Source organism: Anas acuta, chromosome 10 (genome assembly GCF_963932015.1).
Source record: "Anas acuta chromosome 10, bAnaAcu1.1, whole genome shotgun sequence".
Taxonomy (NCBI): domain Eukaryota; kingdom Metazoa; phylum Chordata; class Aves; order Anseriformes; family Anatidae; genus Anas; species Anas acuta.
Genome location: NC_088988.1, coordinates 1,178,418 through 1,709,878, shown reverse-complemented (window position 1 = coordinate 1,709,878; position 531,461 = coordinate 1,178,418). Strand labels below are relative to the sequence as shown.

Here is a 531,461-nt window from a genome sequence, read left to right as displayed (position 1 = left end):
GCTGGGGAGGACACCAGCTGCTGACCTGCTCCGGGTGTCAGCTCAGAAAAATCCCATGTGAAAAAAACTGGCAGCCAGCCACACTGAACTCCTGTCCGTCTGCTTTCCCTGATCTTCCCTTTGCATCACCTAAACACATCACTGAAAGCTCCAAAATCTTCCCTACGGTTCTCCTGAGTACAGATCCCCCGTGCAGAGCACAGTCTGCACCCAAGTACGGGCACTACCTGGGCATCCCAGCACCACTCTCGTTGGTTTTCCTAATAACGTGCTCTCGTTTTTTTGAGGGAACAGTACAAAATTTTACAGAAATGGGCTATCTGCAGGAAAGAGGTTTGATTTGGTGCTGCAGCTCATCACACAAGGACATCAGACATCGCTCTCTCCAGCTGCTTGACAGGATGAGACCACAAAGTTGCTTATCACGGTGGTAAGGGCAGACATCTTCGTCTTTGATTCAGATGGCACTAAGCAAGAACTCCTCTCTGGTGATGCCACCTTGAAAAAAAAACAGTCCCTACACACAAGATAAGATTAAAATCTCCACGTCTGAACGGCAGGAGTGGCCTTAGATCTCTTCTATTGCAAAATCGTGGCCTCCCCTGCAGGTTCCTTGCACAAAAAATGAGCCTTTGTCCTTTGTCAGCAGGAACTGCTCCTGAAGAAAGGGGAAATGCTGCTGCTCACAGTGCCCAGTCCTGCATCCTAAAACCTGAAATGCCTGTGAAATAAAGACTGCTTGATAAACGTGACAAAATGCAGAACCTGATCTAAACCAGGCCCATTAACAAAATAAAGTGTCCAAACAAATATGCCACGCTTGAAAACACATTAGTCTCCTTTTTCATTGCCATAAATACTGATTGTGTGACAAGCTGTAAGTACCCATGGAACTGAAGGTGTGGGGGTTAGGTTTGCGTTTAAAAAAAAAAAAATCCATCAAAATCCATCTCTGAAAGAGGCTTACACCTTATACTCAAAATTCAGTTGTTACCAACTTCTTTTTCATTGATTGCTTTAACCTTTTAAAACTTAAAAACAAAACAAACAAAAACCAAACAAATAAACAAAAACAACACTACAACTGCATCCTCTGCAACGTTTTGGGGGCTCTTGGAATTGTGACCTCCCATTCAGGTCTTGGGGGGAAAAAAAAAGCAAGCTATCGTGCCCTTGAGTGACTATTATTGTAACACAAATGGCACTGCTGCAAGAGATCGGTGGCTGCAGTGAAATTCTTTTTTATAAGACACAGCAGCTCCACAAACTTTCGGATGTAAAGATGGTGATAGGCTGTGTTTGAGGAACACGCAACACCTCCTAGCAGCCACTGGACAAACTCTCAGGTAACTGGCACATATTTCTTGCTTTAACAGACAAAGAGGAATTTTATGGAACAAAGGCTCACATCCAACAAAGAAAAGAATGTTTTGCATGTGTATGTTTCCTTGTTGTGTCACAGACAAAGAATATGTTTGTATTCAGATCTCCAGGGTGCCAAATTACTTACCAAAATCAGAACTAAAAGATTTCGCTTGACCTCCAAACCTTTCAAAGAGGGCATTGAGGATATTTGCTGTCAAATCTTAGCGCCTCTACCCAACTGCTGACAGCACTCCTCCATGCTCATAAAGATCCCAGGTCTCTAATCCGAATATATCCTTAGAGATCTTTTCCAACCTGAATGATTCTCTGATTCTAAAAGCAACCAAAGAACCAGGACCTTGGGAAGAGGTGGGCTTCTGGCTCACCTGCAGCAGCCCAGCCTTTAACTTCAACCTCTCTCAAACTGGAATTATATTCTGCAAAGAGCCAGCAAACTCTTGGATGTTTTTTCCAGTATTAAAAATGATATCTTTGCCCCTACCCTGGCTACAGTTCCCAGACCTATCTCCCTTGTTGCCATACGCTGTTTCAGGGATCCCTGCTAACCCCCTGACATTTGCATCTGTCCCCAGCCTCCACTGAATGGCATACGCTGCGTGTCAGGAAATGTCACCTCCGCTTGCTCCAGCGGAGGATTAATTCACAGGGTAAATCTCTGGTGCTACCTCACTTCACTGAGTAGGAGCAAATATGTGTCAGCTCAGCTTATTAAATATTCCTGTAAATTTATTTTTTTTTTTAAATAATCCAAACTTTGGCACCACTTCAGTTAGGAGGCAAGGGTCGTAGCTCTGGGCTCGTAACCAACCTGTCAATTAGCTTGCCCTGCAAGATGGCAGGTAAAAGGTCGATGCCGTCAATCTGTCTGTCACTCGGAGGCTGCAGACCCGCCAGGGAGAGGCTGGTAGTGAAGAGATCCATCACGTTGCCCAGCTGATGACTGACCTGAAACATCAACAGAAACGCTTTTTGCAAAAAGACCTTCGGTAAAAGCCATAATGAGAGGCTGGTTTCCTCCCAAGCAGCAGTATTGCTTCCTGATCCTTCCTGCTAAGCATCTTTTAAGAATACCTCCCTCTGCAGTCACCAGCAAACCTCACATTAAAATAAAAACGAAAGGAGATGATTAATATGTCTTCATTTCCAAAAAGCATTTGCATTTTGTTTCGTTTTTCTCTTTCTTCTCACTTCTCTCCATGTGGCCACCTACCAGAGCATCTTTTTGCAGAGTTCAACCTCATTTAGCAAATTCTGAGTCACTTGTGAATTGAAAAATCAACATTTAAAACAAGGAAAAAAAAGAAAAAAAAAAAGTCCTTGATTTGTTCCCTCACCAGATCATCTCTGTAGTCCAAAATACCCTGAGAGGGTTTGCAGAAAGCACAAGGATAGATGGATAACAACAAAAAGAGCCCAATGACTTCATCTGCAAACCATTTCCAACAATTCGAGAACTATAAAGTTGTGGTATTTTTAGTATATATTTTAATAAGGGAGAAAAAACATCTGGTTTTGGCTCCAAAGGAGATTTACAACGATTTTTTGTTGTTGTTGTTTTCCTGTTTGTTTTTGCTTTAATTGGAAGCCATACTTATCTCTCTGGTCTTATTTATGTTTTAAAAACCTAAAACTCTCTTCTGATTCTTTCTGAAGCTTTGCTCCCATCCTCCTTGGGGTACGCTACAGTTATCTGCAGCAGAATGTTTAATTAGCCAGCGACACAGTAAATGGAAGCAGATACATTCAAATCAAGAGCAAGAGCAAGCATGTTTAGCACCAGGATGCACCAGCACAAGATGTGACATGAAAAGAGCCTTTGCAGCCACACCACTTGTTCGGAGACAAGAAGCCATCTGATACGAGCTCACATCTGGAAGTTCAGAAGCACATTCTGAGTGAAATCCAAGTCCTACCAGCAGCCTCGCTAATGGCAGTGTGAACATTACGACGCTGAGACTATCAAAGTCTTTTTATCTCTGAATCCTCTCTCTAGTCACAAACAGACCCCCCAGCCTGGAGGCTGATACTAATTATTAGAAAATGATAACAACTGATAACGTGATAAATGAATATTGGCAAGACGTTGTTTCCCTTGCTCTAGAGAAAAAAAAAAAAGGGGAAAATGCTATTTTTGCTGGGATACTAAGCCTTTCATTAAGGGGCTGGGCTGAACAAAATGAACACTTAAAGGAAGAATTAGCAAGTTAAAAAAACCTGGAGAGAGCAACACGCAGGGAACTGATTACAAGTTTAACATTACAATATCACATTACTTGATTACAGCAATTTCAAACCGTAATGGCTTTCATTCATCAAAAAGTGTTGGCAGAAACACACGATATTAAAGCTGCATGTAAGAATGCTTTCACAACCCTTACGAAGCAATCCGAGTGCAAAGCTCAAAGCTCAAGAGGAAGCCCTGACCACGAAAAGCCTCACCCAGGAAGGCAGCTGGATCAGCGGACCCCGATCAATGGTCTTGGGAATTAAAAGTTAAGCCTCGTTCATGGGCCTTGCTGCATCAGGCAGCAAGGAGCAGAGATGAACCCACAGATCCCTCACAAGAAGCAGATGTACACATGAAATTCTCTCTTTGCATGTGCAGAAGAGGATTGGGATCTTCTGATTTACAGCTGTGGGGGAAGAAACAGAACAGAGCCCCCCAGGGGGTAACCAAACTGAACCGAAGCTGGCTGGATCATCCACGGGACACAGACACTGCTGCGTGCTCCTGCCACTGTCTCCTTACACAGACTCCTCTTGGGCACGTGCTCAGAAAAGAATGAAATCCTACAAATCAGTGCATACATGTTAAAAAAAAAAAATAAAAATCAGCTTGCTCCTTTCCCAGCAGGACAGCTTCAGGAGGCACTGGTGCTGGCAGCGCTTCTCTCTGCCTGAAGTCAAAGGGGATTACAAGAGCTCAGGGTCTCAGCTAAGATGCTCAGTCCCTCGTAGGCTCATCTGCTGGCTAATTTCCCCCAAGCATGTCTTAGGAGAGCCGTGGGGTCAGCAGAACACCATATGCAGAGCTCGGAGCCTAATAAGGAGCAGATCCGGCACACGCCTGGTTCCTGCCACGCCAGGCACAGGCAGGCTGGTGCCCGAGACTTTTTGTAATTAGGCTTCTCGCAATTTAGACGGCAAATCCAAAAGGCACTTTTCTTCTTGTCACCCCATTCCCTCGCCTCAATCTTCTGATAACAAGCGGCGAGAGGCAATCACTGACCTGAGACTCGTGCCTCTAATATCACCTAATTTCTAGAGCGCGCTGTGACGATCCTGCGGGGCCACCCCAGTCTTCTTGTACTGGCCCTTATTAACCATAACCAGATGTAGATGACTCTCTTTAATCATCCAATTACGTTTCTGGTCTCAGACAACATTTTTCCATGAAGCAGAGAAAACTTCTTAAGGAAATTAAATGCCCATGCCACAGCCACTTGGATTTATCTGTGCTCTGCAGCAGCACGCTGAGGAATGGGTGGGGAAAAAGGTTAATATTTATATAAAACTTTGAAGTATTTTCAGAGAAAAATAAAAAAATTACCATTTTCTCCTGTCAACAGTGCTCTTTCATTCTAGTTGCCTTTCCTTTTTTTTTTTTTCCTCCTTTTTCTTTTCTTAAAGAAAAATAAAAATCCAGAGAGGGCAACAGCCCAGAGAAAATAAATAATATATAAAAAAAAAAAAGAGTGAGATCAGATATTGCTCGTATCAGTGAGAAACAGCCGGTATTACGCACGTAAGAACGGATTTTTCCCCCCTGCTTCCCCCCCTTCTTTTTAATAAACTCTCAGTATACACATAACGTCTTTAAGAAAATGAAATCCTTTTGCTGTGGGCCACGTCGCTAGAAGAAATAGTCACCACTGCTGTTATCAGTGCTTTCAAGCTTTAACTCTGAATCAAAGGCGACAATTAATAAAGTCGCCCCCGCCAGGAATGGAAAGGAGGAAAGCTAAATATTTGAAACTGGGTGAACAAATGTCAGGGTGTTTTTAAATAAAATCCTTTTACAGTTATCACAGCGAGCAGACCTGATATCCCTGTCTAATTCAATTTCAATTTGCGCCCCATGGGAGATAGCGAAGAAAAGGTTGCAATGCTGTCTTTGGGTTGATATGTTCTTTTCTCCTTCAGGAAGCAGGCACGAGAGAGGAAGGGGAGGAGGGCGAGGGAAAAGAGGAGGAGGAGGATTCAAATACCAACAGAATATGATTTTTTTATTTTTTTTTTTTCCAGCTGGATCCTTCCAGAAGGCAGATGTGATGCGGGGAATGCTGAAATGCTGATTTGTTGTGAATTCACCTGGAAAACACAGCCGAGGAAGAAACTGCAGAAAGGCTGCTTGTGTGCGAATAAATATTCCTGATGGGGGACCAGAATTAACTCAATGTTGATGCCAAGAGCAACACAGGCTCCCGAGGCATCCCTCTCCCCAAAATAACTGCAAGTCAGCCGACTGCACCAATTATCCTCCCCTCTATCGATACCCTGTCAAGTGCTCACAGTCCTGCCACCTGACCTTTTGTTTATGTAAAAAGGTGCTCCTTACATCAAATAAACTCACGCACCCTTTAACAGCAACAAAACAAAACATAAATATATCAATGAGATTATTACCAGGCGGCCAGGTCCCATCAGCAGGATGAGCCTTCCAGCCAATAACTGGATTTCACTGGCCTCAAAATTCTCTTTTTTTTTTTTTTTTTTGGCTGCAGCTGTGCCAGCTGAAATGGGGGCTGGCCCACTGCCTGCTCTCCAAAATCTCCGTGGCTCCAAAATCTCCCCGTGGCTGGAATGGAGCAGCCCCAGCGCAGGAGGGATGAGCTGACCCTTCAAGCTTTGCAGCTGGCAGGGCTGAGCAGCTCTGTGCTTCCACCCTGGTTCGGGGCACCCAACCCTTCGTTTCCATCAACTCTTTTGAGAAGAAAAAGCAACGAGGCGCTTTGAAGCAGTTTTTCCACGTTTTACAGCTACCTGGACTACACACCACTTAGACAGACTAGTTTTAACTCGCAGTCAAGAAGGTATTGAAGCGACAGACTCCATAAGATATCAAAAAGAAGCCAGAAATGCACTAGCAAACACGACTCCTCACTTACTAGGTCCAAAGAGGAGATTAAGAAGCGGCAACCCCAGGCACCCTACATGCTAGAGAAGCAAAAACTATTTCACAGAAGCAATGCCATACCTCTCACCTGCAGTCAATGCTGCTGTGGGTATCACTGCTGGAGCCTCGACAGCAAGAATACAAGCAGAAAAGACATGTAAGTAGCTGTTACATATTTTCTTATTAGGAGCATCACACTGGGGGTTCAATTCGGAGCAAAGCAGCGCATCCCAGGGCCACAATTCAGAACAGGCTTCCCGGGGTACGTGAGCCAAGTCCAAGAGGACACCTGGGATCCGAACACCTGCACACGCAGGCACTTGGCAGGCACAAACTGGAGCCCAGGATAGGAAGAATTTGGAGTTAAGCACATGCTTAAGTGCCAAAGATGATACCAACGGTGGTGCAGGAGGGAATTTCGTGCCCCATGAGCCTTACGCACGCTCTCCAGCCCGCTGAGCATGCACGTGGTCCTCACAGCACAGCCCTGGTCAAGTCCATCTGCAGATGCAGACACGTCAGCTCTGCACAGAAACGACTGTTTCACAGAAATTCAGAGAGCAGCTTCAGCTGTAACCTCAAGCAGGAAGCCATGCATCACACCAAGCTACCGAGAAGGTTTCTCACCACGCAAAGCTTCGTCTGCTACACTCTGCCTACGTGCAAAAGACTACCTGTAAGAGTGGTACCAGCAAGTTACAGTCAGCAAATGAACAGGCACACGGATTTCTCTGCTCATGTTCCTAATTACCATTAGCGTTACTACAATGGAAAGAATTTAAAAATTTGGTATTTACTTGTCCTCATTTATAATGCATGTTTACTTTTAGCACATTATTCAGTTTGGACATGGAAAACAAAACAGTCGGCTTCAGTTTCATGTTCTCATATGCTAGCCCAAGGCTGTTGTACTTGGCTTGTAAAGACTTTATGGAAATGTTTAAATTTAAACAAAAAGATTGTTTTCATTTCAAATTAAAAAAATAATAAAATATCCTTAGTAGGTTTTGTGGACTCTAAAAAGCGATGAAACCTAACTACCCCCGTACCCTCTGCTGCAGATCTATGATATCTGACGGTATTCTCCTAAATGCAAATGATAAATTATCATTATCCTGACTCAATTAACCCACTGAAAAGGAATGCAACTCAGAAAAATAAATGTTTTATTTATGAATAGTTTGCAATCTTAAGCACAGTGCCCAGTTAATGAAGTATCACATTCTTCGGGGATGAGAGGTGCTCACAAAGGGGAGGGAATCTGTGTTATTTACTACGAACCCTCCCTGCAGAAGAATTGATTGCATCTTTCTTTAATGAGAACTGGGACGAGAGAGGCTGGTAGTACCACCAGAGGATTATTTTGAAGGGATCATATCTGAATTTGTCTACAGGCAGGAAAGAGCAATATTCTGGTATCTAGACCTCCCCGAGAGGAACTTTTATTGAACACCAAAGCAAGAGCTGCAAGGGTCAAATCACTTGATACTTCAAAGCACAGAGAGTGCATTTTCACCACACTCCTGCTGCACACTGGGACACGCCTCTGTGTTTATACTTCTACTTGTTCAGCTATGTAACCCGCTAAAACACTGTGGTCCAGAAGAGTAAAGGGTTTCGACCACGAGGACAAAACGACAGGCTGTGTGGTATTCACAGAAGTGCTGATCACAGACACTCGCGATGCAAATTTGTGCTAATGAACAGAAATGGCATTGTTCTCGAGGGGTAGCATTCAGCTCCTTATTTAGGCAAGTGGCTGGACATTAAAAGTCAGATCCAAAGCCCACTGAGTCCAGCAGGAACCTTTCCGTTCATTTCAGTTCACTCACGACTGATGGGAATCGTTAAAAGCAGATAACTCACCCCTCCTGCAGGAATATGTCCAGGCCACCAAGCAATCGCTGGCTCTCTCATGCCACCTTCAAAGGTGGTTTGTTTGCCACAGAGAAAACGTCCGTTGCTTCCTCCTAGAGAAAGAAGAAAAACCAAAAAACCCATGATATGCCAATAACGCATTTCAAAGGGACACTGGCAACTACAACAATTTTAAGCTAGTTTTAAATGAGTTTTCATTTGTGCACGAATCCTTCTTCAAATAAGACGTCCAGAGCTGTTTTCTTTAAATATTCCTTTCTGATGAATTTTAAGAGTGTCTTTTCAGCACAGAAAGAAACTTGACAATTAAACACAACTTGCTGTCAGCTGGACAAAGACAAAACAAAACAAACAAACAGATAAGACTGCAGCATTTTCCTTCCCTGTATGGATGTTAACTGCTGTTTGTAACTAGATGAAATCTGACACTTTCAGGAAGAAATAGTATTTTTTTTTTTCCATAACCTTTTAAAGTACCAGACCAGTATGAGATGCAGATACGAGAATGAAAAAAATAAGTCATACATTCCCTGAATGTTTCCCTCTCAGAGCTAGGAATTTCTTTTTGCAAGAATATTGGTGTTTTTAAGCCACTCTTACAGCTGAGCTTACTGAAGAGCAAACAGGGAAGGGCAGTGACTGACTCCAGGTCACACAAAGTCAAACGCAGTGGCTCAGCTGAAATCAGGACTCAGGATACTCCCTGCTTTGTGGTCTAATAACCACTAGACAGCCTGCCTCCAAAGAGAAGAGAGTGGGTTATAAAATCAATTTGCAATGACTCTGAGAGAAAAAAAAATCATTTAAACAAAGGAAAACGTGAGAAGAAAATAAAAATACTATTTCTTCCTGATGATTTTTCAGGAGATCTAAAGAGGGAGAGACTCAAACTGTAATTACTCAGAAAGTTCAGATATGCGTTTGGCAGCTGGAGAATAAAAATCCTGTGAAGTTTTTGTGCCTGGGTGGGCCTAAATAAAATGAAAAAAAAAACATTCACCCCCTGACAGAGGAGCATGAAGTAGAAATGCACACAGGTGAACAGCTACACCGGGTTACGCCAAAGTCCAGTTGGCCAAGGTTTCCTCCTCCACCAGTGGCCAGAAGTAATGAACATAAATAGATCCCTCAGGCTAACTCTAAACATGAGAGCTCTGAACTTTGAGGCTTCTCCTGACTGCACAGGGGATAAGGAAAGAAAAACAAAAAACAAGTACAGGTCTCTTTCCATCCCCCTGTTCACACATGGAAATATAAACCTAGATTTCACAATCCCAGTCCAGGTTTGTTCATTCGAGACTCACCTTGTTTAGGAGCTGAAATGAGAGCAGCCCCGTTATCAGAGGTGAAAAACACAAAAGTGTTCTCACTGATACCAAGCTTTTGAAGATGTTTTAGGATTTTTCCAATGCTATCATCAATTTCCCGTACGGCATCCCCATATCTGAGGCAAAAGTAGATGAAAAACATTAAAGGCAAGAGAAGAATAAAAGTCTGATGCAGCATAATGTATTGCAATAAGCCATGATGCTTTTAGTGAACACAATTTACACCTGGCCTGCAGAAGGAAATACTTCTCATATGCATCAGGTACCCTAATAAAGTTTGCCAGGGTCACTGCAAAACCTCTTTCCTGTACGGAGCCACTTCTCCTGGATACTAGGAGTCAGAATTTGTTCAGATCTGAGCCACGCTTGGACAGAGACCAGCAATGGAGAAAAGTTTAGCTATAAAGTTCTCAGATATAGGCAACGCCACTTTGCCGTTGTCTTGAAGCAAATTACACCATTTTTCTTCTAGATGCTGGTTTGAAATCACGCTCTCAGAAGCAAGGCTCACAGTACCTACAGAGCTACTCTTGCCTTCTGTAAACTGCATTTTTCGTGCATGCTTTTCTACTCGCCCCTCTGATTTATAAGTTTTTACAACAGGCACAAACCATACAAAGGGTTTCCAAAACTTCATCTATGCCACATACAGCACTTCATTATTCACACAACTGGCAAAGGAGCTTAGATTTCTCTCCTCCATTTCGGTCTCATGATCTTCATTTCAGATTATAGCAAAAATAAAGAACCAAAGTTCTCACTAACTAATATATATCGTCATGTACTTCAGCCCACACTTTTGAGAACCGATCTATATAGCTGGATCTAATGAATGCAGCCTAGATTTTCCATTTCTCCAGCATGAGATATTAATTATAAATAAAAAAATAAATAATAATAAACAAAAACCACCAAAACACACAAAAACAAGACTTACAGTCCTCTCTGACTAGAGCCCAGGAAATGTTTGGAGGCATAAACAGGAGCGTGGGTAGCATCAATTGCCCAGTATAAAAAGAATGGCTGCTGGCTGGCCTGCTGCCGGCTAATAAAATCGAGAGCTTCCTGTAAACAACAGTAAAAATGAATTTAACAGAATCATCCTCTGCCATCTAAGTCTCTCCAAAAAAAAAAAAAAAAAAGCATAAAGTCATTGTGGGTCAAAATAAATGGTACCTGTAGGTAGATCTGAGTCAAGTTGGCTTCACCTGTCTTCAGATCGATTTTGAAATCTTCATAATATCTTAAGATAAAATGAATCAGAGAGAAAAAAATATAAAATAAAACCTAAGGAATACACAACACAAAAAGGCTGCCCCTGCCCCCATTACGTATACAAGCAAGGCACTGTTGCTACTTAGCAAAAAGTTGAAAACATAACTTACATAATAAGCCAATTCTCTTCAGATAATTAAAAGAATGTCATCTTATTTTTCTCTTATGGGAGAAAGCAGTGAAATGGCCAGATTTGAATGAATCACAACTGCAAGATTTGGACAAACGTGAGCCACTACACTAGCTTTCCAATATTAAGCTATTAGAACATGGGTATAAGGCAGTGCTCCTTCAATAGAGAGCTGTTTGGTATGTGATATTTTCAGAAGAGCACAAAAACTTTCATTGAGATAGAGCAACCCTGGAATCAGAACTTGGGCTGCCCTGAGAACGTCGTGCTGGAAGCATCTTCAGACACCAATTACACAAAGAAGAGCAGGCTGCAGACCTCGTGAGAATAATAGGATGTGAAATGAGATGACACCAGGCAGAAAACCAAATGGGTGAGAGTGGTACATACATACTGCACGCTTGGAGCCTAGGATGGTGTTAGGCAAACAGACAACAGGTTACTACAAAACAGGCAGAGGAGGAATAAAGCATTCTTTCAGTACAGAAAGGAACCAGTTTCCAAGAGAAGTAGTGGAATGAAATCATCACAGGAAGCCTTTAGGGCACAACGGGATAAGCAAACATCTCTGAGAGGTTCTCTAGAGCAGCCACAATCCCTACACGGTCTGTGTGCAACCTGCAGGTTGGTCTTGGCACTCCGACTCCTGTTTCTATCTACCTGGAGCATTTTTCCACAAGGTATTCCCCCTTCTGCCTTAGCTCCAATGGAAATGACCATCCTTAAGCAGTGGCTCTTAAACTTGAAGACCTGGAGACAACCTTCAGTTCAGGAAGATGGACAGCCACATAAAAAAAAGACAATTCCATGTTTGTTTTCTTACATCCCTCCTCTAGGTACCCACTGCAGGTAGCTGTTGCAGAGCACAGTGGATTAAATCAGCTTTGTGCTGGACTCTGAAGAGCCATTCTGTGTTTCATGAGCTTTTACAAGCATCTTTTCTGCATCAGCTTACTGCTGAGCTGCAGAGCAGAGGGGGCATTCAGTAGGAAGCATCTTAAATCCCATCTGAAGCAGGATGTTTTTAATAAGTGACATGCTCTGAAAGTCCTCTGCTCGGGGTGAAGCACCTGGAGGTCACTGGCCGTCCAACCAAGCCTGGAAATTTGCCTGATTCTGGAGCAGCTTCTGTTTTTGCCAACACTTTTTCACTGAAACGGGTTTGCTGGGCCAGGACTTGTATTCCAACACAGCAGCATCAGCACTGAGAGCAAGGAGAGCAGCACTACCAGCGACGAGGTAACGGTTTGGAAAAAAACTTGAATTACCTGCCAATCATTTCCCAGTCCCTATACACAGGGATGTTGGGGACTGCTTTGTTATCATAAGGTCCAAAATGGCAATTTGGGGATCCAAACCATTCATCAAACCCATGCTTCAGGGGATGGAATTGGGGCCTGTGGCCCAGATGCCTAGGAACAAAAGAAATAGATGAATTTAAGTTCTATTTTTTGCTTCAGTGCCGTAATCTCATCAGAATGGCATGCAAGAAAACAATCTTTGCCCAAGAAGAAAAACTTCAAGCATTTTAATTAAATAAATGACTGCAGAGCATTGTCTTGATCTTTCTTGTTGCAAACGGACCCATGCAGACCATGCCAGACCCATGCATCCCATTTTAGCCTACTGTCCCGCCTGTTTTCTGTTATTTGCTTCTTTCGGTGCCTTCTCTCATGCTGTCTTGATGATCTGCACTGATGGACTACGCTGCTCAAAGCCACCGCAAAGTTGCACGTAATGTTTTGTGGAGGATTCTGATCTACAAGTCACTTTTACACCACTAAGCTGTAAAAAAACACACGGGAAAACTCATGAAACATACCGCTGTATTTGCATTCCCTTTATGGAGTCTTTACGTGGCCAAAACGGTAGAGAGAGACCTGAATGTAAATGAGAACGAGTTCTTTACACACACGTGTGAACCTAAAGCACATTTAGCTACTCCTGATGACAGCTGCATTCATCTGCGCTGCTTGAAAATGCTCCATCCCTAACTTCAAGCTGAAACTCCTTTCTAATCTCCAACTTCTCAACTGCAAATTCTCTGTCTTGAAAAGAAAGAATGCCCGTCCTCGTCCTTTCAGTCTCCAGGAGATCTTCGTACCCAAGTGTTTATTTTAATCATTGCAGATTCTACTCACAAGCCTGCATTCGCAACCTGGCCGTTCTGTGCTATCGCTGCCTGCACGCTTTCTGAACATAAGGGACATAAAATGCATTACCTGAACTAAAGCGATCCGTGATGTCATTTTGAGCTATTCCAAAATGAGTTAAAGCATAAAATAATCATCATTCCAGCTATGATCGTATCTTGGTGATGTAACTAAAACTGCAAATCTCCAGTACAGGACTCTCCTCCTGTTTCCTCATTTATATACACAATACTACAAAGCTATTCCTGGCTGTTTCCACAAGAACAGGGAATAAGAGAAAATATTCTAAGAAAGCCCTAAGAGAACTCACAAAGGAAGAAACATGAAAAACGTATCAAATAATTACTGAGATACAGAAGGTGGATTGTTCTCTCCCTTTTACAATACAAAAATAAATAGATGCAACAAATTCTAAAACGGTCATGGAAAATACTTGACTTGCAAATGTATAATTTAACTATGGAACTCACTGTCACTCTGAGATGCTTTTAAAAGGGATGCTGAAAAAGATACAAAATCTTCTGCCAGAAAACTTTAAGATCTCTACAAGCCCCAAAATTCTACAGGGAGCTGGGATGCGACTCCAAATTAACTATTGCACGCTGCCTTTTTTTTTTTTTTTTTTTTCTTCTTTTAAACATCTTTCTGGGAAGCAGGTGATGTTCACAACTGCCAGAGACTCCTGCTGCACGGTATCATTCCCCAGTCCTCTCCGGTACAACAGTTCTTGGGTCTGTAATGATAGCACACTGCACATCCATATTTAGGCTGCTGCTTGCTAACAGCTGCAGGTCCTTCCAGATTTGCTGTTTTCCAAATAACTGCCTGGAACCAATCTGTATTTGCGTTGTTTATTTCTTTTCCCTGGGTGTATGAATTTGCATTTATTAGCACTGAACTGCATCTTATTGCATTCAGCCCGCTGATCCGATTCTTCATGGCCACTCTGCTGTTTGGATTCGTGGTAATAAATAATTCACTGTCTTAGGTTAGTTTGCTTTCTTTCCAATTCCAGCAGCATGGGTGAATCCAACCACAATTCAATCTCACTCTTCTCTAACTTGTTAGCAAAACTGCTAAATAAAATGTATCCCATTACTTTCCTAAACAGTATCCCCCTGGTACTAATCCCGTCTGAAGCCTCTTCATTAACAATTACTCTGTTAACCAAGCAGTACTCGTCAGGGGTCTATGTAGTTTTGAAGTTGCTATTTATACATTTATTTATTACAGCACTGTTCCAAACTGTGAATTAACTGTTCGGAGACCTCCAGACACCGTGGGATTCCATTACAGCCCACGAGCGCATCTGAATTTCGAATGTTACAAATGTACCAGCTTCAACTACTACACCGGTAATTCGGTCTTTGTTTGATCTGAATACCTCTCAGGCGTTTCCTTCCCAATCCTTCGCGGCCACTGCACAAGATCTGCAAAGATTTTATCGTACTATCACGCAAGTCAATAAAACCAAAGGACAACGTTCAGAGAGTACTGGATCAGCCCTCTAGTTCTTTTAAAACACCCAGAAGTATCAGCTGTCCTCATTAAGTCCCTCCCTACCCTCCCTGATCTTCTACAGCAGGTGAACAGACTTCAGCATAGCTCTGATATCAATTTGCTCATCCTCAAGCGTCTGCATCTCTGTTTTTGTACCATACACTCATCCTGCCAAAGACAAAAAGCACATAGGTGCTGAAGGCAAGTTCCAACAGAAAACATCTTGGCACTTCTTGATAAAATTAAGTAGTGTGGTACATGGATGAAAGCACAAAGAGCCGCAGGCTTGATATATAAGCACGGATCTACGCGTGTACTTGGAATGGTAACACTCAGTTTGGAAATTGATCACAGCAGGGGGGAAGATCCACCACAAATTTCAAAAGGCAGATGTCTGAACTTCAAAACAGGCTTTCTCCTGCGCTTCTGGTTGTCCTGCTGCTCTTTCATGATACATACACACACGTGCTGAAATCTCAAAGCAAGAGATCTTAAAACAAGTTTACCATTTGCCAATGATCTTGTTGACGTAGCCAGCTTTCTTCAGCAACTCCGGAAGCAGTAATTCAGAATCTGGGATTCCTCCTACTATATCCTGTGGTGTATACGCTGTGTAAAACAAAGAAGAAGTCTTTCTGTCTCTTACAAGCACTACAGCAAACAGCTCATGGCCACCCATCATTAGAAGCATTATTTCTGGATCAGAAATAGCAATTAGTTTGAAGTTCCAGCAATACCGCTCTCTGGAAGTCTTCCCGGACCAGGAGATGAAGAGGAAAAGTTGATTCAGCAAACACACGCCTCAAGTAAAGGGAAATCTCCATCTGCTTACACACCACGACCAATAAAAAAAGGAGCTGCTATCACAGAAGGAAGGCAAGGCCCATGAATAGGGCAGAAAGAGGGGTGAGGATCATAAAGAAAACAAGTGCTTTAGGCATCCATTGGAGCTGTCTTTACTTCTGCAAATTTGCCTTATATTTCCTAAAACAAAGGCATTTTTTTCCTAGATGAAACGATTGACAAACTTGCTCAGGCTGCAAGAGCTGAAAGAAATGAGGTCTCTCCCAGTCTGCAGCTCTCCGGTGTGTTTTTGGGGAGGGTGGAGATGGCCGAGCTGTGTGTGAAGCAACACGCAGCTGCTGCCTCCTGCCCAAGCACACGTGGTCTCACGCAGCTTCTGGCATTCCAGAACCAAAAATCAACCCAGAGACTTTATGTACTGGTAATCCTTCCTGGGAGCACCATGGGGCTATAAAAGTGCCCTTTCTGAAACGGGCAGAAAACCAGATGCTGAATAAAACTGTAAGCAGCTTGTTCTTTACTCTGGGCGTTAGCACACACCCCGTGTGATTTTCTTTAACCAGACACCAATTACACCGAGCAGAGGAAACACTTCTCTGCCAGCAGAAGCAAACGGATCAACCAGCCTTGTTTGTGTCTCCTCATTTGAGAAGGTTTTCTGCTCGATGAGGAGGAAGCAATAAATTTCACGCTTATTACCAGCAGTTAACATGGTAATCTTTTTGTGCCACTCTGGAAGACCCATAAGGGAAGATAACTGAGCCAAGCCTTTGTTCAAAGCAAAACTTTGCACAAAGCACGGAGAGAAATCTCAAGAGGAATCGGGAATGAAGCCCATACCGTTTCTGGCATGTCCATTCGTGGTGTAAAAACCATTCCTGACTGGGAGCCGGCCCGTCAGCAGCGCTGCCCTTGCTACAAACAACAACAAAAAACATTTTTTTTTTCCATGCACTCTGGTTACGGTTAGCACTATTGTATTCAGGCTGAGGACACAACAACCCAAGTACGTCAGTGTCCTGCCACAGCCAGCTGCTAGGATCACTCACATCAAAACTCAACAACAAACCCTTCCCAAGGGAGCCAAGGTGATGGCCAGGTTGTGATACAACACCATTAATTATACCAGGATGAACCCAATTGAAATTTGGACCCTCTATTAATTACTTTACTCACTGCTGAGAAGATATCATTTCCAACAGTAACCGAAGCAGCCCTCCTACCCCAGTAAATATAAAAGGAATACCTGGTGTGTGTATTTAAGAGGGAATCCTAGCACAGATTGATTACAAGCTCATAGCTAAGGCTAAGTTTTCCAAACATGAATAAAAGCCACGTAGCAGTGAACAAAAAGAAGCTGTCCAGCTTTGACAATAAAAATCAGCTCCTGAACTCTGCAAACATTTAAACAGATGCTGAAGTACTACTGGACTTAGCAGGACTTCAGCATATATTAAATGCCTGTTCTGAGCAAGGACAGTCATTAGCACGTTGACAAATGATTTGCTAAATGAAAACCCAAACAGAAAGCCTCTGTTCCTCATTTTCATTTCAGTTCTTGGTTGCCAATATAGCTGGACACACACAAAAAGAAGGATGAAAAGTAAATAACCTTTATTTCCCAAACTGAACTGTTTCTTTTGTCTCTTGTCCCTTCCCCAGGAATCTCACAAGCCATGGGGGTCGACAACAGGACAGGACCTGCTGCCTTCCTAGCACAAAATTCTCACCAATGTCAGTGGAATCAGACAACCTACGTACCTATCTGCTCAGCAATCACTTAAATATTGCTTGGTCTGTTCCAGAATGAGAAAGAACTAAAAATGCAATGACTGAGGCTAGAAAACCAAACCAGAATATTTTACAAAATCCTTTCACTGCACTGATTCGATCACTACAACACCGCTTCGAATGAACTTACGATTGTAGGTTTCCCAATCAAAAAGTAAAGAAAAAGAAGGCAAGACAAAAGATCAAAGCACCGAACCCCAATTCTGCCCCCAGGGTAATCACTGCTTTGGTTGCTAGTTCATGGCACAGGCTGGCAAACATCCCAAGCTTCTCAGAAGGTGGCATCCTCACATCCCAGCTTCAAACTCCAGCGTACTTACACGGCGAACAGAGGGGGTTGGCAGTATAAAAGTCCATGAAAAGCATCCCTTCCGAAGCCATCTGGTCCAAGTTAGGAGTTTCCTTCGAAGGCTCTCCGAAAGCTCCCAAATCCCCCCAACCCATCTGTAAAAAAAGAACACAGCACAAGACGTAAAAGTACTTTTACTCCTCCGTAAATGCCAGTGCTTCTGGGCTCACATAAAACCTTTATTTTATCCCTTCATTTCTGTCTTTATAGCGCTCATCTCCCTACTCAGGGAGCACTTCACTAACATCATAAAAATATTCTCCCCCAGCCCCATGAAGCAGGGAACTATTCAAGTTTTCACTGGCAAACAAGGAACTGAGGCACACGTGAGATAAATGGCTTGCTGGAGGACCTTGAAACGCTTGCAGCGGAACTGGATAAGGAACCCTAACGTCTTCTCTCTTACTGCAGTGCCCGAGGACTGGCAAGGAGGAAGTTGCACCCGATCCGCTCAGTGTTACACAGCTGCAAAGCCAAATTGCTCAGTCCCTGGCCACGTGTCTTTGCCTTGGAGCCCAGCACTCTGCCTGTCCACCCGCGTGTACTCAACTATGGAGGCAAGGAAAAGCTCGAAAAGGAAAAAAAATGCTTATTTTAAAAACCAGCTCTAAAAAAAACCTGCTGGGGGCATCGTGTGCGAGCCAGGGGTTTTACCCCGTGCCTTTCCAGCGCAGTAGGGTCGTGCATCCCTACCCAGGAGGGCCATAAAGCCACCGCCGTGCCGCCTGCGCTCGCTGGCGGGTAATAACACCAATAACAGCGAGTGACTTCAGACAGAAGGTTCTGGAAGGGAACAGCTTAACGAGCAATTAGGCACCACGGTTGCTAGAGCTTATATCGTGCTTTAAAAAGTGCAATAGCTGGCTCTAACACAGGCGTGTGTCAGGTGAGCAGCTAATGGAGACGGGTGATGTATCCAGAGCTGTAGGAAACAAAAAAAAAACCTGCCTGGGCCCAGCTGAGAGCCTCCCGTTTGCATTTTTCTTTTCCAGTTTGGAAAAGAAAACTCCTGGAGAGCTGCAGAGCCCCGATTTTGAGGCTTGAGCAAAGGGCAATTAAACGGTGGGACCTGACAGAGGGCGTGGAGTTAAATTGGGTTCCGTGGATCAGCCCTCGGTTCTCACCTTTTCGGTGTCTTTATCGACATCAGACTATTATTTTTTGTAGGCTGCAAGGCCAGTCCTGGGTTTAATTGCTCAGTCATTAGGAACGGGCTGATGAGGTGACTTAGCTTCTTGATAAGGGGCATAGGGTAAGCAACAAGACCCCAATGCAGGCTTTCAAATGTATAAAGATTTGAGAAATCTCATGTGTTTTCCACAGGACACCCACAAACAAGGACTAAAACATCCCCTGGGGTAGCTGTGCCCCCCAGGAGGGGCAGGGCCTTCAAATAAGCAATGATTTTTACTTTTTTACATAAAATTGGGAAAGGGCTTGAGAAGGAAAGCGGTTGAGTGTGGCAGATCCCTCAGGAAGTTCTTCCAACCCCCGAAATGCTCTGCTTGTTCCACTCAAACCTTTCCGTACCGTGCCACCGACCCACGAGCCTGAATCACCGCGCCCCGACCCCGTGGCTGTGACTCAGGACGCTGACCCTGCCCCCCTGCTGCCCCGCACGCCGGCCGAGTGACCGGGGCCGGGTGCTGTGACCCTACAAACCCCCCCGGGCAACCCGTTCCAATGCCTGAGCGCTCCTTCTGAGGGGAAACGGCCCCTAATTTCCAGCCCAACCCTCATCTGGCACAACTTGAGGCTGTTCTCCCCAGTCCCATCCCTGCAGGATATCGGGACCAACCTGCCAGACCCCTACTCCTGGCAGCAGTGCCTCAGCCCCAAAATGATCCCCTGGTCTCACAGAGACCCCCCTGTCCCCATAGACATCCCCCAGCCCCACAGAGACCCCAGTGACCCCTCCCCCAGCCCAATATACACCCCTGGGGCCCCACAGAGACCCCCTCCAGCCCCATATACACCCCCACAGCCCCATATACCCCCAGCCCCACAACATCCTCAGCCCCATATATCCTCCCCCCTGGCCCTACAATAACATCCTTGGCCCCATATATCCCCCCCAAGCCCCATATACCCCTCAATGACCCCTCCCCGGTCCCATACAGGCCCCCAGGCTCCACAACGACACTCCCCAGCCCCACAGACACCCCAATGACTACCCCCAGCCCCATATACACCCCCATGGCCCCATATACCCCCAGCCCCACAACAACATCCTCAGCCCCATATATCCCCCCCAGCCCTATATTCCCCTCAATAACCCCCCCTCGGCCCCATATAGGCCCGCAGGCTCCACAACGACACTCCCCGACCCCACAGACACCCCAATGACCCCCCCCGGCCCCATATACACCCCCAGGACCCCACAGAGACCCCCCCCAGCCCCATATACCCCCTCCCCCTGCCCCACAACAACATCCTTGGCCCCATACATCCCCCCCCGGCCCTACAACGACATCCTTGGCCCCATATAGGCCCCAATGACCCCCTCTGGCCCCACACAGCCCCCCCCCCTAACCCCACAAACACCCCCTTGGAGGCAAGCACCGCCCCCCCCCGCCCCATAACAACCTCCAGGCGGCTTCCACCGCCCCCCCCACGACCCCTCACATCCCCCCACGCCCCCCGGCCCCCTCACATCGTCCATGAGCAGCAGCAGCAGGTTGGGGGGCGCGGCGCGGCCCAGGGCCCAGCAGAGGCACAGAGACCCCAGCACCGCCCTCGCCATGGCAACGGCGCCCTCCTCACGTGACCGGCCCTCCTCACGTGACCCCCCCTCCCCCGTCACGTGACGCGGGGCGGGGCAAGATGGCGGTGTGCGTGGCTGTGATCGCCAAGGAGGTGGGGGCGGGGGGGGCTGGGAGGGGGTTTTGGGGGGATATCGGGGGATTTAAGGGTTCAAGGGGGGGCTGGGGGGAACGAGGGGGCTGTGGAGCCCGAGCTGGGGTGAGGGGAGAGGGGCTGGGGGTATAGGGTGGGGTTATGGGGCCAGGTGGGGCTATAGGGCCTTACAGGGGTTATAGGGCCTCAGAGGGGTTGTGGGGTCTGAGGGGGGCTGTGGGGGCTCAGGTGGGGCTGTGGAGCCCGAGCAGGGGTGAGCAGAGAGGGGCTGGGGGCATAGGGTGGTGCTGTGGGGCCAGGTGGGGCTATAGGGCCGTAGAGGGGTTGTAGGGTCAGGCGGGGTTATAGGGCCTCAGAGGGGTTGTTGGGTCTGAGGGGGTCTGAGAGGGGCTGTGGGGGCTCAGGTGGGGCTGTGGAGCCCGAGTCAGGGGCAAGGGGAGAGGGGCTGGGGGTCAGGGTGGTGCTATAGGGCCAGGTGGGGTTGTAGGGCCAGGTGGGATTTTAGGGCCTCAGAGGGGCTGTAGGGCTCAAGGTGGTGTTGTGGGGTCTGAGAGGGGCTGGAGGGCTATGGAGCCCAAGCAGGGGTGAGCGGAGAGGGGCTGTAGGGCTCAGGGTGGTGCTATAGGGCCAGATGGGAATATAGGGCCTGAGAGGGGCTGTGGGGCACAGGTGGGACTATGGAGGCCCAGCAGGGGTAGAGGGACTGTAGGGCCTCAGAGGGGTTGTGGGGCCGGAGCAGGGGTGAGAAGGGCTGTTTGTAGGGCCTGAGAGGTGGTGCAGTGGGGCCAGGTGGTGTTAAAGGATCTGAGAGGGGCAACGGGATAGCGGGGCCAGGTGGGAATATGGGCCCCAAGAGAGGCTGCGGGTCTGGGTCATGCTGTGGGGCCTGAGAGGGACATCAGAACAGAGCAGCCTGTCCTCACGAGCACAATTTGTCCTCCTCCTCAGAACTACCCCCTCTACATCCGCAGCGTTCCGACGGAGAACGAGCTGAAGTTCCACTACACGGTGCACACCTCCCTGGACGTGGTGGATGAGAAGATCTCCGCCATGGGCAAGGCCCTGGTGGATCAGAGGGAGCTGTACCTGGGGCTCCTCTACCCCACCGAGGACTACAAAGTGTATCTTTATAACCCAAGGTGTATCTTTACAACACAAAGTGCGTCTTTACAACAGGATCTGATCTAACCCCTGCGTGGCACGCTCTCCCTGCAGTCACCCCACGTGCTGTTATTCACCAAACCACGCCTGCACCTCGTGGGGAAGCTCTCTTGCTGTTTGGTGCCACTTTAAAGGCAGCAGCAGGAGGTTCACAGCCTTGTTCGCAGGCACATCAAGGGCTGGGCTCGATGCCTTGCTCACTTTGGCTGCTGCTGTTTGTTGCTAACAGGGCATTTGGCAGCACCATTTCATAAACATGGTTCCTTCTCCTCATTCTCTGCTTAGTTAAAGCAGGTGAGTAACGACAACAAGGCTGGGACTCCTTAATTGCACTAATGAGTGTGGCAGGAGCATGGTGGTGTCACTGGGTCAGGTCCCAGCTGCACCACGCAGCCTCTCTCAGATCCACACCCAGGGTCACGGCTGTCCCAGGGTTTTTGTCCCAAAAATGTGACCTTTTGAATGCTTTTTGGCTTGTTCTCTGCATGCCTAAGAGGTTATCTGCTCTCCCAGACCTGATTTATGGGTTAACTTTTGGGGTCCTTGATATTAAAAGGATCTCCAGGCCTCTGACTGCAGCCTCCTGAATGAGGATAAGGTGGCTGGGTCAATGAAACTGTTCAGAAGAGAGAAACCCTCACCAAACAGCTAACATGGGGCTGTTTGCAAAATGCAAGGCATCGTTACTGGCCAGCAGAGGAGCAAACGGGATCAGGAGCTACCAAAGGGGGCAGAAATCAGGTGGAGAGGGAGCACCCCGGTGTCTTCCTTACCTCACCTGGGCCTGGTTCTGTGCTGGGTGCAGTAAGAGCAAGATATTTCCTCTCCTCAGCTTTTTTTTTTTGAGTGTATTCCTGCCTTGTACTGGTTGCTTTGCCAGCCACTGGTGTGTCAGGAGCACGGTCCTTAACAGCTGCCCAGCTACGGCTACGTGACAAACTCAAAGGTGAAGTTTGTTATGGTGGTGGATTCTTCAAACACAGCGCTCCGAGACAATGAGATCCGCAGCGTAAGTGCAGGAAATCGGAGCACAACGTGCCCCATCGGTGTTTTTGCTACTTCCTCTTATTCATAAAGCGCTGAGAACCAAAAAGCAAAAATATATTAATTAAGCTGCACTCCCTTTTCAGATGTTCCGAAAGCTGCATAACTCATACACAGACATAATGTGCAACCCTTTTTACAACCCCGGGGACCGCATCCATTCCAGGTAAGTGTGGGGTGACCACGCTGACCTGTGTCATCTCTCTGGGACCTGCAGCACGCCTGTGGTGTAACAGGACCAGGAACATAACCCCTGTGGTCGATCAGTTCAGGTGTGCATGCTCTAACTGCTCAGATTGGTTTTGGGAATAGGAAACTCTGAAAGTCCCCTGAGAAGTCCCACAGAGCTGTCTCACTGCTACTTCAGAACTGGTGTTAAAAACAGAGAAAATGGTGTCGCTGAGGGCAGAGAGTTACCTGATTAGCCAGAACCTTGGTAAATAGAGGGGGTTAAATGGAGTAAATTACTGCAGCTGGCCAGGGTTTATCCTGGAGTGACTACAGCTGGGATCAACACTTGTAACTCCCTGTGTGAGGGCCAGTGCTCCCCAATTCTAAGCTGAAATCTCACAGGGAATTTTAATAATGCTGGGAGTCTGCATTGCCTAGGCAAGAAAACTGCTACGCTTTGCCAGGATAAGCCCTGTCCTTACTTCAGCTTAATTAAAGTAATTACTCAACAGAACACGCTGTAGTTCGAGTGAAACTCCGTATTCAGCCTGGGGAAAGCCAGCTCATTAACCAGTGAGAGGCATTGTTAGGAGAGCTGCTTCCTCTAACGCTGTGTTCGTTTCCTTCCCCAGGGCTTTTGATAACATGGTGAACTCCATGATGATGCAGGTGTGCTGAGGCTCTGCCCGATCTCACCCAAGAGTTGGGAACATCCCCCCGTGTACAGGAACGCGCCCTACAGAGTGATGTATATATGGTCTTTGTTCTGTGTCATGTTTTAAAGCTGTTGTATGTAAAATAAACTCGGCACCTGCAAGCTCTGCGTGCGTTCCTACTCCAGCAAACCAAAGCACAGCACAGAAGTCCCTGCTCAACTCCTTGTGCCTTCAGGTACCCTGCAGTAGCCAGCTCTTCCTTCAGGGAGGTCAGCAGCATCAGAGGAGACCCGTTCCCTACAGAAATGTACACAGCTGTGCTCCTCTCTAACTCAGATGTTTCTGGAGAAATCAGGCTTTGTAGAAAAACAGCAGTTCCTGCTGTGCTTGTGATGAGAGCAAGCACAGCTGCACGAGAGACAGCCAAGAGATTGTTAGTAGGGTCAGCCTGGATTTCAGTCAGCTGAGATGGTGACACTGTTCCTCAGAAGTACCCATGTTTTAGAACACTTCCCTAAATCAGAAGGAGCACAGCCCCAGCCCTTCTGCAGTTTACCAGCCCCCTTTGCTGCTGCTCAGGACTGTTTAGTTCCATCAGGAACAGTCGAAGCAATGCTTATTTCAAAACTGTGGCCTCCTCGTCCTGATGCTGCTCCCCTGCAGCTCAGTACTGATCTAATTAAAGACTACCAAATCAATAGCAGGTATTTATATTTTAAAAAGTAGACTAGAAAGTCATCCCAGCCTCTTAATCACTTGTACAGAGCACTCAGGCTGTGCAGCTACAGCAAACCCAGAGCTGCCCAACAGGGCAAGTTTTCTGCCAGATTATCTGCAAATCCCAGCAGCTCCCAGCACACACTCCTGGTCAGAAGCAATCTAGGCTGCTCCACCAGCAGCACACAGCAGTCTGCTCTGAGCACCTAATCAATTAAAAATAATTAAAAAAAAATAGTTACAAAGCTCCAGATACAAAAAACCTGGAGAAAGCCAGGTCAGTACGGCGTGTCAGCTCCCAGCCAGCCTGTCACTGCAGATCAAGTTCACACAGCAAAATCATTTATTTTTAAAAATAAGTGACATTGACAATTCTTTCTCAAACAGAAACATTTAGTCAACAACAACCTGCCAAATGATGGGAGATGGAAGTGTCTGAGCCCCTCCCAGCATCTCAACAAGGCACAGCTGCATGCTGTTACTCTGAAACAATTCCACATAAAAAGTCTTCATTTTTTTCACTTAGAAGCACACCCCAAAGTAATTTTTATTAAAAATTAAATCTCAGTAATTTACGAAGTTACTAATAGGTTTAAAGCCCTTGAGAAAAAGCCAGTTTTGGAGTCTGAGCCCAAGGGTAGCTCAGATTAAGAAATTAAGGCCAGCCTTGGCAGCACAGCCCGCACTGGGCAGAGGGCAAAAATCAACTGAAGAGTTAAAGCCCCGAGCTTTAAAAAATCCTGAGGTCCAAAGGAAAAAAGAAAAGCAGTGGGATTTCAGTCTGGCAGCGCCCCCTGAGCTGTGAAAAGCTGCTTTAGGAGTCAGTTGCATCTGGGTTAGGGGAACCCTAACCCAGGATCCTGAAAGATTAGCGTGAGAATTACGGAATAAAACCCATGGCAATGCAGAACTTCACGCGGTAATGCTGACTGCTGGTGTCCCAGCCTGCCTCTTTTAACAAAGTTTTGCCTTTAAAAACGAGCAGATTCAGAGCTCAGAAACACAAGATCAGCAGGAAGGGCAAGGGCCAGGCGGTGCCGAGCCTCGAGTTCAGGTGAGCTCACACCCATCCCAAACAGAGAGCAGGAACGGTGCCAGGAATAAAGAGCAAGATCAGGCCAAAGCTGCCAAAACAGACCATCTTGAAATGCTGCTATTGCTAGGAATGAAGCAAAAGGATGCATTAGCAGCACACTTTGATCCCTGGGGCTTTGGAATCAAAGCAGGAGGGGGAAGGTTTGATTTTTTTTTTGACACCCAGGTCTTGGTTAAAGGAGAGAGAGAGAGGCTTCCAGGCAAACAGCACGGGGTGCCTTCTCCCTGCCCTGGTTCTTATAGGTGGAGTAGTTAGCAAGATAAAAAACTAGACCCCAAAATGCATCACTAGGCTTGATCTTCCTCCCAAGAGGTCAGAAATCCACAGTGCTGGCTCTTTCCAGTTGCAGAAAAGCTCCCTGGCAGTCACACCTAGAGCTGCATCCCGCTGATTTGGGGTCTTTGGAAAGGTCTTTAGGATTTTCTTATGGGTAAGAGAAAACAAGACCCGGCTGCTGCAGAAATAGCCAGTAAGGAAGTACCAGAGAGGAAAGCTTGGTGTGCTGGAGGATCTGCAAGCACCCAGAGCAGGGTTCTTCGGGGGCCAAGCAGGACAGGACTCCCCCCGCTGCGGGGTGAACAGCATTCACGCACCTAAAACCCAAACAAGGCTTACAAACCCCCCAACACTGCTCCGTCCCCATAGGATAAGGATGAAAAGGAGGACTGGGGAAGCATTTCCCAACCCAGGGCACTCTGTCCCCTGGAACAGAGCCATTCTCTGCACAAACCCCATCCCTAAGCCCCCCGGGGATGCCAGCAGGGATCTGGCCGGAGCGTGGACAGAGCAGCTCCAGTCTTCCCCCTGGCAGCCCAGCTCCAGCTGCACAGCACACAGCTGCCTCGCCAGTAATCCTCGCAGCCAGGCAGATGGCTTTTTTTAAAATTAATCTTTTTTTTTTTTTTTTGGCTCGGGTAGGCACATTTAAAGTCTCTCCAATCCCATCTCTTCGTTCCAGTCCCATTGGCATCTTCCGGGGCAGTGCCGTCCTCCTTTCTAGTACGGAAAATACCAAGGCAACAGCCTTGCCCGACCCCTAGACAGGAACAAAAAAGTGTCCTGGAGCACCGGGGCATCGCTCAGCACGAGGTGCCAGGGGTCGGGTGCTGCCAAAAAGCACAGCTACCTGCTGACAGCCCCCCCGGAGCAGATATTTACCCTTTGGCCCCAGCTAACCTCGACCAAACCCAGGTACCCCAGGGGCCAGAGGGCTTCTCCATCCTCCCACACACCAGGACACCCCCCCAGCCTCACCTGTACATCCTCCCTCGCAGCCTCGCCTGCTGCCCCCCGTAGAAGCCCCCTCGTTGCCCCAGCCCTCCCCGGGCTTGGAAGCGGCCCCGGTAGCCCCCGCGGTCGGTGCTGCTGATGCCTGGCATGTTGGTCCTCTTGGGCAGCACCTGGAAGGCAGCGGGGGCTCAGCACAAGCCCCCAGACAGCAGGGCAGGGACAGACGGACACGTCCCAGGGGCTCATCCTGCTCCTACCTTAATGACTCTGCCTCTGAACAAGCTCTCGTCCAGCTCCACGGCGGCTTTCACAGAGCTTTTCTCTTCGAACTCGATGTAGGCGTACCTGCAAGGGGAAGGGGTGAGCAGAGCCCCAGGGACATCGTGCTGCCCGGCACGGGTTCTGCTTGGGGACAGCAGTGTCCTTCCCAAGGGCACACCAAGAATCAAATAAATCCCTGCTTTCTCTGCACACACAGTCCATCCTCTGCATTTTTTAGGAAGCAGGCACCTGCAGGATGCTGCTGTAGGGCTGAAGCCAAGCCCCCAGCCTGAATTCCCCTCCATCCCCAACCCATTCCCTGCACTGGACATTTCCAGTCGAGCTTCAGCCAAATCCCAGAGCCACTGGTTTTGGAGGAGACGTCCTCCACCACGACCAGCAGCGATGCTGCAGGGCAGCCAGGCTGAGACCCACCACGACCTCAGCACCCCACACCCAGCACTCACCCTTTGGGGTGCCCCGAGAACTTGTCACAGAGGATGGTGACGCGGTTGATCTGCCCGCAGCTGTTGAAGTGAGACTCCAGCTCCTCCGCCGTGCCCCCGTAGTCCACCTGCAACCACAGCCTCATGAGCACCTCAAGGGAGCTCCTTGCTCACCATCACACCTCGGCGAGCCAGCAAGGGGCCACACACTGTGCCCCCAAGCCACACGCTGTGCCACCACGGCCTCACCACCTCCTGAGGTTCAGGAGACCCTTCCACCTGAATCCCCCAGCCCAGAAACCCCAAATCCAAGGGAGAGCCCCGCTTTGAGGGAACAAGGAACGCTGCACGACCCACAGCTTCCAGCAGGGTATTTGGGGTGGCTGATGCTTGCAGCATGTTACCTGCAAGTGGCTGAGGATTACGGGCAGGCGCTGAGCTGCGAGGCTCAAGCTGTGTTCCCTGTGTGGGCTGAGCAGGAGCAAAGCAGCCAGTTTGGGACCAGCTTCTAGCAGGGAGATGGGACGGGTCCCCGGGGCAGGGAGCAGGGCGGTGGGTGCTGCCCCAGGGTGTCCCACTTACATTGCCCACGTAGATGGACCGCTGGTCGACCTCCATCTTCTCCTCTGTTGTCTTTGGGAAGAGACCTGCAGAAATGAGGTCACCACGGGTGGAACCACAGCAGAGGGACCAGCTCGTGGTGGCTCCCAGCACAGCTGGCACCGAGCTGGTGCACAGCCACACTGCCAGCTCCACAATCCCATCACATATTCCCAAACCCCACCACTTCAGCCTCCTCCACCCCTTTGCCCTATCTCTCCATACAAAAAGAATGGCACCAGGTGACTGCTTTATAGGGCTTTTGTGCTAAACTCCATTACTTAATTGACTTTAATTAATTCAGTGCATCTCAGCTGGCTGGCAAAGGTGGGAGGTACAAGTGGGTATGACCTGCATCAGCCCCATACAAGCCTGGGACGAGGGACAGCCCGTACCTGCCTCCGAGCTCATGATGAGGCGGCTCTCAGCTTCCAGCTGCAGCGCCTTCAGCCTCTCGTCCTCCTTCTCCATCTCCCGCACTCGAGCTTTGATGGCCTCCAGCTCCTGAAACCCAAAGCACGACTGGTGTGAGCAGCACACAGCATGGGGACACCCCCAGACCATGGTGATGCAGCCCTGCACTTGGACAGAGCTGTAGAAAGTTTCCTGTTTCCTTATGGAAAGGGGGAAAAAGCAATCCCACGTTTAGCCCAGCGCTCACCGGGTCCTGCACGCCCAGCTCCTCCGCGCTGTCCCCCTCCAGGTGGCTCAGGTCTGAGTCTTCATCCACAGCTTTGTGCGGAGCTGCCATCCCCGCCATGCCCCACGACGCCTCCTCTGCTGCCAGGGATGGCGGGTCCTGCCACCAGATCCCAGAAGTGTCCAGAAAGAGAGGACTGGGCAGGAACATAAGTTAAAAGCAATTCAACGGGCAGCCACGTAACACAGAAGCAAACACAGAATGCCAGCCCCACAGAGGCTTTAAGGCTACTTCCAGGAGGAGTAACCACCTCTAAAGCTCTCAATGCTGCAGGCAGGCTCGCAGCAAAACCCCAGAGCTGCAGCAGGGAGAACTACTGAGACACCTCCAGTTCCCAGAATCATTGCCCAGCTCAGGAAACCACGTAGACTGAGAGCAGCTTCCCACGGGCAAAAAAAAAGTGAGAAACACCCCAACCTCACCGAGGAAAAGGAACAGGGAGGAGGACCTACCCTACAGGCAGCATCCCCAGGCTGCACAGAGCAAAGGGAAAACCCACAGCCCTCCAGACCCCGACTCAATCATGCTTCAGGGATGGGCCCACCCCGGGACAACCCCCCCAAAACCTGAGCAGCCCCACGGCAGCCCCATCCCGGCCCCCAGCCCCTTACCTGACCCTGCCCGCGAACATGCTGCTCGCCCTTACGCCGTGCCGCGCCGCCACGTGCGTTTTTCCCGCCGGCGCGCCACTTTCACACATCAGCAGCCAATCACGGGCCGCGCCGCGCCGCCGGGCCACGCCCTCCGCCGGCAGGGCGGGAAGGGAGGGGGGGGGCGGCCCCGCCCCGCTGGGACCCCGGGGCCGCGGGTTCGAGTCCCGAGGGCGGCTGCGGCCACGCGTGGCGCCCCCCCCCCGGGTTTGGGGACAAACCCCCGGGTTTGGGGACAACCCCGGGTTTGGGGACACCCCCCCGGTGTGGGGACACCCCCGGCCCTTCCTGTCTGCTGACCCCGCTGGGGACCAGGCACAGCTCCGCCTGCCTGCCCCAGGCTGCGGGGTGCAAAATTGGGGGGGACCCCACCGGGACCCCCCTTCCCAGGGCTGGGTGGGGGCCACTGCATGACCCCGGGGTCCAACGTGCCCCCCTCCCCGGCTCGGCACAGGGGTAGCAGGGTGCTGCCGGCAGCAGGAGCCAGGGCACCCAGCGCAAGCCCATGCTAGGGAGACGTGGGGTTGATATTAAATCGTCCTTTATTACACAGATACAGAGGAAAGAACAGACAGAACCTGAATCATAAAGTTTACATCTTTCACAGGGCAAACATACAGTACACTTAGAGAAAGCGGGAAACAGCAAAGAGGGCTTGGGGCGGGAGGGGGGACAGCATGCCGAAGGAAAGTCCTACCGCGTCATCTCTCCGTGCTGGCCCTGCAAACCCAGGCAGCAGAGCAGGGTGGGCGCCCCCAAACCCACCCGGCCCTCGGTGGGGGCTCTGCTCTCCAGCCCCCAGCCCCAGGGACCCCCTGCACCCCGGTGTCCCCGTCCCCGGGGCTGGCAGGGAGCCGCGGGCAGGGTTTGGGAACCGGTGCTGCCCGCGCAGCCGTGGGCAGGGGGTCGGGGGCACGACGCCTCCCTGCCGGGGCTGTGCCTTTTGGTGGCATCGGGGGAGACCCCAGGGTGCTGCCGGGTGCTGCGGGGGGCCCTGCCACTGCAAACACCCTGCACAGCACCCGGGAGCTGCTCCGGGAGCAAGGTGACGCCGTGCCCCCAACCCCAAACCCACCCGGGCGCAGGGACCCCCGAGGAGCTGGGGATGCCCAGGAGGAGGTGGGCGAGGGGCGGCTGTGGCAGGCGGTGCCAGGGGTCGTTCCGGGGAGGTTTGGGGTTCCCAGAGCCTTGCCGGGAGGCAGCACTTTGGTTTCAGCTGGGGTTTCCATTTGGGAATGCGTGGGGACCCCAGGCAGGCTGTCCCCCCACCACGAACACCATTCCCCCGCTCCAGCTGCAACAGGGGGAAGAAAACCCAAGACGGGTGCTGCAGGTGGCCACGGGGTCCTGATCCAGCACAGGGCTGTGCCACCCTGTCCCCCGTGTCCCCAAGCTGCCCCGCAGCACCCGGGGTGTTCCCAAGCCCTGCGGCTGTACCAGGACCACGGGGCACATCCCTCTGCCAGCACCCGGTGCCACAAAGCCACCAAAAACAAGGCTTGGGGCACACACGTCCCAGCCCCACGCACGTCCCAGCACCGGTGTGGGGCAAAAAAAAAACAAGGAAGCACCCGGTCAGAGCCTCCCCGGCTGCCACCACGGCCGCCGTCCTCCCCGCACCGCTATTTTTTGGAAATATCACACGTTAAAGCTGTCGTTCTGGTTTGGACGTCTGCTAGCGCCGCGCCGCCCGCCCCCTCCCTCCCTCGGCTTTTGGTTTCAATGCAAGGTTCTTTAGGGAATTTTTATTATTAAGAAAGAAAGAAAAAAAAAAAACAAACACAAAGGAAAACAGAAAATAAAATAAAATAAAACAAAACAGAAAGGAGTGGAAACGAGAGCAGACTCTGCGTAAATGCTCTCGGCTGCGTTTTCCCGGCGAGGCGGAGGTAGAGAGGCAGGGCCCCGGTGCGGGGGGGACAGGGGGCACGCGGCGGGGAGGGGACGGACACCCAGGGCAGCAGGCGGCCCCGCAGCAGGAGCATCTGCAAAACCCTTATATATTACCTCTTCTCAGGAAACGTAAGAAAAATAGACAATATTACATATGTCACACCATAAATAAAGCCAACGCTCGCTCGAGGGGCACCCGGCCGAGCGCTCCCAGCGCGGGGTGCGCGGGACCCCCGCTCCCCGAGGGGACACCCCGAGGTCTCGGGGTGCGCAGGGACCTGCAGCAGGGCTCGGTGCTGGTGGCACGGGGCAGGAAACGTCACCTCGGGGCGCACCGGGCCCTGCTGCGGCACGGCACGGCACGGCACGGCCCCACGTCAGCTCCTGCTGCAGGAGGGCGGCACGAGGGCACCCGCGGTGCCATCTGAGCGGCCCCGAGCCCGTCCTCCTCCCGCCTCGCCTCCAGCAAACACACAGGATGGTTTTTGCAAATGCGGAAAAACTAAAGCTCCTATCGAGCACACGACTTCTTCTGGGTTCAGCCTAGCTCCTACACACACCACATCCTCCCGGGGTTTCTCGTCACCCTTTTATTTGGCAAAGTGTCTCTTATTATTATGATCACCGGCGGTATTATTATTTTTTTTTTGGACCTCTGCGGACGCTATTTACATTCACATTAACGTACAGCACTCCTGCCCGGCCGCGCCGGGGCACGCTCTGGCTTCCTTCCCTCCTCCCGGAGCCGTGGGACTTTCCGTATTGCACTCCCGTCCTCTGCGCTTCGTACGGCGCTGCGCAAAGTTACAGCATCTCCTACATCGTCTTTGTCCGCCTCCTCTGCGAGGGAGGAGGTGGTGCCTTCTTGCCTTTTTATTTTTTTTATTTTTCTTGCCTCCTGGAAATCGTTGCAAAAAAAAAATATTAAAAATTATAATCCAACGCGGGGAGCGGATAAAAAGGACAAAAACCCCGGGGTGTCGGCGCACGGGGGCTGGGAGAGCAGCAGAATTCGTCCCTCGCGCTCCTCGTTCCTCTCCTCCGGCGGCAGGCAGAGGTAGGGAAACCCAGGGGCTCCTGCCCGTGCCCCCCATGCCACGTGGGGAGCGCTCCTCTGTTTATTTCCAAAAAAAAAAATTCTTTTTTTTTGCTTTATTTTAGGATAGAAACTCGTCCAACCCCCAGGCGCGCCGGGCTCCCCCCGGCCAGCGAGGACGGGAAGCGTCGGAGCAAGCGACAACAGAACGAAACGAACTTTGGCAGTGGAGAGACGTTTGGATCTTTCTCGTTTTTGGATTTCCTTTGGAGCAGAGGTGAGTCTGGTCTGTTCTTGGCTAGCTAGCAAGGTAGTTTACAGGTGAGCTTCTGGCACGCCGCTTGACTTGGCGGTGTCTTTTTTTTTTTTATTTTTCTTTTTTTTTTTCCTTTTTTTTTTTTTTACAATATCTTACTTAAAGCCAAAGAGTCCGACGTTTTCGTTTTTATTTTCTTTATTTTTTTTTTTACAAAAAAAAAAAAAAAGAGAAAAAAAAAAAGAAAAAGAGAAAGAGAGACGAAGAAAAGAAGTTTCCTTCCTCCTGCGAGCGAGCTCCTGGGCAGCGCCGCATGGCGCGGCCAGCCTGCGGCAAACCCCTCATCCAGAAAGGAGGAGAAAAATAAAAATATAAAAATATATATATTAAAAAAAAAAAAAAAAACACCCGGTAGCAACGAACAGCAATCCCCCAAACGCTAGAAAACCAACCAAAAAAAAAAAAAAAAAAAAAAAAAGCCAAAACAAAAGACCGAAGAGAGAACAGAGAAGAACCGGCGTTCGCCTTAAACTCCACTTAAAGCCCGGTTTGAGGATCCGTGAGGATTATTTGTGAGAGATAGAGAGGTCGTTTTGGAGGTCACACGAGTCAGGTAGCTGAGGAAATTGCATCGAGTGCAGTCTGGTTCTTTTGGCGCGCCGCGGCGGGGGCGGCAGCGGGGTTGGGGGGGGGAGCGGCTCAGCGGGACGCGCTCTCCAACGGGGCCGGGGTGGCCGGCGTGCCGGCACGGGACGCGGCCCCCGAGCCCGTCTCGCTGGGGCTGCTGGCCATGGGGGGCACCCCCTCGGGCTGCGCCGAGCCCCCCGGCAGTGTGGGGGCGGTGGCGGGGGCCGGCAGCCCCTGCAGAGTCTGCCCGCAGACGTGGTGGTGCTTCTCCCAATCCTTGTGCTGGCAGAAGGAGCCGCAGTAGCGGGCGGTGTTGCAGCCGCTGCAGGTCTCGCTCGCTTTGCGCCCGCAGTTCCAGCAGCTCTGCGGGGACAGCGGGGGACAACCTCAGTGCTGGGACGTGCAGCGCCCCATTCCTGGGCTGCGTGCTGCGTCCCGGACCGTGCGCCGCAGCCCTAACCACGTACCCAGGCTGCGCACCGCATCCCAAGCCACGTACCCCATCCCGGACCGTGCGCCACAGCCCTAAATATGTACCCAAACCCAGTCCCCGAACCACAGCCCAAACCACATGCTTATTCCTGGACTGTGCGACCCATCCTGGACCATGTGCCCCATCCCAGTCCATGCACCACGTCCCAAACCCCATACCCAAACCCTGTCCGTGCACCACACCCCAAACCACTCACCCCATCCTGGACCGTGTACCACGTCCCAAACCCCGTACCCAAACCCTGTCTGTGCACCACATCCCAAACCACATAACCCATCCCGGACCATGCACCTCATCCCAGATTGTGTGTCACATCCTGGACCAGGCGCAGCATCCTGGACCATGTGCCACATCCCTGACTTCATATTTCTTATCCTGGACCATGCATCCTCATCCCAGACCACGCACACCCCGTGCCAGACCACCCTCCCCATCCCATCCCCACTCGCTGCAGGAATTCCCACCCCACCAGCGGTGCCGCAGCCACCCCGGTGCTGCTGAGCAGGTCCCCAGCACCCACCCCGTTCCCTCCCCCCCCCAGCCTCGTGCCCGCCAGCCCCACCTCGCTCGAGTCCTCCTGCTGATTGATGACGGTCAGGGCGTCCTCCGAAGCCTGGCGCTTGGCCTCGGCCAGGGCTCGCTCCATCTTGGCTCGCTCCGTCGTGATCAGCTCGTGGGCTTTGCGCTCGGCGTCCGACACGGCCTTCTGCAGCTCGGACATGGCCTGACGCTTCACCTCGTTCACAGCTTCTTCTGGAAGGAAGGCGAGCGAGCGTGGCACGGGGCGTGCAGGGACCCTGGGGGGCTCCCAGCGCCCTCCGGCCCCGCGGGCACGGGGAGGGGACGCAGCGGGGATGCTGCCGGTTGGGTACGCTGGCGGGGCCACACTCACCAGCCTTCCTCCAGATCTCCTCGGGCATGTAACCGGAGAGGGGCCGCGGTGCAAAGTCCCGGTGAGCGTCTGCGAAGGATCCAGGCGGGAGATGACAACGCCGTTAGCAAAAGGCAACCCCCCCGTGACCCGACCTGCCGGCCGAGCCGGTCCCAGGGGAACGGCACGGGCACCCCGGAGAGGGGCCGGGGCTGGGCTGCAGCCCCCCCGGGTCAATACCTAACTGGGGTGCCTCGGAGCTGGAGGAGCTGTTGTGGGGGCGGGCGGAGGGGGGGCTGCCTTTCTTCATGTCCTCGGCGTCGCTGTAGCGCCGGATCCAGTGGTTGAGCTCCTCGCGGTCGGCCTCCTGGCACCGCCGCAGCACCGTCAGCGACCGGCGCGTCTTCTCCACCATGTCCATGATGCAGTTCAGCAGCTGTTGGGGGGGGCAACGGAGGGGCTGGGGGATGCGGGGCTGGGCGCTGGGGGGCAATCTGGGCCGCGCAGGGTGGTGCCGGGGGCCGTGGGAGCGAAGGATGCTCGGGAGGAAAACCACAGGGGGACACGGTGGAAGCGAGGAGCAAAGCGGGGCGGGCACAGCACGGCTGCCCCATGCATGCAGCAATTTGGGGGGGTGGGCTGGGGGCTCTACGTACGTTGTTGAGGTGCTTCCACTCCTCCGCCCACTCCCTGTCGGTGAGCCGGTGGTCGATCACCTCCTCCTGGCGCGCCCCGTGCACCGCTGCAAGACGAGCGCAGGACAGGGGGGGTCACCCCGGCATCGCCCCCAACCCCACGCCGTGTCCCCCACCTCCCCAAACCAGGGGGCTCGGGGGGGTGCTGAGCTCACCGGCGGGCCGCGGGCGCTCGCGGAGCTCCCGGGGGTCGGCGTGGCGGTAGGCGTCGCGGTAGTGGTGCGCCATGGCCATGTCCTCAAGGCGGTAGTGCTGGGGCAGGGGGGCGGCGGGGGGGGGCAGCCCGTTGGGCGCGTGGCTCAGCCCGTTGCTGGGGCTGTAGCGCTGCGCGGGGCTCATGGTGCACGGCCGCTTGCTGAGGTGCTCGGGGTGCAGGGGGTCGCGGTCCAAACCGTTCTCTTTGGTCCTGGGGAGGGGGTGCAGAGGTCGGTCCCCACGGGGTCCCCGAGCATCCGTGCACAGCTCCGCGCCCGGGTGCCCGTTCCCACATCCAGCGCCCCGTGCCGGGGGGTGCGCCCCAAAAAGCGGCGCCCCGTGCGCCCTCACCTGTCTGGTGTCCTCCTCTTGCCGCTCTCGCTGACCTCCAGGAGCAGCTCGGAGGAGTCGATGGGAGAGGAGGCGTTGGCGTCCAGCAGCAGCTGCTCGTGCTGCGCCAGGTACTGCGCCGGGCTCTGCTTGGCCATGCGGGCGCAGTGCAGCAGCTCGCGCTGCAGCAGCGGCAGGTTGGCCTGCGAGGGGAGCGGGAGTCCAGAGCCCACCACGGCACAGCCATGCTCCCCAAAAATCAGCCACCCCAGCCACCCTCGATCTCCCCATCCCTCCAGTTCTCACTTTGGGGACCTGAGCCCCCAGCTCTGGGGAGCCCTTTGGGGTGCGCGCTCGGCACCGGGGCCACCCCCAACTCTCCTGGCACCCACGGGGCACCAGGGTGCCGTGAGCTGCCCACGCACCCGTGTGCTCCCCCCCCAGTGCTGTCCCTGAAGCAGCAGAAACACATTTCTGCCCGGGCCCTGCTGCTGCCAGCTCCGCTTTTCTCTTTAGGCAGCTGATTGGCAGCCAAGGCCCCATCTGTTGGACGCGTTAGCGCTCGGGGAGGAGAGGCACGGCTGCAGCTCCCGCCCCTTCCCCGGCTGAGGGAACGACCCCGAAAACCAAAAAAGCCCCTGAGTCTGGGAAGCACGCCGCGCCCGGCTGCTTGCACTTAGGGTAATGAGAAGCAGCTGGAGCCCAAGGTGGAAGCAGCTGGAGCAGGGTGCCGGGGCGGCCGGCGGCACGGGGAGTGCTGCTGGCCTCGGGGACACCGCTTGGCGAGGGGGTGGTGGGGATGGGGGGCTCCGTGTCCCCCCTGATCTGCCCTGCTCGGCTCTGCCTTCCCTGCGGGGTGGCTTCCTGCTGCAAGGGCTGCAAAGGTGGCTGGGGGCACATTTTTTTTTACTCCTCTGCTAAGGAGGGGTGAGCGATGCCAGGCTCAAACATCTGCCACCCGTGCCCGTGGTGCCAGGAGTGCCAGCGGCTGGCGAATCCCTCCGGAGCAGGGTGGCAGTGCAGAGTCAGCACGAAATCAGAAGGAAAATTAAAGGAAAAAAAAAAAAAAAGGGGGGGGGATTTTTAATGAATTGCAAATGGTTTCCAGATGGGCCTAACCCCGCGCGTTATTGCAAACAGCTCCACGAGCGCCTCGGCCTGACGGGACTGCCCGTGGGGGGGGGGATTTATGCACCCGGGGGCCGTGCAGGGCACCCACCTTCAGGAAGGGGATGACGAAGGGCCGCAGTGGGAAGTTGGTGGCCTCCTGGAGCTTGGCGTGGAACTCCTCGATGGTGAGCGTGGAGTTCTGCGGGGACAGCCCGGGCTCAGCGCCGGCCGCTCGCAGCCCCCAGCCCACCCTGTGCCCCCTGGTGCTGCCCCTGGTGCTGCTCCCTTGCTCTGCTCCCCGCCGGCTCTGCCATGCTCAAGGGAAAACCCCGCAGGGTTTGCTGGTGGTGCCAGCAGTGGGGACCCAGCCCCACACCACTGGTGGCATCCACTCCATCCATCTCCCACCCTGGGAACCATGCAGACCCTGCGGGACGCCCCCATTTTTCCAGAATTTAAGTCAACCCAGCACCAAGAGGCTCCTCTTCCCCATTTAGCGTCACCTCCATCCCCAAATTAAAAACCAGGAGCCTCGCTCGGTGACACAGCTGGAGCATCACCCGCCAACCCCAGGGGCTCCCCAAAACTGTTCCCAGTGCCCGGCGAACGTACCACGAGCCCCAGGACGAGGGTGCGCACCCGCTCCCCGATCTCGGGCGAGATGTCGTTGCCGAACTGCTGCAGGGTGGTGAGGAAGCGCTTGAGCTTGCTGAGCTGGCGGGCGCCGCAGGCCGGGGGGAGCTGGTGGGTGGAGAGGGAGGCGGTGGAGGAGGTGGCCGGCCCGTTGCTGAAGCCGTTTGGGGTGGACGGGGCCCCGTTGATGGCGGTGGGCGAGTGGCTGCTGCCGTTCATCACTGCGAGCGGAGAGGAGGGGAGGTGAGAACGGTGGCACGGGGACGGCGCTGGGCTGGGGGGACCCGAGCATCCTGCTAGGCACTGAGAAACCAGTGTCCTCCCACGGCCTGGGGTGCCCGGGGATGCTGCTGCGCCCCTGGGGCAGCGCGCGGCAGACGCAGGGGTGGTGGATGGGTTATGGTGAGGGCCTGATCCTGCTCCTTGCCATCCCGGCAGCCAAGAGCTGCCAGAAGCTGTGCGTTCCCCACGCTGCCCATCCAGGAGCCTTCACCTGGCTGCTGCCCACAGCACCCTGCCCCAGGGGGTGGGCAGGACCCCGGCGCACAACAGGGCGCACCCCGTTCCCGTGCCAGCCCTCGGCGCAGCGACCTCTCTGTGGGCAGCACGGGTGACAGCCCCCTGCAGCCCGTCCCCCCTGTGCACAACAGCCTCGCACCCCTCCGCCAGCACCCGGGCATGCACCGTGCTGCTCCCACCATCGCCCTGACCTGGTGGTACTGGTGCTGCGGGGTGCTGCAGCCCTGCCTGCCCTGGCTGCTTCCACGGGCTCCCCCTCGCTCTCCAGCCGGCCGGTCCCAGCCGCCCGCTAAAGAGGTGCCGAAAATAACCCCCGGCCACAACTGCTTTTATTCCCACGACAGGTGGGGACTAAGTTAGACGCCGCACGTGTCCCTCGGCCGGGCCGGGGACAGGGTTTGCATCCTTGGGACGGGGCAAGGAGAGGGGCTGGGGGGGCAGAGCCCTGCCGGGGGGGCTCGGGCTGCGTCTCGGGTCTCTCATTAGAGCGCACGTTTCATTTTACTTACAAAGACAGACCATCGACCATTTCAAGCAACCATGAAAACGGCCGCGAGGCAGAAACGTCGGAGGGCCAGCGTCTCGATCTGCAAGCAAAATAAAACACGCTATGATGAGAGAGCAGAGGCGGCAGCTCTCGGCCGGGGGTCCCGTTGGGCACGGCCCGCTCGTCCTGCGGGCGAAGCCGCGTGGAGCCTGACGTGCCGGGGATGGAACCGGGTCCATCGACCCCACGCAGCCCACGGAAAGGCTCCGAGGATGCCCCCCTCCTCGTACAGTCCCTGCCCAGCCCCAGCTCAAGGGGCAGCTTGTGGAAATTCCTCGAGACCAAGAACAACCAAAACTCTGCCCCGAGCCCACGCGGTGCCCACACCAGCGGGATGGGGACGCCTGCACCAGCCCCGCACACGGATCCCAGAGCCCTGCACCCACTGCAGGGCTGGGATTAAAAAGCAAAACCCATCAGAGCGCAGAGAGCACAATCCGATTTCTAATTAGAGAACATCTGCTTGGGAGCGCAGCAGGGCCGCGGCAGCCAGCGTGCAGAGACCTGCAGTCCCTATAGAGCACCTCGATGCCACCACTCTGTCACCTGGGCACAGCCAGCAGGTCCCCACCACCACAGCCAGCCGTGACACTGCCCCGCACCGCCCGGTGCCACACGCACCCACGTGGCCATGCCCAGCTCCGAGCCCTGCAGCCTCCTCCAGCTGCTCCGTGCTCCCATTTGGTGACCACGCATCAGGAAACCAGGGCGTCCCTGTCCCCAGGCACCTCGCTGGGGACAGGCAGAGCCCACACACATCCCAAATCCCTTCTCCAGCACACCAACAAGGATCACCACCCCACGGCACGGCCAGCACCACGCAGCGCAACGAGGTCGCGACGGATCCCAAAGGCAGCGCGTGGCCGAAGGAGCCGGGCAGCCCCCTGCCCGCCGTCCCCTCCCCGTCCCCATACTCACTGGTGCTGGGCGTGAAGGAGGGGTGGCGCGTGGCTCCCTGCGTGACGGCCGGCGGCGGTGGCGGCATGCTGGGCGGCGTGGACCTGGGCTGCGTCTTGACGTCGGCCGGCGAGTCGGGCATGGTGGCGGCCCGCTTCGCCGCGGGATCTGCGGGGACAGGGCGCGCGCGGTGAGCGGGGCAGCACCGCGGGGGACAGCCCCTGCCCGGCGGGTCAGGGCCTCGGGGACATCGGGTGTCGCCGGTCCCCAGGTGGAGTGGGAGCGCAGGGAAAAGTGGGGACGGTGCCTGGTGCCCTGTGTCCCTGTGGGGTGGTGGGGATGGTGCACTGAATCCTCCACAGATGTGTGGCACTGGAGAAGGGACAGGGCACGGCTCTGCAGGCACTGCCCTGTGCCACGTGAGCTCCACACCTTGCGCACAGCACAGCCCGGGCACATTATCACAGCATTATCACAGCTGCCATCCCTGCAAAGCCACCCGCCTGCCAGCAGCGACCTCGGGGATCCCGTGCCCAGGCTGCCCGCTAGCACCTCGCCAGCCCCAGGGCGATTGCGGGCATCGTGGTGCCGGGCAGGGATTGCGCACGGGCAGCAAATCCTGGGTGCACGATGGGTGGCACACGATGCTGCTCCCTGTGCCACCCACAGCCCAGAGGCTGCCGTGCCATGCCGTGCCATGCCGTGCCGTGCCAAGTGGCCACGAGCACGCCAGCTGCACAGGTCTGTCACCATCCTGGCCAGGGTCCCCGCTGCACGCAGCGGGCTCGCCACCAGGCACGGCTGCTACCCACTCATCTAACGCGCACGCCTAATCCGCTGCAACTGTCGGGAGATTAATCGAGCCCGGCAAGAGCGCATGGTCCGGGCTAAATAAAACCGGGGCCTCGTCCCGAGCAAGATGCTAGCAGGGCTTGTCCTGCAGTTGATGCCACGTGGGGAGGAGCGGGGAGCCAGGAGGGCTGGAGGTCACCACCGCGGTCCCACGGCACCCCTGGCACCAAGTGAGTGTCCTTGGCTGGTGTGCAAGGCCATCCTGGCACTGCGTGCTGGGGTTTGCCTTTCTGCGCCCCCTTCTCCCTCTCCAGCCACAGGAGAAACCCCAAGGCTAAACAGCACCTCTGCCACGGAGCAGCAGTTTGTTCGCGGGCTCTGCCAAAATAAACGGGATGCTTTGAAAAACACCTCTGCTTTTCCTCGCCACGGGGTTTGGGAACGGCTCCTCCAGGCAGGACAGAAGGGACTTGTTGGAAGGTGCTGGGGGTTTGGGAATGATGCCGGGAGGTGCCTGGCTCGCACCCTGACCTGCAGCCTCCCTCCCACCTCCTGGGCCCGTTGTGTGGCTCTGCAGCTTTACGCCAGGTGTAACAGCCCCGGGGACAGCCCTGGCACGGGGGAGGCACGAGAGGTGGTGGGTCCAGTGCTTCGGACTGGAACCAGCTCTGGCTGCCCACATGGAGATGTGTCCGCAGGCTCACGAGGCTCCAGCACCAGAAGGGACGCAGAGCACGGGTTTTGTGCCCCGAGGCCAAAAAGGGCGACAAGGAGAGGTCAGCCTGCAGCCCACATCCCACAGGTGCCCTCATGATGCTGCCAAGCCCAGCCCCTGCTGAGCGTCCCCAGGACGCATGGAGACGGGGGGGGAGCCCTGGCACAGCCGGGGGGCTGCCGTGCACGTGGCCCCCCCGAGCCCACCACGAGGTGGGTGTGAGCACAGCCAGTCCCTTCATCCACAGAGCGTGCAACAGGGCACAGCCAAACCCTCCTTGGCTCAGCACCCCCTGCCCCTTGGCAAAGCACGGATCTGGGCATCCTTCCCCTCAGCCAGCGTCCCCCCAAGCAGGGGCACGGCACGGAGGCCACGGGGCTCGTCCAGCTGGAGGAGAAGGTGGAGAGGTGGCACCCTGGGGACCCTGTGCCACGGCACCTGCCCCACGCTCCCTGCACGGATCCAGCTCCAAGGGGCTGCAGCAGAGGGGCCTGGCTCTGCCTGGGCTTGGGGGAAAAAGCACAAATCCGCTCATCCTGGCGCCGGCACGGCTGCTCCGCAGCTTCCCATCAGGAGGAAAGTCTCCACGAAGCTGAACAAACACCAGGGGAAACTGCGTCTGGGTGTGTTATTTCTCTCTCTCTCTCTCTTTTTTTTTTTCTCCTCCTCCATCTCTTGAAGCCATAAGTTTTTCCTGCTGCGTTTGCAATCCAAACACCGCCGCGCGGGCACAGGAGCAGGAGGCAGCCCCCGAAGTGCCGGATTTCTCGGTGCTGAAGCCCAGAAAAGCCCAAAGCAAACAGAGCCAGGCTGCTGGGACACCCGTGCGCCCCGGTGGCACCGTCCCCGCGGCGTCACACGTGCCAGCAGCAGGGCGCTGCCCCTCGCTTCGCCAAACCACCCTGGAAGCCCCAGCTTTTGCCTCCAGCCCCACGAAGCTCCTGTGAGGCTCTGAAGCACCGGTGACAGCAGCCTGGCCGTGTCCTGCTGTCCTGCCACGTGTCCCTCCGTCCGTCCTGCCCTCCCCGTCGGCGGCAGGCGGTCGCCAGCCCGTGCCCAGGCTCTGCCCCCCGGCAGCGCCTCCGAGCGTGGCACCAATTCCCCGGCACCGCTCAAACTCCACTGGAATCCTTTTTTTTTTTTTTTTTTTCCTTTTTTTTTTTTTTTTTTCTTTTTCTTTTTCTTTGGGGTAATTTGTCCCAGCCGCTCGGGGCTGTGTCTGTTTTCCTACATCTGGTTTCCATTAGGCCTGTGCAGCCCAGATGAATAAGTAATAATATAAAAATAAAAGGATTAGTATTTTCTCCTCCGCTGGCCGGAGCGGGGCCGTACCCCGCCCTGCCTCCCGGTGGGAATCAGATGCCGAACCCCACGCACCCCCCGACCCCGATTTGTCACACCGGAGGCCTTAACCCCCCACGTGCTGGCTGGGGACGGTGCCCACTGGTGCCACACGGCCACAACCGTGCCCACTGCCACCCCTGCGGGTGCCAAAGCAGGGCACCACGTGCGCCAGCCAGCTTCCCAAGCCTGGGGGTGCAAATCCCCCTGCCGTGCCCCCTGCTCTCTGCACCCTTTAGCCAGGCCTTGGGGTGTCTGGGGACAAGGACAGGGACATGCCAGCCCCGGGGTGGCTGCGTGGCACCCGAAGGCAGTGCCCGCTCTGCTCCCGTGGGCACGGAGCCATCCCGGTGCAGCAGCGGCTGTCGGAAAGCTCCGGCTGCCTGCGAGCCTCCCGGCGAGGCTTTGCCATCGAGGAAGGGGTTAAAAGGGAATTAAAAGAACAGCATCCTTCATGCTCTCCAAATGGCCACAAATGAAATCCAGATGCTGGAGGCGACGTCTCCCCGAAGCCAGGCTGCCTCCCAAACAAAGGAAAGCATTCCTGCTGCTCAGCTGCTGGTGCCACGGGGGCCAAGAACAACTCCCCGATAAGATCGCGAGGGCCGGAGCCGCTCCATCTGGACCGCGTTAGGGCAGCGCTCCGCGCCGGCAGCCGGGCGGCCGCGCTCCCACGTGTGCGAGCCGGGCACGGGTGGGGGGGAACCGCAGGGCGCCAGCGCCCCCGAGCTCCGTCCAGCACCCCAGGGTGGGCGCACACGGCGCCAGCCACCCCGGTGCCTTCCTGGGGGTGTTATAGGGGTGCCCGTGCCCCAAATCCCAGCGTGGGCACCCCAAGGAGCCGTGGCGCATGGGCTAAACCCTCTCCAGCACCCTGCTGTCAGCTCCTGGGGACAGCCGCAGCGTGGGGACAGGTCCCCCACCCCCGGGACATGGTGACGATGGCAAGCAGCTGGTGGGGGAGGACGTGGCTCTCCCCAAATTGCGCACGAAGGGGAGGGAAGCAGGATGGTGGTGTGCCAGAAGGATGCTGCGCAACTCACACAGCCACGGCCGGGGTGTCCCATGTCCCCAGGGGGCTTTGGAAAGAGGTGACGAGGTGGAGAAGGAGCAGCAGCTGGGGCTGGAGCCGAGGGGGGAAGGAGGAAATGGGGACACCCCCCACGGCTCCCACCACCCCACACAGGTGGCACCGGTGTCTCCTCCTCGCTCTGACAACTTTGTGAGGTTTCCCTGAAGCAGCACGTTTTGGGGAGCCGGGCTGCAGGGTGCGGGAGGAGTTGGGGTGTGGGGGGGGGAAGCGACGCAAGCCCCAGCACCAGTCAGCACAAATGAAGCCTTTTAAAAGGAAATCAAATTAATTAAAGCCTCTGCAGAAGATGTAAACGAAACCTGGCCTCTGGCAGCTCCAGGCCCGGCGAGGCACTTGCAGGCGCCCTGCAAACGGGGAGCTGTGGCTGCAGAGCCACCGCCGCCAGGAAGCCGGGCAGCACCTGGCACTGCGGGCACCCCACGGTGCTCGGGCATCCCCTGCTCTCAGAGATGCTCACACCACGGGCAGCACACTCCCTGCTCCCCCAAAATCCACGCCATGCACCACACCACGCAGCCGGTGGATTTGGGGATCCCTCGCCCATGGGTGCCCTAAGCCATGCCCCAACCTGGGGCACTTTCAGCCACCCCACACGGGGAGCACGGTGGGTTTCCCTTTGGCACATCCCAATTTCCTTCCCTTTCCCTGCAGCCCCTGGCTGGGTGGGCACCGCAGAGGTGCCCGCGCTCCCCGGGGAATCAGGGACCCCAGAGCCCTGCCCGCTGCCCTGAGCAGCCCCCCCGGGGACCTGCAGCCCCCCCAGGACTCCAGCCATCAGCTGCCGGTCAGCTGGAGCCAGGGTGGAGAGAGAGGGAGGGAGAGGGAGGTTATTCTGATTTTCCTCAAAAAAAAAAAAAAAAAGGGAAAAAAAAAGCCCTCTCTGTTTTACAAGCCTTCATTTGCTATTGTTTATGTAAACAGGTAAATTGTTTCGTATCTCAATTAAAAACATCTGCCACATAAATGAATACCAATTAACTCATCCTGTTTTTAATTACTCTGTTAATTACACACAGGCAGCAAAAAGGATGGCAGGGGAATAGGGAAAGCATGCTTACAGCCCCCCCCCCCCCCTTCCCACCTTGCTCTTGGCAAGGATCCGAAATATGCCCAGATAATGATGGATTAAGGTGGCTGGTGAAAACAATGGCTCGTCGCCAGCTCCGGGGATTTCGGCTCCCTCCCCGCCCCCGGCCGGGCGCCTCACAGGGGTATTTCCCGTTGCCCTCCCCGTGACGCCCCCCATTTTGGGAACCCCACCAGAGGTTCCTACATCGCCCCGGGACCGTGGCACAGCCCGGCCACCTCTCCCGGTGCCGTCCCCACGGCGCATCCCCGGGGGACAGCAGCCCCCGGAGCCACACGGCCACTTGCAGAGGACTCGTTGCCCGCGCATCGTGGACCAAACACCCCCTGGGTGTGCCCACGATGCCCATGGGGCGAGCACCATCCTGCAGCCCGGCCGTCCCGGCAGCGATCACCGGGTGACCCTCGTGCCGTCAGCTGCGCCGGCCTCGCACCCCCCCCACACCCCTCCTCCCTTTCCCCGGCTGCGGGAAGCTTTCCAAGCAAGCAGATGGGGCAGGGGGAGCCGCGGCGGCGAGGAGGAGAGCAGAAAAGGCTATTTTCTCACGCTACATATTTTACAAGTCGAACATTTTGTGCAGTTCAGCCTTGCCTGTAAAACCGTCTCGGGACCGAGCGCCAGGGCGCAAGAGCCGACGGCGGCGTGGGACAACGCCACCGGGCAGCCCGAGGCAGAAAAGCCACGAGTGGGGTCCCCACGCCCCCTCCCCACCTTTCCGAGTGGGGAACTCGCTCCCCAGGTTCTGGGGGAGCACAGGACGGATCCTGGCCCACGACCATGAGCGTTGTGCCTGCCCCGTCCCACCAGCAGCTCGCGGGTGCGGGAGGAGGTGGGCACGCACACGCCCTCGCTGCTCCCCAGCTGTCCCGCGCACCTGGAAATTAAATATGCTCTCTAAACACGGCGAGCAAACAGAGGGCTTGTGCACCGGGCTTTGCGTGGGCACACAGGGCGGCGCGAGGCTCGGGGCTGCCCTGCTCTGCGCACACATCCTCCTTGCAGCAGCGAGCGGCGCGCCATGAGGCCACCAGGCCACGGCATCCGTGCCGAAAGGGCGACCGATCCGGTGACGAGCTGCAGGAGGGGCACCCCAAAACCAAAGCCATGCACTCCTCGAGCAGGCAGAGCCCTGAGCTAAAACGCTCCGTGACATTTTTGCAGCCACATATCCACAGGGACACTTGTGTCCAGAGGTGGCCTCGAGCAGGGACAAGTGGCACAAGCAACAAGGGGGCTGGGGGCACTTCGGAGGCACGGAGCGGTTGGGAAGGGAAGCAGTCCCTCTCCGAAAGCTGGCGGGGAGCTCCGTGCAGGTCCCTGCAGCGTGGGAACGCCGAGGCACCGCCGGCTCCCCGGGGACGCCGGGCCAGATCCTGCCCTGGAGGCGCCAGGACGGTGACGGCTCCGAGGGGGTGCCGAATCCAGCGGTGCATCCCCACAGCCTCCGGGCTGCTGCGTCGCTGACTCTTTGTCTCTTTTTAACCACAGGCTCCATTTCAAGGCAATTTTGCCCGTGCGAGATTTAATGCAATAACGCAGGAGACAAAAAAAAAAAATAAAAAATAAAAAATATTAATGAGAATTTTGAAAAATAAACAGGAAATCCTTCGGATGCTTTCTGGAAACATTGGTCAGCATCTTCCGAAGGAAAGCTGTGGGCTTGTCAAGGTGGGGTTGCCTCTGGGGAGGCTGAGCGAGCGGGGAGGGAAGGCAGAAAACAAGCTTCAGGAAATCTAAAAATAAGCCCAGAGCCGGGCAGGGGCACTAACACCAGCTCGGCACCCGGTGGGCTCTCACCTCTGCGCCCCAGCCCGGCCTCGCCCTGCCCAGTCCATCACAAAGCCCTCGCTGAGTGCCCCCACTTCGGGTCGCCCCATTTCACCCCGTCTTTGCACCGAGCTCCCTGCTCCTTCCCAGCCTGGCTGCAGGATCAGGCCCTGATCTGCCCGAATGCTGCGCACCCCGCGACGGTGCCAGCACGGCCGGGGGCAGAACCAGTGCTGGTGGCTGTGGTTGGTGTCCCTTGTGCCGTGGGGACCGGCTCCCTGCCCCACAGGAGCACGCATCCCACTGCCAGCACACGCTTACACCTCACCAGTATCCCTGTGCTCCGGGTCCAGCTCCCCAGCAATGCCCTGAACCCGTTAGGAGATGTTTAATGGTTTATGGGGTGCCTCTCAGCCCTGGGGGTCTCACAGCACCCCGCACCTCTTCCCCGGGGCGCAGGGAGGCTGCACGGCCGCAGGCAGGGAGCTGCACCACCCCGAGAGCCCAAGGGGGATTTGAGCTGCCTGCATGCAGCGAGCGGAGCCGAGAGCCCATTTCCACAGCAAACCCAGGACGGGCGCACGCAGCCCACCCCAGCCACGCCACGGGGTCCCCGAGCTGCCAGCGCATCCCCGAGCCCCCTTCCCACGCGTGCCACAGAAACAGGCAGAGCCTGGAGCTTGCTCGACCCTCCGAACCCACAGAACCTACACAACACCAGAGCATTTTTGCATCCTTCGCCCTGCAAGTCCTCACCGTAAGAGGCAAATCCTGCATCCACGCAAGGCCTGGCTGCCACCGCACCCAAAACAAGCGGCCAGCCCCGTGCCAGCACCCAGCACCACGGGAGCACGGCCCCCGCTGCCTGCGCCCCCCGGGCTTTTCCTCCCTGCACCCCAACGCGTCTCCCACACAGCTGGGCCTGCCAGGAGGCAGAAGGAGGGGAAAAAGCCGCACACAGCTCAGCACATCTCCGGTCTCCTTCCCAGGGCTCCCCAAAAGCAAGCCCCCAAACTTCTCCGTGCGCCTCAGCCGCCCGCGGGGCCGCGAGCCCGGCTCTGCCAGCTCCTCACCCGAGCACCAGCGCGGGGCTGCGGGCGCCGGGGCCCTCAGCATCCTGCCCGGCCGCTGCTCCGCGCTCGCCGTGCGTTTTCGGGATGGATCCCCAGCATCTCCGTGCCCCGGCTGCCTCCGTGCACCGCAGCAGAGCTCACCCCGCCGAGGTGCCGAGCGAGGCGAACGGCGGCAGAGCGTCTTCGAGTCGCTCGACAAAGGAGCGCGGGATTAATATTCCTTTTAATTAAAGGCAGAAAAATCTCTTTGTTCCTGAACAGAGAGAAAACAACAGAGGGAAGAGCTCCGGAGCTCCTTCTAAGCGAGAGACGAGACCATCGCTTAGATCCAAAGGCACTGTCAAGGCGCACGTGACCCCGAATTAAAAAAACAAAATGAAACCCGGCAGCAGCGGCGGCAGCTCTCCGGCACCGAAGGGAAGTTGCAAAGTTTTTCTCGGCTAACGGGAAAAAAAATAATAATAAAAAAATAATAATAATAAAAAAAAGAAAAATCCAGCAAAAGGTGCCCGTGAGCAGCTGAACGGGGACAGCGCGGGGGGAGCCCTGGGTGCGGCGGGCGAGCTGCAGCCTCCCCGTTCCCTCCGGACCCCCGGGGGCAGCTCGCAGCGGGGCAGCGCCGACCCTCGCCCCTCGCCCCCCGCCCGCCCCCTGCCCCCGGGGAGCGCCCCCGGGCACGGCCGGAGGCTCTGATGCGCCCTCGCCCCGGCTGCTGTCGCCTCCGGGGGGGGAGAAACCGGGCCGGGCCCCGCTGCCCTGCCAGGGACCGGAGCGCGATGGGGCACCGGGAACCTCCCCGGCACCATCCCCGTCTCCGAGCGCTGCGCACCGGGAGCGTTCCCCGGGCACCGGCGGCACCCCCGGGCTCCGGGAGCGTTCCCCGGGTCCCAGCAGCACCCCCGGGGCACCGGCAGCATCCCCCGAGCGCTGCGCACCGGGGGCTTGCTGCAGGCGGCGGCAGCGCCCCGACACCGACAGCACCCCCGGGGAGCGGCAGCATCCCGGTCCCCCGCGCACCGGCAGCACCCCCGAATACCAGCAGCACCCCCGAGTACCGGCAGCATCCCCCGACACCGGCAGCATCCCCTGGGTACCGGCAGCCCCCTAACAACACCGGCAGCCCCCTAACAACACCGGCAGCCCCCCGCTCTCCTCTCCCCGCGCCCCCTGCGCCCCGTGCCCGGCCCTTACCGTGCTGAGGCGCGGCGGCGGCGTGCGCTAAGTCCCGAGGCAGAGCCGAGCGGTGCGGGCAGAACCGGCGGCGACCCCCGGCGGCGACGGAGACGACCCCGGCCCCGTTAAGGCCGGCAGAACCGGAGCGCGGCCCCTCGGCGGCGGCTGCCGCCCCCGGCACCTGCCCGCCGCCCCTCGCCACCGCCGCCGGGGGCCGCCAGCCCGGGGGGGTCGGGGCGCTGCCCCCCCCCGGGGACGGACACCAAGGGGTTGGGGGTAAGGAGGGGAGGGGAAGAAGGGGGGGGCGCCGCCGGGAAGGGGGAGGGCGGAGAAGCCCGGGGGAGAGCCGCGGGGGTCGCTTCACCCCCTGCGCATCCCCCGGCGCCGCGCCCCGGCCCCGGGGCGCCCGCGGCCGAGCTCCGTGCCGGGCCGGGCCGCCCGCAGCCCCCGCTGCCGCCCCGCCGCCCGCCCGCCCCGGAGTGAGCGCCGCCCGCCCCCGCCGCCGCCTTACACCGAGCCGCAGCCGATCCCGGCAGGGGGCGCCCCGCAGCCGCCGCCGCCGGAGAAGGGGGGGGGGGGCGCCCCCGGTGCGCGGTCGGGGAGGGGGCGGTGGGAGCCGGGGTTAGGGGGAGGGAGGGGGGACAAGGAGCGGGGGTTGCGCGGGGACACGGGGATGGAGAGGGGGTGGGGGTGGGAGGGGGTGCGCGGGGGTTGGGGGCTGCGGGGGGGTGGGAAGGGTTGGGGGGATGTCGAGGGTTGGGGGGTGGGAAAGGTTGGGGGTTGGATGAGGGTTGGGGGTGGGAAAGGTTTGGGGTTTGCTAAGGGTTGGGGGGTGTAAATGGTTCTGGGGGCAACAAGGGGCTGGGGCTGGGGGTTGTAGGGTTTGGGAGGTGTCAGCGTGGGGCTTGGGCTGGCAGGGGGCTGGCACCCCAAGGACTGGGGGGGCTGCAAGGGGCTGGGGCTGTGCTCGCTTTGCTTCTGTCCCCGGCTGCCCCGGGGATGCCCAAGGGCTGGGGTTGCAGTGGGAGCAGCCCCACGTGCGGCCACAACATCTGTGCAGGGCGAGCCCCACGGGCACCCCGCCACCCACGCAGCCTGGCCTCGGGGTCCCCCCACCCCACACGGCCTCATCCAGGCTGCCCCGGGGGGCCGCACAGCACCGGCACCACGGGGATGCCCACGGAGGTGGCTCCCTGCCCACGCCGTGTGCCCGGTGCATCCATCCTGTGCGCCCCGTGCCAGCTGGGGGGGCACTAAAAGTGTCCCTTCCCCCCAAAAAAACCCTACTACGATGTTGTTGCTGGCTAGCGCAAGCCCTGCTAATTTCCCTGCGAGCTGAAGCCCTGCCTCTTTGTGTAATTACTCGGCTTGGCAGCTGCCTTCCCTCTGCGAGTTGCCGCCAGGAGCCCCTGCGCCCGGGTGCTTGTTGCATTACTCATCCGCTGCTCTCCCCGGGGCGCAGGGCGCTGGGGACCACGGCGGGGCCCTGCCGGGTAATGGGGTTCCACTGGGGCACCACCACTGCCGGGGCACTCATGGCACCACGGCTGCAGAGGGCACAGGCTCTGCACGACGTGCACGTCGCGTGGCCGTTGTGCAATTGCCAAATGACCATTGCGTGGCCACTAAGTGGCCGTTGTGTGGCTAGTAAATAATGCTGCATGGCCAGTAAACAACCACTGCGTGTCCAAGCTCCCACCTGCATCACCTCGGGTCGCAGGATGGTGCCTCATCCCACCCCAAGGTGCCCCATCCCCTCCCAGCTCCTGCTGCCATGCACGGAGCCCTCCTCCTGCCCGCACCTCCCAGCCCCGAGCGCTGGGGTTGCCCCAGGAGCCCCCCACTGGAAGCACCACGGCCCCACCATCGAGGCCCCGCGGGCGCAGCACCATCCGCCCCCGCGCACAGCTGCACGCCGTGCAGCAGCAGCCCCGGCTGGCACATGCAAATGCAACGGCGTGGGTGAATTTGGGCACGTGGTGCATGGTGCAACACCCCCCCGGCGCACACGTCCCGGGTTCTTGGAGCACCCAGGCATCCCGAGAGCGCTTCCCGAGGCTGAACCCCAATTTCAGGAGGGAGCTGTGGGGGTGGCCACGCTCTCAGCCAAATATGCTGTCCCGTATGTGCGCCCCACGCCCTGCAAGCTGCTAAATTCATGCTGAAACCCACCAGTAAATGTCCAGTGGGCGAAGCCCAGCCAGAACCCAAGGGTGACCAGCGCTGGCCCCGCACCCAGCGACCTGCAGGTACCAGCTGCAACCTTGCCAGCTTTGGTTCATTTTGGGTGTAGATGCAGGATGCTATCGAGTCCCGTGGTGGGACGAGCCGGTGGCAGCGGCACCACGATGTGCACGGGGCACCGTGGGCAGGGGGGGGACCCTGCCGCGTCCCCCCCGGCGGCGTTTGGGTGGCAGGGTCTGCCTCGTTTCTATTCCGCGCGCGCAGCCTGTAATTTTGGTCTATTGAAGTCATAATTCACCGCTGAGAAAATAAACATTTGTGTTAGCTCGCTTTATTCGGCGGGCCTCGTCTGAATGTTAATAACGCCCTGCCGGCGCGCTCGCACGTGGCCTCGGCCGCCGGGACAGACCCGGGCACCCGCGGCCGTGCCCGTGCCACCTCCTCGCCTGCAGCAGGCTGTCACCTGCCGTCCTGTGCCATCCCTGGAGCCCAGCAGACAGGAGATGGGTAGGGAAGTGTCACACCGTGCTACGGCAGGGATGATGATGGAGCTGGCGGCGAGGCCACCTCAAAAAAATGTGACATTTTGGTGATGAAACCTGCGGCATGTCCAAAAGCCTGCGCTCATCCCTGGGTCAGTTTGTGTATTTTTTTGGGTGCTCCCCGGGCTGCACTGTCCCCAGCGAGGGCAGGGGGGCACCGAGGTGACCCCCCAGGTGCTCCGATCCAGCCCCAACCCTGCTCAGGGCTGCCCTGTCCCTGGCTGGGTTCTCCTGGCACCGGGTGCTGGGTGCTGGTGCTGGGGGCTGGTGCTTTCCCCTCCGCATTTGCATCTTCCCAGCCTTTATCTTCCTCCCAGTCTCTGTATTGCTGCAATTACAGACACTTTAAAACACAATGATCTGGCTGTTAGTGTGATGGATGACAGAACCTTTCTGTCTGGTTTAAATCACTGCCGAGAGTGAGCAAACTTCCCCGCCTTAACCCCTTCGTGCCCCTTAACCCTAATCCGGAGCCCTCCCCGCCGCTGCCACGCACCCCACGGACACGCGTGGGTCCCACAGCAGCCCGAGACCGGCGTGCAGCCGGCTGGCATGGGGATGAAGCACACGTGTCGTGTCAATTTGTGCTCCCTTTGTGGCGAGGAGATGGCATCTCCTGCTGCTGAGCACCAGCCCTGTGCCCACCAGTGCCACCCTCCAGGTGCCGTGGTCCCCTGGGGCGGTGATGGCACCACAGTGCACGGCTTCTGCTCACAGGTGCTGCCTGCTGTGGGTGCACAGAGGAGGATGTCCCCCCTTCCCAAGGCTCAAGCCTTATAAGAGAGCCCTCGCTGCTGTTTCTTGCACCTCGCTGTGCCGTGAGTCATCCCCGTGCCGCCGCGCAGACCTGCTCCGCCGCGCCGGGGCTCATCTGGGGGCGAAGGCACCGAGCCGTGCCCGCGCTCAGCCCCAGCGTGCCGCAGGTTTCCTGTGTCACCCCCAGGAGTCTGGCTGCCCGTCTGGGTCTCTCCGTCTCTACACGCAACCTCACAGGGAGCTGAGCATCCCCGGGTGCCTCTCTGCGGTGTTTTGGCTGTGCCAGGGGGAAGCCCTTGGTGATGCAGAGCCCCTCACCCTGGCTGCGCGCACGGAGGCGGTGGCCTTAATCCCAGCTCCTAAATCCATCCCCGGGAGCTGGGCTGCAGCCCCCAGCGCTCTCCCCTTGGCATTTTGCTTGCAGCTGGAGCCCAGGCTGGTGCTCCCCTTCCCCGCAGGGCAATTTGGCAGGGAATGCGCGGGGGAGATAAGGGGCTGGTGGGGAGCCAGCGGCCGGGGAAGACAGCTCGCCCGCGCGCCGGCTATCGCCCGCCGCAGCTGCATCCGCCGCGGGGACATCTGCTGCTCAGGAAGCGCCTCTTGCCAGCTTTTCTTAAGAAAGGGGCTTCGCTTGTGCCTGGCTTCCCCCTGCGCCCGCTCGCGGGGGCTCCCGGCGTCGCAGCCCCCCGCCCTTCTGCCACCCCGGCCCTCGCCGCCGCTGGGATGAAGGCTGGTGGGAGCAGCCCCTGCCTGTCACCGCCTGTGGGGAGCGGAGCCGAGGGCTTTGCGGCTTCTGCACAACTTCCATGAACATGAAAAGGGAAAAAAAATCATGTTTTCCTGGCTGACAGATTCGTTCCTGCTTCCCTTTCAAAGGGAAACCGGGCCCTACTGCTTATCATCCCGGCGCGCCCTGCACCGCAGCCTCCAAAAAATCACCGTCCTGGCTTAGACACTGGGAGGCTTTGGGATATGTCGCTGTTCCTCTGGATGCTTTAAAATTCCAGGTTTTGGGGCTGCTGGGGCTGTGTTTGCAGCTTTTCTTTGCCACGAGGTGCCTGGAAACTGTCCTAAGTGGAGATGGCCTCGTGCCCCTTGCTCCTGGTGCCTGGGGGTGCACGGAGACACCGCTGCCACCCTGGTGTAAGCAGCAGCCGGCCAGCAGCACGTCCCCTTCTTGGCCTGAGGGAACATGCCAGAGGTGATGAGCTGAACCCCAGCAGGTGCCCAGCACACGCAGCACACTGGGAGCACAGCACAGGATCCCTCAGCTCCTCCGCTCCCTGTCCCGGTGACGTCCCCTGACCGGACAGGGGGCACACGGTGCTGAGCCTCCCCGAGAGCCCCGTCCTTCTTGTGGGGCCCCTGCGCTCCCTGCGAGACCCCCCTGCAGCAGAGGGACCTGGGGAGCTTAAAGCATCTCCTGGCCCTGCTGAAGCTCCACGGCTGCCCTCCCATCTCCAGCTCTGTGCAGCTCCTGCTCCCCTGGCTGAGCCACAGGGGAGCCCCAGCCTCGTGGCGGGGCCATCCCAGAGGTCTGGGATTCGTTACAAGGTCCAGATGCGCTGTGGCAGCGGGGGGACGTTGCGGCTGCCTCTGGCCACCTGCATCGTTTCCAAGTTCCCAGGCTAAAAGCAGGGCTTGTTATCAAGAGCAAAAAATGTGCCACCTCTGTTGTATTTCATTTCCCTTTCTCCACCTCTTCCCTGCCCGCTGTGCATCTGAGATAACAGCTCTCCGCGCTGAAGCCGGAGCGAGGAGCAGGCAACGGCCTCACCAGCCCCTATCGCTGCCTCGCTGGCTGCGAGTAAATCAGGAAGTTTGCCGAGATATTTGGCCAACAAAATAAACGTTTCTCCTGCCAAGCACCTAACCGGCACCTCCGCCAGCCCGCAGCAATCTGCACGGCTCCGCTCGCTGCGCCCCTCTGGGTTCAGGGGGTTCCCCTCACTCTATGGGGCTGGGGGCATCAGTGGGGTGCTGTGTGCTGGCACGGGGCAGGGACCGGTGTCCCCATTGCTCCCACAAGGGGATCACTCCCAGGCTTCAGCATTTTGGGTGTCTCTGCCTCAAATAGGAGCTCGGGTGCTGGTGTCCCATCAGAGGGGCGCAGCGCTGGCACCTGCTGTGCTCACACAGTGATGCAGCACCCAGGAGAAGGAGCTTGGGAGCACCCCATGTCCCTGTCCCCATCCCAGCGTGCAGGCTCAGCAGTGAGGGCTTCATCCTCACCCCTGGCCACGCCACTTTTGCCAAGGGATGGAGCCAGGATGGGGACCTGGGAGGTCCCCACACTGCCCAAACCCTGTCCTCAAACCCAAGCTGGCCGCATCCCCATCCGGCACGGTGGGTATTAGGGCCGGGCAGGGGGGCAGGGTGCTGTGCCCGGTGCATGGTGCCGCAGGGCTCGCAGCCACCGGGGGAAGGGGTGTGTGAGGGGAAGCACGGCAGAGGGCCAGCATTGTTCGCTCGGGGCAGACAAACGCCGGTGACTCAGCCGGCCGCCGCTTTCCTTCCCGCGCCCGGCACGGCCCCACCGGCTCCCTGCTCGGGGTGCCGAGGGATGCCCAGCACAGGGCATGGGGATGTCCCAACCCCCGGAGCTGGCCCCGATGCTGTCACGCTGCAAGGGAGCAGCAGAAGCAGCAGCTGGGGAGCCCCTGGGGCTGCATCCTGACCGTGGTGGGATGGAGCTGCTGCGGGCAGGGTCTGGCTGCTGCCGGGGAGCGAGCGTGGGAATGTGCTCCCGAGCCACACGTGAGCTGCTGACCCAATAATGAAAGAAAGCACTGGGTAAACAGGGGATTTAAACCCTGCAAATAAAACCTAATCGTGGCTGCTTGCTCATTACAGAAAGGTTAATTGCAGAGCGGGCTGCGGACGGGTCCCCGTGCCCCATCCTGCTGGTGCTACGAGCTCGGCTGTGCCCCAACCCCCTGCCCTATTGCCAGCTCCAACCGGCCCCATGGGGACACCCCACTGGGGACCCCCACGCACCACTTGGGCAGCACCTGCCTGGCCCCAGGGCTGCGTGTGACATCGGGACAAGTCACCTGCACCGTGCCACGTGCACGTGGGTCGCCCACAGCCCCCCGCCTCCCTGCTCCCACCGCTGCCTCGGCCTTACCTTGGCTGGTCCTGCCCGGTGCCCTGGCGCTGGAGGGGTGGCTGTCGGATTTGGGGGTGCCCCCGGGCATCCCAGGGGTGCGGGATCAGCGGTGCCCAGCACAGCCAGCCCGCTCCTGGGGCAGGCACAGGTCTCTGCACCAGGGAAGAGGATGCTGAGCAGCGTCGGGCTCGGTGCAGCGCGGTGAGGTGCGGGGCGTCCTGCCCGAACGGTGCCTGCCCTGCCGTGAGGGCCGTTCATGTGACTGCCGGGGCCGGGGTGGCAGCAGCGCCGTGTCCCATGGCGAGGGGGAAGGTGAACAGCTGCCGGGCAGTGATAATGCGGCGGGTGGGGGGAGGCCGGGCAGCTGCGCCCGTGTCCTTCCCCAACAGGAACCATCTGCGACCAAGCCCAGCTCTGCCTTCCCTATCAGCCATTCCGGTCTGACTTTCCAACAACTTCCCCTTCTCGCCGGCTTCACTTCCTCACTGCGAGGGGCCAACGCGGTGCAGCTCAGCATGGGCAGCACCGCAGCAGGGTGGCAAGGCATGGCACAGCATGGCATGGCACGGCACAGCATGGCACGGCACGGCCAGCAAGGTGCACGGTGGTGGCACAGGCAGCGTGGTGCGGCACGGCACATGCAGCACGGTGCAGTTTGGCATGGCACAGCCTTCAGAGCGCAGCCTGGCGTGGGCAAGGCAGCGTGGCACAGCTGGCAAAATGCAGCCTGGCATGGGCATGGGATGCACGGTGTGGTATGGAGTGGCTGGCACGGCACAGCCAGTGAATGCAGGGAGCGGTGCTGCGTGGCGTGGTGCAGCCTGGCACGGCGTGGCACAGCCCGGCATGGCACGGTGTAGCCTGGCACGGCCTGGCACAGCCCGGCATGGCACGGTGCAGCCTGGCACGGCGTCGTGTAGCCCAGCACAGTGTGGTGCAGCCTGGCACGGCATGCCCAGTGCACGCTGTGGCACCAGGGGCTCACCCCCTTGCAGCACACTGCTCTCTTTGCCTGGCTGTGGGGACAGGGATCTCCCTTGGCTGCTCTATCCTGGTGCCTGCTCCACGCACCTCCCTGCCTGCTCCCTGCACAGAACAACCCCCCAGTGGGTGCTGAGCCCCCTTTCAGCGCCATGGATCCGTGCACCCCCAGGCCAGCCCCCCCCCAGTGCCGCGGTTGGGGCTCTCCAACAGCCGCTCTCGGGCAGAGCAGCCGCAAGCGAGAGAAGCGACTTGTTAGAAAACCGAGAGGCTGCTCCGGGCTGCAGGTGGGAGGGAGGAAACGTGTCCTAAAAATACAGCAGCGCCTGCACGGTCCCCGAAGGTGGCTCAGCAGATGGCGTGTCTCGGCGGCCACCTGGGCTCCCGCAGATGGCTCCCGGGGCTCCCCGCTCCGTTCCCCTCAGCCTGGGGCCACCAGGGGGGGGGACAGGGGGACAGGGAGGGGACGGTGGGGTGCAAATGGGGAGGAGGATCCTGGGGCTGCACAGAGCAGGGTGAAGGGGAAGCCACTGGTTTGCAGCATCACTGCCAGCGGGGTGGGGAGGGCCGAGCACTGCGGTGCTGGGCGCCCCAGGGGATGGTGCACGTGGCTCTGCGTGCTGCTGGGGGGTGAGGGGAAGCCCCAGCACGGGGCCAAGGGGACGCACAGCTCCATGGCAGGCAGGACGGCGTGCACCCAGCCTGCTGCCTCTCAGGGGGACACAGCCTCAGCCCCACATCCCATGATTTCAGGGGGCTCAGCTCCATCCTGCCCACCCCCGGATGCCCATGGTCTGCCGGGAGGGACAGTGTGTGGGGACCGAGGGCTGCTGGAGGTTTCGGTGGTGTGGGGCTACGTGGGGCACGATGCTGGGGCCGGAGGGTTTCCCTCCCATTCTCAGCCTCCCACTTCTTCCCCTTTTATTTCCTGTGGCCCCAGGTGGGCTCGGCATCAGCAGCCCGGGGGGTTTGCCAAGGCGCCCTGCGGCAGGGCACAGGCAAAGAGAGACCGAAAGCGTGCGGGAGATCACACAGCAGGGGCTGCTCCCGGGGCGCGTGCTGGGGCACTGAGTCAAAGCCAGAGGCTTTCAGGGCCAGCAAGAAAAATCCCCGCCAGCTGCGGCCCCGTGTCCCCCACGTCACCTGCAGCAGCAGGGTTTTCTCCAGCAGGCACCTGCTGGGCAGCTGCAGGGGCCGTGGGGCAGCAGCGTGGGGAATGCCCCAGCGTGGGGCCGTGGGGTCTGCCCCACACCCGGGGGAGCCCCGGGGGTCCTGGGCTGTGCCCGGCGCAGGTGACCCCTTCCCGTGGAGCCTCACGGTGCTGCTGGGTGCTTTCTGTCTGAGTCAGAGCTGAGCTTTTGGGGCCGAGCAGAAACTTCCCGCGCGGTAAAGGAGAAGCGGGTGCGGTGCTCCCCACCCCGACACTCAGAGCAGGAGTGAGAAGGGAAGCAAGAAACCCCCACGGCACGGCACGGCACGGCACAGCACGGCACGCTGTCCCCTCTGTGTGACACGCAGCGGGGGCGATGGGGCCACCCCGGCTGGGAAACCCGAGGTCAGAGGAAGCCGCAGCCATAACCCATGAGCAAAATAATAACATCTCCTCAACCCCAAGGCGGTGATTGCGTCCCAGGGCGGGTGGCACAGGGTGCGCGGGGACATGGGCGCGCGCTCTCCGGATGCAGCCGTTTCCTGGGGTGGGCACAGCACAGGGGTGAGGGGATGGGGCTTTTTGGCGTGCCCCCCCCGTGCCCGTATCGGCCTCTTCCACCCCGAGGAAACGCGGGTGCAGGATGGGAGGAAGGGGAAGCGAGAGCCGAGGCAGGGAGCTGGGAATGAAAGGGAGAGCCGCGGCCGAGGCGGGGAGAAGGGAGCCGCCGAGAGTTCACATGAAACACAAAGACGAATTCTTTAAGAAAAAAAAAAAAAATCAAAAAAAAAAAAAAAATCAAAGGGATGTGGAGAGGGAGATAAGAGGAAGACAGAGCAGTGAGACGCACGGAGTGGAGAGGACGCGGGGAGCGGGAGGCAGGAGGCGCAGGCGGAGGCGAAGTCGGGGAGCCGGGGGAGCTGTCTCGCGCGGTCCCTATCGGCTCTCTCCATCACGGTAGCCTAACCTCAAGTAGTTTTTCACTGAGATTGGAGTGATCAGGTAGGGCTGCCCTCGCAGGCAGCTGCAGGGCTGTGAATAAGCACCTGCTTATCTCTGCCCAACGGCTGTGCGCGGCTGCAGATTGCGCAGAGGACGCGGAGCTGCCTGCCGGCTGCGATTTCCATATCAGCGTCCTGCAGCCGCCTGCACCAAATAAACACAACAGCCACATGGACAAAAGGTTAATTATCAATTTTCAGAAAGGGAGAGAGAGGGGAGGGGGAAAAGAGGAGAAGAAACGCTGCCGTGAGTCGTGGGGATGCACAGCCACCCTGAGCCGGGGTGCTGGGACGGGCTCTGCGCCCGGGACAGAGCGACCCTGAGCGTCCCCAGGGGCTGCGCTGGGGTCTGTGGGGTTACGGGGCAGGGAAAAGAGCTGGGGATGGGGACAGGGACAGGCAGGGGGATGGGGATGGGGATAGGGATGGGATGGGATGGGGATGGGGATGGGATGGGATGGGATGGGATGGGATGGGATGGGATGGGATGGGATGGGATGGGGATGGGGATGGGATGGGATGGGATGGGATGGGATGGGATGGGGATGGGTACCAGCATTAGGGTTGTGTCAGTGTGGGCAGTGGGAATGGAGGGAGATGTAGGGAGCAGGCCCCTTGTATTCCTATAGGTTGTCTGCTCAGCCCTGTTGGGTACGGGTAGGGCTGGGGGAAGGCAACTCCTCCTCCTCCTCCTCCTCCTCCTCGTTTTCCTCCTCGTCCTCTCCTCGTGGTGTGCAGGTCCCAGGTGGGGTAATACCCTGCAGCAAAATTTTGATCAAGCCCATGCTTAGGGTCAGGGCTTGCTCTTCAACCCCACTGCTCAGCTCTGGGCTGAGAAATGGGTTTGGGGGTCCTGGTGCTGCCCTGCACCCCATGCTAGCACTGGAAGGGGTTGGTGCTATGGGGTTGGGGAACTCCCCTTCCATCACAGCCACCCCTCCATGGGGACAATTATCCTGGTGCGGAGCACAGCCCCCGTGCATGCAGCACCACCAGCGCTCGCGATGCTTGCACGGGGAAACGCCGTGCCCCGAGAGAGCAGGGCGGCAGCCGTCGCGCCGCCGGGGCTGCCCCGGGCCCACACGGTGCCAGATTTAGCCACCGACAGGCTCCTAAAAATAGCTGGGAGCTGGGAGGCTGGCGAGCAGCGTCTGCTGCGCCAGGGAGCGGGCAGGGAGCGGAGCAGCCGCGGGCTGGCTGCTGGCTGGGGGGGTCCCCTGTGGGAATGGGGTCATTGGGGTTGGGGTGCACGGGGCTGTGGTTCACGGGGTTGGGGTGCAGAGGGTTGGGTTGACTCAGGCCTTTTGCAGGGTTTGCAGCTCTCAGCCTGGCGAGACCCCGTCCGGGTGAGGATATGGGTGGGATGCGGGGTGCCCTCGGGGTTCAGGGGAACCCGGAGGCTGTCGGGGATCGCTGGGCTCTGCGGTGCAGCCCCAAGCTGCCCAACGCCCCGAGCCAGCGTCTGGCCTCCAGCTGGCAAAACAGGCTAAAAATACAGGGCTAAGAATACCCGGGGAATGCCGACGGCGTGTGAGCATCCCAGGGTGCGCCCTGCCGCCGTCCCGGGGCAGCCGGACCCCGTCGTCGCCCCAGCACCCCCCCCTGGAGCCAACCCCGTCCCAAAAATACAAAGCGGGGCCCATCTGGTGTCCAACTGAGGAGCGCAGATGTGCTCGGGATTTCAGAGCCGGCTGGCAGCCGTTCAGACCTGTCGCAAGCTGCACCTGCTGCAGGATATTTTCCCTGCTGGATTTAATCCCAGCCAGCCCCCAGCAGCCCCCAGGCACCCGGCGGGGCCGGGAGACCCTCCCCGTGCCGGCCCCGTTGGCTTCCCCCATAAACACGGAGAGGTCTGAGCAAAACGTGCAGGTGGGGACGCTTGCAGGGGGGGAAATGTGTGTCCTGGGGAGCACCCCCAGCCCCACGGAGCCCTTCGTGCAGCCCTAGCCACGCTCTCGGGAAGGAAAACCTCTGCGCTTGGAAACTCGCCGGTGCATTTCCCCCCCCCAAATTAACGTGCCGTTATTATTTTTTAACAAGGCTCGCCCAGATCAGATGCTGACCCCTGTAATGATCGCTCAGCCCGCGGAGGGAATAAGCAGCAAATCCCCTTTTAAATGAAGCCCTCGCGGAGGGATTAGGAGCAGAGGGGTGGCCTCTCCCCCCCACCCACCCCCCCCCTGGCCGCGGGCTGCCTGTGCAGATATGCGGGGCCGGGGGGCTTCGTCTGCCCGTCTGGCCCGTCTGAAGTGGCCCCGTGCGATAGGGAGCGATTAGGATTAGACGCATCCAGGACGGGAGTTTTTTCCCCAGATAGAGATGATAATGGGGCCCGGAGGGAGGATTACCGTCCCCGGCTCTCCAAGAGCGCTGCCATCTGCGTGGCCGTCTCCTGGCCCGGCTTCTCCCTCGCCTGCGGCCAGCACCGGGGCAGTGGCACTGATCTCAGGGGCCCGTGGCCATGTGGGGCAGGAGCTGTGCCGTCCTGCTCACCACACAGTGCCCAGCATCCCCGCACGTCCCCGGGGCTCCTGGCATCCCTGGAGATGCGCTGAGGCCATTGCGTGGGGAAAATGGGAGAGGTTCCCGGATCCTGCCCTAAAAACAGCCCAGGGTCCCGTGCACCGCAAATCACAGCCTGTGGCACCGGTGTGGGGCTGGGGGAGTCGCATGGCAATGCCTCGTGCTGCAAAAGGGAAACCCAGGGATGCTTTTTTGGGGTCAATAAAGACAGAAAAGGACACCGTGGCCATGGCAGCGCTGGCACAGAGCCGAGCAGGGTGTGCGGGTGTGGGCTGGGGGCTTGCTTGGTGCCACAGCCACAGAGCCCCTGCTCTTTGCCCTGAGAGGTGCCACCTTGGGAAGAAAATGGATGGGAGGGAGGGAACAGGCTGAGCCCCCCAGAACTTCCCCCCCCCCCAGTGCTCCCCTTGCCCACCGCGCTAACGAAGGTGATGCCGTTAGCCCCAAATGGGCACCGACCCTACCACAGCATCCTCCTGCGGGCACTAGGAGCTCAGCCCCGCACACCCAAACCCTGCTGCTCATTTTGGGAGATTTGGGGCAGCTCCTGCCTCGGGACCACATCTCCCAGCCCCTCGCCCTTCCCACCCGGCCCCAAGGGCGGTGAGAACGGGCCTGTTCCCAGCACCCTGCGCCACCTCCCCTTGCCGGCAGCATATTTCCCTGCTGAAGTCAGAGCCGCCCAGCAAAGCGGCCGTGTCCTGCCAAGGAGCGATCGCACAAACATTTCCTATTTGGGACGAGCAGCTCCGTGCAGCCCCGGTGCTCGTGGGCACGGCCGGGGAGCCCCAGCGAAGGCTGCAGTGGCTGCGCCCGCCCGGCGTAATTACGGAGCGAGAGTGGCGTCTTGAAGTTTGGATAAAACCTTAATTGAAGTCTTGGCTGCCGTTAATTATATTAAAGGCAGAGCGAGCGATGGGCTTTTTATTAGTTAATGAGGATTTTCATTTTCCAGCAGAGGGGCCCTTTGATGCTGGCAGGGCTGCTGGTTGCTGCGGCGGGCGAGGGGCTGCGGGTGCCGGCACGGGGCGAGGACCGGGGAGCGGGATGGAGTCCCCCCAGCACCACGGCGTTTTACAGAACATCCTCTCCAAACCTGTGGCAGGCTGCAGCCCTCCTCGTGCGATTAGCATTTATCGTGATGGTTTAGCATTCATTACCAGCGGAGCTGAGAGCCGACGTGCAAATTTCCCCAGCGCCGTGTGCGGCGGGCGAGGTGCGCACGCGGGGCTGCGAGCAGGGAGGCACCGCTGCCCTCGGCCACCCGGCTGGGTGGTTTGTAGAAATAATCGAGGCAGAGCACGCCCTGAATTTCAAACGCGGCCACGGAACAGCCAGGAAGGAGTCCGGGATTTGGGGAATGCGCAAGGAAAGGCCCCTGTCCTCAGCCTCCCCTCGCCCCATCGCCACCACCGCGCACAGCGGGTGCGCCCCGCGGGGCTGCAGCTCCTCGCCGAGCACTTTTTGGGGTGCCTGCGTGCCCCGTGTCGTGCTGGGGGGTCAGCACGGGTGGTGGCAGTGGTCCTGGGTGCTTGGGGACATCAGGCAGTGGGTCTGGGATGCTCCAAGGGGCAGGAGGGGAGGGCAGAGGGGCGAGTCCCCCGTGATTCCCCCTCGTCCTTCCCTGTCACACCGCGTGGGGAGGAGTGGCGGGGGGGGGACAGCTTAAGCTATCAATGGTCCTGCCTTGATGGGAATAAAATATGCACTGAAAGACATGAAAATGGAGTAAATAAAAGAGATAAAAATGGAACGATCAAGCCAGCAACTTCTCCTCCTCTGATTAAAAAGAGAGAGCGGGGGGAGGAGAGGGGATGCGCTGAGCCCTTGAAGAGGCAGCTGCTGCGGCAGCCGCAGCCCTGATAAAGGGTCTGAGGCAGCCTGTTTGGGAGAGATAAAGTGAAGTCCCAGCGTTTACTGTCCTCAATCCAAGCCTTACCATCAATATTAATACAGCCTGACAAACTGGCGTTTAAGATAGAATAAATATAGACTGGTTCTGCTATTACCTAGACCTTATTAATCTGCTTGGAGGCATTTAAATGCCGTTAAAAATATGGAGTTTACTCGCCGGCGCTTCAATAGCTTTGCCATCCATCACCGTTTTGTTTTCTGGCCTCCTCCTCCCCTTCCCGGCAGGACCGGGGTGGCTCAGAGCTGCAGGATGGTGCTGGTGCTCGGGAACCAGGCTGGGCACCGGGGTTTGGGGGCACAGGGCCTGTGGAGCTGGCACGGGAGCATCCCAGGAGAGGGGCGATGGGGATTTTGTCCACGTGCTGCTCACCAGGAGCGAGCTCAGGGCTCCAAGGGATGCTGCCTTCCCAGCAGCAGCCCCCGTTGAGCCCTAATTAGCCAGGACCTCATTAGAGAGACGAGGAGGGAAGCCCCCTCTCCTTCACCACACCGCCCTGAGTCACCTGCACCAATACAACGGGGACACCAGGGGTCCTGTGGGACAGCGCAGCCCCTTCCCAGCCTGGATCCCCCACGGGTGGGTCCAGCACCCTCCCCATCCACAGTGTCCCCAGTGGGGACAACCCCAGCGTGGGGACGTGCACATGGTGTGAGCATCCCCATACGGGCAGCACCCACGGGTGCCATACACGTAGGGGGTGGCATCCCGCTATGGGGCGGCACCCATGGGTGCCACGCACACGGCGAGGTGCCCCGGGTACGGGGCAGCACCCATGGGTGGCCGGGGTGCCCTCCGAGGGGCCCCGAGCGAGGCGTCGGGCGCAGATGGAGCGCGCGGGGCAGCGCGGGGAGCGCGGGCGGCTGGGAGCGGCGCTCATCAGCCGCGGATTATTCATCGGCAGCTTCTGTCGCCTGCCATCTGTTCCCGGCTGCGAGTCAGGCGGGCGGCAGCAGCCTAACGGGGCTGACGCGGCCCCACTCCTGCTGTCACACCTGGGCTGCTGCGAGAGCCGCCACCCGCGGGCTCGCTCCGGGAAGGGGAAGCACCCAGGGGGCTGCGTGGGACCCAACCCCAAAAGGGTTGGGGTGCGCGGGGGGTTTTGCGCCCCTAAATGTCACGCACAGCCCCTGCCTCGTAGGTAAGGTGTGGGGAGCTCTCTGGTGGTGTCCCCAAGCTGCTTGTGCTGGAGGTGAAGCCCCAGAATCCCCATGTCCCCTCCCCGGTGCCTGCCCCGTGTCCCCCCCGTGTTCCCCCTGCAGCTCGCAGGGGATGGTCTGAGCGCTCCACGGGCCAGGAGCTCGCTGATGGAAATTGGTAATTGCCAGGTTTTAATTACTCGGTATCCCAGTGACCTTTTGCACCTGCTTGCGAGGCTGTGAGACGTCTCCCCGAGTGGGAGCAGACGTGCAGAGGGACGAGGAGGGGGCTGCCAGGGCTTTGGGGTCACCCAGACCAGAAGGTGACAAGGACAGAGCGCAGGGGGGCTGCGCATGGGGACACCCCCGGCCCCCAGGCACCACCCCAGGGTGCTGCAGGTAAAGGGGGGGGGCACATCATGACCCCTCTGCACAGCTGGAGGTATCTGGGTGAGAACAGGACCGAGGTGTCCTGGTGAATCCCAAGGGGAAGGGGGACAAGTGGCCACGGGGCTCCTTGCTTTGGCTTGGAGCATCCTCGGGGCTCAGCGTGCCCCTTGCCACCCCCTCATCCTCCTCCTCCCCTCTCCCAGACATGGAAACAGCCCCAAAAGCCCCTAAAAAGCTGCAGTTCCCTGCGCCATGGCACGCAGGAGCCCTGGAGCAGGGCAGGGCGCAGCCTTCCCCGCGCTCTGCCTCGCCCTCCCGCGGATGGAGCCCTTCTCCTGCCGATAATTACCGAAAAGTTCAGTGCTGGGAGAGACATGGGGGGGGGGTTGGGGGGGTGGGCAGGGGGGGAGGGATGTATTAAAATGCATGTGCACAGCTTGGGCCTCGCAGCAGATGTTGGCATAATTAGAGAGGAAAAAATTATGAAATTAATTTGTGGTTCAATGTAAATTTCAACGCTGGGGGAACGCGCGGCTCCGCTCGCCTCCCGCGTGCTCCCACGCCAGCAGCAGGGGCCGGGGGGAGCCCCGAGCCTTGGGGGAAGGCACCGTGGGGGGGAAATTCGTGGCCTCGGTGGAGCGGCACCGGGTCAGCAGTGCACGGCCAGACAAAGCTTCGCTCTCCCCATCTCCCCTTCCTCCGGGAGCCGGGGAGGAATTAATATCTGCTGCCTGCCCCGGCCACCTTCGGCCCCCGGGGAGGAGGAGCGCGGGCGCAGGTTAATGCGCCTATCGATCGGCACCAGCCCCTGGTTAAGCTCGCTCTCCGCCGTGGTGCAGCCGTGATGGATGGCCCGGCTGGAAATCGGGGTCAGCAGCAGCACAGGGGGATAGGTGGCTTCGTACCCAAACAGCGGGGATGAGGGGCTCCGCGTCTTCCCCCAGCAAGGGGGGTTGTTTATTTGCAGAAGTTGTGTGGTCCCTAAATTTGCATTTCTGCAGGTTAAGGGGAGCTCCAGGGGGCTGCTTCCGAAGGTGAGGAGGAGTCCTGGGGTTTGGGAAAGCTGCAGACCCCCAAAAGCTCAGCGTGCCCCCAGGGCATGGACCCAGGACAGCAAGTGCACCAAGCCCAGGCATTAATAGGTGTCTCTGGCTTGATGTGCAGGCACAGTGGGGATGCTCCAAGGGGCTCCCCATGGTGCCCACATCCCCAAAAGGGCCAGCGTGGGGATGCTCCGGGCACTGCTGGCAGCGGGAGTGCCTCTGTCAGCACCCCCCTGCCTCCCCCAGCCCCATTCCTGCCTCCTCCAGCAGCACGGAGCCCCGTGGGCGCCCCGGCACGGGCTGGCCCTGCTGCCCGCCTGCTCCTGGTGTGACTCCATCTGGCCCCATCTGCTCCCTCCCGGGCTCGGCAGGACCAAATGTGGGTCGCGGTGACACCGGGGTGTCCGCGGAGAGCCCCGCATCCCTCGCTGGGATTACCCAGCTGCTCCCAAGCTGGCCCCGGGACCCGTCTCCTCCAAAAGGTTCCCTTCCAGGGGATTATGGATAATGCATCTGGAGCAGCGCTCGCTCATCCAGGTTTGTGATTTATCTGAAAATCAAATTCCAGTAATCTCGCCTGCCATATGGCCCTGCGTCTGCGGCCCTCGGACACGGGAGGATGGACCCGCAGCCGTGCAGGGGGCAGGGTCAGGATGCAGGGCTCCAGCATCCCTCCCCGAGCATCCCCCCCGGCATCATTCCAAGCATCCCCCCAAGCAATGCCCCAAGCACCACCCCAAGCATCGCCCCGAGCATCCCCCGAGCCATGGTGGGGAGGGCAGAGGGGGTCAGGGCACCCACACTGGGGGCACCCCCGTGTAGAAACCGCCCAGGGGAACATTTTGGGGATGCTCCAGGGTGTGCATGCACCACGAGGGAAGCAGGACCCCGAGGTCAGCCTTGCAGGGATGTTGAGGAGGTGGACACCTCCTCAGAGATGGCCCCGGGAGGCAGAGGAAGGTCCCGTCCCCCAGCAGGATCCGTCCCTGTCCTCGTCCTCGGGGAGACCACGGGCTGCAGCATGGCCCGGGGGGCCGGGGGGCCCCGTTCTCCCCTCCCCACCCCTCATTCCCAGCTCATTAAGGCTCTCCCATTATTCTGACATTTGTGCGCGTCACGTACCGGGAAGAAGTAATTTACTTAGAAGAAATTAAAAGTTCATTTTAATTGAGCGCACACTGCAGTATGCAAATGCGGGGCGCATTATGTACACTGATGCAGAGACAAAGGCTGTAATCAGCTGTTAACCCTCTGCGGGCCGGCCCCACGCGATGTGGGACTCACCAGCACGGCGTCACGGACACCGAGGGACCCCACACGGACACCAGGAGACCCCACAAGGACACCGAGGGACCCCATGCCCATGGTGAGGGCGTCCCCTGGCCTCGCAGCTCCATGGCCAGGCAGCGCCGGGGTGCGGGGTGATCCCCACGAGTGCCTCCCCGTGCAGTGCTGCTGGAGCCAGACCCGATGCCAGTGGTGGAGGGTGTTCCCCAAATGGGATGTACTGGGAGGGCTCCGTGTGGTCAGACAGCGTGGATGGCCTGGGCAGCGGCTCTCCAGGGGTGGCCAAACCCTTCTGGGGTGACCAAATCCTTCTGGGGTGGCCAAACCCTTCTGGGGTGACCAAATCCTTCTGGGGTGGCCAAACCCTTTTGGAGAGCCCAGCTGGAACGGGGACACGGACCCAAGGAGCAGAGGATGGCTTGCCACACCTGGGACTATCCTCAAATCCAGCGATACCTGGATTTGAGGTTGTTTCCAGATATAGCAAGCCCACGATGCTCTTGTTGTGTGTTTTTTTTTTTTAGGCTTTTCTTCCCTGTTTTGTTTTTTTTTGCTACCTGTCAGACCTGCGATTTTTTAATGGCAGTGCAAATGGAACCGGCTCGCAGATGCGAGATGACAGCCCCGCTGCAGGAGACAGACAAATTACCTCCAGCCCCGGCTCAAGACGCCCACAGACTCCGAACAAAGGCAGCCCGCGGCGGTGCGGCGAGCTGTCCGCGCTCGGCGAGGGTGCTCCCCCCGTGCCGTGGGTGCTCCATGGGTGTGCAGGCTGTGGGTGGGCATGGAGATACCCACAGGGCAGATCCACATTTTGGGGATGGCCAGCAGCAGCTGTGAGCATCCAGCTCCGTGCTCAGCATGGGTGATGCTAAAAAATGAGGACAGAGCCATCCCCAGGGAGGGGACACGATGAAGGTGACAGGGTGTCCGTGGCGCAGACCCAGACCCGGCCACCCTCGGCAGGATGGGTGCTGCTGTTGGGCACCCCTGTGTGTGCCTGGCACCGTGCTGAGGACAGCAGGGACGGCTGTCACCTCCCTGGTGCTCCTGGGGAGGTGACAATGACGCTTTCCCCCCCAGAGCTGCACGGGGAGGAGTGCTGGGGCGCAGCTTGGAGCTCGCACCTCCGTCCCAGCCACCCCTCCAGGAGCAGCCCCAGTGCTCCCAGTTGGCTCCCAGTTGCAAGAGCAGCCAGGGTGGTCCGGGCGGCCACGGCGCCGCGGGGAGGATTTAATTAATTGCTGCTGCGTGACCTTTGCGTCCCGTCCCACGTGCCGGCCGGGCGCCCGGCTCCGCAGCTCCAGATGGCACCCGGGAAAGAGTTAAGTCCGCTGTGATCAACAGCAAGAAGCAAGTGGTAAACAATTTTTCTCTCCCTCTGCTAAATTAATATGCAAATTCCCCCCCCCTCTCCTCCCCCCCCCCCCCACTCTCTGCTCCTGCTTCGAAATTAGCGAGGTAGAATGCTTGGGCTAATTATGCATTCAAACGAGCAGGCTTCGTTAATGTGGCACTAAGAGGAGCCTGAAAATGATTGTGAGACGATGAAATTGAAATTCGAGCACGGCACTTCTAATGCATCTGGAGTCACTCTTGCGTGCCCCGGCAGATGTAACCTGGCAGTGACCGGCAGCCCCCGCGGCCGGGCACCCCGCGCCCCACCGGCCTCCACAAAGCTCACGGGGCCGCAGGGCTTTCCAGCCCCGTCCTGGGATGGATGGGATCGGGATGACCCCGGTGCCGTGGAGCTGAGCACGGCAAGCTCCTGGGTGAGGTGGGCATGGGGAGGCCACCCCCGAGCATCCCCGGGACATGGGGTAGGAGACTTTTGGGCTGGTCGCGCTGGGGGACGCTGCTCTCAGCCTCCACGCTCCTGTTGGCATCGTCCCCAGGACAAATCCTTGTGCCAAGACAGCCATGCGTGGTAAAGCTCCATGTGTGGTGGGTGGGTGAGCCTCTCCTTCTGTCCAGACACGCTCCTGGGGATGCTGAAACCCGATGCGCCCATGGCAGGGGAGCTCCAGTCGCTGTCACCGGGTCCCAGCGTGTTTGGTGACAGGTGGCTGCTGGCACGTCCCAGCAAGGACCAGACCGGTGGCACTTCCATCATATTCCGTGGTCCTTCGCATGGCCGGGTGCTGCTGCTGCTGCTGTTCGGGCTGGGGGACACACAGACAAGGGGACACAAGCCCCTGCCCTGGAAATGTCCCACCCCAGGGCTGCAGCGGGGCTGGTGGCACGGTGGCATCCAGGGCCAGGATGGGGCTGCTGCATCCAGCGGGGCTCATCCACAGGAGGCGGTGCCCATGGGGATCTGTGGATCAAAAAGCAGAGGAAAGGGTCAGGGTGACAAAAACAGGGCAAGAATTTATGGAGCTGCTGGGGATGAGCATCGTGAGGCCGTGATGGACACAGGTGGTTTATAGGGGATGTCACCAGCCCCGGTGTCCACCTGGCCAAAGGCTCACAGCTGGACACACACGGGCTGCAGCTCAGCTCTGCAGGGGATAAACCCAGGTGGTGGTGCAGGAGAGGGGCTTGGCACAGCGGGTACATGGGGACTTTCCCCTCCCTCAGCCCGGTATCCCCATGAGACCCCCAGGAGCATGGGCACAGCGGCTCTGGGGTGCTCCTGGCACCCAGTTCTGCAGCCCTGGGCTGGCAGCCGCGGAGGGAATACCCGAAGCAAAACCCCTGCCGGGCAGCAGAGGCGGATGTGGGTGTTAAATATTCATCAGAGGCATGGATTTTACTGGAACCGTCCATTAGGAGGTAATGCACAATTTGCAGCGTGCTCCTGGTAGCCGGGGCACGCCGGGCGGACGGAAGACGGATGGCCTGGAGGAGCTGCAGCAGCTCCACGAGCCAGATGTGCTCTTAGCGATCAGTGGGGACCTACAGACCTCGGGTGCTCAGCCCCCAGGAATAAATAGAAGGAAATAGATGAGGAATAGAAGGGAACAGCCCCCCGGGAAGGAGGGGAAGGGGTGGGGGAGCAGCAGAGGTGCAGACCCTGATGGGGACGGTCCCTTGGGGAGGGTGCAATGGGTCGGTTTGGTCCAGAGGGATGCTGAGCACCCCGGGGGGATGTTGCACATCCCTTGGGATGCTGAGAGCTCCCGACAACACCTTCACAGAGGAGCTGAGGAGCTCAGAGCAAGCAGGAGCTCGCTGCTGGTTCCCTGGGCCAGGCTGTCGGGTCCAGCGGTGCTGGGTGGGCTGGGGACAAGGGCAGACCGCGGGCACCGGGACCACTGGGGCTGGTTCCACGCGGTGGCACTCGCAGGGTCCAGGCTGGTGTGCAGGGGGGGCTGTTTTCCCCCCTCTCTCTGGTAATTTTTCCCTCTGACTATGATGCATAGCGGTGCTAATTCGGCACGTTGCCATTAATTCCAGCACAGCTGCCGCTCTCTCCCTCAAGGCATTTCGCTAATACTCAGCTTCAGAGCCTCTCAGCAAATTAACATCATTTGTTCTGCAGAACATGTTTTATTTCTACACTACATGCATAGCTTATTACTCCGCGACAAACTCGGGGTGTGCGGGGAGGCAGCGCCGGCGGGCACGGCCCTCCAGAGCAAGCCCCGTGCCCGTGCCTCGCCGTGCCTGTCCCCAGCTGGCACAGGGACAGCGTGGCACGGCACAGCCCCCATGGCACGGCACAGCCCCCGGGGCATGGCACAGCCCCCGAGGCACCAGCTGGAGCTGCGGGGATTTTCTCCCAGCACCAGGAGGCTCTGGTGCCGTGGGTCCAGCCCAGATGGTGGCACGAGGCAGGATGGTGGTGGCGCTGGGTGCTCTCCAAGAAGGAATTTGGGGAGGGCGCAGCGGAGGAGGGCGGCGTGGCAATGCACAATGCACGGGATGGGGGTGCTGATGAGCCCTTGGGCACCGTGTGGGGAGGTTGTGGGTGAATGTGTCTCTGGATGGTGTCCCCAAAAGCTGCAGGCTGCTCCTGTGGCGTGCTGGGCGCAGAGGGATGCTCCTGGCCGGGCCCTTTCCCTGCTCTGGTGATTATTCCCTGGGCGATGGGAGCCACAATGACCACGCTGCTAACGGCCCTGCCTGGGTGCCGACAGATAGGAGGGCAGACCTGCTCATCCGCAGCTGATTAACGCTTCTGGAGTTTCAGTTAATTATCTCTGGACAAGGGGAAGGAAGGGGCAGGCGTGCCAGGCTCGCTGCATGGGTGGCTGCGAGCAGGGGGGGCCCAGCACCGCGCCCCCAGTGCTGGCCGGGGCTGAGCCCCATGGGGAGCTGGGGGCAGGCGGGTCAGGGTGTCCTGACGAGCCACAGACCCCGCCGGTGACAATATCAGCTCTTCCCCTTTGATTAAGGTTATTTAAGCTTTTAACCCAAACATAAAACCTGATTGTTTGCATAAACACCCTGATTGGATTGTAGCGCACGGCATCGCTAATGCTGCGGGCTGGCGGGGAGCTGCAGGGGCAGACAAGGCGCTGGCTCCCCCCTTTTGCCACCATTTTGCCACCGTTTTGCCACTTTTTTTGCCACCTTTTCACCCCGGGGCACCCCCACACCGTGCCCCGTGGCTGGTGACCACCACGGGGACCTGGCACCGGGGTCACCCCGGCTGGGGACACTGCTGTCCCCATGGCAGAGTGCCCTCGGTGATGCCCCCCTGCAAGGTCTCAGGGGAGCAGGGGTGAAGCCCCTGTGCCAGCAGGCTCAGCCCAAGGTGGGTGAGGAAGAGGATGGAGGGGATGAAGCAAGGGGCCAGCGCCGAGCCGGGGACGTGGCAGGAGCGCTGCCTGCCCCGGGCTTCCACGGCTGGGAGCTGTTGAAGGCTTTCATGGCAAAAGGCGGCGAGGCTGCATGAATATTTCATTAGGAAAGCAATGTGGTGTGCTGCAGAGAACATCTGGCTGGAGTCCCTGGAGACCCCCGGCTTGTGCAGGAAGCAGGAACTGTGAAATATGGAGGAAAACGAGGGAGAGGGGGGCACGGGGGAGGCGTCCCGCAGCATGGGGCGCGATTCAGCCCCGTGGTGGCAGCTCGGAGCCTCATCCTGCTGTGAACAATGGCCCCGTAAGGCTCGCATGGGGCATCCTCGGGGCTGGGGACCCTGAAGGAGGTTGTCCTGGTGGGGTGTGGGCGGAGGGGACAGAGCCAGGGTCCTTTGTGGGTGCAGAGCATCAGGCAGAGCCAGGGTGGAGTGAGGGGCTCAGCACCAGACAGCATCGGTGCTGCTGCCCCCTCCCTGGCACGCAGCCCGCACCCCAAAACACGAACCCACAGCCCTGACACGTACACCCCGTGGCCCCAAACCCAGCCTGGCCAGGGGGTGAGGGCAGTGCCCTGGCCACCGTCCCCTTTGGGCTGGGGACCTCAGCCTCATCCCCACGGCTCTGCTCTGCCAGGGCTCATAGCTCTGCTCTCCAGTTCCCTCCTGAGCCTGCTCCCAGTTTGGGAACTGGGGACAGCTCCCACAGGACAGCGGACGCGGTGCTGGGGCACGTGCTGCCCTGCTCCCAGCAGCCGGCTCCGACTCGGAGCCTCCGCGATGCCCAGAGCTTCGCTGGGTGCCAGAGACCCTTCGGGCTGCGTTTCCCGGGGCCGAGGGGGTCTCACCACCCTGCTCCCCCTTCCCAAATGGCTCAGGGGAAGCCTCCTGCCTCCTGTTGTGCCCTGCTCCCGGCCAGGCAGGATCCAGCCAGCCCCGCGCGTGTCCCAGCCCTGCCGCCTCCATCCCGGCAGACAAAGCCCGACCAGACAAAGCCGCAGCCCCGGCCCCTGGGCAGCTTCCCCGCCTGCACGGCCAGGGGACGACAAATCCTACAACCATCCCCCGGCACCCGGGGCCCCTCGCCTGCCTCCGTAGGCACCGGGAGGCACACGGTGCAGGCAGCGCCGCGGCACGGGCAGCGAGGCCGCGGGCAGCCCGCACGGCACCCCAGCCCCTCACACATGCACCGAGCAGTCTTTAAAATGAAGGCAAATACCTTTTTCCTCGCCAGCTTCACCATCCAACACCTGTCCTGCCCCGGCCACGCGGCGCCTCCGCCGTTCTGCCCGTCCTCCATGCACCGCCACCCGCGCCGGGACGGGCTTCAGACCCTCCTCTCCCCTCCGGCGGGTTTCGGCCCCACGCTGCCTGCTGGCATTTTGGCAGCTTCGCCGCTCCAGCGATGGCATGTGTCCATTTTTTTTTTTTTTTTTTTTTTTCTTTCCTCCTCGCTCCCTTTCACAATCCATCCCCAGCCTCTGCGCCGCTGCCTCCGGAGCCGCCTGCGGTGCCAGCTCGTAGGGAAATTGGCAGCGAGCGCGGCGCGGGGACGTTCCCGCAGCTGAGCGGAGCCCCTCTGCCATCACCCGCCCTGGCACGGGGCCGGGGCGGCGGGGGGCTGCTGCCGCTCGCCAGCCCTCCCCAGCACCGCTGCCAAAAGCCAAATGAGGGGGGGATAAAAAGGGAAAAAAAAAAAAAAAAGGCAAAGAAAGGATCTGGCGGCACCGCCATCACCGGCCATGGGGGACCCGCTGGCGACCCTTTCTTTTGCCACGTCCTCGTCGCTTGGTGGAGGGTGTGGGGGCCCTGCTGCGGCCCTGCTGCCCCTCATGGCCCCCATCTGTCCCCGTGTCCCCACCCGCATCCCCATCCCGTGCGGGTGAGCCCTTCCCGAGGAGCGGGAGGCGACGCCGGCAGCCCCGGCGCGGCGATGCTGCGTGGCGAGCACGGCTCCCGCAGACACACCTCTTACCCAGCATCCGCCTGCCGAGAGAGGGGGGCCCGGGAAATTGGGAAGGGGAGAGCGGAGGAGGGACTCGGCGCCGAGGGGTGGGCGGTTTTGGGGTCCCCCTGGCCGCGTGCCTTCCTGCACGGCCACCGCGGCCTGGTGTGATGTGGAGTCCCCACGCTGCTCCCCATGTGGCACCGAGCTGTGCCCCAGCTGGGATGGACAGCCCGGCCCTCGGCAGGGCAGGAGATGGCATCACAACCCTCCACGCCTCCCCACTTTTGACTTCCTTCCCTAAATTCCTAATCTTGGTGTAGTTTTGAAGTGAGATGAGGCTCAAGCGGGAGCGTGGCTTCAGCACACGAGGCCGAGGGGCGCGCTCGGGGACACCCAGGCAGGGACGGGCTGGGAGCCCAGCACCAGCACAGCTCCCTGGTTGGCTTCATGGAAAATAGCATTTATTGTGTGCCACCTTTACTGGGAGCTCCCATAGACTGGGAGCCTCGGGGGCTGGGACTGCCCCGCTGCCCTCTGCTCTTGCAGATCCCCCCGGTACAGCCCTGCAGCACGGCTCCCGCGTGCCATCCCCATTGAACGGGTTCTCCCTCTAATTGGGGATGTATTTAATGAGGTGGTGAGAGCCACCGGACACAGACACAGCAGCTCTGGGATGGTGGGGCCGGGGCATCCCACAGGCAGAGCCCCAGGGGCCGTCCCTGCGCCCCCCCTCCCCGTGTCCCCATCACCGGTGCCTGCCGGGCCCGGCTCCCACCCTGCAGCCCGGCCACGCCACACGTGCGCCTGCCATTTCCTCAAATAAGCAGCTAATCTCCATCAATCATAATTTCGCACAATTATCATAATAGGGCCATTTTGCACTTATCCTCTCCACATGACGCGGGGAGGCACTTACGGCTGCACTTCACGCCGAGTGGCTCCGCGCTGCTCCCGTCCCCAGGGAGCCCCGCTGGCACTCGTGGGCATCCCCCCGCGGGTTGGGGACACGGTGCCCGTGGCCGCAGGGCATCCTGGCGAGGTGGGATGTGTGTCTGCCCCCCTCCTCTCCATATTTTAGCTGGGGCAGCTCGTCCTCACCCCCAGCACCACTGCGGTGGCAGCCCCCTGTGCCCCCGTGTCCCCGTCCCCACCACAGGGCACCGGGCTGGAGCCAGCACCGCCCGCAGAGCTCCCCCCAGGCATTAACCTCCCCGTAAAATAGTGCTGTTTACACCACATTAGTAATTACGTTCCTTTTTTTTTTTTTTCCTTTTTTTTTTTTTTTTTTAATAAATACGGATGTTGCCACAAGTAAACTCTAATGTAATAAAAGCTTTCTGCTGGATCCATAATTAATCAGCAAGCTGCTTAATGCGATGGGGAGGATGCTCCCGCTGGCGCGGGGTGCGTGGCTCAGCCCCAGCCACCACGGGGAGGGTGGGGAGAACCGTGGTGGCCTCGGGGCGCCTGCGTGGGGACACGGAGCTGCGTGGGGACGTGGCCGGTCCCTGAAAATCCCCACACGTCCCACGGGGCCCCCAGTGGGGGTGGAGGTGGGTGGACAGCGCTGAGCATCGTCCCCAGGGACTTGGGGGTCCAGATGGCTGGTGGCCAGCAGGTGCCGGGGGACGGAGCGGCAGAGGGTGGTGCAGGGTGGACATCTGCTGTGCGTGTGGGCAGCTGGCTGTGTCCCCCCGCCCCGGATCAGGGGTCTCTGCACAAACCAGAGGGGCAGAGGAACGTCCTGCCCCGTGCACATCCCCACGGCTGCCACAGGTCTGTCCCCGTGCCGTGCACCCTGTCCGTGCCATCGCAGGGATGTTGGGGCCAGCAGCACCCCGGTGCCACCAGAGCCCCCCCTTTGTTCCCCTGGGTCGGGGGGGTTAATCCCTGCAGCGTGCGGTGGCTGGGGACCGAGGGAAGGCAGTGACAGATGGTGAGTGCAGAAAGGAGAATGAAGGCAAGGCGGCAGGGCCGGGGTGGTGGGGAGCGGGTGCAGCTGCAGGGCGGCACGTGGGCATGGTGGCTGCGAGCCCTCTGGGGGGGGAAGGTGGCCGGGGCCCCCCAGCAGCATCGCTGCACCGGGGGGGCTGTGAGATGGGGAGATGTGCAACGGGGAGCCGTGCAACACGGAGCTGTGCAATGGGAAGGGAGCTGTGCCATGGGGAGCTGTGCAATGTGGGGCCGTGCAATGGGGAGCTGTGCGATGCGGAACTGCGCACTATGGAGCCGTGCAATGGGGAAACGTGCACTGGGGAGCTGTGCAACGGGGAGCAGTGCACTGGGGAAGGTGACCTGCAATGCGGAGCGGTGCAATAGGCAGGGATTTTTCCATCAGGAGCTGCGTGACGTGGAGCCACGCTGCGTGGAGCGAGCCGTGCAGTGGGGATGGCTCCGTGCAACGGGGCCGGGGCTATGCAGCGGGCAGGGGGCTGCATGGCGAGGAGGGAGCCGTGCAGCAGGGAAGGGGCTGTGCAAAAAGGAGTGACTGGTGTGGTGACAACTGGTGTGGTGACAACTGGTGGTGTGGTGACAACTGGTGTGGTGATGAGCCGAGCACTGGGCGCCCAGCTTCCGCTGCGGCCCCCGGGTGGAAACACACCTGGGGGTGGGCGGGGGTCGGCCCCGCTGCCCGCTACGGCCCCGTGGCGCAGGGGAAGGCCCCAGGGGGGAGCCGCAGGGCCCCCGCCGACGCCACCCCACGCCCCAGCCCCGCTCCTGCTCCCCAGCCCCGGCCCTCGCGCGGCCTGCGCAAAATGGCGCCCGCAGGCCGCGACGTCACGGCCCCGCCATGACATCACGCGCCCCGTGCTGATAACACCGTGTGATGCGGTGCCGTCAGAGCCCCGCTGTGACACCCCCCCGGGGATGTTTTGGGGTCAAATCGTCATAAAACGGGTGCGGGGCGGGAGGAGGGGGGAACGTTTGAAGTGCGGAACGAGTGGGTTGCGGCGCGGTGTTTCCGCCGGCGCCCGTTCGTTACCGGACCGCTCCCCCGGGGCGCGGGGCCGCAGCCTCCAGGTGAGGCCTCACAGGGGCTGCGGGGGGACGGGGGGCACAGCCCAGTATGGCCCAGTACAGCCCAGTACGGCCCAGTACGGCAGGGCCCTGCTCTGCGGCCTGGTCGGGGCCTGCAGGGGGGGGTGCACCGGCGCCGCTCGGGAAGCGGCTGCGGGCGCAGCGTTGCCGGTGGCGGGGCATTAATGGCACCGTGACGACCGCCCCCATCCCTGCCCGCAGCCCGGGGCTTCCCATGGGGTGAGGCCGGGCCCTGTGCTGGTCCTGGCTGCGTGCGGTAGGATTTCATTCCCCCCCCCCTTTCTGCTCTTGGAGGACCGTGGGGTAAGGCGGGGGGGTTCTCCCAGAGTGCTGGAAGAGGTCGTCATCGGGGTGCAGGAGGTGTAATGTGCTCCCCTCCCGGAGGAGATGCAGGGTTTGGGGTTTTATTCCCAGCCCTGCTGCCTCCAGAGCCTGGAGACCACCACAGCCCCCAGCAGCGGCTGCACGGTGCCGTGAGCTCCCCACCCTGCCCTCACCGCAGAGGGATTGGGGCTGAGCTGACTTCTTTAGGGCAGCAAACGCCCATCTGCTGTGCTACAGCCCTCCTCTGCCATCGTGGCAGGCTCCTAATTCACGTATTCACAGCCAGGGAACATTTGTGCTGCTGGTTATTGCTGAGCAGGGTGAAGGAAGCAGCCTCGGTGTGACCCTCCTCGTGCCATCCCGAGCGCCTGTCACTGTGCGCACACACGCAGTCAGCACCACTTCTGCGAAGCCCCTAAATGCCCAGGCCCGGCTGAAGGCGCTGCCGTTTATTGTTCCATTAAATCTGGACTGGCGCTGCGGTGGAACAGGGATAATGCAATTTTTGGAAGCCGCCGTTCTGAAGCAGCAGCAGCTAACACCTGCTCTGGAGCCTGGCGAGGAAAAGCCAGCGTGCCAAGTGCACTTAGCTGCGCTGGCCGGGAGCACGGCGCGGTCCTGGCACTCGGTCACTTCCCATTAGTGCCCCTCTTAAACGTCCGGGACGTGAACGTCTCGCCAACGAGCCGGCCCTGGGCACAGCTTGGGTGGAGGTGACTCGGTTGAGGTTTCAGGCCGTGTTCTCTATTTTATATTTTAGTCTCTGCAGAGAAATGGAAAGATGTCATGCTAGCTTTGTCATGACCTTTTTGTTTTTTTCCATCCTGGTGGTACAAGTCATGAGTACACACGGTTAACACCCTCTGGGTTTAAAGCTTTTCCCCCCACGTTTCCGCAGTAAATCACAAGTTTCTTTTGCAGAAGCAGAAATTGAGGTTGATATGCAAAAGAAAATACGTGCAGAGCAGTTTCCGATGGGAGAAATGCTCTGAACGTGGATGGGAGAGTCTGCGGGTCTCACGGCTACGTCTCTGCACAAGCCAACACTTGTTGCTGTCAGCAGAGGCATCCGAGCAGCCTGAGCTCAGCAAAGCTGCGCCCAGCTCTTCCCTGAGGAGCCGCCGGCTCTCTGAATCCTTTTTGTTTCAGCTCCTCCCCATGGTGGGAAGCTGAGCTGGGAGGCTGTTCGAGTCGAGCCATTTCGCTAACAGATATTTATCAAAATTTTATGAAAATCAAGTCACGACTGGCAGCATCAAGGAAACACCACGTACTGTCACCAGGGCGTCCGTGGAAGGAGAAGCTGTCGTCCTTGGCTATTTCCTCGTAGCACCTCTTGAGATATACTTCAGTGGTGGAATTTAATTGTAGCCACTGGACAAACAACGGAGTAAAACCTCTGCCCCGGCCCTGCTTTTCCCCTTCTCTGCTCCCCTGCTGGTGATGGTGACAGTCTCTGTACGGTGAAGATGTGTTAGCTAAAACGAATTATTCTGCTTGCTCTGGGTGAGCTCCAGGCCCTGTGCAGAGGGTACTCGGGATTCTTCTAAGGCAGCTCCTCAGCCCTCTGTCGCTCAAGAGCTTGATGCTATTGCAGACTTTTCCCCTTGAAAGGGAGGGGATGGTGAAAAGAGAGGTGAAGAGCAGTTTTCGAGCGCTTCTCCCCGGTTACACCATCTTCACGAGCAGATCGATGCCTCTGCACAAAGGCAGGACACACAGCGCTTGTGCCAGCCCCTGATCTTCCTGTAAGGAAGGCCTTTAATAAAGATCAGCCTCTAACGGCACTGGTTCTCCCTCCAGTTCCCTTCTGGGGATTTTCCCCATTGATAAATCTTACTGAGGCTCAGAGGCCAGGCTAGGTGCCTGGGTCAAGCTCTGGCTGGTGCTGGTGCCGTGGCTGAGCTTGTCCCGATGCTCAGCCCAGCTCCGAATGCCACAAGTCTTGCACGGTGAGCAGCACGGTGACAAACCTGCAGCTGCTGCTTGCTGGGAACACCAGCTGCGTGGCGAGGGCTCCTGCTGCCCGTGAATTTAACCTCTTGGTTGGACTGTTGGGTAAGAAAGCTCCCGAGCTGAAGCGGCGTTTGTGATGGATGAGCTGTCAGGTCGCAGGGCTCGAGCGCTCGCCTGTTCCTCGGTGTGAATTGAGGGCAGCAAGTTTCCACTTGCTAGAATTTAGGAGGTTTGGATTTTGTCTCTGGCTCTGTGCTGCTGCACTGGAGCCGGGCATTGGTTTACTAAAACAATTAAAAGTGCAAATTGAGAGCTGATTAATCCTGTAATTTAATTTCCTTAAATGTTGGTGAAATCGAGTTAGGACAGCACCTCAAGTAGCCATTATTCAGTGTTCTGATATTACTGATTGATGAAAACTGCTTCATAATTTAAGTTAAAGTGTTTCTTGGGGATGTGGAGGCTGCGGAGGGATGGGGCTCTGCCTCCTGCTCCATCTGGGCAGGGCCAAGCACGCTGGGGATCCAGCAGAATGAAGCAGAAGCATTAATAATACAGTGGGTATTATTCAAATGAAGGCTGCCACTTTTCCTCGGTGGGGATGAACCCCTGGGTAATTGCTGCTCAGACTTATCTGTTCCTATAATTGCTTTCTGCAGGATCACTTCAAAACAAGAGCTGCTGGCAGGATGCTGGGCTCCCTGCTCTTCCCCCCGGCGAGCTGGCCCCTCCGACGCCTCGGCCGTGACTTGCAGCGGTGCCGGTGGTGGCTGCGTGGGCAGAAGGGGGCTGCCTGTCCCCACCGGGGGCTGCGAACCTCACGGGCAGCCAGCAGCCGTGACGCTGCCCCCGTCTTCACTAGGGCTTTGACTTTTGGTGATAAAATCGCCATCGTTGACCAACACGGTGAGCACACTTACACGGACCTCTTCCGCCAGAGCCTGCGCCTGTCGCAGGAGATCTGTAGGGTCCTGGGGTGCTCCAGCAGGGACTTGGAGGAGGAGAGGATCTCGTTTCTGTGCCCCAACGATGCCTCGTACGTGGTTGCCCAGTGGGCTTCCTGGATGAGCGGAGGCATAGCCGTGCCCCTTTACAAGAAGCACCCCGTGCAGGAGCTGGAGTACGTGATCCAGGACTCGCAGAGCGCGCTCGTCATCGCAGCAGAGGAATACGTGGGGAAAATAGCCCCCAGTGCTGAGAAGCTGGGAGTCCCACTTCTGCCACTTCCTAAGGCTGGTGGCGATGGGTCTGCAAGTCACACAGCGGTGGAAGACGTGCCCTTGGCGTCCTGTGCCTCCTGGAAAGACAGGGGAGCCATGATAATCTACACAAGTGGGACCACGGGAAGACCGAAAGGGGTCCTCAGCACCCATGAGAACGTGCAGGCCGTGGTGAGTGCTGCTTTCTCTCTGCAATGCTCACGTTGAGTTGCAGAGGCTTTGGCCCTCACAGGTGATTTGGGGCTGTGAGGCACAAAACACCCGAGTGTGACCTAATTTCTGCACAGGGGCTGTGCCTTCCAAGTCCTTAATGCTTTTGGTGTGAGCACATGCAGCTTGGTGCCTGAGGCTCTGACCCTCGTGCTGTGCCAGGGCCAGGTCTCCCTCCTTTCCTGGAAAGCAGAAGGGGTGAGACCTGTTGTAGGACTGCTTTCTTTGCAATTTTCTTTTCTTCCCTGCCACTAGGAAAGTATCTTTGCCCATAATTGGGGTATAACTTAGCCCAGCCCAGCACCGTACCGCGTGAAGTCTGTGCATTATTTAGCCATATATCCCCAAGGCAAAAAAATCCATTAGCTCTCCGAGCCAAAAGGAATTAAAAGTTTGAACGAGCCTGCTGACTGCCTCACCGGTTTGTTATCGCTGCCTGCAACAGAGAGGCTCATGCCATTAGGGAAAAAGGGCAGGGAATACACCGGGCCTCACGGACACGTCCTCAAGCTCGCGCCACTACGGATGCAGATACTGCAGCGCCGGGCGTGGTGGGAGAGCCTTGATGGATAGAGGCAGCACTCGGCTATATCGGGCGAAGAATCCCTTCCCTCGCAAATATGCTGATCATCTGGGAGGCAGCCGAAGCCAGAGCTGTCTTTTGTGCTGCCTCGCAGAGAGGCTGAAACCTGCTCCCTGCCCTGTGGGAGAGGGCTGTGAATGGCACGGCTGAATTCCACCCTCCGAATGCTTTTTTTATTTTTAGAGAGCTGGAAATAAGCTCTCCAGTTGCTGATGTTGGGCCCTGAAGGACGTTGTTCTACCCAGAAGCGTGAGGCCTAACACTTTAAAATGCCCTGTTATGAAGGGATAATTATCTAGACGTCTGATTTATTATTATTTTACTATTTTCTCTTTGAGACACTGATTTCCTGCTCCCACCAGTTATCCCTTCCACATGCTAGAAGAGCAGTGTCATCAGTGTCCAAACCATGTCAGCTGCCTTCTGGAAAACTTAAGTTTTGGGTTAATGTTTCTGCCATCCTTGGCTGTGCAGCAGCAGGCTAATAATTTTGTGGGTCCTACTGGAGCATTTACAACTTATCTTCCTCAGTCGCAAGGAAGGCCATCGATGTAAATTAACACATATAACAAAAAGATGCAGAAGCTGTTCCTCTGGTGTTCTGTTTGTGGTGGTAATTTTGCTCCTGCTGACCCTGAAGAATAAATCTCTGAGCCTAAGCCTTGTTCTGGGGTTTCTGCCACCAGCTGCGCACGGGGGATCGTGGCTGGGAGAGGCTGTCCTGCCCTGACGCTGCTTTGTATGTCTTCTTCTGCAGACCACGGGGCTGGTTGAAAAATGGGAGTGGAAGAAGGAGGATGTGATTCTGCACGTGCTGCCTTTACATCATGTCCACGGGGTGATCAATAAGCTGCTCTGTCCTCTCTGGGTGGGAGCGACATGCATCATGTTACCCGAATTCAGCGCACAGATGGTAAGCCTGGAGGGATTGTGTTGTCTTTGAGATTCAGCAGTGAGACCCCATGCATTGTAATTAGAGCAACTTTGGAAATAAGTTCCTAAACAATTCCAGCCTCTTTAGCTACCGGCTGCATGCGGTTCACAAACTGTTAAAAACCACTTTCAGTTGGGTGCTCGGTCTGGGGTAAACGCGCTCTTTGGAGGTTACAAGTTGCTTGAGTGTGACATACGTCATGGTAACGCCGCGCTGCCCGTCCTCGATGTGCTGGGGGTCTTGGGTCATGGGGGGGCACTTCCAGACACCCGCTAAGAGCATCAGCACCTGGAATAGGGCTTGTTAATTTTCTAGCACCGAGAAGAAAGGTGGAAATATTAGATTTTTCCCCTGCATGTTGGCACCGTGCTGCCTGGAGCTATGCTGTTTGTTGGATATTTCATTTTTAGTAGCTTGCGTTTTCCATTCCAATCTTCTGTCCTCGATGTTTGTATTACTTTACATGACAGCACGCGGGCTTTAGAATTTCTTGCAGCCCAGGTAAGAGAAATACTAATACTTGTCAACGTAGAAATGTTGCTCTTCATCTACAGAGGTACAAGTGTTAACAGATCTGTCAATTTAGGCTCGGCAATAGAAGTGAGAGTTTGCAAATTGAGAGCTGCTTGCAGCTTTGAAGGAAAGGTGGCAGGAGGGAAACCTTACGTATAAGCACGCCTGTACTGCACTGAATGTTTTCCAGCTGAGGCAGGAAACTCCAGGCTTGGTGCTCTGCTTCCCTTCTGTTCCTTGCCCACGGCGGCAGATAGCAGAGCTAAAGAGAGGATGAAGTGTGCCAGGCAGCCTTGTCACGCCAAAGGGACAAAGTGCAAGTGTGAAGGATACACCCAAAAGCCTTTGATGCTGCTCTACAGCGAGCCCAGGCTCTGATCTGAGCGGCTGCAGGGCCACGTGATTCTTGGTTACTTATTTCTGCCTCTCAGAGAAGCAACCACCGAAAAGGCATGCTTCCCTTCTCGCTGCAAGATGGCCCTGACACCTGAAAACCCCACTGCTGGCTGAGCAGCAGCCCTTCTGAGGGGAGCAGCCCCAGGATCCCAGAGGGGCAGCCCTGCATTTATGTTTTTTTGGGTAGGATGCTGTTGTAGAGGAGGGCAGCAAGGTCTCCTGGCAGCCAGTGCTCTCTGTTCCATAGTCACCACCAAATTTACCATCCCTCATCTTTAGGGTGTCAGCCCAAGAAGCCCTGTCCGTGCTCGCAGCCCGGGGTGCAGCAGGGAGGTGTGTGTGCCCCTCCAAACCCAGGGCTCAGAGCCTTGTCCAGCCCCAGCGATGCTCGGAGGCAGCTGGTGTTTTGGCAGAGGAGCGTGCCGATAGCCTGGAAGCAAAGCCAAGCCCTCTGGAGGGCGCGTTTCTCCACGTCCTGTGCCACCGGTGATGGATTGTCCCTTCCACCCTTGTGTTTTTCTCCGCTCTCTCCCTGACATCCGCGAATCGATGAGCTGACGTTGAAGGATGGGTTCAGGTGCCGGGGAGCGGGATGCCTGCGAGCTGCCTCTGATCAAAGCATCTCCGCCGGACCCACAGCCAAGGGCGAGCGAGGACAGAGCTGGAGGGAGCCCGGCTGGCCCTGGGGGATGAACTTGGGCAGGGAGGGCTCAGGGTAAGCGCCCCTGCCGCAGCGTGCCGAGAGCTCTCGGGTGCGTCCGGGCTCTGAAGGACGTCACTTGCTTTTCTATTTTTTTTAATTCCCTTTATTTTTTTTCCGAGGGCCTCCCCTGGGAGCCGAAAGTGGTTTGATCGGCACTACAAAGAAAGCACACGAGGGTAAATAAGGCTTTCTTGTGGAGTTTAATGCAAGCTGCCTTTCAGTTGCAGTCTATTTCCACCAGCTGTTTACAAAATGCCCTTTGCTGCCGAAATCAGCTTGCAGAAAGGCAGCGGAGTTTCAGCGGAGGATTTTGCACAAGGAGCCCGAGTTTTGCTGTGTGCTTTTTCTCTTCGTTGCACCTTGAGAAAGCAGCCAATTATAGTGTGATATAAAGAAACCCGAATGGCAGCTAAAACACTTGACAGGCTGATCAAAACAAGGCTAGGAACTTACTCTCAACCTGCTGCAGACATATTTAGCCTTGAGTGATACTGGCATGGGTTCAAGAGAAACCGCAGCAGCATGCCCAATGTGTGTTTGGTTTCTAATCACTAACACTTCATTATACAAAATAAATACTTTATTATTACAGTGTTTATTAAATTACATAATTTGTGGCGTGCCTTATAGGCAGATACAGATGCCAGTCTGGTTTCGGTGGCGGTAACAGCGCTCTTTTTTTTTTTTTCTCAGTTGGAAGGCGTTGCGAGCCCCGGACCGAGGCTTGTTTGTCGTCCCCTGCAGCGCAGTGTTAGGAGGTGGCACCTTTCAGGCCCTCCCGGCTGCTTTTGGGAGCCGTCCAAGGAAAGGTTAAAAAGCAAGATTGCAGAATAACCCCCGAGTCCTGACCAACAGCCGCTCTCGTGCTAAAACAGCACCTGATGGCCAAGGCTGCGTGCGAGCTATTGCCGAGGCCACCAGGGCTCATTAAAGCGTATTGAGATGCCTCAAGCGTGAAAGTTGCTGCATAAAATCAGATTCTTTTTATTAAATGAGGACATCCATTACTTTGCACTAGCTACTGTACATGTTATAATTCACTTTATAGCACCATCTGTTAGGACTGTCTTGCTTAAGCTTTTTGCAGCATCTTTTTATTGTAAGTTATTAAAAAATACGGCGGCATCTATTAATCATTTATTAATAACGGGCTTATAAACGGACCCTTAATTTCCAACAGTCTCATACGTGGTGCACAAGTCCCCTGGTGCTGCTCGGGCTGCAGCGTGCCTCTGCTGGGTGCCCCCTGGGGCTGTGGGAGCAGCACTCAGTGCTCCCGGAGTGTGTCTGCTGCTCAGAAAGGGCAGCCCCGACCCCAAAATCACCCAAAATCACAGAGCACAGCCACGTCTCTGCTGCCGTGGGCACGTGGACTGGCAGCAGGCAGGAGAGCGGCTTCTGAGAGCTCGTTCCTCCCAGCAGCTGTGTGGGGCAGAGGCAGCTCTGATGTTATTTTTGTTTTCGGCAAAGCGTGAGAACCGGGAGGGCAGAAACATGCTTTGAAGCCAGGGCTGCAGCCTGAGCGGCCCTAAACCGTCCTCCCTCCCGTCAGAACTGCCTTCCAGGCTGAGTTTTCTCCTCCAGCTGCACCGTGCTGTTTGCAGGCAGCCGGCGTTTCCCACTTTCAAAGGCCTGCCCCGTTTGTGTTGTGCAGGGCTAGAAAATTTAAAGGCACTGGTATTTCTGTGTGTGCCTAAACTGGTGGCCAGAGGAGGAGGGAGGTTACTGATGTCTGTGCTGAAGGAATGGGTTCTCCACGAGCCTGCTGCCCACTGGGGAGCAGAGGAGGCCCCCGATTGCACATTCTTCCTTGGAGACCTCTCTGCACTCGGGGTTTGCACCCAGCAGGCACAGAGCACCCCTTCCCCAGAGATCCCCCCCTCCCAGATCCTGCAGCTGCTGCTCTGCAGGATCCATCCCGTGTTTGGACAACAGAAACTTTTTGTCTTTGCCTTGGGCCACCTCTGAGTCAGCCTCGGAGGAATTTGTGCTGAACACGAGTTCGGCTCCTGGTGGCTCTTTTCAGTCTTCGGCGTAGGGGTGGAATAAAAATTATCAAAACCACGACGGAAAAAAAAAAGCATACTCCAGTGAGCTTCTACAAACCTCAACTCTGCGTGACCTGGTGGTGGTGTGGGCTGCCCGTCGGGCTCTGCTGGGCAGGTTCTGAGCTGCAATGTGCCTCCTGCAGGATGACAGCCGTGGCTGTGCCCCGCAGCCACTGGGCTGGTAAACGTGCCGGGGTGCAGATTTATCGCCCTGCAGTTCCAAGAGGGGCTGCTGGTTCGGTGCCAGCACCACGGCACGTCTGACTTCAGGTGCCTCCAAGGAACAAGCCCTCTGAAAATCCTGTCCTGCTTTTCGCTGGCCATCAAAATTGTTCATCTTTCCTGTGATTTCGGTTTGGGGCTGCGTTCACGTGCGGCAGCTCCCACACGCGGTGGGAGGGTGCTGCAGCCCCAATGCCCCGAGGCTTTGCATTGTGTGTGGGGTCACTGGAGCACTGTAGGGTTATTCCCTGTCTCGGACACCTGCAGGCTTCCTCCTGAAGCCCAGCGGGCTGATACAGCTGTGAGCAGGGTGCTGCCCCTCTAGCTGCTGCTATCCGTGCCAACCAGATTAGGGGAAGCCTCTCTGGGCTGCGCGGGGACATCCTGAGCACGGCAGTCACCGTCGCCTGCAGGGAGAAGCACACAGCACAGCACCAAGCCTCTCCCCCGGATCTGTCACTTCGGCAAGCATCAGCCCTCCTGAGTCTATTTTTAAAATCAAGGCAACTCCGAGCACAGGATGCCCGTCTCCAGTAACCAAGCATGGAAAAGGTGGTGCTCTCGGGGCGCTGGGGGTTGTGCTTTTCCTCCTGCTTCAGCTGGAGGAAGGCAATTGTCTTTTCATCCATTAATCGGAGGCTTCAGAGGAGTAATTTTATTGCAGACTCAAAGAGGAGCTGGTGGAGGGAGGAGCGGGTCACTGGTGAACGGATTACGTTTGATCGCTTCGCGCAGACCTGGCTTTAAAAAGTTATAGTTTTTCTTCACGTCTCCCCAGATCTGCCGTCTGTCCTCAGCATCTGTTACGGAGTAATGGCTTTTGATGTGTGTGGGGAAAAATAAAAAAAATGGAACCAGAGCCTGTCATATTTACTTATATTCCCGGGTCCCAGGGAAAGCACTTGCTCCTCTCAGTATGCCTACAGCGTAGCGAGGGTTTAAAAGCTTCAGACTGGAATGCAGAGGGGCCATCAAGCCACGCTGATGAATAAATGATTAAAACCAGAGTCATGCGGAGCGCAAACAGTTCGGGGTTATAACAAACAGGAGCTGGAGCCACCGAGGGCCCAATTTCCCTTTGAAGAGAGGAACGTTTCCAGTTCTGCACGTTGCTCCTGCGCAAACCCGGGTGGCGGCGGCGGGGAGAAGGCAGAGCTCCCACCGCGGCTCTCCGGGATTCTGCTGCATCTGTCTGCCCTCCACTCGGGGGAAAGCGGTGTCGGATGGGGGTGTTCAGCCCCGATTTCCCTTCCCCGTGCCCCTGCAGGCTCGGGGGGAGCTCTCTGCCCCCGCTATTAGGGCCGGGGTCCCGTGGATGTGGCTGTGGGCTGGCGCGGCACGGATCGATGCGGAGCACAGAGCCAGCTCCCAGCTCAGGAGGGATGCAAAGGGACGATTTAACCTTGCATTAGGGATATTGTTACTCCTGAAAAGGTTTAAAAAAAAATCCGATAACAACTGAAAATGATACCGCAATTTTATAGAAGGGGAGCTGCCGCATGTGTCAATAGAGGTAGCGGCGCACGTTGTCTGTTATCTGCTTGGGGTTGATGGGAAAATCCATGCTGATAGGCACTTTCTTTGCAGCTTTTAGGCATTTCTGTGTGAATCTCTGCCAGCTGCTTCTGGAGCCCTGCACCAGGCAAAGTCTGGCTGGATTTAGCACGTTTTATGGTCGTTGCCACCATTAGAAGGTGCCCAGGTACTGACAGATTTGGTGCTTTCTGGCTAGTTTGTCCTTGCACATTTCCCTCTGAAGGCAAGGGCTCTGCAAAGGAAGAAAAAAATATTTTCTTCCTTTTCTACCCTGTTTGCATCTCTTCCTTCGGGTGGTGCTGGCAGATCTGGACGCAGGTTTGGGAGGCTGCTGCAGGGAAGGGCGATCTCTTGGAGCAGCAGCTTGCCTGCTCCTCCGGCCTCACTCACCATCGTGCCATCTGCGTGCTGTAAGAAATACGTGGGAAAATCTTGCAGCTTCGCCTCCCTGGGATTGTTTTGTACCCGCTGGTGTCGTTTTCTCTTTTTTTTTTTCTTTTTTTTTTTTTTTTTCACTTACTGATGGCAAAATCCCACTGGCCAGCCCATGGAATCGCCCAGATATGCTTTTGTGCAGTGGGAGGGGAGGAAAATCAGGAATGTCAGGAGGCTCTTGGGAACAGAAGGTCCTCTGCTTCTTTGCTGGCTCGGGCAGCCCTGACCTGTGAGCCAACAGTGCTGTGTGCCTGCCTTGGGCTTTTGCTCCTGTTATTGCTGATAGAGAGCTATTCCCTTTCTTACAGTGAGAAACATTTTGTTTTATCACCCTTTTTAACTATAAAAAGAGTTCTGGTTTGCTCCGCACCATCTCTTGAACATCCTCCATCTGAAGGCTGGTGCTTCCCTTGCACGTTGGGCTCTCCTGATGGTTTTGAAGGCTCAGCATTTGGCCAGAGGACTCTGCCAAGCTGCAGCCCCGGTCCCAACCCCGCTGAGCTGTGCCCGGTCCCAGGCTGGTGGGCTTCCAGCTGGAGCTGGCATTTCTGAGCAGAGAGTATCAGGTGAGCAAAAAAAAACGGAGTGAGGGCTGCCAATATCCCATCCACAGGTAATGGATGTGGTGACAGTGACACGTAGGGTAACGGAGAGGGAGAGATGGAGCGTGCTGCTCCAAACCTGACAGCATCGGAGGGTGCCGCGTGCGGGGAGGGCAGAGCTGGCCTCTCGCTGGAGGCCGTCCAAGTCCCAGGCTTGATTGATTAGTCCCAGGTAACGAGGCTTTCCCAGATCCTTCCCTTAAACCGTGAAGTTATAGTTATAAAACAGAAATAGCTGTTTCAGCTGGCTGGGCAGCGACAAGCCCTCTGGACGCCTCTGGGTCTGCGCAGGGCTCGGGAGTGCCAGCTTTGTACCGCGGCGTGGTGATTAGTGCCGTTAAAACACATGCTTGGGATCCAGATTTGGCTGAGCAGCAGCAGAACAGGTGGAGATGTTTGGCTGTCAGCAGATCGCCCCAGCAGTGGCTGGTGGCACGAATCCAAAGGCAGCTGCTTATCCTCAGGAAGGGGCTGTTGCTGGGGCGAGCCGGACTGACACAGAAGGAGCTGCTCCCATCGCTGGGGGGGCCTACAGAGGATTTTATCTGGGGCAGGAGCTGAGCAGATGTGCGAGGACAGGGAGTTCTGGGGTGCAGGAGAGGTCTGCCGTATTTTGGAGTGATGTTTTTGTGTGTGGTTTTCTGTTTTCCCTTTTTTTTTTTTTTTTTTTAAATCCAAACGCATGCGAAAATAATTCTGCTGCGTGGCCAGGCAGCCTGGAAGGCTGCCCGCTCTCCCCACAGCTGCTCTGAGCTTCTGAAGGCAAATCACACGGTGAGGATCGAACAGCCCCAAGTGTCTGTCTCCCTTTGGCACGGTCCTGATCCCTGCTTGCCATCACCTGTCTCTCCCTGCCCGAGGCAAGGCTCTCGGGACCACCAGGGGGAGCGGAGCGGGTCCCTGGGTTCAGCCCCCGGCTTTGGAGATGTCCTTGTCCGTGCTGCTGCCTCAGATGGGAGAAATACCAGGGGGATTGAAGAGAAAAACATCTTTGGGGAAAGAGGCTGGAAGGAATATAGCAGGCGTTAGATCCTTCTGAATGCAGCTTTGCCTGTTCTGCCTTGTTTTGTGGGATGTTTTGGGGAGGTGGGGTATTTTCAAGCCCACTGCCAGCACCGGCCACTCTCAGCTGCTCTCACGCTCTGAAACGCACTGCCTGGCACCATCTCTCTGGGTTCCCGGAGCAAGAAAAGCAGCAGACCTTGCTGCTGGAGCTCAGGACCACAGCCCATGGTGCTCTGCACTGAAGATCCCACAGCTCCCAGCTCGGGAGCACCGCAGTGTCAGGGCACGGCTGCGCCAATGCGTCTCCAACAGGGAGTGCAATGTGCCCCTCTGGACACATCACCCCATCAACCTGGGCAAATTGCATCCCTCTTCTGCTTTCCCTGATGCCAAGCGGGGCTTACACTGCTTGTGTCCCAGCTCCTGGGACTCTGGAAGGGGCTGGAGGTGCCCTTAGGTCATGGCCCTTTGTGCCTGGTGGGTTCCCAACCCGTGCCATTTGGTCCCGTCGGGGGCTGGCTGCGCTGGGAGGCAGCAGGCGCTCCCCTCTTGGGTGGGATGGTGCCTTTGTTGGACGTGTCCTGCTGTATTAAGAATAACACCGTGGTGCTGGCGGGTTTCCACAGGAGCTGATTGTTCTGAAGCAGCCAAGTGAGAGACGACGGGGAGAGAGGGCGCGCGGGGAGAGGAGGCGCCGGTGCGGTGGAGTAGAAAGCGATGAAATGGAGCCCGAGCGAGCAGGACGGAGGGGAAAGGGGCAGAGCGCACCAGCAGCCAGGGTGACAGCATGAAGGAGAAGCACTTGTTCACCTTCAATCAATTCAGGGCTTTTTTCCACCGCCGCACGTGCCTGTGTGCAGCTGAGCGTGCGCCGGGAGGGAGGGGAGAGGCGGCCGCGGTGTCAGGAGCGGTTAGGAAATACATTTGTCACCAGCGGGGCAGGAGCAGGGAGAAGGGAAGGAGGCAGCCAGCATCGAGGCTGAGAGGGCCGTAGCCTTTTATTTATTGATGGCTTTGCAGCGTTCCTGTCCTGGGGAGAGCTTACCTAGGGGGAAGAGCGACGGTGTGTGGAAGAAACGGGCCTGATTGCAATATTTATGCCCGCTCCCTGCTGCTGACTGCTCCCAGGTGGAGCCGGGGTCACTGGTTCTTCATTCCTCTCCAGCAGAGCTGGCTCCTGGAATTTGACCCAGTTTATGGTTCCTGCAGGTTAGCGGGAGCTGTAGCTGGAGAACTGGTCCTACAGGGACCGTTCCTTTTGGGAACGGTTCCTTTTGTTCTGGATGTGGGTGAGGTGCCTGGCACAGACGTTTGCACTTGCCAGAATCCCTCGGCAGCACCCTGGGTCTGAGGTTTGGCTGTTTCTGACCAGCCCAGGGTGGCTTTGCTGTGGACAAGTCTGTTCATTCCTGTATTTCATTTCCCTTTGCACCATAAACGAGTCATGGTGGGCTGTGGTGGATTGCTTGCAGAGCCCCTGCTTGTGAACCTCTTCAAAAGCACTGAGGAGTTGGTGCTGACAGTGCCGACCATCACTTCCCTCTGCATTTTACATCGAGTTGCATTTTTATATATGTCTTTGCTTCCTTTCTAGGTTTGGAAGAAGTTCCTAAGCACCCAAGCTCCCCATGTCAACGTCTTCATGGCAGTGCCCACCATCTATGCCAAGCTGATAGAGTATTACGACAAGCATTTCTCTCAGCCACAGGTCCAGGACTTTGTGCGTGCCTTTTGCCAGGAGAACATCAGGTAGGTGAGCACTGCCCCCCTGCACCACCTCCACCTCTCAGCTCTGCACCAGGCAGGGGCTGCTGGTGGCTGTCGTACCAGGGGATCTGCAAATTTTCTCTTTGGCTTTACCTCTCTGCACTTCCAGGCAGGTTGGAGTGCTTTAGTGTCTCCCTGACAAGAACGGGGGTGACATTATTTAATTATGAGCCACTCGTGCATGATAAAGCCAGAAGGGGTCTGCATGCTTACTGTATGTGTCACCCTACGTAACACAAAAGTAAGGACTTCATCCCGCAAACCAAGCTTGTGCTGCAGCATCTCTTTTAGGAGTCAGTCCCGTCTAAATTTAAAATCCATATCAGACAGAGAATCGTCTGTATGTGGGGATATCTTTGGTACTGGTTAAAGGCTTTGGGAACTTGTGTCTTAAGGTTTTATGTAGGAGTGTTCTTCGTGTAGCCTTGTGTTCAAATGCAAATTCCCTGGAGCAAAGGTCATCTTGGATGCTTTCTTTTGTGGTGTTTCTTGTGCAGGTTGATGGTATCAGGCTCCGCAGCCCTGCCTGTGCCTGTCCTGGAGAAGTGGAAGAGCATCACTGGGCACACGCTGCTGGAGAGGTATGGGATGACGGAGATTGGGATGGCGCTTTCTAACCCTTTGCATGGAGTCCGTGTCCCAGGTAGGAGTCTCAAGAGGGTGACTCAGTTCAGAGGTGTTTTGCTGTGAATTATTCACCATTTACCATAATTCAGGAGTGGGCTATGGTATGAACAACGGTGCTGGGAGAGGAGCTGGCATTGGGAAGCCAGGAGAGGCCATGAGTGTGTGGGAAGCGGCTGGCAGCTTTCCCTGGGATTACTGCCCATGGTGCCTTGGCAAAGCTGTGCGTGCAGAGCTCACAGTGGTGGAAGTTGGCCCAAGCAGCCAGGCTAGGTCTGTTCTAGAAGCAGGGTCCATATTGGATGCTTTACGATTTCCAAAGTCTTCGTGAGTTCAAGCACGGTGATGGGTCTGCATCTTCAGCTTCTGCTTTATGAAGTTGTATCTGTGTGGGGTGTTGACACAGGGTTCTCCACAGAGCAGCTCATGTCCTACCAATCAGTACTGAACATTTAAAATAGGATGTCTGCTCACTCTTATTTTAGTGCAAGTTCCTTAACTCTTCAAGAATTAGAAATTGTCACACCTCGTTGTACACCCTGGCTCTGTTCTCTCCTTGTCTTCCCTCACTTCTCCTAGCTACACTTGGTGACTCCTCAATATCTGTAGTTTTATGTAACCTAGAAATAAATTGATCTAAAACATTAAAAATATAAAATGCCCCCACCCTCCCTTTGGTTAAAAACGTGGCCATCTGTCTGCCAAGCAACCCAGCCCACCACTATGCCACCTTCTCCTCCCCACATGCTGTCTGCACACGCATGGCACCATATGCATCGTTTTGGTCTCTCGGGGGACTGTTGTTACCCGGGGGGCCTGTCCTGTGCCTTGTGGCTTCCCACAGCACCCCTGTCCTGACTGCTTGTGGCACCTGTGCCCCTGAAGGGATTGCACAGGGAGAGGAGAAGCCACAGCTTCGCCCAGCACTGGCTCTGAACCTGAGAACAGCTTGGGGGCAACATGAAATACGAACCATGGTTTACTTCTGCAGAGTGACTGTAATGCTCGTCCCCACAGCCTGGTGATGTTTGCTTTTTCTTTAAGTAGGGGCAATGAGTAGAGGCTCTATACATTTCCCAGGAGACAAAGGAAGAAAGGAAATAAGACCAAAGGTGGGAAGTCAGAAATGAAGGAAGGGCAGGAAATTCTTTATTCTGGAGCTGGGTCCATGTGCTCCCAAGCAAAGCCAGTGCATAGTTTCTGGCAGTACTGGGGTCTGCAGGGGACCTGGGGACAAATAACCTGATAGAGCTGCGAGCAGAGGGGCTGGGTATAAAGGCTGCCCTTCCTTCAGAAGGGAGAGAGAAGAATCTGACAAAGGTGTGGATCAGCCAGAGACCTTACAGGCAGAGGGCTATAATTGAATAGGCTTGATTAATTTATTTCAGGAATTGTCAGTTGGGAAGCAGATGGGTGAAGCTGAGGCATAATTTACCAGAGCTGTGAAAAGCTTTTGATATAGTACCCCATTAGAGACTAGGATGTAAGGTCACCAGGTACAGCAGAGTACCCAGTGTGAACGACTCAGCTGAGAAATACAGCAGTCGGCTGGGGACAGTGCCTGGAGCAGGAGGAACAGTGAGCTTACTGCAAAAAAGAACTCAGACAGGACTGAGTGTTATAGGAAAGGTGCTAGCCAGTGGCTGACCGCAGCCCCACGCGCTGCCCAAAGCTTTATTTTAAAAAAATAATGCCACAAATGTGGCTAAGCAGCAGAGGACTCCTCGTTTGCAGCAGCCTGGTGGCCGCCCCTCTCTGCCAGCAGCTCACCATGGTGGAGGCTGGGCCTCAGCAGCCCTCGGTGCCTTAAACCATATTGAAGGGGCCAGCAAATAGATAATGAAATTGATGGGGATGACTGTGGACAGCTCAGAAATTTGTCTCAGAACGATGCCACTGCCTGTCACCCGGCAGCCCAAGCAGTTAACGTGGCTGTGCTCCAAGTGCCTGTCCCAGCGGTGATCCACCCCGGCCTGCAGAGGCAGGTCTCGGGGTAAAGATCTTCACACTTGGAGCAGAAGTGATCTTCACATCTTCTCATGGTCCTGCTCTGCTCCTTTGTGAGCTCCTGTCTCTGAGGAGAGGCCCAGGGCCTCCATTGCCCTCTTACACCCGCTCGGTGTGGCTGGGGAAGGGCAGAGGCCTCAGCGCCCGCCCGCGTCCCCACAGGACAACGGGGCACTACCGGAGCACGGATCTGAAGGAGCAAGGCAGGGTGGGAGCCTTTAATTTCCAAAAGAAGAAAAGATGAAAGATTGGAAAGATAAATGTTTGCTTGTATACGGTTAAAACCCTGCTTAAAATGCCTCTGTTTTCACCAGCTCTCATTCTAATCCCCCTGGTGCTGTTACTGTGAAGGGAGATGAATAATTCATGGACAGAGAATGCCTCGCTGGGCCTAATCACCACTTTAATTGGAGGTTTAGATCAGAGGCGGCTAATAGCTCCTACAGCGGGGACTCCGTGTATTGTTGACAGTGAGATCGTTGAGTGCCTTATCGTTGGCCTGTTTCAATTCTCCCAGGACACCACCGCACATAACAGCATCGAGGTCCCCCGATACCGAAGGACACAGACCGCAGGGCCAATTAAATTTATCTGGGAAGAGCTGACAACTTTTTTAAACAGAGGAGAACCGGTGGAAGAATAATAGTGTCACTCCTTGCTGACTGCAGCCCGGCGGAGGCTGGCTGAGCTGACACCGTGGGCACGCCGCCAGCATTTCTTAACATTCAGGAGCACACAAATTGGAGGGAGCTGGAAGGGCAGGGGGAGGGAGCCAGAGGAGAAAGCAGGGATTTCTCCCCAATTCCCCCTCCCTGAATTGTGGCTGCTGACAAAAGGAAGGCAGGGCTGAGTTCTGACCCCGTTTTGATTCAGGTCTCAAGAAAGACAGGAGCTCTGGGGCTGTGCCTTCGGGACCTGCTCAGCCAAGCACCGACCTGTTGGAGTCAGCATGGTGTGTGTTTTAACGTGGCAGAGGGCTTGAGGAGCTCTAGTCGTTGCCTCTGCACAGTTTTTATTAATACTGTCAGGCTCGTGTAGCTCTAGTCAATGCTGTGAGCATTTTCAGCCTTTACAGATGTCAATTTCCAAGTTTGTCATTTTTCCTAACTACCGAAAAGACTTCTCCAGACAGAACATAAGGAAACAGCTCCCCACGAGGGGCTTATTTTACATGTTGGTTTTACTTTAGCCAAATAAGAAATGAATTGACGGAGCTGTACTTGTAAATGCGATCCAAAGCCCTGCGCTGTGTGGGGGATATGTTGACTCCTCTGTGGCTTCAGGTGTGTTTGAAAGCGTTGGCTGACCTTTGACGTTTGATTCTCAAAGACCAAGACCAGCAGCGGTCACTGATGGTTTAGCAGTGCTGCCCATCGCCTTTCTGCACTGAGGAGGATAGCTGCATACAGTGAAGAAGGATGCTGCATCTATCTGATCATGATCTGAAGGCTTCCAGAGCTGCCAAATCTGTGGCAGTTCACTGCACTGGCTATTGCCCCCCTCCACGCGCCTTGTAAGCCTGACTTCATTTACTTGCCGTGTCTGCCTGCTGTCCCTTGCTGCGTCTTTCAGCTAGGTTTGGGGCTGTCAGCACAAGGTATTTTTCACACTGGAGAAAATGTTCCCATAGAATTCTAGAAGGTGGCTCTGGCAAGCTCGACGTGCAAACATTTGGCTCGTTTTCCATGAATTATAACTCGCTTGGAGTCGTCCTGGAGTCTCATGGCTGGTACCAGACTTTAAAATACATAAATACCTCTCCACGGCACCTCAGGTGGCACTTAACTCCTGGTGAGAAGAATGTAGCCCACTCTCCCTCCCTGCTCTGCTGCAGTTGCCTGTCTTGGACTTTTGGCAGCGATTCTGGCTGTGCTAGAGCAGCCTGAGTGAGGCTCACGGCAGGAGAAGGACCTGGCCGTCCGTGTTAGCTGACCCAAATGCTGAAGGCAAGCTCGAGCTGAACAGACACACATCACGGAACTGCCATGTAGCTTCTGTTTATTTCTTGCCAGATTTGCTAATTGTTAGGGTAGTTTCGCTGCAATAAAATCTCACTCCCTCATAGCCCATCTGCTCTTAGCTGATCCTGCAGGGATGCCATAAATCTGGGCTACGACGACACATCTATTTCCATGGCAACTGACCAATGTAGCAAACACTAAACCGTGATGTCAGACACCAGACCTCCAGGGCCTGAATGGGAGAACGAGACCAGGACACGGAAAATGCCCCTTGAGCCCAAACACCTTAAATGCAGGTAACGAGGGGCAGGCAGTGCCAGGCTCCAGGTCCTCCTCACTTTGCTCTGGGGACTTCCCAACCACGCCGTGTTGGGCTGAGCGTGCTGCTTGATGAGCAGAGTTAGAAAGCAGATGGAAAAATCGATCATTTCAAAATAAAGAGCACGCTTCCCAGTTTAACCTGCCCAGCCCTCCCAAGCCACAGGTTGCTTGGTGCTGATGCTCTGTGCCCAGTGCTCTGTGCCCGGTGCAGGGGAAACCTGCTGAGCCAGCAGATGCCCAAGACCCTTGGCTGCTGCTGTGCCTGGAGCCCCCTGGCACACAGAGGTGGCAGGAACAAAGCTGCCCCTTGGTGTGGGTTTTCAGATGCCTACTACGAAGAGCATACATGAAAGCAAGGGTGGAAGCCCTGCAGGATGCAGTTTTGGGAGCCTGTGGTCACAGTACTGTCTCGGAGCTTACTAGCAGTTGTTTGTGCCTCCGTGTCAGATACCCTGGCTTTGAGAATTGAACCCAGTGGAAGAATGTGGTGGCTTTGATCTCTGCTTTCTTCCTGTGATGTTTTCTATACGGTGTATTGATGCCTCATAAAACTGAGATAATCCCTTGCAATTCTTACCCCGTTAAGCCTTTGCCTTCTCTGTCAGGTCCAGGCTATAGGGAAGCAGTGAGCCACTGCAGCAATCATTGTGTCCTTTATTTCTCATCTTTGTGTAGGTTTCACGGTGCTCTTTTTTTTTTTTTTTTTAAAGACAGCTTCATTACTGAGCCATGAAGCTGTGCTGATGTCTTCAAAGGCTGGCCAAGAGAGGCTGTTCAGGGCTGGATTTGTTTTCCTAGGCATTTCCAGCACTGCCTGCTCAGCGACCAAACGGAGGATTGCAGCGCCGTGACATTTGCATGCAGACATAGGATGTGATCGAAGCCTTCCTGAAGGGTAACCCCCTGCTAGGGAGTTCTCTAGTGCCAGCGCAGGCTGCAGATGCCATGGAGAGAAGAGCAGCTGCTCTTTTGCATTCTTTTTGTTCCCCAGGGGCCGTCCACTGCTTCATTCCTGTTCCGTTGCCTTCACAGGTTCGGTGGGGACCCCGCTGCCCGGCGTGGAGGTGTGCATTGCCACCGAGACTTTGAGGAGTGGTGGTCGCTCCTACACCGTCCATGCTCGGGGAGATGAAAACGGCACACAGGTAGTGCTCAGCCGTGTTCTCTGCTTGTGTCACGAAAAGTTCCCTCCTCCCCAGCCTTTGAAGTGCTCCAGCTCCCCGCACGGGGCGGGAGGTGAGGGCAATGGTGCAAGGGCGGTGGGTGATGGTGTAAGAAGTTCACACCATGTCAAACCTCCCCTGCAGGAGGGCTCCAAGGCTTAAAGCTCAGTGGTTGAGGTTGTGAGAGCTGTGGTGTGGACTTGCCGTGGAAGAAGAGTCCTGGTGGAAGAAGGAAGGTGGCAGCAGGGTCGGGGCTGGACGTACACAGCCTTGTGGCTGTGTCCCTGCTCCGGGCATTTCTGCGTGGTTTGGTACCGATGATATGAAAAATTACCAAATGTCACGTAATGGCTTGCTGGTTCCCCTGTAGGAAATAAACACCTCCCAGCAGCCCGGCCGGCGCAATAAACGCCTGCCGTCTGCTTCAATTACACCACTTTCAGGGCAGGGACCTCTCTCCGTACACAGGGAGCGCGGTGCACATCTGTGCTCCTCCTGCCCGGATAATAACGAAACTGCCAGCACCGAGCAGGTCCTGGCTGTGGGGGGGGGACATGGGGCCATGCTCTGGGGCAGGACATCCCCGAGGAGCGTGGTGGGGCCACGAGTACCTGCGGGATGCGGTGGGGATGCTCTGAGCCGTCTCTTCGCAGCATCCCTGCGGCTCCCGCAAGGAGCTGATCTCGGTGACGAGGAGCCGATCTCGGCGACGGGGTCAGGCACATTGTCAGGGCAATCTGCGAGGCGTTCACACCTCGCCTGGGCTGCGAGGAGCCAGAAACCCCCCCCTCCTCTTCCTGCGAGCGCCTGCGTTTGCCAAGGAAATTATTTGCTTAGCTGTAGCGAGAGCCTCACAAGGTCAGCGCCTTCCCCGCTCGCGTTGGGCTGAGGCTTCAGCCTCCTGCTCCCTCCTGACAGCAGCACACAACAGACCCGCTCCTTCCCGTTAAGCACTGGGACAGCTCTGCTTGCCATTCCGTGCCACCCCTGGGGCACGTCGCCATCCTGCACAGCCAGGACCCCGGGGACGTGGCGGTGGCGAGGCGGGGAGCCTTTGTGCCCCACCATCCGGTAACTGCGCGAGCTCGCGGCAGGGGACTGGTGCAATTTGCAGAGCTGGCTCCTGGCACGCCCCGAAGATCAATAATCTACTTAGCTGAAAGTTTGCTGGAGCTCTTTGCGCCTCAATTCGTTTTTTTTTTTCCCCCATCCCTTGATTAGAGTGCTGGATGCCTCCCACCCACGTGCTCCAGCCCTCCCATCTCGCTGCAGCACCCAGGAGCCCCGTGCTCGCTCATTCCCAGTTTGCTCAGGTTTTTTAGGTGCTGCCGTGCCAAATACCTGCTAATTATTGCTGCACCCTGGGCTGAGAGCAGCTCTGGGGTGTTCAGTGCAGAGCGAGGTCCCCTGGGGAGATGAGATCCCGTTCTTCAAGTGCTCGGAGAAGCGATTCCTCCCCTGCTTCCCCGGGGAGCTGGGAGGTGTGGGAGCAGGCATCAGGGGACAGCAGCAGCTTCGCCTGCTCGGAGCCACCCCAGCTCACTAAGAAGCAGTCCCTAAACACCAAACCTGACCGTAAAGGCACCCCAGTAAGTATTTAACCCAGAGCCTGAGCGCAGCAAGGTGTCAGCGCCCCTCTTTACCCACCACCCCGATGCCTTTCACCTTTTTTCCCCTTCACTTTTTGGAATCCCAACTCCAGCTCAGGACCTCGTGCCCAGCTCCTGCGCGCAGGAAAGGGTTACAGCTTCCCCGCGCTGAGCGTTTCAGTTCGCTTTGTTCGGTGCGATGCATATTTCATACGCTTAGCTTCCCAGCTGGCAGAGGCCTGCAAAAACCCTGCGAGCTGTTGGGTATTGTCTCTCTCTCCTTCTTTATTTGTTTGTTTGTTGGCTGCTAGGGTTTTTTTTTTGAGGGTTGTCATTTTTGTTGGATTTTTTTTTTATTTATTTATCTATTTATTTATTTATTTTTCGCTTTTTTTCCAAATTGCTCGCTCGCACGAAAGCCAAGCCCCAGTCCCTGACAATAGGGGTCTATCAATAGATAAATGGTTTCACAGCTGTATCTGATGCCGTGCTCCAGCCAGGGCTTTTATGGCGAGTAATTTCCTTGCGCTGAGGCTGCGAGGGGAGCCGGGCAGGACGTATGGGCTGCAGGAGCTGGCAGCAGGAGGACGCTGCAGCCACGGGCTTTTCTCCACCCCCCCACCCGCCTCCCCTCGCCCCCCTCCTTCAAGGTTGTAATTATCTCGTTGTTTATCCATATGCAAGCTGTCGTCCTGGACGGGAACCGGCTCTGCTGCGGCCGTTCCTCCCCGCAGCCACCAGCATCTCCCTGCCCCTCCTTCCCGTGCCCCCCGCGTCTCCACCATCTGCCTGCAGCTCGCTGCTGCTCGCCAGCCCCTCTGTGCCACCGACGGCGTGGGGACAGCCAGTCCCTCACCCTATATCAGGGTCAGGGCTGTGAGATGCTGGGGATCCTCTGGAGAGGGCACCAGGAGCGGCTCCACCTCGCTCACGGTTTGCTGAGACCTTCCTAGAACCAGCAGGGAGATGTTTGGTCACCACCGAGGTGCAGGGAAAGTCAGGTTTGCTCCAAGGTGCTGGGCACCACCTCCAGCACCCCACCTCCATCTCCCTTCGGGGGCTTGCTGCTGCCTCGCAGGATGCTCCAGGCTTTATCCTCCCCGCCTAGGGCTTTGCCATTTTGACAAACCTTGCCCTCAGGTCGTGATCTCTGCCACCAGGAACCACCTCCCAGGCAGGCAGCGTGGGGAACACGTTGTGGGAGGCAGCTGGGATTAGGTCTGCTGCTTTTCCTCCAGCTGGAACATCAGTCCTCAGGTCGTTGGCACAACCCACCTTAGGTAAACACGCGCCGCATTTATCCTGTTTTCCATTTGCCCTTATTTCTTCCAAAAACTCCTTCCAGAGCCCTCTGAGCGTTGGACACTGCTTGTTTTGTATACTCCAGCCATGATTTCTGTTTCCCCGTGTTCCTCTCACCCCCTCAGTGTCCGTTTGGTTACCCGGGCTGCTTTCAGTACTGCGTAAACATTTGAGCTGCTCCTTACTGACCACATCCAGTTCCTTAGTCAACACAGTGACTGCCTTCCTACTGGTATTTATACTCCTGCCTCCTCCCTGTCTGTCTGATGGTTTTTTTTTTTTTTGAGGCCACAGCTGTATTTTTCTTTTTCCTGGTGGTAAAGGTGGAGGTAGGGATGACGCTAGCACCACGTCCCTGCGTTTCTCGGCTGAAAGCCTCTTATCACAGGAGCAGCTTCCATCCCAGGAGGCTGTTTCCTCGTGCATTCAAATTGAGTCCATCTGTCAAGAACAACCCTCCTTCCACGAGCGCTTCCTTTGGGCTAACCTTGGTCCCAGCACCCTCAAGCTGTCCATTAATCTCTTTATTACCATTTTGTGCATTCGTTCCCCCTTTGCAGGGGGAGAAGGACTTCTCCCTGGCTTCCCACTGCCTTGGGATGTCTCCTTGGTCCCCTCCACCAGGCTGGCCCCCTGCTTGTCCCAGCATGAAGGATGAGGACATCCTCTCTGTTCCCATCGTGGCTGTTTTTGGCCTTCAGCCCTTCTCTCTCTGTCTGTATCAGAGCCGTCTGCCACTGGGCCAGCCTGGGAAGCTGGGGAGCTCCTGTTCCCCTGCTTTGAGACGTGGGATGGAAGCAGCTCTGCCCGTGCAGCCCCTTGCCTGTTTCTGCTCCCTTTTTGCAGCCTCACCCCCGAATCCCTCTGCTCTGTGGGCTCAGCCACGTGCTAAGGGGCTGTGCTCCTGCCTCGTCCCGTGCTGTATTTCTCCATCAGGTTGCAGAGGCTGTGGCTGGTGTAGCACATCTCGGGGACGTCTGCTGAAGGACGAGGTGCGGGAGATGCTGAAGAAGCCCAGCAGAAGGGGCAGTCTGTGCCCCAGAGAGCTTCCAGCCGAGGAGGAGAGGCAGCGGCTGCCTCGGGGCTGCTTAGCTCCAGGAAGCAATTAGAGGCTGCTGGGCAGCGCGGCCGTCTGCAGTCCGAGCACGTCACAGCCTCGCTGACCTCGACTTTTGAGTGAGGTTTATGAGAAACGAAGCAGAGGTGGGACACTAATTGAATCCCTGCCTGGTACCCTGCCTGCCCCCGAGCCCGGAATCAGAGCGGGCGCTGCGAGTGCACGTCGGGAGCCTGCCTCTAATGAACAGAGCCGAGAGAGTGGGGAGATGTGCTGACATCTCGCCTCGTTTATTATCTTCTGGGGCCTGCAAACAAGAGGGCTGAGAGCAGCAGAGTGGAGAGCTGTTGGCATTTCTGGAATGGCTTTACGCTGCTAATTTATGGTGTGAATATAGAGCAAGAAGTCTGGGGTCCGTGGAGCAACGGCAGGGAGGACTGACCTCTCCCAAACTTGGGTTGCTTTCCGTGGTTCTTTTGGAATCATCTGGACTTAATCAGTGCGGTAACTTTTAAAAATCAGTGTTGCCCCAAAATATATACAGTCAGTTTCGTTTTCAGTGCAGCAGCATTTGCTGTAAGTAGAGGGTTGGGTTTTTTGAGAATAACTTTCAGCGTTCCAGCTCCGCCGTGCACCAGCCTTGCTTTTAAATTTATAACCTTCCAAAATGAAAAGTAAATTGATTGTGTTATTCCCAGCCCTTTTATAAAAGTTAACATTACAAAAACAGATGTGCAATGTGGCCTTGTAGATTACAGTCTGGGCTTGGGGTTTTTGTTTTTTGCTTTTATTTTTCTTGCACTGCGCCGTGTCCCTGAGGAGCAGAAATCTGCCTTTTTCCAGCAGGAGGAAAATTGTTCTGTGTCTAAATTGCCTCCTGCTTGCCTTCTGCAGGATGCTGCAGGACACAGAGCTCACAGGAAAGATAATGCTTTTACAAAAACATGCAACTTAGCAGGGAATTTTTAATTATGAATGTGCATGAGAGATCAGATTGCCTGGTAATTTGGTAGTGCGCTAGCAAGCCTCGCACCTCGAGGACATCCATACAAATGTGACCCAGGGAGACAGCGATTAAAAGGGGGTGTCGAGCAGATTATTGGTCTCCAGCCTCCTTTTGGGAGGCAGGTAAACACGTCCTCACTTCCCTGGTCCCAGAGGCCCTGACTGGCACAGCACCAGCCCCTGTGCTGGAGAAGCAGGGTCCCAGCAGGAGCTCCCCTGGTTGATTTGGTTTATGGGGGCTGAGCTGCTGGAGGCTGCGCTGTGGCAAGGCTCTGCTGTGTCACCAGGGCTCTTGTGGCCACCAAAATCCCCAAGGAGCGAGTGAGGGGTCTTTGGAGGGACAGAGAACATCTGGAAATGCTGCTGGTGGCTTCGGAGGCGGCGAGAAATGGCACGGCATCCATCCTCCGCCTTCCCCAGCCGTGCACGAGCGCTGCGGTTGATTTGGCTGAGCGTGGCGAAAGACAGGGAAAAAATAGGATGTGGGTTCATGAAGCTATGGCTTGTGGACAGGCATCGCTCCCCAGGCTGCCAGCATCGAGCTGAGCAGGCAGAAGTGGCCACAAAAACGGGAGCGGTTGGTGCCAAGCATGCCCCCGGGTGAGACCATCTCCTGCTGCTCCTCTGGGATTTGTTCCCCTATTTTCCATGCTTTGGTGTGGTTTTTGTTTGCTTGTTTGCTTTAAAAAAAGTTCCTGCTCTGTGAGAACTGCTGAAAGGGCTCCATCACTTCCATAAACCTGGCACGTAGAAATTATTGTCTTCTATTAGTCACTTAAAAGGCTGGGTTGCTTAATTATTTTGATTACAGTAATCACTTATTTATAAGGTGGGGAAAGCGCCAAGTATTTCCAAGCCGAGGAGCACGGTACCGGCTGTGGCAGAGGAGGCAGCGTTGCAAAAGCAATTTTTCCCCCCAAATGTCCATGATTTTGCTTTTCCTCCTTGTGTCAGTGACAGTGCCCAGCCCGTGTGCGCTGGGCTCTTCCCTCCTGCTCTGGCAGCTCTGCTGGTGGAGGAAGAGGCCTGTGAAGGAAAACCAGGCTCTGGCTGGGTAGGAGGGGTGAAACATGGAATGGAGACCCAAGGATAGAAGGAAAAGCAGGGAGGAATGAAAGGAAAATGATGCAAGACCCCCAGGGCACAAAGGGTCCCCGTGCGCTGCCTTCCTGCCACCCCCAGCCCTGCGCTTCCCCTCGGCGAGGGCTGTGCCATCCCTGGTGGGCACCCCTGAGAGAAGGTGCTCTCATCTGCAGCCCTGAGCCTCCCGTGCTCACCCAGGGAAGAGGCTTAGGTAATTATTTTGGGGCTGAGGGGAAGGAGAGGTCTGGTGGAAGTTGGCCGTTTCCTCCAGACGCCGACCGGTGGCATCCTGCTGCTGTTTCCATCCTGCAGAAGGGTTTTTGGTTTTGGTTTTTCTTTTTCCCTACAAGCGTGTCTGTCTTCCTCCCCGCTCTATCAGCCTAATAAAAAGTTATTACCTCTCCTCACAGACCTGCCTTTCAACTTTCGCTTTGTCTCCCACATGTTTCTGCTCAGGCATCTGCCGTGCCTCCCCTCCTTCCCAGCGAAAGCCGTGCTGCCGTACGGCCGCCTCCATAAAAGCTACTAATTCCATTACCGTCCATTAGAAACTCCTCTCCTGCAGCTCCCGGAGGAGAGGGGCACAGCACAGATCAGAGACCACAAGAAAACAAATGGCCACTTTGAACAAATCGCAGGGCTGCTTGCCAAGTGGGGATTCCCAGCTCTTTACCAGCCACCCTCGCTTCCTGCTAATGAAGAGGTAAAATGGAAGCGGCGAAAACCTGCAGTTTATAATCGCCCGGATTTATCCCTTCAAAGGGTTTATTACAACCTTTTTATTTTCCTGCGTGGAAAATGTAATCTTATCCGGCACGCTGGCTGGCCCAGCTCTGCTCGCCGGGTGCATTTTGCAGCGGAAAGCTCTGGAGCAGCAGCAGCCTGCCGGGGGCACGGGGGGGGCTCCCTGCTAAAGTTGCCCAAATGCATGGAAGCAGTCGAAACGTGCATTGCGATGTGGCACTCGGAGAGCAGGATTTCAGTGCAATTAGCAAGCTGATGCTTTCAGCAGCTGCTTGCGACGCGGTTGCAGTGTATCAACAACGGGGACCGCTGAGATTTGGAGGAGAAAGGAAACAAAGCAGCTAGCCACGCCGCTGCCGCCGAAACGCCCGCTTCCCTGCCATGCATCCAGCGGGCTGGGGGCGTACCCGTGGTCCTAGCAGGGGTCAGAGGCAAGAGGCTGTAGCAGAAAAATGCCTCGAACCCTGAATTTTTACCGATGCTGTTTTCAGGCAAGCCAGGCTGCTGGCACCGGTGCGGTTCGTGTCCTCTCCGCTACGCCGGGGAGCAATGCCAGTGACATTCGGAGTTCAGCGAGCAAAATCCTATTAAGATAACGTCACGGCCTTTCTGTTTTACTGTTTGCAAGCCAGCCATAACATCATTAAATTACACAACAGGGAGGTGCCTGCTGCCAAGGAGCTCTGCTCTAGATAAGACGTGGGTTGAGCCTCTGCCAAAATTCGAGTCGATCTGACAGGGAATTTGGAGCTCGTTCAAGGTTTGATTCACAGCAGAAGCGGCGGCGCGCAGGTAAACGCCGTGCAGGATTGGTCCCCGGGGCAGTGGTGGTGCCGTGCCCTGCCTTGGGGGCACGGAGGTGTTCGGCATGGCCACGTTCACATCCCTGCTCGCCTTCAGCGAGACATCAAATCTGGCAGGGCATGTGGAGGAATCCGAGGCAGCTGTCGGCAGGTCCTCGTGGGTGCTTACCTCTGCTGCCCCCCTTCCCAGCCCTTTCTGGGGAGCTGGAGGCAGGCTGAGGGCTCCAGGGACCGGTGCTGGAGCTCACACTGGTGATTAAAGTGCCTACGGTGTGAGGAGGATTTAAGTGTGTCCTCTCCAGCTGGGGCGCAGCGAGTGGGGTGCAGCGGGGCTTGCTGGAGGGCGCACGGGGTGGGATTGGCCTGGGAAGTGCTTCCCAGGTGTGCTTCCCAAGGGGGAAAAGCTGAAACCGGTGGCACCGGGCTCATGGAATTGCTCAGGGAAGCTGCTTGGTTTGTGGTGCCACGGCCAGGCCAGCAGGAAAAGGAGGGCCACGTGGCAAAACAGCTGGCGTGCCCCATCCGCTGCGGCTCCTGCAAGCCCCCTGGGCACAGGCTTTGTGCCTCGCGCCCCTTTGCCGATGCAGGTGCCAAGGTTTGGCTCTGGGCTCTCCAGACCCCAAGTGATTCTGTGCCCGTGCATCATCTGGTCTTCAGGCTCCCTCTCCAAGGTCCCCTGGGGCGCCCCGATCCGGCACCATCCGCAGCTTGCCGTGGTTCAGCTGAGCTCCCCTCATCAGCAATAATGGGCTTTTTATCCCATAGCATCTCCTATGTGGTGGAAATAAAACCCAGCGAGGATGCTGGGGGCTTGGTCTGGCTCCTGGCATTTAGGGAAGTGGCAGCTCTGCGGAGTGCCCGGGCTGTTGGTGCAGAAAGCCCCGTGTCACCGCGTCCTCCAAGACAGCACATCAGGACGACGTGACTTAAAGCACAAACGGTGCCTTGAAAGCAGCTTTCTGAGCATTTTCCGTTAGGAAAGCTTTGTTCCCATCAAAGGCTGCGGAGATACAAAGCCTGCCCTGCGCCGTGGTTCCGCTCGGCGTTCCAGCACTGCTGTTACTGCTTTCCCTCGTGGCCGCGTTTTTGGCACCGCTCACTCCGGGGTCCCAGAGGAACCTCGGTGCTGCAGCAACCCCAGTGCAGAGTGGCTGGGAGCTGCCGCTAGGTGCCTGCCCCACGAGGGGCTGCAGCAGCTCTGGCAGTGACCTCCTCTCACAGCGGGGTTCTGCACATCTTCCCCGCAAAGAACCTGAGCTTAACACGGTCCCACGGGCGCTGCGACACCCGCGCCGCTAAAGCCTCGTCTCCCAGCCTGGGAACTGCAGAGCTGCGTACGTGCAGGAGGGAGGAACACCGTGCCATGTCAGGCAGGTCTGCGACCTCCCCGTGGTTCTCCAGTTTCCATAACAGCAGGAGATTCGGTCCTGTTGCCATAGAAAACCTCCCCGTGCAGGTTTGCAGGGTGCTGAGCCGTCACCAGAGCCGCCGCCTCGCAGTGCGCCCGAAAGATGCCGCGCGGCCCGGAGAACAAATCAGATGGTGTTTCCTGCCACCTCCTCAGGAAAAAAATAAATAAATAGTGTCAGATTGACAGGTTGGGGAAGCGAAGGTTTCTATCGACACAGCAGAAGCTGTGCCTCGTCTTGCTGCCTCCTCCTGCCTGCAGGAGCACGGTGCTGAGCCGCGAGGGGCACGAGGCGCTCGTGCTGCCACCACCAGCACCCGATCTCCCAGCTGCTGCGGGAAAGCCGTGACTTTGAGCCTGTAGTAGCCCATTTCGTATTTTTAGAAGAGCTGGGGAGGCCAAATCCCTCCCCCCGGCTGGTGAAGCAGCTCCCCAGGAAGCTCAGTTTTGGCTTGGCTTTGGAGCTCTGCCTGGGTTTGCCCTCCCCTTGCCACGCCGCAGCCCGTTTTTGGGGATCTATTTGTGCTGCCTCCCCCGGGGAGGGCAGGGGTTGTCCCCGCTGCCAGCCCGGCCACAGGTTGCTGCAAGGGCCAAGTGCTGCAGCTGGTGGCCACGTCCCCTGTGGCTGCTACTCCCAAGGCTGAGCTGGTCACTAACCCTTGGCTTGCTGCTGTCACGGCTCGGGGTACACGCCTGGAGGGCAGCAGAGCTCTGGGGATGGGACCTGTCCTTGTCTGGGACGTGGGAGCCTTTCAGGATGAAACCTCTGTGGCCTTCTCTCATCCTAATTGCCACGGGAAGGGACGGTCTTGCCACTGAGATGGCCACAGGGCTCCCAATGGGGTGCGTGCCCCAAACAGGGAGCCTGGAGGTTGCAAACCACGCTGCGCGCTGCTGATCCCCTGCTGATCCCTCTCCTTGCACCACACTGGGCTCCAGGGCAGCAAGAGGGACAGGGAATTTTTAGGGCTGCCACACGGGCTGGTTTCCCTGGCGGAATTCCCTCACATTCCCTCCTGCTTTGTTGCAGGTGACTCCAGGTTTTGAAGGCCAAGAAGGGGAGCTGCTCGTTCGGGGGCCCTCGGTGTTCCGCGAGTACTGGAACAGACCCCGGGAAACAAAAGATGCTTTCACGCCCGATGGCTGGTTCAAAACAGGTACTGTGTGCTCTGCCCGGACCAGGGAGGTCGGTGGTTTTCTGTGCTGGGTCTGGAGAACGGGATCTGGGTTCACCTCGGTTCTTCATGTGCACTGGCCCTAATTATTCAGCCAAGGAATGGGGGATGTTCGGGGCTGCTGCACCACGCTTCCTGGGGGCTTGAGCCCTGCGGCCTCAGCACCTGACACCAGGTCGTGGTGTGGCTCGGTTTAAATGAGCTTTTTTGGACGAGAATCACGGTGAGTGTCCCCAACAGGGGAACAGTTTGGGAAGGTGTCAGAATGCCAGGATGTCGCCTTCTGACATTTTTCAGAGTGAAAGGTTTGCGTCTTCCAAACAGAGACCTTCTGTTTTGAATCTGGGGCTCATTTTATTTTACGTGGTATGTTTCTGAATTGCAAAGGTAATTAATTAATTTATTTATTTATCTACCTACCTATCTATTTATTTATTCATTTTCCTGGGTGTTCCTGGGATTTGCCCTTTGGACTGGGAATAAGGACTGGTTTTGAGACATTTAACGTTTCCAGGGACGGGAACACCTCTGGTGTTCGATTCCTTCGGATCAAATTTCACCAGTTTTCACCAGAAGATAATATCCTGATAGCAATACTATATATTGTGGCACACCTTGGTAAATTTTATCTAATGTTTGCAAACAGAAAAAAAAACATCCTGTTATGCTCAAGCTCTGCTGGCAGCGGGTGTAGCCCCGGCTGCCCTACCTGCAGCATCCCCGGCTGGGGCGGCAAAGCCTCGAAGGGGAGCTCTTGAGGCTGATCCTGTCCGTAATGTGGGATAACAAATTCAGGAGGATCCTGTGCTGAAGGCTTTTCCCAGGCGGAACAGACGTGACAGACCATGAATAAGTGATGTGCTTCGATCTACGCCTCCCGCTCTGCGCTCAGTGCGCCGCACGCAGCGCTAGAGCTTGGCCTCCTCGGGCAGAGGTTCCCGTCCCCCGGGACAGCTCTGCGAGTCGGATTAAATTATAAATTATCCCTGCGTCCACAGCGAGCACGGCGGTGCCCTGAGATGGCTCTGCAGGCTCTGGTCCCAGCGTTTGAGCGGTCGGTTCGTATCTCCGGCCACCCTTCTTCCTGCCACCTCTGCCACCGGCCACGAGCGGTTTGGAGGCTGGGATAAACGCCCTCAACGCGTTTGTCTGGTGGTGCTGAGCCCAACCGTCCCCTAATCTTGGCCGTGCAGGAGGGTGGGATGCCTGCTGTCCGCCTAGCCCTCACGGACAAGCAGCCCTGACATTCCCATTCCCCTTTTACCCCGCGTTAGCGGTGCCATCCAGGCACCGGGGTGGATTTCTGATGCCCGCTCTGTAATCGTATTTATTGACGATTTGTGACAACGCCGTGATTTATTATCACGGCTGCTCTGAACCAGACACGGGGCTGCCCTGCCGGGGGTGTCACCGCAGGTCCCGATCCCGTGCCAGGGCCACGTTTGGTGCCGGAGCAGGGGCAGACAGCGCCGGGTGCGGGGCAATCAGCTCTAAAAATTTTTGTAGTCAAGGCTCCTGATGAATATTTCAGCTGCAAAGGAATAGCATGCATTAATTATTGCAAAGAGATGTCTTTAGGAGAAAATGATTTTGAAATTCAGTTTAATTTCATTGTAATGCGCTGCAAACAGGAAGGGAGTATGTGTGTTTAATTGGCTCTCGGGGGTAAGGCCTGGAAGATGGCATGCCTTTGTCACAGGCCATTAGTGATACAGACTGCATAATGAGAGAGTACAATCAGCTCACAGCTGCCGGCTCCTACGGGGAGAGAATGATATTAAATAGAAATCAGTATAAATTAAACTTAACCCTTTCGCTCGCCGAGCGGAGACGCAGAGCTGGGGATAAAGAGGGGAGCGGAGGCACCCGCCTGGGGCTGGGGCCGGGTCGGAGGGTGCTGAGGACACACCACAGGCAGCAGCCCCCGTGCAGGCAGCCTCTGGTACCCCTGGGAGCAGCCTCGGGAGGAGGACAGCCTCTTCATTCTCTTCCCCACCCTTTTTCCCCCTCTTTTTGCCTTTCTTTCTTTTTTTTCCCCCCTCTCCTGACTGCTTGCTCCATCTTTCCTCACTGCCAGGCCGTCAGGGCTGTTTTATTCTAAGAAAAAAAGGCTGGTGGTGCTGAGAGAGACCCGCCAGCTCGCCCTGCCTGCCCCCAGCCCTGCTGGCAGCCTTCAGGTGGTTAATTTTGGAGAGGAGACCAAGCTGGCAGGGTGCAGGTCCCCTGCGCTCCCCAAGGACAGAGAGGTGCGCGCTCAGCACCAGGAACCAGATTTGGAGAGAGCGAACTTGGAGGCAGCGTGGGTAACTCCCCAGCTGGAATTCAGCACTCTGCTGATTGCTAATGGCACTCCGAAAAAGCAGCAGGTCAGCAAATGAGGAGTAATTACCGCAAGGGAACCACGAGCGCTGCTCGTGCTGCGCCTCGTGGTGCCTGTGCCACCAGAAAGGCTGCTGGCTGCTGTGGCACCGCGCGGGGACGGGGCACGAGGGCAGGGTGCCCAGCATCTGGGAAGGTCCAGGGCCACACGTGGGGCACGTATTACTGCTTGTCCTGAGCATCAGCACCCTGGGGCTCCACCTGGGCACCTCCACTCAGAGCTTGCACACACACAGAGCCAAGAATTTGTCACCGGAGCTCGTTCCCTGCCTCCCCCATCGCCTCTTCCTCCCCTTCCAGGCGTGCTCCCGCAGTGACAGGTCATGCTCAAAACTTGCGAACCACATGAAGTGTTCCATCAGGTCATTTTCCAGGCTGCCTTCTGCAGTTTCAGGCTCACAAAGGGATCTTTCATTTTTAAGTCCTCTCTGGCTGCAGACCATCTATTTCCCAGTACCTTCCTCAGGCCAGTTCTGTTTCTGGTTGCAGTTCCTGTAAATCAACCCATCGAGTGTTGTTTCAGAAAATATATGAACCAAAATAAAAAAAAGACCCAACGCTTGCATGGCAGCAGTCATTTTCCTTTTCGATTGGCAGCTCTTTTATTAAAACCTCTTTTTCTCCCACGAAAGTGTCTTACCAAAGGAAGCCACATCAGGTTGAGCACTGGGGATGGCCATTCCCCCCCGTGACAGCAGGAAAAATGAACGGGGCAGGCTCTGGCCACCAGCACTCACACCCTGCTCTGCTTCTGGGGAGATCTGGGAGAGACGAGGAGCTCGGAGCAACAACTGCAGACTTGTTTCCTCCCCCTGGGGACCAGAGGAAAACGCCACGTGCGCCTTGAGCAGGGAGCCTGTGCAGAGATCCCTTTGCAAATGTGCCTACTCCGTGCCTGCAGTTGGAGGAGGACCAAATATGTGTGTGTGTGTGTGTTACAGGAAGAAAAGCAGCATGATGCTGCCGTGACCTTTTGATGAATTCAAGATCTCAGCTCTTCTGAGAAGCACCCGAGCTCCTGGTGTGGCATCGCTGATTTACCGTTGCGCCCTTCCCCTTTATTTCCTCGGGTTCGCACCGTCGTCTGCCTCTCTCTCCGTGGCTCTCATTTCCATCCGAGTGAATTTGATTATTTTTATTGTATTAACGCTGTCGACAGAGCTGCTTGGATCAAAGTCCCCTCCGGCCATTTCCAGGGAGACTGCTGGGCATCCACCTGCTGTCGTGCATCTCCGCAGCACCCAGGGTGAGGCAGACCCGGAGGAGAAACGCCTGCAGCCGTCTGTCTGCTGTGCTGAGACCCCTTTGCAGCTGTCCTGCGAGGCAGGAGGCGATCTCAGAGCAAACCTGGGTGCCCTTGAGGCATCACCGGGCACACCCCGGGAGCTGGAGGACGGCAGCAGACAAACACCAGCTCCCAGCACCGCGGTCATCCCAATCCCCAATCTTTGTCCTTCTGTCCCATCATATTGCCAGGCTCTGGAGCTGGCAGGTTTTGAGTTTTTCCTGCCCAGGAGGCAACGAGCTGCTCGTAGCCGTGAGCAAGGGGACGGAGGATTTGGGAGCCTGAGGGATGTGCCCGAGCATTGCCTGCAGAGGAATCTGGCAGCACGGTGCTGTGCTCAGCGGGGAAGGAGAGGCTCAGAGAGCAGCCTGCTCCCCCAGGGAAGGCCAGCTTCCATTCACGTTTGCCCATACATCCAGAAAATTAGAATCTGGTGTATTCAGGGAGATTTATTTTCAATTACAGGTTAAGGCTGAGACATGAAATAGCACCAGGCTTGAAAGCAGTGCATAAATCCTGCAACAAATCCATGTGTCTCAGCCCCATATAATAAGATTTTATTGATTGCTATATTGTATCTGTCAGAGTAAAACTCTCTTAATGCATGCATCAGGATGGAGAAGATAGAAAGCTTGTTGGTCGCAGCATCTGATTCAGGAATCAATGCACTTTGATTAATATGTCGTTAAGAAAGTAAGAGTTATTTAACTTGTTTGATGCACACTTCGAAATGATGACTCATATCTTTTAAGTTTCTTTCTTTAAGCCGCATTTAAAAAAAAAAAAACAACTTTGTGGCTGTTTTTCCCATTGCTGAGTCCTGTTTTATCACCGAATTTGGGCTAGATCCCCTTGTGCAGGTCACGAAACCTCCGGGCTCACATTAACCAGAATTCCTACTGCCCCAAAGACTTCCCACATGGCACTGTCGAAGGCTGAAGAGCAGGGTAGACCTTTATTTCTGTATCTTTATTCCTTCTGGATTTCTGTGAAAGAGGGAGATCTAGGGAAAAAAAAAAAAAAAAAGCCCTCGAAGCAGGTGAAGAAGCCCAGCAGCTCTTGGGCTGGCTGCAGGGACCTGCTTGGGTCTGCCTTCAGGCTGAGCTCCCCAGGGACAGAGGGGAACACCCAAAAAAATCTGGTGTTTGTAGGAAACCCCTTGGGCAGCGGATGGCCAGACCCATTCCTGCCCTCAGGCTGCAGCCAGCAGCTCCCACCCTGTCCCTCTGGCACCGACTTTTGTACCTGGCACTTGCCTGTCTCCAGAGACAAGCAGGTGTTTCCCTGCCAAGGGAATTGCTTACATTTGTGGGAGTAGCACTGCCACCTGAAACAGAAATACTTTAGCCTGATCAAGGCAGGTTATAAATAGAAACGCATCTCATTAGCATCCTAATCTGCAGGTTTTCTGTTTGTTTGCAGTGTCTCTCCTAGTCATAAATTCAGTTAATGCAAATTCTATTTTTAAAAAAAAACGAGGCCTTAATTATAATGTGCTGCAGATGATGTGACTTATCAGTTCGGTGAGCCCATCGGATGAAGCTCTGGCTCCCTCTGAGGCTGGGTTTAAGGAGCTTCTTCTTAAGCCGTGCCGTAGTTTAAGCCTGTGAGTCAGGCGTGCGAGGCTCCATCTCCTCTTTTCAGTGATGGATCCACAAATGAAGGGACATGAAAGGACACCCAAAAAAAAAAATCCCAAACCTACCCCAAACACCTCTCTCTGTGCTGATTTAGGATATCCCCCTGGGTCTGCACGGGATGGGGCCAGAGGCTGCAGGCACCCACGGGATAGCCCCATGCTGCCCAGTGAAGTCAGGCCAGCAGCGAGGTGGGATCACATCCACCCAGTCCTCATTTAAAAGGTGTTTCTATAAATAAAAGCATAAAGACGTTTATTCCTTCTTCTTGAGCAATAAGGAGACAACGTTGTCGGTTTTGTCTGATGGTTGGAAGTCAAAGCATCATTCGAACACAGTGAAATGCAGCCCGTGTAATTCCATGCCTGCTTGCAAGACCGATGTTTTCAGCAGCTCGGAGTGACTTTGGGTTTTTGTAGCTGTAAATGAGAGCAGCTTTTGGCACAGAATTTGTTTACTCTCCTACAAAGCCCTGCTCTGGTTTTATCAAACATTGTGGATGCCAACCATGCGCTTTTTCGAGAACCTCCAGTGCACCGAGTCCGATTTCCAGTGGCACGGAGCGATTGCACCCCACCTGAAAGGCGGTGGGAACAGCAGAAACAGCAAGAGGACTGCAGGAGAGAGCTCAGGATGTGGGGAAGAAATGGGCTGAACCATCATCTTCCCCGTGGTACTTGGCAGCCCCTCCTGGATCACTGGCAAAGCTTTTGTTGGAGTGGCTACTTACTGCTGGATAAATAGCGTGTCTCCTCCGGGGCGAATTAAAAACCCCGTAGGGAAAGGTCAGCGTCAAAGCATCTGAGCGAGATCCCCGAGCAGTCGGCAGAGGTGGGGACGTGGTCCTGTTACAGGCGGTGTCAAAACCCCTCTCGTCTCGAGCGTGGCTGGAACGGGGCCCCAGGGATTTTCACTGGATCCGTGCTCGTGGTTCGGGCACCGGGCGCAGGGAGAGGAGGGTTTGTTGTGTCTGCGCTGTCACAGCGAGCCGTGACCACAGGGCTTTGGGAAGTCCTTCAGCACGAAGGGTGAACGCTGCCGAGCTGTCTGCAGAGCTGACCGAGGGGGTGGATTTACAGAACATTTGCAGCATGACCCAAGCCCAGGTTCTGCTAAATGGTGACGTTTTTTGTCAGTGTTTGTACTCCAGGCTGGCCATAATGCTTGAAGAAGGGCTGAGCATCTTTTTTTTGAGCATCTCTGGCTCCTGCTGCTCTGCACCCGCTCTGTTAGCCGGGACAGAGCATCCTAGGACGTGAGCGCTCCAGGCTCTTTCCTTTCCACAAGTCATCCCTGTGGGTTTCGCTCGAGACGACTGAGAGCATATTTACTTACGACTAATGGTCTTATGCTGTAAGCAAAAGTATGGGCTCCAGGATAGTTAAGCAAACAATTTAAGGCCGATATCCTTCCCCGTATCCCACCGCTGCCTCTCTTAGTCAACATCCTCCCATCGTTATCTCCGCTTTATTTAATAATTCGTCTCACGAGAGACCAGGACGGGTCACCGCGCTGAAAAGAAGAGGTAGCACTGTCTTTGGCTGAGGTGTAATTGATCCCTCAGCTGTTCTGCAGAGGGCAGAAGCCAAAGCAAAGGGGTTTAGTCTAAGGTTTTTATTATTACAATTATTATTTTTAGCCATGCACGCATGGCTGCCGTGCTCTTCAAAGTTCCACCAGCTGAGTGGCAGCCGTGTTCAGCGGGGCTGCCACACCTTGGAGCACTTACTTATTTATTACTCTTTGAGTTTTCTTTTTCATCTTGTTGTCTGCAGGGATTTCTATAAATATTTAAATGCTAATGCGAAAAAAAAAAAAAAAAAACAAAAAAAAAAACACGTTTTTCATTTTTACTTACCCATTTTCTTTTCTGGCTTGTCCTCTGGGCAAACCCATCTGCAGTAATTCTGGCTGTAAGCAGCGGGGGGGCTCTCCCTCCGCCCAGCCTACTTGTGTCATATCAGTCACCCATGAGTTCCTGCTAATGACGAGTGAACCTACAAAGTCTTGGCTGTCTGGCTTGCGGGAGCATTCAGAGGTTTGGCTGTTTTATCTGCTGCTTTCTGTCCCGGAGATGTGGTGCCCTCCGAGCAGGGCGTGCAGCCGCGGTCTGGTGGTGGCGGTGCGAGAGCCACAGCGGGGTGGGGAGAACAAGCAGTGAGGTCTTTGGGGACCAGCTGATGGAGCTGGGCAGAGTGGACAAGTCCCTTCAGTAGGTCCAAGCACCAGAAATGTCCCACCACCCAAAACTGAGACCATTGTGGGTGTCTCGGTGAGGCCCATTGGTGTGTTGGGGCTCCCGTGCGCTCAGGAGCTAAGGCAGCACCGTGTTTGTGTGCGCCCATCCTGGTCCCAGCCCCAAAACCCTCCCAAAACTGCTCCCCTTATTTGAGGCAGTCAGACATGGAAGGCCCAAAAATGAGAAGGGGCAGATGGGGCTCAGAAGGCCACCAGACCCCGCTGAGCTCTGGCTTTCCTGCTAATCCTTTCGGTGCTCTCCTCTCCCTGCCGAAAGCTGGTGCCCAGGACTTTGTCTGCTGGCATATGTCGGGTAACGAGGTCGGATGCCAGCCCAAGGCTGGAACGGGGACCATATGCAGCAGTCCCCGAGGCCCCAAAACAACAGTCTGGAGATGGGCCTTTGTGTTCCCCGGCCAAAACCCGCTGGCCATTTGGAGCTGCTGGGGTGCCCATCTCAATGGGGGGGGGAGAGGGTTTTGAATTTGGAGGAGGCGCAGTGGGTGATGCTTTCCAAGCTCCATTAGCGTGTCTGCAGCTGAAGCTGAAGCTGCTGGGTCTATTCATCTGTGGGTTTTAGAGAGCTGCCAGCTTCAGATGAGCCTGGCGAGTTTACCAAGAGTCCCCTGAGTCCGTCAGCAGACACGAGGTGGTGCTGGGAGCGGGTGAGCACTGCAGGGCACAAAGAAGGATGGTGCATGTGTGTGCTGCGCCCATCCCCTGCCCATTGCGGTCAGCGTGGGTGTGAGGAGCATTTTTGGTGAGAGCCATCAGCAACCCTCCTACAGCCTTGACTTCTCAGTGCACAGCCCGAGGCTTCGCACGTGGGTGCACAACCCGGAGTCCCCCTTGTATGTCCACCACAACTCCCTTGGCGCACTCCCACAGCTGGGCTTAGAGCCGATTTTCACTCAAAGTGGACAAAAATTGACCTGCATCTTTCCTGTGCTTTTTTTCTCCTCGGAACATCTGCTCTTTCAAAATAGAGTTACCAGAAAATGCACCCGTGGGGTGAATCCTGTGGAGGCGTGGTGCCACAGGACTCGGTGACACCGCGGGTCAGTCCGCCCCTGCCTGCAAATATTGGCTTTCTTTCTTCTCCTTTGCCTTTCTTTCTCTCCTGTGCCAAGCAGGGGGCTCTAATCAATCAGGTGCTCCAGGAGAAAAGTCCCCAGGTGAGCAGAGGCAGATCTGCACGACGGCACAAGGCACGCTACCTGCACTTGGGTTGGGGCTGTAGGGCACGGCACAAGGGGTAACTGGCAGTGAATGGGTTTCAGGACGGCGAAGGAGCTGAGATGTACGAGGGTACCCTGACAGGGTCACTGAGCATCATCCTGGCTTCTCGCCCTGCTGCCGGGGAGATGCATTAAGCTCAGGAAGCCTTTAAAAACCCAGCCAAGAGGTGAAGGTATCGCTGATTTATCAGCCAAGACAAGGAGTAGCTGCGCTCCTTGTCGGTCCGACAGCAGGTCCCCGACTCCCCCTGCCCCTGCCTGGGAGCAGCGTGGGGGAGAGCACGGCTCAGGATTTCTGGTTGGAAATCAAATTTGTCTTATCTGCAGCTTTTACCTCCCAGGTACCCGGAGATGCTGCCGGTGTTCCCTGCACTGCTACAGCTCCGTTCGTGCTGCACAGCCACCCAGCACGGCAGCGAGCGGTGCCTTATTAGCACAGCTCTTTGTGAGATGCCCTTGAGTGATTTTTTTTTTCCAGGTGTAAATGCCAGGGGAGGCTGTACCAGCGCTTCGCATTCTTTCATCTCGGCAGGGTTTTGCCCTTTCTCCCAGCGTGGCTCTGACAGCAGGCTCAGCTCTGCTGCGTGTGGAATACAAACAAACTTCCCTGTGCAGAGCATGACAGGAATTCATTCCAGGCTTTTTTTTTTCTTTTTTTTTTTTTTTTCTGGTTTTCTTTTTTTTTTTTCCCCAGCGCTGGATGCTCCAGGGCTCTCTGTAGAAGTTTTGAGAGCGGGGAAGCGCTTGCTTAACCTCTCCTCTCCCGGGACATGCAGCTCGGCAGCGGCCCTGCCAGCTCTCGCAGATGGGGAGGAGTGCGAAGCAGCTCCGAGCTGCGGCACAATTCCCATCACCTGGCAGAGTCAGGGGGAGAGGAGCCCACACATCGAGGCGTCTGCAGCCTTACATCTCTTCGAACGAGCCGGTAGGGCAGTTGGAGGGTCTGTGCTCGGCTTGCTGAGCACACAGCGGCTGCCATTAGTGCTAATGGGAGTTAGGCGCGTGCACGGAGAGGCAAGGATGCCCCTGAGCTACAAATCTACTTGGCAATTTTATTATGTAAATAAATGGTGCTTGCACATCCACCTGCTGCTGCTGCTGCTCGTGGTGATGTTCATGGCAAGATACGTAAACAAACAGCGATTCCGTTCTAATAGATTTATTTCCTTTCTTGTGAGCCATTAAATTACCTCCAGATTTCATGCAGGTACAAAGCTGTAGCAGCATCGAAATCTCGCTCTGCCTCGGCGGACAGTGGCCTGCAAAGCGTGACAGCCACCTCTTACTCTCAGATATTGCTTCGGGGGGAGGCTGTGAGCAGCCTGCATCGTGCTCTGGGTTTAAGGACAACCTTGGATGTCTGCCCCTTGCGCCAGGGCTCCCACCATCACCCGGCCAGATCCTCCTGGTGCTGGGCTGAGCTTGGGGAGTGTGAAAGCCACCTCTGGAAAAGGAGTCTCCATCCAGACCCCTCGGGGCAGCTCCTCCGAGCAGAGGGTGAAGCCTTCAGGGGGGTGAAGCAGAGCTTCAGGAATCGCTCTGGACCTGGAGGAGGCTTTGGGATGGGTTTTGCAAGGAGATCCATCAAGGGGGTGTCCAAAGCACCAGTGCTGGGGCTCCCCGACACCGTGTACCAGTCAGGACCTGCAGTGGAGCAGCCAGCTCCTGAAAGCTGCTTCTCCTGCTCTCAACCACAGAAACGTATCTCCGGGCTGCAGCTGCTGCTCTGCCCTCCTTTCTTCCGCTCTGCGGGTCCGCCGGAGGTTTTTGGCAGCGAAAAGGATGGTAAATAGGTAGGGCTGCTGCCAGCCAGCACGCTGAGGCTGTCAGGGCTGCCGGTGCCAGCAGAGACGCTGCTCCCGACTGCAGATTTTGTGCCACCCCCAGGGTTTGTGGTCGGAGGAGCGCGGTGCCGGCACTGCTCCCTGCGGAAACCCGCTCCCGGTGCGACGGCTTCGTGCCTCGCCCAGGCAGCACCCAGGCAAACGGGAGCCCTGGGAGGTGCTGGGCAGGGGAGACGGCTTCCTCATGAATAATTGGTGCTTTGTTAAAATTCATGTGTTTTTTAAAGAAGTTTCAAACTCTCCCTCTTCATCTCTGTCTTCCCCCTGTGCCCTCCCGGCTGATTTGATGCTTTATTAATGACGGCGGCGCAAACCCAGCGCTGCCCTCGGTACACCGAGGCAAAAGCGGTGCCTTGGAGCTCGCCAAGTCCTCGTGCAGAGGCAGCTCATTTATTTTTGGTCATGGGGAAGGCGTTTCACCAGTTGAAGCAAATGGGTGAGGATAAATGGGCTCGGTCAGCTCCGCACAGCCACCCGCAGCTGCGGCGAGCCGCACCCCGGGAACTCGGCAGCTCCGCGCGGGGTGGAAAATGTGTGCAAAAAGCAGAAGTGAGAGATTTGAGCTTTGCACACGGGATCAGGCTGAACAGGAACTTTTGGAGGCCTCTTATAGCTCAAGAGAGTGTCCAAGGAGCTAAGGAAACGACGGTGAGAGTAGGGGTGGGTGTTGGTTGTGGTTGGCTTTGGTGGTTTGGCGTCACTTTCCTTGGCTTTTTGGGTGCTTTATCTCGATCCTCCAGTTCTTCTCTGGGGCCTCTATAGCTGCGGTTGCTGAACTTTTGGGAGTTCTGCTACTTGTTTGAAAGGGCAGGGTGCTGCAGGGCTCTGTCCATGCTCTGCCGTGCCTGCTGGCCCAGCGGGGGTAAGGGCTGTCCGCGGAGAGCCCTCTGCGCCCAGGGCCGATACCTGCGTGAGACAGGACACGCACTGCTGCTCAGCAGGCAAACCGGGCCAAAATCCAGAATTTCAGGAGTGCTAATTGCTGTTAATTAGCTACAATTTGCGCTCGTGACCTCGGGAGCAGCCTGCTCCTAGCCAAGATGGCTGTCAGCAGTGACAAACGTTATCCATTCCCCCCGCAATAAATCACGCTCAAGTTGCCTCCGTTATTTAGCCTATCATTTAGCATTTCATTAAATAGATACGTGCGCATACATCATCCTTGCCGAGGCTGTGTCAATCCCCCTCAGGAGGAAGGCTGCCTCCGATCAATCCCAGCAGCGTGGCGTGCCGCCGAGGGGCCGGGGATTCGCCGTGCGTCGAGGCAGCGCCGTGCCGAGCATCCGTCAGCCTCTGCCACGGCCTCACGGGCACGGCTGCTGCTGCTGCTCCCCAGGGCAGGTGAGGCTCAGAGAGGGGAGATCTCCACCAGGGAGATCGGACTGAGTCCCCAAAAGTCCCCAAAGTGGGGGCTGACCTGCAGCTGCACGCAAGGTGCGTATCAGGGAAGGTTTCTGCGGGGCTGGTGCTGGGCTTTCCATGAGCGCCAGCGTGGAAACAGCAGCAGCACGTAGGGAAAGGAAGGTTTGGTTGTGTTCAGGTTGTATTTGAGGCCGAGAGGGGCTTGCTCCTGGTTGCTCTTTGCTCTGCCTGCTGTTGGCTTTCACGGAGCTGTTGAACATCTCATTTTCACATAGAAGTAAAGGAGAAGGGGTGGCACTAAAATGAGCCAGAGGCCACACAGAGCAGCAAAACCCTGGCACTACAGGAAGTATTTCTGGGCACACACAGCCCTTGTAACACTGAAAAACCCGTGCACCACCACAGAAAAGCAGGAACTGCCCTTCTCACCATGCTGATGACGTGGTGGTGCTGAGTAGAGATTTTAGGGGGGAGATTTTCGGCTCTCCACCCTTTCCCAGGTCCAAGCGGCTAATGGCAGCGGTTCCTGCTTGTCCGTGCGGCACCAGGCGCTCGGTGCCCTCCCTCTCCCAGCGCTCCATAAATAAATTCCCCTAGTCCATCCCAGCACACTGTATCAATCTTGTTTAATAGACTGGAAAGCTTATTGCATGGCGGCAGGTCGCAAGGAGTGTCGAGGTGATGGATTGCGCCTTCCCGGAGTCGAGCGTCGTTGATGTATAATGAAATATTTATGATTTATTCCAGCTAATAAACTGGAGTGAAGTGTGTGATGTATGTGAGCAGATGGGGGATCTATTGATGCAGTTTTCACTGTGTGCAGGGGAGGGAAGGGTTTGTGTCCTCGTGCAGCCTCCCCCCCGTCCCTCAAGGTGGGCACTTCGCTGCAGGGAGGACGGGTTGTCTAATGCTTATAGATGTCCTTCAGCACTCTCCTACGTGTTTGTCCACCCCGTATCTCCTCCCACGGCTTCTCCCAACCACGGGAAGCCTGCAGCAGAGGGAAGCCACCATTTCTCGGAGCATTTGGGGCTGGAGCTGTGCAGGCTGCTCGTGCCAGCAGGGCTGGAAGGATCCCTCCTGCCTCTCCTTGGCGCACGGCACAAAGGCTGGGGGGTGTCACCGCGTGCTCTGCAGCTTCCTTATCTACATAAACATTTTGTGTGAATTTGGGAGACGCTGAGCTGCCCTGGGAAGAGCAGGGAAACCTGAAACCTGAGAAAATAAATGCTTGTCCATGAGGAGTGCATGGACCTCAAAGTCCTGCCCTGGGGCAGAGCTCCGTGCTGCCTGCCTGCAAAGCACGGCTCAGGCCACGGGGATGTGAGCCCACAGGTTTTGCTCTGCTCTCCAAACCGATGAGGGTGTCAGGATTAGAGCTCGGGCTCTTCACTGCCTGGAAAATAAATCCTCGGGTTAAGCACTGATGTATGGCTGCCAGAGAGTGAGCTCTGCCTTGGCCTGGGATGCACCAGGAGCATCGACAGCCATTCTGGGGAGGGAGAGACACACGGGAGATACTCCGAGGCAGAGCAGAGCCGCTGCACAACCCTGAGCAGTGCAGGAGCAGGGCTGCTCCCCCCATCCCGCCGCTGTCCTGCCAGCTGTGCTGTTTCTGCCTAATTAGCCTCGGCTGAAAGGCACCAGAGAAGGGCAAAGACTGCTTATTCTGCCTGCCTCGACACAAGCTTCCCAAGGGGCTGCAGCAGTGCCCCTGCCCATCCCTGTGGCACGGCGGCTCTGCAGGCACGGGGCTGTGCAGGGGGATGCAGGGGGCAGAGTGCCTCCTTCTGCCCTTCCTCTCTCAGGATCAGGAGTTGCTGCGCAGGAGAGGCAGGGGATTCCTCCTTCGGTTTGGAAAAAAAAGGCTGAAAGGCTCCTTGAAGAGCGGGTGTGGGTGAGCCCGGCTGTGCGGGCAGCCCTCGGGCAGGAGCAGCCCTGCCACCAGCCCAGCAAACTCCTCGCCCCGAGCAGCGGGGTGTCCCAATCCCACCCCATCCAGGGGCACTGTGTGGGGGCTGTCCCCATCCCTTCTGTGTCCCTGTAGGTCTGTGGCTCGTGGAAAGTGGCTTTGGGAAGTCCCCGCGCTCCAGCCTGGCTCTCCGAGGAGCACCAGCCCGGGCTCTTCACCAAGTGTCAGCAAGGCGAGGCTAATTTGCAAAACCTGCCATGATTCCTTAACAGGAAAAGGTCTAATTAATATTAGAAAGTGCTCAAACCCTGCTCTCCTGCTGGCAGGGAAGAGCCTGCCAGCCCCCCCTGCATCCCCGGGATCCTGCAGGCGTTGCTTTCCTCCCGGGCTCTCCACGCTGCCGTCTGCGTGCAGCCACTTCTGAATGCTGGAGGAGCCACTCCGGCAGCCAGGAAACTGTTAAACAAGCAGCTCCGACCTGCTGGGTCAGCAGGCACCTTCCACCAGGAGCAAATCACTTAGCAGGTACCGTGGGGTGGGAGGAGGAGGCCCGTGGAGCACAATTTGCTCAGGGCGAGGGCTGCGCCCCACGCAGGGGGACGCTCGGTGGCAGCTGATCAAGGCTCTGCAGCTCCCCGTGGCAGGAGGCTGAAATAACCCACTTCTGGTTCCTCGGGAAAATAAATTCCCTTTCAAAACCTTTTGCTGTTTCCTGATGGGTTACAGAGGGCTGCCCTTGATCTGCAAAGAGCGAGCAGGAGGGGCAGGGGCGTCACAGACCCTCCTCACCCTGGTGACCAGAGCCCTGGTGGCTCACTCTCCTGTCCCCAGGGCTGAGATCTGCCAAGCACCTCTCCTCTCCGGAGCCTGACCCCTTACGAGGGCAATGCCACCACTATTCTCCAGTGCCTGTGCCTCAGCATCATTTTTTTTCCCAGCACAGTCCTGGCTCTGCATCCAGCATGGGCTAAAATCGCCGTCCTCTGTGTTAACCTGAAGGCTCTCATTTTTTTTTTTTTCTGTGCATTCCTGCTCTCAGAACTCCTCCAGGTCGCTAAGTGTTTCATTGCTCCGAGTGTTCTCCTGGTCAATAGTTAGTTCAAATGTTTGTTCTGGACACCTTTGATGTAGAAGCGGTGCGGTGTTTGCCAGGAACAAGCTGACCGGCGTGCCAAGGTGTTAGCACAGAAACTCTGGGGAGCGTTTGCTGCTGTAGCTCCTCTCCTTGGAGCAAAAAGCTTTTGTTCAGCGTGTCCTGGGGAGGCTGCCCGGGCTCCGGGTCAGCCACTGAGACCTCTCCGCTCTGAGGAGGAGGAGGTGAGCAGACCGAAGGCTGTAGGGACGGTGCTGGCAGGGCCACAAGGGCTCTTTGGTCTTTGCAACAAGGATTTTGCAACTTGAAGGAACGCTGCAGAAATCTCTGGGGCTGGGGTTGGGAAATAGGGTCCTCATTGCAGCTTCGGAGAGTTTGCCTGGGCAAGGCACGCATCTGAAGAGCAGGAACATTTCCAAGTGACTCTCTGTAGCCAGCCCTTCCCTATAAATAGAAATGCTTTACCCAAAAGCCTCATTTTTAAGACAAAGGCAGTCTGGGAAAGGTCTCTCAGCACCAGTGGCGTGGATTGTGCCGGATCGTGGCCCCCAGGGGCTGAGCCGTGCTGGTGCGAGGTGGTCACAGCACAGGCTGTGGGCTGAGGGGGATGTCCACAGCTGGCTCCTGAGCGTGCCAGCGGGCACGTCCCTCCCGGTGGCTCCCAGCCCTGCAGCCTGTGACACACAGCACCCTCTGACCGCCCCGCCACGGCACCCACCACAGCTCAACTGGTGCAGGAGCCTCCTCAGCATGCAGCTCGGCACAGCCTTTAACATCTCGCGGAACAGATGCCCGCTGAGCGTCTTGAAACGCATCCAAAGGTAGCAGTGACGGCTGCTGTCAGGGAAACAATCATCCCGTGGCCTCGCCAGCATCAGCTGCGCCCGGGCGCTGGCGCTGTGCAGCACACAGAGGCTCCTGCTGCTGCTTTGTTGGGTGGAAGGGGCCTGGCGGAGGTGTCCTGTGGGAGCAGAGGTGGAGACGTGGCGGTGTCACAGGCTGCAGCCTTCTTGTCACCCAAAAGCTCCTTCCCCGTGCATCTGGCTGCGAGGAAGGGAACGCTGCTGCTGTGTCCCTGCTGGGGGTTGGTTCTGGGTACGGGGACGTTTGGGTGCTGCTCGGGGTGATCCCTGTGCAGGGCTGGGGGGAAAGGAGAGGATTTGGGAGCGGTTCAGCCACATGGGCGCAGAGGTGATGGGTGGCTCAGGAGCAAGACCATGCAGGTATTGAGCCCGGTGTTTTATCAACCATGTCCACATGCCCCTCCTGTCCCTGTGCTGGGAGCCACAAGCATGGCCAGCTGGAAAGCGGGGTCAGCAGAAAGGTGGTTTGGAAGGCGGTGTCATCTCATGGCAGGAGAGCTCCATCCTGCGCTCAGAAACACCACCCATCCCCTTCGGTGTCCCCCACCATCCCAGGAGGAGGTACCCACACACGCCTGGAGGCTGCAGGGTGACAAAAAGCAAGCTGCAGCCCCGCAGAGCCAGGAGCCTGCATAATGGAGCAGAATAACACGGGGAGCCGTGGGGACAGAGCACGATGCTGGCAGCAGGGGCTGGGCACGTTGGGCACCCGGGGGGAGCGAGCAGCTCCTGCCACAGCACTTTGGAGCAGCATCGGGCTTGGAAATGCTTCTCTTCACCCCGTTCAGAGGCAGCACGTGGGGGAGAGCCATTAAGCAAACAGCAGCATCCTTTTAACCAGTCTGGCTGGCACAGGAGGTCCCTGCTGGCCTGCAAGCTCTGTCGCTCCGGCTGCGCAGTGCTGGAGCCGTCCTGGTGTGCTCGGCTGGTGGCAGATGGTGCGGGGCAGAGGGTAATGGGGCTGTCCTCGGCGGACGGCGGCCCCTGCGGCGCCACGCGCAGCCAGCTCCCTCCTGTCAGAGCGGGGACTGACAGCAGGGCCCTGGCGCTCGGAGGGCAGGAGAGAGGAGACAGAAAACGAGAGACGGGGGGGTTACAGAGCTCATCCAGGAGCTCCCCGTGAGCACGGGAATGACACGAAGCGCCTGCCGTGCGCTGAGGGCTGGGAGTGCTGCAGATGGGGCTGGAGGGCATCCACGTTTGGGGGGCCACAGGGACCAAGGTGAGCAGCGAGGAGCGGGGCTCCTCTCCAGCTGAGCTCCCCCCATCCATGCTCCATCCGAAGTGACTGTCACCTGTCACCTCCCCTCGCTGCACAGTGAACATTTTGGGGGGGATGTGACAGCTTGAGGAGTGCACAGGGAGCACATTTTGCAGTCGGCAGCGGCACACCTCTAGCACAGCGCACACACCTCCGGGGGCAGCTGCCACCAACCCCTGCCCGTGCTCGTGCCAGGGACAGCAGGGGACAGCCATGCGGGGACGCTGGCATCAGCCAGCCCGGAGCCAGCTGCCGCCCAGCTGAGCCAGCCTGGCACAGCGCCCGGCACAGCGAGCCTGCTCCTGCGCCACCCCTGGCACAGCGCCCGCCTCGCGCGGCACAGCCGGCACAGGTAGTCTGCGGGGCTGGGAGCTCGGGCTGCTGCCAGCTCGGGGGTTTTGCTGTGGTGCTGATGTGCCCCAACATCCTGCTGGGGTCTCTCTGCTATGAGCAAAACACGGAGACTTCCCGAGCTGGAAATACTGCCGCTTTGGGGTCGTGCGTGCCGCTTTGCGCGGTGCCACCGCGGTGAAACGCACGGCCCCAGATGTTTGCCACCCTGGTGCCTGAGCTGCTCCCGCAGCAGCTTGCTTTAAAAAGCAGAGAAATCAGCCATGGCTGACACCTCACCTACAGGCCAGCCCCTCAAGGGCGTGCAGCCGTGGATTTGGGTGTAAGGAAAGGTGGGGGAGTGAGCCACCCGGGTAGCCACAGCAGTTGGTGTGGGGAAACCTCCACCGCCCGTGCGCCCAGCCCGCTGCTTGGGCCGTTCTCCCCATCCTGACACGGAGAAAAATGCAAATGTGGCAGCTTTGGTGTGCTTAAATATTGAAGAGCAGCACGGGCACTGGATGTCATTGAACCAGCGCTGAATTCCCTCTCCTCTCCCTGTCTCCTCTGCATGCATAAGCAGCTCCCGAGCTCGCTGCTGAAAGCTCGTGGCTCCCCAGTCCCCCCCGTGCCACGTTTTAATTAATGCTCGCTCTCCAGCCCTGTGTCAGTCACACATGCCACAGTGATACCGGACACAGAGGGCAGTTTATCACGGCAGTCATGAATTCCTTTCAACCCCAAGCAGCCAAATACCCAGAGAGTCCCGGTTTCGAACTCTCCCACAACTTTAAAATATTCCAGACAGCTCCCAACATCCACGGCCGTGTGAGTGCCAAGAGGAAGGCAGGCAACTACACGAACAATTAATCATTTCCTGGCTGACCTGAGCGAGAGGAGCTGCTCGGCAGTTGGCATGTGCCAGCTGAACGGGGACACGACTTTTGGGGAACGGCCCAAATTTCAGAACTGATTGTGATTTTTCATTGCTATGCCACCGCGAATCTCCAAGCGTTCGCTGCCTCTGCGTGCACCACGTGCAGTCCTTGTGGAGTGTCAGAGGTGAGCTGGGAGGCGGATTTGGAAAGCTGCACAGCCAGCGGGCACCTGCATCACCTGCAGGGTGACACCGTGAGGCCCCAGAGGAGAAGGGACCTCATCTCTGAGAGAGGGGAACTGGGGAGCACGCAGGGCTCAGGGAGCAGGAGGCACTGGGGAGGCTTTTCCCTGGGCCACCCAACCAAGTCCCCGGGTCTCGACTGCCCCAGAGCCCACCCAGTGATCTGGCGTGCTCCCTGCACAGCCTGCACCCCAACCAGAAGCTCAGGGGTCCTTCAGGCTCGGTGCCCCCTGCAGCACCCACAGCTCCGGGGTGAGCGCAGCAGCCCTGTGGTGCCCACAGACCCTTTGCTGGGAGCTCTTTTCCCACTGCCAGAGCCGTCGCCGTGCCTGCACGCCCCAGCCAGCAGCATCCAAAGCTGCAGAAGAGGAGCCGGGTGCATGGCCACAGAGGTGGTTCATGTCATTAGGGCACGCAGGCTGCATGGGTTATTGCCGAGGGCCCCCCCGGCGCTGCCATCAAGGCTCTGAAATTGAAATGCGAGGTCCCGAGCCCCCCCCCGCCCCCCGGTTGGCAAAGGCTCTATTAGCAGGATGTGAGTAATCATCTTAAGTAGCTATCAAAGTGCAACAGCTTGTTAAGCATTTAGCCAGGTTGTGCTGACATGACCTCTCTCCTCAATCTTCCCAGCCTCGGCGCGAGCGGCTAATTACCGGAGCACACCTGCCACGCGCCTTCTCCCCCGCCTCCCGCCCCGCAGGAAGGACACAGTCTCACTTTGGGCCCTCTCTTCTTCCTGACACCGTCCCCCACCCTATTTTGTGTCACCAGCAGCCGGGCAGGAGCTGGGGACAGTCTGGTCCTGCTGCTGTGCGCCGGGCTGAGCGCGATGGGACGTGTGTCCGCCTGCGGTGGTGGCTCCTTTTTTTGCTTCCATCTTAAAGGATTTGTGGCTGCACAGCCTTATTCTTCCCTTTCCCCCAGCAAAAAATGTGATGCCCGCTCCCCTCCGTGCATCCCCGGGTGCAGGCTGTTGGGTGGGAAGGCTGGCACCCACCCCGGGGGGCTCTGCAGATGCTGAGCGCGATTCCTGCGCACGGTGCCACCATCTGAGCCTTGGGTGCGGGATGGGGTGGGGTGACAGAAACAGGGGGCAGGTGGTGGCACGGCCCTGACACAGCCCCCCTATGTTTTCCAGGGGACACAGCAGCCTACCAGGACGGCGTGTACTGGATCAAGGGCCGCACCTCGGTGGACATCATCAAAAACGGAGGGTTCAAAATCAGCGCTCTGGAGGTGGAGCGGCAGCTGCTCGCGCACCCACACATCACAGGTACGTGTGGAAACCCCGCGGGACGGTCCCGGGGCTGTGCCCCATGAGGAGCACGGGGCTGTGTGGGGTCCTGGCCCCGAGGTGCTGGCACGGGGCCACCCCAGGGCTCGTGCCCTGAGGCTGCTGCCCTGCCTTCCCATCATTAGTCCCGTGTCTGGGCGAGGAGCAGGCGGGATTTGAAACCTGCCACCAGGCATCTCTCGGGGCTGAAGCCACGGAGCTCACCGCTGGGTGCCAAGTCAGCAGCAGCTCTCATCTGAGGTTGGAAATGAGGCTGTAATTAAATCTGTGCTGACCTTGTGCCTGACCCTGCGCGAGGGGGTGGAAGCAGTGCCCCTGGCTCGACACTGCTGTGTGCATCACATCCCCCTGCTGACTCCAAATCACTCCAACCCTGGGGCTTCCTGCCTTTCCGTGGGGCTTCTTACCTTTCTATGGGGCTTCTTGCTTTTCTTGGGGCTTGCCTTTCCATGGGGCAAAGCTCTGCTCCTGGAAATGGCAGCAGTAGAGGAGTCCCTGGTGTTTTCCTGCCGCAGCATCCCGTGCCACCCTCCTCCACACGCTGCTCCTCCAGCACACCGTGGTGCTGAGCCCCCCGCAGCCCCCAGGACCTGCTCGTGCTCCTCACCTCGAGTCCTGTGCTCTCTCTGCAGACGTGGCTGTGATCGGGCCCCCAGACATGGTCTGGGGCCAGCGGGTGAGCGCCGTGGTGCAGCTGCGCAGGGGCGAGATGCTCTCGGTGAGCGCCCTGAAGGAGTGGGCCAGGTGAGAGGCAGCGGGGCCGTGCACATTGAGGGCACTGCAGGCAGGGCTGGGGGGGGCAGCAGGGACAGAACAGCACCTCAGGGGTCAGCACCCTCACCTGGGGACATGTCAGGGGAGGAACAAGGGGTGGCAGCAGTGACGCTGTGCCTTGGGTCCTGGGAACGGGAGAAACGCAGCTTCTACCAGGAGGCTGCAAAGCATGGGAGATAATGGGAATAAATGGGCCCCAGCTAACCCCAGAAACCCCTCCCAAGGGCCTGGAGATGGGGGGGACACCGGGGCTCACTGGCCTTGCACGGAGCCTTTCTGGAGAGCAGGGCACAGACAGCAGCTGGCCATCCGGCACGGTGTCAGCCCGCACACCCCACTGCTCACCAGTCCAAGAGCTACGAGGTCTGGGGCATCAGCTGCAGGAGGAGGAGAGCACAAGCTGGAGCCAGGAAGCAGAATCGCCAGGTTTATCGCTAATATTCCATTAGCAAAATATTTAATAGCAGATTCTTTCTTTTCCTGGCAACTCCCTCCTCCAGGCTGCGGATATTTTTGGCGAGGCTGGCGCTATTTTGCAAGCGGCAGGAGCACTTGTTTCATCAGGGGCTGCACAGCCAGCCAATTAAAGATTTCCCCTGGATTTGCAAAAATCACAGTTGGGGGACTGCGATTTAGCAAATGCAGGGAAGATGCTAGCTGGCCGGCTGCTGCTCTGATTAAACAGTTGCGTGGTGGGGGGAAGAGAAGCGAACAAAGAAACCAAACCTGCGCCCACGCTGCTTGGGCAGAGGGGCCAGGACCCCACCGGGGTCCCTCCTGCTGCCACCCCTGCGTGCTGTGCACGCCTTAACCCTCTGGCTGCCGGCTCTCCGGGGCTCCTGCTCCTCCAAGGCAGCCAAATCCAGCAGCAGTTTTTGTTTCTTCACGCTGATGTCCTCCTGCAAGTGGAGATTTCCCTCTGTGGCCAGGCTCGGTCTGCCTGGGTTGGTGTGGATGCCACCGTGGCCTCTCCGTGTGGCACCCACAGTGGCTGCTCACCCCTGACCTTCGCGGCAAGGACGTTGGGGTCTCCGGCAGATCCTTCATCCCCACTCTGTGCCCATGACCCTCGTTACCCCTGGAGCCGTGGCAGTCCCCAGAGCCCTTTAAGCAAAACCCACTCGAGGCTACGAGGAGGTGACCACGGCGCTGTGCACCCAGCACCAGCCCTGCTCCCTGCAGGCACTTCTCCAGCTCTCCCCGTCTGCCTCCCCCTGTCTCTCCCCTTTATTTTTCATGCCACTTAACATTTGCCTGGCCCTTTTCTCGCACTCCCTGGCAGGAGACACATGTCCCCCTTCAGCGTGACTCATTTCACAGCTCTGGCCCCCAGCCGCGCTTGCCGGCACCACCCCGAGCTGGAGACGTCCATCTGGCCGGGGGTACTGGGAGTACTGGGGGTGCTGGTGGCAGCGGGTGAGGGCTCTGCAGACTTGGCACCTCGCCTTAGAGCCTCTGCCAGCGCGGTGCTGGGGCTGGGCACGGCCCCAGGCTGGTGACACATGGCACAGAAGGCAGGAGAGCCTCCCCCTGCGTGCCACAAAGGGCACGGGGATGGCACGCCGAGCTCAGCCTCCCTCCTGCAGCAGGCAGAGCCCTGTGGGCTGTCACACAGCCTGGCACCCTGCCACCAGCATGGCCCAAAGCTGGCCCCCGGGGGGCTTTGTGCAGGGACAGGACCGGGGACAGGCACGGTTTCAGCATCCTTAGTGCCACGGTGCTGTTTTCCCCTGCCACATCTCATGGGGAGGGTTGAGGAGTCCCCGTTAACAGCACTGCCTCCTTGCTGGAGGCTCTCCGGCACCCTGCGAGGGGTGAGCAGGGTTTTGGGGTGCTGCTGGAGCCTCAGGAGGGGCTGGAAGCACAGATTTCGGTCGGCTCTGATGGTCTGCACCTCCGTGTTGCAGGGACACCATGGCACCGTACACCATCCCCACAGAGCTGATCGTGGTGGAGGAGATCCCACGCAACCAGATGGGGAAAGTCAACAAGAAGGAGCTGCTGCAGCGCTTTTACCCGGCCTAGCGCACGGCCTCGGGACGGGACCAGGAGCCTGGGGGTGCTCCGCTCACTGCCACATCACTTCCAGGGCTGAAACAGTGCTGGTGGGGTGCCAGCAGGGATCAGCAGGGGCAGGTCTGGGCTCACTGCACTCCCGCCCATGAAACCAAGCCCAATAAAAGCGAGATTCACCCTGCCTGCTCTTCTCCTTGGCTGAAGAGCTGCAGGGGTCACTCCTCGTGCGGGAGGACCGGGGCTGTCCTGCCCATAGAAGTGAAGTGGGGTGAATTTTGGGGGGGATCCTGGGCTAGCACTGCGCCCCTTGTCTGAGTGCTGCCAGCAGGCACTCACGGGACAGAGCTGCTCCGTTTAACACACGTGTAGGACAGGTGAGAAGCAGAAAGGTGAGGGCTGAGTGTGGGGCTCGGTTCTCTGCACCGTGGACACCCCAAACCCTGGCTGGGAGGGCTCCAGGCTCCCCGTTACCTCTGCTGGGTGCTCGTCCCCATTCCTGCCGTAGCCCTGCCTCGGGCTGCATGTTGCTCGTCACCAGCTGAACTCACTCCTCACGTTAAACCCCTGTCCTCAGCCAGCTGTGGCAGTGCCTGGTAATTTTGCCTCCCTCTCTGCCCTTTCCCACGGGCTCACCAACTTTGGCTCACAGAGGGAGAGGCAGAGGGGCTGGGTGCCCTGGGACACCCCATAACCCGCTGCAAGCGAGCGCCCCGTGCCTCCAGCCTCCACCAAACGCTGCCTCCCGCTTCCCCACGGAACTGAAGCAGCAATGAGAAGCACAAATAAATACAGGGGGTGCTGAATAACCCATGGCATCTCTGCCACCGAGGAGCTTCCACACCAGCACGGGGTGATTACGGGGTGCTGGCACCACCGCTTGTGGGGATGGGGAGCAGGAGGCAGCGGGGAGCAGCTGCGGCACAAATCACACTGCACGTGCACGCCCACGTCTGAAGGTCATCGATTTCCTGGAGGACAGGCAGTATCGATAGATCCTACCTTCATAAACGGAGCTTTGTCCCTGTTTGACTTCACGCACGCTTTGCCGGATCGATGTCACCATGGGGGCTGACGGCCGTGCCCCGCAGCTCCATCCCCAGCATGGGGGGGGGGACACGGCTCATCCTGCCAGCCATGGGGCACCAGGAAGGGTGGGAGGGATGGGGAGCGTGGGTAATTGATTAAATATCTTCGTTAGGGTCAGCAGAGCCCAAAGCACCTGGGAGGGCGATCAGCGTGCGCGGCGGTGTCAGAGCCCAGCTCTCCGCGGAGGGACCGAGCGGATCCTTTGTTAAAACATCAGCGATGCAGTAAATTTTTTAACTTAGCAAATAGATCAATATCAAATTATCATGTCTCACATTCATAACTCTTAAGCAAGCAACAATGGAGAGAGACAAGGTCACTGGAGAATAAATAGCAGCAAAAGCTCTTAATGATCTATCATTCTCGACAACCCCAGGCACCCAGCACCAGCCTGGTGACAAGATCATTAATAAAACTCTGCAGGAACGCTATCGATTGCTTTGATGGATGATCACAGGTAGCAAATACTGTAAAACACCTGGCTGTCACACACTGAAATGAGTAGTGTGACTCGCACCCCGGCGCAGGACCGGCTGCGGCACCGCCGGGTCTCGTCCCCGGGGGCGGCTGCTGCAGGGAGGGTGGTCGGTGGCCACGGCACCCCCGGCTTTGGGATCAGCCTCTGTGCTGGCCCCCCGGCTCCCAGCCCCTCCAGCTCGTTCCTCCCTACAGATGGCAGGAGTTTATTAAGAGCCTCATTAAAGCACCTGGTCACCGTGCCCCACGCCCCAGGTTGGAGCTGTGTTGGCCAGGGACAGATTTGGGTACCTTGGTGCCGCTGGAGGAACCTGGACACCCCGCTGCCTCCCCTCACTGCTGGATGTGGCCCTGGGACACCGACACAGCCCGGACATTGGGGACAGAATGGGGGTCCCCAAGGCTCTGCACCCCCCGTGCCACGTCCGTCGGGGATGCTCCAGTCACTTTGCTTGCGAGCCACGTCCGCGCTGACGGTCTGATCATATGTACACAACCATTCAATTACCCCGTAATGGCTACAGGCTATTAAGCCATCAATCTCCTTCATTAAGCCCTGCCAGGCCCGGCCCGGCCCCGTGCAATAAAACCATTAAAACAACAACAAAAACCCAAAGTAGCCTCCTTAATGCGCCCGCCCCACCACCCAACTCGGGCATCACCAACGTGGCCATCCCGCAGCCTCCCCGACCCCGCTGCAGCCTCCCCCTGCCCGGAGCCACCCCGGGGCACCCATGGGCGCACTGCCCCGAGCTGCCAGCGCCCTGCGGTGCCGCTCACCCCTTGTTGGGGTGTCCCCAGGGAGCTGGGGGCTGTCCCCTGGGTGCTCCCATCCGCTCATCCCTGCCCTGGGCTCAGCACGGCTCGGCACGCCGGGCCCTGCGCTCGCGCTTTATGGCTGACATTATCTTTTATGGCCGTATAAAACCGAAGCTCCGGTGGCTTTATGGCTGCTGTGCCGGCATTTGGCACCTCGCTGCTCAGCGCCACGCTCCCGGCTGCTCGCTCCCCCACTGCACCCACGTTAGGGCAGGACTGGTCCCAGTGCCGCACTGGGGACGCAGCTGGGCACAAGCCCCAATGTTCTTGTGCTGGGCTGGGCTCGAGGGGCAGGTTTTGGGGGCTGGGGGGTCAGGGGCCACGCTGCCCTACTGGGAACGGAGCCGTGCCACCGGGATGAGCCCACGGCCTGGCGCTGGCACCTTGTCAGAGCCCATCACGTCTGCGCCCCGTGCCCCCGTGCCGCGGTGCCGGTGGCAGGGAACATCTGCTCGGCCACCCCGCTGCCACGGCGCATTAGGGTCAGGGTCAGCTGCCAGGACCCCCAGCCACGGCCACCGGGGCTGCTCCCCGCTGTGACACTGATGTGGGGTGGCAGGGCACGAGGGTGGGAGGATAAATGGGGTCGGGCAGATGGACGGGGACGGGGCTGAGCCGTGCCGTGGGGTCACCGGTGCCTGACGCTCACCCACTCATGGCACGGCTCCACGTCCACTCTGCTGTCCCCTGGCCACCTGAAGCCCTGCCACCGCTTGGCTTCAGTGAGGAGCTGGGGGGGGGCAGAAGACCCCCCCCTGTGTCCCCCAGCCTTTTTTCCTTTGGGCTGCCCCCCCTGCAGCAGCCCCGCAGCGCTCTCCAGATGCTCTGCGCAGGAGGGAACCGGGGGGTCCTCAGGGAGGGGAACGGGGATGGATGGGGTTGGGGGAGGCACCCGCTGCAGCCCGGCCCCCCCCCCGGCCGCTCCCCGGTGCGGCCCCCGGGGTGCGGGGACACGGAGCCGGTGGCCGGGGCGATGCTGCCCTCTGGTGCTGCGGGATGGGATGGGATGGGATGGGGATGGGGATGGGATGGGATGGGATGGGATGGGATGGGATGGGATGGGATGGGATGGGATGGGATGGGATGGGGATGGGGATGGGATGGGGATATGGGATGGGGATATGGGATGGGATGGGGATGGGATGGGAATATGGGATGGGGATGGGATGGGGATGGGGATGGGATGGGATGGGATGGGGATATGGGATGGGGATGGGGATGGGATGGGATGGGATGGGGATATGGGATGGGGATATGGGATGGGGATGGGATGGGATGGGATGGGATGGGATGGGGATGGGGATGGGGATGGGGATGGGATGGGATGGGATGGGATGGGATGGGATGGGATGGGATGGGATGGGATGGGGATGGGGATGGGGATGGGATGGGATGGGATGGGATGGGATGGGATGGGATGGGATGGGATGGGATGGGATGGGATGGGATGGGGATGGGATGGGAATATGGGATGGGGATGGGATGGGGATGGGGATGGGATGGGATGGGATGGGGATATGGGATGGGATGGGATGGGATGGGGATGGGATGGGATGGGGATGGGGATGGGATGGGATGGGGATGGGGATATGGGATGGGATGAGGTTGGAGCTGTATGGGGTGAGATGGGAATGGGGCTGGGACTGCTCTGGGCTGGTGCTGGCCCCAGCCTTGCCGCTGCCCCCCCCTCGCAGCCCTCCCTGGCCCCCGCCCAGCGCCCGCCGCCAGCCCAGATGGCCCCGCACCTGCCCCGGAACGCGGCCGCGGGGGCCCGGCGGGGCGGGGGGCGAGCAGAGCCCCCCCGAGGGGGGGGAGATCGAGAGCAGGAGGGGGGCGACGATGCCGGGCGGGGGCCGGGGCCGTGCTGCCGGGGGGGGAGCAGCGGCCCCGGGGCTCTCCGCCCGCCCCGTCGCGGCATCCCCGGGGCGCACCCGGCGGCAGCTGCCGCATTCCCAGCGCCCTGCCCGGGGCGAGGGGGGGGGCGCAGCCCCCATCCACAAAGTGCCGTGCAAAGGAGGAGGGGGGGGGGACACACAGCACCCCCGGGGACCCCTTCGTGGACCCCCCCCAGCCCTTCGGACCCCCTTCTCCCCGGTCTCCCCGTGCGCACCGCCAGCCCCGTCGGGCCCCCTGCGCGCAGCCGGGCAGCATCGGGCCGGGCCGGGGGGCGGCGGGGGGGGGCTGTGGGGCCAGCTGCCATGCCGGGGGGGGCCCGGGCCGCTCGGCAGCACATGTGCTGTCACTCAGCCAGCCCCGCGGTTATTTTAGCTCGGGGCCGGCGAGCGGCTCGGACTGCGCCCGCTCGGCCATGGGGCCCCCGCTCCTGCTCGCCTGCCTGCTCGCCCCCCTCTGCGCCAGGGTAAGGGATGGGGGGGGCTGAAACTTACCCCCCCACACTAAAAAATGGGTTGGTGGGCGTGGGGGGTGGCTGGGATGGGGCCCAGGCCCCGTGGACGCACGTCTCCGGGGGTGTCGGGGATGGAGAGGGGGGATTTGGGGATGGGGAGGGGGGTGTCGGGGATGGGGACGGGGGTGTCGCAGGCTCTGCGCCCCTCCTGGGCCATTTCCCACCCCACAGATGGTGGCGGTGGCCAGGGCAGGGGGGGGGCCTCCGGCACATTGCGTGGGTTGTAAAGCGGCGAGAGGGGCATGGGGGGGGCTGGTGCTCAGAAACACGCTGCTCCCCTCACCGCCCCCAGCAGCACTGCTGGATTTCCCCCCCCCCCCGGCCCCCTCCCACCCCACTGTTCGCACACAGCCCCCCCCGTGCCCCTCACCGCGGCCTCAGGCCTGAGCCATGTGGGGCTGTCGGGGTCTGGCCTGGGCCCCACAGCTCTGGGGGGGGGGGGAAGGAAGGCAAGCGGACCCACAGGGACCCCCCCTCACCCCCCCCATTATCCAACCACCCCCTCCCTTCCCTCCCCAAGCTCCAGCAGCCTCCCAGATAAGCAGGAAGGGGGGGGGGGGGGGGGGTCTCCCCACACACCCCCAGCCCAGCCCTGGCTGCAGCCCCCCAGCTCCGTGCCCCCCACCCCAGCCCAGACCCCCCCATGCGGTGACGGTGACGTGGGTTGGGGCCGTGCCAGGCATTTCTGCCCCCTTCCTGGGGTGCCCATCACCATGATGAGGGGGGGGCCACCATGAAGCCCCCACGTCCCGCTCGGCAGCATGGTGTCCCCCCCCCCCTCAGGGTGCCAGCACGGCCCCAGGCAGCCCCCCCGGCTGGCGGCAGCACGAGGCCCCCCGGCGGGTGAAGAGGGCCTGGGTGATCCCCCCCATCAGCGTCTCGGAGAACCACAAGCGCATCCCACACCTCCTGGTGCAGGTAGGCAGGGAAAAAATTGGGGGGGGACACACTATGGGGGGCAGCACGGGGCCCCCCAGCGAGGGGATCCCCATGTAGCACGGAGGGGATGGAGCCCCAATTCCCCTGGGTGCAGGGACCCCCCCACCCCAAGCACCCTGCCCTGGGGGTGAGGCGACCCCAGGGGTCCGGGGGGCAGCCCCCAGCCCCCCAGCCCCCCAGCCCCGCTTTCCTCTGGGCAGATCAAGTCGGACAAGCAGCAGCCGGGGGGGGTGATCTACAGCATCAAGGGGCCGGGGGTGGACGAGGAGCCCTTGGGCATCTTCTCCATCGACAAGTTCAGCGGCAAGGTCTTCCTCAACGCCATGCTGGACCGGGAGGAGAACGACCGATTTCGGGTAAGGATATGGCCCGGCCGTGCGTACCCGTGGCCCCCAGCCCCCCCCATTAGCCCTCACCCACCCACTTTGTGCCCCCAGCTGAAGGCTTTTGCCCTGGACCTGGGCGGCGTGACGCTGGAGGACCCCACGGACCTGGAGATCATCGTGGTGGACCAGAACGACAACCGGCCGCTCTTCCGCCAGGACGTCTTCACGGGGCGCGTGGTGGAGGGCGCCGAGCCAGGTGGGACCCCGCGGCCACCCAGGGTGGGGGGGGGACACGAGCCGGCCCCCGTGCCCACACCCACCGGGGGCGCTCCGGTGGCCGCAGGGACCTGCGTGATGACGGTGGAGGCCACCGACGCCGATGACCCCGAGACGGACAACGCGGCGCTGCGGTTCTCCATCCTGGAGCAGGGCGCGGGCGGCATGTTCAGCATCAACGCCACCACGGGAGAGATCTGCACCGCACGGCCCGGCCTCGACCGAGAGGTAGGGGGCACGGGGGGGGCATTAAGGGGGGCACCGGGGCTGGAGGAGCCATGGGTTGGTCCGTGCGCACGGCCAGCCGTGGTGAGGGGTGGCCACCCCGTCCCCGTGGCTGCTGGGGGGGCTCAGCGCCTCCCCCTTGCCTCCCCGCAGAGTGTGGGGGTGTACAACCTGACGCTGCAGGCGGCCGATATGTCCGGGGACGGGCTCACCACCACGGCCACGGCCGTCATCTACCTGGAGGACATCAACGACAACGCCCCCGAGTTCACCAAGGAGGAGGTAGCGGTTGGGGTGGGCTGGGGGGGGACAAAATTTGGGATATTGGATCCTGGGGGGTAGGTGCCAGCCCCGTGCTGCTTCCCCCCCAGTTCTCCATGGAGGTGGAGGAGCAGGCGGCCGGGCTGGAGGTGGGCAGGGTCCTGGTGCACGACAAGGACCTGGCCGGCTCGCCCAACTGGTTGGCCAAATTCACCATCCTGGAGGGCGACCCCGAGGGCGCCTTCGCCATCCACACCGACCCCTACACCAACGACGGCGTGCTCTCCGTGGCCAAGGTGGGCACCCGGGGGGGGGCACCCGGGGTGCTGGGCATGGGGATGGGGGTGCTGACAGCTCCGCTCACCCCCTGTGTGTGTCCCCCCCACCCCTCGGCAGCCCCTGGACCACGAGGTGCGGGACCGCTTCCAGCTGACGGTGTCGGTGCAGAACCAGCAGCCGCTGGAGCCGGGGGCCCCGGGCAGCCCGCGGGCGCTGGCCACGGTGCAGGTGCGGGTGCGGGACGTGAACGAGGCGCCCGTCTTCCGCGAGAACCCGCGGCGAGTCAGCGTGCCAGAAGGGGCCCCCCCAGGCACCCCCGTCACCACCTACACCGCCAGCGACCCCGACACGCGCCAGCTGCAGACCCTCACGTGAGTGCTGCGTTTTGGGCACCCACTGCGTTTTGGGCACCCAGGTGTGCAGCCGGCGGTGGGTATTTTTGGGAAGGGGGGGTGGTGATGGTGTGCCCCCCGCCCTGTGCCCCCAGCTACGCGCTGCTGTACGACCCCGCGGGCTGGCTGCAGCTGGACCCGCACTCCGGCACCGTGCGCACCAAGCGGGAGCTGCGGCACCCCTCGGCCTTCCTGCAGGGCGGCTGGTACATCGCCCTGGTGCTCGCCCGTGATGATGGTGAGCACCCCACCCCCCCTGAGCCCCCCCCGTGCCCCTCGGCACCCCCTGACCCCTCTGCTCCTCGCCCCCACCCAGCCGAGCCCCCGCTGTCCGCCACCGGCACGCTCTCCATCGAGATCCTGGAGGTGAACGACCACGCGCCCCTGCTGCAGCCGCCGGCCGGCGTGGTGTGCGGGCGGCCTGGCCGCGGGGGGAGCCTGCTGCTGGGGGCCACCGACGACGATCGGCCCCCCCACGGAGCCCCCTTCCACTTCCAGCTCAGCCCCCAGCACCCCCAGCTCGCCCGGAACTGGAGCATCACCCGCTTCAATGGTGAGGGAGGGCTGGAGTTCGGGGGGGTCGCTGTCACCTGAGGGGGTCCCCGCTCACCCCAGCCCTTGTGCCCCCCCCGCAGTGACCCACGCGGTGCTGGCCGTGCTGGTGGAGCTGCCCGAGGGGCTCTACTCGCTGCCGTTGCTGCTGCGGGACTCGGGGACCCCCCCCCGGGAGCAGCAGCAGCTGCTGAACGTCTCGGTGTGTCCCTGCGGCCGCGATGGCACCTGCGAGGACGGCGTCCTGGCCGCTGCCACCGCCGGGGTCGGCATCACTCTGGAGGCTCTCCTGGTCATCCTCGGAAGCAGCACCCTGCTCCTGCGTGAGTGACACCCCCAGAGCCCCCCCACCCACTCCTGGGTACCCCAACCCCTCCTCGTGTCCCTCCTCAACGGTGCAGGACCCAAATCCCAGCAGCTTGCTCCATCGCCACGTCCCACCCCCCAACCCACTGCCCCATCCCGATCCTGGCCACCACAACCCATCCCAACCCATGTCCCTCATCACCCTATTGTGGTCCTGGCCACCATATCCCACCCCATCCCATGCCCTGCATCAAATTAGCCCGGTCCTGGCCACCCCACCCCATCCCCATCCCCATCCCCATCCCATGCCACCCCAGCCCCATCCCCGTCCCTTCCTTGCCCAATACCCTACACCCCATTCCCCCCGAGGGGGTCCTGGCCCCGTGCCCACCCACTCCCCCCCGCAGTGCTGGCACTTCTGGGGGCCGCACGGGTGCGCGGGCGCCGCCGGGCACTGCGCAAGGGGCTGCTGCAGCGCTCCCGGGACGACATGCGCGACAACATCCTCAACTACGACGAGCAGGGCGGAGGCGAGGAGGACCAGGTGATGGGGGGCACCCCGGGCAGGGCTGGGGGGGGGGGCTCATCGCAGCCCCAACAGCCCTGACACGTCCCGCTCCCCGCAGGACGCCTACGACATCAACCAGCTGCGGCACCCCCAGCTCCTCCAGCCCCGCGCCAAGCCCCCCGTGCGCAGGGACGCGCCGCTGCGCTCCGGCACCCCCTCGGCACCCCGCAAGCTGCCCAGCGGCCCCTCGGACATCGAGGACTTCATCAATGAGGTGGGAAGGGGCTCGGCACCCCCCTGCTTCCCTTTCCGTAGCAGGGCTGATGCCATTCCTGTCCCCGCAGGGGCTGGAGGCGGCCGACAGTGACCCCAGCGTGCCCCCCTACGACACCGCCCTCATTTACGACTACGAGGGCTCGGGCTCCGTCGCCAGCCCGCTCAGCTCCATCGTGTCCAGCCTAACGGATGAGGACCAGGACTACGACTACCTGAGCGAGTGGGGGCCCCGCTTCAGGCGCCTGGCTGATCTCTACGGGCAGTAGAGGGGCCTGGGGGGGGGGGGCTGGGGAGTTTGGGGGTCTCGCACACGAGGTGCCCAAAGGTGGAGGCTCCGTGCACGCACCAGGTGCCCGGCTGCAGGGGTCTTTGCACCCCCGTGTGCCCCCCACCCAGAGCAGCAGCAGAGGGACCCCACACCCAGCAGAGCCTTGATGGTGCGAGCAGTGTGCCAGTGGGGAAGGGGGGGCCACAGAGCCCCCCTTGGTCCCTTCCCAATAAAAATCCCAGCCAAGGGGGCTGGCGAGACCCCGGCCGCACCAGCCACCCGTGTAGAAACAAGGCACTTTTATTGGCAGCTGCAGCCCCCCCCGGGGCATCACCCCCACCCCAGGACTCCCAGCACAGCTCCTCCTGGGGCAGGATCTGGCCCCAAGGGGGGTGGGCGCGCAGCCCCCAGCCCCACCACCGCTCACAGCCCAGAGCTTTGCGCCCAGGGCCACGTGGGGACTGGGGGGGGGACCCACTGCACCAGGGGGGTCCCAGCGGTGTGATGCTTGCCCCCCCCAGCCCTTCCAGCAGCAGGGAGGGGGGCACGGCTACGTCTCCGGGGGGGTGGCTGGGGGGCTGTGCCGGGGACCCAGCGCCCGCTTGGCGGAGGAGACGAGGCGGGAGTAGTCGTGGGGGATGCCGCGGGGGGCGAGCAGGGGCAGGTGGTCCTCGCGGGGGGGGCGGTGGAACAGGGGGGGCCGGCGCTGGCTCTCGCCATCCTGCAGGGACTGGGGCAGGCCCCGGCCGCGGCTCTCGGGCAGCAGCATGATGCTGAGCACCGAGAGGATGGCGAAGGAGGCGAACACCAAGTGGTGCAGGAAGAAGCCGCGGCTGTTGGGGATGGCCGTGATGGGGGCGGCCGCCTTGCCCACGAAGCTGGCCCCCACGATCAGCCCCAGCCCGGCACCCCTGCGGGGAGGGGAAGGGGAAAAAATGCTCAGAAAAGAGTGAGGGGGAGGAAACAGGGTCCTGGGGAGGGGGCGGCTCCCCCCTGACCTGACCACGGTGGGCAGCACCTCGCTGGCGAAGAAGATGCTGAGCATGGTGACGGCGTGCGAGGCGGTGATGCCCACCACCGACAGGGTCAGCACGATGAGGTCCAGCAGGTCTGGAGAGGGCAGGGGGGTGGAGGAGACATCACCAGGGGGCTCACCCTGCACCCCCCCAGCACCCGGTCCCGCTGTGCCCCCCCGCCTCGCCTTACACTGGGTGAGGGCCAGCAGCAGCAGGGAGGAGATGCCGGTGAGCACGGTGCAGAGCAGCAGCACGGCGCGGCGCCCGAAGCGCTCGGCGGTGAGGCAGAGGAAGAGGCAGGCCACCGCCTCGGCGCCCACCAGCGCCAAGTAGGAGGAGAAACGGGGCAGGTGCGGGGCCAGGTTGCGGGTGAAGCAGTGCCGGATGCCGGAGCCGATGAAGCTGCGGGACGGGGGGCTCAGCAAGGGGGGGTTGGGGGGCCGGTTGGGGCCGCTCCCCCCACCCCACAGCATTATCCCCCCCCGGCTGCTCACGCGGTGAAGCCGAGGATGACGCTGTTCTTCCAGATCACCCTGGTGCTGAAGATCTCGCAGACGGCGTGGTAGCGGGGCTGGGGGGAGCCCTCAGCCAGCGTCTCCAGCTCTGTGCGCACGGTGGGACCGGGTTAGAGCCGGGACAGCCCCACGGAGCCCCAGCACGGCCGGTTTGGGAAGGGGGGGCCCACCAGGCACCCCCCCACGCACCCGCCATCAGGCTCCCTTGGTCGTCGGCACCGCGGCTGCTGCTCTCGGCCAGCGCCTGCAGCGTCCTCCTGGCCCTCTCGAGCTGCTGCGTGGCCAGCAGCCAGCGCGGGGACTCCAGTAGCAGCGCCGGGCACCTGGGGCAAGCAGCGGTGTCACGGGGTGTCCGCGGGGACCGTGCCCCCCCCCAGCACCACCACCACCTCCCCCTGCCTGGCTCAGAGCCGCGCTGTGCCTGGAAACCCTCGGCTTCAAACCTGAGCAAACATTTACCCGGGGAGCCTGGAGAGCCCCGGTGGCTTTGATGCCCCGCAGCCCCGGGCAGGGTGTGCCGGGACAGGGCGCTGCCCGGTGTGGCTTGGCCCCCTGCGCACACCAGCCCCGAAACGGGGGGGTCCTCACCACCAGCAGGCAGCCAGCAGAGCCAGGATCATGGTGACGGCGCCCTGCAGGACCCGCCAGTCCCGGCACAGCACGGCCAGCCCCGGCAGCAGCAGCTCCCCGGCGATCCAGAAGAAGCCGGCCACCATCGTCACCTCCAGCCGGTGCGGGGGGTCGCACTGCTCCAGCCCTAGAGGGGGGGCACAAGGGGTGCAGCGTGGGTGCCATGGCCACGGGGCACCCCACAGCATCCTGCATCCCATGGCACCCCGCGTGCAGCAGCATCCCAAAACCCCACAGCACCCCAAAACCCCACAGCACCCCAAAACCCCAAAGGATCCCAAAACCCCGCAGCACCCCAAACCCTGCCGGCGCACTCACGTGCCACGTAGAGGGAGAGGAAGGCGCCCGCCAGCGCGGCCCCGAAGAGCATCCTCGCCACCAGGACCATGAGGAAGTTGATGGCCAGCGCCACGCCGAGCCCCAGGGGCACCGCCAGCCCCAGGGACACCACGAAGGTGGGGCGGCGGCCGAACCTGCAGGGCCGGGCGTGAGCTGGGCCGGGTGCCCCATTGGGGGAGAGCCCCGGGGACCCCCCCCTTTTACCTGTCACAGGCCAGGCCGGCGGCGACGCTGCCCAGGGTCCAGCCCAGCAAGTGCGTGGTCTGCTCCAGAGGCACCTTCCAGCGCGAGGCGCACACCAGGTCCCACTGCGGGCCACGGGGATGCGTCTGCATGGGGGGCCCGGCAAAGCCCCCCCTGCCCACAGGGCTGGGACGGACGGCGCCGGTGGGGTCACGAGCCCCACGCTTTGTCGGGGGGCTTCTGGGCGGCTCCCACCCCCAGGCAGAAGCACAGGGCCCAGAGTGGTGCTGGTGGCCCCCAGAGCCCTGTCTTTGTCGTGTCCCCCCCCGCACAGCAGAGCTCCCCACCCCACAGCCACCCCTTGTCCCCCCCCATGGGGGTCTGCTGGCTGTTCCCAGGACCCCCCAAGCAAAATTCTTCTTCCCCAGGCCCTCCAGAACAGCCAGAGCTTTCCCTCGCTGGGGCCCCCAGCTTGTCCCCCAGGGACCCCCCAGTCCCCTTCACACCCTCCCCAGGCCTCCCCACAGCCCCCCCAACCCACAGCCACCCCTCGACCCCTCCTGCACCCACGATCCCGGGGCCCCCCGACCTCCTCCAGCCTCCCCCAGACTGGTGCCCCCCCGAGACCTCCAGACCCAGGCCCCTTTTGCCCCCCCCCGACCATCCCGGGCCCTGGGGACCCCCCCAAACCCTCCCAACACCCCAAAGCCCCTCAAACCCCTGGGACCCTTAGGACTCCCCAGAATCCCCCACCCCCAAAGTGCCCCAGCTCCCCAAAACTCAGGGATCCCCTCAACCCCTCCCCAAACATGGAAAACACCCCCAGACCCCCCCTCCCCAAACAAAGGGAACACCCCCAGACCCACCCCAAACCTCACCCCCCTCCCCAAACTTAGGGCTCCCCCCAAACCTCCCCATCCCCAGGACCCTATCACCCCAAACTTAGGAACCCCATTACAACCCCCCTCCCCATCCCCCTCCCCATCCCCAGGACCCCTCTCCTACACCCCCAAACATCTCCCCCCTCCCCAAATATCCCCCCCCCCAACCTGCGTGACCATGTTGGAGCGCAGCCCGGCGGCGGGCAGTGCGTAATGCCAGCCGCGGGTGCAGGGCCCGGTGCCGTCGGGGCGGGCGGTGGCGGTGCCGGGGGCCGTGCCGGGGGTCGCGGGGGGGCCGTGGCGGTACCGGTAGAGCTGGCAGGGGCTCCAGCCCCCGCGGAGCCGGGGGACGGCGGCTCGGAGCAGGGCGGCCCCCGCCAGGCGGCGCAGCGGCGGCGGCAGGAGCGCGGCGTCGGGGCGGCAGCGGTGGGGGGGCTCCGCTCCCAGCGCCCACCCCAGCGCCCAGCCCAGCGCCAGCGCCAAGCACGGAGCCCACCCCCCCGCGGCACGGCGGCCCCGAGGCCGTGCCCCCCCCCCGGTGCCGGTTGCTGCCCCGGTTGCTGCCCCCGCCGCCTCCATCCCGCTGGGGCCGGGCAGGTGAGGGCGCGCACGGCTCGGCTCGGCTCGGCCCCTCCGCGGCACCGCCCCCCCCCGGAGCCAGGTCCTGCCCCCTCCTTCTGGCCCCCCCCCGGGCCCGAATCCCAGCCCCGGACCCCCCCAGACTCGTCCCGACCCCTGTGCGCCCCCCCCAAGCCCAGCCTGGGTCGTGCGCCCCTGCCCGGCTCAGCCTCCCCCTGCGCACCCCGCTTGTTCCCCGGGGGTTCGGGGGGGCCGAGAGCTGCACCAGCACCCATGGGTGCTCCCGGCCCCCGCTGAGCCTCCAGGGGCTGGGGGCCCCCCAGGAGGGCTTCGGGACAAAACCCTACAAGGGGGAGCGCGGTGGGAAGGGGGAGGAAGCAGCCGAGCCCCCAAAGGAGCCTTTTTGTTTTTTCCTTAATTTCTTTGTGCCCGTTATCTCTGTGCTCCCCCCTGCGCAGCCCTGGGATGCGGCACTTTGCAGTTATTTAATGAAGGAAAGGGCAGGGGTGGGCGTTAGGTAAAAAATCAGCTGGGTGTGAGGATGCCCCAGGCCCCCTCTCACCCCAGGGAGCAGGAGCAGCCCCCCCAGCTGGTGCCCATCGCCCACCCCAACACAGCAACCCTAAGCCAGGCTGGGGACAAAACCATTTAGGATCCAGTGAGGCCACAGCACCCATAAACATTGGGACCCAATCCCTGCTGGAGGGGTGGGGGGCACCAGGCTGGGGAAAGCCGGACCCCAGATGGGACACGATGCAGGGACACTCTCCAGATCCCCAGCCCCAGGAGCCTGGCACAGTGGGTGCTCCCCCACGCTGTGTGCGCCCGGCACAGCCCGAGCTGCAGTGGGAGAACTGGGGAGGACTGGGGAGGACTGGGGAGGACTGGGCTGCGCCGTGCCCTTGAGCCCAGCAGCACCCTGGAGCCGCATCGTGCTCAACTCCTCCCTGGTTCCAAAAGCAGCAGCCGAGGCGTCTGAGCGGTGTGTGCGCGCCTGGAAAAACTGGAAAGAGAAAGCAAGAGGCGGGTGGGGGCAGCCAGAGAGGTCGGGGGGGGGCAGCCAGAGAGGCGGGGGGTGCCCCTCCAGGCTTCCTGCGTGCCAGGCAAGGGCGGGCGGCAGCTGCAAGCAGGGCGCAGGGGCCGTGGGAGAGGCACTTGAACCTCTCCAGCCCTGGTGCTGAGCACTTGTGCTCGAGGCCCAGCTGCCAGCAGGATGGCTCAACGTGAGCCAGGCAAACACCACGGCACAGACACGGGCACACGGAGCACGCAGTGGTGACAGCCCCACAGCGGTGCAGGGCTGGTGACAGGAGGGACACCAGGGCGCCGCGTGCCCCTTCCCTCCCTCACCCCTTACGGAGAGGCCCCAGGAGCAGGAGCGAATTCAGCCAACGGGGTCACGGCAGGGCTGGGGCAGTGCTGGGCTCCCCATTTCTGCTCCTGCTCCGAGCTCTGCAGCCCTAAAGCAGCAGCTCCTCGACTTGGAGCACCTGGCTGCACTGAAGCAGGAGCAGCACCCCGGGGTCAGGAGCCACCCGAGGTTAGGAGTTGGCCTCCGGGGGTCTGTGCAACACAAACTGAATTCAGGGGACCTGTGCGCACAGCACGGGTGCATCAGGCAGGCTTCCAAACCACTGAGCACCTCCTGGCTCCTTCAGAGTGCTGCCTGGGGTGAGCTATACATACAAAAGTAATTTTAATTAATTTATTTATTTCTTTACACATAACTGAAAGTGATGTTACAGTACATAAGTTATTTACAACTGTGCAGTAATGTGTTGCAAAATAAATTATCTAGAAGGCAGCAAAAGTACATTGTTAATGTATATAAAAACTGTACAGCATTTATGGGATACAATTTTTCTTTATATGAGTATTGGCTCTGTAGTGTTTTCAAGTTATGTTCTCAGAAAGAGAAACGAAATGCCCAAGATTAAAGGAAAAAAAAATATATAAACCACATGGATTTTACTCCATTAAAAACACAGTTGGCAAAGTCCTTTCTCTGCGTCGCCACCTCCCGCCCCGCCGCTGCCCCCGTGCCCCCCGGCACGCGGCGCCCGCCGCTTCCTCCGCTCTTCCCGGGCGGTGGCGAGCGGCGGCCCCGCGGCCCCCGGGCTCCTCCCCACGCCCGGCGCCGTCCACACCTTCAGAGCCGCGTCTGCCCAACTCGGACGCTGTCTTTTGCTTCTAATTGTTTTGTTTTTTTTTGTTGTTTTGTTTTTGTTTTGTTTTAGACATACCCAGGATGGAACAGAAACTCAAACACCCCCCCCTCCCCCCATTGTTTCCTACTGCAGCTTCTCTGCGCGCAGATCCGCAGAGCGGTGGAAAACAGAGAGCTGGAAATCGCTGTGTTCACAAGTACATGGATCAACGTGGTTGCTGGCCCCGCTCAGCAGCTTCTGCAACACACAAATGGTGTCCTTGGCCTCCTCCCTCCACGCCTCTGCCAGTCCCGTCGCCGGTGAGTGCTCGCTGCCCGCGCGGACCGGCTGCCTCCCTGCCGCAGCAGCCGGTTGGAAAGGAGATGCGCCCCGACCCGCTGCCCGGCGGAGCTGCCGTCAGTCCGGGAGCGAGGGACGCGCTGTGAAGAAAGTGCAATTTTTTTTTTTCTTATTGTTTTGTTTTCTGCCGATAGCTGCTTCCTCCTCCTCTGACCAGGGATTCATCAGCAAGCGGTAAGGGTGAATGTGAGCTCGACCGCCCGACCTCGGAGGGCTTCCCGTCCTTGCCAGTTTTCAGTGATGTCTCCTGGTTTGGAACTGTCATGCCGGCAAGAGCACAAAGTCATCGTTCACGTCGACCATTGGCACATAGAACGAGGGCACCTCGTTCACGCAGAGGGATTTGTGCCCCGCGGGGTCCAGCTCCTGCACCTTCAGCTGCCACTCCATCCTTTGCACCGCGTTCAAGGCAGCAGCCTCGTGTTGCTGTCGCATGAGCAGGCACGTCTGGATGGGGGAAAATAAAAACAGGCAGAGGTGAGGGGTGAGAGGGACAGGGCAGGAAAAGCTCCCGCTGCTGGTAACACCCAGCAAAAGCTGGGGATCCGCAGGGATCACACGGAACAGCACAGCACGTGGAGCCAGGGACACCCCGCACGGCCTCACGGAACGGGAACCGGGACTCAGGACATCTGGGAAGCCCCCAAAGCTTCGCAGAGGTCCCAGGACAGGATTCAATTCTTGCCATCGCTGGCCCCAAAGACGAGGAGAGAGCCCTTCCCACCAGCTGTGCTGCCCACACCATCCAGGGATGCCTGCGCCCAGCAGATTTTTGGAAACCACAAAAAATACAGCTTCCCAAAGCAGCGCCCAGCCCAGCCAAGTGAGTGTTTTGCCAGCCCCGTGGCTGGGGCCGCTGTCACCAAAAGCCTCCCCGGGGCGCCGAGCAGCAGGACCTGCTCCCAGCATCACGCCCGCGCCTCTCACCTTCATCCGATCGTACTTGTCATCCACGTCTTGCAACCAGGAAATGAACTGTCGCGCGTTGAAACGGTCTCTGACCGATTTGTTTTCGTCTCCCTAAGCAGAAGACATCAAAAGGGAATTGCATGGAGATTTATTTATATATTTTTTTCACTTTAAACAGTCAAAGGTGTAATAGGCCATACTCAGACCCCTCTTACGGCACATGCTTGACGAAACAAAACTGCTCCGGGCTGCAGAGGGTCTGGCGGGGTGGCACGGCCGCGGCTGTGCCCCTCTGCTCTCACAGGGCAGGCTGCACTCACCCAGCTCTGGCACAGAACCACGTGAAAGCAGGGGAAGAAATGCCCGTGTTCTGTGGGCTGTGCATCAGTCTGGCCCTTCCAAAGCCGGTATTCGGATACAAGTTAATTTAATGGCTCTCTCCCTGTTATTTGGCGGATAAAGACATCCCAGAGTGCAGTAAAATAAATCCCTCAAACGTGCAATGATCCTGATCAAGAAGGACAGAGTGTCCTGAGACTCCCTGATGAACGTGAGCCATCTCTGCTTCTACAGAGACACGGTGCTCCCCGTGTCACCGTGCTCCTGATGTGTTCCCTCCCCTGCATGCCCACCGCCTGCAGCTCGAGCCCCCAGGAACCGAGCCAGCCTGGCCAAACCGGGCACATGCTGGGGAGGTTTTGGGCAGCGAGTCCTGCAGCTGGGAGCTATCTTTTCCATCTGGAAAAGCCCGTCGGCCCCGGGATCGTGTACAGCACCTCTGAGAGGCTCCTTCACCACCAAGACAGGCACTGACCTGATTTTCTAGAGGCATGTTGTAGACCTCGGAGTCCAGCAGCATGGTGCAGGCGCTGAAGGGCACCGCCTGGTTCGCGATAGTCCTCGCTGCCCGACAGTGAACCCTCAAAATCTCCTGCTCGCAGGAGACAATGAGCTTCTCCTGGGGAGAGCAAACAGAGCGGTGAGCGGGGCAGCCTGGGTTTCCCCAGCAAAGCAAATTCAGGAGCCGTTCCCGAGCAGGGACTCCTCGGAGCGCTGCCTTACCCGCTCTATGCTGTGCTGGAGCCGCAGCTTCCCCCTGACGGCTTCCTGCTGCTTGAAGAGCTCCTTCAGGGGCTCCGCGAGCGATGGTGGCGGGGCGATCTGCGGGCAGACAGCACGGGGTTAGAGCTGGGGGTACGGCAGCTCCCGGCACGGCCACGAGCAAGGGCAGGGGGTAGAGCACGTCCAAGCAAGGGGGTGAACAGCCAGAGAAACACCGGCAGGAGCAGAAGTGACCGTGGGCTACAACCAGCACGGTGCTGGGGCAGGCAAATTGTGGCTGAATTCACACAGAGTAACCCACGCTCGGGCTGCTCGGAACGGGCAGCACGAATCCTGCCAGACCTGGGTATTTTGGAGGGGCTGCAGCAGGGAGGAGGGCAGGGCCTGACCCTCCTCCTCCAGCCAGAGCCCGGATTTGTGGCTGCAGCACCGAGGCTGGGTAAAAGGGAGGCAGGAGTTAAGGGCAGCTCTCTTTTTCCTGCAATCTCCCAGGTTCTTTATCCAGTTACTGCGCTGCCTGTAAAAGCCATTTTGCCTTCTGGCCTCGAACCCAGTGGATTTGTATAAACTCGCCCTAAAACCCGAACAAACCTCAGGTTCCTAAGCACAGCCTAAGGTCTCCTCTGCAGAAACACATCTCAGAGGATGCATTTAGCACGCAGCCATCCACTTAGCAAGGCTTGGTTTTGCCATCGTGGGTGCACGAGGGGACAATCTGGCTGTGCTGGTGGCAGCAAGGGAGGGCAGAGCCCCCGATGCTGTGCTTTAAACCACCCGCTGCAGGAGCAGGGAGCGACTCACCACTGGGATGTGGAGCTTGCTGAGAGGCTTGCCATCCAACAGGTAGGAGCCCGTGTAGGTGACGTACTCAGCGTAGCACTGAGGAGCTTGGGGAGTAATGTAGCAGAGGATTTTCCGCTTCTCTTCAATCTTTTTCCTGATCTGGAGGTACTCGAAGTAGGGGTTGGATCTGTCGCTGTGGTAAGGTTCGATGTCGTCCAATTTTATAGCGTCTACGATAGCTGCCAGAGTTTGCTGTATCATCTCCCGGGTCTGCTGGGTGGACGTGTTGATCTGCTGCTGCAGCTGCTGGTTGGAGCGCTGGAACCTGCGTTTGCGCGGGTGCTGAGTCTGGGAATCGTCCTCCTCCGTAATGCGGCCTTTGGCACGTGTGGCAGGCGCAGAAACAGGAGGAAATTCCTTCTCAGAAGCCGCGGCGTTCTGCTTGTTTTGGTTGGCGAGCATCTGAGCCCGGTTCCTGGTAATCCGCTGAGGAATCTCTTCTATTTTGGGCGGTTTGGGAGCTTCTGCTACCGGTTTTTGTACCGGTTCAACAATTTCTGCTTGCGCGTTCCCCGGAGGCGCGTCGGGCTGGGAGGAAGAGACTTGGCTCCCCGCGCGTGCCGCGGCGCTCTCCGGCACGGCGCTGCCCTCGGCGCTGGCTGCGGGTGGGGGACACGCCTGGGAGCTGCTGTCCGGAGCCCCGCCGGAGGAGGACAGCTCCTCCTGCACCGCCTCCACCTCCTTGCTCTCAGCCTGAGCAGACTCCGACGAGGTCGGCTGGAGAGGCTGCGCTTCCGCGTCCTCCCCACCTTTTTCCTCAGCTCCGCTCACTGCTTCCGAGGTGGCCTCCTGCGCCGCCGCCTCCGATTTCTGCTCCTCCGCCTGTGGCTCTGCTTCCAGCGGCAGGGCAGCGGCTGCCTGGCTGCCCGGGGGCTCCTCCGCGTCCCCAGCAGCTACCGCAGGCGCGCCGGTTTTGATGACACTGGTACTGGTTTCTGAAGCTGTCACCGGGGTTTCTTCCACCGGTTCCGCCTCGGCCATCTCCGTCTCCGCCACGTCCTTAGGCTGCAGCGGCAGCTCCGGCAGCGAGAAGGGGCCGAGGTCCAAATCATCCTCGTTGTTGGTGAACGGATCGGGCCACGTCACCGCCTCCTCTGTGTTTGCCGGGGCGGCGGTGTTGTTTTCCAAATAGTTGTTCTCTGGCGCGCTAACAGCTTCTGCCTGAGGTTCTGCTGGCACACAGGGGGGCTCCGGAGGTATCTCGGGTGCTTCCTCTGGAAGAGGCTTGCAGTTATTGAAGAAGGTGTCTAACCTCGTGGGGGACATGTAGGGCGCTTGCTCTTCAGCATTCGCTATTTCCCCCGGCACCGCTTCCTCAGCATCTTCCTTGACTTCATCGAGCCCCGGCTCGGACACCGACAGAGGGTAAGATATCGGAGAAACGGGGTAGGACGTGTCTGTGGGGATGAAGGCTACTGGTGGAGGATGAATCGGCTCTAGGGAACAGAGCGGAGGCTTGGGGGACTCGGAAAACCTCTGGGGAGATTTCATCAGAAGCTCTGAGCCCATGGACCAGGTGACAGGGTGCTCGGCTGTGTTAGCCATCAAGCTGGGAGGCAGCGCGGCCTCGGGGTTTCTGGCAGGAGGGTTATCCCAGTCTATGTTGTTTTGTTCTGGTAGACCCGAACTGAAATGGTTTTCCTCGATCGGTGGCAGGTAGGTGGGTTCTGGGGGCATGATGGAGGCGGTGGCCTGCTGCTCCTCCGTGGTGTCCAACGGCATGCCAAGGTCAGGGGGAAGAGCACTTTCTACCGAAGGAGCCAGCAGTTCGTCTCTGTGCGAAGGGGAGGATTTTGCTTGTAAACCAGAAAAGACACTTTCAGGAGACTGGGCGACTCCGCTGACAGCCCCCGGAGGACAGTGCAAAGCCTCCACTTTTGGGGACGAAACCCCGTAATCCGGTGAGTAATACCCAGGGGACAGACACTGGAACTTCTCGGTGGGAACAGAAGGAAGGGGAACTTTTTCCTCCATTAAATGCTGCACCGGAGAGTCGTAATTCGATGTCGCCGGGACGCTTTGCTGCCTGAAAAATTTATCTCCAACGGTGAACTCTTCCTCGGGCGCCCTTCTGATATCGACAGAGATGGAGCGATAGAGGTTCGTGGAGGGGATGGTGCGGGTCGGGGTCTGGCTCGGGTTCTCGGGGAGGCCCCCCGAAACGTTGGCGTATCTGTCGAAGAAGGATGGAGAGCAGGCGTTCATGGACATGGTGGATATGGGCAGCGAGTGCTGCGAGTCCGCGCACTCGAACATCAGGTCCGTGTAGTCCTCGTTGCTGCACGAAGGAGTCCTGGGCGTCTGCATCACCTCCTCGTAGCTCGGGCACGACACGACGGATGCCGGGGTCGGGACGCCCGTCGGCCGGTTCTGATCCGGCCTGGGGGAGGCCGGGAGGATCTCCTTCAGCTGAGGGCCCGTGATCCAGTCCTTGGAGTCCGTGCCCACGGCGGGTTGGGGTTTGTTTTCTGGTGACAGGATGGGGGTCAGCGGGCCCAGCTCCTTGAGCTTCTTGTCCTTGAGCTGGGTGTCCAGCGTTAACGGCTTCTTTGTTGCCAGATCCAGACTCCTCTTGCGAACGTCTTCCGAGCTTTTAATTTTGTCCTTCAGCTTGGGGTCTCCGGACCTGTGCCTCATTTTCTCCATTTGCTTCATCCTCTCCTTGTGCCTTTTGTGGCGCTCCTCGATTTCCAGGTCCTTCTGGCTCAGCATCCTCTCGAAGCTGGTCATCATCAGGTCACCGTCTCCCAGCAGCTTCTCCCTGGGCCTGGCATCCTTCTTGCCGCTGTCTTTGGAAAGGGTTATTTTTTCATTGCCGTTGCTGATTTTTATTGACTCCGATTTGTCTTTCTCTTGGTTCTCCTTGAGCTTCTCCTTGAGTTTGGTTTCACCGAATTTGAGGTTTTCCTCCTTTGATTTGTCCTTGAAGGTGGTAACTTGAGGACTGTCCTTCTCTTTGAGTGTTGACTTTGGCTCGTCTTTGTGATGCTTAAAGAAGCCATCTGCGTGTTTGTCTCTGTGCTTTTCCTTTTCCTCCTTCCATTTCTCCTTGTGTTTATCTCGCTTCTTTTTCTCTTTAGCTGTGCTGATGGCGCTGGAACCGTAAGTCTTTTCTTTTTCCGCCTTCTTTGACAGCTCTCTTTCAGAATCATTTTTGTCTTTCTTTTCAGAAAATAAGTAATCAATGCTTTTCTCTGGTTCCTCATCAGGCTCTGCCTTCATGTTGTAGGAAGTGCTGAAAGCCTCCCCATCCACAGAGAAATCTTTTTCATAATGACTGGAGTCCTTTCTGCTGCTGGAGTCCTTAAATTCATCTGATTTTTCCTTTTTCTCCGTCTTTTCCTTCTTTGCTTTTTCTTTCTCGTGGCTTTTCTTTGATGACGATGAGGAATGCCGGTGTCGCTCCTTCTCCTTGAGTTTGTCCTGCAGGCAGGGTAACGGGAGGGCGTCCTTGAACTTTTCTTCAGAGGCATCAGTAAGAGAGAGATTCGAAGACTCGAAGAGGCTGGTCAGTCCCGGCTCCTGTCCTCTGTCTGTGAAGCTGTCAGAAGAGATCTCGCTGATTTTGTCGTTGGAGTCATCCCTGTAGTCATTCAGAGCCTCCTCCTCCAATTTTTCCAGCAGGCTCTTCTCTGACTCTCCCCCTTTCGAAGACTTTTTCTCTTTGGAATGCTCCTTGTCCAGCTTCTCCTTATGCTTGTTCTTCACCTTGTCATCACTGGCGTGCTTCTTCTCAACCTTTTCCGGGAGCTTTTGCTTGTTCTTCTTCTCTTGGTTGGAGTCTATGGATGTTCTGTCTTTCCTGTCTTTGTACTTCTCCGAAGAATCCTTCTCTTTCTTTTCCTTGTGTTTTTCAAAGGAACTCTTCTCCTTCTTCTCCTTCCCCCCTTCCGATGTTCCTTTGTCCTTCTTCTTCTCCTTGGAGTCCTTATCTTTCTGCTTCTCTCCCGAGTGCTGCCGGTCGGAGGAGTACTTGCGGTGTTTCTCGGGGTACAGCTCCTTCTCGGCCGCTGCGCCCTCGTCCTTCTCCTGCAGGCTGTCCAGCCGGTGCATTTCGCCCCCAACGGATTCGCTGACTTTGAACCCAGTCAGGCTGTAATCATCCCTCTCGTCTTCGCTTTCGTCTGTGAAGATGTCCGCGATGCTGTACCAGCTCTTCTCCTTGCCTTTCTTCTCATCCTTTTTCTCGGAGAAGTCCTCTCGATCCACAAAGTTCTTCTCCTTCTTCTCTTTGACCTGGTCGAAGGAGCTCTTCCTTTCTTTGTCTTTGCTGTGCAGGTCTTTGTATTTTTCCTTACTTTCTTTTTTCTCTTTGAAACCCTTTTCGAGTTCTTTGTCTTTTGGGATTTTCTCCGGTGCAGCTTTTTCACTTTTCTCCTTGTCGCCTTCTTTGGATTTTTCCTTGTACTTCTCTGGCTTCACTTTTTCTTTTTTTTCCTTGTCGGGAGCATCTTTCTTCTCCTTTTCCTTCCCAGAATGGTGCCGCTCCCAGCTCTCCAGGGTTTTGCCACTGAACTCAGCATCAGACTTGTCCTTGAAGAAGGTTTCACAGCCATATTCTTTGAAGTCATCTCGATAGGGCTCCTCCTGCTTTGTTTTACTGTCTTTCCGGTCTTTAGAGCCATCAGAGGAATCTTTTCTGTCTTTGTTGGTTTCACCTGTATCTTTTTCTTTCCTCTCCTTGACGCTTTCTGCAGAATCCTTCCTCTTCTTGTCCTTTTCAGGCAAATAGCTAGGAGCAGCTTTGTGTCTTTCTGTTTGGTCCTTTTTCTTGTCGGAGCTTTTGTCCACATAGTCTCTGTCCTTCTTCTTTAAGAAAGCGTCCTTTTCATTACGTTTCTCGTTGTATTCTTTCTTCTCCTTCGTTTTGTTTTCCTTTTTCTTGTCTTTAATTTCCTCTTTCACTGGCTCTATGATTAGTTTTGCCACGGTGTCATTTTTAATCTCCCTGAAATCTGTGACCGGAGAATCCCAGCTATCCTCGCCTTTGAAATCGAAGGAGGAATCAGAAGACAAGTCTGAAAACCACCTCTCTTGCTGATCATCCGAGAGGCTGAACTTTGTGTCCTCGCTTTCGGGAAATTGGTTTTTGTTATTAAACTCATCAAAGCCAGACTCATCCCTGTACATTTTTTCTTTTTTGCATTTTTCCTTCTCTTCCTTGAAGGATTTTTCTTTCTCTAGTTTAGCAACCTTCTCCTCTTTCAGCTCATTCTTCTTTTCAGATTTTGACTGCTTGTCCTTTGACTTCTTCTTTCTCTCCTCCTTGTGTATTCTTGGCTTCTCCTCCTTGGGAGACTTCTCCTTTACAGGTTTCTCTTTTTCTGATTTACTCAATCCTTCTCTGAAGGATTTGCTCATGTCTTTACTACCCTCTTTGACTTTTCTTAATGATTTCTCCTCTTTAGAGGATTTTCCAGTCTCATCTTTAAACAACCACTCTTTCTCCTCCCCTTTACCTTTGGGGAGTTTTTCTTCCTTCTTACAGTGTTCTCGCTCATGCTTTAACACTTTCAATTTGTTTTCGACTGGATTTTCTGTCTCTACTATCAAGCCTTTCTCAGGCTTTTGTTTAGAGTCCTCAAACTCAAAAGAAAAAGTTTTGATTATTTTAATGTCTTGGCTGATGGGACACTGTCCCTTCTCCTTGTTTTTATGTTTATGTTTTGTTTTATGTTTTTTAACAACCTTCCCCTCCTTGTCCAGCTTTGGAATTGCTCCATCCACATTGCTATGGAATGAATTCTTTTTCTCAGAAACAGTGTTGTGTGGGTTGTTTTTCTTTTTGTGCTCTGGTTTCTTCCTGACTGGCTTTAGCGACTCTAAGCTCGAATCCTCGGACGAGTAGTCTGACTCGCTCGTCAGCCTCGTCCTTGTGGAGTCCGATAAGGAACTGACGTCTGACCAAGCTGGAGAAGATATGGTTTTCCAATTGTCCGTCCTCCAGTGCTTGGAGTGCTGTTCTGTAAGATTAGGATTATGTTTCTGGGAGCCTAAACTCCCATGAGAAGAGGTCGATGAGGCAGACAGAGAGTTAAACAAGGAGGATTCTTTTAGCACTAGCCTGGAGTCCTTTACACAGCTAGAGCTCTGAAGAGAGTCTCTGTCATCCTCCTCACTCTCCACGTTTTCACTCTCTGATTCAGAGGAACAAAATTTGTCATTTTTTTTGCCAAATCGAACCTCTTTGCTTTTCGTCTCCTTCTTCCGCTTCTTTTTTACTTTGCTTTTCTCCTTCTGCGGCTTTGTGCTGGCAGGCTCCCGAATCTTGCTGCTGGGCAATATCGAGTGGGTCGTAAGTCGCAGCTTCTCCCCCGTCCCCACAGCAACGCTGGTCTCCTCCTCGTCCGAGCTGTCCGACAGGATGCGGTGGGCAGCTTTCTTTGGTGTAATTGTGTTATTTTTAGTATAAGTTTTCACTTCCATTTTGGGTATGGAAATGAAACTGTTTGCTTTAGTCTCTTTTCTGTAATCCTTTTTCAGCAAATGTTTGTCATCGACTGGCGGGACCCGGTCCTGTTCATCGTCCTCATCAAATTCATACTCATCCTTCACCGGGGTGATGGTTTTGGGGGGCTCCTGGGCCTTGGGCTTGTGCTTCAAACCCTTCTCGAACTCTGAGTCTGTGTTATTGCCATCAACAGAGCTGGAGGGAGCGAAGGACGGGGCATCCTCCTCTTCTGACGTCTCTGCAGAGGGAGAAAAACACCGCGTTAAGGCCTGCAAGGAGCCCTGCCACCCCTTTCCTCCCCCAGCCTTTGCTCAGCTTGCAGCTGCCCGCCCGAAACGCCGAGCTGGAAGATCTCTTAGGGATCAGTCAGCCCCTCTCAGCCCCGCGAGGCGTGCTCCTGAGAACATCCAGCATGCAGCAAGGGAAAAACTTTCTAACAGGATTATGACTGCAAATAGGGCAAGGCCAAGACTCCCCATAAGACAGGAACGTTTCCTGCAATTAGCACTAATGAAGCCCGTGATGTTTCCCACCTGGCTCAGGCACAACAGCGGCACCGGCACCAGCGGGGCAGGCGCCTGCAGTGCAGCTACAGCTGGGCTCCTGGCTGTGACAGCAGCGTGCAGATACTCTGAGAACAGCCTAATTTCACCGTCCTCCTAACGTCTCTGTACTAACAGACAGCTGCAGGCCACAGACATTGCTCCTACGTGCACAAAAAGGTCAGCCTCACCTGTTGAGCTCTCTTCGCTGGAGGGGTACGTCGTCTTCCCCAGGAGCAGATTCACCATGGTGGGAGAATTGGCTACTTTTAGAGGTGTCTCCCCCTTCCTGTTGCTTTGATGAGGATTCCCTCCATAATGCAACAACAATTTCACCACCTGGAAACGGAAATAGAGACTTTAGGTGTTTGTAAAGATGTACTGAATCTGTTGGGGTGTTTTTGGTTTTTCTTTTTGGTTTTTCTTTTTGGTCTTTCACATGTAACAAAAAGGGGCCATGCTCAAGCTGGAGAGCAGCCTGCTGTCAGCCACAGGACAAGCCCTGTGGCACTAACAGACATTGATAAGAAGACAAAGGCCAGCAACATGAATCAATTTGGGCAGGAAAACACGGAGAAGAACCAGCTGCAAAGCCATGCACTCTCCCTGTGCTCCAGAACAAGCTCTTCTCCTCTGCAAGTACAATGCTGAGCAGTACGGGGGCAGGAGGTTCTCACCACTACAGGGCTATCAGCAGCAAACCATAACAAAATAACCAGAATCTCTGCATTTTCACAGGTGGCTGCTTGGCACACGAGAAGAAAAAGGTCACTGAAAGAGAGCCGTGGAATCCAGCCACAACCAACCTTGAAGTGCCCGTTGTTGGCCGCGTCGTGCAGCGGGGTGTCATCGTCCAACCCCTTGGTGTTGACTTCTGCGCCTGCAGCCAGCAACTGCTTTGCCACGTCGTAGTATCCCCGGTTGCATGCCTCGTGCAACGCCGTCCAGCCTGCAAGCAAACAGACACCGAGAGGTGGGCATCACCTTCATGGAGAGGGTCAGAGACAGAGAAAAGCAACTTCCATCCATCACGGCTGCCTGCGCCAGGAGCCTGCAGCCCGGCCCTGCAGTTTGGGGAGCTCTGCAGGACCAGCCCCACCTTCCCCTCGGGGTGCACCACGGGCAGTCAGACCGTCAGAAATGGCACAGCCCTGGCAAACCTGAGGGTAAAGTTCTGGTTAGGAAATTGGGAGGCTTGCTGATGCCATGTGGGAGCCAGGTCTCAAATCCCTTCCCTTGTCTGAAAAGAGAAACACAGCCTCCTACAGCAGGGCTGAGTTCTGAGCTACAGACACTGCCCTGAAGCATCCCCCACACTGTCCCAACAAATATTTTCTGCGTGCTTTCCAAAGCAAGCAATGCCACCAAAAAACAGGCCCTGATCTCGGAGAGGAACCAAACAGCCCATCTCCACAGTAACAGCGGCTCTCGTTCTCAAACAAACCTCTGAACAACACGGGATGAAGTATTTTATCACGTTCAAACAGACTATTTTTAAGCAGGAGCTGTTTTGAAGTTTCCCAGCAAAAGGAGCGCGGCTCCTTGGGTGTTTTGCTGATAGCGCCGTGGGAGCGCGCCCGTTACCTTCACCGGGAGCATGAGCAGGGGGCACCTGTGCCCGGAATTAATCACAGCTGATACCTCCGTCTAGCGCTGGCATTAATCACCCAGGCAGAGGAACACGCACAGCTATTTATAGCCAAAAAATCGTGCAAAGGGAACAGCACAGAGCAAAGTCGAGCTCTCGGACGTGCCGGAAGAGAGGCTGCCTTGTGCTAATTTATCCCCCTCGTTAGTGCAGGAGCGGTGTGGTTCCTCTCAGCAGCACCCCACATTCAGTGCTTAAACCCCAGGCAGCTGACAGCATTCCCATTTGATTCCGGATCGCCGACTCCACAAACCCAGTGTTTTCATATCTTTACGCATGTTTGTTACGTTTTAAGTAAAAAAAAAAAAAAAAAAGAGCTAAAACAGTCTTTGCAAATCCTCCTCCAGACTTCTCAGGCATCACGTGTGTGGAACAAGAAACAGCCCAGAGGGTCCCGGTCCCACTGCACAGCACGGAGCCACGAGAGCCCTGGAGGGAGCAGGGATCTGGGATCCGCACCCCCAGCCCAGCAGGAGCAGGGTGGGTGCAGCCAGGACAGCCCTGAGACTTCAGCTGCTGAGCTCCAACACAGGAGCGGATTTTTTCCAAAGATTTTTTACTCTTAGAAATCTGTATTTTCTTTTTTTTAAAGGACAGCAAGATGTTTTCCTCCCCTAAAGGCAAATTCATTGGTTTTGGTTAATCTCTCCTTTCCAAGTAGCGAACCTGGGTGGTAAGGAAACAAATTCCCCTGGCAGGAGCCACTCTGTGGGTGGCACATCCAACCCGAGGGCGAAGCGCAGAGCTCCTGGTGCTTACCTGCAAAGTCTTTCACATTGACATCCGCACCCTCGATGATGAGCTCCTTGATGCGCCGGGCATCTCCTCGGATGGCAGCTCGATGCAGCCGAGTCTCTCCTCGCTCGTTTCTCTTATTTACTTTATCTTTGGTTTTGGAGGCAGAGTTAGGAGTTCCCTTCTGACAAACTGTGGACTGAGAGGGATGCTTTGGTGTTGTGTCAACTGCGAGGAGGAGAGAACAGAGTCAGGAAGCGCAGCTCAGAGCAAGACGCAAACCCTTAGAGGGAGCTGTTGCAACGCGTTTCATCTCGCCTCTCCACCAAAACGCTCCCCAGAAGGCACCGAGAGTTAACAGCCTCTGAAGTTGATGTGAAGACAGAGGAAAGCCTGTGTGTGTGTAATACAGATATTAATTGCAGGCTGCCAAAGCCCGCTGGAGAGAACTGCAGTCCTTGCAAAGACTGTAGGCAATCCCATGATTTAGGAGTAGACAATGCAGCTCCTTACCCTAAAACCTCATTTCCTAAGGGAAGTGGCCTTTTACCAAGCACATGTGAGGTCTGACAGCCTTGGGAGGGGAGCACATTTTCTGGGAACAGCTGAATGCTCTGCAGACTACACAGCTTTTTGCTGGTTTTCAAGTAACAGCAACATAAGCAGCGAGATTTGCGTTAAGAGCAACAAACCAGGCAGCTAAAAGCTGCAGCGTGTGTGTGTAGGACGCAGATGTACACACACGGACAGCACGCTGCGCCTCTCAAAACCCCAGAGGGGGGGGTCACGCAACAGATAAAAATTACCCAAATCCCAAATCCGTGGTAAACACATTCCAGCTGCTCTGCATCTCACGTTACAGTGCGCGCTGGCTATCATCAGCCTTATCCTTCTCCCCAGGAGGAACACAAAAAGACCAGAGGCTGCTGTTTTGCCTCGGTTCACACCGCTCCCTCCCACACCCAGCACCCCGGAGCCTGGCAGACCCTGGCAGCAGCGCAGCCGCCCTCCTGCACCCAGCTGTGCCACGCTGCTCGCTGCTTTGGAGCAGGAGATGTCCACCAGGGCTCGCACAGGGGGCAGAAAAAGGCAGGAGAGAGCTCGCCCCGAGCAGCATCTCCCCGAGGCAGCAGCACGGGGCTGGCCCCACGCTCACCTGGGCTGTTTGCAGACTCCTCGGCTGTCATCTGCATGAGCAGAGCGACTTGCTGGCGCTCGGAGAGCGGGTAGCCTGCCCGGATTCCTGAAAGGCCCATTCCAAACAGCAAGCCAGGCTTTCTCGTGGCGGGCTCCTTTTTAATCCTCTTCCGCTCTGGACCCTGCTTTTCTGTGATGCAACGAGACACAAAAACACAACCTGTGAGCATCGCGGCGCCCGGGAACCACGCTCCTTTCCGAGCAGAGCGCTCACAGCTCTCCGAGTCCGTCCCGGTCTCTCACGGATAAAAAAACCTCTGGTGAAGGACGCATCCCTGTGGTGGGAGCACTGGCACCCTCTCCTGCTGCCCACCAGCTCTGGTACCATGCATCAGGATGGGATGGGACGGGATGGGACAGACCTGGGGCAGGAGCAGCACCGCCTCCACCGCAGCTCCTGGGGGCTCTGCCCCGCTCCCTTCTCCCCCCGGCAAACAGCAGCACAAGAGGCAGAGGAAACGACTCCGTGGTGGGGCCACCGCCGGTACTGTACCTTCATCCTGCTTCTAGGAGCCCCCATTTCATGCCGTGGTGCTTCGGGGAGCGTACGCAGCCTTATGCCACCACAGCATGGACTGAACTGGAGGCATCTAAAAGCATCAACAGAGAGTGCTAACGAGACAGGGGCTGACAGCTCCGCAACGCTGCCACCTCACCCCTTCAGCACAAGGACTTTGCACCCGAGCCACGGGCACAGACCGAGCCCTGCCAGGACGGAGCTGGGGACCTGTCCTCTCCTCCCCAGGGCCCCCGGCACGCTGCTCACACCCCTAGCCAACACGCTGCTCGGCTGCATCCTTCCCAAAACAGCCAGGAGTGAGCACCGCGCTGCCTCTGCCAGCCCTGCTGGCCCACACGCCAAAGCCCCACGAGCAGCTCGACTCTTTAAAGCATTTCCCAGTTTTCTCGATGCAAATCTCACTTCTTTTCCCCTGCAAGGAGGGCTGGCAGCCCTTCCCGCTGCTCCTGCCCGGCGAGCTGCCGCACGCTGCTCAGCACCGCTGCGGGGACGCGTCCCGAGCTCCAAGGTGTCAGCTCAGGAAACAAAAACGAAAGTTTCCTTTCGCGGAGCCAGCCAAGCAAAGAGACAGCAAATGGATCTGCAGAGCAGCACCGCGATCCCTTGCCAAGGAGCCGAGCTGCGTGCCTCCTACCAGGCAACTGTCCTAAACCCACAAAAAAGCATAAGGAAGATATGGTGCGTGTGAGTGGAAAATCCAACGCTGCTCCCGTCTATTTCTAAGCGCTGGCACAGCTCGCTCCCAGCCAGGCTGGCTGCAGGGCTCCTGCTGCGTGCAGAGGGCCGGGAACAGCATTCGCAGGGGCCACACGTGCAGAAGTTGTCGGTGCAGGTGAGCAGGTCCTGGTTCAAACATTGCGGGCTTGAGCCAGGGCTGCTCAGATGCTGGTGGAGAAACCTGGGCAGCAGAACGCCGCAACGGGTCGGTTGGCGAGGGAGCTCGTGGCTGTGGAAGTCTGAATCAAAACACGCTCCTTGTTGTGCTCCAGCATTTTGAGAATCCCAGGAAATGTTAGTGGTGGGACACAGGAGTCTCAAAGCAGCGTCTGCAGACAAGTACATGCCTGATAACCCTCTCCAATTTACAGGGCTTCAACCCCGAGCAGCCTGGACGGGAACCCACCAAGCCCTCGGTGGTGTCTGCCCAGATCCGGGGTCCTGAAACTGGGCGTGAGAAGTGGGGGAGACGCAGAGCTCCAAGAGGACGTGCAGCCTCGAGCCAGCTCTCCCTGCTGGGGCAGGCAACACCAGGCACTGCCCTGGATGTGCTGGGGAGGCTCCGAAGCTGAAGGAACATTTCTCACTCTCTGTTTTTAGGCACGGAGTCCAAACCACTGAGCACAAACACCCCAGGCACCAGAGACCTCCTGTGCCACCGCCTCGGCCTCGCAGGGAGGCGCAACCAGAGCTTCCCGTTCCCTGCACTCCCTCCCCTCCATCACGGCCACCACGCCAGAGCAAAAGGCACCAATTCACCCCGAGCTGGCTCACACCTCCTCTGTGCCCCTGTCGTGGTGTAACGGGGACGCAGTGCCTGGAGCAGAGCTCACCACTCACGTTAGCTGCGTGCAGGCTCCTTGCACGCAGACGGTGAGCCCGTCCCCACCCACACCCTCGGTTTGGATGGAGGCAGCCAGCAGGGTTTGGGCATGAACACAAGTGCCAAACCTCCCCCTGGAGCCACAACGCGGCTGCCCCACGTCATCCCCTGGAGCCCAGCACCAGGAACAGCCTTGGGCCCACGCCAGTCGCCAGCCACGCACCTGAACCACGCTAACTGGGAGCCGCTTCGCTACGGAAGCGAGCCGGTTGCACAACTCCAGGCTCTGCTTACATCAGCCACCCATGTCTTTGCTGGCCCCTGGGTGCTTGCAGGTGCCATGCAGTGCCCAGGCTCTCGTGGCACCCTCGGGTGCAGGGTCCAGACACCAGCGGGGCCGGTCAGCAGCACCCGAGGCCGCCCTGGCCCCAGCCGGCATGCACCGCGCCTCCACGCGCGCAGGCACCGAGGGAGAACCCCCGCCTGATCCTCCAAAGCCACCTTTCGGTCACCCTGGCAGCGGTAGCAGAGCTAGAGATGAAATCAGATCACAGGCAAGTGGATAGCTTTTTAATGGCTTGCAATAAAATTAAACCCAATGTGCTTACGGTGAGGAAACCAGGCAGCCCGGGCAGCTCCCCGAGCCCCGCGGCCAAGTTGTTTGTGCCACCAGCCCCTGTCCGATCCCAGCAGTGGCAAAGGCCCCGGCCACATCCAGCCCTGCCACAGCGTGGGGCACACCTTACACACGTACAGCCCGTGTGTAAGGGCCCCACGGGGCAGGGGCCGTGTGGGCGTGCAGGGGAGCCCCAGGCAGAACAGCAACGCTGGGGGCTGCGGGTTGTCATTTCCAAAAAACGACTCCGAAGTTCAACCCCAAACCTCTAAACTCCTCTTAGCTCCACAGTTGGAGAATCGTCCTCCTCCACACAACATTTAGCATTAAAGCCATGTGATCCACGCGACAGAAATAAACCGGAGAGCGATCGCTGTGCTCCCGCTTGCTCGCGCCGTGCCGAGGGCTGAGGCAGCAGCCGAGGAGCTGGGCTCGAGCGCGGTGCCCTGTGGGGTGGAGGCACCACGGAGGCACCAGGGGATCCCTCCGTTTGGCACTGAAACCCCTCAGCGAGGCTGTGATAAGGCTGGGGAAGGCAGTGCAGGGCAGCCCCCCACCAAGAGGCAGAGCGCAGGGCCGTGCGAGCAGCGGCACCATGCGTGTGCCCCACCGGAGGGGTGAGCACAGAGGGCTCTGCACGAGCCCTGCCACCAGGGACCCGTTTTAGGATCAGCTCCTTGCTGCCTGCTTCCATCTCCGTCCCAGAGCCAAGCCTCAGCCGGGGAACTGCTCCTTGTTCCCGGGCTACAAACGCCGCTCTGCTGCGCGCCGACCGCGAGCGCCCTTCCAGGACAAAGCCCCGCGGGTGGCTCCCGTGTCCAAATTAAGCTCCAGGTCACGCAACGCTGGCGCTGCCTCCACAGGGGGTGCAAAGCCGGGGCTGAGCCTCAGCCCCAGAAAGAAGGGGAGTGAGGACAAGGCCGGGAGCCAGACGGGAGCGGAGCGAGGGGAAAACCTTCACAGGTTCCTGGCTGGCGCGCCGCGCGGTGCAGGCATCACGGAGAGCTGCAGCCGGGCTCCCGCTCCCCACTGCCGTGTGTGGCACCCTGTAATGCAAAAAGCATCCGTGTGAACGGCTCCGGCATGACAGCACAGGCAAATAAGGTGGCACCCGGAGGAAAAATACCATTTCCAAATAAGCAGCTCGGGACGCAGAGCTGAGCGCTGCGCGGGGACGCTGCCGGCCGGCTCGCTCCCGGGTCGGGATTTGGGAGTTTATTCACGGAGCGAGCACACAAACAGCAGATCAATGAGAATAAATTAGAACGGCACAGACAGCAGCGGAGACTGCATTGCACCCCCGAGAGACCGCACAAGCCTCTGCCTTCCTGATCCACAGCCTGGCATGCGTAAGAGTGACTCATTTCTACTGCAGAAGTCACAGGGCACAAGATGTTTCGGCGCACGCCAGCTCCAGCGAGGGGAAGCAGCCCGGCCCCGCACGGGCAGCGCGGAGCCGGAGCACGCGGACACGTCCTGTACCCAGAGCCCTGCTCGCACGCTGCACGCCCGGGCTCTGCACGCTGCTGGCAGCTGAGCACGAGCAGAGGGCTTCCTGCGTCTGCGGGCAGAGGGAGAGGTGGCACGGCGTGAGCGGTGCCCCGGGAGTTGAGGACCGGCACGCAGCACGGGGAGGACAGCAGCAGGCTGAACAGCAGTGGCACGGGCAGATCAACGAGAGGTGGCAGCAGGGCTGGCACGAAGGCACTGAGACCATAATGTAGTGGTTTGTGAGCGGAGGAATCTGGTATTTAGGTTCATCCGACGCAGGCAGGAGGCATGTTTTGTACCAGGGAGCTCACGCACGTGCTGCAGCCCCTGCAGTGTGAACACCCCCAGGTAGAGACAGGAGGGGACGTGGCACGGCAGCCACGTGGAAGCCAAGAGGGAGCTGAGAGGGACAGCCACAGCAGGGTCTGCTTTGGCAGCACAGCCCCAAGCCCTGCTCCTCATCCCAAGGATGGAGAGGGACCCCCAGCGCCCAGCCCCAGCTCACTGGTGACGGAGCAGCTGCAGGCCCTGCCCCCGGTGGCCTCGGCAGCTTTAAGAGCATCTCTCAGGCAGAGGTTTAATGCCGTGCCCCAGAGAGCCGGCCACCCAAACAGCAGCCCTCACCCCCAGCCCCAGACCACGCAGAAGGGGGTCAACGCAGCTTTTGGGGTGGCCATCGGCCAGGTCCACACTTTCCATTTCCCACGAGGCCGAAAGAACCGGAGGAGGAGGAGGAGGAGGAGCAGGAGGGGAGGAAGGCTCGCCCGCGCAGCCCCCCTCCGGGAGCAGGGGGCAGGACGCTCCGCAGACAGCGCTGATAAAAGCTCTTGTATTAGAGAAAAAGCCATCATTGATAGATTTTTGGTTCACAGAGCCCCAGCGCACTGCAGCCTCTCCCTCTGCATGCTAAGGAGGTGAGGCGGGGGGAGGAGGGAGATTTATGGCAGCCCCCATCATCGAGCGACCTGCTTTCCCGCACAGCACCTCCCAGATGGCTGCTGCGCACGGGGAGTTTCTAAGGGTGATCTGAAGGCTGCTGTTTGCCAGCCCCGGCGCACTGTGCCGGCATTATGGAGCCAGCGAGAAGCGGAGAAGCTCTGACATTCACTCTCTCCCCGGTTGCTAGGTGAGAACAGTTTCTCGACTATTTTAGTAAAAGGACTGAAATTATGCAGCCGAAGAAAGGCCCGATGCAGCGCAGCCCATTCGAGCCCCCCCAGCTGCACACATCCGCCCGAAGCCAGCCACAGAGGCGCACACAAACAGCGCCCGGGGACGCAGATGCGTTTTGGAAGCCGCCAGCGATTCGCTTCTCACGGATCCCCTCGCCAGCCCAGGAGGGATGGAGCGGGTGGGTTGGCTCGGCTGATAGCCCAGGTGATCGGGCTTGGTAGCCCGGTAATTAATTAGCACCACGTACCGTGCTCTCATCAGCACCGAGGAGGCTCCGAGGCCAGATCCTGCGCTCATGCTCGCCGTTACCATGACCCACGGCCATCCTCCATGGTGGGATGGTGCTGGTGGGGCTCTGCCTCTCCCCGCTGCCTCCCAGCAGGAGGACCCTACCTTGTTCTTCAGGACCTCGGAAGCACGATGCCGCTTTCATGTCTGGTTTTTGAAGGGGATGGATGCAGCTGAAGGGGCTGTTTGCTCCGGGGCCTCTGAACCCACACTCTCCGCACCCGCCCTCTGCCCGTGCTCCCCCATCCCACAAAGCCGAGATGCCAAATGCCACCAGACCACAGCAGAGGCAGATGGCACTGATTTTAACCCCGATAGCACGGGAGGGAACCCAACCTGCTGCAGGAGCCACCTCCTGCTCCGTGCCCGGCACCACACTGGGACCCCGACCCGCACCGTCCCCGTCCCCACCAGCACTGCCTGCGGTGCCACTTGCTTCAGCTCACATCCCTGTAACACCAACACCAAGTTGGTGTTCATGCTCAGAAATCCCATGACCCAAAGCCACAGCGCTACCAAACCACACGGCGTCCACCCCTCCCGGCCTGGCCAGGAGCTGGAAGCAGCGGGAGCTGCGCTGGAGGCAGCAATGAGGAATGCAAAATCCCTCCTGCCCCGGCACCCCTCCGGCCCCTGCACCCTCCTCTCCTGCCTCCCCAAGTCCTTTCCTGCTTCCCCAAGTCCCCTCTTGCCCCCCAAATCCTTTCTGCCCCCCCAGACCCCTCCTGTCCCCCCTCCACCACTGGCTGCCCTTGTTCCCCCTGCGGGAGGCAGTGAGAAGAGCTCAGCTGCACAGAGCCCTCGGCTCCAGCACAAGAGCTGCCAGAGAAACCGAAGCCTGCGTGACCAAACGGTTCAAAATTAGAATTTCTCTGTGTTCAGGGAACTTTAAAAGTCAGGCATTTGTTTCTGCAGTAACGCCGCTGAGGCCAGGGCTGCGCAGCTCAGCCGTGATGCGCTCCCACACGGAGCAGCACACGGTGCACTCGTTGCACCAGCAAGCACAGGCACAGGACGGCTCCTCCGCCTGTGATTTTGGAGTAGGTGAATACAAATCTGGGTGTTATTTAGCAACAGTGGGGTTTGGACATGATCTGGGCAAACCCAAGCTTCTTACGTGCTCCGAGTCTGCCAGTGAATGTGCAAAACCTGCCCCAGAGGTGTCGCCCTGGCCCAAGGAGGCAGCGGGGCTGGAGGCACCAGGAACCAGCAGCACCCTAAGGGGCACCCTAAAGCCCAGCGCCTGCCTCTCCTCCCCGGGGGTCACCACGGGAGCCCTCTGCACGCAGGGGGAGCAGCACAGCCCTGCACACCCAACCTCACCCAGGTCTTTCCAGCTCCCCAGAGAGCTCATGGAAGCCAAAATTAACTCAAAGCGCCCTGGAGGTTTTTCTGAAGCCCTACCTCTCCCCCATGATGACTAAAAGCCCGGAGACCACAGCTCCACCCTACAGGAAGCCGAGGGACTCAAGCGACAGCCCGAAATCAAGCTAAAGAGGCCGTCCCCACTACGGCTGACACCGAATCACAGAATCACTAAGGCTGGAGGAGACCTTCACCATCACCGGGTCCAACCAGCACCCCACTACGGACTCTGGCACTCTGAGCATTGCACAGTTGTGGGTTTTTTTTTTTTGGTGCGCGTTTATTTTAATGTCTAACCTCCTTTCGGCACGGCGCAGAAACGAGGAGCTGCACAAAGCCTCCCAGGCTGCTGGAAGTGCTGGGGAGAAGCTGGCTGCACTCGGCTGGCTGCTGCCAGGCAGCACGTAGGCTCTCGGCGCTGTCTGGATGCGGGGAGATGCTGCACGAGGGGAGAGGAGGAAGGCAGGAGATGCTGCTCCCACAGAGCTGGATCCGAAACACGCATTCTGGAGGCTCACAGCTTCGTGTACATTTTTTATCCCTCGCCAGGACAGCGGCTGCACGGTGCTAGGGCAGTCGAGCCGCTGCAGGAAACCCGGGCAAGGCTTCACGGTAGTGCTTAAACATTTAAAGAGGGGGAAAAAAAAAATCCTACTGTAGGCAAAAGAGCCCTCTCCCAGTTCCCACATCCTTACAGCTGAATTTCACGTGGCTGTGGAGCAGCCCAGGGAAAACATCCTCAGGCAAACACGAAAACCCGCGTGCGGAGGCCCAGGAAGCGCGGCTGCATTGCACAAATCCTCCACGGTCAGCCCCGCAACGGGCACGGCCAGCGCTGATGTTGCAATCCCACTTCTCACACCGGCTGAAATCGAAGTTTAGGAAGGGAAGAGAAAAAGCAGCCCCTGCTCGGGGCAGCGGGGCGCAGCCCCCCTCCTGCAGCCCCTTGCTCAAGACCAAAGCTTCGTCCTTCGTCCTCCAGCTGTGTGCCAGCAGGACGTTGCTGGTGGGTGCTGTGGGACACTGATTGACCCCACACAAGCTTGGGGGCACCTCTCCAGCCCCGTGTGAGGTGGGCAACCCTTGTGCAGCCACAAACAGGCCTCTCCCCTGAGGGAAAGCCCTCCTTGAGCCCATCCGAGGAGGAGAAGGACCCCACGGTCACAGCAGGGTGGTGCCAGAGGGGAGCACGGTGCCGCGGAGCCTCTCCCACCTCCGGCATCGGGATCCTGGAGGAAAAGACCTCGGAGCAGAGCAACCAGCTCCTGCTCAGCATCGGCCTGGCTCTGCGTGCCGTGCATCTGCAGCTCCCCGCCGCTATCTCCTCGCCAGGGGCTGAGTCACTTCCTCTCTCTGGTCTCGACCAAATCGGCTGCTGCTGACTCGCCCACACCCTGCCAGCCTCTGTCGAGCCCCCGTTTGTCTTTCACGTGCCTTCGAGCCCAGCTCCCCTGCCCACGGCTCGGCTGAGCCCCAGAGGGGACGGGGAAGATGCATCTGACATGACCCTCTCCTGGTAGCAGCACCGGGCTGTCCCTGCCCGCCTGCTCCTTCTCCATTTTTACCTTCTTGATGCCTCCGGCAGCACCATTTCTAACATTTCCACAGCCAGAAGGAGCCCCGAGCCCTCTGCACAGCAGACACCTGCTGCTGGTCCCCCAGGAAGCGGGCTGGCAGAGCCCAGCCGTGACATCCCGGTGACCACAAGGGCCAGGCAGCCCTTCATGAAGTGAGTTTGGGTTTAAAACCCCACCGAGTGCTGCACGTGGTTCAGAAACGCCCTCGCCAGGCAGCAGCAGCCACGGCTGTGGCTCATCAGCGCTGCCGTGCCCCGGCACCCAGAGGCGAAGCTCCTGCACGCACCCAGGGAGCACAGTGTGCTGTGACCCGGAGCCAACCCCAGCCAAAACCCTCCCTGTGCCTCTGCACCCCCTGGGGAGCGAGCTGGGGGCCCCAGCCGAGGCTCCCTCTGGTCCCAGAGGGTTGGGGGCTGCCCTTCGTCCCCCAGCCGCACGGTGTATTCACCCCGTGATGCTCTCGCCCATCCACACACCAAGAACCCCGACGTGATGCTCCACAAGGACAAATGCCATTCAGCTGGCATTCAGCTCCATGAATTCAGGTTTTGAAGCTTTCAGGACACGGAGTTCAGCAGCTAACAGGATAATTACCACTCGGCCAGCCCCGAGGACGCACCGCCACCACCGCGTGTCCTCGCTGCCCAGCGCGGGAGCTGCGTGGCCACAACAGCGCTCGGGACCTTCCCAAATTTGCCCTCCCAGCTTTCAAACCGGAGGAAACTGTTTTTTTTTTTTGCTTTTAGAGGGAGCTCAGCTTTGCTCCCTGATTTCCAAGCTCGCACTGCAAGGCTCAGTGCTGCTCCTCGGCCAGCCGGAGCCGCAGCTCGCCAGCTGGGTTAGGGAGAACCAGCAGAGAGCTGACCACCAGCCCAGGATGGGGTTTCTCTCCCCCCCCCAGAGCCATCCCTGGTGCTGTTAGGTGTGTTACTGAGAACACGAGGGCCCAGATCCGCTCAGCTCCCGACGTCTCAGGAGCTCTCCTCTTGCTCAGAGCCTTTTCCTCCGGTTACAGAACCACAGGAGGTGTGGAGCAGCGCTCCAGCACGGACGGGTGAACGTCGGGTGCCACGTGCATCCCACCAGCCCCACTGCTCCCGTCTCCACGGCGGGGTTTGCGCTTCCTGTACCTGTATCTGAGTCCTTTTGATCTCCATTTGTTCCGACCGTGAAAGGCAACTTGCGCTTCGTGGCCCTCTCTTTCACCTCTTTGCCGCCATCGCTCCGGTCCAACTTGGGAGTCTTGGTTAGAGAAACTTTATCTTTATCCTGGGAAGAGAAAGCAGACAGCAGGTTAGCAGTGTTAGCGAGCACCTTCCCCGGACCGTGGAGGGGCCGACTGCCATCCCAACCTCCTGACACACTTTTCCTCCCCTTCCCACAGGTCTTGGTGTGTGCATACAGCAGAAACGAGCCCCCCTGCAGCCACAGGGGAAAGAAATGGCTTTTGTCCTCTGGAAAGGAGAGGGAGGAAGGGGCTCGAGGGCTGGCACAGCAGCCAGCACTGCCAGCCCCATCCTCTACCCACTCATCGAGACCAAAGAATGGTTTGTGGTGGCTGAGGCACCGCTCGGAGCCCCCCAGCAGGTCCCCGCACGCTCAGGGAGGGCCGCAGCAGCGAGTGCTTGCTTGGTTTGCCAGAGGCCAGCTCATTTCACCCAGCTAAAACCCTGGTGCCCCAATCCAGAAGAGCACGGCCAGCCCCCAGGGTGCTGCACGGCACAAAACCCTCAACGACTGGCACAGAAACCAAGGCCAGGCTGGGGCTGGGGACCGGGGGCTGTGCAAACCAAACGGCCCCGGCACCGGTGAAGGGCTCCCCGGGCCCAGAGGTGAGTGGGGACGTCCGTGCCCAGGGCTCAGCCAGGAGCTGCAATGTTTCTAGAGCAAGAATATGACATTGCTATTTGAGCTTACGTGATCTGGGGTTATTCTGGAGGATATTTGGGCAGCCAGCAGGCCCACCAACATTCCTGTTATAGGGTCACCCCGCAGCCCCCCGCACCCAACAGGCCAGTGCTCCAGGGCGCACACCAGGCGCGGTGTCGGCTGTGCCGTGGTGAAAGGATTGCTGCAAACGCTGCAGGAAAACCCACTTCTGCAGGGAGGGCAGCACAGGTTGAAGGATTTAGCTGCTTAATGCTAAGCTTCTTCCTACTGGGATTTTAAGAGGAAAAGCTACCTCGAGCACAAAGCCACCGCGAGCGCGCACGAAGGCGCGGGAAGCGACGCAGGCGGCGGGGGAGCAGTGAGAAAGCTGGTGCAGAACTGAAACTTCTGGGGCTCCACGCGCTGAGAACGCGCACAGACGATGTCACGCAGTTGCAGATTTTGCATTTCAGAACCCATCCGCTCAGGCATCCGCTCCCAGTTTCACCCCTGTGCCGCTGCCCTAAAAGCAAGGCCAAACCGAGCGGCTTCTGTGATTTCAAACAAAACCTCGACCCCAGGCTCTAGGTACAAAGTTAGATGAAATAAAGAACCTTCATGTTTCAGATCATACAAGAGCATCGCTGGCAGCTGGCAGAAATTCCTGCATTTGGAGACGCCGGCCAGGCCTGGCAGGTGGCTCCTGCGTCAGCCTTCACGAGGCCACGGCGTCACCGCACACATCGCTCCTTCCTCCTCCTCAGCTGCACTCGCAATGCTCAGCCTCCTCATCCACGTTCCAGTGCAACACTAAGGCCTGAAAAAATGGGGCTGGGAATCCCTTTTTTGGTAAAGCAAGCTAAAGGGACCTATCTGAGAGCTCAGCAGCCCGATTCCTGCTGGCGGAGCGGCTGGCGGGGCTGGAGCCGGGCACGCTCCACCGCAGGCACTGCCACCGCCCGTCCTCCTCCTCTTCCTCACGCAGCCGCCCCAGGTTGCATCTGAACACCACGTGCTCCAGTGCTCTTGTCTGATTTTTTCTGACATGGACAAAATTAGGTTTGCACCACGAAGGTGCTGGCTGCGCACCGCTGCTCTCACCAGCTCCAAGCAGCTTGGGCAGGGCAACGAGGCCAGGGAGCAGCAGCAGTTCGCAGCCAGAACCCAGAGAGAACGGGGAGAGGTCGGCCTCTCCGCAGCCCCTCCCCAAATTCCTCCTCATCTAACTGAAGCCCACAGCCAGCCCTCCCACCGACCACCTTCCAGGAATGCCTTGTTGCAAGGAGGCCAATTTGCCCTTTTCCTCCCCAATTCAACGCAAGCTCCGACAGCAACGCTGCGCTGCGCATCCCCGGCTCAGCACCCAGACAGCAGCGGTGCTGAGCTGCCTTCTCCGGGTGGGAACAACAGCGAGGGCACGGCCCCAGCGTGCAGCTCAGAAACTGCCACGGCACTTCCAGGATTCCCCAGCCCGACACCTCTACCCCTGCCAGGCAGGGCTGGGACAAGGGCGCAGCTCCTTGCAGCCCTTGCTGCCCATGCAGCAGCAGCAGCAGCCCTGCACTCCCAGCACCTCTTCCACTGCTGGAGGCCCATTTGGGAGTCTCGTGCCCGACACCGATGGCTCTGGTCGGCCAGGTCGACGTGGTGGCAGCTCGCAGCAGGACAGGTACTTCTGAAGGGCTCCAAAGGTCCTGGTCACATCTGGTGCTTCTCAGGTGGTGCTGAGCACCTCGGCAGCTGTGCTCGCTGTCTGTAGCTCCTGTTCCTCACCCGGACCTTTCAGGCTGCCTTTCCCACCTGGTATTTAAGTACAAACGAACCTTTTGCCTGCTTTTGCAGCAGGAGGCCAGGATGCAGTCCAGCCCCTGGCACCCCGTGGCGGGATTTCCTCGACTCCGAGCGCTTCTCCCAGACGTCAGCTCCACGGTGAGAACTCCAGCAAGAGGTCAGTTGTGCTGCGCACAAAAACCGTGGCTCTTTTGTTTGTAACCTTCAAAGGGAGCGCAGCTGGAGCGCACCCGCCGTGTCCTCTGCTGCCTGGGAGGCTCGCAGCCCACCCTGGGAGGCTGCAAGGGGGCTGCAAGGACCAAACGGAGCCAAAGGAGCAAAGTGCAAAAAGGAGAGTGGCAGAAGCAAGCTGAAATCTGCCAACTGTGACTGGCAACAACTTGTTTAAAGCCTACCTGCTCTAAAACTCCCTCAATCCGTTGGGCTTTGCTCGCTGCTGCAGTGCTAAAGCCTGAGTCTGCAGGCGGGGGGACTGCAGGGACTAGAAGCCTGGTCAGTTGTTTGCTGCATGACTGCTGAGTGGGAGCTCTGCATGCTCAGGAACGAGAAAAAGCACGGCACAGGTCAAAATGCAGCTCATCCTACAAAGCTACCGCAACCTTGTTAAGAACTCCCCAGCAGAGGAGAGACAAAGAAGAAGGGAATTGGGCAAAAAACCCGTTCCCAGACGCGGAGAGCCCAGCGTGGAAATGGAACTGGCTGCGTGAGTCCCGACGCCGGGCAAGCTCGGGCAGCGCTCCATCTGCATTCGCCCTCACGCTCAGAGCTGCTGAGCCAGCCAGGCCGGCAGAATTAACCACGAGGAACCAGGGAAGCGGCGGCAGTCCCGGCCCCGCTTTGAAGATTAATTTGTTCAGCAGCACGACGGTAACCTTTCATTCTAGCTGGAGCAAGGAAGATCCAAACTTTGCTCCCCGGAAAGCAGTGGTGGGCAGAGGCAGCCTGCAGAGGTTGCAGCGAAGCCACCTTGGAGGAATGAAGGCAGCTTGGAGAGGAACGTTCCTGAAGATAATGTCTGCTTTCGTTTTCTTATTTTAAGCTTTACTTCTGTAATTATTTCCAATCTCGTACCGAAGAACGCAGTTCTTTTCTTGAGTAAAAGCCGTTTTCACTTTTAGGTCATCTCGCATCTCGGCTAAGCTGTGATTCACCCGAAAGGTGCAAGAATCGGGTTTCACGGAAGGAACAAATCCAAATGAATCGATGCTGCAGAGAAATGAGTAGCAGCACCCACGTGCAACGCAGGCTCGCGGCGGTCGGGTGCCTCTTGCTGGTGGCCGGGGAGGGAGCTGGGGGCACGGGGGGCACGGCTGAGAGCTCCGCAACGAGAGCAGGTTCCCCTTTGTCGGTGCTAAGAAAAGACACCTTGCAAAGGGGACACAGCAGACCGTGACTTCAGGAGAAATCCCCTACTGCCACGTTACGGTATCAGTAAGATTTGCTGTATGAATACAAGGAGTTACGACGTGAAGCCACCTCGAGAGAGGCTTGATACAGTAAAAGGGTGCACCACGAACTGCTGCCGGGTGCCATGCGTTGGAGCAGAGGGCAGGCAAGGTGCTCAGCAGCACCGTGCTGGTTCCTCTTCTCACAAACATCTCTGATCAGCAAGAGAGACACTGACAGCACTCTGCTCGGGTCATCTGTGCCATATATGAATTAACACCACTTTCTATCCTCATGCACGGCTCACTCTAGGCCACCTGGCTACCCAAAGTTGGGTTTTCAGCGCAAAAATAGCCACGTAGCTCTTTTAAATTAAAATTCTGTAAGAGAGCCAGCATGCCAGCCCATGTGGACGGCCAGCAGAGAAGTGGGGTGAGTCCACAGCTGGTTTTCCAGGCAGGGCCGGGTACCTGCAGCCTCCTCCTCCTCTGCCCGTTCAGCAGAGCGGTGCCGTCGGTGCCTGCAGACCCGCAGGACTGCTGCCTCTGCTGCCTGTGCTGCCTGTGCTGTGCTCTCGCGGCACCACCAGCAGAACCTGACTCACATCCCAGCCGCTTATGCAAAGCCCTGCGTGGAAATCCCCGGCGCCCTTTGTTCTCCAAAATGAGTTGAAAGGGTTTCAGGTTGCACAAGCCAGCAGCGAGCAGGACAAGCGGCAGCGGCGACACGGGAAGCCAGGAGGACCACGCGTGCTGCCGGAGGTGCCCAGCACACGCAGCCGTGCAGCAGGCACGCGATGCTGGGAGCTTCCCTGCCATCACACCGTCATTTCCCAGCCAGTCCCACCGGGGAGCAGAGGAGGGTTCGTGCCCTGCAGTATGCGTGGGGACGGGCAGAATTCACCTGGCCACCAAGAGGACGTGTGGGAGGTGGTGGAGCCACCGCGTCCCCGGGGGCCTTTCCAAAACCAGGGGACGGTGTGTGAAGTTTCAGGCAGTCTGAACGTGTCACGATTGAGGCTGCAACAAAGCATTCACAGCGTGGAGACGACTGGATCTGAATTCCTGCGGGGAGGCTGGCGGGAGCCGAGTACCCTCCAGCCACCGGGGGCTGCTCGGCCTCAGCCACATCTGGCTCAAAGCACCCACGAGCCCTGCGCTCTGTGCGGCGCAAGGAGCCCCAGCAGGCAGGCAGGCAGGCAGGGAGGCTCCCCTTCCTCTGCTGGAAGCAGGACAAGTGGGGAGAAAAAGAGCAAACCCCAAACCCGGGCCCAGCACCGTCCTGCTCCGTGTTCAGTCCGAGCCTGCAGCGAAGGCGCACGTCAAGCATTTCCCCCCCCCCAGGACAGAAATCCCCTGCCGCAGCCCGCAGCGAGCTGTGTGGGACCCGGGCACGTCAGGAAATGGTTTCGGCGAGGGCTCTCGTCCTCGCTGGGGCTCTGCGGAGCCGCGGCAGACGCGGAATTACTCATATAAGGCGCGCATACTTCTCAGCAGCTCTTCGGGCTGCGCCGGAGCCGGCAGCCGAGGGCCGGGCAGGGCTGAGCACAGCAGCAGCCCTTATAAGGCCCCGCCGGGCTGCCGCGGCCACCAGCGGGGCCCCCCCGGGCATTACAGCCAGGAGGGGCTCGCCCTCACCCCCAGCTCTCCAGCGGAGAGGCACGGAGGCTCTGGTGCCAAGGGGCAGGGCCCAAGCGTGCCAACTCCGTCCCGCGCCCACGCTAAGGCGGTGGTGAAGGAGAGTCCGGGGGCCCCCCCCGTGCCAAGTCTCCAGCTCGGCCTTTGTGAGTGTTGACAAAGGCGAGATAAATCCAGAGCAGCGGCCTCCGTGGCAGGCAGGTAGAGCGGCGGGGCCGAGGGCCGCGTGCTCTCGCCCTGAGTCACCGCAGCCCCAGCGCCAGCGGGACACGGGGCGAGGCGCTGCGCCACGGCACCTCGGGGGCTGGGGGAGAAACCCTGCGAGCTCTGCTGAGAGCAGAACCGAGGAGCAGGAGGGCTGCTCCCCATCCCTGCTGAGGCTTTTCAATGGGAAGCAGGACGTTTTTTGTGCCCGAGTCATTTTGCCGGAGGATCTCTCCAGCTCCCTGCCCGTAAATAACGCGCAGCCTCCAAGCTGCGGGCGCAGGAGGATGGGCGCTGACTCACAGCACCACCGATCCGCTCCCTCCCGACGCACCTGCGCCCACAAAAAGCTCCTTACGTGGCACCACAAAGCCCGGATCTGCCTTCCCTGGGCTCCAGGTAAATGCTGGTGCCTCCCCGAGCGGGAGCAGTGAACCCCTCGGCGTGGATCCCAAAGCAGATCTGCACGCACACGCGGCAGCAGAAAGGGGAACGGGGCCGATGCCACGAGCGTGCTCGAAACCTGCATTTCTGCCTGGGATTTCCCCGCCGCTTGTTTGTCATTTCCCTCCTCCCGTCAATAACACGACCTCACGCCCCGAGCACAGCAGCAGCGCTGCCAGCAGCACCCGTCGGAGCCGGGGGAAGGGGCAGAGCACGAGTTGTGGCACCGTGGCTGTGCCAGAGCTCAGCGCCACGACCGGGGCTGCCGAACGCTCCCCGGGGAGTGCCGAGGATCAGGAGCAAGGGGGTGAAAGGGAAGGGGGTGGCGTTTGTTTCCATAGCAGAACACAAAAGGGGTGGGCTTAAATTTGTGTTTTAAGGTCTGAGCGCAGCTGTCTGCAGGAGTGGTTACCAGGAGCTACCCCTACGCTGGGAAGGGCCTGGAAATGCTGCGAGGGGAGGCACAGAGCAGGTCGGGAACTAAATGAGCATCGGGATGTGGGACAGAAGGGGAGAAGCAGGGATGTATTTACCCTTAGACTCAGGTCTCCTTTCAGCAGCCTCCTCTCAGGCCCAGTCAGGACCTGACCAGGCTGGGTTCAGGTGGCAGCAGCCCAAGGCAAGCTGCTGCCATCTGAAACAGTCACGGCTTGAAGACATCAGGCACAAGGGGCAGCATCCCCAAAGGCAGGCAAGAAAAGAAGCCACGCTACCTTTTTCCCCGTTTGTTTCTCCACCATGTCGTTGCTGAGAGAGAAATCTTCTGGCTGTGGTGTTTTAGAACACCCACCCTTGGGCATCGTTCTGCCTTCCTTACTTGATCTTCATTTATGCTGCCATCGCCTCATCATCAACCGTCTGTTTGGAGAGAGGAAAAGACAAGTCAGACATCACAGAAGGAAAATCCACTGGGGAGAAAGAAAGGCAGGACACGTCCCGGGGGGATGAACCCGCACCGAGCTCTCCCCGGGCAGCAGCGGGACGGCCGAGCACCTACACGCGGGTAAAACCACCGCCGGGCGGCAGCAGGCTGGGACCTGTCGCTGCAAACCCAACTTGTTTCACGTGCAAGGGAGGCCTGGAAAGGTTTGTGCCCAGACAGAGCAGCCTCCTCCTGCTCCTCTGCTGCAGCATCGCCCCGAGCGCACGGCCACGGGATGGGACAGACCCCGGGGCTGTGCCGGCTGAGCCCCCGGCACCGCCCGCGCCTCTCCGCACCTCGCCGGATTCCCAAACCTGCTCCCCAAACACAATTCTGTGCTTTCTTCTCAGAATGAGGTTCAAAATCACCCCGAGGCAGAGCGCTCCCGAGGCGCTGGCCGCGGGCTCCTCGCCCTCGCACCGGCGCGGCCGCGGCGCCTTGGCCTAGGTACGGGCGGTTCGGGGAGTAACAAAGCGCTCCCGGCTCCTGCCATGTGTTGCCTGGTTACAGGGCTGAAAAGACAACTGACAGCTGAAATACAGCGAGGCATGAGCTGGAACAGGGATCAGAAAGGCGGGCTGCAGCCAAGGCCGGCGAGGCCTTTTTAGGTGAACAAAAATATCTCCTCTCCTGGGAGCAGAGGCTAAAAAGCAGCGGTGCGGCAGCGACCCACGGCAGCTCCTGCGGCACGGCTCTGGCTGCGCCCGCACCGAGGCAGCGCGAGGGTTGGGGAACTCTTCCCCAGCTAATCGGCACCTGACGAGGCTGCACATTGCACCCATTAACTTGTGAGAACAGCGGCTGGCTCTCCGCACGGCTACAATTGCAGGAAATTGTCCAGGAACAAAGTCACGCAGGGCTGCATCACAAGACTGGGAATCCTGGGGGCGGGGAGAGGGAAGGAAAACAGAGGGAAGGCAGAGGGAAGGCAGGAGCCTCCTGCTCAGGCTGGGCACCACAGCCCGGACCCCACGGGTCCCACGGAGCTGGGGCAGCCCCACATGTGGGACCGGGTGCCCCACGGGGACAGCAGGCAGGGGGGCGGGTGTTGGGGGTCCCCCCAAGGAGTGTTTTGCTCGGCGCAGCCTTTTAGAAGCGCCCTGGAAATCCCGCTGTCGTTCAGGCGGTTCATTTACGCTTCACAGCCTGCAGAGCCCTTTGGGTTGCTTTGTGGGTTGGGTTTTTTTGGCGTTGTTGCTTTTTTTTTTTAAAGGGATTTCAGAAGCGATTCCCAGCCCCCTCCCAGCCCCGCAGCGCGAGGAGTCCCGGGGCCGGGCGCCCTCCTCCTCCTGCAGCAGCTCCGCGCACCGAGGCCTCTCCACGTCCCCCTGCTGCAGGCGGTGCTGAGATTCAGCAGCCCCAACCCTTGGCTCTCGCACGAGCAGGAGGCGAGGTGAAATCTGCCTCCCTGAATTTCTGCTCCTCATCACATCGAGCCACCGTTGCCCTCCCCAAGGGATTTGCTCCAGCAGCCACCCAAAATCCACGCAGTGGAATTTCCAAAGCCTTGAGCCCGGCACTGGAGATCCAAGCGCACTCGGTCAAGGAGCCTAAAAGCCAACAGCTCCGCTTTCTGCCCTCCACGAGCTCGCTCTGCTCCAGCAGCCGACGCCAAAACCCAGCCCCACGCTGCTGACACCGCTCCCAGCGCCTCGCCTCGCAGCCCGCACGCCGCCGGCGCCTTCTCGAAGCCTCTGCCCGCTTCTCGCTCGCTGTCGGTGTGGCTCCCTGCAGCCGGGGCAGCCGCCCCTTCACGTGGAGCTCCGGCAACCTGCTCAGCTGAGAAAAGGCCAGACGGATGCCAGATTAATTCTGCGCCCCTTCTGTTCCGCGAGCTGACTCATTACGCTTGGAAAGCTGGCTGCCTCTCCGTGTAAACAGAGCCCTGGCCTGGTTCACAGCTTGCAGGGAGCGTTGCATTTGCACAACAATTACCAACGCAGCCTCCCTGCTCGCAGGAGGTGCGGGGAGGTGAGCGCTGCGCTGCTGGACTTGGGGGGCTGCATGGCCCCGGACCCCCCCCTTGGCAGAGCTGGGCCAACCCCAGCACCCCCTCGCCTCCCTCCCCATCGCCACCGCTTCTATTTTGTAAACAATTAACTAAGCTCCTCGAACGAGATGATTACATGTCTGCCGCACAATAAGAAGTGGGAGACCAAGTGAGCTCAACGGAATATAATCCCTCGCACTTCTCCGGGAAAACAAAGGAGCTCTTTGCCTCTGGCCAGCAGCCAGGGCGCTGCCGCGCTCCACCTTCGGCGGGGTGCGAGCCCCGCACGCGGTGCCACCAGCCCCTCCGACCCCCTCGCAGCCCTTCCTGCATGTCCTGCGAGTGGCTTTCGATACCAAGTCCCCCACGTCTCCCTTGGGGTCGCCGAGGAGAGGGGCAGTAGCCCCAGGTACAGACCCAAAGTCTCACGGCACACACGCACGGCCACGCGCTCCTCTCCCCTTCCCGGGGCAAGGAAGCCTTGGAAATGTTGCTTGGTTCGCCCGGGGCACGCCAAGCCCAAAGCCACACACTGAGACCAAAGGCGGCTGGGGAGGACCTCAGAAACGCTGGTCCCAAAAGGGAAAGGAAGGAGGGGTTGGGGGGAGCCGTCCGCCCCCCCCCGCATTGCACAACGGGGAGCAGCGCTCGGGGAGGCCGTGACGGCTGCTGGAAGCGGCGGGGGGCCGCTGGGAAGAGGCGATGGGGGCAGCCCACACGCCCCCGAGCCCCGCAGGAGGGGAGACCCCCGGGGAGCACAGCAAGCAGAGCCACGCAAGTCAAGGTCCTCATGGCCAAAGATGAGGAACGCTCCTATCGGCGACACGCAAGGGAAAATGCAAACTGTGCCAAAGCTCCTGGTGGTGTTGGACATGCACGAGGCCCCCGGACAGCCTCGTGCCCTGTGCCCCCGGACAGCCCCGTGCAGCTCAGCCGGGCTCCGGCCACTTCCAGACGAAGCCACGAGGAGGAATCTCCCACCCGGGGTCCGTGCGTTGGAGCTCGCCCATCCCCTGCCAGCCTTGGGTAAGGAAGATTGTGCCGACTTCTTCAAATGCCAGACAATAAGAAAAAAAGCTGGCTGGAGGCTCTTACCCACTACAGAAAAACTCCCAACACAAGGACGGGAATTAGAGGCGCAGACGTTATTTGCGCAAATCCAACACATTTGTTTGGTCTGTAAGGGCTGGAAGAGGAACCAGCCCTGTCGAAACACGGGATTTGTAAAACTCAGGCTCCTTTTGAGGACTCTGTCCCAAAAAAAAAAAAAAATGTGTCCTCAAATCTTTAAAAATCGCCTGAAGATGACAATTCAAAGAGATCACCTCCAGATTTTGACACCTCCACCCGCTGGGAAGCGTGGGGACGGGACCAGAAGGTGAGGACTTTCACAGTGCTTCTCCATCGCCCTGCTGATCCGGGCGCTGCCAGAACCGCTGGCCGGCTGCGTGCCCAAAAGCCATCACCATCCCTTTGGGCTCACACTGCTCCACGGATGTGCTCCCAGCTCTCCAGGCTGCCCGGTGCTGGTCCTTCCCCTGCCCCCTGGCCCCACGGTTCGTGCCGAGCGCCTCCAGCTGCCTCACGCGCCTTCCGGGCCGAGGAACAATCGCGCTTTGTGCTGCTCTCCCGTGCAGGAAGAGTAAAGTCCGAGCTCGTCTGCCATCCGCAGCGAGCACGGGGGCAGCAGGAGGCCGGCGAGCCGGGCAGTGCAAACACAGGTGCGTTTCGTTTGGCAGCCTCGCCATGGGGGATGGCACAGATTAGCCATGAATAAGGCACCGCTGCGCCGTGCGCGGCTCCGTGCGGCCACTGCCCAACGGGGAAAGCACCGAGACCTCGGCATTGTCCCCGTTCTGATGGCAGCTGGCTGGAAGCAAGCTCACCGGCAGTCACATTGGGGTTACCCCGGTCCCAGAGCCCCCGTGCCCTCAGCTTCAACCCAGCTCCTTCTTTCTTGCCCCCGGGACGCTCGGTACCTCTTGTACTGGCTTTTGGACGGGGATGCTGCTCCTTATCAAGGGCTCTTTCACAGGGAACATCTTTTCTCCCCTCTTAGTCCCTTTTCTGGCTCCTAGTGCCCGCTCCCCACCACAAATAACCCCCTTCCTTCTGCCTTTCTCAGACGTGCATGGTGCCAGCCCCACTGTGACTGTGGGGTCACCCCTCCCAGGCACTGGGGTCACCCCTCCCAATGCGCCCGCAACCGCTCGCAGCTGGCGGTCCCTGCAAGGAGAGCTTCTTGCAGGAAGAACTAAAGCAGCTATCAGCATTTTGATCACTTGCAGGATAAATTCCTGTCGTTTCTTAGGCCCCTGAACAAAGCAAAGCAGCCCCAAAGCTCAGTGTGCCGAGCGGTGTGGGTCTGTGGACACGCACCCACGGCCCCGAGGGCCACAGCCAGGAGGATGCTCAGAGCCTGTCCTGAGGTGCTGAACTCCTCGGCGGTTCTCCGGCCACAACTTGCTACCCAAAATGACCCCTGCTAGCTGCTGCGGCTCAAGGCACAACCCCACGTGTCCTCTGCGAGAGCCCCAACGCTGGGCACTGGGCTGCAACCCCGGTGACAGCCCCGAGCTGTGCTGTTACACCGCCTGCTGCTCTTTAACCAGATTACGTTTGGGAAGTTCTGCCCGGCTTCCCTGGGACTCAGAATATTCCAGACGGGCCCGTTCTCAGGATCCACGGCGCTGAAATAAAAGCGAGCCCTGGCCCGAAACCACAAAGCGACTGCTCTGTCCGTGCGGTTTCTCCGGGAGCAGCTTTTCCCACAAACCCTTCCCTCAATTATCTCCGTGCAGCTGCCTCTCGCTATTGCTACATTGCTGGATGCCGCCGATGAGCTGGGTTCTGGCCAAGGTTACAAAACCGTAGTTTCAGTCGGTTCTGCGAGTGGGAAACCCTCGGAGGAGGCGCTGCAGGATGGTGGGAGCGGATTCGGCCCCGCCGCCCCACTCCACGCCGTGCAGGAGCTGCTCACGAGCTGCTCACAGTCCCCTAACCAAAGTCCTGAGGACCTGCACGAAACAGCACGGGGCAACGACAGCGACCAGCAGAGCTAACTCCAAGCAGGCTGCACAAGAAGTGTTTTGCGTGTCTGGGAGGAAAAAACGCAGCCCCAGCCAGGCAGCTCCCCTTGAGCAGCCAGAGGAGGCAGGAGCCGTGCCTGCAGCCGGGTGGGCAGCCAGGAGCACCGCGGCCCCGCGGGCACACCTCTCCTGGAGGTCCCGCCGGCAGGGACACACACGTGGGTTCTCCGATTTATTTGGGTAAAACGTAAGGAACGGCACAGCTCTGGGTGCTCCCTGGGATAAAGGCTCGCCTGGAACTGGCCGGGCTGAGGCCAGGGATGTGTTTCGCAACGGCAAGATGTTATTTTGCTCTGACACCCGGGGAGGCTGCGAGTTCCCACGGCCTCCAGCGGGCTCCGTGCGTGGCTCTCCAGCCTCGCCGCCCCGTCCCCGAGCTGCGGGACAGGAACACACGATTTCCACCCATGCACACGCACGTTTTTGAGCCCGAGCCAGCTGCCGGGTCCAGGACCTCCTGCCCTGCCTGACCATGTGCCCACAAACCTCTCCGAAAATCGGTGTCCCCTCGGAGGAGGACACAATCCACGCGCTTTGACGTCCTCCACAGCAGTGCTGCGTGAGCCCAGCTGCTGCTCGTCTGCGGACAGGAGGCTCGGGGAGGGTTCTGCAGCTTGCCTGGGGCCAGCTACGCGAGGTTTGGGTCGTTTTATTTAAATAAGTTACTCTTACACGCTGCTAGCACTTATCTCTGTGTATACACACGCACATGTGCACGGACACGCACGCACGGAGCCCAGGCACGCACCGCAGTGAAACCCCACAGCAGTTTTGCTCCGGTGCTGTCCAACCTCATTCCATGCCTCAGCGTATGAAAGTCCAACACCAAGACCGGCTTTTACAACCCCAACCAACCCAAACGTGTCCCTAAACCTGAGAGGAGACAACAGCCAGCTGCGTTAATTACGTGGGCAATAGGGAAAGCAAGGACACGCTGCAGAAGGCGCCGCAGCCCTCGCAGCAGGGCCAGCTCCGGGATTGCCCTCGAGCCTCGCAGGCAGCAGCGACCCCGGTGCCCAAACCACGGGGACCCAAACAAACGCTTGTCCGTGTACAAACTCATTTCAGGCCAGCACGTCGCTACAGCATAAGAAAAATCTCCCAGCCGTGAGCGTGAGCACAGCAGTCTCGGCACAACACCTCTCTTCCTCCTCCTTCTTGCCCAACTCCTCTTGGTTGCAAAACCAGCCCAGGCAGGAGATGCGCAGCCAGAGGACATCCACGGCACCTCAACCTCCTGCTCGCAGGCTTTTTTCCCTCTCCAGCGCCAGTCCCGGGGCTGTACGGAGCCCTCCCACCTCCGGCACTCGCAGGCGGCTCTGCCCACCACAAGGTAGGGCAGCCAAACCCCTCCGCCGCCGAGAACTAGTTTAGGACAATGCATCAAAGCTGCAGACCCATTGTGCTGCGGCAGGAACACCCAGCTCATGTGATGCTTCCCCTCCAGAGACGGGAAAGCTTGGTTCATCGCTCACACTGAGTCTGTAAGCACGAAACGAAGCTGGGGGAGAAGAGCCCGGGGTGTGTGAGGTTTGGGTCGCCGGCCAGGGCTCGGTTGGCCGGGGGGGCCCTGCTGCAGACACCCCATGAAGTGCTGAGCACAGTGACCAGCAGTGGGGTTCAGAGCTGGGTTCAGAGCTGGGTTTGGAGCTGGGTTCAGAGCCCTGGGTTCTGCGGGACGTTCGTGGCACACATCTGGGCTCCGCGGCACCGTGCGCACTGCTGCGCCCTGAGCCGGCTGCCCGCGCTCTCCGAGGATGGGCACAGATTTCCCACTTCATCCCGGTGGTGGTGGTGGTGCAGGACGTGCTGTGCTGCAGGAATGGGGCTGACGGTGCCTTCTGCTGGGATCCTGCCCGCCGACACTGCCAGGGACCCCAGAGAGGTGTCGGGGCCGCCCGCTGCCCGCTGGAGGCAGGGCGGGTTTGGGCACGGCGCGGTTCTGCTGCTGCGTGCCCGGGGTGCAATCGGGGTTAATTCCTCACCGATCTGCAGCCGTGCTCTTGCCTCCCTCCGCCTCCATCTCTCGCATCGCAGCGCTTTTGAAGGTGATCTCCTCTGTGTAAAGGCACGGGAAGGCGCTTACCCAAACGAGCGTGTTCTTGTAAAGGGGAAATTCAATTTTCTCTACAAAGCCGTCGTCGAAGCTGTCAGCAGAGCGGGAGCGGCGGAAGCCGTCCGGCGGGGCCTGCTCGCACAGATCGCTTCTGCAGGGCCTCGGCCCCACTCCTCACAGCCCCGAGCCCTGATGACTTTCTGCTTTCACGGAGATGTCCTCAGGTCCTCCCTCACCACCCCCAGGCACTGCAGGGGGCTCCAGGCACAGGTAAAACCCGCTGCTGCCTCCAGCACCGAGCCTCCTGGCCAGCAGGGATGTGGTTTTTTTACCCCGTTCACAGTCAGGAGAGGGGTTTTGGGGACCTGCTGGGGACACACACGGTGCCCTGGGTGATGGGTGAAGCCCAGGTGTTGCGGCTGCTGTTTTGCTCGGGATTAAAGCCAGCCCTCAGCTCAGCAGCAGCGCCGGCAACCCGCCCCCACACCCGGACAGCAGCAGCAGAGATTTAGCGACACCGGGGCACAAAATCGCTTAATCCACGCCGCAGGTCTGGGGTGGGAGCCCCCTCCCCGCACCGACACACAACCAACACGGAGCAAACCCGTAAATACGGAGCTGGAGGCTTTGCGTGGGGAATTCGGGGAATTACCCCGATTTTTAGAAATCCCTCTGGGCCCTGCGGCACCCCCGGGCTGGGGGGGGACTCGGCTTCGTCAGGAGGAGCAGCGGGGGCTGCGTGGAGGGCAGCAGACCTCAGGGCATTAAGAGAAAGCCGTGGAGAGGCCCTGCTGGGACACGGGGCTGTGCAGGGCTGTTTGCTCCCCCGTGACCCGCGCTGCTCACAGCGCATTTTCGCTAAGCCCGAGGATTTCAGGGAAGTCACCTGCTCCTCTGGCATTAGCTCTCCGGGCTGTGCTGTGTTTTCTCCTTGCTCCCTCTCCCCTCGGCCTCCCCGGAACAAAAGATCCCCCAGGGCTGCTCCGCACCACTCCGCCCCTTCGGACCCTGGAGCAGCCGCCGTGGTTTGAAGAAGAGCTTTAAGCAGCAGGTTTAATCCAGCCCTTCCTTTTTTCTTTTTCTTTTCTTTTGAAATCACCACTACAGCTTCCCATCGTCTTAGTCAACACGGAACCAAAGATCACCCACGACAACGCTGCCACTCTTCGCAGAGCGCGGTGCCAAGAGCCCTCCATCATGCAGAAAACCATTTTCTCCTAATTTTATAAAGCATCTGCTCTCGAGCTGTGACGGGCCATGACATTTTGTCCCCGACCACACGTGCAGGGAGCACGCACGGCACGGACACGCACCCCGAGCCGTGCCAGGGCGCAGCCCAACATAGGGGCAGGCCCAACGTAGCCCCTTTATAGAGACCACAGCCTGGCGCTGTTTTAGGAAAATGGGCATTATTTATTTATTTGAGCACCCTAAAACTCTTCGTCACTGTGAAATTTCCTGGCTCTGAGTTTCATAGTCCTTCATTTATTTCTCTGCTAAATTCTCCGGCGCAGTAAGAGGCGAGGAGCCGAGGCAGGCTGTCACGCTCCCCATTACTCACCGCCGAGAGCCACCCGCTGCATCTGCTTCCATTAAGGAGCCTTAAAAACTTACACAACACCTCACCGCCGAGTTCAGCTCGCTGTGTGATCCTCAGTGCCTACAGCAATGCTGCACGTTTTCAGGTGCTTTCAGTTCTTTTCTTAACACTTTTCTGCTTTCCACTGGTGCCGAGGTTTATTCTGTTTCTCACAAACCGCCGCTCCAGCAGTGGCTCCGTCCCCTTTCCATCGACTGTCCCAACACAACCACCCACTACCATGCAGACCAAGGAATTTATCCACATTTAAAACGTTTTTTTTTAATTTTTTTTCCCCGTTCTGCTCCCAGCCCGGTCCTGCAGCACCCCAGCTGGGCCATGCACATGGAGAGCAGCAGCACGGGGACACAGCCGGTGCCACAGCACCCAGCTCCTGCCCTACAGCATATCCCAAAGTAACACCAGGTTAGGTAGGTCGGTGTTTGGTCACCAAAATCGCCGCTGGTGGTGACCACGGCTCGGCGTGCCAGCTGCTCCCTCTGTCACCACCACTCCTGGGATCATTCGCAGCGCCCTGATGGGACGAGGAGATGCCAGAGGGTGGCCGGGCGCCGGCACTGCCATGGCCAGGGCAGCTCGGGGCACAGCCCCGCCGGGTGAGGACGTGCTCTGAAGCCCAGCTGCGCTCTCAGGCTTATCGTGGGGGTGTCACTGGGATATTCTGGCAGCTGGCATTACCGCACGGGCAGCAGCTCAGCCCACGACGTGGCTCCTGTGTCACCTCGGCGGCGTGGCCAACGGGGGCAGCTCCATCCGAGAGCGGCAGCGCGGCGCGACCCGAGGGCACTGCAAGGGCTCAGCCCCGCGCTGCCCGGCCCGTCTGCAGCCTCCCAGCACCTAAAGGGCACGGACCCAACTCATTTCGGCCTCTATAAACCCTTTTCCCTTACAGACTCATGACTGAGACTGGGACAGATTAAGAACAGCTTTTGCCACAGGAATCGGAGGGTGCCGGGGGGGTGCCGCTCGCTGCCAGGCCTCGGCACAGCGCTGCGAGGAATCCTGCCGGTCCCCTCTCCTCCTGTGCACGCTCCCCAGCCTCCAGCCTCTCCCGAGGCTCACTAATCGGGCCGGCTGCCCGCTCCCAGCTTATCCAGGCTGCAGATTATCCGCGGCACAGCTGCGAGCCCACCCCAGCCGGCAGAGCCATCAGCGGGCGCACGGCACTGCGCGAACGGCACCGTGTGAATGCATCCGGGCTGCCCCCAGGGCCAGCTCCCACCCCAGAGCAGGAGCAGGAGCAGTTCTGGCGGTGCCGTGCCTGAAGCAACGTGTCGGGACAGGTTATCTGAGTGGTATTTGGTCAAATGGGGCCGCCCCAGCCCTCTACTGGGGTAAGGAGAGCAGCGGGAGCACCCGAACGATGAGCGCCGCACACGTGGGGGCTGGAGGACCCAAACCTGCTCCTCGCCACGCTGTTCTGGAGCCTTCCCTGGCCCCCCAGTGCCACCACCCGCTGTGCAAGGAAATCCAAAGGGTCGCAGCCTGGTGCAGCCTGCAGCCCTTAGGATGGTGAGCGATGCCCCGCAGAGCACGGTGGCACCGTGGCACCGGGCTCCTTGGGCTCAGCCTCCCGGTGTCCCCGCTCTGCTCGGGGCTGCACGCAGAAGGAGGGAAGCAGGGGCCTCATTTCTGGGGGCTGACCCTTCAAAAAGGACGGGCAGGAAGAGCTGTGGACATCACAGAGCGTGGCTCTCCGTTGCTCCGAGAGGGGATTTTTCCCTGCTCTGGACGCACGGCTTGGGCAGCGCGTTGGATGCAGCCCGGCGATGTGCAGGACGGGCTCAGCACTTCCCGGCCCTGCAGACACCCAGCACAAGGCATTGATTAGGCCGGGGCTTTGCATGCTAATTTCCATGATAAGCGGTCCTCCCCCATTGTATCAGGCCCCTGAATGGGCGCATTGTCTCAGGGCCGAGCATTCCTCATACCGAGCCCCCGGCGAATGGGAGCCCTGGTGCTACGTAATAACAACAACAAAATCCCAGCAGAAGTCCATTAGCATCCAAAGGGCCGGTAGCTTGAATGCATCAGAAGAATTCTTTGGAAAGTAAGAGTGAAACGAATGTAATAAAACGCTGCTGTTACCCCTCCTCATTGTCCGAGGGAAACCATCAGAAGCAAAGACCTTGACTCCCGAAACACGCCCAGCGCAGCGCCTGCTGCAGAGCCCGGGAGCGAGGCTATTAAGAATTTTAAGCCCTGGAGCTGCCCCAAGTATGGATTACTCGATTTCGTCCTGAGCACTTGATCACTCGGGCCTATATTTAGATTCCCAGGCTAAAAGCTCCAAGCTGCAGGCGGCTGTGCAGGGCTGCAGCCCCGAACACGGGTCCCATCTGCAGCCACCCGGCGGAGGGGAGGTCGGGAGCCGTGGCAGATTTTATTAGGAGCAGGTAGGAGGGAGCCCAGCGCTGGGCGCAGGGCAGGACAGAAGGCTTTTCGAGAAGGAGCAAACCAAGAGCAACGTCTCCCTCCTTGTGCAGCCGTCAGGGATGTGCCTGGCAGCGTGGAGCTGTGTCACACGCAGGAACCGGAGTTTTTCCCATTTCGGCACAACACAAAATGCCATCGATGCCGGACTCATCGCCTCCTGGGCCCCCAAACCCACCCGGCTCTACCTCAGCAACCCGCTGCTGGCTCCTCGTTGTGGGTGCTGTGGGATTTGCCCTTCCCCTGCCACATCCCGTGCCCTCGGCCGAGGCTCCCCCGGCACAGACCCCGCAGGGAGAAGCCGGGCGCGCGGCCCCGTACCTGCACCGGAGCAGAGGAGGAGCCGGCAGGTCAGCGCTCTAATCACACGTCTCAATGCACCATTTAAAAAAAAAAAAAAGCTCTTTTCTAATTTTACCCAGCCATCAAGCTTTCCTGCTCAGCCTGCTGCTGGCAGGCAGCCCCGGCCGTGGCCGTGCAGCTGGAGGAGCAGCTTACGTGGAGCACCGACCCCAAAACCCCGGCAAGCCGCTCGCCCCGGGTGGCCGCACGCACCCGGCACCGCCTGCCGAGTTTCCCTCCCTTTTGCTGCATTTTTTCTTCTGATAAGTTAGAAGATGGGCAAAGCGTTTTACCCATGGGACGCCCTGGAGAGCCGTGATCCGCGGGTGACAACAAATAAAGGCTCAGCCCTGGTTCACAGCATCACCGGAGCGCTGCTCACTCAGAAGCCGAGGCAACACAAAGTGCTCACGCGGGGCCAGGAGGCTCTCAGGGCGAGGGCAAAGCGTGACCACCTCGCCTGAAGAGCTTTGGGCAGTGACAAAGCCCCCCCATCGCCTTTGTGCACGCCAGCCTGGCCCTGGAGAGCCGGACAGAAGTCACCCTCGCATCAGCCCCACGTTTGTAGTATCATTCTCGCAATAGAGGAGAGACCATCAACAAAATCCCCTTAAAACATACCCTAGGAAATTAGGAGGCTGGGAAGGCGGAAAGATTTTATAGAAGCAGCGCAATTTAGTGGTCATGGCCCGCTGGCAGTGGGGTTGTATTAGAAAATTGCTCCATCCCGGCAGCATTTCACACCCCGTGGTACAGCACAGCGTCGTGCACTTAGCTCCTTTTATCCCTCGCTTCATGAACCCGACATGTGGACATTTCCCAACAATGCGGCCGCGGTGCTCCGCCACGCCGCATCTGCATATCAATGGCCCCGGCCCCTCCGGCCCCCAGAAAGGCGCAGAGAAAGGCGCAGAGAAAGGCGCAGATCCCTTTTGTTCCTGGCCCCTCTGCAGCCCCTGGTGATGTGGCTGCCCCCGGCCCAGGGGCATCCCGGTGGCACAGGCAGGGCTGTAGGGGCTGGTTGTAGGAACGGCACCGCTGCACCCGCCTGGTTTTGCCCTGTACTTGTTGGAAACATCGGCGGTGACCAGCGGAGATCCACCCTGCGGGAAGCCAGGCAGCAAGACCGCAACCATCCAAAGGTGACTGAGTGGTTGTTGGGAAAGTCAGCGCCAGGAATGGTGCAAATGGACCCATCCGAGCTCGGGGATTGTGTGCTGGGAACGGCGAGGGCTCGGGATGCCCTCTCTCCGAGCCCACAGGGACACGGCAGCAGGCACCAAAGGGCACCGGAGCCCCATGGGGTGCCCAGCACGGCCCCATAGCTCCGGGCTCACCTCGCACAGCCCGTCGGGCTGCAGGTGGGTTGGAGGAAACGAGGCGGTGCAAGCGCCTTCTCACAACCCTGACCTAAGTGTTTCTCGCACAGTCAGTAATTAACGAGATTTATATTTTATGCTAAAATTAGCTACCCAGGCAGTTGCTTCCCGCGGCGGTGCCTGAACACCTGTGCCATCAGCTAAATCTCTTCCTTCCAGCAGGGCGCGGGAGCTGTCACCGGGGTTTTCGTCCCGCTCACCCGCTCCCACCCTTCCCAGCCCGCAGCTGCCCGCGGTGGGGAGCGGGCAGGGAAGGGGCAGGTCCTGCGCAGCCCCCTCCCGTGCCTCGGGTGGCTCCGCGGCTCACACGGCTGCGCCGTGGTGGTGTTGCCCTGCTTAGGGAACAGAAATGTAGGTAGCTGTGTTAGGTGAACACTCGCATCGCTTCACGGGGTAACGACAGCCAAACTAGGTCAAGCGCTAGCAGGCATCCTTTAAAACAAGGGGAAAAATATCAGCGGGAGAAGTGATCTCCCGGGGAAGAAAATGTTTGTTGTCAGCTACGACACTTGGCGTGCACTGGGCGACCAGAAAAAAAATACAGACGTATCCACATCTTTTCACAGTTCAAATGGCAGACATTGTGTTGTTTTTTTTTCAGTTTAAGGGACACCAAAGTACCTTGGACTAGAGAGATTTCTTCACACGCGTTTCATACTCCATCCCAAACCCAAAAGGAGTTTCCACCTATAACACTCTTAAAATGTAATCTGGTGGCCAGCTCTTGGTGCAGGCTGCGGGCAACTTGATTCTATTTCATGGTCGCTCTGCCATGAATTCGAGCTCTTCTTCTGCTCGGCTGAGAAGCAGCAGCACGCCCGGTAACAGGATCCCAGCCCTGCCGGTAAAGGCAATTTGACGCCGCTCGCTAAAAGGGGAGAGGGAGGTAAATTAATTTCTATTACAGAGGACAGGCTTCCTCGGAAGATGGGTGCTTTCTACCGGAACACATCACGCGTTGTGAGCCGGGCACCTGGAGCGGAACACGAGGGAACGGAGGCGGCGTTGGCTCAGCTGGAGAGCGGCCGCGTGCGTCCCCGCCGGCACCGCATGGAGCTCCCCGGCTCCACCATGGAGCAACCGGAGGGCTCCCGGGGGAACCGGAGGGGCTGGCCACGGAGCAGGAGGTTTGGCAAGTGGCAGCACGCAGCCACGCGGGCTGGTGGCCCAGCAGCACGGGGACAGGCACGAGATGGTGAGGGCAAAGCGGGGATCGTGGGCACAGCGCAGTGGCACGGGCTCGTGGCAACTGTGTGCTGGGTAACTCGAAACTCTCGGCGAGGAAATGTCCTCATACCTGGTTCAACGCGCCAGATAAAGCCTCTGCTCCTGTAAAACCTGCCCGATGACCAGCCGAGGCCAACGAATTTACCCCAAATTGGGTAATGTCGTTTTATGGTTCTTAATAGCTGAAAGCGCCGATGCGCCGAGCTGAACAGACGCTGCCGAGCAGCTCCGCAGCCGGTCCCCAGGACCGCGTGGGCGCTGCCGAATCCCGAAGCTGATCACCGTGGCAACGGCTCTAAACATATGTGCGGTGACATCAGCTGGGTGCTGAAAGCTGTAAATAGAGGATAATAGCACGAAAAGGAAAAAAAAAAAAAAAAACGGGCGGGGAGCCAAGGCCTAAAAAACATACTATTAAAACCCTGCCTGTAATTCAATGTATGCAAACTTGTTTGCGTCCTCGCTCCCCCGAACCTGGGTAATTACGCACCTCACGGCACAACCGGCTCATTGTCCTGGCACCGGCTGCCCACACCTCAAGGAATAGCCCAGGAACTCGGGCCTGGTGGAAACCCACCTTCAAATTTCATGTGCAAGAGCCCGGAGAGCGCTCCAACCAGCGCGAAAGAAGGCTAAAGGGGAGCCGGGTGGATCACGCACCGCCTGCTTACGGCCCGTGAGCGGTACCCACAGCTCACCAGAGCTCTTTGTAAATGAAGCCATTCCCCTGGGCTGGTGAAAAACAAAGTGCTCCTGGTGTTTATCACTGATGAACGCACTCCGAATGCTTTGCATGAACAGAACTCGGTTTTGAGGTCGTGCTGCAGGCCCCATGCTCTGGGCAAGAGGAGGAGAAGCAGGAGCAGGCGGGATGGGATGGGACGGGACAGGATGGGACGGAATGGGACAGGACAGGATGGGATGGGACGGGACAGGATCAGACAGGATGGGACGGGATGGGATGAGCTCGCTCCTCAAAGGCTGTATGGGCAGCGTGATGGGGCTGCACATCCCACTGGCCCCCAAATGTACCTGAGGGGGGTGTGTGTGTGTTAGCCCTGCTCAGAAAAACAGAAGGGAGCTGCTCCCGAAGCAGGGTGCTCGCAACGCGAGGTGCCCACCTCCAAAGGGATGGCAAAGCAAGCTCCCCTTCCCTGGAAGTGCCCTAAATTGCCAATAAAACAAAAAAAAAAGTCGAGGGAAGCTGCAAACCCAAACCTGACAGCTGCAGTAGAAGATGGATGCAGCAAGGAGCTCTCTATAGGTCTCTTTTTTTTTTTCTGTCAATTAGAGTTGCAAGGAAATTCAGAGAATCGGGATCAGCAGTGTTAATCGTTATTGCGCGTGAATTTAATTAGCATTATTTTTTAACTGCAGGTAATTTACTGCGGCTCACCTAAACGAGAAAAGTCGGGAAGTGCCTTCTGATCAGCAGAAAACCGCTAAGCAGAAGATAATCCTGCTCTTTGCTCTATGCCCGTAATTTCTCTAATCCATGGTTACCAATTTCAGCAGCGACTGCCATGGTTACTCCCCAGCTCCCCGCCACGCACGGTGCTGGAGCGGCTCTGCCTCCGTGCCAAGAACAGCACGTGCAGCCCCCTGCCCTGCAAGACAAGCGCCTGGGCAGGGAGACTTCTCCATGGGGCAGGGAAGAAGGAGCTGTGCCAGCGGGGTGACCAGCACTGGGTGCTGTGTCCCCTGCCCAAGGTCCCCGTCCCCAAGGCAGTGACCAGCCCCTGGCGTCCCATGGCTGAGACCCGTGGAGCTCAGCAGGATCCAAGCTTCTCCCAGGGGCTTTCTCGCACAAGCCCTGGGTGCGAGCAGCCTCCTTGTGCCCCTCTTTGAAGAGGAGCCGGCCAAAATCTCGCAGTGTTTTGAAAGCATTTTCTAAGCTCTCCATCCCCGAGATGTGAAGGAGACGCTGCTGGGCCACAGGACGATGAGGCAGAGCTCTCAGGATGGGAAAAAGCAAATCTGGCAGCGCAGCTCCACAGGGCTGGGCTGCAGCAGGGCCACCCAGGTGGCTTCAGCAGAGGCCAGGCAGGGACCGAGCCGTCCCCAGGCACCAGAGGTCCCTGAGCGCAGCCACCGGGCAGCACCAACAAAGGATTTAACACATTTTATGTGCACGTTTTATGTGCTCCTGCCCTGTGGGAGCCCTCCTACACCCAGAGAGTTTCCAAGTCCGAGTTGAGCCCAGCCTTCAAAAGCCAAGGCTGAGCACCCGCCCTGCCCTGCGCACCCTGGGGCGCACGTGCCCGAGCGGAGGGACACCACGGGGCAGGTAAGCCAGCGAGCCAGGGCTTATGGCAGCATCGCCCCATCTGATTGCACAGCGACGTGCTCGGCCACTTTAATCCGCCGTAAGCAGCTTACGCTTCCTTAGGTAGCTCGGTGACATTGCTCACTTCCTGATTCGGAAATAATAATTCTCTACGTGGTGCTCGGAAAGGTGTGAAAACCGCCATCCCCACAGGAACCCGGCACAGATTTGGGGACCCGCAAGGGGCACACGCAGGTGAGTGGACACCCAGCAGAGGGTCCCAGCTCCCACCCACCCCTCGCTCGGTGCCGAGCACGCAGAGGGCGTTTTTCTGGGGAGCACTGCTCTGAAGACAAGACCAAGAGACCAGGAGAAACTCCTCCATCCAGATACAACCCTCTCCGTTTCTGGACAGCATTTCATGCTTCCAAATTCTGCCGTAGCAGTTACATTAAATTTTTTGCATTGTGTTTTCAAAGCCTTGCTGGTACCCACACAAATGGGCACAAAAAGCTGCAGCAGTGCGCACAGCATCGCCACGATCACAGGGGAACCCAGCCCCACCCCAACCCTGGAAGACCAAAAGCAAGTTTTGGATTTTCCCCCCAGGTACAGAGCAGCAGGGGCTGCAAAACTTATCTGGAGGCTCGGGGGAAGGACACCAGCCGTTGGGTTGTAGCTCGAAAACAAGCAATGCTGAAAGCGAAAGCTCGCACCCCGCGGGGCCGCGCGCTGCCGCAGAGGGGATTTTTGTGCCTTGCAACACCCGAGAACTTTACCCGGGCCCTAGCAGTGAACTTCGGCCGCTGACCCCACGTCAAGCTTCAAAACCCTTCCAGGTACCGGGACAGATCAAAAGTCATCCGGCCGGCACGGGCTGCCCCTGACGGCCCCAAACCCACGTTCGAGCAGACCGTGGGGCAAAACCCTCGCTGCAAGCAACTTCCTTCAGCTCGATTCCAAAATGCATTTCACCAGATGTAAAATTCAGCCGTGTAGTTGCACAGCCCGGTAGGCTTGAATGGGGCGAAGGAGCGTTTCAGCTCCCAGCGCAATTTATTATTTAAAAGCAGTAAAATTACATTGCTGATAGGAGAGCCCGGGCTGAGAGCGGCGGTGATGTAATGGGCGCTGCAGCGCCTCGCGCCGTGAGCCGCTCGGTACATTAGCGTGCTGGCTGGGGTGGTTGCTCCTATCAATTATTTATAGTCTTCTGGCGCGCAGCCTGGAGAGGGTCACATCGCTGAAAGCTAACTTTATCTTCATTGTTCCCAGCCTCCTGCCCAGCTGTCACTCTGCTCGCTAATTTAATACGCTCGGAGCAGTGTAAAAGGACGCAGGATTTTTGTTCCGCTCCGTCCCTCCCCTCGCTGGCACACGGAGCTGCGCTCTCGGCAGGCTCTGGATCCGTGGGGAGCCGTAACCCCGGGTAAGGCACGGACCCGGCCCCCAAAACCTCCATCTGGGGCTGCCCATGCCATGGGATGGCCGAGCCGTGGTGTGCCCGCTGCGTCCCACAGTCCTACTCAATGCCGTGCGTCACGAGGGGAAAAGGAGAAAGAAAAGGACAAGAAAAGGAAAAAAAACTCAGATTTTGCTACAATGCATCTGATCCCTGCCTTGCACGGGCACATTCCATGCCCAGCTCAGAGCCTTGCAAGCTGCTATCCCTAAAACCATCACATTTTCACCCAACACACAAGAAAGCCGCTCGGGGAGGCTCCCGAGGCTCCAGCTCGCCAGCACGCCTCTTCCCCTGCTCGCCACAGAACTTTTTACCAGGGCCACTTCTGGAGACTGCTTTCAAAGAGGCTGCTCCTTCGGGTGGGCATCACCATGAATCAGCTCGGTGTGAACACGGCGTGTCCCCAGGACATCGCCACGGCAAAGCCCCGGCGCACAGAGCACTCGGCCCGTCCACCAAGCAGCATCCCACACATCACCCCGGCACCTGCCCTGTGCCTCCTGCAAAAAAAGCCCAGCTCCAGCCTGAGCAACGGGGCACTTCTCAGGCCTGGCCTGGAGGTCTTATTTTAAGCCACGAGAAGCATCCAGAGTTGGCTCAGAGGCAGCAGACCATTCTGATGACAACGTCTGAAAACACCACGCAGCGATTTCGTGAAAAACATCACCGCTGCACAAAAAGGAAGTTGTTGAGAAAGAAGCCAGCACAGGCCTGGAGGAAGCGGGTTTGTTTGCCCCTCTGGGGCACAAAGAAGGGCTGCAGAAGGGCTCTGCACAGCTCCAGCCTCGTGCCCAACCCCAAAGCTGCTGCTGGGCACGGGGAGAGCGCGAGCAGCCCCGGCAAGGCGCAGGAACGGCACCGACGGCCACGGGAAGCTGGGCTGGGGGCAGAGCAGCTCCAGCAGTGAGGGGGGACAAGAGCCCTTCTGCACTACCTGAATCGGGAGAATTCTGCCCAAAACTCTGAGCTGCGGGAAGCTGCACCAGCCACGGGAGCAGCACCACGTCGGGAAAAAAGCTCCCGAGCAGGAGCCGAGCCCCGCGAGAGGCAGCCGGGCTCCGCTCCCACCGGGCTGGTTTCGTGTGGGGCTGTACGTATGCTCCGAATCCAGGATTATTTCCATGGCAACTATCTTGAGAACTTATTAAGTAAAAAAAAAAAAAAAAAACAAGAACAGTTTGAACACACAGAACCTACATTTGTAACGTACGAGCTGACTAAATTAGCAGCGCGAAGATTTTTAGTAATCAAAATAGATTCTGTTCTAGCAGCTCCATCTCCTCCTTAGCAGGGCTGAAGAGAAAAATCAGATCATAATAGCGAGGGGGGGAGGTCGCAGATGTCCTAAGGCCACGGCCCTATATCAAGCCAAGCCTTGCCCCATGTAGGAGCCATGAACCAGTCCAAGGGCCGCTCGGCAGGGCTGAGTTTCCAAGGGATGCCAGACTTTGTCTGACAGCACCTACTACACAGCCAAACCGAGGACTGCCACGTGGCACGAGGCGGTTAGCTAGTGCAAAAGTTCATCGAATCACCCCAAAACGGCACAGAAAATGCATCGTTTGCAGCTCGGCCCTCCCGGGCCATGCGCAGCACCGGGTGTCGCTGCCTCCTCCATCGCGCGGCACCGCGGCAGCGGGGGGCACAATGCCACCCACGGGGAGGGACGGGGGAATCGGGGGAGTTCTGGAAACAGCCGGGAGCTAATGCTGCTGGTGAGCGTGGTGTGGACTCGGGGCGAGATGTTGGTCAGCCTCCACGGGAATGATCTGCAGTGGGCTTGCAAGGCAGTACAACGGCAGGGCACCAAGGTGGCAGCAATCAGATGTGCCACGGCCCCGCTCACGGTGCGACGGGGGCTCAAGGCTGCTCCGGGAGGCTCTCACAATTAAACGGAGAACACCAGGGTGCAGATGGCCTTGGGAGTGCCCAGAGATACTGCCGGGGATCTGCAAGTCCAGGGAGGCAGAAAAACAGAGGAAGGTTGGGAAAAGTTTATTTTTGCAGCCTCGGCCTGCGCGCAGCACCCGGAGCCCTGCCGGAGGCGATGCTGAAGAGCGGTGTGAGGCTCAGTTCGGAGCCGCAGCTCCGTTGGCTGCTCAGCCACGAACGCACAAAACGTTTGGGCAAGTCAGATCTTCGGCAGCCGCAGCTGCAGGACACGCAGAGTGATGCTTGGGTTTCTATTCTTAGCAAGGCACGGAATCGAGACAGCATAGCATATGTACAGTCAGTAAACAATTCTTCCGTATGATAATCAAAGCCATTCCAAAATAGTAAATTTCCATCTGAAGGAGCGAAGAGCCGTGCCCACCGGGCTGTGCCGGCCCCAGCCCCGTCTGCACACAGCCAGGGGCCGGGCGAGGACCAGCTTGGGCCGTGCAGGATCCGGCCGATGGTCCCAGCGGGTCCCTGACCCACCGGGAGCTCGGGGGCATGTCCCGAGCAGGAACCCACAACCCCGAACCCGCAACCCCAACCCCAAAATCTGTCACAGCAGCAAATGCTTCTGAACGCAGGGAAATGCCTTCTCCTCAATGAAACGTGCAGGCCAAGGCTGCAGCAGGCTCAGCCTCTGAAACGTTGCTCTGCTTCGTGTTGTTTTTAATAGCTGGTGATACTCCTCCATCTACCCAACGTTAAAAGGAAAATCTTTTTTTCCCAACCTTCACAGGAAAACGTTCCTTTAGCACAAAACCAAGCAGGGAATGTCTAGCCCTAAAGGAGGCTTCCAGAAAGGCGTGAGCGCAGAGCACAGTAGCTAGTGGCAGGAAGGAAATTGTAACATTAGCTGCAGCCCGACTCCACACGCAGCTCTGCACCGCTGCACACAGCCAGGGAGCACAACGCTCGGTGCCAAAGAGCAAAAAACAACATTTGATCCTCGGCTCAGATAATTGCAAAATTCATCCGCAAATGCATCCTGCCTTACGACAAATGGAAACCAGGGAGCGATGGCCCTGCAGCAATTAACTGCAGCCGCTGGCTCTGGTGCTGGCAGCGTCTCGCCGGAGAGCGAGACCGGCGGTGGACGCAGCCTGCGGGCGACGCTCACCGCGGCTCGAGGCACGCCTGGCTCCGTCCTTCCCTCCCCTCATGTCCTGCTCCTGCTCCTGCTCCAGCTCCTGCCTGCAGCCGCGGGACGGTGCCAATGTCAGCGTGACCCCGCAGCCGCCGCCGCGGGTCGCTCTGCGGGGTCACGGCACCAAGCGGAGCGGGACGCACGGCGCCGCACCTACGGCACGCGGCAGGGGGAAGATCGGGCGCGAGGGGCTCCGAGCACATCTGGCAAATCGAGTTCCAGCGTTGTTGTTTTTTTTTTTCCTGCTAACGGAGTGCCAGCAGCAGAGCAGGGAGGAAGTTCCAAGGGCCATCGGCGCGCACCGCAGGGCACCCCGTGCCGGTAAGGTGACCCCGGGCTGTGCCGAGCATCAGCCACTGGCAGCAGTGTCACTGTGTGAGGGGAGTGGGTGACCTGGATGTCTCCCGCAAGGATAATATTTGCCTGCTGAAGGTGAGGGCTAACATCTTGAGAGGGGCCGTGGCTGCCTCCTGGGAGGGCGACAGCTTTTGAAGGACCCGGGGCTGCTGCACGGAGCTCCCGGGGTGGCCATGGGGGAACTCGGAGCAGCCTGGAAGCGCAGCCGGGCTTCTCCTCTTGACCAAGCCACGCTCCCCGAAGGATGCGCCCCCGGTGAAGGGAGGCTCCAAGGCAACGGAATGCAGCTTGCTGGAAAGAAAGGGGAAAGCTTCAAGCCTGACATAAGCCAGGGCTCGGATTCCTCCCCAGCACCGTCGCTGCGCCGCAGATAAGGGCTGCGTCAACTTTTCCATTCCAGCGCTCTCCCCTCTGAGGTTCACAGTCAGAGCGAAAACGTTTGGGGCAGGTGGAAACTTCACACCCAGACTCCCAGGCCAGGGAGCCGCCGGCACACACGAAGCACTTCGCTCAGTGTAACCCACCGAGATGGGCTTTCCCTGCGCTGGGAAGGGAACAGCTTGCCTCTCCCCCGTGAAATTCCTGCCATTCCTGCACGGCAGATAACCCCGCAGCCCTCCTCGTTCCCAGCCACAGCCCCACAACGCCCCCGTGACGACGGCAGCGCGAGGTGCTGGGGCACGAGCAGCACAAACCTGACCCCGCAGTGGGTGAGTGATGGAGGCACCACGACCTGGCCCTGGCTCCTGAGCACCCCAGCCCCACGCTTCCAGCCAGGCACCACGCTCAGGCCCAAGAAACGACTTTGGAGAGGAGGAAAGGCTCTGATCACGAGGGTTTCTCACCCACAGCACCCAGCGGGGGCTGCAGGATGGGGCAGGAAGCGAGGTGCAAGCCGGTGCCCCCCAGCAGCGGGGTGCAGCTCCCCACACTGCCGCGCGTGCCGCAGGCTCCCCCGGGAACATCTCCCTGGTTTTGCACCGTGACAGAGCAGGAGCCAGAAAACCCAGCGCGCAGGCTGCCAGCTCATACCCGTGTGCCATGTTTTATCTTTTCTCTTTTTTTTTTTTTTTTTGAGATTCTCCATTTTTAAGGAAGGTGCTGACGTCTGCGGCCAGGGGCTGCCGGCGGTGCCCCGGCCCCGTGCCGGCCCCGCACCGCGCTCTGGGGCCGTGCCGGGGCCTGGTGACGTGCGTGGGGGATGGGGAGGTATTTCGGGACCAGCGAGCGCCGCGGCCCCCCCCGCACGCTTCACTGCAGTTATCCCTGAAGACAGAAAAATTTGTGCTTGTTTTTCCGCTGCTGCTGCTGAGCAGCTAGGAAATATCTCCCGCTACGGAGAGCCTGGATAAAAACCCCGGCTCCCGGAGCAGCTGAAAGCAGCTGAAAGCAGCTTCCCTCCCTCCCTCCCTCCCTCCCCCTCCCCATCCCCATCGCAATTTCAAGACCTTGAATTTACGGAGGCTGGAGTGAAAGCGCCATCGGCGCGCTTGCCAGCCGCAGAGGAGCTGGGAGCGCTGGCGGTTTATCACGTTTCCCCAGCAGATAAGCAGCGGGGAGCTGCCTGCGCCGGCCGGCACCTCTCGCAAGGCCGGGTCGCAGCCGCTTCCTCCCTCCCTCGCTCCCCGCCAGCTCCGGGACCCGTCTGCGTTCGGCCCCGCGTGCGCCTTCTGGGGCAGCGGCGCTCCGCCAAGGGCTTGGAGCAAGCCCGGGCTTCTCTATTTCCAAGTTCAAATGAAGAAAAACACAGATTTGGAGAGGAGAATGGGCCGGTGGCGTTCTTCTTCCTCTTGCAGACCTTGGGGGGCCGGAGCACGCCGCAGCTTTCGCCCCCGGCACCGCTCGCGTGCCCGGCGCGGGGCCGGGACTCCCCTCTGCCCGCGGCGCGGCGCAGATGCCCCGCTGCAAAGCAACTTTGTTCCTTCTGCAGGGAACAGACAGATTGCAGGAGAAAACTCTATCCCAGCCGCTGCCAAATCCCCCAGCTTTAGTTATTAGTAGGCAATTAGGAGCCATTATTAACGCTTCCTACTACGTTAAGCTCGGCTTGCACCGCATCCCTTGCGCCAGCCCGGCCGTCGCAGCCCCGCGGCGCACGTGGGGCCACGGGTGGGGAAGGGCGGCCCCCTGCCCATGCCTCCCGGCCCCGCAGATGCATTTCATGCGCTCGTCTCGCGAAATAAAATCGTAAGGAAAAAGACAGAGATTAGGAAAGGGGGGGGGGGAGGTAAACAAAAGTGCCGCGGCACAAAGGAAAAACAATTTTGCTCTTGTTTTTTAGCTCACAATCGCCATCGAAGCTATTCAGGAAACTGGTGCACTGCCCTCCAACCAACTTCAATTAGGGAATTCAAAAGCAGCCAGACAAAAGAATGCCTGGGAGTTACTGCACCGCACCGAGATATTTTTAGCCAGAGCTGGGAGGCTGTTTGTGGGACGCTGCCTTGCTCCCGCTGCATTCAGCCTTTGTATTTACATTCGCAGGACAGTTGAGATTTACTAGGTCAGAGGGAAGGAGAGACGAGAAGCTGCGTGCGCGGCTCCGATCCTTTTGCTTTCTGACGCTCTGGGAAGGATTTTCAGAGGAATCTGCTCGACTCCAGGGCAATACAGACCCAGCTTGGCCTCGCTCTGCCTCCGGAGTCGCCCTGCAGCGGCAGCCCCTTTCCAAAGGGCGCTTTCAGCCGCGGTGCTGCTGCCCCCGGCGAGCCCAGAGCTGAGCCCCGGCCGTGTCCCCCCCGCCTCTCCGGGTCACCAGATGCCAGTCAGAGCCTGCAGAGCGGTGACACCCGGTGACACCCCTGGTGACACTCCTTTGGAGGCAGGCCGCGGGCTTTGTCGCGGGAAGACAATCGCCAAAAACAAAGGGGCCACAGGAGTCGGCCAGATCCCTGAGCTGGAACGAGGTTTGGGCTAAGAGGAGCGTGACCAAGCCCCGGGGGGGGCTGCTCGGGGATTTTTTGGGAGCCGTTCCCCCAGGAGCCAGCGTCGGGCGCGGGGTGGCCGTGGCAGAGCCGGGGGCTCGGGGCTCGGGGCGCTGGCGGCCGCGCTCCTCCAGCGCAGCCCCCTCTTCCGCTCCCTCCCACCACTGCGGCAGCGCAGATGGCAGCAGCGTGACCTCGCTGTTCCTGCCTCCTTGTTTTGATCCTGCAGTCTTGATTGTTCAGGCTAATCCCACACTCCGAGCCTTGGCTGCCAGCCAGAGCTGTTATTAATGGCACAAAAGCTTCTCATTCCAGCTACTTCTACATCCGCTAATGCTGTTGTTCCCTTCTCTCGCTCCCCCTCTCGCCACAGCGCAGGCTGGAGCTGGAATACATTTCGGGAGGGGAAAAGCCCCTCTGCCACCAGCCCTGCGCACCCAGGGCTCCACCAGGACCCTCGGAGACGAGCCCACCAGCCCCGGCACCCCCCTGCTCAGCCAGGGATCTCCTCCGAAGCCCAGAGCCAGGCAGGGACGTGGGGAGTTTCCAGCAGCCCCTGCGGAAGGCGCAGAGCCCCCGGGAGCACCCAGGGCTGCCCCAGGCAGGGGTAACCAGGGGCTGGATGGAGCCCGAGGACGGTGGCACCACACCGTCGGCTGCTCAGGTGGCACTGGGGCACCGCTCGTCCTCTTGCCCCTGCTGAAAGAAATGCTGAATGTTGTAAAGCTCCAATTAACACCGTGCGCTGAGCAGAGGCTTCAAACTCTCTGTAATTTACCCCTTCGGGTGCCAGCCTCGCAGCACGCCTGCTCATCCTGTGCGGGGCCGGGAGCCGTGCCCAGCTCCGAGCTCTCCGTCCCCGCACCCCGCAGCCTCCCCTGCCCACGGGGGAGCTCTGTAGGGGCGCAGTCCCTGCGAGCAGCAGGCACGGGGCAGAGCTCGGGCACGGCTTTGCATGTGCCTGGGATTAACCCTGACAAATGGAACATTTTCTTCAACTGCTCGGTTCCCACCGCGTGTGGAGCCGTGCGCTGATCCCCTGTGCCCCAGGTTGATGCTGAGGGTGGCCGTGGGGACAGGCGGGCTCGGGGCAGGGCAGGTGGCACAGCGGGAAGGGAAAGGGCTTGTAGGGCGTGAAACCATTTCCCTGCCCTGCTGGAGGAAGCCTGGTGCCTGCTCAAAGCCCCCGTGCTTCGCTCCTCAGGCTGCAGGAGACTAAAAATAATCTTGGTTTAAAACTGCTTAACAGTCACGGGATCGAGCAGAACAAAAGGAGAAATTCGTTCAGAGGGGATCGATCCTTCTGGGGCTCCGCTGGCACAAAGGGCCCCGCGGAGCAGCAGCTGGGGATGGGCCCGGGGGAAGCGGGGCTGCACCCCACACGTCCTGGGGTGAACAAACCTTGGAGAGTCTTAGGAAGTCTTACACAGCCTCAAGGGAGATAACTGAAGCAAACCCAGCAAAAATAGGAAATAATTCGAATTAATAAAATCAACCGTTCCCAAGGCCGAAAGGATTTGCTGCGATCATCTCAGCCACCGGCCCACCAGGACTCCCCAGGTTATCTTCTCTCACGTTCTGCTGATGCAAACCGGCTACAGCAGACATGAAGCCTGCATCCCATCCAAAAAACCAGGCGCTGAGGGTCCTGAGCACACTTTGCCATCACCTGGAGGCCGCTGCCTTGATGCCTGCTCCTCGCATCGCCAGCACCCGTGGCCACTTCCAAGGGGACGCAGCGGGAGGCCCACGGGGTGCCCCGATGACAGAGTTGAGCACGCAGATGCCGTGCAGACTGCGGCCACGAGTGGCCAAGTAAATGGCTCTTGGGCTCTGGCGTGGCCATGGGGCCAGCTCCTGGTGACGCCACGGCTCACGGGACAGAACAGAGGGGACGAAAAGGAGCGCTAGTGCTCCGTGTGAGATGGTCCGAGGGCTGCCCTTCACAACCAGGCAGCGGCACCGACCAGATGGGTCCTTAAATGGGATTAGGAGGAAGGCGGCACGACGACGACGTCCAGCCCCTTCCTCCGGGGCTGGAAAGTCGCCCCGCTCGCGCCGAGGCAGGCAAGCAGCTCGCTGCTTTTGCCTTCTTTGTTCTTCCCGGCCGCTTCCTCCCTCCTGGTTACCTTGCAGCCCTGCCATCTCCGGCAATTCCTCTTCTCTGGCAAGTCTTTGAGGTGCCCATTATACAAGATACACAAAAATAAATTGTTTTTAATCCTCCAGACTCTAGTGCTTCCAAACAAGGATCTTAAAGAGCTTTACAAACAATGGATTAAGCCTTAAGACTCCCTGTGAGGTAGGAAAGTGCTGCTTTTACAGAAGCAGAGGAAGGTGAGCGAGGCTGAAGGGGAAGGCAAGCAACCCCATAACCGGCGCAGAAGCGCACAGGCGGGCACGCGCTGGCCTGTCACCAATCCACCATCCACCCAGAGATATCTTTTGCCATTTATTCCAAAATCTGAAGGACCGAAGGGCACCGTGCACGTCTCCAACACCAAACACACGCTCCCAGCTTTGACTCTCAGGACCACGATTACAAACGTGTGGCCAGGCACAGCCCCATGGGACCCAGTGCCATGGGGACACCGCGTCCCTCGGGCACCGGTCACCTTTCACATCTCGTGCCCTCCTTAGCCGGCACACGGCGAGGTTCAGGCAGCTCAGCGGGTGCAACAGGACAGAAAGGCTCCTCCTGCCTCGCTCCCCAGCCCTACAGCATCGGGGGGTCACGGGCTCCGCACCCCCAGCCCGCAGGACCGGGACACGCCGCGCATCCCTCGCGTGCGTCCCGGCCCGGGCAGCCCGTACGCTCCTTCCCAAATATATTTTGCATACATCTTGTAAACAAGTTTTACATCCTTTTGATCAGCTCTGCAGACGGCTTGTCCACGAGGCGGGGAGGGGGAGGGAGGTTTCCTGTTCCAGCGCTGCAACCGCTCCGAGCGACGCGCTGCGTGCGCTCGGCTCCTGCCCGCCCCGCGAGCGATGAGGAAATTTTTCTATTTTGGTGGCTTTTTCATCATATAGACGTAGCGAACAGGCTGCGCTCCAGTCCAGCACCGCTGTTGACCTGAATGTATTTTTTATTCGTTTTAACCCGGCCGAGCAGTTTGCCGTTTGAGAAAGCCAAACTTTATTCTGGCTGCCTGGCTTCTCGGTTTCCTCGCCGTTGATCTGACAGCAGAGGCTTCTTGCAACGAGCCTTGTTTACAGGAAAAATACACTTCTGCAGGCAGCAAGGCACACCTTGGGGTTTTCTTGCCGTTGCTTATCCGTTGAGGACAAATCCGGTTCCTGCTCGCCCACAGGCAACCGGCCAAACGCTCGCCAGCTGACACCTCGGGGTGCCTCGCGGGGGCTTCGCGTGCCCAAAGCCCCTCCGAGGAGCGAATGCGCCACGGTGCCAAGGCGCATGGCGGTGCAAAACCAGCCGGGAAGCAGCGAGCAGCCCCGGGCTCCCAGCCCCAATGCTGCTGCTTCCAGGAGCCGCCCGCGCTCCCGTGCCTCCAGCTCACCCCTTCCACGGCCGCCCCGTGCCAGCTCGCACGGGGAGCTCGTAAAAGCGGCGGCGTGCTGCAGGCGGCCGAGCTGCAGCCCGGGAATGTGATGGAGCCGGTTACTGGCGGCGCTTTGCAGATTGGGTTTCAAGCCCCGACGTGCTTCTACACGCTCCACACGTCAACACGGTGGGGGGAAATTGTCAGAGCAGAGGGAAGCCTCCCCAAGGCGAGGTGCTGGCTGTGCAGCGGGCCGCCAGGTGCGCCGCGAGGGCCCTGCAGGGCTGTCCCCGCATCCAGAGCCACCCCGGGTGCTGTTCCCGTCGGGTTCCCATCGTTTTCCTCCAGCTCCTGTTCCTTACGTGGTCTGCGAGCGGGCAGCAACACCCCGCGCCCGTCAGCGAGACGAGCAGAGGGAACCTGGCAGGTTTCAGACACCGAGCGGGGAGGAAAAATAAACACGGGATAGATTCTTCTGGGTTAAACCACTTGCCAATTCAAGGGAAAGCTTTTTTTTTTTTAACAAACAGAACATATTACATGAAGCTGTGGGTGTGCTGCTCTTACAGATGCTCTATGTGAACCAAAATTTGCTGAAATTATTACAGAAACATTCCACCATCTCCCAAAATAAGCATCTTTGTGTATCTTTGCCTGGTTAAAGGATGAAAAAAAAACCTGCCTGGTGGAGCAGTTTCCATTTCCTAGCACACTCCTACCGGGGCTGCGCTCGCAAGGCAAGGCACCGACCTCTTCTCAAAGGAATCAGTGTTTGGCGCTCCTCAGAAAGGCGCAGGGCTCTGGCTCGCTTCCACCTCACCCACTTCTGAAGGCGGCGCTCCCCACCCCCAGACAACTGCTCCCTCCCGCAGGACCACGGCTGCCCAAGGACGGAGGGACGGGGATTTGGGACCCACTTGTTGCAGGGGTGCCTCCCCCCCCCGGCCGAGCTCCCGCTGCCCTCAGCAGCGCCGTTTTCCGAGCGCTGCCCTCGCCCCAGTTTTTCCAAGGCATTATTTTGGGTCCTTTTAACTCTTTATTATTATTTTCCCGCGAAGGAGCTGCAGCTCGGAGCCCTCGCGACGGGTTCTTGCAGTTACTAGAAGGATCGCCCCGCAGCCTCGCTCTGTTTTTCTGTCACCGCTGATGTGGTACACAAAGAATGAGATTTTTTTTTTTTTTTTTTCAATTTGTTTTGTCTGTGAGCCAAAAATTCCTTTTAATGGCTTGAATGTGGTGCCTGTGCTAGTCTCTCACCGTTCCAGCTCAGCTCTCGCTTACAACAGTCACTGCCTACAACGTGGAGCTGGCCTCCTTTCGCAGCGAAATAAGGCCAAACCGGCTTGAAAGCATGTTTGGAATCTGGAGATTAATTCCATGTAAACTAATGCATTCAAACGTCTTTGTGCAGCTTCAAAAAGAGCTGCCTGATCCCGAGCAGAAGTAGGGCAGCGCAGGCCCACGCGCTAGGACGGGGAGGTGGCGAGAGGAGAAGCCGCCTCCATTTTGAGGCTCCTCGCCGGCGCCGCGACCATTAGGGGACGAGCGCCCCGCACCGCGGCCCCGCGCCCCCGCAGAGGGGGGAAAAGGGGGAAAAAAAAAAGGGGGGGGGAGCCCCCTGAAAAAGCCTCCCGAAAAACAAAGGAGCGGCTGAGCCTCGGCGGAGGCGGGTCAGGAGGTCGGGACGGCTCCCAAAGCTGGCCTCTCCTCGGGACGCGGGCGCTTTTGTTCGCCAGAAAAACGCTGGGAGAAACAAAGCTGCGGGGGGACGGGGGGGACGCGGCGCTCGCCGCCTCCGCGGGACGGGCTGGGGGCTCGCGGCCCCCCGGCAGCAGGGCAGGCACAGCCCAGGCCCCGGCCAACAGCTCCGTGCTTCTCACCGCCGCCTTCCTCCCTCCCTCCCTCCCTCTCTCCCTCCCTCTCTCCCCGGGAGATAAATTATTCAGAATGAAACCATTTTAAACTCTGCTGGGATGCTGAGCGAAGCTAAGATGGGTGGTGCCACGCAGGAAGCCGCGAGGGACGGCACCAGCAACCTGCGCCTGCTCACAGAGCCACGCAGCGTGCCTCGCCTCCTTCCCTCGCCTCCTTCCCTCGCCTCCTTCCCTCGCCTCCTTCCCTCGCCTCGCAGCATCGCCGGCATCAGCAAGGAGCCAGCCCGGAGAGCAGCCCCAAATTTCTGGTGGCCACGCTCCGAGAGCACCCATGGACAGGCTTTGGGGCCACCCGGGGGTCCCCAAGGCCACCCCAGCGCCAGCCCCAAGGCAGAGCGAGGTGCTGAGCCCCGCAGCCACCCTGCAGCCCTGCCCCAAGCCAGCTGCCCGTCTCTCATCCCAATTCACCAGCGTTTTGGCAACAGCCCGGTGCCCGTATGCCCGTGTTTTCTCCCCGCTGGCACAGCAGAGAGCAGCAGGGCAGGGTTTGCAGCGCCATCGCCCCAAGCAGGCGGTGCGATGAGGGGCAGTGCCCAGAGCACGCTCTGCAGGCACCGGGCTGGCACCGATGTGCCCGGGTCAGAAATGGGAGCATCAAGGAAGAGGGAGCTCGGGGAAGAGGGAGCTCAGAGGGCTGGGGGTTGGTTTGTTTTAAAACGAGGAGAGAAAATAATGAAAGAGCCTGGAAACTCTTCCACGTTAGGAGTCGGTGCGGCACCGAGCAGGCAGCACCGGGTGAAGCCCTGGGAGTTACCATGGCAGTTGATGCAGCTCCTCGCCCACTCCTTCAATAATGCGGGATTATTTTCTGAATGCAATTCGACTACAAACAAGCGAACGCTGCTGAAGGGAAAAGCGCTCGCTCCCACCACGAGAAACCCTCCGCCCTTCATCTCTGCCCCAGGCAGGCGGCGGCGGAGCAGGCAGCGCGCGGCCAAGGCAAACACTCAGCGCTCGGCTTCGCTCTCGCCCTCTCCGGGGAAGGGAGGAAATTTAAGAAGCAGATTCCACATTTCAGCATCCATTTCGGCTTCCCTCCCCCTCCCGACCCGTGGCTCCCTGGGCCCCAAGCGGCTGTTCAGCTGCTCCTGAGCTCCCTCCCTCAGCCCCAGCCCAGCAAGCCTCCCGGCACGCGAGACGTGGGCCGGGAAAGCCGAGGCCTCTCCGGCTGCGCCCGGGCTCCTCGTACCCAGCCCCTCGCACAGAAGCCTTGGCTCTGGAAAACCAAAGCCAGCAACACCGACAGGGGCAAGTCGGAGCAAGACGAGACCCAAACAAAGGCGAGCAAACACGGGCTGCGAGGGAGGAGCAGGATACAACCGCAGTGACCTGCCCAGCTATTATTTTCGCAATCACGCCGAGGTCTGGAAACTCCTACGGCCGGAGCGGAGGCTTCAGGGCCCCGGGAGCTGCCTGCCCGGTAAAGCCAGCCCTTCCCCGCGTGCAGGCAGAGCCTTAAGAGCGCTCACAGGCTGGATTTGGTGGCAATTGCTTTGAACAACCCAAGCAGACCGTCCCCACGGCAGGCACCCCGCTCCTCCTGGGACCTGCCCGCGGCCCCGCTCGGGGCGGGCGGCACAGGGGTGGCCCCAGCGGCGCACACACGGCTGCCTCCACCCCAACGCTGCTCCCAGCTCCTCAGCCAGCACAAATCCTTACAGCAAACGCTCACGCTACGAGCCTCCAGGCTCCACCAACAAAGCTGGGCTTGCAGGAGGGCTGTGAGAACGGGTTCCCTCCGCTGGAGAAGCCCAGGCTTCGTGGGACTGAAGGGAACGCAGCCGGTGGCGGCGTCTCCGCTTCCCGGGTCCCCTGGCTCTGCCACCAGCCAGCCCAGGGCAACCCCGACTGGGGAGAGCGTTGCCACACCACAGGGCAAGAGGGAACAACCAACAGGGGCTGGCACGGGGCACCCGAGCTGGGGACACACAGCGGTGCCGTGGAGGGCGGCTTTGTGGCCGTGCCATTGTTCCTTCGCTCCCCTGATCGCCGCGCTCAGCTGTGGCTCTTTGTGCCTCCCTCCGCCGCCTTCTGCTGCTGTTTGTCCTTTTGATCCCTGCCTCGCAGCCCGCGCTGCCGCCCCACCCCCTGCCTGCTTTCCACTTTTATTAGGGTGCGAGGAACAATGCCTTTCAGCTGCAGGGCTTTGAAGCTGCTCGCCTTATTTACCCAGAGATTCCCCGGCTCCCACCGAAACGCAGCCGCGCTGTACCTCCACCGAAGCACTCGCTGCTTGTTTCCAGGTGGAAGCAATTAAAAAAAAAGCTGCTGGCACATTAAATGCATAAAAACAGGATCAGGAACAGGAGTGCAGTCCTTGGACAGACAGACAGACAGGCAGCACAGTTTGCAGAAGTTATCCTGGAGCCTGGCCGTGAGGCCACCGCAGGCCAGGGTAACTCCTCGTGTGCAGGGTGCCCTCCACGAGCACATTTTCCTGGACCAGGAACGAGGACCGACTGCTTGCTCTCCCACCTGACTTCCTCCAGCTCCAAAGCAGTTCTCCAATTAACACACGCTCCTTAAACTTTTAATTTTGAAGCTCTTTGAGCTGGGCAGCCGAGGGCAGGTGCGAGCGCACAGTCCCCAGCTGCTGCCCCGGGCTGGGCAGCACCACCTGGAAATCCAGAGGTGGGGAGGGAGCTGAGAAGCAGAGCTCAGTGAAAGGGCTCTGCCAGCCCGGCACGGCCTTCTGGCTCCCCCAGCATCACACCAGCACCACGGGAAGGGGGCAGAGAGGCCGAGGCTGTAGGAGCTGTGTTGGGAGAGAAAGAGGGTGCCCCAGGAGCGCCTCGGCACCGCACAACCGCCCACGGGCAGCTGCCAGGGCATGGGGACGCTGGGCCAGGACCTCAAATAGTTCAAGCCCTGCTCAGGCCAAGCACACGGTCGTGTTTTGGGATGGTGGAGGATGAGCATGGATTTTAGTCAAGGAGTTTTCGTTCTTTGTTTTTCTAAGGAGAGGTGAGCCCATACAAATCCTTGCAGCCCAGGAGCTGCTTGGGAGGCTCCCGAGTCACGCGTGTGTCTGCTACCGAGCAGCTACGTTAACCAGAGGTATTATACAGACATCCTTACAGCACTCGAGCAAGCAGATTTCAGAAGTTTCTGAATTGCAGCACGTGAACTTGCAGTGTGCACGCACGCTGACGCCGTGCCGTGGGGCAGCAGCTCCAGGAGGGACGCTGCGAGCTGCTGTGAATCCCCCGCGCAGGAAAGCTGCAGGCTTCAGGCTGAGTAAGCTGAAAACAGAACTGTTGGGAACTTCACGTTATTTATTCAGTTGCTACACCAGAAATGCTCCAGTCTTCTGTTTTGAACAGAAGAGAAGACAGATCCCAGCTCGCAGCAGCCAGCACTGCTGCTAGGCTGTCCAGGATGCAAGACACGGACTCCTGAAGGCTCCTGAAGAGACTTTTATTCCTCTTTTTCACCACTACATGGACCTTCCCCCTAGCCCCACGCGCTGTCCACACGCCCGAATCCATCACACAATGGGTTAGAGACCCTCAGAGCGCCTGGAGCCAGCCAGCACTTGGCCACTGCCCAGAGCTCATCCTTAACACCGCAGCCCATTTCCTTTATCTCGACCTTGCTCAAGTTTTTGCTCCTACCGCTTCTTCCCTCGTTATCAGTGATGCAGGGACGAGTCACACAGCGCGGAGCCACCTGCAAATTCCTTTCCCACACAGGCTCAGCGGCGGCCCCGCTGCAGCTTGGGCTGGCCACGGGGCTCGGGGCCGGTTTCGTGTCCTCCTCCCACCCATTGGCAGGAAGGCAGGGCTGCGGCACCCCTTCCTTTTGGAGTTTCAAAGCAGAAGCAAAACCCCGTTAGGTTTTCACCTTCAGAAGACGTCGAGCACTCAGGGACTGGCGGGGCCTTCTCCAAACCCAACCCCGTGCCCTCCAAAGCACACAGGAGCCAGGAGCGAGGGCAGCGCTGTGCAGCCTGCCCCAAGCCTCCCCAGGCACCAAGGCTTGTTTGAGCTTCTCACGAGCAGGAGTGGGGTGCCCCACAAGTTTTTTGGGGTGGTATCCACGATCCAGCACCCATGGCAGCCCGACACAGAGCAGAGGACCCTGCAGCACCTCCCGTGAAGCCACCCAGGCCCCACCTCACTAAACGGCCCAGCAGCAGCCCCGCTGCTTCAGCTTCTTGGGAAAGGCTCCATTAAGCATCTCCGTTTGGCTTAAACGCTGCAAGAAGCGAGGCTATAAAAAGGAATCACCTTTAACCTCCCACCCTTCTGTTTTTTGTTGTTTTGTTTTGTTTTTTTACCAACCAAGGGGCTGCAGTGCCCAAGCAGGAGCTGCTGCTCCCCCCGGGCTGTGCCCAGCAGCACTGGGGGCTGGAGGAAGGCAGGGACACGGGGCTGGGGCTTTCCTGCCCACGCTGCTGAGCACAGCTACCACACGGCTTTTTTCCCTTCTTTTTTGGCAGGGAGGGGAAGAAAACACAAACACAAATCGCTGAGCACGGAGCTCCCCTGAGCACAGCCACCTGCACCACCACCAGCTCAGCTCCCAGCTCCCCGGACGAGCCAGCAGCCCACAGGAAACCTCTGCTCACAAAATGTCAGTTTTTCAACCAGCAATTACAGCTCGGCTCCAATAAACATCTTCCAATTACTCCAGGCACGTCACCAGTTTTTCCCCTCGCAGTTGCGTGCAGCCGGGTGCCAGGAATACCTGCTGACACGCTCGGCGCAGCGCTGGCCTGCCCTGCTTCTCTCTCCATTTTCTCAGGCTTCCTTCCTGGCTCCCTTCCAGCGTTCCCATCTCTCGCAGAGGATCCTGTTTTCCTTCATCGTCTGGGTTGTCTCCTCCTCTTCCTTCTCATCGCCACCCACTCGTTTTTTTTTTTTTTTTTCATCTTTCCCAAGATTGTGTTTGCTACATCCTCTCACCGCGGCCTTCTCCCCAGCATCGCCTCCGCATGGCGTGGGGAGGGGGGGAGCACCCGGCCGGGCACCCCCCCCAAGGGGCCGGGTACAAAAATATTTGTGTGTTTGGCATCCAGGGGCTGTCCTCACACCCCAACGCTGCCCAGCACGAGGAGGATGCAGCACAGCCATTTTCTCCTGGCCTCCATGGGGCTGCCTCCTCCCAGCCAGCAGGACCAGCGGCCTCCTGTACCCCCTGTGCTGGGCTCCAGAGCTTTGGGGGGTTGGTGTTTGGGGGATTTATTTCCCAGCTGGGTGCCCCCACGCTCTGCCAGCACCACGTGCATTGCCCATGCAGCCAGCTTCCCCTGAAACCCCCCCAGGGGCCGGAGGAGCTCCCCGAGGGCGCCTGGAAGCGAGCTGTGCACGGAGCTGAGCCTCCCCTTCCTCCTTCCTCCCCCCTAACCCGGATCCAGAAAGCCAGGCACAATTACGAGCTCCTGCTAAGGACGCAGTGATGCGGGCAGCCTCAAACCTCCCTCGCCCAGGGGGGGCTTTTTATCACCAGACTGTGCACACAGCCCCTTGATGCAGCCTCTTCAACTCCAGGCAGCACCAGGAGAAGCGTCACACCCTCAGTCCTCCTGAGCCAAAATGCGAGCAGGGAGAAGCGCACCGCTCGCCTCTTCTTGGGGGTTGGGGAGCTCTCCTGCTTGGTTTGGGTTTGGCACTGAAATTTGGGTCTCTGGCACAACACATCGGAGCCTGGCCTATCCCACAGCCTCTGTCAGTGCCACTGCGCACTAACAGCAAGCCACAGAGACAATTTTACCCCATGAGAGACGATGCCCCCCGTGCTACACCCCCCTGATGCCCATTTCCAGCCCTCGCTCGCACAGGAGCAGCGGTGGCAGCGCCCAGCTGCCTGTGCCAGGGGCATGGACAATGCCGGGATTTTGGTGGCTTTCGAGGAAGAAGCCAGGGGCTCCACGGCACGGCTGGAGGAGTCCACCAGCACCCAGCGAGCCCCTTCCTTGTGGTCACAGCCCCGGGTGACCTCGGCAGCACCCCGCTGGTGGACACCAAGGCTGAAGGCTTCTGCTTGGCTCTGCACCAGGACCACCGTGGTCCAAGAGCCATCGGGGTGCTGGGCAGCCCGCCCCGGAGCTGGTAATGCCCACAGCTCCTCCATCAGCTGCATTTATTCACCTGTTAGGTGCTGGACATCCTCGGGGTGAGAGTCTCCCTCGCCCCTCACCCGGGCACGCTGAGCCTCCAGCTGCAGCTCCACACCAGGAATTGAAACCTGCACCGAGGTGGGGATCTCCTGCCCCGCTGCAACGTACCCGAGGGGCTGCAGGGTGCAAGAAAATGGAAATATTTCTCCTTCAGCCATTTCCTCACGGGGCAGCCAGCTGAATTCTATTCCTTCCTTTATCTAGAACAAGCTAGGAAGGGAGAGGTTCCTTATCTTACAACGAGCGTTAAAATTTCGCTGCAATACCCAGTGTCGGGGCCCCACCGCTCACAGACACGCCAGGAGCTGAAGATCAGCTCTGAGCACGAGGCGAGAGCCAGCAGCGAGCTCCACAGCCGTGGTTTCCATCGCCATTTCCACCCAGAAATACCACGCTAATTAATAACGTTCTGACTACCCAAGGCATGCCAGCTTGTGCTACTGATCGTTAAGCTCTTATTTAATGAGCTTCGGAACGGCTTGTGGGAATACCTGCGCTTCTGCGGAGGCGCCCAGGACCCAGGTGGGTCTGGGCTTTGCCTTTCGTGTTCCCTCCAGCAAACGCCAAAATCTCATTCATGTAAAGCCCTGAGCTGCACCAGCACTTGGCTGTTACAGAAGTGGGAATGCCGCGTTGCTGGGCTTCAGGACAGACGTACTGAACGTGGAAAAGCATCAGGAGCTCCTCTGTTTGGTTTCCAATCACTCCCCAGTGTTACTCTGCTCCCAACACGCCACGTGCCAGCCTCACGGCACGATCAGGCTGAGGAGGTCCCCACGAGGAGGGCACACAGCGGGGAATGTCCCCAGGACAGAAACCCTGGGTGAGAACCACACGGCCAGGGCTGTCTGGGTGCCAGCCACCCTCGTGCCACCCCCCTGCACCGGATCAGCCCCAAACCCACATTTAACCATCAGCAGAGCCACCACGCGGAGAGGCAGGCACTGTGACAGAGCCCAGCAGCTCTGCAGGAGCCCCCTCCCTTCTCCTCCTCACCCACTTCACACCCCTCTGCGTGCTCCCTGAGGCCGTGGCAGGGGCTGTTTTCCCGTCCCGTTTCACACGGGAAGCCCCCGGGCGAGCGGGGCCGAGCCCCAAGGCATCCACCCCGTGTCCCCTCCCCGCCGGGAGCCCCGCACACAAGGGGACATTGTCCCGGCTGAATGAGGAGCGGCGTTGTGACGCCGAGGCTGCAAAGTGCAGCAGACAGGTGCAGGGAAGCTTACCAAATCGGCGCGCTGCTCGCCGGCTCGGGGAGAAGCCGCCGGCTGCTGGGAACGTGCACGCAGCGGCAGCCTGCCCGCTTCCCGGCGGCACCGAGCCCCCGCACACCCCCCCGGGGGGGAAAAAGGGGAGCCTTCAGCCCCCGGGACTCGTTTGGAGAGAGAAATCCCATTGTCCAAATGGAACAAGAGGACGCGAGGAGCGTTTGTGGGGAGGGGGGAAAGCCCTGCAGGCTGAGCGCAGACACATCCCGCGCTCGCCAGCGAGTTCCCAAGCCCAACGCTTGCTATTTCTGTCGCCGCATCCCCAGAAGCTCCTTCTGGGTTTGCTCCATTTTCCCTATAAGGGATTTTTGAGCCGAGGAGAGCCCAGCTGACCTCCAGCACGCTCCCTGCACCGCGTGCCAGCGCCGTGCAGGTCACGGCTCCCGCTGCTGCCGCACCAGGGCCCCGCGTCACTGATTTCTTCCGATACCTTGGGGGTTGTTTTGTTTTTGAAAGCACGCTGCGTGAATCATTCAGCAGGAAGCAAACAGCCAAGACCTCGGCAAGCCCCAGCCGGCGTTCAGTACCTGCCCAAGAGTTAAAGCCCCTGCTAGCAAACTTCAAAGGTTCTGCCCCAAAGCGACACCACTGAGCTCTTCTGGCCCGTCACCAACCTGCCACACCGCAGATCAGACCCAAAAAGCACCCAAAAAGCACCCAAAAAGCCCCCTCCCCTTTTTCTTTCTAAAAAAGCCTGCTATCCCCAACCCAACTCCGCCAGGCCCACGGGCAGCTGTGCCAGCACAACCCATGAGCAGCATTTCAGCCTGCGCCGCAGCAGAAAAACCAGATGGAACTGAGTTTTCTCTAAGCCTATTAAACGCTCAGCCTGGTGCCAGGAACTGCAACATGCAGAAAAAGCCTTCGCTGCCTCCACCCCGATGCACACATTTCTACAACCGCTGCTGAGGCAGGAGCAGGATCACCAAAGCTGGGCAGGTTTTGGTGCAGGGAAGCACCCGCGGCCCTCGCAGAGCCTTCCAGCAGCCCCAGAGCCGTTTTCTGCCAGGGACCAGGAACGTGTTGGAGCAGCTGAAGGTGACTCATGGAGAAGAGACGGGCACGGCGTGGGCTGCGCTGCCAGGAAAGCTGCCACGGGCGGCCAGGTGCGGAGGGACGGAGCCCAAGGAGTGCCCGTGCCCAGCAGGGAGCTGCACGCTGGGGCTGCTCGTCCGGCCCGGCACTCGGAGGTACGGGTTGGCTCCTGCTGAACGCACAGAAAAGCTGCTCTGCCCTTAAATATTGTGTATATGTATTTACATGCATCAACAGCCATGAGAAATTCCTCTGCTTTGGCTTCCTGGACGCAGCAGGAAGCGAGCAGCTCGCCACATGCGTGGCCGTTTGCCTCCTGCTTGGAGGGGAGCCAGGACGAGCTGCGCGCAGCCCAGGCGCTCCCAGCAAACGGCCCCGGACCCCACTGGGGTTGGGACAGCCCCAGTGCAGCCAGGACACGGCACCACAGACGGGGAGAAGCACCAGGAGGAGCAGCAGCCCTCGCCTCAGCATCACCCTGCTGCGCCCGCTCTTTGCCCGTGCCTTCTCTGCGCTGCTTTCTCCACGAGACAAAATTACGTTCCCCCAGCAAGCAGTCCCCGTGCCTCTGCAACACCTGGTGCTACTTGGGATTTCAACGTGAGCTCCACAACTACACCAAGCCGATGCTTAGAGGCAGCTCCCTGAAAAGTTAACCTCAAAAAAACATTAAAGCATTTCCTTCTGAGCCAGGGGTGCCTCCCCGGCAGTCGCATGCCCTGGCTGTGGGCTGCGCCAGGAGCTTTGGGGCAGTTTTTGAAGATGTTGAAGACAGGTCCACCAGAGCGAGCAGCACTCTTGCACTCTAACTTGGTGCATTTTCAGTTGCAGCTCCCAACTGAGCTCTACACGAAGCAGAATTTCCACGGAAAGCCGTTCCTATGAAGGTAGCAGGGGCTGGGCACTGCGATGCCCACGGTGCCACACGAGCAGCCTCGGGCTGCGTGGGCAGAGATCCACAGCCTGCAGAGCTCAGCAGCCCCCCACGAGACAGCTGTGGGTCACGGTCACTCCATCAGTCCTGAGATAACATCCCGATGGAGAAAAACACATGAAGTTCAGTTTTAGGACCAAAATGCGGAGCGCTAGCTGGCAGGACCATTTGTGGCACTGCCCTGGAGAGCAGCAGCCCGCTCCTGGGCACAGTCCCTTACCTCCTGCCCTGAAACAGGAATAAAAACCCTTGCTATCAGACACACAACACCCCGCGCCCATCAGAGTATTTTTTCTGTGTTTCACCCAAAAACCAGATGGTTCAGAAACAAGGGGGCTGAAAAACCAACTCAAAGCAGCAGTTCATTTGGGAACAAACCTCTGGGCAGTTCCAGGCTGCCCTCCTTGCTGGGCGTGCTACGAGACTCTTTTGGCTAAAAGCAAGCTTTCATGTGCAAAAGGTTAACCACATTTACACCTTAAATACCGTACTTGAAAGCATCCAGCCTAACGAGCTCCTTAGCAATGCCTCCCAGGAGGTGGGACAAGGCAACTGGTCGGGCTGGTTGCTATATAAAGCAGCAGGTTTGCTGTTTTCGGCTTTTCCATTAAAGATTAAGTCAACCAGGTTCTGCTGGGGTTTAGGAAAAGTACTGAAGGCACCAGCCCCATGATCACACCGCTTGCCAGCAGCAGCCGGGCACTGTTCTAGTGAGGGACCGAGGTCCCCAGAGCCTCCCCCGAGGAGCACCCAGCAGTGCTGCTCCTCTGCCCAGCCCCAGCACGGCGGTAGTGCCTGTTCCACCAAGGGGTGGGAATGATTTGGGGATTTTTCTTAGAAATTGCGCATCCTAAAATCAGCTGCACTTGAACGTCCTGAGAACTTCTCCTACTTGTCACGTCGGGACCCCGCGTCACAGCGCCTGGCTCTACAGCAGAGAGACAACAGCGAAAGAGTCAGCGATGTTTAAATAATCGTCCTCCTCGCAGGAAATCCACAGTGACAAGGAGATGAAACCCGCTGGAAAAAGAGAGCGCATGACCTGGTGAACGCTGAGCAGCTGGGCACTGCAAGTAGCAGAGGATGAGCAGCAAGGTCCCCCCGGGAGCAGGGGTCCCTCCCCACGCAGGCACCAAGGTGCCGACATCTGGAGGCAGCCCCAGCATTACAAAGCGCTGGGGGAAAAGGCAACGAGGACAGGACTTTGTCCTCTTCGCAAGGTGCCTGCGGATGGAAGCTGGTGGTGGTGGAAGATGCTGCAAGGTACTGCTTGATGGATCAGGGTGGCTCCGGGCACCACGTACTAACATCACTCAGGGTCACCACGGGGGCTCCGAGGAGGCTGCAGCACGAGGACGAGTCCCCTGGCTGGGCTGCAGCTCTGAGCACTCGAGGCGAGGAGATTTTGCACAGAAACAATTGACATTTGGAAAAGTTTAAATATCAGAATTGACTCCTCTGTAAAACCCAAAAATAATCCATACGTAGCGCATGACGTACCCCTGGCATTTCTGCAGCTTGAATCAATCTCCAGTTAGGAAGCGCCCCCCTGAATCCCTGCTTGATCTTAAAGACAGCTTGACTCCAACTCGGGGAGGACCCCCAGCCCCAGCATTTCGGTTGGGTTAATACATCCCATCCCAAGATCTTTGGTTTATCTTCCTTTCCACCCAATGCTTAAGCACTTTTTTAATTTCTCAAACTTTAATCATCACGTATATGCATTATCAGCTATGTTTGTTTCATCCCTGGTACGAGAGCACCAGGAGTTAGACTCCAAAGCAACACAGCCTCTACGCTGCCCAATTTTTTTACACAGATCTTAAGCCCTACCATCATTTATCATCCTAATGGCAGTGTAGGATATATAGCACAATAAAAATTAAAAAGAAAGATGACTGGTGAAGTCAAACATTTGCTTTCTGAAGGAACACCAGCCCTAAGAACAATCATTGTTTTATGGACTCCGAGCTGTTCTTCGCTGTGCTGCTGTGTTACCCTCCTAATACGCATCTGCTAAGGAAGAAACATTCTGCTTCTAATTACAAAAAAAGGCTTTCAAAAAAGATGGGTTTTCAAGTTAAATATTTAATTTATTTGAAAAGAAATGTTTCTAGAGGTGCCTCAAGTAAGAAATTGTTTAACATGTGTTTTACAGCCTTTCCAAACTCTTTTTATGGTCCTGGAGCCTGTCCACATTTGTGGAAAAAATGTAATGTTTCAGCTTCAATTTGTCTACTATTTCAGTGGGATGTTTTGAAGCGCTTTAGGAAAGAACACAGCCATCCTTTGGGTCATTTCTTTCAGTTAGCAATTGAAGGAAACCAAGCTTCTGCTGTTCAAAGGGGACCTTCGAATGGCCAAATGTTAACTTTCTCCAGGCGCTGCTCTTGGCCCCGCTGACTTCCACCAGGTTTGGTTCTTGGTGGCGGTGGCACCGGTGACACCGGGCCCGTGGTGGGGACGAGGGCAGCTGCCAGGAGGTGACGGTGCCCAGGGACAAGCCCTGCTCCAGCCTCCTACCTCAACTCCACGCTGCTTTTAGAATAACTCAGCGTGGCTCCAGCCTCTTTCCCCACTGAGGTCAGGCTGAGCAACTGGAAGAGACAAACACTTAAAAAATACTTAAAGTAGCAGAAAAAACTGGGGGGCCAGCTGGGCAGCCTCTGCGCCACCGAGGGTCCCCAGCGTGCCACCAACCAGCCGAAGGACTTAACAACTGTCTGCCAAAAAAACCCAGGGGCTGCGCAGGGAGATTTTGGGGATCAGGGGTGTGCATGAAGGTGGGGGCTGTGCTGGAGCCCCCCACCTCGCTCCAGGGCTCCTCACGGGCACCATCCCAGCAGCTGGGGAGGGTCGGGCTCAGCACCAGCTGGAAGCAAAGCGGGGCTGAAGCTTCTCGTGCTACCAAAACAGGATTTGGCACCCACGGGTGGCTCTGGTTCTGCAGCACGGCGCTGCCCAACCACACACAGCTCTCTGCTGGTGATGCTCAAATCAAAGAGCAGCCCACAGCCAGCGAGGCAGGAGAAAAAAGTGCCTAATCTTCATTAAAAGATAAGCTCTTAATAGCCTGTGTCCGCTCCTCCGATTCCTGTTACAGCTTTGTGCTCCCTACAGAAAGCCCCAGATGGCCGGGATGTTCTCGTGTCACGGGCAAGAAAGGTAAAATTTGGGGCAAAGATTCCTAAAGTTTGGGGCAGGATTCACAGGGGGTTGTTTTGTGTGTGTGTTTATGAGACAGACTGATAAACACGATTCACAGAGAAAGGAACAGAGGGAATTAGAGACTGTCAGCAAGTGCCTGCGCTGAACACAGCCTGAAGGATGGGCACAACGCCGGGGAGAGGCTGAACACGGCTGCCCTGGACAGGCACAGCGCATCGTTCCCCCAGACCCACGTGCATTTTGAGCCCGGTTTCCCAAGGATCAGGGCTCGGGCAGGGAGGATCCGCGGCCACCTCGAGGCTCCCTGCGCCGAGCAGCCCGAGGCCGAGCCCCGCGCCGTGAGGCTGCTCTGGTTTATTTTTAATAACTCCATATCGCTTCCTCGGGGAACTGTAAAAGCTGAAGTGCTCTCTGCGCGAAACCCTGAAAGCAAGAAATCACAGCACATAGCAAAGAGCTCGAGTAACTTGTCACTCTGCGCTATAAGAGAGCGGATGGGAGAAGGAGAAAGTGAGGAAAAAAAAATCAAGGAAAATAAAAAGCAACAGAGAAATGGGCCAGCAGAGTCCCTGGGCCAGAAGCCGCGCTGCCGGGTGCCCTCTGAGGGTCACAGGCGGGCTGAGATGAAGCATTGTGTAACGTGGCTGTGCTCAAAGGCAGGGAAACACTATTTAAAGACAGGAACAGGACAGGGAGGGAAACGTGAGCTGAGGCAGGAGGCTGCCCTTGGAGAGGCAGGGCCGGGGGACAAGGGCACCCACCACCCTGCGAGTTCCTCTGCACTAATTAATTGCTCATTTATGACCAGCCGATGAGAACAGGTGTAGAAAACATTCTGAGGAAGTGCAGTGCCTGAAAACAGGGGCCCGAAAAGCTTCACCTGTGAGCTCCTACGAAGCACGATGAAGGCTGCCCCAGGTACATCAGCAGTTGGGCGTTTGGTTACTGCCAGGAAGGAAACCCAACGTGCTGCAAGAAGCTGTGATGCCCCACGTGTGTGTCAGGCCCCGAACTCTGGCTCGTCACTCCAAAACCCACTTGTAAGTATTTTAGTAAGCAGAGAAACCCACCCAGCACCACAGCAGCTCCGCTCTCACCCTCCCCTACCCAGCCTTGGACTTCCAGCTCTGGCTGGCAGGTCCTGCAGACAGACTTCCATCTCAAACCGACTGCTGAAGTGAAATCCTCTATTTCCCTTCTTCCTTTCCCCCTGACCATGCCTTTCCCAAACCCTTACACATCATCTCTCAGGGTCCGAGCATGGCTTGGTTCTCAAATGCGCCAACTGGAGAGAAAGAAAAGAGCAAAACACCCTCACAACCACTGCCCACATGTTTGTCAGCCACCTCTCCGCCACAGCTGGGAGCATCAGAGATGCTCTCCCTGCCCCGATCCCTCCATGGGTCTCAGAACCATCCCCACGGGTGGTGGGACAGACCCCTCGGGGTGCTGAGCCACCCCACACGCTGCCCTGCTCCCACGGGCACCTCCGCACACCGCGGCACTGGGCGCAACCACCCGCCTGCCTGCCAGCACTGCCTCCGACCAACCGGGCCATGAATGGGACTTTCAGCCTGACCTACATTTCTCCTGCCACTGCCACCGTGCTCACGGGAAACTGAAATGAAAAAAAAAAGTTAAATGCCAAGTCACAGGCAAAATATCAGCAGGCAAGACAAGGAAGAACAGAAGCCATCTTCTAACCCAGAAGAGCCTGGGATGCAGTTAGCACTGATACAGGGTTTCTTAAAAAAAAGAAATCCAGAATCTTCTGTGGGAAGGAAATGCCATATTAATTAGCTCAATAAAAAGATGAAAACCTAATTGTCTCCAGCTTGGGAGGGGAAGGGGGACAGCACTGGAACACGGCTTCAGCAGCACTCCTGGCGAGGAGCTGATAGAGAACTTGGCCTTGGCAGAAAGCAAGGCAGTTACCCAGCCACCGTATCAGCGCCTGCCTTGGTGTCTGCCTGCAAATAAACCCAAATCTGGGGAACCCCCACAGCCACCCCATGGCCAGGAGCCCCGAGGTGCCTCTATCTGCTGCCAGCAGCCTCTGGCACTGCTCTGCAGCCGGCCCTAGGCAGAGCCCACACACACCCCTGAAGGCTCCTGCGCTCCTCTGCTTTGCCACTTCCAGCAGCCCTAAAAAAATACTTGGAAAGAGAACCCAAAACATAAGGCAGGGCACATCCTGTTTTCCTAAAGCTAGACAGCCTCTACGTGTTATAAAAGTGATCTGCCAGCCAGAGAGCCAACGCCAAGACAGGGGCAGTGCCCGCAGTGGAGGGAAGGTGCTCTCAGAGGGCTCAGAATTAGGGTTTCGGAGCACGCTGCTCCTCTTAACCCAACAGAAGGGAACCGAGTTTAGCGACTTATTTAGGGTTTCGTTTGCTAATTTGCCAAAACGAGGAGAAGTCTTCCTCTGCTCTTCAGCATCCCCCTCGGAAAGCTCCTGCCAACATGCGGCGCCGCTGCCAACAGCTCAACCCGACGCGACCCAAAGTCCTCCCTCCTGCGCCACCGCGGGTTTTCTGCTGCAGGAAGACAGCTGAGGAGGGGTTTGGTGCACGCCTGACACCACATTTCTGTGAAAACGAACCCAGCAACAACACAAGATACACCAGGTGATAAGCGGGGCTTCAACCAGCCGAGGCTCAGCTAACCGAGTTGCCCCGTGATTCAAGCCTGAAAGAATTTGCACACGCGCTGCAAAAACCAAAGCAGATTAAACGCTTAAGAAGTAAGGTAGCCTATTTTCCTCCTTCCCCTCAACACAGCTAAAAATGCTACTTTAAAATGACTGTTCTCAGTTTTAGCACTGATGATAGCTAGGTCACAAGCCAGCCTTGGAAAGTTTTACTCAGCAGCAGCTTTAGAAACCATAAATTATCTTTAGACTAAGTTTACGTGCTCCCCTCCTCTCCAGAGCATGGCTGCCAACGGCGTTTCTCAGGGTTTCTCTTTAAACAGCACCAAAACTTCCCCAAATTGAGGCCGAAGCCTCGCCTTGTAGCGGCAGGGACTCAACACACCGAACTTTGGGTTTACTTGTGTCGAGAGAAGCAGCAGCAGCAGCGTGTGGCTTGTCCCAGCACGGGGCTGAGCCGCAGCCCTGCCACGCACACGGTGCTGCCTGCGGGGGAGCACGGGCATCTCCACCGTCACCTGTGAGCTGAGCTTCTGCTGAGATGGAAAAATCGAGCACGAATCAGGCACAGCAGGGACAGGTTCTGCGTGCAGACCGAGCTTGGAAAGCATCAGATGAACACGACTGCTTCTGAAAACTTCTGAACCATTCCTACAAGTCTAGAGCAACAAAACAAGAAGTCATCAAGTGTTTTGTTCCTGAAGGCTCTCTCCTTCCCTGTGGGTCTTTCATAGACTTGGCAGCAAACTTTAGTCCCTAAGGATTTCAGTTCCAGAGCCGGGACTAACACCAGCAGCCTTGCTCACCCCGCACCACCTGGGTCCACACCACGATGGGTTCACAGCCCAAAACACAGCCCTAAGGCAGGCCCACGGCTCTGCGCCCTGCTGTGCACAACGTGGACAGCTCTGTGTGGGTCGCGAGGGTGAGCAGCAGGACAAGTACCACAAAAAAATTGAAGTTTTTTGGTTCTTCCTTTTACCCACAGCTTTTGCGTACTTACACAGAAGGAAGCAGGAGGCGAATTTGGGACAGCCCTGACACAAGGACAGCGATAATTCACGCAGTGATTCCAACACAAGGACAGCGATCTCACGCAGCCATTTCCAACACAAAGCATCCAATTTCCATCAGGACAAACCTACCTGGCCCAGCCACATCCCCAGCACGGGCGGTAGCGCCGTGCACAAGCTTACCTGGCTCTGACAGGCTCTCAAGCACAGCCACGGCTGGGGACAGCGGCAGCGAGGAGCCAGCTGCTCCCCCAGTAGCTGTCATGCTTGGGCTGAAGTGAGAACATCTGCCGCTTCCCTCTGAAAGCCGCTGCTCACATCAGGAAATCCTGCATCTGAACCCAGCAGCTCCCCATCCCCAGGGCCACGAGGCAGCAGCGCGGAGCCGCAGCCCGCTGCAAGGAGCGACGGGCACGGGGGTGCTGCAGGAGCACCCCGAGGGACTCAGCTGCCCCACGGTAACCCCCGGGCAGGGACCGAGGCCTCTGGGGTGCCCCAAGTGGGCACAGACCCCCAAAAGGTGCCGGGCTGTGCTCAGAAACTGATGCAAGGTACAGCAAAATAGACGGGGAGTAGATGAGAAACCCCTGCCGGGAGCCAGGGCGAGTGCCAAACGGTGACAAAAGAGATTGGCACTTGCAGAGGTGTTACCACCACGAAACACCTGAAAAAAGGGAGTTTTCCAAAAGTTCTCTGGAGTTATTCACAGTCATGCACGGAGGATGATCCGACCGCGCTGAGCAGCAGGCAGACTTCTGCCCAGGTACGTTTAAGAGCAAAGGGCAACAGCCCCTTCCCGCGCCATGCTACTGCTAGGCAAAACTTTAAAGGTAAACCTAGAGACAATTCCATAGGTCATTTCCACACTCATTAAGATGCAAGAGTTAATTTCCAGAACGTTCCAGAAGTTCCTCTAACTGCTCTCCTCCGTGTGTCCATAGCGCCTTTGACACAGCAGAGGCCCCTCAACTTCTGAGCTCCAACAAATCCCCTTCAGGCAGGGATTTCAACAAACACTAAGTAGGATCTGTAAACTTCATTATCAAAGGAGAATGCCTTAAAAAAAAAAAAAAAAAAGAAAAAAAAGGCGAACAACTTCGAGCATTCTTTCTGCCCATTGTGAGAAAATTCGCAAGCCTTTGGCCACATACCGCATTTCCATTTTCTTGCATGCTCTTTCATATCTGGCTTTGACTCGGGATCTGTCCACACATTCCAGCAATAAATGACACTAACTGGAGCCATTCTTTAAAATATCTGTCAGATATAATTCTTCCACTGTTTCGATTCTCACTGGCTTGCCCCACGGTGCTGGGATGAAGTCATAAATTACACGCCCCGCCACTCAAATCTCCCTGATTGTTTGGTAGAACCTCTCCACTAATAACCAGTGATCATCAGCCACCTCGTGGCTTAAGTGGTTTCCAATCATGAAAGATTTATCCACTGTGACTTCCAGTCAATCACAGACACCGAAATGGCTCTCAGGCACTCAGCTCGAGACCACAAGATGAGCAGACGGACTCCAGAGACTCGGGAAAGCAGCTCAGAGTGCTGACTCCAGACACCCAAAATCAGAGGGAAGCTGCCACAGCTGGGTCTAAGAACCACGTTTATCTCTGCGAGGAAGTCAAAAGCCCATGGCCAGAGAAGAAATTCAGCTCTAAAGCAACTTGCCTGGGTCACAGCGCGCACAGAGAGCCCAGGAGAGGAACAAAGCTGCCTTTGGGAGCAGGAACACGCTCCTCCTGCCTGCAGCACCAGGAGCATGGGTTCCCAAGGCACAGTCCTGCAGGGAAGGCCCTGATACCCTGTGAAAAATTAAGTTTAGAAAAAAAGGAGAGGCAACAGGTGCTGAGCACCAGGGCACTGAGGTCCAAGGTGCAGATACATCTGCACAAGCTAAAAACCAGCTGTGCTCGGGCTGGGTTCTGTGTTCCCCGTGCAGCTGAGGGTTTCGGGAGCAAGGCGTGGAAGCCTCCCTGTGGCATCGCACCCACGGCCTCCCGGCGGGCTGAAGTCACCAGGGAGCACCTGCTGATGATGTTGGGGACATGGAAAAAGCTCAATGAGCATGGCAAACCTGGGCACAAAAATGCCACCACAAAAAAGACCCGATGTCTTCACCGTGCTCCCTTGCTCGCATGCATCGAGCGGTCTCAAGCTCACTAAAACCCATCAGCTGATGTTCGAACAAGCACAGGAGGTGAGTGGGGTGGCTCAGATCGCAGCCACCAGGTTCCCACTGCCCTCGGTGTGCCCAGGAGGGGACACCAGAGCCAGGCGAGTCAGGACAGTGCCCACAGGTCCGTGGACACAGATGATTGAGGGCCAAGCGCGCCTGCACGGTGGAACAGGGCTACAGGGATCAGATGCTCCAGAAGGAAAACTAGAAGAGTAAGCACAATTTATTTTGCCACATTCTTAAAATGAAATAAGAAAACATTTAAACACTACAGCTTATTTAGATAATACACACTGGAAGACATCTTTTACTGCTGGCAGCTTGAAAGAAAAGAACATAATTACAATTCCAAGCATGAAATGAGCTCTCTTCCACACATGCCTGAACCAAGCCTAACTGTTCCACCAGCTGTAGGGAATCAAAGCAGGCAGAATTAAACAGAAAGGACCTAGAAGCAGCAGCTCTCGCTGCCTTTAACCCAGTAATTGCATGGCACCTGGATCCGGGAGGGCCGGGGGATTTAGCAGTTTCAGATGTGCAGCCGATGCGGGGCACGGAGCATTTGATCTCCCTGGAATGCCGGACCCCGAACAATGCATCTGTGTGCTGGCCCACCACACGCCCGGGTGTGGGCCCGCGGGATATATAAAAGCTAACATTATACTGCAATTGAGAAGAAAAAAGCCACAGCATGAGCCTGACTGTTGTTTAACGAAGAGAAAAACAATAGCAGCCTTGGTCTCGAGGATCTGCCAGAATGACCACTGGCCGCTTCCAGACACATTCCTTGTTCAGAGCTTCAGTGCTGCGTTGCCTCATCAGCTGCCTGAAGTCACGAAGGTGCAAAGAGGGCGACTAAACCCAAACCACGGGGACATCTGCAGCTCTGCCCTGCCCAAAAGGTTGTTAGAATGGTCCTAGCCCAGAGCTACTGGCCTCAAGTCCTTACAGAGAAAGCAGGTCCCGACTTTTCCCCATTTTGACGGGCATACACACACTCATCTCATGCTCCTCAGCAGTTTCACATCTGCTTTCTCCAAAGGGGGCAAGCCCCTGTGGTGCAGGACTGAAAAATGATGAAAAAACAGCCCCTGTGAAGCTGCTTCTCTCCTGTGCATGTGCTGAAGGCCCCCAGCCCTGCTGTGAGCAGAGCGCGGCCGCAGGCACCGCACGTGCGGGGACACCGCCGTGCCCCGGTCACCCGTGCAGGGGAACAAAGCTGGTCTGCCTGGGGAACGAAACTAAACAGCACACAGTCAGCACTGCGAGGCTAGGAGCTCGGTCCTGCATTTGCACAGATTCCCACAAGAACGTAATTCCTTTGAGATGAGTAGCTGAGAGCGCCGCTGTCTGTACTTCTGCCGGGGAATGCCCAACAGATGCGGACGTGACCATCGCTCCCCGGCTGCCTCGCATCTAACCCGCGAGCGAGCTTCCAGGGCGTGCAGAGGACACACAGCACGGAGGGGACGGGGCCATCACAGCCCCAAAGGACACCCCTCAGCCCTGGGATGGAGCCAGGGCTGAGCATGGCCCCGGAGAGGGGGAGCCCAGCCTGAAGGGGTGATGGATGCACACTCAGCTCCAGCGCCGGCGAGGCAGCGACCTTCCCGGCACAAGAGCTGTAAGGCCGCTGTTAGCAAAGCCTTAACGTGCCCAGGAAAAAGATCAAAGACAGTTCTCCTGGCCCAAAGCAGCAGACATTTCCCTTTTCAGCCTGTGTCCGCACGCATCTATTTCCATAAACACGCCTGCTGCGGAAACAAAAGCAGAAGCACGAGCACAGCCCCGCAGAGCGCTGCCACCGAGCCCCCGGTGCTGCTGCGTTGGGGTTATTTCACCCCAAAAGCATTTCACAGGCTGCAAGCGGCTCACATCCATCCCCTTACGGGACACCAACACCATCAGAGGCGTGCATCAGCAGCCAGCACCAGAGGTGCAGCAGCTCAGAGCTCACACGTATGGCACTGATACGGTCTCCAAATTTCAGCCCTGCCCTCGCAGCAACGTGTGCGGAGCGGTGCCTTCGGCTCCGAGCCCTGCGAGGGCACGAGCAGGCGCAGGGAAGGCAGGGGGTAACCTGGTCTGCACCCGGGCTTTTGGGCAAAAAGCAGAGCAGCTGGTGTGAAGTTCACTTCCCTGTCCTTGCAGCCGAATTCAAATACAACGTTTACGTTTTGGTGGTTGCAATTGCTGCAGTTTTAGCTATCGCAGAGAACTTCACATGTGAAGTTTAAACACAGGATTTTCTACAATAAGCTAAAAATACGGAAAACCGACAAGAATAAGAGTTAGGGACATTCTATATTAAACTTTGGGGTGTGTATGTATAGATCTATCAACATGTCTATTGACTTCTTCTGCTTTAAATCATCTCCGTGCACATGGATCTTTCCTTCCCCGTTTTTCAACCCCGGGAGAATTACCGTTTATTTCCAGACAGGAACTCCTGCCAACATTCTGGAGGGCTGAAGTCCAAACCACACATAGTTCAACAACAGCAGAGTTTAACAAAAAGTAAAACTATAGCTTTTTTTTTTTTTTTAATTATACCTTGTGAAAGTATGGCTGAGTAGGAGGAAAAAAAAAGTCAAAAGTCATCAATTAATCCCTGAGTAATAAAGCAGGTTTATAGCACAGCCGAATATATATTCTGCCCAGTTTATCTGATTTATCACCATCCTTTAATGTCTACATTCAAGGTGGCTCTGCAGAAAAGCATACGCTGCTCTGCAATTCTAATTAATTTCTGGACTCTCAGCTGCTTCAGTCGATGTTTACAGGCAAGGGCTTCATAACTAGGCCAATGCATGGAGGTGAAGCCTTCAATTCCCATTCACCTGGCAGAAAGCACCCAAATTGAGTCCCTTTCCCAGGGATCCCCAAAATTTTAAACAGGAAAAAAAATCCAACTTTGAGCCCTCTTCCAACACCTTTTAATTACAGCCTGCACGGGACCGTGGCCTGAGCACCAACCGGGCTTCCTCCCAAGCTCCAGAGCCGTTTATGGTCAGCACCAGAAACGCAGATTTTTAAAATAAAAACTTCTGTATCAAGGGGGCAAAGCCACAACAAGCCATGGCAGAAAAGGAACTGGATGTGCAAACGGTGACTGCAGGCACTCGAGGGTGTCTGTCAGACCTCTCCAGTTTTCACCTTGAACGCTGAAGCCGTGAGCACTTATGGTTTTAACAAAAATCTATGACTTCTCTGCCCAGTACACTCTGTCCTCCTCATTTTTATCCGAGAGTTGATCCAAAGACATTTAACGAGGGCTACACAAAAATAGCCCGGTGTTTTCCTCATTCCTCTGAGCTACTGTAAATTAAACATGGATGCAGGAACTCGTTCTGCGGAGAAGGGAGAGCTCTACATGGGGGACAATGCACCTGTGTGGGGTTTGTTGTTGTTTTAGGGGAATATTCACTGAGCAGGGCATTCCCTGCACTGACACCAGCCTCAAGCCAGCGCCGTGGCCCTCTGCAAGGAGCCAGAATTTTTGCGGCCACGCTGGGAGCGGGCAGCTTGTGTGAGAGCAGCAAGAGCTCCCTCTCCTCGTAGTTTGAGCCTGGATATTTCTTTGCTTAGCACCAGCAAACACCGAGCAGGTCGGCAGCAGCACCTCGGAGGTACCCAAACACGTGGAAGCCACCAGCAGCAGGCGACCAGGCGGGCAGCTGAGCGCCCTGCCGGCTATTTCGGCGTGCGCACGCCCAGCGAGCCGAGCTTGCTGTTCACATGATTTGCTTACTAAATTTTGCCCCAGTGCCCAGGGGCATTTGGGCACGCAAGGTTGGGAAACGCCGGCGCTGCAGCCAAGGCACGCACGTTGCACAGCTCCTCGCAAACACGTCACTGGAATTCCAGGCTGCTATTATGCACAACCCATTGCTCTAGTTATCTGTCCCGAAGATCTAATTAATCCTCTTGCTCATCACAGCCTAAGCTCACGCAGGAGTGTCTCAGAGCTTGGTGCGGTTTCGCAAGTATGAAAAATAGATTAAACAGCTCCGAGGACTGCTGTGGGAGGGGAGGTGTCAGCCCGCATTCCTCTCACCCCGGCAGACACCGAGTGCCACGCGGGACTCGGATGCAAACCTCTCTTGGTCCCCGTCCCACATTCCTTCCAGACCACGGGAATAAGCCCCAGTAACAGATATTTCACCGCGACTCTCAATGCAGATGCCCTTGAAGCAGCCGTTTAAAGCCGTGTGTGTGCGCCGAGCTGCCCGCGAGCGCCTGGTGCCGTGTTTTTGAAGCCTCCCTACCTTCAGCAGACCACGGGGTCAAGGGCAGGAGGACGGGTACTGAACCTTTAACCAAACCAAAGGGCACACCGCTGTTTTTTTTTCCCCAGCATAAGCAAAATAAGCAGCATTCACGTCCAGGTCCTCCTCACATCACAGCACTGGGAACCCAAGAAGCTGGAGAAGAAAGGGAATCGCAGAGCGCAGAACCGCGCTGCCTGCAGAGCTGCCGCTGCCTCCCCGCTACCAGCTCCCTTAGACAGAGATCTCCCTTTAAGCAGCCTAAAAGCACCATCAAAAATTGGAGGAAAAAAAAGAAAAACCTCAGGACTGGCCAGCTGCTGGGGCCAGGTGCAGTTCTAGCTGCTGCCAGGAAGACGACGCAGGATTTCTTCATCATATCTTTGTTTTCGTGATTTTATTTGGTCCGATTATTTACTACCTGTTGTCATTTGGTTCTCTGGTTCCTCATAACTCTCATACGGCGTTAAATTTGTGTCACGCTGCTAATTAATATCATCTACAACACATCACCGACCGGCTTACTGTCAGCCTCTGAGGCTGGTTGCTCAAGCTAACTCGGGAGCAGCAGAGTCGGTTCCCTCACAGTTGCCCAACAGCAAGGGAAGCCTCCATGAGAAATCTCGCAGCTCCGAGCTCCAAAGCAAAGCTCTCCACCGAATGTTTTTCCACTAACTTAAAATAAATTTCTGTGAGTATTTATTTCCTACATTATCTCCAAGCAAAATGTGCGTTTCTATCGCAGCACTTAACTCCAATTAAGAAAAAGTTGAGAGGCTTCCTGCACAAAACAAATACAGGATATTGGCAAGACTACAAGAATGAGGTAGAAACTACTGAAGACAACAAAATAATTTTCTTCTGACTAGGTGACACAGAAAGGAAGTCCAGCTCTTACAGGACTCCAGCAGCAAGGCTGGGACCTACAGAGAGTAAGCAGAGCCCTTCCACACCGACCTGTGCACCCTGATACCACCAAACCCCGAGAAGTCACGTTAATGGGTACGGACCAAAACGAAGGAAGCCATCCCACCACATCCACCCTGCAGACCTCCAAGGAGGAGGTCCCGAGCTTTTCCAAGCCAGCAGCCTGGTGTCAGCACTCAGCCAAGCGCTGGAGCTGCTGTTCTGGCCGAGCACTGCTCATGTGCTAATGCCAGAACACCGTGGGTACACGTCCCCGTGCGTCCTCATACGGTGAGAGCCCATGCACAGGCATCGTGCTGAAGCTCCAGAGGCAGCTCCTGCTCCTGCAGAGCAGTTGGGATGGCTGCTGAGCAGAGGGTACAGGGCTGGGGAACTGCACGGCAGCTGGCCAAAGCCCTCAGACAGAGGCCCTGCTGTTTGGGCAGGCAGCAGCAGGAGCGCGCTGAACGCCAGCGATGCAGGAGGGCAGAGGGGAAAAGCCCTGAGGAGCACCTGTCCTCAGGCTGAGAAGTCCTCTGGGATTAAACACGGTGTCACCCACCGGCCGTGGGACAGCGCTGAAGACAACCCCAGAGAGTAGGGCCTCGTGTCCCAAACACCATCGTGTGGCTATTTGATGTCAGCCTGCTCCGACTGACCCTGGAAGCAAAGCCCCAGCCGTGGACACGGGGTGCAGCACACGGCCAGCTGCCCGAGACCCCTTCCCCTGACCCCGTCCTCCAGGATGGCAGCAGCCCCGGCACGCCGCTGTCCCCATGACCTCGTTGCCAGACACCAAAGTTACAAATCCAGCCCACGTGAGTTATTAATTCACTTTGACAAAAAAAATAAGGGAACACGAAAAGCCATCACCAGTTTTCCTTGCAAACAACGTTCATTTGCAGTGGCAATTTCCTAAAATAAGTCGTAGGCATGCCGACCGTCTCCTCGCTCTCGGGAGCGGTTACCCCAGCGAGGTGAAGTTGCACAAGAACATTCCTGTTTGATACGGGAGACCCACGCAGCGACTTAATCCGAAATAGCTAATGTGCTCTGAAGTAACCTCAAATATCGGGACCCATTTGAATTTAAATTCCAAATACATTTAGATGAGAGATTAAAGAATGCAGGTTTGCCTTTCCAGCACTGGAGACGCCGTTTTTCTGTGCTCCCTCATCGCAAGGGACAAACGAGGGAGAGGATTTGAGGATTTACACCCCAGCTCCTCCGAAACACAAAGAACATGAGTGATTCTTGCAGCGACTTGGCGGCAGGAACAGATGGCTACAGGCAATGGTATTGACAACTCCACAGGCTCCCACCCCCAAAGGTGAGCTGCTGAAGTCTGCTGCAAACTCCAGACTTGAAGCTGCTCCAGCCGAAATGTCCACTCTGGGGAGAGCAGAGCTCCAGCCGGTGCCATGAGGCTTCCAAACCCACCCAGCTTCACTTGTGCCCCCTTGTGCTGCTGCTGCTCCCTGTGGCTGCTGCCCCATGAGGTCCCCGGGTCGGGTGCCTGCCCACCCAGACAACGCCACCTCCAAGGACAGGAGGGACCCCAGCGAGATGCCCCCAGCCCCTGCTCCCAGCCACCTCCACACCTGGAAGGCACCAGCCCAGCCAGGCTGAGCCCAAGCTCAAAGCAGCAATCGCAGCCTTCGCTTGCCAGATGATCTCAGCAAAGCTTTCTTGGAGAGGTCCAAGCTGCCCAAATACAGGGATAACACGCGGAGCTGGAAAAGCCGTCGGAATACCTGAGATCTCCAGCATCTAATTAAGCTAGCAATGAATTAGGCTGAGCCTGCAGGTTTCAGCCCCTGTTGTCCCATTCTTCTACAATTGGAGCTTCATCAAGAATTTAACCATGGAACAGAACTAATGACGTTGCTTACAACAACAGCAATCCCCCCCCTTTTACGAGCAGGCAGGGGCGGAGGGGCTGCACCTGCTTGTTACCCCCCACACCCAGCTGAAGCCCCTCGCACACGAGGCTCCCACCAGTCCCCACCACGGCACGAGGACCACCAGCATTTCGGGGGCACGGCCGCTCTGCTCAACGTGCCCGAGTCCCTCAGCACGCACACAACACCAACACGTAACCCAGAACGCCAAGAATTTACAGAACGGAGGGGTCTGAATGGCAAATCCACCCGGGAAACAACTGAAGTATTATTTCGAAGAACGAAAGATGAAGGAAGGCAAACACCCCGAGCCATTATTCATTCAAGAAATCCAAGAGGGAGCCCGGCCTTATCAGCCGGCCCTTGGTCTGTGGGCTCCTTAGGGGAGGAACAGATTGCGCACCTCTCGCTGCCAAACGCATCATCTGCACTTCATCACGGCGTGATGGATATCTGCTGCAAACAAGCGACTCCAGCCTGGTGTAATGCTGCTGTTCCACTCCAGAGCCCCGCAGCTCACGCCCAGAGCCTCACCTCGCAGGGCACCGACCACAACGGTGCTCCTCAACGTGCGCCGGGGCTACACCAGGCGAGAAGCAGAGGCGGCAGCTGCAGTGCAGGAGGCTCCTTGGAGAGCTCCTGCTTTTGGAAGGGTTGTGCCAAGGACCATCGCTTGTAGCACGACGATGCAAGTGGGGACCGGCAGCTTTGCGTGCTGAGAACCTCCCCAAAATCCTGCCGCCATGCGTCACCAGGCCCATGCACCTGGCAGGAGCTTTCCTGCGTGGAAGAAGCAGTCTCATTTCTGGAGGTAACGATGAGTGCACCCTCCCTATTAGAAGCTCACTGTAATGAACGTGCTCCTGAACACAGCTGTGATCCCTAAGGGTAGAGCACATCAGCTGATAAAGTTACTAAATCCTAACTTAAAAGTATACTTCTTTTTTTTTTAATGAGGATTATCACGGTCAGAGCGCAGCCCCTTCATGAAAATAAAATTATTCAAAACCAAGTAGAGTCAAAAAAACTATTTTCATTCTTTAAGTATTTACTGCAAAGGCTTTGTCCAGCTCAAAACAGAACACGAGGAAGAAAGCAGCGTTGTCTTTGGTTGTGGGTTGCTCTTGCTAGAGCCTCCTTCTGTGTCACAGCCCGCACAGACCTGAACTGCGCCCGAAGAACAAGTCGAGCACCGCGTTTCTCACAGACGCTCCTGCTTGGTTCAAACCTGATCATTAAAGATGCTCAGCTACGCACGCGTGCCAGGCGAGCTTATTAGCAGTGGAAAGGTTACCGAGAGGGAATTAATGCAAGTGCTCCGCTCACCAACATCTGACACGCGAGAGAGGAGCCTCCCTACCTACACTGCTCCGAAAAGGTGCGCTCAAATTGAGGGCACGTAGGTGGCAGCTGCCAAAAATGGCATGTGAGTAACGTTCGCAATTTAACAAATCCTGATAAAACACAGGGAACTGTAACAGCAGCAATTCAAACACTCAAATCAAATGCTTGTGCTGAGATCACATCTGAAAATGCAGCTTTTTCATTGGGGCAGGGAAGGATTTCAAAGCTGCTTCCTGCAGGTCTCAGCAGCGTTGTGTGTCCAGATGCCCACGTCCCTGTGACCCATGAAAAAACCTCGGCTCACAGAAAGCCACCTCAGCTTATGACAAAGACAGGACTCCAAACACTGAGCTTGAATTCGACTCCTGTGCATATCTCATCACTGTGCTGGCCATTATTGGGTGCAGGAAGGGCCGGGGGCTACAGAAGCCCACCCACCCCAGGCAGAGAGGTCAGCGTACGGGAGCTCTCGGGTCCCCCAGAACTGGGAACTGTTCATCATCAAGTTGAGTTTTTTATTTATGTTTTGAAGCAGTTAAATAAAGTCACATTCCAGCTAAACAACGCTGCCATTATTGTAGCATCTGACTTTCAGAGGACAATTCAATTCTGGAAGCATGTACTGTAATTGCTTTTCCACTACCGGCCTCGGCTCTACAATTGTATCCTTCTCGGGAGGTCAGAACAAGGCAAGGCTCCAGCTCTGAAAAGCAATTCTGTTTAGCAGCACTACCTTATTCATCCTTTTAATCGCACACCTACGTATTCATTACCAACTCTGTGAAATGCCAGCGCCAGAACCGCCACCAGAAGCCCCTGCGATGTCTCTGCAGCAGCCTTGACCCTGTGCTGCCCCAGTGAAGGCAGAGCGCGAACGGCTCCAGCTGCCAGCTCCTGCGTGGGGACCGAGCCCCCGAGGTCTCCTGGCGTAACGCAGCGGGTCCTTGCTGTAAACAGGCAGCCAGGAGCTGACGTGGGGAACCTCGCTTGCTCCAAGCATAGGAGTTCAGCAGGAAGCGCTCTGCCTTCTTGTTGGGGCTCCGATATTTCGGCTCCGTGACGCCGGCACCTCAGGCACCCAACCCAGCTCCCTTCCTCCATCTCGACAGGCTCTATCACCACAGGACGCTGAGGAAACCGAGCAGAGAACCGAAGGTACCGGGTTTGCAGCAACTCCTGCGTTTTGCAATACGGAGCCGTCCACCACGATGGAGAAATCTCAGACTTTCATCACACTTCCTGCGGTGGAAGAGGCCCCCTGCCCCTCCCCAGCGGCAGCACGCTGGGTTTGCTCTCCGACTGCCCCACGCAATCCCTGCAAACCTCTGGATATCTGAGCAGAGCACCTCGGTGATCAGGTTAAGAGCACAACACCACAACAGCCACGGGAGCAGAGGGGAGCCCACCCAACGCCCTCGGCAGCACACGCTGGGGCACACGGTGCTTTAAGCAGGGTAAAAGCAAAACCACCTTGTAAAATTTGCTTTTGTGCCCCCTGCATTTCCATCCACAGGTGTCCCCCTGGGAGCCTCAGGGACAGAAGCCAAGCACATGGCACAAGCTCTCCTCGGGAGGCAGCAGCAGGTTATGGACTCAGAGCTCAGCACGCCAGCCCCACCATCTCCCTCGTCCCAGAAGCTCAGGTCAAGAGCAGCGCGGCGAGACCCCGACCAACACATGTTTTAGGCAATGCAATCGTCTGCCTTTGCAGAGCAGCAGATAGAAGCTTGTTTTATTGTAAAAGGTCACTCAACCGTGATCTCCCAGGGCTCAGGAACCCGCACAGCAGCATCGTTCTTTGTTCCAGAAGTGGGAGAAACACCCGAGCTCGAACAACGCTCCCATTCTGCGCCGCGCGACAGCACGTCGCGACACATCGCCAGCCTTCCTCCACCGGGCTTCTCCAGCCACAGCTTCTGCAGGACCCACAAGCAACAGAGCACGGCTTTATGCCAGCAAAGCACAAACCACGCAGCGAGCAGGGGCTGAAGGTGGAGAAAGGCTCATGTGGCACACTCGTCTCGAGGGCAGCCACCACACGGACACGGTGTAGGACTCCAGGCTCCCAGTAAGAACCCAGAAGCTGCTGGTGGCCAAGCAGCAGGTCGGTGATGCCAACAGAAGGGCCGAGAAGCACAGCCCAGCCCTCTCATCCATCAGGGCAAGTCGTTTAGTCCGTATTTAGTAAATTTAAATGAAAGTTACAGTAATTAACATGATCCTGTTGGAAAAGGATGGTTTGCGCCCCATAACCAAAACACCACTTGGGCCAAAACTTGGACCAAAAACTCTTTGCACTAAACTCTGAAATACAACGGGTAATAAGCCACCAGTGCTGGGATTCAGCTGCGTTTTCCAGGGAACTGCAGAGCACTCATTAAAGTAAGAGCGAGCACACGCTGCAGCACCGGGTCCCACACCCGATGCCCTTTAATTACTGCGCAGCAGCAGGGGACAGCCACGGTGCCTCGGCTGTTTGGTTTCACCATGAAACACTTCTACCACTGCTGATATTCACCAAGGGATGCTAAAATAATGTCTTGTCCCTATCTGAATATCTCAGGATTATTATAGATAAACTAAATACAGTGTTTTTTCCTCAAAACCCAGGACAAAAGAAGCCTACAGCTTGTGAAGCCACCTGATGGAGCAGACCTGGACGCCTCCACCAGCCTGTAGCATCGTACAGACTGCACCACCAGTAGCCCCATCACAGTGGGGGGACACACAAGCACCCAAAGCACCAGGGCAGAAGCTCAGAGCCTTCTCCACCCACCACGCTTAGGACACGCACAGTAAACCTTTCCAGGGAGCCCCACACCACAAGCCAGGGTGCAGGAGAGCAGGATCCAGCCCCACACCGCCAACGCAAGGACCAGAAGCAGCGCTTCCACCAGCTCGGAGGACAGCACCAAGCCCTCATCCCCTCACAGCACTCAGGCCAAACCCACAAGTTTTCCCCAAATTCCAGTCAGGGATAACCTACTCCTTCTCTGTCTGCTAATGCCACCAAAAAGTGGGATCCTAACCTTGACCAAAAGGTGTAGCCTCAGCACATCTGGAGGCTTCCCTGCCCGAAATGAAACAAACACCACCTGATTCGAGTATACTAATCGTGAGGAGACCAGCATTGTTCAACTGGCATCTTTAACAGCTTTCTTTGAAACACATTTTGACCACAAAGAGAAAAAGTGGATGTGATAGACCACAAGCAGGAGGACATCCACACCGAGCAGCCCCAGCAGTGCCGAGCCCCGCGGGCTGCCGCACAGCCCAGCGCTGGGCTCGCCCCTGCAGGAAAGGAGCTCCTGCCTTCACTGCACCCAAAGGGAGATGTGCTACGCTCCAAATGACACACACGAAAGGGTATCTAAGGGTATCTTACAACTAAGAGCATTTCATAAAATAATCCTGGTTAGCAGTACACATAAGTTACTCCATGGAAGCTGCAATATTTTGCTTCAAATCACAGAAAACACAAATTACAGACAATTTAAAAAAACATCAGCACGGACTGAAGCACTTATTAAGTAATAAAAGAGAAAAGTTAGACAGAAGCAAGGCAAATATTTACCGATTCCATAGTTGAAAGCTGTTGCTAGCAGGACATATATTAAAATCCAACAGAGGTGTGTCCCAAAAACGCTGTACAATCTGAAAAACAGAGGAATTATTTCGTTAAAAAATTAAAAAACACAATTTAATTTCATTCAAAAAACAATCACGCTACATTTGAGTACCCAAAGGCCGCTCAGTACAAATCCCTCATCTAATCCAGAAGTAATCTGACAACAAGTCTGCATGAACAGAAGGAAAACAACCGCGGAAAGCTGCTGAGAGCACCAGCCCCGTCCCGCAGCTGCAGCCACCCCTCGGATCACACACGGCAGCTCCATGCTCCCGAGGTTTCCGCAGCAGCCCGGGGGCCTCGTGGGGCCAAGCAGGGCCGGTCCCCACGCCGTGGGGGTGCTGGGAGCCGTGGGGCCAGCAGGACCTGCCCTGCATGCACTGGTGCTGATTCACCTCCTGGGCAGCTTCCACGGGCTGCAGCCGCCTCTCGGAGCACACCTTTGGATCCTGCCTGCGAGGGGCAGTTAATCTGTTACAAGCTGAACCTTCTCCTTCAGCTTTTTTGAACAGCTCTTGCTCGCTGCCCCCCTGAAGGATGTTTTTGCAGGGAGAAATGCCCGCTGTGGGCACTGAGGGTTGGCAGCAGGGGGACGGGAGGGCTGGGGCAAAGCCCCGCGTGCAGCACGCCTCGTCCCCAACTTCTGCTCCCACCTCGGTCCGCAGCAGCCAGCATGCTCCGAGGGAAAAACACAGAGCTTCAGAGAGCACTGGGTGTGTAACAGCGCTGTCAGGGCTCCTGCTACGCTTCCACAGAGCTCAGGAAGGAACTTGGAGGAGGCAGGGGGCCGGCAGCACGCTGCAGGCTCCAACTGCTAGGGTCTGCCTCGGACAAGCAGAGCCCGAAGCCTGGGCTCTGGGCCTTCCTCCCCCAGGTTGTGCCACTCAACCCAGGCAGGGTAAAGGCTTCGGCACCAACTGCACAAGCTGCCCTCTGCCAAAATCACCCATCCCACCCCATCGCATCGCCAGGTCTCCGCGCCACGCCGACGGACACACGACTGAGCCGCCGCTCCGGCCAGCAGTGGAAAACCCGGAGTCTTTCCAAATTACCTTTCCTTCTAAAAGGAGAACTTCCAACAAGCAATTTTATGTAAGACATAATATCAAGTTACAAATTGGGTACTACAAAGTACAAAGTGTGCTCTTTTCAATAAAAAAGCAAGGCAAAGCACCGCGTTTACTCCTTCGCTCCCATTCCCGCTGCCCCTTGTGAAGGGCAGAGGGCCCCAGCCCGCGCAGCCCACCCACCCCATACCAGGGAACACTCAGAGAAAGGAAATCCTGCAGCAGGTGAAGTGTTTCAGACAAGCCACAAGGACACACATGACAATCTTTGATGCTTTTCTGCCAGGAAAGCCCTGGAGATGAAGGAAGATGCAGCTCCCTCACACTTTTGCCAAGGAAAGCGACTTGTGGGGCACCAATGGGGTCCCCAGCTTGGCTTTCTTTGCACAATGACAACACGTGCCCAGCACCTTCTCCAGCACAATTATCACACTTTCTGTACTCTTGTCCATAAAAAAAGTCACAGCTCTAGGCAGAGCTCTCCACTGGAACAGGTACAGAAGATAAACCACCAAGCGAAGAAAAATGAAGCTCAACCTCCAGCTGCATTATCTGGAAGATCAGCAGTGGGGTTTGCTGGTGGGTAAGGACTAATTGTGAACAAAAGGCTCCAGGAATCCTGTCCCACGGCACGCCAATAGTTTTGAAGGTCTATTTACACCTGCTGCCCAGCCTACAGTGATTTTGCTCATTACATAACTGACACAAAACATACATTAGTACTGTAACATGGAGCCAGTGACCGCATCCAAGCCAAGTAGCTTGTGCAATTAAGGGTATTTTATTTTTTTAATGAAGTCGTCCAAGGCTTCAAGCTACATGCCATGAGGTGCTGCAGACACTCCATGGGACAGTGCCCCACTTGCAGATGGATCAGGGGCAGTTCCCATTTATGAGCAACCTGTACTTCTGAAAGCCTAAATCACAATTCATGATTTGCCCGTCCGACTTCACAGCCTTGGAGTGATGAAGATGCATCCCCAAAAAAATAACACCAGGGCACTTGCTCTTGCTCCTGCGAGCTCACCACGCGGCTGGGGCACTCGTGTGCATGCTGAGCCAGCTGCACAAGACCTTTCCACCACGCAACACGGCCAACATTACATCTCCCTTCGTGCTGAAGTGCTGGTACAAGCACTGAGTGGCTGAGTGTGCCGCGAGACCAGATTCTAGCTCAAAACCAGCCGAGCCTTTCAAGGCCTGTGATGCTCTGAGATTAGCACGCAGTAATTTGGCACCTGGGTAAGAGCCAGGGCCATTAGAAACTCAGGGTGGTGGGGCCTCCCCCCAGCTCCTGCTCTTTACCACTGCCCGTGCTGTCCTCAGCAGTTTCCCCGTGATTAGTTATCGATCACCGCTGCGCTCCCAGGCAGATCAGTAACTTCACCCACAGCACCACTTCTGCTGGCAGTCACTGAAAAAACTGGGGATCCAGTAATTCAGACTTCTTTAATAAAAGGTTATCTTGTGTCTGTACAGAAGATAAGTCGGTGTTTGAAGTTGACAAGCCCCGTGTAATCACAAGATGTGAACCCAAAGGGACCAAACACTTGGAGTACGCGGAGCTGCTGGCCTCCGAGCAGCACCAGCAGGGCCACGAACGCTGGAAGAATGAAAGTACATCCCCTCCGTACTGATGCAGTCACTTAAAGGATCGCTGTTCAATTTTAATCACTTTTCATAGGTTTATAAGCCCAGTTATTCCTGAACGTGATCAACAACGCAGGAAGGTTCTCCTTGCAATCCCCGTGCTGCAGGCAGTGAGAGCCGCATCCCAAAGCCTCCTCTCAAACAAACGAGGCCGACCCGGCAAGCAAGCAGGTCTGTTTCTCCTTATTAGCACTTCTTTGAAGCAAAGAGGTGCGTTTTGCTTTGAAAGCAGACCTGCATTAATTCAGGCTCCGTGGTGATCCAGAACTAAGCAGCGTGGCGGGATATCGGCATTAGGTTCGGATCCTGGCTTACACCAACTTGTGAATGAAGAAATCCCCGGAGAGTAGGAGAGCCCTGCTCCACGGCTCGCAGCTGCCTCCCGCAACATAATTTACGGAAAAGACAGAATTTCAATGAGGGATCTCTCCGAGGGCTTCACTGAGAAGATACACCGGGGAATACACACGACACCGATGCGGCTGTGCTCTGAGATAAGCTCCGGTACCTGAGCTGGAGAGCACGAGGAGGAGCACGTCCAACAGCTCAGCCTCCCAAGGACCGTGACCAGTCCAAAAACGCACGCTCTATGGGCAGGCAGAGAACAACTCAGCCAGGCCCAGCCTTACGCAGCACCCCGCCTGCAAACACCCGTCCTCCTCACCGCTAGGGATGAGGAGGATTCGCTTTCAGAAGTTATAAAGGCACCCTACAACTCGGCAACCTGCGAGCAGGCAGCACCAAGACCCCAAACGGGTCCCAGGAACACCCGCAGCCACCTCCTGCAGCGGGGCCGTGCTCCTGCCTGGTTGTGGCAGATGAGCCCAAGAAGGGAGCTCTGGATGGAGCACCACGTGCTGAGGAAGGAGCCTCTCGTGGTCTCCCTGCTCTGTCCAGAGCTCACGCTGAGGGTCCCGCTGCTCCCGCAGACCTCCAGGCCCAGCAGAGCACGGCCAGGGCACTGCCAGCCCCTTGGCAGTGCTCAGAGCAGGGCAGGAGCCGATCCCAAAGAACTGGCAGGAGTCAGAGATAAACGCCATGCCCTCAACCCAACTGCCCGTGCACTATCAGTGGCTCGCAGACGAACCACCCCGAGGCAGGCTGAGCACCCCAGCGTACCCACAGGGTTCCCAGGGCCGTGCACGCTGCCTTCCAGTGCGACCCGCGCGGCAGCGAGCCTTTCGGCAGGCACCCAGCGATGCTCACGCAGCAGCGATTACTCAAGTGGAAAAGCAAAGCAGAGAGCATTCCACCAGCGCTTTTGTTTTTCAGAAAAAGAAAACACCCTTCAGTATGCTCAAGTGTGACAAAACGGGAAGAGCTCCAGCGTTAAGCAATCGAGTTGCGTTTTACTTTCAGAAGCTAAGCAGACGATGTACTCCTGGGCTCCAAGTTCCTCTATTTTGCCCTGCAGATAAGCACGCTACATCTGCATTGCTCAAAACCCTGCCACCTTTGCCATCTGATAAAAACACAAAATAAGTTGATGTTGTCCTCAAGAGCAAAACAAGCTACCTACGTGTGGGCTGAGGAGCCTAAGGCTCAATTTATCCCATTAAAAAAAAAAAAAAAAGCATGAAGGGAAAGATGCGGTTCCTGAATCACGGCCTGTGGAACCAAGTTGTCCTTTAAGCATTTTAACTGGAAGTCTGATAGGGACAATGCCGTCCCCAAGAAATTGAGGGCTGACACCAGTCTAAATTCAGGAAGCACCGAGTTATTTACAGGCCTGCAATGGAAGGAAAAAACTCAGGATTTGGGGTATCAAATAACCAGTTTTGATGTGTTTCGGGTACTCCTCAAGACCTGGGTGTTTTCAGCTCATTCAACTGCACTACTCCCAGTATTTACGTGCTGGTACAGCATGAGTGAGCTTCCAGCACCAAATATTCCGGGGTGACCCCAAGGAGTGCCTGAGCACCACTGCTGCCTGCTTTATAAATACCGCGAGCACCACGCTTATAAGGAGAACGTGCCCAGGCGTCTGTGTACGGTACATTTCTGTGTTCCCTTTTATAGAAATAAGACTTGGGAGGTTTGAATAAAAATTCTGCAATTCATTTCAGTAGGTCAAAAGATAGTGCAGAAGCGTTTCAATTTTGGGTTGAAATTGCATTAAACTAAAAAACTCATTATCAGCAAAAGGCTCCCCTAACACCTCACTGGCGTTAACCCTTGCAACCACCACAGGAGCAGAGCAACAAGCTCTGGAGTTACCTGAAATTTCAATTTTATTATGAAGAAACAAGACAACCAGTGTGAGACACCTGAATCCCCTACCCCTATGGGGGAACTGCTAACCCCTCAGGTTACATAACCACCCCCCGGTTCCTCCTGGAAAGATCTGTGCAAGCAGCCTGAGAGGTATTTGGCAGAGTTAAAAAAAAAAAAAAAAAAAGTTAACTCTAAGTAACTCTTTTTTTCTTGGAGTGATGTGGCAGAAGAGCAGAGCAAGCCTGAACAGTTTCCACTGGACCAGGTTTTTCAGTTCTGTGCACACAATTAAGAGCTCTGGAAACACACAAGCTCGTTCTCTCATCTCTCCTCCTTCACCCTTACCACCCTTCTGTGGCTTCTCTGATGAGTGGAAAGTATTAAGTCAAAATACAGCTCCTGCAATTTCCTTAACCAACCTTGGGCCGAAGCTCAAGGCTCCGGCTTGCCCTTCTGTACCAGCAAGCAGAGACAAGACTCGTTCCGCCGGGCTAGAGGACACGCCGCTTTCCATGCTGTGATTTCGTCTGCACAAGCGAAAAACAAACTCTGCTAGTCATAAAAGCACCGTAAAGATCATCCAGTGCCCTCAGCAAGTGCACGAAGGAGCCTTAACGCCACTCTCCTTGGCACAGCTCTAGCTTCCAGCGAGTGATGGCGAGGAGGAGGCTGGGTGCTGGCACTGCAGCAGCCTCCCAAGCTGCAGACATCCCAGTAGAATAACCCCAGTGCTTCCCCAAAACCCCCCAGACCCTCATTGTTTTTTTTTAGAGCTCCAATTTCAACTTCATAACCTGGTTGAGTTTCTTCCAAAGGATGCGCAACCGGGTTCGTTTCTTTACTAAAGGGCTGAGCCTGCTCCAGTGCCATGTGCTGGAGCTCTGAGGGACCTTCACTTCTTAGCAGCAAGCAGAGAAATGAGCACACACGCTACGCTTGTGAGCAAGCCCTTCTGGGGAAAAAAAACACACCCAGCACTATCACATGCTTGTGTCTAACCCGGACTGGTCAGCTACCCAGAGAGAACTCAACGCCGAACCCTCCGGAGCTTCCAGCTGGTTATTTCCACATGCAGCACGCTGTTAACTCCTCAGCCCTTGGAGAGAGGCACGGGATGCACCACGGCGAGCCTTCTCAAAGCAGAACTGCTCTGCGATTATTTTTAGTTTGCACGAAAACGAAGAGAAGAAATTGCAACTCCCGTGCCCTACACACTTGCCGAGCCCCATCTGAAGGGTAAGTTTCCAAGCCAATTATTCTGCAGTCAGGTAATCACCAGGCTGGTATAAATAGCACTTTTTTTTTTTAAAGCTTAAGCACAGCTGCATACATGTGGGCAGGTAAAGCGAAGGGCATAATCTAGCCGAAAAGCAAACACTGTAAAAAGCATTTCACAGGAAGAGACTTTCAGGTCAACGCAGACACCGGCAAAAACCAAGTTCAAGTAAAAGGCAGGAGGCAAAGCCAACAAACGCTCTTCTTGGGCACACAAACAAGAAAAAAGAAGGAAAAAACAGCGCTACTACAGTCAGCAGCATGAGCAATAATACTCCCAGATGCTGACAAATTAGAAAGGTTTATGGGAAAACTGAAGAATTAATCTAGCACTAGGAAACAGCATGTAGCAGGAGGCTGCAGAAATTCAGCCCGTACCAAAGAGCGGCCAGCAGATTACTCAACCCCTGTCCACGAGTACCTACAACAGCGTTGCAACAGCTTCATCTGGCAAACAAGCCCTGGTGCCAGCTCCTCCAGCTGACGTCTGTCAGGGCCCTGGGAGCCCTACCCACCGCGTGCGGACAGCGATAGCCCCGTGACAGGGGAGCTGCTGCCACCCAAAATGTAAGCGGCAGAATAAACGCGCCGACAGCCAGCAGGAGGGACGCTCAAAGGAGAGTTTTGAAGCTGAAGAGGAGCACTGCCGCACGCACACAGCTCACCGTGCTGAAGGAAGCCAAACAAAAAGCTCTGGGGAGCTTTGCCTTGCCCTAGTTAAGCTCCACGACGCCGGCCTCCAACAACGCAATGAAGACAAGCGCGTTCCGTGCAATTAAACCGGCAATTTGAAGTTAGATCACCGCTGGGTCACACTTCAGGGGCATTCTCCTCTCATTCCTCTTGGACATGAGAGTGTTTGTCCTGCCTCTCACACACCTCACCTCCTTCCTGAGCTCTCCCAGGAGCCCTCCACTGACCCACTCCACTCCCATTCCCGCTGGAAGTCCTAAGCGAAGGACAAGGCTGCCAGGGTAGGAGCACTGCCACTCTCCTCAAAAACACAAGTCTGCAATTTCTCTTCCTCCCTGCTCAGTTTTAACACGCTGAGAAGACACAGAGCATTCTCGAGGAAAAAAAAAAAAAAAAAGAGACAGCCACATTTGTCACCTTTTAGCGTCGCGTATTTGTAACCATGCAACTCGGTGGCAAATGGGATCCAGGTTGCTATTAATAACCCAACTATTTCCCTCCTGAAAGCTGATTTGTGAGAAGGATGCAGGCATGGCGTTTCTTAAAAAACACTTATTAGCCAAGGAGGAGTCAGGGAAGTCACCGTCCTGCCTACAGGAGCGCACACAGAGAGAAAAAGGGAGAAAATGGGGGCAGCTTCTCCAGGACAGGTCACCCGCTCCGCCCAGCGGCTTGCGGCCACCCCCACAGCCTTACACAGAGCAACACGAAAAATGTGAGCGTTAAAATGTGCTCAAACCCCTGGGGAAGGGGTTTCGCGCCCGGGGAATGTGGACACGGCCCGCCCCGGAGCAAACAAGCCGCACGGAGGGTGGCAAGGAAAACACGCAGAGGACAAAAGGACAGAGCTGGGATTAGAGCGGAGTCCCTTGATCCCCGGCCAAGCGGCCTACCCGTGAGCCCACGCAGCCTCCAGAGCCAGCTCAGGGCCCCGAGCGCGCGGCACTTAGGTTATAAAAGCAGCCCTGGACGCACGCTTGCAGTGTTCTTTGCTCTGCTGGTGGCTAAAAACAATCCCTTTGTCATCAAATCTTGCTTCGGCGAGCTGACGTGACATTTTAACGCAGGAAATAAGATAATTATGGTTCAAGGTAAACAACTACGAGCGCGCATCACGAGCGGTTCTAATTTTAAGCCTGAGTCCCTCTCACGCCGTCCCTGTTTTAAAGGCAGTTTCCTCGCAGGCTGCTCGGCGTGCCCGTGCCCGAGCCCTGTCCCTACCTCACACCGACACGGCCTCGGGAGCACAGGCAGGTCCGGCATGAGGAGCCAAGGTGAAGGCAGGCACGGAAGGAGACAAACACACCACGAATCCCAAATAGCGTGAGGCAGGAGCTGGCACGGGGAAAAGAGCGAGCACTGCCCCAGCAGCGTGTCCCACAGCCCGAGCACCCAGCGCAGCCTCCCGCTGGCAGGGGCAGGAGGGATTCAAGTCCCAGCTCGCTGCCAGGGCACCAGCTCCTGAGCTGTTCAACGCGAGGCAGCAAACCCACGCCGTGCCCCAACTAGCCCTCGCGCTGCCGTGCAATATTCGCGGGAGTTACCTGGAAACGAAGCCTCCCCAGCACCACGCATCGCCGCCCCGGCCTCTCCGCCAGCGCCGCTGAAGCACAACATCCGAGTGTGTCTGAGCTGCAGGGAGATGGCAGGGCTGCGAGCTGTCTGCCTCCCAGATGAATCACGGCGCGCAGAGGTAGCAATAACTCTAACTACTGTTTATAGGTGCTCGTCTGGTAGGCTTTCATTCTTCCTCAGCCAGAGAAAAAGGGCTAAATTACAACCAAACGAGCACGGCTGAACGAGGGAATGCAGCAGAGCGAACGCCATGGGGTGCAGACAAAGCATTCTTAATCACTTCTGCTTAGGAGAGACAGAAGTGGTCAAAACTATTTCGACAGCCCGTCGCAGGAACGCTGCTGGCCGTGCAGAAGACTAAACAGCACCAGCGCATCACGTGGGGACGTCCGCGCAGCTCGGGAGAGCGATCCTCGGGCACTTCGCATCGTTACGAATCCTCAGCGCACCCCACCCCGGCTCTGCTATTGTTGTCAGAAAGGGAACTCCAGCCAGAACGACTCTTCCCACATTTTTTTTTTCTTTTTTTTTGGGTTGGAAGAAGCAAAATGGCAACGCGGCTCAGCAAACGCGCGATTCCCCAAGCACCTCACACGGTCAGGCAGCTCTCCTCCTTCAAGAGGAAAGCCGAGCAGACTCTCGCAGCGCCTGCTGCACGGCAGCACGGGTATTTTTAGCTGCAGGCAGCTGAAGGCAGCAATATGGTGGCAATCTCCCAGGCTGAAGTTCGCCGGGGGAGGCTTCTCCCTCCTGCCACCCCGGAGAAGCCGGGGCTCGAGGAGCTGGAGGCCGCAGCTCACCCTCTCCCCATCGATGTCCCGCTTCCCCCGGCCTCTCCCCCCGGCTCCAAGTCACCCCCAGTGCCCACAAGCAGCAGGGAGCAGGGGACGGTTGGGCTTTGGGAAGCTTTATCTGCGATTAACACTTCTCCGCGGTGCTGATACGGTAACGGACGAGCTGTCAGGCCCGAACCGAGCACAAACAAGTGGACCTGAAAATATTTCCAGCTTCAAAGCGAAGCTCCAGGAAGTCAAATACTCGCTGCCACCCAAGCCATTCCGCTCTCTCGGGTAACGAATGAATGTTTAACAGAGTAATCAGCTAAGAGCCTATCCACGGAGCCCACAGCAGGTAACTCAGCCACCACACGCTCCGGTTATACACAGGGCTGTGCTCACAGTGCAATTCATCACGCAGCCCTTCAGCGCTGCACCTTCAGGAAAAAAAACACCATGAAGATTTGCTCGGATACCGGCCCCAGAGCTGGGCAGGAGTCGAGGAAGGCAGCTGCCTTCGTGCTCAAGGTTTCTGGCTGGAAGCAGCTCCCGCGAGCCCCGGGCAGGCCGACACCGCAGAGCCAGCCCCAGCAGAGAGCTCAGCACCAGCTCGCAGTTCCCTTCCTAGCATTTCCCTGTGTTATTATTTCATTGCTCAACTCTCAGGTAAAATAATCGCAAGTTACGAAGCATTTGCTGCTTTTTGAGTAGCTGAAGTTGAATAAAATTGGAGCAGAGTTCACCAAGGAGCCTCCGTGAGATCCCGGGGAACAGCCCTGCTCACAGCCACGTCGCTGCCAGCCCTTCCACTCCACGGGGACTGCCCTTTGACCACGCTTCATTTCTGCCTCCGGCACGCAGCAGGAAGCACCGGCACGGCACAAGGCAGGGAAGCAAGCAGCGGGGTGGAGGTGAGACGGCCAGCAGAGCCCGCAGGCTGCAGCCGGGGCAGCAGCAGCTCCCCACCACCAGCTCCCCGAGCAGCCCAGGCCCCTCGGCAGCTCCTTTGGAACTCGCTCGCCCTCCCTGACAGCTGCGAGCCGTGCTGCGAGCTGGCGTGTAGGACTGAGCAAAACAGGGACTGATTCAGCCCTGCCTCCCCTCCTCAGCCCTACCTCCTCCGAAGGCTTTAAATAGGATGTTATCACTACTTGTTTATACGCCATTACAGAAAAATGCTCGGTTTCTTCATACTGCATTACAGAACAAAATGTTACTCAATTCTTTCCGTAAAGCACCAAGAACCGACTGTGAGCCCATATGCATCCGAGCGCATCCACGTGCCGGGATAATCTGCCGTTACGTAAGGGACAATTGGCGCCTGCCCACGAAGGGGAGGAAGGAAAGGGCCAACATACAAATCTTCCTTAAGACCTAAATCCCAACCGAACATGCATTTGGGGGAATCTGATTCCGGAGGCAAGCGAAATTGACGTCCCCAAGTCACCATTTCGGGGTTCGGCCATGGGAGAGCAGACAAAAGGAACTCCCAGGTGGCTGATCCCCTCTCCTTTAGCTCATCCCAGTAAGCAAAAATGAATCGTGAGCAGAACGGCGAGCTCCATTTAAGCCAATCCCAATGCCACCAAGAGGCCAGGCAGAGTCCAGAGGAACAGCAACTGCAGCATGGGACAGACACAAAGAGGCCAAACAGAAGGGTGCAGAACCCAAGCCCCACAACAGCCAAATTAAGTCTGAGTCTGCCCCATTTATCCACGCTTAGCCAAAGCGTGTGTCCCTGAAGGCAGGGCTAAATGCTCAGGGATGACCCTGCAGGCTGAGCTCCCCGTCCTTCCCCATGGGCGTGGGATGGAACAGCGGGTGCCTGCGGGGCTGCAGCCAGCAGAAGGACACACGTTGTTACCAGGAGCCCGTCCTTACGCACAGTAAGGCTAACAAACATCTCCTCGCGGCGTTTCAATGCTGAAGGGCTGAAGCTGAACCGGGTGCCACAGAAAGCACATCGCCAGCCAGGCTGTGACAGCAAACAAAATGAAAATTGAAAACGAAGCCTAGCTGATGCAAGAGCAGCAAATATCAGCTCAGGTCTTCTGAACACCCAGGCGGTCCTCACAACAAAACTTCTGCGGCACAGAGCAGCACCCTGGGTCGCTCCGAAATTGGGGCCGAGGCACCCCAGGCACCTCGCAGCTCACCCAAACCAAGCGCCTCCTGCACGTAACCGCAGGTCCTTGGGCGCGAGGAGCAGAGGTCCATTATACAGGCACCGCATAACCCAGCTCCTGGCAGTCGGCACTGCCACATCGGCCTGCGTTTCTATAGCAACCGGGGAGGAAAATATAAAGCAAATTACGGTTAAATGAAAATTATTCTCCATGACAATATATGTTAATGCAGGGAGATTTGCAAAGCCATTCTGGATAAGAGTGTTTACATTCACACATGTGTTTACAGAAATAAATAAAGGGGAGATGTAACAGCTAATGGATCTCCCGGAGACGGGGATTGCAGCCAGCCCTTTTTTTTCAAGTTTTCACGTATTTAGAATAAAATCCTTCCTGCTAACAAAGCGAGCCACCTTAATGCAGGTATGTGCACACTTGGACACGGTGCAGGTCCTGAGAGCAGCAGTTTTCCAGCAGATAGAACTGCCTCCGAGCGTGGCGATCCTTCCGTTCCCGGGCTGCAAACAAAGGGCGCGTTTGTGCCTCCTCATCCCAGGAGAGGAGGTTTGAAACGAGCGGCTAAGCCCCTCGGAATATTTATAGAGATCTGACTGGGACTGGAATAGTGACTTGTTTTAATCAGCTCTAACTTCCTGACGGAGCGCTGAAGGGGGTTTTATACCCCAGGATTCGCAGCGCTCGCACCCTGCCGCGGTTCAGAGGCAGCCCAGGGCACGGGAGTGCGCTGCCAGCCCTCGGTTTTCAGCATTAAGGCTTAGAAAGGTGACCCCACGCTCCTCCACAGCCCTTCTTGCCGGGGAACCTATCTGAGACTTTGGGCATCTTCTGAAGCATGAGCAAAGTTCACTGGCAGCCGTTTATTTGTTTTTTAATTCCCTTGGCTCGTGCCCAAAGAAGAGCCCGAGGAAGGCAATCAGGCTAGGGACTGGCGCACGGTGTCCCCCACGCCACGGGGATGGCTCGGGGCTCTGCAGTGGGATAAAGCCCTGGGAGGAAGGCAGACACCAGGTCCTCGGGGACAGGCAGAGGAGCACAAGGTGCTGCTTGAACCGTGCAGCGAGCTGGGACCATGGCAGGCAGCGTCCCCTGCGCGGGCACGTCCAACCTCGCTCCACGCGCGCTGCCTCTGACCTCGGAGCCTGTCTCCTGCCTCCACCTCCAGCACAATGCCTGAATCATGAGGATCATAACTTTTTATGACGGTGGGAAAACTGCAATATTCTCCGCGAGCTCGCTCCACCCTGCGCATAAAACTGCTCAGAGGTTCAGCCATAAAGCAAACTCCCTCCTTTGAAGTCCGGCTCCGGGCCCCGTGCGGATCATGACGCTGATGCAAAGCGAGGCAGCGCGTTAACGTTTCACACAGCCACGCCGGGGGAGCAGCGCCTTCATCACTCGCTGCCACTGCTGACAGCACTGAGGCAGGTCAGGAAGTAGCTGGGTAAGGAGAAGCCTTCCAGGTGAGCTTGGTGACCCACAGACCCCGCACACAGCCAGGTGTATTCCGGTCATGTTCTGCTCACCCCATTTGGTGCAGAGCCCACGGCAGCGTTACTGCTCTCCTTTGGGCTCATTCAGCCACTGATCCCAGCCCAGACACGCTGCCCAGCACAGCAAAGCACGCAGCTCTCCCCACACGCCGCAGAGAACAGCCGCCAGCCTCAGCCCGGAGAAATCTGCAGCTCACAGCACAGCAGCAGTTGCTAGGCTCCTCCGCAAGCCTCCGGTAGCTGCTATCGCTGCGTCCCTACCCAAGCTCCTTCCTGCAGCAGCAGAGGGGCTGAACGTTGCTTTCACAGAACTTTAAAGCAGGCCACACGTCTGCCCCAGCACATGGTTGCATTCTGCACCCGTTATGTGCACAAGCAGCGTGTCCGCAGGGTGCTGAGCCCCCCAGGCCACCAGCACCATTGGGCCAGGCACCAGAGCCCCGTGCAGAGCTGCCTTTGCCCCTTGCTGTGCGCAGCAGCCCCCCAGTCCCCCAGACCCCTCTCCCCTCACCCCTTGGGCTGCCCACCCCGCTTTGGAGCCGTTTCCTCCCACCACGCCAAGGCCCAGCCCAGATCTCGACAGGGAGACGGCGACGCGCGATGAGCTCAGAGAAGCAGAAAGGCAGGAAGAGGAGCGAGGAGACATCAAAAGGCAGACTGGCTAAAATTAGAGCCGAGGACTCTGGCTGAGGAGGGCCAGAGGAGGCAGCGCAGCAGCTCTGAGAGGAGATCCCAGGAGAGGGAGAGGCAGAAGGGAGATGGCGAGGGAAGCAGAAGCCAGCAGAAGGAACGGGCTGCAGAAGTACATTCAGCATTTTAAGACTCTAACCCATGGCTTTCGAACCAACCAGCACTGCTCAGCACGCCTGGAAAAAGCCACAGAGCTGCCTTCTTCCCCAACCCCTCCTCCCTTGCACGAGGGAGGGCTGAAAGGCAACTCGGCTCACCACACAACACGTTTAACACCCCAGCACCAGCGCTAATCACAGCAAAGGCACTTGAATTCAGCCGTGCCCCACAGCAGAGCAGCTCGGGCAGCGCAGGGCAGCCCAGGCCCGGGCACAAGAGCAGAGCAACAGGGGCCAGGAGGTCTCCGTGCAGCCCCCAGCACACCAGGAGCCTCCAGCGAGGAAGGAAAGCGGAGACACAGCAGCTCTGAGCTGCCCTCCTCCTCCCAGCCTGTTCTCGGATGTCCTTTCCGAGCGGGCAGGACAAGCAGCCGCACGAGCTGGAGTCAAAGGCGAGCCTCCAAGGCGCGCAGGGTTTACATTTCCAAACCCAGCTCGCGCCTTTGGCTCTGGGCCTGCCAACACACAGCGGGGCAGGACGGGTCCTCATGCACCCAGCACCCACCCCAGGACACCAACCAGGGCACCAAATGGCACGGTGGCATTTCCACAGCTATATGCACCAGCAGGATGTGCTCCCCCAGAGCACCCCGCACACCAGCAGCAGGATTGGGAAGGGGCGGCCCCATCACCATGTCCCCAAGCCAGCAGCACTCACTGCTGAGTGACCCCACACACCTGGGATCCATCAGCAGCAGCCACCAGCTCGCAGAGCAGAGGGCAGACCGAGGGGTTAAAGTCCAGCAGGGAATTCCTGCTCCTCGTAGGACCCCCGTGCCAGCGGGACATCGGGGCCGCAGCCCCCGGGACCCCACCTCGCCGCCTCCCCCCGGCTCCAGCCGGCCTGCAGAAAGGCAGCGAGCGCCGCGGGGCTCCTGGCACAGCTTGTTTACACAGAGCAGGTCACAGGATAGGCTGGAAGGTGCAAGCAGGATATGGTTTTTACGGCTCTGAACTCCTGCCCAGATAAGCTGATAAGGCTGGGTGCACTGCTCACCCGGGGGCAGGGGGCACCTTCGTGTCTGCTCTGCTGAAGGCGAAGATGGACCACGGACTGCAATTAAGGAATTTAGCATTGATAGCAACGTCTCCATTCACCTCGTTTTCCTTCAGAGCCATTCTATGGTGTTTTTTTTTTTTCTAGTAGTGCTCCTGACTGCACTCTCACTTCCCTGGGAGGTGCCCCAAGCAGCACAGCACCGCCAGCACCCAGCCCCTTGCTGCACAGGGGTGGCAGCTCCCCAGCACCCGCTGCCTCCGAATCAGGGCTCTGTTTTTCAGGGTAACACCTCCCTACCTTGCCATGCTTGTGCCACAACATTAACAGCTTCACATTGTTGTTGGGGAGCTGATTTTGGGCCCCCACACAGCTGCTGGTCTCCCCGAGTTCCTCCAGCACCGCTCTCCAGGCAGGGACACACACAGAACTTGTCTTGGACAAGGCAAAGCCAACGCAGGAGGAGAGCAGAGGCCTCCTCGCTGCTCACACCTAACGAAAACATCAGCTTCCTCCCAACCTCGTGGAGACAAGGCTGCGTTCACACACGCTGGCAATTCCTCGACCCTTCCCTTTCCACGCTCTTCTCCAGGCTCTGGTCAATGCACAAGGAGTGGGCGCCGTGTCTCACGCAGCACAGCAGACACCTCAACGCTCCCACAAGGTGTCCGATGCCATCAGCTCGGGTTTACCAGCACCGAGCTGGTGCACAACCCGTAGCCCATTTGTAGTTTTACAAAGCTAAGTTTGTTTTTCTTCGAGTCTGCCTGGAGATTTGGGGCAGATAAATAATTCAGCGCAGGAACGCCGGCACCGCACGCGTCCATATGGCCGGGCAACACAGACGGCACAACGCGCTCCATCACCGCCCCGACAGCGCCTTCAACCCTGACCCAGAAAAACACCGCTGGCTTCTGGCTACCCCAGCCAGTTGCTCGTGCTGGGGCAGGGTCTCTCCTCCACAGACCACAGTTTCGGCTTCTGTAGGCAGCAGCAGAACCACGAGGAGCACAAGAGCTCATCCACACGGCGATGGGATCCCACAGCCCCGTTCTGGGGCCACCCCACAGCTCCCTGCACCCGACCACTCAGCTCACGGGGCACCCGGGATCGAGGGGAAGCCCCCAACAGACCCAAACGGGCCCTCGAACAGGACTGCTTCCTTTGCTGACCCCATTTATTCCCCCAGTTTGTTAAAGAACTCACACATGCAGGAACGTTAACACCCCGAAGAGCCGTATAAACACAGCGAGTCCGAGGGCAGCGCTATAAACAGAGCTAATGGAACGCGGCGACTGGAAATGGATCCTGAGAGCTGCCAGATCAAAGCGCCATCCTTCTCCTGGAAGGGCTGCGTTGCCCTTGGAGCCACGGCGCTAATGCCATCTATAAAAATATTTTGCTGAAATAAGGGAAGAAACAGCAGCGTTTCATCTGGCCAAAGGTGCGAGGCTTTTATGGGATTAGCCATTCCACACGCGGCATCAAAATTAGAGCAGATTTTTGAAAGCCCTCAGCCCGGCTGACGGAGGCTACGCAGCGCGTGCGCCCGCCTTCTCCACACACGCTGCATGCCGAACAGATTTTTCGCTGCTCTTAGCATTTAAGCTCCTTTTTGCTTTTATTTTTCAGGCACTCGCGAAGGATTACAAATTGGCATCACCTACAACGAGTCACAGACGAAGCCAGCACCGCCGCCCAGACTCCGACAAATTAAGCTGCTGAAGAAACCACCCCACAGTACCCGTCCTCACGTGGGAAAGGCAGAAAATCGCAGGTGCAGAGGGGCGCAGAGAGGCAGCCTCCGGCCCACGGGCACCGAACGCTTCCTACCCCGTGTCACAGCGGGGCACCGGGACAGCGCCGAGCTCAAGCGGGCTTTATTGAGGCTGTAGCTGCACAAACCCGCAGTGTTCGGGGCGCTGCCGTTGCGGAGAGCTGGCCACAAGGCTCCCCTTTCACGTTCACGCGAGTATTTTCTTCTCACGGCGCATCAGCGGCATACAAATTACATAAGACTTGGCTGGGAAGCGAAGGGCTTCGTGCCCTCGGCGAAGGCAGCTCCTCGCCTCTCATCTCTCTCGCAGGGAAGAGAAAATATTTAAAGGCCGCATACAAATCATTCCTGCCAAGCGTCGTGCAGACTGTTTAAATTAGACGGGGTAAAAATACACGCAAGTTTATCACGAAACACCGAGACCTTCGCCATGGAGACACCGCTTTCTCCCGGCAGCCTTCTCCAACGGAGACGCGCGCAGCTCCCGGTCACGGCGGAGGCAGCAGACACAGCTCCCTGCCGGGGCAACGCGATGAGGAGAGGCACCAAAAGGCACCAGGGAAACGCTCCCAGGTATCGTTTACCCGGCCCCGCTGCGAAGTGCCGGTACCTGCCCCTACTTGCCGCGGGCCTCCCCGCGTGAAGCCTTCACGGCAGGGCAGGGTTGCAGTGCGAGCGCAGACTGCCGAGCCGGAAATTCAGGTACTCGAGACGTGGGGCCAGCCTTGCAAGAAAGCTGCCATTCGTTAATTTCATGAAACATAATTAAGCAGCTCTGGTCCCGCCAACTGCCTGCCTCTCCTTGCAGGAGGAGTTGAGCGAGCCACCACGAGGCCGGCCCAGCCGCCACTCACGCCACCCCCGACGTTTCCCCCAAGGCCGCTGAGGGCAGCAGGCGCCCTTTCGAAATAAATACCGCCATTTCCTCCCGGAGACTCGGCGCTCTTCCTCCTCCTCCTCCTCCTCTTACTCACAGCGAGGATCCGCACCACGGCGTGAGACCCCAGGAAGCAGCCACCCTGCTCCCATCCCCTCGCCCGAGCCACCTCCTCGTTACAGGGCAGGGCTTTCCCCTAACGTCCCAAAAAAGCAAGAGGGTGAAAAACTGGTAGTGCTTCAAACATGTGTCCGAAAGCCACAACACCCAGACAAAGAGCGCGGATTAAACGCCGCCAAGATAGACTTGTCAGGAACCTGGCTTTGAAGTATCTGCAGGAAACGCTGTCATCGCGCAGCCATGTTACAATTACACAGTTAAAATAATCAGCGCCAGTTGTAGGCAGCCCATCTGGTTCACCCGGAGCGCTGCTGGTGCAGTATTGATTAACACGACCGGTCTGCACTGACCCCAGAGAAATACATTTGTCTGCTCTGCTGAGCAGAGAGCGCGCCGCACGGCACCGCGATACGCTCCGCTTTGTTCCACGGCGTTGGTGGGGGGGGGTTTAGTCAATTAAAACAAAAGTAGAAAATGAAATAAGCTTAACGGGTCGACTGCCACACAGGAAGGAAGAACCGAAGCCCAGCACTTTGATCAAGGGGGGTTTTGTTTGGGGGTTTTTTTTGGTGATCTTTTTTTGGCTTGAGTGTTCTTCCCCCCCAGCCCAATCCCCATGTTGGACAGCCCATACGTTTAACCCTGAGAAAACGCTGTTACAACGTCGTAAAACCAAAAAAGCAGCACATAAAAAAAAATCAATTCACCCTGAGCCACATTTTCATGAAATGGAGACGGGGACAAGAGTTCACTTCTACGAGCAGCACTGAATGGCAGAACCAGTTGGGGAACGCTTCGCTCCACACCTCCAGCTCCCAGCCTGGAGGGCCAGGTTCACAGCCACCACGGAGAGGAGGCACAAGCACACACACAGCTGGGAACGCAGCGAGTCGGGGGCAGAAACCACAGGGCTCACACGCCAGCCACGCTCTAACAGCGCTCGCTGCAGAGGCGACCCAGGCTTTGCGAGCCGGAGCCTCGCCACGCACCCAGACGGGGCTGGGGGTGATGCAAGCCCCAGCCAGCCCGACGGCACGGGCTCGCAGCAAACTTCGCTGAAACCCAGCAAAGATGCGCCCTGGCAAGTCCCAAACCTCCTGAGCTCTCCTAGAGGCAAGTCCCAAACCTCCCCGGTTCTCCCAGCACCTGGCAGGGAGGAGGCACGCAGCAGCCATGTGCTGGAAGAGCCGAGCCCCCAGCTTGGGGATGGAGGCACAGAGAGAGCCCTGAGCGTGTGCCCACGTGAAGGGACCACCCCATGGGGCTGGGGGCAGCACCAACGCTCCCCCCCCCGGCTCACAGAAGCCCCCGCGGAGCTTGATCCCAATTCCACACCACGGTTTCCCAGCCCTTGTGCTGGGCACCACCACGGGCTGGGAAATTGCTCCAGGAGGCACCCTGAACGTGCTGCTGAAGCCGTGCTGTGCGAGCGCCAACTTTTCCTTTTTAAGTTAATCAAGGCAAATATTTAGCTCCTGGTGGAGCACGCACAAAAGAGCGCACCGAGGCCGTCCGAAAGCGTGCGGGAGTGAATCGCTCTCCCCACGGAGCGCTGGTCCCCCCCCCCCAAAAAAAAAAAAGGCCAGAATTGTGATTACATAAAGCCCTTCGGTCTTGGGAAGGGACCAGAAAAAGGCCAAAGCCGCACAGCTCCGGGCTCCTTCCATTTGCCCCCAGGAGCCGTGCTGGGGGGGTTGGGGGGGGCTGGAGCTCCCCCAGCCCTGCCTGGAATTCGCTCCCCCGGCGCTGAGAGAGCACTTTGTGCGGGGAGCCGGCCGGGGGGAGGATCCCAGCCCTGCAACCGGAGAGCAAAACACACCCGGGGGCCGCCGGGCCGAGCCAATCCTCGCACATGCGGCCCCCGGAGCCTCCGCGGGGAGGGAGGGGAGAACGGGAGAGGGACGGGGGGGGGGGGACCCGGGCCCGGCCCCACCGCGGGGCAGCTGCTGGGGGCGGCGGCAGCACCGGGGAGGTGGTGGGGGGGTGGGGGGTGAGGGTTAGGGCCGGGGGGCACAAAGGCTGGATGAAGCTAGTGGGGGGGGGTAAATAAATACATAAATAGATAAATAATTAAATAAATAATAAAAATAGATAATTAAATAAATAATGCAATAGATAAATAAATAAATGCCCGGGCCCGGCCGGCTGGCGGCGGCTCAACCCGGGGCTGCACGCACACGCGCGGGGCTCTGACGCCTCCCCGGGCTGATGAAATGGGAAGCGGAAATTACCGAGAGGGGCGGCCCGGGGCATTGTTTTTCCCCCCCCACCCCCCCAACGCCCCCTCCCCCGTTTCTCCTCCCGGTGCTGCCCCCAACCCCCCCCAACCGCAGCACGACGCCCCCCGAGGGCACGGGTGGAGGAAGAGGGGGGGGGGCAGGGAACGGCCGCGGCTCCCGGCCCCGAGCAGCCCCCGGTGGCGGCCCCCTCCCGGTAACCCCCGGGATCACCGGGGACCCCCCCGGCCTACCGATGAGCCCCCCCCTGCCCCGGTACCGGTAACCCCCGGTATCACCGGGGATCCCCCTCGTGTTATCGGTAACCCCCCCGTATTACCGATAACCCCCTGTATTATCGATAACCCCCCCCCCCATTACCGATAACCGCCCGTTATTACCGATAACCCCCCGGTATTACCGACACCCCCCCCACACCACCGGGCACCCCCCGCTCTCACCGGAGACCCCCCCAATCACCCCCTCCCCCCTTCCCAACCCCCCCCGTCACCCCTTAACCCCCTCCTTAACCCCTTAAACCCCCCCCGGTTCCCTTTTCCCCCCCCCCCGCCCCTTACCGGCTCTCAGCGGCCTGAGTGCAGCCCGGCGCGGGGGGGAGCGCGGCCTGGCGGCGGCTCCGCCGGCCCGGCCGCATAGAGGAGAGAGCAAGAGGCGGCTGAAAGGGGTGCAAGGGAGCGGCGGGGGGCTAATGCTGTGGCGGGGGGGGGCAGCAGCGGCCGCACGTCCCGGTGGCGGTGCCGGTGGCGGTGCCGGCCCCGCGCTCCATGGCCCCGCTGCGCTCCGCTCGGCCCGGCCCCGCTCGCAGCGCTGCCGCCCGCTCGAGCCGCTGGCTGAGACGCCGCCGCTCATTGGCCCGCCGCGTCGCCGCCGCCCATTGGCCGAGCCGCGCGCGCCCGACGTCAGCGCGTCCGAACAAGGAGGGGGGGGAAAGGGGGAGGGAGGGGCGCAGCGCGGCCGCCATTGGCTGACGTGGCTCGGCGGCGGCGGTGCTGATTGGTGGGGGGCTGTGAGTGACAGGTGGGGGGGAGGGACCGGGGGGGCAGCGCCGTGAGGTGGCGGCGCCTCAGGGCCCCCCCCCTCTGCGCCCCGTGTGGTGGTGTGAGGGGGATTCGCCCTCAGCGCCGTTTATCAGTGCCCAGAAATCACAAAAATCCCAATTTTTGATCCAAAAATAAAGGTTTTGGGGCTTTTTGGGCTCTCGTTTCCCTTTGTCAGCCTCCCTCTCGGTGGGTTTCTCGTCACGCCTCACCCAAAGCACTGTGAACAGCCTCCCTGCGGCCTCTGAGCTCAAAACTGAGGGGAATTGGGATTTTCGCTTCCCCAATATTGGTGCTGCCTTTGGGCGGCCGCAGCTGGAGCCTTCCCTGCGCCCTCCTGACCTGCAGCGCGGGACGGGCCTCTGCAGGGCCCCTTCCTCACGGTTCTGCTCCTTGCGGCTTATTTGTGATATTTAGGAGGGAAATAAAAGCCCGTAGTTAGCTGTGGGGTGCTTTCAGCCTTCCGTTCCCAACAGCAAAGCCATGCAGCACCTGTATGGCAAAGAAGGAGCCCGTCTGTGCTACCGTGGGTGCAGCTCTCTGCTGATTCAGCGCCTACCAGGATGGGAAAAGATGGGCTTTTATTTTTAATAGGTTATACAAGTGATTGAGGACTACCACGGTCAAACATCGGGGTAAATCCTGCGTGAGCAGTCAAGCGCCAACATCGAAGAGGCCAAGAGAAAAAGCTTCGGGAGCACGTTGATTAGAAGAGCCCTCACTTTAAGCTTGGCTCGTGGTTTCGTTGATGTCACCTATTAGCACTCGGCAGAGAGATGGGCTTGGCAAACGAGACAGCGTTTGGGAGGCCGGCGAGGAGTCCTGCTGCTGCTCCCGGCAGCACAGCTCCGACCTCCCGACCTCCGCTCGCCACCCCAGGTTTCCTCAATAAAACGGCCTCGTGCCCGTGTGGCTGGCAAGGGGGAGCGCCAGGCCTCCTGCAGGCCTCCTGCGTCCCCAACCGAGGAAGATTTCCGAGGGCGGCGGTCCCCTGCTGCTGGGTAAATGCCTCGTATTGATGGTCTGGGCGTGAACTCGTGCCGCTCTGCTCTAATTGCTGTTTTTATGATTCCTAATGACAGGCTTTAGGCTTCCAGCTTGCCGCTGGATTTGAGCAGCATGGAGTGAGGGCTGCTCACACACAGCTTCCTGAGCGGTCCGTGGGGCTTGGAGCTGACTTCAGGCACCCCCTGCACACCGATGGATGCCTGGCCTGAGCTCTGCGTGCTTCAGCAGCTCTCTGGGAGCATTCCCGTGGAGCAGTCTGCTCCTTCATGGCCTCCAACAGCTCTGGTTCCTACCGAGCTAGTCCCCTCTTCCTGCTCTTCTCCTGCAAGCTCAGCGAGGTGCCTGTGTCCCTGTCACAGCCTCGGACCTTGCCTGTCCTAGAGCTTCCCAAGCCCCAACGGGCAGCTGTCCTGACGCTGCTGCCGTACTGCTGATTCCCTCTGATCCCCTGCCTGTCGCCATCTGTCACCTACCTGTCTAAAACTGCCTGCTCCTCAGCAGTGACTCACAGCCACGAGCCTGTGCCCCAGCAGCGTGTCCCGGCCATGCCTGAAGCCCGTGGCTGCCTGACGGGCTGGGGTGCCTTCCTTGCCCTCAGTGGAATTTCAGGCCCCGTGCTGCTCCACATGCAACATTTCACTTCTTTTAAAAGTCTGAGTTTACCCTCTGGTTGCTTCAGCTCTGCATTTAATCCCTTGATTCATTATTGATGTGACGGCTGTGGATGGCGCAGTGGATACCTGACTCCAGGTATCCTTTCGCTCTGCTTGCAAAGTGCTGTGAGATGAGTCCGAGCTAAGAGGGGGGGGGGGTGGCACCCTGCAAGGAGCTCCCCGAGATTCAGGTGGCAAGAACATCTCATGGGGAGTGTGAAAATAGGAGATGTGAGTTCTCAAACAGCAGGGCTGAGGGCTGTGCTGGCTGCAGAACCTGATTCCTCTTTGCCTGAAGAACACCCGGCTGGGGCTGCTAATGCTGCTTCCTGTCCCTAACCTGCTCAGGGGATAAAGCAGGGATTTCAGGCTCCAATCCCGCACCTTCCCCCAGTAGTAAATACACGTAGCATTACCGGGTGATGTCATGGCTGGAGCACGTCCCAGTGAGGCCAAGCCTGGATCAGGTTAGATCTGTCTGCTCAGAGCCTTGGCTCGCTCCCAGCGGAGCATATTGCCAGGCCGGGGCTGGTGACTGAAGCCACCTTCCCCAAGGTCACCTCTCGCACACGCAGGGAGGACAGCGCTCGCCTTCCCCTATGCTGCCCGGCCCGAGCCGCCCACGCACAACTCGCAGGGCAGCCACCGTGGCTGCTGGCCTCAAAACTCCTCGCCTCTCCCTCCTGGCACCGCTTTGCATTGGCACGAGTGAGGCACGGACCCCAGCACCCCCTTTCCTGGTGGCTCGTCATCTGCTCGCCTTGGAGGCACAGTGTGAGAGGAGGAATGGGAATTGTGTCACCTGCTGCAACGTGGTGTGTCTGTAAATAACCCGTCCTGGCAGATCGGTCGCATCCAGGCCGGCGTCTTCTGGCTCAGAGGGTCCCAGCAAGAGCCCCGCAGCCCTCAAATGCTGTTTGTGGCAGTCAGTGAGCCCACCAGGCTCAGCCCGTGCTGGAGCTTGGGTCCATCCAGCTTCCAGCGCCCTGCACCATTCAGTGGGTGCAGGTTTGCTCCCCTGAAGCTGCAGCAGAACCGTAAGGCAGGCAGGGTGAGGCACGTTTGGGTCCCCGTCGGGTCAGCCTGGTAGAAGGCAGTGGAGCCCTGTCTAAGCAAACTGCACTGCGTCGCTTCCAATTGGGCTCCAAGTCTATTTAAGTGATGCAACTCCTTTAAAAATAGAGCGTGCTTAATTAGCAACAGGTCTAATCGCAGAATCGGCGGAGGCAGTGTGACACGCCTTGAGGGAAGCTGAGGTGCGGGAGGTGCAGGGCGCTGCGACCCCAGTGCTGGGGCCCTCGGCCCCTTGGTTCCTGGTGCACTTCGCTGCGGTTGCACTGTGCCCGCACTGGAAATCCCGTGCCTGTCGCCTCCGTGGGCACAGCCTGAGCTAGAGGGAGCCTCCCCCCTCAGTCAGCATTTCCAGAGGAACCATTTCCTCCTCCAAATGTAGCTGGAGTGTAAAATACCTCCCACCACGGGTCCCTCTGCGTGCTGGGTGAGGATGTGACGCTTGTCTCTGCAAGCGAAGGACGGTGCTGGTGAGGACTGGCGTGGCTTGCACGGGGCCAGTGTTTGTGCTCAACTCGAGCTATGACCGGCCCGTAGAGATTAATTGCAACCAGTTTAATTTTGTGTCTGTAAATTAAGCTGTTTGACGATTAAGCCAGTGATACAGAGAGACTTCCAGGAGCGAGGAGGACATTAACATGCTAATAGACCTTGCTGGTAGAAGGTTTGCTTAGATACATCCCAGGGGGCAGATGACAATTAACATCCTAAGAGACTCTTCTAGAAAGAGGATGCTAATTCAGACCTGCTGGGAAGGGAGAGATCCTTCTTACAGATAATTATTTATTATTACTTTATGTAGCCCTGCAACTTCCCTTTCAAGAACACCTGAGATACGTGAGGACAGGTGAGCTGGGAGAACCAACCACACCGACAGTCACTAAAGTTGTCCCGGAGCCACCAGAGGGGAAGGAGAAATACCTGCAGAAACCATCCTGGTCAGATAAACAGGAGAAGGAAGAAATGTGCCTTGAGCTCTTGAAAGGGAGTAAAATGGCACGTCAAAGGAAGCGGGCAGGAGGCTGGAGATAGACCTGCAGGCCTGGCGAAGGGAACGTACATGGGAGCAGGGTGACAAGGGTGTAACTGCGGCAGGAGGGAGGGGATGTTTGGGAGGAGACAGTTTACTCCGAACGTTGTCATAACAGAGCAGGAGGGCACCACGGTGCAGTGAGGGCTGTTCAGGGCCAAACTCCTGGCGTGAGCGAAGAGCAGGAGGGCCCAGGCAGGGCTTGTGGGGCCAGAAGCAAAGGAAAGCTCGCCCTGGCCGGGTCAGGCAGATGGGCACGGTTAGACAGAAGCTGGCAAAGGGCTTGGCAGAGCCTGTCCTCGGGGGGCTGCAGCTCCTGAAGGACTTGTGTTGATTTATGGATTAAACCAGCTCCTGGGCCACCCTTAGCACAGGCTCCTGGGGAAAGCCATGGATCTACGTTCGCTGGGCAGGTGCAGGGGGAACTCTTCAGGCTGCCATGGGCCCACAGGCTGAAAAATCTGGAGGCTCTGCACCTGAACTTGCTTCCCTGGAAGCTTGAGCAAAAGATTGCCCCTAAGATCTTCCACCTTACCGCTTTTACTGGTGTGCTGGGTGAGCCAGGGGGAGGGCTTCTCACAGTCTTGACTGGCACAGCATTGTGCGCAAATCTTGCATTTTTGACCCTGAAGTGGAAGGAAGGCGGAATCATTAGAAACGTGAGGAGACAAACCGTTCAGGCTGTGCTCTGAAATGCCTTCCTGCTCACACTTTGGTTTCGGTGTAAGGCGTGAGGAGATTTTTGTACCACCACCAGGACCGCCTGCCTGCACTGCCCAGCGGTGCCAGGAGCTGCCCCACGCACCGGGGGGGCTCCTCCTCAGCAAACAGAGCCAGCTCACCTGCCCGACAACCGGCTGGAAACACGCTCTGAATATTTAGATCTATTCCAACGCTAAACACATCCGAGCTCGTCCCACTTGGAGGATCCCTGGCGGTGCCTCAGGCGCTGCCTCAGGCGCGGCCGCCTCCCCCCCCGCTCCCCTCGGAGACCGCACCGTGAGCCTCAGCAGGGCCGTGCAGGGCCGTTCTCCCTCAGCATCGCCTGCTAAGGCCGGGCACAACCCGGTTCCCCTCAGACCCCCCCGTGCCGGGCTCCCGGTGCCCTCCATCCCCGTGCCGGTACCGGCCGCCCCCCCCCCTCACACCCGGCGCCATGACGGGGGCGGAGCCAAACTGCGGCCGCCATCTTGCGGCATGGCAGCCCCGCCGCTGCCCGCCCGCCTCCAAGATGGCCGCCCGGCCTTCACCGCCCGCTTCCGGCCCCGCTGAGGCCTCCTCCCGGTAGCCCGGGCGCTCCCCTCAGCGAGCCCCCGGTGGAGCGGGCCCGGGGCCGGGCCATGGCGCTGCTGCGGTTGCTGCTGCTCCGGGGGCGCTGCGCCTGGCCGCGGCCCGCCCCGCCGCCAGCCCCGGCTTGGGCACGGCCTCGGCCGCAGCCCCGGGGCCTGCAGGTAACGGGAGGGCGGCGGCGGGGCCGGGGGGGGGGGGCTCGGTGGGCCCCCGGTGCCGTGTGGCGGGTGAGGCGTTAGCAGCGTGTGGGAGGGGCCGGTGCGGCCTGAGGGCGCTGGGGCTGGCCCCGCCGAGGCTCCTTTCCCCCGCCCCGGTCCCGGTACCGGCCCCGGTCCCCCCCCCCCTCCCCCCCCACAGCACCCGGGGGGCCTCAGGGCCCGCTCCCAGCCCAGCCCCCCGCGGCTGTGGGGCCGTCCCGCACCCCCCCACTGCGGCTCGGTGCCCTAAATGCGCTTCCCACCCTGCTGCTGGGCACCGCGGGTGGGTTCTCCCTGCCTCGCTGTGCTGATGGTGGTGCAAACAAACGCCCTGAAATCGTGCAGAAGGGAAGGGTCCTGTTTAAAGCAGGCCTGAGGCGTGATTTAACTCCATTTTCTGCCTCAGCACAGCGAACGGGTACAGGCAGAGCAAGGAGGTGAAGGAAGAACGGTTTTGAGACCGCTCTGTGAAATATGCCAAGGGTTTCTACCACCACAGCTCTGTTATCGCTGTTCTGTTACAAAAAGTACTGATCCCAGGAGGCTGCCCTCTCAGGCAGGCACAAACAGTTGTGCTGCTGACTACCAGAGGGAAAAATAGAGGGATTTCGGCCCAGTCAGCGCTCCTGTCCCACCTCTGCTGCACAGAAATTTGCCTCTGTGTGTGAGAGGGACAGCGAGACAGGGAGCCCCATCTGAGAAGGGGAAGGTGTGTTCAGTGAGGGTATTAGTTCCTATCGATTCTCAGATGCTAAGGAATTGCCCTTAACGTGGCTATAAGCTGTAGGATTGCTGCTGAATGACCGTGGGGAAAACAGCTGTGTTATCCTCACCCCTGTGCAGCAGGGTTACAGAGCAGTAGTTGTTCACATTCCCTGCTGTGGGAGGGTTTGTTTGCATTCTAGGAGTTGATTTCTAGCATATCTTTAGAGTGAGGAGCAGCAGTACAGTGAGGAAAAAGATTCCAAGCATTTTGAATGTATGTTTCTATTTATACGTGTGCTTACTTTAAACTGGGTTATAAACAACCCAGTCACATGGAAAGTTCACAGCACACAATCAGGAATAATATTTGGGGCTTACACCTGCTGGTCCTGCAACTTCACCACAATATTTTGATGTTTTGGAATTTCTGCCTCATGGGATACAGAAACGAGAAGCAGTCACAGAACTTTAACAATAGTTGTCTTTTTTTTTTTTTTTCTCCTTTATCTCCCTCTTCAGAGCCTTCTGTCACAAACACTTTCCCCCACATCTCAAGGTCTCAGTGGAGTCCTACTGAAACAACAAATAATTCGAGATCCAGTCAGGCTTTGGAATCTCTTAGGTGAGTCCCAAAGAGCAACTCAGATGAGAAACTCGGAGGGGGAAAAAAGATCTTACTTAGAGTGTTGACTTTTGCTTACTTTTAATTCCTGAAACTGAAATAAAACTGTCCTGTTCTTGGCTTTGGGAGCAGAGTAGTGCTGTTTTCAGGGGTTCTAGGTTTTTTGGTGGCAGAGATGAGCAATGATTCCACAAGGAGCTCAGTGTGATTAAGTAAGCACTTGAGTCATTAGATCTAAAAGCTAATTTAAAAACAGCAGACTTCAAACTAGAGAGTCTTCCTGTGCCTCATTAGCAAAGCCGAAGAAGAAAATGTCATTCACCTTAGGCAGAAATCAAATCATGGAACCTTGCTAAAAGCCTCGCATTGGAGCAGGTTAGAAGTGTATGTTATGAGCAGTTATCTGAATTCCTAGAGCAAGAGTACAAAGCTGTAAAACAAAGGCAATTATTCTTCTCCCTCTCCTCTTCAAATTGGGAAGGCAGCTTTGCTGATGCTTTTGAAATTTGAACAAAAGTGGTCCCGGCTATTGTGACTGCCGTGGGCCTGGTGAGCTCGAGCTGCTTTACCTTGAAGAGTTTTAGTGTTTTTTTTTGGGGGGGGAAGTGGGGATAATTTGTTTTGTTTTGCCCCCTTTTTAAAAATAAAAATAAAAGAAAAAATACATGCATAATCTTTCAAATGGCTATGAATCCTCTGGTAGAAATAGCAGCTGACAAGCAGTCCAGCTTCTGGGCTTGCTACTTTCCAGAGCCTTCATGAAACGTCATGAGAAACAGAAGCTACAGTCCTTAAGACAGTTGCCTTGCTTCTGAAATTTTTGTATTTTCCTGGCAAAAAAGCCTTCCCTTAATTGTTTTGTAGCAGCTACCGTGGGTTTTTCTGTTTGCAGCCATCCTTCCTTGGCTTTTATGAGAGTATCCTAACAGTGTTACTGAGAACCCTGCACTGAACTCCAGCAGATAATTTCCTTTAGCGTGCATTTATGGCTCTAGCGTGAGGCTGTTCTTTGCTGACCCCACCAGTGTTAACTTTGGTTATGCCTTGGGGAATGTGTAAATGTGTCAGTACTGAAGGAATTCCTCCAAATGATTTTTTGCTGTATTAAAACAATGTCTGAGCAAACTCATATTTTGATTGGATTGTCGAGAAGTATATATTGTATAAGGAAGCTGAAGGAGCCTGTCCCTCCCAGTACTCCCTCTCGTGAGGCTGTCTCATTTCCATGGCACACAAACGAAGCTGTGCACTTGGGTGGGTGTGGAATTGAGGTTTTTGTGCGTTGGGAGCTCACGTGGATTTCTGCCATCTCTCACTGCCACCTGAGGTCTTTGGTGGTAACTGCTGCACTCTGCTTGCCTGCAGGTAGCACTTACTATTTTAGTACTTCAAGCTCTCAAGGGAGTAACCAGAAGAATGGAGGATTCAAGAAGAAATCTCCAAAGGAGGATGAGGGTACGTATGTGCCAAAAATGTATTTAATGGCATGAATCTTGTGTGTGTGTGAGGGACACGGGTGGAGAGTGTGGAAGGTCAGCCTCAATGCCCATCTCTGGGTACTGCAAACTCCCTGTAACTTACCGACTGTACGAGCCCATGGCTATGAACAAGTTGGAAGGGGGATTTTGTCTTAGCTGATGGTAGAATAAAGCTTAATCAGGCAATGAAACTGATTGTCTTTATGTGCTCCTTTGCATCCTGTGCAAATAATTTCATTGTCTTCTGCTTTAATTTTGCCACTGTACAAAGGGGAGTGGTATTTACTGAGTTTTGGTTTGGGGGTTTTGGTATAGAGCACTGACTTCATTAAGAACTAAATGTTAATACGAATTGAAGCTGGAAGCTGTTTATTTCTTACTTCATTTACCTTCTTGGTGGAAGTGTTTGCTTCTAGTGGTTTACAGAGCTCAAATTTAAAAATAGATTCTTAAAGAGTTCTTAGCTGTGTTAATAAGGGCACTTGCTCAGAAATTTTATTAAGTTGGTCTTCCTAGACACTGGTTTTTGGTGGTTCTTTTTTTTTTTTTTCTTGCATATCTTGCACAGTCTAAACCCCAGGCATCCCAACATACAGAACTTCTTGAATTTTCTCTCTCTACATGTGTTCTGATACCTGGGGAGTTACGTGGCGTGCCAGATGCTGCTAAGTCAGTGGCCACTCCATACCTTAAGCTTGTTGGGGGAAGGGGGAGAGAGGAATTCCAGGGTGCTAAAAAGGAGCAGGGACATGAAGGAGAACATCTGCTGTGTACGAGACAGAAACCTTGCGTAACTTCTGACAGGCCAGTGTTTTGATCCTTGTATCTTCTACCAGTAGGTTTTCATCAAAGATTTTTCAAATTTGAGCTGATTTGTGGGTGTCCCTGCAAGTCTTAGTATTGTCAGCAACATTTTGCTATTTGTAGATTGACAACAGCTGCATTCCATTTTAAAAGTGTAATTTGATTCTTCCTTTCCACTTCTGTAAGGAAAATTCTTTGCTCATTTGTGAGTACATTTCTTCCCCTGCAGTCTCCCAAGAACTGAAGTGTGTGCAGCGTTTCTAGGATCTGGGTTAGGCGTGTTTTCAGGCTCTGTGGTGCAGATTTTGAGCTGTGAAATCCCCCAGCTGAGGCCATGTCTTGCATCTACTGGCCTGGGGATTTTTTTTTTTAAGAAAGGAGTCAGAAGTGCTCCGGATGAAGGCCTCATTCTTCTGTCTTGTCAGTGATACCAGAAGCATAACAAAGACCTAAACGTTTTATTCATTTTATGGCACTTGTTGATGCTTGCAGGGGCTGGTGATGATTTGAGAGGCTTTGCCTGGATATCTGCTGCTTTCTGGACTTCTGAGTGAGGGCTGAGCTGGAGGGCTCCAGACCTTTGCAGTGAGCATCACGCTGCTTTTGTAGATTACGTGATAAACTCTTACCTTGGTGCATCTGATCTGGATGCGAGCGCAGGTATCGCCGAGTCCTCGCTGAGGAAGCCGGAGCTCAGAGGCTGGGGTGCTTGTGGTCTGCGAGACCACACAGGGTGATTGTGAGCACAGCGCCTTGAGGTATTGTAGCTGTTAAAATTAGTAAACAGTAACATGCTGTGTTCTGCGGCCTCTTTTCTCCGGTGATTAATGGATAGCTTGACTTTGGGAGGTGGAATGCTACCCCATGTCTCCGGGGGAATGCTCATCTCTGCAGTAATTATTAAAAAGAACTCTTCAAACTGTCAGTGCAGCCCTTGCAAGATTTTAATCAGAGAGTTCAGATTTGGGGTTAATGGCAAATCATTGCTTCATGGAGGCTTTTGGAGACTAAAGAGCTGGAAGTATTCCCACAGCTGTTGCTCGCAAGTGTCACATCCAGTTCCTGGTTCTCATTTACTGAGTGTTGTGGGGTGGCTTATGGTGCAATATGAATGTTGTACTGTAAAGGCGGTCATATTTTACATAAACTTAGGATTAGATTAATTTTGTCCTTAATTAAATGCAGGGTGGAAGAAAGCTTTGTGTTGTCTTCGAGCTTTCTAGAAACTTCTGAAATTATTCAGCTGTAGGTTAAAGATCTGAGACAAGTCTTGTGTCCCAGACACTGCTTGTCTCGAGCTATCTAATGGCTAGCTTTTACCCTGTGGTGATTTCTCTTTGTGATAACGTCCTCAGTGAATGCGTGCTTTACAACATATTACATGCACGCTGATTTTGTCTGAAATTTAACACAAAGAAGTGCTTTAGCAATAGTTCACTCAGATCTCCAAGCAAGGAACTTGCATAGCAGGAGCTGGACACTTTCTTTAAGTCAGAACTCCTTTTTCTAATCGCTCCTTTTTCCTATCAACTTATTCAGAACTTGCTCAGTAGTTAAGGATAATGCCCAGGCCAAGGCCTCTACAATACTACATTTAAATTTTCTTAATAAAACTACTGGATGTTAGCCTGCAGTTTTGTGACGGATTGCTTTGTTCTAATGAGGCTGGATCTAGCAGATAACGCGGGAGTGAGGAGATGGCATCAGAGAACAAAGTGGATGGGCTGGACGCAGCGTCTGAGCTTGTCACCGTGTTTTGAAATTGCGACCTTATCTGAAAAGCTGCATTGTTTCTATTTAGGAACAAGCCTTTCCTGTTAAATGTGGAGCAGAGCGAGGAAACGAGTGAAAAATGACGCTGTGTATCTGAAGGACAGAGTACTTTTTTTAGCATCTGACTGGGTCATATGTTTGTCCCTTGGTTTTGTTGCAGTGTGTGTAAGGGTCTAATTGGTGGTTAGTGATAAATGCTGGTGTCAGAACTCTTGTTATGAATTCGCAAATAAATCTAATCTGGGCTGCAGCAGGCAGAGGCACTAGCGGTCCAGTGGTACGGAATTAATTTATTTCTGGGGGTAGAATAGTATTTATGTATGCCATCTTGCTGTTGATGTTAAATTGTATATCAAGAAGGAGCAGTAAATTATATATTGAGAAGTTCCACATAGAACTGGAAAGAGGAAGATATTCGTTGTCAGCTTAACAACTCGACTGCTCGCTGGCAGCTGACGTTGAACTGTGCCACCACAGAATTCAGAATTTGCCTATGCAGTACAAAAAACGTTGGGAGCCTGAAAGAAAAGGTTTGGTGGCAAATACTGCAAACCAACCGTCCCTTTTTCTTGTGTCACCACTTCCTATGTCACTGATATGGTAAAGGTGGGAAAGCACTTCTAGCATGTAGTGCTGATACAGATCCTTAACGTGGACGAGTTATCAAGCCTGTTTAAATATTAAGGTGGTTACGTAGCAGGGGAGAAAACGTGCAACAAACAATGAGATTGCTGTGCAGTATATTTTGATTCAGAGGTAAGCTGCATTCCCCTCTTCCTGTGCGATGTTTGATTTGTTGCAAGTGCCGATTCTCTCTGAGGCAGTGGAGCTTTGTTGGTCTCGTGGTGCAGAGCGCCAGCAGATCAGGAGTTCACCAGGAAGCAATTATCCCTCAGCACCGTGCTACGTGATTTAACAGTGAAACTAAGACTGGTTTTACTCACTCCTAATATTCTTTTCAGTGGATACGTTAGCAACAGCCCGAGGACTAGGCAGCGTAGAGGCGTGTTAATTAGAACTGGGCTGTAGTCATACTTGAGTGATTTTTTTTTAGCAGCAAAGGTCTGGTGGCTTTATTATTTTATCCATCCATGTTAGGCCAGGCAAGTGGGTCCTTCATTTCCGAGCAGAATGGTACTTGGGGTCACCGCAATGGGGGCAGTGGGCTACGACCATCTGAAGTCTTCTGGAGCACAGTCGGACTGCCCCGAAGCACAGAACGCTGGTCAGAGCTTTTCAAAACGTTAGAGATGGGTTTTGGCCTTCGTGCATGACAAATTCTGGAAGTAAGGGACTTTCTTTGGCTCGCCGATGCTTCAGTTCCTCCTCTTACTGAAGCACCACTTAAAATGAAGAGGCAATCCTCCGTTACCTCTGTAACGTGTGTACGCAGTGCCTCCCCGCGTGGCTTTTGGGGCTTTGGGGAGCAGCTGAATGTAGATGTGGTACAACAGCCTCGATTGGAAAAGCAGCAACGTGATGCAAGCAGATGATTGCTGGCTGTCAGGATGCAAAATGTGTCTCCTTCCAGGCAACCACTAGGCTTCCATGTGACTGCTCGTGCTTTCAGAACCAGGCTTTTGCCCTGCTGCTGTTCCGTATGCACAGCTGGGGCCCTGTGGCTTGACAGTCAGAAGCCAGGAAGGCCTGGAAGTGAAACGTAACCCAGAAAACCAACTCCTTTGTGTAACCTTGGGCAAGTCACACAGCCTCCTGTTACCTTTGTGAGCCAAGCTAGAAAATGGCCTGTGCAGAGCGAGTCAAGTCCTGCCCCTGAGTGTAGTGCCTCCAGAGAACCATGCGACAGAAGCGTTAAAGGTTCCCTGGTGTTAGTCTTTGTCACTCATGTGTCCCTTCTTTTGGTCAGAAAGCTGTGCAGTTACGTGCTCATGTCTCTTTTCCCTATCTTCTTTCTTTTTTAGAGGAAGAGAAACGGAGGAGAAGGGAGAATCAGATGCACCTTGAACGCTTGCGGGCACTCCTCATCATAACATTAATAGTGCTGATGTTTCGATTCACCGTCAGCGAGAACAGAGAAGGGACCAACATTTCCTGGAATTATTTCATCAATGAGATGCTGTCAAAGGGGGAGGTCCAGAGAATCGAAGTGGTTCCAGAAAGTGATATTGTAGAAATCTATCTGCACCCAGGAGGAACTCCGCATGGACAAGTCGTGAGTGGCTTTCTCTGGTTGGAGTCGATGATCTTAGATTATACTGTTGGAAAGAATTGAATTAATGAATTATATGTTCAGTAAAACTCTAGCTGGTAAATTTGCTTTTCATTAATTTTACTTCCTGTTGTTTGTACTTCAGGGGGCTTTTATTACTCCTACCAGCCTGGACACTGAGATTTTTATTTTAAACTGTAAGAATAATTCATAGTGACCTGGAAGGAAACATTACGAATGTTTAAAAAGCTGGGGAAATTCAATAGTTCGTTCTTCCCAGCTCAGTCTAAAATGTCAGATGTCTAGAAGGTGATTGTAAATTCTTAATTCTAGATCCAGTTTTAAAAATTGTCTCCTGTTTGGATTTTAGCTTCAATTGCTCTGTCAAGTTCCATCAGACTTCCTTCTTAAATCTTCCAAAATGGGGAAAAAAAGCAAAGTTTGATCACATGCTTGCTTTATTTCCAAGAGTTGCCACCAAGAATCATTACAAACTAGCCTCAGAGATTAAAATATTGTTCTTGGGTACATACCATTTAGTTCATCGATTTATGATCCATTTTGCAAACTGCTGGATGAAATTAATTTCTGAGAGGGATACAGAAACAATATCCAGAAGGCCTCCTGCCCACTGATGTAGTTTTCCAGATGTATTGTAAAACTTTGATGGGACCCAAGCTATCATTACAATTAGGTTTATAATACTAACCTCATCCTCCAGTCTGCCTACAAAATCATTGCATCTCCTTGCTTCTAGAGAGCTGAGACTCAGTTCTTGGCTTTTACGCTTTCAATAAGGTGCCAGAAAGCCATGAGGTGCTCCTGACTTGGTTTGGAGGCCCAGTGTCAGTTACCTGCTCATGAGTTCATTGCTGTAGCCAACAAAGGATGTAACAATGCTAACTTTTATCTGACTTCTCCGTTTCACACACCTCTTCTGCTCATTGTTGGGTCTTTATACCACACTTATGATTTCTTTTTGCTGCTTTTGATTGCATGTCCCCAGAACGTTACCCTGCTGTACACAATGCGGGTGGCAAACATTGACAAATTTGAAGAGAAGCTGAGAGCTGCGGAGGATGAGCTGAATATTGATGAGAAGGAGAGAATCCCTGTTTCCTACAAACACCCTGGCTTTTATGGAAAGTATGATATAAACTCGTGCTTACTGTTGATCTTATGTTGGCAACAGCATCCTTCACTTGAAGAGCAAAGTTCCTTCCAGCTACATGTTATGTAAATGCAGAACAAAAAGAAGTGCTCCCTGTTTTGGAGCACTTAGGCTGTCTTTGAAAAATGCTCTAGATGTGCCTTAGTGACTCAGACATGAGGGTTTCAAGATGTCTGGAACTGCAGCACGTAGTGGACCAAAATACTTGGGGTCAGTGTCAGCAGGTCTGAGCAAAGTCTGTCAGTTGCTGCTGTCCTTGCAATAATCCATTATTCAAGTGCAACGTGAGATAGAAATCCTGACTCAACAAGTGTGATGTTGTGCCCTGGTTTGTGGAGAATGCCGGCGGTGCAGTAAGCCGTCCCCTGTTAGAATGCTTCAAGGAAGGCCTGTGGTGGTGGTTCAGGCTGTAAAAATAAACACCTAATTCTGGCCTGTTTCTCCAGCAGCTGTAGATCAGAGGACAGCCTGTGCTGGTGCTCGCTCCAGCTGTGAGCCACATACTGAGCAGAGCAGCTTTGATGCTAAGATAGAAAATCTCACTGAGGGAGGAGTACTCCTATTAAATTTGCAGCCCCTTTCTGTTACCTGAAAGGATCTTGGGATCCTTTGCTTTTAAAAATAATAATTAAAATGTCAGTGCTCAAAGGTTTTAATTCTGAAATAAACTGCAATGAGCAAGAAGTAAAAATCTGACAGAAGATTACAGAGCACTGGCTAGGCTTTGGTCTGTGCTTTCATTTGATATTTTGTGGTCATTTGCTGCTCACAAGGTTTATTTGCCCTTCTGTTAAGGCTGGCAGCTTATTTTTGCAAGATAGGATTTATGGGGCGCAGAGAACAAGAGAGACCTGTGAAGCTCGCTCACTGGGCTATTGAACAAGTCCACCTCCATCACTGAGGGCTGTGCTGATGCAGAAAGATGCTCTCTGGAAGTCTGCAGAGAGACTGGCCTTGGGAGAGCTCTCAACTAGTATTTTGTTCTAGAGTCCTAGAGATGGAGATGCAGCACAGTAGCTTTGTCTGCTAAGAAAGAAATCCCATGCCCTAACAACCAAGAAGGATAGCTCCGTGCTGCTGCTGAGATGGCCTGGGCACCTGCTTGTACACCATGCTAAGCAGAGGTGCACAACGTTGGGTTCTAGTAGCTCATGGGGTTTGGAGCACGGTGTCTTTCCCGGATGTCTTACAAAACGTGAAATAAATGTCATGTTTGTATATGAGAAAATACCCTTGCAGGATTTTGACCAGTTGATTGTCCTCTGAGTGACGTTTTTTACACTTTGAATGCATGATTTGTGTGAAGATAAACTTCTTAAATAGATCACACAGCATGGAATCTTCTGTTGGGATTCATAACTTGCTAATTTTTGTCAGTTTGTGTAATGGGACGAGTACACTGACCAGCTAGTTAGCTAGCAGCATGGGCTGCTTCCCCTGCTTCTGAAAATACTGTTTTTTAAAAAGAGATACTACAGGGTCTGAAGTCTCTCTCAGGACAGAGTCTAGAGTTTGAAGCTGTGAGGTGCAGAGCACTTAGAGCTTGCGCTCAGTTTGCTGTCAGGTACAGGCCCTTGATGCGTTTCAGAATGAATCCCCTGTTTGCACAGTTGCCAAACTGTAGGTGATTTTCAGTTTCCAGTGTTGCCTAGGAGCCCTCGCTCGGGGGAGACAAATGCAGCTAGGTATACAGCACATGCTGCTCCCATTGCTTCAGTAAATCATCCGTTCCTGAGAGATGGAACGCATGCTCCTAGTTTAAAGATAAGAAACAGAAGTGCGGGGAGGCAAGAGCATTTCACAGGGTCAAGCAGGGCACGTGGAGCAGAACAAGGAGCTTAGGGTACCTCCAGTCCCAGCCTGCCTTCTGATAGTCCGATCATTCTTCCTCTTATTAGAAGTATTCCCTGTTCAGAGCTCACAGGGTATTTTGTCCTCAGCATGTTTGTCTTGTAACTGCATTAGACCTGGCCTGTCAGCTCTGCTCCGTGGCCCCCCTCTAACCCAAGAGGTACTGAAAGGATCCAGAAAATTCATTGTGCTGCTTGCTGCAGGAGCTCCTTGTGAAGGACTTCTGGGAGACTTGAGCAGGGGCAGCCAACCCGACTCTCCTAATGGGAGATTTCTGCCAGGTTTGGGGGAGCTGGAACCTTCCTAGCATTGCGGGACACGGGTCTTCTGCAGTGAGCTCCCGTGGGAAGGGCTGCCAGTGTCCCCGGCTCCTGCTCTGGCTGTGATCTGGCTGCCCGAAGGTCTATCTGCTTTATAAGTAGAAATGCCTCTGCAGGGAATGGTGAAGAGGAATTTCTTCCACAGCTGTGAGCAGTATGTGCCAGTGTCCTCTGTTTAACTTCTCGGGTTACGTAATTGTTGGGGTTTTGGTTTTGTATAGAAAATTTCAAGGTGCTGTTTTCTTAGTCATAGATGCTCATGGCTGCCGAAAATGTCAGGACCTTTAAAATACTGAAAATAGTGAGTGACATTTACTGAGTTGTGGCTGAAGGCTTCAATTCTGACCTGTCCTGCTTTTGTCCTTTCAGCGATGTCATTTCCCTGATAGTGACACTTGTGGCTGTCTCCATGTTGTGGAGCATCTTCCGCCTTATTAGGGTCGCCGGCAGGGCAGGAGGATTCAATGCTTTTGTAAGTATCCTGCATCTTTACGTTGCTTTGCAGCCTGTGAGTAGTCTTGCCTTCTGCTGGCCTAATCTCCTCCCCTTTCCCCAGCAAAGTCAACACAGATTGAGAATAAACCGATGCCAAGGACTCCTCAGTCTTGACACATCTTGCATCTTTTCCTGTCCTGATCATCTGACTCGCTTGTACAGTAACTGGCCTTAGCTGAGGCCCTTTCTTTCCCCCAATGGCAGGAAGGGCTGAGCTCAGTGAATTTGCAGTCCAGTTTGCTCTGCTATTTTCAAAGCTTGTTAATGAGTTGCAGCTGCAGATGGTGTTTTTCTCTGGGTCCTGCCAATATGCCTCCCATACAGCCAGGAGTAGGAATTGCTGCTTTCTGCAAAATGAATTCTCAATTTATAAAATATGTTCAGATTCTGGATTTCATTACGTGTTGGCCTGTTCCCCTCACGCCACATGCCTCGCTTGCAACATCAGTTAAATCTCCTGCTATCCTCCACCCTTGCCTGGATCAGCTGATGAAACTCTGTAGAAATCAGCTCTGGGTGCACTGGTACTGACCGCAGGGATCTGGGGATGAAAACAGTGGTGAATTCAGTCCCTTGTTAGGTTTCCCACTTGCTCTCCTCTGTAGTTCTCTTTTGGCTTTGGGATTCTCTTTATACAAAGGGGCGCAGCTGCCTGGGAGAAAAGAGTAGTTTAAAGAAGTGTTAAGTAATGAGGGCCTTGAGGACTGGTTTCTGCCCTTGCATAAGTGGGGACAGCTAGGCCCAGCGTGTTTAACTCTTTGTTTGGATAAACTGCTGCTTCCAAGGCATGAGAAGTTATAAACTTTCTTCTCAGAAAAAAATCCTGAGTAGCTGTTTTCAGGAACATAATGAGCAGTTACAAGTAGGACGTTTAACTAAATCCTTGTTTTGGCTGTCACTGTGGCTTAACGCACACCAGAAGGCTGAAATGTGGTGCCTGTTAAATTCGAGAGCCCATATTCTGTCCCCGGGTTGTGTTGTAGTAGGAGCTGGTGGCAGCATTGGACAGTGGTCCAAAGTGTATGTTTGCATACGTTTACAAGGCAATATTGGTAATTTATTTACCGCTGATACTTACCATCCATACGTGTTCCTTAAAGCTACACCTATCCCGAGTGTGTTAAGGATCAGTGAATTTAAAAATCAGGGAGAAGATCCCAAATAAGGTTTTGGGCATTCTATACAGTTTTAATAAATGTCTCTGCCTGGTCTACAGGGACTTTAGCTGGGTTGGGGGTATTATTGCAGGTTTATTTTCTCTTCCCAACAAAATGTGGGTGAATAAGGCTTGAGGCAGCAATCCTGCAGCCTGGCTGTGAAGTATCCAAAGCAGCAGTTAGTAAAACAATGATGCACTGGTGGGCATTGTAATGTTCTTTGTTGGGGATGGCTATGCCTGCGCTGTGCTGTGTAGCAAACTGCCTTTCCAGGCTGTTGCCTTGTCCAGAGTCAGAGCACATCTTCAGCATTTGTGTTGCCTCCCACAGAACCAGCTGAAGATGGCTCGTTTCACCATTGTGGATGGAAAATCCGGAAAAGGGATTGGTTTCAAAGACGTAGCAGGAATGCATGAGGCCAAAATGGAAGTCAAAGAATTTGTGGACTACTTAAAGGTATTTAAGAGCAGACCACAAGAAGTGCTTGCTGCCCGTCTTCTGGGTTAGAATTAACCTGGGGAGGAGGGTCTGTTCTCTTCATCCTGCACGATACTGAGCAGCCTCTGTCTAAATAAGCTGAAAACTTTTGTGCTGTGATCACCATGACTCAGTGTCTATTTCCAGTTCTGTAACAGGCTGCAGATGTGGCTGCTCCCATTAGGAGCTCAGGGTTGTTCAGGATGAGAACAGCATCAAGGAGCTCTGGGAGACCGTATCCTTGTGCAGATGCCTCGTGTTTGCTGTGGATCTGACCCAGCTGTGCTGCTCTTACAGAATCCCGATCGTTACCTTCAGCTTGGAGCTAAAGTGCCCAAGGGTGCCTTACTGCTTGGGCCGCCGGGCTGTGGGAAGACCTTGCTGGCAAAGGCGGTGGCTACGGAGGCACAAGTACCGTTCCTGGCCATGGCAGGCTCTGAGTTCGTGGAGGTGATAGGAGGTAAGCGTGGTGGGAGGAAGGGAGTGGGGGTTACTTGGGGAGCGTTGGCTGGGCCTCGTAAAGGACAGAGATTTTGTGTTGCTTTGCTGGATATTGCTGCTGAAAATATAAAAGGGTTTCAGCATTAGTGGATAGATAATAATGTGGTACCTAAAACATTTCATTTGAATAACTAGTTGCTTCTTTCTGGCAATGGGAAACCATGGTTCTTCACCTGGAAGCATCATCTCTGACTTGCCTCTACTTACTAAAGCCATTCGCTGAGGCTTCCTTCCTTATATTGAGAATGCTGATGGATTTTCTGCTGCTCCCTGCTGATGGGAGGAAGTATGGCCTCTCTGTGCTCAGGGATTTCAGTCTTCTTCCTTCCTTCCTACATCTCTTGAGACCCAATGAGGGTCTGTGTGTGGAAATGTGCTGAATATTTTTGCTCCTAACCTGTGGAAGGACCAGGAGCTCATGTCTAGAACTGGGAGCAGAGCTCCTCTTACAGCAGCTCTGAAGAGTCCTTGCCGTTCTGGGAGCTCAGTTAAAAGCCAGCATGCTCCAGGATGAGCAGTGTTTAAAGACTAAAGAGATAAGTTCTGTGACTAATTCTTTGTGTCTGGAGTGTTGAGAGAGGGACTGTCACGCACTGAGGGTTTGCCTGGGTCAGATGTCTAACTGGGGGCCAGCAATCTTCTACAGCTATGGCTGTGAAGCTCATTTCTTCTTCCCTTCCCCTACAGGTCTTGGAGCTGCCCGAGTTCGGAGCCTCTTCAGAGAAGCCCAGGCTCGTGCACCCTGCATCGTGTACATTGATGAAATCGATGCCGTGGGCAAGAAGCGCTCAACCAATATATCGGGTTTTGCCAACGCTGAGGAGGAGCAGACCTTGAACCAGCTGCTGGTAGAAATGGATGGTCAGTATTTCTGTCTCTGAGCAGTTGGGCCCTTATCACCTCGGAGATCTGGGCTGCCGTCCTGTTTGAACTTGCAGTGCCTCTTTGGTGTTTTCTTCTTGGGGGATTATTTACCATTGCATTGAAACAAACCTCGCTTCCCTCTTTCCTGGGATAAGGGTAGCTGGCACTGCACAGCATTTCCAGGACTAAGCCCAGCGTTATGATTTGGTCATGTCATTGTTAAAAACCTCTCTGTATTTCAAGTGATAACTGTGGCTTGAACTGCAGCTTAGGGACTTTCACACCTGAAAATCATTTTGTTGTGATTTTTTTTTTTCGTATTTGTACGCCATTGTGGCAGTGGCTGGCCTTGTTCTGTTTCTGGAGGTTGTCATATTACTCAGCTGAAGTGGGTCCTTTCTCTGCTCTTTCTCCCCTTCACCAGCTGCTGCAGTGAGTACAGAGGAAGAGCAGCAGCTGTTGTTCAGCGCAGGGTTTTTGGAAGCTGTGTGTCCAGTAATTGCTTCACACTGAATTACGCTTTTCTGCAGATCTCCCAGGACTCTCCCCAAGCGCTAGGCTGAATCAGTGTCCCATTGTTAGTCCCTGTTTCTGAAGGCTCTATATTGCATCTCTTCGTCTGTCACTGGAGAGCTGGGCAGGACTCTCCAGAGCTGATGGTGCCTAGCAAGTCATTGGGCTAAGGAGAGATGTTTGAGAACATGGTGTGAATAAGCTGTGGAGAAAAAAGAAAAAACTATATAAATATCTAGATTTCAAAAGGATTAAAGGTCAATATCTAGTAGACTTAAAACCCTGGAGCCAGCTGTTTTTGTGACTGTACTCCAAAGATTGAGTCAGAATTGTAGTGTCACAGTCAGGGTGAATGTGCACCAACAACAGGGGCGCATCCACCTGCGAACAAAACCAGTGGATAACATGCATTAGAGATCCTGGCTGGCAGAGGGCAGCAACCCCAAAGACTCTTCCTACAGTAAGTGGCTTCAGTTCAGGAGTATGTTTTCTTACTGGCAGCTGGAGAGGAATTTTTTTACAATACCGGGGAACCAAAAGAGAACAAATTGGCAGCAAGGACAGTACCGTCCATAGCTGGTAGCATTTGGGTCCAGCTGACCATTAAATGTTGACTACTTGCTATGTTCTGAGACAGGTGGTGTTTTAATGTCTGATAAGGTTTAAAGTTTAGTTGTCCCACAGGGACATTAGCACTGGAAAATATTAATTCTCCCGTCCCTTGACCTGTTCTCGTATCTCTTGCCTGGCTGTAAGATGCCTATCTAAGCTGGGAGAGGGAAGCTTTGCAGACAAGTCCCGGTTTGATGCCACGCTTCTGGATGGTTGCTGGCTGTGCCACATACGGAATCAACCCTTTGCTCAGACGCTTTCATGCAAGCGCCAAAAAGAACAATCCTTTGTCTGGTGTTAGTCATAACTCTGTCAGAGCCTGCTGCCCTGACCCAACTTGCACTGCTGCTGTTGCTAAATCCTTCTGTTGCAGGGCGAGGTATAGGATGGCTACTTGTCCAGCAGGGCATGTTTGTATCAGGCTGCTGTTCTGTGGGACAGGGCTGCCTTTTACCTCGACTATAAATGTGACACTTAGCTCATCAGACTCTACGTGAGAAGTTAAAAGTCCTGCACTGAAAGCACCCCTCTTTCTCCAGACCTCAGGGTTGAAAGGTGCTTGCTCCTGTTTGCTGGATGCTCAGAGGGGAGCAGTGGGTGCAGCCCTGCTGAAGCAGAGCTCTTCCTGCAGCTCGGCAGTAAGGCTGCCTTGTAAGGAGCTTGTAAGTAAGGAGCTTGCTGTGTGGTCAACCTTCGGCTCTCAAGGAGAGAAGCTGACTTGTGTTTTCAGGAAAGGGTAGGTATTCCTTCATGCTGCACACAGGATGATCTGTAATTCTGGATCTTTGCCTGTGCTGCAGAAGGAGGAGAAATTATAAGCTGGGGCACAGCATGGTGGAGTGGTCCTTCTGAGCAGAAATCCTCCAGGCCTCTCTCTGCTTTCACCCAGGTGCCGTGAAGTTTTTGAAGGAGGGGAACGAGCTTTAAGCGGGTCCTAAATAACCAGACACAAACCTGGTTATCAGAGGAACCTCCCTGAAACCCACAGTGCTGTGTAGTTACCAGAAATCACCAGAAATGGGGATGTGATTCCATGGGATTTCGCAAAGGCACTAACTCGGGCATCTTGGCCAAGCATATAGCTGCTCGTGGAGCAAACAGAACTGTTTACAGCTGTGGCTGTGTAACGCTGTCTCCATGGGAAAGGCCATTACTGACACAGAATGCCAATGCCAGCTTGGTTGTTTTTTCCTCTTGGTGGTTGCAAGGTGAACTGGCAACAGGTTAACGCTGACTCAGATGGGGGCCATCTGTTCAGGAATACGTGGTCAGTGCAGCCTACATCTCAGTGCTGGAAATGACAATGGCTGATTTTCTGTGGGCTGTAGAAATCAGGTGCTGTTTCCAGAGTGGTGCTTCTTTGGTGAGTCTCGGTTCAGAAATCAGGGAACAAATCCGTTTAGAAGGTAAATATTGTCCTCAGTGTATGCTTTAAAAGCCCTAGGAAAAAAAAAAAAGCTTCTTTGTTCTGTGCTGCCTGGCTTATTTTTAAATTTATATTGCTTCGTGATTATTTATTTGTGTCTCGTACAGATCACGGACTAAGCCCCTCGTTGAGCTAAGTGCTTTATCAAACACACTAAAAAAAAATAGCCCAAGGAGTTTATAATGCCAAACGAGAGACAGCTGGCACGGACCGGCGGGGTAGTACAAGAAGCACGAGCTTACTGTTGGGTGTACACATGAGCGCGGATCTTGGCTCGTGTTATTGAAATGCTATCTGGCTGCATGTTACCGAAATGAATGCTGAAGTGCTGTGTCCGTCCTTACAAAAGAGTTTTCAGGAGGACAGTGAATATTTTTCTGTTTTTTAAGGAGGTTGACAGCTTACCCAGGCACAAGCGGGGGAGTCATATGTTTCTAATGAGGAACCTTGAAAGGGGAGGTTGAGAGCTGTTTTAGCTGCTTTTAGCTTAAATTGGTGGTTGAATTTTCTGCAAGGCAACACCACGGCACTGAGTCGAGCTATTCATTTGAAAAAAAAAAAAATAAAAATCAAGTGCAGAAGTAGATCTGTGAATCATCAGCTCAGCAGCGGTTGTGGAATGTGTGCGCTGGAACGAGATGACTCCTAGGTGAGGTGGGGAAGGACGAGGAGGGTCAGAGCCTCGTGGATCCCCCTCTGTTGGCTGTGGGAAGGATGAGGGCCCCAAGAGCTGTTACAGGATGCAGAGCACAGTTTGCTCTAACGCTGGTGTGCGGATTTTAGAGCAATTGGAGGCTCTTCCTGCAAGCTATCTTGGGTTTTGTGGCTCTGACGGTTCTGGAAGCCCCAGGAATGGGGTGGGAGAGGGACAGGGATGGAGCCTGTGTGTACAGAAGCTGTTTTAAAAGCAGAGCAGCTCGTACTCCAGCCTTTGTCGGAACAGGTGCCTGCTCTGAATAGTGAATCTCCCCTCACAAGCCGCAAACAAGCAGAAGAGGAACGTGACCCAAATATCTCCCCCGTTCTGAGTGCATCCGAGAGGAGCCTGACAGGCCTGGGCTGATTCCTGGCTTTGAACAAAAACGCAGCCCTGCTTCTGGTGGCAGCCGAGGGTCCTCAGACGAGACCTCAGCCCTGGCTTGTGCCATGTGCAGGTTTGTGACTGTTTGAGGGGCACTGCACACAGATGAGGGCCAAAATTCCTATAACGAGTGGCTGGGGAAGGACAGTGTAGTACCACAGATGGGATGCCCATCGGGGCAGTGGGGAGGGAGAGCCCTTAGCAGTTCAAGCAGCCCCTTCTCCTTTCCTTTTGGAGTGGGTTAAGTTGTAAGCTTCATGGATACGAAGGCTCTTTTTGGGCTAAATGTTCAGAACCGCTTTGAATTTGTTGCTGTTGCAGAGGTGGTGTTTTCGTAGCCTGTTCCTGTGGCTGATGGCTGCCTGTGGAAGCCAAGGCCCGTCACATGCCAGGTGCCACGGCACTGGGAGCTGTGATGGGACTCAGGGGCTGCTGGTGTGGGTTTACTGGGGCTGCTCTGCACCGCTGGGCTGCGGGCTGGAGAGCAAGTGGGGCAGAATCTGACGTGAGGAGGATGCACTCAGCGGTTCTGTTTTTATTATGCTTGTTCCAGCAGTCAGACCTATTTTAAGGCCGCATCCTCCCAGCTGCAAAGCTGATAATGTACTGTAGCATCTAATCCCACCCTGGGAAGGCAGCTTGCTGTCCCCCAAGTGCCTGCCAGTCTCTCTGCTTGTTTATCACCCTCCAGAGCGCGGCGTAATGCCTGCCTGAAGAGTGGTCGGCTTCATCCTCGCCGGGAGCTTACTCAGACAGCATCCTGCAGGGAGGAAGAACGGAGGTTCGCTGCGGTGCGAGCTGACGGAGCCAGTCCTCTGCCTTACCTGTAACCTTAATCTCTCTGCTGAGCTCCTGTACGCTGACACATTTGGCAGCTCCTCGGCGAAGCTGCGGAGAGCTGAAACCCACCCAGCTTACGTGCATAAAGCCGCTTGCTGCAGCGTGTGACTTGGCAGCGAGGGAAGCACGCAGGGCGAACGCGGCCGTTCCCTGGGAAGGCTGCTGCGTGCCAGGGCGGCTGAATCGGCTCGGAGCAGGTGACTCACCCCAGGGCCCTCTGGGCACCCGGTGGAATGCAATAAATAAGCAGCGTGCTTCGGTGATTCAACATCATCCCTGGCTCCCCACCCAAGCAGCGCAACCACCTGCCCCGTTCTGCCCTCCTCCAGCTGTTAGTGCTCCGGCTTCCCCAGGAAGTCCTGTCTGCCTTTGATGCCTCCGTGCTGCTCTGGCAAAGCCTGTAAATCCTGATGCTCCCTTCATCTTTAAGACCCGGAGACAAAACCTTGTGGCTGTGGCTCGAGCTGGTGTCTGCTAATAATCGCTGCGGAGCTGCTGGGGCACATTCTGCCCCTGCCTACGTGGTGTCTGTGGGAAGTTCTGCAGGGCTGGTCTCTGCACGGCTCTGCAGGATGCCTGGGTGCCTTTGGAGCGATAAAAGGCGAGAGAAAAGACGCAGATCAAGTCGTGCTGTAATATGGCACTTGCTGGGTGGCAAGGCTGCGTCTTCTGCATTAACTTGAGCTGGTCAGAAGGAAGCCTGTCCCTTCCCTGGTGATCTGTCTGTGACTGAGGGCTAAAAGTAAATGAAAGCTGAACGGGTTTTCCGCAGAAATACTGGGGAGGAAAATGCTATTTCAGCTAAAAAGAATTGTTTGTACAACTGGAGCTAAAGAAGCGGGAGTTGACTTAGGGCTGGGGGTGAGAAGGCACATCCCAGCTCATCTGAACACAACGATTCTGTTCTGGCTTCCAGTTGGAGCAACTTCAACGTGTGGCCAAAAAAAAGTTTTAGGCTGGAGTTTAAGTAACTGAAAAGGGAATTTCAGAGTGCCCACAAGGACCAGAGACTGGCCTGGGTGACCTGGGAGGTTCCTTCCTGCCTCGTGCTCCTAGCGAACAGGACACTTTCTCAGCCTCAGCTGCCCCAAAGGATGTTGTAAATACATCCTTTGTGATAAAGATGTGTAAGATGTTCTCTGCATCCTGCCCTGCCTCGTCCCTTTGTGTGCTTGCTCTTTGTGGTGGTGGAAACCTTCATGTTTGTTTTTGCTTGTTTTGCTACAGGAATGGGGACCGCAGATCACGTTATAGTGCTGGCTTCCACCAACCGTGCTGATGTCTTGGATAGTGCCTTGATGAGACCTGGGAGGCTTGACAGGCACATCTTTATCGATCTTCCAACGCTCCAGGTATTTTCCACGCACTGCCCTGTCCTTCCTGTAATGCTGATGACAAAAGTGTCCCAGTCCTTTGCCTGCTGATGATTCACGGGCCTGGCAAAGGCTGAGCTTGGAGGAGACAGAGATAGTACGCCTTTCTGTGTGCCTTCCTTCTTATTTATGTGCCCTAAATCAGAGATTTGACATGCTAATGTAGCTGCCTGTTTCAGTGAAATGACAGCTCGCTGGTTTTAAGCGTATCTGTTCCTATACGAGCTTTGGCAGAAGATTCTCCTGTGAGGTTCTTTGCCGTGCAGATGCAGAACGTTATATATAGTCTTCTCCCCAGGAAACTGGGAACCACCTAATTGGCAAGTTGGCTTGTGGGGGAGAGCTCAAATTGTCGTGTGCTTTGAGCATCATTTGCCTCGCAGGTTTATTGTCCTCGCTATCTTCCTCAGGCTCTTTGTTTTCCTTCAGACAGCCCGCTAAGTGACTTTCCTTCTGAATGCTTGTTAAATCCATTTACTAGGGGAGTCTTCCACGGCTGCTGTGTTGACGTTTGTAGCAGAGCTTTGGAAACAGGCTCAGCTGCAGCAAAGGTCTGTCCGCTCTGCCAGCACAGCCTCTTCTTCTTCCATCTGTGCTTTACTGTCGTCCTCTGAGTTTTCACTTAAAATACCTTAAATGCCTGATACAATCTGGCACCGGAAGCATGAACCGTGCAGCTGCCCTGAAGGAGGAAGGGGAAAAACCCTGGCAACTGAGCCCATTGTTTTAATCAGGATCTCCTGGACCAGCTGAATGAGTCACTCCCTGGCTGCCCGCCAGCCATCATCTCACCCCCACCTTTGTCTGGGAAATGGTTGCAGGCTAAGTAACTAGTAGATGGGGCTTTCGTTTGCAGTGTAGGAAGGAGCAGGTAGAGGCACTCTGAGCTCCTTCCTGCAAGTGCTTTTATGGGAAGAGAAAAGTTAAAAGACAGATCAGAGTGAAAGTTTCGAGGAGAGAGTGGCCCTGAGAGAGAAAGCAGTGACTCACGGTAAGCCTTGGTACATCTGTTCTGAATTTGAGAGCTGGGTGTTTATCGGGGCTCCCGTGGAACCGAAGTGCTGTAAGGACAGCCCTGCCCTCTGGTGGCAGTGCTCCTGTCCCCGCTGCCAGAGGTCTGGCTCCTCCTCTGCTCCCTGGGATGGAGAGCAGGCAAGCTGCCATGTTGCAAAGGTCTGCTGGGCTCGGGTGTTCGCTGTCGTGTGAGTGCTCCGTGTTCTTCGCAGGAGAGAAGAGAGATCTTTGAGCAGCACCTGAAGGGCCTCAAACTGATCCAGGACGCCAGCTTCTACTCGCAGCACCTCGCAGAACTGACTCCAGGCTTCAGCGGTATGACATGCTGTGTCCTTGTAGGGCTGTTCTGCCTCCTTCCTTGCTAATTCCATCGTTCAACCTGAAGCTTCTCAGTTGCTTAGTTTTAAGAGGGTATTTTGGTCCAAAAGGCTTTTTTTTTTTTCTTCCCCTTCAAATCTTCCCCACTGAAATAGTGGGAACCTAACCAGCTCCCTGGTGAATGGAGTTGCAATAAGCAATTGTTTGTGGCTATTTTCAATCTTCTGAAGTTTCTGGCAGGGTGTGGAGGTTGGAGGAAAGCACACTTTTACAGTGCCTGAATCCTGATTCCGAAGGGGAGGAACCGCTGTTCATTCTCTGCTCCAAAGCTGGTGTCAAGGATGAGGTGTTGCGCTTCACGCTGAGATGTGGAAAGACTCTTAAGTTGATATGTGTTAGCAGGAAAATGATGGGAGGAATGAATAGCAGTTCCTTCGTCGGTCAGGGTAGAAATTGGACAGCTCTGGCTCCTGCACTGAGCATGTTTCCAGGGTAGGTCCCTGGGACTTTGAAACAGTGCTGAGCAAGGGGCTCCAGAGTTCCTGTTTATGTGGAGTTCCTGGAATATCCTTTCTGGGTTTCCCCTCTAACAGGCCCCAGCACAGTGCCTCTTCGTGACTTCTTTCGGCAGCCCCCCACCACCATCACCCACCCACACAAACTCAGAACAGATGTTCTTTCTCTTCTGCACAGAGGTTTGTGCGGTTGCTGTATGAACAGCGCGGCGGCCCATGCCAATCCAGGCTGCCCACGCCACTCCCCTGTTGTTGAGAGCCAGCCTTGGCTTCAGCCTGTTAATTGATTGCTGAACTCTGTCCTCTGTGTGGCAACGCCGCGTTCATTGCCAAGGCAGTTGTATTGTTCAAATCCAACATAAACACCATGGATTAGGTTTGCTCTCTGTTCCCAAGGAACAAAGAGGAGCTTGCAGTGCAGCTATTTGACTTCTTTAGGTTCCTCTCTAGATCTGTTCCTGCCTTTTCTGTCCCCTAAAATGTATCTGTCACATAACAAACGCAATGTAATTCTTGTAAACTCTTGTCTACAGGAGCTGACATAGCAAATATATGCAATGAAGCCGCTCTTCATGCTGCTAGAGAAGGTCACAAATCCATCGATACTTCCAACTTCGAGTATGCCGTGGAAAGAGTGATTGCAGGTAAGCTACCCAGCCATTTCCGCTGTTGTCTTGCTAATCTGTGTCAGCTCCTGGAGGGAAAGAAGGGTCAGGTGATTGCATTATGTTCCAGGAAGACAATTGGGTCTTAACTGGTTCCTCTTGTAGAGAGAGCTGTCTGGAAAATCTTGAAGGCCATAGTTGGAGAAAGATTTTATGAATGAGGCCCTAAATGGACCTGTTTTTCTGACTCTGCAGGCAACCTGAGCCAGTAGCTCAGGGCAAATGACCAGTAGCAAAATAATAAAGAGGGGAGTTCAAAGCTGGATGGTTGGTGGTTGGTTTGTTTTTTCATTAGAATAAATAAAGTGGAAGTATCTCTGGGTTTTTGTTGCTGCTCTGGACACCTGCTACATAAACATGAATAGCAAAAGCAAACAGGCTACCCCATCCTCAACAGCAACAGGAAGAAATTAGAGATTTTTCTTTTTGGCCTCAAAGCCCAGGCTTTGATGAATTGGCAGAAAAAAATGAAAGACAGTAGAGTACTGTTCTCCCTCTGAGAACATCCTGTCAGCCTTTCCCTGTCACTTGTGCAAGTGCCAGCAGAGGAACCTCTGGAGATTACCCTGTAGCAGTATATTACAGGGAGGGGGGGGAAAAGAGTTCCCAGAACGCTTGACTTCACCTGAGGGATTTGAATCTGGTCGGTTTTGATCTGAAGTGCCCTCTAGGCAAGCTTTGGTTTTCATAATCTGACACTTAACTGCTTCCAGGCTGCAGCAGCATTACTGGCGGGTGAGCCTGGGCAAACGGAGAGGCGTTCTGTGCTCTTCTTAGTAGAGCGTGTGAAACAGGATGTTTGTACTGGGTCAGTTATTTCCTAATATAGAAATTAGGTTTTCACTATTTGTTTTTTTTAACCAGAAAATGCCTAAATAATTCCTCATCTAAGAGAAGATTTTTGAGAACTCCTGACAGTTTCACCTGCCTCTTAAAAATGCCCCCTGGAGTGCTTTGGGTGCCCGTGACCCCGTTTCCACAAAGCCCAAACTGTACTCAGCAGCTCCCAGGAGTGGACAGTGAGACAGCTCTAGCTGCAGTGCAGAAATCCTAATCAGCTGTAGCAAATAGGTGCTTTACTTTCACATCTGCAGTAGAGAAAGCACTGAACTCAGAGGGATTCCCTTAACTTTTCGCTCTGAATTCCACCATAGCCTTAGTTCCCCAGACATGGAAGACAGGGCAAGAAGCAAGGAAGACCACAGGGACGTGTAGCAGAAGGGATATCTTGTTTTAATGTGGTGGATGTTAGAGGGCATGGGCTTCAGCAGTTTCACTGCTGACAGGCTGGCTCGCTTCACTGAGGCTTTGTGGCATTTGAGAGGCAATAACAGCTTTTTGTTGCTTAATCGGATTTTTTTCGTATTAGCAGGACTTGGCTATTTTTTGTAGGACACCCTAAACACCCCTCCAGGCCCTTATATTAAATGTACCCTTGCCATGTAATAGGAATGCTTCTGAGTTTCACAATTCAGAGGGTATTTCAGTTGCTATAAAAGCTTTTCTTGAAGAAAACAAGATATTACTGTGCTTTCCATTATAGGCTGCTGGTTTTAATAAGGGTGGTGCGGAATCAAAAGAGAACTTTGCAAGTCCAGAGGCCCTGTCAGCCTTACAGCTTTGTGTTGCAGTGAGGGAGGAGTAAGAACTCTTCTCTGTGGTAGTCTCCATTGTGTTTTCAGTTTGGGAACAGAAAGTAGGCAGTAAGTCAGGTCTCCTGGGAGCGATGGAGGAAACCTGCTGAGCACACAGGGGCAGTTAGGGGCTGTCTTTGGAACTGTCTGTGGAAGATGGAGCAGAGCCTGTGCTCTGGTGGGGTTTGTGTACGCAGTGTAAGACCAGCAGAGACGCACCCGAGTTGCTTCCTGGCTTATTTCTCTCGTAAATGTGATAAGTGCAGGCCTTCAGAGAACTCTCCTGCCTGGAGCTTGCTTTCTGTAGGGGAAGAAACAATCGTTGTGGGCACGCTGTGTGCTATTGTGAAGAGCACAGTCCCTCCCTTCTTGGTGGGCTGGCAGGGGGATGTTTCCAGAGTATTAAAAAAAAAATAGATTATATATAGCACATACGTGCGTCTTTCTATAGAAAGATCCATACAGGGAATGCACACACACTGCTGAAGGCGAGGTAAGGGACTGACTAACGAAAATGAAGGCTGTTGCAATTAATCTGCTGTTCCATCACCATCATGCCTTGCAGGGCACAGTGCTTTCCAGCATCCCCGAGCAGTAATTTTACAAGATCTGCCACGCTCATTTTGCTGTTTCCTTGTTTAATAAAGCTCTTGACTTTGTTTAAAAATTAATGTTAATAGAATGTTGTTTTCCAAGGCATCAGGCAACCTTGGTATAATGCTGCTCTCGACTGTGCCTTCTCTACCCCCTATTGCTGCTGGCACTGTGCAGAAACATCCACTTTAAAGCGCTGGTACCTCCTTGCGCTCGATACGCGGGGCAGTAATGAGTGCTCGGTGTGCAGTGTGTTCTGTAGTTAACGTATTTTCTGCCTGCTAGAAGCTTTACTCCCATTCAGCATTTTTTGAAATCCTAATTGGACTTATTCTGTGTTACGGACTATTGGGTTGGAAAATAGACACTTTCAAAAATCACCTTTCTGGAGAAAGTATTAAATGTGAGTTATGGCTTAATTTGCTCGTTCTCAGGAGCCTGGGAATAAGCTCATACGGAGCATGCCATGTGTAATCAGAGATTCCTTGGGTCTGGAGAAAGATTTTGGTAGATATTTGTGGTTTTCTTTTCTGACTTGAAGGCTACTGATGCACAGGAATCTCAGCTGGGACCTCTCTGCTACATATAATGGAACATCTCGGTTCCCTCGTGTCCCTTGGTTCCCTAAGGGACTGAAAGATCTTACAGCAGACTAAATATGCTCTTCCAGACAGACTTTTTTTTTGGTGGTGGGTTTTTTGGGGGTTGGATTTTTCCTTTCTCTTGAAATAGTATTGCCTTGTTGCAGATTTGTCCCTCGGCAGAGATGTAGCATATCTTTGGCAGAGCTGGGAACAGAACAGAGCCTTGCGTTTAGAGCTGTGATTTAATCGAATATTAAATTATTTGTGTGATGATTAAGTCTGTTGTAAAGGGAAAAAGTTTGTGCCAAGCATGGGTTGCCTTCTACTGCAGGGACAGAGAGCACCTCTTGCACAGCGTGTAACTGGGGGGTGTTTTACTGCCTTCTTCCAAAACGGAGTGCAATGGCAACTTCGCTGGCAGTGCAGCCACAGACTGCTCTAGTTCGTGTGCTTCTCTTTACAAGGTGATGCCTGTTGGTTACGTTTACTGCCACTTTGTCTGGTCTGTGTTCCCATAGGCACTGCCAAAAGAAGCAAGATCTTGTCACCAGAGGAGAGGAAGGTTGTGGCGTTCCATGAATCAGGGCACGCGTTGGTTGGCTGGCTGCTGGAGCACACGGAGGCAGTGATGAAGGTAACCCCACTGCTGGCTGTTGTGGAGTTCAGTGCTGGGTGGGAAGAGAATCCTTTGGGATCCTCTGTCCAAGACGTGTTGATTGTTTTGCAGCACTTGTGTTAGATTCTGCTACGTTACCCTGGTTTCCATGAGCTTGGAGCTGTGAATGCTGCAGCAACACAAACAGCACAGAATCACAGAAGGGTTTGGGTTGGGAGGGACCTTAAAGATTACCCAATTTCAACCCCCCTGCCGTGGGCAGGGACACCTCGCACTAGATCAGGCTGCCCAAAGCACCCAGCCTGGCCTTGAGCACCTCCAGGGCATCCACAGCGTCTCTGGGCAGCCTGTGCCAGTGCCTCACCACCCTCTGAGTGAAGAATTTCCTCCGTATATCTAATTTAAGCCTATCCTTTTTTTGTTTAAAGCCGTTTTGTTTAAAGCCCTGTGTCCTGTCACTGCACCCCCTGACACAAAGTCCCTCCCCAGCTTTCCTGTAGCCCCCTGTAGGTCCTGGAAGGCTCCTGTAAGGTCTCCCTGGAGCCTTTGCTTCTCCAGGCTGAACAACCCCGACTCCCTCAGCCTGTCTTCATAGGAGAGGTGCTCCAACCCCTTGATCATGTTTATGGCCCTCCTCTGGACTTGTTCTAATACATCCATGGCCTTCTTGTGCTGGGGTCCCCAGAGCTGAACGCAGAACCACAGGTGGGGGCTCACGAGAGCAGAGACCTGTCTTTGCTCTCAAGATACGCTGTCAAGAAGTCTGTTATCGGGCTCCAGACATGGCAGTGGTGGTGCAAAGCTTAACCAGCCACAGGAAAAATCTTGCCTTTCCAAGCCAACAGTAAAGCACTCCCAACGTGCCTGCTGGCCACCCTGGTGCTGGGCACATTTGGAGCAAGTGAGCGTCCTGCTGCTGCTGCTCAGCTCGTGCGCCTCCTCCAGGCACAGCGCTGCGCTGTGTGCGTGCCTGCACGGTCTCTTTCCCTGCCAGCACGTTGCAGCTACCAGTCAGGCCATTGCAGGAGCTGCTCTGATACTGATGGGAAGAGATGTGCTTTTCAGATCGGCACGCTTGAGATTTGGTGTGCCTGAAGCCCTTCTCTGTAGGGAAGGGCCTCCCTTTGCACCCCGGGGTGCCTTCTGTCCCACGCACGTCTCCTCAAAGAGCCTTGACGCAGGGGAGAGGTGGAGGGGTGGGAACGACAAGGATGACAGCTTCTTGGCCTGCCACCAGCAGCAAATTCACTCTGAATGACCTATTGTATAAGCTGAACTGTTGTTAATTACTCTCAACGAGATGTGGCTGGATGGGGGAAACGGCTCTTATTTTTCTGAAGACATCCTGTGTTTCTCCAGGTAGTCCTGATGATTCTGGAACATGGTAAAGCAAGCTCTGGTTGGCTTATATGCTTCAGAGGTGCTCTGAACTCCTAGAATTTAATTTGCTTGCTGTTAAGGACAGCTTCCTTTTTATTTTTTGACCTGGAATGGCAGAAAGTGCATGTCTGCAGCTGCAGAGGCTTCAGTATGGGAATGGCAACGTACTGCAGTTTCAGCTGTGTGTCTGTAGGTCAGCCTGCACCATCGCTTTCAGCAGATCTCACTGGGAGTGCAGGCCCTTCCTTTCTTCTCTCTGTTCTTAGTTGGTTCTTTTTGTTTTCTGCCCTGACGGAGCTGCCCTGTGTTGCAGGTTTCCATAGCCCCTCGAACAAACGCAGCGCTTGGATTCGCTCAGATCCTTCCAAGAGAGCAGTATCTCTTCACCAAGGAGCAGCTGCTGGAGAGGATGTGCATGGCTCTGGGCGGGAGAGTGTCCGAGGCCATCACCTTTAACAAAGTCACTACAGGTGAGGAGTTGGACCCTGCTGCAGGCAAGTGGAAATTGTGTAAATAGTCTGAACTTCTGTACTTGGTTGCTCTGTCCAAGGATGATCTTAGAATTTTCCCACTCCGGACAGTGGGAAAGGGAAATGCCAAATTACTTGTTTTGATCTTCGAGTTGTTTTTGTAAGAATGAAGGTCTCATTGTGGGATGCAACTGTGTTGTCTTAGACTTTGTCCCAAAGCCTAAGGCCACGGGTGCAATTACCCAGCGAGACTCTTGGCCAGTGGAAGAGCCCGGACCTTCTGTGCCTTGCTTCCACTTAATTCCAGCTGGTTATAGGCAAATGTGGTAACAGAAGGCAGTGGCTGCTGAGCAATCCATACACTTTAGCTACCAGTGTGTTTACTCAGGGTCATGCACGGGTCTTGCAGCACACGAGGAAAGGTCCATCAGCAGCCAGTGATCACCTGCCTGGGTTCCTGCAGGTCCTCTAGTCCCTCGACTAGTCAAATGTGTGCTTGTGTAGGACCTACTTCTCCTGTGCTCCACTCAGAGCTGGCAAACATCGTGTCTCTTTCATGCAGGAGCCCAGGATGACCTGAAGAAGGTGACCAAAATCGCCTACTCCATGGTGAAGCAGTACGGGATGGTGCCCAGCATCGGGCAGGTCTCCTTCCCAGATGTGGAGAGTGCCCCTGGAATTGGTCGGCGCCCTTTCAGCCAGGGACTTCAGCAAATGATGGACCACGTAAGGCTGCGCCTGAGCACACCTTCCTGTTTGTTCTTTATTTTCTGCAGCTTGATGAAAAATGCAAGTCACATAGCTGAAAACCAAACCTTGGGCTTTGTACTGAGCTGTGTCTTTTGCTGCTGGGTGGCTTCCTTAGACTTATTTGCCATCAGCAGGGACTCTCTTTAAGAGTTTTGCTAGCACAAAAGTTTACTGTTTCTTGTTTCTTCTTCAGAAGCACTCTTGTGGCTTTTTTCAAAAGGCTTATCTGTATTTTCTGTTAGTGGTAGCTGCTTTCTGCCTGCTCGGTTTGCACATCCTTGCTCTAGGTGCTCTCTTGTTTGTCCACATGTTGTTTGTTGCCACTTGCACTGCAAGTCCCTTCTTGTTACTGTCTTCTAGGAAGCAAAAGTGCTGGTGGCCCAGGCTTACAGACGCACAGAAAAACTCCTGCTGGACAACCGGGATAAGCTGCAGACAGTAAGTTGGAGCTGTCTGAGGTTTCTTTTACTGTTGCTTTTGACCTTGATACTTTCTGTGCTCTGCAGCTTGGTTGCTGCAGCGTCTCTGTGGCCCTAGAATATCTGGTAGTGGAGATATTAATGTGCTGGGAATCAGAGGCTGTTCACTGCGTATCCCCTAGATTAGAAGCAGGCAGAGGGAGGATGTGTGCGTCCTCCAGCAGTGAGTAGTTCACCTCCTGACACCAGCTGGTGTTTGCAGGGGAGGGGAGGAGTGCTCTGTGCTGGATGGAAGCGATCAAACCCCAAATTTGGCTCCCTCACCTGTACTTCTGTGCTAGCCTCTAGGAAATACAGCTTCCTGGAAAGCAGTGACCTCGTGAAGCCTGTGAAGGCGATAGCAGCTCGTCCTTCCAGGCTCTGTAGGCATAAAAGAATTGGGTGAATGGTTTCTGGGGATGGTGAAAGGACACGGGACCCGTCACAGGCTGACTGGTGACTCCAGGCAGCTTGCACCAGTTACCTGCTTCATACCTGATATATCAAGGAGAACTTGTTGCAGAGCCAGAGCTCTGCCTCTGCAAATTTGTGTCCTGGGAGCCCCTAGGCAGGACCTCCGCCCCCATCCCCTGGTGCTCCTTGACCTTCCCTTCAGACGCCTGGTCCATAACATGAGGAGCCAACCTAATGTCGCATGGTTTGCGAATGAAGCAATCCTTCAATCTTTTTAAACAACAACAAAACCCAAAATGCTTCCCTCTGCCCAGCAGCAAGCCTCCTGTGCGTGGTAAGGTGGCCAGAACTCGCTCGGACACCCTGCTGCTCCCCGCTCTGTCCCCGGGACCGTGCCCCAGCAGCGCTCTGAGAGCGGGCGTTGTCGGGGGCTCTCCTCTCCGCAGGGCTCCTCCGTTCCGACGCTTTCATTTCACAGCAATCAGATGTTTGCTAGAGGGTCAGCAGAGAGAAAACTTTTCAAGTCAAGCCAAAGTGCCTACAGAGCGTCCCGTTTGCCAGGCCGGCGCGTCGCCTCTCGTCAGCAGAACGGAGCGGTTCGTGGGGACAGCCACCCGCTGCTGCAGCGTGGCCCTGCTCGCAGAGGGGCTGGGGAGGACCTTCCTGGTGACCCCCAGCCTGCAGGGGCAGCTGTGACACGTTCTGCACGCAGAGGAGGGCTCTGGCTCTGGCTCCAGCCTCAGCTGCTGCCTCTCTGCCTCCTTAGGCAGGGCCCCAGGCGCTGTGACAGCGGCAGTAAGGGCACTTCCCCGCTGTCCCCGGGGTTCTGCCTTGCCGAATCACTTCCTAACGCAAGCTTTATTGCCTCCAGTCATATTTGATGTTTCTGGCCAAAATCAGGCTTGCAGAAGGTGCCGGCTGCCCGGGGAGCTTTGTACTGGCTCAGTGGGTGCTGGGGCCCCGCTCCTCGCGGGCTCCAGCACGTGCTGAGTCCAGATGTGGAGGTCCGAGTTGAGCTGGCAGGGAGAGGTCAGATGGGTTCAGAGGGGCTGTTTTCAAACCCCTGTGCCTCATTATGCCTTGTTTATTCTTTCTAGCTGTCCAATGCCCTCCTGGAGAAAGAAGTGATAAATTACGACGACATCGAAGCTTTGATTGGGCCCCCGCCCTACGGGCCAAAGAAAATGATAGCTCCTCAGAGCTGGCTTCAAGCAGAGAGGGACAAGCAGGACACCAGAGATGAAGAAATGCCCCAGCAGCCACCAAACCACGAGGAGGAGGAAGAACCACGCCTCAGACCAGTGTGAAGCCCCTCTCTGTGTGCGATGGGAGGACTCCAGAGGCTTCTTTTGAATGCAGACTCTGTCCCTCTTCAGCTCCGGAATCAAAGATGCCGAGCAGGGAATCTGTGATGCCATTCCCCAAAAATGAAGGGATGGCTCCGCTGCCTCTTGCAACAAGCTTTTCCCTGCGGGAAGGAGAACTCCTTAGGGCTTTGAGATTGATTCTCAGCAGGGCAGTAGTGGTTAGGAGTTGGGTAAGTCTCATCTGCTGGAAGGATTTCTCGTCCGCGGGGCTGTTGTGTGCACGTTCTTCGGGATGAGATGTGCTGTGGGGTGCTCCTCAGCCACCCGGGGCTGTGCCGTGTGGGGTGCCAGGGTGGGCAGCAGCCACCCCTGGGAGGCTGAGCTGGGTGCAGCGCTGCCGTTACACGACTCCACCGTAACCTGTGCTTGTCTTTGCTGCTGGACATGAACTAGAAGCTGAAAACCAGACTGCACCAGAATAAAATCTTGAACGTGGTGGTGTTTGTGCGATGTGTGGAGGCACGGCTGTGTCCTGCAGCTATGGGATTGCACAGGACAGGGGCTTCCTTTTCACTTTGTGCTGGGTTTTTGTAGCAGGGCTGCGAGAGGCAGAGCTGAGGGAAAGCCCCTTCGGGATGGACCGGCCCTAGGTTGCTGCAGCAGGGCTGCCCGTGCCCTGCAGACCCCCTCCTACCCCTTTCAGGCCCCCCGAGCCTTGGTCCCAAGCCCCCTGCTTGGGGGTGCGGGGCCGTTTAAGGCGCCGCCATCTTGAGTGCGGGCAAGCTGAAGCCGCCCGGAGCCCTTTCCGGCGCCGCCATCTTCCCGGAGCTGCCTCTGCACTTCCGGCGCGCACCGCGGCAGCCTCGCCCTTTTCCGGTCGGCCATCTTCGCAGGCGGGAGGTGAGTGGCTGCGCCGCGGGGCTGCATCGGGCTCCATCCGCCGCCATCCGGCCGGGGCGGCGCCGGGCGGCGCTCGGGGCGCTCGGGGGGAGCGGGGCAGAACCCGAGGGATGCCGCGGAGGGGTTTTGTGCCGGTGGATGGCGCGGGATCGCAGCCCAGCCCTGTTTGTGTCCGCAGGCCGCAGCCGCCATGGCGCCCAGCCGCAATGGCATGATCCTGAAGCCGCACTTCCACAAGGACTGGCAGCGCCGCGTCGCCACCTGGTTCAACCAACCCGCCCGCAAGATCCGCAGGTGAGCGGGGAGCCCAGGGGAGAGGAGCGGGGCTGGCTCCGGCTGCGGTCAAATGATGTGGAACATCCGGAATCGCTGTAGGGATGTGATGAAAACAAACCCTGGCTGACTGATGACCGCTGGAGCCGCCCTGGGGGGGGGGTTTGGGGATCCCCTGGGTCGGGATTTGGGGTTTGGGAGCCGCCCCGTGGGGCTGGGGGGTGGCTGGAGGGTGCTGCCGGTGACAGCTCGCTGCCCCCCGCTCCAGGAGGAAGGCTCGCCAGGCAAAGGCTCGCCGCATTGCGCCTCGGCCGGTGGCTGGGCCCGTCCGGCCCATCGTGAGGTGTCCGACCATCAGGTACCACAAAAAAGTCCGTGCCGGCAGAGGCTTCAGCCTAGAGGAGCTGAAGGTAAGTAGGGAGGAGCTGTCCCTGCTCAGGAAGGCCAGCTCTTGAGCTTGGGCTCCATTGTTCTGTTATTTTGCATAAAATTAACTCACAAGTGGCTGCGGTGTATGGAAGTGTAAGCGTCTGCTTGCACTGGCTGAGCCAGCACGTAGCCAGGGACAGGCTGCTGCTGTCACTGGAGAAGCACACAAAATGTTAGTGTTCTTTTTTCCTTTTTTTTTTTGTAATTGTGGCATGGGGAAGCAGTAACACAACAGAGCGATAGGTTAATTTGAGAACTAAATACTGGTCAGGCTGTCACTTAAAACAAAACATTAAAAACATTAAAATCAGGTTCTGGTAGAGCGTGAATTGAGTCTCCTGAACTTAATTTAAGTAAAAGGACCGGCAGGTTTTGTTGTTAAATGGCTCTTTCTTTGTAAAACACATCACTGCAAACCCTGCATGATGCAGCTGGTGCAGACCTGTTTGTGCTGTGGAACGGGTCGGTTGCAGTCACTGCAGAGGCTGGGGAAGCTGCCAGCTCCCTCGCCTTGCTGCAGGAGAAGGTCCTGCACCATCCTCCCAGGTGGCTCTCAGCTGATGAGCTGCTGGCAGAGAGCCGAGAGGGAGGTGGGCTGCAGAAAGCCCCACGAGCCTGGTCCCACACAGCAGGAGTAAATGTTAGCAACTGCTGGCAGCCAGCATCCCCAGCCTCTCGCGTGTTGTTTAGTGTTTAATTAAAGCATTTATAACAGTGAAATCAGTGCACTGAAGCAGTAAAACTGTACTTCTGAATGCCAAATGCTTCATTACTTTGTTTTTCTTTAATTTTCAGATAATGTTGGGATGTAAATTGATACACAGCTGTTTGCTTTTAAACAGAAATTGAGGTTATTGCTTAAGGGTGTTACCAGAAGTATTTCTGTAGTGGAGCTGTCACTGTTCAGCAAACCAGTTCCCGGGTGCTGGTTCCATACATTTGTCCAGCACCTCTCAGAGTCTAAATGGTGGCACTGCTGATCCCTCAGGCCAGACCCCAGTACCAGTGGGGGTTCCAGCCAGGTGACAAGGCTGGTGGCTGTGCTCAGCAGTGCGGTGTTGTCACACGTTGTCCCACGCTGGCACTGCACACTATGTCTCTCTGCAGCTGGCTGGCATTAACAAAAGGTTTGCCCGGACCATCGGAATCTCGGTGGATCCCAGGCGGCGGAACAAATCCACGGAGTCGCTGCAGGCCAACGTGCAGAGGCTGAAGGAGTACCGCTCCAAGCTCATCCTCTTCCCGAGGAAGCCCTCTGCGCCCAAGAAAGGAGACAGCTCCGTAAGTACTTGGCCCGGTCTGTTTGCAGTGACTTCAGCAGGGCTTTGGTTGTCAGTCCTCCCTCCTGGTGCTCTGGACAGGCACAGCTCGGGGCTGGGGCTGGCTGCTCTGCTGCAGCTGGCCCAATTTCAGCCTGAGGCTCACCTGTCACCGCCTGCAGCGCCTCTCCTGATGGCACCGGGAAGGTGACGGTGTGCTCTGCACCGCGGAGTAGTTCAGGGAAAGGAGTGGTGGTGGAATTCTCGAGAAGGGTGTTGTTGCTGACGTATAAAATTACTTTTCGTAAGAATCTCACTGAGATCCAAAGGGGAGTTGGCTTTTCCCGTCTGGTCTTGGCTCTGTGCATGAAAAATACATGCTTCCCGTGGGGAGGTGCAGGCAGTGAAACACGGTGCCATGTTCAAGCTGCCTTCAGTCTCTGGGAGAGCCTGTGAGCCCCGAGCTGCTGAGCCACGGTGCTGCCTGCTGAGCTGGGCCGTGCTTGGGCAGCTTTCAGAACAGGGGCAGGATGGTCTCTGGCATCTTTCACTGCCTGGTTGAGCACGAGCTCTGCTGAACGTGTCAGCTTCACGGTTTTTAAGTCAGGAGGGTGCTGCCAGTCCACAAGTCAAGGTGGAGAGCACAGGTGTGGACGTGAGGATTATGAGATTGAAACTTTCTGAATCTTGGATGTGTCTGAATAAAGTAGAATTTTCCAAGCTGCTGTGAGTAGCACACAGACTGCCGAACCCAGTCTGCTCCAGCTGTAAACTGGCTAGCAGCACAAACCTGGAGCTTTCTAAATTCAGCCCAACCTTCAAGTTGTCCACTGCAGCCTGTTTCCAATCCCAGAACGTAAAGGTAGTTGTGTCTGGAATCATTTTTCAAATTAGTTTAATCAGCTATCTGAAATAAAGTTTAACGATGGTTGTTGATGCAGTAGCTGCACAAGGAGCTGCAGTTAGCTGTGGAAGGAACTGCTGAAGAACACGCTGAGCAGCCAAACTAAAAATGGCTCAGTGGACTTCACCTTTTTTTCCAGCTGGCAGAGCTCTGAGAGGCCGCAGCTCCGCTGGCCGGATCCAGCCTCCCTGGTAGCCAGGCAGAGCTCACCGGTGCGGCGTGTGGGTGCCAAAAGCTCCTGCAGCTGCACGGGTGAAGTGCTGAACTCGCTGCCATCGCTGCTAAGCCTGCAGTCAGAGTCGTCATCAGCGTGTTTGGGCTGGGAGCTCGTGTTAAAAACATGTTTTGGATGCAGGCACCAGGCTGGGAAGCGTACGTACCCGGTTCTAAATGATGTTTTTTCCCTCTCTTGTTATGCAGGCTGAGGAACTCAAGATGGCGACGCAGCTGTCTGGACCAGTTATGCCAATTAGGAACGTAAGTGAAGCCCTAAATCGTGTTCTCTGTGTGAGGGAATTCAGGCTGGGATTTAGGGGGGAGGATTCTTGTCATAGTTACGGGTTGCTGGCTTCAGACACTTCCCCTCCTGGATGCACAAAAACCCAACAGATCCAGCTCTGCCCTCATTTATTTTTTAATCAACTGAGAGAAGTCCTTAGGTGTGAGCTGTGTAGAGGAGAGCTCTGGGCACCAAGCTTGGGGTCAAGTCAAGATAAATTGGAGAAGGATGCTCCTATATTCTGCTTCTGCCCTAAATCACATGGGAAGGACGTCTTCCTGGCCAGAGAAGGCCAGGGTGGAACCTGCCCGGTAGCCCCCAGATGGCAGTGCCCCCAGCACATTTGGGGTGTGTGTTGGCTGTTGGGGCCGGGCAGGTTGCGAGGTCACCGTCTTTAAAACCCTCACTAATCGTGAGATTGTTGATAGCGTGCCACGAACCTGACTCAGATTTCGTTTTGCGCTTGTTTTTCCCTGGTATTTGCTGCTCGTCTGCTGATGTGCGCTGGCAAATTAGGAGCTGGTTGAAATGAGGTGTCTGGTGGAGTGATGATAAGGGCAGGGCCTGCAGATTGCACAAATTCTGTATTCTTAACAGCATCCTGGAGCCAGTGGTAAAAATGTAGCGAGATTAATTGCGTTAAGCCTTAAATACCGTCTTCTCTGGCAGCCTCTGATGTGCGGTCTGACTGCCGGGCTCTCTCCCCCCAGGTTTTCAAGCGGGAGAAGGCCCGCGTTATCACCGAGGAGGAGAAGAACTTCAAGGCCTTCGCCAGCCTGCGCATGGCCCGGGCCAACGCTCGCCTCTTCGGGATTCGGGCAAAACGTGCCAAAGAAGCAGCAGAGCAGGACGTGGAGAAGAAGAAATGAACTGTTTGCAGCAGAACTGCCAATAAAAAATGTAGAAACGGAGCCGTGTGGTGTCTTCTTAGGGCAGACGCAGCACCGAGCTGCCCTGGAGCTTCTCCTGGTGCCGGTACCAGTGGTGGGCAGCGTGGAGGAGCTGAGCCAGGGGCAGGCTCCTCTCTGATCAGAACCTCCAAGCTTCCTGGCAGCGAGGGAAGGAGGCACCTCGCCTCTGTGCTTGGAGGGTGATTTGTTTTGTCGGCAGGAACGGGACCAGAGCTTGCTCCTGCCTGGAGCTGGCCCCAGCCCTGCCTGGCTGCTGCCTGTGCCGGGGGGGCCCAGGGCCCCTCCCTGGGAAGCCCTGGCCCTGCCCCAAGCTTTCCCTGCTCTATTCGTGTTGGTGTTCCCTTGCAGCGAGCTGTCAAACCCTGGGGCTGTGGGCAGGAGGAAGCTGAGGCTCAGAAGTGGGGTCCCTGTGGGGTCCCTGCTCCCACATTTGGGGTGCGTGGGGCTGTGCTTACTGCCGCTGGCCGCTGGGTGGAGCCGGGCCCCAGCCCTGTCCTCGCTGTCACCCGGCCCTGCAGCTGCCTCACCCCAGCGCCTCGCACTCACCCCACAGCCCTTTTTAAACCATTTCTCTAGGGCAATCCCTCCCTGAGCAGCCTGCTTCTGAGGCTCTGCCCCATCCCTGCAGCTCCCCGGGGCTCTGCCAGCCGTGTCCCCTCCGCCTGCTGCGGTCACGGGGCCGTGGGCTCCGTCCCGCTCCGGGGAGCGCTCGCTGGCTGCGGGCTAGCTAAGCACTTCTGGGGCAGCGCTGCTCCCGTGCTGGGATAATTGAACCATTCGTATTCATTAATGTGATGACAAACTCAGGGCTCCAGCAGCAGAGGGCTCGGGTGCAGGGCTGGGAGCTGGGGTGCTCAGCATTGGGGTGCTGCAGCGGGACGGCGCGGGGAGGGGGTGTCCTACTTCTGCCAACCAGGCTGGGGATTAGCTCCCGGAGCCTGGGCCCTGCAGTGCCCTCCCGCTCGTTAGCCCTCCCTGCATTTAATCCCTCCGAACGCCGGCTAATTACATCATCCCTCACGCAGCCGAGCTGACAGCGCTGCAGTGCTCCAGGGACGGGTGGGGTGTGGGGGCAACCCCAGACCAGGATGGGGGCTCCGGCACTGGGGGCTTGGGCACGCCATGACCACCCCGTTGGGGCAGAGACAGCTCCAGTGGGGGACAGGGGCACGCAGGGGATGGGACAGGCCTCAGGCACCCCATGGGGAGTGATAAGGGGTCTGTGGGGTGCGTGGAGCGAGGGCTGTGCCGGGCAGGGTGCAGGGGGGATGGATGGAGGTGCCCCCAGCGCTGTGCCGTGCGCCCTGACGTGGCCACCTGTACCGGGGACCCCCGAGGCACCACGGAGCCCCCGTGCCCGCAGGCGGGCTCTGCTCCGGTGCCGGCAGCGAGGCAGTTAACGGAGATTGTAGTCTCCCTCTTAGGGCTCCGCTCCCGAACTGCAGCTTGAGTCAGTTGTGTGGAGGTGGCAGCGGCGGCAGCTCCGGCTGGCACACCGGCTCCGGCTGGCACACCGGCTCCGCCAGCCACGCCAGCCCTCGGCCGGCCCCGCACGGCTCCCGGGCCACCAGCACCCAGGTGAGGGGGGTGGCCGGGCAGGGCAGGGGGCTCTGAACCCTTTTGCTGGGGGATGCCGAGCGGTGCCACGGTGCCGGGGAGGGGACGGTGCCCACCAGAGCCGCGTGCCGGGGAGGGCAGGGCCCCGCGCGACTTCGTCGGGAAACTTCGGTCAGGAGGCACCAGCTCCGGGCACCAGGTGGGGGGCGGCTCTGCCCCAGCCTCGGCTTGTACTGGGTTCAACTGGGGGCTGTGGATGGGGGCAATGAGCCTGGGAATGGGATGGGATGGGAACGGGGATGGGGATGGGGATGGGGTGGGGATGGGGTGGGGATGGGGTGGGGATGGAGCGGCAGAGCCAACGTTGCAGCATCGCCTGGCCGAGCCCTGCCAGCACCCCGGTGGAGCACGGCAGCTCCGTGTCCCCAGCACTGGGAGCAGCAGGGCGGAGGGTGTCCCTGTGTCCCCCCCAGGCAGTGACCACCCCGTCACCCCAGGGTGCAGGGGCTGGGCGGGGAGGTTTTGTTCTCCTGCACAAGGAGCGGGATCGGGGCTGGGGCTGCGGGCACCTTGTGGGGTGAGGCTGGGGGCAGAGCTGGGCACGGCCCCACAAGATCCACCCCGGGGCTCCAGCGAGTGCACAGGGGCAGAGCCGTGCCCGAAGGGCTGCCTGTTTGGGGGTGCCCCATCTCCAGCTCACCCCACGGTGCTCTGACACCTCGCAGGGCCACCACCGGGGCTGGAATCCACCACCGCACCTCGGAGAGGGTCCCTCAGGTCCCCAGCACCCACCGGGCCGTCTCACCCCTCTCTCCTCCTGCGCCCCTGCTCCGTGAGCCCCCCAAACCTCTTCCAGCGCCCTCCACCACCAGGGACCTGCACCCGGGCTCCAGCCCCACTCCTGGCACCGCGGGGCCCCGTGCCCCGGGCATGAGGGTCACCAGCCTGCTGCGCTGACAGCCAGGAAGGCAGCGGCCGCCCCGTCCCCCCGCATGCCCTTCACCCACGGTGCCGCCTGCCCCCCGTCACGCCTGGCAGCCCCCCGTGCTGCTGCCACCATGGGCGAAGCGCCCGAGCCCTCCTCCCAGGCGCCGCTGGCCGTGCTCTCCAAGGTGGAGCTGCGGGTGAGCTGCAAGCACCTCCTGGACCGCGACACCCTCAACAAGTCGGACCCCTGCGTCCTGCTGCTCATGCAGTCCCAGGGGCAGTGGGTGGAGGTAGGCAGGGCAGGGTGCTGGGTACAGGGACGGGGGCTCCGGGATGGGGACGGGAGCGGGGACAGCCCTAGGATGGCCACGATGTCCAGCGGGGCCGAGGGCAGGGCAGGAGGTGGCGGCAGAGCGGGGAGCGAGGTGCAAGGTGCAGGAACTGGCTTAGGGTGGGGTGTAGGGAGCAGGGCTGGGCGCAGGCGCAGGCTGCGGGGTGCAAGGTGCAGGGCTCGGGGTGCAGTGAGGTGAAGGACGCGGGGTGTGAGGGACTCGGGGTGTGAAGGGCAGGGCCCGGAGCTCCGGGTGCTTTGGGATGCTCGGGCGGTGCATGGGGACGGTGCAGAGCCCTGGATCGGGACAAGTCCCCCAGGACCCAGTGGCTCTGGCGGCACCAGGGGACGGGGTGCTCACGGTGTGGGGGTCCACATGGGCTCGGCCACTCTGTGCCAGGGTTTTTTGATGCGCTGGCCACCCCTGGGGTGCATCAGGGCTTGGGGGCTGCTGTGTCCCTGCTGGGGCTGGGGCTGGCTCCATCCCACGGCTGCCCCCAGCTCAGCTCCTGCCTGGCTCCAGCAGCTCCGCGCTCGCTAATCACCGCTGCTCAGCCGGCAGATTTAGCGCTAAATCCCTCTGCGTGTAATTGACTCTGCTCGCCCGGGCTGGAGCCAGAACCGGAGCCAGGGCGGGCGGCGAGGGGCACCGTGCCAGCTCACCCCTTGCTCAAACAGAGCCATGGCAAAAGGTGGGCCAGAGCCCCAGCATCACCTCGATGCAGCCCCGGCGATGTGGGGTCTGCCCCAGAGGGAGAGGGGCCTCAGCACCCAGGGGTGGCACCCAGGGGCACCTCTCCCTCCTGCACCAGCACTGCCACCAGCCCCAAATCCGTCCCCGAGCTGGCTCCCGCCCCGGGTACAATCCCACCACAGCGACACAGCGAGCCAGGGGCTTGAGCTGATTTAAGGATGAATTTCAGTGAGATGAGTGTGGAGCAGTTCTGCTTCTAAGGGCGAAATCCCCATTTGTTCGGGGGGAAGGCATGGTCGGAGCTCCCACGGGCACGGTTTGAGGCGCAGCCGGCACCCACCCGCTGGGACCCGGGGGGCAGCCCCTTGGTGGTGCCGAGCGGTGGGGCTGGCGGAGCCCCCTCTGCCCCGCAGGTGGACCGCAGCGAGGTGATCAAGAGCAACCTGAACCCCGTCTTCGCCAAGATCTTCACGGTGGATTACTACTTCGAGGAGGTGCAGAAGCTGCGCTTCGAGGTGTACGACAGCCATGGGCACGCCGGCGTCGGCACGCACGACGATGACTTCTTGGGGGGCATGGAGTGCACCGTGGGGCAGGTGAGCCCCCCGCCGGGACCCCCCGCTCACCCGCGGGCTGATGTCCCCTCCCCGAGCCCATCGTTTTTTGCAGATCGTGGCGCAGAAGCGGGTGACGAAGCCGCTGTTCCTCAAATATGGGAAATTCGCAGGGAAATCCACCATCACGGTGAGCGGCCGGGCTGGGCTGCGGGTGGTGGGACCCCAGTGACCCTCCTCCCATCCCAGCCATATATCCAGTTGCCCCACGCATCCCAGATGGATTGGGGTCCCCCCAGCAGCTGCTACCCACCCTGGGGGTCTCCACAGTGCCAGGAGGCGCGTGGAGGGTGGGAGGGAAGGAGGGCAGGGGGACAACACCGCGCCGGGTGCTGAGCACCCCACGGGCACCTCTCCCGGCAGGTCATCTCTGAGGAGATCTCGGGGAACAACGGCTACGTGGAGCTGGCATTTCGGGCCAAGAAGCTGGATGACAAGGTGGGATGAGGATGGGATGGGATGGGATGGGATGGGATGGGATGGGATGGGATGGGGATGGGATGGGATGGGATGGGATGGGATGGGATGGGATGGGGATGGGATGGGATGGGATGGGATGGGATGGGATGGGATGGGATGGGATGGGATGGGATGGGGATGGGATGGGGATGGGGATGGGATGGGATGGGATGGGATGGGATGGGATGGGATGGGATGGGGATATGGGATGGGATGGGATGGGATGGGATGGGATGGGATGGGATGGGATGGGGATGGGGATGGGGATGGGATGGGATGGGATGGGATGGGATGGGATGGGATGGGATGGGGATGGGATGGGATGGGATGGGGATGGGGATGGGGATGGGGATGGGGATGGGGATGGGATGGGATGGGATGGGATGGGATGGGGATGGGATGGGATGGGATGGGGATGGGGATGGGACAGCCGGTTCTCTGCTCTGTCCTGTCCCACCCTCTCCCCTCCAGGACCTCTTCAGCAAGTCCGACCCCTTCCTGGAGATTTACCGCATCGATGACGACCGCAGCGAGCAGCTGGTGTACCGCACCGAGGTGAGGCTTGGCTGGATCCTACCCAGGACCACCCCACGGGTCCCCAGCCCTGCTGAGCCCCCTCTCGCCCCCCCCAGGTGGTGAAGAACAACCTGAGCCCCATCTGGGAGCCCTTCAAGGTCTCCCTGAACTCGCTCTGCAGCTGCGAGGAGAAGAGGAAGCTGAGGGTGAGGAAGGGCGATGGGGATCCTGTCCCCGGGATGGGGCAGGGGGGGGGACACGCACCCAGCTGGGGCTGAGCCGTGTCCCCCCGCAGTGCGTGGTGTGGGACTACGACTCGCGGGGCAAGCACGACTTCATCGGCGAGTTCTTCACCACCTTCGAGGAGATGCAGAAGGCGATGGGGGAAAACAAGGTGGAGAGGGGACGGGGGGACAGGGGGGTGTCCCCTGCGGGGCTGGGGCACAGCCCTTGGGCTGCCGACAGCTCCCGTTCCAGGAGGCTTCCTGGGGAGGGGATGGCCGGGATGGGCTCCTCTGGGGACACCAGCCTGGGTGGGTCGTGGGGCTGGGGGGCTGGGGGGGTGTCACGTTATGGGGCTGGGGGCTGTGGGGCCGTGGGGCCGGCCCCGGGCAGCGCGGGTGCCGCGTGCCGCAGGTGCAGTGGGAGTGCATGAACCCCAAGTACAAAATCAAGAAGCGCAACTACAAGAACTCGGGGGTGGTGGTGCTGCTGGACCTGAAGGTGAGTGCCTGTGTGCCGAGCCGTGCCGGGACAGGCTGCTGTGGGGCGGTGCAGGCTGGCAGCAGCTGAGGAGGGTCCCCCCCCCACAGATCCACAGGGTCTACTCCTTCCTGGACTACATCATGGGCGGCTGCCAGATCCACTTCACGGTGAGCAGCATCCCCCCGGGGGGTCCAGGGCTGTGCCGTGGTGCCCCGGTGAGCAGGGACGGCAGCTCCTGGCCCTGGAGACATGGGGAGGTCACCGTCCCCCCCCGCTGTGCCAGGTGGCCATCGACTTCACGGCCTCCAACGGGGACCCCCGCAACAGCTGCTCCCTGCACTACATCAACCCCTACCAGCCCAACGAGTACCTCAAGGCGCTCGTCGCTGTGGGTGAGATCTGCCAGGACTACGACAGGTTGGTGGCTGCCGTGGGGACCCTGGGGCTGGGACACCTTGGTGACGGCCACCCCAGGGCCAGGACACCTTGGTGACGGCCACCCCGGTGTCGGCACACCACCCCCCCGCCGTGCCGGGGCTCCTCGCACCCTTCCTTTGCAGCGATAAGAAATTCTCTGCTCTGGGCTTTGGTGCACGGATCCCCCCCAAATATGAGGTACGGGGGCGGCCGGGACCCCCCCGGGCCATGCCCATCCCTGCCAGCTCCCTGCCTGCCCCTCGTCCCTCTCCCCCCCAGGTCTCTCACGACTTCGCCATCAACTTCAACCCCGACAACGACGAGTGTGAGGGTGAGTCCGGCCCCGCTGCACGGGTGCCAGCCCCCGTCCCGGTGACCCCGGGGTGCAGCCGGGCCGCCCCCACACCCTGCGCTCCCCCAGGCATCCAGGGCGTCGTGGAGTCCTACCAGAGCTGCCTGCCCAAAATCCAGCTCTACGGCCCCACCAACGTGGCCCCCATCATCTCCAAGGTGGCCCGCGTGGCGGCCGACGAGGAGCGGACCAAGGAGGCGTCGGTAGGTCCCCACGGGGCTCCGGCACACTTTGGGGGCACTTACCTACAAGTGCATGGGGAGGGGGGGGGCTAATTAAAAGCCTGACAATTATTTACACTTGCTGATGAGGAGGGATTTAGGAAAATGCCAGCCTCTCCTGGACCTCGTGGGTGGTTTGGGGTGGAATCATTGGTAACGTCATCCCACCCTGTGCGCACGGGGGGAGCGTGGCAGCAGTGCCCCGGTCCGGGCAGCCCCCCAAGAGCTTCCCTCCCCCCCCAGCAATACTTCATCCTGCTGATCCTGACGGACGGCGTGGTGACGGACATGGCAGACACGCGGGAGGCCATCGTCCGCGCCTCCTACCTGCCCATGTCCATCATCATCGTGGGCGTGGGCAACGCCGACTTCACCGACATGCAGATCCTGGACGGGGACGACGGCGTCCTGCGCTCCCCCAGGGGCGAGCCCGTCCTGCGTGACATCGTCCAGTTCGTCCCCTTCAGGGAGTTCAAGAATGTGAGTGGGGGGCGGTGGCGATCCCGTTCTGATCCCCTCTGGTCCCTGCAGGGGGGCTGAGCATCACCGGCCCCCGAGCCCCCGTCACCCATCCCATCCCGTTCCATCCCGCAGGCGTCCCCGACGGCGCTGGCCAAGTGCGTGCTGGCCGAGGTGCCCAAGCAGGTGGTGGAGTACTACAGCTACAAGGCCTTCCCGCCCCGCTGCCCCCAGCCCGACACCCCCGACTCCAGCCTCAGCTCACCCCAGTGAGGGCGCCTGCATGGGGACCAGCACCGTGCCCCCACTGCACCCAGCTGGGGACACGGGGACAACCCCGGTGCCCCGGTGCAGGGCGCCACGCCGTGCTGCACGGGGGCGGCCGGGTCCCCAGAGGGCACTGCCCGCTGCTGGTGGCCCGTGCCCGTGGCCCATCCCCGCTCCGTTTCCCTGTGCCCGTTGTCCTCGTGGTCCCCTGTGGTCCGTGCTTGTCTGTCGCTGTGATGCCGTTTCGGGGCTGCATGACGAACCCGTCCTCGGTGCGCGGGAGGCACCAGCCAATAAAGCAACCTGCCCCTTCCCTGTGCTGCGTGCTCTCTGGGGGACAGGGCCCCGTGGCAGTGCTGCCACCTCCCATTAAATCCCAAAGCATGGGCGCTCAACGGGGCAGAGGGATGGGCTCTGCTCCCCCCAAGTGCCCAAGCCCCTGAGCACAGCCCCGTCCCGCAGCGAGGGGTCCCAAGGACGTAAGTGAGCAAAAGCTGAAAGCACACACACCTGCCCTGCCGCCTGACCACCTCGGCCACGTCACTCATTAGCAGGGATTTGTCACTTGAAAGCCACCGGCAGGTGAAAGAAGCAGCAGTGCTTTGTAGCTGCTGTGCTTTGGAGCAGCCACGGCTTTAAAGTTGTGCCGGAGCCGCCCCGCCACAGGGCTCCCACCCCGCTGCGCTGCCGGCCTGAAAATCCAGGGCAGCGGAGGCAGAGACGGAGCCGTGCTCCTGCCCCTGCCCAGCTCAATGCCTCTGCCACGTGCCGTGAGCCGTGTGCCATGAACCATGTGCCATGTGCTGTGTGCTGTGTGCCATGAGCCCCGTGCCATGTGCCGTGTGCTGTGCCGTGTGTGCTGTGCCATGCGCTCCATGATGTGTGCTGCTTGGTGTGTGCCGTGTGCTCTGTGCCGTGCTGCTGCCATGTGCTGCGCAGCGCTCTGAGGCTGGCTGTGCCAAGCCCCACGTGCTGTTCTCTGCGTGCCAGCTGCCTCACGCCGTGTGCTGTGTGACACCGCGTGCCGCGTGCCGTGCGCCGTGTGCCATCCAACGTGTGCCATGCACCGTGTGCCATGGGGCTTTTACCACATGCCATGCACTGTGCCATTCACCATGTGCCACCATCCTGCCACCTGCAGATGCTCACGGGGAGGTGACATCTGCCCTGGGAACCCAAAGGCCACCACGGGGCTGCAGCTGTGGCCTGGGGCAGCAGTCGTGGGGCAGGAGCCACCCCAGATCCTGCTCCCCGTGCTCCCCCCCAGGGACACTGCTGTCACCTCGTCAGGGTGCTGGCACGGGGCTCCCAGCCTGGCCACATCCACGCAGCCGTGGCTGCATGGAGCTGCCCGTGCGCCTCTCCATGGGGCTGCTGTGGGGCTGCTGTGGGGCTGCCAGCTGCGGGCAGAGCGCGATGCCCGCAGCGCCCCGATCAGTCGCGTATTTATAGCGCCTGAATCATCCCCCTATAAAGCAGGATAATGGACGTCACCATGGAAACCCAGCGCCTGATGAGGCTGCGGCTGTGTTCAGCCCTCAACGCAGGCAGGGGGTGCCCGGGCCCCCTCCAGCGCTGCCCCACTCACGCAGGGGCACAGGGGGTCCCCTCGAGCTGGGGGTGCCGGTGTCCCCAGAAGGGGTCCTGCTGCCCGTCCCCGCTCAGCTGAGCCCTGCCCAGGCAGGGTGGGTGGTGGGTGCCCCGTCGGTCCTCGCACCTCCCTGGAGCACTTTGCCATGCTGAGCGAGCAGGAGATGTTTAGTGCACGGGGTTAATTATTCACTTTTCCTGGATTTTATGAGCATTTTATAAGGCAATTGCCTGGAATGCATCGGGATGAGGCAGGGCCCATGGGCATGCTGCTGGGGGGCATGAGCCCCAAGGGCAAAAAAACCATGAGGGGATGGGGCAGGTGGGTGCCAGCGGCTGCTCAGGGCACCGCGGGGCAGAGAGGGGCACGGGCGTGCACCGGGGCAGAGAGGGGCACCGCGGGGCTGGGACCCCGAGTTCTGCTGAAGATGACACCTGGCAGCCCGCCACGGCCCCCCCGACCGTCACCCACACCCAAGATAAGGTCCCTGGGGATGGGTTCCTGCCCTGATCTGTCCCTGATAACGCCTCGCACTTCCCGGCACCCGGCACCACCAGCACGGCACTGCCTGCCCCACACCCTCCATCCGGCATGGGAATTACAATAAATATTTATTTTTTTCCTGAGCGGGGCTCTGCTCCCTGCTGGGCCAGAGGAAGGAGGGGGTCAGGGCCACCAAGGAGCAGGATGGCCCCGGGAACGGTGGCGGAAACATCCCCAGGACGAGGCACGGAGCAGCTGCTTCCCTCCGGCCCCAAGGGTCTATAATTTACGGGGTCAGGGCCCCCCGGCCCTCACACCATGGCCCAGTGGACGCTGAGGTCAATGTCAGGCATTTCCTCCTGGTAGACGCGGTCGAAGAGGGCGTTTTGCAGCGGGGAGAAGTGGTCGCGCCAGTCCCCCACCACCCCTGCGGGATGGGAAGGGCCCGGTGGGACCGGGGCGCGGGGCGACGCCGGCACCGCCGTGCCCGGCACCCCCTGCGCCCCCCTCACCTTTACGCATGAATTTCCCCTGGCTGTGGTCCATGATCTCGCGGGGGATGAGGGTGTAGTTGGTCATGGCGTTGTCCCGCATGGCCGAGAAGCTGCAGTGCTGCTCCAGGGCCTCCAACGTCTCCGGCCCCAGGGGGCAGCCCAGGAAGGTGCTGAGCCGCTGCGCCGTGCCCCGCAGGTCCTGCGGCACAAGGGGGGGGGGTCAGACAGCGGGGCTGGGACACGGGGCTGGGGGACACGGGGACACAGGGCTCACCCGGTGCAGCTCCTCGTAGGTGATGTAGAAGATGTCCAGGAGCTGCCGCTGGCCCAGCCAGCCCTTGACATGGTCGAACCAGGAGCCGTAGTGCACTGCGGGGAGCCTGGGGGTGATGCGAGCCCGTGGCCGGCCCCCACCCCGGAGTGCCCCCCACTCACACCCCTGGGCACCCCCAGCCCTTACCAGTGCCCTCGAGGAACTGCTGGAGGAAGGCGTCGAAGGAGACGGGGTCGGGCAGGAATTTGGCCAGGCGGTGGAAGTAGTAGAAGGAGACGACGACGTCCTTGGGGTTCCTGGCCACGTAGATCACCTGGGGGGGGGGACGACACACCGCTCTCAGCGCTGCGACAGCGAGGGAGTTTCCAGGCTCTGTCCCCACCCTCAGAAAGTCCCTGCCAGCTGCCCCAGCCGGGGGAACCCCCAGTGACATGGGGACCCCCCCCCGCCCGCCTGGCTCCCCTCACCTTGGCCTTGCTCCCCTGCAGCAGGGGGGCCAGGACGCGGGCGGGCAGGTGGCTGGTGATGAGGCGGTGCGTGGCCGTGTCCCGCAGCGCGCCCCTGAAGTGGATCTGCTCCAGCCAGGGCGCCCGCTCCCAGTTGGGGATGGTCTTGGCCGGCAGCGCGTCCCCGCGGCTGTACAGCAGCGTCAGGATCTCCTGCATCCACGTGGTGCCTGGGGAAGGGGGCGTCAGGGCACTGCCACCCCGCACGGGCACTGCCATGCACAATGCCACGGCATGGCATGGCACGGGATGGCATTGTGTGGATTGATACAGCACGGTATGGCACAGCATGGCACAGTGTGGCATGGCACGGCACGGCATGGCACAGCATGGCACAGCATGGCACGGCATGGCACAGCATGGCACAGCGTGGCACAGCGTGGCACAGCATGGCACAGCGTGGCATGGCACGGCACAGCGTGGCACGGCACGGCACGGCATGGCATGGCACAGCATGGCACAGCGTGGCACAGTGTGGCACGGCACGGCACAGGGTGGCACAGCACGGCACAGTGTGGCACAGCATGGCACAGCGTGGCACAGGATGGCACGGCATGGCACAGCACAGCATGGCACAGCGTGGCATGGCACAGCACAGTGTGGCACAACATGGCACAGTGTGGCACAGCATGGCACGGCACGGCACAGCATGGCACAGCATGGCACGGCACGGCACAGTGTGGCACAGCATGGTACAGTGTGGCACAGCATGGCACAGCGTGGCACAGCATGGCACAGCATGGCACAGCATGGCACGGCACAGTGTGGCACAGCATGGCACAACATGGCACAACATGGCACAGCATGGCACGGCATGGCACAGCACTTCATGGCTTGGCTTGCCGTGGCACAGCACGGTGATGTATGCCACGTAACGCCCATAGCACGGCTCAGCACTGCGTGGCTCATGGCACAGCGCAGAGCGAGGTGGCGCAGGGCAGCAGCAGCGGCGTGGGACCACTGCCCCACTGAGCCCCTGCAGCCGTAACCCCCCCGGGAATGGGGATGGGTTTGGGGATGGGGATGGGGATGGGACTGGGGACAGGGACAGGAATGGGGTCGGGGCTGTGGACACAGCGGGGGTAGTTGTGGGGTGGCCGCCTCCACCCCACGGAGCAGTGGGGCTGAGCCCCCTGACATGGGGCTGGGGGAGGCAGTGGCTGTGCAGGGCGGGGGCACGGAGCCCTCTGGGGCTGGCCGAGGGCCCGGCCACATTCCAGCCACGTCGGCAGCACCAGGGCCTGCCGCGAGCAGGGGCTGCACGGCAGAGCTCCCCCCATCCCCATCCCCATCCCCATCCCCATCCCCATCCCCATCCCCATCCCCATCCCCATTCCTCCGCCCTGGGGGTCCCCATGGCCGTCCCCGCACCCCATCCCTGTCCCCCCTCCCCGACACCTCTCACCTGATTTGGGGTAGGTGACGATGACCACGTCGGTGTCGCGGAAGGGGAAGGTGGTGGCAAACTGCAGGGACTCCTTGGTGTGGAGGTGCCCGGGCAGGGCGATGCCAGCGAAGGTTTCCGTCACCTCCAGCCTCTCCATGGCCCGGCCGCGCGGGACGTGCCGGGGACAGCCCTTAAATAGCTGCAGAAGAGGAAGCCAGACCCGGCGGGTGCAGGGCGTGGGGCTGGGCCCCCCCCGGCACATTCCTGGCAGGGGGCCGGGGGCGGTGGCGGGGGCCGGCGAGGGGGGGAAAGCTGCCGCGGGGCTGGGGGCTGCGGGGCCATCCCCAGGTTGGGGCCACGCTTGGGGGGACACGCAGCCGGACCCAGCGGGGATGTGGGGGGAGTTTGGAGGGGCTGAGAGCCCCCCAGTGGGGCCAGGGGTGCTCAGGGCCCTCGCTGGCACAGACGGTGAGCCACGTGCCGTGGGGTGCCAGCCCCACACCGTGCCCCACACCATGCAGGCCTCGGTGCCCCACAGCCAAGCTCGCCATGCCGCAGTGGGGGGGTCCAGCCCGGCCACCCCAGGGTGAGGAGCTGGGCTCCCACAGCCCCATGGTGCCGCTCCTTGCCCGCGGCCACCATCAGGATGCACCCCACGGTGGGTGACGGGGCGCAGGCAGGGCAGTGCCTCAGTTTCCCCCCACAGCAGCACCGCTGCCCCACCACCGCCCCCCAGCATGGGGCTGCCTGGGCAGGGAGCCCTGGGGCGCGCTGGAGCTCGGCCACCGCCCAGCGCCATGGCGGGGGCTGGCTCTGGGGTGGCCGGAGCCCGTTCCAGCCCCGCGCGCAGACAGAAAACAAATTGCACAGCCGCTACAAGGAGCAGCCACCCAAACATCCCGGGGACAGCGGTGAGCTGGGGACAGGGGGACAGGGGCAGCGGGCCCTGCTGAGACCCCTCCTGGGGATGTGGGGCACGGGGCTGGGGGTGCCGCTGGGTGCCGGCAGCGGGGAGGCCGAGGCGCGGGTGGGACCGGCGCTTTTCCAGCAGAAAAATCTGCAGTGCGTTAGAGGGGCCGGGAGCGTAACCACAGCTATGCCGAGAGGCCCCGGCGCGTCCCCGTGCCACCCGTGCCGTGCCGGGGGAGGCCGTCGCGGTGCCCAAGGCGCTGCCGGAGAACCCCGGGCACGGGGTGCAAGGGTGGGTTTATGGCCGGGGCTCCTGGTTACTGATTTACCACGGGAGGGGAAGGACGGCGAGGCCGGGCAGCTGCGAGCATTCAGCAGGCTCCCACGGCGGTGGCAGGACAGGGGGCTCGTCCCGGAGGAGCCAGAGGTGCCCAAACCCACACGGCGCCAGGATGCTGCGCTGGAGCCTGCTGCTGCTGTGCCTGCTCCTGCCCTGCTCGGAGCAGCAGTACCTGGAGAACGCCACGCGCATCATGGAGAGCACGCCGGTCATCGACGGGTGAGCGTGGAGCTTGGGGGGGGTCTCGGTTCCTGCAAAACTCCCAGGCACAGAAAGCCCCACGGCCCTGCCGGGGGGATGCCCGTGCTGTGCACCCCGGGGACGCACGGGGCCGGCCTCGTTGGGGGATCCCCGCACGGTGCACCCGGGGCTGCACAACCACGGGGGATCCCCGGACACCACGCAGCCAGGCTGGGAATGGGGCTGGTGCTGGGAAACGGGGCCAGGCTGCCCCAGGGAAAGTCCTGCAGAGCCGTGTCCCAAGGGACATTCCCGGTCCTCTGCCAGGACACCCCCGGACGCTGTTCCCGGAGGTGGGGTCGGGTCCTCGGTGGTGTCCCCACGGCTCCATGGGGTGTGCGGCCACCTCCTGGCCCCAAGCAGCCCCGGCAGAGGGAGCAGGGACGGAGGAGCGGGAGGATGTGGCAGGGCCACGATGCGGGAGGGAAGAGGTGGGAGCTGGCCCGTGCGCCTGCCCCGAGAACTTCCCCAGAAATGCCGCAGGGTACATGACGCCACGTGGTGGTGACATCCCCACGGCGGTGACATCCCCACGGTGGTGACAGCACCGTCCCTGGCTGGGGATGCTGGGCTGCGTCCCCCCCAGTGCAGGAGGGAGCCCTGTGGTGGGCGAGGGCTGCGTGGGGATGGGCATGGGGGGCTGCGCCAAGGGGTCCCAATGGGGTGACCGCTCCTGCTCCTGGCCTGAGCGGCTTGGGCGGCTCCTCCTGGGGGGCACGGATGGGTGGAGGGGGGGGAGGGACAGGGGGAGGGAGGGACGGACGGATGGACAGAGGGAGGGACAGACGGAGGGAAGGAGAGGGAGGGGCAAAGGAAGGGAGGGATGGAGGGAGGGGTTGTGGAGAGATGGAGAGGGAGAGAGGGAGGGGTGGATGGAGGGATGGGTGGGTGGGTGAGTGGATGGGCAGGCAGCCAGGGGTCCTGGGCAGGTAGCTGGGCAGCCGCCTGGCTGGATAGACAGACGGACAGCCGGACAGACAGCCCCTCACCCCGCTCTCTCCCCGGCCCAGGCACAACGACCTGCCCTGGCAGCTCCTCAAAATGTTCAACAACCGGCTGGGGCTGCCGGAGTCCAACCTGACGCAGCTGAACGGCACGCACACCAACATCCCCAAACTCAACACCGGGCACGTGGGCGGCCAGGTGGGGGCGGCGAGCGGGGCGCGGGCACCGGGGTGGCCCCAAAACTGGGTCTGGGTGCTCACCCCCCCCCTGCCTCCCTGGGCAGTTCTGGTCGGTGTACGTGCCCTGCGAGACGCAGAACAAGGACGCGGTGAAGCGCACGCTGGAGCAGATCGACGTGGTGCACCGCATGTGCCAGCTCTACCCCGACACCTTCTCCTGCGTCGTGGACAGCGCCGGTGAGCGGGTGTGGGACCGGCAGCAGGGGGGGCGAGGGGCTGCCGGTGCCCGTGCCCGGCTGAGCGCCCCCCACCCGCCCACCCGCAGGCATCGAGGCGGCTTTTCGGAACAAGAAGGTGGCCAGCCTCATCGGCGTGGAGGGCGGCCACTCCATCGACAGCAGCCTGGGCGTCCTGCGCACCTTCTACACGCTGGGCGTCCGCTACATGACCCTCACCCACAGCTGCAACACGCCCTGGTGAGGGGGCACGGCTGGGGCTGGGGGTGGCGGGGACGGGGAGGAGGCTGGGGGCTTTTGGGGGGGCTGCTCTGATGCTCTGCCGACCCCGCAGGGCTGACAACTGGCTGGTGGACACGGCGGAGGAGTCGCCCGTGCACCACGGCCTCTCCGCTTTTGGCAAGGTGAGCGGGGAGGGAGCTGGGTGCAGCACCCCGGAGCTGGGGGGGACGGGGACGTGGTTTGGGGACAGCCAGCCCCCCCGGTGCACGGTGTCCCCCCATGGGGCTGCCCCAGCCCTCACCCCTTCCCTGCAGACCGTGGTGGAGGAGATGAACCGGCTGGGCATGATCGTGGACCTGGCCCACGTCTCGGTGGCCACCATGAGGATGGTGCTGAACATCTCCAAAGCCCCCGTCATCTTCAGCCACTCCTCCGCCTACGGCCTCTGCCCGCACCGCCGCAACGTGCCGGACGACGTGCTGAGGATGGTGGTGAGCACCCGGCACCAGCTGGGGGGGGGTCCGGGGAGGGGGGGGTCCGGCAGGGGCTCAGCACCTCCTCCTCTCCCCCAGGCTGCCAAGGAAGGGCTGGTGATGGTCAACTTCTACAACGACTATGTGACCTGCAGTGACAAGGCCAACCTGAGCGACGTGGCGAGTGAGGCAGCGGGCAGGGACTTGGGGAGGGGGTGAAGGGAGGGGTGCGGTGTCCCCCCGCCCGCTCAAACCCCCCCCTGCACCCTCAGACCACATGGACTACGTGAAGAGGGTGGCAGGCTACCAGTTTGTGGGCTTCGGTGGGGACTACGACGGCGTCACGAGGTAATGTGGATAGGGACTGGGATGGGGTGGCCCAAAAGGTGAGGTCAGGATCAGCCATGGGGTACCCCCACGCCCTGCCTGGGGGGCTGGGGGGGGACACGGGGGTGCTGCCTCTGAGCCTCGGGGTGCCACAGGCTCCCCACGGGCCTGGAGGACGTCTCCACCTACCCGGCGCTGGTGGCGGAGCTGCTGCGCAGGGGCTGGACGGAGCAGGAGGTGAGGGCGGCGCTGGCAGGCAACCTGCTCCGTGTCTTCAAGAAGGTGGAGGAGGTGAGTGGGGCACGGGGGGGGGCACAGGGTGCTGGGACACGGGGACACACAGCTAAGCGGGGCACCAGGGTGCTCGGGGACATAGGGTGGCACAGGGACACGCGGGGCAGCACCGTGAGGGTGCCACGGGGCGGTGCGGCACGCGGGGACCCCAACTCACCGCAGGAACCCACCTTGTCCCCCCCCAGGTGAAGGTATCCCTGCAGGGCACGGCACCCCTGGAGGAGCCCATCGCCCTCGAGGAGCTGTCGGGGCAGTGCAGGACGAGCTACGGCTACACCGACACCACCACCGGGGCCGGCCCAGCCCCGCTCCTGCCGGCAGCCCTGGTGCTGGCGCTGCCCCTGCTCAGCACCCTGCTCTCCTAGCACCCTGCCGGGGGTGCTGGGTGCCCCCCGGCACGGCCGGACCCTGCCGCACCTCACCCCGAGCACCATGAAGCCGTGCCAGGCAGTGCGCATCGCCCCCGAGCCCCCAGGGGTGCGTGGTGGGGTTGGCACCTGCCCCGCTGCGGTGACGAGCCACCACGGCGTGCCACCGGCCACCCTGATGGCACCCTGATGGCACCCTGGCACGGCACCGGGCACCCCGGCGTGGCGGAGGCACTCGGTGGGTGCCCACCACCCCGGGCTGGGGGCTGCCACCACACCGGGAGTGAGACATCGCCGCAACAGCCGGCCAGGTGGCGGCGGGGCTGCCTCCGCAGGATGCTTCCATTAATCATTAGCGAATTAATTGGTTACTCAATCATCTTCTTAGCAATTTCCTCTCGCGTTTGGGAACAGCCTGTCTTCGCGGCGGAGGCGGCTTCGGGCACCGGGGAAAACAAGCTCGCGAGGCAGAGCCACCTTCCTGTGGCATTCGCGGCTTGGCTGCGGCTCGGAGCCCGGGTGCCAGGAGGAGGGGAGGGGACGAGCCCCCAGCCCCCCCGGCTGGCACCCACCAGCACCGGGTGCTCGTGATGGGAAAGGGCAAAGCTCCTGGGGGGGCAGCTCCCCCTTTGGCAAGCCCAAATTTCCCCCCACGAGGTTCTGGGAGAGGTGCGGGGAAGGGCGCAGGGAGCCAAAACGCTGCCGGGAAAAGCAGCGGGGAGGGAGGGGGCTGCCTCGGCCCCCCAGGAGCCGGCGGTGGCCGCAGCGGGGCTGTGGCAGCTCCTGCTCGTCCCAGTTCCCCCAGCTCAGCCACAGGAAGGGAACTGGGCCCTGCTGGGAGGTGTAGGTAGGTGGCACGCAGGGTGTCCCAGCACGTCAGGGGCCTTCCCCTCTGCCGCCCCCAAAGCTGTGAGCCCTGTCCCAGGGGGCCAGGCACGGCCTCCCCCACTCCCCACCTCAGCCCCCCGGGACCCCCGGCTCCGTCCCCAGCTGTGGTGGGGTTCCCAGCCCCCCCTCTTTGTGCCCGAGCCCCTTGTGTGCACACCACGAGGGATGTTCAGGCAGTTTTTATTTAAAATAGCAGAAGGTAATCAACAGTGTGGTGGAGAAGAAAAAGGCAACGGAGACGAGCTTAAAAAAAAAAGAGAAAAACAAAACACAACAACAAGAACCCAACAGGAATCGAGACAAACATCACAGGGGAAGGGGGGGCGGTTCCAGGGGCTGGGGGCACGTCCCAGCCCCCAGCCCGGTGCTGATGCAGGGCCAGGTGCTGGTGGCAGCCCCGCTCCGTGGTGCAGGCGCCGTGCACCAGCGGCTTTGCAGCCCCAAGTGCCTCCTGCTGCCCCATTGTCACCCCCCCACACCCCCCTCACCACAGCACACGAGGGCAGGAGGCTCTCTCAGCTAGACACATGCAGCCAAGGCCACTGAACTCAGAAAAAAAACTAACCCAAACAGCACGAAGTGTTTTTGTCACGAGCACTGAGATGGCCCCGGCTTGGAGCGTGCCCTGCCCTGTGTCCGTGGCCTGAGCCGGGCCGGGTGCCAGCACTGGAGGTGTGGGGGGGCTGCCGCCCGTCCCCACGCTTCCCCTGCCCCCCGATAGCCCCCCGCTCTCAGCCCGGCCCCGTGCAGCTGCTGAGTGGGACTGAAAATCCCCGCTAAAGCTGAAGGAGGGGAGCTGCAGCCGCGTGCAGGCACTGTGGGGCCGGGCAGCCGTAGAGTCCTCGCTCATGGCCTGCAGTAAAAGGGCTGAAATTCCCCCTCCCCGAGAGCCAAAGGAAGCCGAATTTCCTTCCCGCAAGCTTCCCACCCACCCGGTACCTCAGGGAGATGGGGTGCTGGGAGCCTCAGCCCCGGGCAGCCCCATTTCCCTGCGAGCCGAGCACCGTGCCTCACACCCAGCCCCCTGCGAGCCCCCCGGGCACGGGGATGTGGCAAGGTGGGGGCAGAGGAGAGGAGAGGGCAGCAGGGGGACCCGGGGGCCAGGTGGATGCGTGCCCAGGAGGTTTTGGCACCCACCCCGGTGCGCCCATCCGGCCGGGACGGTCACAACCCCGGTAACTCGCTGCCTGCAGCACGGGAAGGGGGCACGGGGGGGGGGATTTACGGGGCAGGACGAGCGTTTCAAAGGCCACTTCGTGGTAGAGACGCGGGGAGGATCAGCCTGCCAGGACCAGGCGGGTGGGCAAGGCGAGGTCTGCAAGCAGGGCCAGCAGGTATGGCTACGAACCGGGCAGCTGGGGGAGGGCGCTGCTAGGCCAGAGGTGTGGAGGTGTACCCCCGCCTTCCTGCAAGGCACAAAGCCCCCCAAAAACACCACAGCCCCGCGGGGAGCGAGCCCCCAGCCCTCCTGCCGCAACGCCAAGGGCACAGCTGCTCGCTGCGGGCTCCTGCCGGGTGCTGCCCACAGCTGGGGGGCCCTGCAGCAGGTACCGGGCGTGCTACGTACGGAGGAGGCAGGCAACCAGCACCCCGGGAGCCGCCGCAACCCACCCCCAAAAGGATTCGTTCAGTGTTAAATCAGGAGTGGCACGGCGCATCAGGGGGCGCTGCGAGAAACCTGCAGCGCCCCTCAAATGAAAAACACCCTAAAATCACCCTAAAAATCACCCTAAAATCAGAACCAGCGAAGCATCCGTCAAGCCCGGAGAAGGGCTGCCCTTGCTCCATCCCCCCCGCCGGGATCTCTGCCTGCTCTGGTCACCGTCGCACCCCAAAAGAAGTCTTGCAGGGAGGTGGGCAGGGCTGGGGACGTGCTGCTGCAGGAGGGGCCGGCCCTGCCCGGCCAGCAGGTCAGAGCAAGGACGTAACGGGCAGAGGGGAAGGAGTCCTGGGTCCCTCCGACCCCACACACCATACAAGCAGTGTGGCAGCAGTCCGCGGGGGAGGCAGGAGACCTTAATTCCGCAAGGCAGCCAACCTGAAAGGGAGAAAACAAGAGGGAAGCGGCATGAGAGCAGCCAGGATCAGGAGGATCTACGAGGAATCAAGCCCTGGGCACGCCTCTGCCTCCCTCCAGCGGTGGAGAGGCAAGAAATCCTGCCCCAGAGCACGCAGCCCTGAGAGCCTGCAGGAAATGCGGCACATCTGTTGTCAGCGCAGCTATTTTGCTGCAGGAATGGGGCTCCCAGCTCCTCCCGGGGGTACCTTGTGGCTGCAGACGCCTGGTGCCCCCCCAAAGGGCTGCACGGGGCCGGTGCCATCGCACACGGGGAGGGAGCGGGGAGAAGAAGCTGATCGGCTCCTCCTGGGGCAGTTCCAGCGAGACAGCCTGTTCCCGGAGCTGGCTGCGGGTCAGTGCCAAGCCTTCCCAGCACAGCAGCAGCTGCGTGAGGGCGAGCACGGAGCAGGGCAGACGGTGTGGTGCCGGATGGAGGACAGCTTGCTGCCACGTGCCAGTGGCCACCCCCAGCCCCGAGTGGCCACCTCGCCTGCCTGCGCCCTTCCCGGGGCTGGATGGGTGCAGCGAGGGGCTGCCTGGCTCACACCGTGGAGCTCCAGCTTTCCTGAGCATCACAGAAGAGCTCAGCACCCCCTCGGCCACACACGACGTTCTAATTCATGCCTTTCGTGCTGACAGAGACCCCCGTGAAGAATTTGGGCTGCAGAAAACCAACCTCCGTGACAGCTGGTCCTCCTGGGAGCGCACCGAGCTCTCGCCCACCGCCGAAGCCCCCTCGGGGAGCTGGCTGAGCTGGTCCATGATCTCCAGGCCGTTCTCCTCGGCGATCTGCACGATGAGGCTGTCCACCTGCTCCTGCGGCGTGGTCAGGGTGGTGGCGGAGCTCATGGAGTCCTCCATGACCTGAAACAGAGACAGCCTATCAGCATGACCCACAGGCGGAGTTGCTCGGCCCAGCACGACTTCTTCCCCTCAAAAATCACCCCACAGACCCCACAACACCACTGCCCCTGCACCAGAATGGTCCCCACGGCCTCAAGCCTGACAACAAGGCTCCAGCAAAGCCTTCCCTGCTGGGCAGCAGAGCTGTGGCTTTCCCAGCCTCTCTCTCTCACACCAGACACACAGAAGAGCTCTCAGGGCCCCTCGAGGCCTCCTCCACTTACCGACGTATGAACATCCAAATTCTGGACCTGCTGCTCGAATTTATCCATCACGGCAGACACCTTCTGCAGGTCCATGGAGCTCAGAGCCTTGTCCAGAGCCTTAGTCACCTGAGCCATGTTTTTTGTCACCTGCAAGAGGAGGAGATTGCTTAATGGGTACTGCCTGAAAGCAAAGTCATCGCTGCTGAGAGCAAATCCCTGGCACAGAGCCCTGGGCAGGGCACAGCCAGGGGGGGCAGAGCAGCCCTGCACCCCTGGGGAGGGCAGGTCCCAGCCCACCCCCCTGCAGACACACACAGAGGGGGTAGCAGGGGCAGGGGAACAGGCACAAGCCCCGAGGAGCAGCCCCTCTGCTGCAGTGCCCTCTGTGGCACTTCAGAATCTGCACCAGACCCCAAACCAGCAGGGACTGGGCTCAACACGAAGCTTCACGGGATCCTTGTTGGGGACAGGGGAGCCCGAGGTGGTTCAAGGCAGGGTCTGCAGGGCACAGACCACCCTGGAGAACAGAGACCCTTACCCCTTTCATGGTCACTGCCGTCTGCACCTTGGAGGCCACGGCATCCACGCGGGAAGCCATGCGGAGCCAGTTGAGCCCCTCGTTCTTCTTGCGGATGGCATTCTCCGCGTAGACGCGAGCACATTCCACGTTCTTCTGCTGAAGGGCCTGGAAGAGCAGAGGACAGCTGCTGGCACCAAGAACCCACCCTGTGCTCATAAACCCGCGCGATCCATCCCTCCCTGACAGGCCTCCAGCAGGAAGCAGCTTTGCTGTGACCCCTGCCAACAGGGAGCACGCCCTCGGGATGGAATGAGATCTGAAATCCTCCTCGGCGTCACAGGGAGGCACCTGCAGAGCTGGGATCTCAGCGTGGGACTTCACTGAACCCCCTGTGCTTCCCACCAGGGTCCTCGAGTCCAACTCGCAGCCCCCCAGCAATCAAAGCCAATGCCTCTCAACCTCCATCAGCTCAGGGCTGGGACCAGCACCCGTGGCCCCGTGAGGAGCCGCCACCCACCTTTTTGACCTTTGCCTGCTCCGCCTTGGAGTCCTTCTCAGCCTTTTTAGCGAGCTTCTCCAGCTGCTTGGCTGTGAACTGGAAAGGAGGCAGGGGTTAGAGCCGGGACACCGCGGGGAAGGGGGTGGCAGCAACCTGGGGAGCGCCACCACCTCCCTGGGGAGGGCTGCTCGTGGGGGGCAGCACCCTGGGGTGCTGAGCAGAGCCAGGGTTAGAACGGGACCCACAGGGACATGGGGGGGGGGGGTTAAAAAGGGAGGGGGTAAAGAAAAAAAAGGGGGGTATAAATGGGGGGTTGAAAGGGGGGGCAAAAAGGAGGGGTAAAAAAAAAGGGGGGGATATAAAGATGGGCAAAAAGACGGGGGTATAACGGGGGGTAAAAAAGGGGGGTACAAAGGGAGGGTTAAAAGGAGAGCACTAAGGGGGGGTTAAAAAATGGGGGCACAAAGGGAGGGGTTAAAAGGGGGGGGCACAAAGGGAGGGGTTAAAAACAGGGGGAGTAAAGAAAAAGGGGTAAATACAAGGATTAAAAGAGGGGGAGGGTAAAAGGGGAGGGTAAAAGGGGAGGGTAAAAGGTCCCCGTGCCCCCCCCGCCCCCAAGGAACCCCATAACGCTCCTCACTGCCCCCCCCCCCCCCCCCGCAGCACGGCCGCCGTTACCGGCCCCTAATGCGGCGGGCACGTCCCGGGGCTGCCGGTGTGGGGTCGGGGTCAGCGCCGCGCTCACCTTCAGCTGGAACAGCGTGTCTGCGGGGAGAGAGCGGCCTCAGCACCGGGACCCCCCCCCCGGTGACCCCCTACCCCGGGGCCTTCCCCCCCCCGCTCCTTACCGTCCATCCTGCCCCTCCGCCGCTTCCGGGTGCCGCCGCCGCCGCTTCCGGGCTGCGCGCGCCGCCGGCCGGTGGGGGCGGCCCCCGGGGGGGCGGGGCACCGGGGCGGGGACAGGAACGGGGACAGGGACAGGGACAGGGGCACCCCCCGGGGCACCGGGAGCTGCCACCCGTCACCATTTCGACCCCGTTTGACCCCGTTGAGACAAATCGGGCGCCTCCCGCTGTGCCGTGCTCGCAGCCGGCGGGGTTTTAACGATTAAAATATAATTAACGTATATGCGGTGTAATTAGCCCCGCTGCGTTTGAGGCACCGGTGTCGGGGGGCGGGTGGGAACACGGCAGCGGAGGGGGGGCAGGGGGCAGGCAGCAGGGTGCTCCGGGGGCTCCCCACGGTGCCGGCTGTCAGTGAACGCCGGGGCTGGGCTCACACCGGCTGCGGGCCGGGCCCGGGCACGGCGGGGCCTACACCGGGGCCTACACCGGGGCCTACACCGGGCCGGGCCAGGCCGCACATAGCAACGGTTGCTAGGGGCCCGCGCGGGGAGGGCGGCACTGCGCATGCGTGAGGCGGCGCCGGGCGGCACTGCGCATGCGTCAAGCGGCGCCGGGCGGCACTGCGCATGCGTGAGGCGGCCATGGCGGAGGGCGGGAGCGCTGAGGGGGAGCTGGAGCCGCTGCGCTTCCCCCGGCTGTGGGCGGACGGCTTCTTCGAGGTGCCAGCGTCCGAAAGGGTGAGGGACGGGGCGGTGAGGTCGGGGGGTGGGGATTTGGGGGGTGCCGGGTCGTGAGGAGGGGGCACGGGCCTTGATCGGGGGGCCTGGGCCTTGAGGAGGGGGCACCGGGCCCTGAGGAGGGGTCCTGGGCCCTGAGGGGGGGGCACCGGGCCCAGGCCGGGGCCGTCCCTGCAGCAGAAGGGCCCGGGGCAGCCCCACCGTCAGGCCGTGCCTCCCCCCGCTCGTGGGAGGTCCCCCCCCCCCCGGAGGCAGCTCCTGCCCCTGACCCCCGGTTTGGTTGCAGCTGGGGAGGTGCCGGAGCGTGAAGGAGTTCGAGAAGCTGAACCGCATCGGGGAGGGCACCTACGGCATCGTGTGTGAGTGCGGGGCGGGCTGCCCTCCCGGCACGGGAGGGGGATGGTGCCTGGGAGGAAGGGTGGGTGCTCAGCCTGGGAGAGGAGCGTGCTGGGCTGTGGGGCAGCGGGGCCTGAGGCTGAGAGGGGGCTCGGCAGTGCCAGCGCCTCCCCGGTGATCGGGAATAAAGCCGGCGTTTGCCTCCTCGTGCTGAGCGCCCCGCTGCTCTTCCAGACCGTGCCCGGGACACTGTAACGGATGAGACCGTGGCGCTGAAGAAGGTGCGGATGGACAATGAGAAAGAAGGTAATAAAGGGCCAGGGATGCCACAGCAAGGGTGGCTCCTCATGCAGACTGCAGCACCCCTGGCCCCTGCTTGAGGCACTCGTGCAGCGCGGCTCTCGCTGTCCCCCCCAGGAATGCCCGTCAGCAGCCTGCGGGAGATCACCCTGCTGCTGGAGCTCCACCACCCCAACATCGTGGAGCTGAAGGAGGTGGTCGTGGGGAATCACCTGGAGAGGTGAGAGTGCCCCCTCCGTCCTCCTGTCATCTCCTGCCCTCTCGGCTCTTCAGAGGCGATGCCTTCCTGGTGCTCCAGCACAGCCTGTGCCTTACCTGCCTCTGTCCCATCTCCTGCAGCATTTTTCTGGTAATGGGCTACTGCGAGCAGGACCTCGCCAGCCTTCTGGAGAACATGCAGACGCCTTTTTCTGAGGCTCAGGTAAAGGTTGGGACAGGCTTTTAGGAATGGCACCCCTGAGAGGGGGCTGCAGCTCCAGCCAAAAAACCTCGGCCACCAGCGTGGGTTCCCTGTGCCTTGCAGTCCCTCCTGGGCACGCAGTGGGTGACACCGCTGTCCTGTGTCCCCAGGTGAAGTGCATCATCTTGCAAGTGCTCAAGGGCCTGCAGTACCTTCACGACAAGTACATCATCCACAGGTGGGAGCGGGGGGACTGCTGGGAGGCAGCCTGCAGGGCCCTCGAGCTGTGGGGTGATTCCTCAGCTCCTGCGCCCCTGCCACGGGAGCAGGGAGCGCTGTGTGGAGAAGCTCCGGGTGGGGCGTGCTGCAAACACTGGGCAGTGTGGGAGCTGTGGCAGGGATGCTGAGATGCATTTCTCTCAGTGAGCAGCCAGCTCAGGGGCTCAGCATCTCCTCAGGTGCTCTGGGCGGGGTGGGTGTGGGAGGAACCACGGCTGCAGGGCAGCGCTGACTGGCCCCTCGGTGTTCCTGGCAGGGATCTGAAGGTGTCCAACCTGCTGATGACTGACAAAGGCTGCGTGAAGATAGGTGAGCCCCTGCGGGTGTGCCTGCAGCTCTCCCTCTGCTCCACGAGCAGCCGGAGCACGGATCCCACCTCTCCTCTCACCTCGGGGCTCCTCTCTTGCAGCGGATTTTGGTCTGGCACGTACCTACGGGATGCCACCAAAGCCCATGACCCCCAAAGTCGTCACGCTGTGGTGAGTGCTGGGTGTGGGACCCCGAGCTGTGCTGCCTCGGGGTGGCACGGGGCGAGTCCTGCAGGGGGGGCAGCGGGGGCTTCCTGCAGACCTGCCCCTTCCCTGCGCAGGTACCGAGCGCCTGAGCTGCTGCTGGGGACAACGACGCAGACCACCAGCATTGACATGTGGTAAGGGCGGGGACAAAGGACAGGAGCAGCCGAGGCTGGGGGGTGCCTGGGGGGTTCACAGGAGCCAGGACTGCAAACACACACAGGGAGGGTGTGGGTTCTGCAACCACTGACTCTTCCTTGCACATCTTCTGCACCGCAGGGCCGTGGGCTGCATCCTCGCCGAGCTGCTGGCTCACAAGCCGCTGCTGCCGGGCACCTCGGAGATCCACCAGATCGACCTCATCGTGCAGCTCCTGGGGACGCCCAACGAGAACATCTGGCCGGTGAGAGCTGTTCTGTGAGCGCTGCCCGCCCTCCCTGCCTGCCTGCGCCTGATTTCTCTGCGCCCCTGCCCTCAGGGTTTCTCCAAGCTGCCCCTGGTGAGTCAGTACACCCTGCGGAAGCAGCCTTACAACAACCTCAAGCACAAGTTCCCCTGGCTGTCGGAGGCTGGGCTGCGTCTGCTCAACTTCCTCTTCATGTACGATCCCAAGAAGCGGTAAGAGCCAGCTGCGTGGGCAGGGCTTGGGGCTGCTGGTGTCACCGTGCCTGCCTGGAGGGGACTGTCCCTTGTGGGGTGGGGACTGTCCCTCGGGATGGGGGCAGCTCAGCCCCGTGGGCAGGTGTTGGGGTGGAAATGAGCCCAGGGAAGAGCGTGGGCAGGTTGGGGACCGGGAGAGCAGGCCACGTGCCCTTGTCCCCACAGGGCGACAGCGAAAGACTGCCTGGAGAGCTCCTACTTCAAGGAGAAGCCCCTCCGTAAGTAAATCCCCCACCAACCAGGGCTGCGGAGCTGGGGGCCCCGCTGACCCGCCTCTCTGCCCCCCAGCCTGCGAGCCTGAGCTCATGCCCACCTTCCCGCACCACCGCAACAAGCGGGCAGCCTCCACCAGCGCGGGGACGGAGACGCAGGCGAAGCGGGGCAAGCCCTGAGCCCCGTCCCGCAGCGGGAGATAACGGGAGCTCGCCGCGGGGGCGGCCGTGGGGCTGGGTGCTGGCTCCTGCCCCGCTGCTGGCCGGGCATGTGGCCCCGTCAGCCCTGAGGGGTGCCCGGCTCACCCCAAAACACCCACGGGCTGCCAGAGCCCGAGCTGTGACCCCATCACAGCACTGATCCCCTCCTGCCCTGCTTGGGGTGGCAGCCCCCAGGTGGGTTTCAGCCCTGCGCCGCCTCCTCCCTGGGGGTGGGATGGGGGCACGGCCTGTTGGGGGGGAGGATGGGGGGAGTGGGGTTTGGGACAGAGACACCTGGGGGGCTGGCGGGGCCAGCCCTGGGCTGTGTGGTGTAACCCTGACTGTGCTGTCAATAAAAGCAGCTGCAAACAGAGCCGTGGTGTGAGCCAGGTCCTTGGGGCAGAACCGGGGCAGGATGCGGCCCTCAGCCTCCCCCCAGCCTGAGCTGCTCCTGGGGGGTGCCACCAGCACCGAGCTGACCCCCAGTGAAGCCCCCCAGGGACAAAACCACCCTGGGGACAGCGCTGTGAGCCCCGTCCCTCCCATGAGGGGTTGGGGGGGGGTTCTTCAGCCCTTCCTCCTCCCCGCTCCCTCCCTGGCAGACAAGACCAGCGCGCCGCGAGGCAGCCACGTTTTACTGGGACGCACGGAGCCATTTACAGCAGCAGCTGGAGCAGGGGCCCGTTGTGCCCACCCTCCTCAGACCACCCTGCTACATCCAGGAGCTCGGCAACCAGCAGCACCCCTGGCGTTGCCCTGCTAGGGCCGGGGGCTGGAGCTGTCGGCCAGCAGCATGTCCACCTCTGTCCTCTGCAGCCAGAGGCGCTGCTGCCTCTCGCCGCGCAGCTCCTGGCCGCGGTGCTGGCTGCGGCAGGCCCGGCCGGCGGCGCAGGTGCCGGCGTGCAGCTGCTGGCAGGTGGTGCAGCAGTAGGAGGGCAGCGCGCCCTGCTGCAGGCACGAGTGCAGCTGGTAGCAGGGCAGCTCGGGCGCTTCCTGCGGGGCGCTGAGGGGCACGGCCTCGGCCTGGCTGCCGGGTGGGGGCTCCCCAGGGGGCAGCCAGGTTGGGGGGAGCATCTGGGGGCTGCCGCCGGCTCCCCTGAGCTCCTGCTCCAGGAAAAAGCAAGAGGAGGAGGAGGAGGAGGAGGAAGCGTCCGGCTTGGGGATGGTGGGGAGCAGCTCCCGCCCGAGATTGCTGTGTTCACAGAGGTCCCAGCTCCTCCCAAGCATGTCCTGGGCCTCCTGCAGCCCCGTGGGGTCCCGCCACAGCCTGGAGCTTGGCGCTGGGGGGCTGAGCTCCTGCTCCCCGCCATCCCTGGGGTTCTCCGGCATCTCCTGGTACAGATCCATGTCGTCATCGTCATCGCAGGCGGCCGCCACCTCGCCTCCTCCTGCCGCCAGCTCCCGCAGCATCTCCACGCAGGCCTCCACGTCGCGGGCGAGGCCGCGGGACTTCAGCAGCTCCTCGGCACGCACCCGGCGGGGCCGCAGCCGCTGCAGCACCTCGGCCAGGATCTCACACTCCAGCCGGCAGGCGAAGAAGCCGCAGGCAGCTGCAGCCAGCTCGGCGCCCGGGGGCCGGCGGCACACGGCCAGGCGGTGCTCGTCCCTCCGCACGTAGCCCAGGCGCCCGAAACTCCGCAGGAGATCAGCTTCGGGCAGCGCCGCCCGCAGCGAGTGCACGTAGGCCCCCGAGAAGGTCTGCAAGGACAGCGGGGTGACACCGGGGGTCCCGGCTCCCCTCCCCAGGACCCCCAGCCCCCTGCTTACCTGCACGGTGCCGAACTCCTTGCGCCAGGGGAAGAGGTAGAGGTTGAGGGCCGCCCGCTCCAGCAGCTCGAAGGCGGCCGCCAGGCCCCGCAGCGCCGGCTCCAGCTCGCGGCGGCCCCGCAGCCCCCGGGCCAGGAGGGCTTCGGCGTCGTCCTGCAGGGCCCGCAGCAGCCCCGGCTCCGCCCGCAGCCGCTGCCGCAGCCTCTCGGTGAACGAGGGGTCGGGGCAGGCGCCCGCACGGCCCCGCTCCAGGCTCTGCCGGTACTCCTGCCGCACCGCCGGGCCCGCGCACATCCTGCGGGAACCCCCCCGGGTCAGCGCCCACGGGCCCCCACCGGCACCGCTGCTCCCGGTCCCTCCCCGTGGCCCCCTACCGGCCCCGGTGCCCCCCGCTGCCCCGCCCCAGCACCGCCCCCGGCCCCGTTCCGCGCCCCGTGGCCCCCAACCGGTCCCGGTGCCCCCGGTTCCCCGCTGCAGCCCCACCCCGGGTCCCTCCCGGTGGCCCCCTCCCGGCCCCGGTTCCTCCCGGTGCCCCCCCCCGGTGCCCCCCCGGTTCCCCGCCCCAGCACCGCCCCCGGCCCCGGTCACCCCCCGCTCCCCCCGCCGCACTCCCCCAGCTCCACCCGGCGGCCCCGAACCAGCCCCGGTTCCCTCCCTCCCCCCGGTTCCCCCCCCCGGTGCCGGTCCCGGTCCGGTCCCTCTCCCACCTGCCTGCCCGGCCCCGCGCCCCTTCCGCTTTCCCGCGCCACGCCCACCGTGACGCCACGCGAGGGGGGGGGGGCGTGGCCCTCCCCGCAGCGCCCCCCCGCGGGCCGAGCCCCGCCACTTGCCGGGGGGGTCCCTGGGGGTCCTGGGGGGGCGGCTCAGGGCAGGGTCTCCAGGTAAGCCAGTGCGCTCCGCAGGGAGGTCAGGCAGTACCCCTCCTCGCCCAGCAGGCACCTGCGGCACGCGGTGTCACCACCGGGGGTCACAGCCCCCCCCCCGGGACCCCCCCTTAATCCCCCCCCCCCCAGAGCCCCCTACCCCTCGTGGATGAACTCCTCCAGCGCCGCGCACTCGGGGAGCAGCTGGGGCAGCCCGCTGCGCAGCGCCGCGAACGACACGAGGGGCAGCAGGTCGTCCGCACCGCTGCCGGCGACACGAGAACTCAGGGGGGCTGCTGGCACCGGCACTGGGGGCACTGGTGCCCGTAGCCACTGGCACCCAAGGGGACCAGCACCCATGGACACTGGCACCCATGGATTTTGCAACCCAAGGACACCAGCACCCAAGGACACCAGCACCCATGGACACCAGCACTCGTAGCCACCGGTACCCATGGCCACCAGCACCTGGGGTCACCAGCACCCATGGCCACTGGTACCCATGGCCAATGACACCCAAGAACACCATACCCATGGTCACTGGCACCCATAGCCACTGGTACCCAGAGTCACCAGCACCTGGAGTCACCAGCACCCGTGGCCACTGGTACTCAAGGACGCTGGCACCCATGGGCACTGGCACTGATAGCCACCGGTACCCATGGCCACCAGTACCTGGGGGTCACCAGCACCCACGGCCACTGGCAACCATGGCCAATGACACCCAAGGACACCATACCCATGGTCACTGGCACCCATGGCCACCAGCACTCGTAGCCACTGGCACCCATGGACACCGGCACCCAGGGTCACCAGCACCCATAGCCACTGGCAACCATGGCCACTGGTACTCAAGGACGCTGGCACCCATGGGCACTGGCACCAATGGCCACCAGTACCCATGGCCACCAGCACCCAAGGACACCAGCACCTGGGGTCATCAGCACCCATGGCCACTGGTAAACACGGCCACCAGCACCCATGGCCACTGGTACCCATGGTCAATGACACCCAAGAACACCATACCCATGGTCACTGGCACCCAGGGTCACCGGCACCCATGGCCACTGGCACCCATGGCCACCAGTACCCAAGGACATGAGCACCTGGGGTCACCAGCACCCAAGGACACCAGCACCCATGGCCACTGGCAACCATGGCCAATGACACCCAAGGACACCAACACCCAAGGAGACCAGCACCCATGGACACTGGCACTCATGGATTTTGCAACCCAAGGACACCAGGACCCATGGACACCAGCACTCGTAGCCACTGGCATCCATGGACACGGGCACCCATGGGCACTGGCACTGATAGCCACCGTTACCCATGGCCACCAGCACCCAAGGACACCAGCACCTGGGGTCACCAGCATCCATGGCCAATGACACCCAAGGACACCAGCACCCATGGCCACCAGTACCCGCAGCAGCAACCAGCAGCCCTGCAGCACTGGGGAGCACCAACCCCGCTGCCCCCCAGGCCAGGCGCCCCCCCGGCAGCGCCGTACTCACATGGTGCCGGCGGCGGGGGCGCGGCTGTCGCGGGCGCTGCAGTACTCCTCGGCGCACTCGCAGATGCTGCGCAGGGCTCGCACTGCGGCACACAGCAGGGTGCTGAGGGTCGCCCCCGCTGCCCCCCGTGTGCGCCCACCCCCCAGCACGCCCCCCAACCCGGCCCCGCACCGATGCAGTCCAGCTTCCTGCGGGGACACGTCTCCAGCGGGATGAGGCGCAGGTCCTCCACGGCGGCGCCGTAGGCGGGGGACGAGCCGGGGGTGGCGGGGAAGAGCCGGGAGGGCAGCCCCAGCTCGGCGGGGCTGGCGTTGCGGTGCCGCTCCATGCTGCGGGCCAGGGCCGCCTCGCGGGGCCGGTGCACGCTCCTGCGGGCAGACAACGGGGGGCTGCTGGGGTAGGGGGGGCCGGGATAGGAGCCCCCAGCCAAGCCCTGGGGCTGCGGTACCTGTAGAGGGCCAGCAGCGGGGCCCAGAGCGGGGGGAAGAAAGCCTCCTCGATGCAGGCCAGGCACTGGTCCTTGCCGGCGGCGGTGTTCAGCCCCTCGAAGGCCAGCAGGGTCAGGGACAGCAGCCTGTCTGGGAAGGAGGGAGTTCCGCAGCTCGCTGGGCTGGGCACAGCGAGACCCCGTCCCCATCCCGCGTGTCCCCGTCCCCCCCTCACCGATGGCGTTGTGGATGTCCCTCACCACGCCCTTCAGCTGCTCCTGCAGCGACGCCGCCTGCCCGGGGGGCTCCCCCAAGGGCCAGTCCTCGGGTGAGGCCAGGAACCGCTCCAGGTCCTCGAAGGAGCTCTCCCGGGGGGCTTGGGGGTCCCCCTCCGTCCCGGGGGCGTCGGGGCTGCCGTCGGCGAGGGGCGCGCTGGAGAGGCTGTGCCGCAGCTCGGCCGGGCCGTGCTCGGGCACCGAGAACATGCAGTGAAGGCTGCGCGAGGCTCGGAGCCGCCGGCCCCCCGGCTCTGCAGGCAGCGACCCCCCCGCGTCCAGAGAGAGGAAGGAGAGGCTGGCGGGGGCTGTGGGGGCGGCCTCGGGGCTGCTCTGGCTCACAGCCGGGTACAGCCGCGTGTACACCGCACACTGCAGCTTGCGCAGGAGCTGGGCAATGGGGTGCTCAGGGAAGCTGGAAGCAGAGGGATGGGGGTGAGGGGGGGCACCGGCAGGCGGCTGCACCCCCCTGGGTCCAAGCAGAGCCCCCTGCCAGCCCCGCAGTACCTGAGGAGGCAGGAGAAGAGCCCCGTCACCAGGGACAGGTCTGCTGGGCTCCTCTTCAGCCTGGCCTTCCACTGCCGCGGCCAGTCCTGAGGGAGAATCGGTGGTCCGGCAGCAGGGATGGGGGGGGCAGCGCCTCTCCCTGCCCCATAGCACATCCTCCTGCCCCATAGCACATCCTCCTGCCCCATAGCACGTCCTCCTGCCCCATAGCACGTCCTCCTGCCCCCACAGCATACTCACATGGTCCTGCTCGTACTCCAGGACGGCAGCGTACAGCGCTCTCTGCTCCTGCTCCTCGGGGGTGAGGGCCACGCTGCTGGAGAACCTCCTGGGGGTGCCGCGGTCCCCCGGGTGAGGGGGCACGCAGCGAGACCCCCACACCCTCGCAGCCCCTTCCGTGACACCCTCACCTGTTGGCCGCCTCCTGCAGCCGCAGCCGCCGCTCCTCCATTTTCCGCTGCAGCTGGGCCAGGGCAGAGTTAAGGCTCCAGAAGTGAGGAAGCAGCAGCCACAAGCACAGACCGGGTGCACAGGGTGGCACAGGGGGAGCCCCCCGAGACCCCCACGCTGGCTGAGCGGTGCCCTGGAGGCAGCTTGGACGGGCACAGGCTGCACCTCTCCAGCCTCAGCCCCCCCAAAAGAGCCAGGAACGGGGCAAAACTCAGCCCCCAAAGCCTGTCACAGCCTCGGCCCCTGCTCTGAGCTCTCTCCCCGCGGCAAGGATACGGTCTCCTCCCGCGCCTTGGCGATCACCAGGTTCTCCATCATCTGCCGCTGCAGGGACAGCGTCTGCAAAGCGACGCCGCGTCGGTGACACCCAAAAAAAGCCCCGGGTGAGGGTCCCACCGCCCCCAGCTCCCCGCTTACCAGCGAGGTTTTCTGCACGGCCTGGCTGGGGTTGAGCCGCGCCACCCGCGCCTCGTAGGCAGCCTTCAGCTTCTGGTTCTGCAGCGACGCCTCCTCCAGCGGGGTCAGCTCCCTGCGGGGATCCAGGGCTGGAGGGGCGTCGGGGTGACCCCAAACACGAGCCAGGCTCGGGGCTGCCCCATACGGGCCCCAGCAGTGGGGCTGGGTGAACGCTGCCCCCGCAGCCCCCCGCTGCCAGCCCCCCACGCCCCCATCCCCACGCACTTGCGGGCTGCCTGCGCCTCGGCGATCTGCAGCTTCTGGAAGATCTCCGGGGGCAGGAAGGGCGAGAGCTTCCCCCCTTCATCCGAGAAGACCCTGCGGTGCCTGGAGACGGGAGCGGGCCCCCCGCCGCGCTCCTGCGGGGCCGCTTTCGCCTTGCCTTTGCCTGGGGGAGGGCAGGAGGGGGCTCAGCCACCCCCGCCACCCCCCCGCTGCTCCACACCCCCCCCCAGGACCACCAGGCTCACCCAGCGCGGCCGCCAGGGACTTGACCCTCTCCAGGCACTGCTCCGCCAGCTTCAGCATCTTCGGCGTGTCGGGGCCGAGCCCCTCGCCCCCAGCTGCGCACAGTGGGGGGGGGGGGTGTAGGGACGCCCCCTCCCCAACCTCAGCATCCCCTTTATGGGGAGGGGGGGGCCCAGCAGGGGCTGGGGGTGGGCTACCTGTGAGTGCTTCGTCCTGCAGGGCCTGCGAGATGAGGGTGATGCTCTTCAGGTACTCCACGTAGGCCTCCTGCCACAAAAACCAACGGGGGGGGGGTGATTTTGATGCTAAAAAGCCCTTTTTTGGGGAGGGGGGATCACACACATGGAGGGGGGGGTCACACACATGGAGGGGGGGTCACACACACGGAAAGGGGGGTGGGATTTTGATGCTAAAAAACCCTTTTTTGGGGAGGGGGGGTCACACACATGGAGGGGGATTTTGATGCTAAAAAGCCCATTTTTGGGGACACTCACACACACACACATGGAGGGGGGGGGATTTTGATGCTAAAAAGCCCTTTTTTGGGGAGGGGGGGGTCACACACATGGAGGGGGGGGTCACACACATAGAGAGGGGGGGATTTTGATGCTAAAAAGCCCTTTTTTGGGGAGGGGGGTCACACACATGGAGAGGGGGGGTCACACACATGGGGAGGGGGGGGTCACACACACGGAGGGGGGGTGGATTTTGATGCTAAAAAGCCCTTTTTTGGGGACACACACATGGAGGGGGGGGCACACATACATGGGGGGGTGGGATTTTGATGCTAAAAAGCCCTTTTTTGGGGAGGGGGGGGTCACACATATGGAGGGGGGGTGGGATTTCGATGCTAAAAAGCCCTTTTTTGGGGAGGGGTGTCACACACATGGGGAGGGGGGGTCACACACATGGGGGGGGGGGTCACACACACATGGAGGGAGGGGGATTTTGACACTAAAAATCCCATTTCTGGGAACACACACACACACATATGGGGGTCCGGATCCTCCCAGCCCCCCCCCCAACCCCCCCGTTACTGTTCCCGGTGCTCACCCCCGGCCTCCCCCCGCTGTCCATCTCCAGCGCCCCGCTCGCCGCCCTCATGGCGGCCTGCAGGGCCCTGCCCGGCCCGGCCCCGCCGCCTCCTCCCGCCGCGGCCATGGCGGCCGGAACGCCCGGTACCGGGCTGGGGGGGGGGGACCCTAAACCGGGACGGACCCCACCGGGACCTCCCTGCCGCTGGGGGGCGCTGCGGGCACCGGGGGGGAGGGTTGGGACCGGGGGGGGGGCCGGGCGGGGCGCGCCGGGCCCGCGGCGGCGGCGGCGGCGGGGATGAAGCGCGATCGGCGCGGGCGGTTCCTGGCGGCCTCGGCCGAGCCCCGGAGGCGGCCCGGGACTGCGGGGGGGGCGGCCCGGGGGGCTGCGGAGGGAACGGCGAGGCCCGAACCGGCCGCGGGGTGGGCCCCGGTGGTGGCGGCGGCGGCCCCGGTGGTGGAGGCCTCGGCTTGGGCACGGCCCGGGGGGGCGGCGGAGGAAGGTGAGGCCCTGAGGGGGGGGGGGTGGGGGGGGGGGGGAGGCCTTGGGGTCCCGGTACCGGGGGGGGGGGGGGGGGTTTGGGGGTCCCGTCCCGTGGTCCCCCCCCCGGGGGGGTTGTGGCGGTGGGGACGGGGCCCGGAGGCGCCTTTGTGGCCCGGTGGGGGGGGGTCCCCGTGTGGGGCTCTCCCCCTCCTTGTGGGGGGGTTCCCGGGGGGCAGCAGGCTCAGCCCCCCGTGCCTGAGGCTGGGCTGGAGCTGGGGGGCGCCTCTCAGCCCCCCCAAATGTTTGTGAGCTCCGTGGGTGCTGCTGGGGTGGCCACAGGGAGCTCCCGGGGGCTGCAGCCCCCCAGGTGTGGGGCAGGACCCCCACCACTTGGAGGCTGGAGCCTGGGGGCTGTGGGCAGGAGCTGCAGCCCCCAGGTGTGGGGCAGGACCCCCACCACTTTGCCATGGGGGAGGCTGGAGCCCGGCTGTGGCCCTGCTGAGGCTGTGGTGAGGCAGAAGCCGTGGGGTGGCAGAGAAACGGCGTGTCCTGGAGGAGGGGGGAGAGCTGGGGGGGCTCAGGCTCGCTGAGGGCTGCGGCTGCTGTCTATAAATACTCTGGAGATAAACGCGGGGCAGGGAGGAGAGTGAGGAGAGTGAGTTTGCTGCAGGATGGTGCTGGGGGAAGCGGGGGTGCACGAGAGCCCCAGGAGGAGCTGGGTCTGCAGCAGCCTCCCCGGGGCGCAGGGCAGGGACATTGGGGGGTTTGAGGGGTGATGCTGCTCTGTCAGGGGCTGCCCTGAGTCCTGGAGGAGGTCTCATCCTCCCCGGCCTTTCTGTGCTGGTGCTGAAGCCAGGACCTCAAATGCAGCCTGCTGACTGGGACCGAGGGATGGGGAAAGTCTTCCCGCGTGCTCTCGGAGCAGGCACGAGCGGTTGTAGCCGACCCTTCTCCCGCAGGAATTGGCAGAGCCCTGAGCACTGGCTACTGTCGCCTCTGCCATGGGAAGTTCTCGTCCAGGAGCCTGCGCAACGCCTTCGGGAAGGTGCCGGTGATGGGGGAGAACTCGGAGAAGCAGCGCCGCGTGGATCAGGTCTTCTTCACGGACTTCCAGCGGCTGGTGGGGGTGGCGGTGCGCCAGGACCCCGCGCTCCCCCAGTTCGTCTGCAAGAAGTGCCATGCCCAGTTCTACAAATGCCGCAGCGTCCTCAGGACCTTCATCCAGAGGGTGAACGCCTCTCCCACGGGCCATGTCAAGTCGAAAGGAAAGTACGTTGAGTTTCTTTGCCCCTGGTAGTTACGGGGAGTTGTAAAGCACCGCGTGCCGCCGCGGTCCCGCTGTAACGCTGCCGCTGCTCTTCTGGCTCTTGCAGGAGCAGCGCTGCCCCGGCCCAGCCTGGTGCGGAGGGAGGTGCCTCCTGTCTGGGTGAGTAGCAGCTCACGGAGCTGCGTCCCTTCTCTTTCTGCAGTTTTGGCACAGGGGGGTGGTTTTCTGGGGTGTTTGGGGCAGGGCGGTGCCTGTGTCCTTCAGCAGGGCTGTCCCTGCACACCCCGGGTTGGGCGCTCACAGGTTGGGTGGTCACACTGCCCCGTCCTCCCTCCACCACGAGCTCTCCCCTCGTGTCCCCAGAAGGATCCTCGCTGGCACCAGCATCGTGCTGGAAAGTTTCTAACTTATGTGGGGAGCGCAAAGAGCGGGTTTGGGGGCAGCACCAGCCTGACCCAGCCGCTGTCAGTGGCTCGGGAGCGGGTCTGCAGCCACTGACCCTTGTGCCTGCTGCTTCTCCCCGCAGTCGACCTGATCACGTCCAGCCCGCAGTGCCTGCACAGCCTGGTGACGTGGGCGCACGCGCACGCCGGGGGCTGCCAGTCGGTGCCGAGCCTGCAGAGCGTGCTGTCCTCCGAGTACTGCGGGATCATCCGCGCCGTCTGGGGCTGCGGGGACGGCCACGACTACGTCATGGACACGGATTCCGACTGCAGCACGGTGCTCGTCGACAACGCCTTGTCTGTCAAACGGGAGTGGAGCAAGGGCACGGCGCAGCGTCTGACTGACAACGGGGCAGGGGCAGACAATGCCGAGGCTGTTTCTGCTCCCAAAGCCCAGCATGCTCCAGTAAGGACGACTCCTTGCCAGCAGCCCGCAAACAAAGGGACCACATCAGTGCCACTGAACGCGGAGAATGAGCCGCCGCAGAACAGGGATTCATCTCACCCACAACTGGACAGCACGGCCTCGGTACAGGAGAAAGCCCTGCCCCAGCCCGTGTCACCGCCGAGCAGTGCCACAGGTAAGGGATTTGCCTTCTGGTCTTCTCCTGAGCTTCTGGGGAAGGCTGAGGTCTGAAGAGCTGCCCCAGGGAGTGATATTGGGGCTGGGCTGCCCTCCTCGGGGACTGCTGCTCCTCAGGGGGACTCGGATCCCACTGGGAAGTGCAGGTTGCCTGGAGAATTGCCTCTGGTCGCAGACAGCAAAATTTGCAGAGGGAAGGGGGAGCGCATGGCTTCGGCTGGCCGCGTTGTCCTGCAGCCAGAGCCATCCCTTGTTCCCCTCTGATGGAAGGGACAGACTTGGCTGTTCCTCAGCTGGCCCTGCCCTCACCCAGGGACGTGAGCAGTGCAGAGCAGCCACTGGTTCTGACCATCTGCCAGGTGTTGGTTTCTGATCAGTCCTAACCCTGCCACATGTTGGCAGTGGGGTGTGACCCCCCCCCAGCTGCGGCTGCAGGGCGATGCCGAGCAGCAGGAGCCCCTCTTGGCGCTCCCCTCTCCCCAAAAACTTGGGGCCTCAGGCTAATCCCGAGTTCCAGAAGTCGAGATGTGTTTATCTCTAACAGCCACGTGAGACGTCTGCTGCTGGGAAGGGAGAAGGCAGTTGTGACTCACTGGGGAATGAGGCTGCCGGGTACAGAGCGGTTGTCACTGGGGAAACCGAAAGATGCTCGTGGCAGCTGCAGGGTGAGGGCTCTCCCAGTCCCTGGGGCGCAGGCAGAATGCTGCTCCTGGAGCACGCGAGGCATGGAGTTTGGCTTAAATAATCATTAACTTGTCGTGGAGCACTTTTTTTTTTTTTTTTCTTCCCTCCAGTATGAGCCACCATGAGTGAATTCGAGTGCCTTCCCGGCAGCTGTCTCTGCTGGCTTGTTCTCACTGCTTTTCCTAGTAACGCACCTTGTTCTCCTTCATTTCCTAGGACAGTTGAGTGGGAAGCAGGTTCTGTCTCCAACGTCGGATGAGCGGGTAAAAGACGAGTTCAGTGACCTTTCTGAGGGGTGAGAGAAGAGTGGGTTTAAACTAGCCTTAATGTCTTCTTTGCGAGTATGAAATGGGAGGCCTCGGAGAGCTCTTTCTCCACGAGAGACCCGGTCCCCGGAGGCTCTGGGGGCTGGCAGCCGAGGCGCAGAGCGGTTTCTCCGCGGTGGCAGCGCTCAGCTCCCTCCCTCGGCCGCAGCAGGGTGTTTGCACATCAGCGTGTGTGCGTGTTCTGTTTGGTTGCCCCCAGCAGACCTGGCCGTGCTCTGCGCCAGCCCCTGCGCCCTGGGAAAGCAGCCGCGCGGTTCTGCGTGGGCAGGAGGCTGCTGGTGGCTCCGTGTTGCTCCCACACCGCTCCCCTCCGCAGCTCGGGGCAGCGGGGTGTGGGTGCACGGCCCTGAGCTCGCAGGCAGTAAGGGGGGACCCCAATAAATTGTCCCCCGTGGGAGCATTTGTGCAGAAGTTTGAGTGGGAGCGGGACAGCGGCAGCCTGGCGGGTTTTCTGCTCAAAGGTTTGGCCGAGTTCTCCAAACCCCGGAGTGAAGTGAGGCTGGTGCACGGCTGGTGATTGAGTGTAGGTGCTGAACGGCCGAGTGTGAGCTTAGTGCAGCCTGGCAGGTAAATGTGTCCCACTGAAAGCACCCCAAGAACTCACTGCCTGTGCCCTGGCTATGGAGGGAATTGCCTCTTGTATAGCGTAGGGTTTAAAAAAACAACAACAACAAAAAAAAAATGTGGCTGCTACATATGAGGAAGCACTGAATGACCTTAACTAACCTGTGCCAATTACATCACATTCTTGCTCTATAAAATTACTTTTCCGAGTATAGGAACTGGTTACAACATCGGATCTTGTCAGTAACAGCCATTTTTTGTACTCCTGACAGTGGTTCAGTTAATCTTACACAGATCTAACCCTAAAAGGAGCCGATTTTGCTATTTGCTGTGTTCACCGAGGCTTTATTTGCTTTGGGAGATTGCGGGGGAGGAGAACACGTGGAGCTTCGGTTCCTGCGCTGTTCTGTGGGGGAGATGAACGTGCTGGGAGCAGAGAACGCGTGTGGCTGCTGGTGCTGGCGCATCAACCGCGTCCTGTGTCGGTAAAGGGCATCTTCTCTCTCTCTCAGAGACTTCTTGAGTGATGATGAGAATGAGAAGAGAAACGTGCAATCTTCAGATGACTCCTTCGAGCCTTACCCCGAGAAGAAGTAAGGGGCTTTCCCCCTCCGGCAGCGCGCTGTGCTTGGCGGGGGGCTGTGGCTGAGCAGGGCTGGTGCCTGCCCCTGCTCTGCTGGCCGCGGGGCAGGACCCAGCTGGGTGGATGAGCTTTGTTTTCCTGCCTGGCCTCAGTTCTCCCACATCCCTGCCTTCCTGCCCCCGAGGGACCCGTTAACGCCTGGAACGTGCGTTCCCCAGGCTGCCCATCAGGTTAAAGCACAGCCGTGTGCCTCTTCCCCAGGCCCTGCAGTAAATGCAGCAGCTCGGCTCGCGTGTATTTATTTGATGGCACGTGTGCTCCTGTGCAGCCTGGGCTTTGCCAGGTCAGGCATCAGGCTAAGCCTTCAGGCCAAGTGTAACACGCTGGGACAGTTAGGTGGGAGGATTTAAATCAAGATCGAGTGTGAAACAGATGTCCTTCTTCCTTCCTGGAGGGTTTCTAGCAAGAAGAGTGACAGCAAAGAAGCAAAGAAGGCGGAAGAGCCCAAAGTAAGGAAGAAGCCAGGACCTAAGCCAGGCTGGAAAAAAAAAATCAAATGTGAAAGGTAATAAAAGAGCAGGGTGTGGCGGGGCGGCGGCGCTGGCTCCCGGCACGCCGGCTGACAGCAAGCCTCTGCTTTGCAGGGAGGAGCTGCCCACCATTTACAAGTGTCCTTACCAGGGCTGCACGGCTGTCTACAGAGGGGCCGACGGCATGAAGGTAGGTTCAGGGCTTGTTCCTAGTCCAAACCTGCAGCTTTGGGTGTTGTAGAGCAGCGTTTGTACAAGGGGCAGGTCTGGGACGTGTGGTTCAGCGTCTGGCTTTGCAGGGGGGTGAGTGCCTGGGTGAGTCACCGAAGGGAGCAATCTGTCCAGCGTCCCTGGCCTTTTTCTGTGCTTCCAAAAGGAAAAGGAGCTGCTGTGGCTCAGCGTGCTCCTCCTGTTCTGGAAGCCTGCCACTGGCTCGGCAGCAGCCCTTGGAACGAGCTGGGCTGTGTGCTGTAAAGTCCCCGCTGCCAGGGATGGATTTGGATGAAAGGCTGGTTTTTCACAGCAAAACAGTGACGGTGGGCAAGGCTGCCAGGCTGGGGGTCTCGTTTCTTGGGGGGTTGTTTTCTTTTCTTGTGGAGAAAAAATTCAGCTTCGATCTCTGCTTTAAGGCGAGCAGTTAGAACCCTGTCCTTCCTTCCCAGAAACACATCAAAGAGCATCATGAAGAAGTTCGGGAGAGGCCCTGTCCTCATCCGGGCTGCAACAAGGTGTTCATGATTGACCGGTACCTGCAGCGGCACGTGAAACTCATTCACACAGGTGGGTCTGCAGGGTTCTGATCGCATGGGGACTGAGCAGTGCCAGCTGATTCATTGTGCAAGGCTGCTGGGCGCTGTAGCAAGGCTCTGTGGGGGCTGCAGAGCTGTCGTCCTGACACGTAAGCCTGTAACAAGCCATCGTGTGGGGGATTTGAGGCAGGGGGAGGAATTCAGCTTCCCCCAGTAACTGTGGGCAGCTGTGTGTGTGTGTTTCATGCGCTAAGAAATCAGCAGCACCAACCACTCTTTGCTTGTTTCCATTGCAGAGGTACGGAATTATATCTGTGATGAATGCGGGCAGACCTTTAAGCAACGCAAACACCTCTCGGTCCATCAGATGCGGCACTCAGGAGCAAAGCCCCTCCAGTAAGTGCACATCATCATTTATTCATAGCTAAAAAAGGGATGGAAGGCATCAGGAAGCTCTGCTGAGCTCTTCCTGTCCTTAGCACAGCGTAATTCCATGGCCCCAGCCCTGTGTGTGGCACTTCAAGTGTTCATCCACTTGTGCAGTGTGTGCCCCAGCTCCAGTGCATCCGTTTGTTGAACAGGTCTTAGTCCTTCTGTCCCTGTTCAGTAGGTGACTGCTCAGCTCTAGGTGTGAGGGTAAGGGCATTGCTTGACCAGGGCAGCTTTAGGAGGTGCTATGAGCCAGCTGCTGAGGCTGTGGTGGTCATCTCGTGCAGCCCCAGCTCCTGATCAGCACAGCGCCACGTGGGGGGGTCTGTCCCTGTGCCAGACAGCTTGTGCTGGGTGCTGAGCCCCTGCCTTGCCTTGCAGGTGTGAAATCTGCGGGTTCCAGTGCCGGCAGCGCGCGTCGCTCAAGTACCACATGACCAAACACAAAGCCGAGACGGAGCTGGAGTTTGCCTGCGACCAGTGTGGGAAGCGCTTTGAGAAGGCCCATAACCTTAACGTCCACATGTCCATGGTGCACCCTCTGACCCAGACTCAGGACAAAACCAAGCCACTGGAGCCAGAGCCTATTCTCCTCCTAAATACTTCAGGGACTTCAGAGAGCCAGGCAGTAAAGCCAGAAGTGACTGCACAGCAGGAGCCCACCTGAGGGGGACGGGGCAGCGTTCCCAGTCCAGCCCTGTAGAAACCGTACAGCAGAGTGGAGATTTTTAATTTACATTTTAGTCTCCAAAGAACTCAGTGGAATTAGCTTCAGCTTGCTCAGAAAAAGCTTGTTATCATGCTGTGATTCTCCATGCTCACGTCTGATTCAGCAGTGTTGTACTAAGAGTCTGTCTAATCCCAGGGGAGTGGATGTTTGGCAGCACCCCTTTGTTGTCCCCCTTCTCCCCCCGCACACAGTTGTAGAAGCAGAGTTGGCCCACAACTGTTACCGACCTGCACAAGCTGCTGCCTGTACAGTATGGCCTGCAGGTGGCTGTAAGGGTACCTAGGACAGTGGAGCAACTTTGAGCAGATGTTTTGTTTTGGTTTAAAAAAAAAAAAAAAAAGAAGATTCCCAAAGTAAGTCTAAATTGAAATTTGTAACCTACTTTTTATTGTAACAAGAGCTTCATGGTTATGCTTGTAATAAATTATTTACAAAGTAATTGGAAAGAAACAGCACTGGTGAGAAAAGAGAGGTAGCAGCGGCGCTGTCCCTTGTCCCCAGTCAGCGTGGTGGCACTGCCTGGCCCTCAGAACAGGACCAGCTCCTCGTCCAGGTCCAGGGCTGCAGCTGGCCTCGAGCGACGCAGGATGGCTCCCAACTCGGGGTCAAGTTGGTCACAGGCAGCTAGTAACTGGGGAGAGGGCAGGTGGCTGGTGTTAGGGCTGTTCTTGTTTCCTCAGAGCAAGTTACAGCAACCTCTGTGAGTTGTGCAGGCAGCTGCTGCTGGCCGCTGCAGCAATCAGGGGCTGCAGGCAGCCAGCACCGTGCGTGTGGGAATTGCAACTCCAGCCCCGTAACCGTGCCTGGCACTTTCCGTAAGACCAAGCATGAAGCAAGAGTGCGTGAGGGTAATGTTTAACGGAGCTGAGATGAAGCCTGCAGCAGGGGAGCGGGACGGCAGCGGCTATAGCACTGGTCCAACAGCAGGTGTCTACTGCTCCAAGCACGGTACAGCAGCACGCTGCCTGCTGCTGGGTGAGCAAGTTAAGTGTGGCAAGAAAGGCCACACAAAGCTGGTGCTGCCCAGACGCTGGGCTCTCAGACTGGGAGGAGAGAAAACACTCAACGCACCGGTCCTAGGTTTCCAAAGCTTCTGGCAGGGCAGCGAGGAATCGCAGCACGCAGGAACCGACGGGCCTTGGAGATCACCTCCACGGGATCCCCCTGAGGAACAGACGAGGTGAGGCACAGCAGTGGGGCAGCTGAGGGTTCAGGCACCAGCAGCACCAGCAGCCTCTCAGCCCAGGCTGGGAACAAGCTGCCTGCCAAAGGCATCTCCATGTGAACCCACAGCTTTGTACAGGAGAGTGAGAACCAGAGGGATGCTGCAAGCAGCAGGGGGAAGGGAAAAGGGATAGGATTCAGAGTTAGGAGAGGAAAAAAAGACTGAGCTTCACTCACAGGCTCTGCAGGGTCTTGGCCTTGTCCCACCTGGTCGGACTGAGGCAGGTCTTTCCCTTCCACAAAGAGCTGAAGCAGCTGGAGGTAGAGGTCGAGCGCCACGTAGAGGAAGAGCTGCTCTCTAGCAAGCAGCTCGTGGTCAAAGCCAGGGGTGAGGCTGTGGGAAGTCACACACGTGTCCTGTCAGCGCCAATTCCACCTTAGTTTCTAACAGCAAGACACGAGGTAAATCCAGGCAGTGCTCCTGCTGCCCTCTGTTTTACAAGTGCCACTGCGTGCAGGGCCACCCCCTGCCAGGGACACTGAAGGACAAAGATGAAGGGAAACTTCTAGCAGAAGAGACAGGGGTTCTAAAACAGTCGCCCTGCCATGATCCAGTGTTTTCTCCTGCACAGCTAACACAGGAGCTCAGCTCACCACCGGGCCTGCTGCTGTGCATGGCAGCCACCAGCCACATCCTCCCTCACAAGCACATTCCTGCACCCAGCAGGACATTCCTTACCTGTAGAACGCGAGAGGCAAGAGCCGGCTGTGGCAGGCCGAGGCCGCGCTGTGCAGGACAAAGTATTTTCTGGAGCCTGTAACAGCCAGAGAGAAGCACTGAGCATCTGCAGCGGTCCTCACCCTACCTCGTGTACTGCTACAGCAGCCCAGGGGCTGCACGGCTTCCTTCCAGCCCACGCCAAACCCTGACACCTGGGTGTGGTGACACGGAGAAGACAGCTAGAAGAAGACAGCTGTTCCCTCTTAGTATTGTTTCATCTGCTGGAGAAAGCCTGAGTTTCAGCCAGCTCTACCCCTCAGCCGGGTCACCGTACTGTAGGGTAGAAGCAGGATGTTCTCAGCCTTTACTGAAGCAGCATTTTTTTTTTTCCCATGCAGCTCACAAAGGCCCAACAGTTCCTCCTTACAAAGCACATTCATTAATCAAAGAGAGCAGTACTGTCCAGCACTAAACCCCAACTTTCCATCCCTCGGAGGCAGGACTCGCTCACCTTTTTCTGCTGACTGGAAGAGAAGTGGCCAGGACGCACCCCTCTCTTCCAGGCACTGCAAAATCTCCAGGGACCATTCCAGAGAGGTCTGAAAGTCCACGCCCTCCTGGGAGTCAGAAAGGACAGATCACCTTAGGTTTTAGTTGCATCAAAGCAGAAGTCCCAGTAAGAGACCACGCGCATGACATGCTCTCGTAAAGGACCTTCAGGAATTTAGCCCAAGCCTTTCCCCTCGCCTGGGGGCCTGGGTTCCTCCCAGGGCCACCAGGCCCTTGTGCAATGCAGGGACTTCATCACAACAGGGGCAGGGGAAGCAGTACGGGTGTGCTGGTGACAAGCTGGTTGCTCACTTCCTAGCTGTGCTCCGCAGAGTCCCTGCGAGTCCTGCACCTACCCCACCCTGTTGCCTGTAGCAGACTTTTCCCCTCTAACCTCTCCAGTGAGGGCAAGCCCTGGGAGGGTTTTTTGCATTGCTCATTTTCCTTGGAACAACCTCCCCTATCTGTTTGCTCAAGAGATTTCTTTCCTCAATGACTCTTCCTCCAGACTCCCCCCGTGAAAGACGATGAGATCAAATGATTATTTTTAGCTTGAATCTGCTCCCTGATCCAATCTGCTAGCTGACTACACCAATGGTTGCACTTCAAAGCTGAGAAGATAGCAAAGGGACAGAAACGCATTCATAAGGCAGGAGGGTGCTTAGGGCAGAGAGCTGCTGAAAGGAACTTGTTGTTTTTGCTCTCCCATTTCAGAGCACTAAATCATTCAGAAACCCGTGTTCCTCCTTGTTAGGGACTCTTCGTTGTGAAATTCCGTGTGTGTTTCTGGCCTGAGGAAAAGCCTCTTACAACAAACGTGCAATGCCACACAAATGCCAAGAGATAGATACGAGGTTCCAGCACTACCTGGAGGTGTAAAGTCTGAGCAGGAAACTGAGAATAAATAGTAAGTCATTCAGAAATAAAAGCTCCTGCAGTGACAGGGCAGATAACATCAGATAGAAGGAAATACACATTCAATCTGATATGAACAGAAAGGCTTTCAGCAGGTTCTGTCTGGGACGCTGCAGATCCCTTCCTTCTGGCAGAACAAGCTACCAGCCTTCTGAGTACTGGTACAAAGCACTTCTAGGCAGCAAACCGAGCCGATCAGATGCATTTAGTGTCATGAGAATTCCCCGAGGGCTGAGTTTACCTTTGGTGCTATTTTTGCTGAGATAAGGTCCATGAGCGAGAAGAACAGCAGCGAAACAAGAAGCTGAAAGAGAAAGAGTACCTGTTAGCTGTGTCGGCGGCGATGACTCAGAACTCAACTTTCCCATCAGGAAATAACATTTCACCGGGTACGTCCCCAGGATGGACCTGGATGAACTACAAACACTGCTGCTCCTTCCAGGTGAAGGAAGTGCATTTGAAGAAGAGAGACTGGGGCCTGGCTTGCTTCATTGCTTCTGAGGGTAAATTCCACACTAAATTCACAGTTTTTCAAAGCAAGGCTTGCTGCAGTCAGCAGTACAGACAACAAATGGCAAATTCTACCAAATACAGGAAAAATTAAGTAAGCTACTATAGATGTAAACATGGAGGCGAGCTAATCTTGGTCCATGCACGCTACCGGCAGATGCTGTGCAGCCTCCCACCTCAGCAAGTGCATTGCAATCCTATCCTGCCACACGGTACTGCTTTTCTGGATCCTTACAACTGAAATCAAAGGACCCTGGGAATTTAAAGCAACACTTAATTGCGCTGTTAATCGAGCTGTAAAGCTCAACCTCCTCTCTTTTCCTGTCTCTTTCTAAGAAAAGAGAGGGCAGAGCCAGACAGCAAGCTACATGCATGGATGCATGGCACAGGACTGAGTGCACATGCACAACAGTCAGGCCAAGGCAGAGAAAAGAGCAGCAAGAGACCTCACATTTCAGCTGAAAATTTACAGAGGCACAGACTGCTGCATGTGGATGAATCAAACAACAAGGAGTGGCACATGCAGAACAGGGCTCCTTGGATTCAAGCGCAGTACCTCATTCCCCAAGGTGGCTGATCCCACCAAACTGCCCCTTCTGACTTAGTAAGATTTGCATTTTCACACTGCCTGTCACCTGGAGGGATTTATTTGGCATCTGACCTCACGCTAGTCCTGTTTGTGAGGCCAAGTCCCCACCACAGAAAGATCTGGGGAATTCCACCCAAACAAGAGCAGTAGCTGAGGGTCTGGCCCAAAGGCTGAGCACCAGGCAGCCAGTGTGATCTGCTGGGACCCGTTACGCTCAGCCCTCCTGCTGCTCTCATTCTCCTGGTGCCCTCCTGCTATCTTAAGGAAGATTTTTGAGGTGAAAGCTGTCGTTATTTCACCTGTACTAAACGCACCTATCACCTCGGTGAGATCAGTTTCTGACTAACAACTTTTGGCTCTTGACCAGTATAAACAACAGTGGAGTCAATCCCACGGCAAGAGGAGCTGCTACCGCAACTGCTGCCCTGAGGATTAAAACTTAGCTGTAACCAGTAAGGCACGGGTTCTGCATGAACAAGATTTACCTGTGAATTTCTCAATACAGAGACACTCCCCATACAGAACTCTGGTCCCTGCCATCCCCTCACAATCAACACACCCCTGGGAGAGCAGCAGCCCAACTTCCTTCTCAGCAGAAGGCTTCAGAGAATTGCTGTGCACAGACAGCCTGGGCCATGGTGAAACAGCAGACGTGTTCCTGGAGCACACCTGGGAGTCTCCCGGGAGTCTGTCTCTAGGATTCCCAGAACACCTGCCCAAAGCCCTTAGGATGCCTGCACCCCTGTTTAACAAACACTTTCTGCATCTCCTTCGCCTTCCAACCAAGATGCCTGAACTAAAATTAACAAGGAAAGCTCCTTTGTCAAAAGGAAAAGTGATTCTAGCATGCCATGGATTGAGCTCTCAATCTCTGCAGCACTCTCTCAATCTTTGATTATTTTTTACAGCTTTTTTAAAGCAGCAATTTAATAATCCTCCTTAACTTCACAGTGAAAACAATACGTGAGTTAAATTTTAAATCTGAAAAAAACTGCTTCTAGGATAAATATTTAGTATCCGGTAATCTACAGCTACATTCTATCAACTAGCCACCAGCAAGATTTCACCACAAGGCTTACAATTTCTCAGTTTAAGATATTCTACTTCTAGTTTCAAGTGTAGAGAACACCAGACATCTAAAATGTGCCCAGTCTTGCCTGCTCTGTGTCAGTCCCCAGCCTCTTCAGTACGTTTCTCTCTCTTCCACGTGGTGACTGCTGTTGAACGGTGCAGTGGAGGAAGGCAGCAGAAATCCAAGGAGGGCCAGAGAGAGGAAAAACCCCTCCTGAAGAAAGGAAGCTAAGAAACAAAACCAGCATGAATGACAGAGTTTTAGATAAAGAATCACAGCTGTAAATGAGGAGATGTAAGGGCTTCGGCAAAGGGCATAAATTTGTGACTGGGATAAAAAAAAAAAAAAGTAATTTTTCTCCCCAGGCTTTTCCCCATTGTTGAATGCTACTTGGAGAATTTGCAGAAATAAAGAGAAGCCTAGCAACAGACAGCAGCCTTCCCAAATCTCTTTTATCACAGGCTGGGCAGGTAGGTAGCTGCATGCACTACTACAGAATCATGTGGTTGCTGCCTGCAATCATCTGCAAGGAGATTCTTACACTGAATTCCCAACTTTTAGTGAAAAGCTGCAGGACACTGCACAGACAGCAGATTTACCACATGGGAGATGACACAGAGGGTACGATACAGCAGAGAAGCAGTCAGTAGTTTCAGGACAACCAGAGATTGACCAAATCCAGGGTGTGAAACCAAATCCAGGGTGTGAAGGGTGCGGCAGCTTCAGGGAATGACTCAACATTGTGCTAAAGGCTATTGCCAGTGTTTGTCTAACAGGGACTCTGCCTTCCAATCTCCTCTAAGAAGATTCTCTTCTCTTTATGGTGAAACACTGACCCACATTACACAGAAGGCCAGACTAAGTGATTACAATGACCCATTCTGAGTTTCAACTCTACAAAGGAATCTGTACATAGCTGTCCTACAAGCCTCAGACCGCACTAGCATTTCGCACTGCCTGCTAAACCCCAGCCTGTCTGAGAGAACAGACTTCCTGCGTGCTGATCCATCACAGCCAGGCTACCTCACTCAGAGCAGGTTCTCCTGCCTGCAGCTCCACATTCAGGTGCCTCATACACACCTCGTAGCCCAGGACTGGCATTCCCTCAGTCTTTCCAACTCTTCTGCGAGCGGAGCCCCGAAGAGTCTCTTCCACTGAGAGCAAAGTACTGGCTCCAACCGTGGCCACCAGAGCTAGGGAGAAAGCCAGAAACCAGCAGCATTAGTGGTGGCATACTTAGTGGCTGTTTGCAGTAAGGAGTGCAAACTATCTCTGCCAGCTACTGAGAAAGAGTTGTTTTTTTTTCCCACCTTAATAGAAAAGCCCAGGATGCACATACACACATAACTAACATGAGAAGTTTCACATCCTGACAATGCAAACTGAGCTGTGTATGACAAAAAAAACCATGAACAGATACCACTGCAGAGAGAAGCACAATGGGACATTTGGTTTGACACGTTGTTAGAACATCATTGACCGCTTCTGCTGCTTCTTCACAGTCCAAGCTGGCATTCAGCAGGCCCTGGAAGAGGATATAATACAAGATGACTGCACACCTATGTCTTTGCTGCTCTGAAGTACCTCCCAAACCCAAATGTAAACTAATCAAAATTAACTGTAGGGGTCAGCATGGCCCAGCAAAAGAAACGTGTTCAACAGCTTCTCTTCCCACCCCCCCCCCACGCACTTTACATTGTATTAAAATTAGTCTCGACCATTACTTCCTCCTATTAATTCTTTCCACTTCCCTGGACTACTGCTCATCTTTTTGTAATTTATACCAACGATTCTCAAAACAGCTGTGAAGGGAGCACATCTCACTGCTAAGAACAGCGTACATAGCCAGGTATCCTCAAAAGGAACATCTGCTCTGGCTAGCAGGAACAACAGAGCAGAACAACGAAAGCAGGAGTTACCCTGAAGAAGTGGGAGGTGATGTCGTAGGGAAGCGCGTACCCTCTGGAACAGACGTTCTTCTGTGGCAAGATGAGGAGAGAAAAAGTTTGAATGCCTCAGCTTCTGCCATAAACCCATGTTTGAAGATCTTTAGCTAGAGCATTTGCCAACAAGAAGTTGTTTGGCTAGCCACACATACCAGCTCAGAGTTTACAAAATGAAAAAAATCTTCACAGTCCAATGTTGTTTTCTTTCCTTTCCGACAAGTCATGATCAGAGCGGATCCAGGGAGCCCTACCAGAATCCTTAGGCAGGAGAGAAAAACAAAATCACAGTTGCCATCAAGAAGAGAATCTGACTCCACACTCAGACTTTGATATTCAGGAGAGTTTGTGAGTATGTCAGACATGACAGAGCTCAAACATGTCGACAGGAACTGTACCAGGAATTTTTCCTGTTGTCCAGAAAGAAACCTGCATTTCAATGAGACAGGTTGACTACTCTCAAAGATATTATCAATGGATCAAAAGTGGAAACGCACTCCTAAGTTACAGCAGCAAGTAATTTAATGATGGTTAATGCAAGTGATGGCATTAACAGTGCTGCTGGCTGTAAACAGAGTCCAGGAAGATGTGTGGTCTTTGAAATCCAGTCTACTGACATGGGCAACATTTAGCCCACGATGGCACACAAACCCATTTAAACTATGTGGGTGCTATGGAATAAACACCGCTTGCACAGCTGCTGCCAGCACTCGGTGTCATTTTCACTTGCAGTGGGATCTGAGGGGAGGCTACCTGACTGCACAAGCACACAATGTGATTCCTCTGAACAGCAGATCTAGTCAGGGTATTCCCAGCAGTTCACATCAGCATTTACCTTCTGTGCAACAGCAGCTCCTGCTGCCTCCACAACTGCTCACCCAAAGCAGAGTCGTGCTTTCTGTCTTTCAATCTTTCCTGAAGGATCTTAAACAGGAAGTGGCTCTTGGCATCCAAACAGCCAGAAAACGACTTTCGCCTGCAGCCCAGCTCAAGTACCAGCTCCTAAACAAGGTGGGGCAGGAAAAAAACAGTGTTTATCAGGGCTACATGTTAGTTTGCACTCAAACACCTATGATTCTCCAAAGCAATTCAAAGAGCTCAATATCTGTCTGTTTCCACACCGCTGCCCACATCTGAGAACAGAGTATCAGCCTTACTTACACTGACGTTCTAGGAAAAATCTTTGCCTGAACAAATTCAAGGATTGAACACACAGATATGCATTCAAATCTGTAATCACCTGCAACTTGCAAAGAATATCAGGATTGACTGACATCTTCAACTGGCCATAGCTACCCAGGTCCAACCTGAAATAGAGAGACATACCAGGTGACTATCCCTTTTAGGCCAGAAAGGGAACATAATTCAAAGAAAAAAAAAAAAAAGCAACAAATGGCTTCACATGAGCATACACATCTACTATCAACATTTCTTAAATAAACTGTAGATGTAACCCTCCTTTAGCCCTGCACCTCCTCATTTTCCAGCTTCAGCCACTTCCTCAATGGCATTGATGTTTGTCTGGCCAAACAAATTTGAATACAAATTTGACGTAAAGCCAGACAAAGTAGGAACCATCTGTGACTTCAGCCCTTAACCTCTGTCCCCCAAAGCAAGAAGCAAAGACCGGTGAATCATGCAGAGAAACCTCCCAGCTTTCACATGCAGCCAGACCTGCGAGAAGGGAATCACTTCCACTCAGGAAAACATAAGCCCATGTAAGGCAAATTCACCTAGTTTGCATGGTCATTATCAGAACTATTGCTTCTGCAGGCATGCAAGTCATGAAGGGAATACCTCTGTGAGAAATCCAGAATGGTGTTGATAATAATGCCACACGCCTTTTCCAGGTCTCCATCACAGCCACCAGAAGCAGAAGGTGCTGGAAGATACCACTGATAGATAGCCCAGTAATGGAAATCCTGTCTGCAGTATTGAAAGAGAAGATAGGGAACCGTTAAATTGCTGTGATAGATTTCCTTTACCTTACTATAAAAGGAAGTTCAGGCACCAAGTCACGTGGAGTGACAGACACAAGCAGGCACATAAGTGTCAATATAGGTAAAGCCATCCACCAGACACCACATGTCCAGATGTCAGCTCTCTTGCTTCTGGAAACAGGGAGGTTTTATGAAAAGTCACGTGGAAGGACTGCATATGCAGGCCAGAGGTCATCTTGGTGAACTTCCTCGAGGTAAAACACACAGCTCACTCCAGTATTGCATGAACTTTGCAATTCATTGCTTTAGCCTGTAGTGGACAACAGGCCTGTGTGTCCCACAGCAGCTTTCTTATTTACCTTTGCTGTTAACCTCCTAGTCTTCAAGGCTTTTTTCCTAATCCGAGTGGGAAAGGCTCTTGAACTAGTCCCACTAGAATCTGGGATTAAAATGTCTCTGCACTTACCTTTCTGAAGCAGAAAGAATATCCTCTTCAGGGTGCACTTCTAGTTCCAAGAGCAGCCATTCTCTGAAAGATAACTGGGAGGGAAAAAAAAAAAAAAAACACAAAAAACACAATTTAGGTAAGAGAGCAGATCAGCAAGGTAAATAACTTGTTCAGAAGAGCTGCCTTCTTTCCAAAATAAAATAAAACCTACCCTCACCCACATCCAGACACAACCCAGTGCAGATTGAGATATTAAACCAGAGGCATCAAGCCAAGGAAGTTACAGTACCATTTCCCTTGCAAGAAATCTAGACTAAAAATCTACAGGAACCTAGAAATTTACTGAAAGCAAGTGTATAGAGCATCTCGTTCACAAACACACCCCTTTGGCATTCCCCAAAATGCCCATGTTCTTAAAGTGTAGATACTAGAATGAACACGGGTTACCAGAAACACTCTAAAATGAATAAAGCAGCACAGGCAGGCTGGTGTAAATATCAGAGAAAGGTTAGAGTGCAAAGGTATTTTAGACTCATACTTTAAACTAGCAAAGCACATGTAATCATTCTAATAATATGGCAAACTCCTCTGCACAAAGACACACTAGTTTTTATATGAACTGGGTTAAAAAAAAGCAATCCTGTCAAATCAGATATATTGCGAGGATGGTATAAAGAGAATATCTGATATGCTAACCTGCTTCATAGCAAGGCAGAGCCAAACAATCCAAGATACGCAAGGAGAACACTGACATTTAGACAAAGCATCAAAAAAGCTAGAAAGTATTTTCAGTGCCTTGAGTCATCATCGCTTTGTAGTCTGCACGCAGTGGGAAGCTGAGGTGAGGGACAGGCTTTTTCTCTACAGTTCCTGATAATTTTCTTGTTGATGTACTGTATCGTGCCAAGGTTCCAAGTTTTGCCATAAACAGGACATAGAATCTTCACCCCAGGCTATCTATTTCTGCCTTTTCATCATCAATATCAAAATCTACAGATAACACTGAGTGCATGATGTAGCACACATCACCTCTTCCCACTGTCACGTCAACTTTTCAGGTATCAGATTTTTTACACAAAGCTTGTACCAGCAAAAAGGAAATTGTAAAGGGCAGATCTGAAAAATGAGAATCCCAGCATGAACTTAAGGCATGGGAAATATTCTTACCTGGAATGCTTTTTCCTTCAGGAGCTCTTGAAACCGTTCTTGCTTCCATAAACAGAGGCTGGCTCTTCTGTAGTTTAGAGAGGGACACGACAGGGAACTCCAGCTTAGGTCAGCTTTACCTTCCTCACACGTGATTCCCCGAGCTTCCAAGCTTAACCGTGGTACAATGTACTGCAACTGAAACAAAGGCAGAAAAAATCTGCACTTTTCCACAAAAAATAAAAATAAATAAATAAAAAATTGCAACCTCTGTTTGTGTGAAGCTGCCAAACAAGCAAATACACCAAATGGTAAGGTAGTAGGGTGCCAAGAGACATTTTTATGTAGCTTTCTTTGTACAAGTTATAGTTCCACGAGGGTCTGCAACGGGAAGTTGAACTGAGACTGATTTTTCTCAAGAACAATAGCAAAACATTTATTCCTTTTACCTTTTTAACAAGGCTAGGAGGAACCAAGGCACATAAATCATCACGAGAAAAGGATGGAAACTTGCACATCAAATAAGATACGGCTGCAGTGCAAAACCTGATCAAGAAAGAGAGAGAATTCAGTTTTCTGGCTGGTTCAGTCATCTCTTTTCCCATTCACAAAAGTTCAAAGTCAAAGCAAAGACTAAGTTTTAAAAATAGTTTTAACCAACACATTCAAAACCCGTTCGCTTTTGGGGTCATTTCTATTTCTTTGCTCCCAAAACCAAGTATATTAATGGCATGAATCACCAGCGAATAAAACAGAACTTTCAAGAGCACCCAGTCAGTCCTTTCTCCTGCAAGCAACAGTCATCGGGATGCTATTTCATGCGGGTTTGCCATCAGTCTGTTTCTCTGTGTAGCGCCTCTATGCTGCACCTACATGCCCTGGAAATCCTCCACGAGAACACGGGAGCTTCCCCAGCGCCCCTCCTGTGCCAAACCTAAGCCATTGCCCAGGGAAGCAAGCACGTGGGGGATGTACGACCTCACCTCGTGCAGAAGGAGAACGACTCTTTCGTCCTGCACACCAGCAAGCAGCTCCAGTACTCAGAAATGGAAAGGACTTTTTCAGCAACAGGCTGAGAAATCCCCAAATCAGCTTCCACTTCAGGAATTAAAGATCTGCATTCACTTAAATGGATCACAAAAGCAGCTAGTCCTAAAATATGAGCATCATTCAGGGAAGGACCCTGCAAGACAGACAAAGGAATTGGAGAAATAGATGAATTTCACTTGTAACAAAACAGCCAATTGCAGAAAAATCTCAGAATTAATCAAGTAGCAGAACACTACATCTGCCCATTGAGTAATTCAGTGCAGTGATACCAATTCAGCAGACAAGAGGCACTAGTTAAATTAAGCATGTTCTTCCTTCCTTTTGTCAAGCTGCAGCTAAATTTGTACATTTCTGTAACAGAGTAACCTGGAGCAACTAGCTCTAATTTCAGCCCAGCAGAATTTGAATCCCTCAAGACTTTTTAGCTTCCATGACAGCTAATCTGGTCTATCAGACTTTTAATTTTTCACCTTCAGTATCACTGAGTAAAGGAAAATAAAATCAACAGTTATTTAAAAGAAAGCCATACACTGCTGCAACTCAGACTTGGAGGTCTTACTTTTATTTTTAAAAGGGGTTGCTAGTGAAATATTTGATATGGAAGTTTGGGAATTAAGCATCCCACTATTTTTCTTTTGGATCCATTCTTAGCCTGGTTTATTTCAGCTTGTCTTAAAATACATCCCAAAGAATTAACCTACTACAGCAGCACTTCTGCAGGAAAACATTTAGCTCATGTTCCTAAGATCAAGTCCAGACTATTCTGAAATGAGAAATGTTGGAAGCCTGAAAACTAGTGATGTCCCTCCACAATGCAGTCAAGACAGGTACATGCCTCACAGCTCAGGAAATGCAGCCACGCTAGCCTTTAGCACTCTACAACCATAAGATTCTTGCTTGGAAAACTAACCTGATGATAAATAAGCTGACAGAGCCTGCCCAGAAGGGCAGGTATGAGCCTCCTGTGTCCACATATCATCTTCACAAACAAGGAGAGACATGGGCCCTGCCTGTAGAAAGGTAAAAACCACACGCTCATTTTACTGTTTTTCTTTTATCACCAATATAGTAAGAGGTTTTTTTCCTTCCCTTTTTTTATTTATTAATGGTTAGAGACAATGAGCCTGAGCCATACTTGTCGAAAAATACAAGATAATTATAATTCCATTTATAGGCTCAAAGAAAGTATCACTTTTAGAGCATCTGAACTGAGGACCTCTATAAAGGCACAAACTCCACCAGTGCCCTGCATCAAATAACTGACTATATAGTCAAAGAAGAGTTCTGAAATGACATCAAGGAGAGGAGGAAACTGCGCCTGGGGCAAAGACAGCTTTTTCAGACAGAGAGCACAATGTGAGCAGAGGCAGAGCAATAAACGGGAACGTAAAACAAAGCAAGTGTAGAAAAGAAGCAATATGACAAGGTCCCTGTTAAAAAACAGAGGAAGGGAAGGGCTTTCTTATGGAGCATTCCCACTTAGCTGACAGAACACAAAGCGTCTTCAGAGGATACTGGATGGGGGGTTGGGTTTAGAAATAACTTCCTGGAATGCTCTCGTTCATCATTTTGCCTTTTCATGTGGGTTCTCAAAGCAGATTCACCCACACTCCTGTGTCACCAGGGCAAACCAGCAGAGAAGAGAGGTAAAGATGCAGTGGTTGCCGAAGCGTGCTGCACTCCAGAGAAGCAGCCACCCAGCCCAGCACCGTCAGCAGCTGGGATCACAGGCAGTTTGTCCGTACACTGGTGTTTTCCAACAAAGCAATTTCCACTGACATGTTAACATTGACCGACTTCTGTCACATCATGGAGATGACAGCATTAATAGAGTCCTTCCAAAGAAGGCTCTCAGTGAAAACTGCTGCTTTTCCCTCCTTTTATAGCTCATTTAGGCCAGAATCAAACTGAGCCACTTGCAGGGGGAAGGGGAGAAGGAAGGTGGAGAGAAGGTGCATCAGGCTGCTCTTCCTGTGCCCACAGCATTACGTCTCACTCATTTTGTATTACATACGGCATCAGGGATAAAGAGTGAGGTGCCTGGATCTGCAAAATCACTGAATGTGCCAAAAAGACACCCCCATGAACCCTGTCAGAACACAAGCATTTTCCTTCTGATCTTTAGTGTCAGCCAGCAAGTAATTACCAGACAAAAGGAACAAAAGTTTGCTTCATTCCCCATCCCTCACCACTGAGCTCAAAGCACCAACCTAAGCACGTAGTATTTGCATCAAGTTTTTAATGCACTGTCACAGAGAACAAAGCAGAGCCAAGTGCCACCTTTTTTCTGAAGAAATCAGTACAAAAAAGGAGAAGTAGGTTTTATTTACACTTACACATCAAAGCGCATTAGTTCTTAGATTACAGAAACTCGGAATAAAGCAGCCTGCTACTCCCAGTCTGGCACAGTAAGTATGAACAACCAGAAGTCCCTCTGGCCCCTAGACAAATGTTGGAATTACAGTGTATTAGCTAGTTTTCATTTCCTTGCTCTTTTACTTCCATCTTACCTGTCAGGAGGGTTGAAGTAGGAAGCAGCAATTAGGTTTTGGCAGAAAGATGTCAGCAGAAGATCAACAACCTGGAATAAGAGACACTACTATTTCCTCCTTGTTGGGCTGGATACCTAGGTCTAGCTTTGTGCTCTGTACACTTTATGTTTTCCAACGTTAAAACAAAGGAGACAAATCTGGAAATGACATTTCACCACCATAAATTTTACAGATCCACTGGCGCTAATAAGAGATAGAAAGTTAAGCCTGTAACAGCCCAGGAATAATCTCAACATACAACGAATATCTAGGCAAATCTGGTGAGGAAAGCCTAGCTCATCACAGGATTGCTCTACTAGATCCTATCTCTAGATCTCTCCAGACATCCAACAACTTCAAGGAGGTTAAAACACAGCTAAAGTCTGTGCAGGGCACTACAAAGCAGACAAAGGGAGAAGTGTATTTCCTGGTAGCCACAAATAAAGCAACCTGTCTCACGTACAATCCAGCTGCCTTTTTACCTACCCAGCCCTACCTATTTCTCATCCCAAGACAGATGGCACTCACACTCTGATGGCAGGGTTCCAGCTTGGGGTCAAAAACATTAACTTGGATTCGAGAATTCAAAGCAGCAGTGTCGTTCTCATCACCGCTGTGACCCAAGACACTTGAGAGTCTGTCAGAAATCAAGGCAATCTGTGCTGGCACATCTGCAACGAAGCAACAGGAGAAGCTGAGAGTCAGGACAGAAGGCATGAAAGATCTACAACTCCATGTAACAGGAAGAAGAACAAGTGAAATACATACTCTAATTGATCAGAACCCAAATTATGCAATAAAAACCTTTAATGAGCAAAAAACGTTAGTGATCATCATCCTCATTTTAGAAGACAACATTATTTTTTCCTCGCAGTACTATTATGAACACATATCAAGAACCATTTCTCACACCAAAAAGGAAAAGCCTTTGAAAGGCAGGGGTTCAGGCCACCAGGCAAGTCCCAGGAATGAAGCTGCCAATCTTGGCAAAGATGCGTGTGGTAGCAATCATCACAAAGCTGCAGACCTGAAGTTCCCAACTTAAGCACAGGAGTTATGTTAGACATGAAAAGAAAATGTCTTCATAGCTGGAAGGATACAGATCTGAGAGGGCTGCAGTCTTCAGGTACCAGAGGCAAGTCACTACTGCCATTGCTTGGGCTACCATTAGCCACATTTTATTAATGTAGCTTTTGTAGCAGCCAGTTATGGGTAATTATAACTTGCCTTCCTCCATACCTTCATGTTTAGCCTGGTCCACAATCAGCACCCTTAGTTCAGCCAGTTCTGCCTTCAGCTGCTCAATAGGCTCTTTGGAATGGCTGGTCTCCACTTCTGATTCATCTAGACATATAAAAAGAGCAATGCAACACGTTATTCTTACCTCTGTGCATTACATCAGTTTATAAAATGTATTCAACAGCCTTTGCACACACTTGCTGCAAAAGCAGTATTTATATGCTTCTCTATAAACTGTCACAGACCCCCAAAGCATCAACCCTTCATATGTGCAGCTTTGTTTTTACATTCCAAATGTGTTACTTGAGTAATCATTTATCAGTTTATGCCTCGTTTCAGAACAGAATTCAGTTTTTAGAGACAAATACAAAAAAAAGTCTCCTTTCTGAGTTTCTTTCTTATTTGCTTCAGCTCTCTGCCCCACACGGAAACATTTGTTGTCTTCCAAAGACTGGAAGCAGAATCTGAAAATACCAAAACACTGCAATGCAAATATACCATGTCATCAGCTTCTCCTCAAGCCCGACACCATCTTCAGATGTTACATCTTGCTTTATTTTGTTTGAAAGAAATGAAAGGAAATTCCTTTTACCACTAGAAAAGGAGTGCCACCAACAAGAAGCTGCCACAGCACAGCCCCAAAAACCACCCAGTGCAGTTGGTTAGACAGGAACTGCGTCTCGTCCATGGGCCAGAAATAGCTCAACCATGAACAAGAGAAGTAAATGACAAGGTTAAAATTTATAATTGTTATAAACGCATTGTAAAGCAACAATGAACGCTGAGTCACTCTTATGTGAGAGAATGAGCACTAACGAACAGGGCAGGTTTAGAGCTGACCAGAACTCAATCCTGCCCTAAATCCTGTGCCAAAGCCCCAGGGATGGATCAGGACACAGGGGACAGCAGGGGACATGGAAGAGGCTGGTCAGGATGCAGGGGACACGATCAGGCTGTGCCACTAGAGGTCACTGGCAATTCAGAGACTCCTGCAGAGCTCTGGCCGCCCAGCAGGATGCCGCTGATCCCATGCAGGGATTCTTCACTTCTGCCGGTTGCCAGGACAACCTCTGCAGCCGGGCTGCTGCAGTCCACGCTTCGGTCACAGCTCTTCCCAGCCACAGCATCCTCAGAAAGCTTCAAACGTCCAGAGTGCCCTGACTAGGAGCCCATTGCAGACGCACCCCTGTAGGGGTGTATTTACTGCCACCGTGCTGCGGGAACAGCCCCTGTTCACCAGCCTGACCTTTCATTTTGTACAAACCTGCGCTGAGGACGTTGCCCATTTTAAGCTGCAAGGGTTTGATTAAACCCACTTGCTGAAAGAGATAGGATTGTTCATTAAATACCTATTCCACACACGTTGTGCTGCTAATGGGACTGCGGGGGTGGAATCTGAAAATGGTGGGGGCCCTCCCACCCACAGACATGTAAACTACGAACCAGAATCCCTTTGTTGCTGGCTTCCTTCCTAGCCCCTCCTGTCTCCCCAGCTCTCAGCCACGCACAGTCATCTGTTCTTAAAAAGGCACGAGGGTGAGTTCAGACAGCTCCAGTGCCATTACACGAGGGATGGACACAGCAGGTTCACACCCCAGGCTAGCTGGGGCTGACGGGCACTCACTGCAAACGCTGATTCATGCCGATGTACTGGAGCTAGATTTAAATCAGCTAGCTCAGGCCTCATCTGCAGCCTCAGCACTGCACAGCTCCACACGGACTGCAGAAATCCCACTCAGGCAGGAAAGGCGGAGAAAATAATTACAGCAGTAACTATTTAATACCTCAAGAAGACATAAAGAACATACACATACATATACATATCATTTCCATACAGATTAAAGACCTAATCAGCTGTAACTTTCTGAGTTTTTCAATTTATGAGAGCATCAATGGAAACATTAACATTTCTTCAAACTCATCTGGAAGTAAAATTGTTTTACCTTGTAACATTTTCTCTTTCATAGCACAACAGGCCTGTATATACGTCGAGTACAAGTTTGAGGGTATTTTATCAGCTCTATAATAAAAAAAGACTTTTAGTATACCAAATCAGCATATTCAAACTTCATCTTCATTACATCTAAGTATAAAGAACAGCTATGCTATGAAAAGTAATTACAGAGGCTCCAAAGCATACAGAGCATCTGAATTATTTTTTTTATAATAAATAAAAAGGGCCAGAAATTTATATCCAAGGCTTTCATAGCAAGCATCATAGAAGTGTAACACACACTACACATGGTATACACATGCATTAATATCTGTTTCATATGTAAGATATCTAAGTCACATGACTTAGATTCCTATATGATCGTGAGTATTTACACACCTAAAATGCTAATGCGAAAGAGATCGAAGTTTGACCTCCAACACTTACTGGTAAGGAAGAATAATGTAGCAGCTTCTCTTAAAACTTTTAATTTTTTTTTGTTTGTTTTTTAAGATTTTTTTTTTGTCAGACTGGAATTACAGGGCAGGATTGAATGTCTCATTCATAAAAGGCAGCGTTGAGCATTTTTTCTGCAGGTTACAGAGGAATTACTGGATGTAAACTAAAGCTGTTTCTGCAAGGCAGAAAAGCACTTTTAAACATGCATACAGGACAAGCCTGAGTTCTGAGATGGGCTGCAAGCTCCTGAAATGTTACCCTATTGTCCCTTAAGAACAGCTCAAGAAGCATTATCACACGTTTAATTTCCATCTTCCCCTTCTCCCATATCCTCACCCATACTGGGGGGAGCTTTATACAGTGGGGCTCATCTTCCTGTTGGAATTTTGCATTCACCAGCATCCTCCAAAGTTTGCATGAAAATTTATCTGGCCTGCAGTCAGAGGGCTACACGGGACTCCTTCTAGATAATAGTTTTACCCATGGATATTGGACTAATTACAGAACTGAAGACATTCACCCATACAGATAAGCTACTGCATCCACAACCTGCAAGCCACAAACGAGTCTGGCCACGAAGCCCTGCCAAAAGGGTTAGCCAACAGGCAGCATTCCGTAAACAAGGTGTCAAAGCTTCCGGTAATCTAATGGAAAGCCAAACGTTATGAAGACAAAGTCCACAAAACAACACTGAGGAGCCTCCATACCTTTTTAAAGAATCTATAAAAGCCATGCACACATCCGGGGCTTTAGGGAGCTGCAAGAGAAAAACAGGCAGGTTAGGTGTAAATCACCTCTCTACAAACACACTTCTAGGTGGAAGGGTCAAAAAAAAAAAAGTACTAACCACACGTGGCCTGAGCAAAGCGGGAAGGAACCAGGAAATGTAATATGGTCGCCTGAAAATACTGAGAAACAAAATAAAAGATAGCAAAATATTAACAACGCCAGAGCTGTAACGTGCCATTGCATTACCTCAAAAATTAATCTGGTTCCTGCAAATAAAAAAATATTCAAGGTGCCATGAATAACCACAAACAAATCAAGTTCAGATTAGCTAATAATTATTCGTTTATTTATTTAATTATAGTATTATAGCAATTGTGGACTTCTCTTGCAGGTGTGCATACCCTATTTATACTCTGCAGAAATAGCCTCAGTTTAGATGACTACGGAGGAAGCGAGTAACATGGGAAGAATTTCCTAAATCCTCCTTTGCCGACTTCCTCAAGTTTTCTTGTTTTATTATTTTGATTTGGACTTGGCTTTTTTTTTCCCCCCATTATTATTAAAGTTAAAAGCAAGAAGAATTGAGAAGCACACAGTACCTGGCTTCTATCACAGATGTTGGGATCTTCCTTGTATTTTCAAATATCTGAAGGGCTTTTTCAACGTCACGAAGCGCCTGCCCCTGGGGCTGGCTCATAAGCAACAATGGGAAAATACACAGAAAAATATTGTGAGAAATCAAGGATGACAGCAATCTTCCCTGCTTGTTCATTCAGGGTTAGTAATAGCTGTCTGTGCTGTGAAGCAACTGAACAAATGCAATTGAATAACGAGAACTACCTGATAAGCAGAGTAAAACTGCAGGATAGAGAAACCCAGACCCAAAGCATCAGCCTGTCTTGGGAAGGTTGTTACATGTAACAGCTCCTCTGGGTCAGCCCAAAGGTCCGTGTAGTTCTGTACCCGACTCCTACACTGACTGCAGCAGATATTCCTGTTTAACATCATCGTTTATTCAGTAAGCCCTCATGGGGACAATATCTTTTCTGTTCTGAATTTGTTTTATTGTTATTCTGTATTACTTCATACACTTGGAATTAAGGCCCATAATCTTCACATCCAGCCCGCGCTACCAGAACTACACTCCAGGCAGCAGGAATGCTGCCACAGGTTTCTCGTGTTTGAGCCGTGAGACATCTTAAGACTGCAACAACCTGTGCCAACTTCTTACCTACCAAACAGACCAGTCAGTCTATCAGCAGAGAGAATGCAGAGCCAATTCCTGCAAACCTGTCTTCTGCCTCTCCCCATCTCAACAACGTCATTTCCCCACACCATACAACACCATTTAGATAGCCTTTTGTCCCTTAAATCCCCACCAACGGAATCATCCATTATTTTCTACATCCCACAGCGCAGGATGGGCTAGAGGGAGCTGGCACTTTACTGGCTTCTAACAGCACGTTGCTACCTGGGTGACTAACATAGGTGCTGCTTGGCCAGTAGCTGGCTGGCTAATCATTGAGCTCCTCTGCAGCCTGTCTCCAGAAATACTCAGTAGGATCTGTTTGTCCTCTGTGAAGGTCCTCTGGGGAAAGTTTCCATATTTATGACCTCTTGTACAACTTCAGGACAGGAATTAGATCTGGCAGCACGCTCAAGCTTGGTAGGAATAGCAGACAGGGCTAAGCTAAGCCTCCACAGGAAAAAGAGCAAAATTGATGAGAGAACTGTTGGATGCATGACCAGTACCTGCACGGCTTCATCCGTGGAAGACAAGTCTTCATAGAGCCCCATATCTTCTATAGCAACCTGTGTGGTGATACATAAAGATGGACATTGTCACAACATGGTTAAATTTGACAGATCCAGAAAGATGTCTTTTCTAAAGGGACAATTTTTACTAACCTTGAGGTCAGCCAGCCTGGTTTTAGCCAGAGTGATATACTCTAAGAGAATAGATCGATGTTTTGATGGCACAAAAGGCGGGTACATTATATGGACCTGAAATGTAAAATTCAGAACATGATTTGCCATTTTTACAGGAGATGACTATAAAATTCTGGTTTACTTTTACACTCAATTACCTCCAATACTCCCCCAAGAAGACATTATTGCTTGTTTTAAGAAAAGCCAGTTTCATGGCAACTGACATGCTAATTTTCCCCAACAACAACAAACAGACTAAATCACTGAAGTGCTTCAACGTAACTCCACGGAAGGAATTCTCCTTCTTGTCAAGGAAATAAAAGAATATTGTTCTTGTTTATTTCAGGGAGAAAATGTTTTGAGCACTATATCAGAAGTAATGCAATTACTGTAACAACATTAATAATATGCTCAAAGGCACATGGCAAAAATGTGTTTATTTCAGAACAGTTCTGGAGCAGTCTAAAAACTGCCTTTACCAGCAGTTTCCCACCTTCAAGTACGGGGCTACTTCAAAGGGCACTAGCTCTGACAAGAACTCAAAGAGAAAGACCAGAGCTTTCTTACTGCTCCCGTGTTGACCACCAGCACTCCCAAAGGAAGCCTGAAATAGAAAATTTAACAGTTCAGCCTTTCAGCGTGGAGAGAATCAGCATCCCAGCACTGCACAAAAGTCAGCACGCAAACCCCAGGCATCTCTTGCAGACATCTGCTTTGCGTCAAGAGTATCTTCCTGGAGAAAAGTCTCCAGAGAAAGTTTTTAGAAGTCTCCACACAAGTTTCTTTGAGTTTCTTTTTCCAGTTTCCAGACAGCCTGCCATGTCACATGCAAAATTCCTTCTGATGCGCTACCATGGGAATCGTCAGGGGAGTTAAACAAGGCAAAAAAAAAAAAAAAAAAAAAAGAACCAAAGGATTGAGGTTGATCGAGGCAACACATTTCTAAAAGTTTATCTGGGCACTCTAAGAAAAATAAGCCAGTCAGACACTATACAAAATAGAACTAGTTTACCTTTGATACATCCTAAACACTTTATCAGCAAAGGCTGAGCTTAGATTTGCAAACTCATACGAAGGAATTTAGAGGTTTAAGTTATGCGGAGATTTGCATACCTTAAATACCTACATGTTTACAACTAAAAGCTAATTAGCAATTATCTATAAGGTCAAACACATCAATTACAGCTGCACGCAAACATCCAGGAAACAGGAATGCTTCATGTGCAATAACCCACAACTTACGCAATCACAACACTGCTGGTTATCAAGATACTGAGAGACATCCAAGAATATGATTAGAATAGGAATTACGTGTCTGCGTTCCTGACAAATAACTAGAGGAGGCAAGATGGACTTGGAAGATGAAAGAAGGGAAGACCAGAGAAAGCCAAATAAATATATTCTTTGCAGACACAAAGGCTGTAATAAATATTATTCCTAATATCAATATAATCACTTATTCCTTTGTGTTGTTTTCCTTGTTTTGTTGTTAGATCCCTGGTTATCTTGTCTGAAACTAGTTGTTTTTTTCTGTGCAGCAAAACCTTCTTTAAGTGCAGGTTTCTCACATACTTAAAACAAAGATTACCACTCAGGCCTCCTTTAGTCTTACCTTAAACCATTCAGAGTACGGCATGAACACAGCAGGGCCCTCGAGGGCAGCCTGACGAGCTATCAGGAATGCAGTGATCATATTTTCCATATCATAGTTTTCAAAAGCCTTTATCAGGAGATGGCTCAGTAGATCTAGAAACATAAAACAGTAACCTCAAACTTTGCTCTTGACAATTGTGCTACAACTTTATAGTAAATGAAGACAAATATCTGATAACACCTCTGTCCCAAAGGGACATGCACTGCAGCTTAGAGAACCTTTGGGCCTCAGCTATACTTTTCATGTGCTTTCAGTGGTCAAATACTTTAGGATTTCCACTTGCAAGAATCAGAGGGAGTCCAACAATGACACAATCAATAAGAAACCTATCAAACAAGGTCTGCTAGCTGAGGTGAGATAGAAGAACAAAGCTTCAGTAATCACTACTCCAAATAATCATAAAGGTAATTATCAAGTAATCATTCTTAGCTGTACACTAAATTATAGAAGTGTCAGACACAAGGCCTGGCATTCACATCGCAGCTGACATAGAATACTTGAATGCAGAGGGTGAGCTCCTGCTCTTTCCCCTACAGAAATCTCTGAAGAGCAGTTAGGAACTTGCTACTGCACCATTCAGGATGTTTTCTCTGTTCAGTATCTGAGAAGCAACAAGCACATGTTATCCTGCAGGCTTGCCAATACCTACGTACCTTTGAACAACTGCTCAGCCTCAGCCTGACAGACCACCAGCACGGAAACACAGGACAGGACATGCTGCCAATTCACTTCGTGTGTTTCCAGGACCTGCTGTAGCTGGCAGATCGACTCCTTTGCACTGAATGCCACAAACAGCTGGAAGAGAGTGACAGCAGTTCACTTTAGCTATGGCATGCAGCCACCTGTAAGGGTGAAATGCACTGCCAAGATTAACACACAGATGCCTTTTGCGTAACTTTTGAAAAAGCTATCTCGTGTGCACCTTATGCATCAGCTTGCCAGACTTTATTCTGGCTTGGAATCAGCACTGGCTAAAATAACAGGAACACTTCAACTCTTTCAGAAGCAACGTCATATTCTGTAACAGTGAAAATTCACATCTTCAGATGTCTTTGTTCTCATTAGGAGCTCTGCACAAACAAACGTCCCCTTAGTGCTTCAGGCTTTGTCCTGCCTGCAGCTCCTGGCAGCTAGTTCAGATTCTGCGACTGTAATGCCTTATATTTAAGTAATTCCATTTCAGATATTTCAGCGAGTACAAACCCATCATAATCATGTGCTCTTTGTAAAACCAAGACCTACTTTGCGATACAAGGCAGTGAGCAGCGAACAAGTCCTTGTAAAGCTCCACTCTCTCTGCATACGGATGGCATCAGACACTGCACCCAGAAAAATAAAATAACAGTTACCACTTCAGCAATAGATTTTAAAATAGACCTAAAACAAAGACCTTCACCACACAAGATTTCCCTTTAGCTTTCACAGCCACACACATTAAAAACTGCCTGCTGAAATCCTTTCTCTCCTATTCATCTCTGGAACACAGGCTGTGTGAACACGACTGTGCCATTTCCCTACAGCACTGTCATCTCAAAGCTGTTCTCGAGATCACACATGCATTGGCCAATATAATGCAGAGAAAAACAGCAAGGAATCATCTTTTCCCTCAATGATCTCTTTCAGCTGGAAGCCAGCAACAGTGACATTGCTCTCCCACACTACAGGTGAGCAGCTTTAGCTCATAGCTCAGTGTGATAATATTTCACCAGAGATTTTGCAGCCCAAATGTATTTCTTCCTAAAAACATCAAGCTTCACACAATTAACAATCATGGATTGGAAGCCTTCTTGCATTTATGTCTGATCTACCAAAACAAAATGAACATCAGACACCCAACCAGCAGAGAAAGGCTATGTTTGGCACTTAAAGAGAAACATATAGGGCCACATAATTTTAGCCCCAAGCTTTCACTACAATACCAGCTCTCCCACCCAGCTCCTCCTTTGGCTAAAACTACTCCCAGAGGCCACAGTTCTCCCGTGTCTACTCCATAAAGGCTGCTAGCAGATGTTATCCAAGTACCTGCTCATGAACCACTGGCTAAAGCTCTATCTCAAGGCCCTGATTTTCCACCTAAGGGCTTCTCTTGAACTACAGCCCTCTAAAACCCAGATGAACTTCCCATCTTTTCTGGCAACATGCAGGTAGGGAAAGAAGCAGGGAGTCAGGCAGTTGCACTGTGCTTGGTTTGCAGGCTGGATTCCCTTCAGTGAGGTGTGACTGGGACGGAGCTCCAAACCCACCACAATAACAAACCCTCGAGGCACTTACTGCTCCCCGTGTACTCCTACCTTTCAACAAGGGGTTGTAAGTAAGAACCTCAGTCAGGGTGTGTTTAAAAAACTGCTGCAAGGAATCCGGATGAACTGCACTTCTATAAATTGACACATTGAACACATTCAGCCTATAAACGACAAGGAAATATTCAGAAACAATGCGCAGGAAATATGATCAACCAGGCACTGATTAGGGTGAATGACTCATTTTTCTACACTTACCCTCATGAAAATGCCTGAGATATATAACTTTTTATATGTATTTTTAAAAATCTGTCAGTTACTCAACATTATTAAGCTACCAGATTTACAAACTTGAGTCAAACGTATGCCCCTGCACAGGTCAGGAGTGAAGGCTGACAAGTACAAAGCAGTCAGACAAAACGGGTCTGAAAATGGAAATTTGAGGAGTTGAAGGCACCTTCCAGGCGCTCCTGCTAAGAAGCAGAGTGAGCAAACTTGAGAGAGGAAACTCATCACATGCTAAAGTGCTCCAAGATTGGTTGTGAGACTGCCAGAATGCCCTTTCCTATCTCACACTTTTTACTTGCAATTTCACTTGTGAATATTTTATTAGAGAGAACACAAAACACGAATAGGGCTGGAGGGAGGGAATAAACATTCACCCAATTTCAGGAACAGAAATTGGTTAAAGAAAACTTCTCCTGACATTATTCAGAGCAACTGTGTTTCTTACCAGAACCGCATAGCTTGCAACGTGAAGACATCCTCCTGCTTCTCTTTACCAACAGCATCAAGCACCCCTGGCACCCCAAAGTAAAGACAAAGGTGCAATGAGACAAATGGAAGGAGCTGTGACCCCAAACAGCTAAGAAGGTGACCCCATTAGGAAGTGTGCCATTCAGCAGCATTAAATTCTTACAAAAACTACTCAGAAGTAACACAGAGACTCAGAAACTATTAACATCAACCTTGAACCACTTTAAAAGCATTCCCAAAAATGTGCTAATAATTAAGCCATCAAAAAACGCACATAAAGTAATGTTTAATTTCCAAATCTAATCCTAACTGTGCAGTGCATCTAAGAGTGCAAACACTGCAAGGCTGCACTAGAGAAAAGTCTGGAGATGGATTTGCACAGGCAAGCTTTGTGTTAACCTCCGGAAGCAATGGTCTTCACCTTCAATGAAGAGAGCACGCTGCTGTGGAAGGCACTTATTTGTGACAGCAGAAGGACTTCAGGTTATTTTGGCTTAGCAGCACTCCTTCAAAAGCAAGGCCTGCCCCAAAATGCCTGGTAGAGGTCAGGGATTGGCAGCTTGCACAACACATGGTCCTGACCAGCCTACTCAAAGCCCACATACTGAGAGATCCTCGGCTTTACAGGCTGCAGCAGCAGCGGTTTTGATTCTTGTTCCATCCTACCTTCAAAAGTCTCCTCTTTAACCACAAAAAAGTTTGGTTTTCATTAGGATTTAATCATTAGGACCATCTCAGTGATGCACTCTGAAAAGGAAACTACCAAACTGAGGCAGCAAATCAGGCGTCCCTGACAGTTCTGTTGTAAGGCAGCCCACAGCGTATGGGAGGAGCGTTCTCCTCCCCTGCTGAGGAATACTTTGAGGTTAAGCAGGGGAGAACAGAGAAAAGGAGATAAACTCTACTTATCCCCAGGCACGGGAGTTCAATTTAGCACAATCATTACTATGAAGCACAGCACTCCCAGCCTGTCCTCCTCCCATGAACATCTCCATTAATTGTGAATTATTTGATATAAAGCACCCTAATGTTCTTCAAAGCAGCTGACAAGCTAAGTGAAACCCCTCAAAGGTGACCCAAAAGCACACACTCACAAAAACACTTAATTCTGAACTTCCAATATAGTTTTGATCAGACTGTAAGGCAGCCAGGGGCAGTACAGGCTGCGTGAACGTGAAGGTCAGATGAAGAGCAGGTTAGCACTGACTCCAGCCTGACTGCCAGCCACCTGCTTCGCTTCCCCCAGAATCCCTCCAGTCCTGTGTTTATGAGGGTTATTTTTCAAGTGCCAACACCATTAAAGGGTCACCTGAGATGGGAGTCATACATACTAAATAATAAAGCACTTCTCTTACAGCTTTCCCTTTTTAGCACTGCTCAGTGAGGTCTGTAAGGCAGCTCTGTCTCCAGACAACGCTTTCTGCCAGACGTGGGGAAGGGATCAGGCTGGCGATACCCACACGGAGAGATGCAGAAGGGCAGGGGGGGACAGATCTCATGCTGTGTCCTGGTTTTCAGTCATTTTACAACAGGCAAAAAGCGCTGATTTCTGCAACAGCACTGAGCATGCTGCTGAAACACGCCAGCAAGGAAAGAGGTAAAGCGCTGTCACTAAGGAGACAGAGAAGTAAGAACACCCACGCAGCCAGATTAGATGAATACAATGGCCTAGAGCACGTGAGGAGGTGTAAGTGAATGCTTCCTCTGCAGACAAAACAGCACAGCACAACCAGCAGCTTACTGCGAAGATCGTCTGTGACACAAGGCAAAAAAAAAAAACCTTCTCGTGTGTTCAGTCTTTCTGCAACAGGATTTATAATGCACATCAGGCACTACTACACTTGAGCTCTAAGCAGCAGCATAACTGCCCAGGCCTAAACAGGCACGCTGTGCATGGAACAGTTGAACACTGTTTTTTTAAAGACTAAGCATGCACATTAGAAGTCTTCGCTCCACATCAAAAAAATAAAAATAAAAATAAAAAAATCAGGTTTCACAAACCATTAGTCTGCAAACCCAAACAGCCAGTCAGCAAAATAGCTTGCTTGCACTTAACTTGGTAAATTCAAAATTGAATTTAATAAGCAGAAAAAAAATTATCCTAGTTTAACCTCTGTGCTACAACACATTGGATTGTTTCCAACCAAGCTTGTTAAAAATCAGCTCAGATATCTTTACCTGATGCTGCAGCTGGGAGGATCAAAAATGAACTAGCACAAAAAGCAAGAAATTACTGTTGGTGTTAGAAGACACTCGCTTTACAAGAGCGAAGGAAAAAACGGAAGCACAAAGAGTCAGTGACATAAATACAACACAGGCAAAGCATCCCAGAGAGGACTGCTCCAAGTCCTTCAGAGATTCAGTAACGAGCAAGGAACTAAAGCCTAGCAAACAGCAGTGACTGCACAAAGTTACAAATCACAAGAACACTTACATGTCAACATTCTTTGTAAAACAGCACGACAGATCTGTTCAAAAATGACAAATTAAGAATTTTGTGTTTAAAACAGCTACAATTATATGCAGGAAAAGTGAACTGAGTCAAATAACAAGGTTTTGTCTCTCCTAAATTAAAGCTTAACTTTTACCTCAGGCTCTAATGCAGAACAGATACAACAAGCAGACAGGCAAGCATTTTCCATGCTTCATATACAAACGGAAAAAAAGGGCAATCGAGGTGAACCCAAGGAAGCTGAAAAGCCTCTGACAAGTCACCTAGGAGAAAGTCTCTTTACAAAGGTCTCTGGTTTCACCATTTCTTCCTTAGACACTCCAGTAAATGGACCATTGCCTTTTCTTTGTTGCTCTAAGCTCAGATTTAAATAAATCACTCATAAATGCAGATACATATAAAATGCAAGTACTTTTTTTAAACAGTTATCTTTAAAGTTTCATTTTGTCCTTACATTGGGGACCTTCTTGAATTCACACGTCCTTCCCAGTTCTGACGTTTGCTGAAAGCCATTCTGAAGAAACGTGATCGCAAAGTCTGCAAGTCAAGAAGGAATGAGTGTTTCAGCATCCCCTTATGATAAAAACCTCTTGCTCTTCTGCCTTCCCGTCTCAGTCCCCCAGGGGGACTGGTGGCTGAAAGACATCACCCGCTGAACAACACAGTCAGCAAGACTGCCAACACTCTGGTTTTTTCTTGGACTAAAATTGCTCTCAGGCAAAAAGGACCGAGAACAATCAATGACAAGCAGCACAGAAATGTCAAGGATTGTAAAGACCACGCTGTTTACAGGTGTCACACACTTTTACCATCTCAGAGCTCAGGTGAATTGTACCTGAGCCACTGCACTGGCCCAAAGGCCAGGCTACAGCTCTCCAAGCAATCTTTTTCAGGAAAGAATTGGTAAATTCACCAAATATACTTCCCTCATTGAAAGAAGGTAAGAAAATGCAAAGCACAGTCCACATTCTCACACCCCAAGCTTCTGGCCCGTGCTGCAGGCCAGCAGTGGGACCCTGCTTTGCAGTGCCCGACTCAGTGCCTTGCCTGAGAGAATGCACCCAGCGAGCTCTGCGTCCTGCGAGGGCTCCTCCGCCTGCTCACACAGAGCACAAAGGCTGCTGCACAGCCACTCCACCACAGCAGGGGCGTCAGGGTTGCTGAGAACAAACAAAAGCACGTTCAGTTCAACCCCCTCTACACTTCGCGATGTTTGGTTTTTGCCCCACCATCCCCTTGGACTTAGGCAAGAGACATCTGCACTACATGAGGCAGTTCATTTCTTTTCATTGTAAAAGTCAACAAGAACTTTATTTGCTTCATAGTAAGATAAGAAAAAATATATGTGAAATTGTGTTTTCAAGTATTCAAGTATTAATCATATCTTACATTAAGGTACTTCAATTTTAAAACTTCTTTTACAAGATTCTAGTTCTGATTTCTAAGATATTTGGGTAAAAATGCTTTCCAAAAAATATAAAAATCAAGCTCTATCTCTTTGGTTTCCTTAAAGCACAGGAAGCACTGCAGGCTTTTTTCCTGTCTCATTAACAGACAAGTAAATTGGCATCAAGGGCTGTATCAAAGATTGTTGTAATATTCCTTTGACACCATGAGAAAACATCCTGAGGTTCTGAAAGAGTAAGCTCTGTATTGGGAAAAATAAATAAATTCTTAGAACAACTATTCCCCGGAGATTAACTCTGCCTCACTTCATTGCAACACTGGCATTGAGATGACAGAAGCACACAGTTTATGTGCAGCAAGACCTCTCACCAAGAGCAGCACTAATTTTCACTGGCTACACCTGAGTTTCCAAAGCAGCTCTCACAGCATGGCCAGATGATCCTAAAGAGCTGGGTTACCGTGTCCTTCCCCACACTGTGTGGTACCTGCCTGCTGTGCCAGTGAAACAGTGAAATAAACATCAGGCAGCACGGGCTGCAGTGGTGCTTCTCGCCCAACTGTTTGCTCCGCACCCCAACTGCCTGGGCAGCCATCAGACAAGCAGCCACCGTGGCCTGAACTGTGCTAATTAACCCAGAGTAACCTCTCAAACCCCGGGTAACTTCTTAAATCCTGCTAATCTGATCACCTGCAAGCATCTGACTATATTCATAGTCCAGAATACTCATGTCTAATCCCCGATTAGATTTCAATAGGCTTTAAGAGATTAAATATATCTGCAAACCCATAAACCTCTGCTCACCTCTCCAGCAGCTCTCCCAGTCCAATGATGTTGCCTCTGTGCAGGTGCCACACAGCTTCCAGCACTGGAAGGTCCTAGCACAAATGGCACAATTAGGCACATTTCACACTTAACAACAACATTTTGATAAAATAACCTATATAGAAAAAAGGAAACTAAACTTCGTTCATTCAGAGTTATCAATTCTGTGTTCCATTCATAAATTCACCCACCTTTGTCCCCCTGGAATAATCCTGATTTTGCATATCCAAAGGAGCAGTGGCTATCCCATAAAACAGGGGGTAGTATTACATTTTGAGCCTTGTTAATTCAGAACCATCTTGGAGAATTATCACTCAGTCTCGTAACTCTTTGGTAGTTTCTGTGGAGCAGGTTTGCTGCTCTCAAATCCATTTCCCAAGAGGAGACTGCAGAAAGAGATTCTGCAGCTGGACAAGAAGACGGGCCCATGGGCATGGAGGAAAACCAAGCACCGCCTGAGCAGTCTTTGAGCACGCAAGGCATTCGGAAGACAAATCCCACTAGCCTTCTGCAGAGACTGGTAGCTGCTTCTTAGCATGACCCCCAACTCGCCCACATAGTTTGTCTTCAACAGCCTAATCCTTTACTGTAACAATCTCAATTACATAGCAGCACTTGGTCTCCATGTCTACCTGAGAACATGGAGATTTTAATCAGCCCATAAAATTCACAGGATTCTATTTTCAGCCCGTGAACGGATATTTGAGACTAGAGCATGCCTCTTTATCCAGGGGGATCAGTCTCTTCCTTCTTTCCCAGCAGAGCAGCGAGCAACTAAGATTGTCCTGCTCACAAAAAGTCCCTTGCTCTATTTAGAGCACCATTTATCTTCACAAAACAAACCACACAAATGAAATCAAGCCAACACATTTGTGAAGCAATGCAACCTGTTATCTGCTCTCATATTTCTCTCAAGCCATTTGCTGCACAAACTCACTCAGGCTTATCACAATTCCCAGACAAACGGAGCAGAGAACCAGAATGCCAGAGACCCACTGAGCACTGCTGGCAAAGTGCACAAAGGACCCCTGGGGCTGTGACACCCCACAGCCAGCTGCGAGTCTGCGGTGACCTGGGCAGCAAATCTGTGCACCACCTGATGGAGAGTTATCAGCATATTTCACTGAAAACAGTAAGGAGTGAAGCTAAATAAGAGAGAGAATGATCCCTCCAAAGCTTGTATTAGCTGCAGTGTCACCCCGGACGAGTTTAATCCCACTACCTGTGCTGTAACTCCAGATGCCACATTTGCCATGCCCTTCCTTGCTTCTAAAAGCTACAGAAACCCAGCAGTGCTCGGTAGATTACAAGAAACACCAAAGAAAATGGAGCACAGATCAGAGCATCACTCCAGGTTACAGCTATCCCTGCCCTTCGCTGGAAAAGAGGGTTGCAAGCACACTACCTGATGCCACAGATGAAATCTAAATGGCTTGTGACAGCACCCTTTCTTTGTGAGTTCTTACCTGCATTTTCCATATTTCTTGACAGAAGTGTGAGCGACTGAACACGTTGTTCACCAACAAATCCTTGACTGTTTGAAGCAAGCAAGACAGTCTCTCCTGGAATCACCCAAAAAAATAAGCAGAAATTATTTCTCTCATAAATAACACATTCTTACAAAAATAACTTTTTTTTCCCCCTTGCTTTCTGTTTTTCAAAGATTTGAATGGTGGAGAGAATTCATGGGAAGGCCCACACCTTTCATCTCAAGGCTGAGTCAAAGGCAGCCGAGCTGACAGCACTGGCAACTGACAGCTACTCAGAGGCGAGGTGAGCCAGCAGTCCTGGCACAGGTTTTGTACAGAAGACCATCACCATACCTCGCTACGCTGCAAACTGAGACTGATAAAGATGGAACTATGGATAAAAGAGACCAAGCCACACCAGGGAACACACCAGAGGTGACAATATAGGGCCTGCTTAGAGATACTCTAGTAATAGACAGGAAACTTCACTTCCAAGGTGTCAAAAAGTAGCTCCTTTCCTGTACAGAAGAGTGCCATATTTCTATGAGCATTTCAGACACACAAATACTGATTTCTTAATAAGCTAAATGTAAGGCTTTTTGCTTACTCTCTGGTCCAAGTTCAGCAGTGGTACTTGAGAGGGGCTTGCAGAAGGCTGACAGATCTGCTCAATGTTGGTAACAGCGTTTTTGGCTGCCAAGACTGCTGCAGGGACACCCAATCTTGAGGCCTGCTCCTGCAGAACAGAGACTAAAAACAAAACCCCACAATGCAGAAACCTGACATCATGCAATATAAATCAGTGTGTGAATACATGACTGTGAACAGAGAAATCCCAGGTCTTAAAACTCCTTCCAGCACCAATATCATTTGTTGGACTGGGCAAGTAATTTATATTTCCATGCATCACTCCTTTACCACACATAAAATGACGGCATAAGAAGCATAGAAATGGAAAATCCCTGCTAAGTAGAATTTTGTATTTTAATCTTGCAAGACTCACAGGAACACTTTAGAATAATCAAAATATTTGAAAATCAGACCTTGCCAAGGGTGTCATTCACTGAACAAGTAAGATACAAGCAGCTGAATGGGAGACCAGAACAGTGCGAAGGAAGTAAAATCAGGATTGCATTTAACAGACAAATTTATAAATGAAGATCTTTTCCATGTCTGCAACCAATGTTATTTCGCTCACCAATAAACGATTCTGACAATGCTTCCTGGTGCTCTTTGCCACTCTCTCCAGCTGGCTTGACTAAATCTTCCACCTGCACACAAAACAAAAACATTAACAGTCTTGGATGTCTATTACACACTTTTACAAATATATTCCCTCAAAGCATATTTAGCAGCTCTGGCATTCTATGGGGCTGGAGCAATTGACATGAAATTAACACCATGCTCCTGCACAGTCATGGTAAACCATGGATTTTAAGGCACCTTGCAAGAGATATAAATACATTCCTTTTATTCAGAGAAATCGAGAAACAGGTCAAAGTTCCTTGTCCATCGTTACCCAACAGATCAGCACCAGAAATCTTGTCTGTGCAGTTACAGTGTCATGAATATTTGATGAACACAGCAAAACTTTGCATCCTTTTATAGCTAAATCACCCCTCCCCTTATTATCTGCTTTTAAATAAAGACACACACTCTCTAGAGAAAGAAACATTCTTGTGGTTGAACCATGGGAAGTATTGGAATTGTCTACTCCAGTTACCAAAATCAAGAACTTTCTCTTGTGTGGGAGGAGATGGTAGAACATGGCCAAGATAGAATCTTGGCTTAAGCACGTGTGCAGACAAATCAAACATGTCTTCATAAAGAAAGTCACATTAGTTAGAAACAGTTGGTAATTCAGAAAATCTAATAGCCTCTCCAGCTTTTTTTTTCCCCTATACACACAAAAAGGCAATTCTGGCACCCAGACAGGTGCTGGATTTCCATTTATCCATTTGTCCCATGCTTGACCATTTTTAGCCTATAACAATAACAAAAAAAAGGGTCTAATTTCTGCAAAGCAGACCTCTAAGCTTCAGCTTACTTCCACAGTGCTGTTTTTTCCTTTTCACTTATCATGAAAAATGTGTTCCTGGGACATTTCACAGCTGCCCTGGGAATGACCCTGATGGAAATCCCTCTCCAGCAGGCATCTCCCGAGGTCCCTGCCCCGCTCCTACCTCCAGGAGGAGGTCGTTCAGGTTCTGATGGCGGTCCAGAAGCCGCAGAGCTGCTTGACAGAGCTCTGCTCCGCTCCCAAAGGTGCTTCTTCGTTTCCTGGCTCTCCCTGCTGAGAAGTTTGGGTTTATTTTAAAACCAAAGCGTGCTCTGGCCCCCGCTGATGAGGCAATCTCCCTCTCCCACCCTGCTGCCCCACCACACATCACTGACAGCGCCGAGAGGGCCCTGGCCAGACCCTCAGCGGGCAGAAACTGGGAAGATCATTTCACACACAGCACAGGGCAGCAAGGCCCATGAAGCCTGCGGCCTTCAGCACACATTGGCATGAGGAACCCAGTGCAGCCAAGGCCACCAGGCACTGCACTGCTGGCCTTGGCCAAGCCAAATTTTACCAGACACCCCCACCTCAGGACACCCCCACCTCAGGACACCCCCACCTCAGGGCTCTGTGAGCAGCTCCTGAGGGGGCCAGACAGCACCTGAAGGGCTGGGGACACCCGAGGGGCTAGGACAGGGCTGCCTCGAGCCCCAAACCAGATGAGGGGCGAGCTGTCGGGCACAGAGGGCGCCCCCAGCCCTCTCCCCCGAGCGCCAGGGCGGCCCCGGCCCGCACCCACCCAGCAGCGCCCTCAGCTCGCTCCCTCCCGTGCCCGCCATCATGGCGGCGCCCAGCCGCTGCCCGCCAAACCAACCCGCCCGCTCCTCGCCGCCATTGGCTGGCCGCCCAGGCGCTCTCTTCGCCTATTGGCTGGAAGGAAGCGTGGTCCCGCCCACCTTCCCGCCCGCCATCTTGGTAGTGGCGGCGGCAGGAGGCCGCCATGTTGGGGAGGGCGGGGTGGCGTGAGGTGGCGGGTCCCTTGGGGTCCTGTGTGGGACTGGCACTGCTGCCACCCGTACCTGTGGCTGCCGAGGGTACAGAGCAGGAGGTGGCAGCTCACTGTGTGTGAAACAAAAGCAGCTCACTGTGTGTGGAACACAAGCATTGCCTGGGGAAGGTGGAAATTCACCCCGGGGTCTCACCCGCTGGCTGCAGGCGTTCAGTGCCCCGTGCTGGAATCAGCCCCTGGGATGCTTTTAGGGGAGCACTGGTCCCATGAGGGACTGACCCCACAGTCCTCACCTGAAATCCCTTCCTGGCAGTGCTGGGGCTGCAGCCCTGTGCTCGCTGTGCCAGCCCCAGCCCTCCAGCCTCTCCTTCCCCCTGCCACAGCGCAGGAGGTGGCACAATGTCTGTCCCTGTCACGCTCCCTGTCAGGGACGTCATCCCCCAACGTGTGACAGTCAAACAGAAAACTTCTCCCTTACCAGCATCTGTAGCCTCGCGGGTTTGCCAGCCTGCGAAGAGCGGCTCTCGCTATATTTAATCCCTCGGCGCACTATCTGTGAGGTATCCTGAGTTAACGCGGTCTGCTCGGAGGATTGGTTTTAATTGAAATATTAATGAAGAAGAGTCTAGAAAGGAAATGGAGCCTTAACAAGCGCACCGTGATTTGACATCCCTGCCGAGGCAGTGTCCCCGGCCAGGCTCTCCTCCAGCCCCAGGGCACATCCCACTGAGCTGCTGGGCCATGTCAAGCTGCTCCGAGGGCATGGATCCCACTCGGGGACCTGCGTCTGTGGGGACATCTTCCTCAGCTGCGGGGCGAGCAGCTTGGGGGCCTCGTGTCCACCCCTTGGTTGTGTCCAGGCAAGGGGAAGGTGAAACTTGGTCGTACTGGAGACCTCTGTGATAAAACTGCCCCTACGGGTGGGAATTTTGTGGAATCCATCCCGATCTGTTCAGCATCATGCCTATGAGCCATGCTTGCCCAGAGGAACAGGCTCATCCATCCGCTCCTCAGTGGTGCCTGGGGACAGGGCCGGCCTCCAGTGCTCACAGCCCCTGGCTGCTTTGATCAGGAGTGAGGACTGGGGTTCAATAAGGGGCTGGCATGGGAATTTTGGGGTGCCAGAATGTGTGAGAGCAGTCAGCAGGCCACTACATCCTGCACCGTCAGGAAACTGGGCAAAAACACCACATCAAAGGGCCAAAGTGACGAGAAACCTCCCCAAAAAGGTGAGAGGAGGTGCAGCCAAGGGTTGTACTTGAGGTGGCGACACCAAGGAGCTCCGCTTGAGCTCAGGAACATCCAAGTCCGGCCACATCTGAGGCCAGCACAGCCCAAGAGCACAGCACCTCGCCAAGCACTCCCTCCCTTCACGATACTGAGCCCAGCCCAGCAGCCAAAGAAGCTGAATACGTGCATCCAGCCCCACAGGAGCTGTGCGCAGTCATCTCGACATCCTGGGGATGTTCAAGGAAATGTTTTGCATACAACAAAGGAAACCCAGGCATTACCTGAAAACAAACACTGTGCACAGCTCTGCCCCGTGTCCCAGCCCCGCCACGCTGCCACTCGTCACGCTTCGACGCGCAGGGGGGTGGGAAGTGAGGAAATCTGACGCTCCTGCAGTGATTTGCAACCTTTTCCCAACCTGTTCATTTTTTTTCCCCTATTTCTTTCATTTTTTAATTAAACGTCCCCTATGCACATACACGCTTGGCTTTTGTTTGATTTTTTTCCAAGGCGGTAGCTTTTAATTATATCTTGATTTCACATTAATTACAGTTTCACCCAAAGCGAAGGGCTGTGAGCTTTATAATTCAAATGCGCTCCCACGAATCCTGCCGGCTGGGTTATCGCTGCCTCCAAAGGCCCGCACCCGGCCCCGGCGGTGCCGCCCTGGCTGTGTCCGGAGGCAGCAGCAGGTCCTGGGGAGCAGGAGAGCCAGCAGCCAGCTCGGCCCCGCGCCATGCAGCGCGCTTGGGTTTCCTCCCTCTGCCATCGCTGCCAAAGCAGGCTACAAAGCCAGCTGATGACAGGGTGAATGTCACATTCAAATCGCACTCGTTTGAGCAGAAAGCGAGATGCAGACACGGGCATCACGGCCAAGATCTGCTGCATTTTGCTTCCTGATGCAGCTGGAGCTCCGTCCTGCTTTGGATCCCCGTCCCCGTGGTTCCTGGGGCTTTGTGGCCGAGCTGCAGGGGCAGTCGGGATGGCAGCGAGCGTGATGGCCCCAGGGGGGAGGCAGCCACCACCGTGCTCCCCAAACCCTGGCCCAGCTGATGGTGCATTTGGGCAATCCCAGGGGTGCACAGATGATCTGCATCCGTCCTCCTGCCTCCCCGGCCCCAGGGCACTGCAGCAGGCAGAGCTGCACTTCCCAGCCGTGCCTTCCTCAACAGCTCAGCTCTGCCATTTCCTTCCCCAAAAGAAGGAGCTGATGCTGCTCGGGGTGTCCAGGAGGGAATTCTCCCCTAGCTGGAAGCCTCTCGCTCAGCCAAGCCATGGCGCTGCAGGCACAGTCCCATCCACGGTGCCCCAGGGCAGCCCTTTGGCCATGAGGGACAGACAGGTGGCCCCAGTGGCCCCAGTTCCTGCTCATGGCTTAATGGAGCTGAGGTGGGTTTTGTGCATCATGCAAATGGGAAGCTCGTAATGACAAGCTTCATTTTGCTGCCTGACCTTTCACGGCAGGCCATCTGCTCCCTGCTCTGCTGCAGGCACCGAGCCATGCCAGCCTCTGTGGGTGCCCCCCCTGCCATGCTCCCACGGGACATTACCTCAGCAAGACACCCCAAGGCCCCACCTCAGTGCCTTCAGCTGGCTTCTGCTGCTCCTGGCCATGCCAAAACAGCAGCGCACCACGCTGCCGGCTGCTGGCGCGCTGCCTGCCTTTGCCCCCAGGCCTCTTCCAGCAGATGCAGCCCGCAGACACCCCAGAAATGCTGCCTCTGGTCCTCCCTGCTCCGGTGCTCGGGTTGCTGGTTTTCAGCCCATCCCCGTTCGCTGGTGGGGTCCCTGCTCCTGCAGGCGATGCAGGGCTGCACAGAGCCCACGGGGACACTTCCCCAGGAGACCTCCTGGCTCTGAGCGCTCCCAGGGGCTCCCAGGGGCTCCTTGTGTCCTTGCAGCCACCTTCCCAGCTCGCTGCACATTGTGATGTGGGATGGCCCCCGAGGAGCTCGTGGCTTCCGTGCCTCGGGTCTGAGGCTGAGCCCTGAGTCGTGGCCGTGCCTGACCTCTGAGGTGGCCCCAGCAGACCTTCCGGGTGGCAGGAATCATTCCATACCACACAGCCCCGTGGTGGGGCTGTCCCACAGCTCTGCTCCACACCCTGCACCCCGCTGTGGGCCCTGCACCCTGCACCCTTCCCCATGCACCCTACCTGCACCCACGCACCCTGCGCCCTACACCCCACTGTGTCCTGCACCCTGTATGAAGCTGTGCCATGCACCCTGCGCCCTGCACCCAGCTGCGCCCTGCACCCCGCATGCAGCTGCATCCTCTGCACTGTGCTGTGCGCCCTGCGCCCCGCATCCCCCCCGCACCCCGCATGCCGCGCACCCTGCGTGCGCCCTGCGCCCTGCGCGCCCTGCGCTCTCCGCGCCGCGCACCCTGCGCCCTTGCACCTTGCACGCACCCTGCGCCCAGCCCCGCCTCTCGCCGCCGATCCTTGCACCCCGGCAGCTTGCGGGGCCGTACCGAGCCGTACCGAGCCGTGCTGAACCGAGCCGTGCTGAACCGAACCGCACCGCACCGAGCCCCCGCAGCACCGCGCGCCCCGGGCGGTGGCGACGAGGGAGGAGCCGGCAACGGGGGCGGCGCAGCTCCGAGCCGAGCGGGGCCGAGCCGAGCCGCTCCCCCCCCAAACACCTCCGCCCCTCCCGCCCCGCCCGTGCGGCGGAGGTCGGCGGCGGCGGCGGCGGCGGCGGCGGCGGCGGCGGGGGCGCGGGGATGGGGCGATGGCGCGGGCCGGTGGCGGGGCCCCGCGGGAGCTGTCCCTGGAGGAGGTGCTGAAGTGCTACGAGCAGCCGCTGAACGAGGAGCAGGCGTGGGCGCTCTGCTTCCAGGGCTGCCGCGCCGCCGCCGCCGCCCCCGCCGCGCCCCCCCGCACCGCAGACATCCTACTCCGAGCCGACGGGACCGTGGGGCTCCCGGCACCGCCGCCCGGTGAGAAGGGGGACGAAGGGAGGGAGCCCCGGGACCGGTAGGGGGTGCTGCGGGGAATGGGGGGGGGAGGACCGAGCCCCGCTGGAAGCTTGGGGGGGGGGCAACGGGAGAGGGGAGAGGGAACCGGCAGCGGGAGGCTGGGAGGGGGTGGGGAGAGGGATGGCACCGCTGCGGGACCCGGTGGGCTCCGTGGGAGGCGGGGGGGTTGGAAGGCATCCAGGGGTGGGGGGCTGGTAACCGGTAAACTGGGACCAACAGGCCCCGGTGAGGTGCGGGGTGGAGGGGGGGCGCATACCCCAAGCCTCTGTCCCGGCACCGGGTCGGTTCCAGCATCGGCACCGTGGGTACCGGCACCGGCAGGGGGTCGGTGGCTCGGGGATCCAGGCCTGGTGCAACACCGGCACCGGCACCGGCAGCACCTTGCCCCGGGAGGAGGCTGCTGGGTGCCCCGTGAGCTGGGCACGGGGCGTGCATGGCACAGCGGGTAGGGGCACTGGGGTGCGGGGTGCCCACGGTGCAGGGCCCGGGACACGGAGCCCTTCAGGGCAGGCAGGACACACGGCAGGGACAGGCGTGGGGACAAACCTGCACGCACACGGGCACTCAGTGCACACGCAGCACACCCACGGGATGGGATGCACGCTCAGCCCCCACTCCCCTCCATCCTGGGCACCCGGAAGGGGCATTTTGGGGCAGCACCGTTCCTGACCTTTGGACTCATGGCCGTGCCCTCCCTGCGGGCGGTTGGCGCTGCTGGGCAGGGCCGGCTGTGTTTATGGTCTGTAATTAGGCACCGCCGGGTGCCAGCAGCACTGCGAGGCGGCTCGGTGCGGGGCTGAGCACCGTGTGCCTAATGACAGAGCTGGGGCAGGGCTGAGCCCCCGCCTCGCCCCGCGTGGGGACAGCATGGGGACAGCCCCGCACCCAGCCCCGGACCAGCGGCTGCGTGCCCCAAGATGGATTTTGGTGCTTGGCGTTTGTGGGGTCTCCCGGGAGCCTCGCAGCCCCACAGGGACACTTCATTGTCACCCCGTGCCCTTGCTCACGGCCGGCTGAGGCTGCGGCACCGCTGTGCGTCCCCGCTGCTGGCAGCGGGCAGGGATGCTGCGGTGTCGCTGCGTGTCCTTGCTGCCGGCAGCTGGGCAGGGAAAATCCCAGGGAAACAGGGAATGAAGGGGGATGGAGCCGGGCCCTTCACTGCTGCAGGGTGCTCAAGGGGCTGTGGGTGAATCCCAGCACCACCGCAGGTAGGGCACGGGCACCGGCACGTGGCTTGGCAGCTGCTCCTGGCTGTGGGGCCGGAATGGGCCGGGTGAGCTGGCAGCAGCCACCTGAGCAGCTCCAGGTCCCCGTCCCACGGGATGCCCAGCCCCAACCCCGACAGCCCGAGGGAGCAGGCGGCACGTGAGCGCTGCGCAAACACCACCCAAGCGGCCCCGTTTGCCATGGCAGCAGCAGGCGCTGCCGTTCCAGGTGTGGCCGTCCCGCCACAGCCGCGGGCGCTTCGTCCCTGATTTACATCCTGGAAAAGATTTTCTGTTTCCTCCCCGTGGCCGGCTCGGCCGGCTCCTCCGCCACCATACGGGATGTGATGCTGTCCCCTGCAGGGCTGCCAGCGGGGTTTGGGGATGGCCACAGAATCCCACGGTGTTTGATGTGGTCCAGATGGGGCACGGGGTCCTGTGGGATGCTCTCCTGTCCCAGCTGGCCTCACCCTGCCCTATGAGTGCTGGGCTGGGCATCTGGCCACGGCCGGCACGTGGCCTGAGCCACCTCTCCCCTGGGCTGCTGCATTGATCAGCTAAATGGAGAGGTAATGGACACAGGGGATGGCCTGGGCTCTCCTGGGCCCGGGAAGTGGCTCTGCTCTGCAGCTACTGCTGGGGAAAGCTGAGCCGGGGGCATCTGGGCACTTCCTTCCCTTGGGGTCGGTGCAAAAGCCACTGCTGCTGCGCGTCCTGTGGCCACCGTGCTCCTCCAGGGGGTCTGAGCTGCCTGCGAGGTTATGGCACGGACCTGTGCGTGTGTGTGCACGTGCACGGAGCTTGTGTGTGCACGGGGCTTGTGTATGCGTGGTGCTGCGTGTGCACGGTGCCCGTGTGTGTGCACAGTGCCCGTGTGTGTGCACGGTGCCGTGTGTGTGCACAGCGCCCCAGCCGTGCCGCCTCTGCAGTGAAAGGAGCGCCGTGAGCGCCGTCAGCTGAGCACAGCCCGGCACCACAGCGCACCGCACGCAGGGCGCACTCTGTGGGTGCTCCGCCGGTCCCTCTGCACCCTACTGGGGCCTGCAGCCCTGGGGCCATGCAGGGGGTGCAGAGCACGCTGCTCCCCTGGCCCTAGTGCTAATGGGGTGATGATGCTACCCAACGTGCCACCCAAAATGCCACCTCTCCCTCCTGGCTCCAGCTGTTGGCAGGCAGGGAGGGCATCAGCTGGTGCTGGGGGCCAGGGCAGGGGGCTCAGCACCCTGAGGCCGCGCCAGCCATGGGGTCAGCTCGGGATGGGAGTGGGGGTCTCAGCTCAGGTGTGGTGGGGAGCATGAGGTGATGTGGGGCGAGCCCGCAGTGACTGAGCCTTCCTCTCCCCCAGAGCTACCCCTGCTGCTGACACCCGCTGCTGAAGCACAGGTACGTGGGGGCCCGGGGTGCACGCCAGGCCCCACATCTCCTCGCTGGCCCCAGCGGGGTGAACTGGCCTTATGCCACCGCTCCACGTTGGTGCCATGGCTCGGCCATGCCTTCCCTCTGCGCGTGCCCTCCCGCGGGTACCCGCTCCCCTCGCCCTGCAGTAATGGGGTCCTGGGTGCACCGGGGGGGTCAGAGCCAGCCCCGGCAGATGGGGTGTCATGCACAGGGCCTCGGTGGCACGGGTGGTGCCAGGGATTGTGGTGGCACAGGCACTGCCATCTCCTTGCAGATGGTGCAGTCCCTGGGCTTCGCCATCTACCGGGCGCTGGACTGGGGGCTGGACGAGAACGAGGAGCGGGAGCTGAGCCCGCAGCTGGAGCAGCTCATCGACCTGATGACCAACAGCGACTCGGAGGACAGCGGCTGCGGCACGGCCGATGAGGGCTATGGGGGACAGGAGGAGGAGGAGGAGGGCGGCGAGGGGCCGCCGCGGGCCGTGCGCACCTTCGGGCAGGCCATGCGGTGCTGCGCCGCGCGCCTCGCCGACCCCGCCGAAGCCCAGGCTCACTACCAGGCCGTGTGCCGGGCTCTCTTCGCCGAGACCGTGGAGCTCAAAGCTTTCCTGGCCAAAATCCGCGATGCCAAGGAGGTGAGCGGCGGCAGGGAACCCCCCCCAAAATGCTGGGGTGAGCGCGGTGCTTTGCGCACAGAGCCGGGGAGGTGCCGGTGTTGCCGTGCACGGGGCTGTGCCAAGCTGGGGGCTGCGTGCTGGGCACCCCTTGTGCTGGGTGCTGTGGCAAGGTGACGGTGTCCCCCTGCCGTGGCAGATGCTGCAGAAGCTGAACGAGGATGAGGAGGCAAAGGAGAGGCCGTCTGCAGAGCTGGGCAGCCTGCGCAACACAGACTGGGTACGGCGGTGTGGCAGGAGCTGCATTGAGGGCCGGGGCCGTGGTGGGGCCGGTGCTGACCCCCCCAACTCCCGCCAGGCCCGGCTGTGGGTGCAGCTGATGCGGGAGCTGCGGCACGGCGTGAAGCTGAAGAAAGTGCAGGAGAAGCAGTTCAACCCGCTGCCCACCGAGTACCAGCTCACCCCCTTCGAGATGCTCATGCAGGACATCCGCGCGCGCAACTACAAGCTCCGCAAGGTCATGGTGAGCGCAGCGGGGACGTCCCCACAGCCTGCCAGGTGCTGTCCCGTGGGCCAGCCTGGGCGCTGACACCACCCACGGCCCCTCTGCCCCCTCCCAGGTGGATGGTGACATCCCGCCCCGGGTGAAGAAGGACGCCCACGAGCTCATCCTGGACTTCATCCGCTCCCGGCCCCCGCTCAAGCAGGTGGGTGGCAGCCCCGTGGTGCTGCAGTGCCCCCATGGCCGGCAGCACCCAGGCTGGGCTCACCATGAGCCCTGAGGGACCCTGTCCCCAAGCTGCAGCACCCCAGCTCTGCGTCCCCCAGGCATCAGAGCGGCGGCTGCGGCCCCTGCCCCAGAAGCAGAGGACACTGCACGAGAAGATTTTGGAGGAGATCAAGCAGGAGAGGAAGCTCCGGCCCGTGGAGACGCAGTACCGGAGCCAGAAAGGTACCGGCAGCGCCTCCCCTGTGATGCTCTGGAGCTGGGGCAGGTCCCCGGTGCCACATCGGGTCCCCGCACAGAGGCACTGAGCTCCGGCCCCGTCTGCAGGCTACAGCTCCCTGCCCTGCATCCCCCACGCCTGCTCCAGCCACCTCACCTCCAGCTCCTGCATCGACCTCTCCGCGCCGGAGGCCAGCACCGTGCCCCCGCGCCCGCGGCCCCGCGTCCTGCTCAAGGCGCCCACGCTGGCCGAGATGGAGGAGATGAACATCTCCGAGGCAAGAGAGGGCATGCGGTGGGGACGCTGTGGGGCGCATGCCAGGAGGGCAGAGGACGGGGACACGGGGTTCTCCGTGTGACACCGTCCCTGTGGCCTTGCAGGAGGAGGACTCACCAGGAACAGAGCCCGGTTTGGGGCTGCCCATGAAGCGGGACCGCTCCTTCTCGGAGCAGGACCTGGCCCAGTTCCAGAGCGAGCTCAGCAGCAGCCAGGCTGCACCCGAGGTGCTGGGGCCACTGGAGCCCGAGCCCCGACCCCGCTCAGGTACCTGCGCCCCGTGGCCACCCCAGAAGCCCAGCCGTGAACCAGGATCTCCATCCCGTTGCAGTCAGTGCCCCCAGCCCCCCAGCCCACCCCATACGCTGCGTGCCCTGTGGCACCACTGTCCCCGTGTCACCACGAGTGGCTTTGCTGTGCCTTCCAGCAGGCGCCTGCTGGAGGGGTCTCGTGCAGCAGCGTGTCCTTAGTGTCCCTCCCGTGTCCTCACTGTGTCCCACCCGTGCAGGCTCGGTCCCCGCCAGCTACCACCCGGTGCCGTACGGCTCTGCACCGCCCCGTGCTGCCCTGGGCTCCGTGGAGGAGAGGCCAGAGGACGGCCCCAGCGCTGCCCCCAGCAGCAGCTCCAAGCACCTCTGGCTGGTGGGTGCCCGCAGTGGGGCTGGGGCTGCGAGCACAGCCCCACATGGGGTGCACACTGCGTGGGGCACGCCACGCTGGGTGCCCTGTGTCCGTGCCGGGGTGACGGCCCCTCTGTGCCCGCAGGAGTTCAGCCACCCCGTGGAGAGCCTGGCCCTCACGGTGGAGGAGATGATCAACGTGCGCAGGGTGCTGGTCAAGGCGGAGATGGAGAAGTTCCAGCAGAGCAAGGAGCTCTACAACAGCCTGAAGAAGGGGAAGGTGGGAGCCGGGGCTGGAGGGGACCGGGATGTCCCTGCGCTGCCCTCCTGGTGCTCACCCTGCCTGTGCCCGCAGGTCTGCTGCTGCTGCCGCACCAAGTTCCCCCTCTTCTCCTGGCCCTCAGCCTGCCTCTTCTGCAAGCGGTGAGCACCGTGCCGTGCCGTGCCATGCTGTGCCGTGCCATATAACAGTGCTGGGAGGGTGGTGGGAGGGTGCCGCGGTGCTGGCCTTGCTCAGCAGCCTCTCTCCGTGTCCCCAGGTCCGTCTGCACCTCCTGCAGCCTGAAGGTAAGGGACCTGCCTGGCTCAGTGCCACCAGCCCCTGTCCCCATCCCCGTCCTGTTGGTAGGGGTGACACCAGGACAGAGGCACCGGGCATGGCTGAGCCCACCCAGCCGGGCCCTAGGGCAGGGGGGGCACCCATGGGTGCTGTCCCTGACGCCTGCACGCCCCGGCAGATGAAGATGCCTTCCAAGAAGCTGGCTCACATCCCCGTCTACGCACTGGGCTTCGAGAGCCTCCCGGGATCCCTGCTGGCCAAAGCCCTGCCGCTGCGCAGGAGGGAAACCTTCCAGTGAGTCCCGAACCCCACAGGGGCCCTGTGGCTGCCTTCCTCCCTGCCTCCTCCTCCTCCTCCTCCTCCTTTCTGGGGGCTGACCACCTTCTCTGCGCCCCCCCAGCTCGCTGCAGGGCCCGGGCTGGCGCCGCGTGGAAGAGGAATTCCCCCACATCTACGCCCAGGGCTCGGTCCTGCGCGACGTCTGCAGCGACTGCAGCGGCTTCGTCACCGACGTCGTCTGCTCCAGCCGCCGCAGCGTGGCCGTCCTCAACGCCGCGCCGCGCCGCGCCGCCCGCTGCGAGTCCTGGTACAAGTGAGGGCCCGGCGCCGGCCCCGCCGGGATGTACATATCTATATATATAGGGACAGACACACGGACGGACACACAGCCTCTATATTTATATACCTGACGGACCACGGGGGTGTAGGGCCTGCAGCAGGCCGGCCCCGTGTCCCCCCAACCCACGTCCCCCTGGGGAGCCGCCCGTCCCCGCCGCTGAGGGGACGCTGGCACAGCCCTTTGGGGACGGGGACCCCCTCCCCGGGGCATTCTCAGCCCCCCCAGCCCCGCTGCAGTGCCAAGGCCTGGCGGGGCTGGGATGCCTTACGGCCCCGCAGCGCTCTGTACATAGCGGCCCCCGAAAATAAACCATCCCGGGCTGCCCCTCGGGGCCACAGCGGCGGCTCCTGTGCTGGGGGGGTCGGGGAAAGGGGTGCTGGGGGTTCCTGTGTCCTGTGACCCCAGGACTGGATGTCCCATGGGCCTGCTCCACACCACCACGGCCCCGTGGGTCCTGGGGCAACCCCGGCTGGGGGCTGGGGGCGGCCGCCCCCCTTGTGATGCTTGGCACCCCCCAGGATGGGCTGCACACCCCAGGGGCACCGGGGGGAAATCCCACAGCCCCTTCCCACAGCACAGTGCCCCGTCCCCAGACATCCCCTGTCCCCAGGCACCCCTATACTCAGACACCCCCTGTCCCCAGATACCTCTGTCCCCAGACACCCCCAAGTCCCCAGACACCCCCCATGTCCCCCATGTCCCCAGACACCCCTATACCTATACCCAGACACCCCCTGTCCCCAGATACTTCTGTCCCCAGACACTCCTTATCCCTAGACACCTCCATGTCCCCAGACACCCCCATGCCCCCAGATATCCCCATGTCCCCAGACACCCCTATACCTATACCCAGACACCCCCATCCCTATACCCAGACACCCCCATGCCCCCAGATATCCCCATGTCCCCAGACACCCCCGTCCTGACAGCCCCCTGTCCCCAGACACCCCCATCCCCAGACACCCCCATCCCTATACCCAAACACCCCCCGTCCCCAGATATCCCCATGTCCCCAGACACCCCCCGTTCCCAGACACCCCTATACCTATACCCAGACACCCCCATCTTCAGACACCCCCATCCCCAGACACCCCCCTGTCCCCAGACACCCCTATACCTATACCCAGACACCTCCATGTCCCCAGATACCTCTGTCCCCAGACACTCCCTATCCCTAGACACCTCCATGCCCCCAGACACCCCTATACCTATACCCAGACACCCCCATCCACAGACACCCCCCTGTCCCCAGACACCCCCACGTCCCCAGACACCCCCACGTCCCCAGACACCCCCACGTCCCCAGACACCCCCTGTCCCCAGATACCTCTGTCCCCAGACACCCCCATGTCCCCACACACCCCTATACCTATATAGAGACACCCCCTGTCCCCAGACACCCCCTGTCCCCAGACACCCCCAGCCCCAGACACCCCTGTCCTCAGATACCCCCATGCCCAGAACCCAAACACCCCCCATCCCCAGATACCACCCGTCCCCAGACACCCCTATACCTGTACCCAGACACCCCCATCTTCAGACACCCCCATCCCCACACACCCCCCTGTCCCCAGACACCCCCATACCTATATAGAGACACCCCCATCCCCAGACACCCCCATGTGTGTATCCCAGCCCCATACCCCCCCGTGTCCCCATTCCCCCCCCCCCCCCGGGACATATTTCACGCTAGGGCCCCGCTATGGGGGGGGGGGGGGCGCGCGAAACAAGTCCCAGGAGCGCGCACTGCGCCTGCGCGGGATCGGGGAGGGGAGGGGGAGCCTCGCGCATGCGCACTGCGGGCGGCGCAGGCGCGGTGCGGCCCGGGCCGGGGGCTCCATGTCGCGCCGGGCCCTGAGGCGGCTGAGGGGCGAGCAGCGGGGCCAGCAGGAGCCGGGCCTGGGCGAGCTGGGCCCGGACGACGGCCCCGAGAACGGGCAGCAGAGGCAGGAGGGGGTCGTGAGGGGGCGGAGAGGCGTCAGCAACCGCTTCGAGCTGGTGAGGGGCTGGGGGGGGCCTAGAGGTGCCTGGAGGGGCCTAGAGGGGCCTGGGGGGGTCTGGAGGGGCCTGGGGGGCGCTGACGGGGCTCGGGGAGGGAGAGGCCGGGGGTGGCCCAGGGGGCAGGGCACTATGGAGGGTGCTGGAGGGGGCTATGGGGAAGGAGCTGGGGGCAATGGGAGGGGGTGAGGGGGGGCCTAGAGGCCTGGGGTGGGAGTGGAGGGGCTCGAGGGGGGAGGTGGGGGGCACAGGGGTGGGCTCGGGGCTGGGTGGAACCTGGGGGTGGTGGGGAGGTGGGTCTGGGGGCACGGGGCAGGGCTGGGCTGTGCTGGGGCAGTCAGGCAGTGCTGAGGGTTTTGGTGGGGGTGTTGCTGCCCCCACCCTGCCAGCCCTGTGGTGTCCCGTTGCTGCTGATCTGATGGCACTGACGGCTCCCCGGGGTGACAGAGCCCCTCGGCCAGCCCCAGCGCTTCCCTGAGGCTTGGTTGTGAGAGCATGCACAAGGCTGGCTTTGGAGGCGCTTCCAAGAGGCCAGATGGGCTGTGTGTGTGCTGCCCGTTGTGCTGTGTAGCAGGCACGTGGTCGTGGTCCTGTCCTCCCCTCTGGCTGGGCAGCAGGTGCTGGGCAGCCCCAGCTGGGTCCCGTGCTTTAAACAAGTTTCTGTGCCCGGTCTGTGTGCTGGAGAGGCAGCTGGGAAGCTGAGCTCTGCTCTGTGCCTGCAGTGTTCTCCCCTGTGCTATGCAGGTGTGGGTAGAACGGATGCCTGTGCCATCCTGACCTTGTGGGTGTGGGAGAGGGCAGAGCACGGCCGTGTGCCGCCTGCTGCTGCAGCTCCTTCTTCTCTCTGCACAGATCACCAGTGAAGAACTGGAGGATGACCTCCCATCCAAAGAGGAGCGAGCGGATACCAGGCTCAAAGAGCATGGCGTGGCAGAGAGGAATGATGAAGAGTCCGTACCTGAGGAGAGAGAAGGCGATGGGCAGAGGAACGGGGAAGAGGCAGAGCGGCCGGACCAAACGGTAAGGCAGCTGCAGGTACCTTGCAGTGACAGTTGTTGCCCCACGAGGAGCAGAGAGGTGTTGCATGTTCCTGCCTCCGCTGTGTCGGTGATAGACAAACGTGCTTCTTGTGCGTGGGCTTTGTCAGAGGCTGAGAACACAGCTGTCGGGGCAGGTATGCACACGCAGGGCGTGAAACCAAATCGTAAGCAGGAACCAGTTAACGTCTGGTTAGGAGTGAATCTGTCTGCATTCACCGTGTTCGCTAGCTGGTAACTTGCTGAGCTCCTGTGCCAGGTTTTTAGCAGGGGAGGTGAGGAGCCTGCGCCCTAGAGCTCCTTCAGAGAGCAAGAGCAAGGCGCCTGCCTGCAGCTCCCACTTGTCCCAGTCCTCGTGTTGCTGTGGGGTGCGTGGCATCTCTGCGTGGGGCCTGGGGGATATTTCATGGTTTCAGAGGGCAGGCTCCTACGATGTTTTCCCGAGGAAGACCTTGTGCTACGTTCCTGTGGGCGCTGAGGTTACGTAGAGCACGTGGGAAGGAAAGCACCCCTAGGGTTCAGGATCAGAGGCTGCTTCTCTGCGCTCTTCGTTGCACAGTTACCATCATGTTGTACTGTAGATGGTGCTAGGCTGTTGGGAGAATGCTCAGTGAGCATTTGTTTTGGGGCAAATGATGTAAACACTCCAAACAACTAAACATTGAGCTTCTTTCTTTCCTATAGTATTTTGTTGTCACTCTCTGTTAAGAGTTTCTCCTCTAGTCTGTATCAGCTGTTAAGCATCTCCTTGTATGACAGGTACAGAACTGCATAAGGAAAGGGACAATTAATTGGGGGACAATTGTTTAAGCAACAATTTGGCACTGCAACCCTAGTCCGTATCTTACTGGAGGTGAGGAAAGGGAGTGTAAGAGGGAATTAACCCCTTGGTCTCATCCATTAGGACCCTGCTTGTGGTGCCTGCGTGCCCGGCAGCGTGGCTGGAGCAGCAGGGCTGCTGTCGGTGCGTGCTGCAGCAGGATTGTTGCCCTCGGCCAGTCCGGTGGCTTGGGAGCACGCTGGATGTGCAGGGTGAGCTTTGCTCAGCCCATCCCCACGTGAGCAGCGGCTCCAGCGTGACCCTGACCCTGTGAATTTGCTGCGTAAACACCGGGAGCACACCTGGTGCTGCCTCCAGAGCTGGGTGGAAACGTGGGAGCCCTCGGCACGTGTGGAGCTGGGCTGGGGCTGCCTGTGGCCCTGGCTCTGAGAGGGGCTGGGGAGTTGTGGAGCAGTTCTGTGATGCTGATACTTGGGGGTGTTACATGCGGAGAGCTGGTGGTCCTGGGAAAGTGCATCTTAGCTCTGCGTGCCTTGGGAAGGAGCTAGCACAGGTAGCAGTATGCGTGTTGGGTTGGGGAATGCTGTGCAGCATCGTCAGCTTAGGCAGCTGTGTCTTAATTGAGAGGAACCTGCATCACATGGTGCTTTCGGCAACTGTTGGTTTCTGTGGTAATCGGAGTGGCTGGTGAAACCATCCTGCTTACTAGGAAGACAGGAATACATTTATTTTTTTTTTCTAGGGAGTAAAGAAGGGCTGAAACATTTCTTTCAAACCTGGCGTACCTAAATTGTTTTGCCTGAGTTTGTAATCTTGGACGTTAAAATGAAAGTGAGACGAGATTTAACCCTTGCGTTTGTAAACCTTTGATGCTGGCTTTTATTTCCTGCTTGTGTTTCCGTTTCTGCTTTCTGACAGACTTGGAAGGATGAATATTGGTTTCATCTGGGGAACCTTCCGACGTGCTGATCCCTGTTGGAAACGCTGTTCTCCCCCGCGGAGCCTTCCTCCCTGCAGTCGTTGGGTATGCTCTGACGGCTGTTTCGTTTATTTTTGCAGCCCGTGTTAAGTAACAAGCCACGAAAGAAAAAAAAGAAAAGGAAAACGAAGAAAGCTTCAGCAGGAGAGGCTCTGGTATGTCTGCTTGTGCTCTGAGAGACGGTGCCTGTGCTGATTTCTGCCTTGGGGTTGACAAAGCGGTGACACTGGTAGTGGCAGGAAAGATCTTGAGGCAAAAATGCTCCATCTTGTGTTGTCCTCATTTAAAGTCATCAAAGGGCAACAACAGCTTTAGACTGCGGTCCTTGAAGCGGCCGGGACTAGCGCAGCTCTGCTGCAGACATCTAGAGCTGAAATCCTCACAGCAGCATCTCCTTTCATCTCTGCTTTGAGGCTCTGCACAGGAGGAGGTACTGCAGGACCTGTGAGGGTTTCTGCATTTTCATGATTATTTCCTTTGCCCTACTTAGGGAGCTCTGCAGAGCTGTAGGAAGCTCGTGCTGCCAGCACAGACTCGTGTTACCTTTGCCTGCTTCTCCGTGCACCTTGTCTGTAGCTCACCGTGGCACAGCTAAATGCTGACAGGAGCACCCGCTAGTGCTGAGAGCGTTATCAGCCAACACGTGGCCAAGTGCCCTTCCAGAGGGAGGTGCTCCTGTCTTCTCAGGGATGAGGGGAACGAGGGGACAGGGATTCTCTCTGACTGGGTTGTCTACTCCTAAGTAAGCGTGCTTCAAGAGGAGGGAGAACTTTATCCAGCATCCGTGTGTTGTGGATAAAGCTTGGAGAATCTTTATCTATATCCATCTGTTACACTTGGGTACTGTCACTGCCCGAGAGGCTGGGAAGACTAATGACTAATACACGTTTAACAGAAATGAAGTTCAAGTGAGGAACTATTTTTTTTTTTGGCTAAAGCTTTTAAAGTCTTAACTCGAGGGAGATCCTTGGCTAAACACAGCAAGCCACAGCGTGCTGCGGTGCTGGTCAAGCTGTCACGAGCAGTACCTCCCAGGGAGGTGCAGGCTGGCTGCTGCCTCCCAGGAGTTCAGCTGGGGACGTGGGGGTGAGTCATTAAGGCAGAGAACCCCATCAGAGAGCCTGCTTCCTCCCCAGTCCGAGGATAACGAGCAAGAGGGTGACATCTGCCAGCCCTAAGCTTTAGGGAGACTTAATTCCTAGGTCAAACAGGCCGTTTGATTTACCAGCTAGTGATAAAGCTATCTTTGTTTGATTGCTAAAACGCAGAGCATTATAAACTTTTCATGTGTCCTCTCCACACAGCGTAGCTATGTTTAGCTAAAAAAGGCAACCTTGGGGTGTAATTTGGGTGTTGTGAATGGGATTCTGCCTTCCGCCCACATGCATCGGGAAGAGGCATGAAATGGCCACTTAGAAATGCCTCACTTGCTATTTGTGGGAAAAACTGAGGGCAATTGGGGTAAAAGTGTTATCCAGCAGCACACATCCAACAGTTGTGTATATTCTGGTGGTTAAAAGGCTGGGAAGTGACTGTGTGGTACATCAGAGCTGGGTTACAAGCGTGCACGTGTTTGCTATCGTATCACAAGGATCACAGCAGTAAATCAGTGTTTTCACGGAAAGCAGGCAGCAAAGGCTGACTGTTTAAGTCTTTACCATTAAAATCAGCACCCCAGCTTTTCATGATATTTTAGGAAGTTAGGGTGCAATAAATAAACCAGATAAAGCACAGCAAATGCTTTGTAGCAGGGGGCAAACCAGAGAGCAGGCACGTAAATTGTGAGCTCTGTGCTGGAAGGGACCGCTGTGGGTGGCTAGTTTGGGCTCAGAGCACAAGGCCAACAGGAAGCCTGCCAGATATGCTTGTGCCAGATATGAGAGTACGTGTGCTCCCCAGGTGGGGTAGCAGCAGGGTGGATAGTGGGGCTGCACCAGTCACAGCGTGGAGTTTGGGGTGAGCCAGAGGGCCTGGAGGCAGCTGGGTGACCCCTGTGCCTCCGGGACGTGTCCTGTAATTACTGCCTTATCTCTGCGTGTGCCTGTCTTAAGGAAGACAATGACCTGGAAGACATCGACAGCTTACTGGAGAAGATTGAGGATACCAACGGGATACTGCAAGAGACCCAGAGTGGAGTAATTGCTGACAGCAGGCCTCTGCTCTACGTAGAGCACAGGTAGTGCTTGTTTTCCTTACTGATTTTGGGTGGGACAGAGGTCTTAGTCCCCTGAGGAAGGGAGAAGGGAGCCTGTGTCATCTGGCCGTGACTCCAGGATCTTACTTGACAGGGGCTATGGTGATGGTTGTACACAGCTCAATTTCTGACCATAGCTCTTAAAGCTGCATTCAGTTTGTAGTAACTGGTATTCTCTACTGTCCCACCCAGTTTGAGTGGATATCTGGACCAGGCCGACCTCCAGAGGTGCCTTCCAGACTAAAACGTTTGGTGACTGTTGAAAAATCTCTGCAGAGCTGCTGAGAGCCACAGCACTTAAAGCTTTGAACCAGCCTAGCGTGGCCACTCGACTGGCTGCGTTCAGGTTGGGTGCTGCAAGCAGCCAGCTCCAGCACAGCAAGTGCTGTGCTCCAAGGAGGGCTAAACAGTACCAGCAGCTAATTTCACCAGGAAAGCTAATTAGACTCATTTAACCTTTCCCCCATGTGACCATCAACAAAGTGGACTAAGTGCTGAGCGTGTCTGAGAGCTGGGGGATGAGTTGGCCTCACGCTAGACATCTGTAGCATCAAAGCCTGTGTCATGCTGTGAAACTTGTCACAGATGGGCCAGCTGCGGTGTCCAGCGTGATTCAGAGCCCTGAGCTGGTGCAGATACTGGCAGCTCTTTGTGTTTCTGTAGGAGAAAAAGCATTTTAACCTGTAGGGTGAAACAATTTACCACTCGGGTTTTGAGACCTGTAAACACTGCATCAAACAGAGTGGGTGCTCTTCACTAGTTTAGCTTGTTCAGGGACATTTCAGTAAAGGGAGAAATGTTTGTTTGCCTACAGATGTGTTCAGGCTTCAGTGACTTCTCTGGTCAGGCGAACGTTATTCAGACACCTTTGAGAGCTGGATAACCTCCAAGTGGATGAGGGTTGGCAGTGCTGGGTCTCAGCTTTCCCACTCCCTCTCTTCAATTCCTGCTCACTGGATGGCAGAGAGAAACCCCTCCTGAATACGCCTCCCTTCTCTGGGCCAAACGTTAGATCAAGAAAACTGTAGGTGTTGTCGTGCTTTGATATAAGATGTTTGTATTAAAAGAATGTATTTTAAGCCTTGCCAGCCTCCCTGCAGTGGTTAGGGTGCTTGCCCTGAACTGCAGGCTGCCACTGCTAGATTCAGCAGAGGGCAGCTCATGTTTTCCAGGCACGAATATGCTGAGTGTGCTGAGGCAGTGCCTGGGAGTATCCAGGCGAGGGCCCAGGCTGCCCTGGAGAGGGCAGCAGCAGTATTCCCCAGCTCATGGTCCTTGGAGCCGAGCACAAAGGAAGCGTGCATCTGATTGAAGAGCTGTTTGGATGCCTCCTGCTCTGGCCAGTGACCAGTCTTGCCCTGGTGTGTGTGTGTGTGAAAGTTCAGGGGTTTGAGCAGGGACAGTTCATGGTACAGAGTGCTTGGCCCTGCTGGAAAGGGCAGGAGTGCAAGACTTTGTTTAACCTTTTTTTTTAATTTTTGTCTTGTTTCGACCTTCTCAGAAACTTGAATCCAGAGAACGAGTTGAAGAGATACTTTGGGGCTCGTGCTGTTCTTGGTGATCAGAGGTTAGTCCAAAATGTAATAGTAAATGCTTTCAAAGTCTGAGCTGGTGTGTCTGTCCTTCCCAGGGCCCTGCTTACTGAGCCCCCAGTGCTATGCCTGTGCTGGGAACCCATGGCAACCCCGATGTGATCAGGGCATCTTATTTCTTCAGACTATACCTAGTACTTCCTTTTCCTTCTGTTGATCCCCCCCTTCACTGCCAAATGCCCTTCTAAAAGTCCTTTTGCTCAAATTTTTAGGCTATTGACTCTTAGATTTTTTTTTTTTTTTCCTCCAACATTTATGTTTGTTACTATTCCAAAGTCTCTGTCTTACAGACTGGACCCTGAATATTTTCCAGGTAGTCTCACGTATTTGCTTACAGGGGCTCAGGGAGCCAGCTGCTGCTTAGGTGGAAATCTCTGTGCAGTTACCCACTGCACTGTGGTCAGCTATCCAGAAAATTCTTCCTTCCAGGAGCCAGTTGGAAAACGTGCACGTAGAAGAGTATAAGCTCAGGGCAGTGACAGTGGAAGGGGAAACCTCTGAGAGAGTCTGGAAGAATTACACTCCTTCAAGGAGAGGTTAAAACAAAAGGTGGTGTTTAGTGCTTGAGGAAAAGAAACAATCTCCTTACTCAGGAGCTTTGTTAGAGCAGCTGTGACTTCCGAATTCCTCTCGCCCTGAACCAACACATTGGTTGCACTTAGGAGTACAGCATAAACTGAGTCAGTGCTTAAAGGCCCTGCTGGGAAGAGAGAGATGAGTCAGAGGGATATGAGGCTCTCTTAATTGGGCCTGGGAAGGTGTTTGAAGCAAACAGGCAGCTGAGAACTTGGCAGGAATGAAAACAGGGAAAGAAGCTATTGAAGTGGAAACGCTGGAGGCACTGGCTGGCCCAAAGAGGAATGGTTAAAGTGAGGAAGAGCCAGAGTGAAGGGATGTTGTGTCTCGAAGGCAAGCAGGTTAAAGCTCTGCGCAAAAGCTCTGTGGCAGGGCTGCAGCTGGGGAAGAAGTTGGATCTTTTTTCCCTGAATCATCCTTCTTCTGGCTGTTTTTAGCCGTCCTTATTCTGCTAGTGCAGGGAAGCTGTGACCTGCTGTGTTTTTCTTCCTCAGGCCAAGGCAAAGGCAGCGCCAATATGTCCGCAGCACGTGGCTGACGGTTCCCAAAAACACCTGGCCACGTTACAGCAAAACAGGTGAGGCTTTCAGTGCTGCTTCCCAAAACACTGCGCTGCTGTTGGCTGACTGAGAGCAGAAGCAGTACCCTTGTGTCCCACGTGCTCTCCAGGTATTGCCATGCAGCTGGTAGAGACCAGGAGGGGGGTGCAGTACTTCACGTTCGAGCACCACCGTGAGTACCAGCAAGTGCAGTTCAAGTTCCTGGATGCCGTGGAGTCCATGGACCCCAACAACATTGTGGTATGTTGTGAAATTGGGTTGTTTGTGCTGTTTTTTCCTGCAACTCCCTTTTCTGGCCAGGGAGCAGGGCAATATGCTCCAGTACTTAACTTCTGCCAGTGCTGTCTGAGCGGGGTGAAGCAGCATTGCTTGCTGAGCTCTGCTTTTGCCTCATAAATGAGACAGTGACCAGCTCGATGAGAAGGAGATCCAGTCCCTGGTGGCCAGCCTGGGTTGTGCTGCTTGGAGCATGCCAGGTGGCTAGCAGAGGAGCCTGCAGGAGCTGGCCGTTGGCTGAAGGGGTAGGAATAAAGCTCCCTTGTCTCCTCTCTTCAGCTGGGAAAGGGAAAATATTGTATAAGCCCATTTTTAAACGGGACTCTAAACCAACAGTTGTTCTATTTATAAACCCTTGCATGGGTGAAAAAAGCGTGTTTTCCTGGTATTGCAGTAAAAACAAGTCTTTGTGCTGAAGCTCTTCATGCATGTTCAAGCTCATTAAAGTCTATGGTAACGCTTGGAGTTCGTAATGATAAGCAACAGAAAAATTTCTCTGCACCCTACTGGACCATAACCGAGGTATTTTTGCTCTGAAAACTGGCCACGTGAGGGCGGATACATGCCCTGGCGAAGTTTCTGAGAGGCCACTGTCTCTTGAAGACAAAGGCCCTTAAAGAGGCCAGCGTTTAGTTCCTTCTGCTTTCCCACCCTCTGCTCCTAGCCACTGCTCTCTGCAGCTCATCAGTTCTGCTACATAACTAGGCTGAGGGACTCACAGGAAAAGATGCAAAGTAGTTGCTGGTCAAGTTTTAGTGAATTAAGAGCATTTTTCCCTCTTGCTATGACCCCAGATGCTCTATATCTTCCCAAATGAAGGACTAGAAAGAATCTTAAAGAAGCCAAGGAGAGGGAAAAATGTCAGGCAAAAGGCACCAAGGTGAAGGCACTGGGCTGGGACAGCCTAGGGTGGGAATGCTGGCCACCACCCTGCAGATGTACCACTTCTGCGGCCTTTGAAGCTGTACCATTTTGTTAATTCTGGGAGAAACTTGAGGAGATTTGAAGCAGCTTCAGTATTTTCATGTTGAAACTGAGATTTACTTAGAAAAAGTAGTCCGTTTATAATTACTGATGCAGAGTTCTTTGTGGTATGGTTCAACTTATACTTATGTTCCGAAGCCTGGAAATCTTTTTTTTTTTTTTTTTTTCTGTCCATTCCAATTCAGGAGCTGGGTCCTGGGATTGTAGTAGGTGTGTGAAATTACCCTCGCAGTGCCTAGAGGAAGCAAAAGCCTGATCAAATGTTCAGACTCTTTTTTAAAAGGGCTAGAGAAGGAAACAAAAATGTCACTGAGAGAACAAATTCGCAGTTAATTAAGGACTATTAATATACATGTAAGGTGGCATCTTTGACAATGAGGGTCCCTGAACCCCTGTAGGACAGAAGTTTAGAGTATGCCGGGAGTCAACTCTTGCTGCCCTTCCCAGACATCTGCTTTTGAAGGTATGGCAAGATGGACCTTTTAAGTGTATGAATGTCCTTATGTTCTTTTAATCCCTGGTTTTGGCCTTTCACATGAGGTGCATCTCAGCCTTGCATTACAGTCTTAGCATTGTTTGTGATGGTGTGGGACAGGATTGCTTCACATTCAGACCCGGGGCAAGAACAGCCCCTTTCTCTTATGTGCTGTGTCAGGACATTTGCCTTCCTGCCACGCTTACAGAGCTTGCCTCGTAGGCAAAGTGCACAAGAAAGCAGTGATTCGTGCCATCGTGTAATCAAGCTCATGCTCTTCTGTAGCTGCTGCTTCAGATGAACCCGTACCACGTGGACTCCCTTCTGCAGCTCAGCGATGTCTGCCGGATGCAGGAGGATCAGGAGATGGCCCGTGACCTGATAGGTAGGTGCTGAGCAGAGTTGGTGAGAGCTTGTGAAGGGTGCACATGGAAAACATCAGCCTGAACGCCCAGCAGGGGCTGCGGAGCAACGTGGCCTCGCGCTGCAGGGCAAGGCTTTGCCCAGGTGCTGGGAGGGAGAGGAAGGAAGAGTGGCAGCAGTCTGCAGATGTGCACCCATACCCAGTGCTGAGCAAGTCCCTGCTGAAAGTCGCAGCTGAGCAGTTGCTGTGAATTAGCAATCAAAGGCTTCTGGTTTGGTTTGGTTTTTATTTCAGCAAAGGAGCAGCAAACCAGAAGGGTTTGTTTGGCTCCGTGTTTGTGACTTTGTGGCCGCGGGCGCTCAGCCTCGTGTTACCCTTCAGGCTTGCAGCTTTTGCTGGAGGCTTTTGAGCAGAGCTGGGCGTGCTTGTCTGCGGCAAAGCACATTAGCTTTCACCTTTAGAAAGAATGAAAGGATTGTCTGGACACGACGGGTGTCACCTGTAGGAAGTCCCTTGCAGGAGGAGGGTCTGATTCAGCAGCTACCCCGTACTGCAGTGCAAGGGGATGCTCCAGGAAGCCCACCGCATCCACAGGGGAGCTTGTGGCTCTCCAGGCCAGCTGGCCCTATTTTGTGAACACTGGGGAAGCCCCCTGTGTGGAGATGATGACGTGCCCTGATGGTGTCTGTGCTGTCTGCAGAGCGGGTGCTGTACAGCCTGGAGTGCGCCTTCCACCCCGTCTTCAGCCTCACCAGTGGGAGCTGCAGGCTGGACTACCGGCGGCCGGAGAACAGGTAGGTGGCCGCCTGCCTCCCACACACCAGCCCGAGGGTGCCTGCAGCATCCCCTGGCCTACTTTGGGCACAGAGACCCAGATTCACCACCTCTGCTGCACCAGCCAGTCCTGCAGGTGGTGGTGGCTGGGGACCTGGAACGTCCCTTTCTGTCAGGGAAGCTTTGCTGCTCCACAATTAATGGCAACGGCCCTTAACGAGGTAAGAGCAGGCAGTGCTTGTGAGGGGGCACTGGGGTACCAGCAGCTCCTGTTCTGCCAGGTCACCTGTACTGAAATAGACTGAGTTTTTTTTGCAAAGTATATTCTTTCCCAAGGGATTTGTTATTGGAGCATTACCTGTTTCTCCCTCTCACATCCCTCTTGTGCAATTAGCATCCGTTAGCCCAAAGCAGCACTTATTTTTGTCATAAAAATCTTGATGGTGTGTTTAAGTCTGTGCTTGGTCACTGGTGTGCCGGCTGCTCGGCTGCTGCTCCCAGCACTTGCTCTCTTCGAGGCCTGGCTGCTTATGTAATATTGCCAGCTCTGCAGCTGCAGGGAAAGGTGACTTTATTCTGGGAATTTTCCAGTCAGCTGACCTAAGTAATCTCTCCCAAATTGCTCTACCTGGAGATTGCTCAGGTTTCCAGCGCCCACTCACTGACAGACTTTGCGCTGTCCGTGACCTGAGCGCTGCGATCTGTATCTCACCCAATTTGGATGCTAGTCCCACCCCACACGTGTCACACGTGCTGCGTCACCGTCCTCGTGCAGTGCTGGGACAGTGGCAGCGGCACAGCTGTGCTAAGCCTGCAGGATGCAGACCTCAGGGATTTCCTTATTGTTGTTGTCCTGAGTTGTTAGCCCTGGGTTGTGTGTGCACAAAGGGGAGTGGAGGTGGAATGGGCTGTGGGTTTGCTGTCCCTTTGCTTGCACAAAGGTAGCAAGGGTTAAAAAAAATAATAAATAAATAAAAAACAAGACACAATGAAGATCTAGGCTGATTTGGAGTCCCCACTCTTGAATGAAATGTGCTGCTCTCCCGGTCTGGCTTCTAAAACCCATTTCTGCTCTCCACACAGGGCTTTCTTCCTGGCTCTCTTCAAACACCTGATGTTCCTGGAGAAGAGGGGCTGTCCCCGGACAGCTCTGGAGTTCTGCAAGCTGATTCTGAGGTAGGTGCCCCATGGAGGGCTGCACCCCCTCTCCTACATCTGGGAGTCGTGGTGCCCACAGGGAATATGCTTTGAGCAACGCGTGTAACCCTCATATGCCCAGGCTGGACAGAAAAAATTGGAGGAGGTATGATACTGTTCCCAGCCTCAGTAAGGGCTTGTTGCACTCCTTAAGGATGCAGTCCCACAGGTTAGTTGGGGCATGTGCTCTTATCTGTATCCTGCTTTGAAGAGAGAGGTGATTGTTTAGGAGGAGGCTTAATCAGCTGGAACCTGATTGTCCTTTGCATTTGGCTACCTAGCTGTGGGCCTGGCTGATAATTACAGCAGAGCCTGGAGTCTCTGTGGAGCAGATGCACAACAGTGGCTTCAGCCTGCTGGGTTTGTGTGGCCATTGATCTTCCTCCCGTGTGGCCTCGTGGCAGGCCTGTCACCCCTCTGCAGGGAGTGGAATGGGTGAGGTGTTGCACCCCCTCCCAGCTGAGTGGGGCTATTTGTGGCCCCATTATCTCCGCTTGCTGAGTCACATCATGACTCGGAGTGCTAGTGGGAAAGCCTTGTTTGACTGAGAAATTGGGGCAGGCACTTCAGCTTTTGTGACGCTTATTTTGGTTCCTCTTGTTGTGCTCGCTTCCCTCTGAAGCCTTGATCCAGAGAACGACCCGCTGTGCGTGCTGCTGATGATTGATTTTCTGTCCCTCCGAGCTAGAGAGTACACCTTCCTGACACGCATGTTCGAGGAGTGGGAGGTGAGTTGCCAGCACACCACACCAGTGAGGGATGAGGCAGAGCTCAGGGACACCTTGCTCCTGGGGCTCTCCCCACCCAGCTGGGCTGGAGGGAGGCAGCTGTGCCACAGAGCGTGGGGCTTCTGTAACTGGCTCAGCCCTTTGGGTCTGTCTCACGGTCAGGCTGGCATCTGGAGATTGTCAGAACAACCCCTGGAGGCTGAGGTGTTCAGTGTTAGGTCCTGTTGTAATCCTGGTACCCTACAAGCAATTCTACAAACTCAAAGTTGCTTACTCAGTTGTAGGGGCACCAAGCCAGCAGCTGGAAAGTAACAGAACCTACCAAGCAATAAACCCCTCCCTGTGTGCAGCCCAGCCATGCTGAGATCACTGCATAGCATCACTTCTCGATAAATCTCTCTCTCTGATCCTGCAGAGTCACCGGAATTTGTCCCAGCTCCCCAATTTTGCCTTCTCAGTGCCGTTGGCCTATTTCTTCCTGAGCCAGCAGGAGGAGCACTCGGAGATGGAGTCAAGCCAAACCCGGGAGAGAGCTGCCCGGCTCATCCAGCTTGCGCTGATCATGTTCCCAAGCGGTAAGTCTGTCCCCACCGGTAAGTCCGTCCCCGCAGGCTTTGTCGCTCTCCTCATCTGTGAGAGCAAACGCTGGATTCCAAGTAGTCAAATGCAGAAGCAGCACTTTGCCTACGGGCTGCGAATGGCCTTGGCCTCTGTCCATGTGGGACAGGAGCCCTGACTCAGAGGGGTGACACGGCTCGGCCGGCCCGCAGCAGGTTGGCTGCTGGAGCCCAGGCAGAACCCACTGCAGGGGCTCAGCCTGTCCTGCACCATGGCAGGGACAGAACGACAGCGCCAGGGTGGGTACAGACAGCCATGAGTGCTCCACGTGTTGGGAGGAGATCAGCAACTGCGCTCCGTGCTGCTCGTCCTCCTCTTGGAGCAGCTGATGGCCCCTCACTGAAGGGAGTCACGGGCATGCAGGCTGGGGGAGGGTGAGAACGGAGTTCTTGGAGCGGGAGCATGTTTTACCCTGGGGTTGCCCAGAACAGACAACTAGTCTCTCTTAGCTTTCTCTCCGAGGCACTGCTCTGCTTTAGATGTCCTTTCCATGGGTGCCCATCACTCTTGCTTTTATCCATTTGGTGCTCGTGTTCCTGAAAGGAGATACACAGCCCCTTACACAGCCCCTCCAGGCCCAGAGGGGACACAGAATGCCAAGGAGGGTGTGTCTTTTAAAGCCAGGAATAACCAGCTTTCGAACAGAGGTTTAGTTTGTGTTGGTTGAAACCCTATTTTTTGCTGCTTGTCACGGTGACTGAAATAAAACCTTTGTTCAAGTTCAAAGGCCAACAGCATTAAGTGCATGAAATTGCACCTTATATTACTGAGGGGGAAAAATCGTTCTTTTTTATTTACTGTGGATCTGTTTCCATCATCCGTCCTGAGATCAAAACACTGCATAACCTCCAGCTGTGAAGCTGACAGCATCCTTGCATCCTCCTTGCGTCGGTTCTTGTTCAGCGCCCCAGCCTGCAGGGGTGCTTGGCCCCAGGGGTGGGGCTGTCTCCCTGCAGCCCTGGCGGTGGTGACTGCCCGCTCCCAGGCGCTTATCAACAGTCTGAGAGCAAGCTGTGTGACTTTTCCTGCAGTTCTTATGCCGCTGTTGGATCACTGCAGTGTGCAGCCTGATGCCAGGGTCGCCTCCCATTCCTTTTTTGGGCTGAATGCTCAGATAAGGTAAGACCTGGAGATGTTCTCAGCAAGAGAAAGGAATCGATTTTCCTGGTATTGGGGATTTTGCTTGCTCAGGCCGTTAATGGAGTTAAAAAGCTGTAGAGGACAATATTTGCTTCTCATGCTGAGAGGCTGTTAGATGCATTGATAATGGATTCCCATAAAGGCTACCAGATCACTCTAAGAGGCCTGCCTCACCTTAATGCGGATGGGTCAGAAGTTCATACTGCAGCTTGTCGGTACATGTAGGCAGAGCGATGCTCTCAGGGCAGGCTGTCTCCTGCCAGTCTGGATTTCCCTGACACGTGGTCCTCCTGAACACGTGAATGGTCTCCCCCTCGGGTAAAGGCAGAGCAACTTTCATCTCACGGCTCTGCTTATCCCAAAAATAGGAGGAGGCGGAAAAACTGGTGAAGGTAGATGTAAACAGCAGAGCTGGGAGCCTGTGATCGCTCTCCGTGTTCTCACGCTGAAGCACGGTGCAGAGATGAGCTCTTTCCAGACAGCACGGGGACCTGCAGGCAGGAGGAGAGTGCCCTGAATAACAACTGTGTCCTTTAGCCAGCCTCCCGCCTTGAACCAGCTGACGTCTCTCTACGTGGGAAGGACTCACTCCCTGTGGAAGGACCCAGCTGTCATGGCTTGGCTGGAGACAAACGTCCACGAGGTGTTACACCTGGTAGACATCAGAGACCCACTGGTGGAGGAGTGTGAGCTCAAGTGAGTGCCGCAGGCAGAGGTGATGGGCTCTCATAAGGGACCTGGGTGCTGAAACACAGGGACAGGTCAGGCTGGGGGGCCCAGAAGATGAGAGAGCAGCTCTGTCCTGGGCAGCAGGGATGCTGGGGCTTGTTCAAAGGGCTTAGAAACATTTTCCATCTCTGAGAAGTGGGAGAGGGAGGCGTTAGTTCTTGTCCTAAACTGATGTTAGTTTGCTCTACTGCCCTGCGGAGGTAGGAGGCTGGTGAGTGAGCTGTGCAGTGTCCCTGAGCTGCTCTGCTCTTCCGTCTGCGATTAGCAGCTGCCAAGTGAGCTTGGCTTCACCTTTGGCCAGCTCAGTCTGTCCTGGTGGGTCCCGGCAGAGCCAGGGATGAAGCTGACGTTGCACCTAGAGAAATGGCGATGAAATGCTGGCTGTGCTGAGGTGTGCTCTGTGCCGTCAGCTGTTCCCGCTCCCGCTTTAGGAGGAAGATGAGATACCAGAGTGCCCCCAGGAATATCTACCGGCACGTCATCCTCTCGGAGATGAAGGAGGCCACGGCAGCTCTGCCTCTGGTGAGGGCCCCGTGGGGGTGCAGATGGTGCCGCTGTCTGCGGAGTGGTGGCACTTGTGTCCTTGCTACGCATGCAGATGCCGGGCATGTCTCAGACCACAGCCACCAGAGAGGAAACATCTGCATGACCTCGAAGCATCCTCCCTCTGCGTGCAGCTTCCTGGGTGTCCTCAGGATAAGGCACGCAGCGGCGTGTGCGGGCAGTCTGGGCTGTGGCTGCTGCTTTTCCCAAGACCAAGGCCTGCCCAGCAGGTCCAACCATCTCCGTGCCTCGGCGTTTGGCCCTGGTGGTGCGCAGCCTTCACCTCTCTCTTCTTCCTCTCTGCAGGAGGTGACATCGCAGCCTGTGATGGGGTTTGACCCTCTTCCTCCTCTGGACTCCATCATCTCCTACACCAGACCAGAAAGGTACTTCCCAGCCCCTGTGCAGGCACAGCTCACCTCCTCCCAGCATCGACACCTGGCTGCCTCGGCCGGGGTGCACGTGGGTGCTCAGCACTGGCATCTCCTCCCTGCGAGGGAGAGCAGCCTGGCTTGGGCGCTCGCCAGCAGGCTCAGCGAACAGGCAGGGCTGGTCCTGCTGCCTCTGCGTGGGGCTGCTGGTGGCCATCGCAGGCAGCAGCTAGTCACAGCTGCGGAGGCAAAGCCTGGTGGAAAATAATGGCTGTTTCTTAACTGGGGTGGGTTGGGGTAAACACAGATATGATCGCAGCTGGCTGTGGTGTGCAGACTGCTCAGGTGAGGCTCATACATGTCTCACGCCAGCCCAGGTCAGAGGACGCAGGGCAGTGCTTTTAATGGTTGTTTTGCCCAGGGGCTGGCCAGCTGCTGGCTGCCTGGGGTAAGAAGTGCTCATGAATTCCTCATTTTGGGAGAGCATGACTGGCTCAGGGAGGGGCCCTGTGTTATGTGGAAGCGTGATTACTGCTCCTCTGCCCTGTCTCAGCCTGGGTCAACATTGGCAGGTCAAGCACAAGCTACTCCCTTAACCGTGGCGTGCAACTTGTGTCTTTCAGAACGAATCACCCATCCAACGAAAGCACTTTATCTCTCTTCTTCCGATCACTGTTGCCAAATTTTAACTTGCAGGTACGTGCAGTCAGCTGCTTGCAGGCGAAATCAGAGCCCACTTTTGCTTTCAGTACACAAGTTTCTACTGCACAGTGTTTCTGCAAAGGGAGTGGCTCTTGGCATATGCAGTGTGTAAACGTCAGGTTGCAGAGCAGCCTGATGCTTTTTGGCAGGCGGCATTGTCTGTCCCTGCCTGCTGCAGCCAGGCAGCGAGCTCCCTGCCGGGGGGGCCCTCCAGCTCTGCTCTCTTGCAGGGGGACATCAGGCACGATGGAGATGATGAGGCCGGAGCAGGGCAGGACCTCAACCAGGGGGTGAACAGGCTCATGGCAGCCATGCGGGACATGCTGGCGAACATCCAGTTCCAGGAACCCCCCCGGGACGACAATCCTGAAGGCGACGGGGACTGGGATTGAGCTGAGAGCACGCGTCTCCCACCCTGCCCCTGTGTTAATTGTACCCCAACCCTCTCCCACTCCAATAAACTCATAGAAACCAGAGGTGCTGGCTGTCATTGTGGGGAAGGGGCTGCATCGAGGGGAGGCTGCCGCTGCTGCGTGAGGCTGAGCGCTGTCTTAAAAGGGCAGGGCTAATAATCTGCCGCAGTTGAGGCCCCTTCTGGGCCCCTGCAAACACAGTTAATGCCCAATTCCCTGGGCTTGCTCTCCTGCCCCGTGCTTAATGGTCGTAGCCTTTTCTTCCTGCTGTCTCCTTGTCCTTTGTGCTTCCTCCAGGCTGAAGGCGCCTTCCCTGCGGCGGGGTGGGGGCGGCTGCCCTGCAAGCTCCCTCGGGGCCGGGAGGGACTGGGCTGTGTCCTTGCTCCTCTCAATTCCCTGTGATCTGCCCTGGAGCTGGAGCTCTCCCGGTGTCTGCTGGGGGTGGGTGGGGAGCGGCTCCTCTTGTGCTGCAGCCATTGATGCTGCTGGGAGCGGAGACAATCCCCCTCCCCTCTTTTTTTTTTTTTTTTAATCTTTTCCCCACCAGCTTCCCTTGTTTCCCCACCTCCGAGTGGGGCACAAAGCAGCGCAGAGCCAGGAATAATGAGGTCAGCGGCACCATGAAAGCCTTGGCTCATCGCTGCTGCCCACAAAGCTTTTTCATTTCTGCTGTGTAACGGTGTGTGTGTGGCTCCAGTGCTGAGCCAGGCTGCGCTGCCCGGAACAAATCCCCCTCCTCCCACCCTGGCCGTGCTGCAGCCGGGCTCCCTGCGGGCCCCGCTTCCCGCCAGCCCCATCCTGCCCCTGGCACAGCCCTGCGGGAGCTGAGCCCCGGCTGCGCCCCGCGCTGCTCAGAGCTGCAGCCTCGGCGTTTTGCGGCTCTGCTCCCGAAGCCTGGGTTGACAAAGCCGGAATTTACCGGGCGGGGAAGCCGGTGTCTGCTGGTCCAGATTCCTCCCCGCTCACGTTTCCCCGCGGCCTGGGCTGATCCTGCCCGCGAGGCGTGGGAGGCGCTGGGGACGCCGTCTGCCCGGGCGGCTGGCGCCGAGCGAGGCTGCTGCAGCCGGGCGCTGCTGGGGGTGCTCGACCCCAACCTGTGCCAGGGATCAGGGCTGGGGCTCGTGGGCTGTGAGCACCCATCCTGAGTGGCCCCAGGACACGGCCTCAATCGTGGGAGCAGGCTCCAGGCTCCCAGCCCAGCACCGGGGATGTGCGCGTACCGACCTCGGCTCAGCGGGCAGTTCTCATTAGCCATGGTGTTAAAATGTCTCCTGCTCCCTGCTGAGCACGGGCACCAGCCCTGCACGCAGCCGCTTCCACGCACACGGGACCGGGGGCAGCTCCGAGCCCCGGGGAGGCCCCGGTACCCTGCGGGAAGGAGCGGAAGCGTCGGGTGTGAACGGCCCCCGTTCATGGAGCCCTGAATGGCTCTTTGGTGGCTGAGCAGCTCCGGGCATCAACAGCGAGCCAAAGGCACATGATGGTCAGATGGGTCCCGCGTCCCCCAGCCTGCCCGGGCTTGCTGTGGCACTGGGCTGTGGGAGATGCCGTGAGCCGGTCACGGAGTGGGACCGTGCTCAATTGTGCCTTTGACAGTCCCCGGGGGACACGTCGCTGCTCCGCAACGCAACACCTGGGTGCAGCAGGGGGTACACGTCCATGGCCGCGGGCAAGATCTGCCCCTTGTGGTGCCCCTGCCGTGGGGATGGTCCCACTGGGGTCCCCAAGGCACGTGGAAGTCCCGGGGGGCATGCAGGACCCCAGGGAGCGTGGGAACCCCAATGTGCACGGTCCCCCAGCGCACTTGGCACCCTCAGGGCGCAGAGCACCCCTCTGGCACACGGAGGCCGTGGCGTGTGGCCCCCAGGGTGCGCAGGGGCCCCAGTGCACGTGGCACCCCGGGGCAGTGCTGGGGTCCGGCAGCCCCAGCCTCGGTGACGGCTGCCCCAGCTGCTGGGGTACAGGCTGTCATGTGCGTGCCCACCCTCCTCGGGAGGAGGAGCTGAGGGAGACGGCTTTAAAGTGGTGCAGAGAAAGGGCCCTTTCTTCCCCATAACCGCCGCCGAGCCCTTGCTGAGCTCTGAGGACGCCGGGCAGGGCTGGCGAGGAGGGCGGCTGCAACACCAGTGGGACGCTGGTGGGGCGGGGGGGCCTTTCCCCATCTCCCCCGCACTCGGGGCGCCGCGGTGCCCATGTCCCCTTGACCTCGCAGCTGGGTGCTGCGGGAGCGCTGGCGGGGCCAGCCGGGCACTCAGGGGGCCTGCAGGTGCTGTGGGGGGCCCTGGGGCCACGGCCGCCATCCAGGGAGCCCCCGGGGCTGAGGTCGGGGCCATGTCAACATTGGCCCCCCTGCGCCTGCTCCGTGAGCCCTGGAACGCCAGCGAGGGCAACCAGAGCAACGCCACGGCCGGGGCTGGAGGCGCCTGGTGCCAGGGGCTCGACGTGCCCAACGAACTCTTCCTCACGCTGGGGCTGGTGAGCCTGGTGGAGAACCTGCTGGTGGTGGCCGCCATCCTGAAGAACAGGAACCTGCACTCGCCCATGTACTACTTCATCTGCTGCCTGGCCGTCTCCGACATGCTGGTGAGCGTCAGCAACCTGGCGGAGACGCTCTTCATGCTGCTGATGGAGCATGGCGTGCTGGTGATCCACGCCAGCATCATCCGCCACATGGACAACATCATCGACATGCTCATCTGCAGCTCCGTCGTGTCCTCCCTCTCCTTCCTAGGGGTGATCGCCGTGGACCGCTACATCACCATCTTCTACGCCCTGCGCTACCACAGCATCATGACGCTGCAGCGGGCCGTGGTCACCATGGCCAGCGTCTGGCTGGCCAGCACCGTCTCCAGCACCGTCTTCATCACCTACTACCGCAACAACGCCATCCTCCTCTGCCTCATCGGCTTCTTCCTCTTCATGCTGATCCTCATGCTGGTGCTCTACATCCACATGTTCGCCCTGGCCCGCCACCACCTGCGCAGCATCTCCAGCCAGCAGAAGCACCCCACCGTCTACCGCACCAGCAGCCTGAAGGGAGCCGTGACCCTCACCATCCTGCTGGGCGTCTTCTTCATCTGCTGGGGGCCCTTCTTCTTCCACCTCATCCTCATCGTCACCTGCCCCACCAACCCCTTCTGCACCTGCTTCTTCGGCTACTTCAACCTCTTCCTCATCCTCATCATCTGCAACTCGGTGGTCGACCCCCTCATCTACGCCTTCCGGAGCCAGGAGCTCCGGCGGACGCTGCGGGAGGTGGTGCTGTGCTCCTGGTAGGCACCGGGACGGACAGACGGATGGACAGACGGACAGACGGACGGACAGACGGACGCGTCCCTCCCCGACCCGGCCGGGTGCCGGGGGGGGGGGGCTGCCCGGCCTCGCGGTACCGAATAAAGGCTCTTTGCAGTGACGCTCTGCCTGGCACCGCCGTGCGGCCCCGAGCGCCCGTGCGGGGCACCGGGAGCCTCCGTGCGGGCCGCCCCCGCCTGCCCCCACCCTTTATCCGCGGAACGATCGCTTCCCGTTCCCGGCACCGCGGGCACCGGTTCCGACCCGCTGCCGGCACCGGTGGGGCTGGGGGGGTCCCGGCCGGCCCGGGGGGCGTTGGAGCGGGGGGCTGCGGGGCGCGGCCGCCCCCGGGGGGACAAAGGCAGCCCCGCGCCGCCGCCGCCTTTGTTCTGCGGCCGCGCACGCTGCCGGCACCGGGACAGAGCCCCCCGGGCAGCACCGGGCCGGGCCCCGCTGCCCCGAGGATGCTCGGAGCGGGTCCGGGTGCCGGTGTGGCCCCAATCCCCGTGGGGTCGGGCGGGGCCCGGGGTCCCCCCACGCGTGTCGGTGGGTGGGCGTGCCGCCTCCCCTCCCCCACAGCGGCTGCGGGACCCCCTCCCCACCCTCCCCTCCCCGTGCGTGTCCGTGTCTGGGTGGGGGGGTGCTCGTGCGGCGACGACCCCCGGTACCGGGGATGCTCCGGTTGGGCGGTGCCGGGGCACCGGGAACGGGCTGAGCGTGGAGCAGCCGGGCCGGGCCATACCGGACCGGGCCATACCGGGCCATACCGGACCGGGCTACCCCGGGCCGTGCCGGTGCCGGTGCCGGTGCCGGTGCCGCAGGGGCTGTTGCAGGGCTGCGGCGGCGGGCGCTGATTGGCTACGGCGCGGCGGTGACGTCAGCGCCCGGCCCGGTGCGGCGCGCGGTCCCTATAAAGGCGGCGGCGGCGGCGGGGCCGCCCCCCGCGCTGCCGGTGCCGCTCCCGCTCCCGGTCCCGCTCCCGCTCCCGCTCCGCTCCCGTTGCGCACCCGGCCCGGCCGCACCATGAGGGAGATCGTCCACATCCAGGCGGGGCAGTGCGGCAACCAGATCGGCGCCAAGGTAACGGCACCGGCACCGGCACCGGCACCGCCCCGGCGCTGCGGAGCGGCGGACAAAGACCCCCCCCCCCCCCCCCTCCCCCTCCCCGCCATCCCCCCCCCACCGCTTCTCTCTTTCCGCCGCACCGGGCACACAAAGGGCCCCGCCCCGCTCCTTTGTCCGCCCTTCAGCACCGCGGACAGCGCCCGCCCCCGCGGCGGACCCGGTACCGGGAGGGGCCCCGCCGCCCCCCTGCCCGACCCCCCCCCCCCCACAACACCCCCATGGGGCACCCCCCACCCGGTGCTTCCCCACCCACCGCCCCCGGTGTTTCCCCGCCCAGCCCCGGTGCTGAGCGCCCCTCCCGGGTTTTTTTTGGGGGGGGGGGTCCCGGGCTGCGGCAGCCCCGGTGCTGGTCCCGAGGGGGTGGGGGTGGGGGGGACACGGTCCCGGCACGGGGCCGCCGCCCACGCTGAGGCCGTGCCCCCCCCCCCAGTTTTGGGAGGTGATCAGCGATGAGCACGGCATAGACCCCAGCGGCAACTACGTGGGCGACTCGGACCTGCAGCTGGAGCGCATCAGCGTCTACTACAATGAGGCCTCCTGTAAGCCCCCGGGGACCGGGGCACCGATACCCCCCCTTTGTGTGACCCCCCCGCATCCCTACGGGGTGGGGTGGGGACAGATAAATGCCCCCAGCCTCTGGGGACCCGGCGGTTTGGGGAGGAAAAGGGGAAAATGAGCTCCATGAGACCCCCGTGGTTTGGGGTTTGGGTGGGATGGGTGCGTGCACCCAGCTGTGTTGCACCCCCTGGGTTATTTTTTTATTTTGGGGGGGTGGTGAGGGTGCACCCAGCCCCATGGGACCCTGGGGGGGGGGTTCTGGGAGGGAGGTGTGGACATATGCAGCCGACCCAGTGGGGAGCCTTTTGTCTGGGGGAGCAGCACGTGCACCCAGCCCCGTGAGCCCCTGTGGTTTGAGGACAATGCATGCGACCCCGGGGGGGGGGTTCGGGGGGGCGTTGGGTCCCCTCCAGCACGAGGTCTCTCCGCAGCTCACAAGTATGTGCCTCGCGCCATCCTGGTGGACCTGGAGCCGGGGACGATGGACAGCGTGCGCTCGGGTGCCTTCGGGCACCTCTTCCGCCCCGACAACTTCATTTTCGGTAGGCGGCCGCGCCCTGCGCTGCGGGCTGGGGGGGGGCAGTGCCGGTGGGGCCGCGTCCCTCACCCGTCCGGCCCCGGGGCCGTCTGTGGGTGCGTCCTCACGGCGCTGAGCCCCAGCAGCTCCTGGTCCCCACCCTGTCCCAGAATCAGATCTCGGTGCCGTGTCGCCCCCCCCCAGCACCCATCATGTCTTTTGTTCTTTTTTTTTTCCCTCCCCCCTCATTTCCCTTGCAGGTCAGAGCGGGGCCGGCAATAACTGGGCCAAGGGGCACTACACAGAAGGGGCCGAGCTGGTGGACTCGGTGCTGGACGTGGTGCGGAAGGAGTGCGAGAACTGCGACTGCCTGCAGGGCTTCCAGCTCACCCACTCGCTGGGCGGCGGCACGGGCTCGGGCATGGGCACCCTGCTGATCAGCAAGGTGCGCGAGGAGTACCCCGACCGCATCATGAACACTTTCAGCGTGGTGCCGTCCCCCAAGGTGTCGGACACGGTGGTGGAGCCCTACAACGCCACCCTCTCCATCCACCAGCTGGTGGAGAACACGGATGAGACCTACTGCATCGACAACGAGGCGCTCTACGACATCTGCTTCCGCACCCTCAAGCTGGCCACCCCCACCTACGGCGACCTCAACCACCTCGTCTCGGCCACCATGAGCGGCGTCACCACCTCCCTGCGCTTCCCCGGGCAGCTCAACGCCGACCTGCGCAAGCTGGCGGTCAACATGGTGCCCTTCCCTCGCCTCCACTTCTTCATGCCCGGCTTCGCCCCGCTGACGGCCCGCGGGTCCCAGCAGTACCGCGCCCTCACCGTCCCCGAGCTCACCCAGCAGATGTTCGATGCCAAGAACATGATGGCCGCTTGCGACCCGCGCCACGGCCGCTACCTCACCGTGGCCACCGTCTTCCGCGGCCGCATGTCCATGAAGGAGGTGGACGAGCAGATGCTGGCCATCCAGAGCAAGAACAGCTCCTACTTCGTGGAGTGGATCCCCAACAACGTCAAGGTGGCCGTCTGCGACATCCCGCCCCGGGGGCTGAAGATGTCCTCCACCTTCATCGGCAACAGCACGGCCATCCAGGAGCTCTTCAAGCGCATCTCGGAGCAGTTCACGGCCATGTTCCGCCGCAAAGCCTTCCTGCACTGGTACACGGGCGAGGGCATGGACGAGATGGAGTTCACCGAGGCCGAGAGCAACATGAACGACCTGGTGTCCGAGTACCAGCAGTACCAGGACGCCACGGCCGAGGAGGAGGGCGAGATGTACGAGGACGACGAGGAGGAGTCGGAGGCGCAGGGCGCCAAGTGATGCCGGCCCCGCTCGCCATCGCCCGCCGGCCCCGCTGCTTCCCGGGGGGGGGCCCCATCCTCGCCCCTTCAGTGTCTGCTCACCCCCCCCTCCCCTCCCCTCTCCTCCCTCGCCCTGCGTTAGCTCGGCCCCTCCCGTGACCCCCCCGGCCTCCCCCCTCCCCCCTTTTCGTTTTTTACTGGTTCGTGTCTAATATTTTTTTTGGAATACTCAATAAATTTATTGCTGTCCGGTTCCTTCCCTGTCTGTGTGTGTCTGCTGGGGGGGGGGTGGGGGAGGCCCGGGCTGGTGGTGGGAGGGGGGTGCTCAGTGACCTGTGGGGAGGGGGGGGTTAGGGACCACCAGCACCCATCGGGGCCGTGCCCCAGCCATTGTCACCCCCCGGACAATGCTCGGGGGGCGCCCCCTGCTGCCCCTTTTGTCCCTGCTGATGGTGGGGGGGGGGCGTGCACAGCCTCGGGGGGGGGGGAGATAGTGCCCGGCTGGGGGACGCAAGGTCGCTCCACCCCCTCTAAGGGGGTCCCCATGGGGCGAGGGGGCCGGGGTGGGGCTGGGGGCTCGCGTATAGGGCCTGCCCCCCCCCCCGGGCGCTGCGCACTCCGCCGGCCGCCAGGGGGGGCAGGAGGGGGGGGGGAGTGGCGATGGGGAGGGGGGGGGTTGGGACCCGCCCCGGCGTTGCGGGAGGGGCCGGTACCGGGGGCGGCGCTGAGCCGGTGCTGCGCGGTGCCGGTGCCGGTCCCGGTGCGGCGATGGCTTACGACGAGAAGCTGGCCCGGTTCCGCCAGGCTCACCTCAACCCCTTCAACAAGGGTCCCGAGCCTCCCACCGGGGGGGGAGGACCCGAGGAGCCTCCCCCCGGTGCCCCCCCGTCGGTTGCCCGGCGGCCGGAGCCGTGCCCGGGGGACGCCGAGAGCCCGGAGCCCCCCATGGACCTGGGGCTGGCCGAGGACCACTTCTCGCGGCCCGTGGTGAGTGGGGGGAGCGGGAACCGGGGTCTGGGGGGGGGCACCGGGGGTCTGAAGCCGTCCCCCCCCCGTCCCGCAGGGTCTGATCCTGGCGCCCGACGTGCGGCAGCTGCGCCGCGCCATCGAGGAGTGCAAGCGGGCCATCCTGGCGCTGCCCGAGCACTCGGAGCGCCAGAAGGACGCCGTGGTGCGCCTCATCCACCTCCGCCTCAAGCTGCAGGAGCTGCAGGTGCGGCCGGGGAGGACTTGGGGGGGGGTTTGGGGGGGTTCTGAGGGTCTTGGCGGCCGTGGAGAGGGGGTTGGAGGGTCCTGGGGGAGATCCTGAGGGTCCTGAGTGGGTTCTGGGGGCCCTGGAGAGGGGTTCTGAGGGTCCTGGAGGGTCCTGGGGACCCTGGAGATGGGGTCCTGAGAGTCCTGGGGAGGTTCTGAGGGTCCTGGGGGCCATGGAGAGTGGGTCAGAGGGTCCTGGGGGAGGTCCTGAGGGTCCTGGGGAATCTGGAGAGGGGTTCTGAGGGTCCTGGAGGGTCCTGGGGGCCCTGGAGATGGGGTCCTGAGAGTCTTGGGGAGGTTCTGAGGGTCCTGGGGGCCATGGAGAGTGGATCAGAGGGTCCTGGGGGAGGTCCTGAGGGGGTCCTGGGGGCCCTGGAGAGGGGTTCCTGAGGGTCCTGGGGCCATGGAGAGTGGGTTGGAAGGTCCTTGGGGGACTCTGAGACTCTGAGGGTCCAAGGGGTCCTGGGGGCTGTGGGGGTAGTCCTGAGGGTCCTGGGGGCCATGGAGAGGGGTTCTGAGGGTCCTGGGGGAGGTCCTGAGGGGGTCCTGGGGACTCTGGAGAGGGGTTCTGAGGGTCCTGGGGGGGTTCTGAGGGTCGTGGGGGTCCTGGATAGGGGATTCTGAGGGTCCTGGAGGGTCCTGCAGGTCTTGGGATGTTCTGGGGGCCCTGGAGGCCCTGGAGAAGGGGTCCTGAGGGTCCTGGGGGGAGGTCCTGAGGGTCGTGGGGGCCCTGGGTAGGGAGTTCTGAGGGTCCTGGAGGGTCCTGCAGGTCTTGGGAGGTTCTGAGGGCCCTGGAGAGGGGGTCCTGAGGGTCTCAGGGTGGGAGTCTGTGGCTCTGGGGGGCCCCATGCTGACCCCCGCTGCCCGCAGGACCCCGACGAGGAGGAGCCCAACATCCGCGTGGTGCTGGAGCACCGCTTCTACAAGGAGAAGAGCAAGAGCGTCAAGCAGACGTGCGACAAGTGCAGCACCATCATCTGGGGGCTCATCCAGACCTGGTACACCTGCACAGGTGGGTCGGGGGTCCCGATACCCCCCCCCCATATCCCCTCCTCGGCCCCGTGCTGACATCCACCCTCCCGCAGGGTGCTATTACCGGTGTCACAGCAAGTGCCTGCCCCTGGTCACCAAGCCCTGCGTCAGGTCCAAGGTGAGCCACCAAGCCGAGTACCAGCTCAGCATCTGCCCCGAGAGCGGGCTGGACAGCCAGGACTACCGCTGCGCCGAGTGCCGGGCACCCATCGCCCTCCGTAAGGCACCGGGGGGGGGCTGTGGGAGGGGGGCGTTGGGGCTCTGGGGCTGTGGGTGCGGGTACCGACGGGTGTGCTGCCGCAGGGGGGGTGCCCAGCGAGGCACGGCAGTGCGACTACACCGGCCTCTACTACTGCAGCAGCTGCCACTGGAACGACCTGGCCGTCGTCCCCGCCCGCGCCATCCACAACTGGGACTTTGAGCCCCGCAAGGTGCCCGTGCTGCTGGGGGGGGGCTGCGGGGGTCCAAGGGGGGTCACTTGGGAGGGCACGGCCCCAAGCGAGGGGTCCCTGGGGGATGCGTCCGTGGGTGGAGGTGACTTGGGGGGGCTGTGGCTTTGTTATGGGGTCCTGGGGGGGCAGCTCCCGGGGTTGTGGGGTGACGGTGGTGGGCACGCAGGTGTCGCGCTGCAGCATGCGGTACCTGGCGCTGATGGTGTCGCGGCCCGTGCTGAAGCTGCGGGAGATCAACCCCCTGCTCTTCAACTACGTGGAGGAGCTGGTGGAGATCCGGGTGAGTGCAGCGGGGCCGTGGGTGGGCAGGGGGTGGGGGGAGGATGGGGGGGACGGGGACCCCTGGATGGGGCTGGGGGGAGGGATGGCGTTAAGCGGGGAGGGGGCTGGGGCCAGCAGCACCCGCTGGGGGCTGGGAAGGGGGAGCAGGGCAGGGTGGGGGGGCCCTGAAGTGCTGCAGGGCTGGGACTGACCCAGCAGGGCCTTGTCCCTGTCCCCAACCTGTTCCTGTCCCCATCCCATGTCCATCTTTACCCTCTCCCACTCCCACACCCTCACCAATCTCACCCTGTCCCTGTCCCCGTCCTGTCCCCGTCTCCCCCCTGCCCCGTCCCCCCCCGCAGAAGCTGCGCCAGGACATCCTGCTGATGAAGCCCTACTTCATCACCTGCAAGGAGGCGATGGAGGCGCGGCTGCTGCTGCAGGTCAGGGTGGGAGGGAGGGAGGGAGGGAAGGAAGGAGAGGCCGAGGCCAGGGAGGCCCCGGGTGCGCGGTGACGGGCCCGGTGCTGACGCCCGCCCGCCCACAGCTGCAGGACCGGCAGCACTTCGTGGAGAACGACGAGATGTACTCGCTGCAGGACCTCATCGACATCGAGGCCGGGCGCCTGAGCTGCTCCCTGACCGAGATCCACACCCTCTTCGCCAAGCACATCAAGCTGGACTGCGAGGTGAGTGGAACCGTGCCATGGGGTGGCTTTGGGCACGGCCCCACGGGGCCAGAGCCACACGGAGGGCGTGCGTGGGGGTCTTTGGGGGTCCCTGCCAAGCGTCCGGGTACCGGAGCCCCCTCTGCCCCCTCTCGCCGCAGCGCTGCCAGGCGAAAGGCTTCGTGTGCGAGCTGTGCAAGGAGGGCGACGTGCTTTTCCCCTTCGACAGCCACACCTCGGTGTGCACCGACTGCTCCGCGGTCTTCCACAGGTACGCCGGGTGCCGGTGCCTCGCCGCGTTCCCCTCGGGTGCCGTGGGGGGGGGTCCGGGCAGCTCCGGGACCCTCCCCGGCGTTCCCTGACGCGTCCCATCCCCGCAGGGACTGCTACTACGACAACTCCACCACGTGCCCCAAGTGCGCCCGGCTCAGCCTGCGGAAGCAGTCCCTCTTCCAGGACTCGGTGGCCGAGGCAGAGCCCTAGGGGGGGGGCCCGGCCCCAGGCGTGGGCTCTGCGAGCTCCCAGCCCGTGGCCCCAGCTCCGTGCCAGCGGAGCAGGAGGAACGGGCTCTGCCAGGAAGGGCGAGGGTGCCAGGACGGGGCTGAGGCTGCCCTGGATTTCTCTCCGTCTCCGCGCGCTCCCAAAGGGCCGGGCAGGGTGTGCAGGGGGAGAGCCGGGAGCTGGGGGGTGCCTCCTGCCCTGGGGGGGGCTGCCGGCAGCCACCGTGCATGGCCCTGCCTGGGTGAACACTACCTGCTTGGATGCTGCTGGTTTGGGGGAAATACCACTTGGTTTTGTTCCCCCTGCACCGTGGGACACACGTTCGCACGGTGAAGGACTGGGCCAAGGGGTTGGGGGGCATGTGGGGGGGGGAGTTAACGGTGTGACACTACGGCAGGGGTCCTGCACGCTGCTGGCCCCCCCCCCGTTGCTCGCTGCTGCTCGTGGAAGCCCCCACTGCGCGTGGCCCCCACCCGTGTCCTGTCCCCCAACACCGCTCCTGCAACACTCGCCCGGTCTCTGTCGCAGCAGCGTGGCCTCTTTGCACAGCGCCGCCGTCGTGACCCCGGCTGGGGGCTGCTTCTGGCAGAGCAGGGGGGTCACCGGCTGGGGGGGGGCTTCGGTGGGCTCGGAGGGGGGCCCTCACACATGGGGTCTGGCTGTCCTGCACCCCTCCCCATCCCCTGCCCCATGCCCGGTGCTGCTCCTGCAGGGTCTCCCCCTGCTCCCTGCTCCCCCCGCTGGCAGCACAGGCTCCTTTTTACGCCGCCCCCACCTCTAACAGCTCCCCCCCCCCCATCTGGGGGTCGCACCCCCTCCTTTTTCCCAGTGATGGGGCAGAGCCGTGACCATGGGTCTCTCGGTTTTACCGGTACACACAGCTGCTACGTGGTGGCGGGTGGCACAGCGCGGGCACCGCGCGGCTCCCGGCCCCGCTGAGCCGGGGCTCCCAGGGGCCAGGAGCACGGCAGGGGGGGGAAGGTGGGGGCCGGGCAGCGCAGCCCCCTTTGTGCTACAGGGCCGGGAGGAGCCGTTTCCCCCTCCCCACCAGGCCACCGGCTTTGGCATCGCTTGGTACCCGCGGGCTGGGGCCACCCCGAGCACCCCAGCAGCGAGTCCTTCGCCCCGCACGGCTTTTCCCGGGCAGGGCGTGGGGAATGCGGTCGGAGAACGGTGGCGGCGTGGAGCCTGTCCCCCGGGGCTGTCCCCACCTCCTGGGGCAGCTCCTACTCCTGCTGCGGCCGCTCCACCGCCAGGAAGGCGTCCACGGCGCCCGGCTGCAGCTCCGAGTCGCTGAGGTGCTTCTTGTCCCGGCCCTGCTCCCGCGCGCGGGTCCAGGAGGGCGAGCGCAGGTACCCTGCCCGCGGCACGGCCTGCGGGTGCAGCCCTGCGGGGGCAGCAGGCTCAGCCCGCGCCCCCCCGTGAGGACGGCAGCGAGATGGGGGGGGTTCAAAATCACCGCTGGGCGATTCGCCGGCCGCGTTCTCCTCGTCGGAATCGGCGAAGACCTCGGCCAGCTCCTGGTCCGACATGTCGGTCAGCTCCGTCAGGTCCAGCAGGTCGAAGTGCACCTCCAGCGAGGACACGCTGCTCAGCGGCTCTGCGGGCGGCGGGACGGGGGTGGGCACGGGTGGGCACCGCGGGGATGGGGGCCCGGGGGGACCCGAGGGTGCTGGGAGGGGACCCGAGGAGGGACAAGGGGCTGAGAGGGGCGCGGGGGCTGCACTCACGTCTCCGCTCGGTGACCTGCAGCAGGCTGGCGGTGGGGATGGGGATGCCGCTCTGCTCCTCCACGGGGACGTCGGGGGTCTCCTCAGCCGTCCCGGGGATGGGGGTCCCCGCCGTTCGCTCCGGGGCCAGCGTCTCCTTGCCCAGCTCTGCAGAACCGGCACCTGCCTCGTTGGTGTGGGGCCGGGGCAGTGCCGGCAGCTCCCTCCTGCAGCCCCGCCACCCGCCCGGGGGCTCCCCAGCTGAGGGGGCTGCGTGTCCCCAGCCCCGGGACCCCCGCGGAACAGGCAGCGCTCCCAGGCAGCTGCCGTGGGCCCCGGCAGCCCCCCGCCCCTCGCAGCCCCTTTGTGTCGGCGAGACAAAAGCGCAGCCTGTTCGGAGGCCGGAGCCCAGACAAGAGGCGTTTTGTCTCCTGGGGGGAGCTGGCGGGGCCGGGCAGACACGGCACGGTGCCGGGGGGGCTGGGCTGGCTCCGAGAGCCCCCCAAGTGTGGGGCAGCCCCCCAACCCACCCGGTGTCACGGCTGCACCCGGGCAGCCCCAGCCTTGTGCCACTGGGCCCCGGTTTGATGCTGGGGGAGATGGCACGGGGACAGGGACAGGCTCAGCGGGGCAGGGGGGTCACCTCTGCCCCCCCAAGGTGGGGCAAGGAGCAGAACGCCCCTGCAGCAAGGAGCCAGCACGGGGAATGGGGAATTTCAGGGAGATTTGGCCCCGGTGCTGAGCAGGGAGGGCAGCAGGCAGCCCGTGCACCTGCCCCGACCCCAAACGGTGGCACAGGGCACCCGCCACTGCCACCACCTTCCCTGCGGCGAGGAAAACGGGTCCCCCCCCCGCTCCTCACCCAGGAGGAACCCCATACACACCCATCCCCATCCCCAGGGAGGTGTGGGGCTGCCCCCTGCACCACAACCCCCCTGAGGGTGACGTGGGGGTGTCACCGCCCGGAGCGAGGTGGCAGCGTCCCCGTTCCCCCCGGCACCACCCAGCTGCTCCCCACCGCAGCAATCCCCCCCCGTGCCCCCCGCCTGATGCTGCCAGCCCCCAGCTCGGGCTCAGGGGCGAGGAGCGGGGCCGGCGGCGGGGCTGGGCGTGCTGCTGACTCACGTCAACCGCAGAGTGAGCCAGCACCGGGCTTCGGCCACCCCAACCGGGGGGGGGGGGCTCCGGGGACCTCCACGGGACCCCAACCCCGCTATAGGGCCCAGTGCGGCGGGAGGGCACAGCGGGGTCGTGGCGGGGACGGTGGCAGCGCCACATGCGGGGCACACACATGAGGGCCGGGTGGGCGCGGGTGCCACTCGATGCCACCTGCGTGCCCCCCGCTGTGGCACCGGGGACCCCCCCGGTGCACCCCCATGGCCACCACCCCCCTCCCCAGGCGCTGCAGGCGGGCGGCAGCCCCCCAGCACCCCCTGTGCGAGGGGCACACCGCGCCCCCTACCCCGGGTGAACCCCCCCCACACCCAATAACGGGGGGCGGGGGGGTTAAAACGTGCCCCCCCCGGCTCCCCCACCCCACAGACACCCCCTACACCCCCTGGTGCACGCGTGCACCCCCTGACACACCCCCTGCACCCCCCCTTGCACACCCACCCCCCCTTTTCACACCCCCCCACACCCCTCCCGAGCCCCTCCACCCCCCGCTGCCCCCCCCCCCCGGGTTCCCCGGTGCTGGGCTCTTCGCTGCTTTTTCCCCCCCCCCCCCCCAGGCCCATCCCCGCTCACCTGCGGTGCCGCCCGCTCCCGGAGCCTCCATGGGCCGGGCCGGGCCGGTGCCGGTGCCGGTGCCGGTGCTGGGCGGGGCGGGCCCGGTGCCAGCCCGCAGCCCGCACGCTCCTGCCCGCCGCGGCGGGGGCGGGGATGGGGGCGGTGCGGGGGCGGGGGCCGGGCCCGGGGCCTTTGTGGGGGGGGGCGGCTCATCCTGCTCCGGGGGGGGGGGAACCGGGGGGCACCGGGACACGGAACGGGCACACCGGGGGGGCACACCAAAAGGGGGGGGGCACACCGAGAGGGGGGGGGCACCGGGAGCGAGGCGGGGGCCTCGGATAGAGGGGGGGGGCCCGCTGCAGGCTGTGGGGCCGGGGGTGCTGAGGGGCCCCGGGGATGCACCGGGGGGGGCGGCGCGCACCGGGGCGGGGAGCTGGGGGAAACGGGGGGCACAGAGGGGCTCCCGGAGGACCGAGGGGATCCGTTAGGCCGCAGGGTAACGGCTCCGGGGCCGGGGGGGGGGGGCCGGGGGGGCAGCGGGGCCGCGGGCACGGCCGGGTCCCGGGGCTGGGCCGGGCCCCGACGCCGTTACCGGGGCCGGGCCCCCCCCGTTGCTAAGGGGCGGGGTCTCCGCCGAGCAAATCTCGCGAGACTTCCCCGCGCGTTGCCAAGGAGACGGCGCCGCGGCCTGGCCGCCATGGTGGGCACCGGGGCCTGCACCGGGGGGGGGGGGGGGGCACCGGGATCGGGATCGGGATCGGGATCGGGATCCGGATTCCTGGAGGGACCCCGAGGGCCTGCAGGAGGCCGGGGCCCGGCGGTGGGGGCGCCCCGGCGGGTCCGGGCGCGGTGCTGAGGGGCCCCCGGGCCTGCCCGGCCTGGCCCGGGCCTGGGCGCTGCCCCCGTTGCTTGCCCCCCTCGTAACGCGGCCCTGCTCCTGCTCCTTCCTCTCCTTCTTAATTATTCTTAATCTTCATCCTCGTCTACATTTTCTTCTCCTTTCTCTCCTCAGGCGCCCAAAAAGGCCGTGAAGAAGGGGAAGGGCGGCAAGGCCCCGGCCGTGGTGGACGCCTCGGCCCCCGAGGAGATGAGCAAGGAGCAGGTGAGCGCGGCCCGGCCCCGGGGCTGCCGCCTTTGGGGCCGCGGGGGGGGGGGGATGCTTGGTGCTCGGTGCAGTCGGTGCCTGCCAGGAGCAGCCCCCTAGTCCCATCCGTGCTTCTGCTGTTCCATGGCGTGCCGCTCCCCTGCCTGGGCTCTCACCATCTTTGCCCTCGTCCCTTAGCCCTGGAGCCCTGTTCCCTCGTGTCAGTGACCTGCTGGTGTGGAAATGTCCTGGGAAAGGTGCCTGTGATGGGAGCCTGTTATCTGACAAGTGTTCTGTGGTGTTTCCTTTAGAAAGTAACCCGGCTGACCAATTCTGCTGGAATCAGTTTCTTTCTGCATCCGATGCCTTGCTGGGGTGAGCAGGCTCATCTCCACAGGTGGCTGCACTTGCACTCAGCCGTGTGATTGCTCAGCCTGCAGCGCTCTCAGCACATCCCAGATCATGCTGTGCTGGGTACCTAAAAACCAGGAGGAGACGGTCCTGATCTGGGCGATCTCGCTCCCAGGATAAGATCTTGCATGTCTCAGTGCTATCTAGCATCTGAGAACGTGTTACTGGCCACTGGGAGACAGAATGGCCAAGCCCTGGCTGCTTAGGGTAGGAGGAGGTTTTGTCACTCCTTTTCCAGAGACCAGTGGGTCACTGTCATGTCCTGGGCTCTCCCTGCCCCATCCCCACTTTTTGTCCTCCTTTCCTCTGTCCCAGCAGAGGCTACCGTGTTCTGCAGGTTTCCAACAGAGCTCACCACGGATATCTTGAGAAGAGCCATCTGTCCCAGGCCCCCTTTTCCCACTACCTGCCTCCTTCTCTTGGCCTTGCAGCTGGGGCAGCATGTTGCGCGTCTCCGGGAGGAGCTGGATCGGGAGCGGGAAGAGCGCAACTACTTCCAGCTGGAGCGCGATAAGATTCACACCTTCTGGGAGATCACCCGCCGGCAGCTGGAGGAGAAGAAAGCCGAGCTGCGTAACAAGGACCGCGAGATGGAGGAGGCGGAGGAGCGGCACCAAGTGGAGATCAAGGTGGGAGGATGAAACGGCTGGGACGTGTGCGTGCCCCGAGCCCTGCGCGAGGTGAGGGACGGGGGCAGAGGAGGAGCTGGGCAGGATACGAGCCAGGAGCATCTCTGCCAATATCCCAGCTTCAGGTGTTTTCCTGCTGGCGCCCGTCACCTGCTCTCTGTCTTGTCTCTAGGTTTACAAGCAGAAGGTGAAGCACTTGCTGTACGAGCACCAGGAAAACCTCACCGAGCTGAAGGCAGAGGGCACCGTGTCCATGAGGCGGGCCCAGAAGGATCACTGGGCCCAGGAGCTGGAGCTGCGCAAAGACATGCGCACCTTAAAGGTGGAGCTGAAGGAGCAAGAGCTGGCCAACGAGGTGGTGGTGAAAAACATGCGCCTGGTAGGTGCCTGGCAGGGCAGCGGGGGCTGGAGCCGCGTGTGAGGAACCTCTGCCTCAGAGGGAAGTGGTGGGGCTGCTGTCTGAGCCCTCCCAGCCTTGGTGTGTGAGCAGGAGACTGTCTGCTCTGCTGTCTTGGTGAGGTGGGAATGGGGTTTCCTGCAGACCCCGGTGTCAAATGTACTTAGAGGCACTGGAAAGACGGCACAGGATCAGGGAGGAGGGTTTTCTGGGGCAATTTCTGTGAAATCCCTCCTACAGCAGGGCACCAGCAGTGGCTCAAAGCCCCTGGGAACAGCTGGAGAACCTAACATGCCACTCTGCTCAGATAACGTGGGGTTCATGCCGTGGTGGGAGCCTTTCCCAGGGAGCAGGACGGGTTTTGGCTGCCTGCTGGGGTGGTTCCTGGTTGCTGGAACCCGGCCCCATGGTTGGGCCTGGCCTGGAGGCCTGCGTGAACCTCAGGGACTGGGTTGTGTAGCGGTGCAGTGACCTCGGGGTTGGGTTGTCCACCTCTAACGTGGAACTTCTCCCTCACAGAAACAAGAGGAAGAGATCACGCGGCTGTGCAACGACTTTGAGAGACAAGTGAAAGGTCAGGCCGTGTGTCAGCACTCTGGGGAATGCTCCTCCGAGCTCCACTGCACTCCTGGTTCCGTGGAGCAGAAAGGGGCTGCTTCCCCACCCCAGTGCTTGCTCCCCGTGCCCACGGGCTGCCAGGCTGCGTGGTCAGCAGCGCTCTCTGAGCTGAACTCCCAGCTTGGTGGGGTTGTGCGGTGGAAATGGGGCTGGGATGGCCACCTGTTGTGTGAGCTGGGGGTGGAGGCAGGGCTCTTACTGCTGCCAGCCTGCATCGCTGAGCACTGCTGGCTGGAGGAGCCCTTGCAGATGGAAGCCCTGGCTCCCCACCCCTCTCAGGGGACGCTTCAGGTTCTCACGGGCTGACTTGGAGCTTTTCCATGTCCTGTTTCCAGAATGCTATTTCTGGGCTCTACTCAGCCTGGTCCCAGTGTAACCGCTCTGCGTCCTGGTGGGGCTGATAGCGAGTGCCTTGTCCTCGAGCGATGCTGCAGTGGGACGCACTGGGCTGGTGCTCGCTGTCCTTACCCCGTGTGCTTCCCCAGAGATCGAGGCCAAGTACAACAAGAAGATGCAAATGCTGCGTGACGAGCTTGACTTGCGCCGGAAAACCGAGATCCATGAGGTAGAGGAGAGGAAAAACAACCAGATCAGTGAGTTGATGAAGAACCACGAGAAGGCCTTCAGTGAGATCAAGAACTACTACAACGATATCACCCTCAAAAACCTGGCACTCATCAACTTGCTCAAGGTACTGCCTGCCTGCTGCCGCAGCCCTGGCTTGTGGTGGGGCTGGTCCTATTAGGACCTCACCCAGACCTGGCCAGGTCCCTGGTGGAGGTGCTGGTGCTGCTGTTCTCCTGCACACCATTAACACACAAAGCCCTCGTGCACAAGGAGATGTGGCTTGCTGGGCCGGCAGTGGGAGGGTGTCCTGGCAGCGTGAGGAGCTGGGCAGACCCTGCTGCACAGCCCCTCCAGGAGCCAGCGCTCCTCTTCCCAAGAACAGGAGCAGATGGAGGAGAGGAAGAAGAGGGAGAATCAGCTGGAAAAGGAGAAGGCAGACTTGCTGCTCCACAAGAAGCAACAGCAGGAGATCCTGCAGCAGACCCAGGAGCAGGTGTTTGAGATGCAGAAGAAGTTGGCCCACTATGACATGGACAAGGAGGCTCTGACGGTGAGTTTCCAGCCCTGTTGTGAGCCACTTTCTCTTCTTCCCTGAGTCACTGCGGCTGTTCCCTGGAGTGGAGTCGCTCAGCAGTGACCTCTGCCGCTCAGCAGAGGGCTGGTTGGCCAGGTTGCTGAGCAAATGCCTCCGAGTCCCGTTCAGTTTAGCTGTGTGCAAGATCTCAGGTGGGACTCCAGGATTCTGTCAGGAAGAGAGAGGAACAGCCCCTGCTGCAGAGAGGGGAGGGAGTTGCGGGTGCAGCCTGTGTTTTCTCACCCCTCTCCCTTTGCTGGTCTCTCTCCTCCCTTGCCAGAACACATTCCATCCCCTGGAGAACCTTGCACTCTTTAACTGTCCCTTCCCACTTGCAGAACACAAAAGCCCGTCTGAAAGTCATCCAGAAGGAACTGAAAGACCTTCAGTGGGAACACGAGGTGCTGGAGCAGCGGTTCAGTAAGGTGAGAGCTGCAGGTGGCTCTGGGCATCCACTTTCCCTCTTTACACAGGGTTAGGCACCAGGATTTAGCAGCGGTGCCTACGCTGCGCTTAGCAAAGGGCTTTCCAAAGCCCTGATCTGGAGCTGCGTGTTAGCTGCCGCTTCCAGCAGAGCTTATCGCGGCTTTGGCATCTCCCGTGCTCAGCAGACAGGCCCGACTTCGCTGAGCAATCATGCGTGTGCTGATGGTCCCCTCCTGGCCCGCTGGTGACAGGCTGGGTCACGAGAGGATCCGCGTGGAGGGGCTCCTGCTGCAGCGGGGAGAGCCGGGGGCAGTGGCTCCCTCGTCCTGTTGGTGCGTGGGTGTCGCTTCCCCTCTCGCCGTGCAGCCTCTTCAAGGAATATTGTTGTCTGAATATCCCCCCAGCCTCAGCCTCTCCCTTCCAGCTAACCCAGATAAATGGATTGAGGCAGAACAGAGCTCATTTGCAAGTCGTAGAAATCCCCAGGAATATGAACATTGATCTGAGGCCTCGTTAACAATCCATCATTAAGGCAGCAACGTATTCAGTGCAGTCAGAAATAGGCTTTGGAGGAGAAATCCTAATTAGGACACTTATTAACTAGCTGTGAGCCGGGGACTCCTGCCAGCTGCAGGAAGGGGAGGAGGAGAGACCCCTGCATGCTGCGTGCCCCTCTCTGAGCTCTGAAGCAGTGCCTGGGGGCAGAGCACTGGGGAGCCTGGAGTTGGGGCCAGGCCAATGAAGCAGGGATCCTGTGCTGCTGGGGGGGACAGCGGGGACCAATTCTCTCCCTGCAGGGGCCCAGGAAGGGGGAGGTTTGGGGGGAGCCGAGCTGTTTGGAGGAGAGGTAGCTGGGCTACGCTGGGGTTTGAGTAGCAGGGGCTGCACCAGGGCAGGTGCTGATGGATGGATGGGGTGGGGTCCCTGCTGCTGGGGGTGTCCCGTGCCAGGGGACAGAGGAAGCAGAGCTGCAGGTGCCGAGGTGGTGCCAGCACAGCAGGAGGGGGGGAGCTGTGCTCCAGCACCTGCGTTCCCCGCGGGGTGCAGGTGCTGTGGGGAACAGCCCGGCTCTCGCTGGAGCAGGCAGGGCTGAGCGGCACGGCCTGTTTGCTCCCAGCCCTGGGTGGCTGCCGGGGGGGGTCCCGGGGGCGGTGTGAAGCCGTGCCATGTTCTCGGAGCAGGTGCAGGCGGAGCGAGATGAGCTCTACCAGAAGTTCACCAAAGCCATTAACGAGGTGCAGCAGAAGACGGGCTTCAAGAACCTGCTCCTGGAGCGCAAGCTGAAAGGACTCCTCGACGTCCTGGAGAAGAAGGAGGTGGAGCTCAGCGAGGTCTTTGCAGCCTCCAACCTCGACCCGGGCGCCCTCTCCTTGGTCTCACAGAAGCTGGAGGTACTGTGCGCTGCTGCAGGGCCCCGCAGAGGCTGTTCTCCCAGCAGGGCTGGCTCTTGAGGGGCAGAGCCTGCTCTGGGGCAGATCCTGGAGTGCGTGAGCGTGGCCAGGTGCCTGAGGGGCTTCGTTCCAGGCAGTGCCAGGGCAGACCCAGGCTGTGTGGCAGGAAACAGAGTCCCCGTCCTCCCTGCACTGTGGGTATCTGCCCAGACAGCCAGTCCCCAGCCCTGGGATGCTGTGACAAGCATCTCAGCCTGCTCAGGTGCTGAAAGCCCCACGTGAAGGTCCTGTAACTGTCGTGTCATTTCGTTCCCGACACTCCCAGCGCTGTGCACGGTGCCGCAGGGCACCCCGGCTCTCCCTCGAGAGCGAGGCATGTGGGCGTAGGCGTTTGGCGCTGATCTCTCCCTCAGGTGGAGTCTGTTTGAAGGAGGATGGCCCCGGGCAGAGCGGTGCTCACCAGGGTTCCGTGCTGGCAGGTGGCTCCCGATGCAGCGCTGAGCAGCAGGCTGCGTGCGGGGCCTGCGAGCGACCCGGGGTGCCCCGACTGCGGGGAGCCACCGCTGCTGAGCCTTGCCCGTGCTCCTCTCCCGGCCTCTCTGGCTGCAGAGGCGGTGCAGACCAGATCCCAGAGGCTCTGCGATGTCTGGCGTGCTAAAAATACCAATGCAGAAAGCCTCAGCACGGTGCGGCGGCTCGGAGACCCACATTCCTGGAGCGTGCAGCAGCAGTAACTGGAGAAGCAGCATTTGTTTCAGGGGGGCTGGAGATGGGACGCAGGTTCCCAACCCAGCTTGGCCTCTGCTTCCCTGGCGCCCTCCTGCTCACACCGTGCCACCTGCCCCATCCAGGGCCCTCTGTCTGGGTGCTGGTGGTGCTCCTGGTCTCCCCCGTGCCAGGGCACCTTAGGGATGAGCACGGCAGCAGCCCCAGGCTCCCAGTGGGTATGAGAGCACAGCAGATGTGTCACCTACCAGCAGGTGCCACAGCAGCACGTTGGGAAACATTCCTGGGAAGGCGTCAAGGCGCCGCTGTCTCCCTCAGCTGCTGGGGTCCCCGAATTCCTTTGCTCAGCTGCCTCCAGCCACCGGCGCCCTCCTGGGGAGGCTCTCCCTGTAATTCCCTCGGTGCCGTGGCGGCGGGGAGGTGCTGCGGGAGCAGGTGCTGCCGTCCGCCCCCGCTTGCAGCAGGGCAGGAGATGCTGGTGGCGGGGCTGAGCTGGCATTCATACTCTTGGTCTGGCAGCTCCCTGGGCCTTGCCTCTGCCCGGGGCTGGCTGTCCCTGGCAGCGCTGGCCCCAGGGGGACGTGGTGGTGGCCGTCTGCCCGGCTGTGCCGCGAGCTGCCCTGCTTCAGCCGTGTCCCGCTGCCAGCTGCTCCGTGCTCCAGCCTGCAGCACGGCCCCAGCTCGATGTGCCCTCAGTTAGCCAAAGCCTAACGCACCGTTTCCCTTGCAGGACGTGCTCAGTTCCAAGAACACCACCATCGAGGAGCTGCAGTTCCAGCTGGCCCGAGTCTGCAAGGTGAGCAAGGGATCTGGGCACGTGGTGTAAGCCCTGGGGCTGGCCTCGCTCCAAGGGAAGGGAACTCGCAGCAGGCCAGCTGAGCTGCTTCATGCCCTGCAGTGCTGGCCCGGGCTGCGTTGCTCCCAATTCCCTGACTTTCCCCTGCAAAGCAAGGCTGGTTCGGGGGTCCCAACCATTTAGGGGGCTGCGGGGACCCTGGCAAGGAGGGGCTGGGCTGGGGTTTGTGCTGGCAGAGCAGAACGTGGAGCGTTTCTCTTCCAGGCACACAACGACATGCTGCAGACGCTGGAGGCGAAGCTGACCGCCTTTGGGATCCCGCTGGACAACCTGGGCTTCAAGCCCCTGGAGAGCCCGGTGCTGGGCCAGGCGTTGGGGCAGGGCCCCGCAGGACTCGTGGCGGTGCCCACGTGACACCAGGCAGCACCCATGGGTGCTGGCTGTGCTCGGGTGCTCCTGGGGCAGGGAGCAGGGCTGCGCCTGCCTTACACCACCAGCATCCCACCCCAAGGAAGGTGATTTTTTTTTTTTTGAGACTAGTGGTGCTGTTTGAATCCTTTAATGGTGTCAGTCGTGTAGTGGCGGCCCTGCGGGGAGGTTGTGCCTTGCCTTAGCTGCCCCGGTACGTTGTGTAGGAGTAGGGGCTGATCAGCAGCGGGACGTGCAGCTTCTGGGTTGGGTCAGTGATGGTGAAGACGACCTAGGGGAGAGCAAAAAGGGGGTGAGGGGGAGAAAACCCCAGCCACAAGCAGCCCCTGCCCCTCTCCCTGTCATCTGGGGCCTCTCCGAGCAGCGCAGCAGGAGGTGGCTGGGGGGAGAGAGCTCCTGCAAGCATGGACACCGCCTCCAGCTCCCCTGCAGCTCCAGCAGTGACCAGGGCTGGCTCCCAGAGACACCAGGCGCCCCCCTCTGTGCCCTTCAGCCAGGTACCTCCACGAAGGGGTAGAAGCTGCTGTACCCCAGGCTCTCCCAGTACGCCGCCGTCTCAAAGTGCAGCTTGTAGGTGCCAGCCTTAGCCTGCCCCGGAGGCAGGAGGGGCAGGCAGCGCCCGTCCTCATCCGTCCACCTAAAAACACAAGGAGGCACAAGATGATGGCCCTAAAAGCCTCCCCCCGTAGCTCTCTCAGCTGGGGGTCTCGGGGGGGACGGGGCTGGGTGGTGTCACCTCCCCTACCTCTGTGCCAGCTCCCTCCACTGCGCCCCCGGCTCCTGCAGCTGGGCCAGGCGCAGGGCGAGGCGGGCGGCGGGCAGCCCCGTGGCCGTGTTCAGCACATGGGTGGTCAGGGAACCCTGCGGCCTCTCTGTGCCTCCAACCTGCAGTGGGGGAGCAGTGAGGGCTGGGGGGCTCTCCAAAAGCACTGTCCTGCTCCCCCCAGCACCACCACCCGAGCGCTCCACCCCCAGGAGTAATTATTGGGCATGGGTAGCGGGGGGCTGAGGGGAACCCAGGGTGGGCAGGGCACCGTGCTGGTGTCAGTGCAGCTGGGTCCCCCCGGGAACTTCTCCATCCCCAGCACCCTGCTGTGCCTGCCAGGTCCCAGGGGTGCACCCCAACACCCCCAGCAGCTGCCTGCATGCCCAGGGCACCGCCGCTGTGCACGGCGTGGGCACCCTGCCCGCCTTTCTGCCTGGAAGGAGAGCTGCCGTGTTCCCCCCGTTCAGCCCCGTGTCGGTGTGCACCAACGGGCCACCGCGCGGGCTGGCCTGGCCCCCGGGGAGGAAGCAGCCATGTCCCCGTCACCTTCCCAGCCTGCACCGATTGCGGTGTCACCACATCACGTGTGGCACACGTTAACCCTGCAAGTGCTCAGGCGCTGCCCGGGACAGGCAGCCAGCACGGGATCGGGGCGCTGCCCCTTCCCCCACGGCAGCCCCTGGCTGTGCTCAGTGGGGTGGGACCCCCCAAAACCACCCCAGCTGCTCCTCTGGGGTTGCCCCAAGTGCCTGCCCCTAGCCCAGGGCTGGCTGCGGGCTTTGGCTTCCCCAACCTTCAGGAGGCACAACGGCAAGCGAGGGCTCGCGGTGGCTTACCTGCCTCTCCTCCGTCCCGCTCTGCCAGGTCCCTGCACCCGGTGCCACCCCGCAGGCTGCCATCCCCTGTCCCAGACACCTTCCCCAGGGAGCTGCCGGGATCGGGCGCCGCTATCCCGGCACGCTCCTCCCCGGCTGGGCCGGCCCGTGCAGGCGGCTCCCCAGCAGCCGGCACACCCCGGTGCGCCCCGACGGAACCCGTGCTCTGGCGGCACCGCAGCCCTGGGGCTGGCAGCCCCAAGTCCGGCTGGATTTTGGGACAACCGGGACTGGTTGAGCCACAGTGGAGCTGCCGGCCCAGCCTCCCCCTGCAAAGAGCTCAGAGCGCGTGAGCGGGGCCGGGCACGTGGAAGCTGCGAGGAGCAGGCAGCGGAATCACCGCGGGCAAGCCCTGCTCGTCCGACCTGCCTGCCTCCCCTCCTGCGCCACCGGGAGGGCCCGGCGCCTCATCTGCGTGCTGATAGCAGTCGTGGTGGTGGCTGGGAGCCTGCGTCCATCCCTGTCGGCAGCTTCGGGGGGTGTTTGGGGACCACCTGCTGCGCACACGGTGCCTGGGTGGGCAATGAGAGCCAGGGGAGCGCAGAGGCTGAGCGCCTGGGGCAGGGGGGCTGTGCCCAGGACAAGGCTCATCTGCACCTCCAGCCTGCTGCGGCCGTGGGGATCACCCAAGTGAGGGGGACAGGGACGGTCACCCCGATGTGGGGGAGAGGGGAAAACGATTCCCTGGAGCCGGCTCGAGTAGGGGAGACAGGTACCATGGTGAAGCTGAAGATGGGAACGTTGCTGATGGCATCCCTGATGTTGACGATGGCAGTGGCAGTGATCGCTCTCTGCTCACAGTTTTCGGCTGCCCCTGCGCAATTGCACACCCGGGCTTTGACTTCTGTCATCTGCGCCTTGCCCTGGCTGTCCGTCAGCTTCAGGAAGATGCTGTACTCCCCGGGCTCCAGCTCCTTCTTCAGTTTCAGGACCAGCGAGTCTTGTGTGGGGGAGACAGGGCTTGGGGTCAAGGCGGGTCCCAGCTCCCACATCTGGGGACACCCTCAGCACCCGCAGGGCTTTGCCACATGGCAGTGCCACCATGGGGACCGGTAGGAGCTCCAGGGGCATTCAGGGTGGCTCAGGGGGATCTGGCTAGGATGTGGCCCTTGCTCGGTGTCCCCCCACTGCCCTGCACCACAGGTGGGTGGCTGGGACAGACCCCACGGTACCTACCTTGGCCGAATATCTCGACGGTCCAGTTGGTGCCGGAGCCGTGCTCCAGCGCTGCCTGGAACGGGTAGGTGTTTGGGGGCAGGTCCTTGTCGACGATGGTCAGCGTCTGGTCCTCGGGCTGCCGGCTGCAGATGTCGAAGATGCGGGGCTCCGGCGTGGGCCCGTTGTCGTTCACGTCCTGGAGGAGCAGCAGCAGCGTCCCCGTGCCCGTTGCGTCCGGCACCCCTGCGGAGCTGGGCGTTAGCGAGGTGCCTGCAGCCCGTCCCCGCGCCCTGCACGGCCGCCCCGTGTCCCCAAAGACCCCGCTGCCCTCAGCGCTTCCTCACCGTTGTCCACGGCCAGGACGATGGCCTTGTAGGTGCTGTTGATGGCGTGCACCGACTCGCGGTCCAGCGGCTGGGCGGCCGTGACGATGCCGTTCTCGGAGTCGATGGCCAGCCACCCCGCGGGGTCGCTGCCCATGCGGTACCTGGGCAAGGGAGGGTCAGCGGGGGGCTCGGTGCCCAGCCTGGCCCCTCCGGCCGGGTGGGACGGGGCACGCAGCCCTCGCGCCCCCAGCATCGCCCCCACTTACGTGATCCTGTTCCTCTGGTCCTTGTCGGGGTCCTGGGCCGTGTAGGAGGCGACCGTGTGCCCCAGCGGCAGGTTCTCCGTCACCTCCACCCTCTTGACGGGGGGCACGAAGACGGGGGGCTCGTTCACATCCCTGACGAGCACCAGCACGCTGGCCGAGGAGAGCCCGAGGGACACAGAGAGGGGGACCTTGTTCTCCACCGTCACCACGAGGTCGTAGCGGTTCCTGGTCTCGTAGTCCAGGCCCTGGAGGCGGCAGAGAGGAGCTGGGCTGGGAGCGGTGCTGGGGGGGACGCGTCCTGCATGGGGCAGCCCCGGGAGCCCCCAGACCCACCTTGGCGGTCCTCAGGATGCCGTCGTTGGTGTTGGGGTCGGTGGTGATGCTGAAGGCGCCGTCCTGGTCCCCGCTCTTGATGCGGTAGACGGCTTGCCAGGCCGGGGAGCCCGGCATGTCCTGGTCCGTCACGTGCAGCCTGGCCACCTCCACCCCCACCTCGTTCTCGGGCACCGTCCCCTCGTACTGCGGGAGGGGCGCAGGGACGGTCAGCGTGGGTTGGGGCCGGGGGCAGCGGGGGAAGCGGCTCGCGGGAGCCGGCATGGGGGGGAGCTCGGTACCATGGTGGGGTCGAAGATGGGGATGTTGTCGTTGGCATCCGTGACCTCGATGACGGCCGTGGCGGTGGTGGACAGCCCCGTGCCCTCCTGGTCCGTGGCCTGGACGATCAGCGTGTAGTTGGGGGTGGTCTGCAAGTGGAGAGCACCACGGTCAGGGGCGCCCCACGGCTGCTCCCACCGTGGGGGTGCCGGGACGCGGCCGGGCGCCCACCTCGCGGTCCAGCCCCGTGCTGAGGACACTGATGACGCCCTTCTGGGGGTCGATGGTGAACATCTGGGGGTGCGGTTTGGGCGGCTCCTGGCTGACGATGGAGTAGCTGACGATGCCGTTGTTCACGTTCACCGCGTCGTCCGCGTCCGTGGCGTTCACGGTCATCACGGAGGTGCCTGGCGCGGGGACGGGACGGGACGAGGAGACGTCACTCACGGGACGAGCCCCGTGGGTGCCACCGTCAGCCTGGCGCAGCTCCGTCCCGGGGCCCCCCCACCTCCCCCCCACCCCCACCCCACGCACCCGGCTTGGCGTTCTCCTCGATGTAGCCGACGAAGAGCTGCTTGGTGAAGACGGGCTTGTTGTCGTTCTGGTCCCTCACCGTGATGATGATCTCCATGGGGTCCTCCACGGGCTGCCCGTTGGCCGACACGGCGTGGGAGAAGAGCTGCGAGGGCACCGTCAGTGGCGTGGCCCCCTCGAGACCCCCCGGCGCTCCCAGCCCCAGCCCCCACTCACGACGTATTTCTCGATCTCCTCGCGGTCCAGCGGCTGTGTCACCTCCAGCCACCCCGTCTCACGCTCGATGGTGAAGACGCCCATGGGGGGGCTGTCCGCCCCCTGCCCCGTGATGCTGTAGAAAACCTTGGTCTCCTTGTCCTTGTTGGATTTGATCTGGGGGCGAGGCGGGGGGCTGTTAGAGGGGCCTGGCTCTCCGCAGAGGTACCCGCGTCCCCCCCGGGGCTGCTCAGCCCGGCCATAGGGCCTGGCGCTGGCTCAGCCCTCGTCCCCGCACCGTGGGGGCCACGTACCTGTTCCAGCTTCATGGGGAAGGGCCCCCGGTTGTTCTCGGGGCAGCTGATGGGGGGGATGACCCAGTCCCTCTTCTGCCTTCGGAGGCCGCGGCCAGACTTGGGGAAGGCCACGTCATCCACCTGGGTGCTGAGCACCGTGACCTGCAGGATGGAGAGCAGCGGGAGGGCAGCGGGGCTGTGCCGTGCGGGTTTCCTCTCCCCTCCTTGTCGCCCCTCACCGATGCGCAGCAGCCCCCAGAGCGCCCTACCTGCAGGAGGAGGAGGAGAAGGAGCAGGAGGAAGGTGCAGGGTGCCATAGCTCCGGCCACTCCGGGTGCTCCGAGCGCTGACCAGGGCCAGCTCCGTGCCCTTGGACTGTGCCCCTGGCAAAGCTCCCAGCAGTGCCCACGTGGGTGCCAGCGCAGGGGGTGCCAGCCCCCGGCCCTGCTGCGCCCCCCCGGCCCCACAGGGTGCCTGGGGAGGGTCGGGGTGCGGGGCCGTGCACGCAGGTGCTGTTCTGTGCCCGGGGGGTGCCCAGACACCGGCACCCCCGTTGGGACGGCGGCTCCGTGCTGCGCCTCACCGCTCAGCCCCCCGGAGCTGGGGGGGGTCTCGGCTCTCCACCTCCCACCCCCGGGCACCGGCTGCCGCTGCCCGAACCGGGTGCGCCAGGAGAGCCCGGGGGGGGCGCACGGAGGTGGCGGCGAAACGGAGGCACCGGGGGGGGCGCGGCGGAACCGGGGAGGACCTGGGGAGGACAGGGAACACCCCGGAGAGGGGCGCACGGGGGGACCGGGAACGGCTCGGCGGGGGGGGGGGGCGGGACCGGGGAGGGACCGGGCGGGGCGAGGCGGGACCGGACCGGGCGGGGCGGGGCGGGGCGGGGCGGGGCGGGGGGGGCCGGTCGGTACCTGCGCGGCCGCGGCCTCACCTGGAGCCGCGCGGAGCAGCGGGCGGGGGCGCGGCGCTCGGTAGCGGCGGGGCCATGCGGGGGTCGCGCTCCGGGCTCTGCCCGCTCCTCCTCCTCCTGCTCCTACCGCCTGCCGCCGCCCCGGCCCGGCCGTGCGCTCCCCCGGGGCCAGGTAAGCGGCGCCGTCGGGGCGCGGGGAGCATCACCGGGCTGGCGGAGGGGGGGCTTTGGGGGCGCCGCCACGCCGGGAGGCACCGGCACCGGGGCGGTGGGGGCAGGTGGGCTGCCCCGGGCTGGGCTGGGGGTGGTGGAGAGCCCCCCCCTTGCTGCGGTGCTCGGCCCGGTTCTTCCCGTCTCGCCCCCCAACTTGGGGGCCCGGTGCTAGCCGCGGTGCGCAGCTGGTCGGTGCCCTCGGGGTGCGGGGCTGTGCCCCCCCCCGGGCCGTGGGCTCGCTCCTTTGCCCCCTGGCCGTGTCCCCGGCATCGCGGGGCGACCCCATCGCAGGCTGTGGGCTGGTCGCGGACCCCCCTTTTCGGGCCGGGGGGGCTCTGGCGGTGCCGCTCGGGCTCCGTCGGCTGATGCCGGCGCCTCCGGTCGGCGGAGAGCGGCCGGGAGCCGCCGGGCAGGGCGGGACCCCGCGGGTCGGTGCCAGGCGCCGGGCTGCCGCTGGGACCGGTCGCCCCGGGGCCACCTTCTCCGGTACGGGCGGGGGTCTCGGGGGCACGGCGGGGCGGCAGGGGCCGGTTCCCGGGGCCGGTTCCCGGTGCCGGCGGGGCCGCCCGCCGTGTTTACTCGTCGGCATCCCCGGGGAACGGAGCTGCTCGGGAACCACGACCGCAGGCAGCGCTCCCCTAATGGCTGCGGAGCGCTGAAAGCTCTGGCCCTGAGAGCTCTCACCGTGCCAGCCCTGACCTCAGCCCGCCCGGCTGCCGAGTGCTGCGGGCAGCTCCTGCCAGGCTGGGGCCGTGGGCAGGGGCTGGGGCCGGCCGGGGGGCTGCAGCCCCTCCGTGGGAGCTCGTAGCCAGGAGCCCACCCGGGCTCGGCTCCATCCCCACGGAGGTGGGCAGGGTGCCCAGGCTGCGTGGTGCCGAGGAACCTCGGGGGCATGGGGGGGAGCCTGGTGCTGGAATAGGGCTGTGGACCCCGACCCCATGGTGAGGGCTGGCTCCTCGTGCCCTGGTTGTGGCCGTGGCCCTCGTGGTGTGGCCGTGGTGATTTCATCCCCAGCACCATCCCTGATTGCTGGCGAGAGTTGCCCTCCAGGCACCAGCTCGGCCCCAGCGCGGGGTCCTGGGGTCCCCCTGAGGACCTGCTCCTGCTCCCCCAGCCCAGGACCTGCTACGCCCGCGGGGCACAGCTCTCCTCGCCCTGCTTCCATCGCTCTCCCTGCTCCTGGCAGCCTTTTGGCCAGCGCGGCCGGAGCAGGCTTAGCTCTGCTAATCCCCTAATCCTGCGGGGTGCTGGGGGTGCTGGGGCTGGGCCGGGCATGGCGCGGGGGCGCAGCGTGGCTTTGGGTGCAGGGCCCTGCTGCAGTGCGGGTCCCAGCCTGGGGTGGTGATTGGGGGGGGGGGGGAGGGAGCAGGCGGTGACACACAGAGGTGGGAGGCGCGGGGCAGGGCCCTGCGTGCCCAGGAATTTCCCCGTCATCTCCGAAACAAAGCCAAAACCGAGCTCCTGCCCGCCCCCAATGCCGGGAACCACTCCGGCCTCCCCCTCCTGATCCTAATCCCCAGGGCTCAGCCGGGCTGGCCGGGAGCTCCCGGGGCCATGCAGGGGGCACGTGGAGCATGGCTGGGGTGGGGGCAGCAGGTTGTGTCCCCTCGGTGGCCGCCCTGACCCCTGCCCCTCACAGCAGGCGATGGCACGGTGCAGTACGAGGACGAGGAGCCCCACGTGGGAGCGGTGGCACCGAGGCCCCCAGGGTGGCTGCCTGTGACTCCCCAGGATGCCACCATCCTGCCAGGCCCTGTGCGGAGCCGGCGCTCCCTGCAGGTAATGCTCCCGGGGAGCCCCCCCCAGGCAAACACCCCCGTCCCCCAGACCTTCCCCGCGTGGCTGCTCCCTCACCCCGCTCTCCTTCCCACCAGGAGGTCCCCGATGTCCACAGGGCTCTGAGGAGGCGGAAGAGGGACTGGGTGATCCCTCCCATCAAGGTCCCTGAAAATGAGAGGGGTCCCTTCCCCAAAAAGCTGGTTCAGGTATGGAGGGGGCCCGGAGGCGTGGGTGCATGCCCTGGGGTGGGGGTGATGCTCTGGCTGTGCCCATCACCATTGCATCTGGAGCTGGGCATGGATGTGTGCGCCCAGGGCAGCGGAGGTGTTGGCCATGTGCATGGGTGGGTGCCAGGACGGGGTGCGGTGCCGTGGGGGGGCTGCCGAGCCCCAGCACTGAGCGCTGCTGCGCACCCCTCCAGATCAAATCCAACCGGGACCGGGAGGCGAAGATCTTCTACAGCATCACGGGGCAGGGGGCGGACACCCCCCCCGAGGGCATCTTCACCATCGAGAAGGAGACGGGCTGGATGAAGGTGACGCAGCCGCTGGACCGGGAGCACATGGACAAGTACCACGTAGGTGCCAGCTGGGGGACGGGGGGGGCGCTGGGGCAGGCGCTGGGCCAGCTCCCTGCTCACCCCTCTGCCTCGCAGCTCTTCTCCCACGCCGTGTCCGAGAACGGCAAGCCCGTGGAGGAGCCGATGGAGATCATAGTGACGGTGACGGACCAGAACGACAACAAGCCCCAGTTCACGCAGGAGGTGTTCAGGGGCTCCGTGCCCGAGGGTGCTTTGCCAGGTAGGGCCGGTGCCACGGTGCTTTGGGTGTGGCGTGGCCCCATGGGGAAACTCTGCCTCCTGCTGGATGTGTCCTTGGAGAGCCCCAGGACTGCCCCTCCTGGGGACGTGGGTGCCCTGTCCCTCCCTCACACGGACGCCCCATCCCACAGGCACCTCGGTGATGCAGGTGAACGCCACGGATGCAGATGACGCTGTGGAAACCTACAACGGTGTCCTTGCCTACTCCATCCTCAGCCAGGAGCCGCGGGAGCCCCATCCCCACATGTTCACCGTCAACAGGGCCACCGGCACCCTCAGCGTCATTGCCAGCGGCCTCGACCGCGAGGTGGGACCTGCGGCACCGTGGGGGTGGCACTGGCACCGGGTGGGCTGCGGGGTGCTGATGGGTGTCCGTCTGTCTGTCTGTCTGCCCCCCGCAGCGCGTGCGGGAGTACACGCTGACCGTGCAGGCGGCCGACCTGGATGGCGAGGGGCTGACCACAACAGCGCTGGCCGTGATTGAGATCACGGATGTGAACGACAACGCCCCCGAGTTTGACCCCAAAACGGTAACGTGGCTGTCGGGTGGGCAGGGTGGGCCGGGCACGGTGGGCTCGGTGCTGACAGTCCCCAATGCACAGTACGAGGCGGCTGTGCCGGAGAATGAGGCTGGGCTGGAGGTGACCCGGCTGCACACCACGGACCTGGACGAGCCCCAGACGCCGGCGTGGCGCGCCGTCTACTCCATCGTGCGCGGCAACGAGGGCGGCGCCTTCGCCATCACCACCGACCCTGCCAGCAACGAGGGCGTCCTGCGGACAGCCAAGGTGCGTGTCCTGCGCCCATCCCCGCGGTGCGGCCACCCGCCCTGCGTGGTGCTGCCCGTCTCATCCTGTCCCCTCCTGCAGGCTCTGGACTACGAGGCCAAGCGGCAGTTTGTGCTCCACGTGGCCGTGGCGAACGAGGCGCCCTTCGCCGTCAAGCTGCCCACGGCCACGGCCACGGTGACGGTCAGCGTGGAGGATGTGAACGAGGCACCCGTCTTCGACCCCCCGGTGCGGCTCGCCCAGGTGGCGGAGGACGCGTCGCTGGGGCAGCTCCTCGCCTCCTACACGGCCCAGGACCCCGACAGAGCCCAGCGGCAGCACATCAAGTGAGCGGGGTTGGGATTGGGGCCGGGGGGGGTCCTGTTGCCGTGCCCCCGTGGGACCAGCACCCTCTGTCCCCCAGGTACGTGGTGGGCAGCGACCCAGCGGGCTGGCTGGCCGTGCACCCAGAGAACGGGCTCATCACGGCGCGGGACCACCTGGACCGCGAGTCGCCCTTCGCCAAGAACAGCACCTACGTGGCCGTGCTGCTGGCCGTGGACGACGGTGAGGCGCAGTGGCCGTGAAAGGAGCCCTTGTTCCTGCCGGGTGCTGTCCCACGTGAGGGACACGTGCTCTTGGCGTCACGGGGGTGCTGCATCCCCTTGGGCAGGGAGCGGTGCCCACGCGGTCTGGTCCTTGGGGGTGGGAGGGAGGCCCTGCTCTCGGGGTCCCCCACCAGCCCGGCTCCTCTCTGCAGGTTCTCCACCCGCCACGGGCACTGGCACCCTGCTCCTCACCCTGCTGGACGTGAACGACCACGGCCCTGAGCCTGAGCCCCGCAACATCGTTGTCTGCAACCGCAGCCCCGTGCCCCAGGTCCTCACCATCATCGACAGGGACCTGCCCCCCAACACGGGTCCCTTCCGTGCCGAGCTGAGCCACGGCTCGGGGGACAGCTGGGCGGTGGAGGTCGGGGACACCGGTAAGGTGGGGGCTCGGCGCGATGGGTGCATCAGCTGCCGCGGGGGTAGGCGCCCCAGGTCACCCACGTCACTCCTCTCACGCAGGTGACACGGTCACCTTGCGGCTGACGGAGCCGCTGGAGCAGGAGGAGTACAGCGTCTACCTGCAGCTCTTCGACCGCCAGGGCAAGGACCAGGTCACCGTCATCAAGGCACAAGTGTGCGACTGCCAGGGCCGGGTGGAGAGCTGCGCCTACGAGCCACAGGTGGCCACCGGCGTGCCCATCATCCTCGCCGTGCTGGGCGCCCTCCTGGCTTTCCTGAGTGAGTTGGGGGTTTGGAGGGGCTGCGCCCCACCCGTGGGTGCTGGGGTGCCCCCACTGATGCCGCTCCTCTCCCGCAGTCATCCTCCTGCTGCTGCTGCTCTTCGTGAGGAGGAGGAAGGTGGTGAAGGAGCCGCTGCTGCTGCCGGAGGACGACACGCGGGACAACGTCTTCTACTACGGGGAGGAGGGCGGGGGCGAGGAGGACCAGGTGGGTGCCGGGGATGGGGGTGTCCCCGTGTCACCGTGGGCTGGCCTGACCCCGCGCTGTCCCCACGCAGGACTACGACCTGAGCCAGCTGCACCGCGGCCTGGATGCCCGCCCCGAGGTGATCCGCAACGACGTGGCCCCCCCGCTGATGGCGGCCCCCCAGTACCGGCCCCGGCCCGCCAACCCCGAGGACATCGGCACCTTCATCGACGAGGTGAGCCCCTTCCCCTGCCGGGGGGGCCCTGGGGCAGCTCCAGCTCCCCGCTGAGCTCCTCTTCTACCCCCCCCCCCCCCCCAGAACCTGAAGGCGGCTGACACGGACCCCACGGCCCCCCCCTACGACTCCCTGCTGGTGTTCGACTACGAGGGCAGCGGTTCGGAGGCCGCCTCGCTCAGCTCCCTCAACTCCTCCGACTCCGACCAGGACCAGGACTACGACTACCTCAACGAGTGGGGCAACCGCTTCAAGAAGCTGGCCGAGCTCTACGGCGGCGGGGAGGACGATGAGTAGGGCCCCCCCCGGCCCCCCCGTGCTGCTGCTCCTGCTGCCCAAAGCCTTACCCCTGCTGTGCCTTGGGGCCGGCGCTGCCCCCCCCCACCTCCCCGCACTCCCTCTGATGCCTTCTGCGTCCGCTGAAGCGGCCTCAGCTTCCTCCTGTGTATTTTTTAATGAAATAAATGTAGTGTGATGATACGGACGGGCTAAGCTGGGTTAGGTAGAAGTTTTAATAAAGGATGTGGATTTCTTTTTTTTTTTTTAAGATCCTCCTGTCTCTGTGCACTTCTGTGGGGCTGGAGGCGTGGGGGGGGGGGGGGGCACAGAAACACTGCTGGGCTGGGGACCTGCAGCATCACCAGGGGGGTGCCGAGGCAGTGGGGTCTCTCCACAGGGCTGTCCCCGTCCCCGTCCCCATGCAGAAGGGGGAGGACGAGGTGGATGCCAGGGAAGCAGCTGGTGGTGCTGGGAGGGCACTGGGCCAGCCCCGCACCGTACTGGTGTGCATGGGCAGGACTGGTCCCAGAGCTCCCCATCCCCAGCGGCCCCCCCGCTGCCCATAATAAGCACTGATAGCGCTGCATTAACCCAGCCCAGAGCTTCCCCTGGGGCGGGGGGTGCTGGGGGGGTGCTGCCTGCTTCCCTACAGGGGGGGCTCAGCCCCTGACCCTACTCCTGGGGCCACCGCTGGGTGCTCTGTGGGGCAGGAGGAGGCGGTGGCACCAGGGGGTTCCCCCCTGCTTGGGGGTGCCGTAAGGTCCCTGGGGGGGTCCCTGGGGGGCTGCTTGCCCGGGTTTCACCGGAGCCACCCCCTCGATGCTCCCCCGGGGCTCCGGGACCGGAGGGTGCCGGTGCCGGGGCCGCTCCCCGGGGCCCTTTGGGAAGGACCGGGAGGGGTTGGACGGACCGGGAGGGGGGAACCGGGGCTGGACCGGGGGGGGGCCGCCTCCCGGTGGGGCGGGGCGGGGCGGGGTCGCAGCACCTGCGGGCGGTGCCGCTTTCACCTGCGGCTCGGCGGCGGCAGCGCACGGCAGCTCCGTCCCGTCCCGTCCCGTCCCGTCCCGTCCAGCACCGGCACCGAGCTATGGGGCGGCAGCGGGGCTCCATGGGCCCCCTCTGCTTCCCCCTGCTGCTGCTGCTGCTCCAGGTGAGGGGGACGGGACTGGAGGGGACTGGAAGGGACTGGAAGGGACTGGAGGGGATGGGGTGGCGGTGGCCACGCTGACACCTCTGTCCGGGCAGGTGGGCGGCCGGAGGTGCGACGAGGCAGCCCCCTGCCAGCCTGGATTCGCCGCGGAGACCTTCACCTTCACCGTGCCCCGGGACAGCGTGGCAGCGGGCGAGGTGCTGGGACGAGGTAGGGTCCTACAGCGGTGGTGGGGGCCCATAAGGGTGGGAACGCAGCCCCACAACCCGCTGCCGGTGCGGCACGGGGCTGCGCTCGTGGGGACGGGCGGGTGTGCCGGGGGGCTGTGGAGGCGTGGGGTCGGGTTTGGTGCCTGGCACCAAGGGTGGCAACGGGGCTGGCGGAGCGCCCGTGGGGTTGGGCTGGGTGCGTGGCGAGGTGGCACAGGGCTGTGGTGGCAGGGATGGGTGCCCAGGGTGGCAAAACGAGGCACAAAGCCGTGGCTGCGTGGGGCCGGGGCAGTGCCTACGTGTCGGTGCACGGCGAGGAGCTGGGGCGCTGCAGGTGCCGGGGCCGGCAGCAGCGGGGCGAGGGCGTGCGGGGGCAGCGGGCGCCTGTCCCGGCAGCGCTGACTCAGGCACAGACCTGTCGGGGCCGGCAGGCCTGGGCGTGGGGTGCGGAGCCCGACCGCCACGCGTGGCCTCCCCACGGGCTGGCGGTGCCTCTGCGTGGGGCACCGAGCACCCGGCTCGATGTGGAGGTGGTTCTGGAGGTGCCGAAGGGGTGGCTGTGAAATTGGGGTGCTGAGGACCTGTTGTTTTGGGGTGTTTGTGTCCCCACCATGCTCTTTGTCTCCCAGCACCGAGGTCCTGGTGGCTCCCCGGCACTGCAGGGCAGCGGCTTGGCTGCATTTTGCTGGGGTCAGTGGCTGGCAGCGATGCCAGGGGGGGCCGAGGGGGGCTGAGCACTGCAGCGGGGCCCCTGTGCCTTCGGTTTCAGGCTGAGTTTCACCTGCGCTGGCAGTTTCAGTGCAGGGAGCTGGACCCTGCACTGCACCGAACGCATTCCATACATGTTTGTTTGCTTTCTGGTTGATCATTAACAAAAGGCGCTCAGCACCCGGAGCCTGCGGCTGCTCGGGCTGTGCCTGATAGCAGGGTGACGGGCACTTGCGTGGCCCTCTGCACCCCCAGGATGCGCAGGGCTGGTTTCTGCAGCGGGGCCGGCTGGAAATCCCCTGCGTCCCAGTTCGGGGCTTGGGACAGAGGAGGAAGGAAGTGGACGGGTGCCTGTGTCAGCCCGTGCGTGCCAGAGGTGCTGTGGTGATGCCTGGCTGTGCCACGGTGATGCCCAGCCGCACAGGGGGGCACTCAGCGGGGGCAGGATGCTGCCCTCTGTGCCACACCGTGCTTCAAAGGCCTCGGCCGGGCTGCGGTGCGGCAGGCTGACGAGCTGGCCTGTAATTAAGCTGATGAGTCGAGCGCTGTGTTGTGCCTCAGACAGGTCTGGATAGGCCCAGCTCGGCGCTGGGGCGGCAAGAGGCGGCGTGGGGCCCTGCCTCTCCGAGCGCTCCAGGGGCTGCGCCGGCTGCTGCTGCGGCTCCGAGCCTCCCGACGGCGGTGCTGCCGCCCCGGCACGCTGATGAGAAAGCTCGGTGGAGGAAGGAGCAATTTCCTCCGCGTTAATGCGGGCAGCAGGAGCTGCCCAGTGCCTCGGTTTCCGGTGGGTGCTGGGGCTGCGGCTGTCCCACGCCCCGAGGGAAGGACGGCAGCACCCGCCTGGTGGCCCTGGGATGGCACCGGGACCCTGTGGCCACGCTCAGCCTCGTGTGCTGCCTTGCCCATGGGCGAGGGGTCCCTGGGCAGGGCACGGGGTGGCAGAACCCCAGGAAGGAGCCCTGAGGGAGCCCCCAGCTCTGTGGGACGTGGGCGTTTGGTCCCATTTCGGGGGGGGGGGGGGATGTGGGTCTCTGGCGGGGGCGGATGTTCCCAAACTACGCAGATCCTGAATCAGCCCCGGGTGGGAGAAACCTCGAGACTCTGAAGTCACGGTGAAACTCGGTGACGTCAGGGGGAGCGCCTGGGCGGGACGTGCGGCTCACGGCGCCTTTGCCCGCGCTGCCCGGAACTGGTGTTTGTCCCCCCCCCTCTCCCCGCCACCGCTGGCTTCTGCCCCAGTGCAGCCACCGCGCGCTTGCGCAACTGTGTGGGGACACGGGGTGGTGGCACCCGGTCGTCACCCGGTTGTCCTGGGGTGGTGGCACTTGGCTAGGCCCGTGACTCACCCTGTGCCCAGCCCTGGCGAGACACCTTCCTGTGTCACAGCGGGTTGTGGGGTGGCTTGGGGGCTGGCAGGCACCACGGTCCCCAGATCCCAATCCTGGGGGTGCGGGGTGTTCCCCCCAACCCCATCCAGCAGTCAGTAATTCGGTGATTTTGGCCCCGTGGGTAGTGGCAGGTGAGGCTCCAGGAAGGCATGGAGCGCCCTGCGGTTCAGCAGCCCCCCAAACTTGCCCCCAGCCCCACCGCCTCCCCCTGCCCCACGCCTTGCTGAGGCCCCATGGCTGCATGCCCCCGGGGAGGACGGGGCAGGGAGGGGTTGGCTTTCAAGTGCTGAGCTGGAAAAACTGGTTGAGCACAGCCATGGGGTGCGCGCGCTCGGCATGGCGCGCTCCCTGCGCTCCGTACACGCAGCCGGTGCGGGGCTGGGTGCTGAGCTGCACCCTGGGTGCTCGCTGCACCCGGCCGGCTCCATGCCAGGTCCCGGGTGCCCGCGGGGGCCGCGGCACCTCCCCGCTGCCAGCCCCCGGTGCGGGAGCGCCCGGCCTGCCCCGGCGTGTCCCTGCACAGCCGGCCTCACCGGCTGCCCCGGCCTGGCTGCGGGACCCACCTGGGGGCCGGGCTGGCATCGCACCCGCTGGGTCGAGGGCACGGTGGAAGCCCCCAGCCCAGCTCTGCTGTCGCCTTCCACTTGTTGTCAGCTCTGAATTTCTGGGCTGCACGTGGGCTGTTGTGCCGAGGGATGGCGGAAAGGGCCCGGCAGTAAGGGCTGCCCTGGGAGCGCCCAGCTCCGCGCTTCCCACCCCGGGCACGTCGCCATCCCACGGCACCACCAAGTGCCTCCTGCCCGAGCCGCGGTCATGCTGGGGCTGGGGGTGGCTCTGCCGGTGGGGGGGGACCCAGGCTGGGTGCTGCTGGCTCAAACAAAACATCCCCCAGACAAAGGAGCGTTTGTTCAGGGAGCTCCCGGCTGCGCGGCCCCGCTCATGTGATGCCTGCTGATCGCTGCCGTGCTGCGCGCTGCCCCCCCCCTCGGGCTGTCCTTGTCTCCAGCACGCCAGCCCCAGCTGTGACCAGTACCAGACCAGTGCCAGACCAGTGTGGGCAGTGTGAGGGCTCGTACCGTGGCCCCAGCAGGGTGCCATCTCCCTGCTCTGTCCCCAAGGATCCCCTGCTACCCCGGGGGCACCACCTTCCCCATCACACAGGCTGATGTCCCTGTCCTGCAGCAGGTCACAAGCCCACTGCAGACGCATACCCCAGATCCCCAGCCATGCAGGAGGCTCGGTGACCCCCAGGGGTCCCCAAGCACGGGTGCACTGCCACCCCCCTGCCCGCAGCGCAGGATCCTGCGCTGGCAGCCCCTGGGCCCCAACCCTGGCGGTTACTGGGGTGGCTGGGTGCCAGCGCGGGCGAGCTGGACACGCCGGCCCTATTTGTGTTTGAAAAGCACCCGGCGCAGCAGCACCCTCTGCATGCTGCCATGGCCACGTGTGGGGCTGTGCCGTGGGGACGCTGTGCACAGCACACGGGGGGCTGTGCCCCGTGGCAGGGGTGTGCCAGGCACGGTGCCACCCAGCCCACCCGCTCCTCCTGTCCCCAGTGCTGTTCTCGGGCTGTGCTGGGCAGCCGCAGGCTGTGCACGTCCCCGCCGACCCGCGCTTCGAGGTGGACGAGGACGGCATCCTCCAGACGAAGCAGGCGCTGCAGCTCCGCGGGCAGAAGATCCGCTTCAATGTCTCCGCCCTGGATGCCACGGGCAAGAGGCACTCGGCCTGGGTGACCGTGGAGAGGCGCAGGTCGCGGCAGCAGCGCCGCAGCAACCAGGTGAGGTGTGGTCCCCGTGCCTGTGCTCACCACAGCCCCTCCGTGGGGTGGGCGGTGGGTGCCTCCGGCTGCCTGGCGCTCCCGTGGGCACCGGGACAAATCGCTGTTCCTGCAGGACGGCGAGCCCTACATGCTCTCGTTCCCCGAATCTGGCCCCAGCCTCCGAAGGCAGAAGAGGGACTGGGTCATCCCCCCCATCAGCTGCCCCGAGAACCACCGGGGGCCCTTCCCCAGGCCCCTGGTGCAGGTACGTGGCCCCCACGGTGCGGGGACGAGGGCTGAGCCAGCGCTGGGCCCTGCAGCCAGGCTGAGCAGCCCCGGGGGGGATGCGGGTACATCTGCGGAGTGCCAGGCCCCTCTAACAGCCCCCCGCCTCGCCCCCAGATCAAATCCAACAAGGACAAGGAGACCAAGGTTTTCTACAGCATCACGGGGCAGGGGGCGGACAGCCCCCCCGTGGGCGTCTTCACCATCGAGCGTGAGACGGGGTGGCTGGAGGTGACACAGCCGCTGGACCGCGAGGAGATCGATAAATATGTCGTGAGTGGGGGCTGGGACTGGGGGTGCCGGGGGGTCTCGAGGGGGCCACGCCACTGACGGTGCCCCCGCAGCTCTTCTCCCACGCCGTGTCGGCCAACGGGCAGCCCGTGGAGGACCCCATGGAGATCATCATCACGGTGATGGACCAGAACGACAACAAGCCCGTCTTCACCAAGCAGCTCTTCGTCGGCTACATCGAGGAGAACGCCAAGCCGGGTGCGTGGGGTGGGGGTGGGGGGGAGGTGGGGGGGCCCCGGGGCCCCGGGACGGAGCTGCGCCAGGCTGACGGTGGCGCCCACGGGGCTCGTCCCGTGAGTGACATCTCCTCGTCCCGTCCCGTCCCCGTGCCAGGCACCTCCGTGATGACCGTGAACGCCACGGACGCGGACGACGCGGTGAACGTGAACAACGGCATCGTCAGCTACTCCATCGTCAGCCAGGAGCCGCCCAAACCGCACCCCCAGATGTTCACCATCGACCCCCAGAAGGGCGTCATCAGCGTCCTCGGCACGGGGCTGGACCGCGAGGTGGGCGCCCGGCCGCGTCCCGGCACCCCCACGGTGGGAGCAGCCGTGGGGCGCCCCTGACCGTGGTGCTCTCTGCTCGCAGACCACCCCCAACTACACGCTGATCGTCCGGGCCACGGACCAGGAGGGCACAGGGCTGTCCACCACCGCCACGGCCGTCATCGAGGTCACGGATGCCAACGACAACATCCCCATCTTCGACCCCACCATGGTACCGAGCTCCCCCCCATGCCGGCTCCCGCGAGCCGCTTCCCCCGCTGCCCCCGGCCCCAACCCGCACTGACCGTCCCTGCGCCCCTCCCGCAGTACGAGGGGACGGTGCCCGAGAACGAGGTGGGGGTGGAGGTGGCCAGGCTGCACGTGACGGACCAGGACATGCCGGGCTCCCCGGCCTGGCAAGCCGTCTACCGCATCAAGAGCGGGGACCAGGACGGCGCCTTCAGCATCACCACCGACCCCAACACCAACGACGGCATCCTGAGGACCGCCAAGGTGGGTCTGGGGGTTCCTGAGGCTGCCCCATGCGGGACGCGTCCCCCCCAGCACCGCTCCCAGCCCAGCTCCTCTCTGCCGCCTCCAGGGCCTGGACTACGAGACCAGGAACCGCTACGACCTCGTGGTGACGGTGGAGAACAAGGTCCCCCTCTCCGTGTCCCTCGGGCTCTCCTCGGCCAGCGTGCTGGTGCTCGTCAGGGATGTGAACGAGCCCCCCGTCTTCGTGCCCCCCGTCAAGAGGGTGGAGGTGCCGGAGGACCTGCCGGTGGGGCACGAGGTCGCCTCCTACACGGCCCAGGACCCCGACAAGGACCAGAGGAACAGGATCACGTGAGTGGGGGCGATGCTGGGGGCGCGAGGGCTGCGTGCCCCGTCCCGCCCGGCCGGAGGGGCCAGGCTGGGCACCGAGCCCCCCACTCACCCTCCCTTGCCCAGGTACCGCATGGGCAGCGACCCCGCGGGGTGGCTGGACATCGACCCCGAGAACGGCATCGTCACGGCCGCCCAGCCGCTGGACCGCGAGTCGGTGCACGCCATCAACAGCACCTACAAGGCCATCGTCCTGGCCGTGGACAACGGTGAGGACGCGCTGTGGGCAGCGGGGGCTGCGGGGACACGGGGCGGCCGTGCAGGGCGCGGGGACGGGCTGCAGGCACCTCGCTAACGCCCAGTTCCGCAGGGGTGCCGGACGCAACGGGCACGGGGACGCTGCTGCTGCTCCTCCAGGACGTGAACGACAACGGGCCCACGCCGGAGCCCCGCATCTTCGACATCTGCAGCCGGCAGCCCGAGGACCAGACGCTGACCATCGTCGACAAGGACCTGCCCCCAAACACCTACCCGTTCCAGGCAGCGCTGGAGCACGGCTCCGGCACCAACTGGACCGTCGAGATATTCGGCCAAGGTAGGTGCTGTGGGGTCCGTGCCAGCCACCCACCTGTGGCGCAGGACAGTGGGGGGACACCGAGCAAGGGCCGCATCCTAGCCAGATCCCCCTGAGCCACCCCGAATGCCCCTGGAGCTCCTACCGGTCCCCATGGTGGCACTGCCATGTGGCAAAGCCCTGCGGGTGCTGAGGGTGTCCCCAGATGTGGGAGCTGGGACCTGCCTTGACCCCAAGCCCTGTCTCCCCCACACAAGACTCGCTGGTCCTGAAACTGAAGAAGGAGCTGGAGCCCGGGGAGTACAGCATCTTCTTGAAGCTGACGGACAGCCAGGGCAAGGCGCAGATGACAGAAGTCAAAGCCCAGGTGTGCGACTGTGAAGGTGCAACCAAAAACTGCGAGCGGAGAGCATTCATCGCCACCGGCCTGGGTGTCCCCGCAATCCTGGGCATCCTGGGCGGCATCCTGGCGCTGCTGAGTGAGTACTGTGGGGTGGGGACAGGGATGGGGCCGCCTTCACCCCGTGGTGCTGACACCATGCCCTCTGCTCGCAGTCCTGCTGCTGCTGCTGCTGCTCTTTGTGAGGAGGAGGAAGGTGGTGAAGGAGCCGCTGCTACCACCTGAAGACGACATGCGGGACAACGTCTACCACTACGACGAGGAGGGTGGCGGCGAGGAGGACCAGGTGGGACGGGGTGCTGGGCCATAGTTGTGCCCATGGGGTTCTTTCTCCACAGCAGCGTCCCCACAGCGGGTGGCAGCATGGCTCCCCAGTTGGTTACCCAGTCCTTCCAGCACTGCCTGAGCGTAGTCTTGCTGTCCCCTCATGCCCCCCGTCTCCGTCCCCACGCAGGACTATGACCTGAGCCAGCTGCACCGCGGCCTGGATGCCCGCCCTGAGGTGATCCGCAACGACGTGGCCCCCCCGCTGATGGCGGCCCCCCAGTACCGGCCCCGGCCCGCCAACCCCGATGAGATCGGAAACTTCATCGACGAGGTGAGCCCCTTCCCCTGCCGGCGGGGGCCTTGAGGCAGCCCCAGCTCCCCGCTGAGCTCCTCTTCTATCCCCCCCCAGAACCTGAAGGCGGCTGACACGGACCCCACGGCCCCCCCCTACGACTCCCTGCTGGTGTTCGACTACGAGGGCAGCGGTTCGGAGGCCGCCTCGCTCAGCTCCCTCAACTCCTCCGACTCCGACCAGGACCAGGACTACGACTACCTCAACGAGTGGGGCAACCGCTTCAAGAAGCTGGCCGAGCTCTATGGCGGCGGGGAGGAAGATGATTAGGCTGCCCTGGCCCTCCTGCTGCTCCTGCAGCCACGCAGCAAAAGCAGCTCTTGCCATTTCTTGGACATGCACTGGCCCTCGCCAGCAGTGTGGTGGGTGGCCAAAGCCCCCTCTGACATCCCTGGATCCATCACTCACATCCCTCTCCTTCAGTGCAGATAAAGCTCAGGATCGCTGGGGCTTGAGTGTTTTGGGGAGCCTGTGTGTTTCCTCATCCCCCTCAGCTCCATGTAGGCTATGGTGCCATTTGGGGCTCCCTGGGGGGACGCGGGAGGCTGGTGTTAGGCACTCCTTGTCCTGAAGCTGAGGTGCTCCTGGATCAGCTCCTGGATCAGCTCCCAACCTCCCCATGCCCAAATCCTGCATTGGCCCTCGGCTGGTGCTCAGCACTTCTCCTTCATCGAGGAGAGGCCCCCACCGCCTCTCCCCTTCTGCTGCGGAAGGAAAAGGTTTCTGTGGCGCTCTCCAAAATACCTCGCGCTCCCAGACCTGAAATCACGGCCGTGCTGGCAGCCGGCCACCCTCAGGGAACGGGATGGCCCCACGTCCAGCTTTTGTGTGGAGCTGCTCAAGCATGTGCCGATGCCGGGTGGATGATCTATAAACACTGATTAATGATGTGCCATTGTCTTTCTGTGATACATGAGGGAATTATATTTGATATAGTACTTGCAGGCAGATTTCTATTTTTCTGTATACCAGATTATATTATTTCCTTTTGTGTCATGTTATGTTTAATTATTGTGCTGTTAATAGAAGGCGCTTTCTGAAATCAAACAGCTTTACTTAAATTCTGAACCGTGTTTAGCTGTTGTCACGCTTTGTATTTTGAAAACGGGAATAAGGTCTAGCCATTGTCTAGTTTTAACTGATTGTACATTTTTTATATAAAACTGAGATAATACGTTGTTTTAATAAAACAAGAAGCCCATTTCTTTGTGTGTAGCTCTGTGGCCGTGCTGAGGGACAGGTCTGCCCTGCCGTGACTTCTTCTTATGGCCACGGCTGCCTCCGAAGTGCAGAAAGCGAGCGCTTGCTGAAGCCCCTGCTCTTCATAACAACCTTACCCGGGGAGGGAGGGATCCATTACAGAGCACGTGTTTTCTCAGCACCGGGGCTGATAAGAGCTGCGGCTGGCAGCTCACAGCACCGCAAGGTTTTACCTTACTGCCCATCTGCCTGGCCGGGCCCTGGGGAGCGGGGGAGCAGGAGGCAGGGGGAGAGCTGGGCTTGCCCTTCGTGCCTTATCGCGGTGGCTGCACCCTGCGTGCCCAGCCTAACGCCCGACCCACGCGGGCCCAGCAGCGCAGGCGAGGCTGTTATCGGTGCTGTTTGCCCGGCCCTGTAATTATTGCTGTGTTTTCTCCAGAGCAGCCCTGCCCTTTAAAGGAAGCAGAAGGCAGAGGAATAACGTGCCCCACAGTGCCTGCGTGCCTCTCTGCAACCACAGGGGCAGGTACGGGAGTTGCAACCACCCTGGTTACAGTCTGGGCCAAGTGAAGTGCTGATGTGTGTGCTTTGTAACGTGTTTATTTCTTGGTGTTTCTCTCCTTTCACACAAAACTCTAATTTCTCTCCACAAGCTGCTGGCTGCAGCCAGAACCTGTGCTCTGTGTATGGACGAGGCTCAGCCCCAGCCACCCCCAGCCGGCTGCAGGGATGCTGTGGCACACAGGGCGGCAGCTTTCCTCAACCACCTGCCCCTCCGGGGCTCCCGGTGCTCCGGGCACCCACACCAAGCCCCGGCATCGCCCCGGTACCGCCCCACCGGGCCGGGCTCGCCATGGCGCCGCGACCTGCCCAAGATGGCGGCGGGCGGGGCCGCCCTCCATCCCCCCGCCATCCCCCCAAGATGGCGGCGGGCGGCAGCGCCCCTCCCCTTCCCCCGACCTCCCCAAGATGGCGGCGGGGAGCCGCCCGCTCCTCCCTTCCCCGTCACGGCAGCCCCAAGATGGCGGGCGGCGGGGAGCCGGCCCCGGGGCGGGTGCTGGAGGCGCTGGAGCTGCTGCTGGGGCAGCCCGCGGGGCCCGGTGAGCGGGGCGGCGAGGCCGGGCCCGGCCCGGAGGGCGCCCTGCGGCTGGAGACGCTGCTCAGCAACGCGGCGGAGCTCAACGAGCGGCTGCGGCGAGAGCCGGGCTGGGCGGCGCTGCGCGGCCTCCGCTCCGCCGTGCTGGCCCGGGCACCGGAGCTGGCAGCCGGGGCGGAGGAGGGCGAAGGAGAACCGGGCTGGGCCGCCGCCTGCGCGGTGCTGGCGCTGCTGCTGTGCCTCAAGGAGCGGCTGCTGGCGCTGGCCGCCCTCCCCGCCGCCCCCGCCGCCGTGCCCGGTGCCCCGCCGCCGCCCGCCGCCGATACACTGAGCGCCGCGCAGGGCCGGGCGCTGCGGAGGGCGCTGGGGGCCGCCGTGGGGCTGGGGGTAGCGCCCTACCTGCCCCCGGGTGTGGGGCAGCGCCCCGGGCCGCCCCTGCCTCCGCCACCCCCGGGGGTGACCCGCGGGGCCCGGCTCCGTGCCGCCACCAGAGCCCTGGTGGAGTTGTGCCAGCACCCTGCGCTGGGTGGCCCGCTGCTCGCACACCACCTCGGCCTCCTCCTCGCCGGGCTCTGCCTGCTGGGACATGGCCCCGCTGCTCATAATGAGGTCGGTGGGCTCGAGCCTCGCGCTCCCCTACGCCTGTCCTGACGCTTCGGTGCTGCCTCATGGGGTGGCCGGTGCAGGGGGTGCCCTCAGAGCACCCGTTCAGCTGCCCTCTGTCAGTCTGAGTGTGAAATAAGAGGTTAAAGCATTGCTTCATATACAGTCTGGGAAGGAGGGCTCGAGGGGCAGCAGCACCACGCCGCCGGCAGCGCCGTGCCACAGGGAGCTGGGTGCCAGCCCGTGTGTGGGTGCAGCACCCCCGGCCGGGCTGCCCTCACCACCTCAGGGCTTGTTTTTTTCCAGGGCCTTTCGGAAGCAGAGCGAGCACAGAGCCGGGAGGCCCTGCAGCACATCCTGGACCGTGTCTACCAGCCCCTGGCCGTGCGGGAGCTGCTCGTCCTGCAGGGCGGCCCCAAGCAGGTACTGGCTGCAGCGGAACCGTCCCGATGCGGGGCAGCCACGGATCCCGCGTCCCAGCAGGAATATGATGGCCCAGCAAAGCACCTGCTGTCCCCTGTTTGCGTGGCATGGAGGGTCAGCACGCAGTCTGCAGGGTGACGTGCTGCTGCCTCAGCACCGGCTGCTGCTCGTGGTCTGTTCAAAGGCTGCCTCACGGTGGTGGGGAGAAGGAAATGGGAAATTGATGCTCTGCTGTCTGCAGAGGCAGCTGCTGGATTGCACTCAGAGCAGCCTGTGGCACATCTTCTATCCTCTGGCAGGGACTGAAGGCAATTCCTGGGCAGGCAGAATCCGCCATCCTATGTGCAAGTGCTGTAGAGGAGCTCACAGGGGTCAGCACCCTCGGTAGATGCTGTGGCTTACCCGAAAGCCAGGGTTTCCTGGTCAGACCAGAGTCAAGCTGATGTCCTGCTGCAGCGTGACATTGCCAGCCTTGCTCCATGTGTCCTACCGAGCAAGTGCACACATTCAAATTGCTCAATTTGTGGATTTGCAGCCTCTGAACAGCGTTGCTGTTTGTAGCTGTGCCTGTGCAGTGCTCTGCTTGAGCCCTGGTGCTGCCTCCCCACTGCTATGCTGTGTCTGGTGTAGCAGGAGTCACCACTGCTGTCCCCTTACGTGCGTTAAGCCTGGCTTGTCCCCTGAGCTGCCCCTTGCCCCATTTCAGTAATGAGACGGTCAGAGCTGCTGCCTGACCCTGGGAGACTTTAATTAAAGGAGGGAAGCTCTGCATGAGAAGATGTTCCCGGCAAGGTTAGTCTCTCATTAAACCCTAATTTGCTTTGTGCCACTGGATGAAGTGATTTTAAACGTTTCTGTGTCCTCTGCTCCTATCTGGTCTCCAGTCCTCCAGGGCAGGGTGCAGGCCTGTTAGCGAGGGTTTGCCGGGAGCGTGCACTGGGGAGAATACCCTACTTAGCCTGCTCTTTTGTTTCCTTTCAGAGTCGTCCCTCTCCTGGGGAAGAAACAAAGCCAGCGCTTGTACGGGCTCCAGCATGGCTGCGGCGCCTTTGTGGCCAGCTGCTCTCAGAAAGGCTGATGAGACCCAGCGGGGTTCAGGCTGTGGTTCGGGGCATCATGGAGGGAACCGGCGGTGAGTAGGGTGCTTGGGCGCTGCGGTTGGTTTCCAGGGTTGCAGATTAAAAGAGGCTGTGATGATGTGTCTGAGACGTTTCATCCCATGGGAAGCCCAGAAAAGCTTGCACCAGTCGAGCCCTGAAATGGGGAATGCTTTTGTTAGGCTAAGCCAACTTCTGTAACGCTCATGCAGGTTTTGCTTCTCTTGGCCTCCTGAAACGTGAACGTCTTTATCTTGGGGTATGCCATCCATTTTTAGGGATGAGAGCAGGGGGTAACTCTCCAGCCAGCTTTTAGCATCACGGCCCCTTGTGCTGGTTGGGTTTTGGTACAGCAGTGCTTGGTGTTAGGCTGTTGGCAGCAGCCCTGTGCTGGGCCTTGGCAGCCTGGCCCCCTGCTCTGTTTCCTGCCAGTTGGGTTAAGCATTAAGCATCGCTCTTTAAAAGATGAATCCCACAGCACCAAAGCCTCTTCCAGCCAGTGCAACCTGAAGGCAGCATCCAAGCATAGCTTCCCTCCACTTTCTGGCTTGCACACCTATTTATAGATGTTGTTTTCCAGTGTCAACGGCCTTGGATAATATTTTTCCTTCATTAAGCCCAAGCATTTTCTGAAAGATGATTGGTTTAAGGAGATTAATAAAAGCTAAAAATCTAAAATTCCATTATTTTTTTTTCCAGACACGATGGGTTCAGCCAAAAATGTCCCTGCTGTTTTCTGTCTGGCTGAGCTCTTTCTTTTCCTCTTTCTGTGCGTGGAGCAGGTGGCACCGATGCTGAAGCAGCAGCTGTGGACTGGAGAAAATGTGATGCGGTTGCAAAGATCCTGGCTTCCTGCCCTCAGCAGTGCCTTTCCCTCGAGGACTACTACAAACGTGTGTGCCCTCAGGTGGGTGCTTCCCTCCTCTCTCTCCGTGGCATGCTGGCTTTGCCTGCGAATGTGAAAATGGGAGCACTCTCAGGTTCCCAGCTTGGCAAGTGTCTGCTGTCGATACCACCTGCACGTGTCCTTGCTTGAGCCAGGCTGCCCCAGTGTGGAGATGTGTTTTCCTGCAGCTCTGTCAGTGGGATGTGCTCCCACCACGCTCTTGAATTTTCTATATTTTATTGAAATGCTGAGCAACGCTTCCTGGCCACATGAGGCCACTCGCTTTAAGGAGCTTTGTGCTGGGGGGCTCTGGCTCCCAGCCTTCAGCGGTGGGCATGGTGCAGGGTCAGTGCCCAGAAACACCTCCTGCCTTACCTCGTGCATGAGACAGAGCTGCTCCTCTGCCTGGGATGTTGTGCCCAGTGTCCTGTAAAGCAGCACCACGGAGACTCCTCCACTGTTGGCTGCGAGGAGTCATTTGCGAAGCTTTGTTCTGATATCACGGACTTTTCCTTCCAGATTCTGGGCTTACTGCACATCCAGGACAAGCTGACAGCACGCCAGTTCCAGAGAGTGGCCACCACAACGCTGCTCACCATGGCGAAAGAGCACCCTCAGCTGGCAGAGAAATACCTGCTCCAGCCTCTGCTGGCACCGCTCCTCCGCTGCTCGGACGCAGCAGGTAACGGCAGGCAAGGCACCGTGTCGAGCCCCAGGGTGAGGAAGGGTCTGATTCCTCTTTGAGTGGTCTTTGTCTTCCCACCAGAATTTTCCCATGTTGGTGACTTGGCTGCTGAGGGTGCCAGCCCAAAGCTGCTGGTTGTGGATCCGTCTGTGTGCCGATGTGCACCATGTTTGCTAGCATTAAGGCAAATTAGTGTTAGAGTCAAGCAGTGGGGCTTCTGCTGTCCCCTCTGGGAGCCTCTCCCAGTCTGACAGTCCTGTGCTGGGCTCCTGGATGGGAGCCATCGGTTCCCCACACCGACCGAGCAGCTCTCCAGGGAACAATCCCTCAGAAACTCGTGGTCTGCTTTGATTGCTTGTAGCCTTGCAGAGGTTCCACCACTTCGGTGATATTTCCTACAGCTAACAGGGGCTCGGTGGTTCCCATGCTGCCCTTGTGGGGAAAGCCAGAGGGCTCTCCGTGGGCTTTTTGGTGCTGGGCACGAAGGGTTGCCATTTTGCTGAAGCCTCCTCGGTGCCCGGAGGTGCTGATATTTCTCCTCTTTGTTTTTCAGAGATAGCAGCGGAAGATTTGTCAGCAGGGACGGTGCTGGTGACGGAGGCAGAGCTCAGCAGCTGCGTGGAAGATGTGCTCAAGGTAGAGTGTCTGTTGTGGTGTGTGAGGAGGTGAGGACAGTGCTCTGGGAAAGAGCTGGTTTGAGACTTCCTCAGCAGCTCAGTGTGTGTGTGTTTTAGGCCATGACAAAAGCAGCCTCTCAGGCAATCGTGGTGCTGCAGCAAGGCCTTGAATTGCTCTGAGTAACCTTGAACAAAGCACTGCGCTGGAGGGAGTGCAGCTCCTTGATGGATACCAGAGGCACTGCCTTAACCCTTTCAAACATTCTCACCTGAAAATGCTCTACAGAGTGGCACTGAGCCCTTGCTGGATGTTTTTCCCCACGTCTTGCTGCTGTGGCGATGAAAGTAAGGAGAGAGTCGGAGCAGTGGGCTGGGGGCCAGGATTCCCCATGGTGCTGTCACATTCTCTTCCTCCTTGAGCTGCAGCAAGAATTTCTGAGCATTGCCAGCATTCAGTGCTTCCTGCAGGGTAGCTGTGCTGTCAGAACAGCCTCAGGACCCGGGCTGGGGTTGCAGACCAGGTAACATTAGAGCAGGCAGAGTGGCACACAGGAGGTGCTGCTGGCCTGGCACACATTGCTTTGGGTGATCAGTCCCTGTCAAAAATAGCATTTCTCTCCTGTCAGCCTCCACCAGAGGCATGCAGATGATCAGGGGGAAGCACCGACCCCAGGGAGTTCTGTGAGGGCTGAGTTTTCAGAGGATGCCCGAGGTCTCCTCCCAGGCTGTCGCTGGTTCACCCTCCGCTTAGTGCCTCCGTGCCTCAGTTTCCTTGCTGTGAAACACGCATCGTGGGGCTGATTTACCTGCGGGAGGGAGAGCCTGCTGCCCTCTGCTGCTGCTCAGCAGTGCCTTCATGCCTCCCGAGGGCTGCAGAGGGCAGCCTGAGCCCGAGTCTGAAGGGAAGCAGCTGGAGCTGGGAGCTTTCATGCAGCTCCTGCAGTACGTGGCTGAGGGAATTACGGTGCACCCAGCCCCCTTGGACGAGCTAAAATCATGAGGTTAAGTAAAGGAAAACGAGCAGCCTGTTTTGCAGGGACCTTTCTGAGCCTACCCGTGTGACATGTGGATTTCCATGTGCGTGATGTTAATTTTAAAACCTGTGGGTGGGTAATCCCTCAGCAGCAGGTGCTGGGTGTCCGGCAGTTGCTGATCTGCCCCCAGGAGCTGCTCGTGGGACAGGGCACAGCCTGGAGGAGCTGGTCAGACCTCAGGGCAGTGAGGCAGGAGGGGCTGCAGGAGCTCAGCACCTTTCCTGCCTGGCATCCAGACCCCAGTTGGGTTCTGGGGCATGGAGAGGGTTCAGCAAAATGGGCAGAAGCCCTCTTCTTGGAGGACAATGCAGGTTTAGAGGCTGGAGCTCCTTCCAGCAAGGATTTTTGTCCTAGTGATGTAGGTAGGGAGCCTTTCCACCCCTGCTGATCAGTCTGTTCCCCACTGGAAAATGCCCCTGCTCTTGTAGGACTCCTTTGCAGCGGGGTGCTCAGCAGTGCAGGGCTTGGCTCTGGCACTGGAGGGGGAGGTGGGGTCCGTGCTTGTGCTCCCCGTGAGGGAACAGGGCTGTTGTGTGGGGCCCCTCTTCTGAAACCTTCCCTTATGCCTCCTTTTCCCACCAGTATCACCAGCACCACGCTGCAGGCTTCACCCCTGCCTGGTAGCAGCCGAGCTTTCTGCTGCGTCCCAGCCAAGGAGGACATCTCCAGCCCAGGAATTCAGCTTCAAGAAGCTGGTGACTGGCTTCCTGGCATGCCCCTAGGCAGCCTAAGCCCTTAAATGCTGTGATTGTTGTAGTATTTTGCGTACTAATGATCTGTTGCAACTAGCTGGCAGGCAGAGACCAGTCTGGAGGGCTGCTCTGTGGCTGCTGCGCACAATGGGAATGCTGCAGGAGTTTGGGGCGGATCCCGCCCTAATGGCACAGCGCTCGGGGCCTGACAGCAGCCAGATTAGCGACGGAGTCTCCAGCCTGCCATTTGTGGGGTTTTCTTGCCTAGCAAGTGTCATTTGATGCTGAGTGGGAAACCATCCTTGGGGCTTCATCAGGGAGGCTTTGTGTACAAAAGGTTCTGGTTAGGAAGAACGGCTCCACGGGGATTAGAGCAAGCAAAACATGGGTTTGCATCAATGCAGCAGGCCAAGACACTATCAAGATCTCCTTCCTGGGGCTCCTACCTGGCTGTCACCCTGCCTCTGGCAGGCAAAAGCTCCTTTGCTTTGTCCCAAGGGCACTTGGAGCCCTTGGAGCAGGGACTTGCTTGCCACGTGGGCAGGTCGGAGGTGTGGGGAGCATCCCAGTTTGAAGGGCCAGCAGCTTCTGGGCAGGTTGTTCACCAGCCTACACAGCTTGAAGTCCTTTGGAGAACTTGTCTGTTTTTTCCCCTTTTCTTTAAGCTAAAAGCTATGGAGGGAGATGGACTCTGGGAAAAAAAAAAATCAAGGACCTAAACATAACAAACCCTGAGTCCAGCCAGACGAAGCTCCATATTTATCCATTTCCTAAACCAAACTTTCCCATTATGGCTTTCACTGTAAGTGTCTTACCTGGCTTTTAGATTTGGACAATTTCTTTAAAAGGATTCAAAAGGAAGCCTCATGTCATAACACTGCTGTGCTCCGTGGGCAGTGGCAGGGCTTGGTTACAGTGCCCTGGTAATAGCAGCTGGAGTGGGTAGAGGGTGCTGGCTGTGAGGAAGGGCTGCTTGGGGCAGAGGACAGGAACAGGGTCCTGCAGCCTCCTCAAAGCCTGGTCAGCTCAGCACACATCTGCCCTGCTAGGGACTGATCTGCATATTTAGGATTTGGCTTTGAATGCAATTTCCATACAGATTTGCTAACTCAGAGGTGCGTAATGCGTCTCTCTGTATCTTCAGCCCTTACCCCCCAGCAGCAGACTTCCCAAGCAGCTCGCTGCAGTGTTCCTGTAGCTTGGAGCCCTGCTGTGGTTAAGCAAATGCTGGGAGCAAGGTGGTGCTGACGGCTGCTTTTAACACAGAACGTGGCATAATCGGGGAGATCAGGCCCCAGGCTGAAAGGAGCAGAGGCTGTAAATGCTCTGCCAGCCTCTCTGGTGGCAGCTGTCCTGCGTGCACGTACCTTCTGGCCTCCCTCGGCCTTCCCTCTGCTCCACGCAGGTGTTTGACTCTTCTCCATGTGCCCTTCTCTCTCTGTAGGTGTACGTGGTTGGAAATGACAGCTCCAGCCTGCTGCTGGGATCCCTGCAGTCAGTCCTGGGAGTGGTTTTCTGCCTCTATTCCTTCGCCAAGCAGAATGTGTCATACTTACGGTAAGGAAGGACTGCACTGCTTCTTCTGGGGTTTTGTTTCTCTGCGCTGCCTGGCTCCAAAGCACATGCTTTACACGGACATGCAGAGAAAACCAATTTTCTTACCCTGAAGAGCTCATTAAAAGGAGGCAGCAACCACAGGCATAGGCCAGGTCCGTGACCTTACTGCCTGACCTGTGCACAAGGAAGCAGTTCTTGCCTTAGTTTGTGTCAGGAGGATTAGAAATGGTAAAAAGCCGCAGCTGGAGCTCTGACTGAAGTAAAAGATCATCTTTTCCCTGTCTGGGATCATTTTTCTGGTGTGTGCACAACCTGCCTCTCAGCAGCTGTTTCTTGCACTGCACGCAGCTCCCCCACGACTGACACAGTGCTGAGCATGATGTGCATCAGTCGTGGTGGCAGTGACAGCAGGGCCCAGGTGTGACTGTCCTCTCCCCGTTCTCCTCCTGGGCTTTCCCTGGGCTGCCCTGAGTTTGGGCCAGCCTAGTACGTACGCTCCTGGTGGGTTTATCCTAATGCCTTGGTGTTACTGGCACGTGGGTACTGGAGGTTTCCCCTAAAAGGGCTGTGCTATTATTAACGACTTGGTGAATCACTTCAAGGAGTAGCGAGCGCTGGGGCACGTTCTTAGAACACGCCAAGTTAACACTGCTGCTGAGTGAGCGCAGTCACTGCTAGCTGCTCTCTTGACACAGGAATTTGGCAGGGGTAACAAAAACCACAGCTGCCTGGAAGTGTTCAGGTTCCCGGACCCCTGGCACAGCACCGCTGCTCGATCTCATTAACCTGCTTTGTTCCTTGGCAGGGCTTTCCGTGCCACCTTTCGGTGCTCCCTGTCTCCTTCCTCTTTCTTGGCACGGCCGGCAGCTCTGTGCTTTGTCAGATCGGCACGAAGCAGCAGGATCTGCGTTCTGAGGCTGCGTGCAAGTGGCTGTCCTTGCACAAACACGCTGCTCGCTCAGCGCGCTGGGCTGCGGTCTTGGAGGACCCAGCTCCTTCCATCTGTGGACGCTAGAAGGACAGGCTGTTCTGCTCAGCTCCTTCTGACCTGACACAAATGCCTTCTGTTAGCCGGAGCTCTCAGCCCAGAGCATCCCAGAGTGTCCGTGGTGACTGCAGAGCGTCCGTGCCTTGCCCCTCTCCCTGGGTCACGCTGTCACACTGCGGCACTGCGCAGAGGGCTCCAGCGGGCAGAGCAAGGTCACTGTTGATGTTTCTCTCTCTCTCCTGCCAGCTCCCCGTGCCAGGAGGTTCTGCTGTGGTTCCTGGAGAAGTCGGAGAGGGAGACGTCGCTGTCCGTGCTGGAGGGCTGTGCGGGGCTGGAGGGCAGCGTGCGCCGCCTCCACCCGCGGTGCTGCTTCCGCGTGGGCAGCGAGGGAGGCGCCGTGGTTGCGGTGGAGGAGCCCATCAGGTGAGAGCTGCTGGAGCACTGAGGGCACGGGGGCAGCCCCCAGGCATCGCCCAGTGCCTGGGGCCCTTCGTGGCGAGCTGGCGATGCTGTCCCCACCTGTCTTGTCCCCTAGGCAGCTGGGTGGCTGAGGGGTGTGCACTGGGACAGTGGGGCCTCCACGCTGCCTCTGGGCTCCCCATCTGTAGTGCAGAGCTTTCAGCCCTGAAAACCTGCACGCTGTGAGCACTGCATGCCCTGCGTGTCCTCCCGAGTCCCAGGACTGGCCTCTGGGGTGTCTGGGGACAGGACGTACACCGCCAGTCCCCGTGCTCCCCGAGTGCAGCTTCCACCTCCAGCGAGGGGCTGTCTCTTGGCTGACTGCGACTGTGTGGAGCGGGTGGAATCCCTCGGGCACAGGTGGCACCATTGCAGCAAGGACGTGGCAGTGCCAAAGTACTCGAGCCAGGCACTGAACCCCCCTCCTGCTCTTGCAGATGGCCTCTGCAAGTAGAGGCAGTGCGTGGCCCTGTGGGAAATAAACTGCAGCCATTAGGCTCCAGCCGTGCAACCTAGCACTGTTCAGCAGCAAGGTTTTTGGTTTAAAGAGAGGCAGCTACGTTATTTGGCACGTCACGAGCACAGCCCAGCACTGTCCAGCAGGCTGAGCACACGGCTCCTGCCCAGCAGGGATCTCTGCATGGGTGCGTCGGGAGCTGCGGGCACCCATTTCCTTCCCAGCGTAACAAAACCCCGTACAAATACCCTCATTCTGGTTTCATTTCAATCTATTCCTGACCTGAATTAGAAGAAGGTCTGCCCTGGGGTTTGCACTGGTTAAACTGAATGTAATTTAAAATTATTCCTTAATGGCCATGCCTCTGCCTCTGTCTGCCCTGCTTTTTATGGTTATGACTGCTGCATGAATTAGCTAGTGCTAGGATAGCATGGGTGGACAGAACGTGTGTTTTGTGCTGATGGTTTCTGTTAGTTCTTTCTTAAATGAATGCAGGTTAATTAATAAGCTGACTGCTTGATCATGTAGACCAAATTAACGGAGCAATAGCTTGGCTCAGCTGCCTCCGGGCTCCCGTGTTCTGGCTGTGCTCTGCAGGCTGGTGCTGGGAGCCGGGAGCCTGCCCCCTGCAGAGCCCTGAAACCCTGCGGTCTGCCTGGGGAGAGGGGCCAGGGGTGATGGGACCCTCTGGGTGCCCTTTGGGGTGGTGTCTGCAGGACTTGTTCTCCCCACCTCCTGTGACTGCTGACATGACAGACTCAGCTTGCACTGCTGCTGGCTTTCATGAGAACAGAAATCTTAATTTCAGTGTCCGAGCAAACTGCATCTTGTACAAAACCCCTATAAAGTGCTCCTGGTTCCTCCAGGCTGACATGTTCCTCTTCTCCTGCACAGCGCGTGCTGAATGCTCCCCCTGGCAGAGGGGCAGCAGGAGCCACGGAGCTGCTGCGTGCTGCCGGACTGGGAGCCAGGGGCCTGGAGAAGCACTGGGGACGAGGGATTTTAGCAGGAGGCAGCAGCAGGATTTCACCTTGCTGCGTGGCTGCTCAGAGCCAGCCCTGGCAAGGCTCCGGGTGTGTTTGTGGTGGTGACACGGTGACTTGTTTCAGCGATGAAGATGAGGCCCTTTACCAGAAGGTTTCCTCAGAGCAGTGCTACGTGGAGAGCTTAGTGGAGCTGCTGTCTCACTGCCAGAAGAGTGGCCTGGCTGGAGACTTCTTCATCCGCTGCCTGAAGGTGAGGTCTCTGGGCACACCGTGGGGATGGTTTTCCTGGGACAGGCAGGTGGCAAAGGGGCCTGGGCATCAGTTGTGTTACTGGGAGCAGCGGGCACAGCGCGGTGGAGCACTCCTGCAACGTGCTGGGCAGGCAGAGAGGAGCTGTGGGCAGTGTGGATGTGCTGCACACAGGACTGTCAGCCCGTGGGGAAGGAGGTGGCTCCTGCAGCATTGATAACGTGGTTCATGGTGACCCTGGAAATGGTTTTGCGGTGCCCAACCAGTGCCTCCCTGTTGTGCTTCCTTTCCTGCAGGCGCTGACACAAGTGGCTGCAGAAGACGAGGCAGAGGTGAGCACCGGTGCTGCAGCTGGAAGGAGTCTGCTGGAGCTGGAGCAGCACCACGCCAGGCAGAGGAGGAAGCTTCTGGTCCTGCAGCTGGTGGCCACGCTGTGTGAGAGTGTCTCGGACACCGTGTTCACAGACATTGCTCAGGTGGGGCACGGCAGGGCCATGGGGAGCAGCAGCTGGGGTGCATGGTGGGGCTCTGTGCCACTGCGCCCTAGGTGCACGATTACTAAAACAGCTGGAGAAAACCAGAACGTCCTCACAAAAAGCAGTTTATGAAGTCAGTCACGAGTGTCTGAAAAAGACACCATCCTGTGCAATATCAACAGGGCATAACTGTGTTCATGCACTTACAGATGTCTTCGTGAATGTGCATCTGCAAAATTTATTAACCACGGTAATTTCAAGGGCTTGTTGAACCTGGTACCAAGCAGGGTTGTTAAAATGTGCTGCTTCTGTCCCCCCTGAGCCCACACTGCAACAGCACTGAAGGGAATTCCTGTCCTGTCTTTGTTGCACGCTCAGGGCAGTGCTGTGTTCACTAACCATTTTGCATGTTTAACTTCCTCATCCTCTTCTTTTTAACTCAGTGACCTGGTTGTGCTAGTTCCCTGTGACATGCTGAACCAAAGCAGGTCACTTCTTGCACAGGTTTTCTTATTTTTCCTCTTTGGGGCAGTGGCATCTCCTGTGCTGTGCTCTGCAGTGGCAGTGCAGTGACACCAACGGTCACCAGCGGGTCTGGCTCTGCTGCCCGGGTCAAAAAGTCAGGAGTGGGAAATGAGGAAGGAGTTCGCTGAATTTTTGGGTCTAGCGTGTCTGGTGTAAAAAGAAACACACACAAAGAAAAAAAAAGGCAGACAAAAAAGCCATTATACTTCAGCCTACAAGTAAACACCAGGGGTCATATTTCAAGGAGCGATCCCTCAGGTTTAAACAAGCATCTGCATAGCTGTGTTTTTAAGCATTTTCTGCAGCACACGGTTCCTCCAGGGGGTTTGTTCTTGCTGCAGCCACTCTGCAGCGGGTGTGTGTATAACAGGGGTGGAACAAGCAGGAGCTGTCTGCCTGAAGCCTGAGCCAAGGAGCGGCAGCAGCTGTGGACCTCCTCAGTGGCACGATATATTTTATCTACGTTTTCCTGCTCACAGTTGAATTTTCTGAGATTCACCTGATTCCCTTGGTGTTGCAGTACACTCTTCTGCATAAGACAGAGCCATCACTCAGAGTTTTATCTTTCAAGCTTTTTATTCCTCGTGGATATTAGTGTTTCTTTAATTTTTGGTATCTACTATCTGCTGGTGGTTGTGATGTTTCTGTTTTTGCACCAAGAGTAATTTCAACCCATTCAGCTTTTGTGTCACTGTTTTGTGAGAGGAGCTGCTCTGAGCTTGTTTGTACTCTGCATTTTTGCTGTTTAACATCACTTTTTTTTTTTTTTTCTGGTCTTATTAGTCCAGAAAGTACCTGCACCCTTTCTGCAGCCCCTTGGAGCCCGTCTCCTGCTCTCTGCTGCAGTCGGGGGGCGTTTAATGAAGCTGGCAGCAGTCCGCTCGCTTGCCTGCGGTGCCTTGAGTGATGGCAGGAGGCTGGAAGCGTGGGGAGCTGGTGCAATAGGACCTTTTGTTTTGTTTTCCAAAAGAGGAGCTGTTCCAAAGGGTTCCTCTTATTTTGCAACAAGCATGTGAAGTGGCAAGGACTGCTATTCATTCCTTTCCCACCATGAATGAGTGCCCGGCTCCTGCCACACTCCATGAGCTGGCCCCGAGCAGCACTCGCCAGCGCAGTGAGCAGACAAAGGAGTGGAGGGAAAGAAGTATTAATTTCAAGCTCCATTAGAAACACAGGAAGCCTGTGGGATCAAAGATCTTGGTGCCAAGTGTCAAGCAGGCCAAAGCCAGCCGAGCGGGATCGTTACTGGCTTGGAAGAAAAATTCTGAGGAAATGACAAACGGTGTGTGCACGCAGCGAGTGGCCTGTGTCGAGGGTCGGCTGCCCGGGGGGCACATGGTGCCTGGTCCCTGGCTTTGTCTTCCTGCTCTCGGGGACCCCTCTGAGCTGGCACATCGGGGTAATTGCTGGGAGTCCTGCAGAGCTCGTCAGCGAAGGGGTTTGGCTGTGAAATGCCCAAATGCTCTCGGTGCCTGCGGGCGTCAGGACGCTGTGCTGACCCGGGGGGCTCACGGAGGGGTGCAGGCAGGCTTTATTTTATTAGGGGGAAGTTTATCAGAGCTGTGATAATCCCTGCTCAGCTCCATGTCTCACTGCTGTGCCTGGTGCTGCTGCTGACTTTGGTCCATGACAGCAGTCGGCAGAGTCGATGCTTTCCCAGAGCTGCCTGGTGTCTTCATCTTCTGCTATTGTCTAATTTAATTTTTTGAACCCAAACCTTTCTCCAGCACAATCTTGTAGGGACCCTCCGTGTTCCTCCCTGGTTGCCACCACCCCCTTTGCTCCCTCTGAGCAACATCATAGCTCTCTGCTTCCCCACGTGCTCCCTATGCGACCTTGTTTTTTGGACCAGCTTGTCCCAGGGCTGCAGGGAGGTGCTGGGGGGGAACACGTGGGCTCCTACAGCCCTGCGGTAGGGGCCGGGCTGGCTGCACCTTCCTGGCTCAGCTTTGTCTGCTGTGGCTAGAGGGGATGTTAGCTTTGGATCGGAGGTATTGTGTTTCACAAACACTGCTTTTCTCCCTCAGAGGGGAGGGCTGCAGGGGGAGAGAAGGGGAGCTCCTGGCTTGGCCACTGCCCCCCCTGCAGCTCAGCTCCCCGGCACCTCCTCGGCTGCTTTGGACAGCAAGGTGCGGGGTTTGCTGCCACGAACAGCAAATGCCCTGGGGACAGGCAGCAGTTCAGGACCTCCAAAACCACCACCACATCATCCTGCACCCTCAGTGCATTCACAGCTGGGCTTCACCGGGGTCCCAGCTGCCCCCCAGCTCCCCAGCAGGGCTTGTGACGGCCGAGGGACCCACAGCAGCTCCTGGTGGGCTGCTCAGGGCATCTCCTTCCCTCTTTCCTCCCTTCCTAACCTCTCTCCCATCTGCTGGCAGGTGGAGGAGTTCGTGGCCGCCACGCTGCAGCGGGCGTGCGTCAGCCTGGCACGGGGCCGCGGCGTGGATGTGGAGGCGCAGACGCTGAGCATGGCCATGGGGCTGGTGGCTGCTGCGCTCGGAGGGGCCGTGCAGGTGAGCGGGCACGGGGCGAGCCTCGGGGCTGGGGGGCTTCATCGTGGGGCTGGAGGAAGCAGCACAATCCCTGCAGCGGGACATCGGGGTCCCTGGGTGCCCCCCAGCCGTGGTGTGTTGGTGTTCACTTATTGTCTGGTTCCTGGGAGCACAGCCAAGGGCGCCTTCCCCGCGGGGCACTCATCAGAGCTCTGTGGCCGTGCTCTCTGGTCCCAGTTGTGTCTTTGGGAAGCTCCAGCCTGCCTGCACACGCGTGTGCTGCTCTGCTTCCCGCTGGCATTCACAAGCCACTTCCTCCTGTTTGTTCTGTCCCTTTAATCAAGCTCTCTTGACAATGCCATGTGTTCCCAATAACAAAGCAGCCAGGCACAGAAGGCTGCACCCTCCCAGCGAGGAGGAGGAGGAGGTGAGGTGGAAACCTCTTTGTGTGCCCCGCAGGCATGCCCGTGGCTGCTGGGCTGGCCGTGGGATCCGGTGGCTGTCACCGGGCTGGGTGGGCTCCACGTCCTGCTGCCCGGAGGTCCTGAAATCTTCGGGTGCCACCAGCTCACGCAGACGGTGCTGCCTCTGCCAGAAGTGCTTCAGTGCAGAAGGCAGCAGAGGAAAGCTCTGCTAGCTCACAAAATGTTGGCTAATTCATTCATAATCCAAAATCTGCTTCCGAGAAGGCAATGACGGAGCAGCAGTCTCTTTACACACCACACCCTGCACCCCATACATTCAGGAGCTCCCCCTCCAAAGTGTGCCAAACCTCTCCGTGGAGTCTGTACCATTCTTGAAGATCTGTAACAGCAGAACTCGCTCCGTGGCACAGTGTCGGATAAATGCCACTGGAGAGTGACAATGTGTCCTAGTGCTGTGAAATCACTTCTGGTTACATCACCGAGCACTCAGTTGCTTCATGCCCAAAGGAAAATTCAGCCATTAATGGGAAAAGATAATTCATTGTGTCTTACGTGCCAAATTCCTAGCATGGGGAAGAGAGACATTTAGTTAAAAAAGAAATAAATAATAGTGTGGCATGTTCACAGATGAGGAGATAACAAGCAGTGTCCTCCAATTAAAACAGCAGAAACTGCCAGTTCTCATGTAATTAATGACCAGTTCTCATGTAATTAATGACCATATTGTGGCAGTCGATGTGCAGGAAGAGGAGGTGCAAAGTTCCCCATCAGGTGCCAGCTCGGGGCATTGCTGGGGCTTGTCCCTCAGCGGTGCCTTTTCATGCACACGCCTGGGGCTAAATCTGGTGCTCAGCGTGGGGCTGGAGGGGCTGTGCCTGGGGCCGAGCAGTGGGGCTGGGGCTGCTCCCACCACCACAGAGCCCCAGCACCCCGTGCTCCACTGGTCCTGCATGGCAATAAATGCACAGCCTGGGACCTGGAGCAGCTTCAGGTCCTGGTCCTGGCAGCCCAGCCCCTGCCATGGTGGGTGCAGAGCAGTGTTAATGCCCCCTCCTCCCAGGAGAGCCCCTGCTCCCTCTCCTTGTTAATGGAAGCAACGGCACCGGGCTGCAGATTGAATGAAAAAGGCTTCGTGGGGCAGCTGGTGCGGGAAGCAGCAGGAGAGGCTGCAAAGCTGCTTGGTTTTGAATGGCCAAGTGGGTTTTACATAATCATCCAAATGCTCCCCTGAAACCTCTGGGAGAGCATTGCTTTTCAGGCCTTAGCTGCCCTGAGTTTGCTCCTGGGACCTAGCAATTAAATCCTAAACCCAGGTTAGGGCAGGAGCTGCCCCCACCATGGGATGCCGGAGCCCTGTGGGGTGCTTCCTTTGGGGATCCCGTGGGATCTGGCAGGGCAGCGAGCTCCTTGCTGCTGCCATCCCCAGCTGCTCCTGCCACACCTCAGCACTGGGTTTAACACAGGGATTAGCATCAGGGCTAAGTGCCTCCATCTCTGCAAGGTGCTTGTGGCACTGGAGTCACAGCGTTCAGGGTGCTCGAGGCCAGAGGCTCTGCGCCGGGGCACGAGGAGGTGCCCTTGGGAGGTGCCCTTGGGATTTCCTGCAGCCCTGGCTGCCTGCCCTGGGCTGCTCCTTTCCCAGCTTCTCCCCTGACACACTCTGCCTGTCCTCAACCCAGAAAGTTCCTGCGTTCCTTTGTAGTGCACAAAGCCTTTTATTTCCCAAATGAGGTCTCCAGGTTGCTGGAGCTCTTCACAATGAGCCCATTGAGGTAGGAGCAGGCAGGGGCAGTGCTGCAACTGATACATTCCCTGCTAACCTGGCGTTTCACTAACCTGGTGGTTCACTTTGCAAGCACTTCGAGCCAGGGCAGAGCACCACAGAGGGGCCCTTACCCTGTTGTGCACCCCAAAATGTGATGTTCTGCTGGCCTGACTGTGGGGTGCTCAGCAGCAGGGTGCCCTGCAGCAGCTGGTACCACTGGGGCAGCCCTCGGTGTTCCTGCTCCTGCCCTCTCTGTGCTCCCCCTGCCCCACAGGGGCTTGTGGGGTTTTGGCCACCAATGCCATACAGTTCCCCTGCCCTAATCCCAGAGTATTTCTCCTGCTTCTGGCACGAGGGAGCGGCTCCTCACTGCTCTTCTCCTCCCCACAGCTGAAGTCGAGTGACTTTGCCGTCCTGAAGCACCTGCTGCCCTTGCTGGAGGAGGTGTCCCGCACCCACCCCGACCCCGTCATCCAGGAGCTGGCCGCGGACCTGCGCATCGCCATCTGCACTCACGGCGCCTTCTCTGCCCAGACGGTTGGCACCGCTGCTGAGACCTTGCTGGGGAAAAAGCTTGGGCCGAGCAGGACAGGAGGGGAGAGCCCCACAGGCCCCCCAGTCACGGCCCCCTGCCAAAGCCCCGGGGCTGGTGGGGCACCCACGCAGCGTGGCCGTGGCTGCAGCCGCCCCTCGGCTCCCAAGGACGGTGAAGAGCAGAGCGTGCACGAAGAGCCCGGTGCCACGGGTCCTGCTGCAGCCCCAAGCACTGAGAGCCCGGCCCCAGCTCAGCTCCAGGAGCTCCTCTTATCAGCCTACGATCCCCAGGTCCCTGTCCGGGCAGCTGCTGTGCGTGCTCTTTCCAGCCTGATATCGCAGAGGGACCCGGAGGCACTGCAGATGCAAGAAAAAATCCTCCAGGTACAGGGTCCCTGTGACTATGGCGTGGGGCAGTGCCCCTCTCGTGTCCTCAGAAACTGCTGGTAACGAACCCCTCTCTTCATCCTTACAGGTTTTCCTAGAAAACGTGCAGCACGAGGACTCCTTTGTGTACCTGTCTGCCATTCAAGGTGAGCAGTGCCTGAAGGTCCCGGGCCCTGCAGGGTGCTGTGCCCTTGAGCCCCGCTGTCAGCAGTGATGCTCCTGCCTGTAAACTGTCCTGCCATGCAGCCCGTGGTCTGCGTGGGGGCTTAGGGAGTGCCACCCCCGTACGGTGCATTCCCCACGGATTTGGGGCAGGGCTGGAGCATCCCTGGGAGCAGCCAGATGGAGCTTGGCAGCTCAGGATGTGCCTCGAGCCAGCGCCTGGGCCGTGCTCCTCGTTCCTCGGGCTGGTGAGCGTTGTCTCCTGGGCCTCGTCGAGCTGAAGCTCTCCTTGTGCTTACTCAGTGGGTAATTAGTTGATTTACTGCCTGATTTAACTGCTAATGCGCACAGCCCACAAGCGTGCAGCCCCGGCGCGGAGGCGAGGGTGCCCTGCGTGGGGTCACAGCAGGGGGCTGTCCCCCAGGCAGTGACACCGGGAGCTGGTCACTATCCCTGCCCCGACCTCCCGGGGGCTGTGTGAGCACAGCTGGCCGAGGGCTGTGCTGATGTGGGGTGAGCCAGCCCCCTAACCCTGCTCCTGCACAGCCCCCTGCGTGGTCCTGTGGGAAAGTGGAGCAAAAACTGGCTTCATTTACCCCACAGCTGGGCTGCAAGGGTCTTTAAGGACCCTTGGATCTTTAAGGATCCAAGAACCCAAGGATCCCCAAAGGATTTAACCCAAAGGATTTAACCCAAAGGATTTAACCCAAGGATCTTTAAAAATGTTGCAGCTCACTGCTCAGTTCCCAGCAGTGACTTTGGTGAAACTGGGCAGGAGGGGATTGGGAAGGGGCTCTGCCCCCCCGGGCGGGCTGTTCGCCCCCACAGCTGGGGCTCCCAGTGCTGCCCCTTGCCTGCTTCCCAGGAAACGCGTGGGACTTCTCCTGCTCCAGCACGTTCAGCTCATCCCCTTCCTGCTGCGTGTGGCACCGGGCTGGTGCAGCAATTTGCATGCAGGTGCCTCCAAATCCGGGTATGGCTCAGGCGTCTTGCACAACGGGCTGCCCGTGCCTATCGCTCTCCTGTGTGCATGTGAGAAAGCAGAGGAGAGGTGTTCCTGGAGCCCTTGGGAGAGCAAGCAATTATTTTAGGGCTGGCAAACAGGAGAAGAAACTGTCTGGGGGGACTGGGGTTCCCCTGGAGGCCTGCAGAGCTGGTGGCCAGGCGGTGCATGGAGTTTGGTGGCTTTAGGGAGCTGGGGACAGGGCGAGGAAGCTCTGTCCTCAGCATCTGCCCGGTGTGCAGCACTTGGGTAGGTAACCTTCATACCCAGCTGGAAAAGCAGCTTATCAATATGCTTCCCTCTCCCTGCCTGTACGGTCTTGAGTGGGACGGGTTTGTCCTTGCCCTGCAGGTGAAATAGAAACGCACGCTTCACTATTCCCCGAGTGATTAATATCCAGCGTGCAGCTGCCTCTGTGTTTCGCAGCCCCGCTACCGCTGTGATTAACCCTGACGCAGTTCCCTGTGGGGGTGACTCACCCCTGGGTGCTGCTCGGGCTGCCGAGCCGTGCCGAGCTGTGCCGAGCCACACGTGGGGCCCGAGGGCAGGAGGAAAGGCTGCTCCGAGGGGCTCCAGCTCCCCCGGCAGGGCTCCCCTCCAGCTCCCCGTGCCGCTGCGGGGCGCAGGAGGGAGCCGCAGAGCCGGGCGCGTGCGGGGTGATGCCAGGGGAGAGGTCGCTGCCCCCGTGGATGCGCCCGGGCTTGTGGATGGTAACCCACAGCGGGCGCCGAGCGATAACTGGGGAACTGGGTTGGAGGTGAAGGCTCCTGGAGGGCAGGGGAGAGCTGGAGCCATCCTCTCCCAGCCCCGCTGCTGACTCAGTGCTTGGCACAGCCAGGGCAGCGCTCTGCCACTTGCATTTCCCTGGAGAGCAGCTGCCTTTTGCCACCCCCGTGCCCCAGCCAGAAACGTGCCCAGCTCTGGGAGCTCTGGAACTGGCAAAGCCCTGCCCGGGAGGTGCAAGCAGGGACCCCCCTGGCCTCCAGAAACAGCCCCCACGCTCTGCTGGAGCCAGCGAGCTGCCCGGGAGCTGCACCCAGCCAGTGCTCGCCATGGCAGCATCTCCCGGCGTCTGACGTCTGGCTCGTTATGTAGACACTGGGTCAATGAATATTAACCAGCAGTAATTAGCGGACACCTGCTGCCAACTGCTCAATAATTTATCTCCATGCTTGGCACCCAACCCCAGGCCACGCTGGGTACGGGGGCGGTTTGGCTCTGCGCGGGGGGGAGACGTGATGTGTTTGGCTGAGCAGGCGGGGGGTGACACTCGTCTGTGCAGAATTAATTTCAGCCAGGGTGTACCTGCTGCATGAAACTCGGCAGTACTGAGCGAACAATGGGAGAATTTGGGGGTAATTTCCCCAATTACGCCCTCAAGACAAGCGAACCCCCGTGCCATGGTGTCCTCTGCCTTTCCAAAAGTGCGTTGGGGAGCAGGAGGGGGCAGCTGGGGTCTGTGCGTGCTGCTTTCCCCCCATGGCTCTGTCAGTTTGGTTTTGACACCCAGGGGATGGAGCAGCCCTTTGGGGAGTGGTGTCCCCATTGAACTCACTGTCACACTGGCTCTAATGACACCACTTGGCTTCCTGCCTCTGCTGGAACTCAAACCCCCCTTCCTGGCCATCGCCGTGACACCTGTAATGGATTTTGGGTCCTTGCCTTTCTGAGAGTGCAATCCCAGAGTTTTCCCCTCTCCGTCCTGCCCAGTGAGGAGCTCTGGTGCTGGCCACGCTGTGGGGCTGGGACCTGCTGTCAGTGTCCCCTGCTGCTTGCTGTAGCATGGGGCCCAGCAGGTGCTGCCCGCTCCAGCACAGCCCTCACCAAGCAGAGGTGAGACCCACGAGCCCGTGTCTGACCCAAAACTGCTTCTGGAGTTGGGTCACGATGCCAACCACCACCATTTCCCATCTCCTCGGTTAGGGAGGCGATGCAGAGCGCTGCCCACCTGTGTGCCATCCTCGTGTCTGTGTCTGACCCGTATTTTCTTTCCCCTTTCCCTCCAGGCGTTGCCCTGCTGTCCAGCGAGTACCCGGAGCAGATCCTGCCCACCCTGCTGGCCCGCTACGGGCACCCCACGCAGGGCACCGAGGACGCCCCGGCTGCTGTGAGCAGGATGAAGCTGGGCGAGGTGCTGATGCGCGTGACCCGGGCGCTGGGTGAGTGGTGCCTGGGCACAGGGTGATGTTGGGACATTTTGGAGATGAAGGCTGGTGAAAGCCCAGGCTTTGTAGGGCTGCAGGTTCCTGTCGTGCCCACTCGGGATCATGGGGGTGCGAGCAGATGGGGCCAAGCCCCCCATGGGCAGGGAGAGGCTGAGGGGACCCCCATGGTGCAGCGATGTGAGCGGTGCCGGGGCAAAGAGGTGAGCAGGAAAATGCTGCCGGGAAAACCAAGCCCGAGGCTTGAGTGTGTTGCACAAGGGCCCGCGATTCCCTGGAAAACCCCATCCTCCTGCCTGCGGGGCAGAGGGGAGCCGGCTCCCGGGGCCTTCCAGGCTTCGCCCTGCGTGGGGGGACTGGCCCCGTGGGACCGGGATCCTGCCCCGCCACCCGGCAGCTTCCCAGCTGAAGCCCAGGGGCAGGAGCGGGGGCGCGGATCCCGCAGCCGGCCCCCCTCACCCTCGGCAGCCCTGGCTGGGTTGAGAGGACGCCGGGAAGCGCCTGGACATGCAGGGCTGAGGGATGAAAGCTGTGCGAGGCCTTTCCGGCAGCTGCTGTTGGGACATGTCCTAAAACGCCTCGTGCTTCTCCTGGTGGAGGCAAGGCTGACGAGAGCAGGCGTTCGGTGCTTCCAGGGCACCAAGGGAAGGAGGAAGCTGCTCTCCCCGGTGCTGTGGGGCTGCTGGCAGCCCCATCCCAAGGGGCTGAGCTGGGCTGGGCCCTCCAAGGGCAGCAGGCAGCGCCTGGCAGCCTGTCCTGTGGCCCACGAGCTCTCCTTTCAGCGTCTGATCTCACTGGGGCATGAGAGGGGCACAACGAGCCCTGGTGCCGCAGCCAGGCCCCCAGTTTGGCATCCAGCCCTCGCATTGTTCCCACCAGTGCCAAGTGACAGCTCTGTGCCATCCTCCTCCCTGGAAACCCCATGGCAAGGTGCGACCTGCCCAGCCTTCACACAGGTAACCGCAGCCTATTGTTCGTAACAGTCGTGCAGTGCAAAAGGGCTCCTCTTCCTGGGCACAGCAGACACGGGGAGCCCAAAAACACGCTGTGTGCTGCACCCTGAGCCCCCTCCCCGTGCTGGTGGCTCGGGCATCACCCTCGGTCCCCATCCGCACGGGACACAGCGCACTGCGTCGCCCAGCACAGCCCGGCTTTTTGGGACAGCAGCAGCACGGCTTGTTCAGGCAGGAAGGTGACTGTATGCCCCGCAGTCCTGCTTCCAATAAAACGGGCAGAGAAATGCTCCCATGTGGGGAATCGCTGCCTCCTGTGGGGTCGGCGTGGGCTTGGGGACACTTCACGTGGTGCTGTGCTGCCCGGCTGGGTGACAGCGGCCGGCCCCATGCTTCCTGGCTCTGGCTGCACTCGAGGCACGCTGAGCTGAGCTCGGTGTTAAGGCAGCTGCTGTTCCAGATGGGGAAACATCTGTGCACGTCTCCTGCGTGCCGAGGAGTGACGTGGCAGCGCTGGGCTGCTCGTAGGAGCTCTTGGTCAAGGCTCCAGCGCTCCCCGTGAGCGCTCCCCGCACCGCAGCAGCTGCAGCTCAGCATCGTGGGCCAGCCCCACGGGCCCTGCAGCGTGGCCACTCGGGCTGCCCAGGTCCTGTGGCTGCGGGGGCAGCTCCTTGTGCTGCATCCCGTAGGGTTGGCGCTGCCTCGGTCATGTCTTGGCCCTTGGGATGGGGACAGGGCTGGGGGGTTCACATGCTGCACCCTGCGCGGTGCTGGGTGTTTGTCAGCAATCACACCGCTCCACGTGGCAGCTCCCTGCCTGCCACACGGCTGCAGAGCGGGGTCACCCCTGCAGTGCCACCTCCCGGGTCCCCACAGACCCCCGGTGACAGCCCTGCTCTGAGCCCTGCCCCAGGGAGCATCGCAGCTCCTGGCAGCAGCTCCCCGTCCTCCCTCCTCGCTGCGGGAAAAGTCTCTTGGCTCTAGGCATGAGCAGCAATTGGCAAGGGGCCCTTTCTTTAAAGATAATAACATAATTGCACTGCAGTGTGTCAGTGTTTTATTCAGCTCCCCGGTACTTTGGATCCTTCAAAGGCGCTTTATCCTTTAACGACACCTCCTCTCGCCTCCCAGGCGGGCGGGAGCTGTGCTTGCAGGTACGGGGATGGCCGGGCAGGCTCTGGGCCAGGCTTTCAGGTGCGAGGAGGAGCGGACGGAGGGCTGAGGAGGGCTGCGTCGCCCACGAGTGGAGCCCCGAGGGGAGGGCAGGGTGAGGGGCACGCTCGGGGTTTGCACGTGGCAGGGCTGAGCCCTGGCGCTGAGCGCCGCAGCCGTGCCCATCCCAAACACGGCCCCGTGCCCTTCGGTCCAGCTCCGTGCCAGGGCTTGGCGGTGCGGGGTCAGGACCGAGCACGGGCACGGGACGTGGTGGGGCTCCCGGGGGGTGCTGGCAGCAGCAGGGTGGGCACGGCCCCCGCGGGGGCTCTCCTCCCCGCTGCGGAGCCTCTGCTGCGGGCAGCGACTGCGGCGTGTCCTGGCGCGCCTGCGTATTTATAGAACACGCTGCGCTGGGTTGTTTGTGTTGCAAGGCTTCGGTCCTCCAGACAAAGGACTTCTCTGGTGCTTCCAGAAAGGCTTTGCTCCGTGCAGCAGCACCCCTGGGATTCGGAGCTCTGCTGCTGCTGCCCTGCACCTGGGGGCCACCGTGCTGCCCTCCCCTGCCTGCCCCCAGCCTGCTGGAGCCGTGCCTGGGCGCGAGGGGCAGCTCCAGGGAGCAGGGCCATGGGGAGAGCTGCCCGACTGGCTGCAGGCAGGGCTGAAGGCAGCGATGGGGAAATGATCCCTGCCCTGCTGCCCTCCTGCTGGAGCAGAGCTGAGGATGCTCCTCCCGCAGCCCTGCAGGAGCTGTGCACGGTCCCCTGCCACCAGCGGGGTCCTTGTCAGCCCCATGAGGAAGCGTTTTTGTTCCTGGCACCTGGCAGGAGAGAGCTGAGGACAAGTTGGGATCTGCTCAGTGCCGGGACGAGGACAGGAGCGCACGGGGCTCTGCAACCCAACACAGTGGGGGCCGTGTGTGGCTGCCCCTCCAGGGCTGTGAGGAATTTGCATCGTTCCTCTGGACGTTAGCTGCAAACCCATTAAATCCACTCCAAGTGCCGAGGCAGCCCTTCTCCCTTCTCCCTTCTCCCTTCTCCACTGGGGCGTTTGTCTTGCTGCAAGTGAGATCCGAGAGATCCCTGCAGCTTTTTTTCCCCGCTCACCCCACCCGAACACCTCCCCAGGTTAGCCTGTGTCCAGCAGCCCATGCTGCACGGGATCTGCTTCTGCAGGAGGCTGCCTCCACCTCGGGAGCGCTCCTGGCCGGCGTTTGGGTCGTGCAGGACCCGGGTGTCCTTGTGAGCGGGGTAATTGTGCATGCAGGTCACTGCCTGCGCACACGCAGCTCTAATTAGCTGGCTCACACCTCCCCGGTGCCTGCCCGCGCTAATTGGCCGTGGGCTCTGGGCGCTGAATGATGTGAGAATTTGGGCCTTCGCACTTGGGATTGTTTATTTGCAGCACGTCACCTACCTGAAAGGCCCAACAGAAGACTGAGGGAATACGTGATGATGCACCCAGCGGCCCCAGACAAAGATCTGTGCTCGGGGGGCTGCGTGACACGAATCTTACCCGAGCGGGGGTGCCCGGTCCCCAGCAGCACAGGGGGTCCCGGTGAGGGATCTGGCTGCTCTGTGCTCCAAATATTGCACCCAGCTGTTCTGCAGGACACAGAGGGCCTGAGCTTCTGTCTCGTGGCTGTGCTGGAACCCTGTGGGGTGTCCTTGCAGCCAGCTGTGCTGTGCCACCCGCCCGGCACTGCGGTGACCGCTGTGCTCTCTCTTCTCTTGCAGGGGACATGGTGGTCAAGCACCGAGAGCCCCTGATCCACGCCTTCCTGCGGGGGTCCCGGGACCCGGACAGCGTGCTGCGTGCCAGCAGCCTCTCCAACCTGGGGGAGCTGTGCCAGAGGCTCGGCTTCCAGCTGGGCTCCGTCATCCACGAGGTACCGAACCCCCCCGACAGCCGCTGTCACCTCCCCTCCTGCCACTGCCTGGGGCTGGGGGCCGTGGGATGGGGGCACAAAGTCCTGGGCTTTGCCACCCAGGGGCCTGGGCTAAGGTCTTTTGGGGGCAGGTAGTGGGGACAGGTGCTTGGCATGGCACCAAAGCCCCCAGGGGAGCCCCCAGCTGTGCCGTAGTGGGGCTGGCTCTGGTTAATGAGGCTGCTTCGTCAGCTGCCGGCAGGGTCGCTGCTGGGGGCACAGCAGCACGGTTTCTTTCACAGCTTACTCTGGGAGAGGACGTGAATGATGCTTGCAGATATTAGAGCGTAAAAAAGTCATTCAGTCTGAAGCAAACGCTCGGGTAATTCTAGCGCTGAGTTTCAGGGCTGAGAGCTTCAGCAGCAGCTAAAAATGTCTCGGTGATGGGAAGTGACAGACAGCCCCAAGGAAGCGCAGCGGGATCTGCTCCGCCCATCCTCGTTTCCCTAGAGCAGGAGACCTCCAGGCATATTCTGTACCTGCCAAAGGCACCTCCTCCCCCTTAATGAAACCTCCTCATCCTCCACGCTACTACTGACGGGGAGCACTCGGTGCCCACGGGAGCGCCGTGGCAGCGGTGCTCAGCCCTCACCTGGGTGGGGATGCACAGAGGTGCCCCGGCTGTGCTCCTGTGAGGGGCAGCCAGGCTTTGGGCACGTTTCTGCCCCAGCTGTTCGGGTGTTCAGCACCCAGCCTGGGAGCTGGGGCTCTGGTTGGGCTGTGGATGTTGCAGCAGGGCGAGGAGCACAGCGTTGGGTGTGGGAGCTGCAGCCTGGGCACGAACGGGGCCGATCTGCATCTGCTCAGCTGGCGAGCACCGTGCTCAGCTCAAGGGCTTGGCTGTTTGGGGAGCTGCGAGCATCAGACCCCCAGCGCCGTGCTGTTGTGGGCAGCTGGTGAGGTTCGGGTCTCAGGAAGGCAGCAGCATCGGCGCGGCACGCCGGCTTTTCTCCCCGGGTTCCCTCTCGCTGCTGCTCACGCATCAATGGGGTAATGACAGCGTTTGATGAGATGCCAATGCACCACACATGCAGCTATTTCGGGAACGCGCTAGCTCTGCTCATTCTTCCTGCTGTCACTGGGTGTTTAATTAGCTTCCTTCAACTCTGCTTTTTTTTTTTTTTGAAGCTCTCAAAGACGTCCGCACAGCGCTCAGCCCCTGGCAGGGAGGTGCTCGGTGTCCCGCGAGCACCGGTGCTTGAAGGAGGCACAGCCCCGTGGCAGCAGCGTTCCTGGGGGGGCTTTTAAGGACACTGCGTGACACCAGGAGCACTCTGCAGCCTCAGCTGGGCTCGGTGCCCCGATGAGGACGAGCTTTGCAGCGGGGCCAGTGCTGCCTCCCTCACCTGCTCGTGCTCGCGGTGCAGCCGCTGTCCCCTCGCCCCGCTCGCTTCCCAGCTGCTCAGGTCACATCAGCTGCTTCACCCGGCATCGCTGCCACCGCTGGCTCTGCAGGACTTGCAGCAGTCCCAATTTCTGCTGCAGGAGCCCAACCCTGTCTGGGTGCTCTGCGGTGTTGCAGAGGGACGCAGGGCTCGCGAGGCAGCGCCGGGCTGCAGCTCCAGGGCTGGCAGGAGAAGGGCACAGGGACACGTCCCCTTCTTGGTGTAGGGAAAGCCTTTCTGCGTAATTACTGATGATTAAATCCTTCCCTGAGCTGCAGCTGCTGGCCGTGGCAGTGCCCTGGGCTTCCCCAGGCAAACAGCCCTGGCTGCGGGTGAGCGGCTGCTGGGCTCTGCTGCCCCAGGGAGATCAGGGCAGCACGGCGAGACTCCGAGGTGCCAGGAGGGTTTTCCATCCCAAACCTCAGTCCCCACGGTGCTGTGGCTGCCTCTGCACCGAGTGGGACCTCCCTGCACGTAGCCGAGTGCCAGAGCCCCACGCTGTCCCTGCCAGGTCACCTTGTGTCCCCTGATGGGGACTCTGAGCCCCTGCCCGAGGGCTGGCCGTGGGTGGTGGCAAGCGTCCTGCTGATGTCCTCCCCGTGCTGCCCCCCCAGGTGACCTCCTGTGTGACGGCCATCGCCAAGACGGACCCCGAGGCGGAGGTGCGCCGAGCCGCCGTGCACGTGGTGGTGCTGCTGCTGCGGGGGCTCAGCGAGAAGGCTACCGAGGTGGGTCACCCCCCGCTGCCCCCCGGGACAGCGAGACCCTGTCCTGGAACAAGGTGCTCCAGGGGTTGTCCCTGCCCTGGGGTGGCAGGTCCTGGTGCCCTGGTGCTTGTATTGCCTCTGGTGATGAGGGCAGCGGGGAACAGCTGGGTTTTGGGGGGTGCACGGGGTGAAATTCCACCTGCAGGCAGCTCCCCGAGAAGTCCTGCTGCTCCAGGGGGTGCCCCTCTGCAGGGCCAGCCTGGCAGTGGCAGCGAGTGCTCTCGACACGTCCCCGCCTGGTGACGGCTGCAGTCACCCCAAGCTGGCGTTGTGGCTCCGGCATGTGCAGCAGCTGCAGGGAGTTAGGAGAAAATTAACTGAGCTATAATTACCTGAACAGCTGCAGGCTTCCTCTGCCTAAATTACTGCTGATTCTGGTGCAGGCGGGTGCTGTGTGCCCTGCTCCCGGAGGGAACGGCCGGGAGAGGGCTGGGCTGGGTGCAGCAGGGACGGAGTCATCCTCACAGCTCCGATGCAGGCAGCAGCTTGGAGAGCCTGGCATGGTGACAGCCCTGCCAGCTCCTTGCTGCAATCATTTCAGTTTCTCTCTCTCAGCTTTCTTTAAGCCAGAGCTGCCCTTTTCCTCTCTCTCTGCCCCTCCATTCTCGCCCTCCCCGCAGCTCGGACCCAGCATGCGGCCTTTTGGGGACAGCCCGGTCCCTGATGCGTTCCTCTGTGAATGCAGACACGCAGCACGTCCTGGCCCCAGCCTCAAGCAGAGCAGCCCCTCAGCGTGGGGCTGTGCCTCTTGCCCTCTGCCCGAGCTGGCCCCGTGGCCACCCAGCCTCGTGCACTGCCTGGGGGTGACCCCTCGCAGGGTCCCTGCCCTGGGGACGCACGCAGACGGGTGCTTGCGAGGGCACCGCGGCTGGAGCAGCCGTGGAGGAGCTCTCCCTGTGTGTGCTTTGTGCTCCGTGCACGCCTGCTCTTTGTTTCTTTGTGGAGGCTTCAGGGAAGGCTGCCGGTGTCACTGCCGGTGTCACTGCTGGTGTCACTGCCGGTGTCACTGCCGGTGTTCCCCTCCAAGGCTCGTTGCTCCCCCAGGTCAAAGCTTCTCCTCTCTTCCTCCACCCCTGCGCCCCCCAAAAAAGACAACCTGGCTGTGTTTCCTCCTGAAGGCAATCCCAGTCCCCACAGCTCTCTGACTGCTTCCCATTTTGTCCCCCAGCCCGTGCAGGAGCGCCGGCTCCTGCAGCACTCAGCCCCGCGTCCTGCCCGGTGCTGGGGCACCAACATCTCCCCCGGGCAGCAGCACCGTGCAGCCGCAGAGGTTTTGTTTCCCTGGCTCGGAGCAGCAGCAGGGGATGAGCCATCCTCACCTCACGGCTTCCTAGAAGGGGCAGGGCTCCTTTCTGCAGGGAGCCCCATGAGGCTGGGGGCCTGGACACGGATCCACATCTCCCTCTGAGCTCGCTCCAGCTCCCTGCGCTCCTCTCGAGCTCTCTCCCTCCTCAGGGCTCTGCCCTTCAGAGCACCCCGCTCTGGGAAGGGCCTGGCTCCTTTCTCAGCACTTGCAGGAATCTGCCCCTGAAGCCATCGGCGCTTGGCACCTCTTCCTCCTGGCACCCGCTGCTGCAGGCGGCCGAGCTGCGCCCTCCTCACGGGCCCTGCAGCGCGGGGCTGAGCCCGGGGACAGCTCTGTGGGGCGGCTGTCACCCAGGGGTGGCTGTCACCCAGGGGCTGCTGCCAGCACTCAGCCACCACGGCGGCTCTGCCCAGCCCCTCCAGCCACAGCCCCCATTTCGGGGGACATCAGGGCACAGCTGTGTGGCACGGTGACATTTTTGCATTGCAGCCGTGAATTATTTTGTCTTCCCCAAACCACACGGAGCACCTCCTGCTCGTGGCCCAGCCTGAACCTGTATCTGTTGGTCCTGCGGGGCCTCTGCCAGGCGCTGCCCACAGGGACTTGGGGCTGCTCTCTGCATGCCCCCTGCTCAACCCACAGCCCGTGGCCGGCACTGAAGGGCCACCACGCAGGGCCCTCCTTCCTGGGGCAGGGGGACGTGGAGGTGCATCCCTTGGGGCAGTTCCAGGTTCTGGGAAGCCGTGGGAGTTGCCCTGAGGGCTCTGATCGATTATTTGGCTTGGGAAGGACCAGGCTTGCCAAGGCCATCGCCTCACTTCCCGGCAGTGTGCTGGGGCTCAGTTCCTAGGAAGGAAGCAGCCGGTTCCCCGCGGGAATCCCCAGCGGGCAGCTCCGGGGTGCCCCTCTGCAGGTAGCTGGGGCTGGGCACGGGCCTCATCCTGCAGAGGGGCTGGGGGTGCTGCCCCCTCGCAGGGCTCAGTGCTGCAGCAGTGCATGTGAGCAGGGCTGTGCCAGTGGTCATCACCCGTAGCTGCCCTCATGCGCTGCGCCCACCACGGCTGCTGCCAGGGCTCCCCAGCTGGCACCCATCTCCCCCAGCCCTGCGGGTTTGGGGGCCTGGGGAGAGCCAGCAGCACCACGAGTGTGTGGGGAAACTGAGTCACGGGAGGGGAGGGCGGTGAGTCAGCGCAACGATGGTGGTGGGGCCGCGTCCTGGCGCTGCCCGGGTGCAAGGGGCACAGCTGCGCCTGCCGGGGCACGCCGGGTGCTGCGCTGGGTGCCGGCGGGGCTCCAGCGGGTGCTGACCATGGCTCTGACCACGGCTCTGCCCTCTGCTCTGCCCAGGTGCTGCGGGACGTGCTGCGGGACCTGTACCGCCTGCTGAAGCATGTGGTGGTGGCCGAGCCCGACGGCGCGGCCGTGCTGCACGCCCAGCTGGCGCTGGAGGAGCTGGGCCAGGCGGTGCGGGGCGGCCTCTTCCCCCCGCAGGTGCTGGAGAAGAAGATCGTGGTGCTGCCCTAGCAGGTGCTGGCAGCGCTCCCCTCCGGAAAGAGACTTTTCCTGCTCGGTTTTGCTCCCTGCAGGGGACAGGTTTGCTGCGCCCTCGGGGTGCCTGCAGCAGGTGCTGGACGTGGTGGAAGCGCGGCGCTGCCGGGGGCAGGCAGCATCACCAGCCCCCCTCGGCCGGGGCAGCTCCGGCCTCACCGGTGCAGGGATGTTGGATTAAATGGAGAAACCCTCTGCCATGTGTGTGTGTGTGATGTTTTTGGGAAACGAAGCCCCTGGGTGCTCTCAGCTATGCTCATTCTTGCACGGTTGGGATGGTGACAACAGCATGGGCCATGGAGCCCCCGGGTCCTGGGGGGGTTTGGGGCATCAGCCCCCTGGAGCAGCCCTTCATGGAGGGGTGCCCAGCTTGGAGCCACAGCACCGGTGCTTGGGCTGTTGGGGCTGGAGGCAGCGCGGGTGCTGCGGCTTCCCCTGAGGCCATGGAGGGAGCCAGGAGGGAGAGGGGGCTTCGGCTGCAGCCGTGCCGAGCTGGCTGGTGGCACTCGCCCAGCCCAGCCCCTGGGGTGCCCGTGGGCATTGAGGGGCATCGAGGGGCACCAGCCCCAGGTGCGGGCCAGGGAAGAAGATCCCTGGAAGCAGTGGCTGAAACAGATCCAAAATGTTGTGATTTTAGCCAAATCGGAGTGATTTCCCCAGTGGGGAAGAGGGAAATGGAGCTGGTGGTTCCAAGCCCCTGCCCCACTGGCACTGGGGCCCCCTACTGCCTTTTTGGCAGCTCCTAGGGCTGGGTCTGTGGGGCCCTGCGGGGCACCTCTGTGCCTGGGGACATCCCAGCAGCAGGGTCACTCCTCTCCCTCCATCAAGGCAGCCCCCACCTCACCAAGGGGGACACCCCAAAGCCGTAGAGCACCGTGCACCCCGCTCCTGGGCCGGGAGCTGCCCTGCACCCACAGGACAGGGAGGGAGCGGGGACGTGCGGGGTTGCACCAGGGTACCCAGGGGTCCTGCAGCCCTGAGCCCCAAAAAGCACCTGCAGCAAATCCGTGCCCCAGCCCCTCCGCCCTGTGCTGGGCCGAGGGATTGTGTGGGGTCAGTGCGCTTCTGCCCTGCAGGGTTGGGGTGCCGGGATGCAGCACAAGCCCAACAAAGCCACCCGTGCCGTGCCGTGCTGAGCCGGGTGGGCACAGGCAGGGTGGGTGGCCAGGAGCACGCTGTCCTTGATGGAGCCCAGCAGCAGCCGGGCGCTCCCCCTTGCTCTCGCTGCTGCCGGTGCCGGTGCCGGGCTGCAGGCGTGCGCCAGGATGCTGCCGTGCCGGCACTGCCTTGCCAGGGCCTGGAGCAGGCAGCCAGAGGAAGGGTTTTGAACGAGAAGTCTGCATTCGTGCTGCTTTCTGGGCGTCTGGCTGCAGTTCTGCTGCTGTGAACAAGGAGATTTCTGTGCCGGAGGAGGAGGAAATTTTATTTGTGCCTTGGGAAGCGCTCGTGCGGAGAGAGCAGGGCAAGCAGCGGGGAGCTGGGATCGCACTGAAAGGTAACGGGGCCAGGGGGTAACCCCGCTGCTGGGCACCTGCACTGGGGTGGGGACACAAACCCTAATGTCCCTGTCCCTGTCCCTTCCCTGCCTCCTGCAGCCCGGCACCCACAGCCCTGGGGCACCTCTGTGCACCCCTGCGCTGGGGACAGGACCACGCTGGGTGTCACCTCACCACGCAGTGCCAGGGTCCCAGCTTGTCCCTGCCCTGCCGTGGGCAAGGGGACACCCCCGGGGAGCCCCTTTGCGTGAGGGACCTGAGCGTGGGGGGTCTGAGCCCGCAGCAGCAGCTGCAGCTCGGGGGGCTCAGCGGGCAGGGACCCCCCCACCAGCCTGGCACCGACACCTCGTGCAGGAGGGGCGCGGGGCTCCTGTCCCCGGGGTGGCCCCGTTCCTGCGTGGGGACCGCGGGGACGCCACGAGGTGAGCCCCGGGTGCCCCCAGGTGGGCGGCTGATGGGCACGGGGGGGGCACGGCCGGTGGCCGAGCACGGCCCCGGGGGCACACGGGGACAGGGGGGGTGGCCCCGGCGGGTGGCGCGGGGGTGACCGCGGCGTCCCCGGGGTGTCCCGGTGCCGGTGCCCGGTGCCGGCTGCGCTCCCGCAGTGCGGGGCCGGGCGGGTCCCGCGGGCGGGGCGGGGGCCGGGACCGGCGGGGCCGGGGCCGGGGGTGGTGCCGGGGGTGCCGGTGCCGGGGGTGCCGGTGCCGGTGCCGGGCGGGGACCCCGCGGGCTGCGGGCGGTGCCGGCCCCGCCGCGGTATAAAGCGGCCGCGCGGGCCGGGCCGGGCGCACAGCGGCGGCGGCGGCGGCCGGGGCGAGCGGCACCACCGGCACCGGCACCGGCACCGGCACCGGCACCGGCACCGGCACCGGCACGGTGAGTCCCGGCCCCGCTCCCTCCCTCCCCTCCCTCCCGCCCCACCGCTGCCGGTACCGGCTCGGGGCTCCCCCGCGGCGCCGCGGGACCGGCCGCGCCCCCCCCACCCCGCACCGCGGAGCCGGCACCGGGGGCGGCGGGGCCGGGGGGAGCCGGGGGCGCTGCTGGCAGCCCCCCCTTTCAGCCTCCCCCCCAAACCTGTGCCCCTCCCTGCGCTGCCCGTCCCCCCCCCTCCCGCCGGCGATGCCCCGGGGCGCAGCTCCGGTACCTGCTGCCCGCTGCCCGCTGCTCGGTGCCCGTCCCGCAGCCCGGATAAAGGGGGGGGGGGCTCCGGGCGCTGCCGGCCCCGCCGCGGGGGGGGCTGCCGGGTCCTGCCGTGGGAGGGCCGGGGGGCTCGGGGGGGCTGTGTCCACGCAGGGCTTCTCCCCTGGGGACCCCCCCGGTGCCAGGGCTCCGCTGTCCCCGTGCCCTTCCCTGTCCTCCAGGCCCTGCAGGGCTGCGCTGGGGGCACTGGGATGCGCCCCCCTCACAGACCGCAGACGGATGGGGCTCGTGTGGGGTGGGAGACAACCGGGGCCCCCCCCCGTGTGCCCGCGTTCCCCTGTCCCCCCCCGGTGGTGGCCGTGCCCTGACTGCCCCCATCCCTCCCAGATGCCAGTGAGCCTCTCCACGGCCCTGCGAGTTGTGGGGACCAGCCTCTTCGCCTTGGCGGTGCTGGGGGGCATCCTGGCCGCCTACGTCACGGGGTACCAGTTCATCCACACGGAGAAGCACTACCTCTCCTTCGGGCTCTACGGGGCCATCCTGGGGCTGCACCTCTTCATCCAGAGCCTCTTCGCCTTCCTGGAGCACCGGCGCATGCGGGGCGAGGGGCGGCCGGTGCGGCTGGGGCGCTCGGTGGCCCTCTGCATCGCCGCCTACCAGGAGGATCCCGACTACCTGAAGAAGTGCCTGCGCTCCGTCAAGCGCATCGCCTTCCCCGACCTCAAAGTGGTGATGGTGGTGGACGGCAACGGCCCCGACGACACCTACATGCTGGACATCTTCCACGACGTGATGGGCTCGGAGCGGGCGGGCAGCTACGTCTGGAGGAGCAACTTCCACGCGTGGGGCGAGGGCGAGACGGAGGCCGGGCTGCGGGAAGGGCTGGCCCGCGTCCAGGCGCTGGTGCGCGGCACCACCTACTCCTGCATCCTGCAGAAGTGGGGCGGGAAGCGCGAGGTGATGTACACGGCCTTCCGGGCGCTCGGAGACTCCGTGGACTACATCCAGGTGGCCGTGGGGGCCGGGCGGGGGGCTGTGGGCACGCCGCGAGCAGTGGGGTGGCCGTGGGGACCCTGCGGGTGCAGCTCTGCCCACGAGGGTCTCGCACCACCTCCTCGGTGCATCCCGTGCCGTGGGCAGGCATCACCGGGGGGATGCCACGGGGCGGCACTGCGTGGGGCTCCGGACCCCCGTGTCCCGGTTGGGGGTTGGCAAGGGCAGGTCCCACCGCGGTGCCATCACTCGGGGCTGGTGTTTGGGGTTGGGTGTCCTGGGGCAGCGGTGGCCGGGCACCGCGGGGCGCTCCGCTCCCTGCCACCGCCTGCCGGTCGGCGGGGCCCTGCCTCGTCTCGCCGGCCGTGGCTCGGGCTTGCCCGGCTGGGGCTGGGCCGTCTGCCGGGCGCGCGTGGGCGGCAGGAGCGGGGCTCGACGTTGCCTCTGCCCCCAGGTGTGTGACTCAGACACGGTGCTGGACCCCGCCTGCACCGCCGAGATGCTCCGCATCCTGGAGGCAGACCCCCGCGTCGGCGGCGTCGGCGGCGACGTGCAGGTAGCGCGGGCAGGGAGGGCGGCACGGGGGCGGCACGGGGCGCGTGGGGGCACCGCGAGGCCGGTGCCGGTCCCGGCGGTGCCGGCGCTGATGCCGTCCCCTCCCCAGATCCTGAACAAGTACGACTCGTGGATCTCCTTCCTGAGCAGCGTGCGGTACTGGATGGCCTTCAACGTGGAGCGCGCCTGCCAGTCCTACTTCGGCTGCGTGCAGTGCATCAGCGGGCCCCTGGGCATGTACCGCAACGCCCTGCTGCAGCAGTTCCTGGAGGACTGGTACCACCAGACCTTCCTGGGCAGCAAGTGCAGCTTCGGGGACGACCGGCACCTCACGAACCGCGTGCTCAGCCTGGGCTACCAGACCAAGTACACGGCCCGCTCCAAGTGCCTGACGGAGACGCCCACCCGCTACCTGCGCTGGCTCAACCAGCAGACCCGCTGGAGCAAGTCCTATTTCCGCGAGTGGCTCTACAACGCGCTCTGGTTCCACAAGCACCACCTCTGGATGACCTACGAGTCGGTGGTCACCGGCTTCTTCCCCTTCTTCCTCATCGCCACCGTCATCCAGCTCTTCTACCGCGGCCGCATCTGGAACATCCTCCTCTTCCTGCTGACGGTGCAGCTGGTGGGCATCATCAAGGCCACCTACGCCTGCTTCCTGCGGGGCAGCGCCGAGATGATTTTCGTGTCCCTCTACTCCCTGCTCTACATGTCCAGCCTGCTGCCCGCCAAGATGTTCGCCATCGCCACCATCAACAAGTCGGGCTGGGGCACGTCGGGGCGCCGCACCATCGTGGTCAACTTCGTGGGGCTGCTGCCGGTGTCGGTGTGGGTGGCCGTGCTGCTGGGCGGGCTGGCCTACACCGCCTACAGCCAGGACCTGCTCAGCGACACCGAGGTGGCCTTCCTCGTCTCGGGAGCCATCCTCTACGCCTGCTACTGGGTGGCCCTGCTCACGCTCTACCTGGCCATCGTCGCCCGGCGCTGCGGCAAGCGGCAGGAGCAGTGCGGGCTGGCCTTCGCCGAGGTGTGAGCGGGGTGCCAGGGGATGGGGACACCGCCACCGTCCCCTCCCGGCTCCAGGGGCAGCCCCAGGCAGCGTTTGTGATCAAGTCTTGTTTGTTTTTTTCTTTTTTTTCCCTTTTTTGATTTGATTTTTTTTCTGTCAGACTCAGCCCGGTGGGTGCTGGCGGCCAGGGGCTGCCTGGAGCTGTGCTTGGCACAGCCTTGGTGCTGCAGGGGCAGTGCCAGGCCCCCCCCTGTGCCACGCCAAGCGTTTGGGCGCTGCGGGAGCTCCGCTGGCTGGGCTCCCCCCACCCTGCCGGGGCCGCCGTCCTTCGGTGCTTTCCCCGGGGACCCCGAGGTCGTCCCCACGGTGCTATGGAGAGAGGACCCCACGCGTCCGGCCGGGTGCTGAGCTGTGATGCTCCGTCCCATGGTGTTCCCCAACCCGTCCCCAAAATCCCTGTGCAGCCCCTGCGCGAGCAGGAGCCGGCTGCAGGTTCAGCCCCGCTCCCTGCCGCGGGTCAGGGACACGAGTGGGATTTCACCAGTATTGGCACCGCTTCCCCTGGTGCTGCCAGCTGGGGCCACCCCCCCCGGGGCCTCAGCACCCCCCTGCTCCGTCCCCTCGCAGCTCCGGCGGGTCACAAATGTCCCCGAGGGCCACGTCCTCGCCCCAGGGCTGTGTATGTGCGGGCACGTACCCACAGCTCCCCCCGACCCCTTTTGGGGGGCCCGGCTGCCCCAGGAGGGCGGCGCCCCCGTTGTGCTGTGCCAAAGAGCTCGGGGGGGACCCTGGCTCCTGCTTTTGTGCCCACAGCTTGGGCAGGAGCAGGCAAAGCGGGGCCGTGGGCTGGTTGGAGCGGCACCCACATGGGGTTGTGGTGCAGCTCTGGCCAGCCCACGGCCCTACAGAGCCGAGCGCGTCCCAGCTGCCTCCCCGCAGCCCCTCCTCTGCCCCCCAGCTCTGGAAGCGAGGAGGGAGCCTGGCATCTGTCTAGACAGCGGGAGGAGGCGCTGGGTTTTGGGCCCGGACACGCAGAGGAGGGCGGGGAGAGGCAGTTCCCAGCCCTTCCCTGCCCACCGGGTCCCCCCGGGTGCTTACCCACGGCCGTCTCCCCTGGGCCCTCTTTTTTCAGGGCTAGAACCTTTCTACAGTCGAGCAACTTGGGTTTTTTATTTAAGACGAGGTTTTTTAGGAGACTTTTGTAGCTCTTTTCGTATTTACACTTATTGCTGATGGTTTGTAAATCTATTTATTTTTTAACCTGTGTTTTTTTCATATTTTGAGAGGTCTGTTTTTTATATCCCGCTGGATTTGTCACAATAAAGACTTGCACAGAGAAACGCCGGCGTCTCGGCCCCGCTCTCCCCCTGCCCCAAAACCACAAAGTGCCCCCTGGACGGGGGGAGACTTGAGGGGAGTGGGTGCTGGGGCAGGGGTGAGGCAGACCTGCCCCCTGTGAGCTGCAGGGGTGCGTTTTGGGGGGGGCAGATGCTGCTGAGCCGGGCTGATTGAGCCAAAGCCCCCTCAGCAACACAAGCACGGCTGCAGAGCCACATCTGCCCCCATGGGCACGGGCCCTGCAGCTGGGCTCCCCTGGGTGCTCCTCACCTCTGAGGGACACTGGGTTCGTGTCCTGGCTCTCCCTCAGTGTCACCAAGGGGAGTACAGGGGACCTAGGACAGGCCTGTGGTGGCAGCAGGTCCGTGTCCTTGTGTCTTGGGCACGTTGGTGGTGCTGGCAACAGGCAGCAGGTCCCTGTCCTCACATTTTGGGCACGTTGGTGGTGCCAGCAGGTCCCTGTCCTCGTGTTTTGGGCACGCTGGTGGTGCCGGCAGCGGGTCGGTGCCCTCACACCTTGCGGGGCACGTTGGTGATGATGGGTTTGGGGCGGGTTTTGAAGAGCAGCTTGGTCTTGATGAGGGCGGTGACGGCGTAGCGGGCGTGCGGCTCCGTGGGGCCGGCCGCCTCCTTCACCAGCACAGCAAACGGCTTCTCCAGCGGCACCACCTTCCCGTACAGCACGTGGTGGCCCACCACCAGCACCGGGACGCCCTGCGGGGGGGTACAAACGGGAGCTGAGGGGTGTGAGCAGCCCGGTGGCGGGGTGTCCCCGCAGCTGGGGGTCAGGGGGGGGTCTCCGTGCCTGGCGGGTGTAGTGCAGGTCTCCCAGCAGGCTCCCGGGCAGCGCGCCGCCGCTCCGCGCCTCCACCTCGCCCTGCAGCTCCAGCAGCACCCAGCGGGGCAGGCTGCCCCCGCTACCGGGAGATGGGGGGGGGAAATAGAGGGTGAGCGGGGGGGCACCGCCGGGCTTGGGGTGCTCGGTGTAACCGGCACCGGGACCGGTCAGGGCTCACCTGGACACGATGAGCTGCACCATGGCACGGCCTGCGGGGCCACGGGCACGGCGGGGATGGGACCGGCAGGGACCCCCGGGGACCTCACCGGGACCTCCTAAAGACCCCGGGGACCACCCCAAAACCCCCGGGACCTCTCCCGGGACCACCCCGAGACCTTCCCAAGACCCCCGGGACCTCACTGGGACCCCCGGGACCCCTCTCGGGACCCCCCAAGACCCCCAGGGACCTCCCCAGGACCTCCCCGGTACCCTCGGGACCTCCCCGAGACCCCCGGGACCTCCCCCAAACCCCGGGGACCCGTCCCGGGACCTCACTGGGACCTCCCCGGTATCCCCGGGACCCCCCAAGGTCCTCCCCAAAACCCCCGGGACCTCCTCAGGACCTCCCCGGTACCCTCGGGACCCCCCGGGACCCCTCGGCTGCCCCCGTTCCCCTCACCCCCAGCCCCGGTGCCCCTCCCGGGCCCGGTTGCTCCCCCCCGGTTCCCCTCCGGTGTCCCCGGTTCCCCTCCGGTGTCCCCGTTTCCCCCCGTTTCCCCCCAGCCCCGTTCCCCCACAGCAGCCCCGTTGAGGCGGTTCCGGCCTGGATCTCCCCGTTCCCCCCCCTCACACCCCCAGTCCCGGTGCCGGTCCCTCCACCACCCCCGAATCTCCCGCCGCTCCGCTCCGCACTTCCGCTTCCGGTCCCGCCCCCCTTTATTTCCGGTGCACTTCCGCTTCCGGGAGCGCGGCCCGCACGTGCTCCCGGTGGCGGCGGGGCGGGGCCTGGTCCCGGTGCCCGGTGCCCGGTGCCGGGATGGGGCCGCTCGAGGTGCACCGGGTGCGTTTCTTCGGGCTGGTGCCGGCCGGGGTGCGCTGCCTCGCCTACCTGCCCCGCCGCCGCCGCCTCGCGCTCGCCCGCACCGACGGCGCCGTGGAGGTGTACGGGCTGGCGGAGGGCTGCTTCCAGGAGAAGGTGGGGAACGGGGGGGACGGGGGGAACGGGGGGAGAACGGGGATAACCGGGGGCACCGGGGGGAACGGGGATAACGGGGGGGAACGGGGATAACCGGGTGCTACGGGGACCGGGCACCGGGGGTAACGGGGGAACCGGGGATAACGGGAGGTACCCGGGGGTAACGGGGGGACCGGGGGTAATGGGGGGAACGGGGGGTACCCGGGGGAACCGGGCACCGGGGGGGGCAATGGGGGACCCGGGGGGGTGGTGGTAAGCTGGGACCGGGAGGGACTGGGGGGAACGGGGGGAACCGGTTACCGGGGGACCGGGGGTGGTCGGTGGTCCGGGGGGACCCGGGGAGAAACAGGGGACCGGGGGGAACCGGGAACCGCGGGGGGGTGAGGGGAGCAGGGAAATGGGGGACCGGGGGGAACTGGGCACTGGGGAGACTGGGGGGGGACGGGGACATTGGGCTGGGGGGAGTGGGGGACACCGGGGGACACCGGGGGTCCAGGGGCACCGGGGGGGGACTGGGGTACCGGGGGAGAAAACGGGGTGCCAGGGGGAACCAGGCACCGGGGGGAGCAGGGCAATGGGAACTGGGGGCACCGGGGGCAACTGGGCACCAGGGGGGCGAGGGCGGACTGGGGGGGCGGTGGTAACTGGGTACCGGCAGGACTGGGAGCACTGGGGGCACCGGGGGGAACCGGGCACCGTGGGGAGCGTCCCGGTGCTGAGCGTGCCCCCCCCGTGTCCCCCGCAGGCCATCCCGGGGCACCAGGCCCGCTCGGTGGAGGCTCTGTGCTGGGCGGCCGGGGAGCGGCTTTTTGGGGCCGGGCTCAGCGGGGACATCACCGAGTACGACCTGCAGCGCCTGCGCCCCGCGCGCACCGTCGACGGTTTCGGGGGCCCCATCTGGAGCATGGTGGCCAACGGGGGCGGCACGCGGCTGGCGGTGAGTGCGGGGACCGGGACGGGATGGGGACAGGATGGGGACGGGGACGGGACCCCACTGCCACCCTCCCGGAGCTGACCCCGGTCCCCACAGATCGGCTGCGAGGACGGCTCGGTGAAGCTCTTCCAGGTGGTGCCGGGTGGCGTCCAGTTTGAGAAGAACCTGGACCGGCAGAAAGGTGAGCGGGGGGCTTGGTGTGGTGTCCCCATGCCCCCCCCCCAGCCACCCTGGCCCCGCTCACTGAGGGGCTGTGGGGTCCGGCGGTGTTCCTGGAGCTTTGTCCTTTGTAGGGCGCGTGCTGTGCCTCTCCTGGCACCCCTCGGGGACACACCTCGCGGCCGGCTCCATCGACTTCATCCGCGTGCTGGATGTCCGCTCAGGTAACGGGGCTGCCCTGCCGACGGGGCGCTGCTTTTTGGGGTACCCCTGGTCCCCAGGATGAGCTGCTCCCCATCCCACCCCACTAATCCCTCCTGTACCCGCTCCTCAGGCCGGACGGTGCAGAGGATCATGGTGAACTACCACGTGCCGAAACCCAAGAAGCGCGAGTGCGTGGTGTGGGGCATCGCCTTCTTGTCCGACGGCACCGTGGTGAGCTCGGACTCGTTCGGGAGGGTGCAGTTCTGGGACTGGGAGCGGGGCACGCTGCTGGAGTCCCACACCGTCAGCACCTCGGCCGTCCTCTCGCTGGCCGTCTCCGAGGTAGGGCTCACCCCAACTCCATACACCAGCACCCGTGGGGCCGATCCCTTTGAGCTGCAGCCTTTTTTTTTTCCTCGCAGCAGGAGGACAGCATCGTGGTGGGCACCTCCACGGGGGCCACCTACCAGCTGCAGCTGCTGCCGGTGAAGGCGGGCGGCCAGGAGAAGCGCTGGGTGCGCACGAAGCCCTTCCAGTACCACACACACGACGTGCGAGCCGTGGCGCACAGCCCCACAGCCCTCATCTCCGGAGGTAAGGGCCCACGGGGCGCTCCCCAGGGAGGCTGGGGGGGGGTGGCAGCCCCCTCCCCGCCGCCTCCTCACCGCGCTCTGCCTGGCTTCCAGGCCTGGACGCCCAGCTGGTGATCCGCCCGCTGATGGAGAAGGTGCAGAGGAAGGGCTACGAGGCGGTGCTGCGCAAATTCACCTTCCCCCACGTGAGTGGGCGCTGAGCGGGGTCCTGGGGGAGGCTCTGTAGGGTCCCCTCCCCAGCCCTGGCACCCGGAGGCTCCCACGGTGGGGCTGGGAGCTGGCGAGCCTGCCCTGCTGGTCCCGCTGGGGCTCCCATCCTCTCTGCGTTCCCATCCCACGGCACCCGAGCCGTTCCTCGCTGCTCCCCCGGGGCGTTTTGGCTCGCCCCCAGCCCTTTTCTCCCCGGCTGCGGGCTCCTGACAGCGCGCCCATTTCTGCCCGCAGCGCCGCCTCGTCTCCTGCGCCAGGAAAGCCCGGCTGCTCCTCTTCCAGTTCTCCCAGCACCTGGAGCTCTGGAGGCTCGGCTCCACCAATGAGACCGGTGAGCTGTCGGGTACAAACCTCTGCGTTTTACCCCGGGGCAGAGCCCGCAGCGCCCGGGGCAGCGGGGTGGTGGTGAACATCCTCCACGCAGCTCTGCTCATGGCTGTGCTGCTCAGAGCACGCTCTTCCCCCTGGGCTGGAGGGTTCCCGGGGAGCTCAGGCTTGGGATGAGGCCAGGGAAGGGTTTGGGGTGTCCCCTGGGCCCCCAGCTGCTCCCTGGGACCTGTCTGGTTTCCGTCTTTGCTGACTTTCTGCCCGCTTGGTTGTCACCCCAGGGAAGGACGGCGAGGTCCTCCCCGTCTGCCGCATGCCCGAGCACCTCCTGCAGCTCAACAGCAAGGTAGGGCTGGGCCGGGGCTCTGCAGGAGGGGGCTGGGAGGGGGGGGGGCTCTGCGGGCCCCACTCAGCACCTCCACATCCCCCCCCCAGGGTCCCGAGCACATCTACTGCAGCTGCGTCTCGCCCTGCGGCAGCTGGGTCGCCTACTGCACGGCCTCCCGCTTCCACCTCTACCGCGTGCAGCACGAGGGCGACGGCGTCAGCGTCAAGAAGGTGGGCACGGGACGGAGGGAGGGGGACTGGGGGAAGCCCCCGGGGGGGTGTGGGGTGACCCCCGGTGCCGCCTTCCTCCTCAGGTCCCCGGCGTGCCCAAGCTGCTGCTGCCGGCGTACCAGCTGCAGTGCGCCTCGGACGCGGGCCGGCTGTTTGTGGGCTCTGAGCGAGGCTCCATCCACGTCCTGCAGCTGCTGGAGCCGGGGGGCTGCAAGCACCTGCACACGCTGCGCCCCCCCGCAGGTGGGCAGCGGGCACAGGGGGGTCCTGGGGGCGCTGGGGGGGGTTTGTGGTGCGGGGCTGGGGCTCAGCACCTTGCCCACGCTGGGTTTTGTGCGTCCCTGCCCTGGCTGGGCTCTGTGGGGTGCTGACGGGGAGGGGTGAGCCCAGGTTGGGGGGGGGGTCACAGTGCCCACTGGGGGGGGTTTGTGGTGGTCCCCCAGGCACGGCCGAGGCTGTTTACCTGCTGGCATCGAGCGCTGATGGGAACTGGCTGGCGGCGGTCAGCGGGGACTGGGAAATCCACGTCTACAGCCTGAAACACTTCAAGGTAGGAGGAGGCGCTGGGTGCACGGCACCCCTGGGGCAGGGAGAGAAAAGTCCCACGAGGCAGGGACTGTCCCCGTGTGCCCCCAGCTCTGTCCTGTCCCCTTTCAGCACCACTGCACGGTGCCCACCTACAGCTGTGCGGTGACAGCCCTCGCCATCCACCCGGCCACCAACAACCTCGTCATCGCCTACGCGGACCAGCAGGTAGGGGCTGTCCCCGGCAGGATCCCGTCCCCGCACAGCGCTCAGCCTGGCTGGGGGTGATGCCGGGTGGCTGCGGGGCCACCACCCCCATCCCCTGTCCTTGCCCCGCAGCTCTTCGAGTTCAGCATCCCCCAGAAGCAGTACACGGCCTGGAGCCGCACGGTGCAGAACTGCGGGCTGCACAAAGCCTGGCTGGAGAGGGACTCGCCCATCACCCACATCGCCTTCAACCCCCAGAACCCCGCGCACATCCTGCTGCACGACGTCTACATGTTCTGCGTCCTCGATAAATCCCTGGTGAGCGGGGCTGGGGGGGCTCCGGGGGGGCTGCTCACGCTGCGCCGTGCTGATGGAGCAAGGGGAGGGCACGGGAAGGTGCTGGGGAGGGCAGGGGGACACCGGGGGGGCCCTGAGGGGCTCGGGCAGCTGATGCTGTGCCCCCGCAGCCCCTGCCCGATGCCAGCACCCCCCTGCTGAACCAGAGCACCCTGAAGCAGCTCCCGGAGCACGCCCGGCAGCGGCAGCTGCACGCCTTCAAGATCTGCAAGAAGTTCCAGGTGGGCTCACCAGGGGGGTCCCGGTGCCCCGGGGCACGGCAGGGGGGGGGCTGTGTCAGGGCTGGGGGTGCCCTGACCGCCCCCTGACCCCCCCTGCTCTGCCCACAGCCGCTGCTGTTCGCCGAGCTGCTGGAGGAGAACCGCCTGGTGCTGGTGGAGCGGCCCCTGGCCGATATCCGTGCCCAGCTCCCGCCGCCCGTGCAGCAGCAGCCGTTCGGCACCTAGCGCCCCGCAATAAAGCTCTGCCACCGACAGCACCGCGTCCCGTGTCTGGGGGGGCATGGGGGGGGGAACCGGTACCGGGAGGGGATGGGTGGGAGGGAACTGGCCGGGAACTGGGCCAGTACTGGAAGGGGCTGGGGGAGGAGGTGGCACCAGTAGCGGGGGGTGGCGGGGGGGCGGTGGGGGTGCTGATACCGGGGGGGGGTAGCACCGGTACCGGAGGGCAGGGGCCTGGGGCTGGGTATGGGGAGGCAGTGCCGGGCTGGGGGGGGGTGTGCCGGTAACGGGGGGGGGGGGGGGGGGACAGGGGTGGGGTGTGGGTGCCGGTACGGGTATGGGGAGGGGGCACCGGTACCGGGCCAGGCAGGGGTGGGGGGGCACCGGTACCGGGACAGGCAGGGTTCCGGAGGGGGTCAGGGTGGTACCGGGCCGGGTACGGGGAGGGGGCACCGGTACCGGAGGGGGTCACGGCGGTACCGGGGGGCGGGTGCCGGTACCGGGCCGGGTACGGGGAGGGGGCACCGGTACCGGGCTGGGCAGGGCTGTGGGGGGGGGCACCGGTACCGGAGGGGGTCAGGGCCGTCCCCAGGTGCCGGTATCGGGCCGGGTACGGGGAGGAGGCGCCGCTCCCGGGCCGGTCCCGGATCGGTCCCGGCGGGGGGGGGGCTCCGGTGCCGGGGCGGCGCGCCCTGCCTCCTCCTTAACCCCGCCCCCTCCCCCTCTCCACCAATCAGAGCGTCGCCCTCTCCCTTCGCCCCGCCCCCTCGGTGTGTCCTGCCCAATGGCGTGGCGCCATGCGGGCGGGGGGCGTGTCCCGGTGCCTGCCGGCCCCGCCCCTCGGTGCCCGCCGCCCTGCCCGGCGCCCGGCGGCATGGCCGTGTGGACGCGCGCCGCCAAGGCGGGGCTGCTGGAGCTGCTGCTGCGGGAGCGCTGGGTGCGGGTGGCGGCCGAGCTGAGCGGAGAGGCGCTGAGCCTCACGGCCGAGCCCCCCGAGCCACCGGCCGAGCACGGGCTCAACGGGCTGCCCAATGGTGGTGGTGGAGGAACGGCGGCGGAACCGGCCGGTGGCACCGGCGGCGGTGTGCGGAGGGTGCGGGTGGTGAAGGCGGAGGCGGGCGGGCTCGGCATCAGCATCAAGGGCGGCCGCGAGAACCGCATGCCCGTGCTCATCTCCCGCATCTTCCCCGGGCTGGCGGCGGAGCGCAGCGGGGAGCTGCGGCTGGGGGACGCCATCCTCGCCGTTAACGGCGTCGATCTCCGCGACGCCACCCACGACCAGGCCGTGCAGGCGCTGAAGAGAGCCGGGAGGGAGGTCGTCCTGGAAGGTACCCGCACCCCCCGGCCACGGTGACCCCCCCCCCGGATTACCCCTCCTGTCCCCGGGTCACACCCCCCGGGGTCCCTTCCCGGTCCCCGGTGTCCCCACTCGGTGTCCCCTCCTGTCCCCCGGTGTCCCTTCCCCGCCTCCGGTGCCCCCCCGGTGTCCCCTCCCTCCACCCCCCGTCCCCGTTTCTCTCCCCAGCCCCCCCCGTTCCCCGGTCCCATTCGTGACCCCCCCCTCCTGTCCCACCCCCGCTCACCGTGGGGGGCCCGGTCACGTCCCCACCACCGGCACAGGACGGGGCTGTCCCCCCGTTGGGCTAGGGACAGGGACAGGGACAGGGACACCCCCCTGGCAGAGCCGGGCCCCCCAGCTGCCGTGCCACCCGCTGCCCCCAGGCTCGGCTGCGGTGCCCCGGGGGCTCCCGGTGGTGCCCAGCCCCGGGCTCGGTGCCTGCGGTGCAGCGGGCACGGGGCTGGCCCGGCTCGGCACGGCTCCTGCCCGACCTGTTCCCCGGCAAGCTGGGGCAGGACCTGCCCGGTGCGGCACTGCCGGTGCCACCGGTGCCTGCACGGGGTCCCCGGTGCCCCGCACACCCTCCCGTCCTGGCACCCGCCGGGGCCGCGTGCCGGTGCGAGGGCGTGCGGGGATTTGCGCGGCTCAGCTGCCCCCGGGGGCACCGGGGGACGAGGAGGGGGCGAGGAGGGGCGGCCGTGCCTCGGCACAGCTCCCAGCTCGCCTCGCAGCCCGCGGCCGCCCGCTGTTGTTTTTGGCAGAGTTTGTCTCCTGAGTTCCCCTCTGGTGCCCCGTGCCGGATTTGCTGCCTCTCCTCTGCCTCCGGCACCGTGCCCCTCGGCTCCTGTCCGGCACCGAGCTGCTCAGCCCCATCCTGCAGGAGCCCCGCACGTGTCGGTCCCGTGGGGCAATCCCACCCTGGGGGCACGTGGGGCTGCTCAGGGCCAGAGAGAGGACCCAGCATCGCCTCTCCAAAAAGGGGTTGGAGACTTTGGTGCTGGCTGCACCGTCCTTGGGAAGCCCCAAAAGTGCTGGCGGGGGCCGTGGTGCCCAGGAGGAGCAGCACCCAGCCCTGCACCCGGTCCCCAGCACTGGGCTTGATCGTGGGGACCTGCACGTGGCCCGGTGTGACCCCGCTGTGCTCGTGGCACGGTGGCGAGGAGCCCCGCTGAGTTTCGGCAGGAGCTGGGGGCCGAGCCCTGGGCCTTTGGGCCCTGCTGGCCGGGGAGCTTGGCAAAGGGGAAGAAGGGCTGTGAGAGCAAACCCGCACCCATGGGTGGGGAAACCGCTGCGGTGCCGGCAGGAGGGGGCTGCGTGGGGCCGGGGTCAGCGGTGCCGGGGAGCCCCCGGGGAGCGGGCGGGGGTCTCAGCCCTGCTGCCAGCAGCGCGAGCCCCTGGGTGCAGGCAGGGAGCGCCGCCGCCTTCCTGCAGCAGGCTGTGTGAGGGTGCAGCAGCGCTGGGTTTCCTTTGCGGTGAGCACGTAGGCGGGCCGTGCCGTGCCGTGCCGTGCCGTGCCGAGCCAGGCCGTGCCGTGCCAGCCCGGGGCTCTGCAGGTGCCGTGCCCCCTGCCCCCCAAATGCACGGGGGGCTCCCTGCATGCACCATGCAGGAGCACGGCACGGCGGTGTCCCCGGGGCAGAGGCTGGCTGCAGCCACCCCCCCCTTTTTGCCGGCCACCCCGGGGCTGGGGCGCGCTTCCTGTGGTGGCCGGGGCACGGCTGCTGCAGGAGGCAAACGGCTGGGGCTGTTTTACCATCCCCGGCCACCCGCAGCCTGCTGGCCTGGCCGTGGTTGCACGGCCACTGCGTGCTCTGCTCCCTGTCTCCAGCCTCGGCTGGAGGCCACCAACATCTGGCCGCCAGCTGCTGAGCAGCCCCCGGGGGGGACGCTGCCCCCTGAGCCCCCTGCCCGCACCCGGCCACCTTGGGCGCTGCGCTGCCCGCTGGGGATTAAAGGTGCGTGGGGAAGGCGTAATCCGGGGATCAGCGCGGCGGGAGGCTAATATTAACTCCTTGGCTGCCCGCAGCAAGGACAGGAGGCTCGTGGCAGCGCGTCCCCCTCCTGCTGCCCAGGGTCTGCAGCCCCACAGCCCCCCCGGTGCGCTGCCCGGCACGGGCACCACAGCGGCACCGCTGCCGGTGCTTCCCCCACGGCCACGCGTGGCCTACTTGGCCGTGGGGAGCTGCGTTTCGCAGCTGTATTTCACAGCAGATTAGAGCTTATTTGCTTTTTTTTTTTTTCCGATTTTAATTCCCTGCTGCCCTGTGGCGTGCCGGGGCTGCTGCTCCCAGCGCGGCTCCTTCTCCCTCGCAGCCAGAGCAGGGCGGCCCCGGCCCTGGCCGTGCGTGCGGCTTTCCTGCTCGTCCTCAGCCCTGCTCTGGCACGCCGCGCCGCACGCTCGCTGGCGCCGACGCTCCCTGACATCTTGAACGAGTTGGAGTTCCCCGAGCGTGACAGCAGGGAGCAGGGCCCCGCGCGGGGCCGCTTGTGCTGGCGAGCCCGAGGAGCTCATCCAGCTGGGGGCTGCGTGGGGGCCGTGGGGACGGCACCCGGTGAGCGGTGGGTGGCAGCGAGCTGCGTCCTGGCGCGCCACTGCCTGTTTGGGGAGGGACGGGTCCGTGGGGAAACGGAGCCGGTGCCTCCTTCCTTCCTCCCAGCCTGGAGAGGAGCACGGAGCCGGGGACATCCTGGCTGGAAAGTCCTCGTCCTCCTCCCGCTCCCGGGGGCCTCAAGTGCCTGCGGCGCTGGAAACTTGGACAGTGGTGTCCTGCAGGGCGGGCCAGGATGGGCTGCAGCCTGACCTCCCGCCCGGCCCATTGTGCTGCGCCGCCGGCCCCTTCCGATCCCCGCACCCCGACGGTACCGGGACGAGCCCCCCCGGCGCCCCTCGTGCTGCTGGCTCCCACCCAGGGGTCACGGCTCCCTGGCCCTGGGGGGCGTCCCCATCCCTCTGCGCTCCGGTCCCCGTGGGCTCCCCCATCCCTAACGCTGCCCGTTGCTCTGTCCCCAGTGAAGTTCATGCGGGAGGTGACGCCCTACATCAAGAAGCCATCACTGGTGTCGGATCTGCCCTGGGAGGGGGCCGCCCCGCAGTCCCCCAGCCTGAGCGGCAGCGAGGACTCGGGCTCGCCCAAGCACCACGGCGCCCGGGACCGCAAGGTCATCCCGCTCAAGATGTGCTTCGCCGCCAGGAACCTCAGCATGCCCGACCTGGAGAACCGGTGAGGGGGAGGCGGGGGGGGGGTTCCCGGGACGCGTCGCGGCGGCGCTCAGGAAATGCTCGGCGGTTTGGCCGGGGCCCAGGGCTGCGCCGTGCCCCCTCCCCGGGCCCCCGCGGTGCTGGCAGCCCGCCCCGAGCCCCGCGCCCGGCTGCGCTCCAGGCACTGCTTGGCCGGGCGGCCCCGCTGCGCATGGCTGGGTGGTGATGGTGACAAGGGGGGGACACGCACCCCCTGCACCCCGTCCCAGCGCCCTGTGCCCCGCAGGCTGATCGAGCTGCACTCGCCGGACAGCAGGAACACGCTGATCCTGCGCTGCAAGGACACGGCCACGGCGCACTCGTGGTTCACGGCGCTGCACGCCAACATCACCGCCCTGCTGCCCCAGGTGCTGGCCGAGCTCAACGCCACGCTGGGCGGCGGCGCGGGCGGCCGCGAGGTGAAGCACATCGCCTGGCTGGCCGAGCAGGTACGAGGGTGCCCGGGGGACGCGGTCCCTGTGCCGGCACCGTGCGGCGATGCCCTCACCCCCCCTACAAGGCCGGGGGCTGCGGCTGCCCCTCACCCCGATCCCGTCTCCACCAGGCGCGCCTGGACGGCGGGCGGCAGCAGTGGCGGCCGGTGCTGATGGCGGTGACGGAGAAGGACCTGCTGCTCTATGATGCCATGCCCTGGACGCGCGACGCTTGGGCATCACCGTGCCACAGCTACCCGCTGGTGGCCACCAGGTGGGCTGGGAACGGGGGGGACACAGCCACGTGTATGAGGCACGGCGCTGTCCCCGCGCCCCTGATGTCCCCCCCCGTGTGTCCCCAGGCTGGTGCACTCGGGCTCGGGTCGCCGCTCGCCCTCGCTGGGCTCCGACCTGACCTTCGCCACCCGGACGGGCTCGCGCCAGGGCATCGAGATGCACGTCTTCCGCGTGGAGACGCACCGGGACCTGTCCTGCTGGACGCGGGTGCTGGTGCAGGGCTGCCACGCCGCCGCCGAGCTCATCAAGGAGGTGTCCGTGGGTGAGTGCGCGGACTCGGCCCCCCTGGGTTCGCATCCCCGAGGCCACCAGAGTGGGAATGGCACAAGGGCAGTGCCGAGGCTGCCTCGGGTGCCTCGGGTGCGTGCGGGGACCCAGAGCTGTGCCCATGCCCGCAGGCTGCACGCTGGGCGGGCAGGAGGTGAAGCTCTGCATCCACTACGAGGGCGGCTTCACCGTGTGCCGCGAGGAGGGGGGCGGCAGCGTCCTGTTCCGCTACCCCTACGAGAAGCTGAAGATGTCGGCGGACGACGGCATCAGGACCCTCTACCTGGACTTCGGGGGCCCCGAGGGGGAGCTGGTGAGGACGGGACCCCCCCCCCGGGCTCTGAGGCACCCACGCCGGGGTCATGGTGCCAGGGGTGCCCCCGCGCCCTGACGCCGCTCTCGCCTTCCCTCCGCAGGCGCTGGACCTGCACTCCTGCCCCAAGCCCATCGTCTTCATCTTGCACACCTTCCTCTCGGCCAAAGTCACCCGCATGGGGCTGCTGGTGTAGGCGACGGCCCCGGAGCCCCCGACCCCAACCCCGCAGCACGAAGCAGCCGGAGGAAGCACAGAGCCCCCCGCGCCCCCCTCCTGCCGCACCAGTGCCTTGGGGCCGGGTCTGCCCCTGCCGCGGCACGGGGGGGGGGCTCCAGCGGCACCCCCCCGGCCCCGAAGCCATGTCCCATCTCACCGCCTGTGCCTTGGAGCGGGGCCGCTGCCCCCCACGCCCCACGGGATGGGGCTGGGCGCTGCGTGCCACCGCTCATCCCCCCCCAAAGGGGTCTTGTCTTAACAATTTGGGCACTCAGGGGAACGCCGGGACCCAGTCCCACGGTGCTGCTGCGGGCGGGGGGCTTGGGCCCCCTCCGTGCTGCTCCCAAACTCTAAGAGCCAGAAAACAAACGCCGCCGTCTCCTTCCTGGGGACGGGGTCGCCCCGGGCTGGGGGCTGCGGGACCCCTGGGGAGGGGAGGGGGGGGGGGCACCCCGCAGCTTTGGGGAGGGAGGCGCAGATTTATGCACTTTCGCTTTTTGTACTTTACCTCTGACCCTCGCGTGGGGACAGGCGCTGGGGGTGTCCCCGTCGTGCCCCCGGCCAAACTCCTCCGCAAACGTTTCTGCTTCCCGCGGGGCTCCGCGGGCCCTGGGGTGCCCTCTCCCCACGGCCCCGGGCTGCGCAGCCCCTTCTATTTTTGTACTCTTTGTAAATCGCTATTTATACAAAATCTGGCTCGGCTCTCACTCTTGCTCCCGGGACCGCGGGGTACGGCACAGCCGGGTGTGATGCAGCGCGTGCTGGAGCCCTTGCACGTGCAGTGCTGGTGTCTGCACACCCAGCGTGCTGCACACACACTGCGTGCTGGGGGGTGCACTGGGGGGGGGGGGGGCTGTGGGGGTGCAGGGGGTGGGCATCGTGCATGGGGGAGGCTGGGGGTGCACTGGGTGTGTGCATGGTGTGGGGTGGGGGCTGGGGGTATGTATGGGGGTGTGCACAGTGTGTAAGGTGTGTGCACTGAGTAAGGTGTATGTGCAAGGGATGCGCTGTGTGTAAGGGATGCACACTGAAGGGTGTGCACTGTGTGTGCAAGGGATACACGCTGCTTATATGGTGTGTGCACACTGTGTAAGGCATGCGTGCTGTGTGTGTGCTGTGCACGCTGTGTTTGTGGTGTATGCACACTGTAAGGCACACACGCTGTGTAAGGCGTGCACGCTGTGTAAGGTGTGTGCACGCTGTGTGTAAGGACTGCACACTGTGTAAGGTGTACACACTGTGTATATGGTGTGTGCACACTAAGGCACACACACTGTAAAGGCTGCACACTGTGTGTATGGTGTGTGCACGCTGTGTGCTGTGCATGTTGTGTAAGGGCTACACACTGTGTGTAAGGTGTGTGTAAGGTGTGTGCACAGTATATGTAAGGGCTGCACACTGGGTGTATGGTGTGTGCACACTGTAAGGCATGCACACTGTGTAAGGGCTACACACCGTGTGTAAGGTATGTGCACACTGTGTGTAAGGTGTGTGTAAGGGCTGCACACTGGGTGTAAGGTCTGTGTAAGGTGTGTGCACACTGTTAAGGGCTGCACAGTGTGTGTATGGTGTGCGTACACTGTGTGTAAGGTGTGTGTAAGGGCTGCACACTGTGTGTAAGGTGTGTGTAAGGTGTGTGTAAGGTGTGTGTAAGGGCTGCACACTGTGTGTAAGGTCTGTGTAAGGTGTGTGCACACTGTGTGTGTAAGGGCTGCACACTGTGATTAAGGGCTACACACCGTGTGTAAGGTGTGTGCAAGCCGTGCCCGCCGTGTAACACCCCCCGAACCCCCCCGCTGCTCGCACAGCGCCGTGCACGCGCCCCGTGCCCGCGCCCTGCGCTGGGGCGGGGCGGAGCAGCAGGGGGCGTGGCTACACGGAGTGGGCGTGGCTATGATAAGGGGCGTGGCTAGGGAGGGGGCGTGGCCACCCGAGGGGGCGTGTCCGTGTCGCCCCCTCCCTGCAGTACCGGCGGGTGCCAGCAGGGGGCGCTGCCGCCGCCGCCGCCTCCCAGAGCCGCAGTCGCGGGCGGTCCCGGCAGGGCCCCGCCGCCCAGAGCCGCTCCGGGCCGGGGCCGAACCGGGCCGGGCCTCGCCGGGCCGGGCAGCGCCGTTCGGAGCTGGGCAGGGCCGCGCCGCTCCGAGGGCGGCCTCCACCGTGCGATGCGATGACCACGTCCACCCTGCAGGTACCTCCCGGCCCTCCCGGGCCCGGCCCCGCCGCTAGGCCCCGGCTGACGGCCGCTCCCCCCCCGGCAGAAAGCCATCGACCTGGTGACCAAGGCCACGGAGGAGGACAAGGCCAAGAACTACGAGGAGGCGCTGCGGCTGTACCAGCACGCCGTGGAGTACTTCCTGCACGCCATCAAATGTGAGCACCCCCCCCAAACCCCCCCCCCCCTCTCCCAGCACGGGTCCCGTCCCCCCCCCAACAGGCCTCGGGGTGACGGCTCCGGGGCCCCGCAGATGAGGCGCAGAGCGACAAGGCCAAGGACAGCATCCGAGCCAAGTGCGTGCAGTACCTGGACCGCGCCGAGAAGCTGAAGGATTACCTGCGCAGCAAGGAGCGGCAGGGCAGGAAGCCCGTCAAGGAAGCCCAGAACGACAACAAGGGGTGCGTGGGGGGGGCTCCCCGCACAGCCGCCCTCCCCCGCGCCACGGCCTCCCCTCACCTCCTCCCCTCTCTCCCCAGGAGCGACAGCGACAGCGAGGGAGAGAACCCGGAGAAGAAGAAGCTGCAGGAGCAGCTGATGGGTAGGGGGCCGGCTGGCTGTGTGGGCACTGCTGTGTGCAGCACCCGAAGCCGTCGCAGGGGGTGGTGGTGGTGGTAGGGCTTGGTGCTGGGGGGGGTCGGGTGGGGCTGGCTGCTTGGGGTTGTGGGGGGGATGTAGGGGGGACAGGGGGGCTCTCACCGCCGCCTCGCAGGTGCCATCATGATGGAGAAGCCCAACGTGCGGTGGAGTGACGTGGCCGGCCTGGAGGGAGCCAAGGAGGCCCTGAAGGAAGCCGTGATCCTGCCCATCAAGTTCCCACACCTGTTTACCGGTGAGAGTCACCGGCACCTGTGGAGAAGGGCCTCGGGCCCCACAGCAAGGGGCAGCAGCTGGGGCATGTGCACACAGGGAGGTGACCCAGCGCAGCGGGGACATTTGTCCCTGCGGGCCCCGAGGTCCCTGCACAGAAGCTTTGACACCAGGCTCTGTCGCAGGGAAGCGCACGCCCTGGCGAGGGATTCTGCTCTTCGGTCCCCCTGGCACTGGCAAGTCCTACCTGGCCAAGGCCGTGGCCACCGAAGCCAACAACTCCACCTTCTTCTCCGTGTCGTCCTCAGACCTGATGTCGAAGTGGCTGGGAGAGAGCGAGAAGTAAGCTGTGCCGGAGGGGTGCTGCCAGGGCGGGCAGGGGGAGGAAGGGCTCGCACCCCTGGGCAGCGGGTGGGGGGCGTGGGGCCCTGACCCCTCGCCCAGCGCTTGGGGACCCACCCCCTGCCTCTGTGGCCAGGCTGGTGAAGAACCTCTTTGAGCTGGCGAGGCAGCACAAGCCCTCCATCATCTTCATCGACGAGGTGGACTCGCTGTGCGGCTCCCGCAACGAGAACGAGAGCGAGGCGGCACGGCGCATCAAGACGGAGTTCCTGGTGCAGATGCAGGGTGCGTGGGGCTCCCCCGGCGGGGGCACTGTGGGGTGGGGGAGCACGGGGCGGGGGGGTTTGGTGGAGCCAACCCTTCAGGGCTCCCTCTCAAGTGTCCACCTTCTTTTTCCCTGGGCAGGTGTGGGCAACAGCAGCGATGGGATCCTGGTGCTCGGCGCCACCAACATCCCCTGGGTGCTGGACTCGGCCATCAGGAGGAGGTGAGCGGTGCACAATTCCTCCTCAGAGCCCCAAAACGTGGCACCACGCTGTGCCCCGCGGGGCTGCCAGCTCTGGCAGCAGTGTGTGCGCACCCCCTGACCCCCCCCGTGCCACTCTCAGGTTCGAGAAGCGCATTTACATCCCGCTGCCCGAGGAGGCGGCGCGTGCCCAGATGTTCAAGCTGCACCTGGGCAACACGCCGCACTCGCTGACGGACGCCAACATTCACGAGCTGGCCCGCAAGACCGAGGGCTACTCGGGGGCCGACATCAGCATCATCGTGCGGGACGCCCTGATGCAGCCCGTGCGCAAGGTGCAGTCGGCCATGCACTTCAAGAAGGTGAGCGGGGGGCCGGGGGCTGCTCCCTGCGGGGGGTGGGCGCCGGGTGCCCCCCTCCCAACTTTTCCTGCCTCGGCGCCAGGTCCGCGGGCCCTCCCGCACCAACCCCAACCTCATCGTGGATGATCTCCTGACGCCGTGCTCGCCCGGGGACCCGGGGGCCATCGAGATGACCTGGATGGAGGTGCCCAGCGACAAGCTGATGGAGCCCATCGTCTGCATGGTGAGTGTGGCCCCGGCACGGCCCCGGCACCCAGCACCTAGCACCCGGCCCAGCAATGCTGCAGCCCCGGCCCTACCGGTTCCTCCTCCCGAGCCACCGCCTGCCTGCGGGCCTGGCGGAGGCGCACGGTGGCTGGAGCAGGCTCAAAACCCCACGCGCTGCAGCAGGAAGCCCCAGGTCCCCCCCGTCTGCACCCTGGTGCCCGGTGGGGACAGGGGCACGGCCTCAGCACGCTGCCACCCCCCCTGAGCGCCCGCCCCCCTCCCTGTGTTGCAGTCGGACATGCTGCGCTCCCTGGCCACCACCCGCCCCACGGTGAACGCCGAGGACCTCCTGAAGGTGAAGAAATTCACAGAGGACTTTGGGCAGGAGGGATAAGGGCCGCGGCGGCAGGCGGTGGGGCTGGGGCACCCTTGCCACCCCCACCCCCATCTCCCCGCAGCCCGGCAGGCGGCCGTGCCAAACAGGCTCACCCGCAGCTCACAGCTCAACCCCGCGCACTGCAGCACCCGGCGGGGCGGGGGGAGCGCTGCCCGAGGGGGGGGGGGGCTGACACTACTGGGGGAGGGGGCGCAGTGCAGCCGGGCGCTCCTCCTCCCGCTCCCCTCTCTTCTTCCTGCTCTTTTTTTATTTTTTAAATTAATGCTGCTTCGGGTTCTGTCTTGTTTATATGAAAATAAAAACAATCCAAAAGCTTCAGATGGTGCCCAGCCGCAGGACACCCCCTTCCCCTATATCCCAGCAGCCTGCACCCCGGCCCCTTCCCTCCTCCCAGGCTGTGGGTGCTGTGGGTGCTGTGGGAGGGGGACGAGGCCCAGCACCCCACAGTTTGCAGGCAGGACAGGAGGCAGGGGCTGCCCCACGCTCTGTGTTGCCGCGATGGAGCCGTGCTGGGGGTGCCCGGTGGCCGTCAGTCGAGGAGCTGGCTCCAGGCGGTGTTGGTGAAGGTGCGGCTGTCCATGCGGTCGATGAAGAGCACGCCGTCCAGGTGGTCCAGCTCGTGCTGGATAACACGGGCAGCCCAGCCCCACGCCTCCCAGCTCACCGGCTGCCCGCTCTCGTCCACACCTGGGGTGGGAGAACGGGGTTGGACTGGGATCGAGCCGGGAAGGGGTTTGGGGATTTGGGGGGGTACCGGGGGAGCCGTACCGGAGACGTGCACGGCCCAGTGCCTTGGCACGCAGGCGGAGAAGCCGCGGAGGCTGGCGCAGCCCTCGGGCGCGGTGACGAGGCGGGCGTCGAGCACGCGGAGCACGGGGTTGACGAGGACGCGCAGCGGGAAGGGCTCGATGCGCTGGGCACCGCGCAGCGCCGCGGGGTAGTGGCTGCAGCGGGCGGGCGGCAGCTCGGCGGCGAAGACCCGCAGGGGCACCCCGAGCTGCGGGGCGCTCAGCCCCAAGCACGGGCCCCGCCGCAGCCCCGCCGCCAACGCCGCCGCCAGCGCCCGCAGCTCGGGGCTGCCCAGGCTCTCCGCGGGCACGGCGGCGGCGGGGGAGCGCAGCACCGGCGTGCCCACCTGGCACGGCTCCGAGAAAGGCGGCACCGGGGGGCCCAGCAGCCGTCTCCGCAGCGCCCGCCAGTACGAGCGCTCCCGGGCCCCCCAGGCGGTGGCCCCGCAGCACCGGGAGCCCCCCGGGGCCGGTCCCGGGAGCAGCCGCCGCAGCGCCACCGCCATCTTCAGGACGGACGTGACGCGAGGGGCGGGGCGGGGGCGGCACCGGGAGCACCGGGGAGGAGGCACCGAGAGGGGGGAGCACCAGGAGCAGCGCCAGGCACGGCGGTGGTGGCACGGGTTTATTGCTGCGGGGACACAGCGGGACCGGGGGCACGGACCCCACAACGCGTCCCCGTGGAGCACCCGGGGCTGTGCCCCCCCCGCTGTCCCTTTTCAGCTGTCCCTGGGGCAGCCTCACGCAGGGACAGACGTGGCACCATGTCACCGTGTCACCGTGCAGCTGTCCCTTCCCCGCTAGCTCACGGCTGGCGATGCATCCAGTGGCAGAGCCCCCACTATGGGGTCTGTGGGGTCCTCCTGGCCCTGTGCTGCTGGGGGCTCCCCCGGCACAGCCCCCTCCTCCTCCTCCTCCTCCTTTTTCTTCTCCTTCTCCTCCTCCTGCGGTGGGCACGGGGCCGCTGTGGGCACAGCACTCAGCAGCACCGGCTCCTCCTCGCCCGGCAGCGGCTCTGCCTCCCGTGCCGGCAGGACGGGGCCCAGCAGTTCCCTGATGGCGGCCACGTCGATGCAGCCCAGGCGGCCGAAACGCTGCAGCTGGGCGGGGGGAACACCTGCGGGACACAGAGAGAGGGCTGAGCACAGTCCTGTGGCACTGCCACCGTGTCCCCGCCGTGACACCTCCCCCAGCAGGGCCTTACCCAGCGCCTGCGCGATCTGGGCCGGAGGGAAGAGAAGCTGGAGGCAGCGGTTGAGGTAGGGGAGCAGATCCTCCAGGAACGCCGTGCAGAACTGCACAAAGAGCTCCTGCTCGCGCCCGCTGAACGCCGCCTCCTCTGCCCGGTGGAAAGCCAGGATTACTTTGGTCACCTGAAGGAGGAAGACAGAGCCGTTAATCCTGTTAATCTCTGAGAGCCCAGAGAACCCCCCACAGGAAAACAGCCGCTTCTCCTCCACAGCGACCCAACCACTTGGACAAGGGCAGTATTTCGGGCACACAGAGACCACCCTCGCTTTCTGCTGCTCTGCCGAGACAAAGCAGGAGCTGGGCACAGCCCCAGCACCTCACACCTCACCTTGCCGAGGGCATCCTGCAGGCAGGAGGCCACGTCCTGGGCCAGGGCGATGGGGCAGCAGAGCCGCAGGTCGTTGAAGGCCACCAGGAGGCTGTTGAGGAAGCAGGCGAGGGGCGGGAAGTCCAGCAGCACCATGGGGGGCTGCAGCGTCCCCGGCTGGGCTGTGGGCACCGGCACGGCCGCAGCGCTGCCCAGCACGGCCGGGGCGGAGATGAGCGTGTAGGAATTCATCTCCTCCTGGAACTTCTCCACCGCCTCCTCCACCGCCTTGCTGAAGGTGGCGGCGGCGACGCGCTGGAAGATGGGGGCCAGCTGCCCGCGGAAATCAGCCCCCACCCTGCTGAAGGAGAGCCCGAAGTACATGCACTGCCCCAGCAGCGAGTCCAGGCGGCCGCCCACCCCTCGCTGCAGGTCGCGCTCCAGCACCTGCAGGAACTCGGAGACCTTCTGCAGCACCCAGCCGTGGAAGATGGCCCCCTCGTTGAGGGTGGGCTGCTCGGGGGCCAGGAGCGGCTCCTCGTCGGAGAAGATGGCACGATACTGAGTGACGATGTCAAAGAGGTGGACGCGGCACGCCTCCACCGTCTTGGTGAGGTGGAAGTAGGGGTCGTCCTCGGGGATGGAGGCCTGGATGGAGCGCAGCCAGGCGTCCCGCGCCTGCAGGAACTTGATGCGCAGCTCGGCCTCCGTGAAGACGTCCATGCGGCGCAGGTAGCCGATGACCCTCAGGCAGGCGGGCAGCGGGATGTTGGTGCGGAGCTGCTGGATGAGCTCGGTCAGCATCAGCTGCGTGGACTGGCGCACCTCGGCCACGATGCCCTGGGGGGGGAGAGAATCACAGAGCTGTGGGGGTCAGAAGGGACCTCGGCAGATTGTCGGGTGCAGCCCCCCTGCAAGGCAGGTTCCTCAGGGCAGGCTCAGAGAGAACTCAGCCACGGGGAGAGGGGGACGGCAGCGTGGTGGGCGTACCTGGATGACGGGGATGCTGCTGTGCTTCTTCTCCAGCCGCCGCACGTAGGCGGCCAGCTCCAGCGCCTCCTCGTAGTAGCGGTTGCGGACGCAGGTGTCCATGAGCTGCGGGATCTCCAGGATCTCCAGGATCTCCGTGTGCCGGTTCAGGGTCAGGCTATTCATCCGCCGGCTGCAGGCGATGGCCTCGGCATCACGCACGAAATTCCTGCAGGGCCAGGACGGGGTCAGGGCGAGCTCAGAGCCCTGCCCAGACCCCCCCCATCCCTCCCCCGACCCCCGGTGCCCCCGGTGCCTCACCGGCAGGCGTCCTGCAGGGCGGGCAGGCGCTCCAGCAGGCTGCCGAGGCGGCTCTCGATGCCGCCGAAGCCGCGGCCGGCGCGGCCGGTGCACTCAGCGGAGCGGATGAAGGCCCGGTAGTGCTCGAAGGCCAAGCGCCGCGTCTCCGCCCCGACCCGCGCCCGCTCCGCCGCCAGCCGCGCCGGCTCCCGGCCCAGCTCCGCCAGCCCCAGCGCCGCCAGCTCGGCCACGTATGCGGACAGCTCGGCCCCCCCGGGCCCCGCCGCCGCCGGGCCGCGCAGCCAGGCCAGCAGCCGCGCCTCCTCCGCCGCCGCCGCCATCGCTTCCTCCCCCCCCCGACCACCGCCTCCCGCCGCCGCCGGTTCCGCTTCCGGTCCCGCCGGTTCCGCTTCCGGCCCCGCCGGTTCCGCTTCCGGCTCGGCCCCGCGTGCGCCGCGCGGGGAGATGCGGCCGCTCACCGAGGCGGAGACACGGGCGGTGTTCGAGAAGCTCGGGAGATAGTGAGCGGGACGGGAACGGGAACGGGGCTAACGGGACGGGGGGCACTGGGACCGGGGAGGGCACCGGGACCAGGGGCACCGGGAACAGGGCTAACGGGACGGGGGGCACTGGGACCGGGGGCACCGGGACCGGGGGCACCGGGACTGGGGAGGGCACCGGGACCAGGACCGGGGGTACCGGGATGGGGGTAACGGGACCGGAGGGGGCACCGGGACCGGGGCGGGGTACCGGGGCTGAGGGGTTCTACCGGGGATGAGGGGGTTACCGGGACGGGGATGGGGACCGGGACCGGGAGGGTACCGGGAGCGGGGGGAGTACCGGGGGCACCGGGAGGGGTTTACCAGAACGGCACCGGGGGGGGGGGGGGGGGGCACCGGGATGGATGGGACACCGGGAGGGGGTACTGGGGGGGGGGGGGGAGCACCGGGGAGAAGCGGGATGGGGGCTACCGGGATGGTACCGGGATGGGGAGGGGCACTGGGATGAGGCTTACCGGGGGAGGGGGGCACTGGGATGGGGTTACTGGGGGGGGGAGGCACCGGGAGGATACCGGGGGGCACCGGGGTTGGGGCACCGGGACCAGGGGAGGGCACCGGGATGGGGGCGAGGGCCTTGGGGGGGGGCCACCGGGACTGGGACCGGGGCCGGGCCGGTGTCCACAGCCGCTGCCCGCCCCCACAGCATCGGTGAGAACATCCAGCTGCTGGTGGAGCGCCCCGACGGCACCTACTGCTTCCGCCTGCACCGCGACCGCGTCTACTACGTCAGGTGAGCCGGGGGCCGCGGCCGGGGGGGGTCTGTCCTGTCCCCTCCCTGCCTCCTCGCCACCCCCCTCAGCCCCCCGTGTGTCCCTCTCCCCTCAGCGAGAAGCTGCTGAAGGGGGCGGCCAGCATCCCGCGGAGCAGCCTGGTGGCGCTGGGCACCTGCTTCGGCAAATTCACCAAAACGCAGAAGTTTCGGCTCAACGTCACGGCGCTGGATTTCCTCGCGCCCTACGCCAAGGTAAGGGCGCGCTCCCCCCCCCGGCCTCCCCCAACCCCTCAGCACCCTCCCCCCGGTGCTCAGTGCGGTGCCTCTGTCGCAGTACAAGGTGTGGGTGAAGCCCGGCTCCGAGCAGTCCTTCCTCTACGGTAACCACGTGCTGAAATCAGGCCTGGGCCGCATCACGGAGAACACGGCGCAGTACCAGGGCGTGGTGGTGTACTCCATGGCCGACGTCCCGCTGGTGAGCCCCGCTGCCTCCTGCTGCCAGGCACGGGAGCCAGGCTGCGGAAACCTCCCTTTTTTCTCTCTTTTTTTTCTTCCCCAGGGGTTTGGGGTAGCCGCCAAGTCGACGCAGGACTGCCGGAAGGTGGACCCCATGGCGATCGTGGTGTTCCACCAGGCTGATGTGGGGGAGTACGTGCGGAGCGAAGACACGCTGACCTAGGGGAGTGTGGGTGTTTGGGAGCCGTGAGCGTTTTTGGGCAGCACGGACTCTTCCTGCCCCCTGCGTGGCAGCAGCGCGCGGCACAGCCAGGAGCTCACCCCGGGCAGGGGGTGGTGGCTGCCCCCATGTGTGTGAGGAGGCAGCAGAGCTGGTGCTGCGGTTGCATAAAGCCTGTTCCTTCCCCAAATCATTGTCTCGTGTCACTTCTCAGCCTTGATGCCTGCCCCAAGCAGCACAGCACCGCGGGAGGCTCAGGAGATGAAGCCAGAGCAGGGGCAGCCCTCCTGGAGGCTGAGCTGGCACAAACTGATGGCTCTGTTACGGGAGGGACGGAGGAAGGGGGCAGACAGCTGCCTGCAGGGCAGGGCTCACCCCCAGCTGGTACAGAGGGAGAGCAGCCAGCGCTCCTCCATTCCTCACCATAGCAAACATGTTAGAAGCCTTTTTTTATTGGGTTTATAGCCAAAAAAGGCAGGTAGACACAGAACAAACCGCTGTACAGATACAAAGGGTGTTTCATTCATTTTATTTAGGAAGTAATTTGAGGTAAGGCTGGGTGAGCTCTGCTTCCCCCCCCAGCGCAGGATCCAGGCTCTCTCCCCGCAGCAGGAGGGGCTGATGCAGCTCGGTCCCGGTGCCGTGGGCACTGTCAGCACCTGGGCTTGCTGGAGCCCTGCACGTTGAAGAGGCGCTTCAAGAAGTAAAGCTGCAGCACCCCGGAGAGGACGATGACACAGCTCTGCGCCATCGACCAGCAGTTGACGTAGTGGTAGTTGGACTCGAGCAGGAAGGAGTCGGCCCCTTTCCTCATCCGGGCGAAGTTGTAGAAGCGCCACATGTGGAAGATGTGGAGCTGCAGCTTGCGAATGCTGACCTGCAGACAGCGCAGCGGGAGGGGAGATCCCTGGGATCCTTCACTCCCAGGCAGCCTCACTGCATTATTCCCAGCCCGTCTGGGGTCTGCCTGCCACGCGCCGTGTCACAGCGCTCTGTGCTGGCAGTGGCACTTACCCCGATGGCCTCCAAGGTGTCGTTCAGCTGCCTCCTCTCTTCTGGCTGCTCCTTCTCCGTGTTGAAATTGTCGTAGTAGACCCCAAAGTTGAGGTACACCTGCATGAAGCCGAAGTGGTTGTGCTGGTTGTCCAGGCACAGCTGGTAGAAACCTGCAGGGAGAAGCGGGGGGGTTTTGTGCCCTGGGTGGAAGAGCTGCAGCGGCTTCAAGCCAACACCGCAGGGAGGGTGCTCGGGGAGCTCACAGCCCCCAGGCAGCAGCCCCCTGCCCCTTGGGGGGGGGACCAGGGCAGTGGGGACCTGTCTCCCTGGTGGGGAAGTTGATCTGTCCTCGTGCGTCCTGGGAAGCGCCGATCTGGAAGCCGTTGGGGTCGCTCGCTGTGGCCAGGATGATCCTGCTGTTGGCGATGCCCGTTGCCCGCTGGACCTGCAGGCAGGGGATAGCAAACAGTGCCCTGCCCCGTGGGGATCCCGTCCTCACCCCACAGGGCGCTGCCTAAGGGTGTTTGTGTGCCCAGGGAAGCAGGGAGTGGAGCGAGCAGGGCAGGAGCCCAGCAGGGCCCGGGGAGGGTTGACCATTGCTGGGGAACTGAGGGTGCCGGCTGCGCCCCAAGGCAAGGAACAAAAATGCCTGTGTGAGCTGCCAGCTACATGTAAAGAGGAGAAAAACAAAAGCCAAAAGACGTGGCACTGAGAAATTTAACCCTAGGGTTGCTGTGGGTCCCAGGTGTTTGCCAGCAAGGCTCCACGTGCACCATCAGCCCCGCAGAGCAGCTCCTGGCACAGCTCCTGCTGCCCACAGCTGCTGGTGCCAGCGCTCTGGGCTGGGCGAGCACACATTTGGGGACAAAGCTGGGCTCATGCTAAGGCCCTGCCTGGCACAGGGTGCTGGCTCTGCCCCGCTCCCCTTCAGCCAGGGCAGTGTAAACAGGAGATAAAAGGGCTGGAGTTTCCATCGTGGGAAGGAGACCAAGCACAGGGCCAAGCAGATAGGGCTGTGCGGGGACCTTCAGGTGCTCCGAGGAAAGCCGAGGTCTCCTGCAAGGGCAGTTCCCCCGAAGAGCCAGCTGCTCGTAAACCTGAGCTCCTTCGGGGTATGCAGGCACCACAGCTGGAGCACTCAGCACCTGCTTGCTCTGCACCTACTTAGGGTTTTAGAGCAGGTATTTGAGGAAAAAAGGATTGACAATGAGAACAGAGCTGCCTCAAAAAAAAGAAGTCTCAGTCCACAAGAGCAGCCATTCCCCATGTAGGACAAACCACCCCTGCCCCGAGGCCAGCACATCTGGAGCTCACCCAGTGGCTGTCACCCTACGAGGTAAGGTCCCCATCCTCCCTCCCTTCCTTCCCGGTTCCAGTCTGGCTGCAGGAGCAGGCAGGGGGAGAAGTGCCCGCCGCAGGACCCGCCAGCTGCTGCTGGCCGTGGAGGTGCTGTGGGACTGACCCGGCGCCCCGTTCCCGACCCCATTAGTAGAAGCACCACGCTTACAGCCTCGCAGAGCCCATCCCGCAGCTCTCACCTCGTAGCTGAAGAAGAAGTTGCCGCTCTGGTGTGCAAACTGCCAGAAGCACTCGGAGGTGCCGGCAGGGACGATGACGGCGAAGTCGTAGCGATCCGCCCCACGGAACAGGGGCTCGTCGCTGGAGCTGCTCAGGGGCTCGGTCCTGGGGCACCCAGCAGGGCCCAGCAGCAGGAGCAGGAGAGCCAGCAGCAGCAGCATGCTGCCTGCAGCCGGGGCAGGAGCACAGAGCCTGGGGGGGGTAAATCATTAACGGCGCCTGCGCTGCCGCTCGCTCCCCGCTGTCACCTGGCAGTGCTGGGGCTGGCAGCAGCACGGAGCAGGCTCCGCTCCTCGAGGTGCTCCCCGTGCACGGTGGGATCAGGCTGCTGCTTCCACGTCGGAGCTCTCCCAGCTGAACCCTCCTGCTGAGGATGAGGGATGCTGTGAGGAAGCGCCACGGGCACCAGCAGCAGCTCCTGGTGCTCGGCGCTGCTCCTCCTGACCCCAGCCAGCCTCGTGCCTCTTGTGGAGGAGCCCCAGTCCTTGTGGGCGAGGTGCTGCGGCACAAACAATTCACTCCAAGAAGCACCCAGAGCCCTGCGCAGCTGAGCAGGGCACGCTGCTCCCCTGCTGCTCTCCTCTGGCACTCCGGGTGTTTGCCTGGGGCAGGAGCCCAGAGCAGGGGAGGGGAGAGGACATGGAGAAAATGCTCTGCCCCCGCCTTGTCTTCTTCCTCCTGGGCATGCTGGAAGCTCTTCCTCACACTGGCAATTCCTCACCCAGTGCTCAATTCCTCACCCAGTGCTCATTTCTTCTCACCAAGCCTGGAGTGAGCCCTACAAGGAGCTGCAGGGCAGGGAAACGCGCAGCCACCACCAGCTGACGCGGGAAGCTCGTGCCAGCAGCTGCCAAAGGGCAGGGACAAGCAGGTGTTTCCAAACAGAAACCTACCCAGCACCAGCTCCAAAGGAATATGGCCACGAAGCCACCCGCAGCTCAGTCCGTGCTGCTGATTTTGTATCTCTGCAGAACCAACCTTGTAGCTGCCGCAGGTTCCGTCTGCCCCGCTGGCACACGGCCACCGTCCCCGTGGCACCTCCGTTCCCTCACAAGTCCGTGCAGAGCTGCCCGCACCTCAGCTGACAGTGCAGGAAAAAGCTCCAGTGCTACGTGAAAACAGCACTGGGTAATCAGAAGAGTAACAAGAGGAGTAAGAAGCTTCCCTGGGCTTCCCCAACTCTTCTGGAGCTGCCGTTTCACCGACGCTTCACGCAGAGCCAGCAGGGGTTGCTTTTAGGACACGCCTGCCCCTCTGCCCTTTGACTTCAAGGGAAGCACAGCCCAGGTGATGCTTCATGTCCGTGCCTCACTTTGCACCCTCAGGGCATCTGTTCCACCCCACACCGCTGCTGGTGCACCACTCGCAGGAAGCAGACTGGGAACCCCCCACTTCTGGGGCTGTGCACGCCCAGGGGCCAGCGAGCAGCCGGTGCCCCAAACCGCCTCGCTCCCCTCGGGGCAGCACAAGCTCACACAGAGCGACTCTGGTACTCAACAGGAAAGGAACTTTATTTTATAGAACACCATTCAGACCTGGACTCCAGCCCAGGGCCCTGAAGGCAAGGAACAGCGCTCAGAGCTCACGTGCATGCAGGAACCGCACACGGAGGATGTTACCAGGAAGGAGACACGCCGGTAAGAGAGGATAGGATCGAAGTCATTAAACACTGGACTGTTTTACATGGAACTAATCAACGTTTAAGTACTGAAAAAGATGCCGTTAACGCCTCAGAAAGCAGAGATTCTCGCTTGCAGACTAGACATTTACAAAGCAAAGAGCTGTGGGAGTAGAACAGTAACTCACCCTGCCTACAGCTCCAGCCCAGAAGCTTTGGGGCTGTGCTGCCTCTCCCACGAGGGAGAGACGAAAACAAAATTCCAACAGTTAGACAAATTACAACACTAATAGCCACTGATAAAATTCTCCTGTCGCTTGACAGTATCTGAACAGACAACTCCTTTCAGCAGCCCATCAGGCTGGTACTCATTCTGCAAAGGCTGCAGCTGTCAGGTGAAGGAAGTCCCGGCACAGGCCATGTCCCAGCACCCACAGTCAGGCTGTGCAGGTTCTACCAGCCGCAGAAGACCTAAACCTGCTACCTACAACTCAAGAAACAAGACTCTTCAGTTCTTGCCACACATGGTTCTATCTGCTGCAGCAGCCTCTGGTACCAAAAGCCAAAATCCCAAAGCTGCTGTGCATCAGGGAAGAGCACTGCAGCCTCACTGCTGCTATTGCTCTGGTCAATCTTTCAAAACAAAACATAAAAAAACAAAACCAGTTTTGCACTGAAGATCCCGTGGCCCCCAGCTTCAGAGCATCCCCAGCCTTTTCATGGTCCGCCAGCGATCCTTGATCATCACCGCCGTGCGGTTCTGGAAGGGGTATCTCTGGCAGATGGACTTCCACCTCCCTTCTCCGTACTTCCTCACTCCATCCTTGATCCACTGACTTTCCTGCGCCGTCCATCTCTACAAAAGAGCAGGTAAGCAGCGTTCTGTGAGTGACGTGCAGCTGCAGGAAGGAGCTGCATTTTGCTGGGACTGCGCTGCATTTCCTTCCTAGGGGTTAGCTGTGCCTCATCACCCGTGCTAGGGACATGGAAGAAGGGCAGAGCTGTTCTGACAGCACATGCAACACCCAAAAATCGCCTCATTGCAGATGTGCTCTCATTTCTAGCTGAGAATCGCCGAGCTCCAGCACAAGCTCAATAGCTGTGCTTCCCAAACATACTGCTGATCACACAATCGAGGAATGACTCCCTCACAGCAGCACGGATTTAGGGCTAGAACTGCAAGTTCAGCTCTGCAGGTCCCCTGGTTTCTGTATGGGAGGCAAATCAAGACCTGCAGGAAGCAGTCAGGGGGAACGAGGCGCTGCACTGCGTGGGGCAGCACAGCAGCCAGCTGACATTCACCTCCAGGTAAGGCTGGAGGAGCTCCTGGAAGCTCCTGGAAGGTGACAGCAAGCACAGCGAGCCTACTTCTGAGGGGCACACGGGAAGGAAAAGGGACTTTGCTCCAACACCCGATGCCTGGCACGTGGGAGGTACACAGCTCTAGCCAGCTACCAAACCAGGCTGCTTTAGCACTGAGACTCAAACCAGCTTGAGGAACGTGAAGATCTGCACAAGGCTGACAGAGGCCAGGCACTGCAGCATCAGCCTCAGCATGAATCTCCCCCCAGCCCAGCCCCCTGGGCTTGGTTTGAAGCAGGGCAGCAGCTTGCCTTGCTGCGCTGAACTGCACCAGAGCCCCCTCACCAACACGCAGTGCAGATCACTGACAGTTTGCTCCTCTGTCAAGACACGTTCTCATTTCAGACCTTACAGGAAGGATTTAAGGGCTCCACATTACCTGTTTCTTGGAACCAATGACTGCAGAGTTGTGGCCATTTTGCTCAAGTTGTGCTGGAAAACAAGACACGAGGGTTACATTTCACAACAGCCCAGGACACAGACGCTCCCAGGAGACTGCCTTTGGCTTAACTGCTGAACTCTGCAGTTAGCCTACAATAAGAGCGTCCCATGACAGGCAATAAAAACAAATTCCTTTGTCCCTCACTTCTCTGCAGCCCGTTTCAAGCCCCAGTTGCTTTATGGGAAGCCTCCCAGTAAGATCTGCTTTGTTTTGAACTAGCCAATATGTCAAGAACAGGGGCAACCATCCAGGATGCAGCCACGCCATATGCTGAGGCTGGAATTAGGCAGCCTGGAACCAAGCCCACCCCTTCTCACCAGCAGTGCCAGCTGAACTGTGCATATACGTGCAAAGGTAACTGGACTGGAAAACCAATCTGGCTGATAAAGGTAAACTTAACCCTTGCTTCATGGCAATAAAAGCACGAACAGGGAAGAAGCTGTACTGCCAGTATTTACACCCTGTAGTTTAAGCATTATTAGTCTGAAACCTGAACGCGTTTCAGGTTAGAGGTGCAGAAACCCAGTGCCTCAGCGTTGGCTATCTGGCCATTTTGTTGGGCTCCTACAATTTCTGGTTTCAAAACCCACACAGAGGGTAGCACGGCCCCACGAACACGCCACAAAGCCAGGTTTAGCCTCAGTTAGCACCTGTGACAGCAGCTCTGTACCTACCTGCATCTGAGAAGAGCTCTTCCTCATCACTCCAGCTGTCCTTCTGTTCTTCAGTATATAAACTGCTCCACTTTCCTTCGCGGGACCTGAAAGCAGGCAAGCATTTACGTCAGCTACCAGCCAGGAGCAGTTTGGGGGCGGGGTGCAGGGCCAGCAGCAGCACAGCAGGCAAGCTTGCAGTCAGCATGCAGGGCAGAGCAGCGTCCCAGGAAGCAAGGAACAAGGCAGGCTCCCCCTCGTCTCCCTTCGGCGTGGGGACGAGGTAAGAGCCCCTGCAGAAAGACGGCGCGCGCCACGCAGCCAGCCACGAGCAGCAGCCTGTACTCTGTGACCAGCGTTTCTGAGATCAAGCGACCAGGTTTTGGCAAACACAGCAAGCTCACACCGCGCGGCCCAGGCCATCACCGACGGCTCAAAATAAAGACCTGTCCTAGAGAGCTGCAGGGTACCAAGACAAACCAACAAAACCCAACCACAACAAAAAAAAATACGGAGAGAGAAAGCGCCGCCACTTGCAAGCCTTTGAAAAGGGAAAGTGGAAATTCCCAGATGAGCCTAAGGAATGGACGAGGTGCCTGTGGGGTCATCTCCTCTCAGGGACATCTCTGACAAGCTCAGCGCCGAGCAGCACACATCACAGGGCATGGGAGGTCTCACACTGCCACACCAGCACGCGCCGCAGCTCTGCCTGCAGCCGCTCCTCCCCTGTGCCTCAGAGCAGGGCAACCCGCCTGCGAGGCCAAGCTCCACAGCACACCACGACCTGCACTGCTCTCCCTTCAAAGCCAAACTTCAGGTTCTGAACTCTTCATCCAGAAGATCAGGGGAAGGCATTTCTCCTTTCTGAGCACTTCCAGCTACCTTCACGCAAGCCTCCCAGCCTTGCTGCTGGGGATCCGAGCGTTCCTGCTGCCTGCCGCGTATCCTCACTAGCCAGAGAACAGCAACGTGAGCAGGAAGCCCTGCTACACCTCACCACGGCTTGCCAAAGGCAATACTCATGAAACTTTCCTTAGCAGTATGAATTTCCGTAGCAGTATGAATTTCAGACCTCTGCCAGTAAGCGTACTTTGCTGTTTTCTGTAGGAAACCCTTACAAAAATGAAAACCCTCAAACACCCCTGCCTCCTACAGCAGTCCCTTCAGCTACAAGCTAAGAGGAGAGCTGCAACGAGGGGGTTCTCATCCAGCAGAGCTTTCAGGAAAAAGAGCACGAGCTCAGCGCTGTGCTCTCGGGAGGGGGTGGTTACCCAGCTGTGCCTGCCAGGATTGCCTCCAGCACTGACTGCACTCGCTGCCTGCGAAGCTGGGTGAGTTTCTCACCTCTAGTACACGAACAAAGAGCCCTAAGGACAGCTTACTTCACCTAGCTCCACGTACGCTAGTGGGCAAGGATGGGCACTACAGGCATCCTGAGCTAAAGGTTTTTGCCGTTCACTTCACTAAAGGCAGCTGCAAGTCAGAATGCTGGGTGCAATTAGGCTATACCACAAGAGACAGGCTCCGTACTTGGCATTTTCGGTAGACTCTTGCTGGTTGGGCAATTTCTGAACGGATTTAGAGGCAGAAGATACAACTGGCTCCTGGGAAGAGTCTGGGCTTTCACTTGACTCGTTGCTCTGGCTGTCGTGCTCCATGACAAGTTCACTTATGGTCAAGCGTTTGACCTTATGGGGAATCTCAGGAGGGTCTGAGATTTCAGAATCTTGATTTTCCTCTTCCTTCCGTCTCTTGTTTCTGTGGGATACAGAAGGAGACAGTTGCTTGGGTAAAGAAAAGTCTGTTTCATCCAGTTTGGTGAAGAGCGCATCTGCGTCCGGGGAGTCTGACAGGATCTTGAAAGCTTCTCTCAGAACAGAAATCCCATACGTGGTTACAGTTCCAGGTGGCTGCCTACAAAATAAACAGAACTGAGCAGCTTGTAGACGTCCCACCGCAACGGCTCCGACATCGCTGACATCAGGCTTTTCTCCTCTGCTGTGACCCTCAACAACTCACCCTGACCCCAGGGTGCTAACGTCTGCTGAGGGCACTCCCAGCCCTCCCACACACCAACACCCCCCAGATTTCTCTGCCCACCTTTCTGAGTCCCTGGAAGGCATTTCTGCAAGCTCTGGAGCTGCTGCTGCTGGCTGCTCGCGTATTTCCATACGTTCTGAAACGTCTTGCAGGTTCTTAACCGCTGCTATTACGTGCTCAGGAGCTGCTGCAGGGCACCTGCTTGCTTCCATGGGCTCAGGAACTCCTGCTGGGCCCTCTGCCCTCTCCGCAGGGCTGGGAGGTACCACCGTGTCTTTTGCAGTTTCTGCAGGCTTTGGAGCTCCTGCTGGCTCCTGCTCCATTCTTACGGGCTCGGGAGCTGCTGCCTTATCCTTGGCCCTACTCACAGATCTAGGAGCCGCCAATACGCATTTCGGTTCTTCAGCACGTTCTGAATTCAAAGTCTTCATCATCTTCAACAGGGAAAAAGCAGGTAATCATTACAACAGTGACTCCCCACAGCACCATTCAGTTTTCACCTTCTCCCTAAGGCATTTTAAGCCGTTACGTGCAGCTAGGCACTAGGCACAGAGTTCAAGTCTGCCAATTAGAGCCTGCAATGTGGTTTGAAAAACAGGCTCAGCTGTATAAACCTTGTAGGAACAGACAGCGTTCAGTACTTTGTGTTTAACCCATCGTTAACGAGGTGTCTGCACTCTGAAACTCACGACTGCAGTGAAGGCAGGGACAGGCCCAGCCCCTGGATTTCCCTGTCCCATGGGAAAGGAAGCGTCAGCTCCCCCCGACCTCCCTCCCACGGCAGCGGGCGCAGGAGCAGACACACACCGTCACCAGCACCGGCTCCGAGCTGTCCACGTAGGTCTTCATGAACTGGAACATGTCCTGCTGGAAGTCCTTGTACGAGAAGGTTCTGATCATGGGATGAGCGTGGTTCTTCTCCCGGATGATGGCCTGCAACTCTGCCTTCTTTTTCTAGAGAAAAGGCAAGAATATTCTGCACAGTTACCAGGGGTGTAAATGAGAGCTTCCAGAGCTTGGCTCTGGGCAAAGACCAGAACCCTTCGGCCGCCCTGCACACCCTGCTCGATTACACTGCCACGAGTCTGGGAACAGGCTGCAGGCCCAGGAGACCCAGCCTGAGGATTCACCTTTCGAGGACCCCTTCCATTTCATCCCCCCCCACTCTCATTTACCCCAGAGGCTGGCTTCTCAGGAAGCCTTTGAGGCCTGCAACGGGAGTCAGAAGCCCCGTGACATCCCGTAGGACGTACCTGACGGTCCTCACCCAACTTACAGCCAGATGGGGGCTCACCTGGATCCTGGGATCCTTCCCCATGTGCCTCTTTAAAATTAATGAAGCTTTGTCAAACTCTCTGTTCCTGATGCAGACGATAACGGCCTGCAGGAGAAAAACCATCAGTTTCTCTGTTACACTGCGTTAGCCATACAATTAACCAGTTTTAGGAAAACACATGTAACTATCAGCCAGGGCACGTAGGTCTCAGCTTAGTGCCGGCTCACACGGAGAACCAAGCTCTGCTGTGACACCAAGACGTGCTTGCAGCCCACTCGCTGCTACCCCAGTCCGTTACCGGTGCCAACTCCTACTGCCGCTTGTTTGAGAGCACAACTGAGCCAAGAGCGAGCAGAGAACCTATCAAACAAGCCAGAAGTCTTACAGCCTCCTTCAGCATTCTCCGGACAGGTTCCACCTTCTTCTCAGGGACGCTGAATTCTTTCTGAAACAGCTGCAGGATGCCCATTGCCGACTCCAGGGGAGTGAGATCCATCTCTCTGTCGAAGCTGCACTCTAGAGAGAAGGCACAGATTGTTGAATGGACATGGACACACTCGGTCTGAGCTCAGGCATTACAGCTACGGTGGAGGAGGGAAAGCCGCCGGGCCACCGGAGGAGCCCGGTACCCCCGGGGGTGCTGCAGAACCCGTCCTGGTGCCGAGCGACCCACCTAGGTTCTCTCCTTCCTCGATGCGGGTCAGGAACTGCATCACACGCAGCAGCTGCACCACGGGCGGCGGCTTGTCCAGGGGCCGCACCAGCAGCGCTGGGGGGTGAGATGGGGGGCAGGGGGGTCACTGGGGGGCTGTTACCGGGAGGGGGGGTGGGGTGTTACCGGAGGAAAGTTAACGGGGGGGGGATTACCGGGAGGGGTGATGTTACCGGGAGGTGTTACTGAGGGGACAGGTTACCGGGGATGGGGGCTGTTATTGAGGTGTGCGGGGCTATTATCAGGAGGGGAGCTGTTATCGGGGGGGTGTTACCGGAGGAGAGTTAACGGGGGGGTTGGGGGGGGGTGTTACCGGGAGGGGAGGTGTTACCGGGGGGGTGTTAGCAGGGGGGGGGGGGCGGGTTACCGGTGTGTGTGTGTGTGTGTGTTACCGGGGGGGCGTTACCGGGGGGTGTAGCCGGGGCCGTTACCAGGGGGCGTTACCGGGGGATGACCGGAGCCGTTACCGGGAGGTATAACAGGGGGCGTTACCGGGGCCCTTACCGAGGCCGTTACCGGGGGGGTGTAACCGGGGCCGTTACCGGGCGCTGTGACCGGCAGCGTGGTCGCGGCCTGGCCTGGCCTGGCGGGGCGTCCCGCCGTCCCTCCCGCCGTCCCGGCGTACCTTGCATGACGTCGCGCAGTTGCCGGAAGTCGCGGTTCCTTCCGGCGCGGTAGGCCTCCACGGCCTGGTGGAAGTAGAACTGCAGCACCCAGCGGTTCATCGCCTCCTCGCCCCGCGCCGCCGCCGCCGCCTTCTCCCGCCGCCCGCCAGCGCCCCGCGCCCGCTCGCCCGCCATCGCGCCGGAAACGGACCGCGGACACACCGGAAATAACGACAGAGCCCCGCCGCCGCGCCTACAACTCCCGGCGTGCCTCGCGGCGCCCCCCGCTGTGCCTATGACTCCCGGCGTGCCCCGCGGCACACACCCCCTCGCTGTGCCTACAACTCCCAGCGTGCCCCGCGGCCGCGCTGCCGCCCTCTGGCGGCCTCCGGGGGGCGGCCGGGGCCTGGTCCGGGGCCTGGGCCTGTTCCGTCGATGCTCGGGATGGCGGAGCCGTGCGGGTGCCGTGCCCGTCGCGGGGTTGCCGTATTTCTGTCACAGCACATAAGGACGGGCTGCAAGGCCAGGAGTCCCGAGCCTCACCGCCCTCGCCGGCCCAAGGGAAGCCCAAGCAGGCCCAGCAGGAGCAGGAGGTCGCTTCCCCCCCCAGCACGGCCTCTGCTCTCCTGAGAAATCTCTGTGGTTTCTGAGAAGTTTGGGGATGCTGTGCCCACAACACACGCTGCCCCGTGAGGTGCTTCCTGGAGAGAGCACAGAACTGCACAGAACGGCACAGAACTGCACAGAACTACACAGAACGGCACAGAGCTGCGGCCCCTTGCTGGGCTCTGAATCCTCTGTGAGGAATGGAAAGGAAACGGGGGCTGTGGGGGCAGGCGGTGGGCGAGGAATGTCCACCATCAGTTCCCCTTCAGGAAAAGGCTTGGTGCTGTGCGTGCCAAAAGAAACACCGGGCAGGAAGGCACAAATTACAGTCACGTTTGTGCTTTTCGGTCATAGCGGGCTGATTTATGGCTTTCGATGAAGTGATTACGGAGGAAAGAAAACATTCAATGGAACAGGGCCCACGTTGCTGCGGTCTCGTGGCTCCGTCCTGCCCAAGTTAGAGCGGAAAACAAAACAGGGGAAGGACAGGGGGCATCCCGGTCACCGCACACTCCCCTCTCCCGGGTCGCAGCTGGCTCCTGGTGGATGCTGGTGGTGAGGAGCAGCGCCTGGATGCTGCCCCTCGGTTAATGCACACGGGCGGTGTTTGCTGCCACCGCTGCTGCTTGTGCTGCCGAGCTGCCCGCGGTCAGGGGCCGCCGGGCTGGGTCTGAGCACGGGGCGCTGCGTGGGGCAGCCGCAGGGCAGCGGGAATGGGGCACTTAGCACAGCAGAAACCAGAGCTGGCGGGGAGGATACCAGGATTGCCTTTCACAATACGTGGAGAAACCCCCCCAGCAGGGAAAGTGCAGAGGAAGAAGCACAAATCGTTTATTTGGGGTTTATTTGGGGTTTTATCGAGTACAAACGCGCGCCAGCTGCAGCGAGCAGCTCTGCCCTTACTCTGCCCTCACCCCGCGCACCGCGCATGCCCTCACTCCTCCCGCCCCCTCCCTCTCGCCGCTCGCTATTGGCCCGCGCCTCTCCCCGCGCCCTTCCTATTGGTCGTTTCGTGTGCCCGGAGTCACCCCACCGCGTCGTCCTCTCTCTCCTCATTGGTCGGTGAGCCAACCGCGCGGCTACGGCGGCCTCGGCGGGCCGATCCGGTGCGCTGCGCGAAGCTGCCGGCGGCCAGCATGGAGGCCGGGAAGCGGGCGGAGGGCGGCGGCGGCGAGGCGGCGGCGGGGCCGGCGGGGCCGGTGTTCACCCTGCAGGAGGTGGCGAGGCGCAACTGCAGCCGCGAGGCCTGGCTCGTCATCCACGGCCGCGTGTACGACGTCACCCGCTTCCTGGAGGAGGTGCGGGGTCGGGCCTGGGAGCGGGGAGGCCTCAGGGAGCGGGGCCGGGGCCTGGCGGGGCTCTGAGGAGGCCGCCCCGGGGCCTGGCGGGGCCTGGCGGGGCCTGGCGGGGCCTGCGGGGCTGCCAGCACGGCGGGGGGCAGACACAGGCACTGCTGGGGGGCTGGCAGCCGGGGGGGGTCCTGCTGGGCAGGACTCCAGCTCGGGCAGCCGCTAAATGCAGCTGCAGGCACGGTGGAGGTGCTCGGATCCATGGCCAAGGGTCAGGCCGCAACACCAGGAGCTTCCCCCTGGTGCAGGAGGGTTGCTCAGGCAGCTGCCTGCCCCCCCTTGCATGCACGCCCCCTCCGGTGCTTGGGTTCCCCAGCAGTAGCCCAAATTGGTCATCCAGCGCCTGCCAAATCCCTGGGAGCTGTGGGGACAGCCGGCTCTGCTTGAATCTTTCAATATTTTGAATATTTTGAAGAGCATTCGCTGGTCCACAAGCGTCTGAGAGCCTTCGTGCCTGCCTGTATCTCACCGCCGAGCACAAGAACCCAGGCACATCAAGGAGGCTGGCTGGAGCCTGTTTCAAAGCAAAGAAATGGTGTTTGTTCACACAACAGGAGCAGCCCATTCTTGGCAAAGGACGTCACGGATGCAAGAAGGTTAGGTAGAGTCAGGGGAAGACAAACGTGGAAAAGCAGCTCGCTGCCTGTTTCTAAATAACAAGGCACCTTGGGCTTAGGAGGAGCTGCAAGAAGCGCGTGCCTTGTCTCACCTTGCCGCAGTGTTCCGTTACAGCCGCTGCTTGTTGTTTTTCAGATTTAAGAGGTAGAAAAATCTCCAAAGCCTTTCTTCTTCACAAATCCCATTTCTGAGGTGTTTGCCCCCAGGCCCGTGGTGTGAATGACGCCGTGTTTCCAAGCATGGCTGCCACGTGCTCATCCCAGCCTTTCTCTTGTCAGTCTCTGTGTAGGATGGCACCTGGGGAGCCCTTTATCCCATTTCTGGCTTTTTGGCATAAAGATTTTCCCACGTTAGTGAAGAGAAGCAGCGAGGCTGCGCTGGTAACTGGCAGCATGGCTAGCACAGCAGTCTGCTATGTGCACCCCTCGCCGACGTGGTGAAGTTTATGAGCACAGATCAAGGCCTGATTTATCGGCAGAAACGTGCTTTATATCTGCTACCCCCCTGCAATCAGCGCGGTGACAGCAGAGCAATGTGTGGCTGATCAGAACCAGGAATGTTTGCCGTGTTTAAAGGTTACAGTTGGCTGATAAACCGTGCTGCCTTAGTGCTCTGAGTTGCCACTGCAGCTCTCAGGGTTTCAGCGGGGAGTATTTCCCCCTGGTCCCGTGTAGTCACTGAAGCAGCGTCTGGTTGTTGCCTTTCCTGGCCTTTGGCCATGGGTTATTTGAACAGGATTGCCGAATTCCACTGGAGTTGCCTTGGAGTGACCGCGTTATCTCTAGGAAGCCTTGCTGCCGAATATTGCTGCGTGTCCCTGCGGGCTGGGAGCAGCAGGCCAGCTGTTAGCCAGCCACCCCAAACCTGGGTGTTCCCTGAAATACAGGGGGGTTTTCCTGTGTGAGAGGCACCACGTTAAGACGTTTAGCACATAGCAAAAGTCTCCTGAATTACGAGGGCATGAACAAAACGGAGAATGCAGAGAGGGCAGCTGAAATCTCAGTGTTTGTGAGAGGTGGTGTGCTCCAGAAAGCCTGCAGGTGCCTGAAGGGAGGTGGGATTACCTGAAATCCAAGGCAGCCTTATAGGAATTGTCTCATTTTCTTCCAAATCTGGGTAACTGGACCTCTGGCATCCACATCATTGCTCCTGTTGGCAGTAGGCGAGGAGAGCAAGTGCAGACTTGCTGGAGCAAGAAGGGCTGGCTCGGCAGGGAGCTGTGAGTGATCAGCGGGGAAGAGGAGGAAGGCAGGCGAGCCTCCCTAGCAGGTCTCCGAGGGCTGGTGCTGCTCACACGTGCCCTCAGCACACCGCTGCTACCAGCTGTGGCTTTCCACCTGTGCACCAGCTGTAGCATTATTATTTTCGCCAGTTTTCCTGTGCAGAGGGATTTGTTCTGCCTCCGTACACACAGGAGTCGGGATGTGTGTTGCTTCAGAACATCACTTGGTTGTGAGCCCGCCACAACTTAGATGTGAGACTTTTCATCTGAGCCGAAAGTGAAGTGGGACAGGCAGGGAGGTGTCAGATGGTCGCTCACACCAAGGAGGCAGCAAGGTTTTAAGTTCTTACCTTTGTGCTGCACCAGCGGTAGGAAAACAATATCGAATATCTTCCTTTGTCTTTCTGCGTTTAATTCCTGCGTGCTCGGGTGTGTCTGCAGCCAACTCCGTGCGGCAGGAGGAGGAGGGATGGCAGAGACCTGGTTTTGCTCACGCTGACTTGCAGCGCTGCAGAGGAGCTCTCAGGGAAGCCTGTTCCATGTCCAACGAGCCTCGAAGGACGTGTGCTGGATGAGTGCCGTGTGTCTGGGTGCTCGTCCTTGTCTGGTGCTGATGTCGAGGGGGACCCCTGCGGGCTGGCGCTCGGGCCCACCTCTCTGGTCCCTGTTTGCTTGTGTCCGTTCCTGTCCAGGAGGAGGAAGGCTTCACCTCAGCCCTTATTTCCTCTGGAAGTACATCTCGTTTTCGGAGCTCGCTGCGCTTCTCGCAGTTCTCGTGTTTTTCTGCAGGAGCTGTGGCTTTTGGAAGCTTTGTGGCAGGGTGAATGACTTGTGGAAGCAGACTATTTATACATGTGCGCGGGTACGGCGAGGTAGGAGCTGTCTGGCTGCAGTTGTGGCTGTCTAGACTAAAGAGTCCTTTCAGAAACACGACGTCCCACAAGCTTTTTGATTTTTTTTTTTTTTATTTTTTATTTTGGCTCGGAGATTACAATTAAGGATGATCGTACATGAGTAAATAATTCTTACTTGTGGGTTTAGCAAAGCTTCAGAACAAACACATAAAGAGCAGTAAAATTTCACATTCTTCTCTCTCGCACTTTGCTGTTTTTCTCATCCCTTGGGCGTGCAGGGACTGGCTGCCCCTGAAAGCCGAGAGCTGCTCCATGTGCCCTGTTACTGCAGGGTTTTGTCAGCCCTTTGAGGATGGCTGGGTAGGAAGTCAAGGTTATCTCTTCAAAATCTCAGTTCTGACGTTTTTCCACGTGAAATGCGATTTCTGAGGAGCCGTCCCTAAGGACTTCCTGTAGAGAGCTAAAAGTAAATGGTCAGCCCTTCTTCCCCTAGTTTCTGTGGATCTTTGTGAGCGTGCTTATAAAGTAGCTGAAAATTGAATTACTGCCTGTGCACGTTGTGCAGAACAAGTACAGCACCCTCCTGCTGCAGCCAGGTCCCAAAGTGTGAGCTGGGGGTGCTGCTGCCTGCGGGAACAGGGACAGGCACCCGCGGCTGTAGGGAGCTCGTTGGTGGCTGCCAGCAGGACATCGCCTCCTCTCCTCTTCTGCTGGGTTGGATTTCTGCCGGGGCAGTCCTTGCCTGAGTCCCTCGGAGATCAAAGCAGCCCTAGCAGGAGAAGAGGCAGCGTGGTGCGGGGCAGCAGAGCGGAGCCTGGCTTGGGGTCGCTGCGAAGGCGACCTCACAACTGGAGTGCTACCCCGCTGCCTGCTGGGCTGAGACTTTGCCCTTCGTGGCTGCTGAGAAAGCGCCGCCTCGATGATGTTGCGTGCCTGGACAGTGCAGGGGGTTACTCGGAACGAAGAGCTGTGATGTGGGGTTGCAGAGCTGGCAGCAACTCCCTGCAGGACACAGCTGGGCTGCTTTGGTGTCTGCACGAGGAGGTTTGGTATGAGGGTGAGAGCCGAGTGAGAATATTTCAACTTCTGGCAGCAAAAACAAACGAGCTGGAGGAAGAGGGGCGATGACAACTGGTCTGTGTCTGTGGGAAGGAGAAAATGATCTATTACAGAGAAAAACAGGTGCTTCAGTCCTTTGATCTGAGATGTAGCCTGACATCTCTTCTCCCGTCCCAGGCTTGTAGGGGTCAGAGGAATCTCGTGCAGCAGTGAGCACGTCCCCTCTGCTCGAGCAGTGCGTCTCGTGCCTGCTGCCTTGCAGACCTGGGCTGGTCCCGGTGTGCGCTCCGCAGCCTGATGGCTTTATTGGTTTAACTGGATTAGCTGCGAGTTCAAACTGAACTGTTTGTTCCCATACACACCGTAAAGAGATTGCACTTCGCTGGCCTCGTGCTCGGTGCCTCCTATTGCCAGGCTGTTCCGGGAATCCTGGTATTGACAGTGCTAGGGGAGAGCCCGGCCCGGGAAGGAGCAGAGAATTGCTCCAGGTATGCTTGGGAACTGCAAGGCTGCTCGGGCTGCCCGTGGCCATGTCACTGGGGAGCGACTTCTGTTGTTAACACTTGGGGATTCCTGAAAGCAGAACGTGATGTCGAGCAGCAACGTGTTCTGTTGGTTCTTCTGTGCTTTCTCCTGTGGTTGTTGGGTAGTTGTAGCTCCACCAGCACTGGGCTCTATCCAGCACACATTATGGTTGTGGCTTCTTAGGCCACTAGGAAACGTGATGTGCTTCTCCTTTGTGCTTCCCCACTCCTCGTAGTACAGTTGTGTGCAGAGAGAGGCTGTCTGCCAAATACTGCTGGGTTTTGTAGTATCTGAAGAAGCAGAACATCATTTGTTCCGCTGGTCTCCGCGAAGGCAGCGTTCTCTCGTGCTTTGCTGGCAGTGGGGTTGTTGCACTGGAGAGGCTCCTCTGCAAGTGAGTCTGATTCATGCAGTGAAGCCCATGAACACCCACGTGAGGATACACCTCCTGTGTTATTTTCTTGCCCAAATCAGTTGCAGAATCAAGAAAAGATGGCTTGGCTGTGGGGGTCAAAGCTGGGCTTCATTTACAAGTTGGGTTTTGCCTCGTTGGAAGGATTTCTGTTTTATGCAAGGCATTTCCCAGGCTGTGCAGCACACACCATTTGCTGTGCCCTGAAGGAGAGAGGTTGGGCAGTTGGGTCTCTGGTAGCTCTGACTGATCATCCTGAGACATCCATAACGCCTGCGAAGGGCTCGAAGGGCTGCTCAGGCTCTTTGGAACCCATCTGCTAACTCACCTGAAGTCTTCTCTTGCAGCACCCGGGTGGAGAAGAGGTCCTGCTCGAGCAAGCTGGTAAAGATGCCACGGAGAGCTTTGAAGACGTCGGGCATTCCACGGACGCCCGGGAGATGCTCAAGCAGTACTACATCGGGGAGGTCCACCCGGTAAGGCCCCGTGGGGTGGGACAGCCCTCTCAGACACGGGATGGGGTGGACAAATCGTGATTCTCCTTTTTGCAACCCAGTAAACGCACACCAAGACGTGCAAGATCCGTTTTTACCCAGTCTCTGTATCGGCCAGGATTTCTAATGAGGAAAGAAGGCCTCTGCTGAGCAAACAAAACCAGCTCGGTCTTCTCTTTCCACCATTTAGAACAGATTTCTCCCTACGGTTAAATCCATGGCACTTAAGGAAGCTCATCTAACCCATGCCTTCCTTAGCTGGTGAGACCACAACTTCCCCTTGCCTTAAGATTTAGAACTGAGGAGGGGGAGAGATCACAGGGGCACGGCACACAGCGGGTTCCTGCCTGCTGCAAAGTCGGTGCCTTTCGGTGCTGTAGGTCCGCCTGCTTTGAAAACGAGTCCAGGCAATTGGCCGTGTGGTGAGGACTGTGTACAGAACAATTCCCGCATAATGACTTTGGGTTTCGCTTATCTTTTTCTTTCTTCTTTTTTTTTCCCCTTGACAGCATGATCGTAAAAAGGAAGGTTCTAAGGTAAGCTGTTAGTGTTTTACTATCCCGTTTCATTTAATGCTGAGGAAACTATTTTATGTTCACAAAGCGAACAAAGAAGTCTTCAAACACCTTTTATTTTGCTTTCTTTTTTTCCTTATGGAGCTTGTGGCTTTATGTTTACAGAGTCCATAAGGAATAGATCTCCTAGGCAAATTATTCCTTTTTTATTTTTATTTTTTCTTGTTGTTGTTCAGAAGCTTGGCAGGCACCTCGGTGAAATTTGAAGTGTTTTTTTGTGCCCTCTCTTCCCCGACATCAGCGATGCTATTTCTACACCACAAGCCACAGAGCGTTTTTTGCAGTACTTGCTGTGTCCTGGTCACTGAACTGTTCATGGTGTTCCATCCGAGCCAGCAGACAGCCACCGCGGGGCTGGCTGCAGAACAAGAATTCTCTGTTAACTGCCCTAGAAATCAGCGGTGTTGGTTAAAAGTCAGGTACTCCTGGATTAGAACGGGACCCAGGGTTGCAGAAATGCCTTTGAAACGGATGGGGAGAGGGAAATGGTAATAAATAGAATGCAGTTTGAGAGGTAAACATGTGCCTTGCAACTGGCTTCTCTTCTTGCCTGGCTCGAAGGCTTGGACCAGGCACAGCTCTGCCTTCAACAGCGCTTTCATTTAGCTGTCGCTCGAAGCAGGGCCACTCGCAGAGCACCGGGAATCAATAAGGAAGCTGTCAACAGAGAGCAGTAACTGAAGCCCTTGGGAGTGTTTGCTTGTTATAGCCAGCCATAGAAAGAGCCACTTGGGATAGATAAAGGCAAATCTTAGTTATAAAGTGGGGCTGCGTGATTCTGCGTATATTCACCTTCAAATGTATTGTTCAGTGTATAAAGTTCAGTGGTTTATGTACAGCTGAGGTTTTTCTAATGTGCAACATCTGTTTTTAAGCTAGTCTGAAATATAAAGTCAGCAGCAAGAGATAGACATCAGTAATGCGGATTCCCCTATTTATTTATTTTGTTATTATTTTTTTTTAAAGTAGTGACGTTATACTCTTAGAATTCAGCCTAGAGGTAACTCCCTATGGATCAGTGTCAATGTTTAACAGCCACTGAAGGTACTGTGGCAGAAAAGAAAGTGCAAAGATGCCCAAGGAGTGGAGGTAATACTGTTTAGGAGGGGCAGGAAAGGTGACTTTTTTTGGCTGGCAGATACTGATCAAACTGCAGAGCAGCAACAGTGATTGAGGAAGAGGATGCAGAGTCGATAAAAATCTAAATAAGAATTTCAGTTGGTTGGGAAACGTACTTAAATTCTCAGAGTTCTGTGAAAAATTAAATACGAAAGTTTGGAAGCAGGTCGTAAGCAAAGGAAGAGTTGAAAACCATCAACCTTCATGGTTTTATGCTTTGGTGGCCAGGCAGGAGGAGAGCAAATGGGGATGTGGACAGAAGGCTTTGGGGAAGCGATCATGGGGAAACAATTATCTGCCTCAGACCATCAGTCGTCGTCCGTATCATATGAAATGGACGGACCAGTTTGCAAGGCGATGAGCAAGACCATATTTTGAGAGAGGTTAAAGTGCCAGTGTGAAGCTGAAGGTGGGAGGGATTGGGCTGATGAAATAATGTGGAGGTTTGGAGGAAGGCAAACGCCCCCAGAAACAGCCATGCCCGTGATGGAGAGGATGTTTGGGAAAGGAGGGGGAGTGTTGTTTTTCCTCTGTTTGTAAGCACATGTCCGGTCTTGCAGTCTCCTTTATTAGCACCACATGTGTCATGGTTCTTTTTTGCCCTGCTAACTCTCTCTTTCTTCTTTCAGGATCAAAATGTGACATCCTCCGGCCAAGCAAGGTATCGTACAAAGAAATTGTAACAATAAATAAATAGAGTGAGAGATTGAGGGGCTGGGAGTCTCCATTCACAGAACTGCAGAGCAACACTAATGGGCAGGAAAAAACCCTGCAGGCTGTTCCTGCGCTGTGCTGCCGGCGAGCAGGTGCTCCAAAAGAAGCTGCCCAACTGCATGGCACCGAGTCAGCTGCCAGGGCGTGCACCTCCCTTGGTGGAGGCAGTGAGAGGTCCCCAGCTCCTCGCTGGGCAGAGCAGGCGTCCTGGTGCAGTGCAGCTCGAATCCTCTGGCCCACGTGTTCGTATTACACAACGCTGGCTGCGCTCCCTTTTCCCTGCAGTGGTTATTTGGGTGGTCGCTGCAGGCCAGGCATGATGCAACGCAGCCATGTGTGGGTTTTCAGAAGGTCTTACCGCAACCAGCACAGCTTAGTTGAAAATGCAGCAGTGCTCACAACCAGAAGAGGGTCCTGGTCTTTCACAGCCGATGCAGAAGTCTTTAGCTTTTAATTTATTTGTTGCTGAGGAGGCTGCTGAAGGTGAGCCTGTGGCCTCAGGTTTATGCGCGAGGATGATTTATTGTGGGATAGCTGTAGCAATTTCCATGCTTGAGTCAACGCAGCTGTTTGTATAGCACAAATTACAGTCTGGCTTATTTAAGAAAAGAAAAAACAACAACAGAAAACCCCAATTGGTTTCTGTATGTGCCAGGCTGGAAAGTTCAGCAACCCAGCTGCTATTTTATAAGCAACCAAGCCATCCTTGCAGTCACAGGGGCCTCTCGCAGGGAACAGGAGAGCACTGAGCACGGGACTGTGCTCTGCGAGCTGGTGGGAGATGGGTCTCGAGAGCTCCCTGGGGGAAAACAGACGTGTAGCGAGTGTCGAACATCTCGAATGATTTATTAACTTGATACTTTCTTCTCTTTTATGTTGTCCGTGGGTGGTGTCTTTTTTTTGTTGCTGTTTTCCCCTCCCCGTAGCTTCTGGTCAACATGGCTAATCCCCATCTTCGGAGCACTGGTCATAGGTTTGATGTATCGCTATTACATGTTGGAAGGGAGATCATCGTGAGCTCACCTCGCTGGGACCTCAGAAAGCCTGAAAGAGCATGTGTGAGAGAGAGTGCATGCATGCAGCACGCGGGGTTCCAGTTCCCTCCGCCTTCCATGCCTCGCTTCTAGCTTTGGGTTTGTCAAGTGGTGTTGATATCCATGGGACCAAGCTGATACCAAACCGTCTGCCCGAACTCTGGGACCTGCGGCCCTTCCATGACTTCCTCTGGCTGGGGCAGGGCAGGCGCAGCATCCTGTTATTCTGTTACGTGTGTGTGGTCTCCCCGGCGTGTGCGTGCTTGTGCTCTCTCTCGCGCTCTCTCTCTCTCGCTCTCTGAAGTGAAACGCAGATAACCTTTTTCTTTCGATGCCTTTTTGTTCAGCCAGACAACGTGAAACAGCTGCTAGTGAGCCTGTGGATTTGCCTCAGTACTTCACGTAGCATTGTCAGAAATAAACTGCGAGTTGTCTACAGTCCTTTCCAGAAAAGATTTTGAGAGATTCGGTTCCACTGTAACTTTCCAAGTGCATGCAGGCTACACTAATTGGAACAGCAGGAAATTGTTAGCTTTGCTACCTCTTTCTGTCTGTTTTTAACGGTTAAACAAATATAAGTATTTTAAAAGTGATTCTGTTCATTTTGTAATATTTGTACTTGTCCCTTTAACATGTATATTCTGTGAAACAATTTTTGCCTTGGATTCTGGTTTGTCTGGGTGCTTTTGTGCTGCGTGTGGCAACGCCAGAAATGGGAACTGACATGTGGCTTCTTGAAAGGGAGATTTTTTTTCTCCCTGGGGTCTTGATCCAACACATGTGTTGGATACAAAACTCGTTCTTACTGCCTGTGAATTTGCACCAGATGGGGGGAAAAAAAACACAAAAGAAATAAATCCTGCCTCTTCTTCCTAAATAAAAAGCGAAAAGAAATCCACTTGGGATTTGTGCACAGTGCTGTTTTTGTCTTGGAATAGGGGAGGACGTTTCTCCTTTCTTCTCTTTTTGTGCGTCCTGCATCCAGCCTCCAGCAGCACGCAGGAGAGGTCAGGTACGCCTCGTGTGTTGTGAGGCACGGATGTCTGCAGCTCTTCCAGCACGCTGCTCTGTGGTTTCAGGATCTGCTAACAAAAGGAAACTCATCCTGTGGTGTCCGATACCCTGCAGTGGTCTGACGCCGGTTCCTAGTCCAAAGCATATCGGCTTTCTGAACTGCAGCAAAAGGGAAGCAATGTGCTGCGGTCCCGGCTGTGAAAACCTCCTGTCGGTTGTGGTTTTCTTGCTTCTCTCTTTCATGAAATCGCCGTGCTCCTTGGAAGGCTGCTCAGAAGAGTTTCTCACTTGGAGTTACACTCCACCTTTTAAAAATGGCCTGATGTCTGTTTATTCTATCCTAACGAAAGCAGAGCAAGAGTATAAATTTGAGCTGAGGAAAAAACAGTGGGAAAGGTCTGATAAATTCCATTTAGGTATATTTTTAAAGGATAAAGGTGACAGGCCACATAGTCGTACAGGTCTTAAAGCAAGCAGTGGGTCAGTTAATCAGTCTATGGAAAATAGATCTCAACAGCGTAACGTGAGATTTTTATATCCAAGATCAGTTGAGCTGCTTGGGTTTTTGGAAGGCTTTGGAATTGATCCCACAAGGTCTGTTGCTTGACTTCATAGAATTAACACAAACAAACAGACACGAGGACAAAGTGAGAAGGGAGAGATCGGATTTAACAGTGTAAAGGGACAGTCACCACATGGAGCAGGCTGTGCTGAGGGTGAGCTGCTGGCACCAAGCTGTCGGGGCTGTTGGCACGTTTGCTGCATGGCTGCATCCTGGGACGTGTGGGATCCGCGCT

At 58.8% G+C, this 531,461-nt stretch overlaps 40 protein-coding genes and 2 long non-coding RNA genes across 76 annotated transcripts in view; 24 read left to right on the top strand and 18 right to left on the bottom strand.

Annotated features, from left to right (window-relative positions):
- Window positions 1-20,496, bottom strand: part of GALNS (galactosamine (N-acetyl)-6-sulfatase) — a 46,022-nt gene extending 25,526 nt beyond the window's left edge. For 2 of the 4 annotated variants that reach the window (XM_068693914.1, XM_068693916.1), the window contains exons 1-10: window positions 20,364-20,496; window positions 17,682-17,805; window positions 16,411-16,485; window positions 15,273-15,375; window positions 12,382-12,525; window positions 10,885-10,951; window positions 10,646-10,773; window positions 9,685-9,824; window positions 8,369-8,472; window positions 2,195-2,331 (exon numbers count right to left, since the gene is read on the bottom strand). In XM_068693914.1, coding sequence (XP_068550015.1) covers window positions 2,195-2,331; window positions 8,369-8,472; window positions 9,685-9,824; window positions 10,646-10,773; window positions 10,885-10,951; window positions 12,382-12,525; window positions 15,273-15,375; window positions 16,411-16,485; window positions 17,682-17,805; window positions 20,364-20,453 — 1,112 coding nt within the window. In that variant the 5' untranslated portion in view covers window positions 20,454-20,496. Of the gene's footprint in view, window positions 1-2,194; window positions 2,332-8,368; window positions 8,473-9,684; window positions 9,825-10,645; window positions 10,774-10,884; window positions 10,952-12,381; window positions 12,526-15,272; window positions 15,376-16,410; window positions 16,486-17,681; window positions 17,806-20,363 lie in introns of those variants that run through there. The other 2 variants (XM_068693917.1, XM_068693918.1) reach the window with 2 other exon arrangements.
- On the top strand, window positions 20,420-23,759 carry TRAPPC2L (trafficking protein particle complex subunit 2L). Its single transcript, XM_068693922.1, has 5 exons — window positions 20,420-20,566; window positions 21,515-21,687; window positions 22,649-22,736; window positions 22,858-22,937; window positions 23,575-23,759. The coding sequence occupies exons 1-5, from the start codon at window positions 20,534-20,536 to the stop codon at window positions 23,618-23,620; spliced, it is 420 nt and encodes a 139-aa protein (XP_068550023.1). The 5' UTR covers window positions 20,420-20,533; the 3' UTR covers window positions 23,621-23,759.
- An 881-nt stretch (window positions 23,760-24,640) lies between these two features.
- On the bottom strand, window positions 24,641-29,364 carry PABPN1L (PABPN1 like, cytoplasmic). Of its 2 annotated transcripts, none has more exons than XM_068693919.1 (8): window positions 29,260-29,364; window positions 28,610-28,784; window positions 28,344-28,452; window positions 27,931-27,995; window positions 27,370-27,476; window positions 26,899-26,986; window positions 26,666-26,811; window positions 24,641-26,004 (listed from the first exon to the last, which is right to left on the bottom strand). In XM_068693919.1, exons 1-8 carry the CDS (start codon window positions 29,346-29,348, stop codon window positions 25,836-25,838), a joined length of 948 nt encoding a protein of 315 aa, XP_068550020.1. In that variant the 5' UTR covers window positions 29,349-29,364; the 3' UTR covers window positions 24,641-25,835. The 2 variants fall into 2 exon arrangements, with proteins under 2 accessions (XP_068550020.1, XP_068550021.1); XM_068693920.1 differs by having other exon boundaries at window positions 25,797-26,447.
- A 457-nt stretch (window positions 29,365-29,821) lies between these two features.
- Window positions 29,822-55,449, bottom strand: CBFA2T3 (CBFA2/RUNX1 partner transcriptional co-repressor 3). Of its 5 annotated transcripts, none has more exons than XM_068693375.1 (12): window positions 55,051-55,449; window positions 39,422-39,568; window positions 38,466-38,543; window positions 37,417-37,658; window positions 36,914-37,003; window positions 35,716-35,897; window positions 35,325-35,575; window positions 35,131-35,216; window positions 34,715-34,910; window positions 34,496-34,564; window positions 34,166-34,356; window positions 29,822-33,473 (listed from the first exon to the last, which is right to left on the bottom strand). In XM_068693375.1, the coding sequence occupies exons 1-12, from the start codon at window positions 55,118-55,120 to the stop codon at window positions 33,183-33,185; spliced, it is 1,893 nt and encodes a 630-aa protein (XP_068549476.1). In that variant the 5' UTR covers window positions 55,121-55,449; the 3' UTR covers window positions 29,822-33,182. The 5 variants fall into 5 exon arrangements, with proteins under 5 accessions (XP_068549476.1, XP_068549478.1, XP_068549477.1 ...); XM_068693377.1 differs by lacking the exon at window positions 55,051-55,449 and adding an exon at window positions 48,460-48,925; XM_068693376.1 differs by lacking the exon at window positions 55,051-55,449 and adding an exon at window positions 47,269-47,648.
- A 20,557-nt stretch (window positions 55,450-76,006) lies between these two features.
- On the top strand, window positions 76,007-129,715 carry ACSF3 (acyl-CoA synthetase family member 3). 2 transcript variants are annotated; one of them, XM_068693238.1, is made up of 10 exons: window positions 76,007-76,174; window positions 79,132-79,863; window positions 81,243-81,398; window positions 90,474-90,628; window positions 91,144-91,289; window positions 96,592-96,704; window positions 106,744-106,870; window positions 126,589-126,723; window positions 127,377-127,488; window positions 129,426-129,715. In XM_068693238.1, the coding sequence occupies exons 1-10, from the start codon at window positions 76,022-76,024 to the stop codon at window positions 129,541-129,543; spliced, it is 1,947 nt and encodes a 648-aa protein (XP_068549339.1). In that variant the 5' UTR covers window positions 76,007-76,021; the 3' UTR covers window positions 129,544-129,715. The 2 variants fall into 2 exon arrangements, with proteins under 2 accessions (XP_068549339.1, XP_068549340.1); XM_068693239.1 differs by lacking the exons at window positions 126,589-126,723; window positions 127,377-127,488; window positions 129,426-129,715 and adding an exon at window positions 120,919-121,511.
- Window positions 108,246-114,366, bottom strand: LOC137861778 (uncharacterized). Its single transcript, XR_011099839.1, has 3 exons — window positions 114,048-114,366; window positions 109,613-109,759; window positions 108,246-108,646 (listed from the first exon to the last, which is right to left on the bottom strand). It is a non-coding gene; the product is annotated as an uncharacterized lncRNA (long non-coding RNA).
- A 4,402-nt stretch (window positions 129,716-134,117) lies between the features above and the next one.
- CDH15 (cadherin 15) lies at window positions 134,118-139,224 on the top strand. Its single transcript, XM_068693850.1, has 14 exons — window positions 134,118-134,275; window positions 135,107-135,241; window positions 135,463-135,618; window positions 135,700-135,844; window positions 135,932-136,092; window positions 136,243-136,371; window positions 136,461-136,646; window positions 136,747-137,000; window positions 137,117-137,259; window positions 137,338-137,574; window positions 137,657-137,896; window positions 138,287-138,423; window positions 138,506-138,661; window positions 138,732-139,224. The coding sequence occupies exons 1-14, from the start codon at window positions 134,225-134,227 to the stop codon at window positions 138,927-138,929; spliced, it is 2,328 nt and encodes a 775-aa protein (XP_068549951.1). The 5' UTR covers window positions 134,118-134,224; the 3' UTR covers window positions 138,930-139,224.
- SLC22A31 (solute carrier family 22 member 31) lies at window positions 139,216-144,628 on the bottom strand. The gene is made up of 9 exons (XM_068693861.1): window positions 142,664-144,628; window positions 141,636-141,739; window positions 141,411-141,565; window positions 141,051-141,219; window positions 140,652-140,785; window positions 140,442-140,550; window positions 140,138-140,349; window positions 139,930-140,041; window positions 139,216-139,842 (listed from the first exon to the last, which is right to left on the bottom strand). The coding sequence occupies exons 1-9, from the start codon at window positions 143,072-143,074 to the stop codon at window positions 139,482-139,484; spliced, it is 1,767 nt and encodes a 588-aa protein (XP_068549962.1). The 5' UTR covers window positions 143,075-144,628; the 3' UTR covers window positions 139,216-139,481.
- Window positions 144,629-144,765: 137 nt separating this feature from the next.
- On the bottom strand, window positions 144,766-256,449 carry ANKRD11 (ankyrin repeat domain containing 11). 2 transcript variants are annotated; one of them, XM_068693843.1, is made up of 13 exons: window positions 256,160-256,449; window positions 235,806-235,885; window positions 175,583-175,727; window positions 168,669-168,807; window positions 158,928-159,098; window positions 157,796-157,999; window positions 156,195-156,337; window positions 155,580-155,727; window positions 148,354-155,084; window positions 147,553-147,651; window positions 147,305-147,448; window positions 146,509-146,601; window positions 144,766-146,028 (listed from the first exon to the last, which is right to left on the bottom strand). In XM_068693843.1, exons 3-13 carry the CDS (start codon window positions 175,667-175,669, stop codon window positions 145,843-145,845), a joined length of 8,145 nt encoding a protein of 2,714 aa, XP_068549944.1. In that variant the 5' UTR covers window positions 175,670-175,727; window positions 235,806-235,885; window positions 256,160-256,449; the 3' UTR covers window positions 144,766-145,842. The 2 variants fall into 2 exon arrangements, with proteins under 2 accessions (XP_068549944.1, XP_068549945.1); XM_068693844.1 differs by lacking the exon at window positions 256,160-256,449 and adding an exon at window positions 244,303-244,370.
- Window positions 256,450-257,205: 756 nt separating this feature from the next.
- LOC137862156 (uncharacterized) lies at window positions 257,206-261,526 on the bottom strand. Of its 2 annotated transcripts, XR_011100069.1 has the most exons (3): window positions 261,244-261,526; window positions 260,937-261,027; window positions 257,206-260,306 (listed from the first exon to the last, which is right to left on the bottom strand). It is a non-coding gene; the product is annotated as an uncharacterized lncRNA (long non-coding RNA). The 2 variants fall into 2 exon arrangements; XR_011100068.1 differs by having other exon boundaries at window positions 257,206-261,027; window positions 261,244-261,517.
- A 150-nt stretch (window positions 261,527-261,676) lies between these two features.
- On the top strand, window positions 261,677-293,335 carry SPG7 (SPG7 matrix AAA peptidase subunit, paraplegin). 2 transcript variants are annotated; one of them, XM_068693852.1, is made up of 17 exons: window positions 261,677-261,852; window positions 263,113-263,215; window positions 264,581-264,670; window positions 269,193-269,443; window positions 270,447-270,586; window positions 273,152-273,254; window positions 274,765-274,890; window positions 275,209-275,371; window positions 276,100-276,273; window positions 281,976-282,100; window positions 283,348-283,450; window positions 284,502-284,612; window positions 287,964-288,079; window positions 289,755-289,911; window positions 290,474-290,637; window positions 291,022-291,099; window positions 291,343-291,540. In XM_068693852.1, exons 1-17 carry the CDS (start codon window positions 261,742-261,744, stop codon window positions 291,523-291,525), a joined length of 2,298 nt encoding a protein of 765 aa, XP_068549953.1. In that variant the 5' UTR covers window positions 261,677-261,741; the 3' UTR covers window positions 291,526-291,540. The 2 variants fall into 2 exon arrangements, with proteins under 2 accessions (XP_068549953.1, XP_068549952.1); XM_068693851.1 differs by lacking the exon at window positions 291,343-291,540 and adding an exon at window positions 292,631-293,335 and having other exon boundaries at window positions 261,689-261,852.
- Window positions 293,336-293,588: 253 nt separating this feature from the next.
- RPL13 (ribosomal protein L13) lies at window positions 293,589-298,015 on the top strand. Its single transcript, XM_068693868.1, has 6 exons — window positions 293,589-293,740; window positions 293,919-294,034; window positions 294,282-294,423; window positions 295,550-295,723; window positions 297,026-297,082; window positions 297,815-298,015. Exons 2-6 carry the CDS (start codon window positions 293,931-293,933, stop codon window positions 297,971-297,973), a joined length of 636 nt encoding a protein of 211 aa, XP_068549969.1. The 5' UTR covers window positions 293,589-293,740; window positions 293,919-293,930; the 3' UTR covers window positions 297,974-298,015.
- A 1,264-nt stretch (window positions 298,016-299,279) lies between these two features.
- On the top strand, window positions 299,280-305,846 carry CPNE7 (copine 7). The gene is made up of 16 exons (XM_068693862.1): window positions 299,280-299,593; window positions 300,298-300,789; window positions 301,938-302,120; window positions 302,194-302,268; window positions 302,502-302,576; window positions 303,069-303,152; window positions 303,230-303,319; window positions 303,409-303,507; window positions 303,750-303,836; window positions 303,926-303,985; window positions 304,102-304,235; window positions 304,379-304,433; window positions 304,515-304,566; window positions 304,657-304,790; window positions 305,052-305,288; window positions 305,403-305,846. Exons 2-16 carry the CDS (start codon window positions 300,565-300,567, stop codon window positions 305,538-305,540), a joined length of 1,728 nt encoding a protein of 575 aa, XP_068549963.1. The 5' UTR covers window positions 299,280-299,593; window positions 300,298-300,564; the 3' UTR covers window positions 305,541-305,846.
- A 1,873-nt stretch (window positions 305,847-307,719) lies between these two features.
- On the bottom strand, window positions 307,720-310,532 carry LOC137862152 (sulfotransferase 2B1-like). Its single transcript, XM_068693867.1, has 6 exons — window positions 310,288-310,532; window positions 308,844-309,052; window positions 308,563-308,689; window positions 308,377-308,471; window positions 308,121-308,301; window positions 307,720-308,035 (listed from the first exon to the last, which is right to left on the bottom strand). Exons 1-6 carry the CDS (start codon window positions 310,529-310,531, stop codon window positions 307,920-307,922), a joined length of 972 nt encoding a protein of 323 aa, XP_068549968.1. The 5' UTR covers window position 310,532; the 3' UTR covers window positions 307,720-307,919.
- A 960-nt stretch (window positions 310,533-311,492) lies between these two features.
- Window positions 311,493-315,181, top strand: DPEP1 (dipeptidase 1). Its single transcript, XM_068693863.1, has 10 exons — window positions 311,493-311,737; window positions 312,769-312,901; window positions 312,987-313,119; window positions 313,208-313,358; window positions 313,453-313,522; window positions 313,655-313,831; window positions 313,913-313,997; window positions 314,086-314,161; window positions 314,296-314,431; window positions 314,620-315,181. The coding sequence occupies exons 1-10, from the start codon at window positions 311,631-311,633 to the stop codon at window positions 314,797-314,799; spliced, it is 1,248 nt and encodes a 415-aa protein (XP_068549964.1). The 5' UTR covers window positions 311,493-311,630; the 3' UTR covers window positions 314,800-315,181.
- A 672-nt stretch (window positions 315,182-315,853) lies between these two features.
- Window positions 315,854-320,836, bottom strand: CHMP1A (charged multivesicular body protein 1A). Its single transcript, XM_068693869.1, has 7 exons — window positions 320,726-320,836; window positions 320,623-320,642; window positions 319,896-319,973; window positions 319,397-319,543; window positions 318,877-319,005; window positions 318,426-318,613; window positions 315,854-317,728 (listed from the first exon to the last, which is right to left on the bottom strand). The coding sequence occupies exons 1-7, from the start codon at window positions 320,730-320,732 to the stop codon at window positions 317,707-317,709; spliced, it is 591 nt and encodes a 196-aa protein (XP_068549970.1). The 5' UTR covers window positions 320,733-320,836; the 3' UTR covers window positions 315,854-317,706.
- Window positions 320,837-321,302: 466 nt separating this feature from the next.
- CDK10 (cyclin dependent kinase 10) lies at window positions 321,303-324,732 on the top strand. 2 transcript variants are annotated; one of them, XM_068693865.1, is made up of 13 exons: window positions 321,303-321,459; window positions 321,746-321,818; window positions 322,030-322,101; window positions 322,213-322,315; window positions 322,435-322,516; window positions 322,666-322,733; window positions 323,031-323,083; window positions 323,184-323,253; window positions 323,364-323,423; window positions 323,566-323,689; window positions 323,765-323,904; window positions 324,112-324,164; window positions 324,235-324,732. In XM_068693865.1, exons 1-13 carry the CDS (start codon window positions 321,349-321,351, stop codon window positions 324,336-324,338), a joined length of 1,113 nt encoding a protein of 370 aa, XP_068549966.1. In that variant the 5' UTR covers window positions 321,303-321,348; the 3' UTR covers window positions 324,339-324,732. The 2 variants fall into 2 exon arrangements, with proteins under 2 accessions (XP_068549966.1, XP_068549967.1); XM_068693866.1 differs by lacking the exon at window positions 321,746-321,818 and having other exon boundaries at window positions 321,355-321,459.
- Window positions 324,733-324,975: 243 nt separating this feature from the next.
- On the bottom strand, window positions 324,976-326,672 carry SPATA2L (spermatogenesis associated 2 like). The gene is made up of 2 exons (XM_068693864.1): window positions 326,127-326,672; window positions 324,976-326,057 (listed from the first exon to the last, which is right to left on the bottom strand). Exons 1-2 carry the CDS (start codon window positions 326,418-326,420, stop codon window positions 325,119-325,121), a joined length of 1,233 nt encoding a protein of 410 aa, XP_068549965.1. The 5' UTR covers window positions 326,421-326,672; the 3' UTR covers window positions 324,976-325,118.
- VPS9D1 (VPS9 domain containing 1) lies at window positions 326,285-332,305 on the bottom strand. 6 transcript variants are annotated; one of them, XM_068693858.1, is made up of 16 exons: window positions 332,144-332,305; window positions 331,288-331,357; window positions 331,093-331,185; window positions 330,848-331,010; window positions 330,584-330,695; window positions 330,443-330,505; window positions 330,127-330,179; window positions 329,890-330,044; window positions 329,717-329,849; window positions 329,170-329,624; window positions 328,955-329,084; window positions 328,678-328,895; window positions 328,507-328,588; window positions 327,150-327,254; window positions 326,957-327,065; window positions 326,285-326,421 (listed from the first exon to the last, which is right to left on the bottom strand). In XM_068693858.1, exons 1-15 carry the CDS (start codon window positions 332,249-332,251, stop codon window positions 326,990-326,992), a joined length of 2,016 nt encoding a protein of 671 aa, XP_068549959.1. In that variant the 5' UTR covers window positions 332,252-332,305; the 3' UTR covers window positions 326,285-326,421; window positions 326,957-326,989. The 6 variants fall into 6 exon arrangements, 5 of the variants coding, with proteins under 5 accessions (XP_068549959.1, XP_068549956.1, XP_068549957.1 ...); XM_068693855.1 differs by having other exon boundaries at window positions 328,678-328,874; window positions 332,144-332,301; XM_068693856.1 differs by having other exon boundaries at window positions 329,717-329,802; window positions 329,957-330,044; window positions 332,144-332,301.
- Window positions 332,306-332,372: 67 nt separating this feature from the next.
- Window positions 332,373-339,935, top strand: ZNF276 (zinc finger protein 276). Its single transcript, XM_068693860.1, has 11 exons — window positions 332,373-332,627; window positions 333,568-333,877; window positions 333,982-334,034; window positions 334,402-334,899; window positions 335,802-335,880; window positions 336,988-337,068; window positions 337,513-337,623; window positions 337,703-337,778; window positions 338,251-338,368; window positions 338,634-338,733; window positions 339,148-339,935. Exons 1-11 carry the CDS (start codon window positions 332,423-332,425, stop codon window positions 339,431-339,433), a joined length of 1,917 nt encoding a protein of 638 aa, XP_068549961.1. The 5' UTR covers window positions 332,373-332,422; the 3' UTR covers window positions 339,434-339,935.
- FANCA (FA complementation group A) lies at window positions 339,861-374,030 on the bottom strand. 4 transcript variants are annotated; one of them, XM_068693846.1, is made up of 43 exons: window positions 373,966-374,030; window positions 373,348-373,454; window positions 372,363-372,435; window positions 371,772-371,914; window positions 371,162-371,257; window positions 369,675-369,748; window positions 368,513-368,625; window positions 367,920-368,002; window positions 367,448-367,481; window positions 364,991-365,057; window positions 364,309-364,421; window positions 363,260-363,336; window positions 362,671-362,812; window positions 361,976-362,109; window positions 360,857-360,967; window positions 360,343-360,438; window positions 360,187-360,246; window positions 359,034-359,122; window positions 358,553-358,613; window positions 358,413-358,462; window positions 357,257-357,333; window positions 355,314-355,418; window positions 354,603-354,745; window positions 354,054-354,124; window positions 352,454-352,553; window positions 351,477-351,676; window positions 350,943-351,039; window positions 350,515-350,691; window positions 349,366-349,439; window positions 348,757-348,885; window positions 348,200-348,266; window positions 347,795-347,961; window positions 347,115-347,220; window positions 346,936-346,995; window positions 346,437-346,541; window positions 346,097-346,209; window positions 345,102-345,243; window positions 343,087-343,149; window positions 341,893-341,998; window positions 341,400-341,475; window positions 340,898-341,054; window positions 340,568-340,660; window positions 339,861-340,127 (listed from the first exon to the last, which is right to left on the bottom strand). In XM_068693846.1, exons 1-43 carry the CDS (start codon window positions 374,006-374,008, stop codon window positions 340,023-340,025), a joined length of 4,299 nt encoding a protein of 1,432 aa, XP_068549947.1. In that variant the 5' UTR covers window positions 374,009-374,030; the 3' UTR covers window positions 339,861-340,022. The 4 variants fall into 4 exon arrangements, with proteins under 4 accessions (XP_068549947.1, XP_068549950.1, XP_068549946.1 ...); XM_068693849.1 differs by having other exon boundaries at window positions 340,928-341,054; XM_068693845.1 differs by having other exon boundaries at window positions 373,348-373,457; window positions 373,966-374,026.
- A 1,852-nt stretch (window positions 374,031-375,882) lies between these two features.
- SPIRE2 (spire type actin nucleation factor 2) lies at window positions 375,883-384,958 on the top strand. 2 transcript variants are annotated; one of them, XM_068693853.1, is made up of 15 exons: window positions 375,883-378,345; window positions 380,935-380,972; window positions 381,262-381,621; window positions 381,800-381,880; window positions 381,959-382,123; window positions 382,221-382,307; window positions 382,429-382,552; window positions 382,655-382,824; window positions 382,928-383,153; window positions 383,332-383,465; window positions 383,589-383,723; window positions 383,799-383,866; window positions 383,983-384,010; window positions 384,181-384,296; window positions 384,403-384,958. In XM_068693853.1, the coding sequence occupies exons 1-15, from the start codon at window positions 378,138-378,140 to the stop codon at window positions 384,596-384,598; spliced, it is 2,136 nt and encodes a 711-aa protein (XP_068549954.1). In that variant the 5' UTR covers window positions 375,883-378,137; the 3' UTR covers window positions 384,599-384,958. The 2 variants fall into 2 exon arrangements, with proteins under 2 accessions (XP_068549954.1, XP_068549955.1); XM_068693854.1 differs by having other exon boundaries at window positions 375,892-378,345; window positions 382,928-383,090.
- Window positions 384,959-386,424: 1,466 nt separating this feature from the next.
- TCF25 (transcription factor 25) lies at window positions 386,425-403,715 on the top strand. Its single transcript, XM_068693017.1, has 18 exons — window positions 386,425-386,619; window positions 387,472-387,639; window positions 389,497-389,571; window positions 391,468-391,592; window positions 393,112-393,177; window positions 394,273-394,355; window positions 394,448-394,578; window positions 396,359-396,458; window positions 397,138-397,231; window positions 398,295-398,387; window positions 399,031-399,136; window positions 399,552-399,711; window positions 400,786-400,873; window positions 401,432-401,590; window positions 402,055-402,145; window positions 402,473-402,552; window positions 403,161-403,233; window positions 403,470-403,715. The coding sequence occupies exons 1-18, from the start codon at window positions 386,461-386,463 to the stop codon at window positions 403,629-403,631; spliced, it is 2,013 nt and encodes a 670-aa protein (XP_068549118.1). The 5' UTR covers window positions 386,425-386,460; the 3' UTR covers window positions 403,632-403,715.
- Window positions 403,716-405,714: 1,999 nt separating this feature from the next.
- Window positions 405,715-407,127, top strand: MC1R (melanocortin 1 receptor). The gene has a single exon (XM_068693022.1). The coding sequence runs from the start codon at window positions 405,984-405,986 to the stop codon at window positions 406,926-406,928; it is 945 nt and encodes a 314-aa protein (XP_068549123.1). The 5' UTR covers window positions 405,715-405,983; the 3' UTR covers window positions 406,929-407,127.
- Window positions 407,128-407,858: 731 nt separating this feature from the next.
- TUBB3 (tubulin beta 3 class III) lies at window positions 407,859-410,715 on the top strand. The gene is made up of 4 exons (XM_068693021.1): window positions 407,859-408,023; window positions 408,499-408,607; window positions 409,058-409,168; window positions 409,404-410,715. The coding sequence occupies exons 1-4, from the start codon at window positions 407,967-407,969 to the stop codon at window positions 410,477-410,479; spliced, it is 1,353 nt and encodes a 450-aa protein (XP_068549122.1). The 5' UTR covers window positions 407,859-407,966; the 3' UTR covers window positions 410,480-410,715.
- Window positions 410,716-411,141: 426 nt separating this feature from the next.
- Window positions 411,142-415,154, top strand: DEF8 (differentially expressed in FDCP 8 homolog). The gene is made up of 10 exons (XM_068693020.1): window positions 411,142-411,447; window positions 411,524-411,673; window positions 412,585-412,726; window positions 412,800-412,964; window positions 413,050-413,177; window positions 413,365-413,478; window positions 413,822-413,902; window positions 414,007-414,147; window positions 414,288-414,397; window positions 414,507-415,154. Exons 1-10 carry the CDS (start codon window positions 411,229-411,231, stop codon window positions 414,607-414,609), a joined length of 1,353 nt encoding a protein of 450 aa, XP_068549121.1. The 5' UTR covers window positions 411,142-411,228; the 3' UTR covers window positions 414,610-415,154.
- Window positions 415,155-415,476: 322 nt separating this feature from the next.
- On the bottom strand, window positions 415,477-418,243 carry DBNDD1 (dysbindin domain containing 1). Of its 2 annotated transcripts, XM_068693024.1 has the most exons (4): window positions 418,083-418,243; window positions 416,358-416,504; window positions 416,087-416,227; window positions 415,477-416,014 (listed from the first exon to the last, which is right to left on the bottom strand). In XM_068693024.1, exons 1-4 carry the CDS (start codon window positions 418,111-418,113, stop codon window positions 415,854-415,856), a joined length of 480 nt encoding a protein of 159 aa, XP_068549125.1. In that variant the 5' UTR covers window positions 418,114-418,243; the 3' UTR covers window positions 415,477-415,853. The 2 variants fall into 2 exon arrangements, with proteins under 2 accessions (XP_068549125.1, XP_068549124.1); XM_068693023.1 differs by having other exon boundaries at window positions 415,477-416,227.
- A 316-nt stretch (window positions 418,244-418,559) lies between these two features.
- GAS8 (growth arrest specific 8) lies at window positions 418,560-426,243 on the top strand. Of its 2 annotated transcripts, none has more exons than XM_068693018.1 (11): window positions 418,560-418,764; window positions 419,077-419,166; window positions 419,991-420,188; window positions 420,361-420,567; window positions 421,105-421,159; window positions 421,689-421,894; window positions 422,153-422,320; window positions 422,683-422,769; window positions 423,952-424,161; window positions 425,618-425,683; window positions 425,948-426,243. In XM_068693018.1, exons 1-11 carry the CDS (start codon window positions 418,762-418,764, stop codon window positions 426,095-426,097), a joined length of 1,440 nt encoding a protein of 479 aa, XP_068549119.1. In that variant the 5' UTR covers window positions 418,560-418,761; the 3' UTR covers window positions 426,098-426,243. The 2 variants fall into 2 exon arrangements, with proteins under 2 accessions (XP_068549119.1, XP_068549120.1); XM_068693019.1 differs by lacking the exon at window positions 418,560-418,764 and adding an exon at window positions 419,460-419,523 and having other exon boundaries at window positions 418,932-419,166.
- On the bottom strand, window positions 426,227-431,886 carry LOC137861663 (cadherin-1-like). The gene is made up of 14 exons (XM_068693016.1): window positions 431,392-431,886; window positions 431,141-431,284; window positions 430,848-431,003; window positions 430,632-430,776; window positions 430,329-430,504; window positions 430,118-430,246; window positions 429,837-430,022; window positions 429,504-429,748; window positions 429,256-429,398; window positions 428,930-429,154; window positions 428,470-428,693; window positions 426,858-426,997; window positions 426,614-426,749; window positions 426,227-426,383 (listed from the first exon to the last, which is right to left on the bottom strand). Exons 1-14 carry the CDS (start codon window positions 431,437-431,439, stop codon window positions 426,294-426,296), a joined length of 2,187 nt encoding a protein of 728 aa, XP_068549117.1. The 5' UTR covers window positions 431,440-431,886; the 3' UTR covers window positions 426,227-426,293.
- Window positions 431,887-432,001: 115 nt separating this feature from the next.
- Window positions 432,002-437,868, top strand: LOC137861662 (B-cadherin). 3 transcript variants are annotated; one of them, XM_068693015.1, is made up of 15 exons: window positions 432,003-432,204; window positions 433,885-434,024; window positions 434,120-434,230; window positions 434,446-434,601; window positions 434,680-434,824; window positions 434,976-435,151; window positions 435,246-435,374; window positions 435,447-435,632; window positions 435,714-435,958; window positions 436,036-436,178; window positions 436,372-436,596; window positions 436,682-436,900; window positions 436,980-437,110; window positions 437,181-437,324; window positions 437,409-437,868. In XM_068693015.1, the coding sequence occupies exons 1-15, from the start codon at window positions 432,108-432,110 to the stop codon at window positions 437,619-437,621; spliced, it is 2,460 nt and encodes an 819-aa protein (XP_068549116.1). In that variant the 5' UTR covers window positions 432,003-432,107; the 3' UTR covers window positions 437,622-437,868. The 3 variants fall into 3 exon arrangements, with proteins under 3 accessions (XP_068549115.1, XP_068549113.1, XP_068549116.1); XM_068693014.1 differs by having other exon boundaries at window positions 432,002-432,204; window positions 433,888-434,024; window positions 435,447-435,958; XM_068693012.1 differs by having other exon boundaries at window positions 432,002-432,204; window positions 435,447-435,958.
- Window positions 437,869-438,580: 712 nt separating this feature from the next.
- Window positions 438,581-447,501, top strand: CDH1 (cadherin 1). Its single transcript, XM_068693278.1, has 16 exons — window positions 438,581-438,753; window positions 438,849-438,963; window positions 442,615-442,838; window positions 442,954-443,085; window positions 443,223-443,378; window positions 443,450-443,594; window positions 443,730-443,905; window positions 443,988-444,116; window positions 444,212-444,397; window positions 444,486-444,730; window positions 444,836-444,978; window positions 445,080-445,304; window positions 445,541-445,762; window positions 445,839-445,969; window positions 446,138-446,281; window positions 446,360-447,501. Exons 1-16 carry the CDS (start codon window positions 438,691-438,693, stop codon window positions 446,570-446,572), a joined length of 2,649 nt encoding a protein of 882 aa, XP_068549379.1. The 5' UTR covers window positions 438,581-438,690; the 3' UTR covers window positions 446,573-447,501.
- Window positions 447,502-448,340: 839 nt separating this feature from the next.
- On the top strand, window positions 448,341-478,498 carry TANGO6 (transport and golgi organization 6 homolog). Of its 2 annotated transcripts, none has more exons than XM_068693276.1 (17): window positions 448,341-449,207; window positions 449,508-449,624; window positions 450,606-450,756; window positions 451,504-451,628; window positions 452,127-452,289; window positions 452,846-452,928; window positions 456,080-456,192; window positions 457,427-457,603; window positions 459,206-459,332; window positions 459,628-459,807; window positions 462,714-462,848; window positions 465,408-465,935; window positions 466,027-466,084; window positions 469,110-469,262; window positions 473,107-473,258; window positions 475,297-475,410; window positions 478,103-478,498. In XM_068693276.1, exons 1-17 carry the CDS (start codon window positions 448,356-448,358, stop codon window positions 478,277-478,279), a joined length of 3,405 nt encoding a protein of 1,134 aa, XP_068549377.1. In that variant the 5' UTR covers window positions 448,341-448,355; the 3' UTR covers window positions 478,280-478,498. The 2 variants fall into 2 exon arrangements, with proteins under 2 accessions (XP_068549377.1, XP_068549378.1); XM_068693277.1 differs by having other exon boundaries at window positions 448,363-448,602.
- Window positions 478,499-480,417: 1,919 nt separating this feature from the next.
- HAS3 (hyaluronan synthase 3) lies at window positions 480,418-484,746 on the top strand. Its single transcript, XM_068693503.1, has 4 exons — window positions 480,418-480,675; window positions 481,327-481,947; window positions 482,387-482,488; window positions 482,597-484,746. Exons 2-4 carry the CDS (start codon window positions 481,327-481,329, stop codon window positions 483,518-483,520), a joined length of 1,647 nt encoding a protein of 548 aa, XP_068549604.1. The 5' UTR covers window positions 480,418-480,675; the 3' UTR covers window positions 483,521-484,746.
- Window positions 484,720-486,199, bottom strand: CHTF8 (chromosome transmission fidelity factor 8). 2 transcript variants are annotated; one of them, XM_068693504.1, is made up of 5 exons: window positions 486,111-486,199; window positions 486,048-486,079; window positions 485,851-485,984; window positions 485,640-485,751; window positions 484,720-485,548 (listed from the first exon to the last, which is right to left on the bottom strand). In XM_068693504.1, the coding sequence occupies exons 3-5, from the start codon at window positions 485,871-485,873 to the stop codon at window positions 485,345-485,347; spliced, it is 339 nt and encodes a 112-aa protein (XP_068549605.1). In that variant the 5' UTR covers window positions 485,874-485,984; window positions 486,048-486,079; window positions 486,111-486,199; the 3' UTR covers window positions 484,720-485,344. The 2 variants fall into 2 exon arrangements, with proteins under 2 accessions (XP_068549605.1, XP_068549606.1); XM_068693505.1 differs by lacking the exons at window positions 486,048-486,079; window positions 486,111-486,199 and adding an exon at window positions 486,091-486,108 and having other exon boundaries at window positions 485,851-485,944.
- Window positions 486,200-486,538: 339 nt separating this feature from the next.
- UTP4 (UTP4 small subunit processome component) lies at window positions 486,539-491,356 on the top strand. Its single transcript, XM_068693502.1, has 16 exons — window positions 486,539-486,807; window positions 487,553-487,744; window positions 487,838-487,922; window positions 488,035-488,124; window positions 488,235-488,446; window positions 488,527-488,698; window positions 488,791-488,882; window positions 489,142-489,238; window positions 489,516-489,580; window positions 489,670-489,792; window positions 489,876-490,035; window positions 490,236-490,342; window positions 490,450-490,545; window positions 490,657-490,842; window positions 490,992-491,102; window positions 491,211-491,356. Exons 1-16 carry the CDS (start codon window positions 486,649-486,651, stop codon window positions 491,325-491,327), a joined length of 2,064 nt encoding a protein of 687 aa, XP_068549603.1. The 5' UTR covers window positions 486,539-486,648; the 3' UTR covers window positions 491,328-491,356.
- Window positions 491,357-492,090: 734 nt separating this feature from the next.
- Window positions 492,091-498,119, top strand: SNTB2 (syntrophin beta 2). The gene is made up of 7 exons (XM_068693545.1): window positions 492,091-492,649; window positions 495,671-495,881; window positions 496,146-496,347; window positions 496,464-496,606; window positions 496,695-496,891; window positions 497,028-497,209; window positions 497,313-498,119. The coding sequence occupies exons 1-7, from the start codon at window positions 492,106-492,108 to the stop codon at window positions 497,403-497,405; spliced, it is 1,572 nt and encodes a 523-aa protein (XP_068549646.1). The 5' UTR covers window positions 492,091-492,105; the 3' UTR covers window positions 497,406-498,119.
- Window positions 498,120-499,424: 1,305 nt separating this feature from the next.
- VPS4A (vacuolar protein sorting 4 homolog A) lies at window positions 499,425-502,542 on the top strand. The gene is made up of 11 exons (XM_068693932.1): window positions 499,425-499,616; window positions 499,687-499,798; window positions 499,894-500,041; window positions 500,120-500,181; window positions 500,353-500,472; window positions 500,636-500,792; window positions 500,929-501,077; window positions 501,198-501,279; window positions 501,401-501,620; window positions 501,703-501,843; window positions 502,120-502,542. Exons 1-11 carry the CDS (start codon window positions 499,596-499,598, stop codon window positions 502,219-502,221), a joined length of 1,314 nt encoding a protein of 437 aa, XP_068550033.1. The 5' UTR covers window positions 499,425-499,595; the 3' UTR covers window positions 502,222-502,542.
- A 56-nt stretch (window positions 502,543-502,598) lies between these two features.
- Window positions 502,599-506,191, bottom strand: COG8 (component of oligomeric golgi complex 8). 2 transcript variants are annotated; one of them, XM_068693925.1, is made up of 6 exons: window positions 505,861-506,191; window positions 505,561-505,768; window positions 504,592-505,410; window positions 504,217-504,385; window positions 503,951-504,129; window positions 502,599-502,915 (listed from the first exon to the last, which is right to left on the bottom strand). In XM_068693925.1, exons 1-6 carry the CDS (start codon window positions 506,178-506,180, stop codon window positions 502,754-502,756), a joined length of 1,857 nt encoding a protein of 618 aa, XP_068550026.1. In that variant the 5' UTR covers window positions 506,181-506,191; the 3' UTR covers window positions 502,599-502,753. The 2 variants fall into 2 exon arrangements, with proteins under 2 accessions (XP_068550026.1, XP_068550025.1); XM_068693924.1 differs by lacking the exon at window positions 502,599-502,915 and having other exon boundaries at window positions 503,623-504,129.
- Window positions 506,192-506,206: 15 nt separating this feature from the next.
- Window positions 506,207-507,977, top strand: NIP7 (nucleolar pre-rRNA processing protein NIP7). Its single transcript, XM_068693936.1, has 5 exons — window positions 506,207-506,360; window positions 507,043-507,129; window positions 507,225-507,363; window positions 507,446-507,586; window positions 507,671-507,977. The coding sequence occupies exons 1-5, from the start codon at window positions 506,305-506,307 to the stop codon at window positions 507,788-507,790; spliced, it is 543 nt and encodes a 180-aa protein (XP_068550037.1). The 5' UTR covers window positions 506,207-506,304; the 3' UTR covers window positions 507,791-507,977.
- A 323-nt stretch (window positions 507,978-508,300) lies between these two features.
- On the bottom strand, window positions 508,301-511,697 carry TMED6 (transmembrane p24 trafficking protein 6). The gene is made up of 4 exons (XM_068693935.1): window positions 510,322-511,697; window positions 509,102-509,228; window positions 508,802-508,953; window positions 508,301-508,664 (listed from the first exon to the last, which is right to left on the bottom strand). The coding sequence occupies exons 1-4, from the start codon at window positions 510,520-510,522 to the stop codon at window positions 508,440-508,442; spliced, it is 705 nt and encodes a 234-aa protein (XP_068550036.1). The 5' UTR covers window positions 510,523-511,697; the 3' UTR covers window positions 508,301-508,439.
- Window positions 511,698-511,851: 154 nt separating this feature from the next.
- On the bottom strand, window positions 511,852-519,279 carry TERF2 (telomeric repeat binding factor 2). Of its 6 annotated transcripts, none has more exons than XM_068693926.1 (10): window positions 519,090-519,279; window positions 518,426-518,521; window positions 518,138-518,268; window positions 517,771-517,857; window positions 517,284-517,430; window positions 516,537-516,910; window positions 515,967-516,350; window positions 514,458-514,543; window positions 513,721-513,773; window positions 511,852-512,835 (listed from the first exon to the last, which is right to left on the bottom strand). In XM_068693926.1, the coding sequence occupies exons 1-10, from the start codon at window positions 519,262-519,264 to the stop codon at window positions 512,677-512,679; spliced, it is 1,692 nt and encodes a 563-aa protein (XP_068550027.1). In that variant the 5' UTR covers window positions 519,265-519,279; the 3' UTR covers window positions 511,852-512,676. The 6 variants fall into 6 exon arrangements, with proteins under 6 accessions (XP_068550027.1, XP_068550029.1, XP_068550030.1 ...); XM_068693928.1 differs by having other exon boundaries at window positions 515,967-516,194; XM_068693929.1 differs by having other exon boundaries at window positions 518,969-519,107.
- A 1,475-nt stretch (window positions 519,280-520,754) lies between these two features.
- On the top strand, window positions 520,755-530,548 carry CYB5B (cytochrome b5 type B). Its single transcript, XM_068693934.1, has 5 exons — window positions 520,755-520,973; window positions 526,062-526,190; window positions 526,718-526,744; window positions 528,532-528,563; window positions 529,543-530,548. The coding sequence occupies exons 1-5, from the start codon at window positions 520,812-520,814 to the stop codon at window positions 529,631-529,633; spliced, it is 441 nt and encodes a 146-aa protein (XP_068550035.1). The 5' UTR covers window positions 520,755-520,811; the 3' UTR covers window positions 529,634-530,548.
- The last annotated feature ends 913 nt before the right edge of the window (window positions 530,549-531,461 follow it).

Excerpts from the sequence above, each read along its gene's own strand:
- TRAPPC2L (XM_068693922.1), top strand. The coding sequence starts at position 20,534 with ATGGCGGTGTGCGTGGCTGTGATCGCCAAGGAG. Across the intron at positions 20,567-21,514 it reads TGGCTGTGATCGCCAAGGAG|AACTACCCCCTCTACATCCG; the intron begins GTGGGGGCGGGG and ends CCTCCTCCTCAG. Across the intron at positions 22,938-23,574 it reads GGGGACCGCATCCATTCCAG|GGCTTTTGATAACATGGTGA; the intron begins GTAAGTGTGGGG and ends TTCCTTCCCCAG.
- PABPN1L (XM_068693919.1), bottom strand. The coding sequence starts at position 29,348 with ATGTGTGAAAGTGGCGCGCCGGCGGGAAAAACGCACGTGGCGGCGCGG. Across the intron at positions 28,785-29,259 it reads ATGTTCGCGGGCAGGGTCAG|TCCTCTCTTTCTGGACACTT; the intron begins GTAAGGGGCTGG and ends GTTCCTGCCCAG. Across the intron at positions 26,005-26,665 it reads CTGCGAGGGAGGATGTACAG|GTGCGTGAATGCTGTTCACC; the intron begins GTGAGGCTGGGG and ends TTTGGGTTTTAG.
- CBFA2T3 (XM_068693375.1), bottom strand. The coding sequence starts at position 55,120 with ATGCCCGGGGGCACCCCCAAATCCGACAGCCACCCCTCCAGCGCCAGG. Across the intron at positions 37,659-38,465 it reads ATGGTCGATGGTCTGTCTTT|TGATGAACGGCAGCAGCCAC; the intron begins GTAAGTAAAATG and ends CTCCGCTCGCAG. Across the intron at positions 34,911-35,130 it reads AGTGGAAGCACCTCAACAAC|CTGCTGAACTGCATCATGGA; the intron begins GTACGTAGAGCC and ends CCCCCCCAACAG.
- ACSF3 (XM_068693238.1), top strand. The coding sequence starts at position 76,022 with ATGTTTTGGGGTCAAATCGTCATAAAACGGGTGCGGGGCGGGAGGAGG. Across the intron at positions 96,705-106,743 it reads GAGATGAAAACGGCACACAG|GTGACTCCAGGTTTTGAAGG; the intron begins GTAGTGCTCAGC and ends GCTTTGTTGCAG. Across the intron at positions 106,871-126,588 it reads CGATGGCTGGTTCAAAACAG|GGGACACAGCAGCCTACCAG; the intron begins GTACTGTGTGCT and ends TATGTTTTCCAG.
- CDH15 (XM_068693850.1), top strand. The coding sequence starts at position 134,225 with ATGGGGCCCCCGCTCCTGCTCGCCTGCCTGCTCGCCCCCCTCTGCGCC. Across the intron at positions 134,276-135,106 it reads TCGCCCCCCTCTGCGCCAGG|GGTGCCAGCACGGCCCCAGG; the intron begins GTAAGGGATGGG and ends CCCCCCCCTCAG. Across the intron at positions 137,260-137,337 it reads GGTGCTCGCCCGTGATGATG|CCGAGCCCCCGCTGTCCGCC; the intron begins GTGAGCACCCCA and ends GCCCCCACCCAG.
- SLC22A31 (XM_068693861.1), bottom strand. The coding sequence starts at position 143,074 with ATGGAGGCGGCGGGGGCAGCAACCGGGGCAGCAACCGGCACCGGGGGG. Across the intron at positions 141,566-141,635 it reads GCCGGCCTGGCCTGTGACAG|GTTCGGCCGCCGCCCCACCT; the intron begins GTAAAAGGGGGG and ends CCGGCCCTGCAG. Across the intron at positions 139,843-139,929 it reads GTGCTGCCCACCGTGGTCAG|GGGTGCCGGGCTGGGGCTGA; the intron begins GTCAGGGGGGAG and ends CCCTCCCCGCAG.
- ANKRD11 (XM_068693843.1), bottom strand. The coding sequence starts at position 175,669 with ATGCCCAAGGGTGGGTGTTCTAAAACACCACAGCCAGAAGATTTCTCT. Across the intron at positions 146,602-147,304 it reads ACATGCCTCTAGAAAATCAG|GGAGACGAAAACAAATCGGT; the intron begins GTCAGTGCCTGT and ends TCTTCTGCTTAG. Across the intron at positions 146,029-146,508 it reads ACAAGTACGATCGGATGAAG|ACGTGCCTGCTCATGCGACA; the intron begins GTGAGAGGCGCG and ends TCCCCCATCCAG.
- SPG7 (XM_068693851.1), top strand. The coding sequence starts at position 261,742 with ATGGCGCTGCTGCGGTTGCTGCTGCTCCGGGGGCGCTGCGCCTGGCCG. Across the intron at positions 269,444-270,446 it reads GAACTCCGCATGGACAAGTC|AACGTTACCCTGCTGTACAC; the intron begins GTGAGTGGCTTT and ends GCATGTCCCCAG. Across the intron at positions 290,638-291,021 it reads TTCAGCAAATGATGGACCAC|GAAGCAAAAGTGCTGGTGGC; the intron begins GTAAGGCTGCGC and ends ACTGTCTTCTAG.
- RPL13 (XM_068693868.1), top strand. The coding sequence starts at position 293,931 with ATGGCGCCCAGCCGCAATGGCATGATCCTGAAGCCGCACTTCCACAAG. Across the intron at positions 295,724-297,025 it reads CCAAGAAAGGAGACAGCTCC|GCTGAGGAACTCAAGATGGC; the intron begins GTAAGTACTTGG and ends CTTGTTATGCAG. Across the intron at positions 297,083-297,814 it reads CAGTTATGCCAATTAGGAAC|GTTTTCAAGCGGGAGAAGGC; the intron begins GTAAGTGAAGCC and ends CTCTCCCCCCAG.
- CPNE7 (XM_068693862.1), top strand. The coding sequence starts at position 300,565 with ATGCCCTTCACCCACGGTGCCGCCTGCCCCCCGTCACGCCTGGCAGCC. Across the intron at positions 303,837-303,925 it reads TGGTGCTGCTGGACCTGAAG|ATCCACAGGGTCTACTCCTT; the intron begins GTGAGTGCCTGT and ends CCCCCCCCACAG. Across the intron at positions 304,791-305,051 it reads AGCGGACCAAGGAGGCGTCG|CAATACTTCATCCTGCTGAT; the intron begins GTAGGTCCCCAC and ends CTCCCCCCCCAG.
- LOC137862152 (XM_068693867.1), bottom strand. The coding sequence starts at position 310,531 with ATGTGCCGGGGGGGGCCCAGCCCCACGCCCTGCACCCGCCGGGTCTGG. Across the intron at positions 308,472-308,562 it reads GCAGTTCCTCGAGGGCACTG|TGCACTACGGCTCCTGGTTC; the intron begins GTAAGGGCTGGG and ends GGCTCCCCGCAG. Across the intron at positions 308,302-308,376 it reads CCTACGAGGAGCTGCACCGG|GACCTGCGGGGCACGGCGCA; the intron begins GTGAGCCCTGTG and ends CTTGTGCCGCAG.
- DPEP1 (XM_068693863.1), top strand. The coding sequence starts at position 311,631 with ATGCTGCGCTGGAGCCTGCTGCTGCTGTGCCTGCTCCTGCCCTGCTCG. Across the intron at positions 313,832-313,912 it reads ACGACGTGCTGAGGATGGTG|GCTGCCAAGGAAGGGCTGGT; the intron begins GTGAGCACCCGG and ends CCTCTCCCCCAG. Across the intron at positions 314,432-314,619 it reads TCTTCAAGAAGGTGGAGGAG|GTGAAGGTATCCCTGCAGGG; the intron begins GTGAGTGGGGCA and ends GTCCCCCCCCAG.
- CHMP1A (XM_068693869.1), bottom strand. Across the intron at positions 319,974-320,622 it reads ACACGCTGTTCCAGCTGAAG|TTCACAGCCAAGCAGCTGGA; the intron begins GTGAGCGCGGCG and ends CCTCCTTTCCAG. Across the intron at positions 317,729-318,425 it reads GAGGACCAGCTGTCACGGAG|GTTGGCTGCCTTGCGGAATT; the intron begins GTTGGTTTTCTG and ends TCTCCCTTTCAG.
- CDK10 (XM_068693865.1), top strand. The coding sequence starts at position 321,349 with ATGCGTGAGGCGGCCATGGCGGAGGGCGGGAGCGCTGAGGGGGAGCTG. Across the intron at positions 321,460-321,745 it reads AGGTGCCAGCGTCCGAAAGG|CTGGGGAGGTGCCGGAGCGT; the intron begins GTGAGGGACGGG and ends GTTTGGTTGCAG. Across the intron at positions 323,084-323,183 it reads CAAAGGCTGCGTGAAGATAG|CGGATTTTGGTCTGGCACGT; the intron begins GTGAGCCCCTGC and ends CCTCTCTTGCAG.
- SPATA2L (XM_068693864.1), bottom strand. The coding sequence starts at position 326,420 with ATGTGCGCGGGCCCGGCGGTGCGGCAGGAGTACCGGCAGAGCCTGGAG. Across the intron at positions 326,058-326,126 it reads AGGAGTTCGGCACCGTGCAG|ACCTTCTCGGGGGCCTACGT; the intron begins GTAAGCAGGGGG and ends CTGTCCTTGCAG.
- VPS9D1 (XM_068693858.1), bottom strand. The coding sequence starts at position 332,251 with ATGGCCGCGGCGGGAGGAGGCGGCGGGGCCGGGCCGGGCAGGGCCCTG. Across the intron at positions 329,625-329,716 it reads CTCTTCTCCTGCCTCCTCAG|CTTCCCTGAGCACCCCATTG; the intron begins GTACTGCGGGGC and ends CTCTGCTTCCAG. Across the intron at positions 328,589-328,677 it reads CAGGAAGCTGGACTGCATCG|TGCGAGCCCTGCGCAGCATC; the intron begins GTGCGGGGCCGG and ends TGTGTGCCGCAG.
- ZNF276 (XM_068693860.1), top strand. The coding sequence starts at position 332,423 with ATGAAGCGCGATCGGCGCGGGCGGTTCCTGGCGGCCTCGGCCGAGCCC. Across the intron at positions 332,628-333,567 it reads CGGGGGGGCGGCGGAGGAAG|GAATTGGCAGAGCCCTGAGC; the intron begins GTGAGGCCCTGA and ends CTTCTCCCGCAG. Across the intron at positions 334,900-335,801 it reads ACCGCCGAGCAGTGCCACAG|GACAGTTGAGTGGGAAGCAG; the intron begins GTAAGGGATTTG and ends TTCATTTCCTAG.
- FANCA (XM_068693845.1), bottom strand. The coding sequence starts at position 374,008 with ATGATGGCGGGCACGGGAGGGAGCGAGCTGAGGGCGCTGCTGG. Across the intron at positions 348,886-349,365 it reads ATTCTTTCTGCTTCAGAAAG|ACAGGATTTCCATTACTGGG; the intron begins GTAAGTGCAGAG and ends TCAATACTGCAG. Across the intron at positions 345,244-346,096 it reads TGCCAGTCCTGGGCTACGAG|CTTCCTTTCTTCAGGAGGGG; the intron begins GTGTGTATGAGG and ends TTTGTTTCTTAG.
- SPIRE2 (XM_068693853.1), top strand. The coding sequence starts at position 378,138 with ATGGCGCGGGCCGGTGGCGGGGCCCCGCGGGAGCTGTCCCTGGAGGAG. Across the intron at positions 381,622-381,799 it reads AAATCCGCGATGCCAAGGAG|ATGCTGCAGAAGCTGAACGA; the intron begins GTGAGCGGCGGC and ends CTGCCGTGGCAG. Across the intron at positions 384,011-384,180 it reads GCACCTCCTGCAGCCTGAAG|ATGAAGATGCCTTCCAAGAA; the intron begins GTAAGGGACCTG and ends ACGCCCCGGCAG.
- TCF25 (XM_068693017.1), top strand. The coding sequence starts at position 386,461 with ATGTCGCGCCGGGCCCTGAGGCGGCTGAGGGGCGAGCAGCGGGGCCAG. Across the intron at positions 394,356-394,447 it reads GCCACGTTACAGCAAAACAG|GTATTGCCATGCAGCTGGTA; the intron begins GTGAGGCTTTCA and ends CGTGCTCTCCAG. Across the intron at positions 403,234-403,469 it reads TGCCAAATTTTAACTTGCAG|GGGGACATCAGGCACGATGG; the intron begins GTACGTGCAGTC and ends GCTCTCTTGCAG.
- MC1R (XM_068693022.1), top strand. The coding sequence starts at position 405,984 with ATGTCAACATTGGCCCCCCTGCGCCTGCTCCGTGAGCCCTGGAACGCC.
- TUBB3 (XM_068693021.1), top strand. The coding sequence starts at position 407,967 with ATGAGGGAGATCGTCCACATCCAGGCGGGGCAGTGCGGCAACCAGATC. Across the intron at positions 408,024-408,498 it reads GCAACCAGATCGGCGCCAAG|TTTTGGGAGGTGATCAGCGA; the intron begins GTAACGGCACCG and ends CCCCCCCCCCAG. Across the intron at positions 408,608-409,057 it reads CTACTACAATGAGGCCTCCT|CTCACAAGTATGTGCCTCGC; the intron begins GTAAGCCCCCGG and ends GTCTCTCCGCAG.
- DEF8 (XM_068693020.1), top strand. The coding sequence starts at position 411,229 with ATGGCTTACGACGAGAAGCTGGCCCGGTTCCGCCAGGCTCACCTCAAC. Across the intron at positions 411,448-411,523 it reads ACCACTTCTCGCGGCCCGTG|GGTCTGATCCTGGCGCCCGA; the intron begins GTGAGTGGGGGG and ends CCCGTCCCGCAG. Across the intron at positions 414,398-414,506 it reads TGCTCCGCGGTCTTCCACAG|GGACTGCTACTACGACAACT; the intron begins GTACGCCGGGTG and ends CCATCCCCGCAG.
- DBNDD1 (XM_068693023.1), bottom strand. The coding sequence starts at position 418,113 with ATGGAGGCTCCGGGAGCGGGCGGCACCGCAG. Across the intron at positions 416,505-418,082 it reads GGGAGCGGGCGGCACCGCAG|AGCTGGGCAAGGAGACGCTG; the intron begins GTGAGCGGGGAT and ends CCGGTTCTGCAG. Across the intron at positions 416,228-416,357 it reads GCAGGTCACCGAGCGGAGAC|AGCCGCTGAGCAGCGTGTCC; the intron begins GTGAGTGCAGCC and ends CGCCGCCCGCAG.
- GAS8 (XM_068693018.1), top strand. Across the intron at positions 419,167-419,990 it reads AGGAGATGAGCAAGGAGCAG|CTGGGGCAGCATGTTGCGCG; the intron begins GTGAGCGCGGCC and ends TTGGCCTTGCAG. Across the intron at positions 424,162-425,617 it reads TGGTCTCACAGAAGCTGGAG|GACGTGCTCAGTTCCAAGAA; the intron begins GTACTGTGCGCT and ends TTTCCCTTGCAG.
- LOC137861663 (XM_068693016.1), bottom strand. The coding sequence starts at position 431,439 with ATGGCACCCTGCACCTTCCTCCTGCTCCTTCTCCTCCTCCTCCTGCAG. Across the intron at positions 430,247-430,328 it reads GCACGGGGCTGGACCGCGAG|ACCACCCCCAACTACACGCT; the intron begins GTGGGCGCCCGG and ends CTCCACTTGCAG. Across the intron at positions 426,750-426,857 it reads TGGAGGGAGCTGGCACAGAG|GTGGACGGATGAGGACGGGC; the intron begins GTAGGGGAGGTG and ends TTGTGTTTTTAG.
- LOC137861662 (XM_068693012.1), top strand. The coding sequence starts at position 432,108 with ATGCGGGGGTCGCGCTCCGGGCTCTGCCCGCTCCTCCTCCTCCTGCTC. Across the intron at positions 434,231-434,445 it reads TCCCCAAAAAGCTGGTTCAG|ATCAAATCCAACCGGGACCG; the intron begins GTATGGAGGGGG and ends GCACCCCTCCAG. Across the intron at positions 435,375-435,446 it reads CCGAGTTTGACCCCAAAACG|TACGAGGCGGCTGTGCCGGA; the intron begins GTAACGTGGCTG and ends CCCAATGCACAG.
- CDH1 (XM_068693278.1), top strand. The coding sequence starts at position 438,691 with ATGGGGCGGCAGCGGGGCTCCATGGGCCCCCTCTGCTTCCCCCTGCTG. Across the intron at positions 438,754-438,848 it reads TGCTGCTGCTGCTGCTCCAG|GTGGGCGGCCGGAGGTGCGA; the intron begins GTGAGGGGGACG and ends CTGTCCGGGCAG. Across the intron at positions 446,282-446,359 it reads TCGGAAACTTCATCGACGAG|AACCTGAAGGCGGCTGACAC; the intron begins GTGAGCCCCTTC and ends ATCCCCCCCCAG.
- TANGO6 (XM_068693276.1), top strand. The coding sequence starts at position 448,356 with ATGGCGCCGCGACCTGCCCAAGATGGCGGCGGGCGGGGCCGCCCTCCA. Across the intron at positions 451,629-452,126 it reads ACAAACGTGTGTGCCCTCAG|ATTCTGGGCTTACTGCACAT; the intron begins GTGGGTGCTTCC and ends TTTTCCTTCCAG. Across the intron at positions 469,263-473,106 it reads GCGCGTGACCCGGGCGCTGG|GGGACATGGTGGTCAAGCAC; the intron begins GTGAGTGGTGCC and ends CTTCTCTTGCAG.
- HAS3 (XM_068693503.1), top strand. The coding sequence starts at position 481,327 with ATGCCAGTGAGCCTCTCCACGGCCCTGCGAGTTGTGGGGACCAGCCTC. Across the intron at positions 481,948-482,386 it reads ACTCCGTGGACTACATCCAG|GTGTGTGACTCAGACACGGT; the intron begins GTGGCCGTGGGG and ends CTCTGCCCCCAG. Across the intron at positions 482,489-482,596 it reads GCGTCGGCGGCGACGTGCAG|ATCCTGAACAAGTACGACTC; the intron begins GTAGCGCGGGCA and ends TCCCCTCCCCAG.
- CHTF8 (XM_068693504.1), bottom strand. The coding sequence starts at position 485,873 with ATGGTGCAGCTCATCGTGTCCAG. Across the intron at positions 485,752-485,850 it reads GTGCAGCTCATCGTGTCCAG|CGGGGGCAGCCTGCCCCGCT; the intron begins GTGAGCCCTGAC and ends ATCTCCCGGTAG. Across the intron at positions 485,549-485,639 it reads ACCTGCACTACACCCGCCAG|GGCGTCCCGGTGCTGGTGGT; the intron begins GCACGGAGACCC and ends ACCCCCCCGCAG.
- UTP4 (XM_068693502.1), top strand. The coding sequence starts at position 486,649 with ATGGGGCCGCTCGAGGTGCACCGGGTGCGTTTCTTCGGGCTGGTGCCG. Across the intron at positions 487,923-488,034 it reads GAACCTGGACCGGCAGAAAG|GGCGCGTGCTGTGCCTCTCC; the intron begins GTGAGCGGGGGG and ends TGTCCTTTGTAG. Across the intron at positions 489,793-489,875 it reads ACGGCGTCAGCGTCAAGAAG|GTCCCCGGCGTGCCCAAGCT; the intron begins GTGGGCACGGGA and ends CTTCCTCCTCAG.
- SNTB2 (XM_068693545.1), top strand. The coding sequence starts at position 492,106 with ATGGCGTGGCGCCATGCGGGCGGGGGGCGTGTCCCGGTGCCTGCCGGC. Across the intron at positions 495,882-496,145 it reads ATGCCCGACCTGGAGAACCG|GCTGATCGAGCTGCACTCGC; the intron begins GTGAGGGGGAGG and ends TGTGCCCCGCAG. Across the intron at positions 496,607-496,694 it reads TACCCGCTGGTGGCCACCAG|GCTGGTGCACTCGGGCTCGG; the intron begins GTGGGCTGGGAA and ends GTGTGTCCCCAG.
- VPS4A (XM_068693932.1), top strand. The coding sequence starts at position 499,596 with ATGACCACGTCCACCCTGCAG. Across the intron at positions 501,280-501,400 it reads GACTCGGCCATCAGGAGGAG|GTTCGAGAAGCGCATTTACA; the intron begins GTGAGCGGTGCA and ends TGCCACTCTCAG. Across the intron at positions 501,844-502,119 it reads TGGAGCCCATCGTCTGCATG|TCGGACATGCTGCGCTCCCT; the intron begins GTGAGTGTGGCC and ends CCTGTGTTGCAG.
- COG8 (XM_068693925.1), bottom strand. The coding sequence starts at position 506,180 with ATGGCGGCGGCGGCGGAGGAGGCGCGGCTGCTGGCCTGGCTGCGCGGC. Across the intron at positions 505,769-505,860 it reads GCCCTGCAGGACGCCTGCCG|GAATTTCGTGCGTGATGCCG; the intron begins GTGAGGCACCGG and ends CTGGCCCTGCAG. Across the intron at positions 505,411-505,560 it reads GCAGCATCCCCGTCATCCAG|GGCATCGTGGCCGAGGTGCG; the intron begins GTACGCCCACCA and ends CTCCCCCCCCAG.
- NIP7 (XM_068693936.1), top strand. The coding sequence starts at position 506,305 with ATGCGGCCGCTCACCGAGGCGGAGACACGGGCGGTGTTCGAGAAGCTC. Across the intron at positions 506,361-507,042 it reads TTCGAGAAGCTCGGGAGATA|CATCGGTGAGAACATCCAGC; the intron begins GTGAGCGGGACG and ends CCGCCCCCACAG. Across the intron at positions 507,587-507,670 it reads CCATGGCCGACGTCCCGCTG|GGGTTTGGGGTAGCCGCCAA; the intron begins GTGAGCCCCGCT and ends TTTCTTCCCCAG.
- TMED6 (XM_068693935.1), bottom strand. The coding sequence starts at position 510,522 with ATGCTGCTGCTGCTGGCTCTCCTGCTCCTGCTGCTGGGCCCTGCTGGG. Across the intron at positions 508,954-509,101 it reads CTTCCCCACCAGGGAGACAG|GTTTCTACCAGCTGTGCCTG; the intron begins GTCCCCACTGCC and ends TTCTCCCTGCAG. Across the intron at positions 508,665-508,801 it reads ACACCTTGGAGGCCATCGGG|GTCAGCATTCGCAAGCTGCA; the intron begins GTAAGTGCCACT and ends CGCTGTCTGCAG.
- TERF2 (XM_068693926.1), bottom strand. The coding sequence starts at position 519,264 with ATGGCGGGCGAGCGGGCGCGGGGCGCTGGCGGGCGGCGGGAGAAGGCG. Across the intron at positions 518,522-519,089 it reads ACTGCGCGACGTCATGCAAG|CGCTGCTGGTGCGGCCCCTG; the intron begins GTACGCCGGGAC and ends CTCACCCCCCAG. Across the intron at positions 517,858-518,137 it reads GGAGAATGCTGAAGGAGGCT|GCCGTTATCGTCTGCATCAG; the intron begins GTAAGACTTCTG and ends TTTCTCCTGCAG.
- CYB5B (XM_068693934.1), top strand. The coding sequence starts at position 520,812 with ATGGAGGCCGGGAAGCGGGCGGAGGGCGGCGGCGGCGAGGCGGCGGCG. Across the intron at positions 526,191-526,717 it reads ACATCGGGGAGGTCCACCCG|CATGATCGTAAAAAGGAAGG; the intron begins GTAAGGCCCCGT and ends TCCCCTTGACAG. Across the intron at positions 528,564-529,542 it reads ACATCCTCCGGCCAAGCAAG|CTTCTGGTCAACATGGCTAA; the intron begins GTATCGTACAAA and ends CCCTCCCCGTAG.